General features: G+C 52.3%; 20 protein-coding genes and 1 long non-coding RNA gene across 48 annotated transcripts in view; 13 read left to right on the top strand and 8 right to left on the bottom strand.

Moving 5' to 3' along the window:
* LRRC75A (leucine rich repeat containing 75A) overlaps nt 1-33,451 on the bottom strand; it is a 44,074-nt gene extending 10,623 nt beyond the window's left edge. Inside the window, exons 1-3 of the mRNA XM_053274510.1 lie at nt 33,166-33,451; nt 16,106-16,234; nt 1,566-1,678 (exon numbers count right to left, since the gene is read on the bottom strand). Coding sequence (XP_053130485.1) covers nt 1,566-1,678; nt 16,106-16,234; nt 33,166-33,438 — 515 coding nt within the window. The 5' untranslated portion in view covers nt 33,439-33,451. The remainder of the gene's footprint in view (nt 1-1,565; nt 1,679-16,105; nt 16,235-33,165) is intronic.
* An 8,227-nt stretch (nt 33,452-41,678) lies between these two features.
* TMEM248 (transmembrane protein 248) lies at nt 41,679-60,287 on the bottom strand. 6 transcript variants are annotated; one of them, XM_053274638.1, is made up of 7 exons: nt 60,131-60,287; nt 52,482-52,658; nt 50,570-50,855; nt 48,909-49,059; nt 47,854-48,037; nt 45,875-46,018; nt 41,679-44,099 (listed from the first exon to the last, which is right to left on the bottom strand). In XM_053274638.1, exons 2-7 carry the CDS (start codon nt 52,638-52,640, stop codon nt 44,079-44,081), a joined length of 945 nt encoding a protein of 314 aa, XP_053130613.1. In that variant the 5' UTR covers nt 52,641-52,658; nt 60,131-60,287; the 3' UTR covers nt 41,679-44,078. The 6 variants fall into 6 exon arrangements, with proteins under 6 accessions (XP_053130613.1, XP_053130612.1, XP_053130611.1 ...); XM_053274637.1 differs by lacking the exon at nt 60,131-60,287 and adding an exon at nt 57,642-57,799; XM_053274636.1 differs by lacking the exon at nt 60,131-60,287 and adding an exon at nt 57,042-57,159.
* Nucleotides 60,288-60,424: 137 nt separating this feature from the next.
* Nucleotides 60,425-107,845, bottom strand: NCBP3 (nuclear cap binding subunit 3). 4 transcript variants are annotated; one of them, XM_053274627.1, is made up of 13 exons: nt 107,771-107,845; nt 74,962-75,027; nt 72,028-72,133; nt 69,938-70,096; nt 69,501-69,626; nt 68,153-68,226; nt 66,490-66,598; nt 65,276-65,375; nt 64,041-64,147; nt 63,526-63,820; nt 62,363-62,520; nt 61,626-61,790; nt 60,425-60,949 (listed from the first exon to the last, which is right to left on the bottom strand). In XM_053274627.1, exons 3-13 carry the CDS (start codon nt 72,038-72,040, stop codon nt 60,714-60,716), a joined length of 1,542 nt encoding a protein of 513 aa, XP_053130602.1. In that variant the 5' UTR covers nt 72,041-72,133; nt 74,962-75,027; nt 107,771-107,845; the 3' UTR covers nt 60,425-60,713. The 4 variants fall into 4 exon arrangements, with proteins under 4 accessions (XP_053130602.1, XP_053130600.1, XP_053130601.1 ...); XM_053274625.1 differs by lacking the exon at nt 107,771-107,845 and adding an exon at nt 76,156-76,383; XM_053274626.1 differs by lacking the exon at nt 107,771-107,845 and adding an exon at nt 76,156-76,383 and having other exon boundaries at nt 69,938-70,063.
* SMTNL2 (smoothelin like 2) lies at nt 100,055-122,083 on the top strand. 3 transcript variants are annotated; one of them, XM_053274629.1, is made up of 9 exons: nt 100,063-100,545; nt 112,075-112,162; nt 113,479-113,715; nt 114,789-114,851; nt 116,637-116,712; nt 117,269-117,439; nt 118,325-118,442; nt 119,118-119,269; nt 120,145-122,083. In XM_053274629.1, exons 1-9 carry the CDS (start codon nt 100,174-100,176, stop codon nt 120,269-120,271), a joined length of 1,404 nt encoding a protein of 467 aa, XP_053130604.1. In that variant the 5' UTR covers nt 100,063-100,173; the 3' UTR covers nt 120,272-122,083. The 3 variants fall into 3 exon arrangements, with proteins under 3 accessions (XP_053130606.1, XP_053130605.1, XP_053130604.1); XM_053274631.1 differs by lacking the exon at nt 120,145-122,083 and having other exon boundaries at nt 100,055-100,545; nt 119,147-119,269; XM_053274630.1 differs by lacking the exon at nt 114,789-114,851 and having other exon boundaries at nt 100,062-100,545.
* A 200-nt stretch (nt 122,084-122,283) lies between these two features.
* Nucleotides 122,284-131,552, bottom strand: LOC128336126 (tricarboxylate transport protein, mitochondrial-like). Its single transcript, XM_053275312.1, has 9 exons — nt 131,355-131,552; nt 129,869-129,953; nt 128,953-129,037; nt 128,651-128,789; nt 127,676-127,760; nt 126,189-126,293; nt 125,865-125,980; nt 124,410-124,483; nt 122,284-123,672 (listed from the first exon to the last, which is right to left on the bottom strand). The coding sequence occupies exons 1-9, from the start codon at nt 131,550-131,552 to the stop codon at nt 123,558-123,560; spliced, it is 1,002 nt and encodes a 333-aa protein (XP_053131287.1). The 3' UTR covers nt 122,284-123,557.
* On the top strand, nt 131,414-139,859 carry TEKT1 (tektin 1). 4 transcript variants are annotated; one of them, XM_053274633.1, is made up of 8 exons: nt 131,419-132,504; nt 133,132-133,401; nt 134,838-135,003; nt 135,850-135,978; nt 136,556-136,699; nt 137,101-137,323; nt 138,116-138,312; nt 139,580-139,859. In XM_053274633.1, the coding sequence occupies exons 2-8, from the start codon at nt 133,212-133,214 to the stop codon at nt 139,737-139,739; spliced, it is 1,209 nt and encodes a 402-aa protein (XP_053130608.1). In that variant the 5' UTR covers nt 131,419-132,504; nt 133,132-133,211; the 3' UTR covers nt 139,740-139,859. The 4 variants fall into 4 exon arrangements, with proteins under 4 accessions (XP_053130610.1, XP_053130608.1, XP_053130607.1 ...); XM_053274632.1 differs by having other exon boundaries at nt 131,420-132,500; XM_053274634.1 differs by lacking the exon at nt 131,419-132,504 and adding an exon at nt 132,518-132,933.
* A 1,610-nt stretch (nt 139,860-141,469) lies between these two features.
* XAF1 (XIAP associated factor 1) lies at nt 141,470-150,300 on the bottom strand. Of its 8 annotated transcripts, none has more exons than XM_053274644.1 (9): nt 150,199-150,300; nt 149,973-150,053; nt 146,906-147,041; nt 145,587-145,643; nt 145,092-145,287; nt 144,616-144,683; nt 143,886-144,215; nt 142,735-142,801; nt 141,470-141,665 (listed from the first exon to the last, which is right to left on the bottom strand). In XM_053274644.1, exons 2-9 carry the CDS (start codon nt 150,002-150,004, stop codon nt 141,487-141,489), a joined length of 1,065 nt encoding a protein of 354 aa, XP_053130619.1. In that variant the 5' UTR covers nt 150,005-150,053; nt 150,199-150,300; the 3' UTR covers nt 141,470-141,486. The 8 variants fall into 8 exon arrangements, with proteins under 8 accessions (XP_053130619.1, XP_053130617.1, XP_053130621.1 ...); XM_053274642.1 differs by having other exon boundaries at nt 146,906-147,120; nt 150,199-150,294; XM_053274646.1 differs by having other exon boundaries at nt 141,470-141,589; nt 146,906-147,120; nt 150,199-150,294.
* Nucleotides 147,819-150,369, top strand: LOC128335870 (uncharacterized). Its single transcript, XR_008311756.1, has 3 exons — nt 147,819-147,997; nt 149,264-149,533; nt 150,058-150,369. It is a non-coding gene; the product is annotated as an uncharacterized LOC128335870 (long non-coding RNA).
* Nucleotides 150,370-155,702: 5,333 nt separating this feature from the next.
* SLC13A5 (solute carrier family 13 member 5) lies at nt 155,703-178,639 on the top strand. The gene is made up of 12 exons (XM_053275597.1): nt 155,703-155,880; nt 161,540-161,668; nt 162,846-162,982; nt 164,039-164,256; nt 164,857-165,025; nt 165,675-165,797; nt 166,822-167,034; nt 168,968-169,089; nt 169,881-169,999; nt 171,320-171,481; nt 172,300-172,437; nt 174,332-178,639. Exons 1-12 carry the CDS (start codon nt 155,770-155,772, stop codon nt 174,458-174,460), a joined length of 1,770 nt encoding a protein of 589 aa, XP_053131572.1. The 5' UTR covers nt 155,703-155,769; the 3' UTR covers nt 174,461-178,639.
* An 11,155-nt stretch (nt 178,640-189,794) lies between these two features.
* On the top strand, nt 189,795-194,576 carry MED31 (mediator complex subunit 31). Its single transcript, XM_053274870.1, has 4 exons — nt 189,795-189,911; nt 190,468-190,545; nt 191,514-191,610; nt 193,014-194,576. Exons 1-4 carry the CDS (start codon nt 189,902-189,904, stop codon nt 193,213-193,215), a joined length of 387 nt encoding a protein of 128 aa, XP_053130845.1. The 5' UTR covers nt 189,795-189,901; the 3' UTR covers nt 193,216-194,576.
* Nucleotides 194,577-195,223: 647 nt separating this feature from the next.
* Nucleotides 195,224-198,649, bottom strand: TXNDC17 (thioredoxin domain containing 17). Its single transcript, XM_053274871.1, has 4 exons — nt 198,313-198,649; nt 197,113-197,194; nt 196,547-196,622; nt 195,224-195,430 (listed from the first exon to the last, which is right to left on the bottom strand). Exons 1-4 carry the CDS (start codon nt 198,461-198,463, stop codon nt 195,362-195,364), a joined length of 378 nt encoding a protein of 125 aa, XP_053130846.1. The 5' UTR covers nt 198,464-198,649; the 3' UTR covers nt 195,224-195,361.
* KIAA0753 (KIAA0753 ortholog) lies at nt 198,598-223,584 on the top strand. Its single transcript, XM_053274869.1, has 16 exons — nt 198,598-198,844; nt 200,764-201,337; nt 202,604-202,710; nt 202,933-202,995; nt 203,490-203,708; nt 206,768-206,936; nt 207,685-207,893; nt 208,281-208,450; nt 209,461-209,568; nt 209,871-209,958; nt 210,304-210,375; nt 212,718-212,852; nt 213,493-213,574; nt 219,835-219,955; nt 221,120-221,347; nt 222,617-223,584. The coding sequence occupies exons 1-16, from the start codon at nt 198,761-198,763 to the stop codon at nt 222,732-222,734; spliced, it is 2,547 nt and encodes an 848-aa protein (XP_053130844.1). The 5' UTR covers nt 198,598-198,760; the 3' UTR covers nt 222,735-223,584.
* An 11,676-nt stretch (nt 223,585-235,260) lies between these two features.
* Nucleotides 235,261-308,667, top strand: PITPNM3 (PITPNM family member 3). The gene is made up of 20 exons (XM_053274868.1): nt 235,261-235,685; nt 261,595-261,684; nt 266,629-266,736; nt 268,522-268,569; nt 274,458-274,534; nt 275,708-275,943; nt 280,760-280,949; nt 282,500-282,619; nt 289,263-289,453; nt 290,438-290,610; nt 293,540-293,710; nt 296,073-296,258; nt 296,711-296,859; nt 297,766-297,879; nt 299,771-299,887; nt 300,549-300,697; nt 301,401-301,550; nt 304,002-304,185; nt 304,939-305,067; nt 305,472-308,667. Exons 1-20 carry the CDS (start codon nt 235,622-235,624, stop codon nt 305,700-305,702), a joined length of 2,877 nt encoding a protein of 958 aa, XP_053130843.1. The 5' UTR covers nt 235,261-235,621; the 3' UTR covers nt 305,703-308,667.
* A 1,677-nt stretch (nt 308,668-310,344) lies between these two features.
* Nucleotides 310,345-314,928, bottom strand: LOC128336225 (C-C motif chemokine 4-like). The gene is made up of 3 exons (XM_053275568.1): nt 314,507-314,928; nt 312,034-312,130; nt 310,345-310,758 (listed from the first exon to the last, which is right to left on the bottom strand). Exons 1-3 carry the CDS (start codon nt 314,583-314,585, stop codon nt 310,671-310,673), a joined length of 264 nt encoding a protein of 87 aa, XP_053131543.1. The 5' UTR covers nt 314,586-314,928; the 3' UTR covers nt 310,345-310,670.
* Nucleotides 314,929-316,956: 2,028 nt separating this feature from the next.
* LOC128336224 (uncharacterized) lies at nt 316,957-345,830 on the top strand. Of its 4 annotated transcripts, XM_053275566.1 has the most exons (6): nt 316,957-317,107; nt 328,533-328,627; nt 338,634-339,479; nt 341,490-341,833; nt 343,807-343,921; nt 345,480-345,830. In XM_053275566.1, the coding sequence occupies exons 3-6, from the start codon at nt 339,379-339,381 to the stop codon at nt 345,565-345,567; spliced, it is 648 nt and encodes a 215-aa protein (XP_053131541.1). In that variant the 5' UTR covers nt 316,957-317,107; nt 328,533-328,627; nt 338,634-339,378; the 3' UTR covers nt 345,568-345,830. The 4 variants fall into 4 exon arrangements, with proteins under 4 accessions (XP_053131541.1, XP_053131542.1, XP_053131540.1 ...); XM_053275567.1 differs by lacking the exon at nt 338,634-339,479 and having other exon boundaries at nt 341,616-341,833; XM_053275565.1 differs by lacking the exons at nt 316,957-317,107; nt 328,533-328,627 and adding an exon at nt 334,848-334,862 and having other exon boundaries at nt 339,385-339,479.
* A 2,303-nt stretch (nt 345,831-348,133) lies between these two features.
* On the top strand, nt 348,134-413,173 carry HIP1 (huntingtin interacting protein 1). 3 transcript variants are annotated; one of them, XM_053274685.1, is made up of 31 exons: nt 348,134-348,464; nt 374,723-374,786; nt 375,848-375,990; nt 376,645-376,701; nt 378,464-378,544; nt 381,140-381,216; nt 386,292-386,353; nt 389,487-389,627; nt 390,052-390,109; nt 390,901-390,976; nt 391,908-392,042; nt 394,786-394,883; nt 396,239-396,311; nt 396,565-396,748; nt 396,918-397,006; nt 397,966-398,082; nt 398,197-398,298; nt 398,873-399,067; nt 400,115-400,262; nt 402,048-402,134; nt 402,998-403,105; nt 403,515-403,651; nt 404,663-404,773; nt 405,234-405,292; nt 406,258-406,351; nt 407,165-407,265; nt 407,371-407,476; nt 408,371-408,494; nt 409,679-409,740; nt 409,847-409,958; nt 410,303-413,173. In XM_053274685.1, the coding sequence occupies exons 1-31, from the start codon at nt 348,294-348,296 to the stop codon at nt 410,320-410,322; spliced, it is 3,192 nt and encodes a 1,063-aa protein (XP_053130660.1). In that variant the 5' UTR covers nt 348,134-348,293; the 3' UTR covers nt 410,323-413,173. The 3 variants fall into 3 exon arrangements, with proteins under 3 accessions (XP_053130660.1, XP_053130661.1, XP_053130662.1); XM_053274686.1 differs by lacking the exon at nt 348,134-348,464 and adding an exon at nt 365,524-365,708; XM_053274687.1 differs by lacking the exons at nt 348,134-348,464; nt 374,723-374,786; nt 375,848-375,990; ... (2 more) ...; nt 381,140-381,216; nt 386,292-386,353 and adding an exon at nt 386,519-388,999.
* Nucleotides 413,174-415,205: 2,032 nt separating this feature from the next.
* POM121 (POM121 transmembrane nucleoporin) lies at nt 415,206-436,887 on the top strand. Of its 3 annotated transcripts, none has more exons than XM_053274683.1 (13): nt 415,206-415,817; nt 421,177-421,392; nt 422,140-422,319; nt 423,400-423,480; nt 424,263-424,434; nt 425,744-425,856; nt 426,493-426,563; nt 427,510-427,631; nt 428,186-428,288; nt 429,192-429,356; nt 430,710-432,434; nt 433,035-433,154; nt 434,380-436,887. In XM_053274683.1, exons 1-13 carry the CDS (start codon nt 415,231-415,233, stop codon nt 434,472-434,474), a joined length of 3,750 nt encoding a protein of 1,249 aa, XP_053130658.1. In that variant the 5' UTR covers nt 415,206-415,230; the 3' UTR covers nt 434,475-436,887. The 3 variants fall into 3 exon arrangements, with proteins under 3 accessions (XP_053130658.1, XP_053130657.1, XP_053130659.1); XM_053274682.1 differs by having other exon boundaries at nt 426,493-426,572; XM_053274684.1 differs by lacking the exon at nt 433,035-433,154 and having other exon boundaries at nt 426,493-426,572.
* An 809-nt stretch (nt 436,888-437,696) lies between these two features.
* On the bottom strand, nt 437,697-445,908 carry NSUN5 (NOP2/Sun RNA methyltransferase 5). The gene is made up of 10 exons (XM_053275310.1): nt 445,699-445,908; nt 445,403-445,525; nt 444,939-445,110; nt 444,491-444,599; nt 444,218-444,356; nt 442,903-443,018; nt 441,875-442,053; nt 440,609-440,927; nt 439,118-439,273; nt 437,697-437,924 (listed from the first exon to the last, which is right to left on the bottom strand). The coding sequence occupies exons 1-10, from the start codon at nt 445,891-445,893 to the stop codon at nt 437,816-437,818; spliced, it is 1,617 nt and encodes a 538-aa protein (XP_053131285.1). The 5' UTR covers nt 445,894-445,908; the 3' UTR covers nt 437,697-437,815.
* Nucleotides 445,827-460,369, top strand: TRIM50 (tripartite motif containing 50). The gene is given in 7 exon segments (XM_053274688.1): nt 445,827-446,227; nt 450,311-450,823; nt 451,476-451,571; nt 452,935-453,165; nt 455,922-455,944; nt 456,478-456,602; nt 458,612-460,369. Coding segments are annotated over 7 exon segments (1,695 nt in total). The 5' UTR covers nt 445,827-446,149; the 3' UTR covers nt 459,241-460,369.
* A 1,573-nt stretch (nt 460,370-461,942) lies between these two features.
* FKBP6 (FKBP prolyl isomerase family member 6 (inactive)) lies at nt 461,943-474,298 on the top strand. Its single transcript, XM_053274557.1, has 9 exons — nt 461,943-462,116; nt 464,349-464,466; nt 465,277-465,366; nt 466,271-466,473; nt 466,914-467,033; nt 467,860-468,054; nt 468,876-468,985; nt 469,862-469,952; nt 474,155-474,298. The coding sequence occupies exons 1-9, from the start codon at nt 462,021-462,023 to the stop codon at nt 474,188-474,190; spliced, it is 1,059 nt and encodes a 352-aa protein (XP_053130532.1). The 5' UTR covers nt 461,943-462,020; the 3' UTR covers nt 474,191-474,298.
* Nucleotides 474,299-504,068: 29,770 nt separating this feature from the next.
* FZD9 (frizzled class receptor 9) lies at nt 504,069-506,455 on the top strand. Its single transcript, XM_053275593.1, has one exon. The coding sequence runs from the start codon at nt 504,239-504,241 to the stop codon at nt 506,009-506,011; it is 1,773 nt and encodes a 590-aa protein (XP_053131568.1). The 5' UTR covers nt 504,069-504,238; the 3' UTR covers nt 506,012-506,455.
* The last annotated feature ends 48,335 nt before the right edge of the window (nt 506,456-554,790 follow it).

Genomic DNA, 554,790 nt, shown 5'->3' with positions numbered 1-554,790 from the left:
AGATCAGAGGAACCCTAATTACATCCTAAACGGGGTTGCAAGTGACAACCCTTTTCTCCTTTTAACTGGGAAAAAAAATAGATATATATATGCCAGGAAAGCCAGCTAACCTGCTTTTCCTGTGTCCGGGCGATGTATTCATTTAACAGAAGAGATTTGCCAAATATCAAGGAGACAGCGTGGTATAGTGGTTAGAGTGCTGGACTTAGGACCGGGGAGACCCGAGTTCAAATCCCCATTCAGCCATGAAACTAGCTGGGTGACTCTGGGCCAGTCACTTCTCTCTCAGCTTAACCTACTTCACAGGGTTGTTGTGAAAGAGAAACTCAAGTATGTAGTACACCGCTCTGGGCTCCTTGGAGGAAGAGTGGGATATAAATGTAAAAGTAATAGTAATAATAATAATTTCTGGTAGGTACATTGGGCCAGGCTTGAAACCTCCCCGCCCCCCTTGAGAGGATTGGGCCTTAGCTCAATAGTAAAGCACCCGCTTGGCATGCAGAAGGTCCCCGATTCAATCCCTGGCAGCATCTCCAGGTGGGGCTGGGAAGACTCCTGCTTGAAACCTTGGAGAGCTGCTGCCAGTCAGTGCAGGTAGTACTGAGCTAGACGGACCAAGGGTCTGACTCAGTAGGCAGCAGCTTCCAAAGACATGGGGCTGTAGCTCAGTGGCAGAGCATCTGCTCTGCATGCAGAAGGTCCCAGCTTCAATTGCTGGCTGCATCTCCAGGAAGGGCTGGGAAAGACCCCTGTCTGAAATCTTGGAGAGCTGCTGCCAGTCAGTGCAGACAATACTGAGCTAGACAGGCCGAGGGTCTGATATGGTAGAAGACAGCTTCCTCTATTCCCATGTGTGTCTCTTTCCTTCCTCTGTACCTTCTGAGTTACATCCACACACCCTAGGAACCTGCTCTCTACTCTGTCAGACGTTGGTCCATCTAGACACTGACTGGCAACAGCTCTTCCAAGGATTCAGGCAGGAGTCTTTCCCAGCCCTACTTCGAGAAGCTACCGGGGATTGAAACTGAGACCTTCTGCATGCCAAGCAGATGCTCTACCACTGAGCTATGGCCTCATCCTTTAGGAAGCTGCTGCCACTGAGTCGGACCCATAGTCCATACAGCTCAATTTTGCCTACACTGACTGGCAACGTCTCACCCAAGAAAAACTTCTGCATGCAAACAGGCAGATGCTCCTTGCAGAGCAGCCCCATCCCCAAAGAGGAATAGCTTCCAGCAGACAGTGCTCTGACATGGCCACCCATCTGAATGCAAACCAAGGCGGAACCTGCTTAGCAAAGGGGACCGCTCATGCTTGCTACTGCAAGACTGGCTCTCTGACCCATGGCCGCCCCACCTTGCCTCATGAAAGGGCCGCCCCAACTTCTACCAGAGCTCCTGCCCCTTTTTCTCCCCTGAATTTGTAATATCCTCATTCAACTGGATTCCAATTCTCTCTGCCTTCAGTTCCACACACACACACAGCCTGTTTCCAGCAAGCACAATCCTCTCGCCAGTGACCCCTACAACACCTCCCCGCATCCCACCCTCCGCTGCGCCACTCACCAGGCCTGAGGCTTCCTCTTCACGATGCCCTGCCGTCGCCACTGGGAGTGCGGGCTCAGGTGGTAGGTCAGCTGCCGGCAGAGTTTCTCCATGGCCCCCAGGGAATCACCCTCCTGCAACAGAAAGGAAGAAAGGAAGAGGAGGAAAGAGGACAGGAATGTTATTTTACATAAACACAAGGCAAAAGCAGTCCCTGGGGTGTAGTAAAACACTGCCTCCTCTAAGGCAGGGCAATTCCAAGGGTAACAGAATCAGGCACATAACCACTTTTTCAAGGACTGTAGCCACAAATAAAATTTCAAGGTCATACTATAATATGCCCCCTGGCAAGAGAACATCTCCTACTGTAAGGTCATTTTTTAAATATATACAACCTGTAGACAGTGTATGGAATGTGTCAAATCCGTTGGTAACGGAATCAGAAATGACGTCCAAAAATCCTGGCCTTGTTACCAACGTGTTTGGCACATTTCAGACACACTTTAAAATACTTTGTGTAAAAAAAAAAATTGTTATAGCAGGACATGTTCTCTTGCTAGTGGGTGTGCATATCAACTTGAAGTGCTGCTTATGGCTACAGTCCAGGGAAAAGTGGCAATGTGCCTGATTCCGTTACTCTTGGAATTGACCCGAGGGAGGAGAAAGCTCAAACTGAGCAGCTTCTGGCACTGGAGCTTCTCGGGGTTGATAGGGGCAAGAATGCAAACTCCAACATATCACCAGTTTCTCATGTTTATTTCCTAGAGCTGGAGGGCACCCCTCAAAGCCATCTAGTCCAACTCCTCAATACAAGACATCCCGAGGGAGAGCACCTCCAATAGATGGCCATCCAGGCTCTGCTTGAACAACATCAGTGAGAGAGAGCCTAGCACTCTCCTAAGGAACTGGTTCCACTGCTGAACTTCTTTCATTATTAAGACATTTCACCTAATGTTCAACCAAAATCTACCCTGAAGACCATTAGATCTAGCCCTGCCTTCCGGGGCAGCTAAGAAAACGTCTTTGTCCCCTGCTCTGTCACAGCCCTTCAGGTGTTTTTTGCCATCACGATCCCCCTCGGTCTTCCCTTCTGCAGGCTAAATATATCCACATCCTTCAACTTTTACTTACAGGATTCATTTTCCGGAACCTTGATCACTTTCACTGCCTCCCTCCGAAGCCATTTCAATTTGTCTGTATCAGGGCTGCACATCTTTGGCCCTCCTGCAGATGTTGGACTACAGCTCCCATCATCCCATCATCGTAGTCGGCTATGGGTCAGTGTGTCTGGGGATGATGGGCATTGTAGTGCAGCAGCTGCCAGAGGGCCAAAGTTGTGCAGCCCTGGGCGTGACCCAGAAATAGATCCGGAATTCCAGAGGAGGCCCAACTAGTGCCCAACCAAGAACTATCACTTCCCGTGGCTTGGAAACCTGGTTAGGTGAGCGCAGCCTCCAATCGCATTCGCCTTTTTTGCAGTTGTGCCACAGCAGGAGCTCATGTTTAGTGAGTAACTGCCTGCTATCCCAAGGTGCTTTCCACATACTGTACCAAGCTAGTAGGCGTTCCTATCCTTGTGCATTCAACTATTTTTGCCAGAAAAAACCAGAACTTTGCATTTGTCTCTGCTGAATTTAATGTTAGTTCCAGCCTAGTTTTCCATTCTATAAAGGTCCTTTTGGATTTATCCCTGCCTTCCCAAGAACTGGCTATCCCTCTCAGTGCTGCATCCTCTGCCACAATCACAAAACTATGGGAAGGGACTGGGAGACTACACAGGTCAGAGTGACCAGGGCCCCTCCACCACAACCCCACTGGGAGAGACCATCAGGAGGTTTGGTACTGGGTGTTATCAATATGGTGATGACACCAAGATTTACTTCTCCATGTCGACATCATCAATAAATGGTGTATCTTTGCTAAATGCCTACTTGGAGGCGGTAATGGGAGGGATGAGGGATAACAAACTGAAGTTGTATCCAAATAAGACATAAGTATTGACTGTGGGGTGGGAGGGACCCAAGAGATGGTTTAGATCTGCCTGTTCTGGATGGGGTTACACTCCCCCTGAAAGATCAGGTAAGTAGCTTGGGAGTGCTCCTGAACCCAAAGCTTTCCCTGGTGTCTCAGGTTGAGGTAGTGGCCAGGAGCGCTTTTTATCCGCTTCGGCTGATACGTCAGCTATGTCAATTTCTAGAGGTGAATGACCTTAAGACAGTGGTACATATGCTAGTAACCTCCAGACTTGACTACTGTAATGCGCTCTACATGGGGCTGCCCTTGTACATAGTCCGGAAACTACAACTGGTACAGCATGCGGCAGCCAGATTGGTCTCTGGGACAACATGAAGGGACCATATAACACCGGTTTTGAAAGAACTACACTGGCTGCCGATATGTTTCCGGGTGAAATACAAAGTGCTGGTTATTACCTATAAAGCCTTTAACAGCTTGGGACCAGGTTATTTAAGAGAGTGCCTCCTTTGTCATGAACCCTCCTGCCTTTGATGATCTTCTTGAGAGGTCCAGTTACGGTTGCCACCAGCCCGTTTGGTGGCAACCCAGGACCAGGCTTTCTCTGTGGCTGTCCCAGGGCTTTGGAATATGCTCCCTGCTGAAATAAGAGCTTCTCCTTCTCTGTTTGTTTTCAGGAAGACCCTCAAGACCTTCCTGTTCTCGCAAGCTTTTAGTTAGAATTTTAATAATTTTAGTAATTTGCTTTATATTGTTTTTATCGTGTTTTATGTATTTTAACCTGTGATCTTAATGTTGGGGTTTGTACACCGCCTAGAGATTTATGTATCAGGCAGTATAAAAATATGATAAATAAAATAAAATAAACAAACCCCGTCGCACAACCCATGCATCTTCTGCTGTTCAGCCAAGGCTCCTGGCCCCAAGGAGAAACAGCAGGAGGTTCCTCTGCACTGCCAGCACTCTGTTTAAATAATCTTCAATAATCACACAGGCAACGTGACCTTGACGCCAAACCATCCTCATTCTCTCTCGAGGCAGCGGCAGTGACAGAACCTCAGAGCGGCTCAGCCCCTCCTCGGGTTCTCTGCAATCACTGGGCAGACTGTGATGAAAGAACATCCCCGGGTGGATTTCCAGCTCCACTCCACCTTCCCCCACGCCAGGATGGGGCCACTGAGTGGGGGAGAAGGATCTCCAGCCTGTTTTATTCTTTCTTGGAAGCCAGATGTGAGGTTTGCAGCTGAGCGGTGCTCCTTGGGTCCAGGCGCCGGCCCTCAGGTTTGCAGCACCCTAAGCAAAGTTTGATTTTGCCCCCCTGCACCAGCTCAGAAATGTGGAACCCCAGCTTTAACTGAATTTTTGCGAGGTCTTCGCTGGGTTGAGGATACAGTGGGAGTGAGTTCCCAATTTTATGGGGGCAAAACTCTCACTCTCTAGAGATAGGAGGAGAGCTGGTCTTGTGGTAGAAAGCATGTATTGCCCCCTTTGCTAAGCAGGGTCCACTCTGGTTTGCATCTGAATGGGAGACTACATGTGTGAGCACCGTAAGATGTTCCCCTTAGGGGATGGGGCCTCTCTGGGAAGAGCACCTGCATCCATGCATGCAGAAGGTTTCAAGTTCCCTCCTGGGCATCTCCAAACAGAGCTGGGAGAGACTCCTGCCTGAAGCTTGGAGAAGCTGCTGCCAGTCAGTGCAGACAGTCCTGAACTAGAGGGACCAAGGGTCTGTCTCGGTAGAAGGCAGCTTCCTATATTTTTCCCCAGGCAGCCTCGGAGAAGCTGCTGCCAGTCTGTGCAGGCAATACTGAGCCAGATGCACCAAGGGGCTGACTCAGTAGAAGGCAGCTTCCTAGTTTTCCCCCCTATAGAACTCCAGAGAATAAAAGTTGCTGCTGCTGATATGGAAATCCAGTCTAAGATCATTTCCTTTTGGAAATGGATGCTGGGAAAGAGAAGGGAGTGCACCTCGTGAGACTAGCTGTTTATGGGAGGACCAATGTGCCATGAGCAAAGAAGATTGTGCATTTTGAAGTGTTCTGGTGCTGCTTATGTGCCCCTCATTCAGTGACTGCCCTAGGCGACAACCTAGGTCTGGCTAGTGGAAGGGCCAGACCTCTTTTGCCACTATCTATGAGCTAATTTGCCAGCCCCAATTCAGGTCCAACTCTTAACTTGTCTGTGGCCAGAGGAGCTGCAATTGGGGAATCTGGTGGTGGTGGCGGCATCATCTCTGGCTCACAGTCATGAGAAGGAGGTGTGACTCTCTGACTTGGCATTTTTCGCACAGAAGGCAGGCAAGGAGGCGGCTCGGGCCTGCCACCACATGCCCATGCGGCAACAACAGGGCTGAGTCAGTCCGACGCCTCCCAGGGCACAGAGCAGTCAGTCACTATACCCAAGCAACCAATTTCTTATCATCTCTATCATCCTGGCTTCTCTTATGGAGAGGAGGGTGGTCTCCCACCCATCACGGAACAATTCCAAGGAAAACGGAATCAGGCATGTTTCCACTGTATCAATGACTGTAGTCATAAGCAAATTTTCACCCACTGGCAAGAGAACGTCTCCTACTATAAGGCCATGTTTTTATGAAACCCTTAAATGTTAGTGTCTGAAACGTGCAAGATATGTTGGAAACAGAACCAGAATTTTGGACCTCATTCCTGATTCCGTTACCGATGTATTTTGCACATTTCAGAACTACCTGCAATATTTAAGTGTTTTGTCAAAACATGGGTCTTATTAGGAGATGTTGCCCTGCCAGTGGGTCTATATAATACCAAGCTGGAAATCTGCTTATGGCTACAGTCATTGAAAAAGCGGGATCCTGCCTGATTCCGTTACCCTTGGCATTGCCCCATGGACATGCAGGCACAAAAGAGGCCTGCAGTAGCAAATGACAGCATTTCAGCGAAGAGGAACCCCTCTGACCTTCCCTCGGCAATACTCTGTGCTGAGATCACATCTCTGATGTGTTTACAACAGTGCATTCCCAAAGGAAAGGAAGGGAAAATTATTACCAGACACTGGCAAGGAGCCCTAAACAATAAGGAGTGGAGAGGCTGTGCAGTGGGAAGCAGATCACATGGCGACTGGGGGCGGGGCAGGAGGGACGGGAGCGGTGCCGAGTCAGAATATGATACGTGTGCAAAAACTCATCCAGTGGCGGTCACCTTGCTGCTGTTTGGAATACAATTACTTGGAAGCCAGGCCTATTTATGACTTTTTACAACATTTCATCTCAAGATGTGACTCACAGAAATGTACATAGGAAGCTGCCTCCTACTGAGTCAGACTTTTGGTCTATCAAGCACAGGACTGCCTGCACTGACCGGCAGCAGCTCTCCAAGGTTCCAAGCAGGAGTCTCTCCCAGTCCTACCTGGAGATGCTGCCAGGGAGTGAACCTGGGACCATCTGCCTGCCAAGCAGATGCTCCATCACTGAGCCTTATCCCATAAATATAAGAAGCTGCTGTCTACTGAGTCAGACCATTGGACCGTCTAACTCAGTGTTGCCTACACTGACCGGCAGCAGCTCTCCAAAGTTCCCGGCAGGAGTCTCTCCCAGCTCTATCTGGACATGCTGCCAGGGATGGAACCTGGGACCTTCTGTGTGTGTAGCCGATGGTCCTCCACTGAGCTAGGGCCTTATCCCAAAAGCAACCTTAAGGAGAATGAACCGACTTGAGGAAGGCCGGTTTTGCAGGCAGCGAATCGGGGCCGCTGAAACAGAAACTGGGACACCTCTGACCAAGGCGTTTGCTGGTGTGGACAAAGCTGCTCGCGTCTGTTCCCGGCACCAAGGTGAATTCAGATGCTTGGCATCCTCTCCAGGTCTTGCCACCTCTTGCTCTCCCTAATCAGATCCGGACGTGCTGAATGTCTGCTGCTTGCAGAGCAACAGAACATGCCCGGGAATCCATTGCGCCTATTTCAGTCTCGGGCGTCAAATGTTTCCTGCCATTCAGAAGTGAACTGAAGCCCTCGGCTGAACCCCACGGCCCCTCTGCCCAATGCCAATTCTCCTTAGCCACTGCAGATGCAACCTAAAGGTGTGCTAATTGGTTTTCAGCAGTGACAAGCACACACAGACACAGGCACACACATGGGGCCAATCTGTCAAAAGCCATGGCAAATATACGGAGACATCAAGGTTAATCATGTTTGCTTTCCCCCTTCCCTTCTTGCGCTCAGAAAAAAAAAAAAAAGGCAGAGACTATTTAGTCTGACATAGGAAGCTGCCATATACTGAGTCTGACCATTGGTCCCTCTAGCTCAGCATTGTCTACCCAGGCTGGCAGCGGCTTCTCCAAGGTAGCAGGCGGGAGTCTCTCTCAGGCTTATCTTGGAGATGCTGCCAGGGAGGGAACTTGGATCCTTCTGCAGGAAAGCAGGCAGGTGCTCTTCCCGGAGTAGGCCCCCCCCCGGGGAATATTTCCCAGTGCTCACATGTTGTATTACATTCAAATGCAAACCAGGGCAGACCCTGCTTAGCAAAGAGAACAATTCATGGTTGCCATGTATAGCATGCACAACTTGGAACATAGGAAGCAGCCATAAAACCAAGTCGGTCGTTCATCCATCTAGCTCAACCTTTTCTATTCTGGCAGCAGCTCTCTGAGGTTTCAGGAAGGGGTCTTTCCCAGCTCCTTTCTGGAGATGCTGCCAGGGATCGAACCTGGGACCTTCTGCAGGCAAAGCAGGTACTCTTCCACTGAGCTAGGGCCCAGGACTCGGCAAAACCCTGGAGTAGGAGAGCTTGTGGTAGCAAGCATGAATTGTCCCCTTTGCTAAGCAGGGACTGCCCTGGTTTGCATTTGAATGGGAGACATGTGAGCACTGTAAGATATTCCCCTTAGAGGATGGGGCTGCTCTGGGAAGGGCATCTGTATGTTTGCATGCAGAAGGTTCCAAATTCCCTCCCTGGCAGCATCTCCAGGTTAGGGCTGAGAGAGACTCCTGCCTGCAACCTTGGAGAAGACGCTGCCAGTCTGGGTAGACAATTCTGAGCTAGATGGACCAAGGGTATTCCAGGAAATTTAGGATCAGCAAATGGAAGTACTTTTCACACAATGCATAATCAGCTTGTGGAACTCTCTGCCACAAGATGTGGCAACAGCCAATAACTTGGAAGGCTTTTAAGAGGGGTTTGGATCACTTCATGGAGGAGAGGTCTATCATGGGCTACTAGTTGGAGGGCTATAGGCCACCTCCAGCCTCAAAGGCAGGACACCTCTGAGTCCCAGTTGCAGGGGAGTCACAGCAAGAGAGAAGGCACGCCCTCAACTCCTGTCTGTGGGCTTCTCAGGGGCATCTGGTGGGCCACTGTGCGAAACAGGATGCTGGACTAGAGAGGCCTCCTTGGGCTGGATCCAGCAGGGCTGTTCTTATGTCTGTCTCAGTATAAGGCAGTTTCCTATGTTCGCTGCACTCCCTCCAGCCAAGGTGCGTGCTGCAGAGAGGCCCCAAGGAAGGACATCCAGCAACCTGCCTGTCAGAGAATCCCTGCAGGGACCCTCCCCAGCACACCCTGTGCTATTCCCCCCCTCCACACACCCCACAGGAAAATGACTAATTCCTCTTTGCCGGTCAGCCCCCTACTGAATTCCGGCATGAATTCTTTATCAGGCCTCGTGAAATATTCATGGCGACCTATTTTACACAACAGATGGACCCAGCGTGCAGTCACGGGGGTGGGGGGGGGGAGGTTGGTGCCCAGGAGCGGAGACCCAGGGAGGGAGGGAGGGACTCTGGAGGAACATGGTGCAAAGAGAGGAGGGCAGAGGTAGGGACACCCTGCAGGTCCCATCTGCCACGCCAACATGCATTTAAACAGCCTCTCCTCCCTCACACACACACACACACACCACTCTTTTCTACCTATTTAACAACCTAAAGATTACATACATAAACAGTATACTGGCATGCACCCATAGGAACATAGGAAGCTGCTGTATACTGGGTCAGACCCTTGGTCCATCTAGCTCAGTATTGTCAACACAGACTGGCAGCGGCTTCTCCAAGGTGGCAGGCAGGAATCTCTCTCTCAGCCCTATCTTGGAGATGCTGCCGGGGAGGGAACTGGGAACCTTCTGCTCTTCCCAGAACGGCTCCATTATCACCTGAGGGGAATCTCTCCCAGTGCTCACACTTCTAGTCTCCCATTCATACACAACCAGGGCATATCCTGCTTAGCTAAGTGGACAAGTCATGCTTGCGACCACAAGACCAGCTCTTCTCGTTTACATACAGACATATTTTCCACTGCACGGGGTGGGGGTGGGGGGGCATCTGCAGCAAGCTCAGTGGGAGAGCATCCACTTCTGCCTGTAGGAGGTCCCTGGTTCACTTCCTGGCAGCATCTCCAGGTAGGGCTGGGAGAGACCCCGGCCTGAAACCTTGGAGAGTTGCTGTCAGTCAGGGTAGACAACCCTGTGTTAGACAGGCCAATGGTCTGACTCAGCAGACAGCAGCAGCTTCCTAGGGACGGACGGAGCCGTAGCTCAGTGGGAAAGCATTTGCTGACGTGCAGAAGGTCGCATCTAATCCATGAGCTGGCTGGGAGGCAGGGTCAGAAGTACCACCAGAGGGGGAGAAATGCTCATGGTGGGTTTTTCCCCGACAAGGTCCTTTCAGTTTCCAGTGTGTTCTCCTGCTTTGTCATGACCATAGGGGCCAAATCTGCAAGGGCGTTTCCAAAGCTGGGAGAAGTTTAAAAAAACAACACAAGAACCACGATGAAACTGTATTGAGGTCAAAGGACCAGAAATGCAAGTAGGCAGACATGGAGAGAGGACCGCCACTGGGTCGTTGTGGACCCTAACCCTAACCCTTTCCTCTTTGCAAAGATGACTGCAATTTTACCCTGATCCCTTGGAGGGTGGGGGAAAAGGAGGGGTGAAAACATAGAGGAAGGCCGTAGGCACAACCATGCTGTCATTTCCTCTCCATCTCTAAGGTAGTAAGTAAAGTATTGATTTTGGCTCCTGGCGCCCACAGAGCCCTGTGGTGGTCTTGGGCAGAATACAGGAGGGGTTGACCATGGCCTCCTCCCGTACAGTATGAGAGGATGATGCCTTTCAGCATCTTCCTATATTCACTGCTGTCCGATATAGTACCAGGTGGCAGACGTTTCCAAAAGAGACGCTGTCAAAAATCACTATGGGCGTTGGTCCCAAGACGGTACCCATGGCTAGCATTAATCCTTACTATTACCAAGGACTAACCCTTGCTTCTGCCAGTGGCTGTCCCTGCCCCTCTGGGCTGCTGTTCGCCTTAGCTGTGCAGTGCCCTGTTTCTTCCTTCAGCAAGGAAAAAGGTGCTTGGCACTCCCTTAGTCATGAAAGCAGATATGCCTGCTGGATACAGGCCCTGTTTTCTGGGAAACCTATCCAAATGTTAAAGAAAACTTTCGTTTTCCTGGTACAGCCAACCGGGGGGGGGGGGGGTTGAGCAGTTGAAGCTTCCAAAGTAGGAGACCTCCCACCTTTATCGGAGGATTGCTGGTCTTGTGGCCACAAGCATGAATGGTCCCCTTTGTTAAGCAGGATCTGCCCTGGTTTGCATTTGGATGGGGGACTACATGTGTGAGCACTGCAAGATATTTCCCTTAGGGGACGGGACCCATAGCTCAGTGGAAGAGCTCCTGCCTGGTTGCATGCAGAAGGTTCCAAGTTCCCTCTCTAGCAGCATCTTCAGGATAGGACTGAGAGAGACTCCTGCCTGCAACCTTGGAGAAGCTGCTGCCAGTCTGGGTACACAATCCTGAGCTAGAAGGACCAAGGGTCTGACTCAGTATATGGCAGCTTCTTATGGTCCTATGAAACATCATCTAGTATCTCAGAGCCCCTACCACTGTGTTAAGAGACAGAACTTTGCCTTTTATAGTAAACGATAAAACTTTTAACTTTCCCCCGCTTTGTACCCACAATTTTGGGGCTGCCATCTGCCAAGTGGACAAAATCTTTCATCAATCCGACAACTTTGCTCTATGCCAAACCATTTTGGCCACAAGAAATCAGTCTTTTTCAAGCACAACGAAAGTACTCTCTACTGCTTTCGAAGTAAACGAAAAAACGTTTGGATGGAGAAACGCCACTTAAATCCATCTTTTCTCTTGGCGATTTCAACTTTCTGTTGTTCCAAGTTGGTGAGGCTGGCAAACAGCCTGAAGGCTATTTGGCTCCAAAGAGATCTTGCTGCAGCCAGGCTCAAATGCAACTGGAGGAGGAGAGCAAGCCTTGAGAGGAATGAACATGGACTGTCCCCTTTGCTAAGCAGGGTCTGCCCTGGTTTCCATCTGGATGGGCAACTACGTGTGAGCGTTGTCTGCTATAAGACATTCCCCTTAGGGGATGGGGCTGTACTTCAGTGGAAGTACAGAAGGCTCCAGGTTCACCCGCTGGCGGCATCTCCAGGGAGGGCTGGAAGAGACCCTGCCTGAAACCTTGGAGAGCTGCTGCCAGCCAGCGTAGACAACACTGCGTTAGACGGACCAATGGTCTGACTCAGCAGACAGCAGCTTCCTCTGTCCCTAGCTTCAGCAGAAAGCACACCGTGTCTCAGCAAAGGGGCAGTCCAGCTGCATCACTTGCCATGGCTGGGTGACTCTGCACCCCCACCCCCCACAAGCGTGACACCTCACCCCCCAAGGGCAGCCCAATGCATTCCAGCACTCGAGGCAAGGTACCAAATGCTCCAGTGATCCTTGCAAACTTTGAAAGTGGGGTGGGGGGGAGCAGAAAGGAGGTCATGTGAACCTGTTACTCCTTCCGGCCATAAACAACAAATTCATCACTTTCTTGAGAAGCAGTTTGATTGTGGCTACATTTCGAGTGGCAGGATTCATGCATTTTACGGGCTGGTTCTCTGCCCATCCCTATAACGCATGTATATGTTTCTCTGGTCGGCAACCGGAAATAAACGGAACGGAACACACACCGCCTTGATCCTGCCGCCCAGAAACGAAACTCATTCCGCGCACCGATGAAAAAAAAATTAGAAGGAAGGCTGCCGCAGAGGGAGGGATTTGCCGATATTCCGTTGGAACGCACAGCGGCTCAACGTTGCCCCTCCTGCAGATGTTGGCCTACGACTCCCATCATCCCTGGCCACTGTGGCTGGGGATCATGGGAGCTGTAATCCAAACACAGCTGGGGGGGGCCCTAAGTGGAGCAGGCCTGGTTTAAAGTATAAACAAGGATCAGATTTCTCATTTGTGGTACCCTGCTGCGCCCTAGACGGCTGTCTCACTTGCTTACCCAGACCCTTCTTCCCAGCTTCGGTGGGCAACCCCAATAAATGGCCCCCTGAAACGGTACCTCACTGTGCCTCTTGAAAGGGCTGCCCCAATGAACCCCACAATTTCAAAAAGCTTGTGCTCGTTCCTCACCCCATGGAAAGCTCCCTGCTGCAGCCTCCTTTATGAAATCGTTCTTCTCACCCAGATCTAATCTGCCAGAGCCGTGAGTGTGCGCTGACCCCACCCGAGAGGTGGGGCAGAATAAAAACTCTCTAGGGAGTTGAGGGAACGCACCGGCCTCTCCCTTTAATTGTGACAGACTTTTCTCGGGGAAAATAAGGTCTTTTGCCATCTGTCACAGGCAGAAAAAGCAGCCACCCGAGGGGGAAAAGGCGGAATCAATGGGTTTCCTACCTAGGCAGTAAATTACCTCCTCCAATTACGTTATTAAACGAACTGAACTCAAACGGCAATTACTCTCGCAAAACATCAATAAAACATCGAGCCGCCAGTCAGAGAAGGAGCTGGTTGCTTGCTGCTCTAAGTGGCAGAAACTAAGTATTTGCCTTTGCTGTCTAGACAGTAAGCGAAGAGCCGTCGGAACCGGGTTCTCTTCGAGATGAGCCGAGGGGGATGGGGCCGTTGCTCAGTGGAAGCGCATGGTCCCGGGTTCAATCTCTGGTGACTAGGAACCCAGGAAGACCTGACTTCAAATCTCAATTCAAGCATGGAACTCTCTGGGTGCCTCTGAGCCAGACATGTCGCTCTCGGCCTAACCAACCTCACAGGGTTGTTGTGAGGATGAAAATGACCATGCACACCTCTCTGAGCACCTTGGAGGAAGAGCAGGGTATAAGCATGAAAATGAATGAATGAATGAATGAATGAATGAATAAAATAAACAAACAACAACAAATATTTATATATCAAGTTTCCAAAGTGGTTTACACAGAGAAATAATAAATAAAAATAAGATGGATCCCTGTCCCCAAAGGGCTCACAATCTAAAACAAAATGTAAGACAGACAGCAGCAACAGCCACTGGAGGGATGCTGTGCTGGGGACGGATAGGGCCAGGTGCTCTCCCTCTGCTAAAGAAAGAGAATCGCCACGTTGAAAAGGTGCCTCTTTGCCCAGTTAGCCAGGGTCTAACTAAATATGTAAGTAAGTAAGTAAATAAATAAATAAATAAATAAATAAAATCTTCAGGTGGGGCTGGGAGAGACCCTTGCCTGGAAATTTGGAGAGCCATTGCCAGTCAGAGAGTCCCAAGCTAGATGGATCAATGGTCTGATTTGCAATTTAAAAAAGCTTCGAATAGAGCCGTTGCTCAGTGGGAAAGCATCCTCTTGGCATGCAGAAGGTCCCAGGTTCAGTCCCTGGCAGCATCTCCAGGTAGGGCTGGGAGAGACTCCTCCCTGAAACCATGGAGAGCTGCTGTCAGTCTGGGTAGACAATACTAGGCTAGACGGACTGATGGTCCAACTCAGTAGACGACAGGTTCCTAGGGGATGGAGCTGTAGCTTAGTGGTAGAGCATCTGCTTTGCATGCCCACCATGTGCCCATGTAAAGATGCAGCCAAGATCGGCACTGGCACCAACTCTGTCATCTCACGAGCCATTGGGCGGCTCTCAAACGCAGAACCAACAGCTAAAAGGGGGCACACTGAGCATGCAGTTATCCGGAGGTCTTTTTCCAGATGTCCCAATACGAAGATTTGGGTTGCGTGCAGAGCAACAATTTGGACGAATGGACCCCGGCCCAATAAAGGGGGGGGGGCATCAAGATGTCTGCAGAAGATGGATGCACTCTCTCCGTGACACCTTTTTCATTTCCACCTGAGTATTGTTCACAACTGAGTTAAAGGAAAAGCCCTGCTAGAACAGGCCAAGAGACCATCCAGCCCAACGTCCTGCTTTCCTGCGAAGGCCAGGAAAGTATTGTCCGAACCGAGCCGAAAATTCTATTTAGTTATGAATTTTGCACACATCTAACTGACCCCATTTGGGTTGGGGTTACAGAAGCCACAACCAAGGCCCTTTAAGAGCAGAGCCAGGAGGCCAGCTGGAAGTCTCCAGAGAGCGATCTGCCCACTCCCACATTAGACAAGCGGATCCCCGCGTTGCAAAAGGCAGCCACACACACCGAGCAAGACAAAAACATGACATAACCCTCTGAGACATCTGCAGAGACCGCGTCAGCTGCAGCCTGCAAAAATCTATAATGAGAAATCTAATTCCATTACAGGGAACGAGGAAAAGGCTATGCGAAGAGATTGGATCAGGGGAAAAGGAGGGGAAACAGACCCATCAAACGCCTGCCAAGGAAGGCGAGACAAGCAGAGAGGTTGTGATGGCAGGTAATACACACACACACACACACACACACACACTGAGCCTTTCCTATAACATCAAAGCAGCTGAAGAAGGTGGCAGCCGGAATGTCGTGCCCATTAAATTCCTGTTTTGTTCATCAACAAGAATTTTATAAACACACACACATACACAGAGGCGGCATCTAGAAATCCACTTGCCAGCTCGCCACTGGCAAGCACCCCCAGCCCTCTGGCAAGTACCCCACAGATCTCCTCCCCAGAGAACTCATTCCCACTGCTATTTTTGAGAAGGCAAGAACAGCAGGAAACCTTTCTGAGCGGCCCCATGGGAAAGGGCTCCCCTGTTTCTTACTGTCTCCATTTCCCAGCGCAAAGGATAGAAGAGCGGCTTCGCTCCTAAGTCCTTCAGCCTGCGTGCCGGAAAAGGGTCCGAGGGAAGAGAAGGGAATGGTGGCAACCACAAACAATGGTTTTAGGAGAGGAACCAGCAATTCCCTTCATCAGTGCAACTTTCCCCATCTCCAGATGTGGGTGGACTACAACCCCCATCATCCCCTGCCACACTGGCCGAAGGCTAGGAACGATGGGAGTTGTAGCCCAACCACATCAGGGAGCCTCTTCTTTGGGAACTGATTAGGATCCCTTCCAACCAGCAATTCCCCTTCGTCATGGCAACTTTTCCCTCCTCCAGATATGGTTGGACTACAATTCCCATCAACCCTTGCCACCGTGGCCAACAGTCAGGGACAGTGCTCCCTCTAATAGAGATTTCCAGATGTCATTGACTACAACTCCCAGCATCCTTTGCTTGGGGATTCTGGGAGCTGTAGTCAACAACATCTGGGCAGGGATGATGCAAGTTGTAACCCAACCATATCGGAAGTCTCTCTCCTTGGGGGACCATTTAGGATCGCTCCCAGCCCTGAGATGTAAAAAGCAACAGCAGTTCCCTCCATCATGGCAGCCTTCCCCGCCGCCTCTCCGTGGGACCGAGAGGGATCGCTTACCGTTTTGGGGCAGTGGATGTATCGGGCAAGGCTGATGATCAGGTCGTGGGTGATGGGGTCTACCAGGTTCCTGAAGCTGGCGTAGCGATAAAGGACGTCGTCCAGCGAGGTGGACTCCATCCCTAGGTCCTGCAAGGGAGAAGGCAGAGGAGAAGAAGACGTCAAGGAGGCAACCTCGGAGGTCTCCAAGCAAACCAGGCCACCTCCGTTATCCGGCAACACCACAGCCCTGCCTGCGATCTCCACAGGCTCCACCCCAAAACGGGGGCAAATCTGAAAGCCTGGGGCCTCGGAGCTCTTCAGGTTCTGGGACTGCCCAGATGTGGGGAGTTCCATTATTGTAGAAACCCACCCCTAACCCCTGCGAAATGAGAGTGGTGATTCTCTTCTATTTAGCAGGAGGAAAACAACCGGCCCTATCCCTCCCCAGCACAGCATCCCTCCAGTGGTGGTTACTAGTATCTGCATTATGGTTCCCTTTAGATTGTGAGCCCTTTGGAGACAGGGGACCCTCTTGTATATGTATTATTTATTTTTCTGAATGAATGGAATGAATGAATGAATTCATTTATTTACAGTCAACGACCAAATAAACACTACAGCAAAGAACAATACAATACCATAACATAACATAAGTAAAAATTTAAAAGCCAGTCTGTGTGAACTGCTTTGAGAACTTTGGTTGAAGAGTGGTATATAAATTACCAGCAATAGTAAATGCAAAGTCGGAATGGTGGGTCATGTTCTTCTACATTATTCTTTTTACTGAGACATTCGTCACCATTTACTTTCCTCCTTCTTGGAGAATTTGCCAAGCAGGTCTGTAGAATGTGAGGAACATAGGGCCATCTACAGAGCCAAACCCTTGGTCCGTCTAGCTCAGTATTGTCTACCCAGACTGGCAACAGCAGCTTCTCCCAGGTTACAGGCAGGAGTCTCTCTCAGCCCTATCTTGGAGATGCTGCCAGGGAGGGAACTGGGAACCTTCAGCTCTTCCCAGCACGGCTCCATCCCCTGAGGGGAATCTCTTCCAGGGCTCACACTTCTAGTCTCCCTTTCGTATGCAAGCCAGGGCAGGCCCTGCTTAGCTAAGGGGACCAGTCCTGCTTGCTACCACAAGACCAGCTCTCCTCTCCGATGTTATGCTTCTCTCCCGCTTTCAAATCAGGAGACCAACGTTTCGTATAACGTGGCTAGGTTCTGTGCCGCAGCCCGTACAATCCAGCAACGGTGAACTAACAATGATCACTTCCAGGTGCTTGGAATTAACCACAAGAGCTGGTCCTGTGGCAGCAAGCATAAACGGGCCCCCTTTGCTAAGCAGGGTCCTCCCTGGTTTGCATGTGAATAGGAGACGACATGTCTGAGCCCTTGGAAGCATGGCACTGGGAAGTGCTGTAAGAGAGCCCTCCGTCTCTCTTAAAGGGCCCTCCCGGCCCTGAGAAAAGCCCCGGACTTTGCAGCAGGCGGGCATCGTGGGAAATGGCTCCAGCACGCCACGTTTGTTGCCCAAGTGGCCCCTGCTTGAGAAACAGGGAAGACCACTTGCCTGCACACCACGGGGGGGGGGCTCCCTGAAACGCCCAGCCCTCTGCCGGTGACCTCCCTACCAGGAGCAAACCAGAAGCCACAAACGGTGGGAAGGGAGCCGGCCTGCCGCCAGCCAAGCAATGAGTTCATCTCCATTTTAATAGCTCCCACCCGGTTGTTCTTTCTCTCACACACACACACAGAGACACCATCTCTGGCAAATTATCTCTAAGGAGAAATGCAAAGAGAGTCCTGGACGGTTTCCCTTTCAGCGGAGCATGCTGGACTCTCCTTTCAGAGAGAGAAAGAGAGAAAGAGACCAGAGCAAGCAGGGGAATTGCCATCGGCCCAGCCAGAAACAAGGCCCCCTCTGGGCATACCTGGGTGGCCTTCCCTCTTGGCGTGCTTAAAATGTATACGGGCTTCTGTTCCAAAATGAAATGACCACCATCCATTTCATGCCAGTCCTTTTAGGATGGCAGGGGCGCCATTTCAGACGCTGGGTTTTGGGGTGGGGGGAGGCACTAAAGTTCTCAGCAGGTTGCCAAAGATGTGCTTGGTCCCACACATTTTGGCCACTCTCAAGGGACAAAAGCTCTTAGTGTATTTTGGACAATGTCCACCCTGCCCACCCCCCTAGAGATGGAAAAGAGGTGATTTTTATTTATTTATTTATTACATTTTATATCCCACTCTTCCTCCAAGGAGCCCAGAGTGGTGTACTACATACTTGAGTTTCTCTTTCACAACAACCCTGTGAAGTAGGCTAGGCTGAGAGAGAAGTGACTGGCCCAGAGTCACCCAGAAAGTCTCATGGCTGAAGGGGGATTTGAACTCGGGTCTCCCCGGTCCTCACAGCTTTCTTTGTAATATCACTCCTCCTTTTTCCCTACACCCAAACAATTAGGGGGAATTTGCAGTCTTTTTTGCACAGAGGAAAGGGCTAAATGAACCCACTGTCCTCTCTCCAGGGAGTCATCTTTGGAGGAAATTCCTGCCCACTTTTAAGTCCATTCCTCTGATCACATCAACAATACTTTATATAATGGGGTTGTGGTTGACAGCTCGTTGAAAGTGTTGACTCAGTGTGCAGCAGCAGCGAAAAAGGCGAATTCCATGCTAGGGATCATTAGGAAGGGGATTGGAAATAAAACTGCTAATCTTATGATGTCCTTATACAAAACTATGGTGCGGCCACATCTGGAGTACTGTGTACAGTTCTTGTCACCATGCCTCAGAAAAGACATTATAAAACTGGAGGTGCAGAAGAGGGCGACCAAGATGATCAGGGGCCTGGAGCACCTTTCTTATGAGGCAAGACTACAACAATAGCAAGGCTATTTAGCTTAGAAAAAAGACGACTGAAGGGAGACATGATAGATGTCTATAAAATCATGCATGGTGTGGAGAGAATGGAAAGAGAGAGGTTTTTCTGCCCCTCTCATAACACCAGAACCAGGGATCATTCCATGAAACTGACTGCCAAGAAATGTAGGACTGACAAAAGGAAGTATGTCCTTTTTCACACAATGCATAATTAGCCTCTGGAATTCTCTGCCACAAGATGTGTGGTGACAGTCACCAGCATGGATGACTTTACGAAGGGCAAGGTCAAGTGTACCGTCGAGTCGGTGTTGACTCCTGGAGCACCTTCCTTATGAAGCAGGGCTGGGGCTTTTTAGTTTAGAAAAAAGACGACTGCGGGGAGACACGATAGGGATGTATAAAATTATGCATGGAGTGGAGAAAGTGGACAGAGACATTCTTCTCCCTCTCTCCCAACACTAGAACCAGGGGCCATCCCATGAAACGGAAGGCCGGGAAATTTAGGACCGACAAAAGGAAGCACTTTTTCACCCATATGTATAATTAATCTATGGAATTCTCTGCCACAGGATGTGGCGATGGCCACCAGCTTGGATGACTTTAAAAGGGGCTTAGATTAATTCACAGAGGGCAGAGCTATCAATGGCTACTAGTCAGGTGGCTATAAGCCCCCTCCAGCCTCCGAGGCAGGATGCCTCTCAATCCCAGTTGCCGGGGAGCAACAGCAGGAGAGAGGGCATGCCTTCCCCTCTTGCCTGCGGGCTCCCCAGCGGCATCGGGTGGGCCACTGTGCGAAACAGGACGCTGGACTAGATGGGCCTTCGGCTTGATCCAGCAGGGATGTTCTTATATAAGACGCCATTGCAAATTTGGCCTCTGCAGGTCCAACAGTCGGGGCAAGAAAAGCAGAACACCACCCTGAAAGCTAAACGCCTTGCAACACCATCACCTCTTCCCCATCTCTAGGGCGCAGAGCTTCTGAAAAACCACGAGGAGCATTCGTACCCCGAGATGGGGACGGCCATCCCAGCGGCTGGTGTACTGACTGTGGGAGGCATTCAAGATCGCAATATTCTGCCAGCTTGCCGTTGAAAGAGCCTTCATCAGAGTGACTTTTCCTCATGCCTCTTTCAGGGCCTGCACAGCCAGCTGTGGTGAGGGTGGAGCCAGAGGCCAGGTCACGTGAGCGGCTACAGAGTTGCAGATGCTGCTTTTCCAGCACCCTCTTTCCAAAACAGAGCACCCCAGGGGCGGCAGAGGGCATGGGAAATGTGTGCTTCCCGCCTGGCTTTCCGGGAATAGTCTCGGCCCGTGTGGAATGCAGGCAGAAAGCAGCCGCAGAAGAGCCTAGGCCTCTCAGAGGCCTCCAGAAGTTCGACACAAACGGAGAGAGTTGGATGGGGCAGGTTGCTGCTACGTTGGTGGTGTTGGTGGCGCATGGCAGGGGGGGGGAGAGATGACTACCCCTTAGGAACCCTGACCTACCTCACAGGGTTGCTGTGAGGATAAAAATAACCATGTACACCGCTCTGAGCTCCTTGGAGGAAGAGCGGGATCTAAGTGTAAAAATAAAAATAAAATAAACAAACAAACAAACCCGGGAGGCTCAACAGACCAACTAGGCTCTCGCTTCAGCTGATCACAAAAAAGAACACAGGGACATAGGAAGCTGCTTCCTACTGAGTCAGACCCTTGGTCCATCTAGCTCAGTATGGCCTGCTCTGACTGGCAGTGGCTTCTCCAAGGCTGCAGGCAGAAGTCTTCTCTCCCAGCCCTCCCTAGAGAACCCGGGGCCTTCTGCATGCCAAGCAGCTGCTCAGCCACTGAGCTAATGCCCCCATAGGGAATATCTTGAGGGAACATCTCGCAGCAGACATCACTCACTTGCAGTCCCCAACCCAAGACAAGCCCTGCTTAGCAAAGGGGACCAAAGTCACGCTCGCTGCCACCAGACCAGCTCTCCTCCCCACCGGCTTTCTCAACAGGCCAGGAAGTTGGGCAGAGCAATACACAGCCACTGGCCACCCTGGTTTCCCTTTCCTGCGTTGTTTCCATGTGCGGGCTTCAGAGGTGATTTCCCCCTCCCACTGCAACTTCTGGCCTTCCTTGCTTTCATCAGTTATCAGGAAAGCAGTGTTCCCTCTCACAGGGATCCCCAGATGTTGTGGACTCCAACTCCCAGAATCCCCAGCGGCAGGGGCTTTTCCTTGGGGATTCCAGGAGTTGTCAACAACATCTGGGAATCCCTGCAGGACGCCCCTAGGAACACAGGGAGCCCCTTCCTACTGAGTCTGACCCTTGGTCCATCTAGCTCAGTATGGTCAACACAGACCGGCAGCAGTTCTCCTAGCTTTCAGGCTCAGGGCTCTCTCCCAGCCCTACCTGCCAGTGCTGCTGTAGTGGAAATACTACACTCTCGGTTCCTTCTCGGTAGAAGCCAACACCCTTTCCGTCAGATTCAAAGCACTTTATTACGTAATGAGAATCATGACCGGGCCTTGCATGCAAGTGATGGGTGGAACACCCTACAAAATGGTGGTGATATATTATATACTCGTTCTTAACTTTATGTGAATATCTAGTTATACATCGGCTCTTGTAAACTGAGCATTCTCCCCACCCCCAGAAGGACCAATCATGGTTCTTCTGGACAAGATACGTTATGGTCCCAACACGCACGTCCAGTCTTCAGAGTACAGTAATCCCATTGTTCATTGTTCTCCAAAGCCCCTCCTTACCACACATTCCAAAAACCATCAGTTCCTCCTAAACAGTAACTTGGGTTCACTTTCTCATCAGGGATTTGAGGCCCGATGGATTGATTAAGGGCCGTCAACTCAGTGTCGACTCTTAGCGACCACACAGATAGATTCCCTCCAGGATGATTTGTCTTCCACTTGGCCTTGAAGGTCTCTCCGTGGTGCATTCATGGCTGTCGTCATCGAGTCCATCCACCTGGCTGCTGGTCGTCCTCTTCTTCTCTTGCCTTCCACTTTCCCCAGCATTATATGGACTTCTCAAGGGAGCTGGGTCTTTGCTTAATGTGTCCGAAGTATGATAGTTTGAGCCTGATCATTGGTGCCTCAAGTAGCCCAGATTTCTGCTACACTGCCAAGGACTTAATCGGGGCTTTCTGTGTGCAAAGCAGACACTCTCCTACTGAGCTCTGGCCCTATCTCCTAAAGGGAATATCGTACAGCGCTCACGTATTGTCCCCTATCCAAATGCAAACCAGGGTGGGCCCCGCTTAGAAAGGGGACCATAGCAGTTCACTGCCACGAGACCAGCTCTGCTCCCCAGTTCACCACGCTCTGGCATGAGGAGACGTTAGGAACATGGGAAGCTGCCACATAATGAGTCAGACTCTTGGTCTATCTAGCTCAGTATTGTCTTCACAGGCTGGCAGCGGCTTCTCCAAGGTTGCAGGCAGGAATCTCTCTCAGCCCTATCTTGGAGATGCTGCCAGGGAGGGAACTTGGAACCTAGATGCTCTTCCCAGAGCGGCTCTATCCCCCGAGGATAATCTCTTCCTGTGCTCACACATCAGGTCTCTCATCCATATGCAACCAGGGCAGACCCTGCTTAGCTAAGGGGACCAGTCATGCTGGCGACCACAAGACCAGCTCTCCAAGTTGCTTGATGGCTGAGCCTGTCCCAACTTGCCAGCCCAGAGAGGTGGCTGGTGGCCCAAGAGATTTCATCTCCCAGGCCCCCGAAAGCCACTTCAATGGCAGGTGAATGGGTGCTTACAGGCTGCGCCCCACAGGGAAAGAGAGAGAGAGAGACTCAAGGACACAGTTATCCGCTATCTTCTTGCTCCTCCTAAATTAAGGCAATTTCCCCCAGCAGTTATTTATATTGCACTCTCCATGGGCCCAAAGGGAGCTCGCCTTGATGAGATGAAACTGCTTTCTTCCGCTGCTTCGAGTGGCTAATTGACTAATCACTTCAAAAGCAAGACATCTGATCAAGAGTGCACACACATCCCGCTTATCAACACCACCACCGCGCCATCGCGAAGGACATAAGACCTGCCACTGGACAGCAGAACCTGGAAAGCTGCCACCTGCTGAGTTGGACCGTCGCTCCACCTAGATCAGCATTGTCTGCACTGACTGGCAGCAGCTCCTCAAGGTTCCAGCCGGCACATATCCCCCAAGGCAGTACCGATGGCCCAAATCTGCAGGCCTGGCTCATGGCCCGCAGGTTCAGAGCTCAGGATGACAGCCACGGAGCTGCCTTAGGAACGTAGGAAGCTGCCATCTACTGAGTCAGACCCTTGGTCTATCTAGCTCAGTGTTGTCTTCACAGACTGGCAGCAGCTTCTCCCAGGTTGCAGGCAGGAAACTCTCTCAGCCCTCTCTTGGAGATGCTGCCAGGGAGGGAACTGGGAACCTTCTGCTCTTCCCAGAGTGGCTCCATCCCCCGAGGAGAATATCTTACCATTCTCCCATTCCTATGTCTCCCATTCCTATGCAACCAGGGCAGATCTTGCTTAACTAAGGGGACAAGTCGTGCTTGCTACCACCAGACCAGCTCTCCTGTCTAAATCTATTTTCTATAACTTAGGAACATAGGAAGCTGCCATATACTGAGTCAGACCATTGGTCCATCTAGCTCAGGATTGTCTACCCAGACTGGCAGCGGCTTCTCCAAGGTTGCAGGCAGGAGTCTCTCTCAGCCCTCTCTTGGAGATGCTGCCAGGGAAGGAACTTGGAACCTTCTGCTTTTCCCAGAGTGGCTCCATCCCCTAAGGGGAATCTCTTCCAGTGCTTATACTTCTAGTCTCCCTTTTGTATGCAAGCCAGGGCGAACCCTGCTTAGCTGAGGGGACAAGTCATGCTGGCTACCACCAGACCAGCTCTCCTCTCCAAGAGGCTGGGGGTTGGGATGGGGGGGAACACCTCTCTTGGCATCTCCTCCAGCCTCTCTGCCTGCCATGGAGACCAAGCTGAGCTTGCCTTTTGTGCTGGCCGCATGCCCCGGCACGGGGCCCTTTGCAACCCCAAGCCCCATCATCAGCATATTGCGTAACAGACCCTTCCCTGTGGTTTCCCTTTGCCCCGAACCAAGAAGTCCGGCTGCTTCCTAGGGTGTCTGCAGGAAAGCAGAAGGAAGGGTAACGCTCAGCACCAGCAGCTGAAAGCCCTTCCTTCTTGCCGTCCCAATAAGCTGCCATCTGAGGCGACCGTCCTGCCTTGCCTCACCAAAGGGCCTCCCCTGGCCCCAGAATGAGCCCATGGCCATGAAATGGTGCTGGCGAAGGTGTCTGAGCAGCAGCAGAGTATCTTTCCCTTAGCACTACACACACACACACACACACACACACACACACACACACACACACAGCCCATCCCAATATATCTGTTGCTTTATTGATGCTTGCTGGTCACTTTCCCCTCCTGAATGTGGCCTATAAATTCATTTTTAAAATTTATTTGATTTATATACCGCCCTTCCAAAAAATGGCTCGGGGTGGTCGACATCAAAACATAATCAATTCACCATTAAAATCAAAGCAAAATCAATTGAAATCATTTAAACATGAAAACCATCCACATGGAAGTCATTTAAAACCGACCACAAAGCCAGCCAGCCCTCTTCAACTTAAAAGCTGGCCTCTAGCCTTTCCCTGACCCCCGCCCTGCCCTGCCACTCCGGAAAGCAAGAGCTTCCCCATCTCTGCCGAGGCCAGGAGGGCTCTTGCAATCAGGAAACTGAGCTCTCCTCCCTTCCTGGAGGCCGTTCCTCTTCACAACCATCTCCAGAAACCAGCCTCGGCACTGAAAACCGAACCTCAGAGTTGGAAGGGACCTCGAAGGTTCTGCTCAATGCACGACTCAACCAGGGCTAACAAAGAGGCCAACGCACCCTATTTGGAATTTGCTGCAAGATCCAGTTGGTCTGGTGGTAGCGAACAGGACTTGTCCCCTTAGTTAGGAAGAGATTCCCCTTAGGGGATGGAGCCGCTCTGGGAAGAGCATCTAGGCTCCAAGTTCCCTCCCTGGCAGCACCTCCATGATAGGGCTGAGAGAGACTCTTGCCATCAACCTTGGAGAAGCTGCTGCCAGTCTGTGAAGACAATACAGAGCTAGATGGACCAATGGTCTGACTCAGTATATGGCAGCTTCCTAGGTTCCTATCACTGTGCAAGGTGGCGTCCTCTCCTCTCTCTCATGGCACTAGAACCAGAGGGCATCCCATGAAATGGATTACCGGGAAATTTCGGACCAACAGAAAGGAAGTACTTCTCCCCACATGGCACAGAATTGATCTGTGGAACTCCCTGCCATGGGATGTGGCGATGGCCACCAGCTTGGGTGGCTTTCAGCAAGGCTCAGACAAATCCATGGAAGACAAGTCTGTCGGTGGTAGATGCCTCTGAATCCCAGTTGTAGGGGAGCAACGTCCAGAGAGGGGGCATGCCCTCATCTCCTGCTTGTGGGCTTCCCAGAGGCATCTCGTGGGCCACTGCGGGAAACAGGGTGCTGGATTAGACAGGCCCAATCCAGCAAGGCTGTGCTTATGTTCTTAGAGCGAGCGGCCACGGCCCTCCACCCGCCCTGGTTCTTACCCATCAGGACCTCTCCTTCCAGAAGCAGTAGATGCTAACGCAGTTCCGCCTCGAGGAGAACTACATGGCCTGATCACCCTCCCTCCTCCACGCCCCTTCAGGTAATCCCGAATCCTCTTTCCGCTCCCCCGCACTCCTCCTGGCCTCTTTTCTGCCTCGCCTCCGAGTCCTAATCCTCTCCGTGATGGAAGCTTCCATAAATCCACCCTCGCTCCTCGCTTCTGAAGGGCTGCCAGAAACTGCCAGTTCCACATCCCTGCCGTCAAGGTGGCTCCCACCAAAAACCGAACCTGGCCACGAGGCGCCCGGTTCGCTTCTCCTCTCGTATCGTAGTTGTCGCCCTCTCCAAAAGCTGTTTCTCCCAGGAGGTGGATTCGCAACGTGAAGGGACAGCGAAGGTGCCTCTTCAAACAGAAAGCAAGAGGGGTGGGCTTCTCTCTCAGGCGGCCCCCACCTCAGTACCACGAGCCTTTGAAGTGCATTGAAGGGCAGCAAAGCCGTGAAGACTGCTTTCCCTCTCTGAGTTTGGGGTTGGTTGTTTTTTTTCAAAACTGTGAGCGATACACTCATCTTCTTAGCAAGATGCTTTTCATCTCTTGACGGAGGAGAAAAAGCAAATTTACAAAGAGGCATCAAGGGCTTTCAAACTGTGCCTCCCACTCCACATGGCTTGCAGTGGGCTATCAGTCACGTAGCTGGGAGGGGAAAGGCCCCCCCCGCCTAAATATTTCTCTACCCCCTCCTAACGTTTTATTCAAGCCATTTAAAAAATGCAAAATTGTCACGTAAAGGAGAGCAGCAAAAATGATAAAACTCTTCCCCCCACTTTTTAGTCTCCTCCCCCAATTCTTAGGTTGGCTACGAGCCTGTGGGCTATCAGGCATGCCATCTAAGTAGCCCCATACAACCTCTGATCAGGTGAGGGGCCACAGTGCACCTGCTTTGCAGAAGATCTCAGGTTCAATCCCTGGCAGCGCCTCCGTGTAAAGCTGGGAACGTGTGTCGTGTCCTCAGAGGCCACGATCCTGGAGAAAGACCCTTGTCTGAAAACCCAGAGAGACGCTGCCAGTCAGAGTTGACTATACTGGGCGAGACGGACCAAAGGTCTGACTCAGTATGTGGAAACTATTTACGTTCCATTTGCAGGTGGGGGGAAAGGGGGCCTTTTGGCAAAGTGGGGACAAAGCCATTGCTGAGTGGTAGAGCATAGGTACATAGGAAGCTGCCATATACTGAGTCAGACTATTGCTCCATCTAGCTCAGTATTGTCTACACAGACTGGCAGCGGCTTCTCCAAGATGGCAGGCAAGCGTCGCTCTCAGCCCAATCTTGGAGATGCTGTCAGGGAGGGAACTTGGAGCCTAGATGCTCTCTTCCCAGAGCGGACCCATTATCTCCTGAGGGGAATATCTTGCATTGCTCACACTTCTAGCATCCCTTTCATATACAACCAGTGCGAACCCTGCTTAGCGAAGGGGACAAGCCATGCTTGCTACCCCAACACCAGCTCTCCTCTCCTCTCTTTGCAGGCAGACAGTCCCAGATTCCATCCCTAGAAGCACCTGCAGGTACAGCTGGGAGAGACTCCTGCCTGAAACCCTGGAGAACGCTGCCAGTCAGAGCAGACAGTCCTGAGCTAGATGGACCAAGGGTCTGACTCAGTAGGAAGCAGCTTCTTATGTGTCCCAGGGGAACCAGCAGACAGGCCTGCCCAGCTAGGTCCACGCAAGCTACAATTGCCGTCAGCATGGCTTACAAGGTTAGCCCTTCAGGGCAATCTGGAAATGGAAAACAGCGGACCTGGAATCCCACCGGAGGAGAGGCTGCCAACCCTCTCCACAGGCCAGCAGGAATCTGGCGGTATCACTAACAACATGTGTAGACTTTTGGAGGGCCCACTTAATGCCGGAGAGAGTTTGGTATAAAGCGACGCTGAGAAACGTTCCCGCTAATGTGCCGTAATCAGCCGCAATATAATGCAGGCACAGCAGGTATGGGAGAGCCCGCCAGAAAGGACAGACTCTCCCTGGCAGCTGCACACACCCCTCTAGCTGCTTTTAAGTACCAGGAGGGGACACTAAAGCAGCCACAGCTGGAAGTAGAGGGGCAAGAAGGCACTGCTTTGGGGTATTGCTTGGAGATCAGACAGAGAAAGGAAGATGGAGAACTATGGGGAGTTTCCCCACAACAAAAAAGACAGGAACATAAGCAGCTGCCATATACTGAGTCAGACCCTTGGTCCATCTAGCTTAGTATTGTCTACACTGACTGGCAGCACCTTCTCCAAGGTTTCAGGCAGGAGTCTCTCCCAGCCCTGCCTAGAGAGGCTGCCAAGGATTGAACCTGGGACCCCCTTCATGCAAGCAGATGCTCCACAACTGAGCTATGGATGTTCCTGATGAACGTATGAAGCTGCCAGACTGAGTCAGACCTCTGGTCCATCTAGTGCAGTACTGTCTACACTGATTGGCAGCAGCTCTCCCAGGTTACAGGCAGGAGTCTCTCCCAACCTGTTCTGCCTCACTTTTGCCAAGCGTCCATTGCCAAGTTCTGGGCCGGCTCCAAAGGAAGAGTGTCGAGGCCTTTGTTAGAAACGGGGAACTTTGAAGACCAAGACGACAAATATGTATATACCGTTTTTCAACAGAAGTTCTCAAAGCGGTTTACATAGATATAAACAAACATGCTGCACTGGGGACGGAGAGGGCCAGTTGCTCTCCCCCTGGTAAACAGAGGTAAATTTATTTACCCCCTGGCAAATAAATGAAATGAATTAATAGCTCGCCAGGGCATCCAACCCAGGCACCAGTCTTTGGACAAGGCCCAGTGCCTCTCAGGTCATATCCACACCACCCAAGTAAACCAAAGAGCTGAGAACCCCAAACCGGGCCCTTTCTAGGGTCGCAACGGGACTTGGGGTGCACCCTCTAACAAAATCAGAGCCTCCGCCCTTCTATGCCTGTTTGTAAGAAACCAACGAAAACAAAGCCTGGTTGTAGTTTTAAAGTTTCAGAGTTTTCAGAGATGGTTGTTTTAAAGTTTTCAGCAGTTCCTACCTATATTTTCAATGGGTTTTGATTGTGTTTATGCATCCATTATGGTTGAGTTTTAAACAGTAAACCGCCCAGAGATTTTTATATGGGGCAGTATAGAAATGTGAGAAATACATTTTTAAAAACAAATAAACAAATAGAATAGTTCTGTGGGGGAAGAAGCATGTGATGTCCAACTAGATTCCTCTGCGTCTTCCCCAGACTACAACTCCCAGGTTTCTCAGGGGAGGAGAAAGCCGTGGGAGTCCAACAGGTGCAGCGCAGTAACAGCCCTCCCCACATAGCGCGTTGACATCCGTCTGCTGGCCAGCACCTCAAAAGGCACACCATGAATGTTCGGAGAGCGGGCGGCAGCCTGAGCAGAGAAGCCTCCCACCCCTTCTTCCAAATATCAGCATCACCCACAGAACGCAGAGAAGGAACGGACTGGCCTGCTTTGGAGGCTGCTGACCTCTGTGCCCAGCATCAGACACTTAATTTGCAAGGGGGGCCTCCAAAGGCCTTGAGGGCCAGGCTCCCAAATTACCTAGGTGCACCTCCTGACTGCAACCCCTTCATTCTAGCCTTGCCCTCAGGAGAAATAGTGAACAGGTCCCACTCCTCCTTCTGGGCGACAGTCTTTAAATAATGGAAGACGGCTCATATATCTCCCCTTGGTCTTCTCTTCTCCAGCTAAATATACCCAGCTCCTACTCTGACTGGCAGCAGCTCTCCAAGGTTTCAGGCAGGAGTCTCTCCCAGGCCTACCTGGAGATGCTGCCAGGGACTGAACCGGGGCCCTTCTGCATGCAAAAGCAAATGCTCTACCACTGAGCTATGCCCCCCCCCCCCAGGGGAATATCTTGCAGTGCTCACATGCGGGAGAGGAGAACTGCTCTTGTGGCCGCAAGCATGACTGCTCCCCTTTGCTAAGCAAGGTCTGCCCTGGTTTGCATTTGGATGGGAGACTACATGTTATGAGCACTGTCAAATATTCCCCTTGTGGGATGGGGCTGTTCTAGGAAGAGCATCTGCAGGCTTGCAAGCAGAAGGGTCCAAGTTCCCTCCCTGGCAGCATCTCCAAGGTAGTGGCTTCGGCCTGCAACCTCAGAGAAGCCGCTGCCAGTCTGGGTCTACCGTATTAAGCTAGATGGACCAATGGTCTGACTTAGTATATGGCAGCTTCCTATGTTCCTAAGTAGTTGCCCATCCAAATGCAAAGAAAGGTGGACCCTGCTTAGCAAAGGGGGAAATGCATGCTCACTGCCCCAAGACAGGCTCTCCACCCAATGCCACAAGCCAATCTGGAGAACATGCTTCCCCTTTTCCCGGGAACACACCCCTCCCCTGCTAACTGATCAAAGAGGCACCTTTTTAAAAGCTTTGATTCTCTTGCTTTAGCATAGGGAGAGCAGCCGGCCCTATCCATCCCCAGCACAGCATCCCTCCAGTAGCTGTGGCTGGGGTCTATCTTATGTCTCTTTTTTAGACTGTGAGCCCTTTGGGGAAAGAGGACCATCTTTCTTACTTACTTATTTCTCTCTCTCTCTCCGCAGACCGCTTTGGGAACTTTTGTTGAAAAGCAGTATATCAATATTCGTTGTATTCTTCTTCGGTGTATATGGTCCCCTACCCCTACAGCAGGCCCATCCCAGCCAGAAGTGGGTGCCTTTCAATTTTCTCTCCGCACTCCTGGATCCGAAGATAAGCTGTCAGAAGCAAGCCTCCTCGCTCTTCTTCCCTAAGGGCCACTTCGTAGGAACATAGGAAGCTGCCATATACTGAGTCAGGCCATTGGTCCATCTAGCTCCGTTTTGTCTTCACAGACTGGCAGCGGCTTCTCTGAGGTTGCAGGCAGAAGTCTCCCTCCGTCCTAAAGGCGGCCTCAAGGGAACAGGACAGAACGGGTGCCCGCATACTAGGAAATTGGAATGGAATGTTCCCCTTCTTGTAATCATCATCAGGTTAGTAAACCTGTATGTCATTTATGCAATGCTCCTGCATAGGAACAGGGAAGGAAGACGTGACCAGGTGGTTCACGTGGATCGGACAGTAAATTTCTTGTGTAAAAGTCTGTATGGTTATGTGCAGAAAGACAAGTGTATCTCTTCTAAACAGCAATGAGACAAATTGTGGAAATGGACGTTGGATGTAACCCACCCACCCCGATTACCTGATGTGCCTTGAAATCACCCCCCGCCCCAAGTTATAGTACTACCGGCATATATTTTATAACCCTGTGGGTTACCAAATCCTTGTGTGAAAATCTTTGTAGATGTACAAACAACCACTTTGTATATAATTGTGCTTTGGTAACATACTGGATGCTTTGGTAGTTTGTTGGTTCAATAAAAAAATCTTGTTGTCCTAAAAAAAAACAAAAAACTTGTTGCCCTAACTTGAAGATGCTGCCAGGGATGGAACTTGGAACTTTAGATGCTCTTCCCAGAGTGGCCCCATCATCCCCTAAAGGGGAATCTCTTGCAGTGCTCACACTTCTAGTCTCCCTATCATATGCAACCAGGGCAGACCCTGCTTAGCTAAGGGGACATGTCATGCTTGCTGCCACCAGACAATCCTGAGCTAGATGGAGCAATAGTCTGACTCAGGCGGCAGCGTCGTTTACACCTTTGTATTAAGGGCAGCCATTTTCCAGTGAGGAAACGTAGCACAGTGGCCGAGCATCTGCTTTGCATGCAGGAAGTCCCAGGTTCGATCCCTGGCAGCATCTCCAGGTAGGCCCGAGAAAGACCCCTGCCTGCAACCGTGGAGAACTGCTGCTGCCAGTCAGTGTAGATAATACTGAGCTAGATGGACCAAGGGTCTGACTCCGTAGAAGACCGTTTCCTATGTCACATTCCCAGAAGGCGCCTACTCCATGGGAGGAACTGTGGCCCAGTCCCACCACAAACACTGACCTCAGCCACACACCCCACAGGCTTGCGATTTCCAAGGGGACACTCAGCAAGCTTTTAATATCTCCCAGCTTGTCAGACTAAGAAACGACAACAACCCAGAGCGGCCTGCTGAGCCCAGGCTCTTGTGAACCGAAACAAACTGCCTGTTCAGGTAGCAGCACCATCTGCCTCTCTAATTTCCCCCTTTGGGTTCTTCCCTGGACTCCTAGCTTCCTACCAACTCAAAGGATCAGCCGGTAGCTTTTTGGAAAGGAGTCCCAGCCACCAGATCCCCTAGCGGTAACCCTGATCAGCCAGCGTGGTGTAACAGGCAGACTGCAGAACTCCACAACTTTGGCTGGTTCTGGACTACAACTCCCATCATCCACAGCGGCCAAGACTCAGGGGCGGTGGGAGCTGTCAACCCAGGACCTGCAGATATTGTTCAACTCTGGATTAGAATAATGGTTAAAGCAGGGGTGGGCAAACCTGGCCCTCCAGCTGTTGCTGGGCTACAACTCCCATCATCCCCAGCCACAAATTGTGGCTGGGGGTGTTGGGAGCTGTAGTCTAACAACAGCTGGAGGAGCAGGTTTGTTCCACACAAAGTGTGGACTAGGACCAGGAAGACCTGAGTTCAAGTCCCTGTGCAGCCATGAAACTCACTGAGTGACTCTAGGTCACTCCCTTCTCTCTCTCTCTCTGCCTAGTCTACCTTACAGGGTTGTTGCGGGGAGAAACATAACCATATACTCCTTGGCCAAAGAGCGGGATATAGAAATGTAAAAATAAACAAATTGAGTAGAACACACTCCCTTGGCAGGTGCAGCCCAACAGAAGAGAAGCTCAACTCCCCAGAGATGCTCCATTCTCCTCACAGGCCACCCCTCAAGGCTGGTGGGAAGGCCCTGTCAGCCCCCCAGCCAGCGCTGCCTCTCCAGGGGGGCTTTGCCCCTTGGACCCCCACGCCCACCTCGCCCTCCACACTGGAGGGGATGTCTTCCAATATACAGCTGGACACCTTTGGGGCCAAGTTTTGGCGGAGTCAGAAATATGGAGGATTAATCAGGAGCGGAGTCGTAGAAGTGGGGAAGGGGAAACGTCTCCCTCCTTTTTCCTCCTCCCTTCTTCCCCTCTTCCATCCTCCATCTCTACAGCCCTCTCTTCCTCCTCACCCCCACCCCGCTTCTCTCGGGCAGCCATTTTTCTTCCCCCCTCAGAAAATGTTTGCGAGGGGCTCACACAAGACTTGTGGGGGGACCGGGGCGGGGAGCCGGGAGAGTCCAGGAGGGCGGCCCAACTCGGGCCCTTCAGCTCTGGCTGGGCCGCCATTCTCGCCACCACCCCGCCAGCCGCTGTGGAGAACACAGCCGGGGATGATGGGAGTTATAGTCCAACCTCAGGAGGAGGACCGAAGTTGGGCAGCCCTGGAATCAAAGCTGCCTTGGACCCAGCCAAGGCCCCCTGCCCGCCCCCGAGACAAACCTCACCGCCTCCGAGGCATGCCAGGGACAGAGCCGAGAGCCCCAGGATCGTCGGCGCTACCTGCTTCCCGCAGACGCCCCTCACTGACGCCTCTGGGCGCCGCAACCTGCTGGGCGCCTGGGGGTCCTGCTTCCTCCCCGCCACCGGGCGCGCCCAGACACCGCTCCTCCTCGCCTGCCTGCCCGCCCGCCCGCCCGCGCAGCACCGCCTCCTCACCTGGCGCAGGTGCCGGAGCAGGTCGGTGGCTTCCTCCTGCTTGCCCTGCCGGACCATGCCCAGCAGGTCCTGGACCATGCCCACGCGCCGGTGGTAGGGGGGCGGCAGGCTGCCGCCGGCCGCCCTGCCCAACTTCTCGCCCGAGCGCGCCACGAGCGACGCCAGGAAGTCTCCGCCGCCGCCGCGCTCCTGGCCACCGCTGGGCATCCTCCGGCGGGCGGCGGTGGCCGCGGGGCTGGCCGGGCAGCCGCCCTTGCTGGGCTTGGCCCCCATGCTGGAGAAGAAGGAGCGCCTCGGCCGGGCCGGCCTTCAGGAGGGCGACGAGAAGGAGAAGCGGGAGGCGGCCCGGCGGCGGCAGCGCGGCACCTCCCCGGCGAGGCGCGCGGGAGGCGGCCAGGGCATCTCCTCCGCCGCCTCCTGCTAAGCGGCCGCCTCCGGCGCAACTTTGGGAAAACTGTTGCACATCCGGGCGGGCCTGGCGCAAGGCGCGGCGCGGAGGGAGCGCTGCTGCTGGCCGGGCAACCTGGCGCGAGCTGGCTGTGGTGGCGGCGGCGGCCCCTCCTCCTGCTCGGCTCCAGCCCAGCGCAGCCTCTCCTCCTCCTCCTCCACAATAGCGGGCTGGCCAGCCAGCTCCGGGCGCCGCCGGGCCTCCCTCCCGGAACACGTGACGGGCGCCTCTCTGGAGCACGTGCAGAGCGCGCGGCCGGCCGGCCTCCCTCCGGCGCGCGGCGCTGCTGCTGCTGCTGCGCTGTGCCGGGCAGCGGGCTGGGCTGCTCCTCGCTCCAGCCCCGGCAGCAGCGGCCGCCTGCAGAAGAACGCGGGGCGCAACTCTTGCAGCGCTTCTGCGGGGAGGGAGGAAGAGGAGTGGGCGCGGGGGAGAGAGGAAGCGCCGCCGGCCGGCCGAGGTGCAAGGACCGCTTGGCGCCGCGCCCAGCCGGAGGAACAGAGGGAAGCTGCCTCCTGGTGCTGCCGAGTCAGACCTTGGCTCCTTCTCGCGCGGGCGTTGTCGACGCGGACTGGCAGCGGCTCTCGGAGGATTCAGGCAGGAGTCTCTCCCAGCCCTCTCTTGGAGAAGCTGCCAGGGGCTGAACCTGGTACCTTCTGCGTGCAAAGCAAGTGCTCTACCAGTAAACCATGGCCCCGACCTTAGCACACACCAACCTTTCCCTACATCACAGGGAGGTTGTGCAAGGATCCATACACATCTTTAGCATCTGCTGTGGGGCAGGGAGCCAAGGCCAGGAGGCCTCCCCGTGCCTGCTTCATGCTGCTTTAGTGGGCAGAGTCCACAACAGCTGGACTCACAGGAGTCCATAGGGACATTTGAAGCAGCTGTCCGTAGAGTCAGACCACTGGTCCAGCTGGCTCAGTACACTGACTGGCAGCAGCTCCACAAGGTTGATTGCCAGGAAATTTAGGACCAACAAAAATGGAAGTATTTCTTCACACAATGCATGATCAGCTTGTAGAATTCTCAGCCACAAGATGTGGTGACAGCCAACAACCTGGATGGCTTGAAGAGGAGCTTGGAGAACTTCATGGAGGAGAGGTCTTTCATCGGCTACTAGTCGGAGGGCTGTGGGCCACCTCCAGGCTCAGAGGCAGGATGCCTCTGAGTACCAGTTGCAGGGGAGTCACAGCAGGAGGGAGGGCCTGCCCCTTTCAACTCCTGCCTGTGGCTTCCAGCAGCATCTGGTGGGCCACTGTATTAATCAGGATGCCGGACTAGATGGGCCTTCTTGGGCCTAATCCAGCAGGGCCGTTCTGATGTTCTTAAGGTTTCAGGCAGGGTTCTCCCCCAGCCCCACCTGGAGATGCTGACAGGGACTGAACCAGGGGCCTTTGGCATGCCAAACAAATGTCCCTGCACTGAGCTACAGCCCCATCCTCTAACTCTTGGTCATTGTTAAGGGGGCGAGTGGATATGTCTTTAAGGGGCAATGTTTCTTCCCGATCAAGACAAACCAATCACAGCTCTAAGTATTTCTTAATGCTAAAAAGACCATCCACAACTGGTTCCTTATCTCCTCTGCCCCCCCCACCCGCAAAAAACAAATCACCAACTTTCCCTGCTACAGGCGTCAATCACATAGGTTTTCCCTCCCCCTCTGCAGTGATAGATGAATGTTTAGACCTGTCTGGCAAGGAGCTCCCCGTTCAGTTACTGGGACAGCAGATCCCCGTCGTCAAGTATCTACAAATCCACTTGCCAGCTCGCCAGTGGCGAGTGCCCCCAGCTGAGCAGGACACCCAGCACCGCACAGATCTTACTTCCAAAGCCGCTTCTGAAAAGTTAAGGATCAGCAGGGATCCTTACCAACAACCAATAGGCCAGCTGGCGAGCCAGGCCGCCGTGGGTGGGTCCCAGCCAGGAGAGCGCAACCCTCCGCACGCCACTCACAGACTCCCGTGAGTCGTCTCCCTCCCTGTGGCCTTGCAGTACAAAAGACAGCGAACGGCAAGCAATTTCTCATCATCCCACGCACAGAGACAGAGAGGAGACTGCCGAGGTGTGCTGTGGCTGCAGCTAGCCAGCCCCGGAGAGGCGGTCGCGGGGACATTGCAGGCCCTGCCTTAATCCAACAACACACACACACACAAACCCCAGACACTCGAAACAGGTCCTGCGGCAGTCAGCAGACCTGCCTGGTAACCACTGAAGCCAGAAAACCGGACAAGATACCTGCCAGTTGTATATGGCACTGTTTCCCCCAAGCGTCTGTCCCCAGATGTCAGGACTACAACTCCCAACATCTTGCCCTGGTGGCAGGGGATGATGGGAGTTGTAGTCCAACATCTAGGGACAAACACTCGGGGGATCTCTCCTCTATGGGATAATTGCCAAAGAACATTAGGAACTCGGCCAGGGAGAGAGAGAGAGCAGGAGTATTATTTCAGTCCGGAATTCAATGGATCGGTGTCTGAATGGCCTCTCTGCTTTCAGGTGTCCCCTCGCAAAACAAAATTTGCTCCGATGAAAGAGGAGACGGAGGAATGGGGCGGGGTGGGTGGAGAACCACCATTCCTCTGCTAGCACAAAGGGCTTTTCTTTTGCGACCAACAGATTAACACCAGAGAGATCCTTCTGGAATTTGGCTCCACCTCCGTTTTTCAAGTGTACAATTGTATTTCTGAAGGTTGCCCAGGACCCTCCCCCTGCAAGGCTGAGGATTTAATCCAGAGGGCACTGGCGAAGAAGGGAGAAGCGTGTGTTCGAGCAGACACCAATCCAGCCTCTTCCAGGAAAGATGCTTGGATAAAATCCACACATACACACACACACACACACACCCGCAACAACACCACCCCAGCCGCCTGCCTCTCGCCCGTAAATGGCTTCCTGGAAACCTCTTGCTGCTTGGCGAAGGGGTGCAACTCAGTGGTGGCGCGTCTGCTTTGCACTCCCGTCTCAAAGGAGGAGCCTTGAATTCATGCCAAGTAGCCTTTTCTCCGCGGAGATCCAACCAAGGATCTCTGCCTGTTTGTGAGAAGGTCTGCAGGAAGGAACTGATTGAGGAAGGGCACCGAGAGGAAATGTCTTCCCAACAGAGTTGCCATGCCCCACGGAATTCCAGGTTTCACCTGGATTTCAAGCTTAGCCCACCCAGATCTGCCCAGATTTCAGCTTTCTTTCTTTTTTTAAAAAAAGCTAAGCTCTAGCCCTTGTAGGAGCGGCGTTATGGAGCAAGACGTGGAGTCACTCTTCGGCTCAAAAATTATTTTCAAGCCAATTTACATAATATGCAAATTTGGGAAAGCCAGATTCGAAAATCCACAGATTCTGAAAGCCAGATTTGAAAAGCCAGAATATGGCAACCCTACTTAGTGGCGCAGCGGGGAAACGCTTGATTAACAAGCAGAAGGTTGCCATTTTGAATCCCCGCTGGTCTGTTTCCCAGACTGTGGGAAACACCTTTATCGGGCAGCAGCGATCTAGGAAGATGCTGAAAGGCATCATCTCATACTTGGCTGGAGATGACAATGGTCAACCCCTCCTGTATTCTACCAAAGACAACCACAGGGCTCTGTGGGAGCCAAGAGTCGACACCGACTCAACGGCACAACTTTACCTTTACTTCCCAACAACTTATCTTCTTTGGTCCACACCTGTAATTTCTCTTTCCTCCACGTGCCAGGAGGGACATGGGAAGCTGCCTCATACCGAGTCAGACCCTTGGGCCTCTAGCTCAGGATGGTCTACACTGACTGGCAGCGGCTTCTCCAAGGTTTCAGGCAGGGGTCTCTCCCAGCCCTACCTAGAGACGCTGCCAGGGATTGAACCTGGGGTCTTCTGCACGCAAAGCTCATGCTCTACCACTGTGCTACATTTCCACCCTGAAAAACTGCTGCCCTTAGTACGAAGGTATATACGGCACTGCCTTCTGAGTCAGACTGTTGGTTCACCTAGCTTAGTCTTGTCTACACTGACTGGCAGCAGCTCTCCAAGGTTCCAGGCAGGAGTCTCTCCCAGCCCTACCTGGAGAGGCTGCCAGGGACAACCCCGTCCCAGGATTCTGCCTTAAACAGCAATAGCCCCACACCTCACTGGAGAGCTTCAAGAGGGACTTGGCTGGCTGAGAGATGTGCAGGATTAGAAATTTAATCCAACAGGATTCTGTGCCTCCTAGCCCCTCAGCTCCATCTTTTCTTTCCCAGAGAAGGCAACAGAAAAAGGAAGGTCTAGCAGCGCCTCTGCAGCAGGGGTGGCGTAACTGTGGATCCCTGGATGTTGGACTACAACTCCCATCATCCACAGTCATAATGGCCAAAGGCTGGGGAAGATGGGAATTGTAGTCCAACAATATCTGGAGACTCGAGTTTGAGTGTCCCCTGCTTAACTGAGCAAAGAGGCACCTTTTCGAAGTGGTGAGTCTCTTTCTTTAGCAAGGGGAGAGCCACTAGCCCTGTCCATCCCCAGCACAGCGGCCTTCCAGTGGCTGTTGCTGGGGTCTGTTTTTTGTCTGTGAGCCCTTTGGGGACAGGGAGCCATGGAATTGTATTGATTTATATCTAGGTCAACCACTTTGGGGAACTTGTTGAAAAGCAGTAGATAAAAGTTTGTCGCCTTCGTACCGTGCTGCCAAGAGCAGGGATTCCCAGTTTTTGTCAACCACAATTCCCATCACCCCCTGCCCACCAGGACCCTTACTCTACAGGCCAGCACTGTGCTTCTCCCATGATCCGGGCACCTACCCCAACGTCCAAGGCCAGCCTCCTGAAGAGGGACAGACCTCACAGGACAGAGCATTTGCACGTTTCAGCCAACACGATCCAGAGAGGCGAGGCCACCCTCCTGTGTGAGAGGCGTGGTGCCGACGACGTCTGCACAGAAGGGTGCTTTCCGCAGGACTGGGAGGGCCCTTGCAGAGACGAAGCCCTCTCTGAAGAGTTCTAGGAGAAAAGCACCGGGAAAGGCTGCCCAGCACACCGCACACGCCTGCCAAGAGGGTGCAGGGGCTCCAGGGGGCTCCGTTTCCCTTTAAGCGCCACCACCGTGCAACACGCAGCACGGTGAGAACGGTCCCCTCTGCGTGGCGCAGGGGATCCGGCTTGGGCCGAAACTCCGCTTTGCAATTAATTAAGTAATTATGCCTTACAATGGGTTGGTCCGTGACTTCCGTGACTTGCTGGATCATGAGGCCTCTCTCGACTTCACGGCCTCGGCAGGGGGCCCTCGGTCTCTCCTCGCTTGGTCTCGACATTCTCTGGAAAGGCCGCTGGTTCCGATGCCTTCTTCCCATGCCAAAAAGGGACTTGGCACCATTGATTTATTGGGAGCCTGCTCTCCAGGGCAGCCAACCCGCCCTGTGAGTAGACCCACTACCGACCTGGCCACGAGCCCAATCCAAAGAGAAAGAGTCAAGGTAACAGAGTCCGTGATCCAGGCCCCCGCGTTTTGGCCATCCGTGCCAAATGGGGGGGAGAAATGCCCATTGCGGGTTCATCGACAGTGATCAGGGTCTGATCACTCCTCCTAGAAATGTGGCAGGCCGCCACGCCCTCCCGTCCCAGAAGGCAGGTTCAGGAAGATTCCCCCTGCAGAGAGACGGTGTCCTTGTGACACACGGGGCAGGTCAAAGCCACCACGGACCACGCATCTTCTCCTCTTTGGCCCCTTTTACAGAGGTCGTTGCGCCCACCTTATTTTTGCCAGTACTCCTCAAGTATCCTGGTCGCTCAAGTCAATTTTATATCTTACTGCTGCACTCCAGTGAAGACCCCCTTGCAAAGTTCTGTGCCATGCAGTGGGCAGAATCCACAGGACCATGACAACAGCTCCCACCTAGAGGGTCCGTGGGCTGAGCCTACAAAATCCAGCCTGAGCCTCGGCTTTTGCATCACTTGTTGTATCCTGTAACGCTCTTGTAATGCCATACAGGAAATCCCCCCCCCATGCAACTTTAAACACTTTTAAACTATTTTTAAACGACTTTAACCATGTTTAAGTACTCTTAAGCACCCTGGCCCACTGTTTACTAGGATGTAGACTTTTCTCTTGTAGACAATTATAGCTCTATTCTAAATTTGATATTTTCAATTTAAATCTTCCTTATTACTAAAGGTAAAGTCTGCCGTCACATCGATTTCAACTCCTGGCGCCCACAGAGCCCTGTGGTTGTCTTTGGTAGGATACAGGAGGGGTTGACCATTGCCTCCTCCCTCACAGTGTGAGATGATGCCTTTCAGCATCTTCCTATATCGCTGCTGCCTGATATAATACCAGCGGGGATTCAAACCGGCAACCTTCTGCTTGTTAGCCAAGCATTTCCCCGCTGTGCCACTTAAATTACTACTCCACACTTTTATAGTTTCACAGCAATAGTTTTATATTCTATCTCCTATTCCCTGCTTGTATCTCATGTATTTTATTGTTCTTGTGCTGGCCTAAGACCGAATAAAGGTGATTGATCACTCATCCTTTATCCCTACCTCCAAACGATTTGGGTAAAATTGCAAGTCATTTTTGCACAGAGCAACAGGTCAAGAACAGACCACCCTGCTGGATTAGGCCCAAGAAGGCCTTTCTAATGCAGCATCCGGTTTGCCACAATGGCTAGCCCACCAGATGCCTCCAGGAAACCCACAGGCAAGAGGTAAGGATGTGCCCTCTCCTGCTGTTGCTCCCCTGCAACTGATATTGAGAGGCATTGTGCTTCTGAGGCTGGTGGCCCACAGCCACTGGACTAGTAGCCACTGATAGACCTGTCCTCCATGAATGTGTCGAAGCCCCCTTTAAAGCCATCCAAGCTAATGGCCATCACCACATCCCATGGCAGAGAAGTCCATAGTTTAATTATGCGCTGTGTGAAAAAGTGCTTCATTTTGCCAATTCTAAATTTCCTGGCCAGTTTCATGGGATAGCCCCTTCTTCCAGTGTGTTGTGAGAGGGAGGGAGAAAAATTTTCCTCTCTCCACCCTCTCTACTCCATGCATAACTGTACACACCTCGATCATGTTAGGGTAACAATGAACCAATTGTTGCCCTCTCTCCATCTCTGGAAAACATTCCTGCTGATATTTGTTTCCATTCCTCCAACAACATTGGTGAAATTTTAGAGTAGCTTTTGTGTTTTTAAAGCTCTTCAGACCTTTAAACACACCATGGCATATTTGGGCACTGCAGGCTTGATCATCAGGACAAGAAACGCATGAGAACACATTGAAGGCTGAAAGTCTAGCAAAGCAATCACCTCTTTTCCACCTTTAGTCAAAATTCACAAAAAGCATTAATCCCCTCCAGAGAGTCCTGGCTACCCCAGCGGGTTCATGGACTATAAGAAACAAAAGCCAAAGGACCTTCCTTACGAGGTAAGGAGCACCTTCCTTACAAGGTAAGGCTAACACACCTGGGGCTTTTTAGTTTAGGAAAAACAACTGATGGGTGACATGATAGAGGCTTATAAAACTATGCATGGTTGGGAGAGAGGGAAATTGTTCACCCTCTTTCACAACACTAGAACTAGGGATCATCCCATGAAACTGACTGCCAAGTAATTTGGGACCTAGAAAAGGAAGTACTTGTTCGCACAATCCATAAGCAACCTCTGCCACAAGATGCAAGAACAGACACCAGCTTGGATGGCTTTAAGAAGGGCTTAGACAAATTCATGGAGGACAAGTCTATCGATGGCTACTAGTCTGAGGGCTATCGGCCCCCTCCAGCCTCAGAAGCAAGATGCCTCTAAATCTGTGTTCCCTCTAACAGGGATTCCCAGATGTTGTGGACTACAACTCCCATAATTCCCAAGCAAGAGCCACTGTAGATGGGGATTCTGGGAGTTGTAGTCCACAACATCTGGGAATCTCTGCTGGAGGGAACACGGCTCTAAATACCAATAGCAGGGGATCAGCAGCAGGAGAGGGGGCATGCACATACCTCTTTCCTGTAGGCTTCCAAAGGAATCTGGTAGGCCACTGTGTGAAATAGGACGCTGGACTAGATGGGCTTCCTTGGGCCTGATCCAGCAGGGCTGTTCTTATGTTGGTCAAGAGAACTTGAGGGGAACAAGAACTTGAGGGGACCGATAGTAATAAACTTTATTCTGCAAAGCAATATCCACATCTTACAAACACACACGCACACAAAAATTAACCTAGGAGAGAAATGTCATTACCCAAATCCATTACTGACCTTCAGGCCCACATACGAGTGAAATGCCATCTTAACCCTGCATTCCCCGCAGAGGAAATTCTCGGCTGCGGGAGGGGGGTGGAGGGAAGAGGAGAAACAAGGTCGGGAAACTTCACAGAATGCCAAAGAACAATTCAATCAGGAATGGCAGATTTCTAACGAGGAGACACAAATGGAATCAAAACTGATTCAAGTAATAGTGAAAAATGGGGCGGCGGGGGGGGGGGGAATAGAAGAAGGAAAAAAAGCTAAGATCAATATGATCCGAACAACCATTGCAATATTCCACAAGCAGCCTTCTTCCTGCCACACGATGCCGTCCTGCCCTCCTCCTGCCTCAGTTTTCCCCCCGCCCCCCAACTCCTTGGAATCACTTTCCAAGTACCCCCCCCCGGACCTTCCCAAAGGACCATACAAGCAAAAGGTGAGAGTAACACAATATTCTGTTTTCAAGAATCTACTTCAAAATAGGACATTCAAAACTTCTGTGGTGCTGGGATTCCCTCCCGCCCCGCCAGCCTCCAATTCTAAGAGAGCCATCCCCTTTTTCAGTATTCTTACTCAGATTCCCTCCCCAGATTCTTGACCCCAGGACTAGAACCCCCTAAAGAACATCACAGGCCTGGAGACGGTCCCAAGGCACCCCACAAGCAAACAAAACCAATGCAGGGACTCTGTGGCGTGAAAGCAAGCCGCGCATTGTGTCCTTCTGTGCAAAATGCCAACCAAGGAGTTCTCAAACTACTCTGGGAGAATAAAAGCAGAGGGAAGGGTGACTCCAGAAGGGGAAGGGTGCTATCAGGCAGGAGAGCTCAGAAGATGGGGAACTATTAAGGCAGCCAGAACTGTGTTGAAAGCAGTGACAAAAAGGATCCCCTATGCCTTTTTTTTTTAAAGTCAAGAGTGAAACTGGAGGATGGATTGGAGAAGGCTGTGCAAACCAAGAGGCCATCCAGAAAGGACAGAGAAGGAAAACCTGTAAGAAAGCAGCCCTCCGTCAAGCAAAGGCAGAAGAGCCCAGCCTTAAGCACCCACTGGGAAGTCTGCAAGGACGGCTTGCCTCCTCCGCAGCCCAAGTGGGCTGGTAATCTTTCCGCGCAGATAACAATCAGCTGCAACCAAACTGGGTCTATGGAGATGTGGTTTGAGGGTGTTACTAAGAGGCTGACCCAGCAATAGAACACCAGTGTCCTTTAACCCCTTTCATGAGGGTCCCCCAAGCCCAACGGAATATTCTTTTCCAATGGTAAGAACTGCCCTACTGTGCTGATGAACCAAGCGGAGTCCTGCGACTCTTCCATTTCATCCTCATAAAAAGCTCGCATCGCGCCAGAGAGGCAGCGACCCGTAAACCCACTCTCCGATACGCAAGTGGAGGCTCTGATGTGGGGTGTGCACAAGCATTCGGCATCTCCTCCCCCACCCCCACCTGAAATGGTATAGTCCCAGGAACTCCAACTCACCAGATGTACCTGCATACGAAAGGTTGCCTCACAGCAACAGCCCCGATTGGTCCAGGAGGAAGCCAGCGGGAAGCCAAGCAGTTATCGGCTTCAAGTGTCGCTTTGGAACTAGAACGCAGAGTGCAACCTCACCTCTCTCGCTTTTCTTCATCTAAAACTACGCCATCAATCTTCCTGCACTACAGCCAGAATTAACACATGAATATGTATCTCTCTCTCTCTCTCTCTCTCTCTCTCTCTCTCTCTCTCGAGAGAGAGAGAGAGAGAGAGAGAGAATATTGTTTCGAAACAAATCTAGAAACATTGGTATCTTTCTGCAAGCAGGGAGCAAACGGGGAAAGGAAGAGATGGTCAGTCACGGACACAGTGAACCCACAGAGTGCATCAGTGGTTTTGGCGTTACAGGATTGGATCTGAGATGCAAAACCGCTTCGGACAGACCGCTAGACGGGGGTGGGGGGGGGAGATAAGGTGCTTTTTCGAGACGCTTGCAAAAGGCATCCGAATTGTCCCAACGCAAGACCAGAAATAATCTCTGGCCTCCAACTAGGCAGAGTCAGACCATCACACAACAGTCCCACATCAGAGGAGGAAAGAGTTCAAAATGGTCCCAGGCAGCGGCCAACCACACTGGCTCCCCCTGTTCCAAGCACAGACTTTTATATAAATAACCGTGTTACAGGCACTTAAAATGTCTTTGGTTGGAATAACCCAACAGTAGAAGAGAGTGGAATCCGTAACGAATCGGGGGGCCCAGTTCTGGGCTCAGCAGAGAGCAGACTCGGACAGTCACTTTGGGAGGAAGGAGGCGATGGAGATCATGCTTCTGAAAAAGCAACCTGAAGAGATTGGGGCAAAGAGACGGCAGGGTTAGTCCGGAGCTCTCGTCCCAAGAAGCTGTTCTGGCGGCCCGTGTTGTGGGGCCGCTTGGGGTGGGCACCAGAGGGAACATCGGAAGCTGCCTTCTAGGGGGCCAGACCCATTGTCCATCTAGCTCAGTCTGGTCTACATGGACTGGCCCAGGTTTCAGGCCAGGGTCTCTCCCAGCCCTACCTGCAAATGCGAGGGGCTGAACCTTCTGCATGAAAAGCAGAGGCTCAACTTCTGAGCTCCAGCCCCATAGCAACATAGGAAGCTGCCTCAGGCCAAGGCCGGCCAGTGTGAGCCCTGGGAGGGATTCCCCTCAGGGGATGGAGCCGCTCTGGGAAGAGGAGAAGGTTCCAAGTTCCCTCCCTGGCAGCATCTCCCAAGATGGGGCTGAGAGAGATTCCTGCCTGCAACCTTGGAGAAACCGCTGCCAGTCAGAGGAGACAATACTGAGCTAGATAGACCAGTGGTCTGACTCAGAATATGGCAGCCTCCTCTGTTCCTATTGGTTCCCCAAGCTCAGTACTGCCCATGCTGACTGGTATCAACGCTCCAAGGTTTCAGGAAGGAGTTTCCCCCTACCAGGAGATGCTGCCAGGGACTGAACTTGCGAGGGCTCCTCCACTGAGCTATGGCTCCATCCACAAAGGGGAACAAACCTACAGGGCTCACATCTAGTTTCCTATTCAAATTCTGCCCTCCTATCCAAATGCACACCAAGGTGGGCCCTGCTTAGCCACGGGGACAATTCATGTCCACTACCCCAAGACCACCTCTCCTTCCCACCTACAAAACAGCATAGGAACAGAGGGAGCTGCCTTCTACTGAGTCAGACCCTTGGCCCATCGAGCTCAGTACCGTCGACACTGACTGGCAGCGGCTTCTCCAAGCTTGCAGGCAGGAGTCTCCCCCAGCCCTTCCAGGAGATGCTGTCAGGGGGTGAACCTGGGACCTTCTCCATGCAAAGTGGATGCTCGCCCACTGAGCTGTGGCCCCATGGTCTACAACAGAAGCTGCCTTATAGCAAGTCAGAGTCACGGTCCATCTAGCTCAGTATTGAGCTAGATCAGGCAGCATTTGACACCTCAGGCACCCCAGTACCCTTGGGCGGCCCTGCTAGCACATGCCCATAACATAAACACGGACGAAGTGCTTAAGGGCTTAAGGGGCCAATCACCCCAACACCAGAATCCCTCCAGCCAATGGAATCATCCCCAACGGAATCACCCTAGTCAATGCGTGGGGTTGCCCTGGTGCTTGGTAACGTTCTCAACCCTCAGAGACAGGAAGGGACTGCTCAGAGAGCGGAGACCGCCCACTAGGGCTGTGCACGGGACCGGTGGGGGCTGGTTGGACGGTGGGGACGGGATGGCTTTAAGGGCACTTAACCCCCCCACCCCACCCCACCCGCATTTCCCCCGCCGGCACATGATTCCCTAAAAGCCCGTCGGGGTGGCAGCGTACCTCCCTGCCGCCCCATTTCAATACATCCGATGTTTACCGGATATATCCGGAAGTACTAAACATCGAAACGGGGCGGCAGGGAGGGCTTTTAGGGAATTGCGTGCCAGTGGGGGAAACACGGCCTTAAAGCCACACACCCTGGCCGTCAAACCTTCAAGCCGGCCAGGGTTCGAACCGGTTCGGAGGCCCGTAAAAGGGCCTCGGAACCGGTTCGCACATGTCCCTACTGCCCACTCGCTCTGTCCTCCGTCCCCACCCGCCAGCACCTCCACCCCTTACCTACCTTTTCAGGACAGAACTCGGAGCTGGTCTGCCGTAGTTTGCTGGGCCTGCCTTTAATGACTGCATAGCAGAACATGGTGATGACCATCACAAAGAGGAAGTAACTGGTGTGCATTAGATGCAGGTTGATGAGCGAGCGGTCGTCCTATAGGGCGGAAGAAGAGAAGCACACACTACTAGGGGGCCCTTCACAGTGTGAAGACCGGCAGCCAGTGGGGGTTCCCATTAACCACTGTTCCCTCTAACAGAGATTACCAGAGATTGTTGACTCCAACTCCCAGAATCCCCAAGCAAAAGCCACTGAAGCTGGGGATTCTGGGAGTTGTAGTCCACAACCTCTGGGAATCCCTGTTAGAGGGAACACTGCCATTCACCCTGCTGTATTTACCTGAATCCAAGAGTAGGTTTCTTCTGTTTTTTGAGATTAGAAATCAGGAGGTTGTCTTAAATTCAGAGTCCTGTTCCTTTCGAGTAAATGCAGGCATAACCTGCATTTAATCTCGGCTTTGTAAGGGCGGCCGTCTTAAATTCAGAGTTATCTTCAATTTGGATCGATACACGTACATGTGGCTGCCTCACCGGTTCTTTATTTGCCTAGCATAATACAGAGCCCGGATCATTCCCAGTATCAAGTGCTGTGCCTTGCCCAATGCTGGGGGGCTTTTAAAGAAGGGAAACAAGGGGCCCCCTTGAACCCCAGAGCACTACACAATTTCTTAGCACTACACCTTAACTCTCTCCATTCCCCACTGTCTCCCCGTTTCAGGATCTGGACATTGCTAGTCAAAGATTATCAGAGCATGCACGTTTCTCATGATGGTTGTTCGCCGTGACTAGATCTTGTCTGTAAGAAACCAAGTCACCTTCTGCCAAGACATGCTCCACACACATACAACCTGTGCGCAGGCATAACTAGCCTCCCGTTGTGTCGACTGCACATACGGCAGTGCCCCTCCTATCTCTACCCTGCGTTTTAGGAGCCCTGTGAATACAGGAGCCAGCAGAGGTGCTCAGCGCCACATGGCAGACGATGATCTTTCACAAGGGGTGGGGTGACTTTTGACCAAGTTTGCACTCCTTGAGATGAGAAAGAGATGGCCGTATGGCCAAGGATCCAGCTGGCAGGGGGTTCCTGTGCTTTTCTTGTCCTGACCACCAGGCCTGCAGCAGGGATTTTTTAAAACTTTTAAAAGTTTTTTTAAAACACAACTACTATAAAATGTTGCCGGTGTTGTCAGAGGAATGGAAGTGAAAATTGGCAGGAATGTCCCTCAAAGGTTACTCCACAGAGAGAGTGTAACGATTTGTTCATTATTCCCTTAACCTGGACCCTAACCCTTACCTCTGTGCAAAAATCACTGCAACTCGACCCTAATCGTTTGGGGGTAGCGATGAAGAAGGGGTGGCTCACACAGAGAAGGCTGTCAGTGCCATGATGCTATCACCCATTTTCCATCTCTAGGCAAGCCGATGTTGCCAGAAATCATTATGAGCACCAGTGTTCCCTCTAAGGCATGTGCACGCTCACAAGTTTTTGGATGTCCGCTCAGTTCATTTTAGATCCCGCTCAGGTTGAATCAGGACGGCCCCACTCTGAATGCATATGGGCACACACTCCTTAATACTGCCACCCAGAACGAAATTCATTCTGCACACGGATGAAAAGAATTAGGGACAACACTGATCAGAACTCATCCCGAGAGGGTCCCAGTGGCCAAATCTTGTGGGCCTGGCTCACAGTCTATACACCAAGGCTCACGTTTAAAATACACACACACTTGAACACAGGCACAAGCCTGAACCAGTGTTCCCTCCAACAAGGATTCCCCGATGCTGTTGACTACAACTCCCAGAATCCCCAGCCAAAGGCCATCGCAGCTGGGGATGCTGGGAGTTGTAGTGAACATCATCTGGGAATCCCTGTTTGAGGGGACCCCGGTCAGGCAAGCCAGGCAAGCGGAGCGTAAGAGGATCACTTACGTCAGGAACGATAACCGTCAGTTTGGGGTTTAATGCATGGTAGACCTTGCCGATGGCGCCTTTGTAACACCAGAAAGGGTTGTAGTCTTGGGAGTACTTTGTGTTGGAGTCCCTCGCCGTGGTGAAGATTTTGTACCAGAAGGTGGCGTTGATGTAGGTCTCCGGAATGCAGTGCAGAGGCTGCCTGCAAAGCAACACACACGTCTGAGCGGCACGCCCTGCCCTCCGTTCTGTGGGCTTAGCAAGAGCCGACCAGAGGGCAGCAGAGAAACGACAGCTGAAAACTCGCCCTGGCATTGCCCGCCATCCCAAGAGCCGGTCTGGCCAAAGCAAGCGCTAACTGTGCCCCCTTTCCCAAGCTGGTATGCCCCGGTTTGCATTTGGATGGGGCATTACATACGGCCATTCTCTGCTGTTAAAGATTCCCCTGAGGGGATGGGGCCATAGCTCAGTAGCAGAGCATCTGCTTTGCATGCAGAAGGGACCCCAGTTCACTCCCTGGCAGCATCTCCAGGAAGGGTTGGGAGAGACTCCTGTCCTGAAACCTCTGAGGGCTGCTGCCAGTTAGTGCAGGCAACACTGAGCCAGAGGGAACAATGGGATGACTCTGGAAAGATACGAGCTTCATAGGTTCATCTGCTTGGCATGCAGAAGGCCCTAGGTTCAGTCCCTGGCAGCATCTCCAGGTAGGCCTGGGAGAGACTCCTGCCGGAAACTTTGAAAAGCTGCTGCCAGTCAGTGTAGGCAGTACAGAATAATGTGTTAGACTGAGCCCTAGGCACATTACTTCCCCACTGTGCCATTAGGCGGCTGTGTGTGTGTGTATTAAAAACATGAATGGGCACGTATATGGTTTTTGTTTTTTTTTAAGTATTTTAAAAAATTGAAAAGCTCTAGAGGTGCCACTTCTGTGAACTGGTCAAAACCCAAGCTTTTTTAAAAGTCTTTTTACGAACGAGTGGCTAACCAGGGAAAGCTATTTTCACTGGGCATCGAGGCAAACCTGAAGCCACTAGGAGAGCAATCACCCGGGAAGGAACGGTTGAGAGCCTTACACGGTGACAGGAAAGACAGTGGAGGCCGCTGTCACAGTCATGCAGGTGGGGAAGACAGCTTGGTCACAGTGGCCGTGCAGAACGCAGTCGTCCGAGTTCCAGGCAGCCGGCAAGGTGAAGGTGATGTTGATCTCCTCGTGAGCTTCTCGGCCTTTGAGTGGGGAAAGGGCATCTTAGCTGGCTGGAGTCATTTCTCTGGCATTTTAAACCTAGAAGCATCATGACTGTGTCCAACAAGAGCCAGGCCTGCTCCGCGTCGGCCCTCCTGCTGATGTTGGCCTACAACTCCCATCATCCCTGGCCATGAGCCACTCTGCCTGGGGATTATGGGAGTTGTAGTCCAAAAACAGCTGGGGGGGCAAAGGGGGGAAACCGCCCTGCAGCTACAGACAGTTTTCGAGATACTTTCCTTTGGTTCACCCTGGTTTGCATTTGAATGGGAGACAACATATGTGAATACTGTAAGATATTCCCCTTAGGGGATGAGGTCGCTCTGAGAAGAGCATCTGCAGGTTCCAAGTTCCCTCCCTGGCAGCATCTCCAAGATACAGATGAGAAAGACTGCTGCCTGCAACCATAGTGAAGCTGCTGCCAATCAGTGCAGACAATACTAAGCTAGATGGACCAAGGGTCTGACTCAGTATATGGCAGCTTCCTCTGTTCCTATAATCACAAGAGACTCCCTTCTGCACAAGGGCTGCACAACTGCAAGTCCCACCAGCCGTGACTACTGGCCACTGTGGCCAGGGATTATGGGAGTTGTAGTCCCAACAGGAGTCAGCGGGCCAAAGCTGTGTAGCCCTGTCCTCAGATTTCATTCTAAGGCTCGGCTCTCCAGCTATTGCTGGACTACAACTCCCATCATCCACAGCCACACTTTTATTTCTTGTGGCTGGGGGTGATGGGAGCTATAGTCCAAGGTTTACCTACTGCAGTCTAAGAGAGAGAAGCAGGTGATTGACGAAGACAGACCTGTACCAGTGGTGACCCAGCAAGCCAAAGGCAGCCTGACCTAACTTAGTTTAGGGAAGAACTGGTCTTGTGGCGGCAAGCACAAATTGTCCCCTTTGCTAAGCAGGGTCCTCCCTGGTTTACATTTGAATGGGAGACCACATAGGAGCACTGTATGCGATTCCCCTTAGGGGCTTGGGGCCGCTCTGGGAAGAGCATCTAGGTTCCCAGTTCCTTCCCAGGCATCTCCAAGAGGGCTGAGAAAGACTCCCGCCTGCAGCCTTGGAGAAGCCGCTGTTAATCAGTGCAGACAATACTGAGCTAGATGGAACAAGCGTCTGACTCAGCAGAAGGCAGCTTCCTACGTTCCCATGGTCCCAGACTTTTTTAAACAAGTCTTTTAACACAACCCCTTTTTAACAGGCTACTGGCTCACATCCACACAAAGTCTCTCATAAGCAGCCATACTGAAGTTAATGGGACACGTTTACTTTATTAATTTCAACTTGTGAGTGCTGCCCGATATTTCCCTGAGGGGATGGGGCCGTAGCTCAGTGGAAGAGGATCTGCTCTGCATACAGGAGGTCCCAGGTTCAATCCCCAAAGAGCATGAAACTTCAGAGAGATGCTGCCAGTCCGTGCCGACAATACTGAACAAGACGGACCAAGGGTCTGACTCTACAGCAGCTCCCCCTGTTAACGAACCATACCTGAGAGGCCGATTTGGTGTCCAAAAATGGTGGAGCTCAAGTGGGTGATATTCCGGGAGAAGCCCCCAAAGGGCTTGAGGGGGTCCAGTGTCAGAGTGATGGCAACAGAGGTGTTGATGGGGCCAGAATCCTCTAGTGTCTGGGGAGAGGGAGTGGAGGGCCGGGCCTGGCTACTGGTCATGGCGCTGTCTTGAGTGGTGGTGTCATTCATGAGGTGCTTTAGGGTCTCATTCTCCGAAATGCACAAGTCCAGATTGTTGAAGCGCAGCAGGAAAGTATTCCAGTCCTAAAAAGGGGGGAAACCAGACTTCATGCGGAGATTGGACCTGGAAAAAGAACTACGGTCCCATTTCCCGGGGATCTGCTGCCTACTGAGTCAGACCACTGGTCCGTCTAGCTCAGTATCATCCACACTGACTGGCAGCAGCTCGCCAAGGTCCCAGGCAGGAGTCCCTCCAGGCCCTACCTGGAGATGCTGCCAAGGACTGAACCTGGGACCCTCTGCGAGGAAAGCAGCTACGGCCCCATCTCCGAAGAGGAAGGAATATCTTACAGGGCCCACATGCAGTGTTCCCTCTAAGGTGTGCACATGTTCGTGCGCACACAAATCTGACGCCCGCTCAGTCAATTTTAGGCTGAATCAGGAAGGCCCCGCTCTGAATGCACATGTGCGCGGGCACATTGCCTTGGTATTGCCACCCAGAACAAAACCCGTTCTGCACACCGATGGAAAGAATTAGAGAGAACCCTGCCCACACGTAGTCACACGTCAAAATGCAACCCAAGCTTAGCAAAGGGGACAATTCACGCTCACTTCCGTAAGACTCACTCTGCACCCCAAAGAGCGGTGGGGAGGGGGGTCTGGCAGGCACGCCCAGTGCCGGCATTTCAAACACCCCCTCCTGCAACCTACAGCTGCTGGCTCAGAAAAGGGGCGACCGGAGTTCGCAGTGGCTGCTGTGCCGTTGGGAGGCACTCAGAGCTTGCATCTCTCACGCAGCCGCTGTCCAGCAAAGCACTGGGAAGAGGGCCAGTTTCCAAAGCAGCTTGTCATCTAGCATGAAGCACAAGAGCCAAGTGTCCCACCGGGCACGCGAGAGCCGTTATTGGCTTCCCCAAGAGAGGTCTCCCGCCCAGCAAGCCAGGGAGCTCGTTCCAGCCAATGCAGCCACGCTTCTGGCCAAGCCTCCCGGAGCTCGTTAAGCCAGCATGTCCAGCCAAGGGCACCTCTCCTCTGCCAGGATGTGCAGGAAGCTGCTGCCGACTGAGTCAGACCCAAGGCCCATCCAGCGGAGTGCTGTCTGCACTGACTTGGCAGCAGCTCTCCAAGGTTTCAGGCCGGAGCCTTTCCCAGGCTGACCGGGAGATGCCAACGAGTGAACCTGGGACCTTCTGCATGCAAAGCAGATGCTCTTCCACCGAGATACGGATGCTCTCAAGGAACAAGTCACGCAGCCACCTCCCGAGTCCGAGGCTTGGTCTGTCTAGGACCAAGCGCTTTTACAGCCATCTAGGACCAAGCACCAGGAGAGCTGGACTTGTGGTTGCAAGCATGAATCGTCCCCTTTGCAAAGCAGGGTTCTCCCTGGTTGCATATGAATGGGAGACTAGCAGTGTGTGCACTGTGAAAAGATTCCTCTTTAGGGTCTGGGAAGAGCAGAAGCTTCCAAGTTCCCTCCCTGGCAGTATCTCCAAGAAAGGGCTGGGAGAGACTCCTGCCTGCAACCTGGGAGAAGCCGCTGCCAGTCTGTGCAGATGATACTGAGCTAGATGGACCAAGGGCCTGACTCAGTAAACAGCAGCTTCCTAGAATACAACGGTCTGGCTCTGCAGAAGGCAGCTTCTGAGGCACCTGGGACCTTCTGCGAGCAGAGCAGGTGTTCTCCTGCTGAGCTCCGGCCAGGCCCTTTACCTCGGTCATTTCGGGCGACTTGATCTCCTTGATTTTGAAGAAGTAGCCCAGGGTGAGGAAGGCGATGGCCATGGCGCTGACGCTGACCATGAACACAACGAGGGGCGGGCGGCCGCTGATGTAGACCTTCAGGTTCTCCAGAGGGTTGATGCTGAGCATGGTGCTGGCTGGGCCCGCCTGCAGGGAGAGAGAGGGAGAGAGAGTCAGGCGTGCGCTTGCTGGCAGGAGGCAGGCCCCCTCTTTTCTTGGATCGGTCCTGGGCGCCCACCGGGAATACGTCCCAGACTACGGTCGCCCAGAGTGCCAGATACCAAGGAATCCTATTGAGACAGGCATAGGGAGGCTGCAGGATAACCCAGGGGAAGCGAGATTAAGCAGCAGACTGACAGCAAGAGCTTCTTCAATGCGGGCTGGGGCTGCGGGGTCAGGATCTGGGGCTCAGACAGGGATGGGCAATCCACAAGCAGGAGAGGGAAAACCCTGGAAGGCCAGGCCAAAGAGAGAGGCTTTAAGGGCTCTCCGGAAAGTCAATAATGAACTCAAAATATGGATTTCTGCCGGGAGTGCATTCCACAGCCCAGGAGCAGCTGCAGAGAAGGCCCACCTCGGAGTCGCCACCAGACGAACCGAGGGTAACTGGAGACGGACCGCCTCGGACGACTTTAACGTGCGGCGGGGGTCATGCAGAAGAAGGCACTCTCTGAGAGATCTGATCCTGAGCCTTCCAGAGCTGCCCAACTCTGGCCTGCCTGCAAACACTGAACTCCCGTCATCCCTGACTACTGGCCACAGTGGCGGGGTATGATGGGCATTGTAGTCCAACACAGCAGGTGGGCTGTGAAGTCCCCTCCAGCTGCGTCAAGGATGATGGGAGTTGGAGTCCCACCTCCGCAGGAGGGCCAGTGAGGTGTGCGCTCGCAAGTTTTTTGATGTCCGCTCATTTTAGATCCCGCCCAGGTTGAATCAAGAAGGCCCCACTCCGGATGCACCGCCTTGATGCTGCCGCCCAGAACAAAACTCGTTCTGCACAGAGATGAAAGAAATCAGAGAGAACACTGCCGCCAGGTCGAAAAGGCAGGTTTTAATGGCCAAGGGCAAGGTGGCTCAGAAGCCCGGTGTCTGGCTGCCCGGCTCCCTTTGAGCTCAGCAGGCGGAGCTGAACTGGATTCGGCCCAATGAACAGGTCAGTGGTTCACGGAGACAGATGGGAAACCCCTGGAGCGGAACCAGGACAGAGAATTGAGGCCCTCCTTTGTTGGGAGGGCTGAACTCATAAGCCAAGGAGAACAGCATCCCTCTAATTGAAAGCAAGGAGGCCCAGAAAGGCTTCTAAGCGTCACAAGACAGCACTTTGGAACCACGGCAATCACCTCCAAGAAGCTCGGGACGGGAATCTGTTTCCTCGTCAACACAGGGCACAATGGAAGGAGATCTCTTTCCTGCAGTGGTGTGAAGGAAGGTTTCCTGTCAGTCAGGAGCAGTGTTCCCTCTAACGGGTTCCCAGATGATGTTGACTACAACGCCCAGAATCCCCAAGCAAAAGCCACTGCAGCTGGGGATTCTGGGAGTTGTAGTCAACAACATCTGGGAATGCCTCTTAGAGGGAACACTGGTCAGGAATTCCTTCACCTCTAGAGAATTCAGCAAACCGTTGCTCATTATGCATCCTGAGCAGGTGGGTGAGCAAAGACGCGTTCAGGCCTCCTGAAGCCGAGGCCTTTGCCGAGGGTCACACAGGATGAAGGGGAAGAGGAAATTCCCTAATGGAAGAACGGGCTTCTTGCTCCCCAACTGACACTCTGAACCAACCCACCAAGCTCAGTGGTCAAGAACAGCAAGATGAAAACTGTAAGAGGAGAACAGGGATGCTGGACATGGCCAGAGGAAGCTGCCTTATACTGAGTCTGACCATTGGTCCGTCTAGCTCAGGATTGTCTACACCAGTGTTTCTCAACCACTGGTCCCTGGACCGCTGCCGGTCCCCGAAGGGTTGAGTGCCGGTCCCTGACTGGGAGTCAACCCCCCCCCCCAACTGAAATCAAGGCACTCATTTCCTCAATTTTGCACATGGCACGGAAGAGGAAGAGTATCACGGAGGCGTGGGACCCTTCTTGTGCCTTGCCTCCACGTGCTGCTGAGATCTTCCTACAGCTATCTTATTCCCTATCTTTACAGCTTCAAACTGTATGGATGCGGGGGCATGGAGGAAAAAGTATGGCAGTGGGCGCCACTTGAAGGGCTGCTGGTTCTTGCATGCTCATTGTTTGCAGCCAAAGGTTGGTTGATTGAAACCCAGCTGCCTGTTGTGGTCGAGGCGCCTTGAGAGGGAACGCTGTTTCCCTCTTGCATCAGTGGGGCTTGCTTGTATGTTGTTTTCATTGGCCCCATGTAGCTTTTGAATTTTTCTAATGGCCCAACATCCCCTCTCCATTGAGTAATCACAAGCACCTCCACTCCAGACATACTGGAGACAAATTTGTTCACCCAGGCTTTTAGATTTAGGGGTTCTCAACCTTGGGTACCCAGACGTTGGTGGACAAAATGCCATTGTTGTTGGGGGTTATGGGAGTTTAACTGAGGGACCCAAGGTTAAGAACCCCTAATATTCCATGTTTGCAAAAGATTCCAAATTTAATTATTTTAATGCTTATATTATTTTCATTCTAAACTGCCCAGAGATGCAAGTTTTGGGCAGTATAGAAGTCTGATAGACAGATAGACAGATAGATAGATAGATAGACAGACTTGAAACCCCTTTACTAACTGCTGGTCCGGGAAACTGCGCATGAAGAATGTAGCGGTCCTTGAAACTCTGCACGAAGAATTTAGCGGTCCTTGACTCCAAAAAATTTGAGAAACACTGGTCTACACTGACTGGCACCACTCTCCAGGATTTCAGGCAGGGGTCTCTCGCAGCCCAACCTGGAGATGCTACCAGGGATTGAATCGGGGACCTTCTTGCGTGCAAAGCAGATACTCTACCACTAAGATACAGCCCCAACCTCAAATAGGAATATAGGAAGCTGCCTTATACTGAGTCAGACCATTGGTCCATCCAGCTCAGTATAGTCTGCACAGACTGGCAGCGGCTTCTCCAAGGTTGCAGGTAGGAATCTCTCTCAGCCCTATCTTGGAGATGCCACCAGGGAGGGAGCTTGGAACCTTCTGCATGTAAGCATGAAGGGGCTCTTCCCAGAGCGGCAGTGTTCCCTCTAAGGGGGATTCCCAGATGCTGTTGACTACAACTCCCATAACCCCCAAGCAAAGGCTATTGCAGCTGGGAATGCTGGGAGTTGTATTCAACAACATCTGGGAATCCCCCTTAGAGGGAACATTCCAGAGTGGCCCCATTCCCTAAGGGGTATGTCTTACAGTGCTCACACATGTAGTCTCCCATGCAGGTGCAAACCAAGACAGACCCTGCTTAGCAAAGGGTCAGTTCATGCTTGCTGCCACAAGACCAGAGATGTGTGTTGTAGCTACCGGCAGTTGACTCTCCTCCCCAGACGCCCCGAGACCAGCCTTCGCCAAGGGCCAACTCACTGGCTCTTGATCTGAGCAAGATGGACAGAAATGGAAGAAACCCTGGCTGAGAGCTTTGGAAGATGAGGGGAAGCCTCAGCCACAAAGGGGCCATTACCTTGTGTGGCCCGAGTCTACTCCCTCTTGGCCCACAACCTCTTGTCCCTGTCCCAACAGCAGCAAACCTTGCCAACTCAAGTCATTGAAGACAACCAGAAGCACTCTCTAGAGTTGCTCCACACCTCAGGACGAACGGAGACGCCCGGGGAGAACAAGAAGGTTCCCAACTCTCTCCCAGCGAGCCGCCGTGAATGGAGAGATTCCGAGAGCAGATCTGGAACTCTCAGGTGTTCCGTCAACAGCCAGCCCTTCAGAGGTGGAGGCAACTCACCACTTGGGCAAGGTGGGACACCTCCGCGGATTTCGAAAGCAGTGACAAGATCCTCCGTCCTGGCTGCAAAACAGAGCTAAGAACCCCTGCTAACTAGACAAAGAGGTACCTCTTAAAATGAGAACACTCTATAAGCAGAGGCAGATTTGTCCCTGTCTAACCCCAACACAGTGTCTTTAGGAACATAGGAAACTGCCATATACTGAGTTAGACCATTGATCTATCTAGATCAGTATTGTCTGCACAGACTGGCAGCAGCGGCTTCTCCAAGGTTGCAGGCAGGAATCTCTCTCTCAGCCCTATCTTGGAGATGCTGCCAGGGAGGGAACTTGGAACCTTCTGCTCTTCCTAGAGTGGCTCCATCCCTGGAGGGGAATATCTTCCAGTGCTCTCATATCAAGTCTCCCATTCAGATGCAACCAGGCCGGACCCTGCTTAGCTAAGTGGACAAGTCAGGCTTGCTCCCACAAGACCAGCTCTCCTCTCCTTTCCCACAGACTCATGGTGGGTGTTTGCCTTATCTTTCTTTTTAGATTTTGAATCCCACTGAAAGGGGACTTGCTCTTTTTTCTACTTCAGCTGTTTGGAGAGCTCTTGTAATTGAAAAACAGCACATATCTATTCCTAATGATGATAAGAATGCTTACAGTGGGGTTAGGAGGAGGAGAAAGGAAGAAAACGCTTCTTATCGCCACAGCTGGGCCTGCCTCAAGAGCTGCCACAAGTGGAGGAGAGATCCAGCTTGAAGAGAGACGCACTCTTCCTTGGAATGGGGCGGAGGAAGAATAGGGAGAAAGGAAGAATGGGGGAGACATCACCCCACCCCCACCCCATGGCATAGGAAGAAAGGGAGGACCCTCTGTCTCCACAGCACAGGAAGTAGGGGAGGCCCTCTACCTCACACCCACGGCATGGGAAGAAAGGGAGACGCTCTCCCTGCAAACTCCCCTCACAGCATAGGAAGAAGGGGGACCTCCTCCCATGGCATGGGAAGAAAGAGGAGGCCGGCCCTCCCCCCCCCGTAGTATAGGACTAAGAGGAGACCTCCTCCCCCCCAATCCCTCGTAATGGGGGGGGGGAAACAGGGGCCTCCCCCTCACAAGGAGCCGCACCGCCCCCCCGCCCGAAAAGGGACCCCAGAGTAGCGCCTTCCCTCATTCCGCCCCAGCCTGGCGGGGAGCAGCCCGGGGGGGCTGCGGAGGGCCAGGCTCGGCCAAGACCGCCCCCCCTCCCTGCCCGGGGCCTACCGGGGGCGGCGGCGGGGGGCGCGGCGGGCTCTCTCAGCGCCGGGGCTGCATCCTCCTCCTCTTTGGCTGCCCCGCCCGCAGGGAGGCAGACAGGAAGACGGAGGCCGCGCACGGACACATTTCCGTCGCTCCTCCAGCGGGCTAGCGAGCGGCGCCCTCCGAGTGACGTCAGCAGCGAGTCGCGGCCGCCGCCCTCCCAGCCACCGGTTCGAATCCCGACCGCCTACTGGGCTCGGGGAAGAAGGGTGCCGCCGCAACCCAAGAGCGGCTGTCTGCGCGGCTCCGCTCTTGCCTTCCTCCTCCGCGGGGCAGACTCGGGCCGCTGCCACTTACTAGAACGAGATGCACGGGAACTTCGCTGCCTCCCGCGGAGCCCTGACTTGGGTCCATCTAGCTCAGAATTCTCCCAGCACGGGCTGGCAACTGCTCGGAAATGCTGCAGGGACCCACCATGCATGCCGAGCACATACTCTCGTCTAGGCTGAGCTGCGGCTGTTTCTGGTGGAGGAACCCGGGAAACTGCCGAATATGGAGTCTGAGCATTGGTTCCCCCACCCCCTCAGTATGTTAGGAAGCTGCCATATACCGAGTCAGGCCCTTGGTCCATCTGGCTCAGTAGTGTCTACCCAAACTGGCAGCATCTCATAGGAACATTGGAAGCTGCTGTATACTGAGTCAGGCCCTTGGTCCGTCTAGCTCAGTATTGTCTACCCAGACTGGCAGCGGCTTCTCCAAGGTTGCAGGCAAGAGTCTCTCTCAGCCCTGTCTTGGAGATGCTGCCAGGGAGGGAACTTGGAACCTTCAAATACTGCCCCTAAGGGGAATCTCTTCCAGTGCTCACACTTCTAGCCTCCCATCCATCTACAAACAGGGCGGACCCTACTTAGCTAAGGGGACCAGTCATGCTTGTGACCACCAAACCAGCTCTCTTCTCTGACCGGTAGCAGTTCCAGCTCAGCCTTGGCAGAGGCTCTCCAGGCATGCAGGCAGGGCTCTTTCCTAGCTGGAGATGCTGTCACCTGGGACCTTCTGCTCTGCATCAAAGTATATGCTCTGCTACTGAGTTATGACCCCCATTCCATACACACAAGCAGCTGCTTTGTACCGAGTCAGGCCACTGGTCCATCTAGCTCCGTACTACCCACACTGACCGGCAGAGGCATCCACACTTGCAGCCAGGGATTGAACCTAGGACATGCTACATGCAAAGCCCGATCCAATCCCTGGCGGCATCCCTATAAGGTCCTCAGCCTGGGCTCTCTGCAACAACACCCCTCCCTGGAAACACTTCCAGAGGCCCAAATCCTTTCGTCAGATCTGGCTCATGCAACTTTCCCCCTTTCCCCCCGAACTTTTGTTCACGTGCTTCTGAAGCCATCATTCACTCTCTCATTCCTAAAGCTACCTTGACCTGGCCAGCGGACTATTGTGCAGCCAGAATGGGGATTCTGCGTTCAATGGGCATAGTGGCCGCTGGGATTTCCCCCTCGCCAAGGCAAGAACATTCCTTGCAACCAGAAAGCGTTGATCAAGGATAAGCTGTAATCTATAGGAAAGCACAGATCGGAGAAAATACACATCTGAACAGCCTCTTCCAGTGATCAAACGTTACGTTTACTTTTGGCCACTGATGCCGAAACAGACGGAGGGCAATACAAAGACAAGGACACCGTGACGACTGGTTGCTGGCTTGCCTCCTCGTCAGATTTGGTCACGAACGAACACACTCGTGCCTGAACTGGTCTCCTTGGGTACAAGGACTCTCAGCCAATCGGCCCTTGCTTGTCTAAACCACCAAGCACACGCTTGTGAGTAAAAATGGGAGTGGGGAGGGGGGGAGAGGGAAACATCCACTTCGCCAAAGAGTAGATCGAGACAAGTTCTGACGTGGCATTTAGCTGTGCGCTCGGAGGGGCTCAATTCTGGCACGGGGTGGAAACTGGTTTTGCTATATGTCTTACCGGCCAGAATGTTATCAAGTCACCTGTTTCCTGCAAAAGGGGCCAGCCGCACAGACAAAAGTCTCTAAGCTACTATGAAGAAATGTAACTAAAAAGGAGGCAGGGTGGAGAAGTGATTCACAAATCTCTCTCTCTCTCACACACACACTCACACACACACACGGCAGTGATCCACCAGAAACTGCTCCTTGCCCGCGCCTCGTTTCTTGTCAAGGGTTTGTGCAAGATACATTCCCATCAGACACCACCGGCTAAGATTCCGTACTACTCTATGCAAACACCGTATTTCGTAGATATAGCTATCTATATATAATTTGGAACGCACATATGAAACCATCACGGTAGCTTTCACTGTCGCCAACAGCAAAAAAATCTCATTCATATATATATATATATATATATATATATATATATATATAAATATTAGGGTTTCCATTACTGGGTATCTGTGAGAACATTATAAAGAGACTGGAAATAAAGTTACTTTCAATAACCAACAAAAAGCACCTTTCTGGGTTGCATACACACCCTTTCAAAAGGCTTCGGACAGGACAACGGGTTGTTGGGGGCGGGACATGCTCCCGACGATGCAGAAAGCCCGTCCGGGTGGGAGTCTATCCAGAACTGCGAATATGGATGCCAGAACTACATTCGCTGCCTTCAGGTGGATTGACATTCAGGGTAATTCTGGAGGTGGTCGAAGAGACGGCCGGCAAAGTCTACTCTGGTGGGCTACCCAGAGGAGGGCCAGAAAGGCAAAGATGATGAGTGAAAGGAGTTCCATGTCTGTGGAGGGAAGGGCTGAAATTCTTTCTTAAAAAAAAAAAAAAAAAACCAAACACAAAACCCCAAGCTCCCCCCAAAACCCGCACATGGAAATATCACCAGTCTTCTACAAAGCCCCCACCCGCCTGCCTGTCTTTTCAGGAAACGCACAGATCCGGCCACTGTCCTTCCCCGCCCCCGCTCCCGATTCCTTGATGTAGGGGATCCAAGCTTCCCACTGGGTGAGGTGCCTGGACCCAGAGCAGCGTCCCACTGGGGGGCCACAGGGCAAAGTCGAGAGGGGAGAGGCGCAGCCACGGCCGCTCTCAAGACATCCCCGGGGCCGTCACGACTCCGTGTCGGAGCCAGAGCTGCTCTCCCGGCTGATTTCGATCTGCAGAGAGGGAAGGTGGTCCAGGCGGCTCTTCTTCTGGCGGGACTGCTCCTTCTCCTTGATCAGGGCCCCCCACGCCCGCTGGAGCTCAGAGTCCTCCTCCTCCGGAGATACCGCTGGCTTTTCTGCTTTCTCCGGGACCTTCTCCTGCACTTTGGATGAGGCTCCTAAACGCATCCACAAGTTTGCTGATGAGGCATGGAAGAAGGGGGGGAGGGGAGAGAAAGAGAGGGAGAAAAGAAGTTGTTGTTATTATGACTACATTTAGACCCTGCTAACTTGGCAAAGAGGCACCTTTTAAAATGGTAATTCTCTTGATTTAGCAGGGGGAGAGTAACTGGCCCTCTCCACCCCCAGCACAGTCCCTCCAGTGGCTGTGGCTGGTGCCTGTCTTGTGTTTCTTTTTAGATTGTGAGCCCTTTGGGGTTCACCTGAATTTGTTCTTTTAGATGCCAGGTGAAGACCTTTCTGTTCACTCAGGCTTTTATTCATTCATTCATTCATTCATTTATTCAATTTCTATACCACCCTTCCAAAAATGACTCAGGATGTTTTACACAGAGAAATAACAAATGATTTTAACAAATGATTTAAAATAGCCCATTTTAAGTTGTCAGGTACTGTATTTTGCATTTTCTATTGTAATTTGTTGGCTTTGTGTTAGGTGTTTTAATTGGATGCTTTTATTGTTGCGTTGTCAGGAGCTGCCCGGAGCACAATTTGTTATGGAGCAGCTAACAAATAAAGTTGTTTTAATGAGGATGAGGATTTAAGTCTGCTGACAGGTGTCCTTGGGGCTTCTAGAAAAAACCAGAAAGGCTGCCCCAGAGTCACGCCAGACCTCCTCCCGCTGCGGAGACCAACCTGATTTCTTCTCTCTCGTGTCGGAATACAGCCCTTTCACATCTTGCTTGGGGATCCCGAGCCGGCTGTGCACGTCCGATGCGGGCTCACGATGTGAGACGGAAGTGCTGCTGGGCTGAAGAGTTTCTGGAGAATGCGGCCTTTTGCCGAGTCTCTGCCGGACATCTGGGAAAAGAGAGCTCAAGAATCATGCCCTGAACTTAACCAGGCTCCTTCATAAGGCCCAATGTCCCCACTTCCGTTGGAAAGTTGGAACCAAGTGGTACGACACATTCTATCAGCGAGAGAATTCTATCAGCGAGAGAATGTGATAGAATGTCATTCTATCACATTTTATCAGGAGAGGAGAGCTGGTCTGGTGGTAGCAAGCATGACTTGTCCCCACAGCTAAGCAGGGTCTGCCCTGGTTGCATCTGAATGGGAGACTTGATGTGTGAGCACTGCAAGATATTCCTCTCAGGAGATGGAGCCGCTCTGGGAAGAGCAGAAGGTTTCAAGTTCCCTCCCTGGCTTCTCCAGGATAGGGCTGAGAGATATTCCTGCCTGCAACCTTGGAGAAGCCGCTGCCTGTCTGTGAAGACAATCCTGAGCTAGATAGACCAAGCTAGATAGGTCTGACTCAGTATATGGCAGCTTCCTATGTTCCTAATACAATTACATGCCAGGCAAAACAAGTTTCCCGGAGCAGAGGCAAATGGGAACCCCCAAAAGGAGGGCGATCCCCTTGGTGGGGCTACCTGATTTCACAGGGGTGAGCAGTGGACGCTTCCCAGAATTCCCTTGACGTTTTTCTTCCAACAGCAACCGGACATCGGCCACTTTCTCCGAAGTTCCTTTGCTTCCGATCCGGGTTTTGACATTGCTGGACGCGACGCTGTCAGCTCTCATGGAATTCCTAAGTGTATTTAAAAAGGAAATAAAGAACTCCCAGTTGGCCCTAAGAGTCCATGAACCTCTTACTAGGAGTACTTTCTTTGGGGTGGTCAGTATCATCTGGGGGGGGACAGGTTCGCACGGTGATTTTTGACCAGGTCTAGAGATGGAAAAGAGGCAATCATACTGCAAGTCGGTGTCGACTCCCGGCGACCTCAGAGCCATGTGGTTTTAAGCAATGGTTTTATATATTTTAAATCTTGTAAAAGCTTTTATTACTTTATATGCATCATGCATGCAATGCGATTCAGGGCACTGCTACTTGGCTTTACGCTTCTTATTGTAGCCATAGTTAAATCATTTCATGCTAGTAGTAAAATGTAATCCAGAGTCTATTACATCTCTTATTCCAGCCACGGCTATATTTTTAGTGCATTCTTATGCCTCTTATTGCAGCCAGGGTTATATCTTAAATCATTTTATGCTAGGAATGCATTTTCGAGTCTTCTATGTTCCTTATTGCAGCGTTATATTTTCTATTTTAAAACATCTTATGAGAGTAGAATGGAAAATCTACTGCTACTTAGGTTTCAAAATGGGCTTTATGCTGCTCTGCAACCGTAATAAAGACTGATCGATTTCCCTAACTTTTTGCTTTGTGCAAAAATGACTGCCGTTTGACCTCATTTGGGGATACTGCTAAAAAGGGGTTGATTACACATAGCACACTTTTAATGCAACAATGCTCTTGCCTTCATCCCTGGAGAACATACTGATGGCCAAAATGTGTGGACTATCTTCGCTCTTTCTTTAAAAAAAGATTATCCTCTGCTGGAGTGCTCTGAGCAGAGATGGTCAAGAAGCCCATCATCCAGGAAGAGCTTGTCAGTGGCCAGGCCATGCCCTCAGACTGGAACTCTCAGACCTGGTCCTGCTGGACTATCCCAAACGAAGAAGCATCTTTTCCCCTGTGTAACAGCAGCCATGCCCAACAGGGGCACCTCGACCCGGGTTGCCGGAGCCTCACCTGATGTTCTTCAGCTGCGACTCCACCTCGTCAGCGTACATGGTCATCTTCATGCTCTTCTTTGGGGAGGGGGTGGAGATCATCTTCAGCTCGAGGTCGTAGTCCATCTCGTCCGAGTCGGACTCGCTGGCGCTGGAGCGTCGGGCAGCACTCCGCTCCCGCGACTGCCTAAAAGCCTGCAGCTCGTCTCTGTACTCCACCACCACCCGGTCGTCCTCGTCCATATCCTGATCGTTGTCGTCTTCCTCCTCCTCCTCCTCCTCCTCAATGGGTTCTTCGGGAACATTGACTAAGCCTGCAGGGCAGGGAGGTCAGTTTTGACCACCGGAGAACGACAGAACAGAATGCAGACGAGTAGGTAACAAATGCCTGATGCGGCCAGAAATGCAGCTCAGTCTTTCAGCCGCCCCGCATCACCAGCAAGGCGGGTTTGCGACTCTCTGCTTTGGCACTCCCTGCGCCGGCCAGCGGTTGGGGGAGTCTCCTGCCGCGCCCCGCGAGCACTTGCCGGTTACCTGAGTGGCGATGCTTGTAAGGGGGCGTCAGACCCATGTCGTCCCCAATGAGGGTCCGCTTCTTAGTCACGTCGCGCTGGAGCCGGCGCAAATGGTACCTCCGTTTCCTGGAACGCGGCGGGAGAAGGGAACACCCCCGCATTACACGCTGCGCTGCCGAGGACTGAAGGTGACTGGCTGACCGCTGCCGTTGGCTGGGCAGAAGCCAGGAGAGGGTCGTGGAGGAAAGAGAACTAGACAGACATTTTAAGACAAGGGTTCCCAACTTTGGGTTGGACTACAACTCCCATCATCCACTGCAAAGGGGGATGAGGGGAGTTGTAGTCCATCACCATCTGGGGGTCGCAAGGTTGGGAACCCCTCTCCAAGTAACTGAGCTGCAGGTAATGGGGCTCCCTGTGGGGAGGCCTGCTCCCTCCCCTTCTTCCTGCTTGCCATCCTTCTCATAACAGCAGCCCTGCTGGATCAGGCCCAAGGCAGCCCATCTAGTCCAGCATCCCGTTTCCCACAGTGGCCCACCCGAGGCCTCTGGGAAAGCCCGCAAGCAGGAGCTGAAGGCATGCCCAATCTCCTGCTGTTGCTCCCTTCCAACTGATACTCGGAAGCCTCCTGCCTGTGAGCCTGGAGGTCGCTTGTAGCCATCCCTAGTAGCCATGGACAGACCCGTCCTCCGTGAATCTGTCTTAGCCCCACTCAAAGCCATCCAAGCAGGTGGCCATCACCACATCTTGTGGCAGAGCATTTCAAAGATTAACTCTGCGCTGTGCAAAAAAGCCCGTCCTTGTGTCGGTCCTACATTTCCTGGCAGGCAGTTTCATGGGATGACCCCTGGCTCTCGTCCTGTGAGAGAGGGCGACCGTCTTTCTATCCACTTTCTCCACACTATGCTTAATTTGTAAAGTCTCTCTCATGTCTCCCCTCAGCCATCTTTTTCCTAAGCTCTCCAGAGCCAGCGTGGTGTAGTGGTTAGAGTGCTGGACTAGGACCGGGGAGACCCGAGTTCAAATCCTCCCTCAGCCATGAAACTCACTAAGTGACTCTGGGCCAGTCCCTTCTCTCTTAGCCTAACCTACTTCACAGGGTTGTTGTGAAAGAGAAACTTAGGTATGTAGTACACCGCTCTGGACTCCTTGGAGGAAGAGCGGGATATAAAATGTAAATAATAAATAAAAATAAGCGAAAAAGCCCCAGGTGTCGCAGCCTTGCCTCGTGAGGAAGGGACTCTCTCTACTCACCAGGAGTTGCTCAAGATGCCCTTCATGCCCCCGTAATTGGGATTCCCGTATTTCATGTAATACTGGCTCCTCCGGGCAGCTCCGAGCTCCTTTTTGTCATCTGCCCCAGGAGGGAAGGAGTTGGCAGTTGGCTGAATGGATTTCAAACAAGGATGTCCCTGCCGCTCTGACCCTCACGGATCCCCAAGGCAATGTCGCCAAACATGACCAGTTTAGAATAGAGGAGCCCTTCGAATATGGCAGGGGTCGCATTCCAGGAAAGCACCACTGAGGTTAAAGCCGCAGTATTCATATACTAAACCTAAGCCGGAAAGTGGGGTGAGATCCTGCGCGTGGTGTGTGGGCTGCTCCGGAAGGTCTGAAGATTAAATATGCACGCGCACGCACACACACACTGTATTTACTGGGTATTTACGATTTAAACCCCTAGAGCAGCGTGCACAGTGCATCTCAGCTGGTGCGTAGGCAGCTCAGACAGAGCTATTTCACTGGGGGTTGTCAAAGGCACTTCCCGAGGGGAAAGCCTCGCAAATCAACAAAACCACCCCTGCAATACATCAACTGATCGACAAGGAGGTTGCCCACGAACAGGCAAAACTGAAGATGAACCCACGGATGTGAAGGGCCACCAACTACAGTAACCACTGAGCAGAGAGGAAAATGCGCAAGGGACACCAGCAGCCTGAGGCTCTGCCCAGCACCCTCCAAGAAAGTTTTCACTGAACACTTTAAGTGAGAGGGAGGGCAGGCCTCTTGTAGAGCGGAATTCCAGGACACAAAGCCACCACTGAGGAGGCCCTGCCTTTCGTAAGCAGCAGAAAGGATGGGAATAGCCACGAAACGGGGCCCTCAGAGGACAGTATGCTAAGCAGGGTCCACCCTGGTCTGCATTTGGATGGGAGACTACATGCAAGCACTGTAAGATATTCCACTTAGGGGATGGGGCCACTCCGGGAAGAGCCCCCGCCTACTCGGAAGCAGAAGGTTCCAGGTTCCCTCCCTGGCAGCATCTCCAAGAGAGGGCGGAGAGAGATTCCTGCCTGCAGCCTTGGAGAAGCTGATGCCAGTCTGTAAAGACAATACTGAGCTAGATGGACCAAGGGTCTGACTGAGTAGATGGCAGCTTCCTCTGTTTCCAAGTGCTGTAGCTCCTCAGAGTCTGAAAACCCAGCAGGACCACCCTCTCCTGGCACACCAGAGAGAAGGCCGTTTACCTTTCGTAGCAAACCTCATGAAGAGCTTGTCGCCCTTGGCCAGCTTGCTGGCCGGGCGGAGGTCGTTGCGCAGGAGGGAGTCTTCCTCCGCCTGGGAGAGCGTGTCCAGCTGCGGAAAGAGCATCTGCCAGGGTGAGGGATTCAGCAGGGACTAAGCACGCAGCACAGCACGGCCGCAGCCAAAGAACAAACCCACCTCCCTCCCTCAAGCCCAGCAGGCTGCTGTTGATAGGCCTGTCACTGCTTCATCCCACACATCAGCATGGAGCTGACCCTCCAAGCAATCCCTCTAGGTCAGGCCTGCCACCCCCAGCTGTTTGTGGACTACAACTCCCATAAACCCCAGCGGCCAACAGCCAGGGACAAATGGGAGTTGTAGGCATCTGCAGGAGGGCCGAAGTGGAGCAGCCCTGCTCGACGTAGCCCACGAGCCAGGCCCACACATTTTGGCCATCGGGGCCAGCTCAGGGGACAAAGGCTCCCAGCAATTTCCGACGTGTACCCCTCCCCCAGAGATGGAAAAGAGGTGGCTGCACTTCCAGCTTGCCGTGAGTGACCACCCCTTCTTCATCCTTTCCCCCAGAGAATTAGGGTCACGTTGTAGTCATGTTTGCACAGAGCAAAAGGTTAGGATCTCTCCATCCCGTCCTCTTTGGAGGACATTCCTGCCCATTTCCATTCCTTTGACACGGACAAAATCTAATCGTTTTTGCATTTTTGAAAAACCCTTAACAGCTTTGAAGACACCGTTGCAAATGTGGCCACTTGCAGGGCAAGCAAAGCCTGGGAGCGCACTGGAGAGCCTTGCCATTAGAGGAGAGCTGGTCCAGAGGAGAGGTGGTCTGGTGGGAGCAAGCCTGACTTGTCCCCTTAGCTAAGCAGGGTCTGCCCTGGTTGCACATGAATGGGAGTTTAGAAGTGTGAGCACTGTTAAGAAATTCCCCTCAGGGGATAATGAGGCCGCTCTGGGAAGAGCATCGAGGTCCCAAGTTCCTTCCCTGGCAGCATCTCCAAGAGAGGGCTGAGAGAGATTCCTGCTGCCTGCAAGCTTGGAGAAGCCACTGCCAGTCTGTGAAGACAATACTGAGCTAGATAGACCAATGGTCTGACTCAGTATGTGGCAGCTTTCTAGGTTCCTATGTTCATGCGACTGCCTCTTTCCCACTTCCAGGGGTGAAGACCTTGTCAAACAATCACAAGGAGCATCCGTTCCCCGAGATCAGTGGCTCCCAACCAGGGTTGCTGAACTGCAACTCCCAGCATCCCCAGCCACAATAAATTGTAGCTGGGGATGCTGGGAGTTGTAGTTCGGCCACATCTGGAGGAACCCTGGATGGGAGCCGCGGCCCTAGATGGTACCGAGGACCCCAGCTGGCTTACCGACTAACAGCTGGGGGTCTCAAACTGCAGCCCTCCAGCAATGGCTGGGCAACTCCCATCATCCGTAACCAGCAGTCAGGGATGATGGGAACTGCAGTCCAACAAAAGCAGGAGAACCTCAGGTCATCCACCCCTGCTCTTAACCAAATGTGCCTCTTTCCAAGGATTCTTCCTTCTCTGCCTCTTTCTTACATGCCTCTTTTCATATAGAACATAGACCGATTTCCCATGAATCGGTAAATTCACGGCTTTTCTATAAATGGGCCTGACATCCCACACTGACCTCCGTATCGCTTGGGTGGTCATCCTCCACCTCGCCCTCTTCGGTCTCATCATCCAAGCTTTCCTCCTGTTTCTCTAAACAGAAGCACAAAAACACACTTCATTGGCATACATTTCCAGTTGTGAGTAGCGCAGTGTTCTAGACGGAAAACCACAACAACAGCCTTGTGAGGTAGGCCAAGCTGAGAGACAACAAGTCTCGCAACAGCAGAAGGAGATGGACTCAGCGTTCCAGAATGAAAGACAAATACGATAGCTACTTTGTGGCCCTGATGTCCAGAGGTAACGCAAATAAGAAGAGTCTTGCTGGATCAAGCCCAAGGCCAATTTTGTCCAGCACCCTGTTTCCCACAGTGGCCCACAAGATGCCTCTGGAAAGTCACACAACCAAAAGATAAAGGCATGCCCCTTCTCCTGCCACTGGTGTTTGGAGGCATCCTGTCTCTGATCTTGGAGGATTCCTATAGCCATCAGGGCTAGTAGCCATGGAGAGACCTGTCCTCTATGAAAGTGTCTAAGCCCCGCTTAAAGCCATCCAGGCTAGTGGCAGCCATCACTACATCCTGTGGCAGGGAATTCCATACATTAATTCGGCACTGTATGCAAAAGAACTTCCTTTTAGCAGTCCTAAATCTCCTGGCCACCTGTTTAATGGGATGGCCCCTGGTTCTAGTGTTGTGAGAGAGAAAGAGAGAACTTATTTTTTATTTTTTACATTTTATATCCCGCTCTTCCTCCAAGGAGCCCAGAGCGGTGTACTACATACTTAGGTTTCTTTCTCACAACAACCCTGTGAAGTAAGTTAGGCTGAGAGAGAAGTGACTGGCCCAGTGTCATCCAGCAAGTCTCATGGCTGAATGGGGATTTGAACTCAGGTCCCCCCAGTCCTAGTCCAGCACTCTAACCACTACACCACGCTGGCTTATCCCTATCCCAGGCCTGCACAACATCCGGTCCACGAGCCCCTTTTTCCTGGCCTGCCACTTGCTTCTCCCCTCTCGCCCGCTTCTCCAGCAGCAACGGGACTCCCTCCCTCCAGGGGGCTCGCTTTCCCTCTTGCAGACTACTTCTCTCTCTCTCTTTCTGCTTATCTCCGACCACCTCGGCTCCTGCAAGGAGAGGAGCTTCCTGGAAATGAGGGCACACACATGTTCTTCTGTGCCTTTCCTGGTTCTATGATATCCTTATCAAAATCTGGTGGCCAGAACTGTACACAGTACTCCAAACGTGCCCACAGGCTCGGGACTCACACCCAGCAGCACAGAGCGCCCCAGGACAGTCACCCCTGTGCCCAATCGACACCATTCTACGCCAGGAGCAAGGCCTGCTCTCTCAGGGGCCACCTTCACCTTTCTTGTCCTTCTCTGCCACCTTCTTGCTGTTCTCTCGAGGTTTCATCTTCTCCTCCTCGGGCATGCAGCTCATGTTGATGAGTGCCCGCGTGGCCGTCACTTCATCAAGCCAGACAACGTTGCCTGGAAAGACCGGAGGAGGTTTGGTTGGCCAGGGAGCGGAGCCAAGCACAAAAGGGCAGACATCTGCAAACCCACTCGCCCGCTCGCCAGTGGCGAGTGCCCCCAGGCCTCAGGCGAGCAGGACACCCAGCCCTACCCAGATCTCCTCCCCAGAGGTCTCATTCCCGCTGCTTCCACTTCATCAACCACTGCCCAACTGGGTGCCTGACCCTCCTCAAGCCACCCCCCAAGGCTCCCTTGAGGCCTGCCCAGGCAAGAGGCAATCATTCCGAAGCTTGTGGCTCCCCAATGGCGAGTCCCCTGGAGCTTACAGGAGGTGTCATCCAACCACTCTATATGAGCAGGGGGGTACTCCTTGAAGTAGGCAAAGATGTCCTGGGTGCTCATCTCGTCCACGCCGCAGACGTAGATGGTGTCCAGCCGCACTCTGGGGATGGCTGCCAAGAAACCCAGAACCTCTTTTAGGCTTGCTAGAGTCAAACATGCGGCGGGAGAGAGAGAGAAGGGGAGGGGGGGGACAACTGAGAACGGCTCGATCCCTAGCCCACAGCAAAGAGACTGCCATTATTATTATTATTATTATTATTATTATTATTATTATTATTATTATTATTATTTATTATTACATTTAGATCCCGCTCTTCCTCCAAGGAGCCCAGAGCGGTGTACTAGTAGTGTGCACGGATCGGTTCGGAGGCCATTCTACTGGCCTCCGAAGCGGTCCGGACAAGGGGTGGTTTTAGTTCGGGAGGGTTAGGGTGGGGGGGTCCATTAAGGGCGGGGGGGGCTTTACTCACCCCTCCCGCGCTTTGCTGCTTCGGCGCCATAATTACTTTAAAAAATGCGCCGCAGAATCATTTGCCGCTCCGGGGCTCCTTGACTTCAAAATCGGGCGGCAGGATACTTCCCTGCCGCCCCCAAAGCCCCCTCAAGCCATTTGAGCTCTTTAAATCTCGCCCCGGACCGAGTGCTAAAGCGCTCGGGCGGGCGGCGGGGAGATGTCCGTCCGTCCGCCCGCCCCCTTCCCTGCCTTCTGCGAAGTGCAGGGAGCCTTCTGCGCGCGCAGTATCCTGCCGCCCGATTTTGAAGTCAAGGAGCCCCGGAGCGGCAAATGATTCTGCGGCGCATTTTTTAAAGTAATTATGGCGCCGAAGCAGCAAAGCGCGGGAGGGGTGAGTAAAGCCCCCCCCGCCCTTAATGGACCCCCCCACCCCAGTGCCGAGCCGCAGGTCCGCGGTCCGGTGCACACCCCTACGGTGTACTACATATTTAAGCACAACAACCCTGTGAGGTAGGTTAGGCTGAGAGTGAAGTGACTGGCCCAGTGTCATCCAGCAAGTCTCATGGCTGAATAGGGATTTGAACTCGGGTCTCCCCAGTCCTAGTGCAGCACTCTAGTCACTACACCACCACGCTGGCTCACGTCTGGGGAACATTTCCCCATGCCACACCAACACAGGAGCATACATTCACTCATGCCCACTCCCTATCTCTCTCTCTCATGCACACACTCTCAGGCAATGGCTCTGGGAGAATGGAAGAAATGTTTAAACAACTACTATACACATTCCGTAGATGTGCACAGACGACCCCTGAAAAACAACAGTCCGAGACTGCGATTCCTGCTGGGGATGGTGGCCGCTGTTGAATTACTTTATGGGACCCCCGACCCCAGTGTTCTCCGTAACAGAGATTCCCAGACACTGACTAAAACTCCCACAATCCCAGCTGCAACGGCCTTGGGGTGGGGATTGTGGGAGGTGTAGTCAACCACATCTGGGTGTCCTTGTGACAGAGATCGCTGGTTTCCACCAAGGCAAAACTTCCATCAAGGAGGAGGCAAATGGCCACCAGGGAAGATCCCTGCGCTCTGCCTCCCTTCCTCTCCCCCCACCCCCACCTTTCCAGTTCCGATGTGCCGGCACTGCTGTGGGAATTTGGGGAGGGAGCTGTAGCTCTGTGAGAGCGCGTCTGCTTTGCATGCAGAAGGTCTCAGGTTCACTCCCTGTAGGCATCTCTGGGTAGGGCAGTGGGGGACTCCTATCTGAGACCCAGGAGAACTGTGGCCAGACAGTGTAGAGCAGGGGTTCTCAACATAGGAAGCTGCCTTATACTGACCCAGATCATTGATCCATCTAGCTCAGTATTGTCTACATCAGAGATTCTCAACCTCGGGTCCCCAGATGTCATTGGACTTCAACTCCCATAATCCCCAAACAAAGGCCACTGGAGCTGGGGATTATGGGAACTGAAGTCCAACAACATCTGGGGGCCCAACCTTGAGAACCCCTGATGCAGACAATACTGAGCTAGAGGGACCAAGAATCTGCCAAGTGAAGGATGAGACGCAGAAGCTAAAGCAGTCGCTTGGCAAAGACAGGCAGCTGGCAGCTCTCCGTACCTTTCTTCATCATGTCCCGGTCCAGCGCCACATTCCTCTGGGCGAGATCCACCTCCGCGCGGAAATGGAAGCGCTTGGCCCTCTGCTCCTTCTTCTCGATGGCCTCCTGCAGGAAGGGGGAAGAGCTGCCCGAGTCAGGCATCCTGGGCACGCCCAGCAGGGAGCAGGCGAGGCTCCGCAGAAGTGCCTGGAGCCAGATCTGGCTGGGGTTGACATTTCCTCCGCAGCGCGCGGGGGAGGATGGCGGCATGCCTTGGCACAGGTCACCACAAGGATGACGGGCTGGCACAACTGGAACGGCGGCCCGCAACCCACCAACACATATCCAGGGGACCTGGAAATGGCTACGCCTCCCTGAAATGGGGCGACGCAACTCAAAGCCAGCATTAAACGGTATCGGGGCCAATTCAAAACCCAGAGTGAATGTTGCGTTTCAGCGACATCAGGGATGCTCAACTCCTGCCCTCCTGTAGACGCTGGCCTACAACTCCCACAATCCCTGGCTACTGGCCACTGTGGTTGGGGATAATCAAGCTCAGTATTGTCTACCCAGACTGGCATCAGCTCCTCCAAGGTTGCAGGCTGGAGCCTCTCTCAGCCTTATCTTGGGAGATGCTGCCAGCGAGGGAACTTGGAACCTTCTGATGCTCTTCCCAGAGCAGCCTCATCCCTTAAGAAGAATATCTCACAGTGCTCACATGTAGTCTCCCCTTCAAATGCAAACCAGGACAGGCCCTGCTTAGCAAGTGGGACAATTCATGCCGGCTATCACAAGACCAGCTCTCCTCCCTGGACTAGATGCCAGGGACAGTCTGTTTGGGGACAAAAGATCTCTCGGGCTTTGCCGACAGAAGAGTTCTTCCCACACAACATGCTAGGGCATAAAAAGCTGCTTTGAAACAAGCCCCAGTCACACTGAGTCAATACAGAGGGGCTAATTTCCTTTCTGATGCAAAAACAAGGTACCCGAGGAGCTGTGAGGTGCCCCTAGACAAGACTGTCCTCTTTCGGAGCTGCCAAGAATTCCTGCCACAATATTTAGAGGTGAAACCCAGCAAGGGCTAAAGGCCAGAGATGCCAGAGATGCCAGAGATGCCGGCACCACTGTCAAATGAGTGGACAGCTACAAATATTTGCAGGCCATTTTTCAACCAAATGCTCAACGTGCGTTTACGTAGAAAAATCAACACAATGCTTTCCTGTCCCCAAAGGGCTCACAAATGAAAGAGAAACACAAGACACCAGCAGCAACTGGAGAGAAGCCGTGCTGGGGGCTGGACAGGGCCGGTTGCTCTCCCCCTGCTAAATGTAAGAGAATCGCCACTTCAAAAGGTGTCTCTTGGCTCAGTTAGCCAGGGTAGTGGACAGCCTTTGGGAAATTGCACTTTCAGCCCCCACATGCAAAATGAGAACCAGATGGGTAGGGGGCTGTGTAGCCATCATGCAACCGCTATCATTGAGATCTCTAGCAATCTGGAGCAGTGAAAGTCGAAATAATTATGACTATGAAAAGGACAAACCAAAAACTACCCCTACCGCAGCCATGCCTGACCCTGTGGTTTAAAGCTTCACAACAACTGAAACAAGGAATCAGATGTGGAGGCTGAACAGCTGGATTTCAGCCTGGGATTTGTCCACACCACTGTTCCCTCTAAGGCGTGTGCACACACTCACAAGTTCTTGGATGTCTGCTCAGTTCATTTTAGATCCCGCTCAGGTGGAATCAGGAAGGCCCCACTCTGAATGCACAGGCACACACACACTGCCTTAATACTGCCGCCCAGAACAAAACTCATTCCGCACAGAGATGAAAAAAATTAGAGGGACCACTGGTCCACACACACGTTGCTGCTCTTGGCATCTGGAAGAGCCAAGCCCTATTTAAAGAGCTAGCAGAAGCAACAAGTGGGCATGGAAAGGGAAATCATTCCATCCCCAGGTCCAGGACTCCACAACACCTCAAGCACACACCAACGGAAAGCCAGGGGCAAATGGCCACTTTCCCTGCTAGATTCTGTGAAAACAGCATTAGTGAAACGCAGCCCCAGCCTTGACCACGCTTCCAAAGGCTCAGAATGAATGGAAACAGCTTGGCCTACCAAATCTGTGCAGTCCTTTCCACTCACAGAAACAGGCTTCTGAGCCCTGGTTAAAGGCCATCTATTATACGGAAACAAAGCGAAGCCTCTGAGACTGTCGGGAGAAATAGTGACTCCGTCCTGCCCCAAATGGAAAGACCTTTTACCCCGCTGTTCAACGTACCCCAGTCAAAATCCCCCACTGCAGAAAAGAAAACCAAGGAAACTGAAACAGGCAGTTCTTCAGGTTTCCAAGCTGGGGTTTGTCAAGAGGGCTTGACAAATCCCAGGCACCGGGGAGCCATGGCACCTAGGAATCGAACTATGGCACCCAGGCTATTTAAGGGGAGGAGAGCAGGTCTCGTAGTCGTAAGCAATCATTGTCCCCTTTGCTAAGCAGTGTTTGCCTTGGGTTTGCTGACTACATGTGAGCACTAGAAGATGTTCCCCTGAAGGGATGGGGCCACAGCTCAGTGGGGGAGCATCTGCATTTCCATGCAGAAGGTTCCAGGTTCAATCCCTGGCAGCATCTCTACTTAGGGCTGGGAAAGACTCCTGCCTGGAACCTTGGAGAGCCGCTGCCAATCAAGGTAGACAATACAGGGCTAGATGAACCAACGATCTGCTTCGGTATATGACAGCTTCCTAGATTCAGATTACAGTTATTTAATAAAATCCGTATTGTCCCAGACAAGCCTGTTTCAGTTCTCAGTATGTTATGTGTAAAGGAGATAAAATCAGTCCTTTCACAAAGTCTACCACTGGTAATCTTAGCTCCTACATTGTGGACTGGCTCCTAGATCCAAAGAAAATTTGTTATGGCCTGAAATAACATCAAAAACCACAAGCTAAATACCTTTGAAGTGACATCTATTCCAGTAATGAAGCTCCCTGCTTTGTTTTCGTATCTTCTGCTGGTGTCCTGAAAAAGGAAAGCAAAATGGTAACAAAATGATTCTAAGGAGACAAGCTGCGTTCCTTCCACGGCCTTGTTTACAAATAAACCTTGTCTACTGAGGCCAGAGAACATGAAGCTTTCCAACTTGTACGAGAACAAATGTCAAATGGTTTTAGACTGGGAGCCCTTTGGGGACAAGGAACTATCTTCTTATTCTCCCTCCTCCCACATCAACTGCTTTAAAAGCTTTTCTGCTAAAAAGCAGCATATTAAATAAAGGAAAGTAATAATAGTAATCATTCTCTGCACAGAACCTGCTCAGAGTGCCAAACTCTTTTGCATATGGTTCTGTCATAACACCATAAAACCTCTGCTGCCTCAAATCAAGGTGGGTCCATATAGTCCAGCATCCTACTTCTTTCCACAGTGGCCAGCTCAGTAGTCGGGTATCTGCTTTGCATGCAGAAGGGACAAGGTTCACTCCCCAGCAGCCTCTCCAGGTAGGGCTGGGAAAGACCCCTGCCTGAAACCTTGGAGAGCTGCTGCCAGTTGGTGCTGTCAGTACGAAGCTAGATGGACCACAGAAGGCATATTCAAGTCTCTGCAGTCTAGCATTCCTTTGAGGAGGACCATGGCTCAGTGTCCCTGGTTCAATCTCTGGCAGCATCTCCAGGTAGGGCTGGGAGAGACCCCTGCCTGCGGAGAGCTGCTGCCAGTCAGAGTAGACAGAGCTAGATGGACCAATGGTCTGACTCAGTAGAAGGCGGCTTCCTAGACTAGCCTCCTCGGGAAGGGCAGGGAAAGGGCTGCCTTCCTTTGCTGCTTGCTAGCTGTACCTACCTAGTCTTCACAGATAGCTTGCTCCTCAAACGGGGAGCTCCACTTTGCTGCTGTGGGAAGGGACACAAAAGCACCATCTGACCCAGCACCAAAACTGTTTCAGCCCCTGGAGAGCCCCAAGCGGGATATGAAGGGAATGACTGCTGCCGCCCCGCTCCCACAAGACTGGCTGCTTCTGAACATGGAGGCTCCACTTCGGTCTCCCGGCGAATGGACACTTATTGCCATCTTAGCGACCCTGCCCGCCTCCCTCCCCAGACGCCATTCTCCCCCTGAGGCACTCTGCGCATGCTCAGGGGCGCCCTCCATTACCGGCAGCAGCTCGCTCAGCGAGCGCCGCACCGGCCCCGGCAGCTCCTCCGGCGGGGCCCCGGCGGCCTCCTCCTGGGGCTGGGGCTGGTGGAGCTCCCCCTCCTCGACCTCCATGGGCTCTGGCTCGGTCGTCCTCACGGAGACGCGGAGACCCCGCACGGCCGCCATCCTTGCTCGAACTCCTCCGAGCAGGCCCCTCGCAGCCAGGGACCGGAAGAAGGAAGGGACGGGAGTGTCGCCGGAAGACGCTGTCGAGGCGCCGGCCAGAGCGGCCCCTGCGCGCGCCGGTAGGGGGCGATGCAGACAAGGAGGCGAGGCTAGAGCGGCCCTGCTGGCCCCTTGCCTGTTTTCCTTCCCAGTGCCAAACTGCTCTGAGTTCAATTTCTGCCTCCCTGCCTCAGTTCGCCTTTCCACATCTCTATGAAATGGGCTGTTTGGGGGGAAGGATGTGCTGCAAACCAACATAGGTTTTATTTTTTTTAATTATTTTTCACATTTATGGCCCATTCTTCCTCCAAGGAGCCCAGAGTGGGGTACATGGTCATGTTTGTCCTCACAACAACCCTGTGAGGTAGGTTAGGCTGAGAGAGAAGTGAATGGCTCAGAGTCCCCCAGCGAGGCTCATGGCTGAAGAGGGATTTGAACCCGGGTCTCCCCAGTCCTAATCCCTACAACTCCCATAACCACCAGCCACGATGGCCAGAGCTGGAGATGCTGAGAGCTGTAGTCCGCCAAACGCTGCTGGGCACCCAAGGTTGCAAACGCCTGCTCTAGGCACCATCCCCTGCTATGGGCAGCATCGCAGTGGTAAGGTAAAGTGTGCTGTCAAGTCTATTTTGACTCCCTGCGCCCACAGAGCCCTGTGGTTTTCATTTGGTAGAATACGGGAGGGGTTGACTATTGCTTCCTCCCGTACAGTATGAGATGATGCCTTTCAGCCCCTTCCTATATCACTGCTGCCCAATTTAGTACCAGCGCAGTAGTTGCTCTGCAGGAAATAGAGCTGATCATGTCGTAGGAACATAGGAAGCTACCTTATACCGAGACAGACATAAGAACATCCCTGCTGGATCAGGCCCAAGGAGGCCCATCTAGTCCAGCATCCTGTTTCGCACAGTGGCCCACCAGATGCCGCTGGAAGCCACAGACAAGAGTTGAGGGCGTGCCCTCTCTCCTGCCATTACTCCCCTGCAACTGGTACTCAGAGGCATCCTGCCTTGGAGGCAAGAGGTGGCCTGTAGCCCTCCGACTAGTAGCCATTGATAGACCTCTCCTCCATGAAGTGATCCAAGCCCCTCTTAAAGCTGTCCAGGTTGTTGGCTGACACCACATCCTGTGGCAGAGAATTCACACTTGGATGTGATTAGTCCATCTAGCTCAAGATTGTCTATGCAGGCAGGGGTCTCTCCCAGGCCGCTCTACCTGGACATGCTGCCAGGGATTGGAGGGGCCTTCTCAGGCGTGTCGCTATAACTGAGTGGATGGGTTCATAGAACCCGGGCCCCCAAGCTCCTGAGGGCCCCCCAGCTCCATTCTAGGGTTGCCAGCTGTCCCTCATTACGCAGGATGTCCCTCATTTCAGGGATGAAATGCTGGTCCCTATAGGGACAGCATTTGTCTGTCATTTATTCAATAGTATATCATTCAATTACACACACGTCAGTGACAGGCCCCCTCTCCCCTAGCTACACCCCTGGGCCTTCAGCATGCAAAGCAGATGCTCTACTCCCACTGAGCTGTGGCCCCACCCCCTAGGAACCTGCTGCCTACTGCGTCAGACCCTTGCTCCGTCTTGCTCAGTATTGCCTACACTGACTGGCAGGAGTCTCTCCCAGCCTGCCCTTCCTGGAGATGTCAGGGGTTGAACCTGGAGCCTTCTGCATGCAAAGAAGATGCTCTACCATTGAGCTACGGTTCAGCAAGGACATCCAGAGGTTCCCCTCGGTAGGGGTGCCAGATTCTGGCCTTCCGAATCTGGGTGCCTAATTTGCATATTATGTAAATTGGCTTGAAAATAGTTTTTGAACAGAACAGGGGCTGCATGTTTTGCTCCATAACTCCACTTTTCTACAAGGGCTAGAGCTTAGCCTTTATTTTATTTATTTTTTAAATTAAAGCTGAAATCCAGGTTAATCTGGACGGGCTAATCAATCTGGGTGAGATGCTAAGATCTGGGTGAAACCCAGAATTTCAGGGAACAGAGCGACTCTACCCCTAGGTAATTTTGGAGCCTGGACCTAAAGGCCTTTGGAGGTCCCCACCTACCCAGTATTTTAACACACTTTTGATAAATATATGATAAATAATTTTTTTATCGCGAACACGCCACCCAGGACCGACTAAAAAGGATTTAGGGGGCCCCAGGGGGTGTGGAGGCCCTGGACTTTAGCCCTCTGGTGACATGGTCTGCTATTAAACATACCCTTCTATTACACCTAAGCCAGCAAATACCTGTGCCCTTTGGAGGTAAATGCCATCCAGCCATGAAGAAGAACAAAGCTCTTTTTATTCCTGGCTTGAATCGTAGGATCTGGCCCAAGCAGTGCTTTTCCCTTCCCAGCACCTGCCTGTCAAACTCGTCCTCAGCTGATAAGCACAAATGGAAAGCATGGAGGCGAAAAGGGCATGGGGGAGAAGGGCGGCCCTTCCGCTCCTGTATTTGAGGGGCTGATTTATGGTTGGGCTGTGATCATAAATCTGTCCCCTCCTTTGTGCAGCCAAGATGCCAGAAGGGCTGGGACGCTTGCCTTCAGTCAAACAAGCCAAACCCGTGCACGTCCTTTCAAGGAAAGCAGGCCAGGGCAAAGTCGCGTTTTAAAAACCCAAAGATTGGATTCAGGCATCGTTATCTGGATATTTGCCTCCACTGCATTTGCATTCCAGGCTGAAACATATGCTCGAAGCAAAGCCATTAAGAGGCCTCTCACTGCTGAGCCTTTTGTCCGAAAAGGAGCTGATTTTGTTTCCAAATTCTAGCCTTGCTGAAAGACCTTAGCCTGGAAGAGCTAGGAGCTCTCTGGCAAGGTGGCTTCTTGTGCAGCTCACGGCCCTTTCTTTGCCAGTGACTTTGCTTAGAAGCCACCAGAACTGTTGGGGATAACGCAGAGTCAGGAGTTTAGAACCAGCTTCTAGATTGTGTAGGAAAACTTGTTTAGGATAGGATGTCAGAGGACTGTTGCCCTTTTGAGACTAGCACAGCTGACCTGTGTGCTGGCTTCTGTACCCCTGGAATTAGGGTTGCCATATTCTGGCTTTCCAAATCTGAGTGCCTAATATGCACATGATGTAAATTGGCTGGAAAATAATATCTGAGCAGAAGAGTGACTGCCCGTTTTGCTCCATAACTCCGCTTCTACAAGGGCTAGAGAGCTTAGCTTCAAAACAAAAGCTAAGAGGAGAGGAGAGCTGGTCTTGTGGTTGTAAGCATGGCTTGTCCCCTTAGCTAAGCAGGATCTGCCCTGGTTTACACTTGGATGGGGGACTAGAAGTGTGAGCACTGTAAGAGATTCCCCTCAGGGGATGGAGCCGCTCTGGGAAGAACATCTATGTCCCAAGTTCCCTCCCTGGCAGCATCTCCAAGACGGGGCTGAGAGAGACTCCTGCCTGCAATCTTGGAGAAGCCATTGCCAGTCTGTGTAGACAATACTGAGCTAGATAGAACAAGGGCCTGACTCAGTATATGGCAGCTTCCTCTGTTCCTAACACTGAAATCTGAAATCTGGGTGGGCTAAGCAATCTGGGCAAGATGCTTAAAATCCAGGGTGGGGGGGAGGCATGGCAACCCTATCTAGAATGCACATGCCAAGGCTTGTCATTTTGGGAAGAGGAAGCTGATTGCACAGCCCTGCTCAGTCTTCAGTGTGCTGTCCCTCCAAGGGAGATGTCCCCGGAAACAGCAACCCTCTCTGCTAAGTCCCCACATGGAAAATGTGGAGAGGCTCGAGCAGGGAGTTTAGGTGGGGAGTGTCTTCCTCTTGCCAATCTTCTGGCTCATCATGGCCTTAGTTCCGTCCCAGCTTTCTGAGCTCGGGGTAGGAAATGTCTGTTCCTCCCTCCCCCTTTCTCTCTCTCTCTCTCTCCCACCCCTCGGAAATGTTTTCCGTTTGATCTTTTGAGAGAGTCTGCAGGCTGCAGTCCATGGAAATGTCACCTCCTCGTGTAACTCAGAGAGGGCCAGGGTGGGGTCTGCTGCTGGCATGTCAGGCTGGGAAGCAGCTTGTCCTGCAGTGGGCCTTCCAGTTGTCTTTCACCTGGCTCCGGAAAGGGACCCTCCGCCAGGCAGCTCCAAGGCACAGACTTCGCGGTGGCCAGAAATGCTTCTCTCTCTGCCATGGAAACTCTCCAAGGTCGGGCTGCTCTTCTCCCCTGAGTCCGCTCCTGAGTCTTTCCCCTGGGAGGAGAGGCAGCGGAAATGGACAATCCAAGAAGGACCATGATCTTGAAGCCGATTGGCATGAGAAATCCCTTCCCATCCACGTGTGTTCTGTGAGACTTGGCGTTCTGTTGGGTTTGTGTGTTGCTCGGGTTCAGAGGCCCCCTCGTCATGCAAGGCCTGAAGCTGTACGCTGCTTCCTGCGCTTGTGCCTGGATCCAGCCCTGCCTCCTGGGCTCCCAGCAAAAGCCCAAATTGGAGCTGTGCCAGGGGAGGAGGGAGCTAGGATGGGGTCTGCGCAGGATGCGTCCCTACTGGCCTCCTTGGCGGGCACAGGAGGAGGTCTCCTTGGCTGGCACTGGGAAGGCCAAGGAATGTGCAGGTGGAGACAGTGGAAGGGGCTGGGCGGCCTTAGCCAGAGGAGGGGTGAGAAGACCGAGGGGCCCCGTCTCCATCCACACAGCAGGCATTCGATATCACCACCCCAGGCCGTCCCAGGCATGTGCTGGATCTCCAGCCAACCTACTCGAGGAATCTTGCTATCGGTGTGTTATCAGGCAGGGGAACGGCTATCAGGGTTAGGCCCAATCAGAACGCCAAGAGCCCCGGAGAAAACCTTCTCCGGCAGGCCGCTGGAGTGGTTTGTGTGGTGGGGTCTGCGTGTGGAATGCAGAAGACACCCTGATTGCATCGCAAGACCCAATGGAGATGAAGCTGGAGGAGGAGGAGGTGGAAGGAATGCTGGAGAAGAGCGGATTCTGGCAGCAAGGAGAGCCCTTTGGTGGAGGGCAGAACACCAAACACCGAGGCAAAGCGTGGAATCAGCTCCATTTAGTAGTGAGAACTGAAGTCCGGTGGCTGTCCTTCATGCGCGTGCCCGGCACGGAGTGATCCCACGCTACAGGGCTGCAGGTGTGGATAGGAACCGAGGAAGCTGCTGCCTTATACAGAGTCAAGCCCTTGGTGCATCTAGCTCAGCACTGTCGGCACTGACTGGCAGCAGCTCTCCAAGGTTTCAGGCAGCAGTCTCTCCCAGCCCTACCTGGAGATGATGCTAGGGCGGGGTAGGCAACCTTGGTTCCCCAGCTGTTGCTGAACGACAGCTGCCATCATTCCTGATGGTAGTTCAGTGACAGCTGGAGAACCAAGGTTGCCTCCCCCTGTGCTAGGGAGCGAACCTGGGACCTTCTTCGGCGTGGAAGCAGATGCTCCACCACTGAGCGACAGCCCCCTCCCCTAAGGAGGGAATATTTTACAGCAGACGGCGCTCACATGTAGCCCCCTCCAAATGGGAACCAGAGCAAACTCTGCTTAGCAAAAGGGACCATTCATGCTCGCCACCACAAGACCAGCTCTCCTTCCCGATGTGTGATAAGTTAACATATCGCAGACATCAATAACACAAAATATAATCCTGCATAAATTTATTGCCCCCTTTCAAAGAAAGAGAGAGAGAGAAAGAAAGAGAAAGAAAGAAAGAAAGAAAGAGAAATAAATAAATAAATGCCATGACATATTCACAGTATTTGTGGTAAAATATAACATATCGGGTCTAATTACCAAGTTGAATTACCAACGTCAGATTTTATCTCAACTTCACAAGTGCCTTCAAGCTGCACAGAGGTCTAGGTTTGTTTCTAAATTAATCTGACCTCCTTCCCCCCATCCTGTTTCTGAGTGTAGGACATAGGATTCAGGGCTGTCCCCCACACACTTTTGCCTGTAAGAGAGCAGGAGAGAAAAGAAGGCCTGAAAAGAACATGGTAGTGGCTTTGCCCAGCAAAGAGGGGGGACTTTGAAGGAGCGGAGAGGGGGCATTCGGCACAAGACCAAGCCCTCCGGCTTGGAGTTCACCCCATTTGTCCAGAGCTGACTCCTGGCCAAACTGATCTCTCGCTTTGCCGGGAGAATGGCTTCTTTCCATGACCAGAAACAAAATATCGAGGCAGTAAACAGTGTCGTGCTCCAGAACACCTAGCTGTGCCATGCCTGGGAGTGGGATGGCCGACGGCGCCTTCTCTGGCCCGCCCTCCCCTGAGACGGCTCAGTTGCCCCCCAGAATAAGTCAGCCGTGGGTGGATGGAGGATGCTATTCTAAGAGGAACCTGGCACTGCCTCCCAGAACACCTCCCCCATGCAGGGATGTCTCCAAAAGGTAGCAGGAGGCACCCGCACCCGCCCCGCAATTATTTCCTGCTGCCCCTTTCACTCCCCAATCACTTGACAGCAAAGTGTCAGAAAAGACAGTCCTAGTATATTACAGTCCTATAGTCATTCTCATTAATTCTTTTGAAAAGCCATTGTTAAAAGGAGGCTCATTCACTCTACACCAGAACAAGCAGCAGAAGCCAGTGCAGCAAGGTAGGGAGGAGACTCTTCCAGCCTCCCAGGATCCAGGTAGCAAGGAGATTCCTCCAGCCTCCCAGGAGGAATGCGATGCCACCAGTCTCCCAGGAGCCAGGCAGGAAGGAAACGCCTCCAGCCTCCCAGGAGCCAGTGAGGGAGGGGCCTCCACCAGCCTCCCAGGAACAAGGTAGTGGGGAGACTCCTCCAGCCTCCCAGGAGCCAGGCCAACCCCTTCGCTTCCTTCCTGGCCAGGAACTGGGCTGGGTGAGATCATGTGTGCAGGGGGGCTGCGGGATCATCTCCCTTGCAGATTTCAGTGGGCCTGGGCCTGATCTCTCTCCCCACCACCCCAGTCTTTCCTGCCACACAGTCTTGGACAGGAAGAAGAAACTAGCTGGTGAAGCAGACTGGAAGGTGTGGTCCCATCCAAAAAGACAATCTTTTCTAAGAGGTACCTGGCCCGTTTTCTGAATAAATTTGAAAATGCCAAGCAAGCTTCATGAATCGAGTAAATAAACAAACAACGTGAATGACCTTACCTCTGTAGGTTTAATGTCGAGCAAATCCTAGGGCGGGAGTGGCCAACGCACATTCTGTCTCTAGCATTTTATTGAGGGTGGACGTCTGAGAGTGGACATCCAGTTCCCATGTAATTACACTCCCCTCCTCGCACCTTGATCTTTGCAAACACATGACTGCCGATCACAGGAAGCTGCCATATACCGAGTCAGACCATTGGTCTATCTAGCTCAGTATTGTCTTCACGGACTGGCAGCAGTTTCTTCAAGGTTGCAGGCAGGAAACTCTCTCAGCCCTATCTTGGAGATGCTGCCAGGGAGGGAACTTGGAACCTTCTGCTCTTTCTGGGGATCATTGTGACAATGACCATGCCAACCTGCAGCATTTTACAGCGGTTGTAGCGGGTAATCTGGAAAGCGCCCAGGACAAACTCTACAAGGAGCAGTCAAGAACCACCAACACCAACAACACCGAATCACCTTCTTGTCTACAAACGGAATTGCTTATGATGGGCCCAAGTGGGAAATCTGCCTCTCGCTCACCAAGGGACGTCAGTTAAGTGCTGAGCCCAAGAGTCCCTGACGGCAGCCGCCTTGATCCCCAACACATGTTAGCAGCTGCTGTCTTCAATAGCCATCTTGCTGCGCGTGGCTGCCAGCCATGCAAAGCACCTCGTCCAAGAGAATCCCATGGCCAATATCCAAAAGCCACATTCTGCTCATACCTCTTGCAGGGTCAGCCAAACTGACACAGCTAGGGGGTGAGTGCATAAGAGCCCTTCGTCATGCCGGAGGGGCTAGGCTTTGGGAGTCGTTTTTAACAGACCAACACGGCTTGCTACAGTTTTTACAGACCACAGATAAATAACCGCTAATAGAAGAGGAGGGAGCAGATGACAAGGAAGACACCTGCGCTGCACTAACGTGCTGGAAGAGAAGTGGTCATGGGCAGTGTTCCCTCTAACAGGGTTCCCCAGATGTTGTTGACTACAACTCCCATCATCCTCAGCTGTGATGGCCTTTGACAACGTCATTGTCAAAAAGGGGGCTGCTCAACTTAGGTTCCCCCCCCCAGCTTTTTTTGTACCCCAACTCCCATCATCCCCAGCCAGAGTGGCCAACAGCCAGGGATTATGGGAATTGTAGGCCAACATCTGGGGAACCCTGTTAGAGGGAACACTGCCCATGACCACTTCTCTTCCAGCACGTTAGTGCAGCGCAGGCGTCTGTCTCCAGCCCGCTGGGCAGCCCCAGTCTCCCCTCTGGCCAGGAGACCTCAACCCGGAGGAAACCAGAACTCCGGAGAGGCCTGCCGCTGCTGCCATGGCTACCATCGTTGTTTCCCCAATACTGAGTCCGGGCAGCAGCCAAGGTCCGTCGGCAGGCCGGTATTATCTGAGCAGCCGCGGGCCGGCATTCCCCGGGTAGCTCCCATTCTTTCCAGATCAAAGTTCTCCTCGTTTGCAGGGTGAGGCCATCTGACACCGGGGCAGAGCAAGAGAGGAGGAGGGAGGGGAAGAGGAGAGCTGCTGACTCGGGCAGGTGGGTGGGGGGCTGTGAAGGAAGGAGGCCAGCTGGTGAGACCCCCTTCACAAGGCTCCTTAGAGAAGAGGCGCCATCCGTGGGCCAGGCCTGCCAATTCTGGCCATTGCTACCAGCTCATCGCCCTGGTTGCATATGAAAGGGATACTAGAAGTGTGAGCGCTGTAAGATATTCCCCTTAGGGGATGGAGCCGCTCTGGGAAGAGCATCTAGGCTCCAAGTTGACAGCACAACCTTCCCTTCTTTTCAACAGAGGAAGCACCAAGGAGCTAGCTGAGGCGAGGCACTCTCTCCCCTGCTGAGCTGAATTCCCTTTCTGGAAGCAGTCATGGAGGAGGGAATCGGGGCACTGAGCCATTCGTGGTGGGGATCCATGCCCCATGGTGGCACCCAGATGGTCTCCTGACGAGGGGTGGTCAGCAGTGCTCAAAATGGAATGCAAAGACATTTGGCTCCTGGGAGGCTGGAGGAGTCTTCTCCTACCTCCTACCCCAGATGCAGCAGCGTCTGCTGTTTGTTCTGAGGCATAGGAAGGAGTGAATGAGACTCCTTTAACCAACGAAGGAGTCACCCAACATCAGTCCCCACCATGGCATCAAAGTGCTTTTCCCCTGCCCTGAGGAAACAGCACACAAGCATCCGCTCCTCCAGCACGGAACATGGTGACGAATTCAAGCAGCAAGGTCCCTGCTCCGAGGAGCTTACCATCACTCTGGAATGTTGCAGGGATGGCATACGAAAGGGAGAGGCCAGGGCTGGGAAGGGGCCGACGGTGCTGTTACCTGGGGAACTGGTCAGCGCACAGTGAGGAGACATGTGGAAAGAGGGGGTTCCTTCTGGGAGGGGGAGAGATGAGAGACTTCTAAAGCACACACAAATAAGGAGGCCGTTAGAGAGCCAACTGTTTGTTAAAAACAAGCCCAGATTTCCCCTTCCCGTCCAATTCCCAGGCTTGGACCTCTGGCCCGTATGACTGCCGTTGTCCTCCTTATCTTGGTTTTCTGCGGAGGTTTCTCACTCGCACGCCACCACCCAGTCGCTTCTCTGCCACCGGGGCCTCATCCAGCCCCAAGCACCGATGACTCAGAAGAGGCCCCTCTCCGCTCTTCGAATGCGCCGAAAGACCCTTGGCTGCAGGCCAGCCTGACCCCTGGCTTCTCCTCTTCAGCTGTTTCCCGATAAGCTGCCCAGATTAGCCCTCCATGGCTCCCATTTGGCATCACCGTTACGGCAAGTGCAGGACAGGGGGAGGAACAGCGTCAAAGAGCTGCTGGCCAGGTGCTTGCTGCCACTGGGATCTCATCGTCCCACCACACAGTCCCAGTTTAGACACCCAGTTCTGGGGCCATGGTCTTCCTGAGCCTTCCTGTAAAGTCCCCGGGAAGGAAGCACTGATACAGATCCAAGAGCCAAAGAAATGCAGGCCATGCAGAGAAAAACCCGTGGCCACTTGATGGCTTAAAAAAATTTTTTTTGTAAAGATCATCCAAATCCATGGAGGATTGAGGACATCAGAGAATGTCGGGGAAGCTCAATGCAACCTCCATGTCGCTGCAGGCAAGCTGGGAGTTTTGCAATGCAATTGCCTCTTTTCCATTTCTAGGGGTGTAAAAGGTAAAGTTGTGCCCTCGAGTTGATTTTGACTCCCGGCGCCCACAGAGCCCTGTGGGTGTCTTTGGTAGAATACCGGAGGGGTTGACCATTGCCATCTCCCCACGCAGTGTGAGATGATGATGCCTTTCAGCATCTTCCTATATCGCTGCTGCCCAATATAGGTGTCTCTGGGAAACATACCAGTGGGGATTCAAACCAGCAACCTCTTGCTTCCTAGGCATGTTACTTCCCCGCTGCGCCATTAGGGATAGACCTTGTCAAAAACCACAAGGAGCACTCCTCTCCTCAGATGGTACCGATCAACCAATGGGAAGGCCTCACACCCTCAAGCCCTGGTCTTTGGCTGGCCACTGCCGGAGACAGAATACTAGGCCAAGCAGACCCGCCATAGACTAATCCAGCAGCAGGGCTGTTTGTATGTTCTTAGAGAGAGTCATTCTATTCCTTGGCAGAGGCTCTCGGTTCCTCCTTTCCTTGGGCATGCTGTTCTTGAGCAGCCAGATACCATGATCCCTAGATCCAAGGAAGCAAAATGTTTATGGCCACGGGGCCAAAACAGCCTAAAAATTCAGCCATCACATTTCATTGCAAGCCTGGCATTGTGGGATTCGAGAACAAGGCGCAGAAGAGGACAAATAAGATGGTCAGGAGGCTAGAGCACGTTCTTTACAGGGCAAGGCTATAACATCTGGGGCTTTTAAGTTTAGGAAAAAGGCGACTGAGGGGAGGTATGATAGAGGTTTACACAATTATGCAGAGAGAATGGATAGGGAGAAGTTCTTCTTCCTCTCTCACAACACAAGAAGCAGGGATCATCCCACGAAGCGGATTGCCAAGAAATGTAGGACCGAGAAAAGGAAGCATTTGTTCACACAACGCAGAAGTAATCTGTGGAATTCTCTGCCACAAGATGTGGTGATGGCCACCAGCTTTGATGGCTTTAAAAGAGGCTTAGACAAATTCAAGGAGGATCAGTCTATCAATGGCTACTAATCCTGATGACTATTGGCTACCTTCATATTTAGAGGCAAGATACCTCTGCATCCCAGTTGCAGGAGAGCAACAGCAGGAGAGGAGGCATGCCTTCGTCTCCTGCTTGTGAGCTTCCCAGGGGATCTGGTGGGAACAGGGTGGCAATGTCCCCCGAAATTCCGGGTTTCACCCAGATTTTAAGCATCTCACCCACATTGCTTAGCCCACCCAGATTGGCCTGGGTTTCAACTTGCATTTAAAAAACAAAAAGCTATGCTCTAGCCCTTGTAGAAATTGAGTTATGGAGCAAAATGTGCAGTCACTCTTCTGCTCAGAAATTATGTTTGAGCCAATGTACATGACATGCAAATTAGGCACCCAGATTTGGAAAGCCAGACTTTGGCAACCCTAGGTGGGAAATACATCTGGTGTGAAACTGGGTGCTTTATTAGATAGGTCTTGAATGGGAGACTACCTGTGTGAGTGCTGTAAAACATTCCCCTCGGGATGGGGCCGCTCTGGAAAGAGCATCTGCCTGCTTGGCATGCAGAAGGTTTCAAGTCCCCTCCCTGGCAGCATCTCCAAGAGAGGGCTGAGAGAGAGACTCCTGCCTGCAACCTTGGAGAAGCCGCTGCCAGTCTGGGTAGACAATCCTGAGCTCGAGGGACTAAGGGTCTGACTCAGTATTCGGCAGCTTCCTATGTCCCGAAGGCTCTTCTGGTGTTCTTACGAATCTCTCTCATCCCCAAAACGTGCCCAAAGTGAATGTGTCTTTTGCAGAACGGCCCCAGCCTGGCTCTGCTCTCTGCCCCATGCTGTGAGCAGAAACGTCCCACGGAGCCTCCACGCTGGCTGCACAAATGCCAAGTAACTGGCCACTGGCAAGAGGAAGCCAATGGGTCTCCCTCCTTTCATCTGGTTCCCCACTGGGAGCAGAAATAGCTTCCTCCTTAGGAGCGCCCAGGCCCGACAAAGAACAAAGGGGGCCAGACCAGAGCTGTTCTCTCCACCTCGTGACCCTCATCTTGAAGGAAAACGCGATTCCCGGCCACCCTCCAGGGACCCCACAGCTGCAAGCAGGAGGCGTGCTGGAACTCACGGCACGTGGCTATTTTTAGCTCGGCAGGGCCTTGAAGGAAGCAGAGGGTACCCTCCGCAGCCACCCTGCCTGCAATGGCTGGCAAAAGGCACATCCCCATCGAGAGAGACTCCTCGGAATGTCAGACGAGCCAGGAGGCGCTTCAGTCCCAACAGGTTTTGAGAAGAGAGTACTGTTGCTATTTTTATTTTTTAACTCAACAATCCAACAACTGCAGCCCACCCTCATTAAGTGGCTTGAGTGGAGGAACGGGAAGTTCAGATTGTCCCCTGCCTGTGACGTCACGAACACCATCCAGATGGGATGATGATTAGTGCAGGCGAGAGATTTGCTTTCATTCCCCAGATCCGAGCTCCAGGACCTGCCCAGAACCTTGTAAGCTGCTCCCTCGCTTGATGCCAGGAGGTCCGCCCAGTTTATCCAGTTGGGAAAACCTCGTTTCTCAGTCACTGTTGCTGGGGTTCCAAAATTTGCCAGCCAGCGAGGACGTTGGCCTGTTGCCCTCTGAAATGTCATGATCCCTTCTGGGCAGTGTTTGTGCTTCTCATCTTGCTTCTGCCACTTGCCACATGCTCATGGGGAATGGTCGGTTAACCACAACGCACTTGCAGAAAAGCTGAGGAGCTGCGGAAAAGCTCCAGCCGAGATGGAAGATGCACCAGTTGCCCAGACTCATTGGTGGTGCTAACATGTCAGCACGTTTGACTGGGCCCCATTAAAATGTGCTGAGCACCCAGTTTCCCCTGGCTGGTCCTGCACCCCCCGGATTCAGTTTAGGATGTAATCAGATTCTTCTTTCCCCTAACCCTCAATGAGTGGTAGCTGTGGTCATGCATTCTGCACATGCTTAGGAAACCTCTTTTCTCCATTGCATCACGTGTCCCAGGAATGTGACGAAAAAGAATGAGGCTCACTCCAGGCTCAAACGAAGCCTTAACTCTGAGAATGAATGTTGCCAACTTCTTTGTTGGGCCTTGCTTCAGCACCTTTAACAGTCGCCTGACACAGAGGAAGGAAGGAGGAGAAGCGTTGCCCATTCCTTCATCGCCACGCCAGGAGAAGCCTCCCCCGCAAAATGCCAGTGCCATTAAAGGCACAAGAGTAGGGCCTGGGGGGAAAGTTGGCAACCTTTCACAAGAAAAACGTCCCGTGGGGGGTTGCCAAGCCCTTGTTTCCATTACACATCAGAAGCAAAGCAGAGCTGGGCTGTGGAGGGCTGCGGCGGCAGCATATTCCCGCGGAAGATAAACTCCTGTCCTGCTAGCGAGATAACGCACGCCGCCAGTGAGCCCATGAGAAAGTGAGAGCCGGAGGAGAGAGGTGGAAAATATGAGCCTGGAGGAGAAGCAGGAGCCAGTCACGGACGGACGGCCCAGGCCTACATCTTGTCCTTGGCCGGAAGGAGCATCAGCCCGCTTCCTGGCAAACGCATCTGCCTTGCATGCAGAAGACATTGGAAGCTGCCACATGCTGAGTCAGACCCTTGCTCTATCTCGCTCAGGATCTTTGACACTGACTGGCAGTAGCTCTCCAAGGCTCCAGGCAAGATTCTTTCCCGGTCTACCTGGAGATGCTGCCAGGGATTCAACTGGGAACGTTCTGCCTTCCTTATGAGCACCTTCCTTACGAGGCACCTGGGGCTCTTTAGCTTGGAATGGAGGCGACTACGGGGAGAGACATGATCAAGGTGTATTAGATTACGCATGGATTTGAGAGGGTGGACAGTGAGAACTTTTTCTCCCTCTCTCATAACACTAGAACCAGGGGTCACCCCATGAAAGTGAAGGTCAGGAAATTTAGGACCGACAAGAGGAAGGACTTTTTCACACAGCGCACAATCTATGGAACTCCTTGCCATGGGATGTGGCGATGGCCACCAGCTTGAATGGCTTTTAAAGGGGCTTAGACAGATTCATGGCGGACAGGTCTATCAATGGCTACTAGTCTGGTGGCTGTGGGCCATCTCCAGCCTCAGAGGCACAATGCCTCTGAACACCAGTTGCAGGGGAGCAGCCGCAGGAGAGAGGGCATGGCCTTACCTCTTGCCTGTGGGCTTCTCAGAGGCATATAGTGGGCCACTGTGCGAAACAGGATGCTGGACTAGATGGGCCTGATCCAGCAGGGTTCTTCTTATGTTCTTATGCCTTCAAAGCAGATGTTCAACCACGGAACTGCGGTCCCTCCCTGGGAACGTCCTGCCCTTAATCATACAGAAAGCTGCCTTCTGTGGAGTCAGACCCTCGGTCCAGCTAGCTCAGTACTGTCAACACTGACCGTCAGCGGCTCTCCACGGTTTCCGGCAGGAGTCTTTCCTGGAGATGCTGCCAAGGATTGAACCCAAGTCCTTGTGCCTACCAAGCAGATGCTCATGCACTGGGCAACTACGGCCCCAGCCCCTAAAGGGGGTCTCTTACAGCGCTCACATGATAATTCCAGTATCACTGCCTTGGGAAGGGGAGCAGAGGCAAGAAGCTGTCCTATGGCGAGGAGAGAACCAAGGAAGGGATTCTGAGAGCAGGGCAGGCGACCCTCGATTGAGGGAGGAAGGAAGTGACTGAAAAAGGAGTGAAGGGAGGAAGGAAAAGACAATCATCCTAGGACGGCTGGTGACAATGCGGGATGGGCATCTTTTCAATGGATTGGAATTGGAAGGAAAGGAGGGTGGACCTGGCCTTTTGTATCAGTGGCACCTGGATCTCCGAGTGTGACTCAGAGGCATCGGTCGTGAAATTTGCGGCGCTTCCTCCGCAGCGGCTTCTTCGTGACCGTCTCTGCTAAAAATAGGGCCTCTCGGAGGCAAGAATCTGCGGCCCTGTATAGGTTAAGCGCAAGGTATCGTTTTTTGCTGGGCCTCCTCGCTGCCCCCCCCCCCAGGCCTCGGGCCGAGCTCCCAGTTGGCACGGCAAGAGAGCTGCTCCGTGCCCTTGGCCGGCGGAAGGGCTGCTCCTCCGGGACGCTCCAAAGAGCCGGGGATTCTTTTGAGCAACAAACGGTGCAATAGAACATGGGGGGACCCTGGCAGGTGGGAGAATTCTGCCGGCACACGAGGTGTGCTAGGAAACCCTGGCCCAACCACGGGACAAAAGGGCCCCACCTCCGGTAGTGGAAGGATCCAGAAGCCAACCCTGACTTGATTCCCCCAATCTTTTTTTTCTGTTCGCATGGTGAAGGTCCCAGGTTCACTCCCCAGCAGCCTCTCCAGGCAGGGCTGGGAAGGACTCCTGCCTGAAACCTTGGGGAAACTGCTGCTGCCAGCCAGTGTTGGCAGTCCTGAACTAGATGGACCAAGGGTGTGACTCAGTAGAAGGCAGCTTCCTCTGTAACATGCAGAAGGTCCTCTTTTTGCCTGCAGGTTCACTCTCTGGTGGCTTCTCCAGGTAGGGCTGTGGGGGGAAGTCCTGCCTGAAACCGTAGGGAGCTGCTGCCAGTCTGTGCTGGCAATCCTGAGCTAGAGGGATCCGTGGTCCATCAGACTCTGTATAGCTCCCTACGGTTCATTTGGCCAGTTCTCTGTTGGCAAATCGCCCCCTTTTCTTCCTTTCAAGCAACAAATGTACTCCTTCTGGCTTCTTGCTGTCGTCTGGGAATGCAGAGAGCACCTAACATGGTTATCTGGAAACCCCAGGCTGTACCCTTCTCATCATTCTAGCCTGCTGGACGTAATGCTCTGGCAGGAACAAGATAAGGGCCAGAGCATGGGAGGGCAAAGTGGGGAGACGCTCCACAGCGGGGTGGGAGGCTGCTGGCCGCCAGAGCCAGCAGTGAGCTCATTCCCTTCCTCATTAATCGACCTGTTACAGATGGCTGAGAAGTGCAGGGAGATGGACGGAGTGGTGCTCAGCGCCCACACTGGCAGTCGCTGAGCGCCGCATCCCCTGGGGAAACCAAGGGAGAACTTGGCAAGAGCGAGAGGAACAGCTTCTTGCTGCCTCCTACTGAGTCAGACCCTTGGTCCATCTCGATCAGGATTGTCAGCACAGACCGGCAGCGGCTCTCCAGGGATTCAGAGAGGGAACTTTCCCTACTTGGAGATGCTGCCGGGGTGGTGGCGGGGTTCACCTGCGTCCTCCTCTGGGCAAAGCAGATGGTCTACCACTGAGCCTCATTTGAGGAAAGCTGATCTTGTGGCAGTAAGCACAAATTGTCCCCTTTGATAAGCAGGGTCTGCCCTGGTTTGCATTTGGAGACATGTGTGAGCACTGCAAGATATTTCCCTTAGGGGACGGGGCCCATAGCTCAGTGGAAGAGCTCTTGCCTGCTTGCATGCAGAAGGTTCCAAGTTCCCCCCCGGCAGCATCTCCAACTAGATAGGGCTGGGAGAGAGACTCCTGCTGCCTGCCACCTTGGAGAAGCCGCTGCCAGTCTGTGAAGACAATACTGAGCTTGACAGACCAAGGGTCTGACTCAGTATATGGCAGCTTCCTATGTCCCTATGTCCAGCTATTGGCTCAAAGGAAGCTTGCTGATGGCCAGGCGATACAGCTTGGGGTGTCCCTGGTTCTGAATGAAGCTGCCAGCAGAGCTTGTGGGGAGGTGAGGACACAGCTTCAGCTGAAGGAAGGAGCGGGGTGGAAATGGCGTGTGAGGAGCCTCTGGAAAGAGACAGAAGGGATGCAGAGTCTCTCTCCCAGGGGATCTGATGCGGGTCTGAGTTGTGCTCTGGAAGGAAGGACTGCGATTCAGTGGCAGAGCCTCAAGTTCAGCTCCAGGTAGGGCAGGGCTGGGAGAGAACCCTGCCTGAAATGACGGAGAGCTGCTGCCAGTCAGTGTAGATTCCCGTGCGAGTGAGGCTGCGGAGCTGACGGCTGGAGCAGGGTGACCCACCATAAATATACTCTCCGCAGAGGGTCAGAATGCCTTCTCCGCTGGCAGGCAGAGCTAACTTTAACTCCTCTTGGTTGCACATGGCAACCTCCGGTAAATATTGACTGGGGAGTGCAGGACCAGCTTGGCATGCTGGGAAGGAAACAGGCTGGTTCAGTGTCTGTCCCTGCATGAGAGCGGAGAAGAGGAGATCTGGTCTTGTGGTCGCAAGCATGACTTGTCCCCTTAGCTAAGCAGGGTCCACCCTGGTTGCATATGAAAGGGAGACTAAAAGTGTGAGCACTGGAAGAGATTCCCCCTTAATGAGATGGGGCTGCTCTGGGAAGAGCATCTAGGTTCCCAGTTCCCTCCCTGGCAGCAGCTCCAAGATAGCAGGGCTGAAAGAGAGTCCTGCCTGCAACCTTGGAGAAGCTGCTGCCAGTCTGTGAAGACAATACTGAGCTAGATAGACCAAGGGTCTGACTCAGTATATGACAGCCTCCTATGTCCCTAAAGGGAGGCGAAGAGGAGGGGAGTCCTCTTGGTGGGCTAAATCTTTTAAGCTGGAACATCCAAAGGCACTCTCGGATGTACGGCCACCTTGACAGATATCCTCGCCCTGCGCATTCTGCCGACACATGGCTGTTCCTCAGGAGCATGCGTGGGCCTGAAATCCTGGCCGGACCCCGCTCCTTCCCAGCTTTGGGTTGTGAGAACGGGCCGATGATGGTTTCCTTTCACCAGTGACACCAAAGACTTCTCACCTCAAGGACCAGAACATAGAGAGGAGTACTGAATGTCAGGCAACGCGGACATTTTTTGGACTCTGCTGGAGCAGAGGTGTCATTGGGGGGGTGGCTCATGGTCACCGGTCCCCAACGAATGGCTCACGGTGCCCCAAAACTCACCAGCCATCTCCCTCCTCCGTGACCTCTCCCAGAAGGCACCTGCACAGAGCGTGGAGAAAACTCCTGGCCTCCCCTGGAAGGAACGTGCTCTGGAAGGCACACATCCGAACAAAACTATATCCTCCCCTGCTCTGGACGTTTTCAAGAAAGATCTGTCAACATACCTGTTTAGTCAGGCTCTTAATATCTAGTTTGCATAGTTCTTTAGAGTTTTTCCTCGATGTTGTAATTGTATCCATGTTTTCACGGTTGGTTTTGTAGACTGCGAACTGCCCAGAGAGACCTGCCTATGGGGCAGTGTAGAAATGCGTTAAATAAACATACATCCAGCTCTCTGCGGCTTATGCCTTCATAGGTGCTGTATGATCATAGTAGAGAGTTTTTAAAACACGTGGCATTCTAGAGGGGTGGGTTATGATGGAGTTGAGTTAACAAAGGGGGCTGGCTGGGGGAATGCTCCCTAAGTACCTAGCAGCATCCTTGCTTGGTAGATGAGAGAGGGCCTCCGCATGTGGTCAGATGATGCACCACCTCAAGACTATCTGGGAAGCCCAGAAATGAAACATTGTTCGCACCCAAGGTTTCGTTCGCGTCTCCTCTAGAATGGAGGGTGTGTGTTCACAAATTGGCCAAGTTCACCCCAAAGTCCCTGCAAGCCATCTGGGAGCACTTCACACACAATTCAGGTTTCTCATCTGGCATTAGAGCGTAGCTGGATTTATAATGGGGGATAAAAACCCCCACTTTTTGCCTCTTTTGGGGGGGCAACTTCGAACTTGTAGTCAAGCCACGCAGAAAACCTGTGGTAAAGCCTGCTGTTTGGGAAAGAGAGTGCGCTGCCCACGTCCTTGGCCTCACAGGGGTTCTTTAGCCTCCAAATGAAGGATGCAGCCATTTCCTCTAGAGGGGGATGGTGGTTATGATGTGGAGTGGGAAAAGACACTAGTGGCTGGCCATTCTAATGTCTGCTTGGGCAGGAAAAGCGTGCCAGGTCCGGGATGGAGGGACGGGGTTGGCATTTGCCTGGGAGAAGAAGGGCAACTTTGGGGAGGCATTTTCTGGGTCAGCGAGGTGCAAAAATCCTGACATCGCTCTGTCGGGGATGATGGCGGCGGGTCCATTTTGCTGGGTTGCCGTGAGAATCCTGAGCGACTATTTCCTGCCCGCCCCAGGCCTCCGCTTTGCTTCCTTCCTCTGAAAGGGTTGGAAAGGCAGAATCTATCTTGGGATGTCTTCAAGGGTCCCCAGCACCGCACATGCTCTGCGCTCCTGTGACAGCATCGGGCACGGTGGATGGCTTCTGCTGACCAATTGCCCTTTCCAGCTCCTCTGGCAAAGGAACATCCATTAGCTGCAGGTGAGGACAGGCCTCCAGACTCAAAGGGCAATCTGGATTGCCCATGAATATCCCCGTGAACTTTGACAACGTTGAGTTCTGGTTATTTCTCAGCGAGGCAAGCTAAATGTCACACCGTCTCTTTTCCCTGTCCGAATGCAATTCCCCGCCATCACATTTGCGATTGCGTGCAATAAATCTAGATCCCTTCCCTATCAGGTTGTCATGAAATAATTAGGAAGCGGCCATATACGGAGTCAGACCCTTGGTCTATCTAGCTCAGTACTGTCTTCCCAGACTGGCAGCGGCTTCTCCAAGGTGGCCGGCAGGAATCTCTCTCTCAGCCCTATCTTGGAGATGCTGCCAGGGAGGGAACCTGGAACCTTCTGCTCTTCCCAGAGTGACTCCCATCCCCTGAGGGGAATATCTTGCAGGTGCTCATACTTCTAGTCTCCCATTTATATGCAACTGGGGTGGACCCTGCTTAGCTAAGGGGACAAGTTACGCTTGCTGCCACAAGACCAGCTTTCCTCTCCAGCCCAGTCTGATCTACACTGACCGGCAGTGGCGTTCCAGGGTTTCAGGCAAGGGTCTCTCCCAGCCCTACCTGGAGATACTGCCAGAATTGGGTCTTTTCTCCATGCAAAGCAGATGCTTCACCAGTGATCTGCACTCCCATCCCCAGTTTAAATGGTAAACAGACCACAGACGGAGCCCCCGCCTTGGCCTCTCTTCCTTGACAGTAAATGCTGACTTCATCTCTGCTGGCTTCTCCTCCACCTTCCTCTGCTGACGGAATAACAGCCCTGTTCTACTGTCCACCCGAGGGTGGATGTCAGCTGATGGCGACTGGGTTTTACATTTTTTGGGGTGGCAGGTAGAGATGCTAATTGCCTTGATTATGCCTAATTGAAATGATCTCATCACAGCCCCCATGGGATCTGCTGGCTTTTAACTCTGCCGCCTCCCGGAGGGAACATTCTAGGGCTCTCGCATCCCATAATAAGGTTATTTTTTGCCTAACGATGCTGGGCTCCCGCCCAGAGTTGATATCTGAATTCCAGGCAATGTAAAAACATGGCAGTCAGCGAGGCTGGTTCTGCCAAAAGTGCTGCAGAGATTATTTTTGCTAGACAAACACGTGCACCGTGTTTTTAAAAAATGGCATTAGTAGGAACTGAACGTGAAATGGCTCTGGCAAGCATACAGTTGACACCCCCAGTTGTATACTAACTGACCCCCTCCCCTGCCTAAGGGGTTCCGAAAGAGACCTCAGCGCTGGCTACATACAGACAAAACATTCTCCCTTCTGGAAGCACGTCCCTTGTCTCCAGGTGGTCAAGCAAAACTACTTTCTCTCCACAGTTAAATTCAGCAGAAATTAAGTTCTGCACATATGCTGCCGAGACCAACTATGCTCAGCGCTGATTGGCTGATGCCAGTGTGGTCACAAACCCTTGCATTCCAGTGTTGCTGCTCCGTTTGAATGGATTTTTTGCTGGTGGCCTTCACACAATTGTAAGATGACACGTGAATGTCTAGTAGTACAAGCTTAATTCAGTGCTTGAAGATTTATTTATTTTTTAAAGGTGAGAAGTGTGCATGTGGGGAGAGGAAGAGATTGTTCCTTGGGACTCGTTTGGGAAAGGACAGAGCTCTAACTTATGGGGATCTGTGGACAGTTGGTGAGATGCATTTATTTATTTTTATGTTTACACTTGGATCCTGCTCTTCCTCTGAGGAGCCCAGAGTGCGACTGGCTCAGAATCACTCGGTGAGTTTGGTGGATGAATGGGGATTTGAACTTGAGACTCCCTAGTTCTAGTCCAGCACTCTAAGCACAGTGAGGTTGTACAATGGCTACTGGCACGAGTGAGCATGTGCAGAAAGCAGGCCTAAAAGAGCCGGTTCACAGATTGTAGTCCAAAAACAGCTGGGGGGCTGAGCAGGCCTGGCTTAATGAAACGGACAACCAGCTAAGTTCTCAGCTCCGTCTGGACTTAGGAACATAGGAAGCTGCCATATACTGAGTCAGACCTTTGGTCCATCTCACTCAGGATTGTCTACCCAGACTGGCAGCGGCTTCTCCAAGGTTGCAGGCAGGAATCTCTCTCTCAGCCCTGCCTTGGAGATGCTGCCAGGGAGGGAACTTGGAACCTTCAGCTCTTCCCAGAGCAGCTCCATCCCCTGAGGGGAATCTCTTCCAGTGCTCACACTTCTAGTCTTCCATCCATATGCAACCAGTCCAGGGTGGATCCTGCTTAGCAAAGGGGACATGTCATGCGTGAGACCACAAGAGGGCCAAAGGTGTGCAGCTTTCTTCACCCAGCCTTTGTAGCGCAGGATTACAAATATCAGACTTGATTCTGTAGCCCTTTCATAGCCTCCCATATCATCAGTGGTAGCCCAGCACCAGCAATCCCTGTAACCGGGATTCCCAGACATTGTTGACTACAACTCCCACCATCCCCTCTAGCTGGGGAGGCGGCCTGATGCCTGAATCACCCACGGCTAGAGCTAAGCCCAGGTGTATCCCTGTCAAGGTCCCCAACTTCAGCCAGCCCTCCGGCTGGCGTGGGACTACAACTCCCATCACCCCCAGCAACTGTGGCCAATAGCTAGGGATGATGGGAGTTGTAGTCCAACATCTGCAGGAGGGCCGAAGTTGGGGAGCCCTGGTGTAAAGAAGCGGCACGGCTCAGGGCAACCCACTTTGGCCAGAGCAGCAAGAGCCGGTTCTCATCTGTCCAGCGGCAGCTCCAAATGGAGATGGAGCTGATAATTCCAGGTGAAAGGTAAGGAGCAGCTGCTGGTTGGGAAATGTGCCCCGCTGGGCCTTTGGCGGGTGGTTCTTGGAGCCTTTGACCTTTCTTCATTTCCAGTGGCTCCCACCTCCGAGTGCTGTTCTTTGAGGGCTGATAAAGCGCCTCACTCTGTTTGCAGACTGAGACCCACAGGGGCCAACCTTGCAGGGCTGTTGTGTGGAGGATGGATGGTGCCTTCAGGACCCCTGAGGCTTCTCCAAGAGAGGGCTGGGAGAGACTCTTGCCTGCATCCTCGGAGAAGCCGCTGCCAGTCTGTGAAGACAATACTGAGCTAGAGAGACCAAGGGTCGGACTCAGTCTGTGGCAGCTGCCTATGTTCCTCTGTGGCCCGAAGACGCCACCCCTGCTAGGGAGAAATGCCAGGGGTGAGCCAAAGAAGCACCCTGCCAGCTGAGTGGAGAGGCACCTTTTAAAAGTGGGGATTCTCTGACATTCGCATGGGGGCAGAAAGCAACTGTCCCTATCTGGCCCCAGCCCAGCGCTGCTCCAGTGACGGACTGTGGCTGGTATCTACCTTCTATTTCCTTTTAGATCGGGAGCCCTTTTGAGAGAGAGAACCATCTTGTTTATTTCCACCCCAAACCCTGTAAACCACTTGGACAACTTGGCCAAAAAGCGGTATCCCGAATACCACATTTTCCCAAAGAGAAGACTCCAAATTTCAGATGACCCTCTTGCAAATAGAGGTTAAGAACATCAGAATAGCCCTGCTGGATCAGGCCCAAGAAGGCCCATCCAGTCCAGAAACCTGTTTCCCACACTGGCCCACCAGATGCCTCTGGGAAGCCCCCAGGCAAGACCTGATGGGGGGGGATGCCCTCTCTCTTGCTGTGGCACCCCTGCAACTGGGATTTGGAGGCATCTTGCCTCGGAGGCTGGAGGGGACCTATGGCCACCAGACTAGTAGCTGTTAAAAACAGGTTATACCTGTCTTGACCCAAAAGGAAGAGGACTCTGAATGAGAGCGATGATGACCCCCAATTTCTCACATCAAAGAACTTGGGGGACGACGACGTAATTTCAGAGAAATACGGTAAACATACATAAAAGTAGTAGTTGCTGAAGCAAGAGCAGTGGCGAAGGTGGGAGCTGGCGTGGGGGGGGGCTGCCTATGTGCAGAGTGGGGGGGGGAGACGCGTGCGGTGCCTTGCTCCTCTTTCCACTCCCTAGATCCTCCCCACACCGCCCCGGCGCCCCCTCCCCTCCCCTCCCTCCCTCCCGGCAACGACAAAGAATGTTTGCATTGGCAGCTGCCGAGCGCCGCGGAGACCAGCCGCCCCTCCTCGGCCCCCACCCCAAATCCTCCCCCTGTGCTGCTGCAGCTCCTCCTCCCCCCCCCACCAATGGGGCTGTCTGCAGAGCCAGGGAGGCCGCCCCAGGCCCGGGCCGTCTTCGCTCCTCCTCGTCGGCCCTCTCGCGCTCGCCTCCCCGCTCCCCATCGCGGCTTGGGACTGGAGCCGTCGAGGAGGGGGCGGCCTCCCCTCTTGCGGCCTCCCACCTGCCCGCCTCCCAGGCTATAAAAAGCAAAGCCCGGCTTGGCAGCGGCACTGACTGGGCAGCAGCCCCGGACTGCCTTTGGAGAGGCAAGGCAAGGCGGATCCTCGGGCCGCGCCGTCGGGGCGCACCGGAGCGCGCAGGCGGGCGGGTCCCCTTGGAGAGGCAGAGCAGGGCGCACGGCGTGCCATGGAGGTCAGCGCGCCGGCGGCCGCCACGTCGAGCGATCTGGCCGACCTAAACGCGCAGGACGCAGCCACGGTGTGCGAGGCGCTGAGCCGCTACGAGGAGACGCTGCGCGGCGCTGTCAAGGAGATCCACGTGGACATCCAGGTCTTCAAGAGCGGCGTGGACCGGCAGGTGGCCGAGGTGCTGCGCCTAGCCAGCCCGCTGGCGCGCACGGTGGCCGAGCTCCAGCAGGAGAACCAGCAGCTGCGGGCGCAGGTGGAGCGCCTCGCCCGCCAGGTGGAGGCGCTCGGCCGCGCCGCCTCCTGGGAGCCCCCCGAGGCCGCCACCCGCTTCTCCAGCCACACCAGGCTGGCCCTCTCCGGCAAGAGTCAGGTAAGCGGGAAGCGCCTCTTCCTCCGACGCGGCGGCGGCGGGACAGCCCGTCTGGTCCTGCCTGAGTCGAGCGTGCGGTTGTCCCCGGGATCGTCGCTGGAAGGGACCCTGCAGGCTTTGCATGGTGTCATGGTTAGAGCTGCTGCTGGGGTCGGCAAGCTTGCCATTGTCGGACTACAACTCCCATCATCCCCAGCCACAGGGGTTACAGAGTTAAACTAGGACTGGGGAGACACCCCCCCCTTCAAATCCCGCCTCAGCCCTGAACTCCTCGGGGCGGCTGTAGGCCGGCCGCTGCCCTCTCCACCTAACCCCCCTCGCAGGGTTGTTTGCAAGGATTGACAACCAAGCCAGGGATGTGGCTCTGGGCTCCTTGGAGGAGGAAGAGTGTGGGCTGTACATGCAAGATGACTGGAGGCTGCGGCAGCATCTTCTCCAGCTGCTGTTTGGAAACTCCCAAGTGGACGGGAGCCCGTCCCTTCATGAGGCAGGCTGTTCTGCAGCCAAACTGCTCTTACCATCAGGGAATTCTTCCCAGTGTCTAACTTAACACCTGGACTAACTCCCGGTGTCTAACCGCCCTGAGCCAGCTTAGAAGGGTTGTATAAAAATTGAACGAATAAATAAATAAATAAATAAATACAATCCGCTGCCTCCTCATGTCAGCCCTTTGATTCTGGTTTTGGGCTTGGCAGCAACCAACAGAGAAGGAGTCCACTCCTTTTTCTAAGGGACAGCCCTTCAATTATTTCAAGACGGCTCCTGTATATCTCCCCTTCATCTTTTCTTCTCCAGACGAAGCATACCCGGCTGTTCCGTATCGGACTTAGTTTCCAGATCCTCTCCACCAGGATAGGCAACTCCTGCTACAGGACCCACCATGGCCTGGTGTCCAGCTTGACTGCTCTTCCATTGGGAGCAGCCTGGATTGGGGGACCAGCCCCTGGGGTAGTGGGGCCAAGGAAGGGCCCCCTGCTTCCCACTGTGTTCACCCGGGCGCCCCAAAGAGGAGGCTCGCAAACCGGCCAAGAAGGCAGTGGCATTTACAGGTAGACTGCCCCTGAAGCTGGGGGCTCCGTGTAGCCGCCGTGGCTACTGACTGCTGCCCAAAGGCCTCGGTGAGTCGGCCTCGTCCGCTTTCGAAGCCATAGAAGCCGGTGGTTCTGGTGTGGCTGCCGTGTCCAGATCTGCGGCTCCCTAGCGTGGAGAGTCGGGTGGAGGACACGGCTGCTTGAGGTGGGCTTCAGTTCTGGAGCCATCTGCGTGCTGTTTGTCAGACTTGCCCAGCAGATGCGGCGATACGTTGCCCTGGCTGGATGATGGATCTTCCAGCCGAAACTTAATCCCGAATGCCGGCTGGTTGTGTGCACCGCTCAAACAACCTTGGGGGTGGGGTAAGCTCAGCTGCAGTGAACTGGTGGGAAGCAGCTGGGGGGCCAGAGCCCCCTTACTGGTGGGCTGCTCTGTGGGAAGGATCTTGGGGGGGGGAGTCGCTGCATGAAACTGGCCTGCCCCCACCATGAGTTGGGGGCTGAGAATCCTCTTTCCCACCAGCTGTGGATTACGGGACTTGGGGGGCATGATCCAGCAAGCGTGTGGCGCTTCTAGCTTCTCTTGACTTGATGGTTTGTGGGGCAGTGGTGTGGCGGACCCCTTGAATTCTGGGTGCTGAACGTGGGGCTGGATCGTGCCCAGCGGCCCCAAGAAAGGGGGGGTACCTTCTTCCTTCCATATGGAAAAGGAGAGGGGGCATCTGGGGGACCTTTGGGGCAGAGAGAGGAAAGGGGGGAAGTTCTTGCCTCGGGCACAGACAGCTCGGTGGGGAGGGCCACAGATTGGGGACTCCTTTTTAGCCCTGGGCAACATTGCAAGAGAAGAGCCTTGTTGGTGCTTGGAATGCCAGCTCTTTAAGGCATGGTGAGAGTGGGATATAAATGGGCATACAGATAAATAGCAGATTTGCCTAAATCCAAGATGAGGTTTTTCTTTCATGTTGTAAATTGTGGGGAGGGGGGGTCATCTTAAATTCAGAGTCCTCCTTCATTTGGGTCAATACAGGAAGCTGCCTCCTACTGAGTCAGACCCTTGGTCCATCTAGCTCAGGATTGTCTACCCAGACTGGCAGCAGCGTCTCCAAGGTTGCAGGCAGGCAGGAGTCTCTCTCAGGGAGATGCCTGGGAGGGAACTTGCAGCTTTCTGCATGCAAATGTGCAGATGCTCTTCCCAGAGCGGCTCCCTGAGGGGAATCTCTTACGGTGCTCACACATGTAGTCTCCCATTCAAATGCAATCTAGCACAGGCCCTGCTTAGCAAAGGGAACAAGTCCTACTTGCTACCACAAGACCAGCTCTTCTCCTTCTTATACTGGTATAACCTGTATTTACCCTGTATTTTTAAAAGGCGGTTGTCTTAAATTCAGGATTGTCTGTGATTCGGGTAGATATGGCAAATAAAGCAAGGAGGAGGGCACCTCTGAGCATATGCTGATTACTGGCATCTGGCATGAGGACAAAGGACTTTCAGGGCTCAGGGTGATTCCCTCTCTCCTCTCCTCACCTCACCTTTCCCACAACCCCAGTCATTGGCTGACCCAGTTTCTTAGTCAGCCTCCTTCCTGTGGCTTGGCTGAGTTACTGAGGACCAGCCACAGTCAATTCCTCTGCAGGCACCCTCCAGAGCACCGCTGATCTCTGCTTGTGGTGTGAGCAAGGCAAGTTGCCCGTCCAAATCTGGCTCAGGAAGGGCTGTTTCTCTCAGCCTTAGCCCACAGGACCCCCTGTATGCAGTGGGGAAAGATGGTCCTACCCTGGAAGTCCTTCTTCACAGAACGCATAACCCACTTGTGGAACTCTCTGCCACAAGATGTGGTGACAGCCCACCACCTAGATGGCTTGAAGAAGGGCTTGGATAACTCCATGGAAGAGAGGTCTATCAATGGCTACTAGTCAGAGGGCTGCAGGCCACTTCCAGCCTCAGAGGCAGGATGCAGGATTAACCCTAACGCTAATCAAAGCATGAGAACACTCTGAAATTCATTCAGTCGCCTCTTTTCCATCAATGGAGGTGGAGACCTGGTCAGAAATCACAATGATCATCTGTCCCCCAGCAGATGGTACCAACCTCCCCAGCTGGCTCATGGACTAAGACAGGGATGCCCATAAGAACAGCCCTGCTGGATCAGGCCCAAGGAGGCCCATCGAGTCCAGCATCCCTCCACTCCTGTCTGTGGGCTTCCAAGAGGCATCTGGTGGGCCACTGAGTGAAACAGGATGCTGGACTCGATGGGCCTCCTTGGGCCTGAATGAATTTCAGAGTGTTCTCATGCTTTGTCTGTATATACATAAAACGTGGAACGGACATAAAGATTGGTTGTTTTTGTTGATTGTCCTGACTGGCTGGCCTGCAGCAGCCAAATGTGCAAGCAGAGCGTTTCAAAAGCATTGAGAAGTTCTAAAAACACAAAGCCAGCTCTCCAACGTCATCCATGTGGTCAGAGGTGTGCCAACGACAATGGGCAGGCATGTCCTCCAAAGAGGACGTGAGAATATGACCACTTATTCCTTCTTGCTCTGACCCTTTCTTCTGTGCAAAAATGACTGCAATTCCCCCCCTAAGGTTTTGGGGGGAGGGATCAAGAAGGAGTGACAACACAGAGAAAGCGGTAAGTAAAACAATGCTCGCCTAGTGGCAGTGCCGGGGATCAGAGGCCTGGATTCTGCCCCGTTGCCGGTGGCCGCACTGTGCACCCCAGTGACGCCCCTTGCTCCCCTGCTCCCTGAGCAAAGAGGCATCTTTTTAGAGTGTTGATTCTTTTATTTAGCACGGGGAGAGCAACTGACCTTATCCAGCCCCAGCACAGCATCCCTTCAGTGGCTGTTGCTGCTGTCCATCTTATGTATCTTTTTTCAAGATTGTGAGCCCTTTGGGGACAGGGAGCCATCTTATTTATTTATGTATATCTATGTTAACCGCTTTGAGAACTTTGGTTGAAAAACAATATATAAATACTCGTCCTTGTTGTCATCACCCCTTGCATGTGATGTCACCCAGTGGGACCACACAAGCCCTCGAGAGTACATTCCCAGCCAGTGTGTGTTGCCTGTCCCAGGGGACAAGGAGCCATTTTTATTTTATTTCTTTATATCTATGTAAGCCAAGCAGAAGGTTGCTGGTTTGAATCCCCACTGGTACTATATCGGGCATCTTCACCTTAAGTGGCTTGTGGGGAAATGACTTGACTAGCAAGCCAGAGGTTTCCGGTTCAAATCCCCACTGGTATGTTTCCCAGACTATAGGAAACACCTCTTATCGGGCAGCAGCAATATAGGAAGATGCTGAAAGGCATCATCATCTCAGACTGTGCGGGAGGAGACAATGGCCAACCTCTCCTGTATTCTGCCCAAGACAACCACAGGGCTCTGTGGGCGCCAGGAGTCGAAATCAACTTGACCAACTGCTTTGGTTGAAAGGCGATAGATAAATAGTCATCGTATTTGTATTGATTTCCCTTCCTGTCCCTCCAGCGAGGGCGAGAAAGGGAAACAAATGTACCCCGTCAGCAAATGCTGGCTGGGTATGAAGAACTCCAGAGGGGTCATGTGGCCCTTCCGTGAATCGTGGCCAGGTTCTTTGAACCCGTCCCCTCCCCTGCAAATGCCTCTTTTCCATCGCTGGGGGCAGTGGGGTGTGTGTGTGTGCGGAATAGATGTGGCCCAAAATAACTGTGAGCGTTGGTGTGCCGAGATGGTGGCCGATGGCCCGAGCTTGTGGGCCTGGCTTGTGGACTCCTGAGCTGTGTTAGCTTGAGAGGGGGCTTGTCCCACCAGGAGTGAAACTCTTGCAGCAAAGCTGTAGTTGGCAGCATCCGCGAATCTTTGTTACAGGGGACACTGCCTACAACTCCCATTATGCCTCAGGGTTGGCCGCTGTGGCTGGGAGTGATGGGCACTGTGGTCCAACTGCTGGAGGGTCAAAGGTGTGCAGCCCTGGTCTAGATTATAGGGTCTTTCGAGCTGCTTCTTTCAAGCAAAGCATAACAAATTGCAGTCATCTTTGCCCAGAGCAAGGGTGCAGGGCACACTTTATCCCTCCTCCCAGCTACCGCTGTCATCCCAGCTGTCAATAAATAAATACTCGGCTTTCCTGCTTCTGTTTTTCTTATGGTGGTTGTTTCTGGTGTGTGGTGGTTTCCACTGGCTGAACTGATTTTAAGGTTTGAAATGTGGTCTTTATGAAACGTCATTGTCTTTTAGCTTCTGTAAATGGCGTTGGGATGCCTTATGAAAGGCGGTAGGCAAACTGAACAAGCTGTAAAAATAAAGAGAACCGCGAAGCTGGTTGTTCGAAGGGGAGAGAGAGGCACTCTGCACATGCTCGCTCTCCCGCTCTTGGAAGCGCCCTCTGGAGCGGCATCCCCAACCCCTCCCGAGATGGGGTTATGTGAGGTCACACGGGGCTGTCCTTCCAAGATGGGGGGCGCAGCTGAGAGCTCTGGTTTGGGCCAGAGATTCGGACTCCGGACCGTGGTGGGCTTGCCAAGGTCTTTAAATAGAAGGGCAAGTGTCTGCTGGAGACGGGATGTTCTTGCCTCCCGCAGAGCCAAGGAGAAGCTGGGGTTGTGCCATCTGGGAGTCAGAGAGGGGTGGGGTGGAGAGGAGAGCTGGTCTGGTGGTAACAAATATGACTTGTCCCCTTAAGCTAAGCAGGGTCTGCCCTGGTTGCATTTGAATGGGAGACTAGAAGTGTGAGCACTGTTAGATCTTCCCCTCCAGAGATGGAGGCGCTCTGGGAAGAGCATCGAGGTTCCAAGTCCCCTCCCTGGCAGCATCTCCAAGATCGGGCTGAGAGAGACTCCTGCCTGCAACCTGGGAGAAGCTGCTGCCAGTCTGTGAAGACAATACTGAGCTACTGTAGATGGACCAAGGGTCTGACACAGTATACAGCAGCTTCCTATGTTCCCTCTGGGAGTAATATCTCTCCTCCCGGGTAGGGTTTTTCGCCTCTTAGATCCTGCAGGATAGGAAACAGGTGGGACACAGGCAATAAACCTCACCCAAAAGAGCAGGAAGCTTCCAGTTTTTAAACACTCCCAAGTAGCTAGGAATAGACTCTGGACCTCAGCTGGATTGGACCAAGGAGGGTCTATGTACTGGGCGAGACCCGAGTTCAAATCCCAATTCGGCCAGGATATTCACTTGGTGACTCTGGGTCAGTCGCTTCTCTCTCAGCCTCACCGAGGAACATCGGAAGCTGCCTCATACTGAGTCCGATCCATGGTTCATCTAGCTCAGTGTTGTCTACACTGACTGGCAGCAGCTCTCCAACGTTTCAGGCGGGAGTCTCTCCCAGCCCTCCCTGGAGATGCTGCCAGGCAGTGAACCTGGGACCTTCTGCATGCCAGGCAGATTCTCTACCACTGAGCAACAGCCCCATTCCCTCGGGGGGAATAGATTGAAGCAGACAGTGCGTGCATATAGTCACCCCTCCAACCTGGGTGGACCCTGCTTAGCAAAGGGGAGGAGTCATGCTCCCTACAGCACGACCGGCTCTTCACCTTAAACAGATGGAGAGGCTGGACCTACCTCACAGGAGTGTTGTGTGGATAAACATAACTGTGTACGCCACTCTGGGCTCCTTGGAGGAAGAGCAGGATAGAAATGTGGGGAAAAAATAAAAATAAAATAAACCAGATGTCTAGGGCAGGGCTGCTCAACTTCGGCCCTACTGCAGATGTTGGCCTACAATTCCCGTGATCCCTGGCTATTTATTGGCCACTGTGGCTAGGGATTATGGGAGTTGTATTCCCAAAAACAGCTGGGCGGCCTAAGTTGAGCAGGCCTGCTCTAGGGGGACATGAAGCGAGGGGTGAGGGCAAGAGGGGTCCCTGCTCTTATTGGTTCCCCAGCAACAGAGACTGGTAGACTGCCTTTGAACATGGAGCTTCCTCCAGTCTGCTCTCCCAGTACACGAGACATTCGTTCAGTGGCAAGGAAGTTGCAGTGGCCTGGATTCTAGTGGGGTGTGAGTGTGGGAATATGTCTTTCCGCTTCCCCATAACGTCATTTTCACAGAATCCAGGTCGTGGGAAGGGTCAGCACACATTTGGAGCATGGCCAGCAAAAGTGGGTTTGGGGGCTTCCTCTGTGCCTTTGGGACCTTTATCAAGACATATTCCGGGCCCTTCCCATGAGCCAGTCCTAATGGACGCCGCTTATTAAATGATTACCTTATCGCTTGGGGTCCTTTGATACCGCTGGGGCTTGGAAGCGCTTCTCCCAGAGTTTGCTTTGGCCCAAACCGCTGGGCTGTCGGTTATCAACCCCAAACAACCTCGCTGCTGTTTCCAGGCTCATTTCTTTCTAAAGGAGAGGAGAAAATAGGGTTGCCATGTCTCCCGGGATTTAGGGTAGCCCCCGGATTTTGGATCCTCCCTCCGGCTGCTATATTCCACTCGGATTTCAAAGGCGCTGCCCGGATTGCTCGGATTTTACTCTGGATCTGATCACACGGGAGGGCAGAGAAGGAGAGGGAAGTATACACATCTGTCAAATAAATCATTAAAATGCAAATTCGTTGCTGCATCCTATGCAGATTAGGCCACCCGGATTTGGGAAGCTTGCATATGGCAACCCTAGGAGAAAATAGTCTCTCGTTATGCCAATATAAATAATAATAATAATAATAATAATAATTATAATTATTATTACTCCAACCAATTCACTCCTTGGCCATGTTTGCACAAAAGAGAACCGGAAGTGAGCTCCGAGACGGTTGGGCATGACCCATAACTCTGGGCATGAAGAGCAGAAGTTTCGGGCCAAGGGGGTCTCTCTAGACGGGGGTCCTTCTTCTCCCCTCAGTGGCCAGAGTGATGCCCCAGAGGGAAGCCTCCAAGCTGGGTAGGAAGGCCACCTTGCCCTCGGCAGCATCGGCTCGTGTCGGAAGAGCTCGACACTCTCTCTGTCGGGAAAGGAGGCAAGCCCCGCTTCTGTGGTCCTTCCTCCTGGGGACCTGTCCAGGCCAGCGGTCTGGTCCTGCAGATGCTGGCCTACAACTCCCATCATCCCTTGCTACTGGCTGTTGTGATTGGGGAGGACGGAAGGCGCAATCCGCCCCCCAACCGCTGGAGGGTCGGAATTTGAGACCGGGTTTATGGAAGTCTTGCTTTTAGGGACCTGCGGCTCAAGTCCCCAGACTATCAGGCCTGTTAGTTCGGAAACATGGGGAGCAAGGAAAGCCAGTGTGCCTCTGAACATGTACAGAGAGCTCCCCAGTCCACATGGCTGATGAGGGTTCTAGGGGAGGGGAGTTCTTGCAGTAGTGAGCATGAATTGTCCACTTTGCTAAGCAAGGTCCACCCTGGTTTGCAGTTGGAGACCACACGTGAGTGCCTGTGTGAGATATCCTGGGCTGTGTGAGATCTCCTTCTTAGGGGATGAGCATCTGTTCAGCATGCAGAAGGTCCCAGGTTCAATCCCCGGCAGCATTTCCCAGTAGGACCGGGAAAGATTCCTTCCTGAAACCTTGGAGAGCCGCCGCTGCCAGTTAGTGTAGGCAGTTCTGAGCTAGATGGAGCAAGAGTTGGACTCGGTCAGGCATCTTCCTAGGTCCATGTGGCTGGCAGTGATTGCCACAGCCCTCCAGTGTGGACTGAGCAGAGTTGGCTTCCCCTGGTGAATGGAAGGTTGCCTCCACAGAAAGTCGCATTTCTCGGGGGCCCTCCCCTCCTCTCTTGGTTGTGCCTGACCTGTGGCACAAGAGGGAGCCGCCATCCATTCCGGCCCTGAATGGCAAAACCTTCCAATCCACCGTGGCAGCTGATCCTTTGTGTTTGCAAGATTTCTATGTCCATGGCCAGAGAGCTTTTCCTTTGTCTGCAGCTGCCGTGCATTTCTCCTCCTCGCTGGAAACAGGCGTGGATGTCTCGAGTTCAAGCGAAGGCAGCCTCTGCCGGCTGCACGCCGCGTCCCAGGTGCTCTTGCTCGGCGCCGCTGTCACAACCACTCCCCAGTGACATCACCCTAGCAGCTGGGCCTCACCGCCTGCCCTGGGGAAAGCGGGGAGAGAGCTTGCAGCTGGAGATACCTTGACCCGCCGTCAGGCGCTGCAGACGTCTTGGCTTTCCGCGGCCGTGATTAATGGCTTTCATGAGGAGCAGAGCCGGTTTGGGTTTCACAGAGGAGCAGCTTCGGCAGCTGCGCCTGGGATCCTGGAGTCAGCCGTTGGAGGGGGCTGAGGCCGCCTGGGAAGCGGCGTTCTACCAAGTCCGTCCCTCGGCCAATCAAGCTCAGTACTGCCTACACTGACTGGCAGCATCGCTCCAAGCTTTCAAGCAGGGTTTTTTTCTCAGCCCTACCTGGAGATGCTGCCAGGGATTGGAGCTGGGACCTTCTGCAGGCCAAGCAGATGCTCTGCCAGTCAATTACGGCCCCATCGGCAACATCTAGGAAGCTGCGTTCTGCTGAGTCAGACCCCTGGTCCAGCTAGCTCCGTCTTGTCTACTCTGACTGGCAGCTTAGATCAGACTCGAAACCCCCAAGTTTGCTTTTTAAACTCAGCTCTGGGATTCAAAACCTACTGTGTAGAAATGGGAGATTACGGGATTTATTTCGATTTTTTTTTTAAATTAAGAGTAAGGCTCTTCCATTCCCGCTTTTCATAGTGTGCTTACAAATTCTTTACCCAGGTCCTGCTGCTTCTCTTCCCCTCCCCCAGTGGGCCCTGCTGCCTTTGCAGCTTGTTGCTCAGAAAAAACAGTATTGGCAATTTGCATGCTGATTTTGTCATTGCCCCGTGCTTCCTTATTAATTTGTTTATTAATTTGGATATTCCTTCACCACTGTTCCTTTTTTTAAAAAAAATCAATACTGAAAGAGCAGCAACACCACTCCAGGGAGAGAGGTGGGTTTGTGCTGTCATGGGCACCAGCCAATCAGTGCTGTGCACAGCTGGTTTCTGCAGTGAACTGGCAGAACTGGTTTTGGAATACTTGGTCCTAGAGAGGAAATTGGTCACAACTCAGCAAGTGTGCTTGCACAGCAGTTTGACTGCTCAGATTGTGTAGATTTCTATGCCACCTCAGACACCTTGTTTCTTTGCACAACGGAACTGGGGTGCCAAACACTAGCTCTGACTTTATACCACTACTACTGTGAATGCTTATATACTCCTTATCAACAAATACTCTCAAGCAGTTTACATGGGGGGGCGGAAATAATAAATAGGATGCTTCCCTGTCCTAAAAGGACTCACAATCTAAAAGAAAAACAAGACAGAAGACAGCCACAGCCACTGGTTAGATGCTGTGCTGGGGATGGATAGGGCCAGGTGCTCTCCCCCTGCTAAATACAAGAGAATCACCACTTTCTAAAAATGCCTTGTTGCTCAGTTAGCAGTTACTTTAGTGCAGACACTCAGTTCTTTATAATAAAGAGCATATACTGTACACAGTCCACTTTCTTCCCCCTGAATATCCTCTCATCCACCATTTGGAGAGCTGGTTCTGCGATAGCGACCATGAAGTCTCCCCTTTGCTAAGAGGGTCCACCCTGGTTTGCTTTTGGATGGGTGACTATATGTGAGCACTGTAAGATAGACCCCGTAGTGGATGGGGCCGCAGCTCAGTGGGAGAGTAACTGCTTGGCATGCAGAAGGTCCCAGATTAACTCCCTGGCAGCACCTCCAGGTAGGACTGGGAGAGACTCAGGCCTGAAACACGGGAGAGCCTCTAGTCAGCCATTGCCAGTCAGTGTAGACATAGGAACATAGAAAGCTGTCTTAGGCAGAGTCAGACCCTTGGTCCATCTAGCTCAGTACTGTCTACACAGGCTGGCAGCGGCTTCTCCAAGGTTGCAGGCAGGAATCTCTCCCAGCTCTCTCTTGGAGATGCTGCCTGGGAAGGAACTTGGGCCCTTCTGCTCTTCCCAGAGCAGCTCCATCCCCTGAAGGGAATCTATGCAAACAGGGCAGACCCTGCTTAGCTAAGGGGACAAATCATCTTTGCTACCATAAGACCAGCTCTCCTCTGCACCGTTCTGCTATTAGTTTCTAGTAGCAAGGAAAAGCCACGTTTGCAAAGCATAACATTGGCGGGGGCTGCTCTGGAGCCAAGGGCTACAAGCCAATAGGGCCGCCTCTGCTGTGCACAGCTGATCTCGGGCACTGGGCAGCCCATGAACAGCCGCTATGCTTTGATCTCAGCAGGCAAGGAATCCAAGCGCTGCATCTGCAAGGTCGGGATAGGTGGTGTCACAGAGTCTGTCTCTGGGTTTCCCCCACGTGTTGCTTCTGGGGAGTCCTCTGCTCATGTTCCCTGTAACCAGGATCCCCAGATGTTGACGACGACTCCCATCAGCCCCAGCCAAATGTCATTGCAGCAGGGGATGATGGGAGTTGTAGTCGACAACACCTGGGAATCCCTGTTAGAAGGAATGCTGCTGCGGGGGGGGGGGCGGGCTCTGCAAGATATTTTGCTCCCCACACTGAGCGCTTTTAACCTTCCCCACCCGGCTTCTCTGATTGCTTTGGCAGAGCGTAGACCTTGAGGATCATGAGGACTCTGAGAGCAGAAGAACTTCTGAGTCTACCTTGGTTGAAAATGGACACCAGCCATCAGGAGGTAAGAGAGAAGGAAAATCCTGTATTCACATACTCACTCACTCACACACTCTTTTGTGAAAATGGTGGCAAAATTCCAAGGGTAATGGAATCAGGCACATTACCACTGTGCCATTTCAATGTTTGTAGCCCTGGGCAAATTTTCAGGTTGAGAGTGATACGCATTGACAAGAACATCTACTAAAAGGCCACGTTTTAATGAGACCCTTAAACATTATAGAAAGTGACTGAAACATGCAAAACACGTCAGTAACGGAATCAGAGTTTTGGGCCTGGCTGTATGTAGACTGTGTTGCATTGATGTAAGCTGGGCATTGCTATAACACGGATGCCTGTGGCCAAGTCTGATTTCTCCAGGATGGGATGCAATTGGTGCCCTAGCCAAAGCTGCTGGAAATAGCTGCAGCTCAATGGAAGGGCATCTGCTTGCATGCAAAAGATCCCAGGTTCAGTTCCTGGCAGCATCTCCAGGTAGGGCATTCCCACAGGATCACTCTCCCTTTCTCCCAACTGGATTTTTTAATCCACACAACCGCAGATCAGGAGCTCTTTTACCCTGGCTGAGTGCTTCTCTGACCCCATGTGAATGGACACTCAGAGGAGTGCCCACCCAGGATAGAAGACAATGTTAAAATGCCTGGATTGTTCAAGAAAGCTGATCAAGATCTTTCAAACGGAGTGTGTTCACTGCAAAAGTAGAAGTGCAGGTGACCTCTCTCTCTCTCTCTCTCTCTCTGTCAACTTATGGAATTCTCTGGCACAAGATGTGGTGTCAGCTAAAAACCTGGATGGCTTGAAGAGGGGTTTGGATAACTTCATGGAGGAGAGGCCTATCAATGGCTACTAGTCGGAGGGCTACAGGCCACCTCCAGCCTCAAAGGCAGGAGGCCTCTGAGTACCAGTTGCAGGGGAGTCACAGAAGGAGAGAGGGAGCCAGCATGGTGTAGTGGTTAGAGTGCTGGACTAGGACCGGGAAGACATGAGTTCATATCCCCATTCAGCCATGAGACTCGCTGGGTGACTCTGGGCCAGTCACTTCTCTCTCAGCCTAACCTACTTCAAAGGGTTGTTGTGAGGGGAAACCGAAGTATGTAGTATACCACTCTGGGCTCCTTGGAGGAAGAATGGAATATAAAATGTAAAAAAAAACCCAAACCAAACAAACCTCTTGTCTGTGGGCTCCCCAGCGGCATCTGGTAGGCCACTGTGTGAAACAGGATGCTGGACTAGATGGGCCTTCTTGGGCCTGATCCAGCAGGGCTGTTCTTACGTCTCTCGCACTCATGTTTTTTGTCTGGCTTTATTTCTGTCTGTCAGGCCTGAACAAACTCGCCCAGGAAACGGCCTCCTCTCTTCACCGGCCAAATTCTCCCCTCAAGGCCCACGCTCCAGCGGTGACTTTACGGATGCCGCACCTTCCAGTTACTGCGGTAACCAGACTATCGGAAACCTTTTCAGGAGAAACTACCGGCTCGCCAATCGCGCCCAACATCCCTGGGGGGCAGCCGAACAAAAGCCACAGCGAGGCAGTGTCAAAAACGTCAAGCCAAGCAGGTAAACAAAGCGGAAGGCCTGGGGAAAGAGGTCCATCTCTTGCTAGGCCCATACTGCTGGTTTGTGGTACTAAAAACCAGCCCCAGTGAGGGCAATTCCAAGGGTAACGGAATCAGGCACTTTGCCACTTCTTCAATGACTGTAGCCATAAGCTAACTTTCAAGTTGATCTATACATAGATAGATATAAATACATCCACTGGCAAGAGAACATCTTCTATGAGGCCATATTTTTACAAATCTCTTAAATATTATAGTGTCTGTAATGTGCAAAATACACCAGCAATGGAATCAGAAACGATGGGTGTGTGTGTTTGTTTCTGATTCCATTACCAATGTGTTTTGCATATTGCAGACACGATAACACTTAAAAGTTTTGTAAAAATATGGCTATATAGGAGATGCTCTCTTGCCAGTGGGTATATATATAGTTTTGGTTTGAAAACTTGCCCGTGGCTAGAGTCATTAAAGAGCTGGCAGTGTGCCTGATTCCATAACCCTTAGAATTACCCATAAATGCACAAGGCCTTTTCCGAGGAAGGGTTTACACCTATAATCCTTTTTAAAAATGGCGAATGGGGGGCGGGGGCTGGAGGAGTTATTATGGGTATAGCTTGCCCCAAAGGCTCCCTAGCATAACACCACCGTTAGAGCTTCAACAGTTGGGAATGATAAGAACTTTACTGCATGGGAAGTCAGTTCATCTCTTTAAAAAAACACCACTTTTTTTTGAGAGAGAGAGAGACATCATCTGACGCAGGGCTGCACAACTTCAGCCTTCCTGCAGATCTTGGACTACAACTCCCATCACCCCTGACTACTGGCCACTGTGGCTGGAGATGTTAGTTGTAGTCTAACAACAGCTGGGGGGGCCAAAATCGTGCAGCCTTGATCTAAGTAAGCCCCGACCCAGTAAAAAAGCTGCATTTGTGGGGCGCCCTCTCTCTTGGGTGGCCCTTGCCTCAGCGTCTTGCATACTGCAGAGCTGTTTGGATCAAAATCCTCCCTTTTTAGGACAACAGAACAGGCCCTAAAGGTGCCTCCCTTATTTCTCTCTTCTTTCCCCTGCCCCAGTGAGCACTGTGAAGAACTGGAGTACGGGTTCTGTGAGAACAGCAAGCAGCTCTGTCACCTCTGGTAAGAAGGCACCTTCCAAAACACTGCCTTTGAGGATATCTTTTGAGTGCTGTATCTCAAAGATCAATTTTCCAATCTGGAGGGAGTGAAAGGCCCAAAGGCAGTTCCCTGGGTAACGGAATCAGGCATACTGCCACTTTGTCAGTGACTGTAGACTTAAGCAAAATTTCAAGTTGATATTCTATCTCCCCGCTGGCAAGAGAACATCTTGTACTATAAGGACATATTTTTATAAAACCCTTATATAGTAAAGATGGTGTCTGAAATGTGCAAAAATAAATCGGTAATGGAATTAGAATTTTTGGACTGTTTCCAATTCGTATGGTGTCCCTCAGGGCTCCATATTGTCTCTGTCTTCGATGTTGTTCAACATTTACATTAAACCATTGGGAAAGATCATCAGGAGATTTGGTGTGGGATGTTATCAATATGTTGATGACACCTAAATCTATTTCTCCATGTCAGCATCATCAGGAGAAAGTATAACCACCCTAAATGCCTGGCTGGAGGCAGTAATGGGCTGGATGAGGGATAACAAACAGGCTGAATCTAGATAAGACGGAGGTACTTATTGTGTGCGGTTGGAACTCAGGAGACGATTTTGATCTGCCAGTTCTGGATGGGGTCATACTCCCCCAGAAGGAACAGGTACACAATCTGGGGGTGCTTCTAGATCCAAACCTCTTCCTGGTGTCCAAGGTTCAGGTGTTGGCTAGAGGTGCTTTTTACAAGCTATGGCTGATACGCCAGCTGCATCTGTTTCTTGAGATGGATGACCTCAAAACGGTGGTACATATGCTGGTAACTTCTAGGCTGGATTACTGCAATGCACTCTATGTGGGGCTGCCTTTGTACGTAGTCTGGAAACTGCAGTTGGTCCAGAATGTGGCAACCAGGTTGGTCTCTGGGTCATCTAGGAGAGACTATATTACTCTTGTGTTGAAAGAACTACACTGGCTGTCGACACATTTCCAGGCAACATACAAGGTGCTGATTATTACCAATAAATCCTAAACAGCTTAGGCCCTGGGTATTTAAGAAAATGTCATCTTCACCATGATTCCCGTTAAGATCATCTGGAGAGGCTCATCTGTGGTTGCCGCCAACTTGTCTGACAGCTACTCGGGAACGGGTCTTCTCTGTTGCTGCCCCTGGATTTTGAAATATGCTCCCTGTCGAAATAAGAGCCTCCTCATCTCTGGCAACTTTTTAAAAGGCACTGAAGACACATTTATTCACCCAGGCTTGATGATTAGATTGATGATTTTAATATTTTTAATGCTGAGTTTTAAGTGATTTTAATGTTTGTTTACATGATTTTAATTGTTTAATTGATTGAATGTTTAAATGGCTTTAATTATAAACTACCCAGAGATGCGGGTTTGGGGCAGCATAGAAATGTTAAATAAACTTCCGTTACGAATGTATTTTGGTATGCTTCCTAGAGGCATCTGGCTATGTCTGCTGTTGGAAGCAGGATTAGACATGTCCACTTGATTCTGTTCCAGCAGAGCTCTTGGCTACTTCGGGGCAGCAGAAAACCCGTAGATGGGCTGTGCTCTCAAGCCCTTTACACACCACAATCCTTTAAACGTTTTGCGCTTCCTATGTCTGCAATGGGAACGTCCCTTTCCTTCTTGCACCTTCATCTGTTGAATGATTCCGACCCCAGCTCTGCTCCTCGCTTGGCTTTCCCGTCCTGTGTCTGGGAGCAGGGCAGTGAGCAACAGCCACTGGAAGAGATCTTGGGGGAAAGCTAATCTCCTGCTGTCCTATTCTGTGCAGAGAAATTATCTTCCGTCACAAAGTCCGTGTCGGCTCTGAGCTACGGGAAGGCCAGTGGCGGCCAGGCGAGTGACAGGTGAGCTCTCGAGGCTGTGTGTGTGTATAACATTAAATCCGCTTGGATGAAGAAAAGCTGCTTTGTTTGGATGGAGCCCTAGCTCAGTGTTTTGCATGCAGAAGATCTGCTTTGCATGCAGAGTCCGAGGTCCACTCCCCAGCAGCATCTCCAGGCAGGGATGCAAAAAACTCCGACCTGCAACCTTGGAGAGCTGCTGCCAGTCAGTGTGGGCAATTCTGAACAACATGGGCCACCAGTCTGACTCAGTAGAAGGCAGCTTCCTTTGAGGAAGGGCTGTAGCTCAACATTAGCGCATCTGCTTGCATGCAGATTGCCCCAGGTTCGATGCCTGGCAGCTTCTCCAGGTAGGGATGGAAAAGACTCCTACCTGGAACCCTGGAGAGCTGCTGCCTGTCAGTGTAGACAGTACTGAGCTAGATGGACCAGTGGTCTGACTCGGTATAAGGCAGTTTCCTATGTCCTTGTATCAGAGCCTGTGTGTGCCCGCCCTTTGCAGCTCTTTTCTCAGGACCTATATGTTAATTCCTCTCTCTCTTTCTCTCTCTCTGGTCAGTGCCACAGCCAGCCAGTTGAACACAGCCCCCAAATCCCGCTCCCCGCCTCTTACAGTCCCCCGGCAAGTGGAGAAGCGGAGGGAGTTGGTGAGGTCACAGACGCTGCCCCGTGCCTCTGGAACCCAGGCCAGGAAAGCCCTCTTTGAGAAGTTTGAGCAAGAGAGCGGGAAGTATGTCATTCCTGGGCCTAATCCAGCTTTACAAATGGGGAGGGAGGGGAGGTTCAGACACGGAAGGCAGCATAAACGTAATCAGGCATGTTACCAGTTTTTCAATGACTACTGTCACAAGCAAGCTTTCAAATTGATATTAAACATTCCTACTGGCAAGATATAGTTCTATAGACACACACACACTTCATTTTCCCCCCAAATTCTTTCAATATTATAGTGTCTGAAATGTGCAAAATGTGTATAACTGAATTAGGAATAACGACCAAAAATTCTGATTCTGTTACCAGTATTTTTTTTGCACATTTTGGACACTGGTCCACACAAATCATTCGAGTATGGTTTAATGTGGATTGCTGACACTAGTATGGTTGTGTGAATCTCCGCCAAGGTAGGAATCTCTTGATTTCTCTTGAGTAATAAACCATCTTGGCGTGGGATCACACAAGCATGCTAATGTTAGTAACTCACACTAAACCTAGCTTTGAATGATTGTGGTGAACCAGGCCACCATCTATAATATCTGAGTGGTTGGTTGAAATATGGCCTTATAAGAGATGTTCTCTTTCCAGTGGGTATACATAATATCAACTTGAACATTTCCTTATGGCTGCAGTCATTGAAAAAGTTGTAGCATGCCTGATTCCGTTACCCTCGGAATTGCCCAGCTGTTCCCCGTGCCCTTGGCTGGGTTTTGGCTATCTCAAGGCATCCTCTTCCTCACAGTTTATGGTAAGTTTAGGAGGCTTTTCTTGGAGTCCTGTTGTCCTCAGAGACAAAATTGGCCTGAACTAGTCCACGTGAAATAAATGGGAGCAGAATGGAGCGTGTGTGCAGGGATTTTGAGGAGCCCCTGGGGTCTCACTGTCGGCCTCTTCTTTCTAGGGGCAAGGGGGAGGCCCGGGCAAAGCTGAAGCGATCACAGAGCTTCGGCGTTGCCAGTGCCAGCAGCATCAAGCAGATCCTCCTCGACTGGTGCCGCTCCAAAACCATTGGCTACAAGGTAGAGAAAGTCCCACCCCCAGAAATCACCACCTCGCTGCTTTCCACTTGCTCTGCCTCATTCTTGCCTGGCGCATCTAGGAGATTAGACTGAGCGCTGCAGTCTCTGCCCCACACCGACATCCAGGGCCATGTACCCTAAACAGGGCAGAGGGGTTGCGGTGTGGAGAATGGGCCGAAAGCTGCTATTCTCCCTCCCTCCATATAATCTCTCCCTTCTCCCTCCTAATCCATTTGGAGGATCTATTTGCTTACCCCCAGCAAATAGGAATCGCTGCAGGACTGAAAAAATAGCCCCGCCCCCGACACGCAACACATACGTTAACCTGTGGTACTCACTGCCACAAGATGGGACAACGGTCACTGACTTAGCTGGCTTTTTAAAAGGCGAAGGCAAATTCCTGGAATGGGAAGGGAGGCTTAGCAGTGGTTATTTAATGATGACACCTAAGTGTTCAAAGTCAGTCTGCCTCTAAACACCAGTTGCTGGGGGGCAGTATAGGGGAGGGTTGTTCCCATCATGCCCTGCTTGTGGGCTTCCCAGAAGCATCTGGTTCACCTCTCTTGGAACCGGCCTTTGGGGCTGGGAGGCTGCTTGGGTGCAATTCAGCCAAGGTGTCCTGACGTTCTTGAACCTGAGTGCTTGAATTCTCTTTCCACACATGCTGGCCGGCAGCACATTGACCTGCAGAACTTCTCCTCCAGCTGGAGTGACGGCATGGCCTTCTGCGCGCTGGTGCACTCCTTCTTCCCCGAAGCCTTCGATTATAACACGCTGGACCCCGCCAAGCCCAAGGAGAACTTTGAGCTGGCGTTCACCATGGCCGAGTGAGTACCCCGCAGACGTGGGAGGTTCCCAAGGGCGGGCCCCGGGTGGAAGCTGGGAAAGGCTTCTTTCCCCAGGAAACCCAGCATATGCATACACAACAGGGCATAAGGACATAGGAGGCTGCCTCATCGAGTCAGGCCCTTGGGCCATCTGGCTCAGGATTGCCAACACTGACTGGCAGGGGCTCTCTTGAGTTTTCAGGCTGCCATCTGTCCCAGCCCTACCGGGAGATGCTGCCAGGGACTGAACTAGAGACCTTCTGCGCGCAAGCAGATGCTCTTCTGCTAAGCTGTGGCCCCTTCCCCTAAAGGGAATAGCTTATGGTGCTCATGCGTAGGACCCCCTCCAAATGCAAACCAGGGTGGACCCTGTTTAGTTGGTCCCGTTTGGGCCTACAGCAAGGGCCTTGTTAGCACAAAGGTGATGGAACTAGGCCCCCCGAGGGGAAGCTCTGTAAGGTGGCAGCTCCTGGGGAGGTGGTCTCATAAGAACAGCCCTGCTGGATCAGGCCCAAGGTGGCCTAGCTAGTCCAGCATCCTGCTTCACACAGTGGCCCACCAGTTGTCTCTGGGAAGCCCACAGGCAAGAGCTGAAAGGGGCAGGCCCTCTCTCCTGCTGCTGCTCCCCTGCAACTGGGATTTAGAGGCTTCTTGCCTCTGAGGCTGCAGGTGGCCCACAGCCACCAGACTAGTAGCCAATAATAGACCTGTCCTCCATGAATTTCTAAAAAAAAACCCTCTTCAAGTCATCCAGGCGGTTGGCTGTCACCACGTCTTGTGGCAGAGAATTCCACAGGCCGATTCTCGCCAGCCCTCCGCGGAAGGCCCCGCTGTGCCCCCCAGCCCTCACTCTGACAGGTTGCCTCCTCCTGCAGGAAGATGGCCAGCTGCGACCGCTTGATCGAAGTGGAGGACATGATGGTGATGGGCCGCAAGCCGGACCCCATGTGCGTCTTCACCTATGTGCAGTCCCTCTACAACCACCTCCGCCGCTTTGAGTGACGACAGCCCGGCTGGGCCTCCCCACCCCAAGGGGGCCGTGACTCGGGGAAGGGGCGGAGACCCAGACACAGCTGCGCTGGTGCTCCCGCTTGCTGCTGCGCAGCCGCCCACGAACGCAACTGTGGCCAAGGAGGGGCCCCGATGACCGGATGCTGCCGTACGCCCCGAGGAAGCGGAGGGATGGTGCTGGAGCCCCGTCTGGTCAAAAGTGGGTCTCCCGATGGCTCGTGCTCCAGAACTGCAGGAGGCCCATGGCCGCCCGCCACTTCTCTCGGCAGCTACTGCCCATTGTGTCTCGATCACTCTCCAGTGGCCGGATGGGTTCCCCCCCCCCAGCCCCCAAGATGGTGCATCCTTAGTTGCCCCGACTGCCAGAGAGCGATCAAGCTCCCCTGCCATCCAGGTGCCTGGATTAACCAGAGGTGCTGCTAGCCCAGGGTGGGAACTCAAGCAGACAGCCGTTCCCACCCTGCCTGCCTCTCTGGGAAGATGGGACAGCCTGGTTGTCGGCCAACCAAGTTAAGCCACGGCAGGCGCACACACGGGTCTCCCCAGGTGCAGGAGGTGGCCGGGGGTGTGGACTGCCACTCACGCAGGCAGGGCAGCTGCGGCTAGACGGGCGGTCCTCAAACAAAAGAGGCCGTTGCCAGCCTGGAGAAGAGACGCAGGCGCTGGCTGGACTCCGGGGGGGCAGCTGTCAAGGGGGGCAAAGGCTTCAGAATGGGAGTCGGCTGTGCTTGGGCGGTGCGGAGGGCACCTGAGGGCCCCCTGCACCAATGCACTCTGGCAGGAGAACATCCCAGGTAGGGACATGGTCATGCAGACCTGCTGCCTGCTCAGTGCTGCCAGCAGAGCATGGGTGCCGGAGGGTGGTCGAGTTGGGGCTAAGGGCTGGCTGGGGAGGTTCTGCGTGCCACATCTGCCCCTTTGGACAGTGGTCTGTACCCCGCTGCTCCCCCTTCCAGGCCCAGGGGCCCGCCCTCCTGAAGGAGCTCTCTGTCCCCCACAGTCCCCTGCCTAAGGCCGTGATGGCCATTACTTTTCAAGTGGGGGCCACTCACGTAAGAGCTTTCTGGGGAAGGGCTACATTTCCCAGCATTCCCTGCATGCCTTCCAAGATGGGGCAGGGGCTCAAGAGGGCTCCGTTTCCCTTAAAGGAGCCCCACCGGCACGGGGCAGAGTCCAGCATGGTGGGAATAGTAGTCTCCAGCTGGGGCCAGGGGGACTGTGCTTTGGCCAAAACTTCAGGGCTGACGGAGGCCGCCACTGGCCCCGGCAGTGAAGAACACTCCAACAGGGATTCTTAGACGGTGTCGACTACAACTCCCATGATCCACAGGCCAAAGGCCACTGCAGCAGGGGATGCTGGGGGTTGTAGTCAACACCAGTAAATCCCTGTTAGAGGGAACACTGACCTCAGCGCTTGCATGCTGCTGCTCCTGTCTAAGGCAGCGTTACCTGCTTAATATATCCTCCAACCTACCCAGGTGGGCAAGGGGCAGGTACCTGTGCTGTCCAGAAGCCCCCCAGAACTGCACTGCTTCCCCACAGCACATCCCAAGCTCTTGCCTTGGAGCCGGTGGGGCTAAAGGGCTCCCCACACAGATGCTAGGAGCTGCTTGCTGCTATTTATTTTTAAAAAGAAAGGCAGGGGGTGGGAGGAGAGAAAGAGAGACTGTGGTTCTGTACTGATGGCCATGTCTGGCCACATACACTGAAGGCAGCTCAGGGCTTTGTCTGTGTTTATTTGTAAGAGAAACGTGCAAACTTGTAAACCGCGACTCGATAACATTAAAAAAACCCAAAACAAAACCAACCAAAACGGCAGCAAATGAGTTAGTTAGAAAGGTTAGTGACAAACTCTGAAGAAGGCACAGACCTCAGAAGCTGGTGAAAAGAGTTGGGCCTCCCTTTGTGTGTGTTTGTGAAGTCCAAGAACAGAGAGATCCAGTGATTCCCTTTTAACTTCGCCCCCCCCCCCCCGTAAAGCAAAAACTGAGCGCCAACAAAAATCAACTTTAATATCCAACCTGCCTGGAAACGAACACGCTTTGGGGAGATTCCTCCTGGTGCCTGTCCTCTTCTGTGGGGCAGAGGGCCGTCCCCAGAGAGCTTGTTCTCACAGTCATTGACTGGAGAAGACAAGTATCCTCCCCAGCTTCGGGAACTGCGTGCACTCCTGGTTTCCGGCCGCATGCGTGTAAAAACCTAGGTGGGAGGCAGGGAGCATGGCCGTCTGTTGGGCGCACCCGACCCGGATTTGGTCCCCAGTATTTGAACAAGGTAGGAGGAGAAACTGCTACCCAGCTGAGGCTCAGCCGATGCTCAGGCCCCTACCTTGCTTTTTTACTCACAGAGTTGAAAACTGGGAGCACACACACCTTCTGAAACTGGGTCCCACCCAGTTAGCGAGCGTGGCAACAGACTGGCTTGAAACCAGTTGGCTGCGGCTTTTCCAACAGACAACCTAGAGCAGGGATTCTCAACGTCGGGTCCCCAGATGTTTTTGGACTTCAACTCCCATAAGCCCAAGCCAAAGGCCACTGGGGCTGGGGATTATGGGAGTTGTTGTCCAATAACATCTGGGGGCCCAACGTTGATCATCTCTGACCCAGAGCCCCACAGAATGGCCAGAGCCTCACTTGGTGGTCCCTTAGCTGGGAGCCAGAAGAGGAATGAAACTGGCTTAAGAATGAACTGGGTTTGTGGTCAGATTTTCAGCACCAAAGCCCAAACGTCCATTTGGGGCGGGGCTGCAGCTGCCCCAAAGCCTTGATTCTTGGCTCAAGATGACTCCCACGGACACGTCCAGCTGCCCCACACACTAAGGCAGCTATTAGACGGCCACAAAAGACTAAGCAGAGGTTTCCTCATCTAGCTTCTTGGGAGGAAATCGGCGACCGGGCACCAGGTTTGTGCCGAATCAGTCCCAGCAAGACTCTAAAATGGATGCAAGTCACGCTTCTTGTTAAATAAAGCAACGCAGCGTTGGAGCTTAAACCAGGACGGACCACAGCAGAGCGTGCCCAGAAATGTGTGGGTGATAAGAGAATGAACCTTGGGCACAGCGCCCTCCTCAGCGGAAGTGAGAAGCAACACACTATTCCTTCATGCAGGTTTGAGCTCCTGTAAGCACAGATGTCCTAGACCAGGTGAGAAGTCACCAAACCATCACTTGATCTTTGACCCCACAAAGCATTCACAGTAGTGTTTGTGGGGGCGGTGGGGGGGACTAGATGGACATGACCCCCAACGGCCCTGAAAGATCCTTCTAGGGGCAAAAGCCTCAAGCGGTTTTCCAGACCCCGTTGAGAAGTTTCACCACCTCTTCGTAAATCACAAACACAATGGCCACATCCAGGCACACCCGGCCCAGGCGAGGGACAGTCCCTTTGTAGAATCTGCGGAGGGGAAGACGCAGGTGAGAAGCCAGCAAAACGCACGCTGGGAGGCACCCGAGAGAGCTGGCGTGTCCAGCTGTTCAGCCACCAGCCCCATGCTAGCCCACATCATCCAGATCGCAAGCAAATGGAGGGAGCTATGTAGTCCTTCCTACATAGTTAACAGAACCAGATAACTCAAGCAAGTGAGCCAAGCTGCAGAAAGGCACAATAATACCCGGGGAGTCTTTACTTTCTGCCTCTAAATAGGGCAGAAGACTCAACCCAAGAACAAGCCAGAACCATTTCCCCAATCAAATTTGGGGAGACAAAGCAAGGAGGCAATTCGGCTCAGGACCATCCAGGATCAGGCCTCGAGCTGGGTCAACCCCACGGCCACCCCTAGGTCAATGATTGCCACAACATGGAGTGCGATAAATCAGGTCACTGGAACAACCGAGTGGAGAAACAGCCAGCACAGTACAGAGGTGTGGAGGCTGGGTATAAGGGGGGCAGAGCTAGGCTCAAGACAATACTCTGGTATATGGGGCAGCTAGGGGGAAGATCATTCAGCCTGGCCTACCTCACAGGGATGTTGCAAGGCTAAAAGGCCACTCTGATCACTTCTTTCCGAGGTGGGAAGGGTGGCCATATACCAACCTAACAAAGATACATTTCATGGAGCACCAGCAGGATGTGTGTGTGTGTGTGTGCATGCATGTGCATATACATAAGCAACCCAACTAATCTGGACTTACGCAGCAGGGCCTTCGTTGTTCAGGATCTGGTAGGCACAATCCAGCGTGCTTCTGAACTTGTGGGCTTCCAATCCCTTGAAAGAAAGAGGCAAAGGATGGAGAACAGGTCTTGCGGAAGCAGGCATGAACTGCCCCCTAAGCAGGGCATGCCCTGGTTTGCATTCCAATGGGTAACGACATGTGAGCACAGTAGGATCCTCCCCTTAGGGGAGGGGTGTGCCACTCAAAGGCCCCAGTGGGCCGGAAACAACCACAACTTGATGGGGGGGGCGAGGTCATTTTTCAGTGCAGTGATTATTGCAGTAAAAAGTATTAAAGCAATTACTAGTTGCTTGTGGGTCTTTCCCTCCTCCAAGGGCCCACCATTTTAACTAGAAAATAAGTCCCTGTCCCTGCTCCGGCAGTGGAGCACCTGACTGTGCCAGCCCCACACAAATACCACGTTCTTTGTGGCTCCTGCTGCTGCTGGCTACCTGTGGGCCAGCAAAAACATCCCTGGATACTGGATTTGGCCCCTGGACAGGCCTGCCTGTCAGTGGCCGAGCCTCTTGCTTTGCCTGCAGAAGGTCCCCAGTTCACTCCCTGGCAGCATTTCCAGGTAGGGCTGGGAGAGACTCCTGCCTGGAACCTTGGAGAGCTGCTGCCAGCCAGTGTAGACAACTGTCAGCCAGACCGACCAATGGTCTGACTCCGTCTAAGGCAGCTTCTTAAGTTCTATGGTGTGCAAATGTCTGCCTAGCTATTCAGTTCCGTTTCCCCAATAAGGGCAACCCTACATCCTTCCAACGGCGGGTGGGGTACACTCTTGCCTCTCTCTCACTGTGGCTTCAAAAATAACCATGAGGAATGCAGAAGTGAAAGCAGGCCATGCAAGAAGTCTTTCGAGGAGGCTGCCAAGGCAGCAAAGAGCCCCATCGAGGCCCACAGTTAGCATGAATCATGCCGTGGAGGGTGAAGTCGCCTTCAAGAGGAAGCATCCCGTCCCGGAAAGAGAAGCACCCCGACTCAAAACCTGCTGATGGCTGTCGGGAGCGGGAAGGTGATGGGAAAGGGACAGGATGGAGGCCTAGAAGAGCTCTCTCTGTACACTTGCTCTCCACATTTCAGAGCTCTGGGACAGCCACGGAGATGCGTAAGTGGCAGTTTTAAGGTCTCAGAGAGGGGGAGCCTTCTTCACTGAAGGCACCATCCCCAGCAACTACACCAAGGCCGGGTCTAGCCACAGGAGCCTCAAAGTGCAGCCTCCATGTCCAGGAAAAGTCTACCTTAAGAGTGCCCAAAGGTTTCCTTTCACACCAAACAACTCTCTTAGTAAACTTTGGGCCAGCTGAGCTACAGTATACCCTTTTAATCCTCTAACTGGAAGGCATTTCTGAAGAGTTCAGCGCTGGAAGGCTTTTCTGGTAGCACCTGGAATCCAGCCTGTTCTCACAGCATCGTGGAGGGTTCCGCTACCTGCATCCTGGTCTTGATGACATCCAGGGGCGTGTTGCCGAAGACACTGGCGGCTCCTGCGGTCGCCCCAAAAGCAGCCGTCACAAATGGATTCATCTCTCGGTGGGGGTTGTCCCCTGCGGGCCGGCAAGCAAACAAACGGAAGGTTACATACCTAGAATCATCCGGCCCACAGCTACTGGAGGATTCCAGCCCACAGCCACTGGATGATTCCACGGAGCTGGAATTATCCGGCCCATTGCATGTGGGCTCCTCACATGCGCGCGCGCACACACGCACACACACACACACAGGGATGGGGTCCACCATTCTGCTGCTCCTTACCTAAATACCAGTTGCGGAAAGAGGTCATCACGAAGAACCGGATGGCCTGGTTGGAGCCTTGCTTGAGGACGGTGGTGGTGAGGCCCTGATAGGTCCCCCGCAGACCTGTGAGAGAGGAGCTGTCGTCAGCAGCCAGGTCCCACAGGACCCTATATCAGGACTGCTGGGAGAATTTACGGGCACAGGTAAAATGGACCAGCGGGGCTTTCCACACGGTCCCGACACCTCCCCAAACGCGCCTGGCCAAAGCTCTCCCTGCAGGCAAAATCTGCAGACTTTGCCAGAACATGCAGCTTTTCTGATTCACATCTGATCTCTCCAAATCATCCAGCCGATGGCTGTTTTGGTCTTCCTGCTCACAGACCCCCTTCTCACCCCTATTCAGAACCCCTGAGCCAAGTCCACACATTTTGGCCATCAGTACCACCTCTGGGGAAGAATGTTCATAGTGATTTCTGGCAATGTTTACCCCTGCCCTCCTTGAAATGGAAAAGGGGGAAAAACATTGTTGCACTGACAGCTGTTCACTGTGTTTATCACTCCTTCTTCATCCCTACACCCAAACCATTAGGGTCAAATTTCTGTCGTTTTTTACGAAGAGAAAGGGATTAGGATCAGGGTAACAATGAACAAACTGTTGTATTCTCTCCATGGAGTAATTTTTGGAGGATCTGCCTGCCAGTTTTAATTCCCATTCTTCTCTCAGGCTTTTAACTGAAACCACTGTTAAACTGTTGAATTGTTTTTATTCTATAAAACGGTTTTTAACCTTTTTATCTTGTGAAATTGTTTCAATTGTTTTTACTCCGTTTTATGTTGTTTTAAATTGTGTACACCATCTAGAGAGACACATATCAGGCAGTATATTAATATGATCAATTGATAGATAGATACACTGTTCCCTCTAAAGTGTGCGCACGCTCACAAGTTTTTGGATGTCCGCTCAGTTCATCTTAGATCCCGCTCAGGTTGAATCAGGAAGGCCCCATTCTGAATACATGTGCATGCACTGTACTGCCGCCCAGAACAAAACTCATTCCGCACAGAGATTTTAAAAAATCAGAGGGACCACTAGATAGATAGATAAAACACCATTGCCAATTTGGCCACTGCAGGCCCGATGGTCAGGACAAGAAAAGCAAGAGAACACCCTGCAAGCTGAAAGCCTTATAGTGCAAGCCCCGCTTTTCCATCTCTAGGGTGGTAGACCTTGTCAAAACTCACAATGAGCATTCATCCCCCAGATGGTACTGGCCACCCCAAATGGCTCATGGACTACCAGAGACGGCAGACTGTGGGGTCATGTGCAAAGTCTACGTTGGGCAGCTCTTTTTGCCCCTGTGAACTGCCTGGCCTACAAGTTGTAACCAGCCAGCAGCAACTCCTGCTGCATCCAGCTATTCTCTGTTACTCATGAGGAACTCTTTCACTTCTATTTTTCATTACAAAGGGAAAGAGAAGCAGCCGCCATTCCAGCCACCTCTTACCTTGCTCCCGCACAATTTCACGGACACCGTGGGAAAAGCCTCTGTATTTGGGAGACACGGATCCCTGATCATGAATAAACTTCACCTGCAATGGTTTTGGAAAAGACGTCAGCACAAAACTGATTCTGGGGCTTATTGACGTTCCTGCCCTTAATCTGGCTATGATCCCTTGGCCTTGAAGAGCGGTATATAAATATCCTTACTGCTACTACTAACCTACCCTGCTTCACAGGGTTGTTGTGAGGGTAAATGGGAAGAGGAACCACATAGGCTACCCTGAGAGCTGGTCTTGTGGTAGCGAGCACGATTTGTCCCCTTTGCTAAGCAGAGTCAGCCTTGGTTTGCATCTGGATGGGTGACTACCTCTGAGTGTTGGAAGATATTCCCCTAAGGCAGGGCTGCTCAACTTTGGCCTTCCTGCAGATGTTGGCCTACAATTCCCATAATCCCCTGCTACTGACCACTAAGGCAGGGGATTATGGGAGTTGTAGTCCAAAAACAACTGGGGGAGAGGCCTTAGTTGAGCAGGCCTGCCCTTAGGGGATGGGGCCAGACATCTACAAATCCACTTGCCAGTGGCAGATGCCTCCAGCGAGCAGGACACTCGGCACCACACAATCCCTGGCAGCATCTTCAGGTGGGGCTGGGAAAGATGCCCACATGACACCAGTCAGTGTAGACAGTGCTGAGCTAGATGGACCAAGGGTCTGGCTTGGTACAAGGCAGCTGCCTGTATTCCTGTGATAGGTAAAGCTGGTTCGGGGCTTCTATATTGTGGTCACAGTGCCCTTCTGGCGAGGTGGCCTCGGGGGAGTGGGAGGGGGGAAAAAGAACAGGAAGGGCCAGGGTGAATAAGCGAAGAGGAAGAGAGAAGGGGGAAGAAGATGCCCAGGGCTCCAGCACAAAGCATCCCCAGCCCAGCAACTCAGCACCCAAGCCAGGGACGCCTTGGCGTCGCAGGGCAGTTGCGCTTACCTTGATGGTCTCCATGGGACAGACCACCACCACGGCCTCCACCATGCCCGCCCCAAGGCCACAGAGCAAGCTCTTCCTGCTGTCCAGTTTGCCTGTCGAGTCCTTGGCATAATTGCTGAGGAACTCAAAGACGCCAAATCTGTAGAAAAGCAGATTGCCGGAAAGGCAGCTGAGGAAGGACAGCACCCAAGAAAGAGAGAGAAACACGCACACACCCCTAGATGGAGGGAGGGAGAAGCCAAGCCAACCCAGATGGAACCAATTCAGTTGTCCTTCCACGGTCTGTACTCCTTCAAGGTTGCCGAGGGTCAGCATAACCTCCTGCCACCAAGCAAGCAGACCCCAGCCCCAAACCGCCACCTAGTGGAAAGCCCTTGGAAGGGAAGGCTGCGAAAGACCAATGGAGGTCTTGATCAGAGCAGTGAGCAGAGTGCAGGAGTGATCAGCCTACCTGATGGCAGATTTTGGAATGGAGCCATACAGCAGAGAGCTAAGGCCCCTATACAGTCCCCGGAAGCCGTGATCCTGGACGCTTGCAGGAGCTGCCTGGAGCTCTTGGCCCCATGAGGGTCCTCGCTACAGTACACCAGCTCTCAGCATTCTGCAAGCCGGAGTCTGGGTTGGATGGATTGATCTGGGAGCAGAGGAGGAGGAGGGTGCGTGGCCCGACATTGGGCTGGGAGCAGTGCTTCTTGTAATATGGATTCCTCGATGTTGTTGACTGCAACTCCCAGCATTCCCAGCTGCACTGAGCTTTGGCTGGGGACTATGGGAGCTGTAGTCAACACCATCTGGGAATCCCCGTTACAGGGAATGCTGATTGGGAGATGTGCATGGAAACAGTCACATTTTTGCAATCAAAGCCCCTCACCCACAGATAACCTGTGCTTCATCATTCTGCACATTCTCAGAGGCACTCTTCTCATTACTACCTCACAGGGTTCGGCCTGGTTTCCTAATCCAGAACAAGACCAGGCACCATGTAAGAACCACAAGTTAGTGCACCTCAGCCATCAGCAAGCAGCCAGACTCCACCCAGGAAGGAGCCAAAGAGGGTGAACTAAAACGGGCCCTGTACCCTGGAGTTTTGTAGCACGGGTCTCAACACATCATTTCCAGAAGCTCCGAAGCAGCCAGTGAGTGGAGGCTAAGCTGCCAGCCAGGGCCGCCTCCCTCTCCTACACCCAGCCTGCCCTTTGCAACAGGACAAAACCTCACCAATACTCCTGTAGCGTGGGGGGTTGGCCCTTTCGTCCAGCTGCAGCTGCATCTTGACATATTCCGTGGGGAAAGTGATGCAGATCTCGATGGAGAAAAGATGGTCCACAAGGGGAGAATTGGTGGCTATAGGCCACCTCCAGCCACATAGGCACAATGCCTCTAAATACCAGTTACAGGGGAGCAACAGCACGAGAGAGAGCATCAGTGTTCCCCCTAAGGTGTGTGCATGCTCACATGTTTTTTGATGTCCACTTAGTTAATTTTAGATCCCGCTCAGTTTGAAGGCCCCACTCTGAACGCACGTGCGCACATGAACAAAACTCCTGCTGCCCAGAAGAAGAAAACTTAGAGGGAATGCTGGAGAAGGTGCCCTCACCTCTTGCTTGTGGGCTTTCCAGAGGCATCTGGTGGGCCACTGTGTGAAATGGGATGCTGGACCTGATAGGCTTGATCCAGCAGGGCTTTGTTGTGCTGTTCTTTAAGGTAGCTAGGGCCAGCAGAAAGAGGCTTGCTCTCCTGCATGGAAAGGTGGGGTCTGTACTGCCTCTGCAGAGATGGGACCCCACTCCTGAGTGGTGCTAGAGAAGGGAGGGACACCCAATGCCCAGACACCAAAGTGCCCTCTGGATAGATGCTGGCCTGTGAAATCCCCCCACCCTTTAAAAGCCAGTCCACAATCACAGCCCTTTGGGAGGGGCTCAACCTCTGGCTGCCCTCCACTCAGGTCTGTGTCTCCCAGAGCATTGCCTAAGCTTCAGCCCTCCGGCTGCTGTTGGACAACAGCTCGCGTCACTCCCAGCGACAGTAGCCAGGAAGCAAGGATGATGGAAGATGTGGTCCAGCATTGGCAAGGAGGGCCAGATTGGCACAGCCGTGGCCCAAGCACACACAACAGAGCCACTTGGTCTTGCTGTGGGCGGGGCCTGGATGGGAGAACCATATATGTCACCTTTGGGGAGGGGCTATGGCTCAGAGGTACAGAACCTCTGCTTGGCCTTTCAGTTACATCCCAGGTTCAGTCCCAGCTTCTTCTCCAGAAAGGGCTGGGAAAGGCTCCCGCCAGCCTGGAACCTGGGAGGGCTGTTGCCAGTCAGTGTAGACAACACTGAGCTAGATAGACCAGCGGTCTGACTCAGTAGGCAGCAGCAGCTTCGTAGGGGATGGGATCATAGCTCAGAGGGAGAGCATCTGCTTTGCATGCATGTCCCCCAGGCAGTGTAGGTAGGTCCACAGTGTAGACAACACTAAGCTCGATGGACCAAGGGTCTGGCTGGGTATAAAGCAGCTTCCTCTGTTCCTAAGCAAGGGCGATGCCCTCTCTCCAAAACTGATCCCTTTCCCAAGCGGACAAATGCCAGAAGCCAGTCAGTGATGTCCCCATTTTATCATTTCCGCATCGGAGGACCCGAACCGCAAACCCGCCCGCCCGCGCCATGTAAGCCAGAAGATCGAGCTGTCAACCAAGAGGACAACGCGGCCGCACGGCCTGATTGCGAGCTGCGGTTTGCTGCGCCCGGCCGCTCGAGAGATGTCGGCTGAGGGGAACCGAACGCGGGGCTGCCGCCGCAGTCAGCGCCGCCTCACCTGCCAAAATGGCCTTTCCCGGGTGCGTCAGCTTGGCCCGGACTGGTGGGGCAGCGGCGGCGGCCACCGGGACTCGAGTCCCCCCGGGCTGAGCCATGGCGCGATTCCCGGCGACAAAGCTAAAGAAAAGGAGGCGGCGGCCGCTCTCCGCCGCTGTTCAATTACAATATTCATGAACTCCTCGTAAATACGGAGGAGTGGAGAGCGCGAGAGGCGGACTCTCGCGGGCGCGCTGATTGGCTAGAGCGCTCTCGCGGCTCCGCGATTGGCTGGCGTGGAAGGCGAGGCGAGTCGGGACGGGCTGAGCGTCTCCTTGTTTGGAGCAGCCGTTGAGCATGCGCAGTGGGTGCCTGGCTGTGAGAGGCCCGCTGTCTACGGGAGGGTCCGCGCTTCGCCCCAAAATCTCTTTGCTGTTGCTTCGTGCTAAAAGCTCTTCCTGCACTTTCTTGTTCTGTCTTCGGAGGATCCTGCCTCGTGGAATAATTATTATTACGAACATTCATGGATCGCTTCAAATCATTCTGGGGGCCCGCGGAACCCCCCGCCACAAGGAAGCTGTTAGTCTTTCCCGGTCGTATTTGTTGCAGCAGACTGAGCGCCGTACCTCCCCCGCCTGTCTTGTGGTGATGGTGCAGGCGACGAGGGTGCCCCTGAGCGTGCACAGAGTGCCTGCCCTCCTTTTTTTCCTGCTAAACTTCAGGACAATACAGAGAGAGCAGTGTCCGCCCCGGACAAATCACGGAGAACCAATTGCAGCCGAGTCACTCTGAAGAATACCCCCGCCCCAATCAGCGCCTTTGGGAGGCGGGGCTATCAGAAAGACTCGCCCCCTCCGTCGCGGCTTCTCCGTCCTTTCATTCATTCGATTCATTCATTCTGTCGGATGCTGAGCGACGTGACAGCCAACCAGGGCCGAGCTCTGGAGTCCCTCCTCCGTTGCCAGGGCGGAGCGTCTCCATGGCGACCGGTTTGTTGCCTTCGCGGCGCTGCTCTTCCATGCTCGGATTGGAAGTCGCGCGCCAGGCCAGGCCCGCTCTGCCAAGGGGTGGGTGCGTCCGCGGTGTGGGGTGGGGGGGACGTTTGTTTGGGACTGCCTTGCGTTATTATCCTTATGAGCTAATAATGGATCTTATTGCTTCATGCGAGAATTCCGACTTCAAGGAGCTCTGTTCCCCCGCCCTGAGATTTTGCAAAGCTCCGCCTACCGGATCCTGCCAGGGGTTTGGGCCAGGATAAGGGTGTTTGCTTGCACCCTCTCCGTGGAATAATCCTTGGAGAGCATTCTTGCCCATTGTCATTTCCATGCCTCTGTCGTCTATGAGATTTTATCGTTTTTAAAGCTTTGATTGAGAGGGTTTTTTTTAAAAAGACCTTTGTAAATATGGCCGCTGCAGGCACAGTGTTCAGGACAATCAAAGCGCGAGAACACCCTGGAAGCTGGACGTTTGGCAATGCGGCCCCCTCGTTGCCATCTCTAGGTGAAGACCTTGTCAAAAATCACCCACCCTGATGGCTTATGGGAACCCTTAAGAGCAACGGTTAAACCTTTAAATCCACAGGGTGCTGGCAATAGATTTAGCTTGGCCATAGAAAAAGCGTTTCTCTGGGGTCTCTGTGGGGCACTGGAGATGCGGACTGGGCCACTGCCCACCCAGGATGGCTCTCTCTCTTTCCAGATTCTTTCCCTCGGTGCTAGCTTGCTGTCCCTGCTCGGTCCCTGCTCTCCGTCTCCTCCCAGGATCTTCCCGCGGGCACGATGGCCAAACTGCTGCAAGCGCCCCCCAAGTTCCTGCCCCCCGAATGGCACATCGCCAACAAGACCCAGTACAGCGGCGCCGAGGCCCAGCGGTCCCTCTCAGAGCACCTTGTGGACGAGAGCCAGCGGCTGGTGGACGAGATCGAGAGGACCACACAGAAGACCCAGAGCGACGTCAACAAGAGGATAGGTGAGGGACGTGGCAGGCTGTGCGTGGGGAAGGCTGGGTGGTTGGCAGAGGAAGTCTGGTCCAGTGGAGAGCCAAGTTCGAGTCTGCTCCAGTCCAGTGCCCCCGCCTCACCTAGGAAATGCCAGCTACGGGATGAAGTCTGAGATATTTAAAATCCACTGGGCATTAATATAAGAAGCTGCCTTATACTGAGTCAGACCATAGGTCCATCTAGCTCAGGATTGTCCAGACCAGGGATTCTCAACGTTGGGTCCCCAGATGTTAGTGGACTTCAGCTCCCATAATCCCCAGACCCAGGGGCCTTTGGTTGGGGATTATGGGAGTTGAAGTCCAATAACATCTGGGGACCCAACGCTGAGAATCCCTGGTCTACACTGACTGGCAACAGCATCTCCAAGGTTTCAGACAGGAGTATTTTCTAGCCCTACCTGGAGATGCTGCCAGGGATTGAACCAAAGTCTTTCTGCATGCAAGGCAAATGCTCTTCTGCTGTGCTATGGCTCAACCCCAATTGAGCATTACATAAAGTAAAGTTGTGCCATCAAGTCAGTGTTGACTCCTGGTGACCACAGAAATGCCCTGTGGTTGTCTTTGGTAGAAAACAGGAGGGGTTGACCATTGCCTCCTCTCGCGCAGTATGAGATGATGCCTTTCAGCATCTTCCTAGATTGCTGCTGCCCAATATAGGTGTCTCCCATAGTCTGGGAAACATACCAGTGGGGATTTGAACCAGCAACCTCTGGCTCCCTAGGCCTAAGTTACTTCCCCGCTGTGCCATAGCAGTCTGTTAAAATGCCTGGGTGTGGTTCAGTGCATATCTCCTAGCTGGAGAGGAGAAATTGAGCTTCTATATCCAGAGGCAGTATACCTGATTCTGGAAGCAGGCAACAGGGAACCGATGTATTCGTCATGCCCTGTTTGTGAGCTTCTTGGGGTCATCAGTCTAGTCGTTGTCGGAGACAGTGGGTGAGAGCAGGGCTGAACAACTTCGGCCCTCCTGCAAATGTTGGACTACAACTCCCACCATCCCTGTGGCTGGGGATGATGAGAGTTGCAGTCCAAAAACTGCCGGAGGAATGAAGTTGTGCATCCCTGAACTGGATCCGTCCCCTTTGGTCTGATCCAGCCAATAAGCTTGGTAGGCTGTTGATCCCTGACAGGTGATCCAGTTCAAAAATGGTTTCTAGGCCTTGGCTGCACATGGCAAGAAAATTGTTGGCATTCTTTCCTCTGGCCTCTTGGCCTGTGGTGCCTCACACGATCGCACTCCCCGCCTTGATCGGCCGTCATGAGGTCTAGCCACCTGCGTTTAATTTTTTAAAAAACCTGTCGAAAGCCAAAGCTCTCCCAGTTGTGCACAGAATGTCTTGGGCCTTGCTGGTGGGCTGCTCCTTCTTGAAGTAGCCCGAGGAACTGACCCTCCCTTTCTGCGGCAGAACAGAGACTCGAAGAGATCCGATTCTGGAAGAAGCAGCTGGACGACAAGCTCGACCAGCTCGCAAAGGAAACGGACGTGCTTTTGGCTTTCAAGACGAGGCTGGAGAAGGCCCTCGAGGGCTGCAGAGAGCCCCTCTTCATTGCCCAGCAGTGCCTCCTGAACCGGTGAGGATGCCAAGAGCGGGTGGGTGGCTAGTCCTGTTGCCCATCCATCCTCCAGTGAATCTGGGCTTGAGATGAGCCAGGAGGCAGAACACTGGGGTCCAGCGTGGTGTAGTGCTTAGACCAGGGCTATGCAACGTCAGCCCATCTGCAGGCCTTGGACTACAACTCCCATAATCCTTCACTGTTGGGCACTGTGGCTGCGGGTGATGGGATTTGGAGTCCAAAAACAGCGTTTCATAGTCCCGGATTAGAGTGTTGGACTAGGGCTGGGGAGACCCAAGTTCAAATCCCCTTTCAGCCATGAAACTCACCGAGTGGCTCTCAGCCTAACCTACCTCACAGGGTTGTTGTGAGAATAAGCATAACCACGTACAATGCTCTGGGCTCCTTGGAGGAAGAGCAGGAAATAAATGTAAAAATAAATCAAGAAATAATAAACACTGGGGGGTGAGGAGCAAGTGGACAGAAGGATCAGGGCCCTTGGGCCACCCTTCGTGCTTCCCTGAGGGTGGATAAGGGGGCAGCAGCCCTGGTTTCCTCATATTGGCTCGGTAGTGAGGGGAAAGCACTCTAGAACCTCCATGTTCAGGGGCAGTCTGCCCCCAAATACCAGCTGTAGGGGTGGGAGCAAGCGGCAAAGGAAGGTATGTTGCATGTGGGCTTCGTGGCTGTCCACTGTCGGAGGCAGGATGCTGGGTTAGATTATAGGTGCCTTTCAACCGGGTTCCTCCAGTGTTCTGCTGCCTTGTCTTTGGCTCCTGCCTCTGGCCACATGCACACACAGCTGGGTTTGTACTGAAGCCCCCAAGAAGGAAAAGACAGGCTGACTTTCCTTTCCCCTTCTAGGGAGAGGCGGGTAGGAATCGACCTGGTGCATGATGAAGTGGAACAGGAGCTGATCAAGGAAGTCGAGGTTCTTCAGGGGGTGATAGCCCTGCTTGAGCGGACTTCGGAGCAAACCAATGAGCAAATTCGGTAGGGGAAGGCAGGAGGAAGAAGGGAGGAAAAGTGCAATGGGGATTCTGGAGAGCAGGGCAAAAAGCCACCTGCGAGGTTGCCAGGGCATGCAGGCAGACCCACTGCAGCTGGGAAACCTGAACCTCAAGAACTGCCCGCTCACGCATTGCAAATTCAGTCCTCCGTTAAATGGAGCACAAGTAGTGAAGCATCTGCATCTGGAACCTTGGAAAGTTGCTGCCAGCCAGAGTAGACCCTACCGGGCTTGAGGGACTGATGGTCTGACTCAGTGTGGCAGCATCATTTTAGATGAAGGGCCCATAGTTCTGTGGCAGAGCACATGTGTTGTACGTAGAAGGTCCTCAGTTCAGTTTGCCACATCTGCATGTAACGAAGCACTTGGAACAGCGGGATTGGGAAAGGCCTCTGTCTGATTTCTTGGGGAGCTGCTGCCAGTCAGAGCAGCCAGTTCTGGATCAGGTCTCAGGCAGAGAGATCTTTTTGCTACCTGAGATCCTTTGAATTGGAGATGCCAAGGGTTGAACTTGGGGCCTCTCTCTCTTCTTTGTCACCAAGTGCTACTTTTTGCTCTCAGGCTCAACCGCTCAGCCAAATACAACCTCGAAAAGGACCTGAAGGACAAGTTCACTGCCTTGACCATTGACAACTACTGCTCCAACCTGACAAACAACACGCCCGACATCCACTATGCCCAAAACGTGGTGAAGGTGGACGAGAAGTAAGTCCGGGGAGACCTCCTCAAAGGCCAGGCTTTGCAGCGTGGCTTGTCCTTCGTCCTCACGGAAAAGGGACAGGAGCAGGATCTCAAATTATACTTCTGATTCCGTTACCAACATCTTTTGCATATTTCAGACACTATGTATAATATTTAAGAGTGTGTTGTTGTTCTTTAAAGCCCTTATAATAAGTAGATGTTCTCTTGCCAGTGGGTATGTATAATATCAATGGGAAGATTGGCTTATGGGCGCAGTAATTGAAAACGTAACTGCATGCCTGATTCCGTTACCCTTGGCACTGCCAATGTGTTATTGCCCTTCCTCCTGGTTCTGGGATCTAGATTTCAGGCTGGACACTTGCAGCAGTAATCTCCTCCCCCCACCCTCCTCATTCCTTCGGCAGTTCGGTGAGTCCCGAAGAATGGCTGGATTTCTCCAACGTGAACGTTGAAAAAGCCGACAAGCAACGCAACAACTCCCTGGCGCTCGAAGCTCTGATCGACAGCATCCTCTCCCAGATCATGAGTGACGTGCGCAAGCAGAACGAGACGGTGAACGTCGCCTTCTGGAACCGGGTGAAGGAGACCAAAGATGCTAAGAACAAGCTGGAGGTGCACCTGGCAAAGGTAAACTGTACAATACTGAGCAGGTAGGTAGGTGTGGGGGGGGCAGGGTGGAGGATCTCTATTTTCGTTCACAGTTGACCACAGTGTCTTGGGTCTGGGTGATTGAAAGCTTCTATATCAGGGCTGGGAAAATCCCAGCTGCCAGGGAGCCATGGTGCCTAGAAATTGTAAATGGCAACTAGACTGGGATAGGTCATTTCATAAAATCTGTTTCTGTCCCAGGCAGCCCTGCTTCTGTTCTCAGTATGTTGCTTCTAAAAGGGATAGAGAGAAGCCGGTTTGCCCTCTCTTCCCATCACATCCATCATGAAGTCCGATAATCTTGCCAAGTGTCCATGGTCTGAGACCTAAATTTTTGGGGCTAGCTCCTAGATCCAAAAGAAACTTGTCAAGGCCTGTTCGTTCTCTCTCTATTTTAAATCGCACCAAGGGTCCTCCAACTTGGGTTGCCAGATGCTGTTGGACTACAACGCCCATCACCCTTTGGCCATTGTGGCTGGGGATGATGGGAGTTGTAGTCCAGAAACATCTGGGAGCCCAAGTTTGAAGGCCTCTGAATTACACTGCTCTAATAAAGGCAGAGCGGATGTCCAGCGAGATTGCGGAATCCCTTGTTGTTTAGAGGTCTTCCTTCCCTGGGTCAATTGGAAGAGGAGACAGAGTTGTGAGGACGGGATCATGGGAGGCAGCTGGGTGACCTTTGGGGGCATTCCCCCCACCTCCTGCCATGACCGTGCTCCCCTGGCTGCTTCAAGAGCTTTCTCCTGATCCTGGCTTGCATTTGGTGCAAAGGTGATGGAGGAGGTGAATTCCCAAGAGAAGAACATGGAGGCGCTGAGGAAAGCCATCCTGGACAAGGAGGGGCCCGCTAAGGTGGCCCAGACCCGCCTAGAGACCCGGACCCACCGGCCCAACGTGGAGCTCTGCCGTGACATGGTGCAATACCGCCTGATGCGGGAGGTGCACGAGATCAACCACAACATTCAGAGGTGAGCGAGATGCCGGGACGGTCAGGCCTGATCGAGAGCTTCCTTGTGAGGCTGGCCGCCCCAGAGACAGCTCAGGCTATCCCCTGGGACTTGCACAGTGTGGTCTTTGGGGTGCCTTGGTATGTTCGGGGATGGCGCCGGAGTTCAGTGGTTGAGCATCTGCCTTGCATTCAGAAGGTCCCAGCTTCAGTCCCTGACAGCATCTCCAGGTAGGGCTGGGAGAGACTCCTGCCTGCGGCATTGGAGAAGCCGCTGCCAGTCTGGGTAGACAATACTAAACTAGGTGGACCAATGGTCTGACTCAGCGGAAGGCAGCTTCCTGTGCTCCTCTGTTATTCAGGCTGCAGAATTAGCTTTCTGGTACAGAATTCAGTGTCATACTTTTGACTCCCAACAGCTGATGGATAAGGCTATGAGAACACAGCCCTGCTGGAACAGACCAGAGACCCCTTCAGTCCAGCATCCGGCTTCCCATAGTGACCAACCCGATGCCACTAGGAAGCCCAAGATACTCAGAAATAGACTGCTTCTGAATCTGGAGGCTCAATTTAGAGACCATTAAGCTATTGATAGATCTCTCATCTCCCTTAATAGATTTGCCCAATGCCCTTTCAAAACTAGTAGGCATCACGGCATCCAGTATCAGCAAATTCCATACCTTAATCATGCACTTAGTAAAGAAATATCTTTTCATCTGTCCTGTATCTGTGACTTTTCACTTACAGAGGATAGGCCAACTTTGGCTGGCAGGAGCATGTGAAGGAAGCCAGGGCGTTGCCAGGATTACGAGGGCCAGTTTGGCCAATTTTGAAGAAATTTTAACTGGGCTCACCCACAACGTGGCACAGCCAAGTTTTCTGGTTTTCTCCAAAAGGTCCTGTTAAGGAAAACATGTTACCAAACAAAAATAAAGTGGCAAGAAAAAAGCCACTTTTCTTCATCAAAACTAAAAAAAAAATCCACAATAATAACCCACGAATACTTTTTGTATAGTTATAATTGATATACATAGCCAGCCATCTGCAAGTAATATTGCTTGAAATAAGGGATGTGAATTCATTCTAATTGTTACCAAAAAGGGTACGTTTAAATAGACAATTTGAGTTCACGTTGCCAATGTCTCAGATCATTTCTCTCTCCACATAACGTGTCTGAATCATGCTTATTGGACGTCATCCACTACCTCAGAGTGGGTGTCCATTTGGGCACACGACTGCTGGTTTAAAAATGGGCTGCGTAACCCGCCTTCTTCCGGTTTCTCCCTCAGGCTGAAGGAGACGCTGGCCAAGGCCGATGCGGAGCTGAAAGGCCTCAACCGCCGGCAGCTTTCGCTGGAGGAGGAGATTGAGGTCAAGGCCAACACCCTCTACATCGACGAGGTCCTTTGCATGCAGATGAGGGAGTCCATTTCTGTCCACAACTTTTGATGCTGTGATGTTGCTGGCAGAATCACCGCCCCTGGATGCTTATTTTGACCTTTGAGTGTGAGCTTTAGTCGTCTGCTATGTAAAGTTTCTAAGGGACCATAAAAGTTGTGAGACATCGGAGTTGTCATGTGCCACGCAGCCTTCTTCCGTGAGTCGAGGGGGGACAGGGACGGGCTGCACTGCTTCTGTGGCCTGTCTCACGGGGCTGGACTGGGTGTGGGTGGGTGGTGAGGAACAGTTCAGACTCCAACCTACAGCTTCCCCAACAAACGGAAGCATTTCAACAGGGAGTTGGATCCTGCCACATCTTGCCCCAGCAGAGCACTCTTGTTTTCCTGAGGGCCTAAGAAGAGGCTTTTTCGATCGGAGCAAAAGACCGCCAGGTCCCAATGCTAAGCAGGGTCTGCCTTGGTTTGCACGCATATGGGTGACTAGCTGTAAGCATTGTCTGCTGTAAGATACTTCCTTACAGTAACTTGGTCATAACTCCACTCAGCCTGCAGAAAGTCCCAGGTTCAATCTCTGGCACCTCCAAGTAGGACTGGGAGAGACTCCTGCCTGGAACCTTGGAGAAGCTGCTGCCAGTCTGGATAGACAATGCTGAGCTAGATAGACCAATGCTCTGACTCAGGATATGGCAGCCTCCTATATTTCTATATATGTAAACCTGGACGTACTACATAGCCATCAAGGCTAAGAGCCAGCGCGATACCTTCTTTTCTGCTGGGAATTTGTCTAATTCCCTTTCAAGACCGTTCAAGCAGAGTTGCTATCACCATTTCCTGCAGCAGCAAATTTTATAAGTTAATAGTGCAACTGCATGAAGGACTCTTTCCTGACTGTCCTCTCCTGTCAGTTTCACTCTATGCCCCTGAGAAGGAGAGAAACTGTCTCTCCAGCTTCTCCACCCCAAACATAATTTGAGAAGTCCCCTAGTCACCCTTTTTTCTAAAATAAAGAGCCCAAGTATTTTAGCCTTTTCTCAGAGGGAAGGGACTCCAGCCCCTGATCATTTGGATTTCTCTTTTCTGCACTTTCCCCCCCAGATCGAAAATGTCTGTTTTCAAGATGAGACAACCCAAACCAAACAGGATCCTACCTGCTAGGAACTCCTGGGTGTTCCCTATGATGTCCTCTGTACAGGTGTTCTCTGCACCGTACGTGTTTATTAGTGTAAATTATACTTCCTGTTTGTGAGTGTGATTACAAATAAAATGAACGAGACAAAATACTAAGAAGCCTCATTGATTGGCCACAGAACCCATTTTGCCGGCAGACACATTTCCTGAAGGCTCCCGAATTTGAAAACGTGAAAGGAGTTCTGCTTTTCGCTTTCTCGAATGCAAAGAGTTAAGGTGCCAAAGTGCACAACCCGAGAAGCCTGGGGAGTTTAAAGAGTCCACACCAACGGAGTTCACCGTCCACATTCACCCCTTATGTTCCCACGGAAAAACTGGGCTTCCTTGCCACAAAACAGCCCAGCCCCATGGCTTCTTTGGGGAGCAAAAAATAGGTAAGGTTTTGCCAGACAGCCTGCTTCCTTTTTTTTTTTTTTTTTTGCACATGCTCCGGGAAGAGGGCAGCAGGGAGAGGGAGGGAGTTTTTTGAGAGCACTCTTGGTAATTTCCTTTCTATCTCAAAGCCGCTTCGTCATATATTCCAGAGTGTGTCTATGTGCTCTTGGGTAGGAACAAGCTCTTTTATTCTTAATAAGGCAGATAAAGGCCCACTTGCACTGCAAAGCACTTTACTGAATCTGACCCTGGTGGGAAGAATAAAAGGGTTGATTCGGGGCCATTGGGACTTTGATGTCCCGCTTTGCTCTCCAGGAGGGCTTCACGGGGATTCCTCTGCAAGGCAAGGCAAACACATTAGCTCCGGAGTTGGCACTTTGGCGTGGTCCTTTCACACCCTTGGAACATCTGCCTGGGGAAGTGGAGAGGGGAATCTCTGAACCTTTCCACATTACCTCCTCCCGGTATAACACTCACGCTGCCAGAATTTGTGTGGTATAAAAGTCTATGCACCCCCATGCCCTGTATCTACTACTACAACAAATATTTATATACCTCTCTTCAACCAAAGTTCTCAAAGTGGTTTACATCGAAAAATAAATAATCCATAAATAAGATGGTCCCCTGACCCCAAAGGGCTCACAATCCACAAAGAAACATAAGGTAGACACCAGCAAGAGCCACTGGAGAGATGCTGTGCTGGGGTTGGATAGGGCCAGTTGCTCTCCCCCTGCTAAATAGAAGCGAATCACCACTATAAAAAGGTGCCTCTTTGCTCGGTTAGCAGGGCTTGGGGTTAGGCACACAAGCAGCAGGTAGGATCGTACAAACATAAGAACAGCCCTGCTGGATCAGGCCCAAGGCCCATCTAGTCCAGCATCCTGTTTCACACAGTGGCCCACCAGAGGGCGATCAATGGGGCGACCTCTTTATCAAAACTGAACCTTCCCCTCCCACTCACCAGCAGGCAAGATTCATTTCCCTAATCCAACATGAAGGGACTATGGGATGGCGGGCGTAGCTCATCTGCTTTGCCTGTACAAGCTCCCCACTTCATCCCTGGCAGTCCCCCGGTAGGCTTGGGAGAGTCCTGCCTGAAACCTCGGAGAAGCTGCTACTAGTCGGTGCCGACGGAGCCATGATCTAACTTGGTACAAAGCCCTTTGGGGTGGGGTGAGCTCTGGCGAAGCAGACAGATGCTATTCTTCGTCCTTGGGAATGAAGCTGATACCAATGCCAGGTTCCCTTTGAGCCGGGCCTGCCTCCCTCTCTGTGGCAGAACCACTGCTTGCTCCATTTCCCCCAGGATCGCCCTGAAGTTTCTATTAGCACGGCTATCCGCACCACTGGATTAACCTCCAGCCGAATCAAGTGGCTGTCTCGAGGCCCTCTATGCCTCCCCCTCCCAGCCCTTCTCTCCCATCAGCCTTCGGACCCTCATAACCTCCATCCAGCCCCGGTTGCCCCGAATCAAGCCGTACCTCCTTTCCTCAGGAGCCGAGGTCTTCTCAGGGGCGGTTGGATTGACGCTGCCCTCTGGCACTTTTTCTGAAGTAGGAAAGGAAACCAAAGCGCGGCTGGCATTTTTCAGATTTAGGACAGTTTGCAAGCATGACTGTTATTTCTTCATCGGTGAGGCTTTGACTAAGTTACCTTTTCCTTTCCTTCGTTATTCACCCTAGATGCAACTAACCGTTTTCTTTAACCCTTACAAAAAAAAAATGGAAGTCCCAAAAAGCATAGACAGCTTCAGCTCTTCTGCAGATGATGGACTACAACTCCCATCAGGCCCGACTACTTGCCACTGTGGCTGGGGATGATGGGAGTTGTAGTCCAACCACACCCAGAAGGCCGAAGTTCTGCAGCCCTGGCACAGAAGAGGAAAGAAACCCGGAGAGAGATGCAAAGAGTGGCAGAAGTTTGCTATTGGAGGGCGACTCTAGTCTCTTTCTGTCACATTCCTCCTGCTTCCACTCATCTGCTGGGAGGCTGGCCTGTTGGTCTACCTGTTGGTCTCCCACCTGGGAGGCTGGCCTGCTGGAGAAATGGCTTGAGCCTGCCCCCTACGGAGCAGTTTCATCCTCCAGTGCAGAGGTGGGCAACCCAAATGATCAGGGGGCTGGAGCGACTCCCCTATGAGGAAAGACTACAACCGTTGAGCCTTTTTTAGCTTAGAAAAAAGGTGGGTAAGGAGGGGGGGCACTGTAGAGCTGTATAAAATCATGCACGGTGTAGATCAAAGTGGACAGAGATCAGTTTTTCTCTTTCCTCCTATTCGAGCCTGGGCTCATCCGTTGCTGGGAGATTCGGGTCAGACAGAAGGGAGGATTTCTTGACACAACCTGCAGGCAGACTCGGGAATTCACTGCCAGGGTTATGTGGTGATGGCCACCAACCTAGACAGGTTGAAGAGGGGATTTGACAAATTCCTAGACTAGCCTTGGTAGCCTTATCCTTCCATCAGGATCAGAGGGGGTGTGCCCTTGGATGCAGGGAGAAGCCCCTCTCTTTCCCCTGCTTGCAGGATTCCCACATGCACCTGATCAGCTGTTCTTTTATTCCTCTGCATGCGCGCGCACACACACACACACACAACCAGGACCCCGCTTTGCACCACAAAAGCCTCCCTCACCTCATGCTTCTGCAGCGTGGGGCTTGGAAGGAGGATGTTGCACTGGGAGCAGGTCACCAGCTGGTCGTACAGGTCGTCCTCCAGGGCCTGTGGCACAAGGGAGGCAGTGAAGGCTGGCCAGCCGCTGGTACTCTTGCTCCTCGGAGGCTTCAGCGAGGGCCTCTCAGCGGAAGACAGGTCTTTCTTCTTGGGGCGGACGTCTCTCTCGGCAGCAGGGGAGGAGGTGGCCGGGCTGCTCGGAAGTTGCCAGGGTGATGAGGGAAAGCCTGGCTTGGTGGGAGAGTGGGTGGTGAGGGCCCTCAGCATTTGTGGGAGTGGGCTGCACTCATTCTGTGGATGGAACAGTGGTGAGTGTGGCAGATATGACGAGGGGTTCTAACATTCACATGTTCCCAAAAGGGTGAGCCATAGTATCTCAGAAGGGTTGAAAAGGGACCTTGACCATCCTCGACACCAACCCGCTGCAATGTGCAGGAATCTGCTATATAGCATCTCTGCCAGTGCAGCCGTGAGGCAGTTCTGAATGGCCCCAGGGGACTGGTTTCGAATGCACCTTCAAGGGGCAGAAATGGCTTCCATCCCAGGCAGGATGGAATAGGACCCATCGATTCCACCCCAAGCAGGAAGCATCTTGTTCCATCCCCAGCAGGGAGCATCTATCCACCGGCAGCCCTGATGACCCGCCATGAACACAGCTGCAAAATGGGAGGGACGCAAGCACAATACTCACCAAGTGCTGAAGGTACTGATCTTCCGGGATCCAGCAATTGCACTGCTGACATAAATTGGTTTGAGGGCCTAAGGACAAGAGGCAGGAGGGAAGTGTGCTTGCTTACATTCGGGGAAAGGTGGGAGGGGCAAGACGCGGTCAAGACAGACCCACAACCCCTGGAGAAGGCCTCTGGAGGGTCAGCGCCCAGCTTCCTACATAGTAAACCTTTAGGGGCAAGGATCGTTGCTTAGTGGAAGAGCATCTGTTTTATATGCACAAGGTCCCAGATTCAATCCCTGGCTGGCAAAAAAAAAACAAAAAACCCTGCCTGAAACCCAGGAGAGCTGCTGCCAGTCAGAGTAGGGAATCCTGAGCAAGACAGACCAACTCCGTAGAAAGTGGCTTCCTAGGTAAACAGTGGGCAAAACGCTTCAAGGGACTTTCTCTGGCCACGTGAGCAGCGGGAGAAGATTTGCATGGAGGCGGAAGCTCACCTGGACCCTTCAGCCCCTCCCTCGCCTGGCAGGTGAGCTTGTGGTCCTCCAAGACTTTGTACATGACGTACTCGCTGCAGTCCCAGCACCGCGTGGTCCGGCTGCCACAGGCATTGCGGTGCTCCTGCAGCTTGTAGTATGGCAGGTCCAGCTCACAGAAGGGACACTTGGCCGTGCGCTCCTGGCATTCTTCAGACTGCAGGAGGGAGCAAAGAGGGTTAGGGTCCCATGGCAGCCTGTGTACAGATCGTAAGGCAAAAGGGACGCCTCCCTCTGGGACCCCATCGCGCTCTTCCTCCAAGGAGCCCAGAGTGGCGGACTTGGTGACTTTTACCCCCACAACAACCCTGTGAGGCTGAGAGAGAAGAAGCAGCTGGCCCAGAGTCGCCCAGTGAGTTCCGGGCTGAAGCGGCATTTGAACTCGGGTCTCCCCAGTCTTAGTTTGGCACTCTTAACCGCTATGCCACATGGGTTCAGACGGGCCACCAGCCTTACCTCATGGCATTCCAGTAGGTACTGCTGCATCGACTGGTGATAGAGCTGACATCGGACCTGGAGGGGGGAGAAGGAAGAGGAAGGCAATGCTTCACAGCAAGACCCACAGAAGGAAGGGAAGAGTACCCCCAAGTTTCTTTGCTCTGCTCTGTTCCGTAGTGGAATTCCCTGTTCTTACTGCAAGGCTGGGACAGGATTCGCATAGGAATCTAGGGAGCCGCTGCCAGTCAGTGTAGACCATACTGAGCAAGATGGACAAAGGGGCTGACTCAGTAGGCAGCAGCATTCTAAGGTATGGGGCCATAGCTCAGTGGCAAAGCATCTGCTGGGCCTGCAGAAGGTCCCCGGTTCTATCCCTGGTGGCAGCATCTCCAGGTAGGGCTGGGAAAGACTCTTGCCTGGAACCTTGGAGAGCTGCTGCCAATCAGAGTAGACAAGTGTGAGCTATTTGGACGGAGAGTTTGACTCTGTGAGGCAACTTCTTACGTAGCAATTATGCCTACCAGTGTGACCCTGGCTCCTCTGTGGTGCAGGCAGAGCATCCACAGAGAGTGGGCCACAGGGTGGCAAGGATCAGGGCCCCTTAAGAACACAGAGACACAGGAAGCCGCCTTATACCGAGTCAGACTCTGGGTCCATCTCGCTCGGTGTGGTCTACACTGACTGGCAGCAGCTTCTCCAGGGTTTAAGGGCAGTTTCCCCCCCGGCCCTACCTGGAGATGCTGCCAGGGGATTGAACCTGGTGATGTGAATACTGGTTCGTCCCTGGGTCCGCCTTTTTGCCAATCAAACAGACTCAATGAGGATCAATTAGAGGCAATTTTATTTGCTGCTGCAGCCAGCAAGGTAAATCAATGGGCTATTGCTCTGCATTGAGATACAAATTGGTTACAGGTGCACCTTACATTTATACAGACAATCTGAATGATGTTGACACCCTAGACATAGTATACTTGGCAACAAAATGGTGGACTAAGTATCTAGTACGCATGCGAAAGATTCATTGTTCATCTGGTGATCACCCCTTATTTGGTTACATCCTGTTTTCTTTAACTGTCAGCAAAGAACGGTGAGAACCAAGTTTCTTTAGATACATTTTAGTGGAGAGAGATAATGACGTTGATCATGTGAGGCCGTGTCCTTGAGCTGGCCTGAGCTGGGCTGGGGTTATTTTAAGTTAGAGTGAGGTATTCAAAGTAAAATGGAGTTACTTTGGTTTTCTAAAACACATCAGTTGGACCTTCTGCGTGCAAAGCAGAGGCTCTAGCCCTGATTTACGTATCTCTGATTTATGTATCTCTTTGTATCTGAGCTGGTACCTGCTCGTGGGCTTTTTCAAAGTGCTCTTTCATGTCCTTCAAGGCAACTGGCTCGTTGCAATCGGGGCAGACCTTGAGAAACCGGAGGCAGTGGGCTTCGTGGAGAGAGAGGTTGGCTGCAGCCACATTTCGCTTGCTGAGCAGAAAGGAGAAAGGCAAACTCGAGTCACAAATGCCATCAGGGTGGTCTTGGCAGCAAGGCACATCATCAATCTCTGCTTGGTGAAAGATGGGTTGGTATCAACATCATAACGCATCCATGATTAAAGGTAAAGTGCGTTGTGGAGTAGGTGTCGACTCCTGATGCCCACAGAGCCCAGTAGCTGTCTTTGGTAGGATACAGGAGGGGCTGACCATGGCCTCCTCCCACGCAGTATGAGATGACGCCTTTTAGCATCTTCCGATATAGCTGTGGTCTCCCCGTTCCTCATCCAGCACTCTACCCACTGCACCACACTAGCTCTGGTCGACCTCCTCTGGTCCAGCCTTGTGAAGGTGCCTCTGCTCACCGGGCCAAAAGGTCCTGCTTCAAAATAGCGGCCCACTCGTATTTAGCATAAGTTAGCTGCCTCCTATCTAGCTGACCGGGCCAAAAGGTCCCTTTTCAAAATAGCGGCTCTCTCAGATTTAGCGGACTGGCTCAAGGGACGTCTTTTCAAAAAGATGGGCTGCCTCCTATTTAGCTGACTGGGCCAAGAGGCCCCTTTTCAAAATGGCGGCTCTCTCATCTCGAGCTGGCTGCGCCAAGGGGTGTCATTACGCTCAGGCAAGGGGAGGCAGTTGTCTGGGGGCCCTACTGCCTGGAGGGCCCTCCCCCCGCTGAGACATGTCTCATGGCTCCCCACGGCCCCCCCGCCCAGCCCCCAGGCTCCTCACTCAGCCAGTCCCCCTTGCTCTGTGGATCGGTGGGGCTTCTAGAGAGGCCTCCTCCATGTAGGCCTCCCTGAAGCCTGAACTCGAGTGCCGGAGGAAGGAAGGGAAGGAAGGAAGGAAGGAGGCAGGCAGAGTGGCCAGCGCTGGTTTTCTCTTGTCCACCACAGTTCTCTGAAGACCCAACTGCCCAGGCCAGGCCAGCCTTTGCCAGTAATGGAGGTAAAATGTGAATTCCTTTTTGTGGTGTGGCCCCCCCTCCCCCCGCTCTCTCTCTCTCTCTCTATATCCTATCTAATAAAAGGCTTGGTGTCCGTCCGTGGACGGACACCAAGCGTGTGTCCATGCCTCCCTGGCCTCTTCTGGGCATGCGCGAAGCGCATGGCCAGAAGGAGCCAGGGAGGCAGGACCGCCAGCACCCGGCGGCCATCTTGGGCGGCCAGAAGTGGCCGCCCCGAAGAAGCCGGGTAAGCGGCGGCGGGGGACACTGGCCGAGGCGGCAGCAAAGCCGCCGCCTCGGCCAGAGGAGGTGGCGCGGCCGAGGAGGCGGCAGAGCCATGGCCAAGGCCTGGCCGTGCCGCCGCTTACCCGGCTTCTTCGGGGCGGCCGCTTCTGGCCGCCCAGGATGGCCGCCGGATGAGGCGGCAGACAAAACAATGCGGCGGTGGGCCCGGGCAGCGGTGGGCCAGGCCGGAGCCGCGGTGGGTGGCGGGCCCAGCCGGAGCCGCGGGCAGCGGCGGGCCCGGCCGGAGCCGCGGGCGGCGGTAGGTGGCGGGCCCGGCCGGAGCCGCGGGCGGCGGTGAGTGGCGGGCCCGGCCGGAGCCCCGGGCGCCGGGGGGTGGCGGGAGAGGGAATGGCGGCGAACGTCTGGAGCGCAGAGCTCCACTAGCGCCCGTTAACCAACGGGCTACAAAACCACTAGTATATATATATATATATATGGATCTGCTTGCATGCTGTAGGGCTTTGATATGGCCGGTGTGCAGGGAGAGACTGAGAAGTCTCTGAATATTTCATTGGAAACAGATTGGAAAATTTTCTGGCTTCAAAAAAATAAATCTAAAAAGCCAACGTGGTGTAGTGGTTAGAGTGCCAGACTAGGAGCAGGGAGACCTGAGTTCAAATCCCCACTCAGCCATGAGACTTGCTGGGTGACTCAGGGCCAGTCACTTCTCTCTCTCAGCCTAACCTACTTCACAGGGTTGTTGTGAGGAGAAATTTAAGTATGTAGTACACCACTCTGGGCTCCTTGGAAGTGGGATATAAAATGTTAATCATCATCATCATCATCATCATCATCATCCAACATGGTCATGAGTGCCTTCCCTGGCCAGCCTTGTTCAGGTACCCCACTAACTGGGCTGAGAGAGATCTCCTTAAAATGGCGGCTGTTTTATGTTTAGCAGGGGGAAAGCAACAGTCCCTATTCAGGACAGCAGAGCATCTCTCCGGTGGTTGTTGCAGGTGTCTCCTTTGTGTCTTTTTTAGATTGTGAGCCACTTTAGAACAGCGAGCCGTCTTCAGACCCTCTTGGGGCACGCAGTTTGTGGAGCAAGATCCCTGGCGGAACAGAAGGTCTGCGCGACCGCGCAAGGGCGAGAACCACACAGAGCTGCACGGCAGCGCGGCCATGATATACAATCAAGCTATACAGTCACTACCGCACAATTCTGTTCCCACTGTTTTTGTGCTCGCACAACGGCGCTCCTGCACAAACGTCATGTTCCGCCGCGGGCATAAGGTTGCACAGTATGCCAGGTAATCAATAATAATGATGATGATGATGATTAATAATTAATAAACATTCCTTGCGCATTCTTTAAGACCCCAGCAGCTATACATTGCAAGCAGGCCTGGGGCAGCATGCACGGAAGCAAAGCTGGCAGAGAAGGGAAGGGAGCAGACGCAGCTTTAGATGCTTTGAAGAGAGGGCGGTGTTTTCTGCTGTGCTCTGGCCCCTTTCCTGTCCGCGGGGCTGTGCAGGAGAACTTCCCAAGGAAGTGAGTGTGTGCAAGTCTGTTCCCACCCACACTGCAATGACTTGCAGCCTCTCTTCCCTGGAAAGGATTCCCCCAGGAGGGAAGCTCAAAGGCAACACAAGGGAGTCTGTCTTGTCTGTCTGTCTGGCTGGCTAGCTTGACGACACTGCCCACCCCACTTCCCCAAATACCCCAGATTCCCTCCTGTTTATTCCTACCAGTTCTTGCAGACTTCTCTCTCATCCTCCATCTCTCCTCTCTCTCGGGCTCGGTCCCTCTTTCGCTTTCATTTCTGCAATCTAGGGAGAAGCAAAACGAAAGTCAGTAGCAGTGAACAACAGAAAGCCCATGCCTAAACCTCTGCTGTGCTGCTACTGCTGCAGAAGCCAGCTGGAAAACGCCTCTTTGAGACAGGAGAGCAACCCGCCCCGTAGAACATTTTACCTGCCAGCTCCTGCTGCCGCCTGCTCAGGCTTTTCCCTCTTGTTTTCAAGAACTTCAAGACCCAGCAAGCAGTGGCGTGTAGCTGCCAAGCTTCCAGGCAAGCAGAGGCGCAAAAGGCTTTGGGGGGCCACAAGAGGGCCGTAGAGGCTTACTTTTGAGACGAATTGCTGAAGTCAGCCAAAAGGCATGTCTTGAGTAGACAATACATTTAAAGCATTTAAAGCCGTTCCAGTCTGCTGTCAGTGTCGCTACTCTCATCACTTCCAGGAGCTTAGGATTCTTGGAAAACAAACCACCCAGAAAGGCCCAGGGCCACTCCCTGGCATCTCCAGGTAGGGTTGGGAGAGACCCTTGCCTGAAACCTTGGAGAACCCCTGGAACATAGGAAGCTGCCATATACTGAGTCAGACCCTTGGTCCATCTAGCTCAGTAGTGTCTGAACAGACTGGCAGCAGCTTCTCCGAGGTTGCAGGCAGGAATTTCTCCCAGCCTTATCTTAGAGATCCTGCCAGGGAGAGAACTTGGAACCTCGGATGCTCTTCCCAAAGCAGCTCTATCCCCTGAGGGGAATCTCTTCCAGTGCTCACACATCAAGTCTCCCTTTCATATGCAACCAGGGTGGACCCTGCTTAGCTAAGGGGTCAAGTCATGCTTGCTACCACAAGGTTGCATATGAATGGGAGACTAGAAGTGTGAGCACTGGAAGATCTTCTCCTTAGGGGATGGAGTCACTCTGGGAAGAGCAGAAGGTTCTAAGTTCCCTCCCTGGCAGCATCTCCAAGATAGGGCGGAGAGAGATTCCTGCCTGCAACCTTGAAGAAGCCGCTGCCAGTCTGCGAAGACAATATTGATCTAGATGTCCCAAGGGTCTGACTTAGTATATGGCAGCTTCTTATGTTCCTATGTGTACCCCCAAACCTACCTTTCCTGGGCCACTTATGATGTCTGGATTAGCCAGGAGGAAGCTGAGAGTGGTTCCTCAGCCCCCATGGGGCTCAGTTTCCAAAGATGAAGAGCTCAAGTCCCTTTGAAAGTTACACTCTTTGACTGGGAAGCTTTCCAATCCTCAGCTGTGTGGGGACTCGTCCTAGTGACCCTGTTTGCATATGTGTGAGTCCTCATCCGCATAGGTTCAGAAGATCTCCTTCTCTGAGGGATTATTTCACAAAGCAAAGCTTAGCATCCCCTTGGTTTCCTCTTCGAGGATGCTAACCATCGTAGGTAGACAGGAAGCCGCCTTACACTGAGTCAGACCACTGGTCTACCTAGCTCTGTTTTGTCTGCACGGACTGGCAGCAGCCCCCCAAGGTTTCAGACAGCTGTCTTTCCTAGCCCTCCCTGGAGATGCTACGAAGGACTGAACCGGGGACTTTCTGCAAAGCAGATACCCTGCCACTGATTTATAATCCATCCCCAAAAGGAATATGCAGAGCTGCCTTCTACCGAGTCAGACAATTTGTCCATCTAGCTTAGTATTGTCTACACTGACAGGCAGTGATTTCAGGCAGGAAGTCCACATCTGATCATCCTTCACCAGCTTGCCTCCTGTAAAGATCACAGCTGTCATCCCCAGAAACTCCTTTTGAATGTTTCTGGGGTGCTCCTAACCTGCAAAAGCCGGCCCTGAAACCACAACAGAGAGAAAGCAAACACAATGATGTCAGCCCATGGTTTCTCCAGATAACTTCTTGAGGCCTTTTGGATCCGTTCTTTGGGGAAAGAGAAATAGACCCATTCACAGGGGACTATGGCCAGTGTAACAGCGCAAAGCAGTTGCTGGAGTATCAAATTCTGAGCAGTGATTCTCCATCAGGAGTGGCGATGGCTGGGGACCAGGGTTCTTTCCATCTGTGTGCGGAATGAATTTTGTTCTGGGCAGCAGTATCAAGGCAGTGTGTGCGCGCATGCATTCAGAATGGGGCCTTCCTGATTCAACCTGAGTGGGAGCTAAAAAGAACAGGATAGAGATCAAAAAACGTGTGAGCGCGTGCACATCTTAGAAGGAACACTACTGGTGATACAGAGTAATCTTGAAGCAGGGCCAGAAAATGACATGTCCTAAACTATATCAAGCTCAAATGGCCCCATAGTGTTAAAAAAGAAAAAAAAACCTATTTAAAAAGACAATAAAAAGAGACATAACTAGTAGGTGAGGCCCATCTCTGACCCAGGCAAAGGCATTTTGCATAGATTATACACTGATTTGAAAGTTTAAGGAATTAAATGTATGAAATAGAATGCTTTTATTGCTGTGCTTGCAAAAGGGAAGTAAAAGAGCAGCTTAGAATTTGTAGGATGTAAACTTCAAACATTATTCATTTTATTGTATAATGGCCATACATACTGACTAAATTTGAACCATAGTAAATCTGAATCTGCGAAAGATCGGCTTCTCTTGGGCATGGATGCCATTGTTAAATTATTGATCTGGTTATTGTTAACAATATTTGAAGAACAGTAACAGTTAAGATATGATCAGAATGTATTTTGAGCATTTTAAACCACCCCCCCCCACTCCCAGTGCATTCTGGTGTAGAAAGTAGTTCATTCAGCTAATTTAAGTGGCAGGATTGTGTATGCAAAATTTGGTACCTAGGTAATGGGGAAGTGTGACTTTATGTTGCATGGACACACCTACAAATAACAACAATAAATATTTCTATATCGTTTTTCAACAAACATTTCCCAAGCGGCTTACATAGAGACATAATAAATAAGCAAAAGATGGATCTCTGTCCCCAAAGGGCTCCCATTCACAAGCGAATGTTTCAAATATATATAATAGATAAAGCTTGCTTTGTACTTGGCAAAGATCCAAAAACGAATCCTCAACTAAAAGCAGCGAGCTTTGCAAAACACCTTGGCAAAATGCCTCTGGGGTGGCTCCTGAGGATAACAGTTGACCTGCCAGGGTGATTCATAGGAAGCTCCGCTGCCTGATCCCAAGCGGACTCCAGCGGCCCAGCACATCGCTCCTATACCGGCCACACCTGGCCATTAACCCCTCGCTTGCCAGGCTGCTCTACCCCCCTGCTTTCCTCTCAAACCGCCCCTGGCTCCTTGGCCGCTTCCCAGAATTAGAACCGCAGCCTGGCAGGAAAGATCGCACCTGGGTGAGGCCAGGGTGGGTGGAAACGAAAAGAGCACATTGGGCCCTGCCACACGGCAACCACTACTTCACCTGGAATGGAATCCTAAGGTGTGCCAAGGAGTTCCCCCTTTGGTCTGTATGCTGCACGGGGGCAATGACCATTGCCGGCCCTCTGCACACCTTGCACCTGGTGCAAGCCAGTGGGAAAGTAGCGATCTCTTTCCTCTCGCCCTCTTCTTTTATCAGCTGGTCCCAAGCCCTGGCAGGAAAGGCGGGAGGTCAGCTAGAGGTGAGGAGGAAGGGCCTCTGAGCTCAAGGGGGGATTAAGAGTAGCTCCTTGCTGGTTACTCACCGGCTTCCCTCCAGCGATGTGGGGAGGCCAGTTTTTCTGGTCATCACTTGACACCTGCATCCTTTAACATCCCCACAGCCAGGGCTCGAAGGTTTCCCAGGGCGAGAGAAGCCATGGCGGTGCTTGGCACCTGCCACCTACTCCCTCGCCCCCAAGGTGGGGACAGCCTGAAACTGAACCTGGCTTGCCCCATGATGCAAGCTGGGTTTCCTTGGAAAGGGCCCTGTGTTGACTCAGCTGAGCCAAGGAGGGCCCCTGCGTGGCTGCTGGCACTGTGTGTGGGCCAAGGGGGGGGGGCTTCCCTTCCCCCTCGTGGCAGGGATGCAATGGCTCTCCAGGAATGTCATGAGCAATTCAGGTGCATTTAGAAGAGGGGGGCTCACCTTACATGCCATTTTGCGCCCAGGAAAACACTTGCAGCCGGGGAGGAGGCCGAGTCTGTCTGGAGAATTAACTCTGTGAAATGCAGTTGAAAAAGAATAAATGTCCTCTTCCTTCCTTGCCTGCTTCCTCCCTCTCCCTCCCTCCCTTTCTTTCTTGCTTTTTGTCCTTCTTGTCCTCTCTCCCCATCTTTCCCCCCCTTTCTCTTTCCTTCCTTCTCTCCCTCCCTCTTCTTTCTTTCTCTCTTTCTTTCTTTCTTTCCCTCCCTCTCCCTTTCTCTCTTTCTCCCCATCTCTCTCTTCCTTCCTTCTCCTTCCTCCGTCTTTCCTCTCTCTTTTCCCCTCCCCCTTTCTTTCTCTCCATCTCCCTCTGCCTCATTCCTTCCTCTCTCTTTTCTCCCCCTCTTTCTCTCCTTCTTTGCTTCCTTCTTTCCCTTTTCCTTCCTTCCTTCCTTCCTTCCTTCCCCTCCATCTCTGTCTCCTTCATTCCTCTCTCTTTTTCTCCCCCCTCTTTCTCTCCTTCTTTCCTTCCTTGAATTCAGAGCTGTGCAAGCCAGCACACAAGAAAAGAACCTAGGTAACACACCCCACCCCGCCTCCATCCCACCACTCCTCCTCCCCTGCTGGCAGCATATATGCCACAGGAGACACAGCGGAGAGCAAAAATCGTCCCCTACCGGTGTGCTGTGCTGTGCGTGTCCCCTGTGGTGGGTTCTCCTCCTGATTCAGAGCAGTTGGGTGGGAACTATCCCTGAAGTGGAGTGGGGGCATCCGGCATGCTTATTCGGGAGGAAGGGAAATGAACTCTGCACATGCACAGAGGCACTTTCCTGCCTGCAAAGACCCAGGTCCTGCAGACGCAGCTAGTTACTTGGTAGACACAATCCCTGAAGTGGAATATAGGGACCTGGTCAACGCTGACTGGCAGCGGCTCTCCAAGGTTCCAGGCAGGAGTCCTTCCCAGGTTCACTCCCTGGCAGCATCTCCAGGTAGGGCTGGGAAAGACCCCGCCCTGAAAACCCGGAGGACTGCTGCCAGTCAGTGTAGACAAGCCTGAGCTGGAGGAACCAACACCCTGACTCGGTAGTAGGAGGCAGCTGCCAATGTTCCTGCAAAACTGCTCCTCGGCGGGGATTCCAGGATGTGGCAACCTTCTGCTGGGCACCGAGTCCATGGGCCCCCCAGTGCCCAAACGCCACTGCATGGAAGCCCACCCCCTCAGAGGGAAACCTTTGGTGGTGGGGCCAAGGAGGGGTCTGCAGCCCCATCCTGTGGGGGGGCGGCTCCTCCCCAGACAAGTAGATTGGCCCCCACCCCACCTGCCCCACTTTCTGCTTCAGGAACCAAACATGGGGGACCCCACTTGCCCTCCCCCATATGCACACTTTGCCCCATCTGTGCCCCCTCGTTTTGTTTCTGCTGCTGCCATGGGGGCAAACTGCTTGTCTAGGTGGGTGCGTGCCTGCCCCCCCACCAACCACCCCTCCCCTCCCTCCCTCCTCCTCCAGAGGGGGTGGGTTCCCTCTTCCGCGCTCGTTCTCTGCTGCCGCCTGGCAGTGGGAAGGGTAGGGCGCTCTGTACGTGCCCAGAGACCCTCTCGTGCGTAGCGGGGGAGGCAAGAGGAGGAGGAGGAGGAGGAGGAAGGTGTGGCAGGCCGCCAGGGGGAGGAGTGAAGGGAGGAGGGGCCCCGAGCAGCCACCGCTTAAAAGGCTGCGCCCGCCCCGTCCAGAGACTCGCTCTTGCTCCCGATGGCTTCTTCCACTATCTTCGTGCGCTCGCTGCTCCGCTGCAAAACCGCGCTGGTGCTGGTCGGCGCCCCGCTGGCGCTGCTGCCGCTGCCGCTGCTGGTGCCCACCCAGGTAGGTCCCTCCTCCTCCTCCTCCTCCTCCTCCTCTGCGGCTGGCCGGTCTAGTGGTTGGAGGAGGAAGGCTCCGGACGCCTGCTAGGGGACCCCGTCGGGGCGCCGGGCTGTTTCCCTGACCAAGGGCGTGCGGGGGGGCGTGCGAGGAGGGAGCGAGAGATGGCAGCCTTGGCCAGGGAGAAAAGAGGGGGCCACTTGCCTCTCACCGACCCCCGACACCGCACCGCCTCCGAGCCCACCGGAGGACACCGGTTCAAATCCTGCCACCGAAGCCCTGGTTTAAACTAACAAACCAACCAAGTGGGGAGGGGGGTGAGTTCGGAAGTGTCGGCAGTTCAGTGGAGCCTCGATGTATCGGGGCAATCTACCTCTGAGTGGCGGTTTCCCCGGGGCAAAGGAAAATCGGGAGGTTTCCAATCAGGAGGAGGTTGTCCAAGCCTGCACCTTGAGGGCTTCCCAGAAGTTGGGGAGATGGTGGTGGTGCTGGACTGAGACGGCGAAACCTCCGACCTGGTCTCGCAAGCAGTTCTCACGTTCTTCTGAACTGGCAGAGCATATTATTTATTATATTTATAAGGCTTATCATGCGTGGTTATCAGCCAGAGTCGCTAAATGGAGCCTCCAGGCCGAGAGGTAGTCTACCTCTGAATCGCTGGGGAGCATAAAAACGGAAGACCCTATTTATGGCCTCCTGGAGATGTCTGGCTGGCTAATGTGGGAAAGATGAGAATAGTCTTCAGAAACCTGAAGGGCTGTCACACAGAAGGAAGGTGGGGTGTTCTCTGTTGATCCTGAGGACTAGACTCAAATGGTTTGAAATTAAAAGGCAGATCTAGGCAAGACACTGGGAAGAATTTCCTGGCTTTAAGAGCCATTGGAACAGCCTGCCTCATGCTGTGGTGGGCTCTCCTTCGGTGGAGGTTTTCAGACACAGGCTGGGTGGGCATTTATCAGGAATGCTGTATTAGATTCCTGCACTCAGCAGCAGGTTGGAGTAGAAGACCTCTGAGGTCCCTTCCAGCTCTGTGATTCTATACGAAATGTCACTGATGGATCCACTTTGGTCTTTGGTGTCTTTTGGATTTTGGCCTCTGTTGGCCAGTTCTTAATTACAAATGGTCTATAGCAGGTGAATAGAGATCCTTTTTCTCATGATACTAGGAGTGGGAAGGGCATGGGCAGATCACTGGTGAAACTGACCGGTGCTAGGTTCAGGTCTGGCAAAAAGAGGCACTTCCCTTCCCAACATATAATTAACCCGTAGAACTCAGTGGCACAAGATGTGGCGTTACAGCCGGTTGCTTGTGTGGGTTTTGAAAGAGGTTCAGACACATTCATCGGCAAAATCAAGCCTCCGTGCACAGAAGCAGTCTACCTCTGACTGCTGGCTTTCTGGGAGCGAATAGCAGGGGAGGGCTAGTTACCTTCATGCCCCATTTTTGAGCTTCGGAGAGGGAAGCATCTGGGAGTTGCAGGAAACAGAATGCTAGAGAGGGCAGGCACTCTGCATAAACTCATAGGTGCTCTCTAGACTTCTCATTCATGTCCGGATTGAGCCTTGACGGACTTCAGAACAAGCTCCGGGACTGAGACACAGAAAGCCCAGACTAAGTTTGACAAAACTGTTGCTAAATATACCAGAATAAAAATAAAATAAAATTGCAGGGGGGGGGGTGTCCGGCAGAAAACTTGCAAAAGGATCATCTCGGGTTAAGCAAAGTCCTCTAGGGTTTTATTTTGTCATCTTTAATGATTTAATAACGGTAGTTCTTGTTCTATTTAGCTATTTTAGATCTTTTTCCTTTCTTTTAAATGTCTTGGTCTGCTTCCTGTAATCTCTGGTTTGATGCTTCTGCATCTTATTTTATGTTGTGTGTGGTCTGTGTCCATTAATAAACTTGACTGACAGAATAGAAGTCCTGGGAAAATAGAGGGAGACTGAGAGATTGTGTGTGTGTGTGTGTGTGTGTGTGTGTGTGTGAGAGAGAGAGAGAGAGAGAGAGAGAGAGAGAGAGAGAGAGAGAGAAGCGCAAACCTGTCATTAATGTTAATTTTGGAAAGGACTCTTTTTTTTTTGCACATGCCCTACAATTTGTGCCACCCATGTTGGCATTGCTGGAATGCAGCATCGCCAGGGTTGGCATCAACAGAACAGCAGATTCACAGGTCCAGACGGGCTTGTTGTGAAGGTGGATCGGGTGGGCGATCTGGGCCCATGACCATGCAAGGTCGGGGGGGGGGGAAACAAATGAGGCTTAATAGCCACATCCAATGCACAGCGCTGCTTCTGCAGAGCTGCTGCAAGTGGATGGAGTGGATCGTGGCCGAGTGGACAAAGATCATGCTCACTGACGACTTGGACACACACCGCAGTCTGTCTGGGGTCAATCGGACCCCGTGTTCCCTCCTCCTGTTGGATGCTGTGAGCTGGCCATAACTGTTAACAACTCCAGCCAACTCCTCAGCAGTTGACTTTCCTGGGAGGGGTGGGGTAGTTCTCCATAAATATTATCCATCCCATTCTCCAGCTGCTGTCCCTTTAGCAACAGAAGGTTAGGGATTAATTATCTTGGTCCTGCCGTGGTTTTCCACTTTAGTGCCTGTGGGTTTCTTTCCCAGCCAAGAACGTGTCTCTCTTCTCATTTTCTCACTCTGGCTGGAGTTAATTTATAAGCACGGGCTGCCTCTTTGCACTTTACAGCAATTATTTACTCCAAACGGGGAAAGGAGACCAGTACCTGTCTTTGCTGCAGACTTTAGAGTTGCACAGAGCTGTTCTTTGGGCGGAATTAGAACGCAGGCAGGAACTTGGAGTTGGCAGGCAAACACAGAAAGGGGATTTCCCCCAGGTTGGATCCTGATAGTGGGCCTTTATGCACTAAAATGTGAATGTGAATGTGAATGTGTCTTCCTCCATATTGTTTACAGTGGACCAGTGACAGATAATGCTTTTCTTATCCCTAGAAGCTGAGTTCTCTTCATATTATAGATCCCATCAGGGATGAAGGATGCTGTGCTGGTTTGTCTTTAGAACAAATGATGATGTATTGCTTGCCTTATGATCAACTTACATTTCGCTTGTCAAATGTTATGCTTTGGTTCTCTTTGTTTGGGCAAGCTTTCAATTATCTATGACACCTTCTCACCCTTCGTCACTTCCTTAATAATTCTGCTTCTTAAGTACGCTGGTATGTATTCTAGCAACTCTTATCCTGCGTTTAATGACCTCCAAGTGCCTTGAAGAGATTTGATCTTCTTAACTCTCCCTGGCCTAATTTTAAGGGACTAATTCCTCCTTTTAAGCTACTGTAGTCATCTTTTCTTTGTTGAGAAAAGGGAGTGGGATTGCTATAACATTATCTAGATTCCTCTTCTTTACAGAGACTTGATATACAATCTACAGTTGCCTTGTAAAGTTCTGGATCCCCTAGTCCAGCAGGCTTTAAAGTTAATTTACTGCGAGGCTTTGCTGTGAATTCTGAGTTGCCCAAAAAAACTGATGCAAAATGTGGATTTTTTTTTTAACCCCGGATATGAATCGGGCTACACTCTAACTCACAATGAAAAACCCGAATTGTGTGTGCAGTGCTCCCCAATGGCTCGCAGGAACTTCGGGGTAAGTTTGGCCGATATGTGAATGCACACCTCCATTCCGGAGGAGATGCGAACTAAAAGCCAGTGTGAAAAACGTCCAAGGGATTATGATATTGATTCAGTTTCTCCATCCAGGGATGTGGGTTTTCTGGAAAAGTTTGAATTGGAATTTTTCCGGGGGCGGAGGGGATTCCTGTGTAAATTTCTCCCTCGATTGCATAAAATCTGTATCAATTTTTTCCCCTTAAAAAAATTACTATACACATTTTCCTTATGGCTTAAATATATTGTGAACTGTCCTGACACATTATTTGACAGTAAGCAAAACACCTCACCATATTCATTTCTCACACTTGGGGGTTGGGACTGCAGCTCTATGATTAAGCATCTTCTTTGCATGCAGAAGGTCCCCGGTTCAATCCTTGGCAGCATCTCCAGGTAAGGCTAGGAGAGACCCCTGCCTAAAACTGCTGCTGCCAGTCAGTGTAGACAATACTGAGCTAGATGGACCAATGGTCCGACTCGGTATAAGGCAGCTTCCTATGTTCCACACAGTATCTCCACAAATTTTTTCAAATAGCCATTTTAGAAATGGAAAATTTCTAACATGAAGTATGGGGAAACATCCGCACAAAGATTTCCATGGCCCACATCTCAGTCTCCATCTCAGGAAGTTTTCCCAGGCTGATAAACACTTTGTGTTGCTTACAAGTTACCTTTTTCTGCTGATGCACAGACTGCTCGCTCCGAAAACACCAGACAAACATTGTATGATGAATCGCTCAGCAATCCAGGCAGGGTCAATATCGCATTCCGATTGCGGTTGTGAAAACCACCTCTTTGTCCTGGGGAAAGTGATGATTGGTTGTGGGGCAGTTCTGTTGGCCGCCCCCAGAATATGGCCTGGTAAACAGTCATTTGGGGCCCGAGGAAAATTCAGACGGGTGAGGTCTTTGCACTGAAGCAGCCCTTAAAACACCATTTGCAGCCAGTTAATTGGTAACCTCGTCCTCTCCCCACAGGGAAATTGAAGTGACGAATGCTGGGCCACTGCAGTGTCTCATCTGCCATTTCATCTGCCATGTTTATGCAACTTGCCATGTTTATGCACAAACCAGATCGTCTGTGTCGAAAGTGCCTTAATTGTGGTTGGGCAGAGATTCCTTCTTATCATGGGCTGTTTGAGACATGACTCATTCTTTAGCATTGTGTGGATGAAATCAGGGCACCCTTGTAACACCTTGTCTGTGCACCAGGGAATCATCAAATGAGCTCTCTACCCCCACGTATATATTGCTAAACTCCTTCTCCACCTATAAATTGCTTTTGTGTATAGGTGCTAACTGAGCAAAGAGGTGCCTTTTAAAGGGTGATTATCTTGTATTTAGCAGGGGGAGAGCAACTGGCCCTATCCATCCCCAGCACAGCATCCCTCCAGTGACTGCTGCTGGCATCTACCTTATCTTTCTTTTTTAGTCTGTGAGCCCTTTGGTGACCGAAAGTATGGCAGTGTCTGAGGCTGCCTTGCCCTGTGCCCCTGCTGGGGACCAGCCCCCTTTCAAAACGGACCCTTTCGAGCTCCAAAAGTGGCACGGGGAAGAGGGAGGAGGGAAGGTAGCCAGCGGCCTCTTCTTCTCTCCTTGTGCTTCTTTCAAGCTTGGCAAGGAGGGTGAGGAGAGGTGCAAAGTTTGCAGGGGTCCGATTGGTCCCAGAGAACTGCTCAGATAGCAGGGGCAGGGCTCCTCCACTGGTGCCCCGCCAACCCTCCGCCTCCTGAAGCTACTGCCTCCCCTCGCCTCATGAAAGGCCACCCCCCATTTAGGATATACCTCCAGCAACGTTTCCCGTCTGAATAGGCAAAAATCACTTGCCACGTTACAGGCAAATAAAGCATCACTTTATCCCCTCCTCCCCCCCGAGTTGTCCCTCCGTCCCTGGACCGTGTGTCTGAGACTCAGCACTGGCCAAGTGGCTCTCAGGACCTCTGTCTCCGAGGATCCGCAGGCTGGCAAGTGTCTGTCCCTGATGGTCTGTCTCTGAAGTCTCGTTTCCTTGCCTTGCAGGAGGCCCGATGTGGCTACGTGATCGTTCTCATGGCCGCCTACTGGTGCACGGAGGTGATCCCCTTAGCGGTCACGGCACTCCTGCCTGTGGTCCTCTTCCCGATGTTTGGCATTCTGGAGTCAAAAAAGGTAAGGGGTGAGGGCCGTGGGGAACACCCCCCCACCCCCCAACACAGGGATTAATCAGCCAGCCTTTCCAGGATCTCTGCAACATATTAGGCTTGTCCATGTGGCCACCAGCCGTGTCGGAGAAGCGGGCGCCCTCCCGATTTTCAGTCATGTGCTTGCAAACATCAAGGTTTGCAAGAGGAGAGCTGGTCTGGTGGTCGCAAGCATGACTTGTTCCCTTCGCTAAGCAGGGTCCACCCTGGTTGCATATGAATGGGAGACTAGAAGTGTGAGCACTGGAAGAGATTCCCCTCAGGGGATGAAGCCGCTCTGGGAAGAGCATCTAGGTTCCATGTTCCCTCCCTGGCAGCAACTCCAAGATAGGGCTGAGAGAGATTCCTGCTGCCTGCAAGCTTGGAGAAGCCGCTGCCAGTCTGGGTAGACAATACTGAGCTAGATGGACCAATGGTCAGACTCAGTATATGGCAGCTTCCTATGTTCCTAAGGTTGGAGGAGGGGCGTGTGATCATGTGTGAGGCAGCATCTGGATAGGATGCTTTTTCCTCCTCCTTCTGTACAATCTTGGCGACAGAATCTGGGTATGGCTCATTCATCCTCCCCAGCCGTCGCCTTGCCCGTACTCTTCCTCCCTGCCCCCTACTTTAATAGGCTGCTTCACACAGTGGCCTGGTTCACCCCATTGTTCAAATCTGGGTTGAATGTGGGAGAGACAGAGATAGAGAGCGAAATTTTGCACCGCACCATGTTTTGTGAGGCTGGACGTGATGTCATAGGAACATAGGAAGCTGCCATATAGAGTCAGACCATTGGTCGCTCAGGATTGTCTTCACAGACTGGCAGCGGCTTCTCCCAGGTTGCAGGTAGCAATCTCTCCCAGCCCTATCTTGGAGTACTGTATGCTTTGGTAGTTTGTTGGTTCAATAAAAAAATCTTGTCCTATTAAAATAAAATAAAAAAATCTTGTTCTGTCTTGGAGATGCTGCCAGGGAGGGAACTTGGAACCTAGATGCTCTTTTCAGAGCAGCTCCATCCCCTGAGGGGAATACAATGTCCTTGTCATTGCAAGTTGCAATATCAAATTGCAACTAATTTTTTCTTGGTGTAATACTAATAGGCTAATATTTTAATGTCCGCCATTTGGAGGTGTCTGGGCTGAGCGGGGGCTCCTTTCTTCCAGGTGTGCATGCAGTACCTGAAGGACACCAACATGCTTTTTGTCGGAGGGCTGATTGTGGCCGTGGCTGTGGAGCACTGGAATCTGCACAAGCGGATCGCCCTGAGGGTGCTGCTGATCGTCGGCGTGAAGCCTGCCCTGTAAGTCTCCCTTCCCCAAATTAGACCAGGGTGGGGTTGGGCTTCTAATTAAAGAGAGCATCATAGGAATGAACATAGGAAGCTGCCATATACCGAGTCTGACCCTTGGTCTATCTAGCTCAGTATTGTCTGCACAGACTGGCAGCGGCTTCTCCAAGGTGGCAGGCAGGAGTCTCTTTCAGCCCGATCTTGGAGATACTGCCAAGGAGGGAACTTGGAGCCTAGCTGCTCTTCCCAGAGTGGCCCCACTATCCCCTAAGGGGAATCTCCTACAGTGCTCACACTTCTAGTCTCCCCTTCATATGCAACCAGGGTGGACCCTGCTTAGCGAAGGGGACAAGTCATGCTGGTTACCACCAGACTGGGTCTCATGCCTGCAAAGGATGGGGCATAGCTCCATGGTGGAGCATCTGCTGTCCCTGGCAGCATCCTGAAGCCTGGGAGAGCCGCTGCCAGGCAGTGTAGGCATGCTAAGCTAGATGGACCAACGGTCTGACTCAGTAGAAAGCAGCTTTAAGTGAAAGGATCGCAGCTCATCTGCTTGGCATGCAGAAGGTCCCAGGTCGGACTTGGAGAGCTGCTGCCAGTCAGTGTAGACAAGACTGAGCTCGGTGGACCAAGGATCTGGCTCGGTAGATAGCAGCTTCCTCTGTTCCTATGAGTGCTCCTTGATACTTTGGGGGCGAGGCTTCTACTCAGTGATGGAGCCTCTGCTTGGCCTGCAGAAGGTCCCCGGTTCAGTTCCTGGCAGCATCTCCAGGTAGGGCTGGGAGACACTCCGGCCCGAAACCTCGGGGAGCTGCTGCCAGTCAGAGTAGACAGTACCGAGCCAGATGGACCAAGAGTCTGACTCGGTACAACCGCGCCCGTTGTTCTTGAGCATGTTTGAGTTCACGGCATCGACCGTGAGTGACTGCAAAGGGAGAAAACAGGCTGAGTCAGATGGCTTTGCCTGGCAATGGAGGGGTGACGGTTTTCCACCGTCGGCGAGAGCGCGAGACGCCGCCATTCCCCGGCCCGCGGCTCACAGCCTGCCCCCCGGGGCCTCCCTTGCAGCTTGATGCTGGGCTTCATGGGGGTCACCGCCTTCCTGTCCATGTGGATCAGCAACACGGCCACCACCGCCATGATGGTGCCCATCATCCAGGCCGTCCTGGACCAGATGAACAGCTCCGAGCAGGACCTGGGGGCCGCCGAGTCCGCTCCCGCCGGGCACATTAACGTGGCGATCGAACTGGAAGGGAAAGCGGCCGCCAGCTTCTCCTCTGGACATGGTAAGCGGGCATCTCCCCCCCCCCTTTCTTCTCGCGACCGGAAGTTGGGTAGCAAGAGGATTGTGCTAAGCAGGGAGAAGGGCACGAGGGGTGCTTTGCCTTCGCCCTCTGTACGGTGGTGGGAGCACGAGGTGGGTTGGCCACCGGCTGGGAGGACAGCCAGTCTTCTGGTCGGGAGCATGAATGGTCCCCTTTACTAAGCAGGGTCTGCATTGGTTTACATTTGGATGGGTGACTCCATGTGAGCACCGTAAGATACTCCCCTTAGGGGATGGGGCTGTCGCTCAGTAGAAGATACTCTGCTTTGCCTGCAGAAGGTCCCAGGTTTGCTCTCTGGCAGCATCTCCAGGTAGGGCTGGGAGAAACTCCGGCCTACAACCTCCGAGAAGCCGCTGCCAGTCTGGGTTGACAGTCCTGATCTAGATGGACCAATGGTCTGACTCAGTATATGGCAGCTTCCTGCGTGACAGCCGTTGTTCAGGAGTGGGCCTGGGGCCTGGAGGCTGGGACATTCCAGCAGACTCCTCCCCTCCAGCGGTCCGTCCAGAGAACCAGCCCGATGAGAGTCTGGTGGATCACCAGGTGCTTGTTGTGTTTCAGCGATTGGCAACGGACACCTCCCTGAGAACTGCCAAGAGGCAGACTGGGACGCCAAGAAACGCATCAACAAGGGCATGACTCTCTGTGTGTGTTACGCGGCCAGTATCGGCGGGACGGCAACACTGACTGGGACGGGACCCAACCTGGTTCTGAAAGGCCAGATGAACCAGTAAGATTCCATCAGGCAGAGCTGGTCTTGGGGCCGTGAGCATGAATGGCGCCCCTTTGCTAAGCAGGATCTGCCTTGGATTGCATTTGGATGGGAGACGACATGGGAGCGCTGGGAGATATCCCCCTGAGGGGCCTGGGTCATATCTCACTGGAAGAAGCTCTGAGGTCCCAGGTTCAATCCCTGGCAGCCTTTCCGGGCAGGGCTGGGAGAGATTCCTGCATGAAGCCTTGGAGAGCTGCTGCCAGTCAGTGCAGACAATCTTGAGTTAGGTGGGCCAATGGTCTGACTCAGTAGAAGGCAGCATCTTATGTTCCTAGATGTTTGGGGGGATGTGGCTGTAGCTCAGTGCTAGGACATCTGCTTTGCATGCATAAGGTCCCAGGTTCAATCCCTGGCAGCCTCTCAAGGTAGAACTAGGCAGGGGCGGGAATTCGTGCCTGAAACCTTGGGAAGCCGCTGCCAGTCAGTGCTGGCAATGCTGAACTAGAACGGCTGCCAGTCAGAGCAGACAGTCCTGAGGTGGATGGACCAAGGGTCAGGGTTAGACAACTTCCTGTGTTACTAGGGTGTCCTCAGACTAGCCACGGCCCTTTCGCACATCACGAAGCCGTGCCAGTTCAGCAGAGAAACCTTTTCTTCTCGACAGGCTATTCCCCGAGAACGGAGATATCTTGAATTTCGCCTCCTGGTTTGGCTTTGCCTTCCCCAACATGCTGCTGATGTTGACCCTGGCCTGGTTTTGGCTCCAGTTTGCCTTCATGGGATTCAAGTAAGAGCTCGGCTTTTGAATCAGATGAATGAATAACATGTCTGGGGCTGAAGCAATCTGGCCTTTGTCCGGCCCTGTGAATGGCACACAAAGGATTCAAGAGGAGGATTCCCGGCAGCAGGAGCGGTTCTAAGTCCTTCCCACCAGACGCTGAATTCCCCAGATGCAAACTGCCTGGGAGAAGTGAACAGTGGATTGGCTGGGGATGCACCGAGGTCACGGAGCCCGTACAATAAAAACAACATTGGGAAGCGGGGATTTTTGGGACAATGTGTGCCCAGGGGTCTGATAAAGCAGGTTCCTTTTTACCTGTGATCTGTATGGAGATCAAAGGAGAGCTGGTCTCCTGGTAGCCAGCATGACTTGTCCCTGTAGCTAAGCAGGGTCTGCCCTGGTTGCATATGAAAGGGAGATTTAATGTGTGAGCACTATAAGAAGATCTTCCCCTCAGGGGATGGAGCCACTCTGAGAAGAACATCTAGGTTCCAAGTTCCCTCCCTGGCAGCATCTCCAAGATAAGGTTGGGAGAGATTCCTGCCTGCAACCTTGGAGAAGCTGCTGCCAGCCTGTGCAGACAATCCTGAGCTAGATAGACTGATGGTCTGACTTAGTCTATGGCAGCTTCTGATGTTCCTATGTATGCTCTAATCTCAGAGCTCAGTGGTAGCATCTGCTTTGCATGTAGAGGGTCCTGGGTTCACTCCCTGGCAGGCAGCATCTCCAGGATAGGGCTGCGAGAGAGACTCCTGCCTGGAACCTTGGAGAACTGCTGCCAGTCAGTGTCGTGACAATCCTGAGCCAGATGGACCATGGGTCTGACTCCGTATAAGGCAGCTTCTTCTTTTGCAATGCCCCTCTGGGTTTTCCTGCAGAGCATCACAGGAGGCCAATTCCTGGACCGTCCCGGTCAGCCTGCAATGACCTGAGGGGTTGCACCATCTCCTGGCTTGGGTGCCAGAGGCCCGGCACTTGCTCGATGGCCCAGTTGGCAGCCGGCCCCTTGACCTTCCCCTTCTCCCCTCAGCTTCCGGAAGACGTGGGGCTGCGGCACCCAAAGGACCGAGAAGGAGAAGGCGGCCCTGAACGTCTTGAAGGAGGAACACCGCAAGCTGGGGGCCGTCTCCTTCGCCGAGTTCAACGTCCTGATGATCTTCACGCTGCTCATCGTCTTGTGGTTCACGCGGGACCCCGGCTTCATCCCCGGCTGGGCCACCTACCTCTTCAACAAAGACAAAGAGTGAGTGGATCCCACAGCCCGCCCCCATCCACCACTGGCTTCATCACACCACTGCCCGGTTCACCCCGAGGCAGGCCTCGCCTCGGATTGTGCCCGATCCATGGCAACCGCGTGTTATTGTCACTGGGTACTCCCAAGTTCTTGGCAAGAGCTCTCCAGGCAAACCACCAGTCACTGGGTACTCCCAAGTTCTTGGCAAGAGCTCTCCAGGCAAACCACCAGAGGGAGAGGGAGAGGGAGGCAGGGAAGAACCTGTTGACTGGGTGTCCTAGTGGTCAGAGCATCAGGGGAGGTCTCTTGTGGCAGCAAGCTTGAATTTCTATTTATTTATTCTTAAATTCATATCCCGCCTTTCATTAGCAACAATCCCAAGGCGGCTTTACAAAAGTTTAAAAACATAAAATAAAAGTGACAGTTAAAAGTATTAAACTAAAAATATGACAACAAATCTGATTCAAAATATATAAAATACAAACATAAAAACTATACACGGATAAAAACACACGGAAGCAGCAATAGAACAATCATGTCAAGGCCTGGGTATAAAGCCAAGATTTAATGAGCTTTCTAAAAACTGTGGTGGAGTCCGAGGAGTGAATGGCCACTGGGAGAGCATTCCAGAGTCTGGGGGCAGCAACAGAGCACAACATGGCTAAGCTTGGCTAAGCAGGATCTTGGCTAAGCAGGATCCACCCTGGTTTACATTTGAATGGGAGACCATGTGTGAGCACCCTAAGAGATTCCCCTGAGGGGATGGGGCCTTTCTGGGAAGCGCACCCACTTGCTGGCATGCAAGTTCCCTCCCTGGCATCTCCAAGATAGGTCTGAGACAGACTCCTGCTTGCAAGGAAATTGTTGGAGCCATACCAGCTGAAATTGTTGGCTCATACCAGCAGATACCATCTCACCCCAGGTGAGGCCATTTTGCCCTCTCCTGGGGCGTCCAGGAAGTTCCGCAGACAAATCGGAACTTGAACCCAGATCTCTCTGGCCCAAGGTTGATAGGAACATAGGACAGGCAGGCACAAAGAAGCTTCCGGAATGCCCCAGGAAAGGGCAAAATGGCCTCACCTGTGGCGTCCATGAGGATCACCTGATAGGATCCAATGATTCCCTTCCTCCATCCCTCCCTCCCTCCCTCCCTTCCATTCCTATCCCACTTATCCCCCCAGAAGCCAATTGCTCTGCATAAGGTTCTGTTTATCCTCACAAGCCCACAAGCAGGAGATGAAGGCGTGCCCATCACGGCATCCCGTCTTCCATAGATGAACTCTGTGTTGGTGTGAAAAAGTACTTCCTTTTCCATTGCTCTCTTGCTCTCTCTCAACGGGCATGGGAGAGAGATGCCAATAGGAGCCAGACCAGAGATGGGTGGTCCGAGATGATGGCCTTCCTCCCATTAATCAGTCAGAGAAAAGACCCTACGGGGAGACCTTGACCCAGTGGCAGAACATCTGCTGTGCATGCAGAAGGTTCCAGGTTCAAAATATCCATTTAAAAATATCTGAGAAAGGCCTCTCTCTGAGAGATGCTGCCAGTCAGAGTAGACAGCACTCAGCTAGAAGGACCAATAGCCTGACTCAGTAGAAGGCAGTTTCCTTTGAGGCAGAGCCATAGTTCAGTGGTAGAGCATCTCCTGTTGCATGTAGAAGATGCCTCTTTCAGTCCCTGGCAGCATCTCCAACTAGGACTGGGAGAGAGTCTTGCCTGAAACCCTGAGGCGCTGCTGCTAGCCACTGCAGACACTACTGAGCTTGCTGGACCAAGGGCCAGACTCAGTAGAAGGCAGCTTTTTGGATTCACCGGTTCCAATGGCCTCCCGCCCCCCCCCCTTGCATGGGCGCATCGCTTCCTTGGCTCAGGAACTGGGAGGGACAGTAGCGCCCGCTCTTCCCACCCTCCCGTTCTCATTTTCTGAACCGGCACATTCCAGGTACGTGACGGATGCCACCGTGGCCATCTTTGTCGCCCTCCTGCTTTTCATCCTCCCAGCCACCAAGCCCCGGTGCGGCTTCTTCTGTCAAAACAGCGGCGATCTCGAAGAGGGCGAGGAAGGTCAGATTTGCTGTCGTAGATCATATTTGTTTGTTTGTTTCTCAAATTTGTACAGCGCCCCAAACCTTCATCTCTGGGCGGTTAACAGTAGCATAAAACAAGTTAAAATCCTATACAATAACTTAAAATAATTTAAAAATTTAAAAATCAACCAGAGATGAAAACCTACACAATTTAAAAAGCTAAGAAAGCTTGGGTGAAGAGGTGGGTTTTCAAGGGCTTTTTAAAAAACCGTCAAAGATGGGGAGGATCAAATCTCAGTCGGGTGAGGCCCGAGTTTCCCCCCCTGGGCTCAGATGCTGGACTCTGGCGGGGAGTGGCTGCTTCCTTCCTCACTTGCTAGCAGAGGGCTGTGGATTCGAGAGACACAGTAAGGTGGAGGCTGCTCTCCGAAGGGCTGGGTTGCAGAGGAAGGTCGGAAGCTGTTGAGTCAGACCCTTGGTCCATCTAGTTCAGTATTGTCAACACTGATTGGCAGCAGCTCTCCATGGTTCCAGGCAGGAGTTCTCCCAGCCCTACCTGGCGATGCTGCCAGGGAGGGAACCGGGGACCTTCTGCATGCCAAGCAGGTGCCCTGAATGATGGCCCTTCCCCTGGGACTAGTTCCAAGAGGGTGTCCTAGATAGAGCTTCACACGCCCCACATCCTTGCAGTCAGTTGGGAAGCCCAGGGTTGGCCCTGCAGGACGAAGGGGCTTCCTCCCCCACCCCTGGTCCGGGAGTGGGCATCTCGGGTCCGTCCTTCCTGTGCCTGGACTCCATCCGGCTCTTCCCCTTTTTGGCTTTCTGCAGGGATGAAGGAGCCATTATTCCCGGCCCCGTTGCTCGACTGGAAGGTGGTCCAGAAGAAGATGCCCTGGAGTATCGTGCTCCTCCTGGGCGGAGGCTTCGCCCTGGCCAACGGAAGCGACGTAAGTGGAGCTCTCTGGCCGGGCAGCCTCTGCTGACGCCGAAGCCGTTGGTGCATACGCTCACCCTGAGGGTCAGCTCCATCTTGTGGGGTGGGGCGGGGGGGACAAAGGTTTCGGGTTTTCATTCATTTAATTCCATGATTCGCAATGTTTGGATGGCTGTTTTGGCCTTCTATTTGATGCAAACTGGCCAGCGAGACGTGAGTTTGGGGGCAGTATCCCAGCAACCGGGATGCTGGACTGGGTGGGCCTTTCTTGGACTGACCCAACAAGGCAACACACGGGAGGATCCGGTCTGCCCCCTGTCCGATCTGCAAGCAGAGCTGGGAGTTTGAGAGACAGCCGCCGAGGGGCAGAGGGGCCTCTTCAGCACGCCGGGGTGTTCACCTTGGCAGCCTCCGGAACCGCCTGCCCGTGTGCAGCGGCTCGCTCCGCCCGGCCGCGGTGCCAAGCAGCCTCTCGGAAGGAACCAACGCGGCCAGCTGGGGTGCACAACAGCCCCCTCTTTGTCTTCGGGGCTCTGGATTCCTTGGCTCTCGCCAAGCTTCTTTGGGCAGGACAAGAGACGCCTGTTCCACAGGGGCTGCGCAGCAGACCGCCCTATGGAATGACTGGGGAGTCTGTTTCTTTTGCAAGTGTGTTCTCGGCCTGCGATCTAAAGTTGCGCAGCGGGTAAAGGCTTGACTAACAAGCAGGAGGTGGCCGGTTCGAATCCCCACTGGTATAAATAACATTGGGCAGCAGCGATCTAGGAAGGTGCTGAAAGGCATCATCTCAGACTGCGCGGGGGGAGGCAATGTCAACCCCTCCTGTATTCTACAAAAGAAAACCACAGGGCTCTGTGGGAGCCAGGAGTTGAAATCGACTTGACAGCACACTTGACCCCTCAGTTTTTTTGGATAGTCCCCTGATCTGGACTGACCTTCCTCCCAATTAGTCCGAAAAACCAAGTTTGCTCTGTACTCCCGCGTTACTTGCAAGGATGGCTTGATTTCTGTTGGACAACTTGGGAGCAATTTAGTCCAGATGTCAGCCTCTGCTCTCAGCTCTAGATGTCCGGGTGCCTCTGGAAGCAGAGGGTGAAGGGGATGGCTGCCCCTTGCTGGCCATCCCCACAATCGGAGGTAGACTGCTCCTGAATATGGAGTCCCACTTAAGCTATCTTAGCTACTGGAAAGCCTCTCCTCCAGTTTATCGTTCTGGGGCTAGTGGTGAGGGCCATGGAGTCTAGACACCCTCGGCAGGGGAAACTCTTGGGAGGGAACGCATGTGGCGTTACAAGAACTGTGCCTTATGAAGAGAGGGTCTCTTTCCCCGCAGGCGTCGGGGCTCTCCAAATGGCTGGGGGACCAGATGACTCCGCTGCACACCGTCCCCGCCTGGGCCATCGCTATAATCCTCTCTCTCGTCATTGCCGTCTTCACCGAATGCACAAGCAACGTAGCGACGGCCACCCTTTTCCTTCCGGTCTTCGCCTCCTTGGTAAGTATTTTCTTTTTCCGGCCAAGGCACAGTTCTTCTATAGAGTTCTGCCCTTTGCCCTTCATAACCAATCCTCCCCACACCTGCCAGATGGAACCATAAACTCCAATAGCCATGAAGGAGGTCAGGCCTTCTAGCCATCAGGCCTGCCTCACGCTTCTCTCTTCCGTGGACTGGCACTTTGGGGGCCCCAGTATTCTTTAGAGCAGGGTTTCTTAACCTTGGGCCCCGAGATGGTGTTGGGCTACAACTCCCATCACCATGGCCTTTGTGGCAGAGGGTGATGGGAGTTGTAGTCCAACAACATCAGGGGGGCCCAAGGTTAAGACACCTTGCTTTAGAGGGTTCTGATCTCTTTGTACCGCCAAACAAGTTACGGGAGGAGAGATTGTCTTGTGGTGGCAAGCGTGAATTGTCCCCTTGGCTAAGCTGGGTCCACCCTGGTTTGCCTTTGAATGGGAGACTATATGTGTGAGCGCTGTAAGATATCCACTCTGGGAAGAGCACCTGCCTGCTTGTATGCAGAAGGTTTCAAATTCCCTCCCTGACAGCATCTCCAAGATAGGGCTGAGAGAAACTCCTGCTGCAACCTTGGAGAAGCTGCTGCCAGTCTGTGAAGACAATCCTCAGCTAGACAGAGCAATGGTTTGGCTCAGTATATGGCAGCTTCCTATGCAGAGCACAGAAGTCAGGCTTTCAGCTGACTTTTTTGAAACTTGAAGCTTCCTATGTCCCAAACGTGCAGGAATTTCAAGACAGTAAACTTCTCTCTCTCGCTCTTGCGTGCTCTCTCTCTCTCTCTCTCTCCCCCTCCACAGTCACAGTCCATTGGGGTCAACCCCCTGTACATCATGATTCCCTGCACGCTCAGTGCTTCCTTCGCCTTCATGCTGCCTGTGGCAACCCCTCCCAACGCCATTGTCTTCTCGTATGGCCATCTCCGCGTTTTAGACATGGTAAGCCGGCAGTTCACCATTGCTAGAGCCTCCCTTCTTATCTTTGGAAGTGACCCATGGGTTGTCTTCGGCTCCCTGCAAGGGTGGAGTCCGATCTTTTGTGCTGGCCCAAGAGGAAATCTCTTCTATGCTTGGCACGCGGAAGGCCCAGGTTCTCTTCCTAGCAGCATCTCCAGGTGGGGCTGGGAGAGACTCCTGCCTGCAATCTCGGAGAAGCCGCTGCCAGTCAGTGTTGACAATCCTGAGCTAGATGGAACAAGGATCCGACTCAGTATAAGGCAGCTTCCTATGTTCCAAAAGTGGGACAGTGTTTGGGGCGGGAAAGGGATCCTGGAACGAGAGGGGCTACTGGAGCAGATGATGGTATCAGCTCAGTAAATTTTCCGTGTTCTTCAGAATAAGACAAAGGGCCACAGAAGGGGAGTTTGCACATGTTGTTCCTGATGTTATCCCAAGCATGGGGTGGGTTCTCTACTGCTTGAGATGGGGTCAAGCCAGGGCCAGGCCTTAAACTACGTCAAGCTTAAAAGGCCCCATAGCATTACAACCAAAAAATATTATTCTAACAAAAAGGACAATGAAAATCGACATAATCGAGCTTTATTTTTACTTGGCAACGAGGCAACGAAGAAGAATAATCCAACAAAAACAGTGACTGTGCAATCAGCCTATTTGCCTTAGAAAGATTTTTAAATGAAAATCCATTATATAAAACTTGAAATGTAGTCGTGTTTTTTCGACTCGGAGGCCCCTCGTCATATGAGGCCTTAATCCTCTGTGAGCCCGCTGGGACAGTTGGTACTATCTGGGGTGGGGACAAATATGAATAGTGGTTTTTCAGAAGGTCGGAAAAGAGGGGATGGCATTGCAAGATTTTCCGTTGCTGGTGTGTTCTTCTCATGCTTGGCTTACCCTGACCATTAGGCCTGCAGTGGCTACATTTGCAGTGCAGTTTTAAAAGCTTTCCAATGTCTTTAAGAACAGAGAAACTACCCTAAAACCTGATCGATGTTGTCAGAGGAGTGGAAATGACGGTTGGCAGGCATGTCCTCCAAAGATGACTCCACGGAGTGAGGACAACAGTTTGTTCATTGTTACCCCAACCCTTTCCTCTGTGCAAAAATGCCTGCAATTTGACCCTAATAGTTTCTGGGTCGGGATAAAGAAGGAGTGATAACACAGACGGAGTTAGAAGTGCCAGAATGCTATCACCTCTTTTTATCTCTAGAAGGGCAGGGAGTGCCAACCATCGCCATGAGCATTTGTCCCCGGAGTGTGCTGTCGAGACAGTGCCGATTCCTGGTGCTCATAGAGCCCTGTGATTGTCTTTGGTAGAATACAGAAGGGGCTGACCATTGCCTCCTCCCATGCAGTATGAGATGATGCCTTTCGGCATCTTCCGATATCGCTGCTGCCCGATACAGGAATTTCCCATAGTCTGGGAAACATACCAGCGAGGATTCGAACCGGCAACCCCTGGCTTGCTAGTCAAGTCATTTCCCCGCTGCGCCATTAGGTGACTTGTTTTGTAGATGGTACCCATGGCCAAAATTTGTGGGCCTGTCTCATGGACTATAAGCTGTAGCTTAGCTTGTGCCTAAATCCAGCACTGGGCCAACCTCTGACGTGCTCCTGGCCTCTCCTCCCCACTTTGACTCTGCTCTGACTGGGACCCAGGGCATGTTTGAAGTGACTCTCAGGGCCGCAGAAATCCACTAGTCTCCTAGTCTGTGACGAGTGAGAAGTGATGCCTGATGCGTGGAAAAAACGTCCTGCTGGGCAATGCACCAACATCGCTTGAAGAGCAAAATATTTTGTCTGGCTGATAAACTGAGCCAGCATTTCTTCACCCCTGGTGACTTGTTTCCTTTCCTCTGCTTCTCCCCCTCTCCAGGCGAAAACTGGAATTGTGATGAATATCATGGGAGTCTTATGTATCACTCTGGCTATCAACAGCTGGGGCCGTGCTATGTTCCACTTAGACACGTTTCCGTCGTGGGCGAACACCACCACGGGGAAGTGAAGGCACAAACCAGAGAGAAACGGAACATACAGACCTCCTTGCTCTGTTGCCTCTTTGCTCCAAAGCTGTCCACAGTGCCTTAGCAAAAGAGGTCCGTGCTTCTTCCAGGTTGGGGCCTACCTGGCAGAGGCTGTTCCCACAGTGCCTATGCTGCCCCCAGGATGCTTTTGGACAGGACTCGCAGGAAACTACCTTCTCAGGGGCAGCCCAGCTGTTTCCCCAGCCAAACTGGGAACAGAATACGGGTTATTTTCATTATCATTGTGGAATAACTGGGGGGGGAAGCTGTGGTGCTTGGAAAGGAAGACGAATCGGTGACGAATCGCATTAAGGGACGAATCGGTTGCGAAGTGCGTTAAGGGAAAACCAGGAACCCGAGGGCATCCCAGTGATGATTAACCCCCTCTCACGCCTGCCACAGGCCTGCAGGTTAACCATTGGACAGACGGTCCGTGCTGTCAAGGCAGGGAAACTGACTGAAGAAGGGTTGGTGCGGCGTGAGCCGAACCCGACACCCTGCCGAGAACGGGCACTTCCACGTACGCAGGGAACAAATACTTGGCAGCCTGGGTTTGTTGTTTTGCCCCGGTGTTAGACCTGAAGCTGACGCAACACCCATCTCGAGTGCAGAGCGGTGTTTACAAATCCACCGCGAGAGGAGCCAGGGTTTGAAGTGGACACTGACTGGAAAGAGGTGCAGAAGTCAGACGCCGGAAAGGGGTTTAGAAGAAGTCGGGTTCAGGGGTTCAGGATCCGCCTTACTGTCCAGCTCTCTCGGCCACAGACCTGTCGCCAGAAATGTTGCGAGGAAGGGCGCTCAATACAGATCACGGCTGTTCTTACGATCCTAAACGGGGCTGGAGACCGGGGTAGGACAGACATGTGCGTTCCTGGTCGGTGGTTGTGTGAATCCAAAGATCAGGAGAGAAGGAGGGGAGAGAGATCGTGGCAGGAGCTGGGGAGGATGGGCATGGCCAAAACACATGCCAACATTTTACCGAGGATAGACAGAAAGCCTTTCTACCCAGCTTCGGGCTCCCACACAATCATTCTCCTCTGCTCTTCCCTTGATCTTTGGATTCACACAGCTGCCAATCAAGAACGCGTAAGTCTGTCCTATCCTGGCTGGAGCTCCTCCAACCCTGTTTAGGGTCATGAGGGCAGCCCCCTAGCCTCATGGGCTTAAGGGTGAATTGACTTGAAGATCAATCCCGTCTGTTTTCATTGTACACAACTTCAAAGTGGGGGGGGCAGCGTCCAAAGTTTCTCTCTCCACAAGGACAAGGTCAAGAGACTTCCATTTAAAACCAGAGGCTCTCAAACGTGGGCCCCAAGTTGTTTTCGGACTACAGCTCCCATCATCTCATGCAACTGTGGTTAGGCATGATGGGAGTTGTAGTTCAACCTCTGGGGACCCATGTTTGAGAAGACCCGGTGGTGGTGTTTTTTAAAGTGAGCTGAAAGAGCAGAGGACCCTGGAAAATAGAAACACCTCCCTTCCCACCCCTCTGGCTTTTATCCTGTTTGCTTGACCTTTTGGGCATTGGAAAACTTAGCGCTGGAATAATTTCCTTGGCAAATGTGTGGGCTCAAAGTGAACATATTTGTAATCCCCCCCCCTCTTGGGTTTGCCAGAATCAGTCTGTGAGCCAGACCCACAAATTTTGGCTATGTGTGCCATCTCCAGGGATGAATGCTCATAGTGAGGATGGCAACATCTGATTGAATGATTGATTGATTGATTAAGTGTCATCAAGTCATGTCGACTCTTAGCAACCCCATAGATCAGTTCTTTCCAGGATGACCTGTCTTCCACTTGGCCTTGAAGGTCTCTCAATGGTGCATTCATTACTGCTCTAATCGAGTCCATCCACCTTGCTGCTGGTCGTCCTCTTCTTCTCTTGCCTTCAGCTTTTCCCAGACTTCTCAAGGGAGCTGGGTCTTCACATAATGTGTCCAAAGTATGATAGTTTGAGCCTGATCTTTTGTGCCTCGAGTGAAATTTCTGGATTGATTTGTTCGATGATCCATTTGTTTGTTCTCCTGGCTGTCCATGGTCTCCTCAAAAGTCTTCTCCGGGACCAAAGCATAAACATCTACCCCTGCCCCCCACCAAAGATGGAAAAGAGGTGGAACTTCGTGATATCACCCCTTCTTTATCGCTACCCCAGACAATTAGGGTCAAATTGCAGTCATTTTTGCACAGAGGGTCACAATTTGCAAATGGTTGTTCTCTCTCCATGGGAACATAGGAAGCTGCCATATACTGAGTCAGATCATTGGTCTATGTACAGTAGCTCAGTATTGTCTACCCAGACTGGCAGCAGCTTCTCCAAGGTTGCGGGCAGGAATCTCTCCCAGTCCTATCTTAGAGAAGTCAGGGAGGGGACTTGGGACCTTCTGCTCTTCCCAGAACGGCTCCGTCCCCTGAGGGGAATCTCTTTCAGTGCTCACATGTGGTCTCTCATTCAAATGCAACCAGGGTGGACCCTGCTTAGCTAAGGAGACATGTCATGCTAGCTACCACAAGACCAGCTCTCCATGGAGTCATCTTTAGAGGATATGCCTGCCCATTTTCATTTCTGTCCCTCTGGCAGCATCGACACAATTTTATATCGTTTTTGTGTTGCAAATCACCATTGCAAATTTGGCTGCTGCAGGCCTGAATGTCAGGACAATAAAAGCATGATAACGCACTGCAAGTTGAAAGTGGGATCACCAATCTTCCGTCTCTAGGAAGATAGACCTTGTCCAAAATCACAATCAGCATTCGTTCCCCCAGATGGTACTGACCCCCACCAGCTGGGTGATGGACTAATTTGCCGCCAATAATAAATTCCATGCAAGAATGGCTAATTGATGTAACTTAAAAAAAAAACCACTCCAGTATGGGTTATTGGTGTGCTTATTTTGCTCTTCTGTATTGCTGCTGTCAAGCAAAGTTCATGATTTTTAAACCAAGTCACAGCTAAAGACTAGATGTCGCAAAGTCCAGTTGAAAACAGTCTTGGGTTTGATCCACATGGGCGCAGGAAAATCAGTTCTGACATCACGAATGGGCTGACCCCTTCTGGCTTGGGGAGCCCAGAAATAAGAAGTGGCCACCACGGCATAGATCCATGAGGACTAGAGCTTGCCTGGAAAAAGAAGGCGGCGGGCCAGTTAAGAACATAAGAACAGCCTGGTTGGATCAGGCCGAAGGCCTGTCTAGTCCAGCATCCTGTTTCACGAGTACCAAGTGGGTCGGAGAAATGTCCTCCCAGCTTTGAGAGCACCCAGTTTCAGGCGTGTGCTAGGTAGGAGGAGGGGGAAAGGATCATGTGGGAGGCGGATGTTGGGTTGGATGGCTTTTCCTCCCCTCTCGATAAGATGCTGGGTAGGACAGCACCATCTGACCCAGGGTAGGACAGCGCCATCTCGCTTCTCACACAATCTCTTGCCTATCTAGCACACAACTGAAAACCGGGAGCCTGTACGGCTCTCAAAGCCGGGGAGGATGCTTCTCTGGACCATCTTTCACATGTAAGAACTGGTTCCATGGCTGGCTACCCCAGGCCACCTTTGGCCTGTGCTGACGATTCCCTTCAGCAAATTGAGCAATACCTCTGAAGCAAATTGACTTAGGTGCCGTCAATGTTGCAGAAAGAGAGGGCTTTGCCCCAAAGAGCTTACAGTTACATGTCAACAATAGGGTGGATCCTAGAGGGGAGATTAACAAGATTAGAAATCTCTTCCAGTGAAGTCCTCCGTCAGGTGCCGTCGATGTTGCAGAAAGAGAGGGCTTTGCCCCAAAGAGCTTACAGTTACATGTCAACAATAGGGTGGATTCTAGAGGGGAGATTAACAAGATTAGAAATCTCTTCCAGTGAAGTCCACCATCTCTGCCTGTGAGGCTGGAGAGCGAGTGCCAGCCAGGAGCTAGTGAATGTGCCAATAGGAGCCATTTTTGTTTCTGGCGGGGAAGGCTTATGCCCACACCATCCAAATATCGGGGAAGGCTTATGCCCAGGATCATCCAAATATCCCTCCCTTTTGTGTGTCCCTCCCTCTTTTTCTGCAGCCATATCCTCTGGGTGTGAGCCTGCAGGCAGGAATAGTTCTTTGAAACTTAATTATTGTACAGTGGGTAGTGTTGGAAATGCTTTATAAATAATAAATATTATGATGGTTGTTAATGCCGCTGCCTCCTCAAGGTCTTTGTTACCTGTGCGCACCACCCTGAACTCTGGGCAGGAAGCAGGCGATACAAGCCAACAGCCCCTGTGTCGTGATCCCGGATATGGGGCCCCTCTGTTGGGGGAGTGAGATGGAAGTTCAGGGGAATAGAAGAGGTGGGAAGCAGTGTTCCCTGTAGCAGGAATTCCCAGATGTTGACTACAACTCCCATAATCCCCAGCCAAAGGCCATTGCAGCTGGGAATCCTGGGAGTTGTAGTCAACAACCCTGTTACAGGGAAGACTGGTGGGAAGACCCTATAACCCAGACTCCGAATTGAAAGAGGCTACAACCCAAATCCTGGGCGACCCTGTGTAACCCGGACGCCCCACAGCAGCAGGAGCAGAGCCAGCACCCCTACCATGACTCAGAGATATGTCCCTGCCTGTTTCCTCTGACTCAAGAGTCCCTCAAGAGCCAGCCAGCCAAATCAAAGGTTTTGCAGGGTCACCAGGAGCCAGTGCTTAGGAAATTGGGCAAGGTCCCTTTAAGTGGCAGAGTCTTCCCCAGGAAGGGGCGGGGCCAGTTCACACTGCCCAGACAGCACCTATGAAAACTGGCTGTCTGCTTCAAGCAGCTACTGGATCAACGTCACTCTTCGGTGGCTAGGCCCAGCTCTCTTGCAGACCATCTTGGAGCTTTCCAGGGTCCTGAACCTCGCCCCACTTGGAGCTGTCCGTGGTCTTCGTTCCTCCTAGATCCCTGCCTCGGTGGAGACCCCAGCTTAGCTTAGAACAGGCCTGCTCAACTTTGGCCCTCCATCTGCTTTTGGACTACAACTCCCATAATCCCCAGCCACAGTGGCTAATAGCCAGGGATTATGGGAGTTGTAGGCCAACATCTGCAGGAGGGCTGAAGTTGCAGCCCTGACTTAGACGAATAAGAGGAAGGGGGAGACCCCAGGGTGTTTCCTCTATACATACCCCTCCCTTCCCAACTGTCTTGGGTCATTCAAGTTTACTGTGCTTCTCCGGAGAAGCCTGAAACAACTCTACTAGCAATAACAACCTGGACATGCTCACTCTTTCCAAGACTAATCAAGATCCTTTGATCTTGGTTGCCAGAACCTAAGGGGTATACTCGTGGGTCAAATGGGCCGTAAGCCAGAATTTGGCTTTTAAAAAGCCAAATCTGGCCACTCAGCTTCACAGGAGGCTGTTTCTTCTCTTGCTGCACTTTTAATTCATCCCTTGTAGGTAGAAAATTATCAGAGCTTAGAGTTACCTCTGGGGCTGACAGTGCAGGAAAAAATTCATAGGAAGCGGCCACATACTGAGTCAGACCCTTGGTCCATCTAGCTCAGAATTGTCTACACAGACTGGCAGCGGCTTCTCCAAGGTTGCAGGCAGGAGCCTCTCTCAGCCCGATCTTGGAGATGCTGCCAGGGAGGGAACTTAGGAACTCAGATGCTCTTCTCAGAGCGGCTCCATCCCCTAAGGAGAATCTCTTCCTGTGCTCACACATCAGGTCTCTCATCCATATGCAACCAGGGCAGACCCTGCTTAGCTAAGGGGACAAGTCCTGCTGGCGACCACAAGACCAGCTCTCCTCCCTAAGGAGGAGACTCGATGTCTCTCCTGAGACATCAGCAACAGCCGCTGGAGGGATGTTGTGCTGCGGGGGCAGATAAGGACAGTTGCTCTCCTCCTGCTAAATGTAAGAGAAATGCTGCTTTAAAAGGTGCCACTTTGCTCAGTTAGCAGGGGTCATGCTTATAGTATGCTGATAATGTTTTGTTTCTCACCATGTCCATATAATCCTTCGGCAGTCAAGTCATGGGCTGGGGGCCACGTCATGGCGGGGGTGGGCAGGGGCCTGCCTTTATTTCTTGTCTCAGGGTCCTCTTCAACCTTGCGATGTCCTTGCCCAGATGTCAGCAATAGCCATGCCTGCAGAACCATCCCTGATGCAGTGTCCACCACACCATGCAAACGGGGCCTTCCTTTCCCAGGGACACCCTATTCTTCTTGGGACAGGCGCTGCCCATGGACTAGGACAGGGGAGACCCGAGTTCAAATCCCCATTCAGCCATGAGACTTGCTGGGTGACTCTGGGCCAGTCGCTTCTCTCTCAGCCTAACCTACTTCACAGGGTTGTTGTGAAAGAAAAACTCAAGTATGTAGTACACTGCTCTGGGCTCCTTGGAGGAAGAGCGGGATATAAATGTTAAAATAATAATAATAATAATAATAATAATAATAATAATAATAATAATAATAATAATAATAATAATAATATTATTTCAGCAGCAAGCCCTTCGAATCGGGAGGGACGAGGGAGCTCCCATTGTCTCACAACCACTCTCTTGGCTGGGACGTGGAATAGTCAAAAATGAAGCGGCCTCCTGTTCATTCAGTGCCTCTTTTAAGCGCCCAACCAACCAACCAGCCACGCCAACGGAGGTTAGGATAAAAAGCCTTCTGTCCTACGGCCGCGCAAAATCCCTGCCAGCTCTCAAGGAGGGCTTTGCGTCTCTGGAACTGAGGTTCCTTCCAGTCTAAAAACGCTGTGCCTTCGCACCAAAACCCCAGAGACCAGATTTCCCAGATTTCCCTGGATGACTGCAATCTGAGTGGATGGTTCCTGCCAAGTTCTGATGAAAAGCTCTCTTTTTTGGTTGTCCAGGTGACCCTGTGTTCAGGGCAGGACTGCCCATGATGCCAAGTAAGCGAAGGCGTTGGATAAAAAGGAGGCCCTTCCCACTGAGACGAACAGCATGTGCTGAGACATGTTGGCATTCCCTGCACAACCGGATCCCGCTTTCAATTCCACCAGAAGTATTGAGCTCCTGGCTGAATTGCAAGCATGGCTGGGAATCGTGTCAAGCCGCCAAGGGCGGGTGGAGAACTCTTGAGGACTAGCACCATGGAGAGTGTTCAGAATCCGTCCTTGGGGAGCTCTAGAGAAGGGCTGCACAATTTTGGCCCTCGACTCCCATAAGCCCTCACTATAGGTCACTGGGATTATGGGCACTCTAGGCCCACACCATTTGGAGGGCCAAGGTTGTACGGCTGTGCTCTCGAATCTGGTTTGTTAGGGTCTGTTTACATAAAGAGAATGTGGGAGCAGAGCTGGTCTTGTGGTGGCAAGCACGAGTTGTCCCCTTTGCTAAGCAGGCTCCACCCTGGTTTGCATTTGAATGGGAGACTACATGTGTGAGCACTGGAAGATATTCCCCTTAGGGGACGGGGCCATTCTGGGAAGAGCAGAACCATGTTGAGAACTCGGGTTGAAGGGCAGTATATAAATATCTGTAGTAGGAGCACACTTTCTCTCTCTCCAAGTACCCCTGTTGGGAGCCCTGATATACAGTATCCCTGGAGAAAAACCCCACGGGTCCTCGTGTGCCTTCGGTGACACCCAACTTGTGTTTTCGGAACAGGGGCAGACCAAAGTCCAGAACCAGGGAAGGGTCAGAGAGCACCACGGACAGGCCGGCCTCCTGAACTTTGCAAATAGTTGGCTAAGATATTAACGAGGCTGTATGGTGAACCGTAACTGTCCTGGCTGTGTGTCCACAACCATTTTGAGCAACGCCCGGCAATGTGACACTGTTTCTCTGCCCCCCCCCCAAGGATCTGGGTTTCCTGCTTTCCTGCAGAAATGCTTGAGGCCCAAATATCTTCCCATAGGGTCCATCAGCCCCTCATTACCAGGGACCGCCCTTATTCCCTGGAATCCATCCCCGGTAATTAAATCACTGTCCCTCTTGGGGATGCTTAGAAACATATTAAGCTGCCATATACTGAGTCAGACCCTTGGTCCATCTAGCTCAGTATTGTCTACACAGACTGGCAGCGGCTTCTTCAAGGTTGCAGGCAGGATGTCCGATGCCCCTGTTTCCATCTGTTTCATGCTTGTAGTCAGAATTTTCGGCCACGCCTCCTACATGATGTACACTATACCTCCCAGTTGCTTGACCACTCCCCTACATGATTTATGCCACTCCCCCAGTTGCCTGGCCACACCCCCTACATGTGTGGCCACACCTCCCAGTTGCTTGGCCACACCCCTAAATGATGTATGCCAGTCTCCCAGTCACCTGGCCGCGCCCCTACGTGATGCATGGCCACGCTTCCCCATTGCTTGGCCACGCCCCTTCCACACCACACTGTTTTCTGCCTGCTTCCCAGCCGCTGAGGAGCACTTGCTCACCAGGATAAATCTGCTAAGAGGTCGCCAATTCGGATCGGTCAGAAATCCTAACGGCAGCGTTGTGTTTATCTCTGTTGAAAACCCTCGAATCGGAAAGGAAAGGTCTGTGTGTTTTTTTCACCCCCTAAACAGAGAGCCTTGAGGAAAGATCCCAAGCAATAACCTATGATTTGCGCGCGCACACACACACACACACACACACACACACAGAGGCACTCAGTAAACACAAAAGCTGCCTGTCTATTCAGAAATGGTTCCTCCGGAATGTCAGCAGCAGTGAAAAATATAACACAGCAAACCGAGCAAATATTAAGTCAGGTTGGCACAAGCTCTCTCGGGAGAGCAAGGATGCCTCCCCCCCGCCGAATATTTATTTTCTAGCTGGAGAGAATGGGGCCAGTTTTCGGAACTGCTTCTGCGAGGACTGAGGGGCCTTACAGAGCTCTTTCTGGGCCCATGGAGCGCGGAATGAAATCTGCTTTTTCGGATGCTGGCTGTAACCAAACCAGGACTCACATCTCGGCCTTGAAGTCTGGCTCTAAGGGTTTTGCCCAGACGGAGCTGTAAGGGTGGACGACGTGGGTGGGCTTGTTCTGCTGGTCCACCATCGGCCTCTGTTCAGCGGCCCACTTTACTAGCCCACCCTGGACGTTGTAAAACCTGGAAGAGGTGATGAAGTCCCGACTGGTCTCGTGGGACAAGAAATCGTCCAGGAGAAGCACTGCCGAAGACGACCGGTAGCCCACGGTGCAATAGCAGACGATGTGCCTGTGGGACCCTCCACGTTCTGAAACGGGACAGAAATAAAGAACAATGGATGCTGCCACCTACTGAGTCAAACCCTTGTCCAGCTAGTTCAGGATTGTATACCCTGACTGGCAGTGTCTCTCCAGGGTTTCAGAAAGAGACGTGCCTGTCTCTGCTACTTCTGGGAGTGAAGCCTTCGCTGACTGGCTGGCTGGCTTGAGCAGACCAAAGTTAAATGTCTCTGGAGGGTGGGGGGTGTCTCTGCTGCCAAATACTGAGTCAGGCTTTTGGTCCTTCTTAGCCTGCTACTGGCTCTGACTGGCAGCAGCTGTCCAGAGAGTCAGGCAGAGAAGGGCTTTCTTATCACCTGATCTTGGAAGCAGGAGCGCTGGTTTTGTGGTAGCAAGCATGAAGGGTTCTCTTTGCTAAGCGGGGTCTGCCTTGGTTTGCATTTGGATGGGAGCGAGTCCTGGAAGAGATTCCCCTTAGGAGATGGTGCTGCAGCTCAGTGGTTACAGCATCTTCTTTGCATGTACTGTAGGAAGTCCCCAGGTTCAATCCCGGGCAGGTAGGACTGGGACAGACTCCTGCCTAAAACCTTAAGGAGCCGCTGCCAGTCCGTGCGGACAACCCGGAGCTAGATGGACCAGTGGCCGGACTCAGTAGAAGGCAGCTTCCGCTGCTCCTATGGAAGCCTCTTCTTGGAAGCCACGTCGCAGGCCAGGCCAATGCTTTCGAGAGGCTTTTTCCGACCATACCTTGTGCCAGCCATTTCTTAAAGAGATCCAGCAGGACGTCAGGGTCAGGGGAGATCCGGGTCGCTCCTGGCAGATGGCTGATGTCAAATTCAGAAGGCGTCCGCGTGTCCTAAGAGCAAGGAATTTAAAAAAAAATGAAAATGAAACCAATCGGCGCTTGAAAGATCAGGTCCCCTGATTTTACTCTTCACAGTGCTGTTTCCAGAAACAGTAACATCCCCTCCCAAGACATTTAACTTTGGTCTGCTCAAAATTAGTTTAGAAAAAAGACGACTGTGGGGAGGTCTATAAAAGCATGCAAGGTGTGGAGAAAGTGGAGAGAGATAAATTCTTCTCCTTCTCACATCGCACTAGAACCAGGGGTCATCCAATGAAATTGATTGCGGGAAATTTAGGACCAACAAACGGAGGTACTTTTTCACACAACGCATAATCCACTTGTGGAATTCTCTGCCACAAGATGTGGTGACAGCCAGCAACCTGGATGGCTTGAAGAGGGGCTTGGATAACTTCATGGAGGAGAGGCCTATCAAGGGCTACTAGTCAGAGGGCTACAGGCCACCTCCAGCCTCCAAGGCAAAATGCCTCTGAATCCCAGTTGCAGGGGAGCAACAGCAGGAGGGAGGGCATGCCCCTTTCAACTCCTGCCTGTAGGCTTCCAGCGGCATCTGGTGGGCCACTGTGTGAAACAGGATGCTGGACTAGATGGGCATTCTTGGGCCTGATCCAGCAGGGCTGTTCTTATGTTCTTAAACCCTGGAGAAATGCTGCCAGTCAGGGTAGACAATCCTGAACTAGGTGGACAAGGGTCTGACTCAGTAGGTGGCAGCTTCCTGTGTTCAAACATCGAAGGCCTCAGTAAAGTATAAAGTGTGCCGTCGAGTCAATTACAACTCAGAGCCCTGTGGTTTCCTTTGGTAGAACAGAGGAGGAATTCTGCTGTCCAGTATAGTACCAGCGAGGGATTCGAAGCAGCAAGCTCCTGCTTGTTAGCCAAGCATTTCTCCGCCACCCCACTCAGGACCGTCCAGCAAGTGGATGTGTGAAATCCCTCAAAGAGTACAACTTCAGGGAGAAGACAACAAACTGTAGAAATGAGTCAAGAAGACCCTCGTACAGTGGGGCTCTTGTGAACGGCTCAGGATCACCTGCTGGTCTCCTGACCCCGAAGACAGAACGGGAGGGGACACCCAAGCTTGTAATTAAGCAGGTTTGCAGCGTTGTTCCAAGCAACAATCCCTATGATCTTGCTGCCGTCGGTGCATAATGACAGGGGCGGAGGGAAGAAATTGTAGTCTGCTGCGTCCCGGCTTGTTATAAATAGAGTCCACACACGCCCTTTTGCTTTGACTCCGTTCCAAGTGGGATACCTAGGGCTGCCTGCACATGTTCTGACTGACCTCTGTAGGCTACATTTTTGAAGACCTTGAAGTGGTCTCGGAAAAGGCCCGTGATTTCCTCACATGCTGCGTTCACATGTTACATTCCTTATTCACATGTTACATTCCTTATTCACATGTTACATTCCAAAAGTGTGCAACCTGTCTACAGTGTCCACGTGGCCAGATCGTGGAGGAGAGCTGGTCTTGTGGCAGCGAGTGGCAGGCCCGCATCACAAGGGCCTTGCGGCCGACCCTTTCCTAAGCAGGGTCTGCCCTGGTTTGCATTTGGACGGGCGACTACCTGTGAGCACTGAGCAAAAGGGTGCCCTCCTGTGGCTACTTTTTGCACTACAGTGAGCTGAGGCTAGGATATATGAATTGCAAAGAGCAATGCATTTTCCTGGTGTGGCAAAAGGGTGCCCTCCTGTGGTCACTTTTTGAACTGCAGCAAGGTGAGGATTTGCTGTATGAATGGGAAAGGACAGTGTATTTTCCTGGCGTATCAAAAGGATGCCCTCCTGTGGCCACCTTTAGCACTGCAGCAAGCTGAGGCTAGGATATAAATGACAAAGGATTTTTTCCTAGCATGGTAAAAGGGCCCCCTCCTGTGGCAACCTTTTGCACTGCATTGAGCTGAGAATTTGCTGTATGAATGGCAAAGGGCAATGCATTTTTGCGGTGTGGCAGAAGAGTGCCCTCTTGTGGCTACTTTTTGTACTGTAGCAAGGTGAGGATCTGCAGTATGAATGGGAAAGAGCAGTGCATTTTCCTGGTGTGGCAAAAGGGTGCCCTCCTGTGGCTACTTTTTGCACTGCAGCAAGGTAAGTATTTGCTGTATCAATGACAAAAGGCCATGCCATTTTCATGGTGTGAAAAAGGGTGCCCTCCTGTGGCCACGTTTTGCACTGTAGCAAGGTGAGGATTTGCTATATGAGTGGCAAAGGCAGCTATGTCAAGCTCAAAAGTTCCCATACAGTTTTAAAAACATTTAATTGAAAAGACAATGAAAATTGAAATAATGAAGCTTTATTTTTACATGTATACTTGTCAAAGATCAAACTGATCTCATGATCCCAGAATCAAAGAATCAAACCGATCCAGTGTCAAATTTCTGAATTTTTTTTTTAAACAACAGTCCCTGGTCTAATTAAATCTCAGTATGACTTTCCGTTATTTCTGCACAGATTTATCAACTCAAGATGATAAATAATTGTGTCACCATCCAAGTATACTGTATTTTTGTCTTTTCCGAACAATGATGTTTGTTTTAGACTCCTTTCCCCTTTTATTTTCCAACCAATGCAAAACTTTAAATGCAGGCTTAAAAATAAATAAATTCAGAGCCCCTTCATAATGTTAGGGGCCTGAAGCTGAAGCTTACTTAGTTTGTGTCTAAATCCGTCTCTGGGGGGGTTGAGTGCCCACCTCGGTTGGTAGGGTCTGATAAGTCTCTCCTTGCTTTTAGAAGCCAGAGGCCTCCTGGCAACTTGATTGAATGAAATCCTATTCAAATGGACCCAAGCAAACCCATTCATTGCTCTCACTAATGAATGAAAGTGAGAGGAACTGTGAATGGGCTGGGAAACAAAACCTTTTGTGGCCTCTAGAAACTCTACGATCTGAAGCGCTGGCATGGCTGAAACAAGCCAGGGTCTGTTTGACCTGACCTGGGAGGCAAGCTATTTGCATGCATGAGCTTTCTGCAGAGATCTAACCATTGTTACCACCACCACCCATCACAAACAACCCCAACGGGTGCGTAAACGTGATTCCATTGCATTTAAAGCAACCTCCCCCAAAGGAGATGGGTCAGTGCTGCAATCCGAGGCATGTTTACTTGTGAGTAAAGCCTCCTGGTGTTCAGTGGGGCATATTTTAAAAGTCAATGTGCACAGAGCCAGGCTGTGTGTGGATTTCAGTTCCTGGCCTTGGTTTTGTATTACAGCTGGGATACTGCAGAATAACATAGGGGCATACTGTAGGAAGCTGCCTTATCCTGAGTCTGACCCTTGGTCCATCCAGCGCAGTATTGTCTGCACTGACTGGGAGCGTCTCTCCAAGGTTTCATGCAGGATTTTGTCTCAACCCTCCGTGGAGATGCTGCCAGGTGCCTGTAGAGACCCTGTTTTGCATGCAGAAGGTCCCAGGTTCAAACCCCGGCATCTCCAGATAGGGCTGGACAAGACCCATCTAAATCTCTGGGGCACTGCTGCCAGTCAGAGTAGACAATCCTGAGCTAGAGGGACCAAGTGTCTGACTCAGCAGAAGGTACCTTTTGACTCGTCCCTACACACCTCGCCAGATGCGGCCGGCCTGCCCTGGCTTGTGACCTACGCTATGTGGCAAACCCCTCTCCCTCTCTGCAGGCAGCAGCAGCTACGCCGGAAAGTTCGAATCCACTTACGAGAATGAGCAACTCCTGTGGGTTTTCCTCCATCCATTGCTGGAGGGTGCCAGTCGTGATGGTCTCCGCTTGGGGAATTTGCTTCTCCACCCATTCGATCGCCAGGGCCCTCAGTTCTGCCGGCTCCTTCCCTATACCACCACCTGCAAGTTCCTTTAAAAATTGCTTTGCCATCAGCCTGCTGCAAGCGCTTAGGGCTCTGGTGATCTGCGAAAAGGTGAGAGCTGGCTTTCCTCTTTGTTTGACATCTGTTTTGGACTAAGAATAGGTAAGAGGTCAGGTGTGGTTCCTAGGAGCAGCCTTAGCAAATAATTAAAAGGGACTATCTCAATCCGTCCGCTCGCAAATATGCCCTTTCTCCTCTCCATGTAACCAATGTGCAACTGGTTGGTGCATTGGGTTTTTCCCTGCCCCCCTCTCTTCCTCCCCCATATACTGCCTTTCCCAAATAAGCATGTTGACTTCCTTGGCACAGGCCAATTGGAACTTGGGAAGGGAGGACGTCGACCCTCCCGCCACCGAGTACACTTGGATTTTGCTTCCTCTCAACTCAATTTTCTGAGCTTGTCCAAAAGAGAAAAGAGGAGCAAAGGGAGGGGAAAAGATAGAAACGGTGTCCCCTACTAAGTATGGCGTAATTGCCCTCTGCAATGCACACGTAGGACTCCCTGCCACTAGATGGGGTGATGGTCGCTGGCTTGGACAGCTACTAACAGGGCTCTGACGAATTCCTAGAGGATGGCAATAAGGAAGGACATTTATTCTTTTAGAAAAAGCCTTGGGGATTATTCTGGACAGAAAAGCAGGGTGGAATTTCATACCAAATACTAGCTTGATGGTGCTTCAATTTCCAGAAACAGTCTACCTGCTTCTTTCCTCCCCTGCTTGTGGGCATCTTTGGTAAGAAGCAGGGAACTGTTTGTACAGGAGGGAAGTTTATAAAACAGATTTTATTTTTCCAGAAAGAAGATAAAAGGTTATATATATGACTTCATTTTATCTTGGCTATTTGTTATTTTTTCTTGCCATCTCTTAGTGTCTCTTACGGTGTTTGATGGTTGCATTGTGCTTTTTAAAGTGTCTTATTGCCTTTTACAGATTTATTGTAAATCCAGGGCGATTTTGTATTTGCATTGCAGGATGAATGCCAGAAATACTGAAATGTTTGCAACCTCTCAATAATTTTAAAACGTTTGCATTAAAGTATTATTCTCTTTATTAAAAAAGTAAATTTTTGTTTGGAGCCATTTTAGGAAGAAATCAAATAAATAATAAATTTTATTGAAAGCATGAAGATGCAAACCAACGAATGAAGTCTGGGGAACAACGGAGGAGAGCATGGAGGGAAATTCACTGGGGGGCAGCATTCCCGATAACAGGGATTCCCAGACTTGGTGGACTACAGCTCCCAGAATCCCCACCCAAAGGCCCTTGCAGCTGGGAATGCTGGGAGTTGTAGTCAACAACATCTGGCTGGGAGGCGTCCCTGGCCTCTGGCCCTGCAGCAGGACTGCCGCCCCCTCTTCTGTGCGGAATGGAGCCTCCATGTCCAGGGGCATTTTGTTTGCCTCCCACGGGCGTGCATGGAGGGGCTCCGGGAGAGGAAGGCACAGCCAGGCCCAAAGGCGCGTCCTCGTTGCCCTGGCAACGGCAGCCATGGCTGCCTTCGGGAGCTTACCCGGCGTGCATCGCGCTCTCCGCCTCCACTGCGCAGCCGCGGCCGCCATTTTGCGGCCTGGGCTAACTAACGGAGGCGGCGTGGGGAGTTGTCGTCGGCCCCATGGAGAGCGGTGCGTCTGTCGGGAGGAAGGCGAGGCCGCGGGCCTCCTCTCTGAGTCGCCTTGGGGCTAGGGATGCCGTGGGCTCGTTAGCATTTTCCAACAGAGCCGCCTGAAAAAAAAAAGGGAGGGGAAGAGGGTTGTCTGCGCATGACTGGAGTCTTTCGCCGGTGGAACGCGCTGCCACAAGATATGGGGGATAGTTTAGCGTTTAGCAAAGAGGCACCTCTTAAAGTGGTGTTTCTCTCCTCTTTAGCTGCGGGAGAGTAACTGGCCCTACCTAACCCCAGCACAGCACCCCTTCTGTGGCTGCTGTCTGCCTTATGTTTCTTTTTAGGCTGTGAGCCCTTTGGGGAAAGGGAACCCTATCTCCAAAGGGGATATTAATTGTTCATTTTTCTGTGTAAACTGTGTTGGAAACTTTTGTTGAAAAGCAGTGTGTGCTTGTGTATATATATACATTATAGAGAGAGAGAGCGCGCGCAGCAGAGTTTTACATATATGTGTGTGTGTGTATGATTGGGTCTTTGTGTAACGCAAGACTCTTTTCTCTCTCTTGTGACATCAGAAGATACTGGGAACAGGCTGCGGTTCCAGCTGGAATTGGAATTTGTGCAGTGCCTGGCAAACCCCAATTACCTGAACTGTAAGTACCTGGAATGAAAGAGGCATTTAGGTGGGGTTCAGACTGGGAGATGGGGCCATTGCTCAGAGGAAGAGCATCTGCTTGGCATGCAGAAGGTCCCAGGTTCAGTCCCTGGTATCGTCTCCAGGCAGGGCTGGGAGAGACTCCTGCCTGAAACCTTGGAGAGCTGCTGCCAGTCAGTGCCGGCAATACTGAGCTAGAAGGATCAAGAGTCTGACTCAGTAGAAAGTAGCTTCCTACAAATACAGTTTTGTAGGTAACAATGTATGTTTTGTTCCCTTTGAAGTGAATCAAATAAGCGCCCCAGCAGACAGGACAAATCTAGAAAACAAACCAAAACAGATCACCTTAAAATGAGGGAAGTGTAAATAGAAAGATGCAAATGTTTTCCTAAACTGCAAAATGTTTAGAATTAATATTGAGGAAAGTGACTAATTTGGGACCGGGTTTTATTGTATTTATTTTTATAATAGTCCAACAACGTCTGGGAACCAGTATTCTCTGTAACAGGGATTTCCAGATGGTGTTGACTACTGGTGCTGCTACCAATATTTATATCCTGATTTTCAACAAAAGGTTCTCAAGTCAGTTTACACAGAAAAACAAATAATAAATGAAATGGCTCCCTGTCCCCAAAGGGCTCACGATCTAAAATAGAAACACGCCAGCAACAGCCACTGGAGGGATGCTGTGCTGGGGATGGATAGGGCCAGTTGCTCTCCCCCTGCTAAATATAAGAGAATCACCACTTTGAAAGGTGCCCCCATGCTCAGTTAGCTGGGGTACTACAACTCCCATCCTCCCCATTCTTTGCAGCTGGGGATAATGAGAGTTGTAGTCAGTATCCTTGTTGCAGGGATCACTGCTTGGGGATCCCAACTTTGAGAACCCCTATTCAGAGAGAAAATGTGTCACCCAGCCTTAGGAGAAATCTAGTTAAAAGTAAACTGATTGTCTGTCTTTTGCAGTTCTTGCTCAGAGAGGATACTTCAAAGACAAGGCCTTTGTCAACTATCTGAAATACCTGCTCTACTGGAAGGAACCTGAATATGCAAAATATTTAAAGTAAGAATGAAGACTGTGCATCCATCTCGCAGTGTAAAACAGCTTAGAGCTGGTCTGCCTATTCAGAAAAAAATACACGGTACAACCCTCCTGTAATAAAGGTAAAGGTCAAGTGTGCCGTCAAGTCGATTTCGACTCCTGGTGCCCACAGAGCCCTGTGGTTTTCTTTTGGTAGAATACAGGAGGGGTTGACCATTGCCTCCGCTCATGTAAGGTGAGATGATGCCTTTCAGCATCTTCCTATATCGCTGCTGCCCGATATAGTACCAGCGGGGATTTGAACCGGCAACCTTCTGCTTGTTAGTCAGGCATTTCCCTGCTGCGCCACTTAAGGTGACCCTGTAATATTACTCCTCATAAAAGCAGGGGGTGGAAGAGGACTGCATGATAATTAATACCTGTCTGCTTGCATGCAGAAGGTTCCAAATTCCCTCCCTGGCAGCATCTCCAAGATAGGGCTGAGAGAGATTCCTGCCTGCAACCCTGGAGAAGCTGCTGCCAGTCTGTGTAGATAATACTGAGCTAGATAAACTAATGGTCTCAGTATATGGCAGCTTCCTATGTTCCGATGATTGTTACTGTATGCAAAAAAAGTCACTGCCTGACCTAAGGTGGCATGTATGTGAACAGAGATCCACAAATGTCAGCTTAGCTCACTAGCTAGTTATTACCTATGGCTGCCCCCATCCCCTCTCTTCCCTCAGATCCTTTATTGGCACACAGGCAGAGGGCTTAGGAGAGAAGAGGGTCATCTGCATTGGGGGATGGAGAGAGTAAGAAAGGGGGAGCCCCCTCCTCATGTTCAGTTGGGATTCCTGCGGTTTCTTACCTGCTCCAAATAGGAGTAAAAAGGAGACATCTGGGGAGGAGATCTGTGGGGTGCTGTTCTAGAAAACTGGAATGTAAAAGGCACACATGAAGCGAGAATGGTTCTGACACAGGCATCTAGAAATCCGCTTGCCAGTGGCAAGTGTCCCTGGCTCTCTGGCAAGTGGATTTCTAGATCCTTGTGTATCAGAACCATTCATGTGTGCCTTTACGTTCTAGTTTTCTAAGTGCAGGCGTGTCTCTTACACAGGAGTGTGTTTGAACCTGTGATTTCCCCGAGTTCGTGCAGGCCTGTAGTGTGTGCTTTTCCTGAAAATGTAGATCAGCTTTCCGATTGTCATGAACGCTGAGTTGCCGTCTTCCGTTCTGTCTGCCCTGCAAGTGGCATGTGAGTGAGAGAGATATGTGAAAGCCTGGGGAAAAAGAAACCCTCCCGTTTCCCCCCCTTTTCTCTCTCCAGACCTCTACATCTCTAATATGATCCCTTTTGACCCATGCAGGACTTCAAACCCAAAATGCATGACATCACCGTTACTGGCCCTGCTAAGCTGTACCCTCTTCTCCTTGTCCCGCAGAGATCCTCAGTGCCTCCTCATGCTGGAGCTGCTGCAGTACGAACACTTCTGGAAGGAGCTGGTCAATGCCCAGTGTGCCAAGTTCATCGACGAACAGCAGATCCTCCACTGGCAGCACTATTCCCGGAAACGGATGCGCCTCCAGCAGGCCCTGGCGGAACAGCAGCAACAGCAGCAGCAGAACAGCACCTCCATCAAATGAGGATTGTCAGGAGATGGGACTCCTGCGTCAGTTGGAGGCCCTAGCATAACTTTGGTTGATCGTACATGAGCCTACATCTAGGGGACAGATGTCCTACCCTGGTTCGGAAGCTCTGTGCACTCCAGTTTTGTGACTTTCAACAAGCAAGGTCAGAGGGGGGAGGAAGTGATCACTTGAGAGAATGGAGCTGGGCTTGAGGGCGTTTTCTCCTACCTCGCTAAGGTGCTGGGTACGACAGCCGGGTTTTTCTGATTGCAGAATTGCACTCAAAAATTAGTTCCCCATGGCCCCCAATCCATAAATGAGCAATTCCAAGAGTAACGGAATCAGGCACAGTTCCACTTTTTTACTAATTTTAGCCAGAAGCAGATTTTCAAGTTGTGACTATAGGTACCCACTGGCAAGAGAACATCTTCTATTAAGAAGACCGTATTTTTACAAGACACTTAAATATAGGTTGTGTCTGAAATGCACAAAACACATTGGTAACAGAATCAGAAATGATGCCCCAAAACTGATTGTTACCGATTTGTTTTGCCTGGCTCTCATACCCAGCATTTTACCGAGGCAGGCAGAAACGCCCCCGACCCAGCTTCTTTCTCCTAGGCGACTGCGCCCTCCCCCTCCGCCCCTGCTTGTTAAGAGCACACAATCACAAAACGGGAGTGTGTACAGCTCCTGAACTAGAGTATTGTGTTTGTCCTACTCTAGTGACCATCATTTGAACAAGCCTCTTGTTTTTCTGGAGACTGCAGCACCGGTTTCTTGAGTATTTTGTAGCTGCCAGAGAATTCTTCTCCCTTTGGGGTTTAAAGGAGTCGGAAATAATTGCCCAGAACAGCAGAAGGGTGGCTTGGTGGTTCTTAGCATATTTGTGGTGGATGACGGCCAGCGGTCCTTCCAAGCTGGCAGAATGCACCAGCGTTCAATTAAGCCAGCCCTACGAGGTTAGACAGAGCTCTCAGATGTAGCAGAGAGTTGAATTCAATAACTGCAGCAATGTCTGCTCTGTTGTAGCTTGTCTGATTTGCAAGTGGAAAACGCAACAACCAATCATGTGACCAGGAATTGCAGCCCAACTTCCTGCTGAGCAATGGGCAGGACCTTTAGTACATGTATCAGCTAGGGTGGTTGGTGGCATCCACAGGGATGCACCCCCCCCATCTCTCTAGCCTGTTTCTTGTCTGACTGTAAGCTCTTTGAGGGCAGATACTTTTTTTGGGGGGGGGGCTTATAAAACTCCTTCCCTTTAAACTCAGCTGCGGTCCTAGGATGGCATCTTTTCCATTCAGCCTTGTTTGAACAGTCCTGGCTACTGAATCCCAGAAGACTGTTAATAGCAATTAAATGTGCTAATGCTATTCTGAGTTGCTTCTAGAGTGTTTGCCACAAAATGTAGAGGAGGGGAGGATGAGCCGTTTTGAAACCATTCAGTATTAAGCTGGACTAGGAATGCTCCGTTTTAAAGCTTCAGCCCCCAATGATCAAAATCCTTGATTACAACCGTTATCACCCTGTTAACACTTTAGGAGTCTGCTGTGAAATAGGACTGTAGTTCAGTGGTAGAGGATCTGCTTGTGCGCAGAAAGCTTGTTTCACTCTGGGGCAGCATCTCCAGGTAGGGTTGGTTGAGCTGCTGCCAGTCACTGTAGACAATACTGAGCTAGACAGATCAATGGTCTGACTCTCTAGGTAGCTTCCTATGTAGGATACTTCCAGGATTCAATTTATGGATGGAACTGAAGTGTGGATACCTGCAGGATTCAGAATCTACCATGGCTTATGAAAGTGTGTATTGTAGGAAGGTTGTTCAGCTTTGCAGTTTGTATTTTATGTTTGGGCAAGAACTCTTCAGTAGGATTCTTTACTTTAGGGAGAAAGTAGACAGCAGGACTCCACCCCAGCTTGCGTCTCCCTCTTGGTTTAGTAAGTTTAAGTCATCCTTTGAAGTGGCTTGATAGAAATCCAGACGCAGACATTTTAATTAGCACCCTTGCTTGTTGCGAAGTTTAATCAACTTGCTCACAAGCTACTCGTTTGCTTACACATAATGCTTCCCCTTAGCCCAATATGCACAAAGATTAAAGACATGATAATGGTCCCCATGGAAAGGTGGCTTGTAGGTAGCAGCAGCCCAGAGTGTGATCTAGTCTTCTGTAAACAGCATTCGCACGAGGTCCAGTTTTAAGCATTCTTCTTCCACCAGCTTCTGCGGCTGAAATAGAAATGACCCGTCATTAGGGAGAGGAGAGCTGGTCTTATGGTTGCAAGCATGACTTGTCCCCTTAGCTAAGCAGGGTCTGCCCTGGTTGCATTTGAATGGGAGACTACATGTGAGCACTGTAAGATATTCCCTGCAGGGGATGGGGCTGCTCTGGGAAGAGCAGAAGGGTACAAGTTCCCTCCTTGGCAATATCTCCAGATAGGGGCGAGAAAGATTCCTGCCTGCAACCTTGGAGAAGCTGCTGCCAGTCTGGGTAGACAATACTGAGCTAGATGGACCAAGGGTCTGACTCAGTATGTGGCAGCTTCCTATGTTCCTTAGCAGTTATGCTTCAGCAAAGTCCCTGCTGTGGAGACACTGCTTGCTATACCTCCAAGCAATCTAAGAACTTCCCAGTTTGGGTCGGAGATGTGTCTTGTGCATTTCCTTAGCAGGAAGGTTAGAAGCAATGGAGCATTTAATTGCCAGCTAAAAACTGCTGAGCAAGAAGGAGCAGAGTCCAAAAAAGCGAAGATGTCTGGGCAAAGGCTTCTGTTGCAAGCCAGGCTTCCCCTTCCAAGAGGGCGCGTCTGTGGATCAGTAAATGAGCCATAAAGGCTGTGAAGCAATTCAGTTGGTTTAGGACAGAGGTTCCCCACTGTGGATCCCTAGATGTTTAACTACTGCGTGTACCTGCTTTTGCATGCAGAAGGCCCCAGGTTCAATCCTTGGCAGCACCTCCAGGAAAGACTCCTGCCTGTAATCTTGGAGAGCTGCTGCCAGCCCGTGTAGACAATACTAAGCTAGATGGACCCATGGTCGGACTCGGTAGAAGGCACTATTACTATTTTACACAGCCGTCCTAGGAACACAGGCTTCAAGAGTAGGCTCCATTATTTATTTATCATATTTCTGTACCGCCTGATATGTACATTTCTAGGCAGTTAAATTCAGCAGGGCTTGTTTTTGAGTAAGCATGCATAGGACCAGGCTGCAACTTTGCTTTGCGCTTTCTCACAATGAGTTTTGCAGAAAGAGTGAGCACAACACCCAGCACAAGAGAGGGGGAAGTGAAAGCCCTCGAATTCTATGTATAGGTGGTTGGCCAAGCCCGAAAAACATACTTACAGTGCCATATTTAAGTAGTGTTGGTACGCCCATGAGCTTCAGTTTCTTTCTGAATTCATTGTTGGGATCTTTCCAGCTGTGGCGAAGCGTTACCATCGAATCAACCAAAGTGGCTTTAAAAAGGCTTTGACAAAATGCTGATGGATGGGTTTGTTTCCCTCATATCAGGAGCTATTACAGCTGGGAAGGAGTTTTAGGCTAAAATAACGTACGCTGATCTGTTCTCCTGGGGCAGCTACATGTATACCCCACTCTTCTGCTCTGGAAATGGCTGAAGTTCATGGGCATACGGTGCATGTACTGGCCATTTCTGGTATGACACTGACCGGGACTGCAGGGAGGTACACTGCAGCCCTGTGCCAATGCTTTTGGGGAGAGTGTGGCGGGGGGGAACAGCGGGGCAGGTAAGGGCACCCTCCCTGCCCCTTAAGGGACTCCCACAACTGGCTTGGCACTCCAGAAAAGGAGCTTTGAACTGGTTCGTGCACATCCCTAATGGACTCCTTGGAGGAAGAGCGGGATAAGTGTAAAAAAATAAAATAAGACCATAGGACAGCGTTACTTACTAGGTTCTGTCTCCTACTTGGCAGTAGATGAAGACGGAGCATTCTGGCAGGTTCGGGAGCTCGGCCCGCACAATGGGTTCCGCTAAAAGACAGACGAAGGGTTTCATGTAAAGATGCTTGGAGCCTGCTTTTCAGTTTATGGGGAGTTCTCCCAAGTAGGCACAGTAAGACAAGATCAGAAAAATAGCAGAAGGTTAGAAGACCTGAGGAAATTATTGTAAATTAGTTCAGACGGCAGTCTTAATGGTTTACGTGGCTGATTCCCAGCCTCCCCCTACTCTTGTTAAGAAGCCATGCTGGGCCAAGTCACAGATGCATGTATGCTATCATTTGGGTGACTTAAGCCATCCGGCTAGGGTTTCCTGCAGATGGGAAGTTGCATCTCCCTCCCCTCCCCAAAGGCACAAACACTTTTCAGCAGAGTCCGTCTACATACCCAGAGGTCAGTCCTCAAGAGCTGCATATATGATCAGTTTGCAGTGCACGCACATTATCTGCACAGCAACCCTGCAAAGCAGGCTACTATTGTTGGAACACTGGAATATAGGTAGCGGCCTTATACCAAGTCAGAGGTCATCTAGCTCACTATGGTCTACACACCAGGCCAGCTCAACTTAAGCCCCCCCCAGCTGTTTCTGGACTACAACACCCATGATCTCCGGCCACAGTGGCCAATAGCCAGGGATTATGGGAGTTGTAGGCCAACATCTGCAGGAGGGCCGAAGTTGAGCAGCTCTGGTCTACACTGACTGGCAGCGACTCCTCAAGGTTCCAGGCAGCAGTCCTTCCGGGCTCCACCTGGAAATGCTGCCAGCAGGGATTGAAAGCGGGATCTGCGGCTGCCTGCAGAGCAGATGCTCTGCCACTGAGCTGGGGCCTCATCCCTGACGGAGCTGTTGCTGTCTACCGAGCCGGATCATCGGCTCCGACCATCAAGCAACCTGGAAGAATCGCTGCCAGCCCGTGTGAACAGTTCTTAACTTGCGTGGGGCGGCAATGGTCTGACTCGGCATAAGGCAGCTCGTAGCATCCCGTAATGGTTAGCAGTAACCACCATTTCTTTTCCCTTTTGCAGAGGAGCCTAAGCCCATGGGTGGGGGACTAGGGAACTCGAACCCGCGGAAAGGGGAAAGAGAGAAAGGGGGGGGGAGGGAGCGCCTTATGCAAATGAGGGCGCTGCCCCTGCCGGCCGCCACCCACCCTTGACGCAGTCCGGGCACCAGCTGGCTCCATTCTCCGGGTCTTTGCTGCCGCTGAAGTAGGCGAAGACGCAGCGGCCTTCCTTCTGCTGCTGGCGGGCGGCGCGCTCGAATTCGGCGAAGCCCTGAACGGAGATCTCCAGCCCGCGCATGGCGAGGACTCTGGTGCCTGGAGCTGCTGCACAGACTCTCTGCTGCGGAGGAGCGGCGGCTGCCGGAAGAAGAACCCCGACTCTCAGGCCGGCCGCGCCCAGCAGGCTGCGACGGCGGCCGCGCAGGGACACACCTCCCCGCCATCTCCTGATTGGGCCTCGCAGGCCTCCGTCGCCGGCCGGTCGTTCGCTATCCCGACGTCCTCCGCGGCGCGCCGTTGCTGAGCAACCCGCTGGGGAGCCGGGAAATCTCAAAATCAGGGCGGCCTAGTTCGCCGTTCTGCCGCCGCCGCCGCCATGGGGCCTGGGAAGGCAGCGGTGCCTCTCACGCCTCGGCCGCCTCGGCCGTGCCCCAGCGCAGCCAGGCCCTCCCAGACCCAGGTGCTGCTGCCCCCCTGGCCGGGCTGGGGACGGGTCTCCTGTGGTGGGCCTCGCCGCGGGGCTGCTCCTCTGGCCGCCGAGCGGGGAGGGACCGACCCCTCACCCGGAGGGCTGCCTTGGCAGCAGGACCCTTGCAGGGCGGGGGGAGGCGGAGGCGGCGGGGCTTTGAGAGGGGAGGGCGGGAGGGGAGAGAGAGAGATATTCCTCCTTCGCCTCTTGCTGTGTGGGTTTGCTTCCCGCTTGAGTGGAGGATTTATTTATTTATTTATTTACATTTTATATCCTGCTCTTCCTCCAAGGAGCCCAGAGTGGTGTAATACATACTTAAGTTTCTCCTCACAACAACCCTGTGAAGTAGGTTAGGCTGAGAGAGAAGTGACTGGCCCAGAGTCACCCAGCAAGTCTCATGGCTGGATGGGGATTTGAACTCGGTTCTCCCCAGTCCTAGTCCGGCACTCTAACCACTACACCACACTGGCTCATCTCTAGGCTGCCCATAGCCAAGCTCTCTGGATCCGGACACCCGCAGGGGCATGTCATGCAGCATTGCAATATCGCAACTTGCATATTATACTCGGCTAGTCTGCAAGCGGGGCGCGCATTGTGCCAGGGGCGTGGGGCACAAGGTGCAATGCTTTGTGCAAATGGCACATTGTGCAAATTGACGGATGCCCCAGGGTGTCTGCCTGCCGTTGGGGAGAGTCTTTTTGCCTGATCACTTCACGCAGCAGCACTAAACACCCAGACTTTATAGCCCAACACTCTCTAATAAATATCGAGTATTTTAATCTGTGTTGGCTTTTTAAATATTTTAAATTCTGTACACCTATTTTAATCTGTGTTGGCTTTTTAAATATTTTAAATTCCGTACACCGCCTGATATGTGTTTTGTACATATCCGGCAGTATAAAAATACGATAGGTCAATAATATGTTGGTTTAGTCTGTAACCTTGTCTAATTAGCTGTGTGCAGTGCTGTCACGAATTCCTCACCAGCGGCAGACTATCACCCTGCCATTGGTTCATCTAGCTCGCTACTAGGCATTGACTGGCAGTGGTCCTCCAAGGTTTTAGGTGGGTCTTTCCCAGCCCTGCCTGGAAATGCTGCCAGGGATTGTACTGGGGACCTTCTGCAGGCAAAGCAGATCCTCTGCTACTCAGCTAGAGCCCGTTCCTCTGTCTGACAGGTGGTGGTGACCCAGATATTTATGTTTATATGCTGCCTTTCAGCAGCGACGAAAAGATCTCAAACCCATTTGCACAGCAGAAGGAATGGAAACAAAATACTGGTTTCCTGTCCGCAAAGGGGCTCTCTATCCAGAAAAGAAACACAAAGGAAACGCCAGCAACAGCCGCTGGAGGGATGCTGTGCTGGGCTGAACCACCCCTTTGAAAGATGCCGCTCTCTCTGTTAGCAGGGACAATTCCCGAACTGTGTGCTACAGAGATGTCTCCTTGTCCCCAAGGGGTTTGCATACCAGCAATAGCAACTGCAAGTTCCCTCCCTGGCAGCATCTCCAAGATAGGGCTGAGAGAGACTCCTGCCTGCAACCTTGGAGAAGCTGCTGCCAGTCTGTGTAGACGATACTGAGCTAGATGGACCAGTGGTCTGACTTGGTATATGGCAGCTTCCTATGTTCCTGGGAACCCTGAGCTGGGACAAAGAGGGACAGTTACACTTTCTGTGCTGAATATAAGAGAGCCATCACTTTGAAATGTGTCTCTTTGCTCAGTTAGCAGGGGCCAGATGGTGATCTATACACTCCCTGATGTCCCAGCGGCTTCCTTTGGGGGCTTTCAGGACAATAATGGGGTAGGCTGGTTGGGATTGCTAGCTGGGTGCCAGCCCACAGCTTTTGTTCTGTGTGTGGAACCCAAGGAAAGAGTGAGACCTCCATGTTGCTTGATGTTTGACACAGCTCCAGTTCAGCTGGAACACTCCTGCGCTGCCGGAGAACTTGGCCGCCCGCTTCACCAACCCTAGTCCCATTGTCATCGAGAAGCTGAAGCAGCCGGTGGGTAACAATCAGCAGGATCTCGGTGCTGGAGACAGCCTCGGCTTGAGGGATTCCATTGGGTTTTCGGTGGTCTCTGAAGAGAAGCTCAACTGGGCCGTGCAGCTGGCCAAGAGGGACATGAAGCGGAGGCACCTGGAAGAGCAAGTGAGGGAGTGTCTGGAGCCCCCAAGGTATCCGGGGCAGGGCAGGCACCGTGGCAGGAAGGGGTTTGGCAGTCTTGCCGGATCGAAGGCATCCGAGCCCCACCTGAAACACGAGCACCCACTTGGCAATGCTTCTAAGGCGGAGACCACTGGCTCGGGAGCGAAAGTCTACCTCTATGCACCGAATCGTGCCAGGTTGGACCCTTCGCTGCCCGATTCGCCGCCCACCCGTGATCCAGGACTAGGACCCCAACCAGCCACCCTGGAGGTCAGGCGGCTGCAGAAGGAGCTGCAGAACTATGTTCAGAAAATCGAGGAGCTGGCCAAAAATGGTGAGTGGTGGTGGGGAAAGCTTCTGTGGGGCGAAACCTTCTGTTCTTGGCCCTTTTGTTTAAGACTTTGGCTTGCAACAGGTTTCTGTTTAAACAAAGTTGTGCTGTGGGGTCTGGAAGAGGCAGACGTTCGTTCTTAGCCTGCCGAGGCAGAGACGTGCATGTATCTGTTTGTACGTGAGCCAGCTGAGGTGGTGGGTGCCATCTTGGGGGGAACGAACGCTCCTTGTGATTTTTGACAAGGTCTAAACCCCTGGAGATGGAAAAGAGTTGAGAGCATTGCGAGACTTCCCACTTTCAGTGTGTGGCCCTGCTTTTATGGTCTTCTTTGACTGGGCCTTCAGCAGCCCAATTTGTGTTGGTGTTTTAAAAGCTTTAAAAACACAAAACGGCTCTAAAATGTTATTGATGCTGTAAGAGGACTGGAAATGAAAATGGGCAGGAATGTTCTCCAGAGATTACTCCACGGAGAGAACATAACAGTTTATTCATTGCGACCCTGACCCTTTCCTCTGTGCAAGAACAACTGCAATTTGACCCAAATTGTTTGCGGGGTAGGGATTAAGAAGGGGTGATAACACAGAGAAAGCTGCAAGGGCAACAATGCCATTGCCTGTTCTCCATCTCTAGAGGAGTTCAAGTTGCCAAAAATCTCTGTGTGCATCCTTCCCCTGAGTTGGTACAGATGGCCAAAATTTGTGGGCCTGGCTAGTGATGGGACAGAATCAGAGTCTCCTTCCGATCTCTCTGCCCACTCCATACAGACTGGGCCTTTCCCCCTGCATGTTGCAGCCAAGGGTCTATCAATGGCCCTGAGGACTATAGGCCACCCCCAGCCTCAGAGGCAGGATGCCTCTCAATCCCAGTTGCAGGGGAGCCACAGCAGGAGAGAGGCCATGCCTTCGCCTCTTGCCTGTGAGCTTCTCAGGAGGTATCTGGTGGGCCACTGTGGGAAACAGGATGCTGGCCTAGATGGACCGCCTTGGGCCTGATCCAGCAGGGCTGCTGTTATGTTCTTACATTAATCGTGTTGTAAACATCACCCACAATTGCTGAATGGGGCCCCTGTGCTCTCTGGGAGCAGGGTTGTTTTGTTTTGTTTTGTTTTACACCTAGTGGCTTTGTTTCCAAGTTGGACAGCCTTCTCTTCCTTCTCCCTCTCCACTGGGATCCGTTCACATTTTCTGCTCCGCTGGTGACCTTGCATGAACAACAGACTGCTTGGTCTGCACGTTTCTCAGTTGCGTTTTTTCTTCCCTCCTGCAGAGAGAAGCGAGGAAATTCTGGATCCTGACCAAGAGCGCCGGGTCCGTGTTCGGAGGCAGGAGCAGGCCGTGCGCTCTGCCCGGATGCTGTATGTGCTCCAGCATCAGGCAAGTCTGGGCCCTGGGAGCATGGGCGACTCTGCCTTTTCTCCCCGGAGCTGTCTCCGTCTTCCTCTGGACCAGAACTTTAAGGTTGTGACGACAGAACTGGTAACACAAAGCCCAAATAGCCAGACAGCTCTGAGTTGGGGTGCAGAGTTCTGGACCCCAGTCCCACGGGGCACACTGTTAAATACGCTTTGGTCTGGCTCATATGCTTGTATTTCATAGGTAAGAGAAATCCAGGAGGATCTGGACAGGCTGAGTCCTAATAAGATCAAGCACACAAAGAAGGTAAGAGAGGCTCGGCAACCGCCCTAGGGGTTTGGGGTAGACTCTTTTGTCCGGCAAAGGGCCGGGATCCCCTGGAAAGCCCCAGCGAAAGGCGTTTGAAGCTGGGACTGACGGCAGTGTTCCTGCTAAGGTGTGCGCATGTCCGCTCAGTTTTCGATCCCGCTCAGGTTGAACCAGGAAGGCCCCCTCTGAATGCACCTGTGCTCACAGCCCTTGATCGATCAGCCCGTCTTGTTTCTCTCCTCTCCTGCGATTGCGTCTCACTCGGGGGTCTCCCAACTGCATCCCTCCAGCTGTTGGGGCCCCCGGGCCCCCGTGGGACTACAGTTCCCATCAGACCCTTCCCCAGTCCTGATGGGCGGGATCATGGGAGTTGTAGGCCAGCCTCTGCAGGAGGGCTGTTGTTTGAGAGCCCTGGGGCAGCATCCAGGCGAGTGGCCCCTGCCGGAGTCCAGCTGACCCGAGCCAAGCCTCTCCCTCCCTTTGTGATGCAGTCACGAGCCGTGGCCAGGCTGGCAGCAGCCCACCGAGGAGCCATCCGGGCCCTGCAGACCTTTGCCGCCCGCTTTGCCAACCAGTCGGAGCAGCAGCTGGCCACCGCCCAGTGCAAGGAACTGGGCAACCTCATCAGGCAGCTCTCCCTCTGCTCTGCCCGCCTCGAGATGGACTCCTCCGTTCCCGATGTGGTCATAGACCTCCTGCTGCAAATCGAGGTAAGGCGAGAGGGGTTTTCCTGGCGGGGCCGAGGCCAGGGGCTCCCTCCAGATGTTCCCAGACTACAGCTCCCATCACCACAATAAATTGTAGCTAGGGATGATGGGAGCTGTGGCTCAGCAACATCTGGAGGAACCCAGGTTGGGAGCTATTGGGATAGATAGTCGCTGGGCCAGGCTCACAAATTTTGGCCATCAGTAACATCGATGGGGGCGGGCGGGAGGACATTTCTCATCGTTTTGGTGGTCTCGTCTACCCCCTTGAGATGGGAAAGCAGTGATCGCCTTGTTGCCCTTAGGGCTTTATCGGAGTTCTCACCCCTTCTTGATTCCCATCCCCCAGATGATTAGGGTCAAATTGTAGTCCTATAGCAACAGAGAAAAGGATTAGGGTTTGTTTGTTTGTTTATTTGTTCGTTCATTCATTCATTTCATTTGGTTTCTATAGTGCCCTTCCAAAAATGACTCGGGGCAGCTTACACAGAGAAATAATACATAAATAAGATGGCTCCCTTGTCCCCAAAGGGCTCACAATTTAAAAAGAAACATAAGATAGACACCAGTAACAGTCACTGGAAGTACTGTGCTGGGGATGGATAGGGTTGAAATGGACACATTATTGCCCTCTCTCCATGGAGTCATCTTTTGGAGGACATTTCTGCCCATTTCCATTTCTCTGACAACATTGTTGTCCTTTTATTATAGTGTTTTGTGTGTGTGTGTTTGTGTTTTAAAACTTTAAAAAACCTCTTTAAAAACCCCGTTGCAAATGTGGCCACTGCAGGCTCGATGGCCAGGACCATAAAAACACAAGGCCAGCTGGAAATCTTGCAACACACTCACCTCTCTTCCACCTCCACGGGTGTCGACCTTGTCAGAAATCACGAGGAGCATTCCTCTCCTCAGATGGGACTGACCCCCGCCCCCCAAGCTGGTTCATGGACTAAGAGGAGATACCAGCTACACAACTGAACCTTGAATGACGTACGTGGTGTGGTCTCCAGGGATCTGGGGCTCTAGGAGGAGAGCTGGCCTCATGGTTGCAAGGTTCACCCTGCTTTGCATTTGGATGGGAGACGGCATGGCGGCTCTGTCTGCTGCGGGATTTTCCTCTTAGGGGATGAGGTCGCAGCTGAGGGGTAGAGCATCGGCTTTGCATGCCTGCAGAAGGTCCCAGGTTTTGTGCCTGGCAGCATCTCCAAATTGGGCTGGGAGAGAGACTCCTGCCTGGAACCTTGGAGAAGCCGCTGCCAGTCTGGGTAGACAGTCTTCAGCTTGATGGACCAGTGGCCTGAGTCCCTATAATATGAATACGACGGATATTTATAGAAGACAAGTAAATTTTAGCCCGTTGAATAACGGGCGCTAGGAAGGGAAGGGGCCGATAACCGTCCTCCTGCCCTCCCAGCTGCCCGACTTACCCTTCTCCACCCCCCCCAAAGGAATAAGGGCCTCCGCGGCCGCCAGAACTGCCCTCCCGCCCTCCCAGCTGCCCGAGCCCTACTCACCCGAGTCAGCCCGCAAGAGCCGGGCGAAGTGCAAGCGTGTTTTCAAAAGGTCCAGAGAGGAGCTCGCAAACAGAGCTCCTCTCTGTGCTAAGTCTCTTCCCGAACGAAGAGACTTAGCACAGAGAGGAGCTCTGTTTGCGAGCTCCTCTCTGGACCTTTTGAAAACACGCTTGCACTTCGCCCGGCTCTTGCGGGCTGACTCGGGTGAGTAGGGCTCGGGCAGCTGGGAGGGCAGTTCTGGCGGCCGCGGAGGCCCTTATTCCTTTGGGGGGGGTGCGGGGAAGGGTAAGTCGGGCAGCTGGGAGGGCGGGAAGATGGATATAGGCTGTGGCGGCGCCGCCGCCAGCCTCTATGCCGCGGCCGGTCTCCCCGGCCAGGCAAGGGCCCCAAGCCGCCCGGCTGCGGCGGCGGCGCCAGGCCTCGGCGGCGGCTCGGCTGCCACCTCAGCCGGCTTCCCCCGCCGCCTCCTCCCCCCGCCCGGCTTCGGTGGCACGGCCATGGCTCCGCCGCCGCCTTGGCCGCGCCGCGTCCTCTGGCTGAGGCGGCAGCTTTGCCACCGCCTCGGCCAGTGTCCCCCGCCGCCGCTTATCCGGCTTCTTCGGGCGGCCACTTCTGGCCGCCCAAGATGGCCGCCGGGTGCTGGCGGTCGTGTCTCCCTTGGACTGTTCTGAGCGTGCGCTCCGCGCACGCTCAGAACAGTCAAGGCACGAACGCACGCTTGGTGTCCGTCCACGGACGGACACCAAGCGTTTTATTAGAGAGGATGGATATTTTTATAGAAGATGGATATTTATACCACACTTTTCAACCAAAGTTCCCAAAGCAGTTTACATAAGATGGCTCCCTGTCCCCAAAGGGCTCACCACTGAAAAAAGAAACATAAGATAAGACAGTAGCCACAGCTACTGGAGGGATGCTGTGCTGGGGATGGAGAGGGCCAGTTGCTCTGCTAAAGAAAGAGAATCACCACTTTAAAAAGGTGCCTCTTGGCTCTGTTAGCAGGGGACGCTGCCTATGTTCCTTCCTGCTACCGCAGGGCAAGAGAGAAAACGGTAAAGATTTCTTTCTCCCCGGACCCTGCCTGGACACGAGGTTGGAGATGGTCTGTGGCACTTGCCCAATGGTGGGATTCTTTCTCTTGGACCCTGAAACATCCTCCTTGCCTTATGCCATCCTTTATCTCTGCCCGCAGCTGGCACAGCAGGAAAAGCTGCTGGTGATTAGAGGAGGCAATCTGGGTGTTGCAGATTATGAATGCCCAGCAGAGAGACAGGCCTGTTTGCAGCCTCTTCTCGGCAGCTAAGTAATGGACTCCTGGCAGCAGGTTTAAGGGCTCCAGCACATCCTCATAATCCTTGTGCAAATGAGAGCTGGATAAATACTTCCAAGGAACCGACTAAGTCCCCTGAAGCCCCGCAGCAGACAGGCGAGGTTTCAAGCTCGCATTTCCTCCTGCCGCTGGCAAAGAGGCTTTGGATGAGCAAACAAAAGGTGGGAAGTGGCAGGCCTGCTTTGCATGTTGAATGAGAGAGGCGGGTCTTGTTGTGGCAGGACCTGGATTCGTTGCTGGCCCAGAGGGAGCCGCCCAAGAAGGAGAAGAAAACCCCCACCCTGCCCCAGGCGGAATCTCTAATGGGCGGCGACCGGGGGCCAAGGAGGGAGAAGAAAGTTCATGTTCCGGAGCCTCGGCATCCGTCTGTGGCCAGGCGGCTCCTGCCAGGTGGGTCTCCTGCGGGTTGAGCTGCAAGAGGTGTGGTTGGTTCGTCCCTTAGTGATGTGCGATGCCTGCCACTGATCGCCTTCAGAGAGGCTTGTTTTTGAAGGCGGAGTTTAAAAATGCCCAGGGGCCCCCGTCTTACATCCTCGTAACTCTCTGGGGCGGTTCAGATGATGATTACGCCTCCTAACCTCGTTTGGGAGCCGTGCGCTCCCCGATATCTGATTGTCTGCGAGGGGAAGACGAGGGCTGAGCATCCTTTTGCACTTGTGTGCTAAGCAGAAGCTGGGTCAGGGGGCTTTTCCTCCCACCTCATTCAATCAACGGCTTAAGTTACTCATGAGAACCTCCCACAGGGATTAATGGGGCAAGTTTACTTCTGTTAATTTCAATGGGAGTGCTCAATGCTAATTTTCTGAAGACTGTCAGTCAGGCTGAGGGGAGGGGTCTGCTGAGCTTCAGCACATAGCCAGCCAATCAGGAGCAGCGGAAGAGGGTCTTCCCCCTCCTCCCTCCCCTCCTGCATCGGACAGATCGGCTTCAAGCTGGCGATCCTCACATAGCGTGAGGCTGCAGGAAGGCCCCGGGTACCCCCCTGGGAGCCCTTCAGGTACCCCTAAGGGTACTAGTACCCCCTGTTGGGAGCTTTTCCCTCTGACTTTGCTAACACTCTGGCCTATAGTTGTCTGGGAGCTTATTGTAGGCTCTTCTTTTCCAATACTGAAGCAGTCTTGCTAATTATTGCTGGTAGATGAACCTCGGGAATCCAAAGCACCCGCTCTACACAGCAGAAGCAGTCACCCCGATGCGACAGTCCAGGCGGATGTGCCCGTCCCAGAACGAGAGGCCAGTTTGCAAGCCCAGCAGGATGTTTGGGCGAGACCCGGGCCCGTGAAGACGCAGCCTGGCCTCAAAGGCGGCCCCCCGAGGAAGAAAGGAGTGCTGTCCACCAGGCCGCAGGTACAGCCCTATAATCTGTGTTCCCTGTAAGAGGGATTTCCAGATGTTGAATACAGCTCCCAGAACCCCCAGCGGCGATGGCCTTTGGCGGAGGATTCTGGGAACTGTAGTCGACAACATCTGGAAATCCCTTTTACAGAGAACAGTGCCCATGATCTCCTGGCTTCCGAGCTTAATTTCAGACGTTGCTGTTCAGAGTTACAGTAGCAGAGTTACAGACTCTGGCGGCAGCTGCTTTTTTGGGAGAAAACCTTCCAGGTTTTGTGTCTTGTTTTGGAAAGAAGCACTCAAGCTCTTTGTTCTTGTTCTTGGGGGTTCTGACATCACCTCCTTCAAGTCTGGAAATGAACCCTTTAAAGTGTGTGTGTGTGTGTTTTCCTCTGGTAGGGATGCTGCTGGCTTCCGAGGACCAAAACTGCCCAGCCCCAAGCCAAGCAGGCCCGGTTCCAGGAGCCCACCATGGCGTTCCGGCTGAAGGAAACGAAGCCACACGTCCGAGAGAGCAGGACCCCTTGGGTGCCTCCGAGCCACACCTCTCCCCTTGCCTCCCCTCCTCGGTAGGTTGGCAGCCCCTCAGAAGTTGGGGGTGTGGGGTGATGAAGCCCGATTCTCTGAGCTGCTTGGAATTTGTGCACGAGTCAGGCCCACACATTTTGGACGTCAGCACCGGTGTCCCCTCTAATGTTTTTCATCGGTGTGTGGAAATCAGTTTTGTTCTGGGCGGCAGTTTCGAGGCAGTGTGTGTGCATCACGTGCATTCAGAGGGGGCGCCTTCCTGATGCAACCTGAGTGGGTATCTGAAATTCATCAAAATGTGTGAGTGTGCATGCGCACACCTTCAAGGGAATTCTGATCAGTGCCAACTCGGCATTGAATGTTCGTAGTGATTTTTGGCAACGTCCACCCCCCGTAGAGATGGGGAAAGTGGCAACAGCATGGTTGCACTTGCAGCTGTGTCTGTGTGGACGCCCCTTTCTTTATCCTGATCCTCAAAGAGTTAGGGTGAAATTGCAGTCATTTTTGCACAGAAGAAAGGGTCAGGGTAACAAGGAGCAAACTGCTGTGCTCTGTGCTGGTAGAATCCAGGTCTTCTGCTGGGGCTTGTGGGATTATGGGCATTGTAGTCAGGGTAACAATGGAGAGGAGAGCTGGTTTTGTGGTCGCAAGCATGACTTGTCCCCTTCGCTAAGCAGGGTCTGCCCTTGTTGCATATGAATGGGAGACTAGAAGTGTGAGCACTGGAAGAGATTCCTCCTTAGGGGATGGAGCCGCTCTGGGAAGAGCATCTAGGTTCCAGATTCCTTCCCTGGCAGCATCTGCAAGATAGGGCTGAGAGAGAGTCCTGCCTGCAAGCTTGTAGAAGACGCTGCCAGTCTGGGTAGACAGTACTGAGCTAGATGGGCCAAGGGCCTGACTCAGTATATGGCAGCTTCTTATGTTCCTAACCCCTGGAGGAGAGCCTCCAGTTTGGCCACCCTGACCTCCTGTGAGTGCTGTTCTCTTCAAGGTGGGAAGTGAGGCTGCGAGACCAGGGGTGTAACGTTCTTCCTCTCCCTTCCATCCCCAGGATTCCTTGCAGGGAGGTGGACAGAAGTCCCAGAAGCAGAGAGGCCTCTCCGGAGAGCGAGCAAGCGGGAGAAGGAAGGTCCAGAGACCCGGGGAAAGCAGCCCTCAGGTTGGCATGGGGAGGCGTGTGCCGGGTATGGCCGTTTGGGAAGCGGTTTGTCATCTTCTGCATGTTGGGGCCCTTGCTTTCGACTCACGTCCCCGCCATGAGGATTAATTCCCCAGCATATGTAGAGGTTTGGCTTAGAGGCTTGTGAAACTTTAACTTTGGTTAAATACTTGGTTCTTCTCTTCCAAAGTCTGGCTTCTTGTTGCCTGTCTGTGACTACAGAAAACAGGACGACATTAAGCACCAGATTTTTAACTATGCTGTATTGTTTTTTTTAATAAATATATGTAAACACCCCTCAGGCCTGATGGCACATCTCCATCCCAGATAGCAGAGAAGATCGAGAGAGCCGTCCGGGAGCATCTGGAGCCCCTTTTGGTGAAAGCTCAGGTAGGGAGAGGAGAGAGGAGAGCTGGTCTGGTGGTGGCAGCAAGCATGACTTGTCTCCTTAGCTAAGCAGGGTCCTCCCTGGTTTGCATTTGAAGTGTGAGCACTGTCAGATATTCCCCTTAAGGGATGGAGCTGCTCTGGGAAGAGCATCTAGGTTCCAAGTTTCCTCCCTGGCAGCATCTCCAAGATAGGGCTGAGAGAGACTCCTGCCTGCAACATTGGAGAAGCCGCTGCCAGTCTGTGAAGACAAGACTGAGCTAGATGGGCCAAGGGTCTGACTCAGTATATGGCAGCTTCCTATGTTCCTTATGCTGGCTAATCATATTGTATCCTTTGGTTCATTAGAAGGTGAATCTCGCCTTGGAAAGCAACGTTGGGTTGAGTGACAACCAGCTGCCGACCCAGGAAGTTCGGAAGGTAGGATGTGCTTCGAAAAAGTTAGTTCAAAATGCGGCAGCCGGACTGGTCTCTGGGGCAACCTGGAGAGACCATATTACGCCTGACTTGAAACAGTTACACTGGCTGCCGATATGTTTCCAGGCAAAATACAAAGTGCTGGTTCTTACCTTTTAAAGCCCTGAACATCTTAGGCCCAGGTTATCTGAGAGAGCGCCTTCTTCTGCATGATCCCCACCGCACGTTGCGGTTCGTCTTCAGTTACCACCAGCATGCCTGGGGGCGACTCAGATGCAGGCCTTCTCTGACGCCGCTCCTTGGCTGCGGAATGCACTCGCAGCAGACATCCGGAATCTGGGTTCATTTTTGGCCTTCAGGCGAGCCCTTAAGACCTGTCCGTTTGGCCTGGCCGTCCCGGGTTTTTAAATGGTTTTTAAACTGTAAAATGTTTGGCCTGGTTTTCCAGGGTTTTTACAACACTGTTTAAAATGTTTTAATTGTTGATGGTTTTATTTATATAAATAAATAATAGTTATTTATTTGAATGAATGAATGAATGAAATATGTTGATTTTATAGTTTCTGATTTTAACTGTTAATTGATTTTAGTTGTTTTTATTTTAATGAGCCACTTTTAATGAGCCACTTTTGGAAGGGCGGTATAGAAACCGAATACGTACATACATACATACATATACATACATACATATATATCTATATCTATCTATATGCTGCAGAATCAGGGACCCACAAATGCAGGCTTAGCCCACCAGCCAGTCATTATCTCTCTTCGCCACCAACCCCTTCTCTTCCCTCTGCTCCTTTTCTGGCCCACAGGCAGAGGTCTTAGGAAGGGGATTTGGGTCCTCTGCCCTTTGCTCTGGGAGATGGAGAGGGTAAGAGTCTCCTCCTGGTGCTCACCAAGGATTCCTGCTGTTTCTTAGCTTCTCAAGAGTGGCAGTGGAAATGAGACCTCTGGGGTGGAGGTCTGTGGGATGCCGGGTGTCTTGCTCACCAGAGGGCTGGGGGCACTCGCTGTGGGCGAGCTGGCAAGTGGGTTTGTAGATGCCAGCGCAGAATTGTGGGAGGCACTGGATGATGCCTGGAGGAGGGTCTCTGCAGCTCCTTCTCCTTCTCTAGGCACTCCTGCCAGGAGGAAGCAGAGGATGCTCTTTGTACTGCCTTTCCATGTTAAGGCTGGAGTGCCTGAAATGGCCACCAAGTGGGAATGGGGCTGTAGATGAAGAGCATCTGCGTGGCATGCAGAAGGTCCCGGGTCCAATCCTTGGCAAGAGTCTCCAAGGAAGGCTGGGAAAGACTGCTGCCTCTAACCTTGGAGAAGCGGCTGCCGGTCAGAGTAGACAATACTGAGTCAGACGGACCAAGTGTCCGTCCAAGTGACTCAGACGGCAGCATCCTAGGGGATGGGGCTTTGCATGCCGAAGCCATGCAGAGGTTCACTCCCTAGCAGCATCTCCAGGTAGAGCTGCCTGAAGCCTTGGAGAGCTGCTGCCAGTCCGTGTAGACAACCCTGAGCTAGATGGACCAGTAGTCTGACTCATTGTAAGGCAGCTTCCTGTGAATGGAGGCGGCCTGAAACTGCTGCCCGTGTCGAGCCGTGTGGGTTGGAAAACGAGTCTTGCTTCCTCCCCACAGGCAGTGAATGTTTTTGCATATGGAAACCCTCAGTTATGCAATCCCCTCCCACTTCCAGCCTTTGTGACCAGTAACATTACAGGAAGGTTGTACCATGTGTCTCTTCTGAATAGGCAGACCAGTGAATGAGTTTGCATTGCGGGATGCACAGTCTTAATTCACACTCTGAATATTTATTAACTTTTTTTGAAAAACATTTTATTTTACATATTTTTATACCGCCCCAAACTTACGTCTCGAATATTTAGTATCTTCTGGTTCATTCCCGTAAAGCAGGTATTCCCGGCTTAGGCATTGAAGAAGCCTTGTCTCTGAGGAATCTGCTCTTAGCAAGAACTGCAAGACAGACACACAGATTAGCTTGCTTTGAAATGGATTTCTCCTAAGCCTGGATAATAAGTTTTTCTTCTGGGCAGGGGTCCTCAAACTTAGCAGTGTTCCCTGTAACAGGGATGTGCAGATGTAGTTGACTACAACTCCCATCATCCCCAGCTGCAGTGGCCTTTGGCTGGGGATGATGACAGTTCTAGCCAACCACATCTGGGAAACTTTCAAGGAACACTGCTTGGAGCCCTTTCTCCTCGGACGACTGCCAGCTTCCTCGGGATATCTGTGTCAGATTCGGCATGGGCTGAGCCGGCTTCGGATGCCTACTTCTTCAGCGCCCAGCATTTATGTGACATGCCTTCCACATGTCTTAATCCTCAGGCTGCTGCTGGCGTCTCAGGCCGTGGTTTGGAGACCTTCGTCCTGGAGCAGCGCAAGAAGGCACAGCACGAAATTTCCTCTGCATTCAGCACCTCTGATCTGGAGACCATGCTCCAAAGGATGGAGGAAATTGAGGTGCGTTTTGCGCTACGGACGTGGACCAATACACCCCCTGCCCAGATTCCAAAAGTGCATCAAGGTTTGACAGCTGACACCAAGAGAGCAGTGCTGGGAAAGTCTCTCTTCTGAGTCCAAGCAAACTCCTGACGAGGAGCCCTGTGTGAACAGGGCTGGAGGGCTCTGGCCATCTACACACAGTCCTGTAAGAGCTTCTACCTCATTGAGGAGGTTTCTGTGCTGATCAGCAAAGCCTCCTTCAGCCACCAGGTGGTGGAGCTGTTTCTGTAGATGACGCCTTGATCGCATCTTAGAATTTGGGTAGGACGCCTGCCAGCCGGGGGGTGGGACGGGGAGAGCCAGGCACACTCCCCACTGATGGCCATGGGAACTCCAAAGATCAAGGTCGGAGGAGGGGGGGAGTGATCATGTGGGTAGCCAGGAGCTGGGCTTTGATTCGGGTAAATATGGTACCCCGATTTTCAAATCGGCACCTCTGCGGATTGGGCACTCCATCCCTGTCTGGGCACTCCTGCTTCAATGGGGATCATGTGAACGAGCCTCCTCTCTTGCCCTCTCTGCTTCGCCTCAGTCCTCTAAAACCACCTGGTGCCTGCTGAGTAATTTGGGATTTGTCTTTTGTCTATCTGTGTTGAAGCGCTCTCAAGAGGCTGTACGCAGGCGATACAACCAGATTGTCTATTCCGACCCGGAGTTCTGGGCCCAGGAGGAGAGGGGTGGTAAGTTCCTGGCGGTTTCTTTGGATCTGTGGGGACATGGGAGGAGCCAGGTGAGCATGTGTGAACACAGTCAAAAGGGGTCAAGGTGAGAGACCGAGCTTCCTACGCCCTGGCCTGCTGTGTCCTCTGTCTCAGAATTTACAGTGTGCTGCCCCAAACAGGAGAGGTTGCATCGCTGCTATAAAGGCTCTTAAAATGAGAGTGACTGAGTGAATGGTTGTGGTAGGGGCGGGGGGCGTGGAATGAAACTCACTGCCTGGAGGGGTGTTGTCAAATCGGCTCCCTATGACATGAGCTGGCATTTCTGTGTGAAATCTCCCTGAAATGTAAGGTTCACAAAGAGTGCACAACACCAAGGAGCTGTTTGTGACAGATGGGGTGATGCAGTGGTTAAGCGCTACCAGTTCTAGCACCTGTATGTGTGGTGTGCGTTGAAGACGGCAATTAATTTCCCCATAGGGGCTGTTCCCATGGCAACAGAATCAGGCATGTCACCACTTTTTTCAATGACTGCAGCCAGAAACCAATTTTCAAGTTAATATTGTGTACCCCCACTGGCAAGAGATCATCTCCTGCTATAAGACCATATTTTTTAAAATATTATGATGTCCAAAAGGTGTGATGTACATTGGTAATGGAATCAGAAATGATGTCCCAAAATTCTGAATCTGTCACCCATGTATTTTGCACTTTTTCCTTGGTATGGGGAGGGCATCCTAACGTGACGGGTTATCAAGCTCTGCATGCTCCGAGACAGGACCAATCAAAATTCAGGTTGATCCTATGTATCCAGACAGCTGTCACTCATCCCCAGTTCCAGGACTGTCTCGCTCCGCAGACTGAGCTTGAGTATTGCTGTGAGGAAGAATTTCACGGCCCTTCTCCTTTTTTATTTTAATAGTTTTTACTTTGGGATTTCCTCTGTTGAGGTCTCTCTTATTCGCAATATGGAGCCTGATTATATGGGGGATATGTTGAAGGGTTCCCTTCCGGAGGGCCCCTTCACAGAAGCCGCGATTGTTCCCTCAGTTGGAGGGACAGTGAGCTTGAGCCTTTCGGCTAATGTTATTGAAGAAGGAGCAACTGTGAGCCAGGAGGCTCCTGTTTTGCTCGCCCCGCCGCCCAAAAAAGCAGCTACAATAGAGCCTCCATTCTGTGGACTAAAGAGCTTATTAAGCTGATACCTCCAGAAAATCTTAAACCCCGCCAGGGTTTAAATAAATTGGCCAGAGCTTCTGCCCTTATGGCAGACTCAGGTCTGGACTGCATACAGCACGCCTCTCGTGCCATGGCAGCCGGGGTGGCACTGCGCAGAGGGTTATGGTTAAAAATAAATAAATAAATAAATAAATAAAAATAAAAATTGACGGGTAGATGCCAAGTCCAAGGTCACCTTGGCTGCTACTCTCTTTCAAGCCAAAAGGGCCATCAAGGATGTGTCTCAGGAGACTGGCACACCTTCAGCCGCTGGCTTGGATCAGGAAGGTTTTTCATCAACCTCTATTTCAGCAGCCACTGTACCTTTTCCACAATTTTTTAAAGATGTTATGTTTGCAGAGTGGGGTGTGCCGGGGGCCACTAAACCTGCCATATCCTTCCCCCCCCCCAAATGTATGCCTTACGTCCTGATATAATGGCTCTTTTGACAGTTCCTGTGGTGGATGGACCTGTGGCCCAGCTGGTCACTGGGGCTCTGGTGAACAAGGAGGGAGATGACCTTCTTAAGACACCAGAGGAAGAGAAAGCGGATCATCTGCTACGTAAGGCTCATGAGGCATCTGCAACTGTCATAAGGGCAGCTGCCACTAATTCTATTTTCGCTAGAGCCTCCATTTTGTGGACTAAGGAGCTTGTTAAGCTGGTACCACAAAATAATTTAAAACTCTGCCAGGGTTTGAATAAGTTAGCCAGATCGTCTGCCCTTATGGCGGACTCTGGTTTGGACTGCATACAGCATGCCTCTCGTGCCATGGCAGCAGGCATGGCAATCCGCAGAGGTTTGTGGTTGAAAAATTGGAGGACAGATGCCAAGTCCAAGGTCACCTTGGCATCTACTCCCTTTCTGGGGGGGAAGTTATTTGGTGAATCCTTGGATCCTATTTTAGTGGACACAAAGGACAAAAAGAAAACTGTGCCGGTTGGGCGTGGTAATTCAAGGAGGAATTTCAGGGGAAATAACACCTTCCAGAATTCCTTTCGTTCCTTCAGAACTTTCAATAGACCTGCCAATACAGGGTTTAGAGACAGCTACCAAGGAAGAGATGATCGTGGATCTTCCTTCAGGGCTAACTGGTGTCACCCCTGGAATAACAGGCAGAGGATCGGGAAGAGCACATGCTGGAGGTTATGTCAACGCACAAAACCGTAAGCAATGACGCGATATCGGTGGGGGGCAGGCTTCTGGAATTCGCAGAAGCCTGGGTGCACAGCACCACGGATCAATGGGTGTTGAGAACAGTAAAGCACGGCTATGTTATAGACCTTGTGGCAACTCCTCCCGATTTTCTTTTCTTAACACCTGTCCCCAAGGTGAGGTCCTAGAGACTGTTGATGGACCAAAGCATCCAACACTTATTAGACATCCATGCGATAGAACTGGTTCCGTTGACGGAATTATGTGTAGGTGTCTTTTCTCTTCTCTTTTTGGTGCCAAAAAAAAAAAGAAAGAAAAGGGAAAAAAAGAAAGGAAAAAAGAAAAAAGAAAAGGAAAAAAAGATGACTCCTGGCGTGCGATTCTGGATTTGAAAAGATTGAATCAGTTTGTGCAAAAACGCACATTTCGAATGGAGTCTTTAAGGACAATAAAGGCAGCCGTACACCCGGGCAATTACTTGTCCTCGATAGACCTTTCAGAGGCGTACTTACATGTACCGATTCATCCTGCCTCTCGCCAATACCTGAGGTTTGTTTACAATCAGAGACAATTCCAGTACAGGGCTCTACCCTTCGGGTTGTCCTCAGCTCCTCGCGTATTCACCAAACTCATGGTGGCGGTGATAGCTTACATGCGCTTGCGGGGGATCCATGTTTACCCGTATCTGGACGGCTTGCTCGTGAGATCTCTGTCCTACCATCAAGCCTCCAAGGACATAGCTCAGGACGTCCAGATACTAGAGGATCACGGGTTTGTCATCAACCGTACCAAGAGCCACCTAAACCCATCTTGTGTACTCCAGCATCTGGGAGTTGTTTTCGACACGAGATCAGGCACAGTTTCTCTCCCAACGGACTGACAACAGAAGATTGCCTCACACACCAGGCCATGGCTGTCCAGGAAATGGGGTTCTCTCATGTCTCTGGCTCAACTCATGGGCTCAGTGATCGCCTGCCTAGAATGCACGCCCTGGGCCAGGTGGCATTCGAGACCACTTCAATGGTTCTTGCTACCTTTTCAGGAAGCCATTATGGCAAAGAAGCAGATAAAACTTTGCTTACCACGGAAGGTCAGGAATTCTCTCCTTTGGTGACTGTCGCCGGCGATAGGAAAGTAAATACTTCTGGAAATTCCCCAGAGGATCGTGGTGACGACCGATGCCAGCCTCTCTGGTTGGGGGGCCCACTGCCTGGCACATCATGCGCAGGGGTTGTGGGTTCAGAAGGATTTGGAGAACAATATCAACTGGCTAGAGTTGAAGGCAATTCGATTAGCTCTTCTGCAGTTCCGTGATCTGTTGATAGGGAGACATGTTCTGATAAGGACAGACAACGTGACCACAAAAGCTCACGTAAATCACCAGGGTGGCACAAGATCAAGGCCCCTCATGCAGGAATCCGATTTACTATCCGCATGGGCGGAAATTCACCTATACTCCATGACGGCGGAACATCTGAGCGGCACGGAGAATCTACAAGCGGATTGGCTGAGCTGCCAAAACGGTGGATCCAGCAGAGTGGGCCCTGCATCCGGAAATCTTCAAGGAAATTGTCCACAGGTGGGGTCATCCACAGCTGGACCTCTTCGCGTCACAGGAAAACGCCAAACTACCAAGGTTTTTCGCAAGATATCTAACTCCTCACGCAGAAGAAGTGGATGCTCTCACGTCTCCCTGGCCGCGGGGATTACTTTATGCCTTTCCCCTGACTCCAATCCTGAGCTCCTTCCTAAGAAAGTTCCTATTAGAAGAAGCAGAAGTTGTTTTGATAGCTCCTTATTGGCTGCGAAGACCCTGGTTTTCTGACCTCCTGAATCTCTCAGTCCAACCGCTGTGGCCTCTTCCCCTAAGGAGAGATCTGCTATCACAAGGACCTCTATGTCATCCGGATCTGATCTGGCTACGCCTTCACGCATGAAGGTTGAGCGCATTACCCTAGATTCCAAGGGATATTCCCGCCAGGTGCAAGACACTATCATAGCGTCAAGAAGGCCGTCCACTTTGCGCATTTATCAGGTTACCTGATCAGCCTTTTGTTCCTGGGGGCGGAAGCAGGACTTTGTTCCATCCTTGGCGGGGGTTGCAGAGGTGCTGGGGTTCCTTCAAGAAGGTCTTGAGAAAGATCTGCATCCCAGCACATTGAGGAGGCAAACTTCAGCCTTGTCCTCAGTCCTGGATTTAGCGGTGCCTGGTTCACCTTCCTTGCACCCTCATATTAGACGTTTTCTAAGGGGAGCGAGCAACTTGGCTCTGCCTCCCGTACATAGGTTTCCCTCCTGGGATTTGAATTTAGTTTTAAATGCTCTTACTAAGGCTCCGTTTGAGCCTCTTCGTTCAGCTCCCTTGAGAATTTTATCCTTTAAAGTATTGTTCCTTGTGGCCATCACTTCGGCACGAAGGGTTTCTGAACTAGCTGCCCTCTCTGTGCGCGATGAGCTATGCATTTTTCAAAAGGAGTGTGTTGTTTTTGAAGTTGGATCCCACCTTCTTACCCAAGGTTAATTCCATCTTTCATAGGAGCCAAGATTTAGTATTGCCCTCCTTCTGTCCTAGTCCTGCTCACCCTAAGGAGCGTGCTTGGCATACTCTGTATGTGCGTAGGGCACTTAGATTGTATATGAAAAGATCCAAAATCTTTAGAAAGATGGATTCCCTTTTTGTTTCCTTTCAGCCATCTTCCCTAGGGACCAAGGCGTACAAGGTTTTCGTGGGTCGATGGATCAGAGCTGCCATATCGTTGGCTTATGAGTCTCTTCACCTACCTGTTCCTCGTGACATTTCTGCCCATTCCACTCGCAGTGCCAGCACTTCTGCGGCCTTTTCAGCTCACGCCCCCTTGGAAGAAATTTGCAAGGCGGCAACTTGGGCATCAGTGTCTCCCTTCATTAGGCATTACAAGATTCCGTCTTTTCACGCTGCTCAAGCAGCAATAGGAAGGACGGTATTGCAACAGGTTGTCTAATCATTCGCTCCCGCCCTTGGGATTGCTTTGGTACGTCCCGTCACGTTAGGATGCCCTCCCCATACCAAGGAAAAAGAAACATTGGTAGACTTACCGTGAAGGGTTCTTTTTCTGGGTATGGGGAGGGCATCCAGCCCACCCGCGAATGTTTACGATGGATATGCAGGGAGGTGGGGCGATTCCCAGGGTTGCTTAGTTCTTTGCTGTCACTGTTTACTGTACAACTTCATCCCTTGTGGACTATTTTTTCTCTCCTTGCTCTCTGTATTTTCTGTGCTCAACAGTCCTGGAACTGGGGGTGAGTGACAGCTGTCTGGATACATAGGATCGACCTGAATTTTGATTGGTCCTGTCTCGGAGCATGCAGAGCTTGATAACCCGTCACGTTAGGATGCCCTCCCCATTCCCAGAAAAAGAACCCTTCACGGAAGGCTACCAATGTTTCTTTTCAGACCCTGGTTTGGTTCACACACAGTCATTTGAATCCAGATTTAATCTGGGTTACCGACATTAGTGTGATTGTGTTCACCCACGCCAAGAAGAGAGTCTTCGATTCATCACAGGCCATAGACCAACACAATCACTCTAGTGTTGGTAACCCACATTAAACCTAGATTCAGATGATTCTGTGAACCAGGCCACTATCTCTAATATTTAAAGGTTTTCTAAAAAGATGGTCCTATATAGTTGGAGATATTCTCTTGCCAGTGGGCATATATAATATCTACTTAGAAATTTGCTTATGGCCACAGTTCTTGAAAAAGTGGTAACATTGCTGATTCCGTTGCCCTTGGAATTGCCCATAGAACTTTTCCCAAACAGCCTTTGTTGATTCTATAATGAAGGTGTAATTGGATGGTTCTTTGCCTGGGAAAGGTGATTGGGGCTGATGAGGTGTTCCTCATGTTTTATCTTCTCCCTCCTAGAGAGAGAGAGAACAGCAAGAGGCCAGGAGCCTTTAGCTCCTCATCCCATCCAGATAACGAAACCAAACCGTTGGAAGGAGCCCCAAGTAGACATTGTCCTGGAAAAGCCCTTGGATGCCAAGTGAGTAGGAATCTAAAGCGCCTCGGAACCATGTGATGAATGGTTGATTACGAAATACATCTTTAAGCGGAGGTGAGCTGGTCTTGCGGTAGCAAGGTGCTGTGTTAGTGCTGTGTTTTGTGCGAGCACAAAGAGCAGGCATGAATTGTCCCCCTTGCTAAGCAGGGTCTGCCCTGGTTTGCATTTGGATGGGACGACATGTGAGGACCGTAAGATCTCCCCCTTAAGGGATGGGGCTGTCGCTCAGTGGAGGAGCATCTGTTTGTCACACAGAAGGTCCCGGGTTCAACCCCGGGCAGCATCTCCAGGTAGGGCTGGGAGAGACCCCTGCCTGTGACCTTGGAGAGTTGCTGCCAGTCAGTGTAGACAATCCTGAGCTCAGTGAACCAAGGGTCTGACTTTGGCCCGTCCCCTGCATTATTGCCTGCGTGTCAGTGATGTAATGGAATGGCCTGGGAGTATTCTGAATGGGGCCGGAGAGCATGTGACCGCTGTGGCACCATTTCTGGGCAGGAAATAGCATTGGGTGGTGGCCAAGCTCCACACAGGACTCTGGGATGGGGAGGAAGCCAGGGCAGCGCCAGGGCTGCTGGGTAGGTGCGGAAGCTGTGTGGGAAGAGGTTCTTTCTGAAGAGGCCCGTGTGGGTGGGCCCAGGGGGCTCCATCTCACCTCGCCTGCTGTGCCCAGCAGCACCAGCCAGAGGCCTCTTAGGGAGCTCGGGAGCAAGGCACGAGGCTAGGCCTTGCGGAGAAAGATGAGATGTTAAGCTTGTGGTAATGGGAGGGAGGAGACGGGCTTTACTCCTCCTGCCAAATTTGCACAGGGATCAAATTCACACAAAGGCTGAACCCCGCGGGGGCCGTCTGCACGCCTAGCAGGTGCTCCTCCTCCACTGAGCTGCGGCCCCATCTCCCAAGGGGAATCTCTTCTGGCCGGTGGTGCTTACCTGTAGTCCCCCATCCCAAGGAAAAGCAAGGCAGGCCCTGCTTAGCAAAGGGGGCCATTGGGGCTTCTAGCCACCAGACCAGCTCTCCTCCCCAGGCCGCGCCTTATCTTGACAACATCGTCCAGTCCTTTGCGACAGACTCCTGCATCCCCTTGGCCTCGTGGGGCTTCTGCAGGCCAGACCAGAAGGGCTCCCTGACTGTCTTCTGTGCTTCCAGCGCTGTTGACAAGGACCTGGAGACGGAGGAGCAACAGGAGCCCAGAAATCGGCTGCCAGCGGCCTCGGCTTGGCCTCTCCCCCGCCACAAGGAGCCCAGTGCCTTCCTCTCGCTGCCCAAGAACACCCTCCAGAACATCCACGATTACAGTGCCCGATACGAGCAGCATCTCCGGCGCATTTCTCACGAGGAGGTGGGGAGCTTCAATCCGTGGCAGATCGCTCAGAGGTATGGGGCAGACTTGGGGGGCTTGCTTTGGCTTGGGCCAGCCTGCTGTGGGCTTCTTAGAAGCAGACGCAAATGGCAAGGAGTGGACCGTGGGGTTCCTCCGGGTGCCACCAGGTGGCGCTCCAGGCCTTGCTGGAAAATGCCACGTGTGCCAAGAGACCCTGTCTGGAATCCTGCTCTGTGGCTCTTGGGTTTCTTTTGCTGATTGCCAGCCTGGAGGCAAGAGGACCTGAATGTGTGAGCAGGGAGAACCTCCCTGCCCTCTGCTTCTCTTAGGCCATACTTGAAGGGCTCCTGGGGTGGGGTGGGGTGGGGTGGGAGGTGGAATTCAGAGCCCTCCTGGTTCCCCATGCCAGAGATTGCTGGCTTGAGGCCAATGCGTCCTCAGCAGTGTATCCGCTGCAGAAAGGGAGGGAGGGAGGTGAAGATCCTCCTCCTCGGCTCCTGGTTGGCTGGCTTCAGGCTGAAGCTCAGCAGACCCCTCCCCTCCAGCTGACTGACGGGCTTCAGAAAATGAGCCCTGCACAGGCTTGAGCTGTGACTCTTGGCAGCAGCTGCCCTCCTCTGGTTCCTGGCTTGCCAGCCGCGTCCTTGCTCAAGCGCTGAAACTGGCAGGAGACGTCAACGAGGCCTGTTGATTTCAATAAGACTACTTATGAGTCATTTAGTGTGGCTGTGAGCCAGTGAGTGAAATAGCCAATCCCTTGAACTGTAATACTTAATACACACACAGAGAGAAACGTTAACAGTCACGAGACAGGCTACTCCAGTCACTGGCTCACATTCACACAAATAAGCAGACATAAAGTGTAAAGTGTTGTTGTTTTTAAAAGTATTTTAATTGGTTTTAAGAAGTTTTAATCATTTTTTAATTATTTTTATATTGTTTTTTAGAATTGTGGGTTTTATGTCTCTTGAAAAAGTTGTTGTACACTGCCCAGAGTCTCTGGATGGGGCGGTTTATAAATGTAATAAATAAATAAAATAATAAAATAAATATGGAAATTAATGGGACAGGTTTGAGTGGCAGAAGGTCCCCGGTTCAGTCCCTGGCAGCATCTCCAGGTGGGGCCGGGAGAGACCTCTGCCTGAAATCCCGGAGAGCTGCTGCCAGCCTGGGTAGACAATCCTGGGCTTCTGGTCTGGCTTGGTATAGGTTTGCTTCCTGCGCTGTGAGTCAGAGCAGACCCTGGGTGGGTTGGTAGGGCTGGTTGCGAGACCCCCAGGAATTGGCTGCCGGTCTCTGAACGCCCCTTTCTTTCCCTTCAGCCTGGCAGAGGAGCTGATTGAAGAAGCCTTGGGGGACGTGGCAGCTGAGCTCCAGGACCTGTGCGAGGATTACGCAGAAGCCATCTTCACCTCGGAGTTCTTGCAGGCAGCTGAGTAAAGGGGTCTCTTCCTCCTCCTCCTCCTCTCGTGCCATCTCTTTGCAGCAGCGGAAGCAGCCTTGGGCCCAGCCCCACAACAGACGACTTGGCTCAGGGTGTGTTGGGACTTCCCACGGGCAGCGTCTAGGGGGTCGGGGCTCGGAAACCCCTGTGCCGCTCTCTGCGTGCCTTGTCGAGAAGGGGTGCGGGTCTGCCGGGAGCAGCGTCTGGAGGATTCCTCCCCATGCCAAAGCCAGCCGTCTTGAGCGGTGCCTCTGGTAGCACCTGCCCTCCTCCGGTTCCTGGCCGCTTCACCACATCTGGGCACGCCCTCGGGTTGGCCGTCCTCTTCAATCCTGGAGCGGCACACACGGTCTAGTCAGGGCAAGCCGAGGGCCTTTGGCACCCTTATCCATTTTGCGGACTCTGCGGATAAATCCGTGTTGATCCGCCCTTTGTGGGCTCCTCATACGGAGGAAGATCTTCCGCAGATCTTCCACCACAGAATGCCGTGCTACTGTGCCAAAGCATGGCCCAGCTGGCAGCCTCGGACGGCAAAGCGGTTGCCCACAGTCCAGGCGGGGGGCGTGTGACTACGCGGCTCTCGAGGACTCCGGTTCACGGGTGAGTCAACGCTGGCACGCACACCTCATCAGCTCTGTGTCAGTGGGGCCCACAAACGGTTTGCATATCGGACTCCCTACCAGCATCCTCCTCCTATTCCTGCTCCGGGGCGGGAATATGACTCTGAGTGGCACAGTCACCGCCAGGAATCCGGGCGGCCGCGACCACAGTGAGGGGAGCTCAGGTCGACACATGGGTTTTCTGATTCCGTTTCGTTTTTGAAATAAAAGCTCTGTTTTTGCCGTGGCTGAAGAGATGGCAACCTCTTGTCTGGGCTTGTCTGGGACACGGGGAAGCCCCACCCTTTCCTCCCTGTGAAAAACAACACACTTCTGGGAGATGCTCCTATAAACACCCTATATGTTGGTGGGGTTGCTTTCAAGCGGGCTACTGCTTTGAGGCCCTGTTTTGCCCCAGCTGGGATTTTGGCGAGGCGGGAGTCCCAACTTCCAGGGGTTGATCCTGCAAGTTGAAGTCGCTGGCAGGTTTGGACAGGCGGGGCTCTGGGGAGGAAGCGGCCTGTGCTCTCCTCCATTCGGAACAGCCTGGATCCTGGTTTGGAAGCGGTGCAAAAGCCCTCTCCCGGCAAGCCCTTGCGCGGCCTGTCATCTTGCCAGCAATCGCACAATCAAGCCTTTCGTGCAGGATTATTTGTTATTTCTTTATTCGATCTTTATACCGCCCTTCTGAAATGGCTCAGGGCGGTTTATAGTTAAAGCTCCTAAATTAGCTCCTCAGGTTTCCAAACAGCCTAACGGTGCCTAACCCGAGGTCCTTGAGCGCCTGAGAGAGAGTGTGTGTCATGCTGATCCAGATCCCACCAGGCTGCTTTCCTCGGAACCTAGGAGGCTGCCGTCTGCTGAGTCAGACCCTTGTTCCATCCAGCTCAGGGCTGTCGACACGGACCGGCAGCGGCTTCTCCAAGGTTTCCGGCATGAGCAGGTGCTCCTACCACTGAGCCATAGCCCCATTTCCTAAGAGGCATCTGCCTTCTCGGCTGGTGTAGGAGGTCACCCAAGCTTGGGATTACATCCCCCCCACATGCTCCAAAAGGCAGGAAGTAGTCATACTTGAAGATCCTTAACCCAGTGCATGTGGGCGGATCTCCTACTTCCTGCCTTTGCTCCAGAAGGCTCGCATTACAGCTCGCTGGCTTTGGCCTTGTTAACTAGGCCTCTTCTTTTCTTCTGCTTATATTCCTATTGTTTTTGACTGTTTCCACTCTATTCTTCACCTGGTATTCTACTACTATTAGTTTTCTCTAGTTACTAAAGAAAAATAATAATAATAATAATAATAATTTTAAATTTAAAAAAAAAATTATTTCATGTCTTTTCTTCTACTGTCCGTTCTGTTATTCGTTACCTCTCCTCACCTCTTGCCGACCTTTTGGCCGATGTCCGCTAAGAAGACCTTTGGACTCCTGGCCATTAGGGAGAGATCCGCCCATCAGCGCCTGTTCCCGCCAAAAACTCGGGACTGCGCAAATCCTGTAAGGAAAATGGCAGATGTATCAGATGACCTCGCTGGCGCCTGTAGGCCACAGCGGTCCTCTCTGTCGCCAGATACCGGTGAGGAGACTGGGTGCAATTCATGCCACCAGCAATCCACCATAGCAGGACGCAGGTGGCGGCACCAGAATCGGAGGCTTCCTGACAAGGAGGCCCCGTTGGTGAGAGAGCTTTCGCCTGGCAGCGCGAGCAAGGTAAGCCTGTGATGTTTGGCCTTGCCCCCCCCCCCCCACTCCTTTCCCAAGCAGTTGGGCGTGCAGGAGGAGGACTGCCTCAGCAAGTATTGGGGCCGCGCCAAAAGAAACATCACCAGGAGTTGCCGCCCCAGAGCCTGTCGGAATTAGACGGGGAAGACGTGCAGGATGATGAGGCAGGCGGTGCTGAGCCCATGGATGGGGCGTCGGAGCACCCAGAAGGCCATGAGCAGCTCCCCCCGGTAAGATCGGGACTTGCTCATGGGGGGAGGAGGTGAGTGCAGATGCCCCCTATGTGGCCCCTCCCTCAGGGCCTACTCCTACAGGGAATGTGGGGGTTCCCCCTGATGCTGCCTCTGTAAAGGGCTGGATTCAGGAGGCCGTTCAGGTCTCACTGGCAGCGGCGCTTAAAGCGCGGAAGCCTGCAAGGCATTGCAAGGCAGGCTATGATCCATGTGTCACCCTCAGATTCTCAGGAGGAGACGGTGCCCGCTAAGCAGCCCAGGGTGGCTATACGCCAGGACTCTGTGCCCTTGTGTAGGGGGAGGTCTTCAGACGAGTCAGGAGAGGACTCCCCAGATTTATTGCGACCCAGGGTCAGTGGGTCGGAGACATTGCTGGGCAACCCAGACAAGGGGCCCTCCTCCTCGGAAGAGGGGGAGATTATTGAGGACTCTGCAGCAAACTTACACAGTCAGAGGCTCTCTCTTATGGTGGATTTTCAGCCACTAATTAACCAGCCTATTGCTGCGCTTGATCTGTAGCCAGTTACAGAGGAACAGATCTCTCCTGTGTCCAAGGGCTCCTTGGTGCTGCCTAAGGCTAAGGTACCACAGATTAAATCAGTGATACCTGAGGGCTTTACTAAGACCATCAAGGAGGAATGGGCAGCTATTGCAACTCCCAAAGCGTATGTTGGCATTGGCTAGCAAATTGTACAACTTTGAGGAGGAGACTCTGGACTTGCTGAGGGTGCCACTTACGGTTGCTAACTTCGGGGCCCTACTTAGTAGCACAGTGGTACCCAAGGATGGGGACTCCTCTTCTAAGGAGCCAGGAAACAGAAAAGCAGAATCTGCACTGCGCAGGGCCCACGAGGCTTGAGCAGTGGCCATCAGAGCTGACACCACTGCGTCCTTGGTGTCTAGAGCATCGGTCTTGTGGATTGGCGAGTTACCCAATGACCCTCCCACTGATCAGTCTAAGATGTGGCGTAAGCTACCTTCATCTGCAGAGGGCGGCTGCCTTTTCAGCGATGCTACTCTGGACAGTGTTCAGTTCTCGGCACGTGCGGTCAGTGCAGGTGTCCTGGCAAGACGCAACATATGGCTAAAATTTTGGAAGTTGATAATGCGTCTAGGGCTAAATTAGCTGCTGTTCCCTATGCTGGGGGGGAAGCTAATTGGGGATGAGGCCCTGAAAGAGGTCCTTATTGAAACTAAGGATAACCGCAGGGCTCTGCCATCAGCCCCTAGGAAGGAGGACAAGAGTTTTAATCATAGACCGATGCAAACCTTCAGGGTGTTTAGACCTCAGTTTGTCAGAGGGAGCCTTTTAGGCCTTTTCGATCACAGTGGAACAGATCCAGAGGCCAAGGCAGGCAAGAGTTCACTCAGCAGAACCATCAGTCTTTCGGAAACCAGCAGCGGGGCCCCAAGCAGCAGTCCTGACTCCCACTCAGACAAAGTGGGGGTCCGCCATTTGGCCCGTTTGGAAAGAATCCATCGACAGGTGGGTTCTTTCCATTATCCTACACGGGTACAAAGTGGAGCTGGCCAGCCCCCTAGGAAACAGATTCCTCCTTACCCCTAGATCTGGGAAACCGGAAAAGCACAAGAGGTTGTCCATGGCCATTCAGTATCTGGTGGCTATAGGGGCCATAGAGGAGGTCCCACCTCTTCAGAGAGGCAAGGGCATCTATTCTGTGATTTTTACGGTGCCAAAAAAGGATGGATCAGCCAGGGCAGTTCTCAACCTACGCCCAGTCAACCGCTTTGTGATAAAAAGGAGGTTCAGGATGGAAACCCTTTGTACCATCTCAGAGGCATTGCAGATGGGGGACTACATGGCTTCAATAGATCTCCAGGAGGCCTATTTACACATCCCCATTCATCCACTCAGTCGACATATACTCCGCTTCTGCTACATGGGGAGGCATTATCAGTACAGAGCCCTTCCTTTTGGTCTCTCATCAGCCACCCGCGTTTTTACGAAGGTTCTAGTCTGCTAGTGGCCACTTTATGCACTAAGGGGGTCCATCTGTATTGTTACCTCGACAACTTGCTCAAGAAGGGGCAGTTCAGTCGGCTCTGCCAGAACAATGTCTGCGTTACGTGCCCATGGGCTTCTGATAAATGTGGGCAAGAGTCACCTGATGCCCACACACAGCCTTCGTCATTTGGGCATGGTAATGGACGCCTCAGTATGCAAACTGTTTCTGCCACAGGATCGGATGGAGGTCTTATCGTCACTGGCTCGTGTGATTGCTTCGAGACTGTGGGCCAGCCTTCTCAATCTAGCAAGTTTGTTGGGTCTCATGGCGGCTATGGACTCGGTGCCTTGGGCGAGGTTTTCATCTACGCCAGTTACAGTGGGCTTTCTTCCCTTACCAGCACAGGATTGCCCTCAAATGTGACAAGAACATTCCTCTCTAGGTGTCTCTTCGCGAGTCGATTCGTTGGACGGCCCAGGGAACCTAGACAAAGGCAAGCTGTTCATAGAACCCGAGAGAGTGATGGTCACGACGGATGCCAGCCTATCGGGCTGGGGGGCTCACTGTTGGAACAGTTCTGCCCAGGGGCTTTGGTCGGTGGAGGAGTCGCTCCATAGCATAAACTGGCTCGAGCTGCGGGCTGTCTTTCTGGCCCTAAGAGCCTTCATGCCCTTGGTGAAGGGAAGGAACATCTTAATGTGTACAGAACAACTTAATATCCATTCTGGGCCATCATGTAAACGGAATTTCCAATGTTTGGGCAGATTGGCTAGACGGCAGGAGATCCAGCCGGCAGAATGGGGCCTGCACCCTCAAGTATTTAGGTGGCTGACAGAGCGGCTGGGGTGTCCCCAGATAGACTTGTTTGCATATCCTCAGAATGCCAAGATTCAGAGGTTTTACTCACGTTTCCCGATGTTGGGGGCAGAAGAGACGGATGCGCTATCGGTGCCATGGCCTCTGTGTCTGCTGTATGCATTTCCTCCAGTGCCGCTGCTCTCCCGTTGCCTCAGGCAGCTGCGGGGTCCCCGGGCATCCCTGATATTGATTGCGTCTTTTTGGCCCAGAGGGCCTTGGTTTTCCGAGATCGTCGACTTGACCGTAGGTCATCCACTCAGTTTGCCAGACCATCCAGTTCCACTGTGTCAAGGTCCGATTTACCATCCTTGCATCTGGAAAGTGTTCAGCCAACAAGATTTACCAATCGACTTGGCGTAGTTTTCTGCGCTGGACAGCAAAGTGCTCCCTGCAGCTAGACAAATGCAGGTCGAGGGGATTACTAGGTTTTCTTCAGGATGGCCTTGCGCTTGGTCTGAAACCCAACACGCTTAAACGCCGGGCGGTGTGCTTGATCCAGATGTTGTTTCCTCATCAGCGTTTGCTCAGGCGTGGCACCCTCTTCTACGCAAGTTCTTGAGGGGGGCAGCTTTGTTGTCTCCTCTGGTCTGCCATCGTTTTCCATCATGGGATTTGCATATTGTGTTGTGGGGTCTGCAGTTTCCGCCATTTGAACCACTTTGATCTGTATCATTGCAGATTCTGTCCTGGAAGGTGGCCTTTTTAGTAGCTGTAACATCGGCCAGGAGGGTTTCTGAATCGCAGGCTCTGTCAGTTAAGAGTAATTTGTATATTTTCTCTAAGGACTCTGTGAGACTTATCCCGGATCCTTCGTTTATCCTTAAGGTAAAGTCTCAGTTTAATCGTGAGGCAGACATTTAATTACCTTCTTTTTGTCCGGATGCTCATCACCCTGCAGAGAAGGAGTGGCACCGGATGCAGGCTTTTCGGAAGTCAGATGCTCTTTTTGTGGCCTTTAAGGCTTCTAAGATGGGATGCAAGGTCTCTTCAGCCATTATTGCTCGATGGGTTCATTCATGCATTACGATGTTGTATGAAGCCCAGAAACTTTTGGTGCCTGGCCAGATTACGGCACACTCAACTACATCGGCAGCCACTTCCGCTGTGTTATCTTCACCGGCGTCCCATGAAGAGATTTGCAAGGCGGCTACTTGGTCGTCGCCTTTTACATTTTCAAGGCGTTACAAGTTGGATGAACATGAAGCTGCCAGAGCGGCATTTGGTCGGAGGGTCCTGCAACAGGTCCTTGCGGGTCAGTAGCTCCAGCTTGGGTATTTTCCCTCCCGTGGTTGGTGCTGTGGTATGTCCCAAGCTTGGGTGACCTCCTACACCAGCCGAGAAAGGTACATTGGTACTCACCGTGAAGGTGTCTTCTGGCTGGTGTAGAAGAGGTCACCCAAGGCCCGTCCGGGTTGTGTTAGGCTGGAGCTGATGATCTGGTTGTAGGGGGACAGTTTTTTCTGTCTTTCTCTGCATTATTGTTTGTATATTGTTGTATATTCTCTGTTGTGTTCTGTGGTTTTCATTCCGTAGCTTGAGCTGTTGTAAGCACTGAGGAGATCCGCCCACATGCACTGGGTTAAGGATCTTCAAGTATGACTACTTCCTGCCTTTTGGAGCATGTGGGGGGGATGTAATCCCAAGCTTGGGTGACCTCTTCTACACCAGCCAGAAGACACCTTCACGGTGAGTACCAATGTACCTTTCTGTTGAGTCAGACCCTTGGTCCACCTAGCTCAGCATTGTCTACACTGACTGGCAGCAGCCTTCCAAGGTCTCCAGCAGGGGTCTCTCCCAGCCTTACCTGGAGAGGCTGCCAGGGACTGAACTGGGGACCTCCTGCAGGCAAAGCCGATGCTCTGCCACTGAGCTGTGTCCCACCCGCCCCCCGATGTGGGTGCCCATCTGGTCGGACACTGTGAGAAGCAAGATGGCGGACCCTCTGGGCGACCTGACCTTGAATGTTGCAGTTATGCCTGGCACACGTGTGCGTGTGTGTGTGGTGTGCCGCCTTCTAGCAGCCTAAAGTAACGCCAAGAGGACAGCTGCCCGGGAGGGCTGGCCCCTCCGGGGAATTCCTCTCACTCCAGCCGAATCCAGCCTGGCCTTCACGGAGTGGGAAGTCGAGTGACACCCCCTCCATCCGCCTGGTAGGAGGCAGTGGCGTGAGTCATCCGCTTGGGCTGCTTCCAGGCGATGCTTTAGCTGCAGTGCACAGCAGGGCTGAAGAGAAAATGAGAGGTTGACCCAGCATCCCGGGGAGAGGCTGGCTGCTTCCATGTGGCAGCTTGAGCCGGGGGGTGTGTGTGGCCTCGATCCACACACCGAGGGAGCCCACGGGCGGTTGGCTCCCATGCAGGGAGACCTTGGGGGACATCTGCTGGGTGTGCAGGAGGGTCCCAGGCTGAATCCCTGGCGGCAGCATCTCCAAGGTAGGGCTGGGAGAGACTCCTGCCTGCAACCTTGGAGAACTCCTGCCAGTCAGTGTAGACAATACAGAGCAAGATTGACTGACTCAATATATGGCCAGCTTCCTAAGTTGGGGATGAGGCTGTATGGATTTATTAACATTTCTATCCCGCTCTTCCTCCGAGGAGCTCAGAGCAGTGTACGTGGCTATTTTTATCTTCACAGCACCTCTATGAGGTAGGTTAGGCCGAGAGATACATGACTGGCCCAGAGTCACCCAGTGAGTTTCATGGTTCAGTTTGGGATTTGAACTCGGGTCATCCCGGTCCTAGTCCTTCATTTGCTTTGCAGGCAGAAGGTTCCAGCTTGAATCCCTGGCAGCATCTCCAGGTAGGCCTGGGAGAGACTCCTGCCTGGAACCGTGGAGAGCTGCTGCTGGTCAGTGCAGACAATAGTGAGCAAATTGGACCAGTGGTCTGACTCCGTAGAAGGCAGCGTCCTATGTTCAGGTCAAAGTGTGGGGCTTCACCTCTCCCCAGCAGAGGAGAGCTGGTCTTGTAGCAAGCATGACTTGTCCCCTTTGCTAAGCAGGGTCCACCCTGGTTGCATATGAGTGGGAGACTAGAAGTGTGAGCCCTGGAAGAGATTCCCCTTCAGGGGATGGATGGAGCTGCTCTTGGAAGAGCAGAAGGTTCCAAGTTCCCTCCCTGGCAGCATCTCCAAGATAGGGCGGAGAGAGACTCCTGCCTGCAACCTTGGAGGAACCGCTGCTGCCAGTATGGGTAGACAGCCCTGAGCTAGATAGACCAATGGTCTGACTCAGTATATGGCAGCTCCCTATGTTCCTTTCCCCGTGACCATTCTGCCACCAAGCACAAAAGATTGCTCCCTCCTTCCATGGCAGAAAGCTGGTGCTCCCAGGTGCCCCTGGGAAAGAGGAGGGCCGGAAGGGCCCCTCGCTGTGGTTTCTTGCTACCAGTTCAGCCGGCCCTGTCCAGGATGTGGTGATTCAAGCGCCTGGCTCTCGGGGACTCTGATAAGTGGAGCAAAACAGACGCAGGATTGTGGCTGCGAGGGAGCGAAATCCTGGGGGGGAACGGGGGGAACACGCACAGAAACACACACACACACACCCAGTTAATTTAAAACGGTCTCTGGGTACCAGCTCAGATGCAGGCAAGCTGTAAAACGGAGAGAGTAAATTGTCTGGAGGGACCAGCTGTTGTCACCATTCAAGAAGGCGGGATCTGCTTGGGGAGTTAATGAGGAGTCATTCTATAGGCATAGGGTAGGCTGCCTTCTGTTGAGTCAGACCCTTGCTCCATCGAGCTCAGTCTTGTCTACACTGAGCCATCCAGGTTGCTGGCTGTCACCACATCTTGTGGCAGAGAGTTCCACAAGTGATTATGCATTGTGTGAAAAACTACTTCCATTTGTTGGTCCTAGATTTCCAGGCAATCAATTTCATGGGATGACCCCTGGTTCTAGTGTTATGGGAGAGGGAGAATAATTTCTCTCTCTCCACTTTCTCCACTCCATGCATGATTTTATAGACCTCTATCCTGTCTCCCCGCAGTCGTCTTTTTTCTAAACTAAAAAGCCCCAGATGCTGTAGCCTTGCCTCGTGAGGAAGGTGCTCCAGGACCCTGATCATCTTGGCTACCCTCTTCTGCACCTTTCCCTGTTCTACAATGTCCTTTTTTAGGTGTAGTGACCAGAATTGTATGCAGTACTCCAGGTGTGGCCACACCCTTGTTTTATATAAGTGCATGATAATATTAGCCGTTTTATTTTCCATCCCCTTCCTAATGAGCCCTAGCATGGAAATGGCCTTTTTCACAGCTGCCGCACATCTTACCTGGGCTTGGAGGATCAGTGTAACAGCCCAACTTTGGCTTCAAAAGTATACCCTCACTAGGAAGCCATGGCCAGCCGTGGCATTTCAGAGAACGTACTTAGGAACGTAGGAAGCTGCATACGGAGTCAGACCACTGATCCATATTGTGTACACTGACTGGCAGCAGCTGCTCCAAGCTTTCAGGCAGGAGTCTCTCCCTGCCCTGGTCAGGGGCTGAAGCTGGGACCTTCTGCATGCAATGCAGATGCTCCGTCACTCATCTATAGCCCCGTCCCTTAGGAAGCGGCAGCTTACTGAGTCAGACCCTTGGCCCATCTTGCTCAGTATTGTTGGCCCTGACTGGCAGCGACTCTTCAAGGTTTTTCTGAGCTGAATATATATAATGGGAGTGCTGGCGCTTACAGAGGTGGCCATTACCCATCTCTTCCCCTTCCCGGATATTTCACCGCAGTGGACGTGTCCCCTTGAGGATCAGGCCGTAGCTCAGCGGCAGAGTACCTGCTTTGCCTGCAGAAGATCGCCGGTTTGGTCCCTGGCAGCTCCTCCAGGGAGGGCTGGGCATGAGGCCTGCCTGAAACTTTGGAGAAGACATTTCCACCCAGTGTAGAAAAGACTGAGCTAGATAAACCAAGTGTCTGGTTCCGTACGAGGCAGCTTCCGATGTTCCCAGCTTTGGGGGGAGGTTCCCTCAGGCATAACAGAGGGGGGGAACTTCCAGTGGGGCCTCTCTGGGTCATGATTCACCTGCTTTCGGCATGCCTCTCCCATTTGCACAGCTCCCAAATTCAGGGCTGAGTCGACCCAAGGGGAGGAATTTGCATTCTAAAGTGTGTGACTCGACACACTGAGGCCTGCAGGAATCCACCGATGGTGCAATTCCTGGCGGGACACGTGCGTCTTCTCCTCCTCCTCCCTGGATACCCAACCTTCCCAAACTGCTGCTAATTGCGGTGTCGATTCCTCCAGGCCAGCTGGGATTCAGGAAGAGGCCTTCCCTCCCAGGAGAGGCCTGCTACAGGTTTCCTTTCAAGAGTTTCCTTCTCCAGTTGCTACTCCTGTGTTCTGCCACTGGTTTCTGTTTTAAACATCAATGGCACTTAAGCCTCACACAGCAAGGTTTAATGGATGCTCCTGCCTCCCCCCCCCTTTTCCTTTCCCCGCCTTTGGTTTTTCTGTTCTTTCTAAACCTTGTCACTGCAGAGAAGCAACAACTGGGGCCGTTGGAAGAGCCTGACCTCGGCTGTTCTGTTCCACGCGGCTTTTCAAAAGCCGAAGAAAAGGGAGACGCAGGAAGTCGTTCACAGCAAACAGCTCGGTTGCCTTGTAGCATTCCGGTGGGCGGCACAGAAACCACGCGTGTGACACGAAGGTGATGTCCTCGGAGAAGACCCCAGTTTTAAAAGGCAGGGCACTCCTAATTACATAATTTGACAATTAACGGGAGCCAAAATGAGTTTCTCTGCACGATATGGGGCAAGACACAGATCAAAATGTTGACCTCAGAGAGGGCACAGGGGTAAATTAGTCCAGGAGTTTTCAGCTACTGTTGGACTACAACTCTCATCATCCAGGCCTTTGTGGCTGGGGATGATGGGAGTTGTAGTCATAGGAACATAGGAAGCTGCCATATACTGAGTCAGACCATTGATCTATATAGCTCAGTATTGTCTGCACAGACTGGCAGCGGCTTCTCCAAGGGAGAGACTCCTGTCTGGAACCTTGGAGAGCCGCTGCCAGTCCGTGTATGACGGCTATTTAGATCCCTTTTTGCTTTTCAGCAAAAGTTCCCAAAGCAGTTTACATAAATATAAACCATTAAAATGGCCCTGTCCCCAAAGGGCTCACAATCTAAAAAAGAAACATAAGGCAGATACCCACAAGAGCCACTGGAGGGATGCTGTGCTAGGGATGGAGAGGGCCAGTTGCTCTCCTCCTGCTCAAGACAAGGGAACCGCCACTTTATAAAGGTGCCTCTTGGCTCCCTTAGCAGGGGAGAAGGCAAGCTAGCTCGGGACTGTGTCGACAATCCTGCGCTAGATGGTCTAATTTGGTAGATGGCAGCTTCCGATGTTCAGTCCTCCGGCACATGAATCCCCCTATATAGCCGAGGGCATTTGTAGCAACCCTGATATTAGAGGAGTTAGAGAGCTGTGGAATGTGTGTGTGTGTGTGTGTGTGTGTGTAATCAGAAAGAAAAAGGAAGGGGGAGAATAAGAAAATGGAGCCCTTCTGAATAAGCTCTTTGATAAATCTGCAGAAGATGGCCTTGCCTTTAGGAGGGAAGCAGCTATGAAACTTACTCCGGGGTTGCTCAAGGTGCCCTCCAGGGACCAAAAGGCAGGCCGCTGCCAAGTCAGATCCTTGATGCTTTTAGCGGAGGCTCGCCTGACCGTCGTTGGCAACCACTGGGAATCTTGTTAGCTTGCCCATTTGCCGTGCCACAGGGCAAGGAGGATGGTGCACAGGGAATGGCTTCATACCGAGTCAGACCTTTGGTCCCTCTAGCTCAGGATTGTCTTCACAGACTGGTAGCGGCTTCTCCAAGGTTGCAAGCAGGAGTCTCTCTCCGCCCTCTCTTAGAGATGCTGCCAGGGAGGGAACTTGGAACCCAGATGTTCTCCCCAGAGTGGCTCCATCCCCTAAGAAGGGGAATATCTTCTTACAGTGCTCACCTATCAAGTCTCCCATTCAATTGCAACCAGCGTGGACCCTACTGCTTAGCAAAGGGAACAATACATCGGAAACGGCTTCTACTGAGTCAGACCCTTGGTCCCTCTAGCTCAGAATTGTCTACCCAGACTGGCAGCGGCCTCTCCCAGCTTTCAGGCAGCAGCCGCAGTCTTCCCCAGCAAGAACTTCTGCCTGCAAAGCAGAGCCCCTCCAGCCTCTACCACACCCCGCCCCCCGAAAGGGACCCGCGACGAGGGGTGGGGGCCCGAAGCCGAGATCCTGGCTCTCTGGGGCGGCGGCGGTGCGTCTGAGCACAGCCTCCCGCGATTGCTACCTGAGCTGCTGCCTGTCTGGGGCCCCGCCAGCCGAGGAGGAGGCGGATCTCTGCTCCGGGCAGCCAGCCATTTGGACACACACACACTCCCGGCTGCCGCCGCACGCAGCGAGTTGGCCGCGGCCCCTTTAAGGGAGCGGGGGGAGAGAAGGGCCGGCGGCGGCGGCATTCGCCCTGGCATTGCTGCTGGTGCCTTTGGAGGAGCGAGCGCGGGACGCGGCTGGAGCTGCAGCCGCGATGAGCCGCGATGGGGAGGCGAGGGCCAGCAGCGGCCAGACCCAGGAGCCGCCGCCGCGCCCAGGTGAGCCCCTGCCCTCGCCGCCCTCCCTGGCGCGCCCTCCTCCGCCGCTTCCCTCCCCCGACGGGGCGCACACCTTGCCCGGCCAGGGAGGGCGGGGCTGCCCGCCACGAGAGGCCCCTCTCACGGGGGGAGCACGGCCACCCATGGCGCCCCTGAACATGTGCAGAGCGCTGCGGAGGCGCAGCGCCCCTCCCTCGGGAGCTCTGCCTGGCAAGCGGGCTGCGGGGCTCAGCGCATCGGGGGAGGGGTCCCCACCCCCGAGAAGTGCCCCCCCACCGGTCCCCTTCAGAGATCTAAGCGGAGGGGGGCAGCTCTCCCGCCCGCCCTAAATGTACTTTGCCCCCCTTCTTTTCCTGGTGCTGGAGCTGCACTTGGGGCGGATCCCCTCCCTGGTAGGGCTGAGGACAATGATGAACACGCAGTTTGGGGGGCGGGGGGGTGGAGGAGAAGGAGGAGGGGGGGCACTGAAGGGGCAGCACGCAGTTGTGGGCAGGCCAGCTGGGCCCCCCTTGTAGATTTCTGAAACAGAAACGAGGGGGGCGTTGTGGCGGTTGGGGGAACCACTTTTCTGTATGTGTGTGGGCATCCCCCCCACTCCTTTCTCTGATGCCAGGGGGTGATTAAGCCAAATGTGGCTGTAGTGGGTACCCCGCTGAGGAGAGAGGCCTCTGTGCATGTGCAGAGGGCCTTTCCACAAGCTGGGTGCATTTCCTTTTGCGGTTTTGGCCTCTCCCCTTCCCCTAACAAACTCCGAGTCCTCCAACATGTCCCCTGTATGGTGATGGTGGGGGGCTGCAAGGGGCCCATCAGTGCCTGGCTGATCCCCACACAAAGCCCTGCAGGTCCTCTGCTGTTTCTGGGCCCTTCCTGTGGGGAGGAGGGCTTGTGATCCCAAATGCACCAGGAGGGCAGGTAGCTTCTCTCCTATGCTGGTCTATAGCCAGCCTAAAAGGGGGGGGGGTTGCCAGAAGATTCGGGGGGGGGACTTATCTAGGGACCAGATTGGAGCTAAGCGCAAGCAACATTCTGTGATGTAAGAAACCTTGGTTTGTAAAAAAGGGGGGCAGAGAAAAAGGGGGGGCAGCAGGCCCACCCCAGCCGCCCCTGGCTATGGGTCTACAAAGGTGGACACTGGGTTTCTTCTTGACAGATTCCTTTTCTGCTTTGGCTTGTTGGAGGGACCCCTGGCTCAAAGGGTGGCTGGGATTGAACTCCACGCTGGCAGGATCTGGGGGGCACCCTGCTCCAAGACACCTTCCCCTTTTTGTGCCCGTTATGTGCAAAAAAAACCCCACCCCAAACCCAACCGCCACCAATGGGGAGCCTCCCGCCTCCTGGACCCTGTGTGGGAGCCTAGCTGAGCAGATGGTGGGGGTGATGGAGAAGGAGGCGTCCGTGTGTGTGTGGGGGGGGGGGGCTCTTTCCAGAGGTTGCCTGCCCGGGCTGCAAGCCTTGTGGCCGTCTGGGGCAGTAGTCAGTGTGGGCTGCACTGGGTGTGCCTGGTCGAAGGGACTGTGAAGCGGAGAATGATGTGGACGCAGCCGGATGGGGCCAGCCTCAGGGAGAGGAGAGCGTGGCGTGGTCCCACTTGGAAGGAGACTGACCGTGCACAGCTGCGTCTGCCTGGGCTGGTTGGCGTGTTTGGGTGTCTGTGGGCCCCAGATTGCCCCGCTGGATTCCATCCTCCCAGGGAGGAGAGCTGGTCTGGTGGGAGCAAGCCTGACTTGTCCCCCTTAGCTAAGCAGGGTCTGCCCTGCTTGCATATATTCCCTTTAAGGGATGGAGCCGTTCCTGGAAGAGCAGAAAGTTCCCAGTTCCCTCCCTGGCAGCATCTCCAAGACAGGGCTGAGAGAGATTCCTGCCTGCAACCTTGGAGAAGGCGCTGCCAGTCTGTGAAGGCAATACTGAGCTAGAGGGACCAAGGCTCTGACTCAGTATATGGCAGCTTCCTATAATCCACCCCGGCTCAGTCAGCCTCGTTCCCACTGGTGGGAGTCCAAATTCCACTGATCTGTCTCGCTCGGTATTGTCTGCACCAGTGATTCCCAGTGTGGCGTTGGCATTCAGTGACATCTGGAGGGCCCCACATTCCTGCCACTGGTTTACGTTGACTGGCGATCCTGCCTGCGACTGAACCGGGGGTCTTGGAGCAGAAACACCCATGGGGAAAAGGAAGGGTTCGAGGGGTGGGCATGATCCGGAGGCTTCCCGTTTCGCTCCCTCGGATGCACGGCTGGATCTTGCTGTCCTTGTGTGGGGGGGGGTGTCAATCTTGGGACATGTTTCCTGCTTCTATGGTGAGGAGTCCAGGGGCCCGCCTGCAGGGGGTGGCTTTCTTTCTAGATTACAGAGCAAGCTCAGCTGCCATCGCACAGGGGAAGAGCAACCACTTTGCATGTGGAAGGCCTGCCCCCACCGTTCAGTCCCTGGCAGCATCTCCAGGCAGGGCTGGGAGAGACTCCTGCCTGGAACCTTGAAAAGCTGCTACCGGTCAGTGCAGACAATAGTGAGCTGAAGGGGCCACAGGCTGGACTCAGTAGAAGGCAGCTTCCTGGGTTCCCCAAACAAGGGAGCTTCTCTGATAGATGGTCGTAGCATTCAGCCTTGCTGGTCCTGTGTGTGAAACTGTGAACCTGCAAGGAAGGGAACGGGCTGGAGCACCTTCCTCGTGAGGCTAGGCTACAGCATCTGGGGCTCTTTACTTGGGAAAGGAGGCGACTACGGGGAGACATGATCGAGGTGTATAAGATTATGCATGGAGTGAAGAGGGTGGACAGAGAGAAATTTTCCTCCCAACACTAGAACCAGGGGTCACCCCATGAAAGTCAAGGCTGGGTTATTTAGGACCGACAAGAGGAAGTCCTTTTCACACAGTACACCGTTACTCTATGGAACTCCTTGCCATGGGATGTGGTGCTGGCCACCAGCTTGGATGGCTTTAAAAGGGGCCTAGACAGATTCATGATGGGCAGGTCTGTCAATGGCTACTAGTCTGGTGGCTGTGGGCCACCTCCAGCCTCAGAGGCTAAAGGCCTCTCAATCCCAGTTGCAGGGGAGCCACTGCAGGAGAGAGGGCATGGCCTTCACCTCTTGTCTATGGACTCCCCACAGGCATCTGATGGGCCACTGTATGAAACAGGACGCTGGACTAGATGGAGCTGTCTTGGGCCTGATCCAGCAGGGCTGTTCTGGTGTCCTGATGCTCTTCTGAGCTGCTGCCTTTGGACCTGGTGAGCTTTCGGAGGGGCTCCTTGCGGCCTCCTTGAGAGAGCTTTTGCATCCCTGCCTCTCCGCTGCAGAGGTTCTGCTCTGACTTCACCGAACAGGAAAAACAACTCCAGCCCTTCAACTTGGCGAGGAGGAACAGGAAGGCAGAACCTTCCCGGGCAGGGAAACCGTTGTGCTGCCGGGGCTTTTGGGACGGAGATTACGATCGCGGGGAAAGCTCGATCTATTTGCTCTTAATTGGGACGGAGATGCGTTCTTCCTCTGTCAATAACAGACCGCTAATAAGATTGAGTTCTGAAAGCCCGTGGGAGGATTGTTGGCAACACCGGGGCCTGGCGCTCCGTTTAGGCGAATGGTGATTCATTGCTACGTTAATGGCATGCTGACAGGGTGAAGGAGCGGGTTCTCCATGCCCCAGAGGCAGCGTTAGGCCTTGTTGGTGGCCCCAAGGATTCTTGACGTCTTGCTCTTTGGATTGTCTGCTGTCTGCTGAGTCAGACCCCTGCTGTGTCTAGTTCAGTACTGTCTACACTGACTGGCAGCAGCTCTCCAAGGTTTCGGGCAGGAGTCTTTCCCAGCCCCACCTGGAGATGCTGCCAGTGGGTACTGAACCTGCGGCCTCCTGCAGGCGAAGCAGATGCTACACCACTGAGCTCTGGATGCTTCTGATGAGCGGATGAAGCTGCCGCCTCCTGAGTCAGGCCTTGGTCCATCGAGCTGAGTATTTGACTGGCAGCAGCTCAGTGGAAGAGCATCTGTGCCTGCAGAAGGTCCTGGGTTCAGTCCTTGGCAGCATCTCCAATAGTCTCAAGACGATGATAGACATATCCTCCATGAATTTGTCTAAGCCCCTTAGCCATCCAGGCTAGTGGCCATCGCCACATCCTGTGGCAGGGAGTTCCATAGATTAATTCTGTGTGGTACCTCCTCTTGTGGGGCCTAGATTTCCTGGCAATCCATTTCATGGGACAACGACTCCTGGTTTTGGTGTTCTGAGAGAGGGAGAAGAACCTCCGCACTTTGCCATGCCTGATTTTGCAGACCTCTCTCAAGTGTCCCCTTCGCGGCCACTTTTTCTACACTCAAAAGCCCCCAAGGATGTAGCCTTGCCCCTAAGGAAGGCGCTCGAGCCCCCGGATCAGGTGGCTCCCCCCCCCAGATTGCCTTGAGCCTTTTGGAAAGAAGAGTCCTCCTTTCTGGATGGGGAATAGTCTGCCCCACAGCCTGTTTGTAATAATCCTCTTCAAACAGATTGGTTGGATTAATAGGGAGATCGCGCGTTTCGCAGAAGCTATTAATCACGTAGCGGCACTTTTAATAATGTTTATTAAAAGACCCAGCAAGAGGAGCCGAATGGGGCATTTTCAACTCTGGCTGAAACACTCGGGAGCTTCGGAGATTTGTTCTTGGCGGTGGCTGCGTCTTAATGGTCCACGAGGCGGCTGGGGTTGGTCAGTACCAACTGGGGGAACGGAGATCCCTTCTGATCTCTGACCAGGTTTACCCCGCTGGAGATGGCAAAGAGGCGATCACATTGGAAAGCCTCCGGTTTCCAGTGTCTCCTTGTGCCTTGACGTGAGCTGCCCACCAGGCCTGCGGTGGCCACATTCTTCGCAGTGGTGTTTTGACGGGCGTAGAGACGTTCCAAATGCTCCAGAAAGCGGCGATGACACTTGAACGAATGTTGCCGGAGGCATGGAAATGGGCAGGAACGTTCTCCAGAGATTTCCGCCGTGGAGAGAGTGTGGCCGCTGGTTCCTCTGGCCCTAACCCTTCCACACACATCCCGTGCCAAAAAAAAAAAAAAAAAGACTGCAATTTCACCCTCATGGTTTGGTGAGGACGCACCGAAAGCTGTAGGGGCGGCCATGAAGTCGCCTCTTTCTCGAGGTGCTGCCCCAAATCCCTGTGCACGTCAGATGGTCCCGATGCTGGCCCACATGGCTGGTAGTCCTCCTGCCGCGACAGAAGCCGGCTGAATCTGACCAGCAGGCCTGTTCAGTGCTGTTTGGGGATGTCAGCTGCCTTGAGGTGCAAGTGGAGGCAGTAGATACAATTATTAAATCAATGGGGATGGAGTGTGCATCTGCAAAGAGCTGGGTGTGGGGTTTTTTGGGGGGGGCACAAAATCAGTGACCTGCCGCCTGCCAGAGCCGCTCCAGGTAGGGGTCTTTTTTTTTAGGGTGCCCTCTTCGGATTTCAAGGGAGCCTGGAGCCTGTCCCGGCTGCAGCTTTGATTGGAGGTAGGTCACTTTGCCCCTGTGGTCCGCACTGCCGCCTTAGCCGCCCCACGTTGGGGGGTGGGGTGGGGTGGAGGAGCGGCTCTGAGGAGGCCCCTTGGGCTGGCGGACGCTGCTGCTGCTTGGATGGCAGGAGAGCGGTCTCCATGGCAACTCCCGGCCAAGACGCTGCCATCTCAGTCCTGCGCCTTTGCTTCTGGGCCGGGGGGGGGGGGGGGCTCCTCTCGGCTGGATGGAGTTCAGCTTCCCCCTCTGTTGGGGCCAAGCAAAATGTCACTGGGAGGCAGGCGTGGACCACTCGCCCCACATCTCTATCACATGGGTGTGGGTTGAGGAGGCGGGTGTTTTCAAAGGGGTGTGTGGGAGAGGTGCTTGGGGACATAGCAGGCTGCCTTCTGCGGAGTCAGGCCCTTGGTCCATCTTGCTCAGGATTGTCTACCCAGACTGGCAGCGGCTCTCCGAGGTTTCAGGCCGGAATCTCTCTCAGCCCTGTGTTGGAGATGCTGCCGGGGAAGTGTGGGGTCCCGGTTTGAACTTGAGCCACGCAAGCCGCTCATTGCTGGTGACAAATGACCAGCCCCTGTGGATGGCCAGGGGATGGCTAGGCCCCTCAGGTTTGAGGATGCAGTGGCAGAGAGTTCCCAGCCTATTAGGAAGGCAAAACTCTGAACGAGACGGGAAGATGCTGCTGTGAGGGTGGTAACCCAGCCGGAGAGACCATTTCTTTTTGGAAATGAATGCAGAGGCCTGCCGTTTGTCTTCAAGAGCAGAAGCATAGCTGGCGAGACTCGTTGTTTATGGGGGGGCTGAGGTGCAGAGAGCGAGGAAGGCTGTGGGTTCTGGGGTGCAGGAGGCGCAGGTCCTTGGGGGAGTAGGGGGGAGGATGGCATTTTCCACCACTGTGCAGTATTTCAGGGGTGCAATTCAAGAGGGAGTAAACGGAAGTCCTTTTTCACACGGCACACAGTCAACTTGTGGAACTCTCTGCCACGAGATGTGGCGACAGCCAACAAGCTGGATGGCTTTGAGAGGGGTTTGGAGAACTGCATGGAGGAGAGGTCTATCAACGGCTACTAGTCGGAGGGCTAGAGGCCACCTCCAGCCGGATGCCTCTGAGTCCCAGTTGCGGGGGAGTCACAGCAGCAGGAGAGAGGGCATGCCTTTGTCTCTTGCCTGTGAGCTTCTCAGGGGCATCTGGTGGGCCACTGTGCAAAACAGGCTGCTGGACTAGATGGGCCTCCTTGGGCCTGATCCAGCAGGGCTGTTCTGATGTAAAGCAGGGCTATATTCTGGCACTTCTTATGTGCCCCTCACCAAGGATTGGTGTCTTAAGCGACTGCCTAGGTCTCCCGAGTAGACAGACCGGTCCTGGAGATGACATTTCGTCTCCTTCAGTGCGGTAACTGAGTGTGGCCTGGGAGAGTAGGGTGTGATCCTGGGGGGGTCCTTAGCTCCCCAGATGTTGTTCGCGGCAACTCCCGGCATCCCCAGCTGCAGTGGCCTCTGGCTGGGGGTGATGGGAGTTGTAGTCCACACCACCTGTTAGAGGGAACGCTGCTTGGCTTCCTGTGGCCGAAGCTGCTTCGCGCCTCTCCAGACAGAGCGGAAAGATGGATGACCCCTTTTGTTACTATAAATGGAACCGCGGGGTTCGGAGGGAGAAGACGGCAGAGGCGAGGAGCGGCTATCAGCGGGAGCAGATGGCCTTTGCGTCGGGGACGCGCTGCTGATTCTGGTGGCAGCACCAGGGCTGTGAGCATCTCCCTCCCTGCGTCTTTTGCGGTTATGTAAAAAGCGGCCGTCCGGAGAGCTTTTCCTTATAGGAGATCGGCAAGGAAAAAATGCTGGGGTTCAGGACAGGAATAGTGCCAGGTAGCAGGACTTTCCCCCAGAACTTAAAACTGGGTAGGGGTTCAACTTCCAGAAGGTGCCAGGTGGGATCCAGGAAGTAAGACACTGAAGGCAACATTATGAAATCGAAGATTGTTCCATTACTCCTTCAGTTGACTTAATGTATCTACTCTCACACTTACACACACACACACACACTCACGCCCGCCCGCCCTTCCTTCCATCCATCCATCCATCAATCCCTGGCAGCATCTCCAGGGAAGACTGGGGAGACCTGAGTTCTAGGTCCCAAGTTCCCTCCCTGGCAGCATCTCCAAGATAGGGCTGAGAGAGATTCCTGCCTGCAACCTTGGAGAAGCCGCTGCCAGTCTTTGTAGACAATACTGATCTAGATGGCCCAAGGGTCTGACTCAGTATGTGGCAGCTCCCTATGTTCCTATCTCCAGTCTCAGTGACCAGGGCATTTTCAAGATGACACACTGTTCAGTAGTAAAATGCTTTGTCTTGCCAGGATCATTTGGAGAATGTAAATAGCTTGTGCAGCCCCTCTACAACGGGGAAAGACGGCCTTTTTTTTTTTGCAACATACATGCAACGTTGTAGGGCTAAAACGCGAGGAGAAAAATCTGAAAGAAGGCGTCGGAAATGTGAACGGTGCCTTGCTGACTGTGCAGGGACTGCGCTGTCGAAACGCAGGCAGTACAAAAGCACACTTAACAGACACAGAGTGACACGGTTGTAGCGTGCAATCTGGAAAGGGCCCCGAAGTTTACAGTTGTGAGCCACCCTGAGCAGTTCTGTACCAGAAAGGTGGAATCTAAACATCCGAAGTAAATATTTCAAGTGAAGAATAAATGGGGGGGTGATGGGAGTTGTAGTCCCACAGCAGCTGGAGAGCTGGATTTGTGTAGTCCTGGATGAGCAGAATATTCTGCGCAGACCCCTGGTGCCACACAGACTACAATTCCCATGGTGCAGTGCTGCACTTTGCCTGGCGCCAGGGGGCTCCTTGAAGGGAAACAGCGCCTTCTTGAGCCCCTGGGCCATCTTGGAAGGCGTGCATGGAATCATGGGAAATGTAGCCCTTCCCAGAGCTTTTTCCATAGAGCTCCTTAGAGGGGGCTCTGTTTCTCTTGTTTCTCCACTTCTTTTCTCTATGGGGGTGTAGAGATGGAAGGAACAAAGCCCCCCCCAAAAATCTTCCAGTGGCCTTGTACTCTTGTAGATCTTGCTGCCTGGCACGCAGAGTGTTTAAACAGCACGCTACGTGCAAGCTGGGAAGACTCTGGAAAAATAAACCTGCTTGTGTGATGTTTGAAGATCTCGCTGCTAATGGCTTGCTTTCCTGGCTGGGCATCCTGGCTGGCGATGGTGCGAGCCCTTAACGAGGCCCGTTGTCGGTCCGGGGAGAGGGAAGTCAAGCCTTGAACTTCCCGGAGCCTGTGCGGTGACCTTCTGGGTCTCCAAGGAGCCGGGAGACGGAAGCGCTGGCGTCTCATGATAGCTGCCAGTGCTTCAGGCGGCTGCAAGGGGAAGCTCGGGTTGCCCTCGGTAATGGGAAGATGTACATCTCCCGTCGGTTAGGTGTCGCCACTTAATTTGTAGAGGGCTCCAAGCCTTCAGCAGTCGAAGGAGGACCTGCTGCCGGGACGGGGCTGCTGAGGAGGGCTGCTTTGGTAGGGCCGTCTGCTCTGACCGGCAGCAGTTCTCCAGGGTCTCGGCCAGGGAGAGGCCTTTCATAGGAACATTGGAAGCTGCCATATACTGAGTCAGACCACTGGTCTATCTAGCTCAGTGTTGTCTGCACAGACTGGCAGCTGGGAACTCTACATAATCATTCCGGGGAATTAATCCTCATGGCGGGGACATGAGTTGAAATCAAGGGCCCCAACATGCCAAAGATGACAGACCGCTTCCCAAACGGCCATACCCGACAGACACGCCTCCCCATGCCAACCTCAGATGATGATGCCTTTTCAGCATCTTCCTAGATCGCTGCTGCCTGATACGGTACCTGCGGGGATTCGAACCAGCAACCTTCTGCGTGTTAGTCAAGCATTTCCCTGCTGCGCCACTTAAGGTTGGTGGCGGGCGGGGGTAGATGTTGCCAAAAATCACAATGGGCATTCGTCCCCTGGGCGGGTACCCATGGCCCAAAGATGTGGGCCTGGCGCATGGCCTAAGATTTCCTGATCTTTGCAGCTCCAAAGCCTCTAGACTTCTTGAACGCAGCCCTGTGGTGTGTTTGTGTGAGTGTGAGAGAAGGCCACGGAATCCAGGTGCCTGGGAATGGCGTGATGCTTGTGCTACAGTACCAGGTGGGGCGGAGAGGAGAGCTGGTCTTGTGGCAGCAAGCATGCAGTGTTGCCTTTGCTAAGCAGGGTCTGTCCTGGTTTGCATTTGAATGGGTGAGCACATGCACGTCTCTCGCACTCACACATACAAGATGCAAATACTTCATTTGGGGGCTCATGCCAATGGCCTCTGCACATGTGCGGAGGTCGCTAAAATGGCCCCCATGCATGCGTGGCGGCCTGAACCGGAGTGACCTATGTGGGATACAGGAGAGACCTGTGGGGGGGGGGAACGTAATGGGCGCATCGGGGCTTATTTCGTGTTTTTCAGAACACCCTGGGAGTGACTAGGAATCATCTCTCAAGGGATGGGGAAGAGCGCCTGCCTGCTTGCCTGCAGAAGGTTCCCAAGTTCCCTCCCTGGCAGCATCTCCAAGATAAGGCTGAGAGAGATTCCTGCCTGCAACCTTGGAGAAGCCGCTGCCAGTCTGGGCGGACCATCCTGAGCTAGTTGGGCCAAGGGTCTGACTCAGGAGAGGCAGCTTCCTGTGTTCCAGGCGGGGCTCTGGACTGAGGGAGCTGGGTGGAAGGGGTGTGTTTCTGCCGCCCCTCCTCTTCCTCCGCTTTTTGGGAGCCCTGCCCTGCTGCCCTCCATCCCTCGGCTTTGATCCACAGTGGGGCGGGCTGGACCGCTCCCAAATTAGCCCCTGATGTCACTCGGGAACTTGGCGTGCTTCAGAAGGCAGCAGGCCTGCTTGCGTCAGCACCCGCTCATTGGCATGCTCCCCAGCCCCTCTCCTCCTCATCAGCATGCGCCGTGCGTCCCTGCCGGGGATAATTTTAGCCTCCGCGTTTTAGCGGAATTAAAGAGGCTCCATCGCAACTTCATTTGCTGCGGCCTCCGTGCTGCCCACCCCTTCTCGAAAGCTCTGTGTGTGTGTGTGTAAATAAATGAAATTCAATTAAAAACCGGGATTATGGATCCTCTCCAAGGGCAGACCCAGCATATGGGTATATATTTGATCCTATATAGCTATATACACTCTTGAGCTATATTCGTTCCTAGCATTTGAAATATTGGGTCCCCAGATGATGTCACACTACAGCTTCCATCACCTCCTGCCACAGTGGCCTTTGGATGATGGGAGTTGTAGTCCAGCAAGGATGTGTAGATAAATACAGTCTTTTTCTGAATCCAAGACTAAATTTTCCCCAAGTTCTTTGATGTTGGAAATTGGGGGTCATCTTAAACCCAGTCCTCTTCTTTTTTTACAGGTATAATCTGTATGCCTTCCTTACAAGTACACTTTATACCTTCCTTGTAGGTATAATCTAAATAATCTGTAATAATCTAAATAATCTAAATAATCTGCTTCCTATGTTTTTAATGGGGATGGGGCCATATCTCAGTGGCAGAGCGTCTGCTTGGCATGCAGAAGGTTCCCCGGTTCAATCCCTGGCAGCATTTCCAGGCAGGGCTGCTGCCAGTCAGTGCTGACAATACTGAGCTAGAGGGAGCAAGGGCTTGACTCAACTTGGCAGCTTCCTGTGTTCCGAAATTAAGCTCCACTGGTTTCCTTGTGTTGCAAGTGAGACTGTCACTTCATGTGTTTGGCAGAAAGCAGAAAAGGTCCTCGGGGCTTTGCTCCCTGCAGAGGAATGGAGAAGAATGTCCTCGCCTTTCAGAGGAATTTTAATTGGGCTTTTAGCATGGCCATTCCTCTTGCTTCCAATCAAACCTTTGTGCGGTCTCAGGAAGCCAACGTGAGACCTGCTGCGAGCAGCATATGGCTCATTAACAGAGGCTCCGGATCAGAGTCTAACTGCAAGTTAATGATCAGGCTGTTTCTTTTCTGCTCGCAAGGGGTGGTGGCCATGTGGGCTCCAGCAGACATGGCTCGCTTGTGTTGTAGGTGTAGGGAAGTGGCAGAGCCCAGAGCTCCTTTTGGCCCTGGAAGATGGCTGCCTTGAAAGTGCGAGAGCAGAACCAGGGGACACGGTTTCAAGGCACAAGAAACAGGGGTGCACACTTGCTTTGGGGGATATAAAAAGTTCTGAGGCTTGTAGGGGTCTCTACCCGTACTGGAGCTTCAGAGGGTCCTTGGGCGTAGCAAACAGACGGACCTGGCCTAGTGGCATTCCTTTCCTCAGCTTTGTATTCCTGAGGAAGAGACTGGTGCAACCTGGAAGCTTGCCTCCTGCCTTTGGAGTGGCGCAGCAGCAAAGTAACTTGCCTAGCGAGCAAGAGGTTGCAGGTTTGAATCCCCGCTGGTATGTTCCCCAGACAATGGGAAGCACGTCTATCGGGCAGCAGCGATCTAGGAAGGTGCTGAAAGGCATCATCTCATACTGCGTGGGAGGAAGCAATGGGAAACCCCTTCTGTATTCTACCAAAAACAACCACATGGCTCTGTGGTCGCCCGAAGTCGACACCGACTCGACGGCACAACTTTACTTTAAACAGAAGAGATGGTTCTTGAAGTATCAAACAGACAGCCCTGGCTTAGCGACATCCCTTCCCTCCATTTTATTCTTGAGGAAGAGACTGGTGCAGCCTGAAAGCTTGCCAATTGCCTTTGGAATGGGCCAGATGAAAAGAGATGGCCGTGCTTCTCTCGTGCTGCTTGTTTCAGCCTGGCTCTTGAAGGTCTGACCTGCACAAAAGACCCTGCGGTTTTTCCTCTCGTCTTCACACTGTTTCCGTTTCCCCTGGCTCATCTGGTTACATTTCCGAGCACAAGATGCTTTGCGTACTCTGCTGGGGAAATACAGGACGACAATCAGAACGAACGGGGACGGTGGTGCTTCTCGAGTGTTTGCCGATCGGTTTGGTCTCTGGCTCCTGTCTCGGAGCCTTTTAACTCATTGCCCAGACACAACGGGGCAGCGTGGAAAAGCGGCTGGCTCTGCCAGCCTGGTTTTGTCCGACCAGAAGCAATTGCTTTTGTGTCTGAGGGGAATGCTGCCGGCACGGCCCTCCCCGCTCGTGCCTCCTGTCCTCAGCGCTGAATGGACTCCTTGTGTCCACATCCGCCAGCTCTGTATCTTTGAAGGACTCCGCTTTTCACAGCCTGGGGCGGTCTGGAAAAGGAAAGCCTGCCCCGTGTGGAAAACAGGAGCTCTAGGCCGGAGACCGGCTCATTGACAGAATTCCGCTGAGCTCTGAAGAAATCGCAGGCAGTTAGGAAGCTAGGAGGAAGCTGCCACATACTGAGTCAGACCCTTGGCCCATCTAACTCAATATTGCTGCCACAGACTGGCAGCAGCTTTTCCAAGGTTGCAGGCTGGAGTCTCTGCCAGCCCTGTCTTGGAGATGCTGCCAGGGAGGGGACATGGGAACCTGCAGATGCTCTTCCCAGAGTGGCTCCATCCCCTAAGGGGAATCTCTTGCAGTGCTCACATATGTGGTCTCCCATTCATGTGCAAACCAGGGCAGTCCCTGCGTAAGGAAGGGGACAAGAGATGCTTGCTTCTGTGAGATGAGCTCATTGAGCAGTCCTCAGGGAGGGAGAAGCATGTTTTGGGGTCTGGGCTGGGCCAGAGTGGAACAAGCCGGTCTTGCAGGGGCGAGAGCTGGTCTGGTGGCAGCAAGCATGACTTAGCTAAGCAGGGTCTGCCCGCATAGGAATGGGAGACTTGGTGTGTGAGCACTGCAAGATATTCCCCTTACGGGATGGAGCCGCTCTAGGAAGAGCATCTAGGTTCCAAGTTCCCTCCCTGGCGTCATCTCTTCCCAAGACCTTGGATAGTTCCCAGGTCAGCACCATGGTCAGAGCCGGTCAGACGCCTTCAGACCAGGGTATGGAGACAGAAGTTAGGGTTTCTTAACCTGGGAAGAGAAGAAAGGTCTGTGCCAAAAGCTACTGTCTGGGATAATGGCTCTTAAAAGATTGTTTTTGGGTCCTGCCAAATTCCTTCCGAGCGACTCTCCTTGGCCTCAAGGGAAGCTTTTGGTTCAGTGCCCCGTTTTTTTATGGGGGGAGGGAGGGGGGAGATCTGGTCTTGCTGCAGCAAGCATGAATGGTCCCCTTGGCCTAACGGGGTCACCTTGATTTGCATTTGGATGGGAGGCTACATATGGCCCCTATGAGATATCCCCCTGAGGGGATGGGGCCACAGTTCAGTGGCAGAGCATCCATCTGCTTTGCCTGCAGAAGGTCCCAGGTTTAATCCCTGGCAGCATCTCTAGGTAGGACTGGGAAAGACTCCTGCCTGAAACCTTGGGGAGCTGCTGCCAGCCAGTGTAGATGATACTGAACTAGATAGACCAAGGGTCTGGCTCAGTAAAAGGCAGCTTCCTAGATCGCCTACAATTCCTCAGAAGATTGCATTTGAGATGGAGCTGCAGCTCCGTGAAAGAGCTTCTGCTTGCCTGTAAAAGGACCCAAGTTCAATCCCTGGCAGCATCACCAGGTAGGGCTGGGAAGGACTCCCTGCCTGAAACCTTGGAGAAGATGCTGCCAGTCAGAGCAGACCAGGGGTTCCTAACTGGTGGCGCTCCAGATGCGGCTGAAATTCAGCTCCCACCATCCCCAGCTATAGTTATAGTTCAGCCACATCTGAAGCCCCAGGGGTTGGGCATCCCTGGTGAAGACAGTCCTGAGCTAGATGGATCAAGGCTCTAGGAACATGGGAAGCTGCCACATACTGAGTTGGACCCTTGGTCTATCTAGCTCAGGATTGTCTTCACAGACTGGCAGCGACTTTCTCCAAGGTTGCAGGCAGGAGTCTCTCTCAGCCCTATTTTGGAGATGCTGCCAGGGAAGGAACTTGGAGAACCTAGATGCTCTTCCCAGAGCGGCCCCATTATCCCCTAAGGGGGGAATCTCTTCCAGTGCTCATACTTCTAGTCTCCCATTCATATGCAACCAGGGTGGACCCTGCTTAGCTAAGGGGACATGTCATGCTGGCATCCACCAGATCCTGTCTTGGTAGAAGGCATCTACCTGTGTTTTTTTTTTAATGGGGATGGCACCATAACTTAAGTGGTTGAGCACCTGACCAGTCCCTGGCAGCGTCTCCAAGATAGGGCTGGGAGAGACTCCTGCCTGCAACCTGGGAGAAGCCGCTGCCGGTCAGTGTAGACCAGGCCTGCTCAACTTAAGCCCACCCCCAGCTGTTTTTGAACTACAATTCCCAGAATCCCCAGCCACAGTGGCCAATAGCCAGGGATGATGGGAGTTGTAGGCCAACCTCTGCAGGAGGGCCGAAGTGGAGCAGGCCTGGTGTCGACGATACCGAGCTCGAAGGGCCGAGGGTCTGACTCGGCAGAAGGCTGCTTCCTGTATCCCTAAGAGAGCTTCGGGTGGCGCGAAGCGAGTTTGTTTCGTGAGCCGCAGTACAGCCTCCTCCTGTACCTCTGGGTGGGTTGAGCGGGGCGTGCTGTTTTCAGCCCTCTACCCGAGCTCCTCAGAAGCGCGGAGATCATCCTTTCAACAGAAGATTATTTGCTCCTTTGCAAAGATTTTAATGGCAGGCCCCTCCGTGCAATGTGCTCATTCTGCCCATCAGGGGATTGGCGGCTTCCCTCTCAGGATCCATCGAATTTTGTCCCTTTTAGCTGGAAAAGAGCGAGAGAGGCCACTCGGGGATGAGTCATCCTTGAGAGAGGGAATCTGAAGCCGTTCCCTTGGCTTTGTGTTTTGCTCTTTGTCCCCAAGATTGCCGCTCTAAATTCCTGGGGGGGCGGAAGGCGTCTGAGTGAAACCCAACAGGGGAGGCTTTTTCCGTGTCAGAGGGAGATGTCGCCTTAGAAAAATGCCTTTCCCCCCTCTCTCCAGAAAGGAATGCTTTTAAGATTTCAAGGTAATGAATGCCTTGCCGGGGGGGGGGGGGGGAGACAACCTTGCATGTCGGATAAAAAAGGTTGAATCATGGCAGATCGATGCCAGTGGAGCAAACTGGAGAAACCTGTACGTCAGGGGTGGGCGCTCGCCGTGGTGCAGGAAAGGCTGCTGCCCAACTTAGTGCCTCCATGTCAAGGTGCCTTCTACAGAGACGGACCCTTGGCCCGGTTGGCTCATGGCCAGCGACTCTGGCCGGCAGCAGTGTTCTAGGAACATCGGAAGCTGCCTTGATACAGAGTCAGACCCATGGCCCATCTAGCTCAGCCGTGTCAGATTCACATTAGATTCATTACGGCCCAAAGCCAGACAACCAGCATTGTCAACACTGACTGGTAGCAGCTCTCCAAGGTTTCCAGCAGGGGTCTCTCACAGTCTTACCTGGAGATGCTGCTGCCAGGGATTGAACCTGGGACCTTCTACATGCAAAGCAGATGCTCTGCCACTGAGCTACGGCTTCACTCTCGAATATTTAGAAACCTGGGAAGCAGCCATATACTGAGTCAGACCCTTGGTCCATCTAGCTCAGTATTGTCTACCCTGACTGGCGGCAGCTTCTCCAAGGTTTCAGGCAGGAGTCATCCCCTGCCCAAATAGAACCTGGGACCTTCAGCAAGCAAAGCAAATGCCTGACCACTGAGTCTTATACTGAGTCAGACCCTTCCTTGGTCCATCCAGCTCAGTATTTTCTACACTGGGTGGAAATGTCCTTTCCAAAGTTTCAGGCAGGCATCATTCCCAGCCCTACCTGGAGATGCTGCCAGGGACTGAACCCGCGATCTTCTGCATGCAAAGCAGTTACAGCCCCATCTTCTGGGGGGAACTGGAAAAGGTACAGAAGCGGGAAACCAAGATCATCAGGGGGGCCTAGAGCACCTTTCTTATGAGGCAAGGCTACAACACCTGTGGCTGTTTAGTTTAGAAAAAAGACGACTGCAGGGAGACATGATAGAGGTCTATAAAATCATGCATGGCATGGAGAAAGTGGAGAGAGAGAGATTCTTTTCCCTCTCACACAACACTAGAACCAGGGGTCACTCCATGAAATTGATTGCCAGGAGGTCTAGGACCAACAAACGGAAGTCCTTTTTTACACAACGCGTGATCCACTTGTGAAACTTGCTGCCACAGGATGTGGTGACAGCCAACAACCTGGGTGGCTTGAAGAGGGGATTGGAGAACTTCATGGAGGAGAGGTCTATCAAGGGCTACTAGTCGGAGGGCTACAGGCCACCTCCAGCCTCAGAGGCAGGATGCCTCTGAGTGCCAGTTGCAGGGGAGTCACAGCAGGAGAGAGGGCATGCCTTCACCTCTTGCCTGTGGGCTTCTCAGAGGCATCTGGTGGGCCACTGTGCAAAACAGGCTGCTGGACTAAATGGGCCTCCTTGGGCCTGATCCAGCAGGGCTGTTCTTATGTTCCTGGCTTGCAGAGAAGGCTGGTGTTTGGCTTTCTCTGCTCCTCGCCCCCGAGGTGTAGGAACATCCCCCTTGGGGTTACTCCTGCTGCCTCCTGCGGGGAATGCCTCCCGCCAAAGAGGTCTGCTCCTCTCGGACGCTTCCGTGCTGCCCTGTCAAACCTGGAGAGGGAGCTGCCTTCTCTCCCTGTCAGACGTGGGAGGGCATCGTCTCCCTGGCCAGATCTCCCAAGCGTTCTCCATCCTTTGTGCTGGCATCCGGAGTGGCATCGTAATGTGGCTGTCAGCTGTGATCCCTCGAGCGGCTGTGCGGGTGCCACAGCGTGTCTCTCTCCCGGTGGGATTCGAGTGCAATCATCCATATTTGGTAATTAGGCTGAGTGGGTTGGCTTTCGGCACCACTCCGAGAGAGAGAGAAAGCGCGCTTGTGCTCAGCGGAGAGGGCGTGCTCCGTCTCGGGCGCTTTCATCGCGGGCCTTGGCTGCAGGGGGTGTCATTGGGCTGCTGACGGTTGCATCTGCCATGCTCCGGATTTCTAAATTGGCCCTGTGACCTGGTGACAGGAAGCCGAGAGGCCTTGCTCATGCGGATCTGAACAGAACTGACATGCTTTGGGAGGCAGGTGCTTTAGTGGAAGGAGAGGAGAGCTGGTCTGGTGGTAGCAAGCATGACTTGTCCCCTTAGCTAAGCAGGGTCTGCCCTGGTTGCAGATGAAAGGGAGACTTGATGTGTGAGCACTGGACAAGATTCCCCGCCCCTTAGGGGATGGCGCTACTCTGGAAAGAGCAGAAAGTTCCAAGTTCCCTCCCTCACAGCATCTCCAAGATAGGGCTGGGAGAGACTCCTGCCTGCAACCTTGGAGAAGCCGCTGCCAGTCAGTGTTGACAATACTGAGCGAGATGGACCAAGGGTCTGACTCATCTTAAGGCAGCTTCCTGTGTTCTCGGCCTCCGTTCCCTCCTCTCCTGCCCACCCCTTTCCCTCCCCTTATCTTGCTTTCCCTTCTGCCTGCCTGTTCTTCCCACACATTCCCAGACATTTAGTTTGGCAATTAAAGTCAAAGTCTGGCTTTTCATTGAAAGAGCCATTTGTGGCTGATTAATTTCTATGAATTAATAGGCTTCTTAAAAAAAGAAAAGAAATAAATAAATGGGCAGACGTTGCTGTGCTCCGATTCTCTGCCAATCTGCGTCCTGAAAATAGGACTGTCATCGTGCCATTGTGCCAGACGGGAGGGATTAAATAGAAATTTGTGTGCTCATCTCTGGGTGTGTACGCGCATGCTGTGTGTGTGTGTGTTTATGTCTGTGTGTGTGTGCAGCCAGAGAAGGAGGGGAAGGCGTCTGTACTGTACGCCTGAAATACAGGCAATGGGATGTTCTGGACCTCTCCTCCCCTGTTGAATTCAGACACCTCGGTGGCATCCGAAGTAAAGCAATACCTTGTGCAGGTGCTGTTGGTTCCAAATGAGCATTATCTTTCCTTTTGGTATTTAGATACTGCTTCATGGCAAGAAATGTCGACAGACAACCAAACTGTTCTCAGAATTCTTCAAAGCAAAATGACTTTTAATGTCCATGAGCAAACCCCATTGATTTTGGTTGTCAGTACCATCTCGGAGGAGGGATGCTCCACCCCCCTAAAGTGTACTGTCGAGTTGGTGTCGACTCGTGGCGGCCACAGCGCCCTGTGGTTGTCTTTGGTAGAATACAGGAGGGGTTGGCCATTGCCTCCTCCTGCGCAGCATGAGATGATGCCTTTCAGCATCTTCCTAGATCGCTACTGGAGTTTACCCTAGTCTGGGAAACAGACCAGTGGGGATTCAAACCGGCAACCTTCTGCTTGTTAGTCAAGCATTTTCCTGCAAACCACTGGGGAAATGCTTGTCTAACAAGCAGAAGGTTGCCGGTTTGAATCCTCACTGGTACCATATTGGGCAGCAGCGATGTAGGAAGATGCTGAAAGGCATCATCTCATACTGCGTGAGAGGAGGCAATGGTCAACCCCTCCTGTATTCTACTGAAAGAAAACCACAGGGCTCTGTGGGCGCCAGGAGTTGAAATCGACTTGACGGCACACTTTACCTTCTAGGCATGTAGACCTTGTCAAAGCTCAAAGGAGCATTCATCTCCTACAGACAGTACCGACGACCCCCTCCATGTAACAGCAGGAGAGAAGGTGTGCTTTCATCTCTTGCCTCTGGGCAACAGGATGCTAGGCTAGGTGGGCCTTGGGCCTGATCCAGCAGGGCTGTTCTTATGTTCTTACCCAATGTCCTGTGGATTTTTGGAAGCTGGGAAAGTTCTCTCCCTGCTCAAAAGGAGCCGAGACCTCTCTGATGCTGGTCAGCGCCAGCTCTGTGTGAAATGTCAAGCTGGTATCAGGAGGAAATGGATGCGGATCTGTCCTCTGTCTGCAAACAAGAGTCTTGTGGCTCCTGTGTAAATGACAAGCTGCCGTCTTGGCCTGCAAGCCACCGATTCATCTCTTGGGGGATCCTTCTTCTCCGATGGGGGATTGCAAGGGTATCGGCTTGCCATTTGTTTTAGATGGTTGACTTTGGAAGCAATTAAGCACTTCTGCTGCCAAAATGCACCGAGAAGCTGATGCAGAGGATGCGCCTCTGCTCCCCTCGAATCGTTGTCACCTGGCTCCTCCGTATCTAATTATTTCATGGCTTGTGCAGTGTGAGTGGAACAGCACTGCTCAGGTGTGTGGTGTTTGCTGGCATGGACGCAGGTCTCTGGAGAGGGCTCCTTTGAGGGATCAGAAGGAGGATGTAACACATTCACGAGGCGTCAGACTTGGGGGTTCATGGCCATCGGTCAGAGATCGGTCCCCAAAAGGATAGTGTAGCCTAGAGCAGGGTTTCTTAACCTTGGGCCCCCAGATGTCGATGGACTACAGCTCCCATCATCCCCAGCCACAATGGACATGGCTGGGGATGATGGGAGCTGGAGTCCAGCAACATCTGCGGGCCCAAGGTTAAGAAACCCTGGACTAGAGTATTTTGAGAGCTTTTGATAGGATGTGGCATTGTCCTGAGTCTGACCCTTGCTCCCTCTGGCTCAGTACTGTCTGCACTGACTGGCAGCAGCTCTCCAAGGTTTCTGACAGGGGTCATTCCTGGCCCTACCTGGAGATGCAGCCAGGGATTGAACCGGGGACCCTCTGCGTGCAAAGCAGATGCTAAGTTACAGCCTAACCCCATTTAGAATTTAGATGTTTCAGGAAATCCACAGAAGCCTGGCTTCCTGTGCCTTTCAAAATTCTTTTCTTGCAGCCCAGTTGGAGGCAATCACTTATGCCCATAACCCCAAAGAATAGTTTGTTCTCAGAAGCATATTCACAAAATCACAGCAGGGCAATTCATGCTGCTTTAAACTTCCAAAATTGATTGATCTCACCAGAAACAAGTAATTAGTCCTATCCCTGAATGAATATAATGCTGCTTGAGAAATCTTTTGGATAAAATTTGTTTTTATTCTTACATTTCATTTCCCCCTCTTCCTCTGAGGAGCCCAGTACGTGGTTATGTTTATCCTCACAACAACCCAGTGAGGTAGGCTAGGCTGGCCCCGAGTCACCCAGCGAGTTTCGTAGCTGAACAGGGATTTGAACTCTGGCATTTTAAGAGATTGATAAAATCTTAATTAGCAAGGGAGCTGGTGCCTAATAGCCCGTGTTCCTACTGAGTCCATGGACCCATACCTGAAAACCGCTGAACCAGAGAGTTCACTTTCAGAAACGTCTGCTGCTTTCATAGCAGTTTCCATGTGTTTGTGTAGGATGCTGTTATCGGAGGAGGTTCCTCTTCCAAATCTTGAACTATAGAGTTCAAGATATAGAGAAGTCTTCAACCTCCACTGTAGAAAAAGAACAATTTTCCAAAAGTGCTAAACACGTGCTCTTGAGGAACACCAGTTTAGTTCTAGACAATACATTTTGAATTGTTGGCCAGCTGAAAAGATGCCTGCCAGATAGGTGAGGCTAGGAACATCAGAAGCTGCCTTATCCAGTCTCAGACCCTTGGTCCATCTAGCTTAGTACTGTCTACACTGACTGACAGCGGCTCCCCAACCTCTGTCCATGGTCCTGACCTGGCTGCCAAGGGAGCTGTCTAAGGTCGGGGATATCCCAGTTAGGGAGACATAGGAAACTGCCATATACTGAGTCAGACCCTTGGTCCATCTAGCTTGGTATTGTCTTCACAGACTGGCAGCAGCTTCTCCAAGGTTGCAGGCAGGAATCTCTCCCAGCTCTCTCTTGGAGATGCGGCCTGGGAGGGACCTAGGGACCTTCTGCATGCAAGCACGTAGGTGCTCTTCCCAGAGCGGCCCCATCCCCTGACGGGAATATCTTACAGTGCTCACATACAGTTTCCCATTAAAATGCAAACCAGGGCAGACCCTGCTTAGCCAAGGGGACAATGTATGCCTGTTCCTGCAAAACCAGCTCTCCTCCTGTATAAGACCAAATACTTCATTCACTGCCTCACACCAACACTAAGTTATCTGTAAGCAGTCTTACGAAAATTAATGGGACAAGCTTACTAATTTCAGGGAAGTAATGTGCCTAGGGAGCAAGAGGTTGCTGGTTCGACTCCCAGCTGGTATGTTCCCCAGACGATGGGAGACACCTCTATCGGGCAGCAGCGATCTAGGAAGGTGCTGAAAGGCATCATTATCTCATACTATGTGGGAGGAGGCAATGGCAAACCCCTCCTGTATTCTACCCAGAAAATCACATGGCTCTGTGGTCGCCACAGAGGAGATTTCTTGCTATTTTTTTGAGGAGATTTCCTTGCTATTCTTGGAGGAATCCTTGGAGGAAGTGTGGGCTATACATGTATAAATAAATTTTAACGACGTGTTTGTGGTGATACTCCGGGGTCCGGAGCACCACACCCCGACCCAGACGATGATCCATAGCTTCACTCTGGTGCCGAGCAGCATGTAAACACACAATTTTTGCACACTGCTCGGCACCAAAGTGGATGGTCTGCTCCTTAAGCCTAGCCCTGCGAGGCTGGATGGAGAGAGAGATATGCAGAGCCCCTCTTCCTCCAAGAACAGCAAGGAAATCTCCTCACGATTTGCCTGTGGTGGGTCTCCGCTCAATGCTTTGCTTCTGGGCCAAGTCATGTTATTCATCTGCTGACTGAAAAACCCCTTTTATTCTGATTACAAATTCCATTGTGTGTGTGTGTGTGTGTGGTGGTGGTGGTGGGGGGGGTGCAGCTAAAGACAGCAGCCCTGAGGAGAATTTTTGGAAGAAATTCTTCTTCTCACAAGCTGGGCTCTGGCCGCCATTTTGCGCCTCACGGGCTGCATCTGCTTAGTGCTGTCTCAGAATGGATGCCTTTCGAATCCTGAGGAGAACCTTTGAGGAGTGTTGGCCCTACTAGCCGCCGAAAGGGCCGTGCTGCCTGGTGTTGAGGATGCTTGCCTTCCTCGCAAGGCTCATTTTTGTCACCAGAGCTGGCTTTTCTCTGTGAAAACTCTCTTGCCTCGAAACAGGCAGGCCTGGAGCTGAAGGAGAAAATCCCCACGTGTTGCATGAATGTGGTGTCGGGACTGGAACTGAAGAACATTTCCACACATTACATCTGTGTGTGTCTGAGGCCACTCTCTGGAATATCGGGTGGCCACCTTTTCAGAACTGGCCTGAGTTCTCCAGGAATTGCATTTTATTTGTATTAATATATAATATAATTAACATAACATAACATAACACAACACAATATATTAATGGTGAGTGGACTGATATATTATATTATATCCTCTCTAATAAAACGCTTGGTGTCCGTCCGTGGACGGACACCAAGCATGCGTTCATGCCTTCCTGTTCTAGGCATGCGCGCAGCGCATGCCCAGAACAGGGCAAGGGAGACACGATCGCTGGCACCCGGCAGCCATCTTGGGTGGCCAGAAGCGGCTGCCCCGAAGAAGCCGGAGAAGTGGCGGTGGGGGGAACTGACCGAGGCGGCGGCGGAGCCTCGGCCGAAAGAGACGGAGGCCGGGGGCGGAGCGGAGGCCATGTAACTTTAAAAAAAAAATTGCTCCCGTGGCCGACGACGCCGACCCTCCCTCCCAGCTGCCGAGTCCCCCTTACCTGGCCCACTTCCGTCGGCCAAAGAAAGCCCTCAATTTAAGAGGCAGAGAGGAGCTCGCAAGCAGAGCTCCTCTCTGTGCAAAGCCAAAGCGGCATTTCGGGAAGAGGCTTTGCACAGAGAGGAGCTCTGCTTGCGAGCTCCTCTCTGCCTCTTAAATTGAGGGCTTTCTTTGGCCGACGGAAGTGGGCCAGGGTAAGGGGGACTCGGCAGCTGGGAGGGAGGGTCGGTGGCGTCGGCCGCGGGAGCAATTTTTTTTTAAAAGTTACATGGCCTCCGCTCTGCCCCCGGCCTCCGTCTCCCCGGTCTGGCAGGGGCAAGTACCTGGGCCGATTTGGCCCTTAAACGTGGGGGAGGGAACACAAAGGAGCTGGGAGGGCAGGCGGCCGGACGGCGGAGGGAGGGGGAATGGCGGCGGGGGGCCAGGAGCGCTGTTACTAGCGCCCGTTATTCAACGGGCCGTAATTCACTTGTTATATTATATTATATTATATTATGTTATATTATATTATATTCCAGAGACTCTGGGCCGGTCATGTAGCTCTCAGCCGAACCTACCTCACAGGGTTGTTGTGAGGATAAATATAACCAAGTACACCGCTCTGAGCTCTTTGGAGGAAAAACGGGATATAACTGTAAATCAATAAAATACAATAAATACTTCTACTAGACAGCCATTCTGCTGTACCTGCATCAGATATATATCTATAGATCTATAATTATTATTATTATTAATTCAATTTCTATACCGCCCTTCCAACAATGGCTCAGGGCAGTTTACACAGAGAAGTAACAAACAAATAAGATGGCTCCCTGTCCCCAAAGGGCTCACAAGCTAAAAAGCAACATCAGACAGACACCAGTAACAGTCACTGGAGGGATGCTGTGCTGGGGATGGAGAGGGCCAGGTGCTCTTCCCCTGCTAAATAAAAGAGAATCACCACATTAAAAGGTGCCTCTTTACCCAGTTAACTATATACAGTGTAGAGAGAGAGAGAGACCCTTGCCAATCAAATATCCTGTGTTTGTGTTTGTGTGTGTGTGTGCCAAAAATGGACTCAAATTCTGCTTCAATGTACACAGCTGCCCCTCTTAGTTGGAGCGGGTGGGATGTGTCACCTTCTCCCAGCTCTGATGACTTCCCCATTCCAAACAAAATCAAAAAGGGAAATCTCTGTCTTGGGGAAACCATCTCCTCAAAATTACCTCCCATCAAGCACTACCAAGCAGTCATCAAGGACCACGAACCAGCAACCTGTTTTTCCAAAAGGGATCTGTAAGAATACCACTGCGGTTTTAAATGGATCGAGGAGGAGAGATTCCAAGTCCACCTTGACGCACAGACTTGGTAGAGATGCAAACAGAGAGAGATGGTAGTGAGATGTGTTGGAGATGCATACCAATGAGTGAGCGCAGGAGAGAACTTTTAGAATGAATTAATCTATGCATAACGTTATGAAATGTTGAGCTGGCAGGGTTGAAGAGAGAGAGAGAGAGAAATTCTTTCCAAGCTAACTCTCTGGATTCTTCTGCAGAGAAGTGGGAGGTATTTTCTCTTGTGGACGTCCAAACAAGCTCAGACCTTGATAGCGATGGCATAGAGGAACATTGGCAGCTGCCTTATACTGAGTCAGGCCCTTGGTCTATCTAGCCTAGTATTGTCAACACTGACTGGCAGCGGCTCGCCAAAGTTTCAAGCAGGAGTCTCCCAGCCCTGCCTGGAGAAGCCAGGAATTGAACCTGGGACCTTCTGCATGGAAGCTTGCAGGTGTTCTTCCAGTCAGCTATGGCCCCATCCCCTAAAAGGATTACAGTGTAGTAATTACTCATGTGTAGTCACCCATCAAAATGCAAACCAAGGCAGACCCTGCTTAGCAAATGGGACAATTCACGCTTGCTACCACAAGGCCAGCGCTCCTCCTCCCTAATTCAGGCCCTCCTGCAGATGTGGGACTGCATCTCCCATCATCCCTGACTGTTGGCCATGGCGACTAGGGACGATGGGAGTTGTAGTCCGACAGCCACTGGAGGGCAAACATAAAGGTCTCCCAAACCAGCTTGCTTTAAGCTAGAAGTGCAAAAGAACACCCTTCAGGCGCCTGGTGGATACACGGCCTAAACATTTACCCTAAACAGACGCCGCACTAAATTAGCCAAGGTTTTGTCGGCTTCTCCAGCTTAATTTGAAGGGGCTCTCTCTCTATCTGGGAGCACTTACTGCTAAGTGGACTCTATTTAATGTAGCCAAGCGATTATTAGCATTCCCCGGCTTGCGTGCCTGCTAGGTGCAGCGATTGAGATATTGGCTCCAGGAACCGCCATCTTCATTAGCTGTAATTGGACACCTTGCATTTATCCAATGCGGTGTGTACATTTTAAGTAGGCTCACCCGGAAGTTTTTCACACGGGGCTTTTAAAGCCCTTTAACGCGCATCACCCCCGGAATGGAGGGGGTGCGTTCACATATCCGTCAGATTTAGAAATTGAGTTGTTGTTTGTTATTATTAATTATACGGCAGCTTCCTGTATTCCTGTCCTCCACCCTAATGCTGACTGTAACCCTTTTCTTTGTACAAAAATGACTGCCGTTTCCCCCAAATTGTTGGGAGGCCAGGATTAAGGAGTAATAACACGGGGAACATTTTGTTATGTGCAATGATTCCGTGTGTGCAATGATTCCGTTGCTACGTTTCTATCTCGGGGGTGGGGAGACGTTTATTTATTTATTTATTTATTTTTACATTTATTTTTACATTCCTGACATTGCCAGGAATCACTCTGAGCATCTTTTCCTTGAGATTGTGCCGGTGGTCCAAAGTAGTGGCCTGGCTCATGGGCTATGTTTTCAATCATTTGGCTAAGTGTTACTGCCCTTCTCTTGTTGCTAATGTGCTCCCCCCTCTCTCTCTCTCTGTCTCCCCAACAGCACTCCGCAGGTTCAGCTCTCAGTGGCGCATGCAAGGCATCCTCCGTGACTCCGTGGAGAGCTCCGATGATGAATTCTTCGATGCCCGAGGTGCCAGCTGTTTCCCCCTCCCCCGAATGTCACTGAAAACAATTCCTCCAGGGGGTCGCTCTTTAATAGCAGCTTTGGAGCTTGCTGCCGGAGGTTACCCACTGTTCATTAGCGAAGCACCTCTAATTGGTGAAGCGCTTGGATAATCTTGGATCAGCAGGGTTAGGACCAACTCATTGCTTTAGAAAGGAGGCAGAAGAGAGCTGGCCTCCTGGTAAAGGTAAAAGTGTGCCGTCAAGTCGGTGTCGGCTCCTGGCGCCCACAGAGCCCTGTGGTTGACTTTGGTAGAATACAGGAGGGGTTGACCATGGCCTCCTCCCGCGCAGTATGAGATGATGCCTTTCAGCACCGTGGTAGCAAGGGGAAATGGTCCCCTTTGCTGAGTAGGGTCTGCCTTGGCTTGCATTTGAATGGGAGACTACATGTGTGCACTGTAAGATATTCCCCTTAGGGGATGGTAAGAGCCTCTGTTTTGCACATGGAAGGCCCCAGCTTCAATCCCTGGTAGCATTTCTCCGCATCTCTGGCAGCTTTGAAAAAGGCACCGCAGACACATTTATTCACCCAGGCTTTTAATTAGGTTTATGGTTTAAATTTTTAATGTTGGTTTTAAATGTGTCTAATGTTAATATTTGCAATGTTTAAATGATTTTAATTGGTTGATTGGTTTAGTTTTGGTTTTTATTTGTTTATTTATTCTGATTGATTTATTTATTTTGATTTCTGTGCTGCCCAAACTCATGTCTCTGGGCGGTTTCCAACAGAAAGGTTAAAACATTAGTTAAAACAGAATAAATGACAGACAAGTTAAAACATGAATTAAAACAAAATAAATAACAGAAAAGACTGACACATTACAACAATTTGAAAATTTTAAAATATTTTAAAACAATGTTAAAACTATTAAAACACTATTTAATTGATAATTAAACACTTAATAATTAAACACTATTTTAACTGTTAATTGATTTTAATTGTTTTGATTTGTCGTAAATCGCCATTTTTTGAAGGGGTGGTATATAAATCAAATAAATAAATAAATAAATAAATAAATAAATAAATAAATAAATTCCAGGTAAGGTTGGGAAAGACTCCCGGCTGAAACCTTGGAAAGCTGCTGCCAGACAGTGTAGGCAAGGCTGAGCTAGATGAACCAATGGTCTGACTCAGGAGGCAGTGTCATATGTACCTTTTGTCATAAAGATCACAATTTTCCAGGAAGGGACTTTGGCACTGTGATAGACGATCTGCTTTTCATGCAGAGGGTTCAATCCCTGGCAACCTCTCCAGGGAAGGCTGGGAGAGACTCCTGCCTGCAACCTTTTGCATAACATTCTTCCTTAAGAAGCTTGCTAGGTTTTGAGGGTGTCATGGGCAGGGGAGTGCTTAAGGCAAGCAAAAAAGTTGCCCTTCAGACAACGTATGGAATTCACTGCCACAGGTTGTGGCAAGGGCCGCTGACTGAGACCGCTTTTGAAGGCTGAGACAAATTCACAAAGTCAGGGTTCTTTCAGTGACAGTGGCCTGGAGTGGAGCCTCTGTGTCCAGGGGCAGTCTACCTCCGACCCCAATGAGCTCCAGGCAAAAAAGAGGCTCCCCCCACCCCCGTGCCCTGTTTGTAAACTTCCTGGAGACCGCTACTGGACTAATCCAGCAGCAGGAACCCCCCCCCACTTGCTGGTCTCCCCCACTCACAAATAATTGCAGCATCAGACTTGTCAAGGCTGCAAACCTGCCTCCTCAGTGAATCAGCAGCAGCTGCCTCCTCTTAATTAGCTGGATGCTGAATGTGTTTTGGACGCCTGACCTTGGTGGGTGTCGATGAAAGGAAGGCAGCATTTGGCTCCGTGCGGCACTTAGAGTTGGTTTCCTTTTTGATTCTTTGCCTTTCTGCCCTAAAACTGGAGAAAGCTGCCTCTTGATTCTGTCGAGCATCTGCTGCCGACGATTTAAAGGAGGCCGCTGTGGGGAAGGACTCGCACTCCCAGGGTCCTGGGTTCGGATCCAGCCCAAACTGTGGAAGAAGGATCTTCTTGCAGAATAGGGGTGGGCAAACCTGGCCCTTCAGTGGTTGCTGAACTCTCACCCTTCCCAGCCACAATGGGAGTTGTCGTTCAGCGTTAGCTGGAGGGCCGGGTTTGCCCACTGCTGCCTTAGAGCCATAGAATTTTAGAGCTGGAAGGAACCTGAGAGGTCATCTTGACCACACACCCCTGCTCAGTACAGGAATCTGCTGCAGCATCATAAGAACAGGCCTGCTGGATCAGGCCCAAGGCCTACCTTGTCCAGCATCCCGTTTCCCACAGTGGCCCAGCAGATGCCCCTGAGAAGCCCACAGGCAAGAGGGGAGGACACGCCCTCTTTCCTGCTGCTATTCCCCTGCAACTAGTATTTAGAAGCATCTTGCCTCTGAGACTGGAGGTGGCCTGTAGCCCTCCGACTAGTAGCCATCGATAGACCTGTCCTCCATGAATTTATCTAAACCCCTCCTAAAGCCACCCAGGCTGTTGGCTGTTGCCACATCTTGTAGCAGAGAATTCCACAGGCTGATTATATGCTGTGTGGGAAAAGTACTTCCTTTTGCTGGTCCTAAATTTCTTGGCAGTCATTTCCATGGGATGACCCCTGGTTCTAGTGTTATGAGAAGGGGAGAAAAACTTCTCTCTATCATCTTTCTCCACACCATTCATGATGATTTTATAGACCTCTATCATGTCACCCCCCTTAGACTTTTTTCTAAACTAAAAAGTCCCAGGTGTTGTAGCCTTGCCTTCCACTGTCCAACGGCTCTTACACTTAGGAAGATAAGTGTAATGTCTGCCTGAATCTGCTTCCTTGTCATTTTTCAACCCACTAGTTCTTGTTCCTCGGGAGCCACAGAGAACAGGTCTGTGTGACAAGTCACTTCTATGTGACAGCCTGTCATACATTTGAAGAGAGCTCTCATATCGCACCTTCGTCTTCTTTTCTCCAGGCTAAACATGCCCAGCTCCTTCCCCTGTTCCTCTTCGGACTTAGTTTCCAGACCCCTCATCGTCTTTGTTGCCCAGCTCTGGACTAACCTGGCTGGGAAGGAATCGAAGGGGTCAGCTTGGCTCCTGGGAGGCTGGAGGCGCCTCCTCGCCACCTGTCTGCTCTGGCTTCTGCTGCTTGTTCTGGGGTAAAGGAGGGAATGAACGAGGCTTCGTTATCCATCGGAGGCCTTTTAGAAGAGTGGATTCAAGCTATTGGACCACAGTATTCTTTGGCTGTATTTTCTGACACTTTGCTGTAAAATTCCAGTCTGGTGGATGTAGGAGCAGGGAATATTTGGGAGGGAGCGTCCACTACCCCTTGGAGTCACCCCTGAAGGATCCAATTCTCTCCAAACAGACACTTCCTTCTAGATGAAAGCAAGCGTGAATGGCAGACCCCCCCGCAGCCCTGGCAAAGCAGCCGCTGCAACCCCCCTTGTGTCCTTTGGCACCAATACTCGACCTGTGACTCCTTCCGAATTGGAATCCTGGAATCCGAGACTCGGCCGGCCTCCCGTTTCCACCTTAGACGAGCGGGAGGGTTCTTTTTTTAGCCCACTAAGTGCTTTGAAAGGGCAAGGAGAATTGTTCCAAGGATGCAGAAGGAAAGCTGAGGTGGGCGTCTTCTGTCTCCAGTGCTCAGGAATGACTCCCAGGACTGCCGTTGTCTGACAGGCAATTAGTATTGTTGGCATCCGGGCTTTTGGAGGTCTCTGGGGGTGTGAGAAGTTTGTGTGGCCTTATGGGCTCGGGAGAAGTATGCCCCTCAAATCTTTCCCTTTCGTTCCCCCATCTATCAGACTTGAACTTGATGTCAGATAATACAGTCGTCGTATATAATGACCCCCATTGCTTGAATTGATGATTTTAAAAGGCCTCCGTTGTTTAAAGGAGCCTTGCTTCCTCCCCTTCTCTTTCTTTGAGTCCCGGCTGCTGAAGGGTGCAAGCCAGAAAGCCTTCTGCTGGGATGGTGGGACAGTCCAGGCTTTGAGGGGCAATTCAAGGGGCGGGGGGATGCTGATACCTAGCCTAAAATCGATCATTTCTTGGGCTTACTAAGGGATGCACCTGAATATTAGAAGGTCCACCTAGTCCAGCAAACTGCTCTCCAGATGCTTCTGGGAAGCCCGCAAAGAGGAACATAGGAAGCTGCCATATACTGAGTCAGCCCCTTGGTCCATCTAGCTCAGTATTGACTACACAGACTGGCAGCGGCTTCTCCAAGGTTGCAGGCAGGGATCTCTCCCAGCCCTATCCTGGAGATGCTGCCAGGGCGGGAACTTGGGACCTAGATGCTCTTCCCAGAGTAGTTCCATCCCCTGGGAGGGAATATCTTCCAGTGCTCACACATCAGGTCTCCCATTTATTTGCAACCAGGGTGGACCCTGCTTAGCTAAGGGGACAAATCATGCTTGCTACCACAAGACCAGATCTTGTAAGACGATGTCATTTCCCTAGCAACTGGTATTCAGAAAGACTGCCTCTGGATCTGGACAGAGGTTCTGTCGTGACATTTAGCCATCGATAGCTTATTATTATTATTATTATATTTATGATTTTGATTTCTATACCGCCCTTTCCAAAAATGTCTCAGGGCGGTTTACACAGAGAAATAACAAACAAGTAAGATGGCTCCCTGTCCCCAAAGGGCTCACAATCTAAAAAGAAACATAAGATAGACACCAGCAACAATCACTGGAAGTACTGTGCTGGGGTTGGACTTTAGTCCTCCCTGATTCTGGAGGCTAGGCCTCCCTGCCTGTAACAGCACGAGCGCGTTATGCAGGCCCCGTTGGGAGAACCCCGCACCCGTGACTCTCTCCATTCCCACGACGAGTTGCCTTATTTCTCCAATGATCGCCAGTGAGGTCCCCCTGCCATTTTTGTTTCCCTGGCTCTCGCTGAAACGTTGCTCCTTTGCTTATTGCAGAAGAGGTGGCGGAAGGGAAGAATGCCATTCTCCTGGACATGAGTCAGTGGAACTCCAACGACTTGGTGGAGCAGATCGAGACCATTGGGAAGATGGAAGAAAGTCAAGGTAATGCTCAGATTGGCCTCGGCCTTGAGTAAAAGAGTGCTGTTTTGTACTGCGACTGTCAGGTCTGGCCACATTTAATTTCTTTTCTTTATGTTGAGCTTCCTATCACGTGCTCCCTGCGAGTAGCCCAGAGTGGGGGGTACATGCTTATGCTTCTCCTCTCAACAACCCGGTGAGCTTGAGAGAAAGGCGATTGGCTCAGAGTCACCCGGTGAGTTTCATGGCTGAATGGGGATTTGAACTCGGGTCTCCCTGATCCTAGTCCAGCACTCTAACCACTATACCACACTGGTGCCTGGGAACTATGAGTCCCTCCCCAAAAGGTAACTTTTCCATTCAGCTCATGGCGCAGTTGCTCAGTGTGTGTGTATTGCTTTTGTGGGTGAATTTGTTCCTTGATGCTCTGCCCACGATTGCGATTCTTTCTCCATCAGCAATCGCCGAGCGGTACGTTGACCGTGTAGCCCAGAGGGTCTTTGCCAGATAGCTAAATGGATAATTTGTAGGTGAAGGATGCGGGGAGAGCTATATGTTTTACAACTGCCCTTGGCAGTGAAATCAAGTGCTCTCTCATGTCTGCTGCTAATTTATTTGAGCCCAGAGCTGATGATTCAGAAAGGAGGGAGGGAGGGAGGGAAAGATGTCCTCTGCTTTCTGAGTATCTGTCTCCTCTTGACAGTGGGAAAAAGAGAAAGCATATTGATCTGTCCATGAACCCTTGCCGGGGGTGGGTGGGGTGGAAATGACCAGGCAATTCCCAAAAAGGACTTCATGTTTGTCTTCTCAGATAAATGTCAATAAGCTGGTCTTGAGTTAGCAAGCACGAATTGTCCCCTTTGCTAAGCAGGGTCCCCCCTTGTTTGCATTTGGATGGGAGACTACATGTGTGCACTGTAAGATAATTCCCCTGAGGAGAGGGAGCTGCTCTGGGAAGAGCATCTGCAAGCTTGCATGCAGAAGGTCTCAAGTTCCCTCCTTGACAGCACCTCCAAGTGAGGGCTGGGAGAGATTCCTGCCTGCAACCTTGGAGAAGCCGCTGCCCGCCTGGGTAGACAATTCTGAGCTCGATGGACCAGTGGTCTGACTCAGTATATGGCAGCTTCCTCTGTTCTTATAAAGAGCCCTGAAGTTTAGCTGATTTTTTTTGTTTTTGCAAACTTGATTTTATATTTTAATTTGTTTTTAACTGTGGGGATTTAAAGCTTATATAGATGTTAATTAGTTGTGAAGTGCCTTGAGAGCTGGTTGTAGGCAGTATAGAAATCTGTTGCATAACTAACTAAATAAAATAACAGTATGCCTAATGGCACAGCGGGGAAATGACTTGACTAACAAGCCAGAGATTGCCAGTTCGAATCCCCACTGGAGTGTTTCCCAAACTATGGGAAACACCTCTATCGGGCAGCAGCGATCTAGGAAGATGCTGAAAGGCATCATCTCGTACTGCGCAGGAGATGGCAATGGGAAACCCCTCCTGTATTCTACCCAAGACAACTACAGGGCTCTGTGGTCACCTGGAGTCGACAACGACTCGACTGCACACTTAACGTTACACGTGATATTACATTTAAGGTAGCCAGGAACATCACCACCACCAGAGGGCGGCCTTGCTGGGATGGGGAAAGGATGCCATAGGAAGGTCTGGACCAATCCAGATCTAGCAACCTTGGATGGGGGAGTCTGGAACTGAAAGCAGCAAGGAGGCCCAGGATGTTGGTGGCGGAGTGAAGATCCAGCGAGCGCGTCAAGCAACGCTAATCATGTTCCCGTTGCTTCTTTTGTCAGGTGAAGACCCCACGTTTTGCTCATCCAGCGTTCTTCAGGAAAAGCAACGTGAGTCCTGGTACTTTTTCTTTTTGTAAAGAGAGAGAGAAAAGAAGAAAGCTTGCCGTGTAATGCCTAAAAGAACAAACCGTTAACTAGGTTTAAATCCGCTGTAATGCTCTTTTCAAAGGCCATCTGGACCCCTGAATCAGACGTTGTTTAGTTTCCTCTTTGGGATTATGGAGTGGATTATTTATAGCATTAAACATGCGGGGCGGAGAGCAGGTCTGGCGACAGTGAGCGTGAATTGTCCCCTTGGCTAAACTGGGCCTGCACTGATTTGTATTTGAATGGGAGACTACATGTGAGCACTGGAAGATATCCCCCTCTGGGGATAATGGGGCCGCTCTGGGAAGAGCAGAAGGTTCCAAGTTCCCTCCCGGGCAGCATCTCCAAGATAGGGCTGAGAGAGACTCCTGCCTGCAGCCTTGGAGAAGCCGCTGCCAGTCAGTGTTGACAATACTGAGCTAGATAGACCAATGGTCTGACTCAGTATATGGCAGCTTCCTATGTTCCTATGGATGGGGCCATAGCTCAGTGGCAGAGCATCTGCGTGGCATGCAGAAGGTCCCAGGTTCAATCCCTGGCAGCATCGCCAGGTAGGGCTGGGAGAGACCCCTGCTTAAAACCTTGGAGAGCTGCTTCCAGTCAGTGTTGACAATACTGAGCTAGATGGACCAAGGGTCTGACTCAGTATCGGGCAGCTTCCTATGTTCCTAAATGTGGTCCCTGTTGTGTGTGTGTTCTCTCTGTGGCCGGCAGGCTGGGTGCTTCTGCTCCAGCTCCAGGGAAACTGGCCCTGTGTCACACCATGTGCGATTCTAGGGCGGGGGAAGACGGTTTTTCTTTTCACATTCCCATCAGGAATCAGCCCCGTTTCCTGCCATCTGTTACACTGTTGCTAACTGTTTATAATAACAAATCTGTCAAAAGAGAAATATACTGCCACGCGACTCCTGTCGTATGCTTTCGATTAGCAGAATGACAAAGGGTGTTTAACCCGTGACTGAAATCCTTACAGGTTATCGTGTGGTAGGGAGGACAGCTGGTCTGGCGGAAGCAAGCATGAATTGCCATCTTTGCTGAGCAGGGTCTGCCTTGGTTTGCATTTGGATGGGAAACTACCTGTGGGTGCTGTAAAATATTCCTCCTAGGGCGTGGGGCCGTCGCTCAGTGGAAGAGCATTTGCTCGCAAAATGTCTCGGGTTCAGTCCCTGGCAGCATCTCCAGGTAGGGCTGGGAGAGACTCCTGCCTGCAACCTTGGAGAAGCTGCTGCTAGGCATGTGCAGAAAACCACCTGGCCCAGTTCAGTTCAGGAACCGAACCCGAACTGCACCGGGCCAGTTTGGTTTTGCTCCCCTTCGAACCCCACCAGTTTGGTCCAGGGGGCTGAACCTAGGGGGGTTTGCCGTTTGGTTTTTGAGCCTGTTGGCACACCCCTAGCCACTGCCAGTCAGTGTAGACAATGCTGAGCTAGATGGACCAAGGTCTGGCTCGGTTAAAGGCAGCTTCCTAGGTTCCTGTTTTTGCAAAAGGTTCAGGGTACTCTCGATACAGGGCCGACGTGAACGCCGAAAACCCATTTCTCGCTGGGTATTTGTTTGTGATATAATTCATCAGTGCCCCCAGTCAATGAGGCCTGTTAAACGAGACGGTGGGTGGTGGTTTACCTGCCCTGCCCGCATTTCTCCTGTTTTAAAGCCTGGCCTTATGTTCATTTAACTGGAAGCCTTTATTTAGGCAAGGAGCCCGCTGTGCACCACTGCCTCATCAGGCTTTATGTCCTCCTGAGCAGCGGAGTCCTCCCGAGGGAAGACGGCTCTCTCTCTATCGGCGGCTCGGATCTCTTCCCACAACATGGCCCTTGTCTGCTAAATGGAAGCAATGACACCTTTTGTTATCTACCGCTGTATTATGAAGCACTCGAGGGGGGCCGCCTGGAATACAGAATCAGGGCTGCGGCTTCCAATTACGGAGTGGGCCCATCTCTCTTGGTAGATGCCTCTATCATCTGCCTGTTCATTCCCTTGATGAATAAGGACAGGCCGGGAAATGCGTAACAGACAGGAAGCCTCAATCATGCCACTCTGGTTTGGGTTTTTGTTTGTTAGTTAGTTTGTTTTTTCATTTATATTTTTATACCACCTGCTATATGTATCTCTAGGCGGTGTCCATTCTTCTGTCAATGGATTTCTCAGCTGCCTCCTATTGAGTCAGACCCTTGGTCCATCTAGCTCAGGATTATCTACACTGACTGGCAGCAGCTCTCTAAGGTTGCAGGCAGGAGTCTCTCCCAGCCTTAACTGGAGATGCTGCCAGGGAGTGAACCCGGGACCTTCTGCATGCAAAGCAGAGGCTCTTCTACTCAGTGACGGCCCCATCCTCTCGGGAACATTTTACAGCACTCACACGTACTCTCTCATCCAAATGCAAACCAAGGCAGAGCCTGCTTAGCAAAGGGGACCAGTCCTGCTCACTGCCACAAAATGTCGGCCGGCGGCCATTTTCGACGACTCGCTTGTTCCAAAGCGTGTCCCCTTCCAACATCAGTTCGTGCTCTGCTCCTCGCCAGCTCGGTGGTGTTCAAACTTTAGCTTTCAATCAGCCCCCTGCCCGTGTCGGTGTTCGAATCCGAGCTGTGTGCCGTTCCGCGCGCTGCCTTCTGTACAGGCCTTGATTTTACCTCCTTTGTCACCAGTGTCTGCAAAATGATGTAATTAGCATAAATTGCGGTAATGGCCATATAAATAAAGATTGCCAAGGGAAACTGGCGGGGAAAAAGCGGATGCCTCACCTGGGAGGCCCTTTGAGTCCTGCTAAGCCTTGTTATTGCTTTACCTCATTACCAGCTTCCCTGGTAAATAGGAAAACACATAATTTCCCCTATAATCAGCTTCATTTGGGCAGTTAATGAAATGTCTCTGCTTTTGTCCTGTCCCCCTCCTCTGCCCCGCCGAGCTCTCGGCCTTTCAGTGCCTTCCCCTGATTGCGCTACCATCTGTGGCCAGCACGCTCTTCACAACGGGTGCCTCTCCTGCGCGAAAGTCACATCTGGCACTTCTTTCAAGATGCTTTGAGCAAGGACTTAAGCTTCCTCTCTTCCCTGCCTCTTCCTGTCTTAGGGTCTCACGGCACAGTTCCCTCTTCTTTGGGATTTCAGGACCAGTAATACTCTTCGATCCATCTGCCATTTACTGAGTCAGACCCTTGGTCGATCTAGCTCAGTATTGCCTACCCAGACTGGCAGCGGCGTCTTCAAGGTTGCAGGCAGGAGTCTCTCTCAGCCCTACCTGGACATGCTGCCAGGGCATGAACCTGGAATCTTCTGCACGCACACATGCAGATGCTCTTCCTCTGAGCAAGGGCCCCAGTCCCCTAAGGGAAATATCTTGCAGTGCTCACATGTACTCTCCCATTCAAATGCAAACCAGGGTGGACCCTGCTTAGCAAATTGAATAGCCTGCTTGCTGCCCCCAAGGCACTGAAGCTGAATATTTTTTCACTGCTCAGCTGATCGTCTTGCTGGGGGCGGAAACAGCAATCTGCTTTTATTTCCCTTGTCGCGGAGAGCTGGGCTTGGACGCGGCCCTCTGTTGAGCCAGACTCTTGGTCCCCCTGGCTCAGTAATCGTCTGCACTGACTGGCAGCAGCTTTCCAAGGTCTCAGGCAGGGGTATCTCCCAGCCCAACTGGGAGATGCCAGCCCTTTCTCCGGCTGGCTAGTCTTGTGGTAGTGAGCATAAATTGTTGGGTTTGCTAAGCTGCCCTGGTTTGAATTTGGATGGGTGGCAACGTGTGAGCAATGGGAGATATTCCCTTTAGGTGATGGCAGCGGCTTCTCCTAGGTTATAGGCAGGAGTCTCTCTCAGCCCTCTCTTGGAGATGCTGCCAGGGAGGGAACTTGGGAACCTTCTGCCTGCAAGCAGGCAGGGGCTCTTCCCCAAGCGGCCCCATCCCCTAAGAGGTATATCTTCAATCAATCAATCAATCTTTATTATTGTGGTCATAGACCAGCATAAAATATAAGGGATGATTACGTATGGTGATGGTACATACGGATAATGGGAATTAAAGTACAGTAAAAATCCACAAGAAGCCTAAAAAGGCATAAAGGTCATATAAAAGCACAAAAGCCATAAAAGGACATAAAAGGATGGTGGGTGTAAAATGGGATGTAAAAAGGTTAAAAGACATAAAAAGACAAAAATGCATAAAAGCATGAGTAATTAAACTAGATAATGGCCAGGCCAGCGTGGTATAGTGGTGAGAGTGCTGGACTAGGACTGGGGAGACCCGAGTTCAAATCCCCATTCAGCCATGAGACTTGCTAGGTGACTCTGGGCCAGTCACTTCTCTCTCAGTCTAACCTACTTCACAGGGTTGTTGTGAGGAGAGAAACTTCAGTATGTAGTACACCGCTCTCAGCTCCTTGGAGGAAAAGCGGGATATAAAATGTAAATAATCATCATTTCTTCCAGTGCTCACACATCAAGTCTCCCATTCAGATGCAAAGCAGGGCAGACCCTGCTTAGCAAAGGGGACAATGCATGCTTGCTACCACAAGACCAGCAATCTTCCCAGTTTCCCCTTTTTCCTGAACAAGGAGGCATTGATTGGTCATGAGGCCTTTCCCGCAGGGACTGCCAGTGGAGATTGTATGACACGGAAACCAGCCTAACTGCACCTGAAGGGCCATTCTCGAAACAATGCCACTGATGTGCTTTTCTGTGGATTTCTGCTACTGGCTCTAGGTTATGTTTATTGGCTTCCCTTGCGCTAGCCAAGGCCAGAAGCTTATTTAATGGCAGCAGAGATGATTGCCGCCTTTGGCTGCCGGTGGAGTTGAGCTTTTCCAGAGACGCTGACTCCGTAATATTGGGCGCTGGCAGCTATCCTCAACCAGGCAAAACATCCCAGCCAAAACAGCGGCGAAGGTTCCGCTGAAAAGCAAAAGCAGAATGGACTGGAACCTCAATCAAAGCATATAAATAAGTCTGTAATAATCCTGTAAGTGACTAACCATTATAGCCCACAAACACACAGGGACACAGGAAGTGGCCTCGTATCAAGCTGGATCATTGGTCCATAGCAGCATCTCTCCAGGGTTTTCCTAGCCCTGCTTGCTGTCAGGGAGAGAACCTGGGGCCTTCTGCCATCATAGGGAACTGCCATATCCTGAGTCAGACCTTTGGTCCATCTAGCTCAGGATTGTCTACCCAGACTGGCAGTGACTTCACCAAGGTTGCAGGCAGGAATCTCTCCCAGCCCTCTCTTGAAGATGCTGCCGGGGAGGGAACTCGGAACCTAGATGCTCTTCCCAGAGCGGCTCCATCCCCTAAGGGGAATCTCTTCCAGTGCTCACACTTCTAGTCTCTCTTTCATATGCAACCAGGGCGGACCCTGCTTAGCTAAGGGGACAAGTCATGCTTGCTGCCACCAGACCAGCTCTCCTCTCAGTGGCAGGAGTCTCTCCCAGCCCTACATAGAAATGCTGCCAAGGATCAGTCCTAGGTCCTTCTGTGTGCAAAGCAGATGTTCTACCATTTAGACATGTATATATTTAATCTGCATCCCTATTATCTAGATCAGTGTTTCTCAACGTTTTTGGAGTCGTGGACCACTACATTATTCATGTGCAGGTTCCTGGACCAGCAGTTAGTAAGGGGGTCCCCGCCGGCCCAAAATTGTTTTTTTTTTGGGGGGGGGTGTTATTAGTGATGCCTCACGGACTGGTCCACGGACTGGTGGTTGAGAAACACTGCTCCAGATATACATTTGTGAGAGTCATGCTGTCTACCTTCTTTTAACACGGGGGGTAAGGTTGTTGTGTGTGTCAATTGCTGGGGAAAAGGGTTATGTTGCCTCCAGGAGTTCTCTCTCCCTCTCTTCTCTGTTAGGGGAACTGTACAGAGCTTCTCTGAGGAAGCACCGATACCCAGCCCAAGGCAGCATTGAGATCCATGATGACAGCGAGGTAAGGGACGTCTGCGGACGGCTTCCCGGACCCAAGTAAACCGGCAGTGCTGGGATTTTCCAAAGGACCCAAGCAGTGTCCCCTCTGACAGGGATTCCCAGGTGTTGTGGACTACAATTCCCATAATCCCCAAGCACAAGCCATTGGGGATTCTGGGTGTTATAGTCCACAACATCTGGGAATCCCTGTTAGAGGGGAACATTGGACCCAAGTAAACCGGTAGTGTTGGGCATTTCCAAAGGACGCACCAGAGAGCTTCCAATTTTGCAACGCATTTGTGGGGTTTGGGAGGATGGGAGATTTTCCCTCCCGTGTCCCCGCGCTGCAGGCACGCTATTTGTTCCCCATCGGAGGATTGCCGGCTTGAAGCAGAAGCATCCTCCACGATGCATCCACTGCAGAAGGCGAGGGAGGAGGGTGAATCCTTTCCTGCTCCTGATTGGCTGGCTATGTGCTGAAGCTCAGCAGACCCCTCCCCTCAGCCTGATGGACAGTTTGCAGAAAATCCGCATGGAGGACTCCCATTTAAATTAATAGGGGAAGTAGACTTGTCCCACTGATTTCAGTAAGACTGCTTATGAGTAATTTAGTATGGCTATGAGTCAGTGACTGGAGTAGCCCATCTCCCTAACTATAACCCTTAAGTGTGTGTTTGTGTGTGTGTGCCCCTAAAAGTTAGAGTTACGAGATGGGCTACTGCAGACTCCAACTGCATCCCGGTTAATTTACTCATAAGCAGTCTTCATGAAATGAATGGGACAAGTTTACTTGTCCTATCAATTCCAATGGGAATACTCGTTACCTGGATGTAAGTAAGCCAGGGACTGGAGACTCTCGCCAGCAGGGTTTCCCAGCCCATGGCCCTCCAGACATTGCTGAATCACATCTCCCATCATCCCCAGCCACAATGAGTTGTGACTCTGGATGATGGGCTTTGTAGTCCGGCGGTATCTGGGAACCCCTGTTTTGTGGGGTACCGGAGCTGCATGTTTGCAACAAAAGGGATTTGCTTTTTTGGTAACCCCGCTGTTACCTTCTCCCCCCACGCCCGCCTTGCTCCCTCCGTCCCCCCAGATTGCAACAAAATGAAGAGTTTTGTCCATACACTTTGCCCCGGATCCGTGGCCTTTTTCTGAGAGGTGACGCGTTGCTTTTCTTCTTTGCCCTCTTCAGGAAGGAAGCCAGCGGAGGAACTGCAAGACTCACGTCCTGATCCTCGTTCTTCATGGGGGCAACATTTTAGATACGGGAGGCAGGGAACCGAGCAGCAAGACTGCGGACATCAACACCTTCACCTCGGTCTTTGAGAAGGTGACGCGCGCCCACTTCCCCGCCGCGCTCGGCCACATGCTGATCAAGCTCGTCCCGTGCCCGGCTGTTTGTTCGGAGGCCTTCTCCCTGGTGGCAAAGTGAGTTCTGCTGCTTTCTAGTGATTGCAGCGCTTCACTCAAGGAGCTAGTCCTGGGTGAGGAAAGGAATTGAACATGAGTGTTGATGGGGAAAGGAACAGAGGTTATGCGAACCGCGCTTCTTAAAAGCTCTGGATGTAAGCATCTAGCCTACTAGTATCAATTTCCAAGCAGCCCAGAGTGGTGTGTGGTGTACGTGGAGGACAGGTCTATCAGTGGCTAATAGTCTTGATGGCTTCTAGCTTCCTCCAGGCTCAGAGGTCAGGTGTCTCTGAATCCCAGTTGCAGGGGAGCAACAGCAGGAGAGGGGGCATACTCTCAGCTCTTGCCTTCTCAGAGGCATCTGGTGGGCCACTGTGGAAAACAGGATGCTGGAGCAGATGGACTTTGGGCCTGATCCAGCAGGGCTCTTCTTACGTTGTCAACTACCCTGTGAGGTAGGCTAGGCTGAGAGAGAAGTGACTGGCCCAGAGTCATTCACTAGGGCAGTTTGCTGGACTATAAACTGGGTAGGAGACGGCTACAATCCAGTTTTGGGAGCTGGGCATGTTGCCGTTTTGCGATGGTGTCTTTGCTAAAAACGAGGCCAGAGGCAGGGAGCTTGATGGTTGGTTAAGCCCCAGTAGGGTAGGACCAATGGGTCCTCCCAGATTCCATCCCCAGCTTAGGAACAAAGTAGGCAGGAAAATTGCCATACCCTACTGGGGCTTAACAGATGATCAAAGTCCCTGCCTTTGGCCATTGCAGAACGGGAGCACTCCTAGCTCCCAAAACCGTCTCCTTCCCAGTTCATGGTCGCGTGAACTACCCTGTTGAGTTTCAGGGCTGAATGGGGATTTGAACTCGGGTTTCCTTAGTCCTCGATAGAGATCTAAAGGCCTGGAGAAAAAACAGAAAAATATTTGGGGGAAATGGTCTCTGCCCGCCCCCTTCGAAAGCCAAGCCATTCCTGCAAGCCTAAATGGAGAGGTTAATCGGTTTCCTCCTGTTGATCACCAAAGATGCAAGAATTCTTGTTTGTGTCACTCTTAGTGCTCAGGCACGACATAGAATTTAAACATGCTTTTGACAACAACTTTAGCGACGTATCGTCTTCACAGACTGGCAGCAGCTTCTCCAAGGTTGTAGGCAGGAATCTCTCTCAGCCCTATCTTGGAGAAGCTGCCAGGGTTCCCAAAGCTGCCCCATCCCCGGAGGGGAATATCTTACAATGCTCATATGTGGTCTCCCATTCATATGCAACCGGGGCAGACCCTGCTTAGCTAAGGGAACCAGACATGCTTGTTGCCACCAGACTAGCTCTCCTTCTGGAGAGCGGTCCCTTCCTGGCAGCATCTCCAAGATCGGGCTGGGCGAGATGCCTGCCTGCAGCCTCGGAGAAGCCGCTGCCCGTCTGTGTAGACAATACTGAGCTAGATGGACCAAGGGTCTGACTCAGTATATGGAAGCTTCCGATGTTCCGACCCTCTAACCGGTACGCCATGGTGGCTCTTGAACCAGTCAGTCAGTCTCACCTGAAAAATGGGGAGGGAAGTGATATGCCTGTTGTTAGAGCAATTGAGGACGAGAAGCACTCGCAGATTCAGTACACCGGATTAGCTGGGATAAATAATGACAGTGGTATTATGCCGCCTTTTATGCGAAATGGCGCCGCTTACCAAGAGCAACATTTCAGCTGCCACTCGCCGTCAGCTCCGGCCGTGTCGGTTGTTTCTTTTTAACACCTCCAGCTTTCCGGGGCTCCTGGAGGGAATTTTCCAAGCCTGGATTTTCCAAGCCTGGAGCCGCAAGCTGTTGGCGCAGAGTTTGGGATGAAAAACGACTCTCCATCAAAACAGAAATGCTGCCCTTGAGAATAAAAGGCTCAACAATTGCACAGTGGGGATAGATTTGGCCTCATATTTACGGCCGCCGTCTGCAGAGCGCTAAGACATATTTCTTCACTTAAAGTCACAAACTGGGCTTTGTCGGGAGGGAGGGGAGACCCTGGGTGATCCGTGCCTGCCGAAGCAGTTGTTGGGGGGAAGCAAAGGACCGTCCACACACACCCTCCGGATTTCAGTGAATGTCTTGGCAAATCGCTGGTGGTGGAAGACAAACATCTAAATTGGGGCTGCACAACTTGGTTCTCTGGCTGTTGCTGGACTCCAACTCCCATCATCCCCTGCCACAATGGCCAGTAGCCAAGGATGATGGGGATTGGAGTCCAGCATCTGCAGGAGGACCAGAATGGTCTGATCGAGAGGTTCAGCACATCTCAGCCTGTATGGCTACTCCTTGGCCAAACAGACTCGGTATTGATTTAAGTGCCTTTCAGCTAGGGGCTGTATCATCAGCCCACCATCCCAAATTGCTATTTCAGTGAAACACTATTTCTGCAGGTCATAGGAGCATGCAAAGCTACCGAATCAGAACTTTGGTCCATCTAGCTCAGTATTGTCTACCCAGACTGGCAGCAGCTTCTCCAAGGTTGCAGGCAGGAGTCTCTCTCAGCCCTCTCTTGGAGATGCTGCCAGGGAGGGAGCCTGGGAACTTTTGAGTACAAGCATGCAGGTGCTCTTCCCAGAGACGCCATATATCTTCCGGTGCTCACATGTAGTCTCCCATTCAAATGCAAACCAGGGTGGACCCTGCTTAGCAAAGGGGACAATTCATGCTTGCGACCACAAGACCAGCTCTCCTGTCTCTGGGCAGATTCAGACACCCCATATAAGGAGCATAGGAAACTGCTTTATACCGAGTCAGACCCTTGATCCACCTCCTTGGAGAAGAGAGCTGGTCTTGTGGTAGCAAGCATGACTTGTCTCCTTAGATAAGCAGGGTCTGCCCTGGTTGCATATGAATGGGAGACCACATGTGTGAGCGCTGTAAGAGATTCCCCTTAGGGGATGGAGCTGCTCTGGGAAAAGCATCTGAGGATCCAAGTTCCCTCCCTGGCAGCATCTCCAAGAGAGGGTTGAGAGAGATTTCTGCCTGCAACCTTGGAGAAGCCACTGCCAGTCTGTGTAGACAATACTGAGCTAGGTAGACCAATGGTCTGACTCAGTATATGGCCGCTTCCTATGTTCCTATGTCCCTAGCTCAGAATTGTCTACACTGCCCGGTAGGAAACATTCCCAGTTCTGGCAGCATCTCCAGGTATGGCTGGGAGAGACTCCTGCCTGAAACCTTGGAGAGCTGCTGCCAGTCAGTGTGGACAGTACTGAGCGAGATGGACCAATGGTCGGACTCAGTAGATGGCAGCTTCCTCCCGCCCTACGTTTGAGCAACTGAGTGCATAGAATTGTGCTTGGAAATAATTAATGTATCCGTTCTTGAAAAACATTTTTCCAATGGTGCTCCCGTAGACTGCAAAATCAAATCAGAAATAAAAGGGAAACTCCTCCTTCTCATTCCTCTCCCTTCCAATTATCAATCCCATCAGCCTAATTGGCAGTTACCGTGCCAGCTCATGTCAAAATATGTCTCCTGCCTTAATTGCCGCTTCCTGCCGCATCTTTGCCGCTGTTAATGCCTCTGAACCGCCATGTCAATAATTAAGTTTCACCGTGTTGATCTCTTGCTCCTTCTGCATGCAAAGATTTGTCACCCATTTGGTGAAGTGCCCTGGGTCGATTTGACCGAAGGCTCTCGGTGAACGGGGCTCTGCTCTTTCCCAGAAATTGGAACCACGTTGATAACTCAGGGAGGCTGATCTTTGAGTTAAAGCTGAACCAAACATACTCACTGTGCTTTGGGACATAGCTGCAGCAGAAGGGCACACCGTGGGCCCGCCCAAGACCGTCAGGGCACCCCTTCACCAGGACACCCTCTCTACTGTCTCTGTGCGAGGGACCTGTCCAGTCTTTTCTGTGTTGGAAGTAAACGTGCCCCGTTTCAATAAGACTATGGATGAGTAACTTAATCTGGATGTAAGCCAGTAATGAGAGAAACCTATCTCATGGCTGTACTGTTAAAGTGTATGTGTGTGTGTACATATTCATTATATATTTTGAAAAATTTGTGTGAAATAAAGTCATACTTCTGGATGACCTGCAGATACCAAATTTTGCAGGCATAATCCTGCCTCTCATTGGCAATGGCATTGAATCCTGTGTTCCTAGAATGATCCCTTGCTATTAGAAGACTCCTGTGTCTGCAGAAAGGAGAGCTGGTCTGGCGGTAGCCAGCATGACTTGTCCCCTTAGCTAAGCAGGGTCTGCCCTGGTTGCATATGAACTGGAGACTTGGTGTGTGAGCACTGGAAGAGATTCCCCTCAGGGGATGGAGCCGCTCTGGGAAGAGCAGAAGGTTCCAAATTCCCTCTCTGGCAGCATCTCCAAGATAGAGCTGAGAGAGATTCCCGCCTGCAACCTCGGAGAAGCCGCTGCCAGTCTGGGTAGACAATACTGAGTTAGACAGACCAAAGGTCTGACTCAGTATTTGGCAGCTTCCTATGTCCCTCTGCTTTAGATTCACTCTTTTTAGAAGGAGTAAGCCTGTCAGGAACAGAAGTACGTCAAAGGGTTCTTTTCCTCAGGATAACCAGTTATGCCAGTTCTGAATTAAATGTGGGTCTGACCTATAATTGGGAGTGAAGCTGGTTAATTTCGGGGTGTGTGTGTGTTTTCCCCTCAGATTTTTCAGTTCTTCAGTCAGAGTTGCTTTTAAGATGCATTTTGGCAGTGTCTGGTGGCCAACCATCGACAGGTGCAGATAAAACAGCCTCGGTTATTTTCAGTGTGCCCTCTTTCTCCTCTCCCCCGCCCCGTCTGGAAATGACCTTGGTGGTGAACCCTGGAATAACCCGGGCCGTCTCTGCCTTCTCCTCCTCCAGACTGAATCCCTACAGTTATGACGACTCGTCTCTCAGCAACAGCGAGGACCATATCCCGCTGGCCGCCTTGCCCTTGCTGGCCATCTCCTCCCCACAGTACCAGGATGCGGTTGCCATGGTGATCAGCAGAGCCAACCAGGTTTACCATGAATTCCTTAAGTCTCCAGATGGGACTGGCTTCCGTGGGCAGGTGAGGGTGCCCCTCTCTTCTGCGGGAAGTGTCTCATGCCAGCTTTTAAGAGCATCGGTGCATCTGCAGGTGTCCTAGTCATGGCTCCTTTGCATCTCGGCGCTCTCCTTATTCACACAAGGAGAGCTGGTCTTGGAGAGGAGAGCTGGTCTTGTGGTAAAGTGTGCCATCGAGTCGATTTCGACTCCTGGTGCCCACAGAGCCCTGTGGTTTTCTTTGGCAGAATACAGGAAGGGTTGACCATTGCCGCCTCCTGCGCAGAATGAGATGATGCCTTTCAGCATCTTCCTAGATCGCTGCTGCCCGATATAGTACCAGCGAGGATTCGAACCAGCAACCTTCTGCTTGTGAGTCAAGCATTTCCCCACTGTGCCGCTTAAGGTGACCGGTTCAGTTCAGGCAAACCGGCTTTGTGCACACCCCTGCTCTCGGATGGAGTCTCCCATCCAAATGCAAACAAGGGCGGACCCTGTTTAGCAAAGGGGACAATTCATGCTTGCTGCCACAAGACCAGCTCTCCTTGTGGGAACAACCCTAAAGGTGCGGAGAGTGTCGAGATGCAAAGGAGCCGTGACTGGAACAACATCTGCAGACGAACCAGTAAAAACCAGAACCGATGCGGCTACAGATTTAAAAAGAGCAAGCGGCAGCTATTTGGTTGAAGGCCTCCATAAAAGGGGCTTGCCCCTTTTGCCACCTGCTGCTGCTCCCCCCTCCGATCTTTGGATTCACATGACCCTGGTTGGGGGCTGCTATGACCCTTTTTAGGGTCACACACAGAGTGATTTTGTAGGTGTCTTCCTTTGGGGGGGGTGCAAGAGAACTAGGCACACCAACCAAATGGCAAGTTAATCAGCCACTTCAGGGTCTGGGAGACAAACGCCAGGACTTAGCGTGATTGGTAGCAGTGTCCCCTCTTAACAGGGATTCCCAGATGTCGTTGACTACAACTTCCAGCATCCCCAGCAGCAATGGCCTTTGCTTGGGGGGTTATGGGAATTGTAGTCAACAACATCTGGGCATTCCTGTTAGATGGAACACTGATCAGTAGAGAATTCCGTGGATTAATTCTGTCCTGTGTGCAAAAAAGGAGGAAAAAAGGGACTTCCCTTTGTCGTTCCTAAATTTCCCAGCAATCACTTTCGTGGGATGGCTCCTGGTTCCAGTGTTGAGAGAGAGCAAGAGCAGAAGGTTCCAAGTTCCCTCCCTGGCAGCATCTCCAAGACAGGGCTGAGAGAGACTCCTGCCTGCAACCTTGGAGAAGCCACTGCCAGTCAGGGAAGACAATATTGAGCTAGATGGACCCAGGGTCTGACTTAGTGTATGGCAGCTTCCTATGTTCCTAAGAACCTCTCCCTATCCACTCTCTCTGTCATGTTACAGACCTCGATCCTATCTCACCTCAATCGCTTCCCCCCCCCCACCAAACTAAAAAGCCCCAGATGCTGTAGCCTTGCCTCATAAGGAAGCAAGTAGGTCTGGGGGGTCTGGAGAGATTGCCAGAGTGCTGCTTCCGAATGATGCCCTCTCCACCTCTTCTCTCCTTCAAGGTGTGCCTCATTGGGGACTGCGTGGGCGGCATCTTGGGATTCGATGCCATCTGCTACAGCACAGGTCTGGCGGACGAAAGCCAAGCCAGCAGCCGAAGAGGCAGCGCCAGCAGCGTCCAGGTACCCTATCCCGGGGGGTGGGCTCTAGGGAGGAGAGCTGGTCTTGTGGCCGCAAGCGTGAATGGTCCCCTTTGCTAAGCTGGGTCTGCCCTGGTTTGCATTTGAATGGGAGACGACATGTGTGCACACTGTCAGATATACCCCTTAGGGGATGGGGAATCCACTCTGGGAAGAGCACCTGTGGGCTTGCATACAGACGGTTCCAAGTTCCCTCCCTGGCATCTCCAAAATAGAGCTGAGCCTGAGATAGGTTCCTGCCTGCAGCCTTTGAGAAGAAGTCGCTGCCAGTCTGTGTAGGCAGTACTGAGCTAGGTGGACCAATGGTCTGACTCAGTATAAAGCAGCTTCCTACATTCCTAATGGGGATCACTGGACATTACCATTCCTTGTAACAGGAGTTCCCAAATGTTGTTGACTACAACTCCCATCATTCCCAGCCAGAGGGCTTTGCAGTTGGGGATGATGGGAGTTGTAGTCAACACCATCTTGAAATCTCTGTTACAAGGGTTACTTCTGGACACCTTCCACCCAGAGGCCCAGTTTTCCTGGCCAATGAAAACGATGGCAAGTTAGAGAGAAATATCTTCCTTGTGCTGCCTTGGGTAAGTTGATATTTAGGGTGTGGGGGCAGAATTCCAAGAAGGATGTTTGAAAAGCGTGATGAGTTTTTCCTGACATGGAGATTAAATGATGGGCGTCACAGCACTTCTGAATTCCGGTGCTACTATTTTCGATGACTCTTAAGGGCATAGGATCAGGCCCAGTGAAAGAAGTGGCCACCGTTATTGCAGGAGGCCTAGAGACAGAATCATCCGAGTAAATTGGATCCACAATCCTACATGCTATAGACAAACTCCTGACTAAATGTCCACGAGCCAGGCCCATAAATTTGGCCACTGGTCCCATCTTGGGGGACAAATGCTTTTAGTGATTTTTGACAACATCTACTCCACTAGTAAGCCACTTAATGGTGCAGCGGGGAAGTAACTTGTCTAGCGAGCAAGAGGATTCTGGTTCGAATCCCTGCTGGTATGTTTCCCAGACTATGGGAAACGCCTATATTGGGCAGAAGCGATATAGGAAGATGCTGAAAGGCGTCATCTCATACTGCGCGGGAGGAGGCAATGGTCAACCCCTCATGTATTCTACCAAAGAAAACCCACTGGGCTCTGTGGTCGCCGGGAGTCGACACCGACTCGACGGCAGAACTTTACTTTACTCCACTAGTGATGGGAAAGAGGTGATGGCATTGTTACATTGACAGCCTTCTCTGTGTGATTGCCCCTTCTTGATCCCTACCCCCAAATGATTAGGGTCAAATTGCCGTCCTCTTTGCACAGAGAGGAAAGGGTCAGGGTTGCAATGAATAAATGGTTGTCCTCTCCATGGATTCAATTTTGGAGGACGTTCCTGCCAATTTTCATTTCCATTCCTCTGGCAATGTTGATAACATTTTATAGTGGGTTTTTTTTGTGTTTTTAGAACCTTAACACCATTGCAGTGTAGACGTTGCAGGCTCGATTTTCAGGACAATCAAAGCATGAGAACACTCCGAAAACTGAAACCTCTTTCCTATCTCTAGGGGAGTAGACCTTGTCACAATGAGCATTTGTGCCCCCACCTCCCCCCGATGGTACCCACCACCCCAGTTGGCTAATGGACTGTAATAACCAAACCCTGTTTTGCTGTGTATCTTTAAATTCTTATAACTTGATCCTCCTCTGCACACTTACTCTAAAGTAAACTCCACGGAAGAGTGCATGAGATTGCTGCTGTAGAAAGTTAACTAATTTTTAAATGGTGCTATTAGCACTAATGGAAAACTAATATTTGTCAGAGTCATTCAGGAGATAATGGAGCCCGTTCTATCATGTCGGCCTAAGAAAGCAGAGAAAGTGTTCTTGGAGGTTAATACGGTACAGGTGAAAGCCGATAATTATACCATTACGGGCCATCCATGGTGTCAGCTGGACTGATGCTAGGACATGTATAATTCTATTAAAGTGGATGTTACTCTTCTCGTGTTGATTTTTCCTGCAGAAGCCACACTTAAAATAACGGAATTAGACTCCATTACAGCAAAACAAAATGTCAAAAATCAGACCCGGGTAATGTGTTGAAACTGAGAGCATTTCACTCCTTGGTGGGGGAAAAAGGTGTATTTATAGGAATGTTAAGATTAACCGCAGAAGCTTGTTCTTTCTGACTGGCGCTTGAGCTAAGTGGATTTCTCTTCCTCCTAGCAACTGACCCAACTTTGCCGTTTGAGAAGAACTTTCAGTGTAGTTCCAAATTCATGGGGCTTTGATGGCCAGAATGAGGAACTGAACAGAACTTGTTCACAAAGGAAGAATGCAACACCAGATCCATTAAACCTTTTTAGAAACTGATTCATTGAAATGTTAGACACAGTCGCTTACATAAGAACAGCCCTGCTGGGTCAGGCCCAGAAGGCCCACTGAGTCCAGCATCCTGTTTCACACAGTGGCCCACCAGATGCCTCTGAGAAGCCCACAGGCAAGAGGTGAAGGCATGCCCTCTCTCCTGCTGTTGCTCCCCTGCAACTGGGATTCAGAGGCATCTTGCCTCTGAGACTGGAGGTGGCCTATAGCTACCAGACTTGTAGCCATTGATAGCTCTTCCCTCCATTAATTTGTCTAAGCCCCTTTTAAAGCCATCCAAGCTAGTGGCCATCACCACACCCCTTTGCAGAGAATGCCACAGATTAATTATGTGCTGTGTCCTTTTGTTGGTCCTCAATTTCCTGGCCATCAGTTTCATGGGATGACCCCTGGTTCTACTGTTGTGAGAGAGGGAGAAAACTCTTTCTACTCCAGGCATAGTATTATATACCTCTATCATATTTCCTTGAAGTTGCTTCTTTTCCAAACTAAAAAGGCCCAGATGCTGTAGCCTTGCTTCCATAAAGGAGATGCTCTAAGCCCCTGATCATCTTGGTTGCCCTCTTCTTCACTTTACCCAGTTCTACAATGTCCTTAAGATATGGTGACCAGAACTGCACACAGTGCTCTAAACGTGGCCGTACCGTAGATTTGTATAAGGACATTATAATATTAGCATTTCCCCCCAATCCACTTCCCAATGATCCTTGGCATGGCCTTTTTCATCGCTGCCATGCACTGAGTCGACACTTTCAATGAGCTGTCCACCACAACCCCAAGATCTCTCTATTGTCACTGACCCATCAGATCCCATCAGCATATATGTGAAGTTGGGGTTTGTTTGTTTTTTTGCTCCAATAGGCATCACTCTACACTTGCTTACATCGAACCGCATTTGCCATTTTCTCTCCCGCTCACCCAGTTTGGAGACATCCTTTTGGAGCTCCTTACAATCGGTTTTGGATTGCACTACCCTAAATAGTTTAGTGTCATCAGCAAATTTGGCCACTTTGCTGCTTACCCCAACTTCTAGATCATTTATGAATAAGTTAAAGAGCACTGGTCCCACTACCGATCCCTGGGGGACCCCACTTCTTACTTCCCTCTATTGTCCATTTATTCCTACCTTCTGTTTCCTGTCCTTCAACCAGTTGCAAATCCACACATGAACTTGTCCCCTTATCCCATGACTGATAAGTTTTCTCAAGAGTCTTTGATGAGGAACTTTGTCGAAAGCTTTTTGGAAGTCCAAGTATACTTTGTCAACTGGATCACCTTTCTCCACATGCCTGTTGACATTCTCAAAGAACTCCAAAAGGTTAGTAAGGCAAGACTTTCCCTTGCAGAAGCCATGCTAGTTCTCCTTCAGTAAGGCCTATTCTTCTATATGTTTAACAATTTTGTCCTTAAGTATGCTTTCCATCAATTTACCCGGCACCGAAGTTAAACTCACCAGCCTGTAGTTTCCCAGATCCCTCCTAATTCCTTTTTGAAAATCGGAGTTACATTAGCTACTTTCCAGTCCTTTGATACTAGCCTGACTGTAGGGACAAGTTACATATTTTTGCAAGGAGATCAGCAATTTCACATTTGAGTTCCTTCAGAACTCTTGGGTGGATGCCATCTGGCCCTGGCGATTTGTTAATTTTTTAGTTTTTCAAGACAGTTTAGAACTGTCAGCTTATTTTAGACAGCTTATTTACACTACAGTGTTAAACTGGTTTAGCCGTAGTTTCTTCTCCCCTAACACGAGGGAACCCTGTAGATATGTGAAGGGAGGTTATGGGTCTTTAGCAGAAGTTGGCACCCTCACACAAAAAACAACAGCTGCCAGGATTTTGTGGAGAGAGGCCATAATAGTTGAACTGGCATAAAACCAAGATATATTTTTAAAGGGACAAGACAGTGCCTTTTAGACAAACTAATATTTTAATGCTCAAACTTTTATGGGTTATAACCCACTTCCTCAGATGCAGGGTGAAAGCAAGACCCCTTGCTAACTGAGCAAAGACTTTGCAGTTCTTCCTTCTTCAGTGTTTTTAAAAAACAACTTAAAATACATCTTTTTAAAGAGGCTTTTTAATGCTCCATCTTTGGTTATATCTGGTAGGTCCTTTAGTTTTTAGTGTTTATAATTCTCAATTTTTCTCTTTTAGAATAACTTTTAATTTGAAACTTTCTGCTGGATGTGGTTTTAACCTGACTTTTAACTTGTTTACTTAATTTGGTTAATTTTATTACTTTGTAGATTTATTTTATTGTTGTGAGCCGCCCCGAGCACTAGTGTACTGGAGGGGTGGGGTATAAATATTTTAAATAAATAAAAAAATAAAAAATATATTTTAAAATTGTGACTCTCTTGTATTTAGCAAAGGGAGAGCAACTGGCCCTATCCGACCCCAGCACAGCATCCCTCCAGTGGCTGTTGCTGGTGTCTACTTTAGGCTTCTTTTCAGGTTGCAAGTCCCTTGGAGACAAGGAAGCAACTTTGTTTATTATTATTTTTTTCTGTGTAAACTGCTGTGACTACTTCTCTTGAAAAAGGATGTATATATTTATAGTAGTCAGTTACGGGCAAGTGGTAGCAAACATTCCATTGATTTTTTTTTAGGAGCTATTTACAATATTTACAAAGGCAGAGTCCTTGTATGGATAAGGTGGTATAGAAATATAATAAATGTGTCTATGGTTTGGAACATATCAGGTAGTAAAGAAGAGAAATCCTTATTATTTATTTAATTTATATATTGTCTGACTCCAAATTTTGGTTCAAAAAATGGCTGACTATTACCAAGATGCAGGCCGTTCAAATGCATGGTGCAGACAGGAAGTGTACTTCTGTAAACCTGCATTCAGCATAACATGTGAATGGCTGTACCTGTGTGCAGATCTGCACCTGTGTGTACTGTATACTCCTTTACGAGTGCTGAATGTAACATGCAAATGGGCCTGCTGTGTTTTTGTGATGTCCATAAAACCCACGCTCTCTGTTCAAAGAGAGTTTGCCACAGTTAAATTTCACTAGAACTTCTTCAGCTATTTCATTGTTCCAAGCATCCCCCTGAACCTCTCTCCTTAAGGGTAGCCACCCTGAATTACATAGGAACATAGGAAGCTGCCATATACTGAGTCAGACCCTTGGTCTATCTAGCTCAGGATTGTCTACACGAACTGGCAGCAGCTTCTCCAAGGTTGCAGGCAGGAATCTCTCTCAGTCGAATCTTGGAGATGCTGCCAGGGAGGGAACTTGGAACCTAGATGCTCTTCCCAGAGTGGCTCTATCCCCCGAGGGTAATCTCTTATAGTGCTTACACTTCTAGTCTCCCATTCATATGCAACCAGGGCAGACCCTGCTTAGCTAAAGGGACAAGTCATGCTGGCTACCACAAGACCAGCTCTCCTCTCGTAAGAACTTCTGTGACCTTATGTCCTGGGTGGTTAAAACACTCACCAACAAGCTTCGTAGTATGTTTGGTCCTAATGTGTGTTTTGTGCCCATACATCATGCATTGAAAAGTTAGCTAGTCTAAAAGATATGGCCTTATTCTTTTTTAATTTAATCTATATGATGGATGAACATGGCATGTCACATTTATTTTAATAAGGTGAATTGGTACAGATTTTCTCTGGATCTGCCTTCACCCTAGTCCACGGGTTCTCAAGCTTCTTCAACATCCACAATTTGGACATAAGGGAGGAGAGCTGGTCTTGTGGTCGCAAGCAGGAATTGTCCCCTGTTGCTAAGCAGGGTCCACCCTGGTCTGCATTTGAATGGGGTACTACATGTGTAGGCACTCTAAGGGATTCTCCTTAGGGGATGAAGCCGCTCTGGGAAGAGCAGAAGGTTCCAAGTTCCCTCCCTGGCAGGATCTCCAAGAGAGGGCTGAGAGAGATTCGTGCCTGCAACCTTGAAGAAGCCGCTGCCAGTCTGGGTAGACAATACTGAGCTAGATGGACCAAGGGTCTGACTCGGTAGAAGGCAGCTTCCTATGAAGTCCAGCATCAAGCTTGAGGACGCCTGGGCTAGTCTTTCCTTCCCTCTGTTCACATGCCCAGATGATATGGATTTGGTAGATTTCTCCTGCACTTTGATGGCCACATGACTGTAAATCCTTGGCCGGCGAACCCACTCCACTGGAGAGAAGTGTATTAACGTTTCCTCCCATGTCCGACCGTATTAACTTTCCTCTTTTAGAAGGAAACGGGAACCTAAGCTTCTTGTTGCTTTCTCTGTCTCCCAGGATAATCCCCTTGTAGCCGAAGACTCCAATCTGGGAGACCTCAAACGTCTCAGCAAAAGCAATATTGACATCTCGGGGTTGACGGAGGAGGAGGAGGAGACGGAGACCCGGCAGCCGTTGCCGCGGAAACCAAGCGACTGCTCTAGCTATGAGTGCGATGCCATCACACAGCATCATGCGTTTCTGTCCAGGTAATGCAGACCCCCTGCTTAAGGATGGGAGCGGCCTTATACTAAGTCAGACCCTTGGTCCATCTGGTTCAGTGTTGTCTACACTGACCGGCAGCAGCTTCTCCAGGATTTCAGACAGAAGCCTTTTCCAACCTGAGGAGAGGAGAGGAGAGCTGGTCTGGTGGTAGCCAGCATGACTTGTCCCCTTAGCTAAGCAGGGTCTGCCCTGGTTTGCATTTGAATGGGAGACTAGAAGTGTGAGCACTGGAAGAGTTTCCACTTAAGGGATGGAGCTGCTCTGGGAAGAGCAGAAGGTTCCAAGTTCCCACCGTGGCAGCATCTCCAAGATAGGGCGGAGAGAGAGACTCCTGCCTGCAACCTTGGAGAAGCCGCTGCCAGCCTGTGAAGACCATACTGAGCTAGATGGACCAATGGTCTGACTCAGTCTATGACAGCTTCCTCTGTTTCTTGCCTGGTGATGCTGCCAGGGACTGAACCTGGGGCCTTCTGCAGGCAAAGCAGGTGCTCTGTCACTGAGCTAGGGCCTCGTCCCATAGTGCAGAAACGTAGAAAGCTGCCTAATGCTGAGTCAGACCCTTGGTCCCTCTAGTCCAGTGTTGCCTACACTGACTGGCAGCAGCTCTCCAAGGTTTTAGGCGGGGGTCTTTCCTAGCGCTACCTTGGCCCTTTCCGGATCGCGAGCCTTACGCTGCAAAGAGCGGTGTAAACTGCAGTGTCTCGTGGCACTGAATTCAAATCACATTAGAGATCTGTTGTAAGGGGGCAAGCCTCTTACAACACCGGGCCCAGTGAGATTCTTGGCTGAGTGGGGATTTGAACCCAGGTCTTCCCACTCTAACCACTACGCCCTGCTGGTTGATCAAGAGACTAAAATTCCATTAAGTGCATCGTTTCCCGACGCCACCTCTTGTTTGAGCATTGCTGAATGGCGCCAGTCTTGACTACAGAGGAGTCTTGTACTCCTTCCCTCTCTCTTTTCCTCAGCATCCACTCAACGATGCTCAACAAGGACACCGACTTTCCAGCCGTGAGCTCCTCCAGCGCATCCGATGTTAACCTGGGGCGGTTTGACTTTGAAGTCTCCGATTTTTTCCTCTTTGGCTCGCCGCTGGGTTTGGTGCTGGCAATGAGGAGGACAGTGCTTCCGGGCCTGGAAGGTGAGCCATCGTGATCTGTCGGGGCTCAGAAGTGGCAGCTAGAGGCCCCAGAGCAGACCCCGGCTAGACCCCTTGGTTCGCTTTGGTAACTAGCAAGCTACATTCTTTGGAGGAACTGAGCCCTATGTAGGAAACTGCTGCTGCTGCTGCTGCTTCCTCCTCCTCCTCCTCCTCCTCCTCCTCCTTTCTCCACCTCCTCCTCGTCTTCCTCTTCCTCCTCCTTTCTCCACCTCCTCCTCGTCTTCCTCCTCCTCCTCTTCCTCTTCTTCCTCCTCCTCTTCCTCTTCTTCCTCCTCCTCCTCCTCTTCCTCCTTCTCCTTCTCCTCCTCCTCCTCTTCCTCCTCCCTTCTCCTTCTCCTTTCTAATTTGATTCAATGACCAGAAACAAAAAAGTCAGAGCATACTATAACATGGGGGTTCCTAACCGGTTGGTGCTGAACTACAACTCCCATCATACCAGGCTAGAATTTATTGTGGCTAGGGGTGATGGGAGTTGTAGACCAGCAACATCAGGAGTGTCACAGGTCAGGAACCCTTGCTATAACAGATCAAACCTGCTATAATAACCAATCAAAACCCAAGCCAGGCGTTAATTTTCCATCGACATAAATATAAAACGAACTTCACAGCTGAACATAAACATATTGGTCCTGAGCTTACAGGCCACTGCACAAAATTTGACCACCTCCAAATTAATTTCCAAACTCTGCCCGGAAAGCAGATAAGTGGCGTAAGACGATTCAGAGTGGCCAAGATAAGATGATAAAAGAGGGGCAATAAGAGAATTTCTTATCTCTCGGTGGGGGGGGGGAATTAAGGACCACACGTCCAACAGACTCAACCGGTCGTGAGTTACGTGGACAGACTCTTTCATTATATGAAAAAATGTCCCCCTTTTATTAAAGACAGAACCGTGCATAATATTGTGTACATAATATCTCGTACATAATATCTCGTACACTTTAGCTTCCTAAAAACCAGGTCTTAATTACGAATATAAAGGGCTAAGGGCAACATCCCTAAGGGCAAATAACCCCTGCTAACTTGGCAAAGAGGCACCTTTTAACTTGGGGATTCTCTTTATTTAGCTGGGGGAGAGTAACTGGCCCTATCTGCCCCCAGCACAGCATCCCTCCAGTGACGGTTGCTGGTGTCTATCTTATGTTTCTTTTTAGAATGTGAGCCCTTTGGGGACAGGGAGCCATCTTATTTATTTATTATTTCTCTGTGTAAACCGCCCTGAGCCATTGTTGGAAGGGCGGACTAGAAATCGAATAAATAATAATAATAGATAATAATAACAATGCTCCCTCGCCTCTTTTCCATCCCTGGCGGGGGGGGGGGGGTTGTAGACGTTGCCAGGAATCACTCTGAGCTTCTGTCCTTTCAATAGGACCAGTGGCCAAAATTTGTGGGCCTGGCCCAGAAGGAAGGGTTAAGGAATTGGTGTCCCCTCTAATTTCCCCCCCGTCTGTGTGCAGAATGAGTTTTGTTCTGGGCGGCAGCATCAAGGCAGTGTGCGCGCACATGCATTCAGGGGGGGCCTTCCTGATTCAACCTGGGCGGGATCTGAAACTAACTGAGCGGACATCAGAAAACTTGTGAGTGCATGCACATGCTCATGCTTTAGAGGGAGTTCTCTGTGTGTGTGTGTGTGTGTGTGTGTGTGTGTGTGTGTGTGTGTGTGTGTGTGTCTGGTTTCCTGGCTCCTCCATCCGCTCTCCACTGGCAGCCAGCCTCTGCGGCTTCAACGGTTCCTCCTCCAAGCCCTCCCCTCTGATTTCAGCCCATCAGGTGTCTGCCACAGTGGCACCAGACGTGCCGACACAATTAGTCCTCTTGGCTGGCTCTCTTCGCCCAGGGGAGTTTTTAATCTGATGTCCTAAGGTGTTGCTCGTAGCGGTGGCGTGACAACAGCCAAGGACGGTGGGATGGTTTCTCTCGGTCAGGCAGCTGAAGTGCTGACAGCCTCATAAACAGGCCGGGAATTAATTGTGTCTGGAGCCCAGTGGAGAATTGAATGCCTGCGGAGGAACCATAAGCTCATTGCCCAAGGTCTGTGGGCCAGCAGTAGCTGCCTCATTTCTCTGGCCCTCTGGCTTTCTTTTCCTGTTCTGGGCTTCCCTGAATTTGAGACTCCCCCCAAGTAGTCCATGATCCAGACCCACACATTTTGGCCACCAGTACCATGAAGCATTTTGTCCAGCGGACCCCTCCCCTCACTCAGCCTGACTGCCTGGCTTCAGGGAATTCGCATGGAGGACCCCCTTGAAGTTAACGGGATGAGTAAATTTGTCCCGTGGAATGTCAGTGGGAGTACTCATGAGTAACATAGGGTGGATGGGAGCCAGTGGCTGGAGGAACCTGTCTCCCTAATAGTAACGCCTAAATGTGTGTGTTTATGTGTATACTTGTGCTATCTTTCTTCCTTCCGCGCTTTCTTTCTTTCTTTCCTTCTTTCTTTCTTTCTTTCTTTCTTTCTTTCTTTCTTTCTTTCTTTCTTTCTTTCTTTCTTTCTTTCTTCCCCTCTTCCTTCCTTCCTTCCTTCCTTCCTTCCTTCCTTCCTTCCTTCCTTTTTTCTTCCCCTCTATTTTGCTTTTGCTTTTCCTTCCTTCCTTCCTGGTGCCTGAACTGAAGGTGTATGCCAGAAGGGGTACACATGTTTAAAGCATTTTAAAGAAAAAGTTGGGGACCCAGGCAGTGTTCCCTCTAACAGGGATTCCCGGATATTGTTGACGACAACTCCCACAATCCCCAGCCAAAGGCCATTGCAGCTAAGGATGCTGGGAGTTGTAGTCCACAACATCTGGGAATCCCTGTTAGCGGGAACACTGGTTGCCCAGGTCTTAAGAGAGTTGCGAGCCCTTTCTGATCATTCGGATGGCCGTCTGGGATGTCCTCTTCCACACACACCCTTTTCTGTCTCCAGTTTCCCAGGTCCAACCAGCCTGCAGCCAAGTCTACAGTCTCTTCCACTCCGCTGACCCCTCGGCCTCCAGACTGGAGCCTCTCCTGGAGAACAAGTTCCACCTCTTGCCCCCCTTCACCGTGCCAAAGTACCAGCGATACCCGCTGGGGGATGGGCGGTCCCACCTCTTAGGTATGGCCTGGGTTTCTGTGCTGCTGCGTGGTTCACACTCCATTGGGGCCATCTCGCCTCCACGCTCCTCTGCCCCAGCCAGCTTCTGATCCCGTGCCCCCTTTGGAAATCGGGGTGCGTGGAGCTGCGCAGCATCAACGGAGAGACGTTAAGGTTGGGGTGGGCCCTGGGACGAAAAGAGAAGACCCCCCTCCCCACTGTTGCCTTCTGGAGCAACAGGATGGCAAAGGACATGATCAGGGTAGTGAGGATTTTGCTATACGTTAAATACTTACAGAGGTAAGGTAATGGCTGTTAGCTCATTTACCTGGCCTTGTGGTCGTAGGCAGGAATTGTTCCCTTTGTTAAGCAGGGTCTGCCCTGGTTTACATTTGGATGGAAGACTGCATAGGAACAGAGGCAGTTGCCATATACTGAGTCAGACCACTGGTCTATTTAGCTCAGTATTGTCTACCCAGACTGGCAGCAGCTGCTCTAAGGTTGCAGGCAGGAATCTCTCTCAGCCTTGTCTTGGAGATGCTGCCAGGGAGGGAACTTAGAACATCCTGCTCTCCCTAGAGCGGCTCCATCCCCTCAGGGGAATATCTTCCAGTGTTCACACATCAAGTCTCCCATTCAAATGCAACCAGGGGGGACCCTGCTTAGCTAAGGGGACAAGTCATGCTTGCTACCACCAGACCAACTCTCCTCTCCTCTCACATGTGTGAGCACTGCAAGAGATTCCCCTTAGGGGATGGGGCCAAGAACAGCTCAGCTGGATCAGGCCCCAGGCCTGTCTAGTCCAGCATCCTGTTTGACACAGTGGCCCACCAGATGCTCTGGGAAGGGCTTCTGCATGCATAAGGTTCCCTCCCTGGCAGCATCTCCAAGATCCGGGCTGAGAGAGACTCCTGCCTGCAACCCTGGAGAAGCCGCTGGCAGTCTCGGTAGGCAATCCTGAGCTAGATGGACCAAGGGTCTGACTCAGTATATGGCAGCTTCCTATGTAATGAAGCATGCTTGTTTTCCAAGCTTATTCAGAAAATGGGCCAGATTCCTCTTAGAAAACACTGTCTGTTGGGATTAGGCCAGACCTTGCAGTCTGCTTTTCAGGCTGGTTTCTCTTCCTGCCATGTGGCAGGAAAGACACGGGTGATTTGGCTATTGGTGGAATTGGTGGGCCGTGTTTTATATAGTGATATCTGTAATGTCTTTATAGCTCCAAAAAGCCAGGTTGCTGTGATGAATTTTCAGTTTGCTTCCTCCTTTCTGACCAGAACTTGACTGCGCTATATGATACCTCAGAGTTCTAGGAGGCCAACTGAAAATTCATCACAGCGACCTGGCACATTCTTTTTTTTTTTTACAAAGGAGCTGTAAAAACATTACAAAAATCACTGTATAAAACACAATACACTATAACATGGTCCACCCATTCAACAGATCCACAGCGACTAGTCCGTTCAGTGTACAGGAATCTCATATCGACCCTCCAGCACCACTGATGGCGAGTCGTTAAACTGCTCCTGTATCAGGTAGTTGAAAATTTGGCTCATATTCTGTTCTGTTGTAAATTCTACAGCATTCCACATAGCAAATTGATTTTATCCCTTTTAGAGAACTTTTCTGTAACCTGTCTTCTTGCGGATAAGACTGTATATGTGACACCTCTTGTGTTGCCAAATTTTGTGCCAAGTAATTCGTCAAGTAATGGCAAAGGCTCCCCCTCTCAGTTAGGCAAGGGTGTGTTCCTTGTTTGGGTAAACCTCTTTTATCTTAATGTAACCATGACAACTGACAGACTGCACCAACAGCATCCATGTAAATTTTGTACTATAATGCTGAAATCTGGTCAAATCCCTCCATAAAGATACTCATCCAAACTGCTCCCATGTAAACACCCTACAGGACTTCGACACTGTGACCTCTAGCTGAATATTGTTTGCACTGACTGGCAGCAGCTCTCCAAGGTTTCAGGCAGGCGTCTTTCCCAGCCCTGTCTGGAAATGCTGCTAGGGACTGAACCCGGGACCTCCTGCATGCAAAGCAGATGCTTTACCAGTGAGCTGCAGTTTCATTCCTTAGGAAGCTTCTGCCTACTGAGTCCGACCATTGGTCCATCTAACTCAGGATTGTCTGCACTGGCTGGCAGCAGCTCTCCAAGGTTCCAGGCAGGAGTCTCTCCCAGCCCTACCTGGAAATGCTGTCGGGGACTGAACCTGACAGACGAAACAGGTGTCTTCCACTGACCTCCAGGCCCCTCACGGCAGCAAAACAGGAACCTCAGAGACTCCCTACACCTCTGTGCCCAAATGCTCCACCCAACAAATGCCTTTGCTGTCCTGACATCCTCTCTCTGCTGTCTTCCTTCCCCGCTGTTCAGCCGATGCTCTCCACTGCCACAGCGTTCTGTTGGCAGAAGACAGCTCAGCAGACTCGCCCTCTGTAGAAGAAACACTGTTGCCTCGGAATGCATCGGAAAGGAAAGCACGGAGGGCAAGCCTGAGCAGTACCAACAGCGAGAGCTCTGGGTCGACAGAGAGCTTGCTGGCCGCTAGCATAACCAACAGTGAGTGTGGCTGATCTCTGAGAGAGGACCCCGATTCGGACCTCAGGCTTTGGAGCCCCTTCTCACGACTCGAGCTGCCTGGGTTAAGCGAGAGTTAACGCAGGCAGCTCGTATCATCTGAGAGAGAACCTGATTCGGACCTCACCTTCTCACAACTTGAGCTGCCTGGATTAGGAGCTAGTTAACGCAGGCAGTTCGTGTCGTCTGGGCCACCAGAAGGCCTCCCAACCTGGGTAGCCCAGATCCACTCTCCGGGCTCCAAGTGAGATAGGAGGAATCTTTTCTGTGGGGTAGGAGAGGGCTCCCACTTCTCTTTGAAGCCCTCTGCATGCATGCCAGAAAAGGATCCGAGGGAAGAAAGGGGATTGGTGGTGACCACAAATAATGGCTGGCCAGTGACTTAAGCCTACCCTTGTGGATCCTTGCCGTAATGTCTCTCTGTCTTTCTGCAGTTACCTCCAGATGGTGGGGAACCAAGCGGATCGATTATGCCCTTTACTGCCCAGATGCTCTGACTGCCTTCCCCACGGTGGCTTTGCCACACCTCTTCCATGCCAGCTACTGGGAATCGACAGATGTGGTTGCTTTCATTCTAAGACAGGTACGGTCCGCTGCCCTCTTTTGTGCTCCTTGTGTCCATTTTGGGCTGGGGAGACCCAAGTTCTAATCCTTGCTGAATGTATGAAGCTGTCTTGTACCAAAGCAAACCATTGGTCCTCTATCTACCTCAGGATTGTCTGCACCAAGGGTTTTTCAGTCACAAGTACTTGAACCCCTAGAGATACTTGAAAACCTCATAGGGGATACACAGAAAACCTCATAGGGGATACTTCCATGCTGCATGGCTGCCTCCCTCTCCAGGAGGGGAAGGGGAGGAGTGTCAAGCAGTATCCCTCTCTCCCTTTGAGGGGAAGGGGAGGAGTGTCAAGCAGCATCCCTCTCTCCCTCAGAGGGGAAGGTGAGGAATATCAAGCAGCATCCCTTTCTCAGCATGATCGACAGGCTCTGCAGCAAGGGAAATGCTGACTGATGCTCAATTAAGGCATTGCCCTTGCTGCCACCTGAGGGGGTGGGCAGGCTGAACCTCAGCGCCCAGCCAGCGAGTCACATGGCATGGAGGAGGGGACTGCTGAATTTGGAGACCTGCTGGCTATATTTAAAAAAATGTGTAAGTCCTTTTTGCAGACTGGTGGACCAACCAGGTGTGTAAACCAAGCGGTTCAGCTTTGCTTTCCTAGCCTGTTCCGAGCGGTTCAGCCTGCATTCCTAGCCTGTTCTGAGCGGTTCAGCCTTGCGTTCCTAGCCTGTACCGAGTGTTTCCTAGCCTGTTCTGAGCAGTTCAGCCTTGCATTCCTAGCCTGTTCCGAGTGGCTCCTAGCCTGTTCTGAGCGGTTCAGCATTGTGTTCCTAGCCCGTTCCTCTAGCATCTTCATGGCATGCTGCGCTCAGGGTCATCAGGAGGCACGTGTGCGTCCCTCATTGGCTCTCGTTCTCGTTTTCATTCCAGGTGATGAGGTTTGAGACTGTCAGTGTCAAGGAGCACAGCAGCCTGGATCCGGCGACGCTCAGTCCGAACCCGCGGGAGAAGTGGCTGCGTAAGCGGACGCACGTCAAACTGAGGGTGCGGAGTATTGCTTTTGTCTCGCCCCAGCCCCTTGACAGCTGGGGTGCCCTTGAAGCACAGCAGGGCCCTGCTAAAAATGTATTTGGTCAAACAGTCTATGAGCTAGCTGGAGCGGCCAGTTCTATGCTCCTTGTGGTTTTGGATGAGGTCGGCAGTGCACCCCTAGAGATAGAGAAGAAGAACTTAGGAAGCTGCCATCTACTGAGTCAGACCAGTGGTCTATCGAGCTCAGTATTGACTTCACAGACTGGCAGCGGCTTCTCTGAGGGGATCGCTTTGCAAGCCTTTCAGCTTTTAGGGTGCCTCGTGCGCCTGTTGTCCTGACCATCGGGCCCGCAGCAGCCAAATTAGGAGTGGTGTTTTGAAAGCTTTGAAGAGATTTTTTTTTAAAGAACACAAATGTTAAATCAATGTTGTCAGAGAAATGAAAATGAAAATTGGCAGGCATGTCCTCCAAAGAGGACTCCATGGAGAGAGCACGGCCGTTTGTCCATAGTTACCCTGACCCTTTCCTCTGTGCAGAAATGACGGCAATTTGACCCTAATCTTTGTGGGGCAGGGATAAAGAAAGGGTGATCACAGACACAAAACTGCAAGGGCAACATAGCTATCACTTATTTTCCATCTCTGGAGGGGTGGCTGTTGCCAAAAATCATGATGGGCATTTGCTCCCTGAGATGGTACCAATTCTCAAAACGTGTGGGCTGATAAACAGGGGGAAACAATATTTGAGGGCAGCAATAGGGAATCCGTTTAAAAGTGAGCAGGAACATAGGAAGCTGCCATATACTGAGTCAGACCCTTGGTGCATCTAGCTCAGTATTGTCTTCACAGACTGGCAGCGGCTTCTCCAAGGTTGCAGGCAGGAATTTCTCTCAGCCCTATCTTGAAGAAGCCAGGGAGGGAACTTGGACCCTTCTGCTCTTCCCAGAGCAGCCCCATTATCCCCTGCGGGGAATATCTTGCAGTGCTCACATATCAAGTCTCTCATTCATAAGCAACCAGGGTGGACCCTGCTTAGCTAAGGGGACAAGCCATGCTTGCTCCCACAAGACCAGCTCTCCCCTCCTTTAGAGGGTTAGACGGTGGCCGTCTTCCGAAGTTTCTAAAAGTGGCTGGACAAACCGAGGCCGAGATCTAGGAGTGGGGCTTCTCTGTGGCAGAGGCCTGCTCATCGGCCAGATAGACCCACCACGTGGATTGGGGCCCCCCACAGTGGGTGGCGTCTGATCAAAGGCAGGTAGCAACCATCATGAGATTTCTGGGAGCACGTCTATTATTTTTTTATTGATTGGTTGATGATCACATTTATCTACTGCCCCGGAAAAAATCTCGAGGCGGTTTACCAATTGGGGCGGTTTATAGTTCAGGGGCTCCCAGCCTGGGGGCCCTCTGGATGTTGCTGAACTACAACTCCTATCATCCCCCAGCCACAATCAATTGTAGCCCGGGCTGATGGGAGTTGTAGTTCAGCAACATCTGGAGGCCCCCAGGTTGGGAACAGCTGGTCTGTTGCCTGGGTCTAACCTCAGTGCTTTCCTTTACCCCAGGAGTGGCTGTTTGCCTGTGACCTATTTCATGTTTGTTTTTAATTGCTTATTTGTTTCATTCATTCATTCATTCATTCATTCAATTTCTATACTGACCTTCCAACAATGACTCAGGGCAGTTTACACAGAGAAATAACAAATAAATAAGATTTTGCTGCCCTTGTTTTAAGAACGGCAGTGAATGCCCTTTCGGTCTGGCAGTTAAAATTGGATTTTAATTTTGGATCGCAGTTTCTGTGCCCAAATCATGCATCAACTTGCAGCAGATTTGCAAGTGCCCCGTGTGCACAGTACCATGCCTTGTAAAGCCACCTCCTGTGTGCCTGCTTGCCTTTCAGAATGTAACTTCAAACCACAGATCGAACGATGTCATTGCTGCAGAAGACAGCCCTCAGATGCTGGTTGGCCGGTTTATGTATGGCCCCCTCGACATGGTGGCTTTAACAGGGGAAAAGGTAACTTAGGAAGCTGCCTCTTACTGAGTCCAACCATTGCTTCATCTAGCTCAAGATCGTCTGCACTGGCTGGCAGCAGCTCTCCAAGGCTTGAGGCTGGGATCTCTCCCAGCCCTACCTGGAGATGCTGCCAGGGGTTGAACACAGAACCAAGAACTAAAACTGTTAAAAATTTAGAACAGCAACAATAAACAACTTACAACTTTAATTTTAAATTAAATTTATTTTTAAATAAATGAGAACTCTCTTCAAATCTAAGAAGGTTTTGTCTCCTGAATCATAGGAACATAGGAAGCTGCCATATACTGAGTCAGACCATAGGTCCATCTAGCTCAGTATTGTCTGCCTAGACTGGCAGCAGCTTCTCCAAGGTTGCAGGCAGGAATCTCTCAGCCCGATCTTGGAGATGCTGCCAGGGAGGGAACTTGGGACCTAGATGCTCTTCCTAGAGCAGCTCCATCCCCTGAGGGTGATATCTTACACTGCTCACATGTGGTCTCCCATTCATATGCAGCCAGGGCAGACCCTGCTTAGCAAAGGGGACAATTCCTGCTTGCTACCACCAGACTAGCTCTCCTCTCATAGACTTCCTGGGTTGATCTCCTCTTACTGCTCCGATTGGATAAGAAGAGACTGACCACATTCTCCATCCTCCTCCAAGGTCGACATCTTCATCATGACAGAGCCTTCTTCAGGGCGATGGGTCTACTTCGACACGGAGATCACCAACAGCACCGGCCGGGTCTCGTACAACATTCCCAAAGAGAAGAGGCTTGCGGTTGGTGTTTACCCCATCAAAATGGTGGTCAGGTGAGCAGGGCCAGATTAAGGTCATGAGAGACCTCGGCTCAGATGACGGGGAGGGCAGTGCTAGAGTGACGGGCCTGAGGCTGCAGGATCATTAACTCACAGGATAATTAGGCTGTGGGTTAATGCGGCCCTGCAGGGGAGACAGGGAACTTGGAAGGAAGCCTTAAAAGTGCTGGGAGGGAGGCGTCTGTATGTGTATTACTCCAACAAATTACTAAACTGTAAGCAAATAGGTGGCATTCTGTGAAATTAAAATAGTTTCATAAACAAAGTGTTCCCTTTAGCTGACAAGTTTATCTTTAGGGTGATTCCACGTGTAACGGAATCAGCCAGGCCACCATTTTTTCCTATGGCTGCTGCCCTAAGCACATTTCCAAGTTGATATTATATCTCCCCTCTGGCAAGAGAAAATCTCCTGCCATAAGGCCGAATCCTTACAAAACCCGCCGGTAATGGAATCAGAAATGATGGCCAAAAATGATGCCTCGGATCATCCCAGCATGATGCAAGGCCCTGCGGGGCAATCTTTTCTGTCCCAATAGGGTGATTCCAAGGGTAACGGAATTAGCCATTACCCCTTTTTCCTATGACTGTAGCCGTAAGCACATTTTCACGTTGATATTCTGGACCATCTCTTGCTATCAGGCCATCGAGTGAACAAACTAGTTGAATTAAATTGCCCTGTGTCTTCAACTGCTCTCAGGGGCGACCAGAGCAGTACCGTCAGCTACCTGACCGTGCTTCCCCAAGGGATGGAGTGTGTGGTCTTCAGCATTGACGGATCCTTCGCAGCCAGTGTCTCCATCATGGGCAGTGACCCCAAAGTCCGGGCTGGCGCTGTCGACGTCGTGAGGTATGAGCTTATTACTCTCCGGGAGAAGGCAACCTTTGGGGAAAACTGAGATGGCGTCAGTGGGGCTCTGATTTCCCTTCGGCATGTAGCTCCTTCTATCCAGAAATTTATTTAGCTTGGCTTCAGATGCAGAGTGATGTCTTTCCTGGGGAAAGTATCCAATCCTGCCAGCTTCTTGGGTCTCTGCCAATAACAGATCGCCATCTGCTGGGCGAGAAAGGAAGAGACGACGGAAGGCTTGCTATCCAAGCGTTGGGGTCCCAGGCTGGGGAGACAGGTAAGGCTTGTTCACGTGATCAGGAATAGGGTAAGAGAAGCCTCAAGACTCTGTTTCGGGGCCGGGGGCCATCCATGCCCCCAATTGGCCAAGGTGAGAAATTGGCATGGTGAGAAATCTGCAAGGTAGGAGTTGGGGAAAATGCTCGACAGTGAACGGGGTATGGGGGCAAAAGGCAGGAGGTGGGCTCCCCCCCCCGCTCTGGAGTGGTGTACAAGTTCTGGTCTCCCGCCTCTCTATCCAGCCCACAGGTGAGCATTTCCCCTCCGACCCACCTTGCTTGACGAATTCTCACACTGGCCAGTTGGGAGCATCCCCGGCTCCCAGATTTGGGTTGGAGGTGCTGCCTACCCCGTTTCCGGTTGTGTGAATAGCCCTGTAGATCCAGGTTCTGGAAGTTTCGAACAGGCCTGCTCAACCTAGCCCCGCCCCCAGCTGTTTTTGGACGACAATCCCCAGCCACAGTGGCCAAGAGCCAGGGATTATGGGAGTTGTAGGCCAACATCTGCAGGAGGGCCAAAGTTGAGCAGCCCTGGTGTAGAAGAACCGTTAAGGCGCTGCAGGCTAGGGGAGGGGCCTGAGGAGATCGGAGGGTCATCTTCCGTTTTGGGATCGTAATCCAAAAGCTGGAGAGGGGAAGGGCCATAGTTCAGTGGCAGAGCACCAGGCCCTCACCCTCCAGGTGAGGCTTGGAAGGACTCTTGCCTGAAACATGGCGAGCTTCTGCCAGTCAGGGTGGACAGTACTAAGCTAGATGGATGGATGGTCTGATTCAGTAGATGGCAGCTTCCTATGGAATCTTGTGGAGGACAGAACAAACGTTTTATGCCGCAGTTATTTCACAGAGTGGGAGCCTTGACTGCTGAGCTCCTGAAGTTAATTTCCAAAGTGGTTGGGCTTTGCTGGCATGCCCCATATGTCCTGACTCAGACCTGAAGACCTCCTTTTAGAGGCCCTGATCTGAGTGCTCCTGCCAAATGAGGGGAGGCAGCTAGATACAGGAGAGGGGGCCTCTTCAGTGGTGGCACCTTGTCTATGGAATAGCTTCCCCAGTGAGACTTGCCTGGCATCGTCCCTTCGTTCTTTTAGAAGCCAGGTGAAGGCCTTTCTGTTTACTCAGGCTTTTAAAAATTGGCTTTTTCCAAAAATAAGTTTCTAAAATGTTTTGCATTGTATTTTGCATTGTAATTTTAGGAACATAGGAAGCTGCCATATACTGAGTCAGACCCCTGGTCCATCTCGCTCAGTATTGTCTACCCAGACTGGCAGCGGCTTCTCCAAGGTTTCAGGCAGGAATCTCTCTCAGCCCGATCTTGGAGATGCTGCCAGGGAGGGAACTTGGAACCTAGATGCTCTTCCCAGAGTGGCTCCATCCCCTAAGAGGGGAAGATCTTCCAGTGCTCACACTTCTAGTCTCCCATTCATATGCAACCAGGGCAGACCCTGCTTAGCTAAGGGAGCAAGTCATGCTGGCTACCAGAAGACCAGCTCTCTTTCTCTTCTTTGTCTTGCTCATTTATTTATTTATTTATTTATTTATTTATTTATTTATTTATTACATTTCTATGCCACCCCATCCAATGGTTCTGGGCAGTGCACAAGAAGTAAAGGTTGTTCCTTCATTCTGTTTCCAAATTATGTGTGGTGAAAAGTGAGGGAGGAGGTTGCTGTTCCTTTGCTTTTCCCCAATTTATATTGCTCGATATTTCTGAAAACTTTTGCTGTATCTTTCCTCTGTCCACTCCTTAATTTGAAAAATTAAAATTCTATTTAAAACAAACAAACAAACAAAAACAGAGGCCAACGCCATTCAAAACCAGCTACTTGAAACAATGTAAAAACAAATTTAAAACCATTCAGAATCATTTAAAACCAATTAAAGTGCTTAAAAACAATTTAGAAACCTTGGAAGGCCAGGCCAAACAAGTAAGTCTTTCGGGCTCTCTTCAAAGCCAACAAGGAGTCCAAACGTGTGTTTCTTGGATATTTTTTACTGCTCTGTTGTTGTGAGTCTCTGAGAGAAAAATTTGTTATAGGGCAGCTAACAAAGTTTATTATTATTTATTATATCCAGACTCCACGCCTTCTGTGTCCTGTGCAGAATCTAGGATGTGACAGACTGAATTCCACCTGAAATAAGAATAGCCTCTCTCTCTCTCTCTCTCTCTCCCCAGACACTGGCAAGACCTTGGCTACCTGATTATCTACATCACGGGGCGTCCTGACATGCAGAAGCAGCGTGTAGTTTCCTGGCTTTCCCAGCATAACTTCCCCCAGGGGATGATCTTTTTCTCCGATGGGCTTGTCCACGACCCTCTGAGGCAGAAGACGATCTTCCTCCGAAATCTTGTGCAGGAGGTAATTGAAATTGGGCTGTTTCCCTTCTTGGTGTGTTGGTTACTGCTGAGTGCGAAAGAGCTCCTCTTCCCATGATGATGCTCAGTATTTGCTTTGGAAAAATGTCTCCTGGGACTTCTACGCACAGCAAGTTTTACGTTTACGGGGAGGCTTTACTGCGAACTCAGAGTTGCCCCAACTTTTCACTGTGCATTCGAGTGTAACCTGGTTTATATCCAGGGTAAAAAACCCCACTATTTGTGTTGTTTTGGGGGGGCAATTTCGAGTTTGCTGTGAACCCTCCCCATAAACTCCTCGTAAAACCTGCTGTGCGTCAAAGCCCCAGGGGAGGTCCGTCTGAGGGTGCCGCCAGCCCATCTGGTGGCAACTCAAAGGCAAGCCTTCTCTGTAGTTGCCCTGGACCTGTGGGATTCTCTTCCTGCTGAGATTAGAGCTGTTCCATCCCTGCTGGCTTTTAGGAAACCACTAAAAGACACATTTCTTCAGCCAAGCTTTTTAGTTAGATGGTGTGTTTTTATGGGCATTTTAATTTGATCTTTGATACGTTTTAACGGTTAAATTATTGGCTTTGCTTTATGCTGTAAACCGCCTAGAGGCTTACAGTCCTAGTCCACTATACTATGCTGGCTTATTTCTGTAAAGACAAAGATCTTTATAAGATAACAACACACCAAATCTAGAGTTCGGGGCTTTTTTCTACCACGCCTTCAGTCTCCTCCACGGCTAACGTGTAGTTGCTCCCCTCCCTTCTAGTGCCACATCAGGATCTGTGCCGCTTACGGCTCCATGAAGGACATCTCTGTGTACAACGTCCTGGGTCTCTCCCCTTCCCAGATCTACATTGTTGGACGTCCAGCAAAGAAATACCAGGCGCAGTGCCAGGTGACTCTCTCTCTATCGGCAGGGTTGCCAAGACTTCCAGGTCCTTGTCGGGTCTCCGGGATGCCCCCGTCCAATGAAACGGTGGCAGAGGGACACCCAGCTTGGAGCGGGGAGGGTTGTAAGCTCAGTGGTAGGGCACAGAGCAACTCTTTTGCATGCAGAAGGTCCCAGGATCAATCCCTGGCAGCATCTCCACGTAAGGCTGGGAAAGACTCCTGCCTGAAAGCTCAGAAAGACGCTGCCGGTCAGTGCAGACAACCTTGAGCTGGGTGGACCAAGGGCCTGACTCAGTATAAGGCAACTTCCTGCATTCCAACATTACCCCAGCTGTCACTCACTGATTTCTTTTCTTTCCCCCTCCCTTTGCCCGCCTTCCTCCTCCTCCTCCTCCTCCTCCACTCCAGTTCATGAGCGAAGGCTACGCCTCCCACCTGGCCTCGCTGCAGTTCGGCCTCCATTCCCGCCCCAAGAAGAACAGCACCCGCATGATCTTGAGGAAGGGCAGCTTCGGCCTCCAATCCCAGCCGGACTTCTTGCGCAAACGCAACCATCTCCGCAGAACTATGTCCGTCCAGCAGCCCGACCCGCCGTCCTTGGCCCCCAAACCAGAACGTGCCCAGAGCCAGCCCGAATAGGACAAAGACCACGACCGGCACCTGCCCCCCATCGCGTGGGTGAGAGGTGGGGTTCACAAGTTCGAGTCAGCCCCGTAGCGGATGCCGGGGTGGCTCAGGCACGTGTGGGCATAACCTGCCTGGAGCTGTATTTTGGGTCAGAGGTGAGGAGAGCCGGTGTTCCCGCGGCTCTGGATTACTGCCTCCTGTGTCCCGAGGGGAGTTCCCCACTTGTTCCTCTCGTCCGTATCGTTTCGAGTTGAGAGAACCTTGCATGCCAGCTGCCCTCGCGAGAGGCTGCAGCAGGCAGTTGAGCTTGTCTGTGCATGTTGACTTCCTTGCAAAATGTGCAATAAACGGGGAAGTGCCAGCTGGCCCCAGAGAGAGGGTGTCCGAGGGGCTGCCACGCCCAGCGGTACTTCATTCTCTTCTGACTTGCCGACACGGAGGAATAAGAATTCAACATCTCCTGAGGAAGCTTGCTTGGAGCTGCTTGGGAGAAAACAGAGATACTGACTGTGCAGAGGAGGCCCTCCGGGGTGCTTGAGACCCAGGATCCATCCCATTCCAGCAACTGTGCGTGAGCCTCCACGCCCCAAACCAGTCCCCCATGTATAGGTTTTGCAGGAGGCCCCGAGGCAGAGAAGCAACGATAGATATGAATCGGAAGCTCAGGAGGGCGGAGAAGTTGGTCCCTCTCTTGAAACCGCTCCCGAGGGAAATATCCTGGAGTGTCGGGAGTTCTGTGGGCTTGAGGGACGCCGAGCTGTTTTCTCGGAATGATGTGTGCTGTCACATTTTTAATTTTTTAAAAAATATTTTCCTATTTTGCCGGAAAGAAGTGATCCATTTTGGATGGACCGAATCGCCCTGGGAGTCTGTGCGGGCGCCTGCCCTCTCCGCCCCCCCCTCAGCCCAGTTCCAAAGCACATGTCAGCCTTGCTGTGCCCAGTGGCGTATCCCGTGTGTCAGCGTTGCACACGCTGTTGTGTCTAGTGGAGTGCAGTTGGCCGTGCTCTTGTCTCTGATGCTTCCGGGCGAGAGGTTCTCCCTGGTCAGTCTCATCAGTGGGGATGAATGCTCATTTTGATTTCCAACCATGCCTGCACCCCTAGAGATGGAAAAGAGGCGGTCGCCTTACAAGACTTTCTGCTTTTGGTGTGTCTTTCTTGTCCTGACCGTCTGGCTGGCAGTAGCCAAATTTTGCAGTGGTTTAAAAATACACAAAAACGACTATACAATTTTATCGTTTTTATCAGAGGACTGGGAATGAAAATGGGCAATAATGTCCTTGGAGGATGACTCCATGGGGAGAGGACAATCATTTGTTCATTGTGACCCTAACCGTGACCCTTTCCCCTGTGCAAAAATGATGGCGATTTGACCCTAATTGTTTGGGGATCTGCATAAAGAAGAGGGTTAATAATAGAGAGTTAAGTGCAAGAATGCAATCTCCATTTTCCCATCTCTAAGGGATGCCAAAAATCATCATCATCATCATCATCATCATCATCATCATCATCTTATTTATTCAATTTCAATTTCATGAAGAGCATTCGTGCCCTGACATGGTAACGTGGCAAAATCTGTGGGCCTGGCTCATAGACTTGCTTGCTTGACCGAAGGATTCTCTGGCATGTCTTAAGCAAAGTATTTTGTGGTGTGTCTTACTAAAAGAATTCCCTCAGGTGTACCACCGGCCAGAAAAACTGGAGATCTTCTTACTCACAGGCATTCAGAGATCGCCCCCAATTTTTGCAATCTGGGTGAATGGAAAACTGATTTGGCTCATAGCTCCTGTTAATGTAAGAGTAGCCGTCACGCACCAGAATTATGTGCGTCCCAGAAGACGGCCCAAGAGTGTTGTGTGCAATGCCTCTACTTCCCCCCTTCCCTGTTGGGGCCCGAGTTCCAGATCACCTTCCTTGGCGTCCATTTGGTGCTTTTCTGCTGGATATCTTACTCATGGAAGGCTATCTTACTTGCCTTGATGTTCCTTGGGAATTCTGCTCCTGCAACCAAGACTGACGACTTTATTAAAGGATCTGGAGTGTTACCCACAAGTGCTATGTTTCCAGAGAGAAAAGAGGATTGCGGAACTAGTTTCACACTGTTGGGAAGTCCTGTAGATCCGTGTCTGAGGTCCCTCCTGGATTTCGAGAGCATCACATGGCAAAATGACCCTTTGGTTTACATTTTGGATTGTTAACCTTAATAAGATCCATGAGCCAGCTGGGGTGACCAGTACTTCCTGGAGGGACGAATGGTCATGGTGATTTTTGACCCCTAGAGATTAGAGAGAGATGATCCTAGTGCAAGCCTTCCAGCTTTCGGGGTGTCCTCGTGCTTTTATTCTCCTGACCACTGGGCCTGCAGTGGCCAAATTTGCAACGGCGTGTTTAACATTTTTTTTCAAAATACAAATGCTTCTATAAAATCTTTGTTGGTTTGTCGTCTGAGGAATGGAAATGAAGGGGCAATAACACAGAGAATGCTGTCAGTGTGACAATGCTACCACCTCTCTTTCCATTTCTGGTGGTGGGTCCCCGTCATAGGAGGGTTTGTCTTTGCGTTGAACAGTTATTTTGGACTCCTCATTGTGGGCATATTTGGGAGTCTTGGGTGTACGTTTCCTCTGACAACAGGAGATGGCGCTAGAGTGTTTATATCTTACAACTTTAACTATCTCTGTAAAGCGATGGATTTCTTAACAGAAGCGTCAAGTGGGGAGGAGGAGGGAGAGGGAAGAAGGTTTTTTTTTAACTACTGATATAATATTTCAATGTTTGAGCTGGTTTTTAACTTCTTCTGATCACACGAGTCATGTCCAGTCGACACCTCTCTTGCCTTTCCGTGTATACTCTTTTTGAAGGTTTTTTCCTCTTGCTGTGGGTGAATTTTCCTGTTGTTAGGGACACGAGCCCCTGCCGAAATGCTTTTGACGGTCAACTAACTTATAAAATAAAGTAAGATACCTTCCCGCCCAGGACTGGTTTGATTTGTTTTTAAACTGGTGAGAGTTTAAAACTGGTGAGCAGCCACTGTGTGAAACAGGATTCTGGACTATATAGGCCTTGGGCCTGATCCAGCAGGGCTGTTCTTATGTTCTTATGGTACTCCAACGTTACATATACGCTGATGGGGTCTGAGCTGCTGGTGACTGACCAGGAGAGGGATCTTGGGGTCCTGGTGGACGGCTCCTTGAAAGTGTCGACTCAGTGCACGGCAGCTGTGAAAAAGGCCAATTCCATGCTAGGAATCATTAGGAGGGGGATTGAAAATACAAATGTAGTATTATAATGCCCTTAGACAAATCTATGGTGTTGCCACCTTTGGAGACTACTGCGTACAGCTTTGGTCACTGTATCTTAAGAAGGATATTGTAGACCTGGGAAAGGTGCAGAAGAAGGTAACCAAGATGATCAGGGGCCTGGAGCACCTTCCTTTCGAGGCAAAGCTTCAGACAACAAAATCGACTGAGAAAAAAGTGGACATGATTGGGGTCTTTCAAATTATACTTGGTATGGAGACAGTGGATAGAGAGAACTTTTCCTCCCTCTCTCACAACCCTAGAACCAGGGGTCATCCCGTGAAACTATCAGGACATTTAGGATGGACAAGAAGAAGTACTTTTTCACACTGCACATAATTAATATATGGGATTTTCTGGCATGTGCTGGGGCCATCACCTTGGCTGGCTTTACAGGGGCTTTTCACAGAGGACAGGTCTGTCTGTGGCTACTAGTCTGGATGGCCATAGGCCACCTCCAGGCTCAGAGGTAGGATCCTTCTGTATCCCAGTTGCAAGGGAGCAACAGCAGGAGAGAGGGCATGCCCTCACCTCTTGCCTGTGGGCCTCCCAGAGGCATCTAGAGGGCTGCTTTGTGAAACAGATTCCTGGACTAGATAGGCCTTGGGCCAGATCCAGCAGCTATTCAGATGTTCTAATGGTACCCGCAGTATCAGCCACCTCACCCCCACCCCCACGATAAAAGGTACCTCTTTTCAGGAATGCTTTTGTGATGCTTAGTTTTCAGGTACCACCTCAGGGGCAGCAGACAGCTGCAAAGTACCTTGTGACTCAGAAAAAACTCCTTACAGTTAGGGCAAGGGACGGGGAAACCTGTCCATTGCTCCCTTTTGAAAGATCCTTGTAGAAGCTTTGCATGTTTAGTGAAGGCAGAGAAAATCTCTGTAGAGCGGAAGGGCACTTGTGATCATGGTTGATGTTTTTAGTTTCCATTTTGGGGTCAAATTCAGCCCACAGTTCTCCCAAGTTTGCAACAAAAGTCGTTTTGGGATAGACAGAGCCACTTGGCTAGTACCTGTGCCATCTCCAACTTGCCTTCTTTTCTCCCCTTTCTCAACAATCTTTAAACAAATTTAATAAGGGGTAAGATAAATATAGAAGCAGATAATGTACACCTGACTCCTTAAAAAAATTAGTAGGTGGGTAGACTGTCTGAAATTTGGGTGGAGGCAAAATACTGATGGCTGTATTTGAATTTATATCTGCCATGCAAACTGTACAGCCAAGAGTGATGTGAGTGAAGGATCTGCCCTGATTTTCCTAGCTATTATGTTTGTCTTTGCTTTGAGATGAGTACCCAGCGACCCACAGAGGAGTGAGGTTTTTGGAATGAAATAGTCTGAAGCATGTAGAGACATTTTTGCCTGAGATTTATTAACATACATCATAGTCTTTGGGGCAACTTTTAACAAAATGTTTCGACCATCTCACTTTCCTTTCAAAATAAATATAAAAATACTTAATTGCTTAAAATATTCAGAGATAACTTAAATAGAATACATTATTTGTGATACCCTGGAACAAATATTTAACTTATTCATGTGCAATTGGTAAGAAAAAAATATCAAGTTTTTGATTTATCAACTCCCCTTGGTTGTTCTGAAAAGTGCAGGCATTCATGTGGTGGTACACTAAATGTGTATTTAGTGGAGGAACAGAAGCAGCAGCAGCCGCAGGGGTCAGTTTCCTCGGAGGTATTCCAAGCGATCTTGGGTCCATGCTTGTCTGGGATCAGCGCAGATGATCCTACCGCCCTTTGTGACAAATCTGGAAGGGAGAAATGTGTATTTAGTGCCCAGCCAGAGAGCTTTAAAAGGGCAATTCTCTGCCATGCAGTCATCCCAGGTCATATCTGTGGGGCATTTTCCTGAATATTGCCCCTTAAAGGCCTAGCTCAAGCCACCTGGACAGCTTCCCTAAAATGCATTTCTGCAGACTGGTCCTCTCGCCCTATCAGACTGGTCCTCTCTTCCAGAACCTGTGACTTGCTCCAGCCTGGAGATATTTATGACCTCCGCTAAAAGCCACCTAATGGGGCAGCAGGGAAATGACTTGTCTAGCAAGCATGAGGTTGCTGGTTTGAATCCCCACTGGTGTGTTTCCCAGAAACCCCAATATTGGGCAGCAGTGATCTAGGAAGATGCTGAAAGGCATCATCTCATACTGTGCAGGAGGAGGCAATGGTCAACCCCTCCTGTATCCTGGAAGACAACCACAGGGTTCTGTGGCCGCCACGAGTTGACACCGACTCGATGGCACACTTTACCTTTAACTATGGAAACTCACTAATCTTTCCCAAGAATTATCAACCATTGCTTTTGGATGTCTTTAGTCATGTGTATATATTTAAAAATTCAAGGACCCATTGGGTCTAGTGTTTCTATAATGCTTTGCTAACATTATCTCATCCTTAACAACATCCCTGGGAGGTAGGCCAGTTGTCTTAATATTGTAAGATGTGGGGTCTGAGGTGAGCCCGAGAGGGTGGCTTACCTACAGCCACCAAGTAAGATTTAAAAGCAGTTATTTCCTTGCCCTGCATCTAGTTGATGGGCTGCATTTCCACAAGCAGTTAGCTAAGAAAATGAACCAAAATGAGCTACATAACCTCATCGATCAAATCAATACTACTATTCTTTTTAGAAGCCACCGAATGGCGCAGTGGGGAAATGACTTGACTAGCAAGCCAGAGGTTTCCGGTTCGAATCCCCACTGGTATGTTTCCCAGACTATGGGGAACACCTATATCAGGCAGCAGCAATATAGGAAGATGCTGAAAGGCATCATCATCTCATACTGTGTGGGAGGAGGCAATGGTCAACCCCTCCTGTATTCTACCAAAGACAACCACAGGGCTCTGTGGTCGCCACGAGTTGACACTGACTCGACGGCAACCTTCTTATTTTGAAATTTTAAAATCTAGCATTTGCCATTTATTTATGGACTTGAAACTTTTCCACTTTGTCTTTCTAGAAAAATATTCAAGGCAGCCATTCTCCTGACCCCGCAGAATTATTTTCTAAATTATCTCTTCCTACTTACGCGATTGCTGGGAGTGCACAGACGCTGCTTGTATGTTGGTAGGAGACCAATAAGTTCCGTGGAACTGGTTTCACATTATACGAAATGCAGCAGAATGCTAAAAAAGAGAAGAGAAGAAAGGTACTTTGGGGTTTTTCCCTTAGCTGTGGATTTTCTGCCCCTCAAACGGCCCATCCCATAGACAAGAAGAATTGGTAGTCTCTCCTACTGGAATCTTGTTTTCTAGCATAGAACTATATCGATATAGTTCTATGCTAGAAATAGAGTTGGCCTTGTCGCAACAAGCATGCATTGTCCCCTTTGCTAAGCAGGGTCCAACCTGGTTTTTATTTGAATGGGAGGCTACATGTGAACACTGTAAGATATGCCCCTTAGGGGATGGGGCTGCTTTGGGAAGAGCATCTGAGAGTCCACGTTCCCTCCCTGGCCGCATCTCCAAGATAAGGCTGAGAGAGATTCCTGCATGCAACCTCGGAGAAGCCGCTGCCAGTCTGGGTAGATCATACTGAGCTAGATGGACCAAGGGTCTGACTCGGTATATAGCAGCTTCCTATGTTCCAAATATGTATAATATAATACGAACTTGGGTGGGTTTTCCTAGGCTCAGCTGCATCGCTTCAAGGAGGCTATCCCAGAGGGCCTCCAATCTGCTTCTCTGTGCATTTGCTTAAAACTAGCTCCATTCCAGAATCAAGCGAGGGCAATCTCATTTTTTCCATTCAGGTGGAGCTCTTGGATTTCAAGGGCTTGGTTACCTGCCCCTTTTGACAGGGCACTGTTCTGATTTGCCATAATAGGCTAGCAGACGATTATGCTCTTATTAATTAATAGCATGGCTATTAATTAGCCATGCTCATTAATATTAATCATATTTTGAGTGCCCATTAAAGCAACCCTCTTTCTCCCACTAGCTCCCCACAATGAACAGAAGCAAAAGGCATCGTTGATTCCCGAGTTGGAATTATTCCGGAATTATTTTATTCCGGAATTATTCCCGAGTCGGGCTGCACAGCTTTTAGGTCTAAGAGCACCCAAGACAGCCCCCATCTTGCTGTGGTCAGTGCTTGAATGGTAGACCCCTGCATGTTGCCTCTGGGGATGGGGCTGTGCGGTTAAGCATCTGCTTTGCAGGCAGAAAAGTCCCAGATTCGATCCTGGCAGCCTCCCCAGGTAGGGCTGGAAGAGAGACTCCTGCCTGTAACCATAGAGAGCTGCTGCCAACCAGGGTAGGCAACACTGAGATAGATGGACCAAGGGCTTGACTCAGTAGACAGCAGCTTCCTACCGGATGGAGCGGCAGCTCAGTGGGAGAGCATCTGCTTGGCATGCAGAAGGTCTCAGTTTCAATCCCTGGCAGCATCCCCAGGTAGGGCTGGGAAAGATGTCTGCCTGAAACCCTGGAGAAGGAGTGTAGATAATCCTGAGCAAGAAGAATCCAGCGTCTGACTCGGGAGAAGGCAGCTCCCTGTGTTCCTAACTTTGATCCTCCAACTGTTCTTGGACTACAGCTCCCATCCTCCCCAGTGACACTGGTGAATTGTCGGGGATAATGGGCGTTGTATTCCAATGGGACTGAAGCTGGGCCACCCTGTCCTAGAAGACGTATCTTCTTGTTTTCTTTCTCACAGAGACTGTTGTGGGCAAGGATATTTCCCCACGGAGAGTTCTGAACCACTCTTGCAGAGGAGAAGAAGGTCCCGAGAAGGACTAAAAGTAGGGTCCTATTTGGTGTATCGGCACAAGCAGTCATTCTGAAACCCAAAGCAATTTCTTGTCTTTGCTAAGTGTGTTAAAACTTCGGGAAGAGTGGTATAGAAATCAAAATGAATGAATGAAAAAGCATTTGAAGGGGCAATAACCAGTCATAAGAACCCAGGAAGCTGCCCGATACCGAGTCGGACTCTTGGTCCATCTAGCTCAGGACTGTCGACACTGACTGGCAGCAGCTCTCCAAGGTTTCAGGCAGGATCCTCTCCCAGCCCTACCTGGAGATGCTGCCAGGGATTGAACCTGGGACCTTCTGCATGCAAGGAAGTACCCCTGCCACTAAGCTATGATTCTCTACCACTGAGCTACAGTCCCGTCTCCTAGGAAACTGCCAATTACTGAGTCAGACTCTTAATCCACTGAGCTCAGTATTGTATACTTTGACCGGCAGCAGCTCAACCGGACTCTCCAAGCAAGGAGAGCAAGCTTTCAGGCTGCAGGAATACAAAAAATGGTTTCAGGCAGGAGTCTTTCCCAGCCCTACCTGGAAATGCTGCCCGGGATTGAACCAGGGGTGATCTCTTCCACTGAGCGATGTGATCTCACAGGGCAGCCCTGTACCTGCCCATCCAAATGCAAACCTGGGCAAACCCTGCTTAGCAAAGGTGGCCCATGCTCACTCCCGCAAGACCAGCTCTCCTCCCGCTGTGAACAGGGTGCAGATGCCACCTCTGCATGGGATGTGGTGCCGAGCAGGAGAACTTACGGTTCGCTTCCGTCTGGGCGAAGAAGGCAGCCGTTGCGACCAGCAGGACGGCGAGGAGAGCCTTGGAGGAAAAAGTCATGCTTGCAGGAGGAGGCGGTTGGTTCAGGCTCAGCGGCAGAAGCAGAGAAGGCTGTCAGGGCGAGTTCTCCTAGGCTTGTGGCTTGAATGCCAGGACTCTTCCCCTCTTATACACGCAGCACCTCCGGAGAGGGTGGGGATTTCTTGGAAAACCAACCAACGCCTCATCATATCTGAGAAGCGATTGCATAACTTTCCAGATTCTGCTAAGTCGGACGAATTAATCAAGAGTCTCGGGAGGCACCAAAGATGAGGAAGTTGAGCCGGCGGACCAGGGGCCGAGATGCTGCAAGGAGCAACCAGTGGGGGTGTGTGGGGGGGGCTGTCAGAACATTTCTGGCCAAGGGAATGAAGCAGTGGGCCTGTTTGGCTTCATTCTGCCTGAGCTCTCAGAACAAAGTTCTGGTGCTGAGGCTCTGGGAGAAGTAAAGGCCTCAGTGGCCTCAGGAAGGAGAGCTGGCCTTGCAGTAGTGAGTCTGGATGGTCCCCTTTGCTAAGCAGGGTCCACCCTGGTTTGCATTTGGATGAGAGGCGACATGTGGACGCTGTATGATACTTTCGATAGGCCAGGGGATGGAGCCGAAGCTCAACGGTAGAGCATCTGCTTTGCATGCCCAAGGTCCCCGGTTCAGCCCCTGGCAGCATCTCCAGGTAGGGCTGGGAAAGACTCTTGCCTGGAACCTTGGAGAGACGCTGCCGGTCAATGCAGACAATACTGAACTAGATGGACCAAGGGCCTGACTCTGTATAAGGCAGCGGGCTATGTACCGGTACCCAGATGGATACAGGGAGGAGGATTCTGCTTGGACGTGGCCATCCTCGGGATTTTAAGAGCTTCTTCTGAGCTGATGCTTTCTGACTTGGTTCTCAAGACCATCTAGGCTAGGGGCACCTCTTTAGTCTATGTCGGCCTGGTTCACACAGCCATTCAAATCTGGGCTTAATGGGGGAGACTGCCATCACCCCTGCTAAATGAGCCAAGAGGCACCTTTTAAAAGTGGTGATTCTCTTTATTTAGCAGGGGGGGAGCAACTGGCCCTGTTCGTCCCCAGCACAGCATTTTTTCCAATGGCTGTTGCAGGTGTCTGTCTTATTTCTTTAGATTGTGAGCCCTTTGGGGACAGGGAACCATCTTTGTTTGTATCTATGTAAACCATTTTGGGAACTTTGGTTGAAAAAGGTAAAGTGTGCCGTCAAGTTGATGTTGATTCCTGGTGCCCACAGAGCAAACCTGTGGTTTTCTTTTGGTAGAATACGGGAGGGGTTTCCCATTGCCATCTCCCGCACAGTACAAGATGATGCCTTTCAGCATCTTCCTAGATCTCTGCTGCCCAATATAGTAAATGTAAAGTGTGCCGTTAAATCAATTTCAACTCCTGGCACCCACAGAGCCCTGCGGTTGTCTTTGGTAAAATACAGGAGGGGTTGACCATTGTCGCCTCCCACGCAAATGAGATGATGCCTTTCAGCATCTTCCTAGATCACTGCTGCCCGATAGAGGGGTTTCCCATAGTCTAGGAAACATACCAGTGGGGATTCAAACCAGCAACCTTCTGCTTGTTAATCAAGCATTTCCCCTACTGTTTCCTTATTAAGAGATGGGCATGAAATTGCTTCTCCCCTGACCTCTTTTTACTATTTTCTACTGTTACGTGCTATAAATGTTTCCTCTCTTATCATGGACAATTTTTATACCACTTTCCACCGATCTGCATTGAAACCCTGGTCACTGTTTGTTTGACATTTCTGTGATTACTTACTTGTGTGTCTGTTGTTTCTCAGGGAAAAATTAAAATTAAAAGGAAAGTTGCATTATACCAGGTCAGACCTCTGGCCCATCAGTATTGTCAACACAGTCTGGCAGCATCTCTCCAAGGTTCCAGGCAGGAGTCTCTCCCAGGCCTATCTGGAGATGCTGCCAGGGACTGAACCCGGGACGTTCTACTATGATGGATATTTATAGGCTGCTCTTCCACCAAAGTTCTCAAAGCAGCAAAATAAATAATATGTAAATTGGAGGGTCCCCTTTCCCCAAAGGGCTCACATTTTAAAAAGAAACATGACAGATACTAGCTACAGCCACTGGAGGGATGTTGTGCTGGGTTTGGAGAGGGCCAGTTGCTCTCCCCCTGCTCAATATCAGAGAATCACCACTTTTAAAAGGTGGTGCGTGACACTTTCTGCATGCAAAGCAGACGCTTTACCAGCAAGCTGCAGCCCTATCCCCTTTGGGCCTCCAGATGTGGCTGGACTACAACTCTCCTCATCCCCTGCTACTATAGCCTTTGACCAGGGGTGATGGGATTTATAGTCCGGCAAAATGTGGAGGCCCTCCTTTATACCCCTCCTGTCTCTCTCTTTCTACCAGGGTTGACCCCATCATGTACAAGACTGTGCACACAGACACACCCTGGCTGATTGCTACACTTTGGGGAACATGCGTCTTCCCCCTACATCACAACAGCTACCAAGTAGAAAGCCATGTTCAAAAGAATGCCCTGGGGAATGATTCACCCATACATGGTAAGGAGTTGAACAGAGAGACTGATTGCATCACCGCGGGCCACATATACTTCAGTCAGTGCTGTCTGCCCATGCAGGTGTGTGTTGGCTAGCCTCAAGAATGTTTAACTTGCAAAGATCTAAACTTCTCCTCTTCTTCCAAGGAGCCCAGAGCAGTGACCGTGGTCATGCTGATCCTCACAAGAGCCCTGTAAAGGAGGCGAGGCTGAGAGAGAAGCGACTGGCCCCGAGTCACCCAGTGGGCTTCGTGGCTAGATTTGAACTCGGCTGTCCCCAGTCGGGGAGAACTCGGTTCCAAGTTCCCTCCCTGGCAGCATCTCCAAGAGAGAGCTGAGAGGGAGAGATTCCTGCCTGCAACCTGGGAGAAGCCGCTGCCAGTCTGTGTAGACAATACTGAGCTTGATGGACCAAGGGTCTGACTCAGTATGTGGCAGCTTCCTATGTTTCCATGTACCCTGAGTCTGTCACTACCCCTGACTGTCCTGTAGGTGCTCAGGTGATGTGTCTATAAGGATCATAACTAATGGCTATGGAACGGAACAGATCACCTCTTTACCCATGGCCTTGGTGTCGCCTGGTCGGCACCCTGGCCATTCCGTCATTAGTCTGACATTTTGCCCCAGGGAAAAATGCTGAAGAGTGCTGCTCGACACTTCCTGCTTAAAGCACATGCGCCATATCAAAGCTGACTCACATTTTCCACATCTAATGCATGTAAGGATGGTATCTACAGGGCTTCTGCTCTCTCCGCTCTCTAGCTTACCAAAGGCAGTGAAAGGGCAAACCCAGAATCCTTGGATTCTCTTTTTCCTGGACAATTGATCCAGTACCACAAATATCGATCGAAACAACAAGGGTGTGACGCCCTTCCGTGAGTGTTGCTCCCTGCCCAAGGCGGGGTGGTTGAGACCCCTCTTATGGGTTCCCAAGACTAGGATCTGGGGCCTCGAAGTCGAAGAACATCTTACCCCCAGGGCCACACAATTTGGGACTATGACTCCTATACTCCTGAACTCTTGGCCACTGTGGCTGGAGATGATGGGAGTTGTAGTCCAAGAGCAGCTGGGGGACTGGAGTTGTGCGTCCCTGTCTGAACGCCCCCTTTCTGACCAGCTCTGATGTAGTCCTGTGGGTTTCCAGAGTGGTTAGGATGAGGTTGGCCAAGCTGGTATTGAATTGATTAGCGGGCTCAAAACCATGTGGCGGACAGAGTTCTTGGCCCAAATCTGCTTGCCAAATCACGTTAATGTGATTTTCTTCCCCGCGGTAATCTCAATTACAGATGATGATGTGAGTTAGGAGTTCTGAAGAAACATCAACGATGCACATAAAGTGTGCCGTTCATTCCCCAGCGCTGTTCTGCACTAGGCGAAAAGTTCAGCGTGGCTGAACCAGATGCTTTGCTTGTGGCTGTCTTGGAAGCACACCAGAATGGCACGGATGCAAAAAGAGCAGTCGACATTTCCCAGCAACGGAATGGCTTGTCTTTCTTATAACGTCCAGACCCGCAAACCACAAGGGTACTTCTGAGAAAGGAATCGGTCGCACATTTGCAGGATTTTAGCCTGTCCAGGTTGGATCATCCGTCAGGACAGCAGTCTGCTGATGATTGGCTTCACCCACAACTTGCATGTGTGTTAAGCAAAAGTGATCATTTTAATTTTAATGACAGCCAGCCAAAGGTGTTTGAACACAAGTTGTAGCCACAACTGGCATCTAGAGGCCTACATATGAAGAACAGGGTACCACGTTCTGGGCAGAGCCAATTTTACAGTCGTGAGCATGAACTGTCCTCTTTCCTAAGCAGGATTCACCCTGATTTGCATTTGGATGGGACTATATTTTATTCATTCATTTAACAAATTTCTATACCACCCCAAAATGACGTCTCTGGGTGATTTATAATAAAAACACAATTAAAACAAACTTTAAGCATTATAACAATTTAAAACTTAAAACAAGGTTAAAAGTATTAAAACAGTGAATAAATGTGACTTCAGCGCCTTTTTAAAAAGTTGCCAGAGATGGGGAGGCTCTTATTTCAACAGGGAACGCATTCCATCATCCAGGGGCTGCAACGGAGAAGGCCTGTTCCTGAGTAGCTGCCAGATGAGTTGGCAGTAGCCGCAGGCAAACTTCTCCAGATGATCTTAGCAGGCGACGGGGCTCATGGCGAAGACGACGTTCTCTTAAATACCCAGAGCCTAAGCTGTTTAGGGCTTTATAGGTAATAACCAGCACCTTGTATTTTGCCTGGAAACGTATCGGCAGCCAGTGTAGTTCTTTTGATACAGGAGTGATATGGTCTCTCCTCGATGACCCAGAGACCAACCTGGCTGCCACATTCTGGACCAACTGAAGTTTCCGGACTATGTACAAAGGCAGCCCCACATAGAGCACATTGCAGTAATCCAGCCTAGGGGTTACCAGCAGATATGTACCACCGTTTTGAGGCCGTTCATCTCAAGAAATGGACGCAGTTGGTGTATCAGCCAAAACCGATAAAAAGCACCTCTGGCCACCGCCTCAACTTGGGACACCAGGGAGAGGTTTGGATCCAGAAGCAACCCAGACTGCGTACCCAGACTGTGTATATAATTACTTATATAGCAGAGTATTTCAGGAGCTAACTCAGAAAGATAGATAGAAGCAGACCCTAACTGTGCTCCCTGCTGAGATACGATCCACCCCATCTCTGGCAATTTTCAAAAAACACCTGAAAACCCATCTTTTCAAGCCCAAGCTTTTTCAGCTTCCTAAATTTTTAGGTTTTAATCTCTGGTTTGTTTTTAAATTGTTAAATTGTTTTTATTTATTTTTTGTATATGTTTTTAACTTGTTTTATGCTATTGTTAACAGCCCAGAGACAAAAGTTTGGGGCAGTGTACAAATCTGATAAATAAATACATACATTAAAATGAACTATCTATCTCTACTCCCAGTGCTCCTAGTCCTCATTAGGGTTGCTGGTGCAAAGGTCGATGCCATATGGAGCTGGATTCCCAACAAATCTTTGCGACTGTGATCGGCTGTGCCGTGGACAAGGATTTCCTTTGGCTGCCAAAAGGGTGACCTCACCACCCACACGCTGTCATGCTGAGGGGACAAGTTTTTGACTTTCTGGGGAAAGGGGAAGCGTGTAACTGAAAGAATGAATGGAATAAATTAAACCGCAGAGAAGAGGAAGGATCTAGATGGTTTCCTAATGGTTATGTATGTCCGGTTTCTGGGGCCAGGGAAAGCTCCGGGGCCAAGACGTGCTCCCCATAGCTTGCAAGGACTTCGGGGTAAATTTGGCCGATATGTGAACACACACCTCCATTCCAGAGGAGATGCAAACTAAAAGCCGGGTGTGATGTGAAAAATGTCCAGGACTGCGAGGTTCGGGTTGCTTTAGGAATGAGAGGCCTGAAGATGTTCCTGAAGGCTGAGAGAAATGGAGATGTTTTGCTGTGTAAAATTGGGATATGTTCTTTCCAAACATCCAAGCAGAGCCTAATGAAAACAAGTCTGCCTCCCAAGAGGCTGCGATCTTAATTTCAGCTGACTCCAGTTAGGCAAGCTTAGCGCTCTCTCATGCCATTGGAATGCCAACAGCTCCTGCTTCTCTGGGCCAAACTTGGTGTTTGGGGGCAGGCCGTGTGGTTGCTTGCCCTGTTAGTGTATAATGTGGTGGGTGAAACCAGGGCTGTCCTTAGGGCAGGGCAGGCAGGGCGAGTGCCCCATTCGTTTAATCCTCATTAACTGGAAGGGGGGGCCCCACACGGGCTGATTTGCCCCCAGGGCTCTGACGATAGGCTTATGTTCCTATGAAGCTGCTGTCTACTGAGTCAGACCGTTGGTCCATCAATCTCAGCATTGCCTACACTGACTGGCAGCAATCTCATCCCTGAAGGGGAATATCTTAGAGCAGACTGTGCTCATGTGTAGATGCTCATCCAAATGCAAACCAAGGCCAACCCTGCTTAGCAAAGTGGACAATTCATGCTCGCTCCTCTGCAAGGCGTACAGGAGACCAACGGAAGCTTGCAAGAAGCACGAGGAGGGATGAGGAAGCTGTTGTTGACAACCTTCCCTCCTCTCCGTCTGCTTTCAGAGCTTGCAAGACTTGCAAGAACAGGAGTCTGAGGTGGGATGGTACTTGAGGCCATGCCTGCTCTTCTGGCCCTTTCAAATACACCTGGGAGTTTCCAGATTAACCCTTAAGTGTCACTACAGATCTGCAAAGTGTGCTTCCGTCCTTCCTGTGCTGTGACACCACCGTGCTGACAGCAAGGTGTCATTCACATGGCCGATGCCTTACTTCGGATTTTATCTTTGCCATTTAGTGCTACGACGTTGCAAGTCCGTTGCAGGAAAAAATGGCTGTAGTTTCCCATTGTAGGAGCTTGGGATTCTTCTGGTGGTCGTTTTCAATACGATCCAGCCAAGCCGAAGCATTTTACTGCTGTTCTAGGGTGTCATCTGGAAAGAGCCCTGTTCTTCTTTAAGCTTCAAAGATGAACAGATTTATGATGGCGAAAGCTTCCGGGATTGCAGCCAACATTGTTGGATGATTCATGGATGGTTTCTGTGCCTATGTTTAGACTAACTGTTGTGGCAAAACCTCTATGGAAGGACTGACTTGCTTCTCTACTAACCTTATACCCCACTTCTTCATAAAATGCATGCTCATTGCTGCCAGTTCACAACCCTGGTGTTAACTGCCTGGCTTTCTCCTGCTAATGGAGCAAAGAGGCATATTTTCAAGTGGTGATTATCTGATATTTAGTGGGGGAGAGCAACAGTCCCTGCCAGCCTCAGGACAGCTCCTTCTAGTGGCTGGTGCTGGCCTTATATTTCCTTTTAGATTGTGAGCCCTTTTGGGGACAGAGGACCATATTATTTAGTATTTTTCCTGTGCAAATCACTCTGAGAAGTTTGGTGGAAAAGCTGTGGGTGTGTCCATACTAGTAGTCTCCTAGGAGTGCCCATCCCAATCAATGTCAAGTCGGGAGCAAGGCTTCTGTTGCTGTGAAAGTTGCCAGCCCCAAATCTGAATATCCCTTGGGAAGTGGAAGATGCTAATTCAATCTCTGTTTAATCATTCCATTGTGGTGTCAATCCAGAATTTCCACTCGAGGCACAAATGACCAGGCTCAAACTATCTTACTTCGGACACATTAAGCGAAGACCCAGCTCCCTGGAGAAGTCCGTAATGCTGGGGAAAGTGTGGAAGGGAAGAGAAGAAGAGGATGGCCAGCAGCCAGGTGGATGGACTCGATGACGACAGCCATGAATGCACCACTGAGAGACCTTCAAGGCCAAGTGGAAGACAAATCATCCTGGAGAGAATCTATCTATGTGGTCACTAAGATTCGACACCGACTTGATGGCACTTAATCAATAGTGGATGTTGTAGCTTATGAGTTACAATTGAATATAAATATGACTTCCTTCCTTCCTTCCTAACCGGTCTGAAGTGGTTAAATAAAGGGAGAACCTTCGCAACTTTGGACTGGGCACTGAAAGCAACCAACAATATTTCCAGGCAGAGGGATCCACAAATGTAGGCGTAGCTTGCTAGCCAGCCATGATTTGTGGTGGCCACCCAACCCCTCTCTTCCCTTAGATCTGTCGCTGGCACACAGGCAGAGGGCTAAGGAGAGAAGCCGGTCTTCTGGCTTGGGAGATGCGGAGGCTAAGAAACAGGGGCAGAGGATTCTTGCTCTTTCTTAGCTGCTCAGAAATGACAGTGGAAAGGAATCCTTTGGGGAGGAGATCTGTGGGGTGCTAAGTGTCCTGCTCACCAGGGGACTCGGGGCATTCGCCACTGGCGAGCTGGCAAGTGGATTTGAGGGTGCCTGGCTTTTTTGCTTGAGTATCTGTGGGGTTTGCACAATGAACCATGTGCAGAGACATGATGGAGTGTCTACACCTAGTGGTTACATAAAAACACAAGAACAGCCCTGCTGGATCAGGCCCAAGGAAGCCCATCTAGTCCAGCCTCCTGTTTTACACAGTGGCCCACCAGATGCCGCTGGAAGCCTACGGGAAGAAGCTTAAGGCATGCTTAAATGCTTCATCCACGCTTAATCCATCTTAATGTGCACATGTTCAGGGAGCTCATTTTAAATCTTCTTGCTGCGCATTTCCGCAATTGTGCCTGCCCATTTCTCGTTAGCTCTGAAAAGAGAGTCAGTTCCTTGTATCCTGGACCACAAAGAGATAACAAGTGTCTGCTCAGCATATGGCCATCTTATGCTGTAAACCTCTGCACACTGGCATGGGAACAAGTCCAGTTGAACTCATTGGACTTCCTTGGAAAAAAAGAAGAAGAAATGGCTGCATAGGCATTCAGTTTTCATTGGGGGTTGTTAGGACCTGTTCCTGATTGGTTCGAATTATTTAGAAATAGCCCTGCTGTTCCCAATGTGTTGCTTTCCTGGTAGGATCTGTGAAATGTTGAAAGCATGTTGGCGATCGTAAACATCTGCAGTGATTTAGGGTGCTGGGTAAGGTTAAAGCAACTCAAGTTCATTTGGCTGCCATATACCAAGTCAGACCCTTGGTCCATCTAGCTCAGTATTGTCTTCACAGACCGGCAGCGGCTTCTCCAAGGTTGCAGGCAAGAGTCTCTCTCAGCCCTATTTTGGAGATGCTGCCACGGAGGGAATTTGGAACCTTCTGCTCTTCCCAGAGCGGCCCCATCCTCTGAGGGGAATGTTTATTTTATTTTTATGAATTTATCAAATTCTTACACCACCCCAAACTTTCATCTTTGGGCAGTTAAACATAAAACAGGTTAAAACAATTTAAACATCAAAAAGAAGATTAAAACCTAAGAATTTAAAAAGCTGAAAAAGCTTGGGTGAAGAGGTGGGTGCTTGCTACCACAAGACTGGCTCTCCTCCCCGGATCAAACTGGACTAAATGTATTAAATGACTGTTTCACGGTCTGTCATACAGATGTTGAGCACGTCATCGAGACCCTCTGCAAAACTGCCTGTGTAAGGACCATGTTGGCGTAAACCACTATTGGAAAGAGTCAGTCTCTTAAGTTTAGTTTGCAAATTATTTGCTTCCCATTGTCAACAACAGAGGGTGGGCTACACTTTTTCTCATGGAGGAGGGTGGTGCCTTGGGACCCTTTTTGCTGGGCATGGGCTGTGTGGATGAATTCTGCATAACGCATGATCGCACTAGGACCGGGGAGACCCGAGTTCAAATCCCCACTCGGCCATGAGACTTGCTGGGTGACCCTGGGCCAGTCACTTCTCTCTCCGCCTAACCTACTTCACAGGGTTGTTGTAAGAAGAAACTTAAGTATGTAGTACACCGCTCTGGGCTCCTTGGAAGAAGAGTGGGATATAAATGTGCATTTAACAAAAAATACTAAAGCAAGGAGAATGGTAGCTAGGCCATTCCTTTCCAGAAGGTGGCGTAGCTGGCATAGCAACCAAAGCTGGCAGGAGACATTGCTGACTTCTGGGACCAGTTCTGTGTCCAGCAGCAGTGTGGATTGCCTCGCTTTTGAGGGGGAGAGCAGTAACCCCACCCAGCCTGGGCTGAATACCACCTCCATGGTCTGTTCATCCAGGAACGGCACCTCCATCTTACCTGAAACTTATATCTAACAACCAGGGATGTCCCCAAGGGGTAGCAAGGGATAGAGGGCTTCTTCTCTTCCAGCCAATCCAGAGCAGGTAGCTCTGCCTGTACTTTTAGTTGAATTCCCAGGCTTGCTGTTCTGGGATGGGAAAGCTCGCTGTGATCAGCTGAAGCCACCAATTTCCCCGTAGTGAAACCAATTTCCCTGCTAGCTCCCGCATTCCTCATGTTGAATCATGCATCTACTGGGTTTGTAATCTCCATCCTGAACCACTAACCCTCTGCAGATGCCTGCAGAGTGAGTTGCGGCATGCCATAGAAGTCAAAGCGAGCTTGAAGCCTGTGGGAAATGGAAATGGATCCTTGGTTTGGGTTGAATGCAGACTGACGTCTCAAGGCGGCCAGAACAAGTACTGGCTTGTGGAGTATTAGGTGCCAAATCCCTTGCTAATTAAAACAGTTATAACAGTCTCACAGGGGAAGTGAAACTGCCTCCTCCTCCTCCTCCTCCTCCTCTATTTCTTTATTTGTACGATTTCTATACCGCCCTTCCAAAAATGGCTCAGGGCAGTTTACACAGATAAATAACAAATAAATAAGATGGCTCCCTGTCCCCAAAGGGCTCACAATCTACAATGAAACACAAGATAGACACCAGCAACAGTCCCTGGAGGTCCTGTGCTGGGGGTGGACAGGGCCAGTTACTCTCCCCCTGCAAAATAAAAGAGAATCACCACGTTAAAAGGTGTCTCTTTGCCAAGTTAGCAGAGGTTTCATCTCTTATATAGCATTTAAAACATCTGAGAAGTAATAATCCATTCTTAGGGGAATAAGTGATTGCCTTAAACTGGGTTGTGAGAAAATAGGTTTGAAAACTGCTGGTCCGGAGGAGTTCAGGCCTGCATAGCTTAGGTTGCCTTTGGCTTGGCCAGTCCTCCCAGCTCTGGCGGCATTCTTAGTTTTGTTGCCTGCCTGAGACAGCAGAAGCAAGGGCATAGTTGAGAATCTGGCTGGCCACAATGTTTGGTAGAGTGTGTCTGGAGGGGCGGGTCACACCAGCTGTGCTAGCCAGCTATGTTGATTTAAGGCCTGGCCTGGGGTTAGTCCCTTTTCAGATCTCTGCCCAGCCATGGATCTGCTGGGTGTCTGTAACGAAGCTTCTCTCTCTGGCATTATTTTAATGGTTTGTATCATGTCATCTGTTTCTATGTTATTTTTAGATTGATTGCATTTTTATGAATTTGGGCCTGTGTGCTAGTTTGCTGGTATGTTTCGTATAATCTGTTTGTTTAATTTATTCTATCTGTTTTGCTATCGTCTGATAACTAAAGGCAAATAAAACCAACACTACTCTATGCCTCTTGCAGAACAGTTTCAGCTGCATCCACTTCAGTGTGGAAGAATGCTGCTGTCCTGCTTGACAGGGCTGGTGTAAAGAGAGCCGGCGTGGCGTAGTAGCTAGAGTGCTGAACTGGGACCGGGGAGAGCTGAGTTCAAATCCCCATTCAGCTGTGAAACTCACCGGGTGCCTCTGGGCCAACCACTTTTCTCTCGGCCTGACCGACCTCACAGGGTTGTTGTGGGGATAAGCATAACCTCTTTGGGCTCCTTGGAGGAAAAGCGGGATATGAAATGTAAAATTAATTAAATAAATAAATAGAGATGATGTGGGGAAATACTAGTGAAGTTCCAAGGGAAGGTGGGTGACATCTGACTGATAAACGTTGTTGCTTTGCAAAGTGAAAAGATTGCCCTTCCTTTCGGGTTTTGTGCTGGCTTCGTGGCTTTTGAGGACTGGTGGCTACTCTGACATGGCTAGCGTCTGGGTCTCAGCTTACTTGCCTAGGCAGTAGCTGAAGGAAAATGTCTGGAAGCTTGTATCTGGCCAGAAGAAGAATTTGGAAACTTCTTTTTGCAGCCAGTAGGCAAGAAACAGTTGTGGTGGTGGTGACTTTTAAAGACGGGTGCTGCCTCCCTTTTGCTTTCATACATGGTGCACATAACTGCAGATAAACAGATTTTGAAAAACTGCCCCAAGTCTCCCCTCACAAGGAAACCCGCCCTGTCAAAGCCTGCCCTGAAACTTGCTACTAATTCTGGAAGTACAATATCTTACTGAGCATGTGCAGAGTTCACAACCAGCTGTCTGCCCTTGTGAGCAAGGAGACGGGGTCATAAGAACAGCCCTGCCGGATCAGGCCCATCCAGTCCAGCATCCTGTTCCACACAGTGGCCCACCAGATGCCTCTGGGGAGCCCACAGGCAAGAGATGAAGGCCTGCTCCCTCTCTCCTGCTGCTGTTGCTCCCCTGCAACTGGGATTCAGGAGCAACCTGCTTCTGCGGCTGGAGGTAGCCTATAACCATCAGGGCTGGCAACCATGGATAGACCTGGCCTCCCATGAATTTGTCTCGGCCCCACTTAAAGCCATTCAGGCTGGTGGCCATCACCACATCCCATGGCAGAGAATTCCTTTCTTCCTAGCGAGAAGATGGAAACATCTCCCTCCCTCTTCATTAAGTAGCTGATCAATAGAATAGGTCTTTCTTATCTCAAATGTAAAGTAAAGTGTGCCTTGGAGTTGGTGTCGACCACAGTCCCCTCTGGTTGCCTTGGGTAGAATACAAGAGGGGTTGACCCTTGCCTCCTCCCTGAGATGATGATGCCTTTCAGCATCTTCCCTATATTGCTGCTGCCCGATAGAGGCGTTTCCTGTAGTCCGGGAAACATACCAGCGGGAATTCGAACCGGCAGCCTCTGGCTTGCTAGGCAAGTAATTTCCCCGCTGTGCCATTCATTGGCTACTATCTCAAATGTACTTCACGAATAAATCAGCTTCGTATCTAGATTGTACAAGAATCTCCAGGCAGGTTCTTAAAGTAGCCGCCAAAACTAAACTCTGCACTCTAGTGTCCCCTCTAACAGGGATTCCCAGATGTTGTTTACAACTGCCAGAACCCCCAGCTGCAATAGCCTTTGCTTGGGTGGTTATGGAACATAGGAACATAGGAAGCTGCCATATACTGAGTCAGATCATTGGTCTATCTAGCTCAGTATTGTCTTCACAGACTGGCAGCAGCTTCTCCAAGGTTGCAGGCAGGAATCTCTCTCAGCCCCATCTTGGAGATGCTGCCAGGGAGGGAAATGGGAACCTCAGATGCTCTTCCCAGAGCGGCTCCATCCCCTAAGGGGAATCTCTTCCAGTGCTCACACTTCTAGTCTCCCTTTCATAGGCAACCAGGGCAGACCCTGCTTAGCTAAGGGGACAAGTCATGCTTGCAACCACAAGGCCAGCTCTCCTCCTGGTCAACAACATCTGGGAATCCCTGTTAGAGGGAACACTGATGCACTCTACTCTGTATCTGGAGTGGGTTGTTTCTGTTGTTGGCGCTCTGCTAAATCATCACAAACCCCAACACTACATTTCCTGGCAGACGGCTTCAGGGGCCGATCTCTGGTTCTGGTGTTGGGAGAGAGGGAGAAGAACTTCTCTCTCTCCACACCATCACTTTAGAAACCTCTATCGTGTCCCCCCTTAGCCGTCTTTTTCCCCTAAACTAGAAACCCCCAGATGTCCTGGCATCCGAAGGTAGCAGCTGAATTTCTGGTCATGGTGAAATCCCACAACCCTTTGTGTTGGCTGGGCCATCTGTGTGATACTTTAATGATCACTGAATGGGTTTTAATCATGGATTTGCAGGGCTGGAATCCAGGGAAAGTCTGCCTGAGTCACGGGCCGCTGATTAAGAAAAACCACATGCCAAGAGAGATCTGCACCGTCTTTGTTGTTTTTGCCTTTTTCTCTGTTTTGTTGTCGGGGTGGACCACAATTACAGGAATGTTTCAGTGGGGAAGGAAGGAAGGAAAGAAGAAACCGCAGATCAGCCACTGACTTTGCTGGGCCTAGCCAAACAGACAACAAGCCAAGCATGTGAGTGTTGAACATCTCGGCTGGAATTTCCCACATAACAGCAGGAGTTGAGAGTCCTCCAACATAAGAACAGCTCTGCTGTGGTAGGGCCCAAGGAAGCCCATCTAGTCCAGCATCCCATTTCACACAGTGGCCCACCAGATGCCTCCAGGAAGCCCACAGGCAAGAGTTGAGGGCAGGCCCTCCCTCCTGCTGTGGCTCCCCTGCAACTTGGATTCGGAGGCATCCTGCCTCTGGGGCTGGAGGCAGCCTGTAGCCCTCCAACTAGTAGCCATTGATAGACCTCTCCTCCATGGAGTTATGCAAACCCCTCTTAAAGCCATCCAGGTTGTTGGCTGTCACCACATCTTGTGGCAGAGAACTCCAGAGGTTAATTATGCATTGTATGGAAAAGTACTTCCTTTTGTTGGTCCTAAATTTCATGGCAATCGGTATCATGGGATGGCCCCTGGTTCTAGTGTAATGTGAGAGGGAGGAAAATTTATATTGAATTTCTCCACCCCATGCATGATTTTATAGACCTCTATTATGTCTCCCTGCAGTTGTCTTTTTCCTAAACTAAACAGCCTCAGGTTTTGTAGTCTTGCCTCGTAAGGAAGGTGCTCCAGGCCCCTGATCATCTTGGTTGCCCTCTTCTGCACCTTCTCCAGTTCTACTATGTCCTTTTTGAGATGTGGTGACCAGAATTGTACGCAGTTCTTCAAATGTGGCTACAGGCTGCCTCCAGCCCCTAACCGCCTGGTCTACAGGCTGCCTCCAGCCCCTAACCGCCTTGGGGCTATATTTTAACGAAAGGCGGTATAAAAATGCAAAAATAAATAAGTAATAAATAAATAAATAAATAAAATTTGGCCACACCAAATGTGACTGCTCCCAGCTCATTCTAAAGAACGAGTGACCAAGCCATGAAAATGACCAGAGGCATGGAGGATTTCTCTTCAGAGCTGCAATTCTGTAGTCCAAGAGCCTGCTGGGGTGGTCAAATGCCCCAACTGGAGATCCAGGTTGGGCATTTGCTGATTTCAGTTAAACTGTCATAGAATCTTCCCACCAGGTGAGAAGGAGGCCATGTCCCACTCCAGCATTGTCAGTTGTGGGAAGAGAGCTAGTCTTGTGGTAGCAAGCACAAATTGTCCCCTTTGCTAAGCAAGGTCTGCCCTGGTTGGCCTTTGGATGGGAGATGACATATGAGCACTGTAAGATATTCTTCTTAAAGGATGGGGCTGCTCTGGGAAGAGCACCTGCATGGGTTCCAACTAGTTCCCTCCCTGGCAGCATCTCCAAGATAGGGCTGGGAGAGAGACTCCTGCCTGCAACCTTGAGGAGCTGCTGCCAGTCAGTGTAGACAATACTGAGCTAGATGGACCAATGGTCTGACTCAGTATATGGCAGCTTCCCATGTTCCTAATTGTCTGGAAGAAAGTGGGATTCTGGCAATTGATGCCTTCAGGGACAGCCCTGTCATGAAGAAAAGTGAGGTGTATGCCTCCAGTGGTTGAATATTGGGGTGCCAGAAGTGTAATAAGATGTCCTAGGAGCAGCTCTTGGGGCCTGACTTGACCTTTGTAAGCTTTGCAAGAACTTGTCAAGAGACAGAGAGAGAAAGAACAAATAACCTCTTTATTCTTGGAAACCAGCAAGAGAGAGAAGGGACTGCTGATCTACAGACAGGCTCCAATAAATAATAAACACAATCAGTAGAAATACAATATACTTCAGCTGCACCTCTTGGTCTCTCATCTGTCTCAAGCACAAAAACCTGGTACTTAAATAGATAAATACAAACAGAATAGAACAAGATATATAAATACATACACGTGGGAAGGGAACTGGAAATGACCCCCGTGCCTACGAAAGCTCTAGTCTAGCTCGTCAAACATCCACTCCAAATCGGTATATGGCAGCTTCCTATGTTCCTCCTAATGCCTTTAGGATTAGTTTTTGCAGCAACAACTGATAAATCTGTATAGGTTTTATGTTTGGCTTACACCATTTACTGTGCATAATGCAATGTCTGGTTTGCTTTCATAGACTTAAATTAAACATACACACACACACACAATCCTGGGGAAATTCCTGAGGCTGGAATCCAAAACTGAATTCCAATTCGGGACATTTCCTCACAGCTGGCTTATCTATGCTTCTTGGGCAGCAGCCACAACTGAAAGCAGCGGGATTCCCCCCCCCCCGCCCCGAGTATAGTTTGGAAATAGCCCTTTGCAACAACGCAGTGGCTTCTGTAAAGCAAGCTTGCTTAGAAGCAAGTCCCATAAAAATCAGCACAGGATGGAGCTGTCAGCTAAGCAGGAGAAACTTGCAGTCCTACACAGATCACTAGGCTAGTCCCATGTGGATGGTGACTGCAAGGATTCTTGCCCTGAGAGCTGTGGGGGTCCCTCAGCTTGGGAATCTGTTCTGCATCCTGAAGAAGGCAAATCAGAGCCAGGGCTTGAAAACACAGAGCGAAGTATGACTCTCAAAGATAGAGTAGTATAAACAAAATAAAGTCCCCTTGAAACTAAACTAGGTACCCCCCTCTACGAGATCTGAGCAATAACTGAAATAAAGGCGCAAGGAAGGAACAGAACAAGGACAGGCTGAAACAAGGAAGGTTGAACAATTATAAGCACGAGGAACACTGTCTGCGGTAGACAACGTTGCTGACAGTCCCGTCTCAGGAACAGCGTTTGCTTGATATAGGGCTCGAGATAACTGGTAGCCAATCAGGCTGTCCCGACTCAGCATTTCTATTCATTTCAAGATCTCCTGCGAGATCTTGCGCCTGCGTGTCCCCCACTGAGCCTTTCTCTTGAGAGACGTCTTCTTAACCCAGGTGACATTCCAGCTTCCTCCTGATCAGTCTCCTCAGCCCTCATCTCTGCCAGCTGTTCAGATTCCCCTGTCTGCTGCCCTTCCAAAAATAGCTCAGGGCGGTTTACACAGAGAAATAATAAATAAATAATATAGATGCACCTGGCTGGCCACTGCTTGAGGCAAGATGCTGGACTTGGCCTGATCCAGCAGCGTTCTTCTTATGCTGGATCAGGCCCAAGTTTTTCTTATGTCCTTTATATAAAGTTGAATGGCCTTTACCACACCTCCCCGTTCCAAAGGGTTTGCCCCCTCTTATTTTTTTATCAAAGGGTTCCCACCCCTTATTTTAAAGTTCAGAAGCTGAGATGTGGGCCAGCGGCAGCCAGCAAAAATGAGGCGAGGACAAGGAGAAAAGCGAGGGCTGCCGCAGAGATCTTCATCGTGATGGGTGGAGATGGAGGGCTGCTGAAGGCTTGTCCCAAAGTTCCTTCGTGCTTCCGTGATGGTCACTACCTAAGGCTCTCTCTCTATAGAAAACACTCGCTATGGTCATGAGAGAAACGGTGTGAGTGTGTGTCTGCTGTGCATGTGTGGGTGAAACACCAGAATTTCCACCCCCGGAGACGAGAGTGTGGTGTAATGGCACAACTGACTCTGCAGCTAACTGGAAATTGCATGAGACCTAAGAAAAACAAAAGGCCGCTCATTGCATGGAAAGCAGCCATTTCCACACTATCTTGGTGATGGTGAAGGATGAATCCCCACGAAATCTCCAAAGCAGGATATGAACTCATAGCAAGGCCTATCAGCAGCATCCGTGTGGGGGCATCCTCAGAATAGATGGGTAATAATAACCCTTCCATGAGCTGGTACTTCTGAATCTTCAGTGAACTTCCTAATTTCTGTGTAAATTGGTTGTGTGTGTCAGAAACTTTTGCGGGGAGAGGTTGTGAACTTGCGGAGAAGACGAGCGGTAAAGAGGAATTTGTGACAAGGGCCTGGAATGAGCAAGCTGGTTTAGAGTCGCAAAAAAAGCTGAGTCATGCCGCCATCTTGCCCTACTTCTTTGCTGGGCTTGGTTTTTTGCATTTTGCCTGCTGGGGGTCAGTGGGGAAGTGCTTGCATTAGGGCTGTCCCCCAGCAGCTGAGGTTGTGGGTCCGTGCACCACTGTATACCAGTTGCTGAGGGGCGATAGTCCTGGAGAATCTTACTTGAGGGCTCGCTGGAAGCACTGGACCAGCCAGCATTGGAAAGAGGATGTTGGGCTGGAGGACCTTTGGTTTGATCCGAAAGGACTCTTATGATGATGATGATGATGATGATGATTTATTCGATTTCTATACCGCCCTTCCAAAAATGGCTCAGGGCGGTTTACACAGAGAAATAACAAACAAACAAATAAGATGGATCCCTGTCCCCAAAGAGCTCACACAATCTAAAAAAGAAGCATAAGATAGACACCAGCCACTAGAAAGGTACTGTGCTGGGGATGGACAGAGCCAGTTGCTCTCCCCTCTGCTAAATAAAGAGAATTGCCATGTTAAAAGGTGCCTCTTTGCCAAGTTAGCAGGGGACCTTCTGGTGTTCTCCAGGATCCCTTTCTTCTCAAGAGAAAGGGTGAGGAGACCTGTTCTTGTGGGAGTGTGCATCAATTGCCCCCTTGCCTAAGCAGGGTCTGCCTTGGTTTGCATTTGGATGGGAGGCTACATGTGAGAGCTGTGAGCTACTCCTCTTAGGGGATGGGGCCATAGCTCGGTTGTAGAGTATCTGCTTGGCATGCAGAAGGTCCCAGGTTCAATCCCAGGCAGCATCTCCAGGTGGGGCTGGAAAAGGCTCCTGTCTGCAACTCTGGAGGACTGCTGCCAGTCAGTGTAGACAGTACTAAGCTAGACAGATCAAGGGTCTCACCCTGTAAATAGCAGCTTCCTATAATGGAGATGAGGCTGTAGCTCAGTAGTAGTGCATCTGCTTTGCATGCAAAAGATCCCGGGTGCAATCCCTGGCAGCATCTCCAAGCAGAGGTGGGAAAGATTCCTGCCTAAAACTCTGGAGAGCCCAGTACTGAGCTAGATGGGCCAATGATGCGGCATAAGGCAGTTTTCCAGGCCCCTAACTCCCATCCATGAACACTTCTGCTCTCCCAAGACTGCCAGCTCTCTGCAATCTCACAAGGATGGCTCTAACATCCTTAGGACTTGGGATAGCCTCCTTTCCCTTACTGCCAGGACGTCCTCTACGGAGTTCTTTGCCCACATGATGTGGTGATGTCCTATAGTGTGGTGATGTCCTGGTGATGGCTATAGACCACCTCCAGCCGTAGAGGCAAGATGCTTCCCATACAGTTGCAGAGGAGGGGGCATGCCCCTTTATACTTGTGGGCTTCCCAGGGGCATCTGGTGGGCCACTGTGGGAAACAGGATGTTGGACTAGATGGGTCCCCTTGGGCCTGATCCCACAGGGATCTGTTCTTATGACTGAACCCTGATGAAGGTCGATCTTGCATTGTAAAGAGGAAGAGAACTGCCTCTTTTCCTAATGTACCAAAATCCCAGACCTTGTCAGGCAAAAGATTTGCTCAAAACCTCAAGAATTAATTGCCTACTACCAATGAAACTCTGATTTTAACTTTGAGACTATGCAGTTCTTTTGAAATTTGAAGGTAAATTGAGATGTCAGGACTGGTCCAGGACTGGGGCTTCCCCCCGCTCTCAGCTGATTCTCTTACTCAGAGATCGCTATGCAAGGTCTCCAAAACAAAGATCTAAACATCTCCCCAACAGAATTGCCATACATTGCCCTCTCTTCATTGTCTCAAAGTTCACAGAGCTTACACACACAATTTGTGTGTGTAGGCGGGGGGCAGAAGGGAACAGGTACAAATTCTGTAGTCTTTGATGATGGTTTGCAAGCTTCAAACTGATTTATGTATGTATGTTTGTATTATTTTTGACATTTACATCCCGCTCTTCCTCCAAGGAGCCCAGAGCGGTTTACTACATCCTTAAGTTTCTCCTCACAACAACCTTGTGAAGTAGGTTAGGCTGAGAGAGAAGTGACTGGCCCAGAGTCACCCAGCAAGTTTCATAGCTGAACGGGGATTTGAACTCTGGTCTCCCCGGTCCTAGTCCAGCACTCTAACCACTACAGCATGCTGGCTGCCTTTGATTTGATTTGATGCTTGCAGCCCTATCCAGCAAACCCTTCGTATTATGGATTGCTAATTAGGGCTGCAATTTTTACATTGATACCCTAACCCTGATTCTAAAACTGGCATAGAACCTTCCCACCAGGTGAGAAGGAGGCCATGTCCTACTTCAGTGGGAGGAGAGCTGGTCTTGTGGTAGCAAGCACAAATTGTCCCCTTTGCTAAGCAAGGTCTGCCCTGGTTGGCCTTTGGATGGGAGATGACATATGAGCACTGTAAGATATTCCTCTTAGGGGATGGGGCCGCTCTGGGAAGAGCACCTGCATGGGTTCCAACTAGTTCCCTCCCTGGCAGCATCTCCAAGATAGGGCTGGGAGAGAGAGACTCCTGCCTGCAACCTTGAGGAGCTGCTGCCAGTCAGTGTAGTCAATACTGAGCAAGATAGACCAGTGGTCTGACTCAGTATATGGCAGCCTCCTATGTTCCTCCTAAGAGTGGGATACAAAATGTAAATAAAATAAAATAAAATAAGATAAGATAAATTCTGGAAGCCAAGAAAACATGCCGCAAATGAGTTGAGGCTGATGCAAGTGTACAGTTGAACGGTTTGTCCGTTATTGTTCCGCATTGTTTCCATTATTCATGGTTTGTTGTGGTGTGGAAACCACACCATTTATATTATTATTTAATGATTATTTTTACATTTATATCCCGCTCTTCCTCCAGGGAGCCCAGAGCGGTGTATAGCTCATGAATCTAGAGCCCGTTTTTGACGTTTGCACCCCGCGCCTAGCATGCAGAGGGATTGTTCGGATTCACACCCAATGCAGAACTTGAGGCTCCCCCAGCTTAAGTCATGGAGGGAACTTGAATTTGGTGCTGCAGACCATTGAATAGCCCAGCTTGTTTGAAGTAGCCAAGTTGAACTAGACATGTGCCCCCCCCCAGTTTGGTGGCTGGGGATTATAGGAATCGTCCCAAAACAGCTGGGGCAGGCGGGGTCAAAGTTGAACAGGCTTGTTTTATAGAGTGGGCGTTGGAGTCCAAAAGGAAAAGGAAGGGAAAGGAGGAGGAGAAAATAGAGTTGAGTCTGGATAAACTTTTCGTTAAACATTAGATTGTTTTGTGTTTACGAGGGAAGCAGCTATAAAAACAGGGCTGGAGTCACCCCCTTCTTCTGTGCTTCGCAAAGCCACATCATTGTGGCTGCGTGTATTTTGTTTAACATCCCCCAGGATTATTACTTTTATTTTTTGCTGGCTCTAATCTGTCGTCTTTGGTGAAAAGTTGGCAGCTAGAGTTGAACCCTCTCCCCGGATTTTGTGCTTTCTCTGGGGTTCCATAAAGCCAGAATATGTCTGAGGCAAAAGCTTCTAGACATAGAGGTCATCCACACAACCAAAAACTGTGTTCCACCCAGGTTTGGGAACAGCCCAGGAAAACCTGGGTAGCTTTTCCTCCTACCTTGCTTCCACACCATCACTTCTACCCAGGTTTCCCTCCTACCTGGCTTCCACACACCCGAACATTGGAAGCACACCAGCTCCCAAACCCGGGTAGAACACAGTTTTTGGCTGTGTGAATGACTTTATAGAGAGACAACATACGTTTGCCTCTGCTAGGAGGTGTCATTCCTGTCTTTACATGTGTCCTAATCTTTCTTCCTCATCCCAGTACCTTATTCCTCTAACCTGATAAGAGAGAAAGCTTAGAAAAGCCTTTTTCACTTGCGAGCATCCGTGTTTCGCCATCTACTATGTAGATAGGCCACATGGCTAGAATCCCAATTGTAGAGCATCTGTGTCTATGTGGGTCTGGGGAAGGGAAAGGTGCGATCTGTTTGCTTTCCTTTGCCATTCCCACAGCGGTTTTTAGTTTCTGCCATCAAAGCATGCGGCCTTCTGGTGCATTTTGGCCTATTGTCCGGAATGATTCTGAGTCAGTCCTTGCGTCTCTGAGTGCCCCTGTAATGTTCTTGTGGTGGTTTTAACTACCCAACTTTTTGAACCCATTATTTTCGGTATGGCTAAATAAACAAAGCGATTGATTGATTGGACTGCTGTGCAGAATCCCCCCCCCCCGGCCCTTCCCTACGTTATCACAATTCCTAGAGTTGAGCCGAGGCGGAAACCGAAGCGATGACAGCTGGACAGAATTATCCAGTCAGACAAATGAGGCATTAATTCGTTCTCCTGTGAATTGATCGAGAAATCATGGCTTTCTCTTGCGTTATTGCAACTTACAATAAAAGCAGAGGAGGGATTCTTGGTCTCTATATCCTTATCTGGGGCTTCACTCCACTACAAATTACTGAGTGGCTGCAATTAAGTGTGAAACGTCCTTGGCCCAGAGGAGGTTCTTTTGCACAGCATAGGCTTAGGAATGTGCAGCTGAGGCTGACTCGCTTGAAAAGAGACCACTGAAAGATCCTGCCGTCTCCCTCCACTCTCTTTCCAGATTGCCCCGGGCATCTGGATGTGATTTGTTTTCAGCCCACATGGTCTGTTCAGCTGCCAAAGTGTTTTGTTCCCGAGCTGCAAACCGCGAAGACACCCCTGTGAAATGTGTTTTAACATCCCCCAGGATTATGACTTTTCTTTTTTGCTGGCTCTAATCTGTCGCCTTTGGTGAAAAGTTGGCAGCCAGAGTTGAACCCTTTCCCCGGATTTGGTGTGTGCTCTAGGGTTCCATCAAGCCGGAATATGTCTAAGGCAAAAGCTTCTAGACATAGAGGTCATCCACAAGATTCCCCTTGGTATGAACAGCTGATAGCTACACGCAGAGGTTTTTTACATGGGGCTTGTAAGGGGGTGCATTCACATATCTGCCAGATTTACCCCCAAGTCCCTGCGAATTATCGGGGAGCACACAATTTGGGTTTTACACTGCGGGTTAGAGTGTGGCCCGATTTATATCCAGGGTAAAAACAAATCCTCTATTTGTGTCATTTTGGGGGGAACAACTTTGAGTTCGCAGTAAAGCCTCCCTATAAACTGATGGTAAAGCCTGTTGTGTGTAAAAGTCCCAGGAAAAACCCTTTTTTGGGCTTTTGCTTTTTCGCTCACTAATGTGGCTGAAATATGCCCAAGTCACTTGGGGCTGTTGCACAGACATTATGCACCTTATTGAAGACCCACGTCCGTTGCTTCACCGTTAAGTATGCATCACAGTGACTTCCCTCATTGGAACATAGGAAGTTTCCTTATACTGAGTCAAACCATTGGCCCATCTCGCACAGTATTGTCGACACCAACTGCCAGCGGCTTCCCGAGGTTTCAGGCAGGGCGCTCTCTCAGCTCTACCTGGGGATGCTTCCAGGAGCTGCAGATGGCAGGTTTACTGAGAGGATTTACTGCGGGGTCAAAGTTGCCCCAAAAAACAAACCCCCCAAAGTGGATCTTTTTACCCCGGATATTACTACTAACTACTACTATTACTACAATGGATAAATTTATATACCGCCCTTCAACCAAAGTTCTCAAAGCAGTTTACACAGAAAAATAAACAGGTAAATAAGATGGTCCCCTGTCCCCAAAGGGCTCACAATCTAAAGATTGAAACATAAGGTTGACACCAGCAACAGCCACTGGGGGGATGCTGTGCTGGGGACGGATAGGGCCAGTTGCTCTCCCCTTTCTAAATAAAGAGAATCACCACTTTAAAAAGATGCCTCTTTGCTCAGTTAGCAGGAGTTTGCTCAGCTAACAGGGATATAAATCGGGTTACACCCTAACACGCAATTAAAAAAAAAACCCAAACTGTGTGTAAAGTGTTCATCGATAGCTTGCAGGGACTTCTGGATTTATTTTGGCCAATATGTGAACTCCATTCTGGAGGCAATGCGATCAAAATGCCAGGGCCCTTTCCAGATTACACAGTAATACAGCCGTAGTTTAACTTTGGCCTGGCAGAATCGTATTGAAACCGTAAAATAAAAGATGTTGCACAGAGCCACCAGCAGGGGGAGCAGTCTTCTCTCCGTCTTTTTGCGCGAAACTCCTTACAATAGGAAAATAAAGCTTTTTTTTTTTTTTACAACGTTGTAGGACTGTGACGCAGCAATAAAACCTGAAAGGAGGCCTCGGAAATGTGAACGGGCACCTCGCTGGCAGTGCAGGGACTTTCATGTCGATACACAGGCAATACGGAAGCACACTTAATGGACACGTAGTGACACTGTTGTAGTGTCCAATCCGGAAAGTGCCCAAGTATGAAAAACTTCCCGGGAGTGAACTTAAGACCTTTTGCATGCAAGCCGATGCTCCAACACTGAGCTACCTACCACCCCATCATAGGAATGAAAGGAAGCTGCCTTATATTGAGTCAGACCAGCGGTCCATCGGACTCAGTTTTGTCTACACTAGCTGGTAACGGCTTTCCAGGGTTTCAGGCAGCAGTCTTTCCTGGGAATTATTCGCACATGGCTTCATGCTTCGGGATAAATGTGGAGCAAAGCTACTTCAAATCACACTCAGAAGCAGCCGCTCCCCTCTGCTTTTGGTTTTTGTTTTGAAACAAGTTCATATGGCATGCTCCGTGTTTTCCTTCTAGCCAATGGGGTGGAGGGAGAGAGAGAGAGCTTCCTAAAGACCAATATCTCCATTTCTAAAGAAAACACTCCTCTTCTCATGCTAATGATTCTAGTCAGTGCTGAAAGCCTCGGGGCTTTCAGAAAAAGTAGCTTAAAAGCAGCATTTTTAAAATCTGGAAATACTCGGAGATAAGCTAGAAATCGCATCACAAAGCCTGATTTGTGTGTGGACCCAAAGATGAACACACCCACTTTCTCCCATGCAGAGATTTGGGGCAGAAGCTCTGTGTGTAAAGGCTCCCGGAGAGGTAGCTGGACCAGAATTTCATCAGGATTCATCAGGATTTTTAGGAATTCACAAGTGAGTAAATGATGTCATGTCTGGAGGAGGAAAAAAAGACTAATATGATCTTTCCTCTGAACAAGTGTGTGTTCTGGTGTCTGAGATGAGCTTCTACGCGCTGTGCCTGTTTCTCAATGAAATGAAAGTGGGGAATAAGTGAGTCACTCATTAGCACAGCCAGATTTGCTTAGTCAATTTCATTCAAAGAATCGTTTTGTGCTTACTCATGAAGCACAGAATGTGTGGAGATGGCACAGATCATTTTTTAAAAAAATAAGCAAGGGAATGAGGAGTTAGTTTCCACGAAAACAAAACTGCATGTGAATCCAAAGCTGGCTTAATTTATAAAGAGAGCTTATACATTAAGTCGGGGTGAAACGAAGTCAGTGGGTGAAACTTGCCCCCAGCATGGAAAAACAGTGGCTGTTGGATTTCTACTTAGCATGCATTTCTGCCAGGGCCTTCCCCAGACAGCAGGCTTTCCCTTGGCATTAAAATTTCCCGTAACTGTGAGTTACGGGTATTTCAAATTTGCCCCCATACCCAACACAACAAGTGGATATTTTTTACCCTGGACACAAATGGGGCTAAGCTCCAATGCACAATGAAAAACCCAAATCGTGTATGGAGTGCTTCCCGATAATTTCAGGGACTTCGAAGGAAATCTGGATGATACATGGACGCATACCTGCCCTTCCAAAGTAAAATCGCCATCTGGGAACAGCCCTGGCATGGCACTGGAGTCTTGGCAGGGTCGGGAAGGACTGATCTGCATCATTTTTTCCCTCACCTTCGTGTGTGATTTGACCTACTCTCTTTTTTAAAAAAAATCTAAACTTTTATTTTGTAAATCCCCCAAAACATTCCCAAGGAAACCACTACAGCATCTCTGAGAGAAGCCCATCCAGCCTCTCTTTAAAAACCTCCAGTTAAGGAGAGCCAGCCATGTCATGAGGTGGACTGTTCCACTGTCCGACAGCTCTTTTGCTTTAGAAATCCTTCCTGAATACCTAGCTTAATTCTGCTTGCTTGTAATTCAAGCACATTATGAGCCAATGCAAATTAAACAGGCACTTTGGATAGTGAGAACAACCAAGATGAGCAGGAGTCTAGATCACCTAGATCACCAAATGCAACCAGGGTGGACCCTGCTTAGCTAAGGGGACAAGTCATGCTGGCGACCACAAGCTCAGCTCTCCTCTGATCTGGGGTTTTTGAGTCTGTGGGACTGAATGTGATACTGCATGCTTCCCTTTTCAAAACCTTTTTTTAGCAGGCTAGCAAAGTCACGGCGAAACTGTCTTCCTGCTTTGTGAGCAAAAACAAGGCCCAGGCGGTTTACAGATGCAGGTTGGGTGAAATCATATTAATTTGTGGTTCCTTCGTTCCTCAGGCAGTCGGAAAACCCAGTGTATGCAGGGTTGGCCTATTGCCAGGGGAGACGGCTCGAGGTTTTCCTGCCGCAGAGTTAAGCCTTTTCAGACTTTGGTAGCCTAAGTCCATCGAGAAGTTGTTAAAGGGTCGTTCTTTTGCCTCTGTTTCGTTTCTGTCAACAGCATAAGGACTGTAGGTTCTGTAGGACAGAAAAATTCTAACTTGCCTTGCTTCCACACCAGCCTTTTTCTTTATAACCGCATTCATTTGCTCATTTTAAAAAATGATATCCACCAGATGCCGTTTTCTGGAGAATGGTTTTCCTTCTTTCCACTTCTCTGCCCACACACACACACACAAACCCCTGAAGTCGTCTATTTGCATCCCTCTCTTCTGCACTCAGCTGTTCCGAATGCAAAAACGAATCCGAAAAGCCCTTTCGCTTCCCCATCTGGGGCGGCTGGCCGCCACCTTCCCTTTCCCAGATTTCGCAAACGGGGCTCCAGCTGTGCACGAGAGGAAGCCCAGCTGGTGGTTCGGGCGACCCAACCACAAGCCGAAAGGGAGCCCGGCGGGGGCCTCCTCCACTCTCCCCCTCCCCGTCTCTTCCCCTGCTCTTGCTTTCTGCTGTAAAATGAGTAATCCAAATTGCAGCGTCAGCCTTTGTGGCGTCCCTCACATGCAAGAGACACTTCGCCCGTCTTCTTGGCCGGTGAAAGTTGTGCAGCATCACTTGGCGATGACGTCAGCTGGAATTCCCACACTTTCTTTGCCGCTCAGCCCCTCTGGCTGTGAGTCCCTTTATAAAGGAGGAGCAGATTCATGGAGCTTCAGCATCAGACAGCAGAGAGCTCCCAAGAGCCCCTCGGCCAGCAGACCAGCTCCTGTCACGCAGCCTCCCCAGAGATCAGAAAACATGAAGGCCTCCGTTGCTGCCTGTGCCATCTCGCTCCTCTTCCTTCTGGCTCTCTGCTGCTCCTCGACCTTCTCCGCCCCAGGTGAGTGGCTCTGGTGCCCAGTTTAGCTCAGCACCCAGGCAGAAAGTTTGGCTCAGGTGGGCAGATTTCAAAGGGCAAAGGCGGGTGCTGCAGGACACGTTTGGCGTGTTGACCAGAGGAGACGGGGGACAAGGGGAGATAGGTGGCATGCACCATGAGAAGCAATCCAGTAGGCTGGTAAAAAAATGGTAAAGTGTGCCTCGAGTCGGTGTTGACTCCTGGCGACTACAGAGTCCTGTGGTTTTCTTTGGTAGAATACAGGAAGGGTTGACCATGGCCTCCTCCCTCACAGTATGAGATGATGCCTTTCAGCATCTTCCTAGATCGCTGCTGTCTGGATTCGAACTGGCAACCTCCGGCTTGCTAGGCAAGTTACTTCCCTGCTGAGCTATTAGGTGGCTCAGTAGGGCCGCTCAACTCAAGAGTAGGCAGGAAGGGAAGCAGGCATCCCGATTGGCATGATCCTCAGAACTCACACATTGGCATCCAGCCTAAGAGAGACCCCAGTCTCTCTCCAGTCCCTGGAGGTCCTGTGCTGGGGGTAGATAGGGCCAGTTGCTCTCCCTCTGCTAAATACAAGAGAATCACCACGGTAAAAGGTGCCTCTTTGCCCGGTTAGCAGGACAGAGTGAAAGGGATGAGTCCACACCACACCACACCACAGACAACAATGCCTCTGGGATGCCATTGCTTCAGCCAACCCTATAAATGGTTGCTTACAATCTCCCTTATTTAAACACACACACACACACACACACACACACACACACACACACACACACACAAAACCTCTGAGCAAGCATATAGAAGACTTGGAGACCCAATCTCTGGCAAGGAAACCCAAACATCAATTGTCTGTCTCCAGCCTTGGTTGAGCTGTCGGGATCGGTTTAGCTCACGGGAATCCCGGCCTCACGGAGCGGGTTAGGGTGGGGGCAGAGGACCCCTTCTGCTCCCTTTGAACTCGGCGTCCTGTTGTTCTAACCAGTTTGTTCTATTGCCCCCAGACTGGTGGAGCTCTCCGGCCCCTTTGGCACGCCAGAGTAACCTAGGGCTTAGCCCTTGACCCTGTTTTTCTGTGCTGGGGCCCAGAGCGGGAACCCATGGAAAGGCAGAGGTGGGCAGGAGGCTTCTTAGTGCAGAGTGCATAAGGGCATCAAAAGAGCCCGGCTGTATCCGGGTTCCGATCCAAGTGGGCTCCCTCGTCCAGCCCGAGGCCCCCACTGGGAAGCCAGCAAGCAGGGCAAGAAGACAAGAGTCTCCTTTGCTTGCATGTGGCTAGCAACTGGGAGGAGAGCTGGTCTTGTGGCCGCAAGCCTGAACTGTCCCCTTTGCTAAGCAGGGTCCACCTTGGTATGTATTTGAATGGGAGGCTATGCCTAGCATGGTAAAATGCTCTCTAGGGGAGTAGCTATAATTAAGCAGATGGGTTCAAACAATTCGGGCCCCCCCAGCTCCACTCCTCCCTATTTTCTTCATTATCTCACTCACTCTGAGGGGCCGCTGGGGAGAGGAGCGAACACGGGCCCCTCTCCCCTAGCTATGCCCCTGATGCTGCCCTTAGGGGATGGGGCCACTCTGGGAAGAGCAAGGTCTCGAGTTCCCTCCCTGGCAGCATCTCCAAGAGAGGGCGGAGAGAGACTCCTGCCTGAAACCATGGAGAAGCCGCTGCCGGTCTGGGTTGACAATACAGAGCTAGATGGACCAAGAGTCTGACTCAGTATTTGGCAGCCTCCTATGCTCCTTCCTAATCAGCGGTAGACTGTTTCTGAACATGGCATTTCCATGTGGCCATCATGCCTCCCTGTCACTGCTGAATAATCAATCCCAGTCTCCATCCATCTTGTAGGGGGTTGAGAAAGCCAGGTCAGAATTCCTGGCAGGCAGGCATTCCTGTGCCACTCACGTTAGAAACCAAAGACTGTGACCACGCAGGCATCTCTTGGCTCATTTTGTTTTCCTGTCTCTCCTAGTGGGGTACGATGTCCCAACCTCCTGTTGTCTCAGCTACACGAAAAAGAAGATGCCACTCAACCGTGTGGCCAGCTATTACAAAACCAACAGCAGATGCTCACAGCCCGCAATTGTGTAAGTAATAAAATCAAATGATTTCGGTGGGGGTGGGGGGGAAGGAGGAGAAATTCCTTCCTGCTAAAATACCCTGTATTTACCTGAATAGAAGACGACTCTGAATTTCAGATGACCCCCTTAAGAAATACTGGTTAAATACAGGTTCTACCTGAATTGGCCCGAAAGAACTCTGAATTTGGCCAAGTTGGGCTAAATTCCGGCTTTAAAATTGACAGGGGTGTCTATTGCAGAAATAATCCCGTCCAATCTTTTATGCAAAGTGCACACACCTTACCATGGGTCATAACTAGAAAGTCTGTAAGAATATACAGTATACCTTTCCTAGTAAAACAGCATAAAAATGTAAGCGGAAGAGCATCTGCTTGCATGAAGGAGGTTCCAGGTTCACTTCCTGGCAGCATCTCCAGGTAGGGCCGGGAGGAAAGGGACTCCTGCCTGGAACCTGGGAGAGCTGCTGCCAGTCAGTGTGTAGACAGTGCTGAGCTAGATGGGCTAAGGTTGCGAATTCTAGCTTGGGGACATAGGAAGCTGCCATATACAGGGTCATACCATTGGTCTATCTAGCTCAGTATTGTCTACCCAGACTGGCAACATCTCTTAGTGACATAGGAAGCTGCCATATACTGAGTCCGACCCTTGGTCTATCTAGCTCAGTGTTGTCTTCACAGACTGGCAGCGGCTTCACCAAGGTTGCAGGCAAGAATCTCTCTCTCAGCCCTGCTGTCTTGGAGATGCTGCCAGGGAGGGAACTTGGAGCCTAGATGCTCTTCTCAGAGTGGCTCCATCTCCTGAGGAATCTCTTGCAGTGCTCACACTTCTAGTCTCCCATTCATATGCAACCAGGGCAGACCCTGCTTAGCTAAGGGGACAAGTCCTGCTTGCCACCACAAGACCAGATCTCCTCCCATATTATCTCAAGGTATTTCTGGGTTTTTAAAATGCTGGTTTTAAGCTACTTTTTCTGAAAACGTGGAGAGGCACTGATGTAGAATCCTAAGCATGATAAGAAGGATGCTCTCTTTAGAAATGCAGATGTAGCTCTTTAGAAAGCTCCCCCCCATCAGCTAGAAGGAAAGCACGATGTGAACTTGCATCAAAACAAAACTTGAGAGCAGAGGGGAGATGCTGCTTCCCTTAATGTGGTGAGTGTGCCTTGACGTGGCTTCACTCCACATTTACCTCGAAGCATGAAGCCATGTGCGAATAACTCCCAAGAGGAATGAGCAGATTGAACCTCTGAATGCCCCCCCTGCAAATCACTTAAAAATCCCCCCAAAACACTAAAATATCTCGCCAACCGTGGGTGCTTGGGTGGGCGAGACCAGTCACAATCTCTCATTTACGGATACTTGCAACCGTGGTTGGCCAAACCGTGGTTGGCGAGGGCTGGCTGTAATGTGAAAGGGATTCTAGGAGGGAAACGAGAGAAACCACCGGGACTCCCAGGCAGAGGAATGTGTGCGCAGGAAGCAGGAAGCAGAATTGACAACGCAAGTGGGTCAGGTGTCCGAAGAGGACAGGAGTCTAATCTTGCCTTCCCCTCGATTCTCTCCAGGTTCACCACCAAGAAAGGCCACGACGTCTGCGCCAACCCCGCGGAGCCGTGGGTCAGGCAGTTAGTGGAACACCTGCAGTCAAATTGAGCGGAGTTGGGGCCGAGCCGCTTCCGGTGGGGCAGAAGGTCGAAGGAGATCATTCCCGGCGACATCGAGCAAGGACTCTGCTTGGGTGTCTACCCTGATGGCGCATTTTGCCGGTGTGGTCAGAAAAGAGCCAACCAGCTCAGGGATATGTGTTGATTATTTAAATTAATTTAAGGTACTTTGGTCAACTAATTATTTTATTTATGTCACTGGCAAGTGGGGGCGGGGGGGGGAGAAACAACCTTTTTATAACTGGATGTTGTAATTTGAAGCACACAGAACACGTTTCCACAATAAATGTTTTTCCCCCCTACTACTTGAGTGTTGTGATCTGGAGAGCTGGTCTGGTGGTAGCCAGCATGACTTTCCCCTTAGCTAAGCAGGGTCCACCCTGGTTGCAACTGAATGGGAGACTTAAAGTGTGAGCACTGGAAGATCTTTCCCTCTTAGGGGATGAAGCCGCTCTGGGAAGAGCATCTAAGTTCCAAATTCCCTCCCTGGCAGGATCTCCAAAACGAGGTTGAGAGAGATTCCTGCCTGCAACCTGGGAGAAGCCACTGCCAGTCTGTGAAGACAATACTGAGCTTGATAGACCAATGGTCTGACTCAGTATATGGCAGCTTCCTATGTTCCTATGCAGAAGTTTCCAGGTTCCCTCCCTGACAGCATCTCCAAGATAGAGCCGAGAGAGATTCCTGCCTGCAACCTTGGAGAAGCCGCTGCCAGTCTGGGTAGACTATACTGAGCAAGATGGCCCAATGGTCTGACTCGGTATATGGCAGCTTCCAATGTCCCTGCTATCATTGGTCATCCTTAGCTGGAGATGCTGCAGGGAGTGAATGTGGGACCTTCTGCGAGCAAGCATGCAAATTCTCTTCCATTTAATATGCTCTGGCTCCCAATGGCTGCACACATTTTCAAAGGAACCAGGACCAATGTCAAAGCTCATGTTACATCCCTTATACATTGGGAGATCACAGGGAAACCTGGAATAGATATATTTACGACCATTCTTGCTTTGAAGGCCTGTCATAACCACATATCCCTCCTCCATTCCTAATAAAACAACAACAATAAAGAACTTTATTTGCTAGCTGCCCCATAACAAATTGTTCTCTAGGCAGCTCACAACACAGCTTTAAACCACGAAGTAAAAACACAAATGCATGAAATCACAGCACAACCAAAAATACAAAAATACTGTACAAAACAATTTTAAATCTTTTTTAAAAGTCCGTTTTAAACATCAGATTGACAAATCAAATTTCCAGAAAGGCCAAGAGAGATGCAAGCGACACAGTATTTCCCTTGAAGACTGAGAGAGAAATCCCCCGTGGAATTTGAGTTGTCAATGGAGCGACCTTCAGCCAAATTAAAGCAGTTCCTTTCAATGTGTATTTGCCCTGTGAATTTCCTCGGGAACGCGGTGGTCATTCGCTATTCCTCCATTGGACACTAGGTGGCAGCAGAGACTAGGACAGTGTCTATCTCACGCCACGCCTCCTTTTAAATCATTATTTCACTCTCCCTGCTCTAGAAGGAAGTTTTTAATTTGTTTGGGTTGAGAATCGCCTTTGGGAGGAACGAAAGAGCAGTACCAGCAACAGCCACGAGGAGGGGCACTTGTGCTGGGCTGAAGAGGGGCTGATGCTCTCGCTGAGCCCTGTCAACTCTTAGCGACCACAGAGATCGATTCTCTCCAGGCTGATCTGTCTTCCGCTTGGCCTTGAAGGTCTCTCAGTGGTGCCTTCATGGCTGTCATCAGCAGGTCCATCTAATTCGTTCTTCTTCTCTTGACTTCAACTTTCCCTGGGATTATGGACTTGTCAAGGGAGCTGGATCTTCGCAGAAGAGTTTGAGCCTCGAGTGAAAATTCTGGACTGATTTGTTCTATGATCCATTTGTTTGTTTTCCTGGCGTGGTCTCCTCAAAAGTCTTCTCCAGCACCCAAGTTCAAAAGCGTCAATGCTTTTCCTATCTTGCTTCTGCAAAGCCCAGCTTTCGCATCCAGAGTGTCACGGGGAAAACCATTGCCAACTGCAGCCTTCCACCTTGCAAGTCAGCGTTCTTTGGGTGCAGGATCACGCATGCCACACGACCTGGCGCTTTCCTGCAAAATTCGGATTTGCCTTGTTTTGAGGAAGAAAAGGAAAATCCCAGGCTTCTAATTCGATGTATGGTTTTTTAAAAATTTAATGTTTTAAAATGATGTCAATGTTAATTATTCTAATGGTTTAATTTGATTTAGTTTCGATTCTAATTGTTAATTGATGAGCCATTTTTGGAAGGGCAGTATATAAATCAATTAAACAAATACATAAAGAAGGAATCCGAGGAGGTTGTGGGCACTGGCAAAGGAAAGCAGCTTCCTTCGGTCGCACTGAGCATGCTCCAGCGGCGGCGGTGGCTCCTCCTTCTCCCTTCGGCCATCTAAGAGCCCGCCCACTCACAGTGAGTGACGTGGAAGCGGACCAATAGCCCGCCCGCATTCCAGGGCCAAGGGAGGCGAGGGCCGGGCGGGAAAGATGACGGAGGAAAACAGCTGGCAGCCGGCAGAGGGGCGGGGCAGGTCCTGAAACTCCGCCCTCCTCAGAGCGGCGGCGGGCCAATCGCGTGGCGGGGGCTGGGGAGTGGCGTTGGCCGCGGGCCAATGGGCGAGGCGAATAGCGGCGGCCTCACTCAGTCAGGCGGCGGCGGCGGCGCTGCGCGTCTTCTCAGCTGCTGGCATGCAGCGCTCCTCTTCTTCCCTCAGGCAGGCCCCGGCGGCTCACCCGCTGCCCAAGGGCCTGCTCGCCCGCCGCGGGGTCGCCGGCCCGGCCTCGGGAGGCCTGACCGGCGCCAGCAGGGGGGCTCCCCTCGACGCCGCCCCCGAGAGAAACGCCTTCAAGAGGGGGCAGGTACCCGGGTGTGGGATGGGGGGCCGGGTGACGTATGTGGGAGGGGGGCCGTGTGACGTATGTGCCTGCGAAGGGGGGGCAATATTTTATGAAGGGGGCGCATTTTCTCACAACAACCTTGTGAGGTAGGCGCGGCTGGGCTGGAGTCACCCATGGCTGGCGGGGGGGCCGGTTTGAAGCATTTGAACCTCGCGCAGGGGTTCCCCGATACGGTACGATACAAATACTCTTATATCGCTTTTCAACCCAAGTTCCCAAAGTGGCCTGCATACAGAAACCAATTAATAAATAAATAACTTAAATGGCGTTGGTGGTGTGGACTACCGCTCCCAGCATCCCCTGCTGCGGTAGGCTTTGCTTGGGGGTTCTGGGAGTTGTAGTCTAGAACATCGGGGCGGGGGTTCCCTGTTAGAAGGGGCACTGATTTGAACGTGGGTCCCATCCCGTGACCCGGGATGATGTTTACGATTTGCAGCGTCCCTGGTCCAAGGGCACTTGAGCTGGGGGTGATGGAAGTTGTAGTCAACATGTGAGGACCCCTGTTACACGGCGCACTCATCCCGGCCCCACACACTCTTCACATAGGGCTGCACTGCCGTGTTCCCTCTCACAGGGATTCCCAGGGGTTGTTGACTACAACTCCCAAGTAAACTCCCAAGTAAAGGCTATAGGAGCTTTGGGATGCTGGGAGTTGTAGTCAACAAGCTCTGGGAATCCCTGTGAGAGGGAATACTGCTATGCAACAGCTTAGGCCCTCCAGCTGTCATTGGACTACACAGCACCCGTCATCCCCCAGCAAACAATAGTCAATAGGCTGGGATTGTTATCATCGTTTAGCACAGGATTTCTTAACCTTGGGTCCCCAGATGTTAGGAACATAGGAAGCTGCCATATACTGAGTCAGAGCCTTGGTCCATCTAGCTCAGTATCATCAACACAGACTGGCAGCGGCTTCTCCAAGGTTGCAGGCAGGAATCACTCTCTCAGCCCTATCTTGGAGATGCTGCCAGGGAGGGAACTTGGAACTGCCTGCTCTTCCCAGAGTGGCTCCATCCTCTGAGGGGAATATCTTACAGTGCTGCTCACACTTCTAGTCTCCCATTCAGATGCAACCAGGGTGGACCCTGCTTAGCAAAGGGGACAAGTCATGCTGGCGACCACAAGACCAGCTCTCCTCCCGTGTTGGACTAGGCCATGTCTGGGAATCAGTGTCCCAGATGTTTGTTGACCACATCTCCCAGAATCTCCAAGCAAAGGCTCTTGCTGCTGTGGATGATGGGAGTTGTAGTCCAACATCATCTGGGGACCCAAAGTTAAGAAACACTGATTTAGCGCATCTTTATACTCCCCAACATATGCCTATGCTTCTTAATTAAATGGCTTGATTTTAAAAGTACAGCTTCAGCTGTTTCTGGAAAACCTGCAGAGATGATGGGGATTGTGGGAGTTGTATGACAACAGCCCTTCTCTAACCACTGCACCACTCTGCCTGACTGTATAGCATGTATAGTTTTAGAGTGTTACTAAACAGCAAAGTATCTGCAGACTCTGGGCTTTCAAGGGATACATTCATTACTAAATTAAGCACACATTTAACCAAAATTGTGATTCAAGAAGGAGGTAGCTAATTGCTTTTTAGTCAAAAGTAGTCAAACGAAAACAAGAATCTTGTTTTTTGTAACAAGGATGGCATGCCCAAGAATACAGATGAGAACTTTTGTACTGGAAAGTGATGTATAAATATTCTGAAGAGTGATGCTGATCTTAACCAAATGGAAAACGTGCAGCTTAAAATGAGGGTTGAGGCGCTTACAGTTCTTGTGCTCTGAAAGGGGTGGAAATTTTGAGTTAAAGTGTCTTGCTTTAACGCTTAAGCCATGTAAGCAATAAAGACCTGTATTTCAAAGTTCTTGTCAAAAGTGAAGATCGAGAATCCAGCAGTGCAAGAGGCAACTACAGAGCACAAATGAATAGTGGGTGTGTGTGTGATCCAGTCCTGGCTGGTGGCTATGGGTGATCAGTCGAATAAAGAAACTCCTAAAGAGGAACCTGATACTATCTGCCGTGAACTGGTCTGTGAGGGGCAGGCTTAGTTCTGTCCTGAATTCTGTTTCTTGACCATGGAGGAGTGTGACAGAGCCTTGGGAGCTGGCACTGGAGGACAGAGAGAGCAGCAGCTGTGTATAGGATCTTTAAAAGAACAGTATAAGGTCTCTGGCCTCAAGAAGCTTGCAGTCAATCAGTTAGACAGCAGGGGGTGGTGGTGGAGGAGACAACAGAGGGATGGGAGAAGTCTGAATATCAAGGGATGCATCTGAACAAACACAGCTACATACATGGGGTCAATGTTCCCTCTAACAGGGATTCCCAGATGTTGTTGACTACAACTCCCATTATCTCCAGCCAAAGGCCATTGCAGCTGGGGATACTGGGAGTTGTAGTCAATGACATTAGTGCTTGGGGTTCTGTTAGGTTGAGGATGGTGGGCTTAAGATTAAGGCCCTTTCTCCCATGGAAAGGGATCTAGGCAAATGCCTTTTACCAAGGTAGACCACAGGTCCAGCTAACTGGGCCAAGAGGCACCTTTTAAAAGTGGCAATTTTCTTCTCTTTAGAGAGCAACTGGCCCTGTCCATCCCCAGCACAGCATCGCTCTAGTGGCTGTTTCTGGTATCTCCCTTATATTTCCTTCAGATTGTGAGCCTTTTGGGGATAGGAAACTACCTTGCCAATTCGTTAGGATCTCCCCCCCCCCATGTAAACTGCTCGGAGCATTTTTGTTGAAAAGTGGTATGGAAAGGATTGACTACACTGGCTGGCAGCAGCTCTCCAGAGTTTCAGGGTAGGGGTCTTTCCCAGCCCGACCTGGAGGGTTTCCAGGGAAGGAATTTTTTGCATGCAAGCAGATGCTCTACCACTGAGTTACGACTCTGTCCCAAAAGCAACCTTATGAAGAATTAAGAGTACTTGGGAAGCTGCCTTATACTAAGTCAGGCCATTGGTCCATCTAGCTCCAGATTGCCTACCCAGGCTGGCAGCAGCTCTCCGAGGTTTCAGGGCAGGAGTCTTTCTCAGCCCTACCTGGAGATGCTGCCAGGGATTGAACTAGGAACCTTTTGATTGAACTAGGAACGGCTTTTGTATTCTACAGCTCCATCCTGGAAGATAGGAGGGCTCGATATGGCACATTGTCTGCCTCTCTAAGGCAGGCCCGCTCAACTTCGGCTCTGCTGCTGTTTCTGGACTCCTATAACCCCCAGCCACAGTGGCCGATAGCCAGGGATTATGGGAGTTGTAGGCCGACATCCGCAGGCGGGCCAAAGTGGAGCAGGCCTGCTCTAAGGCCTTGTCTGAAGGCTAGGCAGAAAGGTAGACGCAAGAGACGCTCTTGACTGGACTCACTTGACATATAGGAGTGCCTTTACCTTTAGCAGAGAGTGGACCAGAGGCTGGTAGGCATGTCAGCCATTACTCAGGTGAGGAGCCCTCCTCTCCATCATCTCGGCTGCTAAGCAGGTGTTCCCTGCAGCAAGTATTCCCAGATGTTGCTGACTACGACCCCCCCCCCCATCATCCCTCGCTGCAGGAGCCCTGGACTGTGGATTATGGCCGTGGGGCTGAGCAGCCTCTGGCCGTCTCCCTGCTGCTGAGTTGTGAGAAGCCCCCTGCTCCCCTCCGCCTGCAGTGTGCTGCGTTGGAGAACGGCTCTCTTGTTCCAAGCGTGGGCTCCAGAGAGGCTCATCTGAACTAGCCAGGAACAGAATGTATGCATAACTGGCTGGAAACCGAGGAAGTGGAAGAGAAGGCGGAGGGATCCCTTCTTCATAGGGAGACGCGCAAATTCACGTTGTCATGTCAACACACTGCAAATCCCATTGGAACCTGGCACTGTATCTGCTGCCCAGAGTAGCTTGTGTGACTGTGACACTGGCTTCATTGAATCAGGCGTCTCCAGACCTTCTCGCCAGTAGCTAATGCCCCAGCCCCAGCAAGGCACTCAGCCCCACACAGATCTCCCACCCACCCCAGAGATCTCATTTCCACAGCCATTTTTGAGCAGGTAAGGAACGGCAGGAATAGTTTCTGAGCAGGAGTAGCTCTTCCTTACCATCCCTATCCCAGTGCAAAGGAGAGAAGACCTGCTTCTTTCCTTAGGTTTTTGCCCACGTGCAGGGAAAGGCCTGCGGGAAGAGGAGAGTTTGGTGGTGGCCACAGATAATGGCTGGCCAGTGAGCGAAGCCTCAATTAGTGGGTCCCTGCTTCTGGTCCAGGGAGAGCCTGACCCAAGGGGCAGAATGATGGGAAGACAGTTTCCCAGGAGGCCGACCCAGAGAGCCTCTAGCTGCCCCCTGGAAAATGTATCGGAGTTCTTGCTGGGTGAAGGAAGCCGGAGCCTGGCCTTGCCCAAGAAGGCCATGTTGAATGTGGCCTCTGCTGTTTCCCCTCCCCTTGGGGGGAGATTTCTCCTGAGCAGAGTCTAATGGTTACGAAATGAAATCTAAATCCCCCCCCTTTTTTTTGCTTCTTGGCTGCCGCCTATGCCTCCCCCCCTCTTCCCTCCGTACACTTCAGGGTGGCGTGCCACGTCCTGATGGGCTTTCTGCTAAACGAAAGAGCCTATGCCAGAACAGTTGCCATCGCGGGGCTTTCTTTTCTTCCTCGGCACAGCTTCGGCCCTTCCATTTTCTTCTCCGGGCATCAAATGGAGGAAGCTGGCAGGGAGAGACCATGGGAAATGGCAGAAGTGAGCGGCCTCCCTCGGGATTAGCACAGAACCCTGCCCCTGTGAATGAGAGGCTGCGTGGGCCGCATAAATGGGTGCCGAGTTGCCTCCTGTGTCTAGGTGTTTGCATTTTCTGGCGCCAAGTTCCCATAGCTGACTAGGAATGCGCTTAAAGAGCCAGGCACAGAGAGGGGAGAGAGTGCTAGTCAGAAGTCCCACAGATGCCAGGCATCCTGCTGGATGTACTTTGCTTGCTGTGTCTCCTGCAACACAATTGATTCTGCAACAAAGGAAGCTGCTGGCTACTGAGTCAGGCCGTTGGTCCCTTGAGCTCAGCGTTGTCTTCCCTGGCTGGCAGCAGCTCTCCCAGCAAAAGTCTTTCCCAGCCCTACTTGGAGATGCTGCCAGGGATTGAACTGGGGACCTTTTGCAAGCAAAGCCAGATGCTTTACCGTGATGCTAAAGCCCCTTCCCGGTTCTAGGCACAGAATAGGCTGCCTTATACTGAATTAGATACTTGCTCTGTGTTGTCTACACTGGCTGGCAGCAGTGCCCTGGGTTTCAAGCCGGGATCTCTCCCAGCCCTACTTGGAGATGCTGCCAGGGACTGAACCGGGGATTTTCTGCTTGCCAAGCAGACAGGGAGTCCCTTCCAGGCACTGACCACACCAAGGCCAACTTAGCTTCTGTGTTGTGTGCTCTTAGACCAGGCCTGCACAACATAACGTATCTGGCCCACGGGGACATTTTTACTGGCCCCCAGGTAAGAAGTGTAGCCCGTGAGCCTTACTAGATGCTAGATGGGCCAAGGGTCTGACTCGTTATATGGCAGCTTCCTACATGTCTGCATGAGAAACTGTTGCCTTCTGTATACAGTCAAAATGTCTAGCTACAGCCCTGTTACTGAAGGATATTTCTACGCCTCTGGATAGTTCTTTAGGGTTACTCTGAAATATTTATACTCATTTTCATGAGATAGCTATTCCTTAAAACGCCACAGTGGAGATTTTAAATGCCTGCAAGTAACTTGACTGCTTGTGGATTTGCATCACCCGAGTTGCAAGGATAGGGCTGAGACGGAAGAGAGGGGTCACGTTGTTCTTTCACACAGTTTTGAGCATGTGTTGAAAAGTCGGCTGCTTTCTGCTTCTGATGCTTCTTTCTGGCTCGTTTTCACTGTGTGCTCGTTTGCCAAGTCAGCCCTGCCGATCTAAACTAACAGATCAAGCGCAAGGAATGTATCCTTTTGGGAGTTACTAACTGACTAATAAAGGCATGCCAACCTAAGCTGTCTGCTTCTCCCTCCTTGTGGAAACGCGAGCCGTCCATCTGTTTTGCGAAGAAGTCAAATCCGTACACAGGAAACGGGGTTCTTCACTCGAGCTTCACTCCTGAGCAACAGCCCCATCCCCAGAACTGGCATGCTTGGGTCTCCCGTCTAGGTGCCGACCACACCAAGACTTGTTTAGCTTGCATCACTCCTGCCAGGTGGGGGAGTTGCCACGACGGTACTGATTTCACTGGTGCGCCTTTTTGAACGCCCCCGGTTGCCCTGGAGTGAAGCCTTCTGTGCGATGGTCATGGTCAGGGTGTGCTCTCGGCGTAGCGGCTGTGCACTTCCTTACTTGCCACCAAGAGCCTTCCAGTCTTGAAAGAGCCTCTTATTTTCTCTGTGCGGTTCTGCTTTTCACCTGTAGATGGCAACAAAGGCTTGCTGTGGATGAGCTGGTGGGAGGGCCACACGTTTTCCCCTAAGCCTTGGGATTCTCTGGGGTGTGCAAACCGAGCATGGCGAAACTCAGTCCAGGATTTCCTAATGCGGAGCAGTTGGCCATTCGCACAAAGTCACGCAGGTGGTTTCTTTTGTGGGGTGGGGATTGGCCAAAAAACGCTTCAAGTGGCCATGATAGAAAAGGAGGGATTCTTCGCCCAGCTTCCCCCAAACCTGTGTCTGGAACTCACTGGGGCTCTTTGCTTAAGTTCCCCCACTTGCTGCAGTTTGGGAAGATCTCCTTGTCCTTGGTGCTTCTAGCCGACTGCAAAAGCTTAGTACAAAGCTCCTGCGGGAAAGAGCTATGGTGTTCCTTGTTGCCGCCACCCCACAATTCAGGAACATAGGAAGCTGCCATATACTGAGTCAGACCCTTGGTCCATCTAGCTCAGTATTGTCTACACAGACTGGCAGCGGCTTCTCCAAGGTTGATCTCTCTCAGCCCTATCTTGGAGATTCTGCCAGGGAGCAAACTAGGAAGCTTCTGCTCTTCCCAGAGCGGCTCCATCCCCAGAGGGGAATCTCTTCACACTTCTAGTCTCCCATTCAAATACATACCAGGGCAGACCCTGCTTAGCTAAGGGGACAAGTCCTGCTTGCTACCACCAGACCAGCTCTCCTCTCCGTAAAGGAGTATGTAGGAAATGAGACTGTGCCTTGCTCAGCTGCTTGAAGCAGCTTTTTAGGCATATCGGAAGCTGCCTTATACTGAGTCAGCCATCTAACTCAGCATTGTCCACACTGACTGGCAGCAACTTCCCAAGGTTTCAGGCAGGAGTCTCTCCCAGCCCTAACTGGAGATGCTGCCCAGGATTGAACCTGTGCCCCTCTGCATGCAAAGCAGATGCTCTCCCACTGAGCTACAGCCCAACCCAAGCTGGGCAATTTGTTTGGTTCTAGGAAAGGAAATTGTGCAAATGGAGGGAACATTTGCATGTGAGGACTTCCGTCTGCTTTGCTGTGGAAGTGGCTTCCTGCAGCTGGCGTCGGCTTGGCAGGCACGGCAGAGGGAGATGCAGTGGAGGAATGGGCATGGGTGGCTATGGAGGAGACCGATGTCTGCTGCTGGCTGAACCATCCCGTGGATATCTGTCTTCTCCACAGCAGAGCAGGGACCCTCAAGCAGGATCTTGGGTGAGCAAGGAGGCAGGCCTAGGGTGAAGAGGACATGTTAGGCCAGGAGCTGGCAAGTTTTCTTTGCGTCTAGGAGCCAGCCCCAAAACTTAGCAGCCAGACAATGGACCCTCGGCAAGGATTACCCAGCTCACTGATGGACATTGTGCGAAGCGAGGGAAAGTGGCTTCTGTTTATCCCCTTGACAAGCATCCTCGTGTTTTCAAGTGGCTTGATCCTTGAGGAAGGCCGAAACACGTTGGGCTGAATCAACGTTGATAGGCTCCTTGGGACCTGGTCTCTTCTTGCTGCTCTTCATTTATTTTATTTATTTTACATATTTTTATACTGCCCAAAACTTGCGTCTCTGGGCGGTTTACAACAACAACAACAAAAAACAGAAAAGTTACAATGTTAGGTAAAACAAATAAATGACAAGAGAAAAATTAAAACACTGGTTAAAATAAATGACGACAAAAAGTTAAAACACTACAACAATTCCAAACCTTAAAACAATATTTCAAAACAATGTTAAAACGATCAAAACAATATTGAGTTAAAAGCCTGAGTGAACAGATGTGGCTTGAAAGATTTTTTAAAAATTGCCAGAGATGGGGAGGCTCTTATTTCAGCAGGGAGCGCGTTCCAACGCTTTGGGGCAGCAGTGGAGAAGGCCCGTCCCCAAGTAGCCACCAGATGAGCCGGTGGCAACTGCAGATGGACCTCTCCTGATGATCTCAATGGGTGGTGGGTTCATGACGAAGAAGACGTTCTCTTAAATGCCTAGGGCCCAAGCTGTTTAGGGCTTTATAGGTTATAACCAGCACTTTGTATTTTCCCGGAAACTTATCGGCAACCCTAACCGGCTTTTTCTATGCAGGAGAAATCTCTCCGAGATGAGACTGTTCATCGGCTGCTTCCTAGTTTCTTTCTCTTTTTTTCTGCATATATCTCTTGGGGAGATTATGGAATGGGCTGAGCCCTGTGTGAGGCCATGCGTTGCTCTCGACGGTTACTACTGTGGGCGATTCCTGCCTCTCCAGTGCCTGCATTTGGGTCTGGCTGCTGTGAGAGAGGGAGTCCTGTGTCTCTGGCTCCAGAGGCAATTTCCCCTGCGCCCACTGAGCACTGCTGTTTGCAAGAGCGGACTCGCTTTGAAAGAGAGCTCCGCTCCGTGTACGGCTGCAGCCTTGAAGAATGCGGCCCCTGCCTGAGCGCCCTAGATGGCCTGTGTGGCTAAAGGAAAGCCGGAGGGTGACACACTTCCGGACAGATGCTTCCTAGCTTGCAATGATCCATTGCTCAGGCCACTCGGGGGAGTGTGGACACTCTGCTCCCGGGGGTGGGGGGGTGCACTCAGAGGCTGCTTTTTACATGTTGCTAGCAGGAATGAGATTTTCAGGAAGGCGTCTATGGAAATCAACCATTCTGCCTAGCACTCAATTTGCAATTGACATACAGAGCGCAGAAGAGATCAGAAGAATGCAGAAAATTTTTATATTTTATATTTGTTTAATTTCTATACCGCCCTTCCAAAATGGCTCAGGGCGCTTTGCATCAAAACAAAACTAAAACCAATTAGCTATTAAAATTTAAAACTAAAAACAACATAAAACCATTGTTAAAACCGTTCTTAAAACCCTGGAAAAGCAGGCCACTAAGTGATGCGTTCCATGCCAAGAACACCTCACTTAGTGAGCTAAACCTAAATTTGCAGATCTGGTCTGCACTGTTCCCTTGGCCTTGGAATCATGGGAGTTGTAGTCCACAACGTTTGGGAATCCCTGTTAGAGGGAACAGTGCTGGTCTGGATGGGGCCGCAGCTCAGTGGTAGAGCATCTCCTCTGCATCCAGAAGGGCCCAGGATCAATCCCTGGCAGCATCTCCAGGTACAGCCGTGAAAGACATTTTGCAGAAGCCACTGCCAGTCAGTGTAGACAGTACTGAACCAGGTTGACCAAGGGTCTGGCCCAGTGGAAGGCAGCTTCCTGTGACTTGGACCTGCGTAAGGCAAGGAACCCCCGTATTTGGAGCTGGGAGACCCACGCAAAAGAGGCCCACGCGGGTCACTTTGTCAGTAGTGAAGGCAGGTGGGGGGGGAGCAGGTCTCCGAACCACAGGCTGTTGTTTTGTGACTTCCTGCTCTCCTTGCTGGGAAGCCATGCAGCTCAACAGCAACAAATACTTCTATACCACTTTTCAACAAAAAGTTTCCAAAGCAGTTGACGTCAATCAATAAATATAATAAGATGGCTCCCTGTCCCCAAAGGGCTCACCATCTGCAAAGGAAACATACGCAAGGCCACAGCCACTGGAGGGATGCTGTGCTGGGGACGGATAGGGCCAGTTGCTCCCCCTTGCTCAATAAGGAGAATCGCCGCCACATTAAAAAGGTGCCTCTTTGCCCAGTTAGCAGGGGTCCCCTTGTGTACCCTTTAGGCACTCAGTGCTTTGCCCCAGAGAGCCTACTGAGTGCGGGTGTGTGTGTGTGCTGCAGCCGAGGGCACTCATTCAGCGGTGAGCAGCAGGGCCAGCAGAACAGTTCCCTTTATAAGCAGCCCTCCACGTCACTGGCTTTCTTGAATTACCTGCTCCTCCAGAATGTCCCCCTCTCCCTGGCCAAGGGGTGGGGGCTGTTTTTTCCTACTCTGAGCGCACTTGCAAGGCGTATCCTCCTGTGAGAGGAATGCAAAGTGGTGTCTGCAGGCAGATGTCAGATGTCGGCCAGTTTCCTGCTCTGGCCTCTTCCCTCCCTGCATGCTGGCAGACCTTGTGTGGGGCGGAGCAGGATCACGTGTGGCGTGCTGAATGGGAGCCCTTCTGAAGGCGCCCGAGGGGACCATCTTCTTCCTCTAGGAAGCTCTCAGGGTGAGCTCCTCAAGTGGAGCGTAGGCAGCTGCTATATACTGAGTCAGTATGTCCATCTAGCTCAGTATTGTCTACCCAGGCTGGCAGCGGCTTCTCCAAGGCTGCAGTCAGGAATCTCTCCCAGCCCTCTCTTGGAGATGCTGCCTGGGAGGGAAGCTGGGAACCTGCAGATGCTCTTCCCAAGTATCTCCAGGAATCTCTTTCCGGGCTCACACATGTAGTCTCCCGTTCACATGCAACCAGGGCACGCCCTGCTTAGCAAAGGGGACACGTCATGCTCGCGACCACAAGGCCAGCTCTCCAACTCGGGGTTTTGGGCTGTGCTCCACACCCCCACTCCCAGGCCCTGCCTTAAGGCAAGGCAGGGCCTGGGAGGGTTTGTGTGGAGCAAAGCCAGAAACCCCGAGTCCTAGCTGTCCTGTGGCTGGTTTGAACTCGGCCTGAGGGGAGTCTGCTTGGCAAAGGTCCTCCATTGTCTCTTGGCCGTGCTTTCTCAAAGGCACAGAGCCGTGGAGACAGCGCGCGGTGGGGGGGGATGTCGGCACCCTTGTGGTGTGGCCGCTTCCCCAAAGCCCGTTCAGGACCATGGAGAGGCCAGCAGCTTGCAGTCCATGGGGTGTGCACACTCTACGGTGGCTACTCTGGCGTGCTGCGGAGTCTTCTTCCCAAGCCAAGAAGCTAGATTCTTCAGACGGCAGGCAGGCAGGGTCGGGACTTCTGTGTCTCCCTCCCTCCTCCAGTCTCCAACCATCTGCTCTTGGTCGAGAGCCAGTTCTCTTTAGCAGCATTGTTCAGGTAGAAACTTGCTTGAGGCTAGACATGGAGAGCCGATCTCATGGCCGGAAGCGAGAATGGCCCCCTTTCCTGAGCAGGGTTTGTCTTGGTGTGCATTTGGATGGGTGATGAGCAGTGTCCCTTCTAACAGGGATTCCCAGATGTTGTGGACTGCAACTCCCAGAATCCCCAGCTGCAGTGGCTTTTGTTCGGGGATGGTGGGAGTTGTAGTCCACAGCATCTGGGAATTCCTGTTAGAGGGGACCCTGGTGACTACGTGTTGGCACTGTCTGCTGTAAGATATTCCCTTGAGGGGACAAGGCTGTTGCACAGCGACAGAACATCTGCTTGGATGCTGCAGGTCCCCGGTTCAATCCCTGGCAGCATCTCCAAGGAGGGCTGGGAAAGACTCCTGCCTGAGATCTTGGAGAGCCGCTGCCAGTCAGGGTAGGCAATTCTGAGCTGGATGGACCAAGGGTCTGAGTCAGTAGGCAGCAGCTTCCTAGAGGATGGGGCCATAGCTAGCGGTAGAGCATCTGCTTTGGATGCAGACGGTCCAAGTTTCAGTCCCTGGCAGCATCTCCAGGTGGGGCTGGGCGAGACTCTTGCCTGAGAGTGCTTGGTTTGTCCTTCTGATAGGACACTTGCGTTGTGCAGAAGCTCTCCTAAAGCTTTGCTTGTTGCCCATTGGGTAGGCCTCTGGGAACGGGACACGACACACACACCCCGCCGTATGTGCTGTGGCCTCCCGAGGGCTGTGCATCCGGGAGCTAGCTGGGCTCCCCCACTGAAGCCTGCACTTAGGAAACTGACACCCTAATTTCCTGAATAATTCATTTGCTCTAATCCTATTAGGGAGGGGATGGGAGCAGTGCCAAATTGATCTGACTCAGGCTAAGCTCCCTGGGGCTTAGCTGGAGTCATCAAGGAGCCAGCCCAGCTGATGAGAGAGGCCAAATTAATATGCCAGTCGCCTAATGGGAAGACAGCTGGTGGACAAGGGTGCCCCTCCGAGCGCACAGGGACCTAGGAAGCGGCCGTCTACCGAGTCAGACCCTTGGGCCACCTAGCTCAGTATTGCCTACACTGACCAGCAGCGGCTTCTCCAGGCTGGAGCTAGGTGGCAGAGAACCTGCTTGCCTGTAGGAAGTCCCAGCTTCCCTCCCTGGCAGCATTTCCAAGAGAGGGCTGGGAGAGACTCCTGCCTGTAGCCTTGGAGAAGCCGCTGCCAGTCCGTGTAGATAATACTGAGCTAGATGGACCGAGGGTCTGACTCGGTAGATGGCCGCTTCCTGTATTCTCCTAAACCAGCCTTCTACATAACCAGGGGTCAAGAAATGCTGGCTCTGTTCACTAGTCAGACCAAAACAAAAGCTGTCTTGGTACATTACTCGTGAGGATCTTTTTCACTCGCCGGGCGTTACTTTTCACTCGTCACAGACAAGTAGACTAGTGGATCTCCTGAGCCCTGTACTAACATCATTGAGAAGGCTGTAATGAGGCGGAATTGTTCAGAAGCCGGCACTCTGCCGCGTTGTGATTTCATGGTGAGGGAAACTGCTGAGCCCCTCCAGGCCCGCATTCAGTCCAGCTTGGCATGGGCACCAAAATAACCTCTCCGCTCTTCTGTGGTGCATGGACAGCTTGTTCCTCTTTGCTTGTGGCTTCCGGCTCCGCTTTTCTTCACGTGTCTGAAACCAGGGGGTGTTCCGTGAGCTCGCCCATCAGAAATTGGCTGAAACTCTGCACTTTCTTTTCTTTTCTTTTTTTAAAATGCATCCAACTATCTCCAGAACTCTTGGGAGTGTTTGGCTGGGCAATTAGCTACCTTCTGGCATAGGGAACTGTAGAATTTCGCTCTGTTCCGGCATAACAGACTTCACAAACCATCCTGCGATATCTGTTTGTGATATAAATAACTCTTCTGGCTGTGAACGAGACGGAGACTGTGTGTGCTTGCGCATGCGTGTGCTTTACGGTGTGCTTTCTTGTTGTTTGGGCAAGGGTTTTCATTCTTGGGTCTGCAGGTGGTGTCAGACTACAACTCCCATCATCCCCTGCAGGTGGTGTCAGACTACAACTCCCATCACCCCCTGATAAGGCCTTTGGGACTGGAGATGATGGGAGTTGTAGTCAGTTGTAGTCCAACAACATCTGGGGACCCAAGTTTGAAAACCCTCTGGCGTAGGGTGCAATAAGTATGTTCTCCCCCCCCCCCTTCTTGGGTCACCATTAACTGGATCTGGCTAGCATTTGATGGGCTGTTACCTATAAAATCTGCCTGGTGTCTATGAAGCTGCCTGACTGGATACCTGGTGGCGATTCTGTCCCCAGGAGCAAGTGCTCTGGGGCTTTGCTCTTGCACAGACCGATTCAACTCAAATGGTTAGGCAGAAACTCACCGCTTCATGATATCGAACTATACCCCTGCTAACTGAACAAAAGTGGTGATTCTCCTGACTGAGCAGCGGGGGAGCAACTGACCTTATCCATCCCCAGCACAGCATCCCTCCAGTGGCTGGGGCTGGCGTCTCTCTTATGTTTCTTTTTTTAGATTGTGAGCCCTTTTGGGGACAGGGAGCCATTTTTAAAATTTATTTATATGGCTGCAAACCGCTATGGGAACTTTTGTGGGAAAGCAGTATATCAATAGTTGTCATCTTCGTATTGAACTGGGCATATTAGGGAGGAGAGCAGGTCTTGTGGCAGCGGCCGTGAATTGCCCCCTTTGCTAAGCAGGGTCTGCTTTGGTTTGCATTGGATGGGAGACTACCTGTGAGTGCTGCGAGAGATTCCCTTTAGGAGATGGGGCCGTCGCTCCGTGGCAGAACCTCTGCTTTGCCTGCAGATGGTCCCGGGTTCAATCCCTGGCAGCATCTGCAGTTCGGGCTGGGAAAGACTCTTGCCTGTAATCTTGGAGAGCTGCTGCCAGTCAGTGTAGAGTAGACGAGACTAGGCTGGATGGACCCATGGCCTGACTCGGTATAAGGCAGCTCCCTATATCCACTAGGGCAGGGTTCCTTAACCTTGGGCCCCCAGATGTTGTTGGACTACAACTCCCATCTTCCCCAGACATGGTGGCTGAGGATGATGGGAATTGTAGTCTGACAACATCTGGGGGCCCAAGGTTAAGCAACCCTGCACTAGAGCAGAGAGTCTCAATGTTGGGTCCCCCAGATGTTATTGGACTTCAACTCCCATAATCCCCAGCCAAAGGCCGCTGGGGCTGGGGATTATGGGAGTTGAAGTCCAATAACATCTGGAAACCCAACATTGAAAATCCCTGCTCTAACTGGCTTCTTCAAAAGAATTCACCCCGCGAAGTGTCAGTGCAATTCCTGTTGGCCAGGAGGGCGAGGAACAAAGGCGGACTCAGGAGACCTCGGTTGGGCGCTGGAAGAAACAGACGGGGGCTCTGGCTGGAGGCCGGCTGGTCCTGGGCTCAGCAGCACCTGCCTCCCACGTGGCCATCCTCATGTCCGGAAGCATCACAGCTCCCTCCGGCCGGTGAGGCCCAAAGAAGCCCAACATCCCAGTTCCTGGCTTGCCCGGAATCCCCCCTCCCTCCTGGAGCCCCCCAGAGCAGCAGCCCCTCTCTGGCCCCGGGCACAGCCTGTGCCTCCTTTTCCTGTTGTCTCAAAGGTTTCCTCTGGGTGGTGGTGGTGGGGGTCAATGACTTGGCACTTGAGGGGGGGAAGGAAGTGGTAATGAGTTGTGATAGGCAATTTGCTTTTTGCAGTCCAGCGGGCAACGGGGTGTGCGTGCTGCCAGGAAGCAAGCTGCGGTTCCCCACAAGCCAGCTGGGGTGCTGCTGGGTGCCACCTGGGGGGAGACAGATGCTTATGGTGGTGGGGGAGAAGGCCCACGCGGCCCCTAGAGATGGAAAAGGGCTGATTGCATGGCAAGACCTTCCGCTTCTTCCGGGGTGTCCTCCTGCTTTTCTTGCTCTGACCACTGGGCCTGCCGCGGCCAGATTCACCAACTTGAAAGCTTGCAAAAGCTGTTTTTTAATACACCCACCCACCCACCCTATAAAATGAACATAACATAAGCACAGCCCTGCTGGATCAGGCCCAAGGAGGCCCATCTAGTCCAGCATCCTGTTTTGCACAGTGGCCTACCAGATGCCCCTGAGAAGCCCACAGGCAAGAGACACAGGCATACCCTCTCTCCTGCTGCTGTGACTCCCCTGCAACTGGGACTCAGAGGCGTCCTGCCTTTGAGGCTGGAGGTGGCCTGTAGCCCTCCGACTAGTAGCCCTTGATAGACCTCTCCTCCATGAAGTTATCCAAACCCCTCTTAAAGCCACCCAGGTTGTTGGCTGTCACCACATCCTGTGGCAGAGAGTTCCACAAGTGGATCACGCGTTGTGTGAAAAAGGACTTCCGTTTGTTGGTCCTAGACCTCCTGGCAATCAATTTCATGGAGTGACCCCTGGTTCTAGTGTTGTGTGAGAGGGAAAAGAATCTCTCTCTCTCCACGCCATGCATGATTTTATAGACCTCTGCATGCATGGTGTGGAGAAAGTGGAGAGAGAGAAACTCTTTTCCCTCTCCCATAATCCCTGTGGGACAAATGGAGCTGAAAACTGGCAGGTGTGTCCTCCAAAGGTGACTCCATGGAGAGAATAGTATTATTTATTTATTTATTATTTATTTATTCGATTTCTATACCGCCCTTCCAAAAATGGCTCATAACAGAGCAATAATGAGTAAGATGGATCCCTGTCCCCAAAGGGCTCACAATCTAATAGTATTTTAGAGTGTGAAATACTTGTTCCTTGTTGAACCCCTAACCCAGGGGTTCCCAACCTGTGGTCCTCCAGATGGTGCTGGACTCCATCTCCCACCATCCCAGCTGTCCATCCCAGCTGTGGCCGGGGATGATGGGAGTTGGAGTCCAGCAACCTCTGGAGGAGGACAGGTTGGATGGGAAGCCCTGCCTGCACCCTCTCCTCTGTGCAAAAATGACTGCCATTTTTGATCCAAAATTGGGAGTAAGGATAAAGAGTGTGTGTGTGTGGGGGGGAATCACACCCAGAAGGCTGTAAGTGCGAAGATGCTATCACCTATTACCTGTCCCGGGGTGTGTGTGTGCGTGCAAAAAAAAAAAAAAATCACTAGGGGGGCTTTTGTCCCCCGAGGTGGTGCCGCCTGAGGGCCAAAAGGTGTGAGTCTGGCTGGGGACTAGTGGGGGTGGCGGGTCTCCAATGGCAGCGGGGGGCGGGTAGGGAGGGTGGCGGCCCAGAAGGGGCCCGTGAGTGGGCGAACTAAATTGCTAAAGCAGAAATGGAGGGGGGCGGTGGCGAGGGGAAGCCACTTTTCGGGGGGGGGGTGCTTGCTTGCTTGCCCACTCATGCCCCCACCCCAGCTCAGACCCGTAGCGCCGCAGGTGGGCAGCGGGGCGCGCGCAGGCTCCTGCGCATGCCTGCGCCTTCCATCGGGCGCGAGAGAGGGGCCGCCGGTTGGCATCTGCACTCCAAGCGGGGCTGGTCCACAGGCTGGGAAGCAGCAGCAGCAGCGGCGGTGGCGCGTCGGGCCTGAAGGCGCCCTGGGGACCCCTCCCCCCCGCGGCGGGAGCTCCTCTGGGCCGGGTCTGGGGCTCCATTCGCCGCCGCCGGCGGGGAGCGCCCTTCCATCCAGACAGCCGCCCTTTGTCATTCCCCGCACGCGCCGCGCGCATACCCACACAGGCGTGCTTGCGCGCGTGTGCTCGCTCGGCGCTGCGCCTGGGCGCGGCAGCAGCGGCGCAAAGCAACCGCCGCCGGCGGGGAGGGCCGGCCTCGGATCGCCGCCGCCCCCTCGCTCCTGGTCCTCCTCCTCCCTGCAGCTGCCGCACGTCCGAAGGAGCTGGGCGCCGGCGCCGGCGGGCATCGGCGCCGAGCTAGCTGGAGGCGCGCGCCTGGCGAAGACCCGCCCCGCTGGGGGGAGGCCCGGCCCGTGTAGGAGAAGCCGCCGCCGCCGCCGCCGCCGGTGGTCATGGAGGTGGGCAAGATGGTAAGGACGGGGCTGGCGGCCATGCGTGCGCGTGTGCAGGGGCGAGCCTCGCCGGGTCCCCCTGGGAAGAAGCGCCTTGCCTGCCTGCCTGCCCGCCCGCCCGCCGCTTCCCTTGCGAGAGAACCCCGGGGCGCGCTGCCAGGCTGCGGGGGCCCCGGCGGGCTCCAGGAGAGGCTGAGGAGGGAGGCGCGCGCGTCTTGGTCCATGCTGGCACAGCCGCTTCGGGGCATCCTCCTCCTCCTCCTCCTCGGCTGGGTTCGGAGGACTCGCAGCCTAGGAAGCGGCTTCATGCCGAGCCATCGAGCTCAGGCTCGTTCGCCCTGGCTGGCAGCGGCGGCTCTCCCGGGGCTCCGGCAGGCGCCTCTCCCCGCCCTGCCCGGGAGTGCATGCCAGGCAAGGAGGGCTCTGCCGCTGCTGCCGGACGGGGAGATGGAGAGGCACAGAGCCCCGAGCCCCTTGCTTGCAGTGGGGTGGGGGAGGAGGTGGAAGCCGGGCCGGCCAGCCCGCCCGCCTGCCTGGCTGAGGGAAATCCCCGACCCCGGTGTGTGCAGGATCGCCATCCCTTTGCCGGTGGATTTGGACCAGCAGCGCGGGGAGCAGGGCTGAGCCAGCTCTTCTTCTTCCCTCCTCCCCGCGAGGTGCACATCCTGAGCCGGGCAAAGTTGCCTTTGGCAAAGGATTGCCGGGTGTCTTCCTTCCGAGGCACCCCCCCCTTGGGGTAGCCCCCATCTGGGGTGGGCGCTCTGAGGGGGAAGCCCTGTCAGAACCAGGCTGGCCGTGGGTCCTCCTCCTCCTCCTGCTGCTGCTGCCCGTGAATGGGAGCGAGGAGGAGGAGCTGCCTGCCTCCCCTTCCCGGAGGATCCTTTTGTTGTGGAAGGGCAGGGGGCTGGGGTGGGGGGCGTGACTTCGCCTCCTGCGGCCCCAGCAAGTGATGAACCCGGCAGGCAGGCAGGCAGGGTGTCGAGCAACACAAAGGGGGCAGCAGGGGCAGACCTCCTTCTCTGTGCCTGGGTTGGGGGCTCGCAAGAAGGCTCTCGATTGGCTCCCAGTGACGACATCCCCCATGTGCTGCTAAGCCTCCATCCCAGCCAGATGCTTATGGGGTGGCCGGCTTCTAGGAAAGCCTGCCGGCCAGGGGTGCGTGGCAGATGGGGTTCCAAGAACACCCGGGGCCCCCAGCTCCTGAGGGATCCCCAGCTCCACCCTTCCCTATTTTCTTCATTACCCCCTGCCGGGGAGAGGGGCAAACAGGGGCCCCCCCACATCCCCTAGTTTCAAAGGCGATCTGTAGTCTTTCAGGAAGATGCTGGGGTGTGTGTGTGTGTGCACACAAAGGGAACATAGGAGAGGGGTTGTGGCCAGGAGGGCTTTGTGCCTCTCCCCATCCCAACTTGGCATCCTTGGGGAGGCGGATTTTTACCCCTTGGCACCACCTCCGGGGACGGAGGCTCATTGTGAGTTTTGGCAGTGTCTCTCCCCCCGAGAAATGGAAAAGAGGTGGCAGCATTGTGGCACTGACAGCTTTCTGGGTGTGGTCACCCCTCCTTTGACCCGGCCTCCCCAGCAATTAGGGTCACATTACAGTCACATTTGCACAGCTAGGGGAACAGGGGCCAAGTGGTCCTCTCTCCATGGTCATGTCATCGCTGGAGGGCACGCCTGCCAGTCTTCATTGCCATGCCTCTGACAACGCGGACCCAATGGCGTAGTTGCCCTTGTGTGTTTAATAAATCTTCGAGAACTCCCTTGCAAAACTGGGCTACTGCCGGCCCGATGCTCAGGACAAGGGAAGCGTGAGAACACAAGGCAAGTGGGATGTCTTGCGATGTGATGGCCTTTTCCCCATCTTGTCCAGAATCACAAGGAGCATGCAACCCCCCATCTCCAGTTGGCCCATGGCCCTTCAGTGCTTGGCCCTGTCTTCCTAGCTTCAGGGTATTCTTTCCCTCTTCCTCCTCCTCCACCTCCACCTCCAGACCCAAACCTGTTCCCCAAGCTAGGAATAGGAGGTTTTGGAGAGCAAGATGCAGAGTGAGAGGCTGTCTGCGGGGGAAACTGTCGGCCACACGGCCATTCCTGGGGTCGGATGAAGCTGAGAGTGAGCTTTTGACTCATGAGAGGAGGAGAGCTGGTCTTGTGGTAGTAAGCATGGATTGTCCTCTTTGCTAAGCAGAGTCCGCTCTGGTTTGTATTTGAATGGGAAATGACATATGAGCACTGTGAGATATTGATGGGGCCGTTCTGGGAAGAGCCCTTGTTTGCACGCAGAAGGTTCCAAGTTCCCTCCCTGGCAGCATCTCCAAGATAGGACTGAGAGAGACTCCTGCCTGCAGCCTTGGAGAAGCCGCTGCCAGTCTGGGTAGACAATACTGAGCTAGATGGACCAAGGGTCTGACTCAGTATATGGCAGCTTCCTGTGACTTCAGCAGAAGTTGGCTAAGGGCCTGGGTTGTCCAGTTCAGTTCCAGTTGCTGACAGCCCCGAACTGGTGGAGGATGTCTCACATGGCCAGGTGATCAAGGGATATTTCTAGTGGTTGCTAACCTGCCAAGAAGATGGCACATCTCAGTTTAAGGAACTTGGTAGGGAGAGACCAGTTTCTCCCTTTCCCTTTTGTGTGTGTTACTGAAGCACCGCACCCCTGTTCATTGCACGGGCTGAGTTGTCACTGTTAGGAGAAGTTCCCCTTTTCGGGGTGGGGGAGAGTTGCATGTTCCTCTTCCCAGCTCATGGTGTGCATTCGAGCTGGCCCGAAATCTCGGGGAAATTTCCAGGAGAAAACGCCTTGAGAAAAGAAATGAGGAAGGTGAAGGGTAACGTTCTCCAGAGAAATTCTCTAGTCTTTCTAGAAATTCCCAAATGGATTGTGCTGGAGTGAAATTCTCTGGAGCGCAGCTTGTTTCCTTCTAGCCACCTGCCTTCTGCAGAGTCCAGCCCTTGGTCCATCTAGCCCAGTATTGTCTACACAGGCTGGCAGTGTGTCTCCAGGATTTCAGGCAGGTGGGAAACTGGGACCTTCTGTGTGCAAAGCAGATGCTCTTCCACTTTGCTCCAGCCCCATCTAAGATGTCCCCTTAGCTAAGGGGACATCTTAGCGCACTCGGATGTCGTCTCCCATCCAAATGCAAACCAAAGCAGACCCTGCTTAACAATGGGGACCATTCATGGTCACTGCCATGAGACCCACTCTCTTCTAGATGAAATCTTGGTGCAGCTGCTGGCCAATTCACGTGAAAAGTGTTCCCGCTTGCAAAATGGCTCAGGGTGGTTTACATGAAAACAAAGCTAAAATCAATTGGCTCAAATCAATATAAGGCTGCTTCCTGTGTTCCTAAGTAGCAGACCAGTGTTTCCCGACCTGGTGTGCTATCTTGTTGCTGAACTACAACTCCCAGCATCCCCCGGCCGCAATAAATTGTCGCTGGGGATGTTGGGAGTTGCAGTTCATCAACGTCGGGAGCAGTGTTGCCTCTAACAGGGATTCCCAGATGTTGTTGACTACAACTCCCAGAATCCCCAGCTGCAGCAGTTTTTGCTCAGGCATTATGGGAGTTGTAGTCAACATCTGGGAATCCCTGTTAGAGGGGACACTGACCTGGAGGAACCCAGGTTGGGAACCACTGTAGTGGGCTGAGGCCTGGAAACCTTTTGCGACAACAGCTACCATATCTCCCCATGGGACCATCACGCTGAGGTCGACACGCTTTTCTGTTGAAGGCCCCAGCTTTTATCCCCATCGTTCCATTCAAGAAGGATCTTGGGTCGAGCTGTCTGGATTTGTGGGGTGCCGCTTGTCTTCGTTGGTGGGGGAGTTCTCTCTTTGGCTCCTCTGGAAATCCTGCTTGCGGGCGTACCAGGCTGTCCCTGACTTCCGAGCCTTTGGCAGATGGGCTGGGTCCCTACGTTCTACAAGAGCTCTCTGCAGCTGGGTTTTGGGGCGGGCGGAAGATGACGAAAACGTCCCGTGTTTGTCTTGAGGTAGGATTTGGACGCTCAGGGTTCCGTGTGACAATGGGAGTGTTTGATCGGGCTGTGTCGCGGATATAATTTGTGCGGGCTGTGTGCTTTTGATCCTCTGAAGAATGTTGGGCTTTCTCGCTGGGATTCCCATACAGCATGGCGGCGATTAGCCCTTGGCCAATTTTCTTTGGATTGAGGAGCCAGCCCAGAGGTTTAGGAGCCAGACCCTGGATGCGGGACAAAATGACCGGACTGAGTGATAGGCATTGTGGAAGGGGAGAGCAAACGGACTCCTCTTTCTCTCCTTCCCAAGTAACACACTTAAAACAGAAACGGGGCGAAATAAAGGTCAATAACTCTGCATTTATTTGTAAAGTTAGAGGCAGGCATCCACACATTTCGGCTTAGCTCGCCAGCCTGGCGTTATTGTGGTCACCACTGATCCCCTCCCTCCCCTCAGATCCCTTGCTGGCACACGAGAAGAAGGTCTTCTGTTACTTGCACTGGGAGACAGAGATGGGAATATATGGAGGGGGGGGGCCCTCTCCTACCACTCAGCGAGGATCTTCCTGGCAGCAGACCTGAGACCTCTGGGGAGGAAATCTGTGGGGTGTGCAGGCTGTCCTGCCTGCGGGCTGGGCGCACTCGCCCCTGGCAAGCAGATTTGTAGACTTGTGGTCCAGAGGCAAAGAACTGTCCCACTGAAGATACTAGTCGAGGCAGGACAGGGAAATTATTAGATGCCATGGCTCCCGGGCGCCTGGGATTTCTCAAGCCCTGCAGGAGAGAACACAAGTGGTAGAGCAGGTATCCGGGGGCTCCTCGCCGTGGCTTACGGGGTGTCCAGGTCCCCCTTCCTGCCCTCTGAGAGCTGGTGGCTGTTTTCTCCCTTCCCCTTTCGGAGCTGCTTTCGGGCTGGCCGGAAGCGGGAACGGAAGCCCCCAGCTCTCCAGAAAGGAAGCTTGCGGTAGGTACAAGACTGTGGTCTTCCCAGTGCTGTGCGGCCTCCACGTTCCTTCTGTCCGTGCTGGACACATCGGCGGCAGCAGCCCGAACCTCTCCTCCTCAACGTCGTCCTCTTCCCGCTGGCTGGATTGGCGTTAGGGGGCCGCCTGTAGGAAATGGGTCTGCTGTCCTGGCAAACCCCCTCCCCCCCGCCCGGAGGCCCGGAGATGTGTCCTGCATACACAGAGGGCTCTGTATTGATTGGTCAAGCCTTGGCCGCTGATGCCTGTTTTGGTTCCTCGCGTCCTTTTCCATTGCCACTTAAGTGCTGTTTCCGAGAATGCAAGGGTAGGGTTTTCCCCCGCCACACGTGTGCCGTCTCTTCGCTCTTTTCGGCATGATCTTTAAATAGTCCCTGGAAACGTTTCAGGTACACAAGCAACACTGCAGGGGAGTTTGCTTTTGACATCTCCCAGAATTGGGAGATTATAGGTAGGTAGCGGACATCTGTTAGTAGATAAAGGTAGGTCGCCCCCAACCCCTTCCACACACCGCCCCCCATGGCGTTAGAATGCGACTTTATGCAATACTGATGGGAATGAGTATCCGATTCCCAGATGCTGATGACTTAACACTCCCATCATCCCCAGCCAAAGGCCATCGCAGCTCTGGATGATGGGAGTTGTCATCCTCAACATCTGGCAATGTTGCAGGGAACATTGCTCTCCATGCTCTTTGATTTCACAGTAGTTGCGGCAGAAGGTGAGGACAGCTGGAGTGGCGGTCGCAAGCATGACTTGTCCTCTTAGCTAAGCAGGGTCTGCCTTGGGTTGCATTTGAATGAGAGACTAGAAGTGTGAGCACTGTAAGAGATTGCCCTCTTAGGGGATGGAGCCGCTCTGGGAAGAGCAGAAGGTTCCAAGTTCCCTCCCTGGCATCATCTCCAAGATCGGGCTGAGAGAGATTCCTGCCTGCAACCTTGGAGAAGCCGCTGCCAGTCTGTGAAGATAATACTGAGCTAGCTAGAGCAATGGTCTGACTCAGTATGTGGCAGCTTCCTATGTTCCTAAGGTGGGAATTGGACCGCTGAGCCAGTACAGTGTGGTGGTTAGAGCAGCGGACTCTGGTCAGGGAGACCCGGGTTCAAGTCCCCTCCCACCCCGGCCTTGCTGTTCGCTGGGTGACTTTGGGCCAGCCACTCGCTCTTGGCGTGTCCTACCTCGCAGGGTGGTTGTGAGGATTAAACAGGGAAGGGCTTGCCTTGTATGCTGCCCCTGAGCTCCTTGGAGGGTGGGCGGGCGGAGAAGGGAATACACGCAAGCCTCCGTTTGCCATGTGCCCGTGTGACCAAGCTGGCATTTTCCCGTGTGCTGCGCCCAGGGGCCGCCCCTCCGGAACGCGCTCCACACAGAGTTGCTGAAGCAGGAAGCCGCGGACAATGGCCCCCTTTCAGCCGAGCGCTGGCCGCTTCCATCCCTCGCGGCTCCAGGAAGGCCGAGGCCCACATGCAGCCCGCAAGTGGGTGCAGAAGGGGAGGGAAAGCGGCTCCGACGTTTAGGCCTCGCGCCCGGCCCGGCAGCAAAACGGTGCTGTTGGCCGGCGGCTCTGCTGGACTGGGAGCCGGGCGCCCCCTCTCCTCCCTGCCCCACGGATGCTCGTGTTTTGCGGCATGCCAGGGCCAAAGGCCTCCGAACGGGACTTCTTGGGTTTCAAAAATGGAATGTAGCGACGTTCTAGAGAAGGCTTGGTTCCAGTTTAACTCTCGCACTTCCTAGGAGTGTTTCAGCTTCCCAGACACCAGCAGCCAAACTTCTCCATGCCTGAGACTCCGTTGTCGGGGCGGGGACCTTCACTGTTCCCCAGGCAGGGGCCACTTGGGCAAGAAGACCTTCCACGCGAGAGCCGTTTCCCTGGTCTCCAGGGGAAAAAGTGGAGAGCTGGTCTCCACACAGTGCTGGGAGAGCCCATGAAGAGAGGCAGAGCCCTCTCTTCAGAGCTTTTGGCCTTGTGGTAGCCAGCATGACTTGCCCCCCATTTGCTAAGTAGGGTCCACCCTGGTTTGCATTTGCATGGGAGACTACGTGTGTGAGCACTGCGAGCTATTTCCCTTAGAGGATGAGGCTGCTCTGGGGAAAGCATCTAGGTTCCAAGTTCCCTCCCTGGCAGCATCTCCAAGAGAGGGCTGGTGGTGTTGCCTGCTACCTTGGAGAATCTGCTGCCAGTCTGGGTAGACAATACTGAGCTGGATGGACCAAGGGCCAGCTTCTTACGTTGCTGTGAAAGTTCTGGAAGGGCAACACTTCCCGGCACTCTGTGTGTGCCTTCCAGTTGGGTGCCGGGGCTCAAGAGGGCTCCATTCCCTTAGAGGAGCCCCCCACACACACACACTGGTCAACACACAGTATGGTGCCCATGGTGTCTGAGGGACTGCACAGAGTTCAGCTTCTTTGGCCGAAGCTTCACACAGGCCCAATCAACAATTGGCCAGGGGGCAGCACTTAGGGTGGATGGGGCCACCAGCCTCCAGGCCTTACAAGGAAGCAACTGCTCTGGGGGAACATGGAAACCTCTTCTGGGCTCTGTGGGAGCTTCTCACCATCTCACGGGAGTCCGACGGATTATCCTGCAGAGTCCAGGGCTGCTCCACTTTGGCCCTCCTGCAGACGTTGGCCTACAACTCCCACAATCCCTGGCTATTGGCCACTCTGGTTTGGAACTATGGGAGTTGTAGTCCAAAAAGAGCTGGGGGGGCAAAATTGAGCAGGCCTGCTGCAGACCTTGTGGGGGCCACCGAGGCTGTCTCAGCCAATAACCCAGCGGTGCTGTCTCCAGCTTCTGGAAAGGCTGGTTGGCCACGTTGGCAGCTAGCCGTTGCCATGTGGTGGGGCCGCTTCTGTCAGGGGCTGCCCCTTCCTCCCCTTTGCCTGCCGCCCAGCCTGCTTTCAAATCCGTGGGTGCTCATGGGATGGGGTTACATGGCTGCCGTTCTGCGTCCCCTCTAACAGGGATCCCCAGATGCTGACTACAACTCCCAGAATCCCCAAGCACAAGCCACTGCAGCTGGAGATTCTGGGAGTTGTAGTCAACAACATCCACTAGAGCAGGGATTCTCAATGTTGGGTCCCCAGATGTTCTTGGACTTCAACTCCCATAATCCTCAGCCCCAGGGGCCTTTGGTTGGGGATTATGGGAGCTGAAGTCCAATAACATCTGGAGATCCAATGTTGAGAATCCCTGTGCTCTCCGGGCATGGCTGTCCTGCTCAGGAGGCCTTTTCTCCCACGAAGGGCTCCAGGAATGACGACTGAAGTTCCTAGGAATCTGCCTGATCCTGAGGCAGCGCCGTCCAGCTCAGCATGGGCTACACCAGGACTCCTCAACTTGGCCCCCAACTGCTGTTTTTGGACTACCACACCCACCATCCCCAGCCACAATGGCCCATAGCCAGGGATTATGGGTGCTGTAGGCCAGCATCTGCAGGAGGGCCGAAGCTGAGCATCCTTGACTTGGGCAGTCTTCCCCAGCCATACCTGCAGATGCTGCCAGGGACTGAACTTTGGACCTTCTCCACGCAAAGCAGACGCTCTCCCACCAAGTGACGGCCCCACCCCAAAGGTGGTCCATATGGGCCTCCCATCCAGGCTGGCTCTGGCCACGCCAAGGCTTTCTGGCCCTCCCTGTGTGTCATTACGTGATGTTGACAAGCGAGAGGAAAAAGCTGGGGGCGGGCAGGGAGTTTGGCCTCTCAATATTCTTCCTGGCAGCAATATTCTGCCTGCCCAGCCAGTCTCTTTCGGAGGTGCCTGACCCTTCCAGCTAGAGTCCTGTCCGGGTCAAATCCACTTTGGGGACCGCAAGCCAGACATGGCCTGCCTCTTCCTCCGCCCTCGTCCTTTTGGATGGCTTTGCCTTTGAGCCGAGCAACCAGTCTTTGGCAGCTGCCGGCGCCAGCCCTTTCCCAGAAATGGACTCGGGAATTGGCAGCTCAGAGAGGGTCTGGTGCCAGCTCTTGCCAGGTGCCCGGGGCAGTGCGGGGCGTGCGTGTTCTGGGTCTCCGTGCTGGATTCTGGCCTCGCCTGCTAACTCTCCTCTCCTCTCTTCTGTTTCAGACCGTCAGCATCAACAAGGCCATTAATGCTCAGGAAGTCGCCGTCAAAGAGAAACATGCCAGGAATATCCTTTCGGAGATTGGCCATCCCCGGAGGAAGGGGAGGCTGGAGGGGCCGGGGCGTCTGTCTGTGCCCCCTTGCGGGAGTCCAGTGCCAGCTCTGGGCTGCCCTGGGATGGACCCCCTCCCTGTGACTTGGGCTGGGCTGCTCCAAGAGAGAGTCTTTGTGGGTGAGATACGTACCAGGGCTCAAGCCTGCCTGCAAGACCGACCCCCCTCTTCTTAAACCTGTGGAGAGCAGCTTGTTGCTGTTCAGATGCTGGAGAAATGTAATCTGCACATGCTCCAAATCACACCGTTCTCCTGTATTCCCATTAGTCTGAGCTGGGGCATGAGAAGCAGAATCTACGGCTAAACTGTCCTAGATCAAAGCCTGGTCGTCCACCCTCCTCTCCAGGACATAGGAAGCCACTTTATACCGAGTGAGACCAGTTAAAGGTAAAGTGTGCTGTCGAGTCGGTCTCGACTCTTGGCGCCCACAGAGCCCTGGGATTGTCTTTGGTAGAATCCAGGAGGAGTTGACCATTGTCTCCTCCCATGCAGTATGAGATGATGCCTTTCAGCATCTTCCTAGATCGCTGCTGCCCGATATAGGCATTTCCCAAAGTCTGGTAAACAGACCAGCGGGGATTCGAAGTAGCAACCTCTGGCTTGGTAGTCAAGGGGGGAAGAGTTCCTCCTAGAAAAAGCAGCCAGTTAGAAATCGGAAACACCTCAACCAATCAGAGAACAGTTACACCGCACCCGTAAGCCAAGGCTGGGTCGGATACCCTCCATACCCTGGGGAGAAAGAAAGAACCCTTGCTGGTTGCTTTACCGGTGTTACTTTCTGCGTGCCAAGCAGGTGCTACAGCCCCATCTCATCAATAGAAGAAGCTGCCTTTTACTGTGTGTGACCACTGGTCCACCTAGTTCAGCACTGTCGGCACTGACTGGCAGCATCTCTCCAGATTTTCAGACCGAGTTCTTTCCCAGCCCTCACCCCTCGTTATGGCCTCCACCCTTCGTAGCGCCTGCCGCCTCTCTCTCTGGACTGTTCTCAGGCTTTCCTTAGCCAGCCTCCCACCGTGCATTCTGGGGACGCACCATGAGCGAGGAGCCCACACCTTCTGGTCCGCCGTGAACCGCCTCCCTCTCTCCAGCAACGCTGTCCTCTGCTGGAAGTTCTGCCACGTCTTCCACAAGCTCCTCCGTGATGGACACCCCAACGTAAGGCCACCCCTCACCACCCCACCCACAAAAGCTCCTGCTGTTGATCTTTGATCTCTCCGGCTTCTCGTGAAATCTGCAGCTGGGGGGAACTGGGACCGAAGGGGAAGTGATGTCATTCTATTTCCCTAGAACAGGAAGCTGCCATATACTGAGTCAGACCATTAGTCCCTCTAGCACAGTATTGTGTACCTGGACTGGCGGTGGCATCTTCTCCAATGTTTCAAGTTCCCTCCCTGGCTTCTCCAAGATAGGGCTGAGAGAGATTCCTGCCTGCAACCTTGGAGAAGCCGCTGCCAGTCTGTGCAGACAATACTGAGCGAGATAGATCAGTGGTCTGACTCAGTATACGGCAGTTTCCTAGGTTCCTATGTTCCTAAGGTTGCAGGCAGGAGTCTCTCTCAGCCCTATCTTGGGAGTTGTCAGGGAGGGAACTTGGAGCCTAGACACTCTTCCCAGCAGGGCCCCCATCCCCTAAGGGGGATCTCCTACAGCGCTCACACATGTAGTCTCCCATCCAAATGCAAACCAAGGCAGTCCCTGCTTAGCAAAGGGGCCAATTTGTGCTTGCGACCACAAGACTGGCTGTCGAGGCTCCAAAGGGTGGCTCTCTGAGGCTCTCCTCTCCCCTCCCTCCCTCCCTCCCTCTGACAGGTCCTGAAGGATTCCATGAGGTACAAGAGTGAGCTTGCCGACATGAGCCGGATGTGGGTGAGTGCCGGCAAACGTGGCGCCTTCTGGGAGCTCCCTGGTCCTGAAGCCAGGAGGGGGCTCTGGTTTGGGGTCAGGGGGCTTGTGGATACACACACACGCACCCTTCAGCCATTTTGCTGTACAGCCATCCTGGGGGTGTTGTTGCCTCATGTCTGTATTGGCTCCTGTGCCCTTTGCAACTTCCCTCTTGTCCTTTCGACTCGGATGCTCAGCCCTTGGATCGTCCGTGAGCCAGCTGGGTGTGTGTGTGGGGTGGGGGGGACCAGCGGGGCGGGAGAAATGCTCCTGGTGACAAGGTCTCCAGCGCTAGAGAAGGAAGAGAGGTGATTGCCTGGCCGGCTTCCCGGGTGTCTTCCTGCTTTTCTTGTCCTGGCCGTCGGGCCTGCAGCGGCCACGTTTTCCATGGCGTTTGAAAACACAAAAGCCTCCTACAAAATTTGATCTACGTTGTCGGAGGAATAGAAACGACAGTGGGCAGGAATGTCTTCCAAAGAGGACCCCAGGGAGAGAGGACAGCCAGTTGCTCATCGTTACCCTACACTGTGCTCAGTGCCAAAATGACGGTGCTTTTACCTGTCATTTTTACCCGTCAATTGCCCCAGTCGTTTGGGGGTACAGAGAGAAAGAAGACGGAGAGAGTGGTAAGGAACAGAGGAAGCTGCCATGTACTGAGTCTGACCCTTGGTTTATCTAGCTCAGTAGTGTCTTCACAGACTGGCAGCGGCTTCTCCAAGGTTGCAGGCAGGAATCTCTCTCAGCTCTGTCTTGGAGATGTTGCCAGGGAGGGAACTTGGAACCTTCTGCTCTTCCCAGAGCGGCTCCATTATCCCCTAAGGGGAATCTCTTCCAGTGCTCACACTTCTAGTCTCCCATTCATATGCAACCAGGGCGGACCCTGCTTAGCTAAGGGGACAAGTCATGCTGGCTACCACAAGACCAGCTCTCTTCCTTGTAAGTGCAAGAATGTGATCGCCTCTTTTTCCTCTCTAGGGGGAGGGTGCCAAAAATCTCACCAGGGGATGGTACTGAGGGCCACAATTTGTGTGTTTTGTACAGTACCTGGGCTGCTGCTCCATACCTGAGTCTGCCTTTTCGGGGATGTCCAAGTCCGTCTCTTGCTGCCCTCTTGCTCAAGGCAGTGTGGAGCAAGGCAGTCGCGGGCTGTGCCTCTTGTTTGGGCTTCCCCAAGTCCGTTTTCTAGCTTGCCGGTTGCAAGTGGCCCCCAGTCCCCTGGCGAGCGGGGCGCTCAGCACCCCACGGATCTCCTCCCCAGAGGTCTCCTTTCCGCTCCCATTTTTGAGCAGGTAAGAGGCTCCTCTCTGAGTGGTTGGAGAGGGCTCCAGTGTTCCCTGTAACAAGGTTTGCCAGACGGTGTTGACTCCAGCTCCCAGAATCCCCCACTGCAGTGACCTTTAGCCAAGGGTTCTGGGAATTGTAGTCAACAGCATCTGGGAATCCCTGTCACAAGGGACACTGGTGCAGGGTTTCTTAACCTCGGGCCCCCAGGTGCTGATGGATTACAACTCCCATCATCCCCAGCCATGTCCGTTGTGGCTGGGGGTGATGGGAGTTGCAGTCCATTGACACCTGGGGGCCCAAGGTTAAGAAACCCTGCCCTGGAGGGTTCCTCCTGCTTCTTACCCTCCATCTCCCAGGGCCAAGGACAGAAGACCGGCTTCTTTCCAGGTCTGGCTTCAAGGAAGATACTGGAGACGAGGCTTCTGGTCCCCCGTCTCACCACAGGCTTCTTCTCCCACAGGGCCACCTGAGCGAGGGTTATGGGCAGCTGTGCAGCATCTACCTCAAACTGCTGAGAACCAAAATGGAGTTCCACACAAAAGTAAGTGGCTTTTCCCTCCTCCTCCTAAAACCATCTGTGTCGCTTAGGGTTTCACAACGAACCCTCCAGCTGTTTTTGGACTACAACTCCCATAATGCTCAGCCCCAGTGGCCGAGATTATGGGAGTTGTAGGACAACATCTGCAGGAGGGCCAGAGTTGTAGCCCAAGAGCTTGGGGGTTGAAAAAGCAGCACCTAGATCCAAAGCTAGGCTGCATCGGAGAGTTCTTATTGTATGTATGTCGACATGCATAACCCACTCTTCCTCCAAGGCGCCCAGAGGTTCTCTACATGGTTCTCTTTGCTCACAACAGCCCTGTGAGGTAGGTCAGGATGAGAGAGATGCGGCCGGCCCAGAGTCGACCAGGGAGCTTCACGGCTGAACGGGGATTTGAACTCGGGTCTCCCCGGTCCTCGTCCAACACACTAACCACTATGCCAGGCTGGCTTTCAGGAGAGGAGCAGCCCCCTCCAGGGGGAGGTGGTGAATTCTGCACCAGGCAGAAGGTGCAGACCGCCAAAGATGCTGTGTCACGGGCGTGGCGGGTCTGGCTTTTCTCATGGAAGAGAGCGGAGCCGTCTCTCTGCCACTTGTGGGTCTGGCTGCGTTCCTTGGAAAACATGTTGATCTCTGCTTCCCTCTGTCTTCCAAGAGCAGTTGGCTGGCTCCCCCTTCTTGGGAAGCCTTGGGGAGTTAGAGGCCCGGCTTCTGGGCACTGGGCGTTAACGTCCAGGGCTCAGGATTTGGGCTGCCAATGGGGAAAGGCCTGGCTGGATCTCCTTGTTACCACTCTCAGAGGCAGGCCTGTGCTTTTCATTTTTGAAGGTTACCGACTCCTCCTGCATCTGTGTAGGTTTTCTCTTGTAGTTCTTTCTTTCTTTCTTTCGTACTTTCTTTCTTTCTTTCTTTCCTGCTCTTCCTCTGAGGAACTCGCAGCAATGTTCGTGGCTCTGATTACCCTCACAACAACCCTGTGAGGTAGGGAGAGACTGGAGAGACAAGCAATGGGCCCAGAGTCGCCCAGTGAGTTTGGTAGCTAGATGGGGATTTGAACTCGGGTCTCCCTGGTCCTGGTCTGACACTCTAACCCAGGATCTGCACAACTTGGATCCAGCCCTCCTGCAGATGTTGGACTCCCACCATCCCTGACTATTTGTGGATAGGGATGATGGGAGTTGTAGTCCAAACACAGCTGGAGGGCCAAAATGGCACCGCCCTGCTCTAACCACTGCACCACTCTGTCTCTGTCTCCTTTCTGTTTCTGCCTTCTGCTCCTGGGAAGGGAGCCCGGAGACGGTGGACCCTTCCCCTCCTCTGCACAAGTCTTTTCCGGAAGTGCTGTGGGCTGCCCCTCGGATATGTGGGGCTAAGCTGGATGGTCTCAAGGAGGAAGGTTGAGATGAGAGTGTCTGTGTGTCTTGGGGGGGCAGGGATCCACGCCCTTGTTACAGCTCTGGCTGTTCCTCCCTGGTGTTCCCTGCCCGCCCGAGTTGTGCCTGGCTCCAGGCCGCCCTGCTTGTCTCGGCTGCATCCCGTTTGGGACGACGGAGACGGCAGCAGATATTTTTAGAATGGAATCTGGCTGGCTGGTGGCCCACTCTGGACCAGGAAGCCCGGCCGAGGGCCCTGAGGCAAGCCGTCGCGGCTTGCATGAGACTTCTGTGGAAAGAGGAACAGAGAAACCGTTGCATTGACTCATGACGGGGAAATGGGCGCTTTCTGAAGCTCAGCCAGGCCTCGCTGTGCCACTAGCAAGAGGAATTCCGCCCTCTTTCCTCCAGCCTTCTTCAAGTCGACATTCCAGAGATGACCCTGCACCCTCTGTTCCCTCTGGGGCTGTGTGGAGATTCCCTGTGATTAAGGAGAAGAAGAAGCATATCCCCTCTTTCCTACACTTCGGCACAGAATCAGTTGCCTTAAAATACGGGGCGGGAGAACGTTCCCCATGTCCAAAGCTGAATGAGACAGGGAAGCATCCATCAGCCTCAGCTGGCGAGAACCATGCCTGGGCAATTCCAAGGGCAACGGAATCAGGCCTGTTAACGCTTTTTCAATGATGCCAGCCGTAAACAATTTTTCAAGTTGCTATTCTCTCTCTCTCTCTCTCTATATATATATATCCATTGGCGAGGGAACATCTCCCACTCTACATATTTTTACAATTACTTCAAATACTATAGGTCATGCCCAGAACGTGCAAAATACATCAGTAACAGAATCAGAAGTGATGTCCCAAAAGTCTGATGCCATTTCTAGTGTAATTGTGCACGTTTAGGCACTCTCTATCTTATGTAAGGGTTTTGTCAAAATATGGGCATAGAGTCGGAGATATTCTTTTGCCAGTGAGCATACATAATCTTAACTTGGAAATGTTCTTGTGGCTAACTTGCCTGATTCCGTTACCCTTGGGATTGCATCCCTGGCAGTAGCCCTCGATACTACCCATGGCTGCCTGCTTTCTCCATTAGGCATCACGGCTCCAGTGAGTCTGAGAAGCCGAGACTGCAGTGTACTAGCTGGCAGAAACCTCACCCCTGACCTGTGTGTGTGTGTGTGTCTCTTTCTCTCTTTCTCTTCCCCCGGGCCCTTGTGCAGAACCCTAGGTTCCCTGGAAACCTCCAGATGTCGGACAGGCAGCTTGACGAGACGGGCGAGAATGACGTGAACAATTTGTAAGTGCTGCCTGCTGAGTGGCTGCTGTGCTGGGTGGGGATGTCGAGGCACCTGGTTTTTGTCCCTAGCCATGACCGTCAAGTTAAAGGGTGACCTGTATGGCCACGCCTCGCTGGCAGAGTGGGGCACAGACAGGTTTCAGAGTGGCATTGGTCCAGTTGCTTGAACTGACCTTCTGGATGGCGCCTCTAGCCCAGCGTCTTGTCTCACACCGTGGCCCACCAGATGCCTCTGAGAAGCCCAGGCAAGAGGCGGGGGGCGTGCCCCCTCTCCTGCCGTTGGTCCCCTGCAACTGGAGGCAGCCTGTAGCAATCAAGGCTAGCAGCCGTTGATAGGCCGGTCCTCCATGAATGTAACCCAAGCCACTTTTAAAGGCATCCAAGCTGGTGGCCGTCACCACATCCTGTGGCAGAGGATTCCACAGGTTAATTCTGCACAGTGTGAAAAAGGACGTCCATGTGTTGGTCCTAACTGTCCTGGTAATCGGTTTTATGGGATGTTTCTTGCTTCTGGTGTTGGGAGGGAGGGAGAAGAACGTCTCCCTCTCCACCCCATGCATAATATTATACACCTCTATCACATCTCCCTGTAGTTGCCTCTTTTCCAAACTCAAAAGCCCCAGGTGCTGTAGCCTTGCCTCCATAAAGGAGGTGCCTGAGGCACCTCCTGAGGTTTCCAGGCCCCTGATCATTTTTTGGTTGCCCTCTTTTGCACCTTGTCCATTTCTATAATATCATTTTTGAGATATGGTGACCAGAACTGTACATTGTACAGGACTCCAAATGTGGTACTATGTACCATAGATTTGTTTAAAGGCATTACAGTGTTGGCTGATGTATTCTCGGCTGCCGTGTGAGGACAACTCCCTGGGTTATCATCCCATGCTCGCTCCAGGGCAGGACGTATGCTAATTCTAAAGCTATAAAAGTAGCCGGATGGTAACCCCACCCAGTTCTTTTCGTCCTGCTAACGCTCCAGGAAAGGATACTCAGCCTTGCTTCGTTCCTCAGATAAGTTTCGTTTTTAACCTGCTCCTTCCTCTGCTTAAGCTTCGCCCCCATGAGCGAGACAACAGATTTAGGCGCCCCAATTGGCCAAAGGGTAATTTCCCCGCCAAGTCCAATTCGAGAGCCCAGCCAGGCCAGCAGTTTAAACCACGTCAGGCACAGTGACTCTTTAAAGATAGGAGGTCGCCTCTCCCACTTTTACCATGCCTGGGAGGCGTCCACCACAGACAAATGGGTCCTGAAAACAATTTTAGAGGGATACTTAATAGAGTTGTCAGGCCCCCTGTTACACAGGTTTCTGTCCACCCCAACATCTCGATCTACCACAAGACACAGAATCCTTCAACAGGCCATAGACCACCTGTTAGCCATCGCAGCCATAGAGCCAGTTCCCCCTCAAGAGCACCGTCAAGGGCTTTATTCAATCTTATTCACCGTGCCCAAGCGGGACGGCTCCTACAGGGTGGTCCTCGATCTAAAATCCTTAAACCGGTGGGTACGCAAGCGCAGGTTCCATATGGAGACTCTCCGCTCCATCGCGGAGGGCCTACAACACGGGGACCTGATGGCATCAGTGGATCTGACAGAGGCCTATCTGCATGTCCCCATTCATCCTCTATCCCGTCATCTCCTCAGATTCTGTTATAGGGGAGCACATTACCAGTATCGAGCCCTTCCATTCGGCCTTTCCTCGGCCCCAAGGGCATTCACAAAGGTGCTGGCTCCCCTAGTAGCCTACATCCGCCTGCAAAAGGTCCGTCTCTCGGCGTACCTGGACGATTTGATTCGAAACGATGCAGAACGGGACGTCCGAATCACCCTAGAGGCCCTATCGTCACATGGCTTCCAGGTCAACCACGCCAAGAGCCACCTGTCTCCTACGTTCCGTCTCCAGCACTTAGGAGTAGTCCTGGACACACAAAGGGACCGATTCTTTCTTCCAGAGGAACGCAGACTCAAGATTTGGTCCATGACATCGAAGACCCTGGCGACCAGCAGGCCTCGCGTCCTTCAGCTGGCTCAGTTATTGGGTCTACTGGTTTCCTCCATCGACTCTGTCTCCTGAGCAAGGTTACATCTCCGTTGCCTCCAATGGTTTCTCCTCCCCTTCCAGGAGGACATTTCCTCCAGGTCGTCCAGGAGGGTTCAACTGTCTCCAGAAGTGCGCTCCTCGCTCCGCTGGTGGCTCCGCAAGAGAAACCTAGAGGTCGGCAAGCCCTTTCTGGACCTCCCTCGGATTCTCATCACTACAGATGCGAGCCTTCGGGGATGGGGAGCTCACTGCCTTTCTCAGTCGGCCCAGGGCAGATGGTCCCCCGAGGAGTCGGGCCACAGCATGAATTGGTTGGAGCTCCGTGCGATTCGCCTGGCCCTTCAAGCCTTCCTACCTGTGCTGAGGGGCAAAGATGTCCTGGTCCAGACCGACAATGTGACAGCAAAAGCACACATCAACCGGCAAGGCGGCACCAGGTCTCGCTCCCTTCATCAGGAAGCAGTTCTGCTCCTCCGCTGGGCCGAATCTCACCTGTCCTCCCTATCAGCAGTCCACCTGAAGGGAGAACTGAACGTACAGGCGGACTGGCTGAGCCGACAGGACATCCACCCAGCCGAATGGGCCCTGAGCCGCAGAGCCTTCTCATTCCTGTCCAGAAGACTGGGAGCCCCTCAAGTCGACTTGTTTGCCACTCCTAGCAACACCCAGCTTCCGCGGTTCTTCAGCTGGTTTCAGTGCCCACAGGCAGAACAGACAGACGCCATGACGGCTCCATGGCCAAGGACCCTCCTCTACGCCTTCCCACCAGTTCCGCTTCTGGCCAGACTTCTCAGGCGCATTCGGCTCCTGGGGGCCAGGGTGATTCTGGTGGCCCCTCATTGGCCCCGCAGGCCATGGTTCCCAGAGATCCTGAACCTCGCAACCGGGCCTCCAGTTCTGCTTCCCGTCTCCGCAGACCTGCTCTCGCAGGGCCCAGTACTCCATCCAGATCCCGCCTGGTTCCAGCTTGCCGCCTGGCACTTGAACGGGAGCTGCTAGGGGGCTTCGGTTACTCCCAGAGCTTTCTCGACACACTGATGGCCTCCAGATGCTCTTCCACTCACCGCATTTACCAGTGCACTTGGAGAGTTTTCCTCAGATGGTGCAGAAACAGGCACCTGACTCCGAGGGCATGTTCCCTACCCGAGCTGCTACAATTCCTACAGGATGGCCTCGACAAGGGCCTTAAGGCCAATACCATCAAGTGGCACGCTTCGGCCTTGGCCCCTCTCCTACTACCATTCAAGGGCAAGCCTCTCTTGTCCCATGCCCACCTGAAGCGTTTCCTGCGTGGAGCATCGCTAACATCCCCTCCTGTAGTACATAGGTTCCCTACGTGGGACCTCCACAAAGTCCTGTGGGTCCTTCACAAGCCTCCATTTGAACCGATTAGGTCCATTTCGTTACGCCTTCTCTCTCTGAAGTTGGCCTTTCTGGTGGCCGTCACCTCGGCCAGGAGGATCTCAGAATTAGCCTCGCTGTCCTCCAACCCCAGGTTCTGTATATTATCTGCTGATTCAGTAACCTTAATCCCGGACCCTTCAGTTCTCCCTAAGGTCGCCTCCATGTTCCACAGGTCTCAAAACCTGGTCCTGCCCTCTTTCTGCCCCAAGCCCGTCCACCCCAGGGAGAAGGAGTGGCATAAGTTGGATGTTCGCCGCTGCTTAAAGACCTACCTTAAAAGAACTGCCTCCTTCAAGACGATGGACTCGTTATTCGTCTCCTTCCTACCGGCCTCCATGGGCCAAAAGGTCTCCTCAGCTGTCATCGGTCGTTGGATCAGGGCCTGCATCTCCTTGGCATACGAGACCCAACACTTGCCTCCACCCACGCGAATCACAGCACATTCAACTAGAGCGGCCTCTACTTCAGCAGCGTTCTCCACCAATGCCCCGTGGGAGGAGATCTGCAGAGCGGCCACGTGGGCATCCCCGTCCACTTTCACCAGGCACTACAAGATGGACACTATGCACTCCGCTCAGGCTGCCTTTGGCAGAAGGGTTCTGCAACATGTCCTTCCCCCTCAGTGCCTGGGACCCCCACCCTGGGTCACCTGGCTTTGGTATGTCCCCAGGGAGTTGTCCTCACACGGCAGCCGAGAATGGAGCATTGGTACTTACCGTGAAGGCTTCTTCTGGCTGCCGTTGTAGAGGACAACTCGACCCTCCCTATGCGGTCCCAGGCTCCTGGGGGGATGGGGCTCTGTCTTCCTGCTGTTTTTTCTACCTGTTGGTTTACCTGTTGTTTTTTACCTGCTGGTTTACCTGTTTCCGTTTACTAGCCCTTTTTTCTACTCATATATGTGTGTTATTGAGGTTGCCTTCCGTTCGAAGCTTGGCTGACTACAAGAACTGGGTGGGGTTACCATCCGGCTACTTTTATAGCTTTAGAATTAGCATACGTCCTGCCCTGGAGCGAGCATGGGATGATAACCCAGGGAGTTGTCCTCTACAACGGCAGCCAGAAGAAGCCTTCACGGTAAGTACCAATGCTCCATTTCCAGCCTCTTTCCTGATGACCCCTAGCATGGGATTTGCCTTTTCCGCAGCTGCTGCTGCTGCACACCGTGGGTTAAAATCGGGTTTCTCTGTTGGGGCCCACTGGCTTGTCTGGAGTGCTCCCTTGGTCTCGGTGCCCTGACAGCCCTGTTTGTTTATTCATTTTTTTATTTTTTTATTTATTCAATTTCTATACTGCCCTTCCAAAAATGGCTCAGGGCGGTTTCCATCTTATAAATAAGATGGCCCCCTGTCCCCAAAGGGCTCACCATCTAAAAAGAAACATAAGATCGACACCAGTAACAGTCACTGGAGGGATGCTGTGCTGGGGGTGGAGAGGGCCAGTTGCTCTCTCCCTGCTAAAGACGAGAATCACCACATTAGAAGGTGCCTCTTTACCAAGTTAGCAGGGGTTGCCCGGGGGGCCATTTGCCTGCCCTCTAGGGACACCCCAGAGATGTTGGTATGGGCTTGCTTGACTTGGTTGCGTTCCAGCTGTGATGCCACATTCTCCAGTCTCTCTCTCTCTCTTTCAGTTTCCAGCTCACTGTGGAGATGTTTGATTATCTGGAGTGCGAACTGAATCTGTTCCAGACAGGTAAGGCTTCTGCAAATCCAGAAAGGATTCTGTGGGAAAGAGTGCCTTGTTGATTGACTCTTTGTGCCCTCTTCCTGATCCCACTGTTTCTCTCCTTAAGGTAGGCCGTGTTCAGTGCCATCGTAAGATGACAAGAACCTAGGAGCAGCCCGGCTCGATCAGGCCCAAGGAGGCCCACCCAGCCCAGCATCCAGTTCCCCCCAGTGGCCCACCAGATGCCTCTGAGCAGCCCACAGGCAAGGGGGGAGGGCAGGCCCCCTCTCTCCTGCCACTGGGCTTGAGACGAGGCCTCTTGCCTCTGAGATACCCCAGAGGGATGCTTCGAGAAAGGACTCATTGTCGCTGGGGTGAATGGAAACACTCTGGACGTGTCTGGCCTGGGCCGTCTGCCTCTCTTGCACTTGACAGCACCGTTCGGACTGCTCCAGAGTCCAGAACGCTGCCTGGCTGTGGCTGCCCAGAGCTTCCTCCGTCTTGTCTGCTCTGACTGGCAGCAGCTCTCCAGGGTTTCGGGATCCTCTTTCCCAGGCCTGTCTGGAGATGCTTCCAGGGAGTGAGACGTGGACCTTCTGTTTGCAAAGTAGATGCTCTGTAATGGAGCTATGGCTGTGTGTGTGTGTGAGAGAGAGAGAGAGGGAGGGAGAACCAACCGTGAAGGCAGTCTCGCCTCAGGCTGCAGGAAGGCGGGGCTGAGGGCAGCTGAGTTCATCTGTTGTTGTTTTGCCATCTCCCCCTCTGGGGAGCAGAGGAGCATCTGTGCCCCTTCCAGCAGCTCCTCGGGGCCAACACGCCACCTCTGGCCTCCGAAAGAGTCCCCAGGCACACACACACACACACGCCTGCCTTTCCTGTGTCTTCAGCCCTTCCTCCAAGGGCCCCCTGCTGGCGTGGCTGGTCTCGTGGCCCCAGGCGCAGGATCCACCCTCTTTTCTCTGCCCCTTGCGCCTTGGGCGTGGGCGCGGTGCCATGCCGGGGACGGATGCCATGAGGCCCTCTGGGGTTTGGGGCTGCCAGCCTGAACAAGCAGGGCTGTGACATTCAGCCGGCCATTTCCACACGCCTGGGGCCACTTCTCTGTGGCTGGCAGGGAGGACCACTCGTGGCCCCCTCCGTGCTCTGGGTAGGAGGGTCTTCCTCTCACCTTGGGCAGTGGGGTTGCCGTAGGCTGCTTAACGTATGTTGCTGCCCACACTGTCCCTGCTCGTGTTGCTGGGAGCTTCCATCGGGCTCCACCACTTCCCAGATCCCACCCCACGGTGAATTCCACGCAGAGTCCAGGATGTGTGCCTGCAGGGAGGGGCCGGAGGTTCACCGCTAGAACATCTGCTGAGCACCCAGAAGGAGGCCAATTCAACCCCTGGCAGCATCTTCAGGCCAGGCCGGGGAAGTCTCCTGCCTGAAACCTCGGAGAGCCGCTGCCAGTCAGTGCAGGCAATGCTGAGCTGGGTGGACCAGCGATGGGACTCGGCATAAGGGAACTTCTTCGGCAAGCTCCGCAGCTCAGTGGCAGAGCATCTGCCTGGCAGGTGGAAGGGTCCCGGTTCAATCCCCAGCAGCATCTCCAGGTTGGGCTGGGAAAGACTCCTGCCTGAAACCTTGGAGAGCTGCTGCCAGTACAGGTAGGCAATACTGAGTGAGATGGACCGATGGTGGGACTCAGTTTGGCAGCTTCATCTGTTTGCCAGGAACACCCATAGTTCAGTGGCTGAGCATCTGCTTAGCACGCAGAAGGTCCCAGATTCAGTTCCTGGCAGGGAAGTGGGGGAAAAGATTTAATGCTGGGTTTTAAATGTTTTTTAAAGTTTTAAATGATTTTAATTGTGAACTGATTTGAGGTTTTAAATGATTTTCTTTGAAAGCCGCCCAGCGTCGCAAGTTTTGGGTGGTATAGAAGTATTTAAAATAAATAGTAAACGAATCGGTCTCCAGGTAGGGCTGAGAGAGACTCCTGCCCGAAACCTTGGAGAGCTGCTGCCAGTCAGTGTGGACAGTCCTGAGTTTGAGGGACTCTGTGCGAGACAGCCAGCGACCGAAAGGCAGGACCAGCAGCCGGCTTTGGTCTTTGGGCCCGAGGCCTGGGAGAGAAGGTTCCCGGCTAGCTTGTGTCTTGTCAGGGAAGCACCCCCAAGCCTGAGCACCCCTTTTCCCTCGAGACAGTACGTGGTGTGTTCGGGTGGCGGGGAGGTTCGTGTTCAAGCTGTGCCCTGCCCCAGATAACATCCAGCCCAGCCTGCCTGTCTCCTTCCTCTTTTCTGCTCTGACCTGGGGCTAATCTTTCTCTGTTTCCTCCCCAGGAGCCCATTTCCTCTTCCTTCCCCTAGAACAGTTGACTCAGGGTTTTTTTGTTTTTTTTAAATTTTATTGCTTCAGAAATGCTGAGTGTGCACAGTTGCGGCCATAAACCTGATGCTGGGTGCCAAATAACTGGGGGGTGGGGGGGAGCCCCAAAACGGGGGTTGCCAGAGCGCCCAGGTGGAGCTTCCCTGAGGATAGAAACCGACCGATGAAGCGGCCACGGTGACTGTGTTGGCTGCGTCGATGTGGCAGCAGGAATTCACGGGACAGGAAACCGTCGATGCTTCGGTAACGAAGGAGAAAGGGTGGACTGTGTAGGCCTGGAAGAGGAGCAGCTTTAGATTGGAGGAGGTAAACCGTCTCGAGAGGCGAGGCAAAGCGGGGTATAAATCCCTTCAACGAATCCCTGTCCAGGAATCGCCAGGGGATGGTTCTGTACCTTTTGGACCCGTTTCCCCCTGACCTGAACCGGAAGGGGAGTGCTCAAGGGCGCGTTAGAGATGGGACCCCCGTCTACGTGTGGCCTGGTACCAAAGCAACACGTACCTGTATTAACCTGAAAGGAAGAGCACTCTGGATGTAGGATGACCGCCCCCTTAAAAGAAACGGGTGAAACATGGGTTGTACCTGTAATTCCCGCTCTGTGTTGTGTCTACACTGACTGGCAGCAGCGCTTGGGGGTTTCCGGCAGGGGCTATTCCAAGCCGTGCCTGGGATTGCCCCTCCCAGGGCCTTCTGCAGGCAAGGCAGATGTTCTCTGGTGGCGCTGCGGCCCCCTCCGGCTTCTCAGGTCTCCCCGGAGCCAGCCCTGAGTGCTGTTTCGGTGCTTCTCTCTCAGTGTTCAACTCCCTGGATATGTCCCGCTCCGTGTCAGTCACCGCGACTGGCCAGTGCCGCCTGGCCCCGCTGATCCAGGTCACCCTTGACTGCAGCCACCTCTACGACTACACCGTGAAACTTCTCTTCAAGCTCCACTCCTGTAAGTACCAATGAGAACAGCCCCGCTGGATCAGGCCCATGGCGGCCCATCTAGGCCAGCGGTCTGCTTCCCGCAGTGGCCTTTCAGATGCCTCTCAGGAGGAGGAGGAGAGGAGAGCTGGTCTGGTGGTCGCCAGCAGGACTTGTCCCCTTAGCTAAGCAGGGTCCACCCTGGTTGCATATGAAGGGGAGACTTGATGTGTGAGCCCTGGAAGAGATCCCCCTCTTAGGGGATGGAGCCGTGCTGGGAAGCGCAGAAGGACCCAAGTTCCCTCCCTGGAAACATCTCCAAGATAGGGCTGGGAGAGAGTCCTGCCTGCAACCTGGGAGAAGCCACTGCCAGTCAGGGTAGAGTGGACCCTACGGAGCCTTATGCCCCTCTGAAGGCCTGCCGCTCACCTGCTTTCCTGGCATCTCTTCCCCAGGTCTCCCGGCGGACACGCTCCAAGGCCACAGGGACCGGTTTCTGGAGCAGTTCAAGAAGTAAGTAAGCCTGTGCTGGCTCCAGTCCCTCTCTCCCGCCGGGGCCGTGTATGTGTGACTGTGCATTCTGGTTTCTGGCTGGCCTTTCTTGATCCCTCGGCCACCTGAGAGCCAGCTCAGTGTCCCTTCAGAGCCGTGGTTGTGTCAGATGGTTGCTCTGAGGCGAGGGGTCTCCTCCCTGGAGGGGTTTTGCAGGAGAGAGGGGGCGAGGCGGTACATGCCCCCTGCTAAGTGAGCAAAGAGGTGAATTTTTTTTTTGAAGTGGTGATTCTCTTGGTTTTAGCAGGGGGAGAGCAAGTGGCCCTATCCATCCCCTCAAAGGTGGAGCCTCTGCTTTGCATGCAGAAGGTTCAGTCCCTAGCAGCTGGTCAGAAATCCCCATGAGCATTCGCCGCCTCGGAGGGTGCTGAGCACCCCAGACTAACGGGCTTAATAACAGGAAAGCTTTTGCATCTGTGTGGCGGCATCTATCCCTCTGACCCCCTGCTCCAGATGCCATTTGAAAGGCGAGAGTGGGCCCTCCGGGGCTGACTGCAGGGCATGCTGGAACCACTCCTAGCCTAGGGGCTGCAGTGAGGGGCGCTTTGCAGCTGGGTCCCTCAGCCCCGGCTTCTTCCCACTGCGTCGGTGGTTTCTGCGGGATGGGCACACAGGGCCTCCTGGTCTGTCCCAGATCATTGGGGTGTTGGGCTTGATTCTGACCTGCGGCTGCATCGGAGGGCGGCGGGCGGCTCTCACCGGACTGACCACTCCGGGTGAGCTTGGACTGGACTCTCTTCTCTCCTCTGCAGGCTGAAGGATCTCTTTTACCGCTCCAGCAACCTGCAGTATTTCAAGCGGCTGATCCAGATCCCGCAGCTGCCGGAGGTGAGTCTCGGCAGCCTTTTGCCGGGAACCCCACCCGCCCTACAGGTTTTTCCGTGGAACCCAGGAGTTGCCTGCTCTGACTGGCAGCAGCCGCTCTCTCGGGTTCCAGACGAGGATCTCCCCCAGCCCTGTTTGGAGATCCTCTAAGGCCTGAACCCCGGCCTGCCAAGCAGAGGCTCTGCCACTGAGCTGCGGCCCCATTCCCTACTAGAAGCTGCCTTGTAGCCAGGGGCACCCCTGGGTTTTGGTGCCCAGACCTGAAGGGCTTTGGATCACCACCCCCCCGGAGGCCCCAAAATGGAGGCATGGGGGTGGGGGACGCCTGCTTGGCTCACCCCCCCCCCGGCTGTGCACGTGGCAGCTAGAATTCTTGAAGTTTTTGGCGCCGTGGGGCAGGAGTGGGCACAGGTGTGTGGGGTGTGGGACCTTGGAGGCCACGGACCTGGTTCCCAAGGTCTGAGGGTAAGAGGGCCTCCGCTTGTAGCAAGTCCGACTATTGGGAAAGAGAGCTGCGTCTTGTGGCAGCAAGCATGACTTGTCCCCTTTGCTAAGCAGGGTCTACCCTGGTTTGCATTTGGATGGGAGACTCCATGTGTAAGATATTTCCGTTTGGGGATGGGAAGAGCACCTGCATGCAGAAGGCTCCCAGTTCCCTCCCTGGCAACATCTCCAAGATAGGGCTGAGAGACATTCCTGCCTGCAGCCTCGGAGAAGCCGCTGCCAGTCTGTGCAGACGATCCTGAGCTAGATGGACCAAGGGTCTGACTTGGTCAGAGGAGAGATCTGGCCACCAGTCCTTCTCCAGTCCCTGGGGTCTCAGCTGCTGTCCTTGCATGAGGAAGTCCCTGGCAGGAACGGCCCGTCGTCTGGAGCGTGCCCCTTCCCCGGTGGTTCTCGGCCACTCAGCTGCGCCCCCTTTTCTGTCCCCCAGAATCCCCCCAACTTTCTCAGGGCCTCGGCCCTCTCCGAGCACATCAGCCCCGTCGTGGTTATCCCCGTGGAAGCCTCTTCCCCGGACAGCGAGCCCATCATGGACCTGGTGGAGATGGAGACGTCTTCACAGCAGGTGAGCAGAGTGTCGGGCTGGGTCTGGGGAGGCCCCCCGCCCTGGAAACCTGCGAGCCACATCCGGATTCAGCCAGACTTGGGCGGAGCCGAACCCCAAGCATGCCTTTTCTGTTCTTGCCGGGAACACAGGTCACGCCACGGGCCGAACCCAGGAGCCAGGCTTTCTGCTGAGAGGTGGCTATGAAGATGGTGGAGAAGTTGTGTCTTTAATAGGGGTGTGCAATTCGGATTTTCGGTGATTCGGTTCGGGACCCGAATAAGGGAAAAATAAGGGAATAACATCCCTTCAGAAAAACTTCTGAGGTGTGAATTCTCATTCAATGATACCAAATGAAATTTTTTTCAATTAAAGAACTCTCATGACCCCACTTTCACTTTTTCACACTCTCATTTACTATGAATATCAATCTAGCACACTGCACCTTATGAAGAAAAACCTCAGAAATTCACCAAAATCCAGCCCTCTGCCCAATCACTCTGAAATTGGGGATGGGTGGTAGCCTCCACCCATTAGGCACTATCTACCAGCCCACCCCACTCCTTTGGGGCAGATCCACTTTCTGCCCCCAATCTGTCCCAAAGACACCAAAACTTCAAAAATTCCCAAAAAATCAGCCCTCTGCCCAATCCCCCTGAAATTGGGGAGGTAGCCTCTGCCCATTAGGCACTACCACCCCACCCCACCCTTTTGGGGCAGATACACTTTCTGCCCCCAAACTTCCCCAAAGACACAAAAACTTCAAAAATTCCCAAAAAATCAGCCCTTTGTCCAATCCCCCGTAAATTGGGGTGGTAGCCTCCACCCATTAGGCACTACCACCCCACCCCACTATTCTGCCCCAGGCCCCAATTTCTGCCCCAATCTGCCCCAAAGACACGAAAACTTCAGAAATTTCCCAAAAATCAGCCCTTTGCCCTATCCCCCTGAAATTGGGGTGGTAGCCTGCACCCATTAGGCACTATCACCCCACCCCACTCTTTTTGCCCAGATCCCATTCTATGCCCCCGAACTGCCCCAAAGTCACTAAAACTTCAAAAAAATCCCCCCAAATCGGTCATGAGCCGAATCACCTGAATTTTTCGGCCCCGAAATTCGGGTGATTTGGCTCGGCCCCGAAAAATATCGGGGGACATCGAGGGTGATTCGGTTCGGCCCCGAATCACCCAAAATTGCTCATTTTGGGCACAGATCGATCTGTGCCCGAAATTTTTTGCACATCCCTAGTCTTTAAATCAGGGATTCTCAGCGTTGGGTCCCCAGATGTTCTTGGACTTCAACTCCCATAATCCTCAGCCCCAGGGGCCTTTGGTTGGGGATTATGGGAGTTGAAGTCCAATAACATCTGGGGACCCAACGTTGAGAATCCCTGTTTAAATAACCCCCTCCCCAAATAAAAATGCACTGCTGGTCAAAAACCAGCACACCTCCCCTTCTCCTTGATGTCCTGCTTGCAGGCGATTTGGGCTGTCATCAGGGGCTTCTGCAGTTTCTGTGGCTCTCGTGCCCAATGGCGCTGACTTCTGTAGAAAGTGTCCCCGTCTTGGATCGAACCATGGGCAGGGTGGGCTCTTCCCCACATCCCACCAGTTGGTCCTCCTGCCGTGAGCAGAAGTAAATAATCTTTTAAGACGTCTTGAGTTACACCTTGGGATGCCCAACCTTTGCTAACTAGGCCAAGAGCTACCTTTCAGGGTGGTGACGCTCTTTGTATTAAGCACGGGGAGAGCCGCTGGCCCTGTCCAGCCCCAACACAGCATCCCTCCAGCGGCTGTGAGCCCTTTGGGGTGGAAGAATAATCTCTTTCATTTTTCCGAGTCAACTGCTTGGTGAAGTTTTTTGTTGAAAAGCCGTATAGAAAGCAATTGATTGATTAAGTGTTGTCAAGTCGGTGTTGACTCTTAACAACAACATAGATAGATTCTCTCCAATAGTACTGCATTTACCTGAATCCATTTATCTATGGAACTCCTTGCCACGGGATGTGGTGAAGGCCACCAGCTTGGATGGCTTTAAAAGGGGCTTAGACAGATTCATGGAGGAGAGGTCTATCAATGGCTACTAGTCTGGTGGCTGTGGGCCACCTCCAGCCTCAGAGGCACGATGCCTCTCAATCCAGTTGTAGGGGAGCAACAGCAGGAGAAAGGGCCTGCCCCTTTCAACAACTGCCTGTGGGCTCCTCAGAGGTGGTCCACTGTGTGAAACAAGATGCAAGATGCCTCTGAATCCCAGTTGCAGGGGAGCAACAGCAGGAGAGCGGGCATGCACATACCTCTTGCCTGTGGGCTTCTCAGAGGCCTCTGGTGGGCCACTGTGGGAAACAGGATGCTGGACTAGATGGTCAAACCCTGGTCAACCAGGGTCAAAATGGGCTAAAAAAAAGGGACTAAAATGGACTAAATGGCCAACCCCTCCTGTATTCTACCCAAGAGAACCACAGGGCTCTGTGGGCACCACGAGTCAACTCCGACTTGACGGCACAACCTTCTCTTCCCTTCCCTTGCTCAGTTAGCAGGGGTAGTCCTAAATTCAGAGTTCTCTTTCTTTTGGGTGAATACAGGTATAACCTGTATTACAGGTTATAATACAGGTATACAGGTATAGCCTGCATGTAACCTGTGTTTTTTAAGGGGAGGGGGGTTCATCCTAAATTCAGAGCCGTGTTGTATTTGGGTAAATCCATGTCTCTGCATGCATGTGTTGAGCCTGGCGTTCAACTGGCCTCCTCCATCTTGTCTTCCAGAGTCTCTTTGACAACAAGTTCGACGACCTCTTTGGCAGCGCGTTCAGCAACGACCCTTTCAACTTCAACAACCAGAACGGGATGAGCAAAGACGACAAGTGAGTGGCAGTCCCCACCTGGGATAGCAGGGGGCGGCATTAGGACCAGAAGCTGCCGTGGACTGAGTCCGACCACTGGTCCAGCGAACTCAGGATTGTCTACCCAGACTGGCAGCAGCTTCTCCAAGGTTCCAGGCAGGGGTCTCTCTCAGTTCTATCTTGGAGACGCTGCCAGGGAGCGGATTTGGGACCTTCTGCATGCAAACAGGCAGCAGCTCTTCCCAGAGTGGATTCCCCATCTCTTCAGGGGAATAACTTGCCGTGCTCACAGATGTAGTTACCCATCCAAATGCAAACCAGGGAGGACCCTGCTTAGCAATGTGTGCAATTCATGCTTGCACGTTCTTAGAAGCATATGGGGTGTGCGACCCTGTGTCAAATGACTCTTGACCCGAGAGCTCCTCCTCCCGGTGGACCCCACCAAGGTGGAAGGTGGCGTATGCACTGTCCCGTCAGGCTGTTGGGAGTCTACTTTTCTTTGGCCCAGAATTTGGATTACTTTTTCCAGCACTTGTAGAAGATCAGCCCAGGCTCTCCTGCCTGCACGCCCCCTCAAGCAGGACTGCAGAACTGGGGCCCTCCAGCTGACTACAACTCCCATCATCCCCCATCCTCAGGGGCCAGTAGGGCTTATGGGAGTTGGCCGAAGTTGTGCAGCCGTGCCCTTTGGGGATGGGGCCAGAGCTGAGTGAGTCTCTGTTTTGCCTGCAGAAGGTCCCCGGTTCAGTCCCTGGCAGCATCTCCAGGTCGGACTGGGAAAGACTCCCCTCGGAAACCTTGGAGTGACGCTGCCAGTCAGTGTAGACAATCCTGAGCTCGCTGGACCCTTGGCAGTTTTCTGTGAGAGGCAGGGAGGCCTTGGGGGGGCAGCAAAGCAGAGAGCTTCCCTTTCCCGTCTCCACTGTCCTGGACTTGAGAAGTCCGGCCTTCTTCCCAGAACCGAACCAACGTTTATAGACCGCTTTTTGACAGAAGTCCCTGGAGTGGTTTACGGAGAGAAAGCAATACATGAATAAGATGGCTCCCTGTCCTCAAAGGGCTCACAGTCTATAGGGAAACGTAAGGGCGGCACCAGCAGGGGTCACTGGACGGATGCTGTGCTGGGGATGGATAGGGCCAGTTGCTCTCCCCCTGCTCAATGGAAGAGAGTCACCACTTTAAAAGGTGCAAGAAGGCAAGGGGGACAAGACAGCCTCAAGCGTGCCGCCTCCCTGTTCCGCAGGGGCTGCAGGGTTTCCAGCTTCTCTCCTCGTCCCCTCTCTGGTCTGTTGCTGCACGAATTTAAGTTGAGGCACCTGGACCAGCTGGCCAACATCCCCATCTCTCTCTCTCTGTCTCTCTCTCCCGGCTTCCAGGGACCAGCTAATTGAGCAGCTCCAGAGGGAGATCGGTGACCTCAAGGAGGAGCTGAAGAACTTCAAGGCCGAGGTGAATGCAAGACCCACGTTGCTGACGGGCATCCCGGCTGCCTTCGTTGAGCCAGGGGGTGCCAGGCTGGCCTGAGCGACTCATGGCTGCTGTCGGGGCCAAGTTTGGCTCCGGTGAAAAGGGAGATTTGCAAGTGGTGGCGTTTTCCTAACCCTGTGGCTGGGGTGCCCTAAAACCTGGGGCAAAGCCGGGGGACACGTTTCCGGCACCGCGAGTCCTCTAAGTCCTGCCTCCCGGACCGTGTGACCCACAGAGCCATCGCCTGGTGGTGCAGCTGAAGGGGCGGATCAGCGAGTTGGAGGCGGAGCTGGCTGAGCAGCTGCACCTGAAGCAGCAGGCCCTGGACGAGAGCGACTTCCTGCGCACGGAGCTGGACGAGCTGAAGAAGCGGCACGAGGACACGGAGAAGGCCCAGCGCAGCCTGACAGAGATCGAGCGTGAGTGGCGGAGGGGGAGAGGGCCGCCTATGCCCAGCCTCTCCCATTGAGGGAGGTGGTGGTGGGTGGCAGGGTTGCTTTCCGTGTTCTTGTGGCTTTTCCTGTTGGAATCACTCATCGGAATCATTCGTCGGAATCACCTGTCCTACCTTGTCTGTTTCTGTCGCAGGGAAAGCGCAGGCGACAGAGCAGCGGTACACCAAGTTGAAGGAAAAGTACAGCGAGCTCGTGCAGAACCACGCGGACCTCCTGCGCAAGGTAGCACTCTCCTTCCCTCACCTTTGCTGGAGTGTCCGCCGCTCCTTTGCAATGAGATGCCCCAACTTCCGGGCCTGTGGGCACAGTGCCGATTCAGTGGTGGTTTTAATATGCCTCCCACACTAGGAATCGCAAACCTTTTCCAGGGCCCCCGTGTTTTCCCTGTGGAATTGTGTAGTCCACGTTGGGTGCGTTCACTTCGATCTCGAATGTTTTAATGTTTGAGATGATTTTGATTGTTCATTGATGTTTGAAATGATTTTAATTCTAAACCCGCCCAGAGAAGCAAGTTTTGGGCAGTATAGGAATATTTTAAATTAATACATAAATAAAAATAATGAAAACCTTTGTGTGAGGGTGGGGCTGTCGCTCAGTGGCTTTGCATTCAGGGGGTCCCAAGTTGAAAAAATTGGAGATCCAGCCACAGGAGAAGATCCTTTGCCAGATGGACCAGTGGTCCAACTTGGTATAAGGCAGCTTCCATCTGCTTGGCATGCAGAAGGTCCCCGGTTCACTCCCTGGCAGCATCTCCAGGTAGGGCTGGGAAAGACCCCTGCCTGAAACCTTGGAGGAGCTGCTGCCAGTTAGCATAGACCAGGCCTGCTCAACTTTGCCCCCCCCCCAAAGCTGTTTTTGGCCTACAGCTCCCATAATCCCCGGCCATGGTCATCAGTAGCCAGGGATTATGGGAACTGTAGGCCAACATCTGCAGGCGGGCCGGAGCTGAGCAGCCCTGGCGTAGCCAATACTGATGGGCCAATGGTCTGACTCGGTATAAGTCAGCCGCTTCTGTTCCTATCCTGCGACTGGGGTGGAGTCGGTTAGTGGGGCCAGTTTGGGGTTTTGAGGCTGCATCGGAAGGTGGGGCAGCGGACTGCCCCTTCTCTGGCCGGCGAAGTCTGCAGGGCTGACGGCTTGTGCTCCCCAACGCGCTTGCCTTCCTGCTCTTGGTCCCTCAGAATGCGGAGGTCACCAAGCAGGTCACGGCGGCCAGGCAGGTCCAAGGAGATGTGGAGCGGGACAAGAAGGAGCTGGAGGACTCCTTCCACCGGCTGAGCGAGCAGGCCCAGCGGAAGGTGAGCGGGGAGGGAAGGCGGTGGGGGCCGAGGGGGGACGCTGTGGGCCACGCCTGTGGTTGGCTGGGAAGAGGGACTGAGCCTCCCGGGGTGTCCCCTTGGCCCTCTCTGCAGACCCAGGAGCAGGCCGACATCCTGGAGGCCCTGCGGAGGGAGCTGGTTGCCAGCAAGCAGGAGCTGCAGGTCCTCCGGAGCGCCGCCGAGTCCAGCGCGCAGGTGAGACCCTCCTGCCCCGCGTCCGGCTCGGAGCCGTTCGGCAGCATCTTTGAGGCGGCCTCTCCCTGCCTGCCTGGTTCCCTGCAGCTGTGGGGGGGCGGTCTTGGGTGCCCACCTTTGCCACCACCTCACGGGCATTTCACTGGCTGCTGAGCGGCAGAAAGGACCGCAAGGACCGCAGTGATGGGGCGGGGGTGAATCGGAGATGGGCTGTGGAGGGGTGAGAGGGCAGGCTGAAGTACAGCCCGTGGGTCCCCTCAGGAAAGAGGGAGGGGGCTCTGGGTGGTGTCTGCTGCAGATAGGGCCATCCTGAGGGGGGCTCGGGGCCATGGGAGGGGGCGTGGGGCCCTGACAGTAAGCAGGCATGCAGAGATGCTGGCCCTGATGGCACAGAGATCCCTGCCTGGCACTGCCTCTATCTGCCCACCCCTATGGGCATCTGTGCCCACAAATCCTAAACATATAGGGCAGGGAGGGAACCCTAACTGGCTCAGAAGCCCTATTCCCTTCTCTCTCTCTCTCTCTCTCTCTCTCTCTCTCTCTCTCTCTCTGTGCCACCATCTCTCCCGGCTAGTCCGAAGTGGAGCACAGCGCCCAGTTGGCCGGCCTGCAGGAGGAGAGGGCTTCCCTGGCCAGCGCAGTGGCCCAGCGTGAGCAGCAGATGGCCGCGTTGCAGGCCGAAGTGCAGCAGCTGAAGGCCACCCTGGAGAGGGAGAAGCAGGAGGGCGGCCAGGCGGTGGAGGAGTTGCAGAGCCGCCTGGGGGAAGAGGTACGCTTGGCCCGCTCAGGGTGGGAGGCCTGCCCGTGTGGGCGTCTGTCCCGGGGAGGGCGGCTGAGGGAGACGGCCCAGAGTGCAGCTCCCTGGCCCAAGCAGGACCCTAGGGCCCCTTGAATCCAGCCGGCCCCAGCGGGGCAACGTCCTGCCCTGAGTGCTGGGAGTTAAGGGTATATCGGGGCACCAGTGTCTTTGTACCTGGAATGTAGGAAGCTGACCTTTTACAGCTCTGACTGGCAGCACCGGCTGCCGGGGTTTGAACTGGGGGTCTTCTGCCTGCGTGCAGATGCTCTACCACCAAGCTGCGGCCCCTTCCTCATCATAGGAAGCTGCCTTCTACTGAGTCAGACCCTTGTTCCCTCTACCTCAGTTTTGTCTGTACTGACTGGCAGCAGTTCTCCAGAGTTTCAGGCAGAATCTCTCCCAGCCCTGTCTTGGAGATGCTGCCAGGGATTGAAGGCAGGGACCTTCTGCACGCGGGCAGATGCTCTGCCACCGAGCTGCAGCCCCACCCCCCCAGAAAAGGCTGTGCTGCACAGAAGAACGCAGGAATCTGCCTTATACTGAGTCAGGACATTAGTCCATCGAGCTCAGTCTTGCCTGCTCTGGCCGGCAGCGGCTCTCCACCGCCCTATCAAGGGTTGACTTCTTGCTGCTCTGCCATTGAGCGGCGAGGGGACTGTCTTAGGGTGCTCACATGGAGTCCCCCATCTGAATGCAAACCAGGGTGGACGCCGTTTAGCAAATGGGACAATTCTTACTTGCTCCCATGAGGAATGAGGAAACAAAACAGCCACTACTCTGGTTCCCTGAACAGTGTCCGGAGCAATGGGAATTTCGGAGTCCAGAAAGCGGAGGTTTTCCCTCATCGCCAAAGATGGCCAGGGGCTCCTAGCAATGGCAGCTGGCCTTGCTCCCTTGAAAGGGAAGGCTTTGACCAGGGGTTCCCAAGTGGGGTTCCTTCAGGTGTTGCTGAACTACAACTCCCAGAATCCTCAGCCACACACACTCACCCTCTCTCTCTCCCTCCCCCTGCCCCAGGAGAGCAACCGTCAGGCCTTCCAGCAGCAACTCCTCGACAAGCAGTTTGCCCTCCTGCAGTCTGCCCTGGGGGAGGCCGAGCAGATGGTACGGGACGCCCTGAACCGACTTGACGACCCCGCTCACGTCAGCTGCACCAGTTCGGCAGGTCAGTAGGCCGGACGGGCTCTCCGTCCTCCCTGGAGGGTCCAAGTGGTCCAAAGCCCGCTCGTGGTCTCTTGTGGTTTGGGTTATTTGATGGATGCCTCAGTAAGTGAAACTCTTGAAGCACCTTTAAAGAGTTGAAAAAAGGAAAAGGGAAAAAGAAGCAGCCCCTGTGTAGTGAAGGTATGGTGTTAGTCCTCATGATTCCCGAGGAAAAGCCTTTTACTATTTAACGAGGGTGGGTTGTAGGACAAAGCCAGGCGCGAGGAGAGAGTCCCTTCTTGAGGCCAAAGAACTTCTTTAGGGGTGATACATGTCCACGTCACATACTCCCTGTTTGTTGAAAATAAGACAATTGAGGTACCTTCCAAACCAAAACAGATTGCATCAGTCCCAAGCAATAAAATGATACAAATGTGAGATAATGGAATACAGCTCAATAAAGCGGGAGAGAGGACACCACTTCCTGTTCTTCAAAAGCAGGGGCGAATAAAACAGTTCCCCCAGTGCCTAAAACTCGGAAGAGCCGGTGTGCATCTCCTCACTGCTGCAGGTCGGCTCACCTGGTGCTTTCCCAGACAGCCGTGGGTTTTCTGCGAGGCTTCACTGCGAGTTCAAAGTGGCCCCCTAAAACTGATGCAAAAAGTGTGTGGTTTTTTTAAACTGTAGATATAAAACAGGCTACACTCTAATGCCCGATGGCAAGCCCAAGTTGTGTGTGAAGTGCTCCCTGATAGCTTGCAGGGACTTTGGGGTAAATTTGGCCGATATGTGAACGCACCCCTCCAGTCCGGAGGAGATGCAAACGAAAAGCCAAGTGTGAAGAACTTCCTGGAGAAGGACCTCAGTAACTGGACATGGGGGAGCAGTTGGTTCTTGGGAGACCCTGGTCCTGAGCCACAGAATGTATGGAATAAGAGAAGTCAGTAGTGCAGTATACAGAAATGTAATGTTTTCATTAATTAATGTTCATAATATCATAATACACCAGTCTAAATAGGAAAAAAATTCATCACGCAGGATGAATACCAAAGCTTTAACAAGAAAGTTCTCCACAGTAACCTGCGAGTGTGGCTACATTTGGAAACCTCTTTATTTATGCCAGCAATTATACATTGTGTATTTGTGTATTAGGCTTATTTATTTATTTATTTACATTTTATTTCCGGCTCTTCCTCCAAGGAGCCCAGAAGCAGTGTACGACTTGCTTAGGTTTCTCCTCACAAACAACCCTGTGAAGTAGGTTAGGCTGAGATTTTCTACCTACAGTGGTAACCTACTAATGGTTGATTTGGATGATTATTCAGTGAATTTTTGCCTATTAAGATTCACATCAAATCAAATTTATTATTACGGTCCATGACCAAGAAAACAAGGAGTAAAAACAATACAATACAATAAAAATATACAACCTCAAAAGAATAAATTAGATAAATCTGAGTCGCAAGGACGGAAAGGTCATACACAGCTAAGTTTATCTCGTCTCCTTTGACATGCTGCAGCACAAAATCATGCCATCCTCTCTGTAACCTCCGCATGGCGATCCATTAAAAAATAAGAAACATCATAATCATCAGAATAACCCAGTTTGTCTTTTAAAAGAGGTTCTATCCACATAGGGTGAATGGTCCTATAAAAGGCACAGCAAACGGTGTCTAAAACCCACTCTGAAATAAGAAGACTGCAGATGGCATCTTGTGAATACACATCCGCTTACATGGCCCAGTCGTGGGAGGAGTTCTCACTTCCTTTCCTCCTTTTCCTTCCCTTTCTCTGTGGGGCTGTACAGATTATCTTCTGTCCCGGACACAGGCGGCAGCTGAGAGCACGGAGCGGCTCCAGGAGGCACGCGGCCAATATCTTTCTGACCAGTCAGGTGAGAGGCCCACGGCTATAGGGCCCCTGTCCAGGCAACCTCCAGCTTGTATCGGCCAGGGTGAAAGACCACGAGGAACTTGACCTCACGAATCACGGGATCCTTTGGCCAATGACATTTCATGAGCCTAGAATTAGTTTATGTTTCACCTTTAAACCCCGCTCTTCCTCCAAGGCGCCTAGAGCGTGCTACATGGTTATATTTATCCTCCCAACGACTCTGTGCAGTAGGTTAGACCGAGACAGAAGCGACTGGCCGTAGGGTCACGCAGTGAGTTCCATGGCTGAACGGGGAATTTGAACTTGGATCTCTCCAGGCCCAGTCCATTGCTCTAACCCAGGGCTGTAGACCTCTCGCTGTGTTTGGGCTACAGCTTCTGTCATTCCGAGCCATGATGGCCAACAGTCGGGGATTATTATTTATTATTATTTATTTGTTGGATTTCTATACCACCCTTCCAAAAATGGCTCAGGGCGGTTTACACAGAGAAATAATAAAAAAATAAGATGGCTCCCTGTCCCCAAAGGGCTCACCGTCTAAAAAGAAACATAAGACAGACACCAGCAACAGTCACCGGAGGTACTGTGTTGGAGGCAGATAGGGCCAGTTGCTCTCCCCCTGCTAAATAAAAGAGAATTACTACATTAAAAGGTGCCTCTTTGTCAAGTTAGCAGGGGTTTATGGAAGCTGAAGTCCAGCATCTCTAGGGGGGCTGAAATTGTGCTCTAAACACTATATCCCACTGGCTTTCTTTCTCTCCCTCCACTCGTGCTCCAGATTGACCTCTCCTGGGGGTTTGGATTGCAGAACAAGAGACTGGTTGGTGCTCTCTGGACTCTCTCTCTCTCTTTGTTTGCCCCTAGACGTGAGTGGTTTGTTGTCCTCCGTGGCCTCCTTTGCCCATCTGATCGGGGACACCATCCTGCAAGCTAGTGCCACCTCGCACATGGCCCCCATGGAGCCTGCTGACCGTAAGTGGAGAGGAGAGGAGAGCTGGTCCGGTGGTCGCAAGCGTGACTTGTCTCCTTAGCTAAGCAGGGTCTGCCCTGGTTGCATCTGAATGGGAGACTACATGTGTCAGCACTGTAAAAGATTCCCCTCGGGATGGAGCCGCTCTGGGAAGAGCAGCTAGGTCCCAAGTCCCCTTCCCGGCAGCATCTCCAAGATGAGGCAGAGAGAGACTCCTGCCTGCAGCCTTGGAGAAGCCGCTGCCAGTCTGTGAAGACAATACTGAGCTAGATAGACCAATGGTCTGACTCAGTATATGTCTGCTTCTGATGTTCCTAAGAATACTCTTCCAATGGAGGGCTACAGAGGAGGGACATGGGCCTCTCGGATCAGAGGGCTGAGTGTGGCCTTTTCCCCTTGGTGTGTTCCCAGTGCTGTTAGAGGCCTGCAGGCACTGTGGGGGCGAGACCCTGAGCTACTTGGGGGCCCTGAAGGACAAGGCTTCTCTAGAAAGCGCCGACTGCACTGCCGTCAGGGACTGCCTTGGCCGGATCACTGCGATTGGAGAGGTGAGCCCTGGCGGGGAGACCTCGGTGGCTTGGGAGGGCAGGAGGCGTTTCGGCGGGGGCGGGGCCCGTCCGAGCCGGGAGTTCACCAAGGAGACCACTTTGTGAGCCTGTAACAATACACAAGCCAACTGGGGCAGGTGGTACCATCTGGGGTGGGGTCGGGGACAGGGGACAAATGCTCGTTGTGGTTTGTTGTTTTTTTGACAAGGTCTAGGATACTGAGCTAGACGGACCAAGGGTCTGATGGTATATGGCAGCTTCCGATGTAAAAATATAGGAAGCTGCCATATACTGAGTCAGACCTTTGGTCCTTCTAGCTCAGGATTGTCAGCTCTGACTGGCAGCAGCTCTCCAAGGTTTCAGGCAGGAGTCTCTCCCAGCCCTACCTGGAGTTGCTGCCAGGGAGGGAACCTGAGACGTTCTCCATGCTGAGCAGATGCGCTGCCACTGAGTTACGGCCCCATACCACTCTGCACCCTGGGAAATGGAAAAGAGATGGTCTCATGGCAAGACGTTCAGCCTTCACTGTGTCTTCTCACGCTCTTCTTGTCCTGACCGTTGGTCCTGCTGCTGCCAGCTTCGCAGTGGTGTTTTAAAAGGTTCAAAAACCCAAAAGCGACTGTATAGACTGTTACAAAGTGTTGACAGAGGAAATGAAAATCCTACAAAGATGACCCTATGGAGGGAGTACAATTTGTTCATTGTGTTACCCTGACTCTTTCCTCCGTGCAAGAATGACCCTAATTTGACCCTAATGGTTGGGGATAAAAAACGGGCAATCACATCGGGAAAGCTTGTAAGTGCAAGAATGCCATCGCCTCTTTTCCATCTCTGGAGTGGCTGACATTGCCAAGAATCACAACGAGCATCCATGCCCTGAGATGGTACCCATGGCTAACATTTATGGGCCTAGTTCATGTACTATGGTGTGCCAGCTCCACAAAGCCCCTGCGGAGAAAGGATTCTCTGTAGCTTGGGAGTGGGAATTAACCCGCCCCCCCCGTGTTTCAGGAGCTGCGCCCCAAAGGCCTGGACATCAAGCAGGAGGAACTGGGGGACTTGGTGGACAAGGAGATGGCGGCCACAGCAGCCGCCATCGAGGCAGCAGGAACCAGGATTGAGGTGAGAGAGGGGAGAAGTGTTGGCCTTCTCGGTGTTAGGGATGGGCACGGAATTTGCACGACTCGATTCGGATTCGATTTGAATTCCAATTGATTTGGAACCATTGAACCGAGTGGAGATTTGTTCAAATCGATTCGATTTCGCCCCAATTTGATTCAACTTCGGGCGACTTCAAATCGATTCAAACGAATCTCCACTCTGTCCAGCGGTTCCAAATTGAATCGATTCGGCTCCCAACCGATTCATGCGACTACCGTGCGCCTCCCTGGTTGGTGTGATGGGTGTCCTTTCTGGTGCAGCTTGAGGGTCTCGGAGTCCAACTTCAGCTCTGTGACAGGTGGGGGCTGGTCCGTGGGTTTGCGTCGCAGTGGCACTGACATTTCCTCTCTGTTTCTTGAGCGAATTGGTTGTACCCGTGGCAGCTTTGACATTCCTCCTTTCCCCTCTCCTCCTCCACTAGGAGATGCTGAGCAAGTCGCAGGCTGGGGACACGGGCGTCCAACTCGAGGTCAACAAGAGGTTGGTATCAAGGGCTGCGCCAGCCGCGTTCAAGCCCTGGCCCCCCACCTGCAGCTTCTCTGTAAAGGAGGCAGTCGCTAGCAAGCTAGAGCCAGGGAGGTGGGGAATCCATGGGTTCAGCTCCCCGTGGCACACAAGACGGGCTGGCCTGCTCCGGTGCTCTTGCCTTTACGCACCGCTGGCGGCCAAAAGGCTCTTGCAGCAACACTGTGGCATCAATGTGGGGAGAGGATTTAAGCCCCTCCTCCAGCCCCCTAGCCCTTCCGGACATAGGAAGCTGCCGTCTGCTGAATCCGACCGCTGGTCCGTCTAGCCCAACATTGCTTACACGGACTGGCAGGGCCTCCTCCGAGTCTGTGTTTCCGTCAGAGTAGAGATATGCCTTTTCCGACGTCAGAAAGGGTGCCGAGGAGAGGAGAGCTGGTCTTGTGGTCGCAAGCATGACTGGTCCCCTTAGCTAAGCAGGGTCTGCCCTGGTTGCACATGAATGGGAGACTACCTGTGTGAGCACGGGAAGAGATTCCCCTCAGCAGATGGAGCCACTCTGGAAAGAGCATCTAGGTTGCTGGTTCCCCTCCCTGGCAGCATCTCCAAGATCGGGCTGAGAGAGAGTCCTGCCTGCAACCTCGGAGAAGCCGCTGCCAGTCTGGGTAGACAATACTGAGCTAGATAGACCGATGGTCTGACTCAGGAGATGGCAGCTTCCTATGTCCCAGCCTTTCGGGGACTTGCTGTTTTAGCTCTTTTTAAAATATTTGTGGTACTCGGTGCCCTCCCCAGAGTGGAGCTTTTCTTAGGCAAAAGGCTCCTGCTTTCTGCCCTGCTCCGTTGCCCTGGCTGACGTGCCCTCCTCCCCTGAACGCAGAGCTCCCCCTATCCAAGAAGGTGGGGCGGGGGCCTCTGGGATCTCAGGACGGGGCGCCTCGGTTGGGGCCGAATGCTGACACGGCATTGGCATCTTGCAGGATTCTGGGCTCCTGTACTGGCTTAATGCAGGCCATCCAGGTGCTGGTGCTGGCTTCCAAGGACCTCCAGCGAGAGATTGTGGAGAGCGGAAGGGTGAGTGCTGCGCAGGTCCCTGGGGCTTCCCATCAGGCGGCGGGGCTGCTGGCCGGAGGGAGCTGCGACTCGGTGGCCAGCCTGCTAACTTGGCCAAGAGGCACCTTTTAACGTGGTGATTCTCCTTATTTATTTAGCGGGGGGGGAGCACCTGGCCCTCTCCGTCCCCAGCACAGCATCCCTCCAGTGGCTGTTGCTGGTGTCTGTGTTCTGTTTCTTTTTAGATTGTGGGCTCTTTGGGGACAGGGAGCCATCTTATTTGTTTGTTATTTCTCTGTGTAAACCACCCTGAGCCATTTTTGGAAGGGCAGCGGTATAGAAATCAAATAAATAATAATAATAATAATAATAATTGTGCTGGAAGACCTCTGAGCAGTGTTTCCTGGGACAGGGACTCCCAAATGCTGTTGACTACAACTCCCGGCATCAGCAGCCGAAGGCCATTGCTGCTGGGGATGCTGGGAGTTGTGGTCAGCGGTGGCGGAGAATCCCTGTGAATCCAACATTGACCTGCATGCTCTGTCATGTGATAGGAAGGCCTGGGGAAAACCTGTGGGGGGGGGGAAACTGGCTTTTCCCCTTTCCCCCTCCCCCAGAAAAAGACCAGTTCTTTGCGGGGGGGAGAGGCAAAAAACAATTCCCCCCCAGTTTCCCCCGCTGGCCTTCATATCTCTAGGTCTGACACTGGGTGCTGAGCTCCTGGTGGCAGCTGTGGGAGACAGCTGGGCCCGGGGGGGCAGGTGCCTGGGGGTGTCGAGATTGAGCGGCTTCCTGGGCGGGCGATACCCAGCTCTCCCTCCTCGTCTCCTCTAGGGAGCAGCCTCTCCAAAGGAATTTTATGCCCGGAATTCCCGCTGGACCGAGGGGCTGATTTCTGCCTCCAAGGCCGTCGGCTGGGGAGCTACAGTGATGGTGTAAGTGATGGCGGCGTGGGCGGGCAGCTGGGAGAGACCACGTGGGGCCTGTGGCTTGTGGCCGCAGAGGAGGGACCCACCCGGCCTGTGTCCGTCTTTCCCTAGAGATGCGGCCGACCTGGTGGTGCAAGGCAAAGGCAAGTTTGAAGAGCTGATGGTCTGCTCCCACGAAATTGCCGCAAGCACCGCCCAGCTCGTGGCCGCGTCCAAGGTGGGCTGCTTCCTCTGAACGCCATGCGGCTTTCTCACGCCACCCTTGGGCTGGTGGAGCTCGGGGCCAGCCGGTGTGGCTTTAAATGTCCTTACTGGGCCACGGGGGGCTGCATTATGCCGAGTCCGAACATTGACCCGTCTAGCTCGGTGCGCTAGACTCTGACTGGCAGTGGCGCTCTGAGGTTCCAGGCAGGAGATTCTCCCTGCCCTAGATGCTCTCTACACAAGGATCAAAAAGAGCCATGACTGGGGGTTGATGGAGCTGCAGTTGTGAGCATGAATGGTGCCCGTGAGCACGGTCTGCTGTAAGATGCTCCCCTTGTGGGATGGGGCCGGCTGTTGCCTGGTGACAGAGCCCCTGCTCCCTGGTTCACTCCCTGGCAGCATTTGCAGGTAAGGCTGGGCAAGACCGCTGCCCTGAAACCTTGGAGAGCAGCTGCCAGTCAGGGTAGATGAGACTGAGCTAGCTGGACTGATGGTCTGACTCAGTAGGCAGCAGCTTCCTGTGTGTCTCTGGAAAGGTCGCTTGGGTATTTTCGAAGCTCTAGAAGGCTCTCACTTGTATAAAGCTCCTAAAAATGGGGGACGGGGTTGTGGGGTGAAGAGCAGGGAAGCAATGGGGACTTTGGGGGGTGAAGTGCTTTCATGGGCTTTTGGAAATGGTTGTTTTCTGGGCGGAGTGTGGCTCTTTCGTACCCCGTGGTGGTTGGGGACAGCTTTGTTTCCAGCATATCCCATGTGGGCAGAGGGGGGTCCTGTCTGCTGTTGGGAGAGACACTCCTTGCCCCCCCCGGCTCATAAGCTCTGCCCGTCCTTTGAGGGGTGTGCTGCTGCCCTTCTCCAGGTGTGACCTGCACCGTGCCTGATCCGACTCTTCTGTTGCATCTGGCAGGTGAAAGCGGACAAGGACAGCGCCAACCTCGGCAAGCTGCAGGCGGCCTCTCGGGGAGTCAACCAAGCCACAGCCGGGGTCGTGGCCTCCACGAAATCCTCCAAGCTGCAGATCGAGGAGAAAGGTGCGTTGTTTCCAGGCCGCCACGGGTGGATTTGGGGCGCCCCTTTTCCCCCGCCGGGGCACCTGCTTTGTAAGGGAGAGTGGCAGCGCTCTCTGTTCCTTGCTCTCCGGCCCAGCTGTCAACTCCACATTCGGCGCATGGATCCCAGCTGCCCCTGCGCTTCGGGCGCAGCCGTGCTTGCCAGCCAGCTGGTGAGAAGGCTCACTGGGTTGAAGGGAGGCTTGGAACAGGGACCTACAAATGTAGGATTAGCTTGCTAGCCAGCCCCTATCTATGGTCACCCCCAATCCCCTCTCTTCCCTCTGATACTTTGCTGGCACACCGGCAGAGGTCTAGAGAGAGAACATAGGAAGCTGTCTTATAATGAGTCAGACCATTGGTCCGTCTCGCTGAGTATTGTCTGCATTGACTGGCAGCAGCTCTGCAGGGTTTCAAGTAGGAGTCTTTCCCAGCCCTCCCTGGAGATGCTGCCAGGGATTGAACCGGGGACCCTATGCATACCACTGACCTATGGCCCTATCCTTATAGCTGCACCCACATGTAGTAACCAATGTTCCCTCTTACAGGGATTCCCAGGTGGACTACAACTCCTAGAATCCCCAGCTGCCATCACTTTTGCTTGGGGATTCTGGGAGTTGTAGTCAACAACATCTGGGAATCCCCGTTCGAGGGCACACAGGTAGTCACCCTTCCAAATGGAAACAAAGACTGACCCCTGAGCCAAGGGGGACAGCTCACTAAAAGAAATCGGCAAATGATAACTGGGATAATGTTGGAATATAGGAACATAGGAAGCTGCTGCCTACCGAGTCAGGCCCTTGGTCTATCTAGCCCAGCATTGTCTACACGGACTGGCAGCAGCTCTCCAAGGTTTCCCGGGACCTTGTGCATGCACGCAGATGCTCTGCCCCTGAGTGGGTCTCCTGTCCTTTACACTGGGAGACGGGGATGGCAAGAAACACAAGCAGTTCCCTTCTGCGGCTCAGACAGGATTCCTGCGGTTTCTTAGCTTCTCGGAAATGGCAGGGGAAGTGAGACCCCTGGGGAGGGGATCGGTGTGGGGCTGGGTGTCCTGCTCCCCAGAGGACTGGCGGAAGCTCACTGCTGGCGAGTGGGCTTGGAGATGCCTGGCTGGCGGGGGGGGCGCCTTCAGTGCCAGTAACGTGGGTGATGTCCCCCCGCAGACAGCATGGATTTCTCGGCCATAACGCTGACGCAGATCAAGCGCCAAGAAATGGACTCCCAGGTATGTGGGCGCGGGAGTGGACCGCGGGCCGGGGCGGGGCGGGGACAGGCCTGCCGCGTAGGCGGAGTGGCCGCCGGGCGACAGCCGTCTTTCTCCCCCCGCCCAGGTGCGCGTGTTGGAGCTGGAGAGTCAGCTGCAGAAGGAACGCCAGCGCCTGGGAGAACTCCGCAAGAAGCACTACGAGCTGGCTGGGGTGGCCGAGGGCTGGGACGAGAACGGTGAGTGGCTGGAGCGGGCCCCAGGGAGCCCGTCCTGTCCCGCCCCGTCCTGCATCCTGCTTCACACAGATGGTGGCCCGCCCGATGCCCCTGGGGAGCCCCCAGGCGAGAGCGGAGGGCGCGCCCTCTCCCCTGCAGCTGGGAAGGAGAGGCCTCTGAGGCTGGAGGTGGCCTGTGGCCCTCAGACCTAGCCGCCACTGAGCGGCCTGTCTGTTGAAAGTGGCTCCTGCTTTTGGCCGCTGGGCTACTATGGTCCGCCAAGAGGAGGAACAAAGCTGGTTCAGAGAGCTGTGTCCCGGGACAGAGCCGAGACCGAAGCGTCCGTTCCTCCCTCCCCTCTGCAGGTGCCGATCTTGCTCCCTGAGGAGGCGGCCCAGCGTGAGGCCCTTCTGTTGGCGTGGCTCCTTGTGAGCGTGAGCGAGCGACCGAGTTTGGAACCTACCGCAAAGCCTGTGCTCCCCCAGGGGGACACTCCTCCCTCGGGCCACCCAGACCAGGCCAGGGCCAAGGTGTCCTGCTGGTCAAGAAGGTAGCAGTGGTGGCTGGGAGGGAGGGAGGTGGCTCCCTCTCCAGCAGCAGCAGCTGCAGCAGCAGCATCCATAGCATTGCCCCCCCGTCCCCCCCATAGCCACGAGATGCGTCCACTTTGCACACACAGGCCTTGATACAGCTTTGCAGCATCTTGCCAGAAGTTGGGTCCCCCCCCCCCAATTTTCCATCGTCATTTCCTGGTTTGCACAGCCAATCAGCTGCTGGTTGGCCTTAGTTCTCGCTCCCCCGCCCCCACCTGCCCGTTCTTGCCCTCAGAGCCAAGATGGCGGCAGGAGGTGCTGTTTGTGGTTTGGGGAGGGGGAGTGTCCCCTTTCCCGGAGACCCAAGATGGCCAGTGCAAGGATGGTGGTGTTGAAGGAACTTCTGGGTCTAGAAGCCAAGGTGCCAGTCACGGACCGGCGTGTGCCATCTGTGACTACTTGTTCCGGGAGTTCCAGCCATCTTTGGCCTCTGAAAACCCGCTCGAGGCCACTCAGTGGCTGGCAGGAGACCTTCCTCGGCCAGCTTCCTGGCCCCGCTCTCCACTGCCCACTCGGGTTCCTGCTCCCATTTCTCCACAACAAAGCTGGCCCTTTTCTGCTGCCTCGGAATCGTCCACTGTGTGCTGGGCCAGCCACTCGCAGCTGAGAATCCCGGAGTCGGAGAGCCGTCTGGGGTCCAAGCAGCTGCCTTGGTGTGCTTGGGGGGCTCCAGCTGCCAGCAGGCGGCCCAAACCAGTTGCCTCCTTGCCCCATGGGCACTGTCAGCCAAGCAGAAGCTCTCGAAAGCCCGCTTGGCTCATTGGAAGCGGTTGTGTTGCCCGGCGTGGCTGGCCCCCGGCAGCGAGGGGGGCTCAGAGAACCGAGAAGGCGGCGTTTGGATGCGGTCCTAGAGCTGGCTCCCTTTCCCCCCGCGGCCTTCAGCGACGGCTGCCTCTGGTGCCTCGTGATCACTGTGAGCCTCGAAGGGGAGAAAAGGCCTCACGGCCTGGAAAGCCAAGAGAGGAAGCAGAGCATATCTTGCTGCCCAGAAGGGGAGGCTGGGATTCCAGATGGGTGGAAGGCGGGCAAGGTCTGTCGCCCTGCCTCTTGAAGGAAGGAGGGAGGGCGGGTGGGGAGAAGTGGCACCGGTGCCTTTGAACATGGATGCCGTCTTTCAGCTTTGCTCTGGCTGGACAGGGGCCAGTGGTCCAAGCCCTGTCCCCTGCCATCTGAGCCAAGAGGTGCCGGCCGGTTCACACAGTCTTTCGAATCTAGCTTTAATGTCGGTTACCAGCCTCGGCGTGGTTGTATGAACCCATGCCCTGGTGCATTTATGGTCTGAGACAAATCTAAGGTTTCCGCCTTGTGTGCGAGTCCGCACAGTCGTGCTAGAAGGTCGGCAGCCCACATTAAACCTAGATTTGGACGGTGTTGTGTGAAGCCGGCCATTGAACTGTTCAGAGCTACTCTCTTCTCCCTGCTGCTATGATCAGCCAAGCCACAGAGGGCAATCCGGAGCCGTTGCCCGCTTCTGGTAGGGCAGTGTCAGCTTGTACCCTACGGCTGTGGCTGCTGCATACCTGGGTTGCGAGCTGGGCTGCCCGTATCAGCCATGCCGTGGCTCTGGTATAAGCAAGAGTCAATGCCCCCTGCCACCCCCGGGCAATCCCTGAGGGAAGGGGGTGGCCCCAAGTGGTCCTGTCTAGGGATCCAGGCTCCGTGGAAGAGCTGAGAGGCTGGGTGTTCAACTGGGCCCAGTCTTGGCTGGCAGGTGAGTGTGTCGGGGACGGCGGCCCCACCTTTGAACATGTGAGGACGCTGTTGGCATCTCTTGGCCGTTGTGCCTGTCCCTGGCCAAGCTCTTGCCCTCCAAGTTGCTCCAGGATAAGCCTGCCTGTTGCACACTGCCATTGGCGGGGTGGGAGAGGCAGAGGAACCAGGGTTGGTTTTCCAGCCCGAGTGTCTCCTCCTCCAGACCTGCCCTGCCAGCCTCCTCAGAAAACCTCTCTCTGCTCAGCAGCCTCTCAACTCAGTGCCTGTTACACCCCAGGCCTTCTTGCCACCTGGCTGACAGACGAAGAACCAAATAACCCTCCTCCCTCCGCCAGCTTGAATGAGGCCACACTTGGCTGCCTGCCGCTTTCCGAAGCAACGGGGACGGCCCCGTAGCCACAGCACACGAGGCGGCGGCTCGGAGGAGCGGCAGCGGCTACTCCACCTAGCGCCGAAACTCCCTGGCTCCATCCTTCCAGGGACACCTCCTCCTCCACCCGTGCCCCCAGACTACCTCAGGTTTTCAGGCTCATTGGGCCACACAAGTTGGGGACACAGGAAGAGGACGAGGACAAGCCAGAGAGACTTGTCCCGAAATCTGGAGAGAGGCCATTTTGTTCAAGTCTAGTGACCGTCATTTCCTCGATGCTTGCTCTTTCTTTTCCTTTTTAAAAATTTTTAAACTTTTCCTAAATTTGGGATGAGGGGAGGGGGAGGGGGGTGAACAAACTTCCATTAGAGCAGTTTGACAATAAGTGACTAAAAACTGCTCACCACAGGCTTGGGCCCCCACCAATTGGCCCAAGCAGCCAGCTCTTTTTTTCCAACAGATATTTTAATTATTGTATTAAATACAGGTTTCCCCCCCTTCCTTTGTATAATAAGTTGAGTGTGTGTGTGTTCAATTTTTAAATAAACATTTCAACCCGGTTCTGTTCTTGTGTCCTTGAAAGGTGTAGGTGGGAAGACGAGAGTCACGCGGGATATCATTTCACGGGTTATCTTCTATTGGGATATCATTTCTATCTGCTGTATGAGATCAGATGAGTCCATCAGCACAGATAAAAGACACAGGAAGCCTCCAAAGGTGCAGTGAAGAACAAACATTTGGTTTTACTGTGATACGTCCATTGTTTTCAGAGGATGGATGGTGTTCTTGAGTTGGTTACCCCGTCCACGTGGGCCAGAAGCAGGGCCGGCGCATATGAGGGTTGTGTTACCTCTGAGCAGAGAGGAGAATAATTCTGTATGATTATTTTATTTAAAATAATCTTAGCTGCTCTGCAAGGCAGCTACCTGGAAAGTGAGATAGAAGACCGCTGGATAAACACAATACTGACCAGCGGGGATTCGAACCGGCAACCTCTGGCTTGCTAGTCAAGTCATTTCCCACTACGTCATTAGGGCCGCCGTATTCTGGATTTCCAAATCCAGGTGCCTGATTTGCATATTATGTAAATATGCAAGTTTTGGGTGGTTTAGAAAGATTTTAAATAAATAAATACATAAATAAAATCGGCTTGACAATCGTTCTTGAGCAGAATAGTGACTGCGTGTTTTGCTTCGTAACTCCACTTCTACAAACAACCTTTTTTTCTTTTTAATGAAAGCTGGAATCTGGGTGGGCTAAGCAATCTGGACAAGATGCTTAAAATCCAGGTGAAACCCGGAATTCCGGGGGGTGGGGCAGGCATGGTTGTTACCTGTGAATCTAAGCATTTCATATTGATCTATATGTATTGAGCCTAGTGTTCATGCACACAGTCGCAGCCTCTGTGACTTCTTGGAGCTGGAGAAGGGGTATCAAGGCAGTGTGTGAGCACATATATACAGAACGGGGCCTTCCTGGTTCAACCTGAGAGGGCCCTAAAATTAACTTGAGTGTTGCATTTTTAAAAACTTGGGAGCATGCGTGCACATGCACACGCCTTAGGCAGAACCCTGGTCCTGCGCATGGAGAGACCATTTAACCTGTGGCTGCTCAGTTGGCCTACAACTCCCACAATCCCTGGCTATTGGCCGCTCTGGCTGGGGATTGTGGGAATTGTAGTTCAAAAGCAGCTGGCGGGGGGCTAAGTGGAGCAGGCCTGATATTCTAACCATTAAAAAGAAGGGGGGAAAGCCAGCCTTCTCCCTGAAAATCACCACAGCCCTTATAACCATCACCATGGTGCCTTCCCCCTCCCAATACTATGAAGATACAACCCTAGCCCCATATTATTATTGTTTATTTGATTTATATAGCGCCCTTCCAAAAAAGGCTCGGGGCAGTTTGGAAACCGTATTATCTGCGTGGGTAATGGTGCCTCAAAAGCCTATTAAAGGACCTTCGATGGGCTCCTTCATTCATTCATGGCCTTAGACGGCAATTCCCCACTTGTGCCTGTGTCCACCACCACCCAGCCATGTTTCTTTGGGGAAGGAATAAAGAGAAGAAAAATCAGGTTTCCTTGGTTGCTTTGTACTGTGTGGCCATCCGCCTTATTCTACCAGGGCTGGCCAGGCTGAGTGAGGCCTCCCACGGCTGTTGGACTACAACTCCCATCAGCCCCAGCGGATGGGAGTTGCAGTGGTCAACAGCTGTCGGGGGCTCCTCCTCAGGTGGGCCACTCTGCGGTATTATTCTGACATTGTTCGTTTTCGTGGCGCGTGGTGGTGGGGGGGAGAAAAGGCGGGGAAAGCGAGCCTGCCTCAGGCAGTTCCTTCCTTCCCGCCTTTCCCCCCTCAGGCGCTAGCCAGCCACGCGCTCCGGTCCCTCGCCTTCCCTTTCAGGCGCGAGGCGCGACCACGCCCCCTCTCTTTCGGGTGTGAAGCCACGCCCCTGCTTGTAGGAGCTAATGGCGTGCCAGGACCCTAAAGGCCACGCCCCCTCCGCGACCTGAATTTCAACCTGGTGGCTGCACCACGCCCCCTTCCCAGGTTCTGCGGGTCTCTCCTTCACCTCTCTCCCCCCACCGCCGAAAGCGCAGGGGCCGCCCTTTCCGGCGATGCCGCCTGTCGCTCTGCTTTCCTCTGCTCCGGTTGGTTCCACTGCTCCACCGCCCCCTGATACACTGCGCCCACCCCTTCCGCCCGCCGGCGCCGCTCTCCGGCGCGCGGTGCATGCCGGGAACGGGAAGGAGAAGCGCGAGAGGCGGCGGCAGCAGCGGCATCGCTGCTGCTGCTTCGGAGCCTCGATGTCTTGGGGCGGCGGCAGCGGGTCGGGCCCCGGCTGGGGCTGGTGGCCTCCCTCGCGGCGGCGGCCGCCCAGCAGCAGGAGGCGGCCGGCGGTGGCTGGGCCCGGGGAGCGTGGCTGGGTCTGGGCCCTCCCGGCGGCAGCGGCGGCGGCGTCTCTGTGGCTGCTGGTGGCGGCGCTGGGCCTGTGCGGGGTGGCGGCGCTCTCTCTGCTGGCGGCGGCGGCTGGCGGGGCCTGGATGGCCTGTGGCGCGCAGAAGGAGCGCAGGCTGTTCCCCAGGACGCCCGGCAGGTCTGGTGGTGGAGGAGGAGGAGGCGGCGGCAGCAGCCCCTTGGCCAACGGTGGGGCTGCCCTGGCCGTGTCCGACTTCACGGCGAGGAGTAGGAGGCGCCTTGGCGGGTAAGGGGCAGGGCTGCGTGCTTGTGTGCGCCCTCTTTTTCCTCTCTTTTCCCCGGAAAGAAGAGAGACCCGCGCCAGGGGGTCTCGCTGCCATATACTGAGTCAGACCCTTGGTCCATCCAACACTGTCTTGTCTGCACAGACTGGCAGCGGCTTCTTCAAGGTTGCAGGCAGGAATCTCTCCCTCTCTGCCCTATCTTGGAGATGTTGCTAGGGAGGGAACTGGGAACCTTCTGCATGCAAGCAAGTGGATGCTCTTCCCAGAGCAGCTCCAATCCATCCCCTCAGGGGAATCTTGTACAGTGCTCCCATGGAGTAGTCTCCCATCCAAATGCAAACCAGGGTGTACCCTGTTTAGCAAAGGGGACAACACACGCTTGCTGCCAGTAGGCCAGCTCTCCTCCCAGTAGACCAGCTCTCGCTCGCCTACATGTGTGATTGCTTTTAGGTGCTCTGCACATGCTCGGGCACATTAGTGAGATACAGGGAAGAGAGGAGGGGAGAAGGCAGTGGACTAGTCAGCTAAGTTCAGAGTGCAGCAAGAAGACTCTTCTCAGGGTTAACTGTCCAAGGCTTCATCAATGCCCAGATTATTGCCAGTAATACAGAAGGTCTGGCTCGGTATAAGGCAGATTCCTGTGTCTTTAAAGAAGAAAGCCTATGCAATCTACTGTTCATTTTCTGGGTGCTGCGGAAGCAACAGGAACAAGGAACTCTGTGTACACCCAGAGGTGCTCTGGTAGGATTGGGTTAGGAGATTGCAGGCTTTTTCTCCTGCTCTTTTCTCCTCCCTCTCACCTTGATAGTCAGAAGAGGAACTGTTGTTTCTGCTACTACTATACATGATTATATACCGCCTTTCAACAAAAGTTCTCGAAGTAGTTTACATAGAAAAATAATATATAAATGGAGAATTCCCTGTTCTGGAAGGGCTCACCAAATTAAAGCAATATAGCTGGACTGCTGGAAGGATGCTGTGTAGGGTTGAGTAGGGCTCATTCCTTTCCCCTTGCTAAATATATATAATATATAAAATCACCACTTCAGAAGGTGCCTCTTTGCTCAGATAGCAGGGGTTCAGGACAGGTGCTGAGGTTCAGACGTGTTTGGATACCTTTATTGCTAGAACACTCGCTCCAGCCTCATTATTTGTTGTTCTTGATGGTCTCAAATGCAGGGGAAAGGCAGGGAGGCAAACATAGGGACTCATCCAAAGTGTGTTTCTGGGCGCTCCACATCTGTCTTCAGTTCACTAGGGAAAAATACTATGGTTCAAATCTACATTTTTCCTCCCCCCCCCCCGTTACAGGGTTTATTATACATGGGGAAGAAAGCATTCTGCACATGTTCAGGTGCACTGTTTATTTGCTCATGCATATACCCACTTAATAACCCCACAGATTAACCTTTTTGTTAAGGTACCTCCTTAAGTGTAAGAAGTGTCTTGAAGGTGTCTGATGGAGACCAGTCCTTGCCAGTTATGGAGTATGTTCTGCTGTGTGTGTGTGTGTTTGCGTGCCTTTTCACGGATAGTTGTGTTGCAGGGAGACCCTGAGAGGCACTTTGGCTTCCCGAAGAGCATCTCAGACGCCTCCCAGCAAAAAACTCTTCCTTTGGGGAATCCTGCTGCTGCCTCCAGCAACTACTGCCTGTTAATTCCTCTCTTCTGGCAACTTCTGCTTCATTTTGCATCTTGGGGCTTTGCTGTGATGAGTAATAACTGTAATAGGGCTTTATAATTGACACTGAAGTATTAAAGAGTTTCCTTCAGTCTCTCCTCAGAGGAGAGCTGGTCTTGTGGTAGAAAGCATGATTTGTCCTCTTAGCTTGTCCACCCTGGTTGCGTTTGAATGAGAGACTAGAAGTGTGAGCCCTGGAAGAGATTCCCTTTGGGATGGAACCGCTCTGGGAAGAGCATCTAGATTCCAAGTTCCTTCCCTGGCAGCATCTCCAAGACAGGGCTGAGAGAGATTCCTGCCTGCAACCTGGGAGAAGCTGCTGGGTAGACAATACTGAGCTAGATGGACCAATGGTCTGACTCAGTGTATGGCAGCTTCCTTTTTTTTTTTTTTTAAGGAAGGAGAGTTGGTCTTGTGGTAGCAAACATGCATTGTCCTCTTAGCTAAGCAGGGTCTGCCCTGGTTGCATATGAATGGGAGACTAGAAGTGTGAGCACTGGAAGATTATATTTCCTTCAGGGAATGGAGCCGCTCTGGGAAGAGCAGAAGGTTCCAAGTTCCCTCCCTGGCAGCATCTCCAAGAGAGGGCTGAGAGAGATTCCTGCCTGCAACCTTGGAAAAGCCGCTGCCAGTCTGGGTAGAAAATCTTGGGCTAGATGGACAAAGGGTCGGACTCAGTTTATGGCGGCTTCCTATGTTCCTTTGTACTATGGGTCAGGGCTGCTTCACATAGGAGCTGCATTCTCCCTGACTGATGGAGTCAGACCATCAGTCCATCCAGCTCAGAATTGTCAGCACTGACTGGCAGCAGCTCTTCCAGGTTTCAGGCAGGGGTCTTTCCCAGCCCTACCTGGAGATGCTGCCAGGGAGTGAACCTGGGACCGTCTGCATGCCAAACGGGGGCTCAACCACTGAGCTGTGGCCGTCTCCATCTCCTTCGAAAGTGTGCTTCCATGCCTCATCAGTTTTCATTTTCACAGCTGTCTTCCTTAGCTCAACCTTCTTGTCTTCTCTTCCTTGCCAGTCCATCTCAACAAAATTACTTCTGTTCCTTAGGGTCTGTGGGGAAATGGGTTGGCTTCCTGCTCTCCTCCTCCCCGCAATTGACCATGACTGCCCATTAGTGCTTATATAGGATCAGTTCAGAGTCCTCTAGGGTGCTCAGCAGTGTTCCTGCCACAGGGATTCCCAGATGCAGACTAGAGCTGCCGTCATCCCCAGCTGTAAGTGGTCTTTGGGGATGATGGGATTTGTAGTCAACAACTCCTGGGCATCCCTGTTACAGGGAATTAGCCTTCCGAATATGGTGAATATTTCTATCCCGCTTTTCAACCAAAGTCCCCAAAGCAGTTTGCATAGACATAAATAAAAAAAATGGTTCCCTGTCCCCAAAGGGCTCATGCGCTTAAAAAAGAAAACCTAAGATAGACCACAGCCACTGGAGGGGTGCTGTGCTGGGGATGGAGAGGGCCAGTTGCTCTCCCCCTGCTGAATATCAGAGAATAAACACTTTAAAACGGTGCCTCTTTGCTCAGTTAGCAGGGTTGATCCTTCCGAGGTCCTGGTGCAACCCGAACCCATCTCCGCCCCTCCAGATTTCTTGGCATCAGTCTCCCTTCCTGTCTGATGCTTTTGGTTTCCCACGTGGATAAGCTCTGACTGCCTCCTCCTCTCTCCTGTCAGTGGCTGAAGGGGCTGTCCCCCTTTCAGGCTCCCCTCCTCTCACAGGCAGCATGTAATCCCCAGGTGATATGGGTGCTAATCCTGGGCACATGCTTCTTCTGATCTGGGGTCCTCCTCTCCCGTCTCGTCGATCAGGTCAGTTGTGGAGACAAGCAAGTCCTTGTGAAATGGGTGTCTTCTGCTTGGTGACCCCTTTCCTAGAAGGAGAGGCTGAATTTGGGGCTGTTTAACTGTGTTCCCTGTAAACGGGATTCCCAGATGTTGTTGACTACAACTCCCAGCATCCCCAGTTGCCGCTGGGGATGCTAGGAGTTGCCGTTGTCAAATGTCTGGGAATTCCTGTTACAGGGGACACTGCTGTTTACTTAAGAAAAGACCATTAGCGGGGAGCATGATATAAAGTGTTCTAAAGTTACGATGCATGGCATATGAAACTTAGCCAGGAGAGGTTTTACTCTGTCTCCAATGAAGTTGGGCAGTAGATTCGGGACAGATGGGGTTTTTTATGCAACTTATAATTCAGTGGCTTTCCTGCCCTAAGATGTGTAGGAAACCATTAACTCTGATGGCTCTAAAAGGGGACTAGACAGATACATGCAGAAGAAGAGGCCTGTCAGTTACGATTAGCCCTGATAACACAGTTGAACCTCCATGTTCAGAGGCAGTATATCTCTCTGGACCGGTTGCTGGGGCGCAGCGGTAGGGGAGGGCTGATCCTTCGAGCCGTGCTTGTGGGCTTCCTGGAGGCCTCTGGCTGTGGGGAGTTGGTAGGTGGGCCCTGCTTGCTCTGATCCGGTTGGGCTCTTCGGATAATCTGATCTTCGCTGCAGCGTGGCCTGCTTTCTTCCCAAATGTGCAAAACGAGGGGATCCCAGGGGGAGCTTGTGGAGATTCGCCTTCCCAAAGCGAGCGGCTGAATTCTCAGTGACCTTGTTTCGGGCCAGTGCCTGGAAGCAGAGCCTGCAAAAAAACCCATGCTTGGTTTGTCCGGACACGGCAGGTTCAGGAAATGAACGCGGCCTCGAGAGAGCCCTTTTCTTCTGCCCTAAACCCGGCAGGAAATTAGCCTTATGCAAAATGTCCTGGATGGTTTGATGCTGGCTAGAATCAAGGGCAGAAAGAGTGGCTCTTGACTCTTGACTTGACTCCTTCGTGGGGGCGGGGGGCAAGTGAGGGTAAAGCCTAACCAGGCAGGCATTTGGTTTTGGGAATCTGTCTCTCCCTTTGGTTGCAAGATGTAGGAAGCTGCCTTATACTGAGTTGGACCGCTGGTCCTTTGGGCTCAGAATTGTCAACACTGGCAGCAGCTCTCCCAGGTTCTAGGCAGGAGTCTCTCCCAGCCCTACCTGGAGATGCTGCCTGGGACCAAACCTGGGGCCTTCTGCAGGCCAAGTAGGTGCTCCATCATTGAGCCCTGGCCCCCTCCACCAAAGGTAGCATACATCGGTCTCCCATCCAGGCACTGGCCACACCAAGGCCTGCTTAGCTTCATCCAGGTGTCTCTATTGAGTGCTTTTGGACCCTGTGCTGGGACCTTGTTGAGACAGGCTTTTCACAATGTAGATAGAGACTGGTGAAAGGAGCGCGAAGAAGGGACCCTTTCAGGCTTGCAAGCTCAACAGGAAAGCAAGAGGAGGGCTGGTCTGGTGGTAGCCAGCCTGACTTGTCCCCTTAGCTCAGCAGAGTCTGCCCTGGTTGCATAAGAATGGGAGACTAGAAGTGTGAGCACTGGAAGAGATTACCTTTAGGGGATGGAGCTGCTCTCGGAAGAGCAGAAGGTTCCATGTTCCCTTCCTGGCAGCATCTGCAAGATCGGGCTGAGAGAGATTTCTGCCTGCAACTTTGGAGAAGCCGCTGCCAGTCTGTGAAAACAATACCGAGTTCGATGGACCAATGGTGTGACTCAGTATACAGCAGCTTGCTGTGTGCCTCTGCTCCCCAGCTGTCTTCTCTCTCTCCGCTTTGCCTGACCATGCCCGCTCTGTTCTTCTCTGCAGGGACCACCTAACTCTACCCGCTGACTTCGTGCTGAGCCCTCGCCGGCGCTATCCAATCCACCAGGCCCAGTATACCTCGCTGGGCACCCTGCCCTCGATTTGTTGGGACGGATATCGGCGGAAAAGCAGGCTGTTGGCTCACCATTCGGGCATGGTCCAGAGCCCCGTGATGGTGAAGATTGCTCGGCCAGACAGCCGCATGGGCTACTCCCCGCTGTGAGTGTGCTTCTGGGATCCCCCTTGTATGAGTGATTTCAGCAGCTCCTAACTTAGCAAGCATGGCTGCAGAGAGGGTCTCCTCTGGGAGGGAGCCAGGCTTTCTTTTCTTCAGTGCCTCCTGCTGGACTGTGTGCAGTGATATAAAACCTTTGGGGAAGCTTTCTCCAGCTGCTCCCGGGACAATCCTCTTTCCCTTTTGCCTTGTAAAGCCAAGTATCATAGGGTACGAAACATGCAAAACCATGCCAGTAACGGAATCAGTCATGATGCAAAAATTGTGATTCCGTTACTGCTGTATTCTCCCTGTTTCAAATACTATGATTTTTTAAAAAGGGTTTTGTTAAAATAAAATATGGCTTTATAAGAGGAAATGTCCTCATGCCAGTGGGTATATATAGTATTAACCTGGACATGTGGATACGGCTGACCGGAAAGAAGTGCGAGTGTGTGATTCCGTTGCCCTTGGGATTGCCTGGGGGTGGCCTCCTTGCCATTAGTTTTGGCCCTAGGGTGACTTCTTAATCTGCATTAGCATGTTGGCTACAAGTGCTTTGTGAGGTCACCAGCCGGGGCTGGAGCTGGCCTGGATAAATTTATCCAGAATCCTGTTCCTTTGCCAAGAGGCTCTCGCTGGGTTGAGGTGGGCAGGGGACAGGAGCAGCTTGGCTCTTGGGGTATCCTGTCGCGGGGGCCGGGGGAGAACTCCCACCCATTGTAAAGGGCCCCTGTTGCCTCGCTCTGCAGGCTGGAGCAGCTCTCTTCTCCTGCGGCTTTCTCGCCCACGCCCAACAGCACGCTGGACCCGTGTGCCAAAGAGACGGTCTTGAGCGCTCTCAAGCAGAGCCGGAAGAGGGCTGTGGAGGAGGAAGAGGAGGAGGAAGATGAGAACCGGAGTTTCCCAAGTGGCCTGGAAAGCAAGAGGAGGTAGTAATAATAATAATAATAGCAACAATAATTGATATATTTGCCTCGTAGCAAAACCTCGGAGAGTCAGCGTGGTGTAGTGGTTAGAGTGCTGGACTAGGACCGGAGAGACCCGAGTTCAAATCCCCATTCCGCCATGAAGCTCACTGCGTGACTCTGGATCAGTCACTTCTCTCTCTCTCTCTCTTAACCTACTTCGCAGGGTTGTTGTGAGGATAAACATAACCATGTACCGTAACTAAGTACCCATAACATAACCTCTGGGCTCCATGGAGGAAGAGTGGGATACAAATGAAAATAAATAAAGATGGGGGAGAGGGCCAAATGCACCCCCCTAGGCACTGCTCAGTCCCACTTGACGGCCTGCTCCCCCAGCTCCTTTTCAGTAATTTAGAAAAATAAATCACGAATCGCATTTCCTTTGGCCCTGTGTGAGAGAGAGAGAGCGCACCTTGCTCCTCATGAGTTCATGGACTGAGTGTAATTAGGACTGGACAGATTCTGGTCTCGTCTACTGCACCAGCCTGGTCCGTGTTGTGGGTTTGCCCTCCGTAGCCTTCTGGCTGGGTCACACCACAAGGGGTGGAGAGGGGGTTCCCGTCACCTCTTCCCTCCTTCGTGTCTGGGTCACTGGGCTGGACCCCTCCCGCGCCCAGGAGCTCCCGCCTCCCCCGCCTCCTCATTGGCTCTTCCCTGCTGCCTTTTAAAGCACTCAGGGCAAGCGTGACGCCCTCATAGGGTCTCTTGCCCCGCCTTAGGAGATGTTGCCTGCCTCTTGCGAGGGTCCCCCAGCCCCGGTAGTTGTGTCCCGCCTGGCTGCCCCTCTTGCTGCCGTGCCCTCTTGCTTTGGCCAGCCCTCTCCCGTGCTCGCTGCTGTCTCCATCACCCAGCGTAACCTTCCAGGGTGGGGTAAGATCCAGCTACTGGTGCTCCCCTCAGTCTGGATTGCAGGACCAGGGCTGTGGCAGCCAGCAGCCTCACTCAGTAGAGTGGCCCTTTCCGAACCTGCAACCTTGGGGGCTTTAAGGGCACGGGCCGGCCGTCTCAGATGAAAAGTCCCCCTTTTTTGTCTTCCTGTAGGCGCCACAGTAGCACCGGGAGCGGGCACTCTGCATTTGAGCCCCTGATGGCCAACGGGGCGCCAGCGTCTCTGGTGTCCAGGTAAGAGTGGAGACCTTGGTCACAGGAGTGGCGATGGCAGTTTGTAGGGTTGTCCTCCCCTGGAGAGAGTACGGCAGTTCGTTCACTGTTACCCTAACCCAGGGCTCTTCAGTTGCAGCCCTCCAGCTGTTTCTGGACCACAGCTCCCAACTTCCCCTGCCACAGTGGCCAGTCATTCGGAGTGATGGGAGTTGTAGGCCAGCATCTGTAGAAGGGCCGAAGTTGAGTAGCCCTGCCCGAAACCTTTGCTCTGTGCAAAAAGTGATTGCAGTTTGACCCGGACCGTTGGGAAGTAGGGATAAACAAGGGGTGGTAACACAGAGAAAGCTGCAAGGGCAACAAGGCGATCATCTCTTTTCCATCTCTAGTGGGGTAGATATTGCCAAGAAGCACCATGAGCCTTTGTCCCCTGAGAGGGCACCGCGTGGCCAAAATGTGTGAGCCTGGTTCATGGGCTACACGAAAACAGAAGCTTCTGGCCGTCCATCTGGGACCCGCCTGCACACGGTGCAGTTCGTCACCCTGAGTAGCTTTTGGCTTGTCTAGAGCCAGACTCCCTCCCAGTTCAGGCAGGCTGGTGTCCAGACTTGCGAAGAAAAGGTCTGGATCCAGCAGACCTGCCTTGAGCTTCCCTAGCGATGGGTTCAGTTCACCTAGGTAGGGATTGCTTCCTGCTCTGTATGGGCTCCGCCACGCAGCCGAGGAAGCTGATCAGGTGGGGGAAGATAAAAGCCCAGGACCGGAGGCTGCAGCACCTCCGTAACTTCTGCCTCCTTCCCTAGGCCTGGCTCCCTGAAGCGAGTCCTCCTGTCCCACTGCCTGGAGGACTCCTCCTCCAAGAGGTCGCGCACTTCCTCCCTCAGCTCTGTGAACAGCCTTTACATGGGCGGGATTCACAGCTCTTTCCGCAACGCCATTGCCAGTTCCTACAGCTCCACCCGAGGCCTCTCGCAAGTATGTTCTCATGTTGCTCGATTGCTTGTGTCTCTGGTCTGTGTCTCTGGTCTGGAGTCAGCTGTCCTTCTGGGGCCCACGTGAGAATCTTGACATCCCCAGATTGGGAATGAGGCTGTCGCTTAGGGTCTGAGCACTTGGTTGACTGGCAGCACCTTTGGGTAGGGCATGGAATGATCCTCTGCCTCAAATCTTGGCGAGCGCAGCCAGTCCGTGTGGATGTTACCGAACTAGATGGACGGATGGCATGGTGCCGTGAACCGCAGCTTCCGAGGAGGTAGTGCCGTAGCTCAGTGGTAGTGCATCTGCTTGCATGCAGAAGGGCCCAGGTTCGATCCCCAGCAGCATCTGTCTCCCAGGGTGGCTGAGGAAAGACCACAGTCTGAAAACCTGGACAGCTGCTGTTGGTTTGTGCAGACAATATTGAGCTAGATGGACTCTGTAAGAGTGCTGGTCTTGCAGAACGTACCACTGGTCTCATCTGTCCGGAGAGGACAACTCGTCTCGTCAATTGTCCCCTTTGCTGAGAAGGCTCCGCCATGGGGTCTCCCAATCAACTTTTTTTTTAGTTGAATGGGAGAATACATGTGTGAGCCCTGGAAGATATTCCCCCTTAGGGGATGGGGCCGCTCTGGGAAGAGCATCTGAGGTTCCAGGTCCCCTCCCTGGCAGCATCTCCAAAATCGGGCTGAGAGTCCTGACAGGAACCTTGGAAAAGCCGCTGCCAGTCTGTGAAGACAACTGAGCTAGATAGACCAATGGTCTGACTCAGTATATGGCAGCTTCCTATGTTCCTAAGTATCCTGCCTGTTTGCATGCAGAAGCTTCCAAGTTGCATCTCCCAGATGGGGGCAGAGAGAGACTCCTGCCTGCAATCTTGGAGAAGCTGCTGCCAGTCTGTGCAGCCAGTACTGAGTTCGATGGACCAAGGGTCCAACTCTGTATAAGGCAGCTTGCTCTGTTCCTAGTGCTTTCTTGATGGGACTGTAACTCGGTGGCAGAGCATCTGTTTTGTGTTAGAAAGTCCCAGATTCAGGCTTTGGCAGCATGACTGGCTAGGACTGGGAAAGCCTCCTGTCTGCTGCTGCTGCTCAGTGTCGACAAGACTGAGCTAGGCGGGCTCACGGTCTGACTCTGTATGAGATGGCTCCGTCTGATCATGCGGCCCTGGGAACCGCAAGGTCCTCCCCGGAGCTTCCGGCAGCCACTGCAGGCTCAGGAGGAAATCCCGAGTGGAGAAAGACCCGTCGACGAGAGCAACGCTTGATGTTTCTAATTGAATCTCCCCGCTGTCTCTTCCTTCCTTCAGTTGTGGAAGAGAGGTGCCCTGAGCAGCTCCCCTCTTTCCAATCCGGCATCCTCCCATTCCCAGACGCCTGAGAGGCTGAACAAGAAAGCAAAGTACCCGGACCCCAGCCACACGTGAGTGCAGCTTCTCCTTGATAGTGGGCTTGCGATGTTCTGCTGTCTGCCTGGGATGGGTGGAGGTTCGGTGGTGTGTCTTGGGAAGGGCTCGGCCTGCGACTGTGGCTGGGAACAGGGGTCCTCGCACTCGGGCCCCTGGAGGTTGTTGGACTTGCAAAGCCCATCATCCCCATCTGGGCATTGTGGCTTGAGATGATGGGAGTTGGAGTCCAGTCACAGCTGGAGACTTGGGAAGCTCTTGGGAACTCCTCCCTGCCCTGATTTGTCTTCAGAACTGAGCCAAGCCCAAGTTATTAGGTTCTAGAGGTCCCCTCAAAAAGCATCCCTCTTCTGGGTGGCGTGGGGGGTTGTGTTCAGGATTGGCTTTGTGCACCGGGCCACTTGATGATTTTTTTAAAAAATAATGAGAAATGTTTAGGCTGCTTTTATGGCATTCCTTTAAAACAAAAACAAAAAAAGGGAAGTTAAAACAGCAAACGGAGCCTTCACTGAAGAGAGGAAACTGGCTGGGGGACACTGGGAAAGTGTGCAGCGAGAGTTTCCCGCCTGGCGTCCGTCTGCACACGTTTTCTGTCCAGAAGCGCTGAAAGGAGCGAGTCCTCGCATTGAGCAGTCTTTCTCCTCTTGCTCCAGGGAGGAAGCCTCTCACCAGTCCAGCATCTCGACACCTGCAAAGGAGGACAAGGAGGTGCAGGCAGAGAAGGGTACGCGTGGTAAGGGGGGATTGCGGGGGGCAAGGGGTCTACTGAAAGGGGAGCAGGATCTGGGGCAGAAGCAAAAGCAGGTCTGGGATTGAACTTGGGGAAGTCGTGGTGTGAGGGTTGAACTCCCCTGCTCGGACTCCTGACTTTGTGTGTGTGTGTGCGCGCGTGTGCGTGTGCGCATGTGCATACGCATAAGTCAGGACTGCACAACTTTGACCCTCCCGCTGTTGACTACAACTCCTATAATCCCTGATGGTTGGCCACAGTGGCTGGTGACGATGGGAGCTGTAGTCCAATAGCAGCCGAAGGGAGGGCCGAAGTTCTGCAGCCCTGGTGTAAGGCAGGGATTCTCAACCTTGGGTCCCCAGATGTTGTTGGACTTCAACTCCCATAATCCCCAGCCAAAGGCCACTGGGGCTAGGGATTATGGGAGTTGAAGTCCAATAACATCTGGGGACCCAAGGTTGAGAATCCCTGGTGTAAGGTATGCCTGCTTTGTCCTAGGCTTGAAAAAGAACCCTTGCGCAGAGGCACTTGGAGAATTCCCTAGCTGCTCTTTTAAAAAACAACAACCCCCAAACCTGAGTTTTGCCCTCTGTGTTGGAATGCTCGAGCCGGGCGTGGACTTGGGTGTCCCTGCTTGGTCACGAAGCTCTGGCATTGCTTGCCCACGTCCTCTTCCTGACCTAAAGCCGAGGATGGTTGTGTGGCTAATATTGGGCGCCTTGAGCTTGGTGGGAGAAGTCCGGGCTTCATGTGTTCTCAAGGGGCCAGCTAGATGCCGCCTCTTCCACCCCGCCCCATGAAGGAGGAGGTTTTTATTCTCGCTTGCAAACTTCAAAGTTAATGTAGCAGCAGCAGCAGGGCTCTCTTGTGGCCCCTCAGCAGCTGGACGTGCCTGTAACCCAGGGCTTTGGCCATTGCGGGCCACCTCTTCTTCCTTCAGCGGCAGAAATGCCCGTCACTAGACATGGGTCTCAGGGCTCGCCATCTCCATCCGGCGGCAGCGGCAAGCGCAAGCGGAAGATCCAGCTGCTCTCCAGTCGGTGTGCGGATGGCTTCGCCTTGGTACATCTCTCCCCTCTGATCCTTCCAGGACTCCCCTCCCCACCCCACTCTTCCTGGCGCCAGGAATGTCCTGAAGACGAGGGCCCAGCTGTCCTCCGGGTGAAAACACAGGGATTGGTGATGGGGGTTGTCAGGACAGCCCTGCTGGGTCAGGCCCAAGGCTTGTGAGAGCCAACGTGGTGTAGTGTTTAGAGTGCCGGACTAGGATCGAGGAGACCCGAGTTCAAATCCCCATCCAGCCATGAGACTTGCTGGGTGACTCTGGGCCAGTCACTTCTCTCTCAGCCTCACCTACTTCTCAGGGTGGTTGTGAGATGGCATTGAAGCTGGGGCCTTTTTTCGTGCAAGCATACAGACACTCTTCCCTCAAGCTGTTGCCCCGTCCCTTAAGGGGAATATCTCGTGGCGCTCATGTGCAGGCCCCATCCAAATACAAACCAAGGCAGACCCTGCTTAGCAGAGGGGGCCCTTCCTGCTCACTCCCACAAGGCCAGCTCTCCTCCCCCATTTGCTCAGTTGAGGACCAGCACCCATTCTTGCTCTCCTTTCGACAGCCGCCTCCGCCTCAGCTGGGATACTCGGTCACCTCCCAGGACTTGGATGCGGAGAAGAATGCTGCCCTGCAATGGTTCAACAAGGTCTTGGAGGAGAAAGCCGGTAGGAGACGCGCGCTCCCCCCTACCCATATTCTAGCAGTGGGGGGGTGGGGCGGGGCACGCCCAGAAGAGTGTTAGAACGAGGGGCTTGCTGTCTGAAACCCGCGAGGAGGGGAGGAGAGGCGATTCCTTGCTGCTGAGCCTTCTGCGTTGGACCCACCCAGTCCCTTTGTGCAGTCGCTGCTGGCAGATGCCTTCATCCGCTTTGGCTGTTCTCCGTTTTCATAACTTCTTATTTCTGTTTTCTAAAAAAGAAAGGAAAGAAACCCTTGCTTTAAAAACAAAGTGTTTTCGAGTTACAGCAGATCCTGAGGAACAAAACACTGGGAATTCTCCGGCAATTCGCTCTGTAATTTACAATTGGCTGCACTCGCCAGTTGATCCATGCCTAAAAGGAACAAGGGTAGCCACGAGACCCCAATGACAATGCGTTTTGCCGATTATCTGGTTTGCGACCTGTCAATATCACTTACAAATATCCAAGTTTTAAGGGATGCCTTCTTACTTAAACCTCTCAGGTCTTGAATATGGGAGTTGATTTCTGTCTATGAAATTGAGGAGGGGTAGCAATCCCTCAGAAAAACGATCTCCGTCAGCCTTCCCTCTAACAGGGACTCCCAAATGTTGACTACAACTCCCAGCATCCCCAGCTGCAATGGCCTTTGGCTGGGAATTATGGGAGTTGTAGTCAAAAACATCTGGGATTCCCTGTTAGTGGGAACACTGGCGTTCATGGAACTTTAAAGATGTGTGATCCCTGATTCATGGCCACGAGAAATAAGAAGTTCCCCTATTTTCCCAAATCACTTTCCTCAAGGGCTGCCGCCTCCTTTTCCATCGCTTTGTGGCCTCTCTGGCTTGGCAGCCCTGCTGTGTTTGCAACTCAACAGATTCTCCCCAACAGATTCCCCGCCAGGCCTGCCTGCGGAGACCACCTTGGCGCCCACCTTGTCCTTCCAGGGGATACCTACCAAGTCCATGATGGCACCGGCACCGGCCACCTCTGCGGGGATCACCAATCCCCTGCTGGAGAGTCTGAAGAGGATGCAGAGCAGCCCAGCCCAGGCGGGTGAGTGATTGGATGCCCCCTATGTAAGTGTGGGACTGATGCCCTGAAAGGCCATTGGGCCGTGAGCCAGGCACACAAGTTCTGGTGAGTGGTATCACCTTGGCAGATGGCCGCTCGTCACGGGTTTTGGCAACCTTTGCCCCTTGCCAGAAATGGGGATGGGCTGATAGCCTTGTTGCCCTGAGAGTTTTGTGAGTGAGAGATCACCCCTTCTTTATCCCTACCCCCAAACTTTTCGGGTCGAATTGCAGGCATGTTTGCACCAAGGGGAAGGGTCAGGGTAGCAGCGAACAAACTGTCCTCTCTCCATGGAGTTCTCTTTGGAGGACATGCCTGCCAGTTTTCCTTGCCCTTCCTCTGACAACATCAGTGACATTTATAGCAGTGTTTGCATGTTTAGAACTTCTCAAAGCTTTTGAAACACCATTGCCAGCTTGGCCCGTGCAGGCGCAAGAAAAGCACGAGGACACACTGAAAGCAGAACACACTGAAAGTCCTGCCCACACGATTACCTCTTTTTTCCAAGTCTAGGGGTCTAGACCTTGTCACAAATCACCATGAGCACACACACACACCCCGCCCCCGGCCGATGGTACTGAGCACCCCAGCCGGCTCATGGACTGCCTGAACTTTAGTACCTTTTGCGTTGATGGCATGTTGTTGAAACTCAGGGTGGGACTTGGGATAGTGGAGAATCTTGAGGTTCAGATAGGTGGTGGTTTTTAATGATGGGGTCAGGGTAAGGCTTGCAATACTAAAAAGACCTATATTGGTTATCTTTAGCAATAACAGTTACAGAAATATTACAATTACATTGTTGTGTTTGGAATCTGTAGTCCTTAAATAGTTTTCGAAACATGAACAGGTGTCTCTGCCCACCCCTGGCAGACACAGTCTTTGTGTTGTAACCGCAAGGCAAGGGAGTTCGGCTTGGTTTTTCAGCAAGCTTTCCCTGCCTTGGAGGAGAGCAGGTCTTGTAGCAAGCATGAATTGTCCCCTCTTGCTCTGCAGGGTCTGCTTTGGTTTGTATTTGGATGGGGAGAATACATGGGAGTATTACATGGGAGAGTACATTGGGGAATACATGGAATACATGGGATGGGAGCGCTGTAAGATATTCCCTTTAGGGCAAGGGCTGTAGCTCAGGCGAAGAATTCTGCTTGCATGCAGAGGGTCCCAGGTTCACTCCCTCCAGACAGGGCTGGGAGAGACTCCTGCCTGGAATGTTGGAGAGCTGCTGCCAGTCAGTGCAGACGATACTGAGCGAGCCCAGTGGTGGGACTCCTGATAAGGCAGCGTCCTGTGTTCCTCGATGCTAAGTGGAGAACTCTCTCTGTTCTTTCTCACCCTCAGATTCTGGTGTGGCCACAGACACTCCTCCGCCTCTGGCCCCCACACATTCCCTGGATGTAGGCCCCTCTGTGCCCGTGACCACCTTGCCCGAGGCCAAGCCCCCTGCCCTCCTGCTGGGCACCCCTCCTCCCCTCGCTGTCCCGGCTCCTCCTCTTACCAACAGCGTTGCCCAGCCGGCCACCACCACCAGCAGCAGCTTGGCCGTACCCTCCTCCTCCTCCGAGCTGGGCCAGACGCCAGCGAGGCCCTCCTCGGCCCCCAAGCCCAGCAGCCTCTTTGGGATGCTCACCAGTCCTCCCGCTGGCCAGCCCGCAGCGGCGGCCTCTTCCACGCCCAGCCCGCTGCCAGTCTTCAAGCCAATCTTCGGCAGCCTGCCCCAGAGCGAGAGCTCAGCTTCGTCCTCGGGAACCCCCTCCACGGCGGCGGCTCCAGCTCCTCCGGGGACCGGGTCCTCCATGGCAGCTCCCAGCGTGGCCCCCAGCGGCAGCTTCAAGCCCATCTTTGGGGACCCGCCCCCTCCTGCCGCCGCTCCTCCTGCCACCGTGGCCGCCTCTGTCTTCGTATTCAAGCCGAGCCCTCCACCCCTGGCAGCCCTGCCCGCCAGCACCGCCGGCTTCTCCATCCTCCCGAAAGCCATCGTCACCACTGCGGCGTCTCTCTCTTCCGCCGCCGCGATGGCCGTCTCCGCGAGCAAACCGGTGTTCAGCTTTGGGCTTGTGGCACCCTCCACCACCACCACCACAGCACCCAACCGTGCTTCTCCCACCACCGCAGCGACGGCTGCGGCCACCACGTCGGCATCCCAGCATTTTCTCTTCGGGCCCCCTCCGAATGCGGCCACCTCCGCTTCCAATGCAGCACCCACGCCTCTCTTCCAGTTTGGCAAGCCGGCGGCCGCCATAAGCCCCGCTCTCAACCCCTTGGCGAGCTCCGCCTTCAGCCAGGCCCCCTCCAGCGCCGCGGAGGCGGCCCCCAGCACGGCGGCCCCCGGCACAGCCGCCACCAGCATCTTCGGCAGCGGCCCCGGCAGCACCACACAGACCCCATCGGCCACGACGCAGCCGCCACTGACCTTTGGCTCCTCCACCTCTGCTTTCGGTGGGGCCTTCGGCGCCGCCTCCAAGCCCCCCCCTCCGTACCCGGCGGACGCTGGCCAGCTGACGTTTGACGCCGGGGTCCCCGACGGACAGCAGCCCGCCGCCAAGCCGGCCCCTGGCCCTGTGAGCTTTGGGACTCATTTCAACTTTGCCGGCTCCGTGGCCCAGCCGGCAGCCCAGCCGGCGTTTGGCAGTGCCACGCAGACCCCCTTCGGAGGGGCTGCCCCCCTCTCCTTCGGTACCAAAAGCACCACCCAGCCAGCATTCGGAGCCACCACCTCTGTCTTCTTCGGGACAGCCACCACCTCCGCCGCTCCGGGCTTTGGGTCCAACACCCAGACGACGAACAGCGGGACAGCCGGCTCGGTTTTCGGCAGCTCTGCCCCCTCTTTGTTCAGCTTTGGGGCAGCCAGCCAGCCGGCCCCAGCGGGCAGTGCCTTTGGCATCAGTGGCCCTGCAGGGGCCAGAGCCCCCAGCGGGGGCTTCAGTTTTGGTGGTGGGGGTGTGGGGGCAGCGACTCCCTTTGGCGCCTCGTTGGCGCAAACCACGTTGGGCGGCCAGAACCAGAGCGGCTCTCCCTTTGCGTTCAGCATCCCTGGTGCTCCTGAGGGCAAGCCTACCTTCGGAGGTAAGTGTCCCCCCCCCTACCCCCGCTTGATTTAGTGACTGGATTGCTGACAGGGCTGGTGGATGGAGTCCCAAATAAGGGCCAAGGGTAACGGAATCTGGCTCATGGCCGCTTTGTCGATGACTGTAGCCAAAAGCAGACTTCCAAGTTGATATTATATAACCCCACTGACAAGGGAACATCTCTTCTAAGGCCATATTCTTACAAAACCCTTCAATATTCTAGATAGTGTCTGAAGCATGCAAAATACACCAGTAACGGAATCAGATGTGGCAATTCCGTTCCCGGCAGATGTGTTCTGCATATCTTGGGTCCTATCTCGAATACTAAAGAGTTTTACAAAAAAAAGTATGGCCTTCTAGCAGGAGAGGCTTGCCAACCTTGGACACCCAGATGTTGTACTGCACTCCTAGCATCCCCTGCCATACAAGGTTGGCAGCCCCTGCCATAAAAAGCCATCTCTCTCTTGGAGGTAATTGAGGAAGGGACTCCTTGCCACTTGCTGCAGTAAGGTGGGTGGTGCCTTGATTCCAGGAGGCCCTCTTGAGACTGGGTAGGAAACACAAAACCGGATGACCCACCCATGGTTCTGTCTTGCAGGAGCCCCCACACCCACCTTTGGGCAGAGTTCACGTGCCCCAGGCGCGGGCACGGGAGGTGGCACCCTCGCCTTTGGAGGCCCCATCACCCCCGCCTTTGGAGGAGCGGGGCCTGCTTTTGGTAAGCATCTGGGAAGCTCGTGGGGGGCTGAGGTGGGTCAGCCCTCGTATCAGGGGCGTGAGGCCCCCGTTCTCTGGCTTTTTTGGGCTCCAGCTTTGAGAAACGTCAGTGATGAAAAAATAGATCCCCTCCCCGCTTTTTTAAAAACCAGATCTCCCCTCCACACTGAATTCTCAAGTGGAGAGTTCTGAAGGAGAGCTGGTCTGGTGGTAGCAGGCGGGCATGGTCCCCAAACCAGGATCTGCCCTGGTTTGCATTGGAATGGGGGACTACAAGTGTGAGCACTGTCAGAGATGCCCCTGAGGGGATGAGGAATCCGCTCTGGGAAGGGCGCCTGCCCGCTTGCAGCCAGAAGCTTCCCAGTTCCCGCCCTGGCGTCGCCGCAGGGGTCCACAAATCTAGGCTTGGCTCACTTGCCGGCCCGTCGCCTGTGGTCCGTCCCCTCTCTTCCCTCATCTCCCTTTCTGGGATGCAGGCAGAGGGCTCAGGCGAGAAGGGCAAGAAACAGAGGGAGCCCTCTCCGACTCCGCCGAAAGGATGCCCGCAATCTTGTACCGTCTCAGCAATGACGGAGGAAGGGAGACCTGGTGTAGTGCTGGTGGGGAGAGGCTGGATGATGAAGGGTGCCTGTCTTGAAAAGGATGCCCTTTCACGTGTGCGAGTCTGTCTTTGAAGGCAATGCCTGTGGGGATCATTGGAAAACAATGTACTCCCCCCTCCCACCTACCCACCCACTTGAATCTCGAGGATTAACACACCGGTACGATTTCAGTGGACGGAGGTGGCCGTAATTGGGTGGCACTCATAGGAGGAATTGGAGAGGCAGAAGCGAGGAGAGGAGAGCTGGCCTTGTGGTCGCAAGCATGACGTGTCCCCTTAGCAAAGCAGGGTCTGCCCTGGTTGCCTATGAAAGGGAGACTAGAAGTGTGAGCCCTGGAAGAGATTCCCCTTAGGGGGTGATAGGGCCGCTCTGGGAAGAGCATCTAGGTCCCAAGTTCCCTCCCTGGCAGCATCTCCAAAACGGGGTTGAGAGAGATTCCTGCCTGCAACCTTGGAGAAGCCGCTGCCAGTCTGTGAAGACAATACTGAGCTTGATAGACCAAGGGTCTGACTCAGTAGATGGCAGCTGCCTATGTTCCTAGCCGCGGTGGCTGCCGGCCGGCCCACGAGGGTGCGATGCCCAGCACTCAAGCGAGGCACCTTCTCTCCCTCTGTCTCCCTCCAGGGTCCCCGACCCCCGCCTTCTCCATCGGGGCAGGCTCCAAGGTGGGGGCCCGCCAGCGCCTGCAGGCCCGGCGGCAGCACACGCGGAAGAAGTAGCCCGGCTGGACTCGCACGCGCTCCTGGCAACCTGGTGAGAGGGCCTCCGAGCCCAAGCGGGGTTTATCCCAACGCGGGTCCTCCTTGGCGGGACAGGCCTGGCAAGCCACTTCTGTGGCATCCCCCGGACTTGGGGTCACGGAGCGGTTTTTACCCCCTCGAATGGACAGGATAAACCAAGCTCTTTTTACTTGAACGGTCCATGGCTGAGTCTTGAGTTTTGTACATATCTGCTACCTTTCCTCTCCCCCAGCCCCTCGTTCTTCCCCTTTCCTGACCTCGGCTTGGGTTGCCCAGTGAGGGTGCGGCGTGTGGGGCGGTGCTTGGCTCCCTGGTGCCTCCTTTCCATCATTTCGGGGGCCCCATCCTTAAACGCCCCTCCTGTGCTGTGTGCGCAGCCGGCGGGACTCCCTGCCACAGGGCTAGCTAGCAACCGAGGTGTTTGGGCTGGGCCATTGAAACCCTTCCCCGAAGACGTAATTGCAAACTCAGAGAGGTGGGGCACCTCTCCAAAAGCCCGTCCTGCCGAAGCTTCTTGGCTTTGTGGGCTCTCGCGGGAACACGATTTGCAGTTCCGCGTGATTGCAGGCCGCGGCAGCACGGGGCAGGCTGGAATTCCCTGGGAAGGAAGGGCATCTCTGGCCTGGAGCAGGGGAACAAGATAGTCGGGGGGGGCCTCCCCTGCCACCTCTGCTGTTCCATGCGCCCCTGGGGAGAGGGACCCGCCCCCCACCCACTGCTCCTCCACTGGGGCATCCTTCCCTGCCCCTCCTCTCCCCTCCCCTTGCTCTCCCGTAACTGTCTGTGTTTGCTCACAGTATGTTTGTGCTCTTCTCTCTCTCTCTCTCTCTCTCTCTCTCTCTCTCTCTCTCTCTCTCTCTCTCTTTTAAAATTTTATTTTAAATTTCTCTTTGAATCGAGTTTGGAGGAAGAACTGAATTGTATGTGTGGCGGCATGTTGGTAATGCCGGATTTGCTGTAAACATTTTTTGGGGGGTGCTTGTCTCCAACGGAGATGGACCCCGCCTCATTGGGTGTGGACGGGAACGTCCCTGCGGGGCGGCATGTGTGGAGTGGGCCTGAGAGCGCGGAGTATGCTGGATCTCGGGGCTGGCAGTGCCCAGGAGGGGTTGCGTGTGCCCGTGAGGAGGGAGGGAAGGAAGACCTTCTCCAGGGCCTTGAATTCCACGTCTGGAGGGGAGAGATGACATTTGGGGGGCTTCCCCTGCAAACCAGGGACCTCCATAGGAGCCTCTGGCTGTTCAAGATTCCTGTAGCCATCACCAAGCCCTGTAAGCCAAAGTGCCCACTCCAGCTTCTCTCCCCAATACTGCCGTAGAGGGTGGGGGGGGGAGAGAGACCCACGGCGGGCAGGGGGCTCAGCAGCGCCCAGGGGTCTTGTTCCTTCCTCTCCCAAGAACGCGTGGCGCCGTCCTCCCTCTCCAGACATGGCGCTAGCCGGAGACGACTGTGTGAGTGTGTGCGTGCACCTGCCGACTTCTAAATTAAAAGGAGAAACTATTTAAAGCCTTTTTTTAACAAAGTAAAACTTTATTTTTATATTTAAGCTAAATTGCCTTTGAATTCCTTCAAGCTTGGTTCATAGAGGTGTGCGAGTACAGAGTTGTTTGTTAGGAAGTCGCCTGCCGGGCTCTGCGGTGGCGGTGATGGGACTCCGGGAAGAGGAGGGTCCTCGCCTGGCCCATGCCCCCCACCGCCGCCCCCGGCCCAGGCCAATGTTTCATGTTTCTGTTCCTCTAATGTGGACGTGGCCCAGTTTCCCTGGCGTGATGCTCGAGAGCTCTGTCACGTCCGGGGAGTGTTTGGCCACATCTGCGGCCACTGGCTGCTGTCTGGGGCAGGCGGGAGGGGGACACGTCTATCTGCCCCACCCCCACCACCCCCTGAGGGCTCAAGAGGTGGTGCTGCGTGCGGAACAGACACACACAGCCCTTCCTCGGGAGACCAGATCAGTGACCCCTTGCTCTGGGAATGGTGCTGTCTTCAAGGATCCTGGCGGGGCAACCCTTCACCCTCTCCCCCAAATCCCAGCGGCCGAAGATGGGCCAGTGGAGAGCGAGAACGGCGGCACCACCACCAAAGAAGCACCCGTGATGGGGTGGCAGGTTTTTGCCCATCTGCCCGTTGCCGGGATGATCTTGGTTCCCCACTCCTGCAAGGCGGTCCTCTGGGTCGCCCTTCTCCGCGCTGCCCACCTCCCGAGCACCTCCCTTGTGGTGTGAGTGGACTGCAGGCTGTGCAGCCGGGAAGGACGGGATCTGGACCTTTTTTTAAAAAAAGAAAACACATTGCAATGAAGACTTGGATCATTCCTGTTGAGGGTTTTAGTGTGAATGGTGCAATTTCTTTTCCTTGCTTATGTTGATTTAAAATAAAAACAAAACTGCTTGAACGTGGGAGTCGCTCTGAATCTTTTGCTCTTGTGCAAAGTGAGAGGCTTCCGATCTGGGGGCGGCCGGCAGGGATTCCTCACGTGCCCACAGGGCCAGAGGCTCCTTGGATTTTCCCTCTAGGTCCAGCAAACGTGCCCATGTGACCCACTGCCGGCCACAAAGGTGTGGTGTTTCTGCCTAATCCCTCAGCATGTTTTTCAGCAAATTATCTCCCTGCCCTCCCATCTTAAATAGAGAGAGAACATGCAACTCCCTGCAGTGCAGGACAGGTGAGTAATCTCATCTGAGGGTGGGGTGGTGGTGTCCCCTGCTTCCTCTGGACTGTGTGACTAATCGGCACAGAAAGCACAGCAGCCAGCCAATTTAGGGTGCGGAATCATGATTGTGCAAACTGGTATCCGGAGGGGGCTGCTGGTCTGGTGGTGGTGAGTGTGAATTGCCCTCTTTGCTAAGCAGGATCTACCTTGGTTTGCATTTGGAGGGGAGACATGAGTGCTGTCAGAGAGTCCCTTTGTGGGAAGAGGAAGAGCGTCTGCTTTGTATGCAGAAGGTCCTGGGTTCAATTCCTGACAGCCAATCCAGGCAGGGGTGGGATGGACTCCTGCCTGAAACCTTGGGTGCTGCTGCCGGTTAGTGTAGACAATACTGAGCTAGATGGGCCAAAGGTCTGACTCGGTATATGGCAGCTCTGAGGCGTTCGCCACACACTTGCAGGCTGCTCCTGACAGCCAACGCTGTTTTCTAGTTGTGGTGCAAAAAGATAAAACCAGCCCATCCCTGGTGCTGTGGAAGAGAGCACAAAACACCCTAAACTTTAAACTCTTTATTTCACCTCCAAACGAATACAAGCCCTGCCCACTGGGCACTGCAGTCCTCTCCTGCTGCAAACTCCCAGAGACTGCCGTGCTGACTTCTTACTAGGATCCATCACTTCTTCACGGCCTCTTGGAGCGTTTTTTTCTTTTTCCTCCTCTTGCGTGCAGGAGGGGTGTCTGATCCTACACGGCTGCCAATGCTGGGGGGTGCAGGTGTGGGACTGGAAGAAAAACAAACAAAACCACCCCGGTTAATTGGAAAATATCTGGGCTGCTTCTGGCCCCACAGCATCATTGGGTTTGACTTGCTGCTTGTGGGGGTGTTTAATTCCAGGAGGGTAGCTCGCCGTAGGCTTGAAATTAGGTAAATAAAACATGGCCTCTAAGCTAGGCACCCCCATCCGTTCTCAGACCCATAGTCAGACTTCATCCCCTTTAAAAAATTATCTGCCACCTAATTTTTCTGCAAGCAGTTCTTAAATAACTGACTGAGGCCCTTAAAACAGGTGGTGGGGGAGGAGGAGATAAGTCCCCCCCTACTTTTTTATGTCTTTCTAAACTTCCAGGCTACCAGTCCTTACAGAATGAAGTTACTATTTACCTGAATCCAAGGCTAGGTTTTCCTCCAAGTTCTTTGATAGAAATCGGGGTCAGCTTAAATTCAGAGTCCATTTCGGGCCAGTATTGGTATACTCTGTATTTAACTCTTCTTGGAAGGAGAGCTGGTCTTTTAAAGGTAAAGTGTGCCATCAAGTCGATTTCGACTCCTGGTGCCCACAAAGCCTTGTGGTTGTATTGGGTAGCATTCAGGAGGGGTTTACCATTGCCTCCTCCCACGGAGTATGAGATGATGCCTTTCAGCATCTTCCTATCTCACTGCTGCCCGATAGAGGTGTTTCCCATAGTCTGGGAAACACACCAGTGGGGATTTGAACCGGCAACCTTCTTCTTTGTTAGTCAAGCATGAATCGTCCCCTTTGCTAAGCAGGGTCTGTCCTGATTTGCACCTGAATGGGAGATTTCCATGTGTGAGCACTGGAAAATATTCCCCTCAGGATGGGGGCTGCTCTGAGAAAGAGCATCTCAGGTTCCAAGTTCCCTAACTGGCAGCATCTCCCAGATGGGCCTGGGAGAGACTCCCGCCTGCAACCTTGGAGAAGCTGCTGCCAGTCTGTGTAGACAAGACTAGCTAGATAGACCAGGGGTCTGACTCAGTATATGGCAGCTTCCTCTGTCCCTAACCTATTTCTAAGGCGCTTGTTTTAAATTCCCAGTCGTCTTGTATGCGGATACAGACGGTATTGGTGTGAGTGGAATTCTGCAGCCAGGCCTCTTCCTGGTTCCGTAGGCTTCTCGGCGCTCTCGGGCCCCCCTGCTGCTGTAGGGCGGCCAAGGGATTTGCCCCCTCACTCACCTGGTCCCCTGGGCTCCTTCCGGGGGCCGCCTCTCCAGGACTGCCACAAAGAACCCGTTAGTCAGTGTTTCTTTCGGAGATGCGCGGATGCAGCACGTGGCCTCGGCGAACGTGGCGAAGCCACGATGGGTCCAGCAGGGCAGGGCTTTGACCAGCCTTCAAGGGAAAGACGACAAGGGGACATCCTTAATATTATTATTATTCCATTTATATTGCACTCTTCCTCCAAGGAGCCCAGAGTACATGGTGGTTTGTCCTCACAACAACCCTGCGAGGTAGGTTAGGCTGAAAGAGTCATCCTTAAGTGGGGAAGCTCCCTCCAGACACCGGCCTGCCTGCCTCGATACTCTAGACCAGGGCTGATAAACTCTGGCCCTCCTGCAGATGTTGGCCTACAACTCCCATAATCCCTGGCTATGGGCCACTGTGGCTGGGGATTATGGGAGTTGCAGTCCAAAAACAGCTGGTGGGGGGGCTAAGTTGAGCAGTCTTGCTCTAGGGACTTTTACCACAGTCTTGACTCTTATTTTAGTAGTTACAGCACGCGAGCCAGACAGGATGCTCTCAGTACCAGCAGTGAGGAGGCATTCTCTTGCGGTTTTGGTCTGCAGCCTTGGAGACGGAAGAGAGGCGATGACACTGCCAGACTCCCAGCTTTCCGTATGTTCTCCTGCTTTGATTCTCCTGACCATTGAGCCTGCAGAGGCCACATTTGTCGTTGGGTTTTGAAAGCTTTGAAAAGTTCCCCACGCGAGAAACTTGGCAGGAAGGTCCTCCGAAGGTTCCTCCCTGGAAAGAGTTACGGGGTGTGCACACCCGGGAGGTGGGTGGGGGCTCCTTTAAGGCAGGGGGAGGGTGCTCTTACCTCCACTGGTGTGGGGCGGCTGTATTCCTTCTTGCCGCTCTGCTCAGCACGGTACCAGAAATGTGCATCACTTCCAATATTATGCTGACCGGGGGAAGCAAGAGGGAATACAGCCGCCCCGCCCCGACGGTTGTTACAGCAGCACCGGAGGAGGCAGAAGAACCCTTCCCATGGCTTAAAGGAACCCCCATCCCCGCGTTTGAACATGGGGGTTCCAAAGCGATTCGGCATTCTAGGAATAGGACGCCCAACAGCTTCGGACACATCTCTAGAAAGAGTACAACAATTGTTACCCTTGGCTCTGTGCAAAACGGATTGCACTCTGACCCCAGTTGTTGGGAGGCAGGGAAAAAGAAGGAAACCCGTAGGTATAACAATGCAATCGCCTATTCCCCATCTCTAGCGGGACTCAGTACTAGGCCTTGCCAAAAGCCACTATGAGCATCTGTCCCCGGAGGGGGTACCGCTGGCCAACACCTGTGGGCATGGTTTATGGACTCTGAACCGGAACCAAGCTTCAGATTCTGCCTCTTGGATGCTCAATGACCACCTCTTGCCCGCACCCTCCAACAAGCTCCTCTTTGAGCCCAGAGAGCATCCTCCTGCCTGCCTGCCGGCCCCCCTACCTGAAGTCCTTTCCATGTCCCTGCAGCGCCTCTCGCACCACATCCTCGTTCTCCTCCCGGTGCACCGAGCAGGTGGAGTAGACCAAGCGCTGGAGGGCGGGGAACCTCAGGGCGTGCGCCAGCATCTTCCACTGGAACCCCGCCAGCGCCTGCAGCCGCTCGGGCAGCGGGGGGCCCTCCTCCGCCGGCTGACCATTCCTGGAACAGATCGAGGCAGGGTTTGCAGATGGCGAGCTGGTCTTCTGAGTACCAAGAGCCCCCTCTACTAAGCAGGGGTTGCCTTGGTTTCCATTTGGATGGGTGATTGCATGCGAGAGAACTGTGAGAGGTGCCCCTTAAGGGATAGCGCCCCAGCTCAGTGGAAGAGAATCTGCTCCTTGCATGCAGAAAGTCCCAGGTTCAGTCCCTGGCAGCATCTCCAGGTCGGGCTGGGAGAGATCTCTGCCTGAAACCCTGGAGTGCTGCTGCCACTCAGTGTGTACAAAACTGAGCTAGGTAGACCAGTGGTCTGACTCTGTAGCAGGCGGTTTCCTAACCCTAACCCTAACCCTAACCGGTTTCCTATGGTCCATTCTGGACACTGAAAGCCAGCTGGGAGAAACAAAGATGTACAGTGGCCTCCCAGGAAATTCAACACCAAATCCATTTTTAGAAAGCAACAATTGTTTAAAAGCACTTGAAAACCCACCTCTTCCCCCAAGCCTTCTCAGCTTTTTAAGTTTTGATCTGTTTTGATTTTTAGATTGTCTAAATTTTTAAGATATGTTCCAACTTGTTTTATGTGATTGTCAACCGCCCAGTGACAAACGTTTGGGGCAGTGTACACATTTGACAAATACATAAAAGCATATTTAGGTAAGCGATGTGCTCTCCCAACCCAGCTACCAACATCTCTTCCTGGATAAAGCTGCATCAGAGGGAACTACCTCCCATCCTCAGCACTACCATGGACAGGGCCCACAGAAATCTTACTAGTCTGTGATGAGTGAAAAATGATGCCTGACGCGTGAAAAAAGTCCACTTGATGAGCAATGTACCAACACAGCTTGACGAGTAAAATACTTTGTCTGGCTGATCAACGGAGCCAACATTTCTCCACCCTTGACCATGGGCAGATTCCACTCTCTGGTGCTTGTCCCCCTGAAGACCAGCCAGGAGGAGAATACTGCTTTGTTGAGATGCCTCCCCCAATCCCAAATCTGCTTATGGTAACTCAAGACTTGGAGGATCTACATGGCAGCAAGTCGTCTCTCTCTCCCCGTTCACCTGAGCCGCTGCATGAAGGGTCCAGAAGGATGAATCGCACGCTGCTGTACTTGGGGTCACCGGGATCTGTGGCCAAGAAGTCCTGATGGGCCAGCCGGTAGCAGGTGGCCCCTGCCCTTACCAACATGGTGCTCATTGTGGCCAGACGTTTGGCGTCGAGGTCGAAGGCAAAGATCTGGCTGTGTTCGGAAAGGACAGAAGCTGTCATGCACAGGGGACAGTGGATGCCACTTTCAACGAAACAGAGCAGCCCAGCAGGTAGGTGGAGAGCGCCCAGCGGGAGGAGAGCCAGTCTTGTGGTAGCAAGCATGGGCTGCCCCCTTTGCTAAGCAGGGTCTGCCCTGGTTTGCATTTGAATGGGAGACTATATGTGGGAGCACTTGAAGATGTTCCCTTTAGGACAAGGCTGCTCAACTTTGGCCCCCCTGAAGAAGTTGGCCTACAACTCCCATAATGCCTGGCTATTGGCCACGGTGACTGGGGATTATGGGAGTTGTAGTCCAAAAACAGCTGGAGGGGCCTAGGTTGAGCAGGCCTGCCTTAGGGGAAGGGGCTGCTTTGGGAAAAGCAGAAGGTTCTATACAGACTCCTGGAAGAATCCGCCTCCTTTTCCTTTACTCCGCTGGGCATGGCTTCTGCTCAGCAAAGCGAGGCCTGTTTTCCCCACCTCCCCACCCCAGACCCTTTGGCAGCTGAATTTCTCCAGAGCTGATCTCCGACCAGACCTCAAGGAGATGGAGTGGGGGGTGGAAAGGTCTTGACACAGATTAGCACCTGTTTCCTCTCTGAACAGGCAGGGACCCTCAAGGATCCAGACGGATCCAAGGGGGATCTGCGATGCACCTGTTACTGGGCTGAAGACCCCAGAAGAGGCTTCTCCCCCCCCCGGAGATTATGCTGGCCAGTGCCTTCTCAGAGGGAAGGCAGAGGGACTGTGATCACCACCCCACCTGGGCTGGCTGTGCAGAGTGCACAACCTCTCCTGCCCAACTCTTTTCTCCCGCCCCCGCTCATGTTCTCTCTCTCACCCCTTGTTCTTCAGGATAGCAGCCACGTGACTGGTCTTGTTTCCAGGGGCAGCACAGGCATCAATCACGTGGGACCCTGGAGCAGGGTCCAAGAGAAAGGCAGGGAGGCAGCTGGCCTACAAGGGAGAGAACGGTTACTCAGGTGCCAGTACTGCCCCGGCCTCACCAGCGGGTTCTCAAGGCAGCAAAGGCACGTTTTGACCGGGACTGGTTCTTCCTGCCCACTGCTTCACTCCTGGAAGAGCGAGTGCAATTCGGTCTTTGCAGGAAAGCAGTCTGGTAGGAAGTTATGAAAAGAAGAGCAGCCCTGCTGGATCAGGCCCATGGTCCCTCTCATCCAGCATCCGGTTTCCCACAGTGTCTGAGAAGTGCCTGCCTGAGAAGCCCACAGGCCAGAGGTAAGGGCATGCCCTCCCTCCTGCAAAAGTTGACATTTGCATGTTGCATGGCTGTTGCTGGTGTCTGCCTTGTGCTTCTTTTTAGACTGCGTGACCTTTGCGGTCAGGAAGCCATTTTTATTACTGTATTTATGTGGATCCAAGAGTAAGGTTTCTGCAAATATTTTGATAGAAAGTAAGGGTTGTCCTTAAATTCAGAGTCCTCTTCCTTTTGGGTAATTCAAGCTTTTTCAGTCTCTGGCCAACAAATGTTTGGGTAAATACAGGTCAAACCTATATTTTGAAGGGGGTGAGCTTAAATTGAGTTGTCTTCTGTTCAGGTAACTACAATATCTCTCTGCGTAAACAGTCAAGAACCTTTGTTGGAAAGTGGTACATAGATATTCATGGTAATAGAAAGAACAGAAATGCTTCAGGAACGTCCAGTTCATGTTGAGCGCTCTGTAAAATACCATGATGACCCTCGTGGTCAAAGCCAGCTCTTCTGTCCCCACCCAGTTGCACAGACCAATACCCCAAAATCCACTCCAGCCCTAAACGTCTGTGAAAGGACTCCTCTCTAGCCTTTGCAGAGAAGACACCACCATGGCTGGAAATAGCTCAGAAGCCGCAGCTGAAGAGGCATCGGGTCACCTCCATCCTCCGATGCAAGATGCCTCCGAATCCCAGTTGCAGGGGAGCAACAGCAGGAGAGAGGGTGTGCCATCACCTCTTGTTTATGGGCTTCCCAGAGGCATCTGGTGGGCCACTTCAAGAAACAGGATGCTGGACTAGATGGGCCTCCTTGGGCCTGATCCAGCAGGGCTGCCATTATGTCCTTAGAGCAGCAGCAGCTCGAGAAATCCTGCCTGCTCCTGAACTCTCGTCGCTCCTTTCTCACAAGCTCTCCAGCTCTGCTCTGTGTCAGCAACACTCACCTTGTCCTGCAAAATGATGTGCCCAGCTGTGTAGAGCTGGTCCTTGTGGAGGTCCGTCTGCGGAGGGAAGATCAGCAGTTCTGGGAGGTGGGGGTCCAACAGGAATTGCTTGTCCGACAAGACGCTGGCTTCCTCCATGCTGAGGAAGAGGATACGGGGGGCTGAAGATGGCCTCCATGCCCAAGTGGAAAAGCCTGGCAGGAAAGGCCAAGGACGCCCGCACCTGGGCCTGTTCCCCGACTTCCAGCAGGATATGAGCCAGGCCTCACTCACCTGGCTGCCTTGCCCTGGTAGGAGTAGCCCAGGCGTTTGAAGTAATCCACCACGTTATCCACGGACGTCTTCAGGGAGTTCACGCGGACGTAGCGGGGCAGCTGAGGGGCTGCAAAGGCAAGGATTTGGCTCTTGGTTGCCAAGAAAAGGCCGGTGCTCGCCTACAAACCCTGCCTTGAGGCTGCCGCATTACCCACTTTCCTCATCAGAGCAAGAGCATTGCCGGCAAGGGGTGTGTGCGCAGAGTGGCTGCCTCCCTGCCACTTTTTGGACGACTCTCTCTGGAAACCAGCCAGAGTTGCAGGCTGCATCTCCCCCCACCCTAAAAAAAAACCCCGCTCGAAATACACTGCAGATCACCGATCCAGAGAGCCTGGAGAATCTGCCTTTCATCACAAAAGGTTCTCCCCAAGTCTTGGGTTTCCTGCGGCGGCAGAACGGCACACACCTTGGTCAGCCCCTCCGGCTGGTGGGAGCAGATCTTCATTGGAGCTGACCTTCCTCTGGACCTTCAGGCGGGCAAGCTCGGCCTGTAGCCTGACCCGGTGCTTCAGCACCAGGACCCTGCCGTGCCCTCCACCCCGCAGCCCCTTGCCGAAGAGCAAGTCGTGTACCAGCACCTGGAGAGACACAAGGGGGAGCGGCGTGAGCGAGCCCCGGCTCCACCGTGGAAAGCTCGCCAGCGCTCAACAGGATCACAGAGGCCTCGTGGACTAGCACTGAGGAGGGAGGCCTCAGCGGAGTCCCCAAGCAAAAGCCATGGCCGCTGGGGGATTCTGGGAGTAGTAGTCCACACCATCTGGGAATCCTGGTCCGAGCAAACACCGCTGTAGATGCTACTGGAGGTTTTGGAGAATCTGGCTCCGAAGTGAGGTGGGGAGAGGGCACGGCTGCCCCCTAGCGCTGGCTCACCTTGGCCAGCTGTGGCTGTAACTTCTTCTCGGCACGCAGCAAGCCCGAAGTGTCCATGATGGAGTCCAGTACAGAGGAATAGCGGAGGGTCTCCGAAACGAGGGCGTAGAGCAGCCGAGGGCTCTGGGAAAGGGGGAGAAGATGGCTACGGGTTAGTGGGAGCAATCCCTTGCAGGATCTGTGCCCCAAACTCCTCGCACCTCCTGAATCTGGACTCAGACGCCACTCAAAACCCAACTATGCTTCTCCGCAGCCTCTCGGATCATGTCTTTGCAGGCAAAGTTGTGCAAAGTAGCCTGGAAGCGGCTCCCGTAGACGAGGGTCTTGAGGGCGCCCTCCCGGCGCTCCAGGCCGGCCAGGACCGAGGCGGCCGCCCAGTACAGCCCCGGCCCGCCGCTCGCCCGTTTCTGCTGCGCCCGCATCGCGGCTCCTTTTCCACCGCCGCACGTTAGCTGGCTGGCTGGGGAGGACGCGAGAGCGGCAGGGCGCATGCGCGTATTTCTGGCAGGCGGAGCTGCGCGTGCGCACGCGGGGACTAGTTGGAGAGCGCTGCGCATGCTCGCTTCTGGTCACGCCCCTTCGTGCCCGGCAAGGAAGCGCGCCGTCTCAGGAGTGTCCCACACCCAGAATGGCCGCTACGGCCCGCGGGAGGGCGGGGTGAGTCCTCGTCGCCTTGGTAACGACGCAGGCGACTAGGCCGGCGGGCCAAGCGGGTTGTAGTAGTAGTCGCCGCCATGGGATTTGGAGATGCAAGGAGACCAGGAGCCTCAGCATCTGCGCTGCTTGATCACTCGTTTTATCCCGGTGCCGCGCCATGGAGCCTGGGTGAGGAAAACTTGGTAGGGAAAGGAGTCCAAGAGGGAGACTTCAAATCCCAGCGTGCACCGCGGCGCGCGGGGTGTCTCGGGGCTGCGGGGCGTGATGGGAGTCGTAGTCCTGAGAGCGTTCCCAGATGTTAACTACCACTCCCAGCATCCCCTGTTGCAATGGCCTTTGGCTGGGGATGCTGGGAGTGGCAGTCAACATCTGGGGATTCCTGTCAGTCAGTGTTCCCTCTAACAGGAATTCCCAGATGTTTGCCTCATTCCTAAAGCCCCTCTCAGCAGCCCCCACCCCCCAAAAAACTCACACACAACACACTGCATAAACCCAAAAGGTTTCTCCTCTGCCTGCAAAAAAGCAACAACATTGCAGTGCTTTTTAGCACTGGAACCTGTGAGGTAAGAGTGCCTCTGCCCATGTGCAGAACCCTTTCCCCACAAGTTGGGAAGGCGCTTAGTTCATAAGATTGCCGGTTAACGATGTTCCTGCTCTTTTGCGTACAACTAGGATGTGGCATTTATCCTGACAACAAGAATTATGGATTCTCTGAGTTGCTGAAATGAGGGTTGTTATGCAGCGCTGGAAAGACAAGCCTCCTTTGGATCAACAACTTGGGCTCTTTATTAGAACTATGCTATTTGAACTGGTTTCAATCTGGCGGAGAGGGAAAGGCGAGGCGTTTTCTGAGACTTGGTCTAATTTTAATGAACTCTTTTTGTGCTCTGCAGAAAATAACCCACGGAGGAGGTTTTTAAAATGTAATATTCATATGTCGTGTTAATGGTTAAGATTTTCTTTGTGGTTTTTTTTTCTTTCTTTCTCTTTTTAAAGAAATTATATTAAGCTGCTGCTTTTTCAGTTGCAGTTTAATAAAGGTGGGGAAGTAAGAGCAGGAGGTGAGTGTGCTTTGCCTGGTATGGATGAGGGATCTCAACCATGAGTCCCCCATATATTGCTAGCCTACAACTCCCATCATCCCTAGCCACAATGGATAATGGGTCTTATAGTCCAACATCTGGGTGCCAAAGTTTGCGCCCCCCCGGGTTAGGGGCTGTCAGGTTATGGAAGGAATGGGTTGGTGGGAAATCGAACGAGGTTTGTGTACCCACCCACCATCCTTGATTTCTAGAGCTAAGTTCTCCTGAATCATTAAAAAGTAACAAATTGTGTAGGTCCAGATGGCATCCAGCCCAGAATTCGTCAAGAACTCAAGTTGCTGATCTCCTAGCAAAAAACCAGGCTCTGTATCGGAGGACCGGAAAGTAGCCAGTGTAACACCTATTTTTGAAAAGGGATCCTGGGCAAATCCGGGAAATTACAAACCGGTTAGCTTAAAGTCTGTGACAGGTAAACTGATGGAAAGCATACTCAAGGTGAAAAGTTGCTAAACATATAGAAGAACGCCCTTGCTGAAGGAGAACCAGCATGGCTTCTGCAAGGGTACAGCTTGTTTCTCTAACCTGTAGGAATTATAATGAACTCTCTTTGTGCTCTAAAAATAACCTGAGGAGGAGAGCATTTTTAAAATGCAATATTCATATACAGTATTGTGTTAATGGTTAGGATTTCCTCTCTGCGTTCTTCTTTTTCTTTTGAACCCAGAGTGTCAGCAGGTGTGTGGATAAAGGTGATCCGGTTGACCAAGTATTCTTGGACTTGCCACAAGCTTTTGGCAAAGTTCCCCATCAAAGGCTCTTGAGCAAACTTAGCAGTCATGGGATAAGAGGACAGGTTCATTTGTGGAGTGGTAACTGGCTGAAGGACAGGAAACAGACCGTTTTCACAATGGAGGGAAGTAAGCAGTAAAAGCATAAAATCCAGAACAGATTGTGAGGCGCCCTAAGAGGTTCTCTCCAACCTGGGTGAGTGGGCGACAGACACAATGGTAAATGGAAATGACAGACCCACTTATTTTTATTTTATTTTTGTATTTCTATCCGCCCCTCCTTTCCTCCACAGAGCCCAGTACACATTATCTTCACAACAACCCTGTGAGGTAGGTTAGGCTGAGAGAAAGGTGACTGGCCCAGAGTCACCCAGTGAGCTTAATGTCTGAATGGGGATTTGAACTCAGGTCTCCCCGAGTACCATGCAGGAGTTTGCAGGAGAGACGGGTGAGTATAACTCTACAGCTGAGACTCAACCTAGAAAAATCTGCCTGTAAGCTGAGACAGGGTTACTCAAACTGCTGGACCACAGCTTACATTGGGTGAGGTAAAAACAGAGAGTAACAATATTAATAACAACATGTGGAGAGCTGGTCTGGAGAAGAGAGCTGCTCTTGTGGTAGCAAGCATGACTTGTCCCCTTTGATAAGCAGGGTCCACCCTGGTTTGCATTTGGATGGGAGACTAGAAGTGTGAGCACTGGAAGATATTCCTCTCAGGGGATGGAGCCACTCTGGGAAGAGCAGAAGGTTTCAAGTTCTCTACCTGGCAACATCTCCAAGATAGGGCTGAGAGAGATTCCTGCCTCCAACCTCGGAGAAGCCGCTGCCAGTCTGGGTAGACAGTACTGAGATAGATGAAGCAAGGGTCTGACTCAGTATATGGCAGCTTCCTATGTCCCTATATGCTTATGGTGGAGAGAGGGACTCTCATCTTCAAGGTGAAATCTCCAGCTAAAGGGCACACACGTGATACGGGGTGTGTGTGTTTACATCTGATTTTCCATGGGCACACCGGACAGAATCGGCCATGTGGCTTGGAGTTGCCTCTTACGAGCTCTGAGGATTGGCGTGTGAGGAAAGTGAAGCCCTACTCAGATGCTAGCTGCCTCCTTGGACTCTCTCCGCAAAGTGACGGAAAGAGGAATGCCCACCACTGAGGCTCCCCTTTGGATGCACTGAATGTGGTGAGGGGTTTTCTCTTCACTCCTGATCTTCGACGTTTCTTGGTGCCTGCCACTTCAGGGACCCCGACCCGCACACACAATCTGAGCGACGTTAGGATTCATTTGCAATCGCTTTTTCTTTAAGTGCTGTGACTGCCAGAGGGGAAGGCGACCCTAGAAAGGCAGGAACAGAGCCCAGCCGTGGGAGAAGGTAAGCCCTTTGGTCTTTGGGATAGTGTTGTGAGGCTTCTGCAAAACACATAGGAGGAAGGGCCATTCGAGCTGGAGGTCTCTGTTACCCATCAAGTGGTTCTGTGTGACCAGAAGGAATTGGCATCGCATTGCTGACTGTGGCTTCCTGCTGGTATAGTGGAGAGGCAAGAGACAGAGCTCTGAATGAGTCCTAAGTCAGGGTAGTAACGGCTGTACCTTTGAGAAGGGCAATAGCTCAGTAGAGAAGCATCTGCTCTGCATGCTGAAAGATGCAGGCTCACTCCCTGGCAGCATCTCCAGGTAGGGTTGGGGAAGACCCCCACCTGGATCTCTGGAGAGCTGCTGCCAGTCAGTGTGAACAATATGGCACGCAGCGGACCAATGGTCTGACTCAGTAGGCAGCAGCTTCCTTGGGGAAGGGGCTGTAGCTTCATGGTAGGGCATGCGCTCAGCACGCAGTAGGTCCCCGGTTCAGTTCCTGGCAGCATCTCCAGGTAGGCCTGGGGGAGACTCCTGCCTGCAACCTTGGAGAAGCTGCTGCCAGTCTGGGTAGACAATACTGAGCTAGATAGACCAATGGCCTGACTCAGTATATGGCAGCTTCCTATGTTTCTGTGTTTGGAGGTGAATGAAAATCAGAAAGCAGCCGGATAGAGGTGTCTTATCTCTAATTTGTTCCATCTGAGTGCAGACTGAGTTTTGCTCTGGGCGGCAGTATCAAGGCAGTGTGTGTGTGCCTATGCATTCAAAGTGGGGCCTTCCTGATTCCACCTGAGCGGGATCTGAAATGAACTGAGCAGACATCCAAAAACCTTGTGAGCGCGCACATGTGCACACGCCTTAGAGGGAACACTACTGGTATGTCAATAACTGCTAGAGGGCCCAGAATCTGACTCGGTCAGAGACCTGTCCCTATGCCCCCAGCCCTTAGTGAGTCCTTTTCCCGCTCTGCACATACTCAGAGGCACGATCTCCTTGCGGCGCATCTCCTTGCGGCGCTGCTGCTTTCTGTTACCGCTTCTCTCTGGCTTTCTGTCTTAGCGGTTCTGCAGGGGATCCGTCCGCCAGGAGAAACAAGGCAGGGCTGTGCTCCTGCTCCCCGGGCCGCGTCCACTTCTGGGGGCCCCTGAACCACCACGGGCAGCCAAGATGGCTCAGAAGATGAGCATTGACCAGCTGGAGGACCAGCTGCTCTGCCCCATCTGCCTGGAGGTTTTCAAGGAGCCTCTGATGCTCCAGTGAGGGCACTCCTACTGCAAGGCCTGCGTGGTGTCCCTCTCGGGCAGCCTGGAGAGCCCGTTCCTCTGCCCCGTCTGCCGGCAGGCCGTGGACTGCGGCAGCTCCCCGCCCAACGTCAGCCTGGCCCGCATCATCGAGGCCCTGCACACCGCCGGCGACGCGGAGTCCGGTGCGGAGGCCTGCCCCGACCACCACAACCCGCTCAGCCTCTTCTGCCAGCAGGACCGGGAAGTGATCTGTGGTCTCTGCGGCACCATCGGCACACACCAGCAGCACAAGGTCGTGCCCGTCTCCACCGTCTACAGCCAGATGAAGGCAGGTGTCTGGGTGGGGAGTGCGGAGCGTTCCCCAGGGATGGGTAGCAAGGTGAGCCGCTGGCGAGGAGAGCTGGATGGCCCCCTTGCTAAGCAGGGCCTGCCTTGGTTTGCATTTGGATGGGGGACTAAATGTGAGTGCTGTCAGATATTCCCATTGGGGAGGTGGTTGCTCAACTGCTTTGCAGGCAGAAGGTCCCAGGATCAAACCCTGGCAGCAGCTCCTGGTCGGGCTGAGAAAGACTCCCGCCAGAAAACTTGGAGAGCCGCTGCCAGTCAGAGTAGGCAATACTGAGCGAGATAGGGTTACTCCCTGGCAGCATCTCCAGGCAGGGACGGGGAAGCGAGGAGGACACGCTTGCCGATTTTTCATCTCCATTCCTCCGACAACATTGATAGCCTCTTATGATCGCCGCGTTTTGTGTTTTTGAAAACCCTTCAAAGCTTTTGAAACACTGCGGCGAAGTTGCCAGCTGCAGGCCAAGGCAAGAAAAGCATGTGAACATCCTGGAAGTGGGAAGTCTTGGAAGGCGACTTCCCCTCTTTCCGCTCTAGGGGTGTGGACTTTGCCCCCGATGACCATGGGCACCCACCCCCTGCGAAAGTACTAGCCACCCCAGCTGGTCCATGGACTAACGCATTTCTCGCCGTAGGAGGAGCTCTCCGTGGTGTTGACCGAGGTGCAGCGCCACAAGAAGAGCGTGGACGAGCACGCCAGCAAGCTGATGAACAACCGAACCCGCCTTGCGGTGAGTTCCGAGGGTGAATAACTTGCTGCGGCAGGGAAGGCGGGACTTCTTGTCTGTCTCGAATCTCCTGCCGCATCGGTTGCACCCCACCCCGGTTCGAGTCATACATGCGTGGGAGCAAAAACCTCTCTCTCTCTCTCTCTCTCTCTCTCTCTCTCTCTCTCTCTCTCTCTCTGTGTGTGTGTGTCTCCTTCCTGATAAGTGTTGCTGATAGTCGTTTTCTCAGCCATGGATCTTGTAATGAAGGCACCACAGAGCTGCCGCCTCCCCGGCTCGGTCTTTTCAAAGCACCGTCAATATTGACCTTGCCTGATTGCCACCTCTGGCTGGGGGTATTTTTAAACCGCCTAATCTTGCTGTCAAGGGCACTGTGTCCTCCACTAGTCGCTGTGGCTTCAAAGCTCAGGCAGGTGACCCTTTGCTCATCGGGAAAGCAGTCCCGGAAGGCAGAGGCCAGGGCCAGGAACACTGGAAGCTGCTGTCTACTGAGTCAGACCCTTGGTTCCTGGAGCTCAGTCTTGTCTACACGGACTGGCAGCGGCTTCTCCAGGGTTGCTGGCAGGAGTCTCTCCCAGCCCGACCGGGAGATGCTGCCAAGGAGGGAACCTGGGACCTTCTGCAGGTAAAGTGGATGCTCTCATCCATCCAGGCACTGAGCACACTTGGACCTGCTTCGCTTCAGCAAGGTGGCTGTATTATGTTCCTTTAGACCAGGCCTGCTCAACTTTGGCCCCTCGCCAGCTGTTTTTGGGCTACAACTCCCACACTCCCCAGCCACAGTGGCCAAGAGCCAGGGGTTGTGGGAGTTGTAGGCTGACATCTGCAGGAGGGCCGAGCTTTAGCAAGGGCCAGAGTTTAGGGGTAGAGGCCCTCCTTTGGGTCGGAAGAATTTCACGCAGCAAATGTCTGGTGAGCCTGAGACCTTGGGGAGGGGCTGCTGCTGTTCAGAGCAGACCACGCTGGGCGAAACGGAGCAAGGGTCTGACTCCATCGGCGGCAGAAAGTCCCCGTCAAAGGGTAACAGGACTGGGAAAGAGAGACGACAGAGCTGCTGCTACTGCTGCTGCCAGCCTGAGTGAGTGAGTATTTATGTACGTATGTATTTATCTGAGTAGACAGACCTGGAGTGCTTTGTCTTGGAGCACCTGCCTTGCATGCCAAATGTCTCAGGCCCAATCCTAGCCTCTCCAGTTAAAAGGAGCCCAGGTGGCAGCCTTTTGAACCCAAGGCCTTGGAGAGCCGCTGCCAGCCAGAGCAGGTGACACTGGGCTAGCCAGTGCAGGGGTCTGACTCTGTGAGGCAGCGTCCTGTGAACCCCGCCTCGAAGCAGGCTGCGGTGACTGCCACGCCCTGTCCCTTTCAGAACGAGTCGGATGTCTTCAAGTGGGTGATCCGGAAGCAGTTCCAAGAGCTGCACAGGTACGTGGACGAGGAGAAGGCCCAGTTGCTGGAGCGGGTCGAGAGGGAAGCGGCCCACCTCCTGGCCTCCCTCGAGGCCCAGCTGAAGCAGACGAGGGACACCCTGCAGAAGCTGAAGGAGCTCGAGAGGTCCCTGGAGAAGCTCAACAACGAAGGCCACCTGGATTTCATCCGGGTAGGCCTGCCTGCTTGCCGCCACAGGGCGTCATGATGGCCACCAGCTCGGGTGGCTTTCTGCAGGGCCCAGCTAAATGCCTGGAGGGTGGGTCTGTCGATGGCTGCTCATCCTGCTGGCTCGAGGCTGCCTCCGAATCCCAGTTGCAGGGGAGCAACAGCAGGAGAGGGGGCAGGCCTTTCACCTCTTGCCTGTGGGCTTCTCAGGGGCACCTGGTTTCCCCCAGATGGCCACTGTGCAGAATGGGAGGCTGGATTAGATGGGCCTTGGGCCGGATCCAGCAAGACTGTCCTTATGAGAGGGGATGGCAAATGGAAGAAGCAGGGAGAGCAGGCCTCCCCACAGGGACCCCCATCACCTGCAGCTCAGTGACTTAGAGAGGGGTTCCCAGCCCTGGGACCCCAGCTGGTGTTGGACTACAACTCCCATCACCCCCCTCTTGTATTCTTATGTACCGGGAGAGGCTAGGGCTGGCCCCAGACACTCTGGCGAGGCCTTTGTGGCTTGCATATGAATGGGAGACTCCATGTGTGAGCACTGTGAGCCAGAGGCGTAACTAGGGAAAACGGCACCCGGGGCAAGCCCTGAAATTGCGCCCACCCACCCCTGCCACGTCCCCCCCGCCGCCCCCCCCAACATACATCTTACTGACACACATGTTTCAGAAAACTTTTATTTTAAAAATTAAAAAAAATAAAAATTACCAAAAATTTCAAAATGCACTTAGGTTTTTCCTTGCAACAACCCTGTGAAGTTGGCTTGTATCTCAAACATCAGAATTATGATGCAATGATGATATATACTACATTATACTTAGGTTTTTCCTCACAACAACCCTGTGAAGTTGGCTTGTATCTCAAACATCAGAATTATGATGCAATGATGATTATTATGATTATGATGCTCCTCCCTCACGCCCTGGTTCTGTTCCTGACTTTCCCTTGTGATTGACTGTATTTTAACAAAACGAAAACCAAGGACTCCAAAGTAATTCAAGGGACTAGGGTGATAGTGCTAAAGACTCCTTATTCTCCCGCTGTTAAAGAAAGACTCCCCTTTTCCAAAACCGTGCGCTATTTACACCAGAAAAGGTTTCAAATGGAGGGGGAAGCATTTATGCTTTTATGCTTTGTTTTATGTTACGATTTCAAAGTTAGAAAAACTATAAAAGGGCCATTTTAGAGAAGATATGCACTGCCTTAGTTGCAAATCCTGCTTTTTTGAGATTCCCTGCAATTGAATAAAGCGATAATATACACCTTTGCTATTTAAATTGGTTGGAGAGTATTTAGGACAATAAAAAATGAAATGGCATTTCAGATGCAACATTGGTTGCTTAAGACCACTCAGATTTAACTAATCTTCATCACATTGACAAAAAGAGCAATTAAAATTAAAATCCATGACTAAAAGAGCCCCTGGTGGCGCAGTGGTAAAACTGCCGCCCTGTAACCAGAAGGTTACAAGTTCGATCCTGACCAGGGGCTCAAGGTTGACTCAGCCTTCCATCCTTCCGAGGTCGGTAAAATGAGTACCCAGAATGTTGGGGGCAATATGCTAAATCATTGTAAACCGCTTAGAGAGCTTCCAGCTATAGAGCGGTATATAAATGTAAGTGCTATTGCTATTGCTATTGCTATTGCTAAAACCAAACCACTTTGGGGTTATTTTTAATGAAAGGTGGTATATAAATTTAACAATAAATGTTTAGAAGTATATACTTTCACCCCCTGCCCAACCTACAATTAATTCCAGCTTATTTTCAAAGGGCTTCTAGTTTTATTTACAAATTGCTTGGCAGCACCAATGTTTTAAGTAATCGCTAATTGCTCCTAATGATAGTTTTACTTATTGTTAAATTTATATACCACCTTTCATTAAAACATTCTCTGTTCATCTGATTTTCAGTCTGGATAATTAAATCGGTGGAGGTTTAGACTTTCCTGATGGGCTGAAACAGCTAATCCATTTTGATGATGACATATAATTAAATTAGCTTGCATTACATAGTGAAAAAGTCCAGGAAGGGAGAGATGGGGGGATGTGGAACCCAAGGTTCCACATCCCCCCATCTCCCCCTCCCTGAACCTTTTCAGTTAAAACGTGGTTAGATTATAGGGGAGGAAGGACTTGAATGAGCAAAAAGGGGAACTGGTTCGGGCGTTCAGGAAGTTGTTCAGAAGAAGGAGTTGTTCAGGAAGTTTGCTCTGGTGCGTGTCCTCCTCTCGATGCATGCGCGACTGGTGGCGGGGTGGCGGGGTGCGCCGGGGAGTGAGAGTTAGAGACCTGGACTACGAAGACGCTGTGGCGCCCAGTGCTGGATGAGCAATGCCAATGGGGGGGTGCGCCGGGACCGGGGGAGGGGGACTGCTCTGCAAAAAAAAAAAAAAGCCTCAAAAAAGCAAAAAAAGATTTTTTTCCGGCAAATCGGCGGGGGCCCTTTTTGGCCCCCCCTGCCAAGTGGCGCCCGGGGCACGTGCCCCCCTATAGTTACACCTATGCTGTGAGCTATTCCCCGCAGGGGTAATGTGGCCGCTCTGGGAAGAGCGCCTGCCTGCTTGCAGGCAGAAGGTACTGGATTCCCTCCCTGGCGGCATCTCCAAACAGGGCTGGAGAAATTCCTGCCTGCAACCGTGGAGAAGCTGCTGCCAGCCTGGGTAGACAATACTGAACTAGATAGGCCAATGGTCTGACTCAGTATATGGCAGCTTCCTATGTTCCTAATACTGCGTTTCTACATTTCTTGCGTGTTGCAGAAATACGGGTCTCTTCCATCCAGGTACGTGGACTTCTATTTATTCATCATTTTTATATCCCATTCTTTCTATCGATTGCATTGCTATCAGACTCAGTTGGATTTTTATTGCATTTATAGTGCTATGTATTCATTGCGTTGTATATCACCCTCTTCCTCCACGGAGCTCAAAGATGTGTACGTGGTCCTTTTGATCCTCACAGCAACCCTGTGGTGTAGGTGAAGCTGATTGGGCTTGGGCCCTTCTCCATGATGATGAAGCTGTCAGTGATTCAGCTTCTGGCCTTTTCATACACACATTACTTTCAACACTTGTACCCAGGTACAGTCATTCACATGTTATGCTGAATGCAGGTACAGAAGTATACTTCCTATCTGTACCCTGCATTTGAAGAGCCTGTATCCAGCTTCACTCTTAAAATGGACACAGGTACAGCCACACACACACACACACACACACACACACACACACACACACACACATATCTGTGCACACAACAGAGCATCCGAATCAGGCTTTGGAGGAAACAATTGATTAAAAAAAAAAATCTCCCTAGGTCCGAGCTGCCCCACCAGCGTTCGGCGGATGTTACGTTCAGTGCTGTCTCCTTTAAGCCTGACTTCCATCAGGATGACATCAAAATGATGGTGTGGAAGCGTCTGCTACGCAAAGTCCTCCCAGGTAGGGGTGCCATTTGGGGAGGAGGTGGGCACGAGCCCCCCGAGAACCATTTCACATGCAAGCTTTTAAGTGTTAGAGTGATGGATAGAGTGATAGTTAAGGTGTGCGGGCGGGGTCTGCTGAGCTTCAGTGCATAGCCAGCCAATCGGGAGCAGAGGAGGCAGGTCTTCACCTTCCTCCCTCCCCTCTGCAGTGGACATATCGCTGAGGACGCATTGGCATGTTAGAGCTGTAAGTGTGTTATTGAGTGTTAGAGTTGGAGGTCATAGACCAACCCCCTGCTCAGTGTAGGGTTAGGGTTACCTCTTTAAAGACCCTTCATGGGGCAGTCTGTTCCACTGTCTCACACAGGCCTGCTCAACTTTTTGGCCCTCCCCCAGCGGTTTTTGGACTACAGCTCCCATAATCCCCAAGCCACAGTGGCCAATAGCCAGGGATTATGGGAGTTGTGGGCCCACATCTGCAGGAGGGCGGAGCAGCCCTGGTCTAACAGCTCTTACAGGCTGGAAATTTCTTCGAACGTTTAGCCTAAAATCTGTCCCCTTGTAACTCCGATCGACTGGTCCTAGGCCTGCCCTCCAGAGTAATTGAACTGTGATGCAATTCTGGACAGGGAAGTGTATTTAAAGGGCATGTACAGAGGTTAGCCTGGCACATCTTTCCAAAGAAGGTCTGACGGGTTGCTTAGGGGCTGAGGAGAGCCCTTGTTACTGGTCCACAAGTGGGCTGGGAAAGGGGGCAACCACCGCCTAGCACCTGGCATCCAAGGGTATCATGCCCCCTCGGATCCTGTTGAAAATAATGCAGCTATCCGGGCTAATAGCCATTAGTAGCCCTTTAATTTAAAATTAAATGCTTAAAACCAACCTGTTAATGGCTAAAGTTCCCTCTTTGTTGAAGTCCAGTTATCCACCTGATCAATGTTTCTGTTTGCGAAGGGGAGTCATTGATATTTTAGTTTCCCTGCCTCCTCATCCATATATTTGGCAGCATACAAATAAAGAATGGGAGTTCTTTATAATACCACGGTATGGTATTACTCATACCGTGTACAGATGACCTTTAAAGAGGAAGGGATCATGGGTTGGATCAATGCCACATTCTATACAGGGCCAGGGGAAAATTCCCATCAACCATAAAACAAAATATTTTGATCAGGTGTATAGCTGGACTTCAACAAAGAGGGAACTTGATCCATTAACAGGTTGATTGTAAGCATTTAATTTTAAATGTTTCAAGCCGTCCACCAGCTTGGATGGCTTTAAAAGGGGCTTAGACACATTCATGGAGGACAGGTCTATCAGTGGCTACTAGTCTGGTGGCTATAGGCCACCTCCAGCCTCAGAGGCTAGATGCCTCTCAATCCCAGTTGCAGGGGAGCAACAGCAGGAGAGAGGCAAGCCCTCCCCTCTTGCCTGTGGGCTTCTCAGAGGCATTTGGTGGGCCACTGGGTGAAACAGGATGCTGGACTAGATAGGCCTGATCCTGTAAGGCTGTTCTTACGTTCCTAACTCAATAGACCGAATTTTTATAAACCATTTCTTAATTGATATATACTGTATTTACCTGAATCCGTGGCTCCGTTTCCCTCCCAAGTTCTTTCGTGTTGGGAATCAGGGGGTTGTCTTAAATTCAGAGTTGCCTTGTATTCGGTTAAATATGAATACGACAAATATTTATACCCCGCTTTTCAACAAAAAGTCCCCAAAGTGGCTTGTGTAGATAGAAATAAAAATGGCCCTCTGTCCCCGAAGAGCTCACAGTCTAAAAAAGAAACCTCAGATAGACCCCAGCGACAGCCGCTGGAGGGGATGCGGTGCTGGGGGACGGATAGGGCCAGCGGCTCTCCGCCTGCTACAGACAGCGAACCGCCACTTTGACAAGGTGCCTCATTGCCCAGTTAGCCAGGCCCTGCCGCCCGTAGCTGTCGCACAGGAGCGCTCGCCTGCCTCTCCGCTGTCCTCCAGGGGGGAAGGTAACCCGCCTCTCGACTTGCTCCCCTCCCGTAGCCCCGGAGGCGCTGCAGCTGGACCCAGGAAGCGCCCACCCCATGCTGGAGCTGTCCAAGGGCAACACGGTGGTGCAGTGCCGGCTGCTGTTCCAGCGGCGTGACAGCAACTCGGAGCGCTTGGACTACAGCAACTGCGTCCTGGCCAGCAAGGGCTTCTCCTGGGGCAAGCACTACTGGGAGGTCATCGTGGGGCCCAAGAGCCACTGGCGCCTGGGCCTGGCCAAGGGCACGGTCAGCCGCAAGGGCAAGCTGAGCAAGAGCCCCGAGCAGGGCGTGTGGCTCATCGGCCTGAAGGAGGGCAAGGTCTACGAGGCCTTCGGCAGCCCCCGGGTGGTGCTGCCCGTCTCGGGCCGCCCGCAGCGCATCGGCCTCTACCTGCACTACGAGAAGGGTGAGCTGACCTTCTACAACGCCGACAGCCCCGACGAACTGGTGCCCCTCTACACCTTCCAGGCCGAGTTCCAGGGCAAGCTCTTCCCCATCGTGGACATGTGCTGGCATGAGCGGGGCTCCAACACCTTGCCCGTCGTCCTGCCCAGCCCGGCCATGCTGCAGGCCCAGGGCAAGGAGCCCGACGGCCAGGAGCCCACCAAGTTGTGGCGGGGGGGAGCGTCCGCCCGGCGGTGAGGGCTGCCTCCCCGCGGAGTAGGCGTCTCTGGCGGAGCCCCGTTGGATCGAGCCAAAGGTCCATCCCACCCTGCGTCCCGTTTCCCGCACTGGAATGAGACAAATCAACTAATCCCTTCCCCCTGCAGCTGCTGCCGCATCTTGTGGCCAGGAGTTCCGCAAGTCCATGTTGCGTTCTGCAAAAAGGTCCTTCCTTTTGGCCTGCTCTAAATCTATTGCCCGGGAGGCCCTTGAATTCCTCTATGATGTGAGAGGAAGGAAATCTCCCCTGTCGGCTTCCTCCACCCCACACGCTGCTGATTCGTTGTGCTGTCTGCGGATCCTTGCTTTGCACAGAGCTAGTTCGGCCTGATCAACCCTCTCCGCGGCATCACTGTCCCCATATAAGGCCAGTTCAGGGCCCACCAGCTGGAGCGGAGAATCCACTGTTCCATCTTGCCTTTAGCTCAAGAGCCCCGTCACCTTGCCTGGGGGTGTTGATGCAGACGATTGATGCCAAGGCTTCAAAAGCCCTTTTGCTTCCCTCTCCTTTTGCCTTTCAGCTTCCTTCCCTTAGAAGGTCGCATTTCACGCAGAGGTGCGTTGCCGAAATGCTGCTCTTTCGCTCTGCCCACAACTATGTTCATCAAGATTTGTAGCTCCCCCCCCCCACCGGCATCTTTGGGAATGTTCCCCCACCCCACTCCACCCCATCTGGTGAGTGTACCGGATCCTGTCATTCAGCTGGGATGCACGATTAAATATTCCCCTGTGCATCAAGGTAGGTAGATAGTTTATTGTGGTCATAGACCAGCTCATAAAGCTGGGCCCTAGGTTCTTCCCATGCGCTGAAAAATATAAGGGACAAATGGCATCCCGTGACAGTTCGGGGCTGAAATAAGGGACTCCGCTGCGAAAAAGGAGCTGTTGGCAACCCTGGCTTCTGTGACTTGCAGGGGCATGTACAGGTGCACATGTGCCTATCCCCACATACACACTTGGCGGCAAATAGAGTGCCAATATTTTCAGCTACAACATGCTCTGTCTTCTTTTTATGGGATTTCTTACCCCAGGGCAGATCACAAAACTCTCTCCCAGAAGGTCATGGATCTTTTCCTTTTCCAGGGCTGAATAAAATGATCAAACCCTGCTACAGTTGCCTCTTTTGTCATATCCACTATCTTTGTTTCGTCGGTGTTTAATTTCGCGCTCAGAGATGTAGTTGGAAATAATTTAATCTTAATTGGGGGTGTGTGTATGTCCCCAGTCTTGTTTCCCTAGCTGTTGTTGGAGTACAACTCGCATCAGTTTTGGGCGGTGTAAAAATATGATAAATAAACAAACAGATAAATCATCTCCTGCAGTGTTCCCTCTAACAGGGGTTCCTAGATGTTGTTGACTACAGCTCCCATAATCCCCAGCCAAAGGCCATTGCAGCAGGGGATGCTGGGAGTTGTAGTCAACATCTGGGGATCCCTGTTGGAGGGAACACTGATCCCCTGCCATGTCAGGGGATTTTGGGAGGTGTAGTCTGACAACAGCTGGGGACTCCAGTGCTGGAAACACTCTTCCCTCTAACAGGTTTCCCAGAGGTTGACTACAGCTCCCAGCGTCCCCAGCTGCAGTGGCTTTTGTCTGGGAATTATGGGAGTTGTAGTCAACAACATCTGGGAATCCCTGCTCGAGAACCCTGAAATCGGAGCCCCTGCAAGAGAGAGTGGGCCACCATGTGTAACAGGAAGCTGGACCAGATAGGCCTTCAAACCAGTGTTCCCTCTTCACAGGGATTCCCAGGTGGTGTTGACTACAACTCCCAGAATCCCCAAACAAAAGCCACTGCAGCTGGGGGTCCTGGGAGTTGTAGTCAACAACATCTGGGAATCCCCGCTCGAGAACCCTGAAATCGGAGCCCCTGCAAGAGAGAGTGGGCCACCATGTGTAACAGGAAGCTGGACCAGATAGGCCTTCAAACCAGTGTTCCCTCTTCACAGGGATTCCCAGGTGGTGTTGACTACAACTCCCAGAATCCCCAAACAAAAGCCACTGCAGCTGGGGGTCCTGGGAGTTGTAGTCAACAACATCTGGAAATCCCTGTGAAGAGAGAACACTGCTTCAGACTGATCCAGCAGGGCTGTTCTTACGATAACGTTAGTGCCCTTGACGTTGTTTTGAAGAGAGCTGGTCTTGTGGATGCAAGCTTGAGTTGTCCCCTTTGCAAAGCAGGGTGTGCCCTGGTTTGTATTTGAATGGGAGACCACATGTGTGAGCACTGGAAGATATTCCCCCTTAGGGGATGGGGAATCTGCTCTGGAAAGAGCCCCTTCCTGTTTGCATGCATGCAGAAGGTCCTAAATTGGCAGCATCTCCAAGATAGGGCTGGGAGAGACTGCTATGCCTGCAACCTGGAAGGAGCTGCTGCCAGTCTGGGTAGACAATCCTGAGCCAGATGAACCAAGGGTCTGGCTCAGTATATAGCAGCGACCTAGGTGCCCATTGTGTTTGGGTCACACTCGTGCAGTCTTCCTGCTGTGTGGGGCATAGAGAGAGAAGCTTTCTTCTGAAGGGCAGGACTACATGCCCCAGCAAGCATTGCGGCGGCGCCGCACACGCACTCCCCCCGTTCCATCCATCCGAATCTCGAGGGCGAGGGGATTGGTTGAGCCGGGAACGAATCTGCGCTACTCCCTGGAAGGCGGGCCTTTTCGCCGGAAGCGGGCCGTGATTGACACACGTGCTTTGGGCGGCAAAGAGTCGAGACGCGCATGCGGTGATGTTGCTGTTGAGGCGAAGCGGCTGCCACCATGGAGACAGAGGAGGACCTCTTTGGGCGCCATAATGCCAACGGGAGGCGGCTGCAGGCGGGCGGAGCAGAACCAGGAGAAGGAGAGCGCGGCGGGGTGAGGGCGACTTGCTTTTCCCGCCGGCGGGCAGCCCCGTCCTCACCTCTTCCCAGGGTGGAACTGGGGGCACCTCTGAGCATGCGCAGAGTGCCGCCTCTGAGCATGCGCAGCCTGGCTCTCCGAACGTGCTGGTCTGCAGAGCGGAGGGAGCCCAGAGCAGCCGCAGCGTGGGTGGCGGGACGACCTGGGAAGCTGGCCGAGACCGAGCCGTCCGTGGGGCTCACGGGGTTGTCCTTTACGCCAAGGGGGCTTCTTAACCTTGGTCGCTCCACCACCCCCGTCCCGCACTCCAGATGTTGTAGGGCTCCCATCATCAATCCCCAGCCATGGTGGCGGTGGCTGCTGCTGCTGCTGGGGGTGACGGGAGTTGTAGTCTTTAACTCCCAGTGCTGGGATGCACCCCCAGTGCAGACCAGGGTTAAGAGACCCTGGTGTGCTCTGACTGGCAGCAGCATCTCCAAGGTTGCAGGCAGGAGTCTTCCGCCGTCCTGGCTGGAGATGCTGCCAGCCAGGGGTGGGATGCAATGCAAAGCAGATGCTTAGAGCTCTACCCTTGAGCTGCAGCCCCATCCCCAAAGGGGAATACTGTATGTTGTAGTAGACAGCGCTCACGTGGAGTCATAGGGATATCGGAAACTGCCATATACCGAGTCAGGCCATTGGGTTATCTAGCTCAGTCTTGTCAACCCAGACTGGCAGCGGCTTCTCCGAGGTTGCAGGCAGGAGTCTGTCTCAGCCCTGTCTTGGAGATGCTGTCAGGGAGGGAAAGCAGGAACCTAGATGCTCTTCCCAGAACAGCTCCATCCCCTCAGGGGAATATCTTCCAGTGCTCATGCTTCTAGTCTTCCTTTCATATGCAGCCAGGAAAGACCCTGTTTAGCTAAAGGGACAAGGCATGCTCGCTACTACAAGACCAGCTCTCCTCCCTGGTGAGTCTCTCCTAGCCCTATCTTGGAGGTACTGCCAGGGAGGAAATTTTGAAAACTTGACTACAGTGTTCACATGTAGTCTCCCATTCAAATGCAAACCAGGGTGGACCCTGCTCAGCAAATGGGGACAATTTATGTTTGCTACGGGCAAACATAAATTGTTTACGCCAATCATCCGCTACCTGTGCCTTTTAGTACATGTGATTCTGAGCGTGCGTGGAGTGTCTCTTTCCTGCCCGCTGAGTATTTCCAGTAATAGAACCTAGTGGGGCGGATCCTCTGTGAGTGTGCATCGTGCTTTCCGCTTCCTTCTCCCCTTCCAGTACTCAAGGAGAACATTATTTTCAATGTGCAGAGTTCTTTCCCTTGGGGAACAAAGTAGTTCCTGAGTATCTCTGAACATACTGTACTGTGTGTCTTTTCCATGAAGGAAGCTAGTTTCTTTCATTTAAAGAAAAGAAAAGAGGGTGTGTTGTCACAGAATGTGAGCAGACTGCAGAGCAAATCTGTCCTCTGAAAGGAGGCTGGTAGTTGTTTTTTTAGGAAATCTACACAAGAGAATCAAGTTCATTTTTGAAATGCCTTTTTAAAAAAAAGTTACAGGAAGCAGAAAAACAACATCATAAATTCTAAATTCCTGAAATGCCTTTTGTATTTACATCTTTTCCCCCTCTGGCACCTGACCTAGAGGATGAAATTCTGGCCTGCTTGGCAGCCCTGCCATCTCATCCCATTTTCTTCTTCCCAGCTGCCAGTTTACACAGAGAAGTTTCTTTTTGTTTGATCACGTCCAGATCCCAAAGGCTTAGTGTGGTTAACAAAAGCACAAAGCAGAACAAGATCTTATCTAAATGAAGTTTCCTTAATTTTTTCTTTATCAGGCCTGACCTGCAAAGACAAGCCTGAACACACACAACCCTTATATGAAATACATCTATTGCACCATATTGTAAAAAGCACAACAGATGCCTTCTTGCAAAAATCAGTACAGAATGTCAAACAGCACCCAATTATTATTCTTTCCCTTGTGTTAAAATAAAGTTTAGTTTGTGTAATAAAGGTAAATGTTTTAGGCAAAACAGAAACCAAACGTTTGTCTGACTTTGACTGCTGCAGCTTTGATGGTTTTGACTGGGTGTTTGGTTCTTTTCTGTATTTATATTATATCTATATAGATGTGGAGTAAATAATGGGCAGACAGTAAAATTAATCCATAGAACACACAAAAAAGGTGTGTTTGAAGAAATCTGTGTTAATGCAACATTATGCTTGACCTGATTTCTGTTTCCTCTGTCCCTAGTCTTCTTACCAATGGCTGGGTCGACGGATGCAGGATATTTCTGGCGACAGAGGAGTATTGAAGGAGATTATCCGTGCTGGCTCTGGTGAAATAGTGCCCCCTAATGCTTCAGTCCTAGGTAAACCTAGCAGGTGTCCTCTGCTAACTGGGTAAACAGGCACATATTTAAAGTGGTGAGTCTCTATATTGAGCAGGGGGAGAGCAACTGGCCCTATCCATCTCCAGCACAGCATCCCTCCAGTGGCTGTTGCTGGTGTCTATCTTATGTTTCTTTTTTCAATGGTGAGCCCTTTGGGGACAGGGATCCATCTTAATTTGTTTATTATTTCTCTAAACTGCTTTGGAAACTTTTGTTGAAAAGTGGTGTATAAATTGGTGTTGTTGTTGTTGTTGTTGTTTCTTCCACCTTTTGTGGAAGAAACATTATTCCAATAACTGAAAAGTTCACTTAGCTGCATGTTGTCCAGTCTTGGCTGTTGACATCCACTCCACCTGTTTTTGAATCCTTGAATAGGGACTATTCAATCACAAGTTAGTATTTTTCATTATTGCTTTCTATGTGCCCCAAAGGAGGCGTTTTGCTATTGTCTTTTTGAGTTGAAGGACTCTCCATGCTCTTTCCCCATTTTCAGATTCCTTAATATCTACTTTGATCAAAATTGTTTCCCTGGAAACTGAACTCTCTTAATAGTTTAATAAAAACAACAACTGGTAGTATTGGTGGTATACTTAGAAAAAGGCCACACAGGTTGCCTATCTCTGCTGAGAAAGCTGCTGTTTCCTCTGTTATATCAGTTTCTTGGAAGACACAGCAAGACTTAAGGCATGATGGAACAAGGGTTGCTATTAGTTGTTGACGAAATCACGAAAAGACCCAGGGTTCCTAACGGAAACTGACTTGCTCTCTCCTGCCTTTGAACTTTTTCAGTGAAGTTTTCTGGGTACTTGGAATACATGGACAGACCCTTTGACACAAACTGCTTCCGGCGCAATCCCAGGCTTATGAAACTTGGAGAAGGTGAGTTGAGTCCAGTATGACAGAGTAGCTCTGAAAAGTGTAAAAATGACTTCAGGAGTGCATTGGGGTTGAGAGGCATTTATTCTCTGTGCTGATAAACAGACCCTTCTTCTTGACAACAGGTGGGCTTGTGGCCCCATGCATCTTAAAGGTTCCTGCCCTGGACAGGATCCTCTGTTGTCTCCCCGCTTGCCCTTTTTGGATCAGTCACACCAGCTGAGACATAAGAAGAATAGGGACATGGCTATAATTGAACGGGATGGGGGGGGCTAGTGTCTTGACTGTGGGGGTGGGGCTGGCCATGCTGGCCTGTAGCTTTAGTAGAAGAGCATCTGCTTTGCATGCAAAAGGTCCCAGGTGCACTCTCTGGCAGCATCTCCAGGTAGGCCTGAGAGAGACTCCTGCCTGTAACCTTGGATGAGAGAGGAGAGTTCTAGCATTGGCTGCTAGTCGGAGGGCTACCGGCCACCTCCAGCCTCCAAGGCAGGATGCCTGAGTCCCAGTTGCAGGGGAGTCACAGCAGGAGAGAGGGCATGCCCCTTTCAGCTCCTGCCTGTGGCTTCCAGCGGCATCTGGTAGGTCACTGTGTGAAACAGGATGCCGGACTAGATGGGCCTCCTTAAGCAGGGCCGTTCTGCTGTTCTTAGGAGAGCCACTGCCAGTCAGTGTAGACTGTACTGAGCTAGCTGGACCCAAGGGTCTGACTTGGTAGAAGGCAACATCCTGTGTGCCTATGCTTGCAACCACAAGACCAGCTCTCCCTTGGGTCCTGTTTTCTTTCCCTGCTCTGGGCTTCCGACCAGATTTGCTCCTACAGCTACAACTGCTTCAACCGTTTCAGGGCTAGTAATGTGGCAAACGGGTCCTAGAAATAAATGAACATGTACTGTTTCCTTCTTCCCAGATATTACTCTAGCGGGTATGGCGCTTGGACTGGTGACGATGAAGAAGGGAGAACTGGCGAGGTTTCTCTTCAAGCCTAATTATGCCTTTGGAGCGATGGGCTGCCCGCCTATGATCCCTCCCAATGCCACAGTTCTGTTTGAGATTGAGCTTTTGGACTTTCTGGACTCGGAAGAATCAGACCAGTTCTTTAATCTGACTCGGGTAAGTTCCCCCAATATTGTGTTTAGTTGCCTGGACAAGAACAGCTATCTCATGTTCACTAAAGGGCAATTCCAAGGGTAACGGAATCGGGCATGACACCACTTTTTCAACGACTGCGGCCTTAAGCAAACTTTCAAGAGGATATTATATAGACCCACTGGCAAGATAACATCTCTTTCTATAAGGCCGTATTTTTTACAAAACCTTTAAATATTATAAGCTCGTTTATTCTCCCCCCCCCTTGACTGCATTGCCCTCTGTCTCTTCTCAGCCTTTTCCCCTCAGTTGAAACAGGCCAGGTTATAATTAGTTTTACGTTCAGCCGGGCCTCCATCCATGCCGTTGAGTGCAGTTCTTCAGTATGTGTGCTCCAGTCTGAATGTATCCATGGACCCTTGCAACGCAAACCCTTCTCACCGGAGTGTGGTTTCTCTGCCCAGGAGCAACAGAAGGGGTTCCCGCTCCAGAAGGTGCTGAAGGTGGCGGCAACAGAGCGGGAGTTCGGCAATTACCTCTTCTGCCAGAAGCACTTCGTGGATGCCAAAGAGAGATACAAGCGTGTAAGTGAAGCAGCCTGCAAGGTGGCGAGTGCGAGTCGCTAGAACAGCATTCCTGGTTGTCATGCCTGGCAGGCAGTGGCAGCCCCCTTCAACTCTTGACTCATTGTCTATTAAGCCTGTGCGAAGCTTCGGCCAAAGCTGAATACATCATGCAGAGGGGGATTGTTCCCACTGTGCAGTGCTGCATCTTGTCCAGCGCTGGGGGGCTCCTTTAAGGGAGATGGGGTCCTCTGGAGCCCCTGCATCCTCTTGGCGTGCCCAGAGTGCTGTGAGATGTAGGCTTTCCCCGTAGAACTCCTCAGAGAGGGCTCTCTTTCTCTTAAAACACGGTCCCAGCACTCTGTGCACACTGAGAAATGGCCCTCAGATTGTAGGTTTGGGCCCCTACTTGAAAAGCAGTGAAGATCACTGCTCTAGAAATATCACAAGCTTTATTATTTATTTATTTATTTATTTATTTATTTATTTATTTTTATTAATAATAATAATAATAATAATTCAAAATGTAAAGGGAAACTTTATGTAGAAATGTAAAAGGAAACTTAGTCGGGCCTGGCCTGACACTCTTCCCTCCCCATGTCTTATGCAGAGCCATTTTCTTCCCTGTTGTTGTGCTGGCAATCCTTAAATATCAGGCGTTCCTTAAATATCGGATACGTGCAAAAGCTGTCAGAAACGGAATCAGGATGTCTGGACGTAGTTTCTGATTCCGTTACCAGCACGTCTGTTACACGCCTTTCAAATGTTTTTGCTGAGTTACTGATGATTTGCGTAAAAAAAAGAAAAAGAAAAAAAAGAACCCTACTTGGTTTCTGCCGCCATCCAGGCCTCGTCGATCTTGCTCCGTGTGAATGCTGAGAAGGCCGAGCAAGCTGAAGTAGACGCTGCCAAGCTGCTGGTTTTCCTGAACTTGTCGTTCACGTACCTGAAGCTGCAGCTCCCGGCCCGAGCGCTCGCCTACGGAGAGAAGGCCTTGGAAGTCGACCAGAAGAATGCCAAAGCCCTTTTCCGGTGTGGTCAGGTGAGGGACTGTTTGCGTCCGGCGTCTTCTGCCTTCTGAGGTCTGGTGGGAGGGGAAGTGAAAAGCAACTCCAAGACCACCTTTCTTCGTGCTAGGCAGTTGCCCAGGGCCTGCGCATCTGGCTTGGATGCTGGAAACCGTCTAGCGCAGGGCCTGAGATGATATGCTGCAGGGCACTGCTGGGATGTGGGCCTGGTACTCCCCCCACCCCCGGAGTTGAGAGATGGCCTTGTGGCTGCGAGTGAGAATTGTCTCCTTTGCTAAGCAGAATTCACTTGGGCTTGCATTTGGATGGGTGACTATGTGATGGGTAATTCTATGTGAGCATACTCTCCTACTGTTACTACTACTACTACTACTACTACTATTATTATTATTATTTACATTTTATATCCCGCTCTTCCTCCAAGAAGCCCAGAGCGGTTACTACATACTTGAGTTTCTCTTTCACAACAACCCTGTGAAGGAGGTTAGGCTGAGAGAAAAGTGACTGGCCCAGAGTCACCCCGCGAGTATCATGGCTGAGTGGGGATTTGAACTCAGGTCTCCCCGGTCCTAGTCCAGCACTCTAACCACTACACCACGTTGGCTCACCATTAGGCCTGTAGCTCAGTGGAACTGCATCTGCTTTGCATGCAGAAGGTCCCAGGTGGGACTCCCTGGCAGCATCTCCCGGTAGGGCTAAAAAAGACCCCTGCCTGAAACCTTGGAGAGCTGCTGCCAGTCAGTGTAGGTGGTATCGAGTTAGACGGAGCAGTGGTCTGACTCAGTATAAGGCAGCTTCCTATATTAACTGCATGCTGCTGTTCTCTCCCTTCCAGGCATGCCTCTCTCTGGCAGAGTACGAGAGAGCTCGAGATTTCCTGGTCAAAGCTCAGAGGGAACAGCCTTTCAACCACGACATCAACAACGAACTGAAAAAGCTGGCCAGGTGAGGGAGCCCTTTCCTTGCTGCAGTTGGGGAAACTGTTTCAGTTAGTCACTCCGCTTCCCCCCTTCGCAATATAATGGTCTAAATTTATCCCTCGCAGCTGTTTAAACCGGTGTCCTTTTGTAATGGTTTAAGGGCCCGGCAGGCTGAGTGACAGGGGGATGCAGGACGCCTTGAGGACAAGGGTGGCCTAAGGTCTTGTGGGGCTGAGGCAGGGTGCCCCATGCCCCGAGTGGGGCCCAGCCCCCTTTCAAAGCCAACGGCACAGGGGCCAGGGAGGAGGGAAGGTTGCCAGCTGCGAGGAGGAGAGGCACTCCTTGCCACATTTGCAAGGGTCAGCTGGCACCCAAAGAGAGCTGCTCCAATGGCTGGGGTGGGGTGGGGGGAATCTTGCAGGCAGTCCCCAGTTCAGTCCCTGGCAGCAGCATCTCTAGGTAGGACCAGGGGAGACTCCTGCCTGCAACCTTGGAGAGCCGCTGCCAGTCAGTGTATGCGATACTGAGCTTGCTGGACCAAGGGCCTGACTCAGTAGGAGGCAGCTTCATATATGTTCCTTCAGGAGCATAAGGTCAGAACGTTTCCTTTGCCTGCAGACCGTCCCGGGTTCAGTCCCTGGCAGCATCTCCAGGCAGAGCCAACAGTCTGACGCGGTTGGAGGCCGCTTCCTGCGCTCTGAAGCTTTAAGTTGCCTAGGGGACTCTCTAGAGTGAAGCATCGTCTGCAGCTTTCCGGTTGGGGCAAGAAGTGGCAAGATGCAGAAGGCATCCCGGTGCCCGAGGCCTGGTCCTCCCGTTCCTGAGGGATGCCTTGTACATCCTGATTTGGCTTCCAGCACCCTGGGCTTTTGAATCAACAGCAGCACTCTTTCTTTTGCAGCTGTTACAGTGATTACATGACGAAGGAGAAGGAGATGTGCTGCAGGATGTTTGGACCCCTCCGCCCTCCTCCCCCAGGAGCAGAATTAAAGGTAAAGGAGCCGCTGGGCCTTCTCTGGTCTTCGTTCCATTGCAAGAGGGGTGTGTGTGTACGTCCAGGCTGCCGCTGACATGCTAGATCAGTGGTTCCCGACCAGGGTTCCTCCAGATGTTGCTGAACTACAACTCCCAGCACCCCCAGCTATAATGTATTGTAGCTGGGGATGCTGGGAGTTGTAGTTCAGCATCATCTAGGGGAGCCTTGGTTGGGAACCGCGGTGCTAGATGCATGGCGAGGGGATAGCAAGTGCCCTTCAGGGCTCAGCCCAAATTTTTGGAGGTGTCCTGAGGAGAGGGTGTGCCCTGTCACTTCAGCAAGGACAGGCCTCTCTTACGCACAATGCTGTTGTCTGCCATGGCCTCATGAAGTGCTTATTTTACTGAACTATCTTCTGCAGTCCTTAGCTTACGCTGTCCAGTCAGTCACGAGAACAGAGGGTAGAGAGTTGGATTTCCTGGAAAACTTTGAATTGGAGAACCTTCTGGGAAATTTTCTCATGCAAATTTCCCCCTCACTTGCGTCAAGCTTGCATTGATTCCCCCCCCCCCACTTCACAACTGCTGTACAGATTTTCCTGATGCTTAGATTGTGACCTGATTTTTATTTTGACAGTTAAACAAACAAACAAACAAACCCCACCCTCCGCAGTATTATTTCCCTCTCACTGTATCTCGGAGGTTTTTCAAAGAGGCAAGGGAAATTTCAGGAATGGAGGTTTTTGCAATGAAAGGAAAAGTATGGAGAAATTTTCCACCCCACCTCTCTGGGAGGGTGGATCCAGAGATTGTTTTGCAATTTGGCTTGAGAGGTCCTTCAGATATCCCTAGCAGCTTTCCATCTTTGCTGGGTAGCAGTCCCAGTCACTTCCGAGATATCCATTGTGCTCTGTAACAAGAGCCCCGGCGTTAGTTCTGAATGTACTCATTGAGCCAGTCTTGAAATGGGTGAAAACTCAATGAATAGTCCTGCCTCTTTAACTTCTCGACTTCTTGGACTTGACCGGTTTTACTGAGCAAGGCAAGGTGTGCTGTGTTGCTACATGGATGCTCTTTTTCATGAGTTTGATACCTCACAATATGCGGAGCACTGTTGCTCTTGCTTTGGTGCTCAACAGTCTAGCAGAGAGGAAATTGCTTTCCAAACGGCTTTGTGCCAGACTCAGTGTGGGATCTTGTGACACTTCAGACTAATCAGAAAGAAAAGACGAGTCTGGGGCTTTGTTGCTTACTCCTTTTTAAAGCCGTGACAGCTGGCAGCACCCAGAAACACCTTTTGTGTTCATGGAGTCCGGTTCAGATCAAGTTGTAAAATGTTGCTGCCTGAATCGGAGGGGTGACTGATGCAGAAATAAAAAATGATGCCACTGCAGGTGACATCCATCCATAAAGAAAAGCTGGGGCTTTTCTGACCCTCTCTGTTTTATTCCTTTGCTGTTGCAGCAAGAGGCAGTTTTGTTTGTAGCTACCACCAAAGTTTGACTGGGAGCTCTACTGTCTGATGTCGATGTCCAGGGTAGACACTTGTTTGGTCAGGCATTGCGAATGTGTGAACAGAGGTCTGGAAAGTCTGTCTGGTGCTCCCTTGGGGTTTCCGACACAAGACAACTGCTGCCCTCGCTCTCCTCGGCAGGGATGCAAATACCGCTTTTAAAAGTGTCTTTTTAAAGAATTAAAAAAATCAATGCTGCCTACTGGAGGTTCCTAACAGGGGCACTAGTACCCCTAGGGTGGTTGAAGAGCTCCCAGGGGGTCCTTAGAGCTCTCCGGCCTCCCCACATTTCACCTGTGTTTTGTGCTCCCTATCTGAGGATCGCCAGCTTGAAACCGATGTGTCTGCTGCAGAAGGGGAGGGAGGAGGGTGAAGAACCTCCTTCTCCTCCGTTCCTAATTGGCTGGCTCCATGCTGAAGCTCAGCAGATCCCTCCCCTCGGCCTGACTAACAAGCTTCAGAAAAAGAGCATTGAGTGCATGCATCTCATTGCAAATCAACTGCAATCTTAAACTGGCAGTCTATCTTTTTAGTTTAACAGCCCCCAGATATAGAAGAGCTTTTACTCTAGCAAGATGTAATGTTTTACCTCCAACTGTTCTGAATGGGAAGTACTACAATGTTCCTTATAATGGAAGAGTGTGCCTGTGTGATTTAAGCACAGCAGAGTCGATTGAACATATATATTTTTTAATTTTAAGTCTTACCAGGAAATGTGGAATTCTCTTATAGTTCCTCTCTTCTTGTCTTTTCCTGGTCATACTAAAATATTTTATGTTTCTTTCTTGCTTTCGGATCAAAGTACAGAAATCAGTCTCAAGGTGGCCGAATGGTGTGTCGCTGCCTGTAAGATCAGGCACCGACTTTTTGGGTTGGATTTTCCACTCGTCTGGTAAGAATTGTCAGCAGGGTAGAAGCAACTGTTACTGCTGAGCCGCTGACCCAGGGCGCTAAAAAGAGACACTCGGATAAGCCAGGCAGTGCATTTGTAAGCACAGCAAAGCTCAGTGAAGACTGGCTTGACCTAACGTTTGGGAGTGCTGGTTCTCCTTGCGATTCAGCTAGAGAACGTGAACCGATCTTTTCTTCTCGGGACTGAAACATAAAGGCCAGCAGAAAAAGCCTGTGCCTGTTTCTTTGGCAAGTGCCTCCTTTTAAATCGGGGGAGGCAGCATGTAAGACCATTTTGCATGTGGCTGTGGTCCTTTCAAATTCGCTTTTAGCTTCATGTAATTAGGCTCCTGTTAATCTGTCTTAGGTGGCTATTTGGGAGCATTATCTCACTGCTGTTCAGAATAGTCACAGCTGCCAAGTGCCAGGTGTTTTTCCTGCATCCAAGAAAGAGTGTTTTTAATATATATTTTTCTCCGTCTCCTCTGAGATCTGTGGTTTTGCTTTTTGTCTCAGTGACCGAGATGCAGTAAGGCGTTCTGTTCCGAGTAGTACCATAGTGTGGTGTTTTCCAGTCTATTTTTTATCTGGCGGCACACATAAATAAGTACCTTGTTTACCTGAATGCAAGACCAGGGTTTTTCCAGGTTCTTTTGTTAGAAATCAGCGGGGGCGGCGGGGAGGGTGTCTTTTATGTTAGAAATTGGGGGGTTGTCTTAAATTCAGAGTCCTTTCTTTTGGGTAAATACAAGTCTAACCTGTATTTTTAAGAGGGTCAGTCTTCTAGTTGGGTAAATAGAGTGTTTTCCTGAATCCAAGACCAGGGCTAGTTTTCCCGCAAGTTATTTTATGTTGAAAATTGGGGGTTGTCTTAAATTCAAAGTCCTCTTCCTCTTAGGTAAATACAGGTGTAACCCTATGTGACCTATATTTTTAAGGGCGTTGTCTTAAATTCAGAGTCGCCTTCCATTCAGGTAAATGTGGTATAAGAGAATTACCACTTGGGGAGCCTGCCTGCCAGCCTCCCTTTGCAGCTGGTTTCATCTGCACAATTCCCCCTGAGCCTGCGTTTGGTTGTGTAGCCACTGGATGGGAATGAAAGAGAGGAGCTGAGCAATGCTCCACAGAATGGGTAAAGGGGTTCAGCTTGCAGACGCCTCTCTCTTTAATTAGGGCCACCACGTAAAGACTTCAGACTTGATGCCTTCGAAGCAGAGGACCGAGGCGCCTCTTAGCTTGGGATCCTGTCTGGGGGTGATCACGACTTCTTTGTAACTGTGGTTGGTGTTTCTCTGGGTGGTGTTTCTCATCCGCGCGTGCCTGCCTCCCGGGAGGAGGTGTGGATTTGACAGGTGTCGAGGAGAGTCACTTACTTGAGTGAGGTATCCATAGTGGTGTGATCTGTTCCTGCACACATGCTGCCATTTTTTGGCTTGCTGTCTTCAGACAAAAGGGGTGTTCTCACAACCGTTAGCTAGGTAAGACAAGACTCTTGTCCCATTAATTTCAATGGGCATTCGCGGTGCTAATTTTCTTAAGCCTGTTAGGCTGAGGGGGAGGAGCCTGCTGAGCTTCAGCATGTAGCCAGCCAATCAGGAGCAGAGGAGGAGGGGATTCATGCTCCTCCTTCCCCTCCTGCAGCAGACACATCGCTAAGCCTGCATCGATTTCAAGTCAGGAATCCTCAGATGGGGAGTAAATTGCGTGGCTGCAGCGTGGGGAGGGAGAAGGGCTCGGAGTGCCCCGAGAGGAACCCCTGGCCTAACCAAAAGGAATAAGTTGGGGTTTTGAATCCTGGTGTGTTGGTCATTTCAGAGTGCTGCTATGCAGAAGAAAGGAGCTCTTCCATAATGGGAGGGGAGGCCCATTTCACCATCCCCAGCAGTTGAGTCCTTGTTTTGGAAGCACCCGTGGAGGATCCTTGCTTCATCTGGAGTTCTCAGAACTGAGACAACCTTTTTTTAAAACAAATGTGTATAAGTGCCTTATTTGCCCAGGTGCTACTCCTTGCTACTGATGTTTGGAATATGAAAAACGTCTGTTGAAAAGAAGATGTTACTTGGTCACTCGCTCCTTGCGGTGAAAGGAGCCTGTCTACCTTTAACCAGATGATGGTGAATAACTGCTTTGTTTGGAGAACCTGTTTTTCTTTACTTCCCGCCCTGCCCAGCACTTGGGCTGCTCCTCGGAAGCGTGTGAAGAGCAGGCTGTGTGATGTGTTGTGTTGTGTTGGTTCAACCGATGTTCCTAGAAAAGTTGTGTTCCTGGTTGTAGAAAATAAACTTCCTCCCACGAGGACAATGCATGCAAGATTGGTGTCAGTCCGTTAGTGAAAAGGTGACGAGAGTCTCTTGATTGTTACATAGAGACGCTTGCCTCGAGGACCAAGAGAGCTGGTCTTGTGGTAGCGAGCATGAATTGTCCCCCTTCGTTAAGCAGAATCTGCCCTGATTTGCATTTGGATGCGTGATTGCATGTGAACATTGCCTGCTGTAAGATATCCCCCACCCCTAAGGGTATGTCAGTGGCTACCAGGGTTCCCTCTAAGGTGTGCACACATGTTTTTTGATGTCCGCTCAGTTAATTTTAGATCCTGCACGGGTTGAATCAGGAAGGCTGCCACTCTGAATGCGCATGGATACACACTGCCTTGATATTGCCGCTCAGAACAAAACTCATTCCATAGACAGATGAAAATAACTAGAGAGAACACGGGTGGCTACTCTTCTGGATGGCAATAGGCCACCTCCATAAGAACAGCCCTGCTGGATCAGGCCCAAGAAGGCCCATCTAGTCCAGCATCCTGTTTCACACAGTGGCCCACCAGATGCCCCCTCTGGGAAGCCCACAGGCAGGAGATCTGTGCATGCCCCCTCTCCTGCTGCTGTTGCTCCCCTGCAACTGGGATTGAGAGGCGTCTTGCCTCTGAGGCTGGAGGAGGCCTATAGCCCTCCGACCAGTAGCCGTGGTTAGACCTGTCCTCCCATGATTTTATCTAAACCCTTCTTGAAGCCATCCAAGCTGGTGGCCATCCCCACAACCCGTGGCAGAGAATTCCACAGATTTAAGTCTGTATGCTGTGTGAGAAAGTTCTCTCCTTTGCCCATCTGAAATCTCCTGGCAGTCGGTTTCATGGGAGGAAGCCGGGTTCTAGTGCTGCGAGAGAGTGTTGTCTTGTGGCTGGCTACCAGTCAGGGTCAAGGCGGCTGTGAGGAACGGGGGGAGGCAGCAGAGCTCTTGCTAACTCTCTGGGTGGCCAGCAGCACCCGCATCATTTTCCTTTCTTCCTTAACTGTCCTACATCGGATCCCCAACTTGACTCTCGCTTAGTATCTCTGTATGTCTCCAGGGCACTACCATTTCCAGAGCGACACAGTCTGGACAAAACTCCTGAACTTGGAATGAATTACACAGTTTTGGCATATCGAAATCCATCCCATCAGAGCAGCCCTGCAAGATCAGGCCCAAGGAGGCCCATCTAGTCCAGCATCCTGTTTCTCACAGTGGCCCACCAGATGCCTCTGGGGAGCCCACAGGCAGGAGATCTGTGCATGCCCCCTCTCCTGCTGCTGTGACTCCCCTGCAACTGGGATTGAGAGGTATCTTGCTTCTGAGGCTGGAGGTGGCCTGTAGCCACCAGACCACCTCTCCTGTAATTTGCGTCATGGTTTAAGTGCAACATATTTTAAGCCAAAGGCTTCCCCGCAAATGAGATGGGTTCTGAGCTGTAATTTGAGAAGTCACGTGTACACGCGCACGCACACACACGCGCGCAAATGCGTGCACACACGCACACCCACACATACACGTGCACACATGTGAACACGCACACCCATCTTCATCACCTTGCACAGTCCTGTGCATTCACAAACACAAATACATATAAGGGCACATATAATGCCAGGATGTTCCTCAGCCAATCTTCAGCCACAAATTCTATGTGAACCCCAGATGACTTTCACCAAAATACTGGACACAAGCAAATGAAATGCTTGATCAACATGTTCAACCGATTGAGCAAAGCAGCCATGCCCCACAAATGGAAACTAGCTCAGGATTGTCTTCACAGACTGGCAGCGGCTTCGCCAAGGTTGCGGGCAGGAATCTCTCTCAGCCCTATCTTGGAGATGCTGCCAGGGAGGGAACTTGGGTCCTTCTGCACTTCCCAGAGCGGCCCCATCTCCCTGCCATAGTCATAAACCTTCACTGACTTATAGCAAATCACCCACAGATCTCCCAGTAGACCCCTGTTTTCCTTCTGCTGGTCCCTGTTGTCCCATACGCTGACTCTTTTAATGCATTAGTGCTTCCCATGTTTGTCTCCTGTTGGACAGTATCCGACTGGTCACTGGGCCATCCCTTGGAAAGAGAGCCCTTTCGCTCCACAAGAAGAATGCAATGGGTGTTATGATTTGCTTCATAGAACAAATATATTTATCGCCTGAGAAAGATTTGGGACTGATTTGATGTTGGGGGTGGGCTGGGTAGGATTGTAGAAAGGAATTGGCCCCACTGGAATGAAAAGTACCATTCTGTGGGCTGCAGAGAATCCTCTCTCCCTTGGTGAGCGCACGTGTGTGTGTGTGTGTGCACGTGCGTGCGCCTGTGTGCGTGTTCGTGTGTGTCTGTGTGTGTGCGTGTACACATGACTTCTCAAATTCCAGCTCAGAACCCATCTCATTTTGGGGGAAGCCTTTGGCTTAACCCCTCTGCCTTCATTCCAGCCCAGATAACACTGATAGCCATTGTGACTAATTGCCAATGACAGACTATTCCCACCCCCCACTTTCTATGTGAACTTGTCCCGGCCATTGGAGAGGTAGTATTGCAGTAAAGGTAAAGTGTGCCGTCCAGTCGATTTCGACTCCTGGCGCCCACAGAGACCAGCTGTCATGAATGGTCCCCTTTGCTAAGCAGGGTCTGCCTTGGTTTGAATTTGGATGGAAGACTATGCATGAGTGCTGTTTGCTGTCAGATATTCCCCTGAGGGGGTGGGGCCATAGCTCAGTTGGTAGAGCATCTGGTTTCAGGCAGACGGTCCCACTTCGAAGCTTGGCAGCATCCCCAGGTAGGGCTGGGAAAAGACTCCTGCCTGGCACATTGGAGAAGCTGCTGCCAATCAGTGCAGACAATACTGAGCCAGATGCACCAAGGGTCAGACTCAGTATAAAGCAGCTTCCAATTCAATTCCTAGCCTGTCAATTTAAGAAGGGTCTCAGGTGGTAGAGCTAAATAGCCGCTGCTAGTCAGAGTAGACAGGACTGAACTGGGTGGACCAAGGGTCTGACTCTGCTGACAGCATCTTCCTAGGGGATGGGGCCGTAGCTCAGTGGTAGCACATCTCCTTTGCATGCAGAAGATCTCGGGTTCAAGTAGGGCTAAGAGAGACTCCAGCCTGAAACGTTGGAGAGCCGCTGCCAGTCAGTGCAGACAATACTCAGCCAGATGGGCTTATAGTCTGACTCGGTAGAAAGCAGCAATGCAAGATTATATTCCCCTTAGGGGATGATGGGGCCACTCTGAGAAGAGCATCTTGGTCCCAAGTTCCCTCCCTGGCGGAATCTCCAAGAGAGGGCTGAGAATAGATTCCAGTCTGCAGCCTTGGAGAAGCCGCTGCCAGACTGTGAAGACAATACTAAGCTGGATAGACCAAGGGTCTGACTCAGTATGTGGCAGCTCCCTATGTTCCTAAGGCGCGTTTGGGGTGGGGGGGCACAGTGAAGCCGGGTTGCACTTCCACAGAGATCGCTCCTCTCTCTCTTCCATGCTTTCTGCACAGCCCTGCTGGAGACGGTGCCTTTTCACTGCCATGGCTTCCAGTTCTGCCTGACAGCCAAGGCAAGTGAAGACTCAAACTTGCCGAGTGGCATCCTTTGCTTTCTAATTCAGCTGCCGTGTCTGGAACTCAGAGCAAGGGCTGATTACTCCGTGGCGCCAGCAGACGGGCTGCCGTGAAGCTGAGGTCTGGCACCTCCAGCCTTCCTGAGTGTTTTCTTCTTTTCTTTTCTTTCTTATGTTTCTTTTGTGTGTGTGGGGGGGGGGTTAGATGTTGCTTAAAACATTCTCCTCTGCCTGCCCCTGAGTTTGTGTTGGCAGTGGCTGGGGAACGGAGCTGATTGAACTGACAGCCGCTGTTCTGCGGCCAGGGCATTATGAAAAGCTTTTCTGTCTCCCTCTTCCAAGGTTAACGCTGGATGTTTTCCTTCTTAATATACTGTTCACTTCATTATTAGCTGAAAGAGGTCTTGTAACATTTACCCAAAAAACCTCCCCCCCCCCCAATACATAAAAAGTGCCTTCATTCTGCTGCTGCGTTCCGGGAGCCAGGAAGTCCTGTGGACAGGAAGTGAGAGACCTGATGGTCGGTGTGATTTATACAGAAATTCCTTTCTTCCCCAGTGAGCTGGAACAGTGGGGCTGATGTGTCAGTTTGCGGCTGGATGCCTGGCTGTAAGCTCCGGCGATTGTGGCTCCTTTTGTCCCGCATGGCGAGCTTCGGCTTGAAAGTGATGAATGAGGTGTTCTTTGGAGCCGAGCGGGGTTTCACGCCACGGCCACTTTATCCCCCTTTTCGGAGTCTCAGCCCCTTCCATTGTTCCTTCCTCTGAGGGGTCCTTTTTCTGGCAGAGCAGTGAGACAATGGGTGATCTGCCCCCTCTCCCCCTGACCATCAGGACGCCTTCATTCCCCCACGTCGCCAACTTCTTCACTGTTGCTGATCGTGCATAGACTCAGGAAATCCTGTGTGTGCTTCACCCAAATTACTCACCCCATCCCTCCAGTTGGTGTTGGAAGCTTTTTTCTGTATCAGCAGGGCTTAGGGGAGCCCGAAGGTCCTGAGATGTTTTCTTGTTGAAAAGCTCGGTCTTGTGAGGAGGGAGAGAATGAGTGTGTGTGCGTGCACACGTCAAGGGGTCTGTCGGCATCAGGAATGGCTGTAGCTTGTTGGTAGAGCACATGTTTTGCGTGCAGAAGTGTCTGGGTTCAGATCTCCACTTGAAAGGGTGACTGGAGATCGCTGCTGCCAGTCAAAGCAAAACGGTTCTGCGCTGGATGGACCTGTGGTCTGCTATGAAGGCGGCGGCGTGAGCATAGATCTGTGGAAAGCTGCTGGTCCAGCTAGCTCAGGGTTATCTATACTGACCGGCAGTGGCTTCTCCAAAGTTTCAGACAGAAGTCTCTCCTGCCCGTATCTGGAGTTGCTAAGGAGTGAACCTGCTCCCCTCTCCCAAGGGGAATGAGTCTCCGATCCAAACGCAAGCCAGGATAGACCTTGCTTAGCATAGGGGACGGTTTGTGCCAGCTGCCACGAGACCAGCTCTCCTCCCCGAGATGCTGGAAATGTTAAAACGTATTAGTTGGTTCCAGAAGGCCTTTGTTAACAGTCGATGTTCTTGTCAGCCTAGACTGACTTTGGCTTTCTGTGCCATGTGAATTCGCCAGGGGCTTTTACGCACAGCAGGTTTTACCGTGAATTTACAGGGAGGCTTTACTGCAAACTCAAAGTTGTGCCAAAAAACCGAGACAAATAGTGGTTGTTGGTTTTTTTAACCCCAGTTTATTTGTTTATTCATTCATTCATTCATTCGATTTCTATTTATTTATTCAATTTCTATAAACATAAGATAGAAATCTGGTTACACGCTAATGCACAGTGAAAATCCCAAATTGTGTGTGAGCTGCTCCCCAATAACTCGCAGGGACTTCAGGGTCAATCTAGCCGATATGTGAACGCACCCCCTCCATTCCAGAAGAGATGTGAGTTAAAGGGCTCCAAAAGCCCCGTGTGAAAAGCTTTGAGGAGAACTTGAGCAGGCCACTTTCTCTCGGCCTCAAACCCACCCACCCCACAATATGGGGATAATGTTTGCCTATCTTGCAGGTAGGGATCACAATCTATATGGCATGTGGTGGCTGACTGGCCATTTCTTTTCTCGATGCCTCAGTGGCAAGGTTGAGAAAAGAATTTATTTTTTAACTTCACCCACACGCTTGGCCTCCCCATTCCAGAACCACTTCCTCTGGGAGATCAGATGCCACCACAAATCTTGGATGGGATCCTGGATGGCATGGGCAACAGCCAATACACTTCCCTTGGCATGGCTCACTGGATAGATTTTGCTGATGCGCACGAGCTGATGTACCTCCCTGGTTGGGAAGGGATAGTGGCCCAGGCCAGACTCATCTGTGGCTGGCCATTTTAGGGCTGGAAAGGCCGAAGATACCTTTATGAATGCTGGCGGATCGGATGGTATTTCTCATGCGTTAGGGCAGGCCTTGACCAATACTCTTTGGATTTAGGTGCCGACAAAGGGCCCCTGACAAAATTCCTGGGTTTAGTGACAGATATTTGGAGGGGAAGGGCGAAATGGCTTTCTTTTTATCCGAGAGAAGCTGATGAGAAAATATTTATTCCAATGCGTTTCAATATTATCTTTTTCAAGGAATCACCCTAATCCTTTGGGTTCTGTGTCTTGCCACACATTGTTCCTGGTTTTAGTAATATTGTGAATTCCTAAATAATATCTCTTTGGAGGTTTGAAGCCTCGGTGGTGGGATTATTTCCTCCCCCAAAACGGGCACTGCGTACATCATTACCACTGTGACATTTATGTCAGTTTTTACAGGATATGGGTGTCTTTTAATTTAACAGTTCCAGGAAGAAAGACAAGAGACAGCTGGGTCAGTGGAATAATCTATATAACACCTTTTTGGAAGTTACACAGGGCTGCCTAGGACAAATCAAGATTTTACTAAATAACTCTACATCTGAATATCCTAGTCTAGCCACCATGGTTACATTTCTCGACACTGTGGCTCCCTGGCACCTGGGATTGATCAAGTTCCCAGGGGCTTCCTCCTCTTAAAAATAAATAAATATTTATATCTCTAATACACCACTGCTCGGGGCGGCTCACAACATCAACAAAACAGATACAATGTGAAATAAAACATTAATAAAGTTAAACAAGTTAAAAGACCTGACTACAACTTTATTTAAAATTACAAATTAAGTTATTAATAGGAAGCTTAGAAACTAAGAACTAAAGAATCTACCAGATAGCAGCAGCAGATTAAAACATTAAGAGGCCTGTTTTAAAAGATGTGTTTTCATCAACACTGAGGGGAGGGAGCATGGCGAAGCTCTTCCAGGAAGGTGTTCCAAAGCCGAGGGGCCACAACCAAAAAGGCCCTGTCTCTAGTCCCCGCCAACCAGAGTTTTGTTAGTGGCAGGGCCTGAGGTGATGAATGGAGGGCCCTGGTAGGTTCAAATGGGCAAATGTAGTTTGACTTCTAACTGGTCTCTGGCAGTACAAGTCCTACCCAGCTTTTGCAATGGCTTCTGAGATCCCGCTGAGTAGTCGTGGCCACCCGTTGCCAGCTTCCTTTGCCGCCATGAGGAGGAGAACCCTGATCTCTTGGAAAAAAGGAAGAGCCAAGTGTCTCTGGCTTCGCACTTCCGTGTTGGATCTGTGTTTCTGAGTCAGACCTTGCAGATGCATGGGGCGCACGTTACGCTACTTGGGCTGTCACTTTATAAAGGCTGAGTCAGGAAGGGCCTACAACCCCGGTAGTCATTTTTCCACCCTTGCGGCTGTGTGCTCTTCCTAATTTGAAAGGAATGTCAACACAGGAGCTCTCCCACGGAGCTGGGCTGGCAAGTCCAGCAACGGAGAACCCGTCCCCCTTCCCCTTGTGGGTGGATATCATCGTTCTCTGCAGCCCTGCAAAATGCATTAGGTGATTGCAGTGGGTTGATGGCAGAGATGACTCAAGAGTCAGTCGGTTGCTGGTGACTGGCGGGGCGGTCTTTTGCCTGCGCGGCCGGTTTGTTGAGAAGATTCGAAATGGTTTCAGGGCCTTCCAGCTTTTGGCCAGCTTATGCCATGAAATCTCACTGGCTTGCTTGAATTTGTTTGTTTAAATTCAGCAGGAGCTCAGAGAGTTGTGTCTGTGCTCGCCAACACCGGAACCGGTATTGGAGGTATTAGCAGTAGGAGAGGAGAGCTGCTCTTGCGGTGAAGGTCAAGGGTGCCGTCCAGTCGATTCCAGCTCCTGGCGCCCACGGAGCCCTGTGGTTGCCTTGGGCAGAATTCAGGAGGGGTTGACCATGGCCTCCTCCCCAAGAGTGTGAGATGATGCCTTTCAGCATCTTCTTATATCGCTGCTGCCTGATATCGGCGTTTCCCGTAGTCTGGGGAACAGACCAGCGGGGATTCGAACCGGCAACCTTCTGTGTGTGAGTCAAGCATTTCTCCGCTGTGCCACTTAAGGTGGTAGCGAGTCCTTTGCTAAGCAGGGGACTTGGATTGGTAACGGCGTGTTGTCTCCTTAAGGGATAGGGCCGTCGCTCAGTGGTCGAGCATCTGCTTTGCCTGCAGAAGGTCCCAGGTTCAATCCCTGGCCACATCTCCAGGTCGGGCTGGGAGAGACTCCACCTCCTGCCTGAAACTTTGGAGAACTGCTGCCAGTCAGTGTAGACAATCCTGAGCCCGACGGACCAAGGGTCTGACTCGGTAGAAGGCTGCTTCCTCTGTACTGCTGCTGTAGAGGAGTCCGATTCTGTGGCTTTTAAGAACCTCGGAAGAGCGAGCTATGCTGTCTCAGGCCAAGGAAGGTAGGCGCCCGGATTATCCAGGAAGCCCACAAGTGGGGCTTGAAGGCAAGAGACCCCAGGGCCTCCCCAGCGGCTGATCTTGTCTGTCTGCTTAGATTGAAACACTTCTCCCTCTCACCCTTGCAAAGCTCCGAGCTCCGGTGTGGCAGCCGTGGGACGGGCGCAGGTCCTGCTCTCCCAACCTCCGGGTTCCCCAAAGCCCCTTCTGGCACTGCACCTGAGCTCGGCGCTTTGAACCTCCGGCAAGCCTGCCCAGAGTCAACACCCCACAATGGAGAGGACGGTCAGGCCGCCCTGGGTCTGGCAGCACACCGTGGCTCTTTCTGGCTCTGGCCCCACCCAGAGAGCAGCTGGGGAGGGCTCTCCCTGCCCCCCCCACCAGATCCTATTGTTTTCAAATACTTCTGGTTGTAGGTGGATTTTGGGGTTTTTTTTTCCAGTGGCAGGGTAGAACCAAGAACGGTTGAAGGCCAGGTTCTTGGCTCTCCCAGGCCACGCTGTCTGCAAGCAATTACACCCACCTTCTTGCTAGACTGCAGAAATGTTTCAGGTGTGGGCCCAGCGGAGGGCGGCGGCAGCGGGGCAGCAAATCCTTCCAGCCAAAAAGAAAGAAAGAAAGAAAATCCGGTGTATCCAACAGCAACATTTCCCTGCTCTGGGTGAAGAGCTCTCACACCTGGTTTGGTATTTTGTACAGGACTTGTTGGCCGTGTGTGTGTGTGCACTTGATGTGTGTACGTGTGGACAGGCTCCCCTCCCCCCCCAATTCCTTAGAAGATCCCATTCCTTCTCCCGAGCTATATTTAGGCGTCAACGGTGGAACCCCAAAGTGCTGAGTTCGAGTAAATCAATATTTTTTTTCCTTAGAAGGTGGAGAGCAGGATTACCAGGCCGATGGTAAATAATATTTTGGTTTAGCCTACTTGAAGGTTTTTCCACCATCCGTTCCCTCATGTCCAGCCATGTCAGATGATTCAGGGGGTGGTGGCGGTATTGGTTGGGGGGGGCCCCTCTGCATTTTTAGGGCCGCCAAGCCAACCATGTGAAATCAAATCAAAAGGGGCCTTTGAACCGGTCTCAGAGGCCCCTTTTGATTTGATTTCACATGGTTGGCTTTGCGGCCCTAAAAATGCAGAGGGCTCCCCCTTTGGAAACAAATGTCACTTTGAGGTATTTCCATTGAGGTTGCCTAGAGAGGGCTTGTCTCTTCAAGCGGTGGCCAAAGAACTCAAACAGCTTTCAAGAAGTGAAGTGAAGTGTGGAAGCAGAATGGAGGCAGTTCTGCATGGGTGGAGAGTTGGTCTTGTGGTCGCAAGCGTGAAGGGTCCCCTTGGCAAAGCAGGGCCCATCTGGGTTTGCATTTGGATGGGAGACTACGTATGAGCACTGTAATCTGTTCCCCTCGGAATGGGGCCGCCACTCCGTGGAAGAGCGCCCGCTGGCATTCAGAAGGCCCCAGGTTTGCTCCCTGGAAGCATCTCCAGATAGGTCTGGGAGAGACCCTTGGCTCTGAAGCCTTGGAGAAGATGCTCCCAGTCCGTGTGCTGCAGACAGTGCTGAGCTAGATGGGCCAGGCGTCAGACTCAACAGGTGGCTGCTTGACAGAACAGCCCTGCTGGGTCAGGCCCAAGGAGGCCCATCTAGTCCAGCATCCTGCTTCACACAGTGACCCACCAGATGCCTCTGGGGAACCCTCAGGCAAGAGGTGTGTGCATGCCCTCTCTCCTGCTGTTACTCCCCTGCAACTGGGACTCAGAGGCGTCCTGCCCTTGAGGCTGGAAGTGGCCTGTAGCCCTCCGACTAGTAGCCATTGATAGACCTCTCCTCCATGAAGTTATCCAAACCCCTCTTCAAGCCTCTGTCTATCTGTCTATCTATCTATCGCTCAGTGGATGAGCATCCATCTGCGTCTCCAGGTAGGGCTGGCCGTCTGAAACCTTGCAGAAGCTGCTGCCAGTTAATGCAGACATGACTGGCATTGGTAGACCAGGGGCCTTAACTTGGCATAAAGCCACTTTCTGTGTCACCTCTTGGGAAGGCTCCATGAATCCTCCGCTAGATGGACCAACTGGATTTTAGGCGGCTTCCTGCGTTGCTATCGGCGACAGCAGGAGTTGTCTCATCTGCTAAGCAGGGTCTCCCCGGTTTGCATTTGAATGGGTGACTACATGTAGCTCGGTGGAAAAACTTCTGTCTTGCGTGCAGAAGGTCCCAGGTTCAGTCGGGAGAGAGCCCTGCCTGAACCCTTGGAGAGTTGCTGCTGCCAGTCAGTGTCGACAGTAGGATGGACCAATGGCTTGACTCGGCATAAGGCAGCTTCTTGGGTCCCTATAGGTCCTGTCCTGGCTCTTCTTCTGCCCTCTGGGGCAGGGTGGCTCTGCCTGTCCAAGATGCCGCTTTCCTCTGCAGCTTTTCCTGCCATCCCTCTCTGACCCAGAGGCAGGAGCCCAGAGGGGTGAGTTGGTTGACCAGGCCCTTGGCCTCCCCAGCCTGTCCTCCCCCCGCACACACACACACACACCCGAGACCCTGTTTCCCGAGGCAAGCCTGCACGGTCAAGTTCCTCCGCTGAGGAGGCTTCCAAGACGTCCTGGCCTTTCTCTCTCTCTTATTTATTTATTTCTGTTGGGAATGTAATAAAACTCCTTCAGGAAATGGAGCTGGTTCCACGAAATTCTCCGCACCCCGCTGCTGGGAAGGCCAGACAAGGAGCCACTTTGTGCGAGGAGAGGCTTCGCTGCCAGGCCCGCGACTGGGCAGAGGTGGGGGGCTGCGGGAGGGGTGGGGGGCAGGCAGAGAAAGAGGAATCTGTGCTGGAACCCCCCCTTTCTCCCCCACACACACACCCGGGGCCCTGCCAGATGCGAGCAAAGGCCGGCCTTTACTCTCTGCCCCCCCAGCAAAATGCAGCAGGGGGGGCTGCAAAGTGTGCTGAGTCTGGTTGGGGGGAGGACTAGCCCCTCTGAGTCGGGGTGATGTCACTGAAGGGCACAGAGTGGTGCTGCCCCCCATTCAGGGGGATCCAGGGCAGGGGCCGGTAGCCACCGAACGGCGCAGCAGGGAAATGACTGGACTAGCAAGCCAGAGGTTGCCAGTTTGAATCCCCACTGGTGTGTCTCCCAGGCTATAGGAAACACTTATATGGGGCAGCAGCGATCTAGGAAGATGTTGAAAGGCATCATCTCATGCTGTGCAGGAGGAGGCAAGGGTCAACCCCTCCTGTATTCTACCAAAAGAAAACCACAGAGGGCTCTGCGGTCGACCAAGAGGCAAGGCCAGCAGGCTGGGCCCTGCCTGCAGAGGTTGGACTGCCACTCCCATCATGCCAGGCTATTGGGCACTGTGGCAGGGGCTGATGGGAGTTGTGGTCCATAACCAGCTGGAAATCAGAGTTGTGTGGCTATGGGTTAGCCTATGGCCACTGTGGAGCTGCTACCCGAAAGCGAGTTTCCCCGCTTGTTGCTTGTTAGCAAGCACCCATCTTATGCCCCCTGCTCCACATGCTTGGCAGCCCTTGGGAGGGTTAGTTGGGGGAGGAGAGCTGATCCAGCATGAATTGTCCCCTTAGCAGGGTCGGCCTTGGTTTGCATTTGGATAGAAGATGCCACATCAGAACAGCCCTGCTGGATCAGGCCCAAGGAGGCCCACCTAGGCCAGCATCCTGTTTCCCACAGTGGCCCACCAGATGCCTCCCAGAAGCCCACAGGCAAGAGGTGAGGACATGCTTTCTCTCCTGCTGTTGCTTCCCTGCAGCTGGGATTGGGAGGCATCCTGCCTCTGAGGCTGGAGGTGGCCTGTAGCCACCAGACTAGTAGCCACTGATAGACCTGTCTTCCATGAATTGGTCTAAGGTAAAATGTGTCGTTGAGTTGGTGTCGACTCCTGGCGCCCACAGAGCCCTGTGGTTGTCTTTGGCAGAATACAGGAGGGTTTGACCATTGCCCCCTCCCGCGCAGTATGAGATGATGCCTTTCAGCACCTTCCTAGATTGCTGCTGCCCGATAGTGGTGTCTCCCATCGTCTGGGGAACATACCAGCTGAGATTCAAACCGGCAACCTCTGGCTTGCTAGCCAAGCCATTTCTCCGCTGTCGAAGCACCTTTTAAAGCCATCCAAGCTAGTGGCCATCACCACATCCTGTGGCAGAGAATTCTGCAGGTTAATTATGCGCTGTGTGAAAAAGGATTTCCTTTGGTTGTTCCTAAATTTCTTGGCAGTCAGTCATGTCAGCACTGTAAGATATTCCTCTTCGGGGATGAGGGCTGTAGCTCAGTGGAATCTTCAAGGGTGTCTGCTTGGCATGCAGAAGGTCCCAGGTTCCCTCCCTGGCAGCATCTCCAAGAAGGGGCTGGGAGAGACTCCTGCCTGCAACCTTGGAGAGCTGCTGCCAATCAGTGTAGACAGTACTGAACTAGACGGATCAAGGGTCTGACTCGGTATTGGGCAGCTTCCTGTGTGTAGACCTTTGATGAATCCAAACTACACAGACAGAAGAATCGCTTGGTCCAGCTTTCATTGGGCTACTTTCCAAGAAAGTGTTTCTGAATCACTACGCGTCCCTGCTATCCCACACACAGAAGGCCATACGATATGGATGCACCTGAAATGCCACATCTCCCGGTCCTGGCTTTCTAGTCGTTCCTTCTTTTCTGTGGAACTACTGCAGTTCTGTGAGGGGAGGGTGCAGCAGCACCTTAACAGAGGCAGCAAACTACCATTCCCAGGATCCTCTGGGAGATACTGTGACCTTTAAGGAAGCATCACACTGATAAGAGTCCGTGGGGTGTTTGGCAAAGGGGCGCTCTTGCGTGGGAAGAAGAACCTGGTCTGGTGGTAGCCAGCATGACTTGTCCCCTTTGCTAAGCATGGTCCACCCTGGTTGCAGATGAGACTAGAAGTGTGGGCTCTGTAAGATATTCCCGTTAAGGGATGGAGCTGCTCTGGGAAGAGCACCTAGGTTCCAAGTTCCCTCATTGGCAGCATCTCCAAGACGCAGCTGAGAGAGACTCCTGCCTGCAAGCTTGGAAGAAGCCGCTGCCAGTCAGAGTAGACAATACTGAGCTAGAGGGACCAAGGGTCTGACTCGGTATATGGCAGCTCCCTATGTTTGGCGGTGAATGGAGATCAGAAGAAAGCAACTGGATAGAGGCGTCTTATCACTGAGATTCAGCCAATAGGTGGATGTGCATGCAGTTGGGAGGTTCTCCCCATTTCCAGCCTAGAAAGCAGGAGACACGCTGAGCCTGCTCTACAGAGGAGCCCTTTCAGCCCCGGGCAGATTGGCAGGGCCAAGCCGAAGTTCCCGCAGGTTCTTTTTACTGCCCTGGGAACACACAATCGGCCTTTCAGGTGCGACGTGATCAGCAGGCGAAGAAAAACACTGTGCTTTCCAGAGAGCCGGGCGAGAGGAAAAACAAGGCAGAAACCTGAGGGGGCAGCTGGGGGGGCGGCCTTGTTGGTTAAGCAGAGCTTGAGAGGTTGGATGAGGAATGGCTCCCCTCTCCTGCCCACATGAAGAGGCGCTTTCCAGGCTGAAATCCAGGCGGCCTCGAAGGATTCTGCGTAGGTTTGGCTCTATAGTGCAACATTTTCCAACTGTGTGGGGGTTTTTTTGCGGGTGGAAGAGAGAGAACCTTGTGCACACAATGGCGTGTGTCACAGGAACGGCTCCCATTTGACCTCCCGGCCCAATTTAGCTGTCCCAGCTGCTAGAATTGTCCAAGCGGCCAGCAGAAATGCGGAGAGGCCTCTGGGCAGTGGAACCTTGGCAAAGGCCTGTCCCAGTGGGGGTCAGCCTTAGGCACACCAACCACTTGGGGAACCACCCAGCACACCAACCACTCTCTTGCCTTGGAAGGAAGGAGAAGGAAACGGAGACCTCGTCTCGCCCCCTTTCTAGAGATGGCCAGAGAGTGGGGCTGGCATGGAGGACGATGACGACCGGGTGCCACTTTCCCAGTCTCCCAGACCTGGGCGTCATTAAGGAAATGAGATTTGTTTCAGTGCAGAGGCGGACAGCTTTGGCTTTTTGCTCCAGGAATGGGAGTGCCTAAGCCTGTGCTGCCTCGCACCTGAGAGTTTTGCAGCTTCTCCAGAACAAGTGCCTCTGCGCAATTGGTGCTGAGGTACCAGTTATCCTGAGCAGGATGCCCAGTGACCTTTGGACCCAAGTAACTTGTGCTGTCCTGTCTTCCGCCTGAGTCGTCATGGTCAACCAAGAACAGCCCTGTAACCGGAGACCTGTGTGCACTCAACCCCAACCAGGAAAGCACGGAGAGGTGTTCTCGGTGGCTGCTTCCTCGAACTCAGGCCAACTGTCCCTCCCCCAACTGCCACACCACAGAGTGACCGGGGACCATCTTGTTCTGAGGGGAAGAGAGAAGGAAGGAGACTTGAGGCCCATGTAACCTTAAGTGGGGCAGCGGGGAAATGCTTAACTTATAAGCAGAAGGTTGCTGGTTCAAATCCCTGCTGGTATGACTATGGGAAACACCTCTATCGGGCAGCAGTGATATAGGAAGATGCTGAAAGGCATCCTCTCACACTGCACGGGAGGAGGCAATGGTCAACCCCTCCTGTATTCTTCTAGAGGAAACCACAGGGCTCTGTGGGCACCAGGAGTCGAAATTGACTCCATGGCACCCTTTACTTTAAAGATGTAAATGTGTGACTTGATAGATCGTTCTTAATTATTTTTTTGGTGAACCGCTTTGGGAGGCCTGTCTGATAGAAATGAAAAATGTATATAGATGCAAAATAAGTAAATAAACCGATCAGGTGAATGCTCCCTAGTTCTTGCTGGATGAAAACGTTTTGCTAGGCCTGGGGTGGGAAGAAGCTGCTCCAACTCAGACCGAGGACCGTTGCACTCCATTCAGGAGTTTTCGAAGTCCTTATTTCATTTCAGGTGTTCCCCACCTTTCTAACAGACATGCATTTTTACCTTTCCATCCATGCCAGCACCATCAGTTTGTGGCTTAAAACCCCTTGAACCAACCAACAAAGACTAGGTTGTCCACAATTTATCCCTATGGAGTGTAACTTCCAAGATCTTATATCTTGGCATTTATTCTCCAAAGTTGCACAGTCTGGTACCTGGTCCAAGAATACTGTGGTATCCATCAGCCCAGGAAATGCACACACAGAGTAAGAGCCAGGATCAGGTGCATATTGGAGGGCTGGAAGGTACTCTGCCTATGCTCAAGGGCAGCAGTCATCTTTTTATTTGTCCTTTTTGATTTATTAACAATCTATTCTGCCGTCCGGCATTGAGAGGGTGGCATGCAAGTTGAGCAGACAAAACGTAATAAAAAGATCAGAAGACAAAAACCACGACGGCAACAGAGGCAGCAATAAAATCTGGGCCCCCCAGGCCAGTAGGGATATACGGGCAAATCAGGTATGTCTTTGCCTGGCACTGAAAATAGATCAGGAGTGGTGCCAGACAAGCTTCTTTGTGGAAGATAGGAACATAGGAAACTGCCATATACTGAGTCAGACTCTTGGTCTATCTAGCTCAGTACTGTCTTCACAGACTGGCAGCGGCCTCTCCAAGGTTGAAGGCAGGAGTCTCTCTCAGCCCTATCTTGGAGATGCTGCCAGGGAGGGAACTTGGGACCTCGATGCTCTTCCCAGAGCGGCTCCATCTCTTAAGGGGAACATCTTGCAGTGCTCACACTTCTGGTCTCCCATTCAAATGCAACCCTGCTTAGCTAAGGGGACAAGTCATGCTGGTGAGGGCGACCACAAGACCAGCTCTCCTCTCCCTTGCATGAGGGATGTTCCATAGACAGGACCCAACAGGTGAGAAGGTCCTTCCATGGCCACCATTCTCTTAATCCTGTACAGTGGGGGCAACCTAAGATAGGCATCTGATGGAGACTGTATGGGGAACCTCGAGTGGGAGCAGGCAGTCCTTCTCGGGCTGGGCGCTGTGCCAGGCTCTCAGTGCAACTACTGGCACTTTTGAGTTGTGCCCAGAAAAGGACCGGCACCTCCCTTCTTAAGGACTGGCAAGATGCATTTCCTGTCGTTAGCAACCCCTCAGCTGCGTTTAGTGCTAGTGGAAGTTTCCAAGAAGCTTTCAAAGGCCGCCCACATGAGACGCGTCGCGGCCGTCTAATCTTATTAGGCTCAGTGTTCCGCAGCTGACCAGGCCGAGAAACTGGCCGTGCAGTGTGGAAATGTATCCACCCTAAACACAGGAATCTACTTTATATGGTGTCAGACCATTGGTCCGCCTAACTTGGCATTGTCTACTGTAGCAACAGCTCTCCAAAGTTTCAGGCAGGAATCTCTTAGCTCCCTGCCTGGAGGAGCTGTCAGGGATTGAACCTGGGACCTTCTGCATGCCAAAGCAGGTCCTCTACCACTTGCCTGCGGCGCCATCCCTTAGGAAGCTGCTATCTGTTGAGTCAGACCCTTGGTCCATCAAGTTCAGCATCGTCTGCACTGACTGGCAGCAGATGAGACTGCCAAGGTTGCAGGCAGGAGGCTTTCCCAGCCCTACGTGGGGATACTGCCAGGGATGGGAGTTCGGCCCTTCTGCCTGCAAAGCCGATCCACTTACCACTGAGCTACGACAGCAGTTCCATCCCCAAAGGGGACCTTACAGCAGACGGTGCTCACATTTGGGGGTCACCCACCCAAAATGCACTCCAGGGCAGACCCATCTGAGCAAAGGGAACCATGCATACTGTCCAGCAGAAACCCAGCTCTCCTCCCGCTTCTTTGGCACTTCTGTTCTCGGTGCTGGAGCATCCACGGTGCCCGTATTGTGCCATCTGCCTGCAGGCAGAACACCCCATACCCGGAGAGTGCCATTGCCCGGCCTCCAAAGTGGTCCTCCCCGGCTCAGGTTTCCTTCCCAGTGCCAGGCTGGTGCATGCAGGAAATGCCAGCGAGCTTAACGCGGCCCCTGGCATAAAAATAACAGCAGCTTGGGTTCATAGCTGGCAGCGGGGCCGCTGGATTCTCCAGGGCTGGGTCTCTTGCAGGCCTCCTGCAATTAAGGCCTGTTTCGGGTAGCACGGAGATACTCTTCAGCTGCCTCCCGGAGGTGTCCAACAACCCTCCATGTTCCAGCTTCACTGATTGTTTTCTTGCTCTGTCTGCAAAATGACCGTCTGGATTCCTGCAATGGAGAAGTCACCTTAAGTGGCGCAGCGGGGAAAGAGAAGATTGCCAGTTCGAATCCCCACTGGTCTGTTCCCCAGACTATGGGAAACGCCGGCATCGGGCCGCAGCCATCTAGGAAGATGCTGAAAGGCATCATCTCACACTGCGTGGGAGGAGGCAGTGGTCAACCCCTCCTGTATTCTACCCAAGACAGCCACAGAGTCGAAATCTTTACCTTAGTGGGTGTGAACACGAGTCACGGGACAGGACGACAAATCTACACTGGGCTGTGAGCTTGCTAGGCAGCCTTTGCTAACCGTCCCTGCCCTCTGGCAATTTAAGAATAACAATATACTAGCTCATCTTACAGGGTCATTGTGTGGAAGTGTCTCTTACCTTAAGCTCACACTGTGCTCAATTAAGGGAGCCAAGTTGTGCAGACGGAAGAGCCCGAATGGGTTCTGCAGAGCTTAATGCAGGGCTGCTCCACTTCAGCCCTCCTGCAAATGTTGGCCTGCAACTCCCATCATCCCTGGCCACTGTCCAAAAACAGCTGGGGAGCTGAGCAGGCCTGGCTTAATGAAACGGACAACCAGCTAAGTTCTCAGCTCAGTCTGGACTTAGGAACATAGGAAGTTGCCATATACTGAGTCAGACCACTGGTCCATCTATCTTGGTATTGTCTTCACAGACTGGCAGCAGATTCTCCAAGGTTGCAGGCAGGAGTCTCTCTCCCAGCTCTCTCTTGGAGGAGCCAGAGAGGGAACTGGGAACTTTCTGCTCTTCCCAGAGCGGCCCCATCTCATTAAGGGGGAATCTCTTCCAGTGCTCACACTTCTAGTCTCCCTTTCATATGCAACCAGGGCGGACCCTGCTTAGCTAAGGGGACAAGTCATGCTTACGACCACAAGGCCAGCTCTCCTCTGTGGTGATTGTAAGTTCCTCCGAGACCTGGTCCACCCAGGCGGTGGTAGAGTCCCGAGGCAGAGAGTGGACTGCATTATTTCAGACAAGAGGGGAGTGGTACCCCCTAAATGGGAAAAACCCCTAATAATTAATAAAGAATAAATAATGTAATTAGTGAAAGCACATCCAGAAGAAGGGCTCCAGTCCACTTTGCCTCCGGTTGTGCTTCCCCCCCCTCCTAGGAAGATTTTCCAATCGGGAGCGTTCAGAAACGCAACTACCACACTAGCAATTGGAAGTGGTATAGTCTGCAGCTTCAGGACTCTACCACCTCATTCTGTTGCACATGCAGAGGATCGTCATGATACTAAGACGCCTGATGGGATAAAATTGCCTGTTGTGGGCTCCCTCCAGCTCTCCTCCCACCCACCCGATCCTGCCTCCAGAAGCTTGCTTGCCCCATGCACGGAGCAGCCTCTGGTAGGCCTTTGAAACCTGAGCCCACAGGCCTTGCTCGCCGTCTATTTCTGTAAGATTCCAGAGGAAGATAAATTTATTTCCCAAGGATCAATTTGGACGAGTTAATAACGGCTGCAAGAGCTCCCTCCCCATAGACGGGAGGGCTGCCGGGCTCGGCACAGGCTGGAGCAAGAGTAGACATTGCTGGCGTGACAGGACTCCCTCGTGTCATTGCTGGGTTGCCCAGGGCGCTAGAGGGAACCTCCTGGATGCTGATCTGGGGCTGGGTTGGCCAAGAAAACCCTCATTCCCTAGTTCAGTGTCTGTGAAGCTGGGTCAGCAAGGGTGTCAGGTAGAGTTGCCGTGCCCCTCGAAAGTCCGGGTTTCGCCTAGATTTTAAGCATCTCACCCAGATTGCTTAGCCCACCCAGATTTGCCCGGATGTCAGCTTTCATTAAAAAGAAAAAAGCTAAGCTCCAGCTCTCATAGAAGTGGAGTTATGGAGCAAATTGTGTCATCACTCTTCTGCTCAGAAATCATTTTCCAGCCAATTTACATCATATGCAAATTAGGCACTCGGATTTGGTAAGCCAGAATATGGCAGCCCTAGTGTCAGGAGACATATTCTTGACCCACAACAGTGGGTCTTGCCTGTTCCTTTCGCTGTCTTTTAATAGCCAGCTTTATGTCAGGGTGAGGGCAGGAGCTGGAGAAAGGAAGTCGATTCTCATCATCGTCCATTTTCAGAATGTGACCCTTGCTTTATCTCAAAAATAATCCAAAGTGGCTTATAGCCCAAAACAGTTGACTATCAAAACATGCAGCAAACCAGCCTCCCCCCTCCCCTTGAGATTACAATAGCAACTCAACCGATTAAAGAGGGACACTTTCTTGGGAACAGTCTGTAGCCAGCCCAGAACTGGGGAGCAGAGCTGGTCTTGAGCATGGATTGTCCCCTTTGCTAAGCAGGGTCCACCTTAGTTTGCATTTGGATGGGGGACTACACGTGAGTGCTGTAAAATATTCCCCTTTGGGGATGGGGCCATCAGAAGGTCCCCCGTTCACTCCCTGGCAGCATCTCCAGGTAGGGCTGGGAGACAAGATACCTGCCTGTAACCCTGGAGAGCCGCTAATACACAGTCCTGCGCTGGATGGATCAATGGTCTGACTCCGTATAAGGCAGCTTCCTGTGTTCCTAAGAGAGGACTGGGCATCATTGTTCCAATGATATGTTTATGTTTATCCTCGCAACCATCTTATGAGGTAGGCTAGTTAGACTGAGAGAGAAGTGGCTGGCCCAGAGTTGCCCCAGTGAGTTTCGTGGCTGAATGGGAATTTGAACCTCCAACCACGCTGCTCTCCACAGCAGACCCCTCCCTTCCTCACCCCGCCTTTCCCCAGCCCACCGCTGCCATCCGCTCGGGTTGCTCTGGCGTTTTCTGGGCTGCCTCGGCTCTGCTTTCTTGGCCTGCAGCCAGCTCTCTTCTCATTGGCCAGGCTGGCGGGGTGGAGAGGCAGGCAGAGATGCCAGCCTCGGCTTGCATGCTCCTGCGGGATTGCTGAAGGCCTTGGCTGACTCTGAGAGCTGTGAGGCTGTGGACCAGTCTGCTGCTCCATGCTGTGGGGGGCTCTCCTCCTCTCGAGGTTTTCAGAGAGAGCCTGGCTGCCCTCCGCCTCTGGCTGCTTCACTCTGGCGCCTGGCTTGGTCAGGAGGCCTCCTGAGCTCTCCTCCTTCCCTGCCCCTCTCCCAAGGCAGGAAGTGAGGAGCATGCAAGGGTGCCAGGAGCCACAGTCTTCCGGCTTCCGGAGATGCAGCGGTGCATGTGTCTGCCCCTTCCATCCCAAACGGCGGGTTCTGGGCAGGCTCTGCGTTCGAGTTGTATGCCTCCTTTCTTCGGGCTATTGATCTTGGATCCCCTTCCAGGGCCCTAAAGAAAGGTGATCTGTCCCGCCTTCGAGAGGATTCTGGCCTTTCCCTGAGCGGCTTCCAGGTCTGGCGAAGTGAGTCCTGCTGATGCTCAGGGGCCGTTCTGGCTTGCGAGAGACCGGGCTCTTCTCACAGTGGCAGGTGGTTCCCAACATTATTTAATGAGTGTACCCCAGCTCTGGTACCCCAAAGAGTGTGTGTAGGTAGGTAGGTGCGACTGGCAAGATGCGTGCCCTGCCTGGTAGCCCAGGCGGTGTGTTGTTTTCAGAGTGCCCCTTGACTCTGGAAGCCACATCTATTACTCTTGGCTGAGCCTTGCTGCCTTTGGCCAGGAGCAACAGTTTTGCATATTAAAAGCTAAATTCAATTAAAAGTCATGTATTTATTTTAGTTGTGTCCTGTCATCGTGTGTCCCCATGCCCCCCACTCCCCGACTTCTCCTTGCTGTTAACTCTCCTCTCTCCGGACTGTCTCAGCAGGATGCGGTTGTCGCAGGTGTTGGGACTGGGAACAAAGCTGGGAGCAAAAGGGCAGACCACTGTTATAGGAAGCTGCCATAGACTGAATCGGACCCTTGGTCCATCTAGCTCAGGATTGTCTACCCAGACTGGCAGCGGCTCCTCCAAGGTTGCAGGCAGGAGTCTCTCTCAGCCCGATCTTGGAGATGCTGCCAGGGAGGGAACTTGGGAACCTAGATGCTCTTCCCAGAGCGGCTCCATCCCCTAAGGGAGCATCTTCCAGTGCTCACATGTAGTCTCCCATTCAAATGCAAACCAGGGCAGACCCTGCTTAGCAAAGGGGAGAGTTCATACTCACTGCCTTCCTGCATCCAAAGCAGGTGTTTTGTTTTTTAAAAAAACATTTATATTCTGCTCTTTCATCAAGTTTTACATAGTCCATCTTATTTATTTATTATTTCTCTGTGTAAACTGCCCTGAGCCATTTTTGGAAGGGCGGTATAGAAATCAAATCTAACAAACAAGTTTCTCCTCACAACAACCCTGTGAAGTAGGTTAGGCTGAGAGAGAAGTGACTGGCCCAGAGTCACCCAGCAAGTCTCCTGGCCGAATGCGGATTTGAACTCGGGTCTCCCCAGTCCTAGTCCAGCACTCTAACCACGACACTACAATGCTTATTTCTGAGATTCCCCAAACATTTTGGGTAGAAATCCTAAAGAGAATTAAAGGATTGTCTCCCTGGGTATTTAATATCAGCAGCCCTGTCATTTCTAGGGACCGCGGATCCCTTGGTGGGTAGACAGTACCGATATTTTCCAGCACTACCACCTGAGATCCTCCTTAACTGGATATGCCAAGAATCGAATTTGGAAGCGGTCTTAATCCGAGTGAGACCTTCGGCCCATCTAAATGTAGACTAAATTTCAAGTTTTTGTTGTGTATTTTCATGTAGTGGCATTTCCACTGCAGAGAGCCTTATTACAGGACAACTCTTGCTTAGAAGGGTTACTTTTTCCTCGCCGCTTTGCCAAGCAAAAACAAAGCTTTATTCTTTCTCTGTTCCTTGTCCTCTTTGTTGGGATAGTCCAATGTGTTTGTGATGTTCTGGGGGCCTTTTAAGCTTGACCTAGTTTAGGGCCTCGGCATGTCGTAATCCGGCCCCGACCAGCCCCAAATGGGGAGGTCACACCAGTCACAAAAAACAGCAGCTTGTGCCAGCGCTTGCAAAACAAAAGCAAAATCAAACCCCCTGAATTCCAGGAGAATTTTGCGGCAGGACAGTCAGGGAAGAAAACCCCGAGAGGAATGGGGCAGGAATTGAAAGCTACCGACTCTCGTGGTCGCAAGCATGACTTGTCCCCTTAGCTAAGCAGGGTCCGCCCTGGTTTAGATTTGAATGGGAGACTAGAAATGTGAGCATTGCAAGAGATTCCCCTCCAGGAGCAAAAGGGGCAGTCACTCTTCTGCTCAGAAATCATTTTCCAGCCAATTTACATCATATGCTAATTAGATACCCGGATTTGGAGAGCCAGAATCTGGCAACCCTAATCCGTGGCTACTAGACCTGATGGCCATAGGCCATCTCCAGGCTCAGCAGCAGAGTGCCTCTGAATCCTAGTTGCAGGGGAGCAACAGCAGGAGAGAGGGCCTGCCTTCAACTCCTGTATGTGGCTTCCAGTGGCATCTGGTGGGCCACTGTGTGAACAGGATGCTGGACTAGATGTGGCTCCTTGGGCCTGATCCAGCAAGGCTGTTCTTCTGTTAGCCTAGCCTCCTGTCTCCAAACAGGATTAGACCAGTGCCTCTAGCCCTATTCGGACATTATGTTGTACAAGTGTACAGAGGACTGTACACTTGTACCTGTGCTTGTGTGAATGACTGTACTGCGTGCATTACAAAAGTGAGCCTGGATACAGGCCCCTCCAATTCATGGTACAGACAGGACGTGCACGTTCTACATAACGTGTGAATCAACTGTTTGTATGGGTGTTGAACTTGCTGTTGGAATAGGACTTTGGAGAAGCTCACAAGCAGGTGGTGAAGGCACTAGGTCTCCCCTGCTGTTTTCCGTCCCCGCCCCCCAGTCCTGGTATTCAGAATCAGGCTCCCATTGAAGATGCTGGCTCTCTTCAGTCACCATCGCTAATAGCCACTGACAGAGCCTGAATGGGTCTAGCCGCCTTTGGCACCGCCACGTCCTGTGGCAGCGAATTCCATCCGTTGATGAGGCGTTGCGTGAGGATGGGGACTTGTGCTTTTGTCTGTCCGGAGCCTGCCGCCAGATCCGTTTCACGGCAGCTCTGACCAGAGAGAGGAAACGCAGTGCTCTGCTTATTTCCCCCTAGCTGGCTGGCAGACGTTCCGGATGTCGCAAGGGCTCACCGTTCAGGGGACCTGCTCCAGGGTCTTGCTCCCTGCTCCGACTGCGTTGATTTGCTGCGAGACTCCAGGGCCCAGCGCCGGTTTACCTGCAGGAAACGCCTCTCCCGGCTGTCCCGTCCTGTGGGATCTTCTCAGGTTGCCCTCCTCTCGGTCTCAGAGAGGTCCATCGCACTAGGGCTTTCGCTGTTGCCGCCCCTTCACTCTGGAATTCCCTTTCCACCCACCCCAGATTTGGTCTGCCTCCTTCCTTTCAGCCTTTAAATCTTTATTGAAGACATTTCTTTTCTGCCAGGCGTTTGCCCTTCAAACTCTTAAAAAAATAATAAACATCTCGGATGCTGTTCTTGCTTTGTACGATGAGTGAAAAAAGGCCTGATGAGCAAGGTGCCGACATAGTTTGACGAGTAAAGTGTTTTGTCTGGCCGATAAACGGAGCCAGCATTTCTTCACCCCTGCACAGCACAATCTGTGACAACAGTCATCATCCATCAACGTAGCCGGACTGTACAGGGAGAGCTCAGTTTTCTGGATCCCAATTGTCTGGATTTTCTGGACAGCATTCATGGAACTGGGAGCTCTGCCATTTGGCTTCCTCCTCCTGTTCTCGGCTGCTGCCCTGCGCGTGTATACTGTGCATGTAGAAAGATGACACTTTCCGTGTCCCAGAGAGTGTTCTGTGCGGGATTGTGCAACTTTTTTCGTTGTCCGTCGCCTCCCGCGTCTGGACTTCCATGTTTTGGGTTGTGAGAACTTGTTTTATCCACTTCCGCATGTGTTTTTGGTCCGGACTGACCCTCCCCACGATTCGTCTGGAAACTGAGGCATCTCTGTCGTTTCTTTGGCCTCGTCCCAACATGGGCAGCATTTGCCCAGGGTAACCCTTTGGAGATGCGTTCTGCTCTCAAGCATTTCTGCTCCCAAATGGGCCTTGAGGGGGAATTCTTACTCCCGTCAGTGTGACTATAACAAATTGTAGGCAGGCCGGGGAAGAATTCTCCTTTCCCCAAGGGACGTCTGCTTAATTTTGTGGCACTTTTTTTGACGTGAAGTGTGGGACAGAAGCAGCAGCCTCCGTCTCGCCAACAGGCCTCTTGCTTTTCTGCCGTGGGAATTTTGCAAGCTGCTCGCTGTTAGCGGCCCGGCCTCCTGGCGGCTTTGGGGATCAAACTCAGCTTACAGGATTTCTATAATATCTCGTTGAAACTTTTGAGATAAGGAGTAGTCTGCAAGCCTCCATTCCGGACTGCTTTTGGAGCAGTACTGTGGCTCACCTCGTTACCAATTAGTCTCGTTAGCAATTAGCGGTACCGTGGCTCGCCTCTTTACCAGTTAGCGAGATCCCTGGAAGTCGGCAGTGCCCAAGCATGGGTTGAGGGGAGTGGAAATAGGGGCATGTGTATTCACAGCATTTTTGGCTAATAAATACAGACTGAGCGATCCAAAATCATGCCTTGCTGGATGAGGCCAAAATGGACCCATCTAGCCCAGGATCCTGTTCCCAGCAGCTGGTAGCCCTGCTCACTAGATCCCGCTAAGAAGTGTGCCCCTCAGGCTCAGGTATTCAGAAGTATACCACCTCTGAATATGGGGGTTCTGTTTGGGGCTACTTGGGGAGATGGCTGTTGATCGACTTTTCCTCCTCCGTGAATTGGTTTGCTCCAACTGTAGGCCAGCTTGGGCACTCCAGATGTTGCTGAATTACAGTTCCCAAAACACAACCCGACAGATCCAATTAGAAAAAACTGTATCATTGTCTAATCTGGACTCATATGAACAAGAAAAAGTAGTTCGAAACAGCTTTTATCACCAGGGTGCTGTCGTTCTGGACGACATACTTCTCCTTTTTGATTCATTGTTGTTTAGTGTACTGCATGTTTTGTTAGCCTTCTCCCCTCGCGTGGTCCATATACATTACCTTGTTTATATGACTATAATTTTCAGTATAGTTTACATTTACACATATTCATTATTTTATGTTCTTTTTTCCTAATTGTATAATTCGATCTCTTGGGCTTTGTTTTGGATTCTTAGTTTCAGATCCCTTTACGCTCTTTGTGTGGGACTACAAATCCCGTCCCCAGCCACAATCTTAGGCAGGGTCCATGGCCTCTTCCTGTGGCAGCAGCTTCCACAGGTTAACTGTGTGTCATGTGAAGTGGAGAGCTGGTCTTGTGTAAGCATGAGCTGTCCCCCTTTGCTAAGCAGGATTTGCCATGGTTTCTGTTTGGATGGGTGATCGCATGTGAGCGCCGTCTGCTGAAATATATGCCCTTTAGCCAATATTCCCTTTAACTCTTGTGCTGGAGCCTTTGCTATTCACGCAGAAGGTTCCAAGTTCCCTCCCTGGCAGCATATCCATGATAGGGCTGAGAGAGACTCCTGCCTGCAACCTTGGAGAAGGCGCTGCCAGTCCGTGCAGACAATCCTGAGTTAGATGGACCAGGGGTCTGACTCAGTAAACGGCAGCTTTCTGTGTTCTTATGTCCTTTCCTGTGAGCTGAATTTGCCCCCAGTCAATTTTGTTGGTGACTTTGAGATCTAGTGTCATGCCTGTATCTGCCGTCTCCACTGTATAGGATGTCTTTTTCGTCTAGTGCAGAGTGGGACGTGGTTGTGTGTGTGCCACATGCCCCTGCCTGCTTATTTCTCCAAAATGGCCACCGTATAGCCCCCGAGGGTGCCTCCTTCCCTGCCTGCCCCGTCCCCTGCCCTGTCTCCTCCTTTCCTCCTGGGAGAGGGAAGCTGTTCCCTTTCCCACAGCGCCTTGGGAACAGCCAGGTGGGGCATGCCTGGTCAAACGCTCTTTGTCTTCTGCTTATAAATATGCTGCTTCCGTGCAGAGCACAGCTGCTGCCTTTGATTAAGCTGTCAGTTGCACCCCAAGGGAAAAGCAGGGGCTGTCAGTGCCAGACTCTCACAAGGCATGCTCGGGTGTGGGGAGGTGCCCCATTTTCCTGGGCCCTGCAGGACGTTCATCTGGGGGCCGAGGTGCTACCCTGAGGCCAGCCACCCACCGGTGTGTATGGCCTTAAGAGCGGCAGGGTGCACACCTGGACTGCCTTGCACCTAACCCCTAATCTGTGGAGCTGGAATCCAGAAGGCAGAAAAGGCCTGCCTTAATCTGCAGAGGCCAGCCCTATTTTAAAAAATGCTGCTGTTGCCATCGTTAGGGAAGGGTGGCCACAGGAGAAACGGGCAAGCTTCTAAATTGTTGTTGTTTACACAGTCAGGCAGGTGTTATTGACTGGTTTGTTTTATCCAGACATCGAGTCCTTCCCAAGGACCTGGGATGCCAGAATTTTATTGTCAGTGTTGTTGCTGTTATTATTATAGATATCGTCGCAGAATATAGGCTGTTCCCAGTAAAGTTGCTTTTTGTAATTGGCTGATGGTGATTTCTGTGGCCCATTATTATTATTATTATTATTATTATTATTATTATTATTATTAATAAGATTGATTGATTGATTTGATTTGTATACCGCCCTTCCAGAAGGGCTCAGGGCGGTTTACAACCGAATAAAATCAATTAAAACCAGTTAAACAATTAAAATCAAAACTATAAACACAGAATAAAACCAATTAAACATTCAAACAGCTGAAAACCCTGGAAAACCAGGGCAAACATTTAAAACAATTCAAAACAGTTTCCAGCAGTTTAAAAACAGAGGCCTGGCCATCGACAAATACAGCATGCCGCCGTTCATCTCTAGAGGAGAGTTGCCACGCCCCCCCCCCCAATTCTGGGTTTCACCTGGATCCTAAGCATCTCACCCAGATTGCTTCGCCCGCCTGGATTCCAGCCTCCATTTAGTAAAAGAAAGAAGCTAAGTGCCAGCCCTTGTAGAAGCAAAACGGGCAGTCACTCTTCTGCTCGGAAATGATTTTCCAGCCAGTTGACATCATCTGCAAATAGGGCCCCTGGATTTGGAGAGCCAGACTATAGCTCCCATCCAGTGTGCCCTCTTACAGGATACCCCGGATGTTCTTGACTACAACTCCCAGCATCCTCAACCAAAGCCCACTGCATCTAGGGATGCTTGGAGCTGTGGTCAACAGCGTCTCGGATGCCCTCTTACAGCGAAGGCTGCTGCTCCCATCACCCCCGTCACAGCTGCTCATAGTAAAGGAACCAGAGGGCGAGGAGCGGGGTAGTTGTAGTCCAACATCTGCAAGAGGACTAAAGTCACACAGCTCTGCTTTTGGGGCTGGTTGGCATAGCGGCCTCCAGTGGCAGTGGGTTCTACCGGCCAGGGATACAGAGAGACGTTTGTCTGCAGCCGGCTGCCTCGTCAGGTTAGCAGAGAGTCCCCTGAACAGGGCCTTTGAATCCCTGGAACTGAAGGCCCCTTCCTTCACGCTAGAGCAGGCATCCCCAAACTGCGGCCCTCCAGATGTTGCTGAACTACAACTTCCAGCATACCCAGCCACAAAAAATTGTGTCTAGAGGGTAGATCACCTTCTCTGGTCCCTGCTGGGTGTGGGCTGGCGGGCTGGCTTCAGAGAAGAGTCAGGTGGCTGCCGGTCTTTGGCGGCAGCACCACAGCCTAGATTGGGCAGAGTTGGCCTCGGAGTGCCAGGGGTTCTGCAGAGGCTCCCCCCACTCCCTGACGGGCGGGAGGGGGTGAGCCTGTTGGCAGCAGCCTGGTGTTTAAATATTCTGTTTATTACCGGCTTTTGCTGAGCAGAACATCCCACCACCACCACCTCCCTGGTACCTTTGCCTACGTGTGCCACTTCCCTAATAACCCCAACACCTAACAGAGAGTGCTTCATCTTCAAAGCCCTTTCTAAGGATCCCCCAATGCATTCAACATGCCTTCCGAAATGATCTTTGGCCTCCTGCTGCCGTGTTCGTGCTTTCTTATTTTTGCGTGGCGTCAATTTTTTAAAAGTGGGGGTGTCCAAACAGGGAGAGGAGGAGAGAGAACCCCCTTGGCTTGCTCTCTAAGGGTTCCCAGGAGGGCCCCGGGCCGGAAGAGCTGAGAGGGGTGTTTGTGTGAAAAGAGAAATTTGTATTTGTTGTGTTCGGGTGCACGTGGGGGGAGCATGTTTGCAAAGCAAGTTCGGGGGAGCGTTGGGGGCCGGGCGGGCCGCTGCAGGGCGAGGAAGAGGGGCTTGCGCCAAGGCAGAGATCGTAGCCCCCCCCTCCCCCATTCGTTTTTGGACGGGGCAGGAGGAAATGAATCGGAGGCGGGATGTTCACCCGCCGCTTTTCAACACAAGCCCGGAGCGCTGTTTGTATCGGGATAAACACATTCGAGATGGAGATGCGCTTTCGCAGCGCGCGCCGAAGCGTCCCACGCGTCCAGAATGCCAAGCTCTCCAAGATGGGGTGGGGGGGAGGAGAGGCAGATCCCCCCCACTCAGGTGTATGTCCCACTCCCCCAATGGGGCGCGTGCTTTGGGGCGCCTCGGGGGCGAGCCAGCCAGCAGCCCCCGCCTCTGTGTCCCCGTCCCCCCCGCACCATCCTGCCGGAGGCGCCTTTCCATTCCCGGGCAGAAGCGGGCGTCCCCCTCCTTGCGCGCTTGCCTGCCAGCTCCCGGGCGGCTCCCCCGGATCGGCACTGGCAGCCCCGGAAGGTCTTTGCACAGCGCCCCCCGCCCGGCCGGGCCCCGCCTCCAGAGAGGCCGAGGAAGAAGGAGGCCGCTGAGCATCTGTAGAGCGTCGGCGGCGCTGGGGAGCGGGGCGGGCGATGGGTGAGCAGCACCCCGCGCGGGGTGGGGGGGCCGAGGAGCTGGGCGGCGGTGAGGGGCGGGCCGGCCCCGGCCTCCACCTCCTCCTTTCCCTGTTCCCCGCCCCGCACGGGGTGTGTCCCGCCAGCGTCGGGCCCGCCTCCCGGGGGTGTAAGCGGGCTGCGGCGGCGCCCGCGAGCAGCAGCAGCAGCCGAGCGCCGGTCGAGGAGGAGGAGGCGGCTGCAGCCACTGCCGCCATCCCCGCGACGGGGGCGCGCCATGCGGTGGCGACGGAGGCGTAGTTAGCGGCGGCAGCGGCCGGCGGGGCAGCAGCAGGTGGGTCGGCGCGGCGAGGCATGGCCCAGGCCGCCTTGCTGGGGCTCCTGCTGCTGCAGCTGGGGGCGGCCGGGCGGGCGCTGGAGCTGCTGGGCATCGGCCTGGGCGCCGCCGGCGCGTACGAAGCGGGCGGCAGCGGGCGCTGCCAGCCCATCGCCATCCCCATGTGCCAGGGCATCGGCTACAACCTGACCCGCATGCCCAACCTGCTGGGCCACGAGCACCAGCGCGAGGCGGCGCTGAAGCTGCACGAGTTCGCGCCGCTGGTGGCCTACGGCTGCCACGGGCACCTGCGCTTCTTCCTCTGCTCGCTCTACGCGCCCATGTGCACCGAGCAGGTCTCCAGCAGCATCCCCGCCTGCCGGCCCATGTGCGAGGCGGCCCGCCAGCGCTGCGCCCCCATCATGGAGCACTTCCACTTCGGCTGGCCCGAGGCCCTCGACTGCGCCCGCCTGCCCACCCACAACGACCCCCACGCCCTCTGCATGGAGGCCCCCGAGAACGCCACCACCGCCGAGCCCCGCCGCGGACAGGGCATGCTGCCTGTGGCCCCGCGGCCCCCCGGCGCAGCCCCGGCCCCCGGGACGCACGTCCAACCGGGCACTGCCGCCGCCACCTGTGAGAACACTCAGAAGTTCCAGTACGTGGCCAAGAGCCTCTCCTGCGTGCCCCGCTGCTCACCCGGTGTGGATGTCTACTGGTCCCAGCGGGACAAGGACTTTGCCTTCATCTGGATGGCCGTGTGGGCCACCCTCTGCTTCGTCTCCACCTCCTTCACCGTCCTCACCTTCCTGCTGGAGCCCCACCGCTTCCAGTACCCGGAGCGGCCCATCATCTTCCTCTCCATGTGCTACAACATCTACTCAGTGGCCTTCATCATCCGCTCAGTGGCCGGGGTGGAGAACATCGCCTGTGACCGGGAGAACGGGGAGCTCTACGTCATCCAGGAGGGCCTGGAGAGCACCGGCTGCACCATCGTCTTCCTCGTCCTCTACTACTTCGGCATGGCTAGCTCCCTCTGGTGGGTCATCCTGACCCTGACCTGGTTCCTGGCCGCTGGCAAGAAGTGGGGCCATGAAGCCATCGAGGCCCACAGCAGCTACTTCCACATGGCCGCCTGGGGTGTGCCCGCCATGAAGACCATCATCATCCTCACCATGCGGAAGGTGGCTGGGGACGAGCTCACGGGGCTGTGCTACGTGGGCAGCATGGACGTCAACGCCCTGACGGGCTTCGTCCTCGTCCCGCTCTCCTGCTACCTGGTCATCGGCACCTCCTTCATCCTGACCGGCTTCGTGGCCCTCTTCCACATCCGCAAGATCATGAAGACGGGCGGCACCAACACGGAGAAGCTGGAGAAGCTCATGGTCAAGATCGGGGTCTTCTCCATCCTCTATACCGTCCCGGCCACCTGTGTCATCGTCTGCTACTTCTACGAGCGCCTGAACATGGATTACTGGCACCTCCGGGCCCTGGAACACGGGTGCACAGCCTTCCCCGGCCGGCGCGGCATGGATTGCTCCTTGGAGGCCTCCGTGCCTACCGTTGCGGTGTTCATGCTCAAGATCTTCATGTCCCTGGTGGTGGGCATCACCAGCGGGGTCTGGGTGTGGAGCTCCAAGACTCTCCAGACCTGGCAAAGCCTGTGCAATAGGAAACTGGGGGTGAGGACTAGGGGGAAACCCTGCAGCGGGGTGAGCTGTACTGGGTCCCACTGCCATTACAAGGCCCCTGCGGTGATGCTGCACATGACCAAAACGGACCCTTATCTGGACAACCCAACGCACGTCTGAAACGGGACCTCTCTTGCAGGCTAAAGAATGCTGCCTTGACTTCGCAGACCTGTGGGTAACCGCTGGTCTGGCGAGGAGTTGCCGTGGAGGTTGGGTGGGAGGCAGGAGAAAGATTTCAGGAGTGAGTGAGAGAAGAACGTTTTACTCTGCCTGTGCCTAGGGACCCCAAAGAGACCCCCTTTGGCGTGATCTCTTCTCCCCTTTGTACAATGTACCTATTTTCCCTTGCATTGCGGTTTGGGTCTCTCGGTTGCCAAAATCCAGTTGCCTGTTTTTAATGTCCTACTTTGGGAAGGGGGACAGGAGAGGATTTGTCCCAAATTTATTTAATTCTGTAATTTATTTTAGATTTTTTTTTTTTAAAGGGAAATCATTCGCTGAAAGAAATGGAAAAGTGGAGGGGAGGCGAGAGAGAACCAATAAATCCTGGCTGTGTTATTTCAACCGCGGAGGTTGGTGCTGTTTGAGGAATTCGAGAGCGTTGGAACCAGCTGTTCCGAAAGAGAGAGAGGGAAGGACAGAGCGGGGATGGGCGAGAGTTGCGCGTTTGGGAATCGGCTCCTCGCTGATCTGCTGGCTGGAGTTGGCTGCTTTGTTAAGGGGGCCAGGGAGGGCCGTGGCAGGGAAGAGGTGAGCCCTCTGGCCTTGGGCAGGAGGACGCTCTGTCCCAGGTGGTGGGGAGCTGGTTGCAGGAGTTGCTGGACGCACTCAAGGCCAAGAACAGCAGACGCTCCATATTTTTAGCCCGACTGAAGAGTGACAAAGTAGATCTGGCTGTGCCAAGGCCGTCTGAACCTTCACACACACACACACACACGACCACACAACAGCTCCCCCCTGCCACAGTTGCTGCCAGTACTCTGACCTTCAGCCCAGTCCGCTGCTGAGCCCCATGCAGGTGGCTGCTGGTGGCTACAGGGCTGTGCGGTGGCAGCCAGTCCGGGTGTGTTGCCCGCCAGACCTCACCCCGCGGTGCCTTCAGGGACTGTAGGCTGCCCGCCTCTTTTTCTTAAAAGCCCCGTGGATTTGCTCCAACTTGGATGGGTTATGTTGGCCAAGGGCCAAAGAAAGTTGGGAGCAAGCGTGCCAGTTCCCGGGTGCCTCTGGGCGCCGGGTTCGACTGGCGGCTGCTCGGCCTGCCTGCCCTTGCTTGCCACTGCACGGTTGCCAAGTTGCCAGAGGGAGTTCAGAAGCCACGGCCTCTTTCATCACCTGCTGGCAACAGCCCCAAAGGCTCCAAGTCAGGAGATGGGGCCGCAGCTCAGTGGCAGAGCATCTACTGGGCATGCAGAAGGTCCCCGGTTCAGCCCCTGGAATCATCTCTGGCTAGGGCTGGGGAAGCCCCTCCTGATGCCTTGGGAAAAGCTGCTGCCAGTCAGTGCAGACAATCCTGAGCTAGATGGGAGCAAGGGTCTGACTCAGTAGACAGCAGCTTCCTAAGGGATTGGGCAGGAGCGTAGTGGTGGAGCCTCTGCTTTGCATGCAGAACCTCTGAGAAGCTGCTGCCAGTCAGTATAGACAAGACGGGGCTAGGTGGACCAAGGGCCTGACTCGGTAGGAGGGAGCTTCCTGTGTCGGTAGGGGAGCAGGTCTTGCCTCCTCTCCAATCCCAGCCTGGACTCCCCTCAGCAACTGGTTTGGGGGGCTTACTCTCTCCCTCCCCTCCCCAGAGCTTTTCCACAGCCATGGAAGAACACACACACACACACACACTCCCGTCCCTTTCTCAGAGAGCGCTTTGGCTAGTAGCCAAGAATAAACCAGCTGCTGAGCGAGGCAGTGGGGGTGGGGGTGGTGGGAGCTATGGGGCTGGCAGGGGGGGCATGCTGGCGTGGGCCCGCTTCCCAGCCGTGGGTGACAGCAGGGCTGCCTTTGGGGCTTGCCTCCCTGCTCTCCTCAGCCGGGCCAGCTGCTCAGCGCCCAGTGGTGTGCTGGTTTTGGCCGTCTCCCCTTCTCCGCTCTACCCTTCTCCGCCCCTCCGATGAATAATCCTTTCCATTCCACTCCCCCTCCCTCCCTCCTTTCCAGGTGATTTGTGCTGGTGCCTCAAGCGCTGGAATCTCCCCTGCCACAGGCTTGTTGAGGAGGCCAGAGAGCAAGGAGGACACACACACCGAGACACACAGGCTCTGGGGAAGTGGGGGGTGCCCTGGTGGAGGGAGGTTCCGAAGGCATCTGGAAACTTGTCTGTCTTCCGTGCTGTACTGTAGTGTCAGCTCTTGTGTGCTGGTTCTCCTCTGGTCCAGAGAAGCCCTGCCTTTTGGGAAAGAGGGGAGGAAGGGGCCAAGAGCTGGCACAGGGAGAAATGTCCCCATTGATAGAAGGACAACAGGGGAAGGGTCTTCCCTGGGCTGAGTCGGCGTGTGCCTTTGGTGTGCCTCGGAGAGGAGAAGCGGAACCAGAGCAGGGCACCCAGCGCAGCTAAGCTTGAGAGGTTGCTGCTCTCACGGTGAGGCAGAGGATTTGCCCAAGGCCACTCGTGGGGTCTGTGGCAGAGGCCGGTCAGGAGGCTGCCTCCAGTCCTTGTGTTCTTGCCCAGCTCTGGTAAAGGAAAAGTATGTACGTGTGTACACACACACATCCATGGATCTGAGAATGCGTAGAGGTGCTGTGTGGTCCCGCCTAGGTGTGCGTGTGATCTGGAATCCGCCACTAGGAGACCCGTTAGAAGGAAGTCCTTGCTTCCTCCCTGGCCTCCAAGTTGCCGAAGAGAGGTGCTTGTTTTGGGCCCAGAGCTGCCAGTTGCTGGACTCACAGTAGCAAGCATGGGTGGTCCCTTTTGCTAAGCGGAGTCCACCCCGGTTTGCATTTGGATGGGTGACCGAGCACTGTGGTCTTAGCGTCTGCAGGAGGGCCGAAGTGGTGTGGGCCGGCTTTAGAGGATGGGGTTGCGGCTCCATGGCAGAGCATCTGCTTTGCACGCAGAAGGTCCCCGGTTCAGTCCCTGACTGCAGGTAGGGCTGGGAAAGTCTCCTACTCGCAACCTTTGAGAAGCTGCTGCCTGTCAGTGTAGGCAGTACAGAGCAGGATGGACCAAGGGTCTGACTCAGTATAAGGCAGCTTTCTTTTCCACACAGTGCATAGTCAATTTGTGGAACTCTCTGCCACAAGATGTGGTGACAGCCAACAACCTGGATGGCTTGAAGAGGGGATTGGAGAACTTCATGGAGGAGAGGTCTATCAAGGGCTACTAGTTGGTGGGCTACAGGCCACCTCCAGCCTCAAAGGCAGGATGCCTCTGAGTTCCAGTTGCAGGGGAAGAACAGCAGGAGAGAGGGCATGCCCCTTTCAGCTCCTGCCTGTGGCTTCCAGTGGCATCTGGTGGGCCACTGTGCGAAACAGGATGCTGGACTAGATGGGCCTTCTTGGGCCTGATCCCGCAGGGCTGTTCTTCTGTTCTTATGCCCCCGGATATATTTTGTCGATTGGCATCTGTTGCATCCATATTGTGGCTTGTGAAGCTTGGTCACCGAAGGACACTTGGGGCCCTCTCCCCACCATTTGGAGCGGGGGACGTATCCTGCTAAGGAGCAAGGCCAGGCTGGCCAGTGCCCTCTCTGAAGATGATGAGGAGGAGGGCGTTTGGGGGGAGACAAGGTGGAGCTGATCTCTGGAGAGGACCCACAGGGTGCCGATGATGGAGCGGCTCCAACCACCACCCGGGCTCTCGGTGCCCGCCTGGCCTTGCCTTCTGCCAGCTGCCGGGGCTGCCCCTTTGCCTGTGATGGGCGTCTGCCCAGCAGTTGGGCGGGCGAGCGCAGGAGGGCCAGGCCTCGCCCGGTGTTCCCCCTTCCCTGCTTCTGCCGCTCAGATCTGAGGGTTGCGGTGTGGGGCAGTGCCAGGGACACCTGTGGAAGGTGGCACTTCTGGGAAGCACCGGGGCGTGGTCCCTGAGCGGGGCCATCTGCCAGGCGGCTCGTGGCTTTGGGCCAGGCCCGGCGGGGATGGGGAGGGAGGCCTTTCATGTTGCCGGCTTGCAGGTGGCGTGCCAGAAGAAGGGGCGGGTGCCCCACCGGGGTGGCATTTCTCTCCCCCCCCCCCGCCCTCTGCTGCCAAGGTCTAAGTGCAGAGAGAGAATTTCCTCCCAGGGCACCAGAGATGCTCTCAGCAGGGGCTGGATCTTCCCAGCCAAGGGAACTGGACTTCTTCTTCTTGTTTTATTATTATTATCATTTTTATTATCATGTGTTTGATTTCTACGCTGCCCACCCAAAAACGGCTCAGGACGGTTTACGCAGAGAAATAATAATCATAAATAAGAGGGCTCCCTGTCCCCAAAGGGCTCACAAGCGAAAAAGAAACCTGAGATAGACACCAGCAGCAGTCTCCGAAGGGATGCTGTGCTGGGGCTGGAGAGGGCCAGTTGCTCTCCCCCTGCTCAATAAAGGGAATTGCCACATGAAAAGGCGCCTCTTTGCCCAGTGAGCAGGGGTTAGGGTCTGCCTAGTGAGACAGAAGAGCCCCTTGCTTCCAAGAGGTGCCTTTGCGGGGCAGGGGGAACGTGTCGGAGCCTCTCCTTGGCACGCAGAAGGCTCAAGGTTCACAGCCTGGCAGTGTCTCCAGGTAGGGCTGAGAGACGCTCCTGCCCTGAAACTTTGGAGCAGCTGCTGCCAGTCAGTGTAGGTCACACTGAGCTAGACGGACCAAAGGCCTGACTCCGTATAAGGCCGCTTCCGATGGTCCTGGGGATGGGGCTGTAGTCCAGTGGTAGAGAATTTGCTGGGCATGCACGGGTTCAGTCTAGCTGGTCCCTGGAGAACTAAATCTGTACTGGAAAGTAGCTCCCCCAACACCTCGATTATAGTGGCATAAGGTAGAGGGTGTGTGTGTGTGTGTGTGTGTGTGTGTGTGTGTGTGTGTGTGTGTGTGCGCTTTGCTTTGCTTTGTAAAGGTTGTCGTCCTTGGGGCTGCCAAGAGTCCAGCCCAACCGTGTGGGTTGCATTGGTGACCTCTCTGGGGCCGGAAGCAGGCCGAGCCTACTGAGCACTTGGTTTTCCTTGGACTGGAATTGCAAGAGGGTCCTCCGTGAGCTTGTGCCTGGAGCAGGGGGGTCCCTGGGCCCTCCTGGAGTCTCAGGACGGGGTCTGGGGTGGCATAAAGGCCATGCCGGCGGCTCCAGCAACCGGCAGGTTCAACCTGTTCCTCTGGCTGCCGCTTGCCTGGATGGAAGCACGGGGGGCTGCTTCTCCCATCCTGGTTCACCTGGGCGCTCTTGATGTTGCGAGTCGCTTTCGTCCTCCGTTTCTTGGGGGGGTCCCACTCGGTGTCTCTGGGAGAGGCCTGGCTGTCTCTGGCTTCTGAGAGAACATCTGCCTCCTGCCTCCCGCGGGACCCGGCGTGTTCCAGCCTGCGCTTCTGCGAGAGCTTTGTCTAGAGCTCAGCCTCCGCTTGGAAGGCGCAGTGGAGAAGAGGCCGAGAGGGTGGGAGCCTCACCAGGGCTGGGGGGCTAGTTACGCAGGAGGCAGGGGGGCTGGTGTGCTCCTGGGTGTGTGCTGCTGCTGCTGCGGTGGGTGAGCATGGATGTGGAAGCCAGACGGGGCTTCTGGGCTTCCCCTGCCCTGGGCTTTCTCTTCTGTGGCAGGGGACGGGGCCGTCACTCAGTGTCAGAGCATCTGTTTTGAATGCATAGGAACACAGGAAGCTGCCATATACTGAGTCAGACCATTGCTATGTCTCACTCAGGATTGTCTACCCAGACTGGCAGCAGCGGCTTCTCCAAGGTTGCAGGCAGGAGTCTCTCTCAGCCCTATCTTGAAGAGGCCGCCAGGGAGGGAACTTGGAAGCTAGATGCTCTTCCCAGAGCGGCCCCATCCTCTAAGGGGAATGCCTTGCAGTGCTCACATATGCAGTCTCCCATTCAGATGCAAACCAGGGCAGAGCCTGCTTAGCAAAGGGACAAGTCGTGCTTGCGGCCACAAGACCAGCTCTCCTCCCTGGATGAATGCTCCTTTTTGACAAGGCCAGGCGGGAAAGAGGCGATCGCATTGCAAGTGTTTACCGGTTTTAAAAACAGGGAAACGGCGATCAAATTTTATTCAGTGCTGCCGGAGGCATGGAAACGAAAATTGGTGGGAAGGTCCTCCAAAGGAGATTCTACGGAGAGAGGACCGTAATCGGTCCCTTATTCCTGCTCTTACCCTTCCCTCTTGGCAGAGAGGAGTGTGGTCTCCCCCTAACCATTTGGGGGTCGAGATGGAGGATGGGAGACGGCACCCAGGAAGCGGAAAGTGCAATTCTGCGATGGCTTCTTTTCCGTCCCGAAGCGGGGTGTGTGTGTGTGTGTGTAGGGGGAGGTTGCCAAAAACAAACACCTCTTGCACATTTGTCCCCCAAGATGGCATCAAGATGGCCAACCTCTGTCCTAGACTGTAAGCTGCTGGGCAGTCCTGCAGTGCCTCGGACCCGCAGAGGTGGAGAGAGAGGGGAGCACGGAAGAGGCCAGGCCAGGCCTGGGGGAGGCTGGGCCCGGCCTCGGCTCCTGCCCCCTTTGCTTTCATACGAAGAGGACCCCCTTGGAGAGGAGCAGGCCTCCCTGGCCAGCTGAGCGCCTGAGACAAGCCTGGCCCTCTCCATTCATCTTGAGTGGCAGCTTACTATGGTCAGAGGGCAGCAGGGGAGGAGGGGCTGGAGTGGCTCAAGGGCTTGGGGCCACCGTGGGGGGCAGCAGCAGAGCCGGCCTGAGCCCCTCCTGGCCTTTCCTCGCCTCCCCCTCACTGATCGGAGGCTCTGCTGCTGCACAGTCCTCCGTGGCGAAAGCAAGCGCAACGCCCCCCCCCTCCTCCCCCCCCCCCCGTGAAGCACAACCGTGAAATGTCCCTAGAAAGCCTGCTTGGGGGCTGTGTGTTTGCAGGCTGGGCGTGGATGTGGCCAGCGCTTGGCGTCTGGAAAGAATCGAGGTGCTGGCGGTCTACCCCGCCCGGGTGTTTTGGCAGCTCTTCGGAGTGTGCGGGCAGTTCTCTAGCCCAGAGGTGAGCAGAAGGCACTCTGCACGTGCCAAGGGGTACCTTTCTTCAGTATGCAGCGTTCGTCCCTAACTCGTGCTGGAATGCCAAGGCCCACAGCTGGGAGGAAATGGGGCTTGCAGGGGCTGCTTCCCGGCCAAACTTACAGCACTGGAAGAGGAACAAGGGGGCCACGGAAGAGCTTCTGAGGTACAGTCAGAAAAGGCGGCCGGCCAGGTCAGACCAAAGAAAGCCTACCGACTCTGGCGTCCACTTCCCTGCAGCGGCCGGTGGGATGCTTCCAGGAAGACCACAGGCAGGACACTTCTGGTTGTTGCAAGGTAGGCTGCCTCTGTACATGGAGGTTTCATTCAGCCATCTCAGCTTAAGAGACGGTGCCTCCTCCATGGATTTGTCTAAATTATGATGGGGCTTTGGGGGCCTGATCCAGGTGATGGTGCAGCGAAGCGGGCTTTCAGGAAGGATTTGGGGGGTGGGGGGAAATGGCCTCCCCCCCTTCCTCTAAAGGGGTGTAGAGGCGTGGTTCTCTCAAGACCAGCACGCCACACATCAGTGAGAATTAGAAACCAATCTGAGAGTCCCTGGCCTCACTTGGTTGGTTCCTTGTTCCTTTGGGGAACAGCTCCGCTGGGAAGGGGATGGGCGTCTGGAAATAATGCGGGATTCGATAGGAAAATAGGCTCGGATACGGTAGCGGGCAGAACTGGGCAAACAGTTCCACCCCTGCAGAGTGACGGCAGAAAAAGCTTTGTAATGGGGGGCAAATGAGCAATCGGAACAAGGCACGGAGGCTGCCTCGTGCCGTGACAAACCCAAGCAAAGAATGCCGGAGGGGTTAGAATCTCTATCGTGCAGACTGGCAACTTTTCCTTATTGCTCACAGCACCTGGCCTAGGAGAGACCAGTCACCTCTCTGATCATCCCAATAAGCCTGGAAGTTGGGCTAGGGCTCGCAGCCCCATATGCGGGAGAGAAGAGCGCTGCCTTCACGATCCGAATGAGATGGACGTTGAATGGTGGGCCCGCACTGCGCTGGATGGACGCCTGTGGTCTGACGGGGGCCATTTCCTGGGAGAGGCGATTGTGTGTTTTAATTGTGCTGTAAGCGGCCATGAATCAGTTTATGAAGACTGGGGGCGTTTAAATAAAGACATCTTGTTTTATCAGACAATTACTCCGTCATCTTTGATGGGCAAGTTTCCCAGAAAGAGCCACTTCCCAAACCCTCTGGCGGTGAAGCCTTTTGCCAGTTTCCTGCTCAGGTGAATCCTGATGCCCTCTCTCCGCCAGGTTGCCGCTCTCTCAAACACTCTGTGTGTGCCAGCTGTCAGTTTTCATAGATAAGGATAGTCTCCTTGATTCTGGAAAGGATCCATGGACAAGAGAGGTAACTGGACAACTTTCATTTTCCTTTGCAGCTGCTTCTCTTTGAAGCTAGGATTGCTGGAGTCTTCTTGGAGAAAGCCACCGGTGCTGATATGTAGAGGCAGAAGCCGGCAGAGCAGAGATGGCCTCCCACAGTCATCTGGCAGCGGGGGAGAGATCGGGGCAAGGATCCAAGCGCCAGCGGAACCAGGCACGGGTAGAAGGCCATGATCTTGCTGGTGAGAGACGTAGCACTTGCCAGTTATGTCCAGAGAATGTTAGACTAGTTGGGCTGGGGCTCTAAGCACAGTGGTAGAGTATCTTCCTTGCATGCAGAAGGTCATAGGAAGCTGCCATATCCTGAGTCAGACCCTTGGTCCATCTAGCGCAGGTTTCTTTACCCAGACTGGCAGCAGCTTCTCTAAGGCTGCAGGCAGGAGTCTCTCTCCACTATCATGGAGATGCTGCTTCTGCTCTTCCCACAGCAGCTACATCCCCCAAGGGGAAATATCTTGTGGGTTCTCACATGTCATTTCCCATTCAAATGCAAAGCAGGACAGACCCTGCTTAGCAAAGGAGACAATTCAATACCATAAGGCCAAGCTATCCTCCCAAGTTCAGTCCAGTGCTGGACTAGGACTGGGGAGACCCGAGTTCAAATCCCCATTCAGCCAAATACTTGCTGGGTAACTCTGGGCCAGTCACTTCTCTCTCAGCCTAACCTACTTCACAAGGTTGTTGTGAGGAGAAACTTAAGTATGTAGTAAACCAATCTGGGCTCCTTGGAGGAAGAGCAGGATATAAAATGTAAAAATAATAAAATAAAAATAACTGGCCAACACTAGGGGTCCCACTGGCTAAATTAAAGTTTACCTTCTGCTCACACTTAAACACAACGGTGTCTTGCTCAGTTCGCTGTAGGGGATCTTAGCATGCGTATTCAGTCAAGATGGGGGATCCAGTTTAAAAATCAAGGCCAACACAGGCCCTGTTCTTGTCTACAATTAAAGATCATATCAGTCTTTGCCAATTCAACCAACACAGAATCTAAAAGCCCTACTGGTCATGCCCAATCCAGAGGATTTTAGAAGTCCAGACTTTGAGGAGAGCTCGTCTGGTGGGAGCAAGCATGAGTTGTCCCTTTTGCTAAGCAGGGTCCACCCTGGTTACATTTGAATGGGAGACTACATGTGAGCACTGTAAGATATTCCTCTCAAAGGATGAGGCCGCTCTGTGAAGTGCACCTGCATGTTGGTGTGCAGAAGGTTCCCAGTTCCTTCCCTGGCAGCATCTCTGAGTAGGGCTGAGAGAGATTCCTGCCTGCAACCTTGGAGAAGCTGCTGCCAGTCTGGGTAGGCAATACTGAGCTAGATAGACCAAGGGTCTGACTCGGTAGATGGCAGCTTCCTATATTCTTATTAGCTTGGTGGGAAGTTTCTATCTGGAATGCCCCCACCCCAAGTTTCCCAGATCTAAGCACCCCTAAAGCTTATTTTAAGTGCCTAAAGATCACACACCTAGGATTTCAGGTAATAAGTTTGAAATGTTGTTTGGCTGTTACACAGGTGTTGATCATTTTACCACTTCCCCCCAACAAGGCTTCACCCAGCAAAAGAGAGATGGCTCCTGTCCCAAAGGTGCTCTGGACCCAAGAGGCAGCATTATGACAGCAGCCACCAGAGAACGGATATGAATAAAGCTCGCCGGTCCCAGCCAGCCACATTTTCAGAGGTTCGTTCTTACCATTTGCTCTGTCCAGAATCAGGGAACCTGTCAGGGAAACATATAAGAAAGGGAGGTGTAGGATCAACAAGGCACACAGGATTTTGCTTCTCATGAAGGTGGCACACACACCCCCTGCCTGATCCTAGAAGGTTGCACGAGGGATGATGAATAGGGGCAGGTGCTCTTCCCCACTGCTAAACATAAAGGGTATCACCCCTTTAAAGGTGAAGTGTGCTGTCGAGTTGGTGTTGACTCCTGGCGACCACGGAACCCTGTGGTTGTCTTTGGTAGAATACAGGAGGGGTTGACCATTGCTTCTTCCCGCCCAGTATGAGATGATGCCTTTCAGCATCTTCCAATATCGCTGCTGATCACCACTTTAGGCCCCCTTCAAACCTTGAAAAGGGCCTCTTTGCCCCATTATCGGGAGTTCCCTGCCCCTAAAAACAGACAGACAATTACTTGGCAGTTGTTTGATTTTTAAAGAGATTGGCATGGTGCTTTTAAGAGACACATCAGAAAGCAGAACAGAAGAGTCACAAATACCCCATAGAAACTCTCCCCTCCTTCAGCTCTTCCCTGCTCTCTCGTCTACAAACTGAATATTTATACACCCAGGGGTGTAGCTATAGTTGAGTGGATGGGTTCAAAGGACCCGGGGCCCCCAGCTCCTGAGGGCCCCCCAGCTCCACTCCTCCCTATTTTCTTTGTTATCTCCCTCACTCTGAGAGGCCACCGGGGAGAGGGGTGGACACGGGCGGCCCCCTCTCCCCTCACTACGGCCCTGCATACCCCACTTTCCAACAAAAGCACTCAAAGCAGTTTGCATAGAGAAATAAGTTGGAGAGGAGGTCCCCAAAGGGCTCACGTTCTAGAAGGAAGCAGAAGGGAGACCCCAGCAGCAGCCGCTGGAGCCAGAGCGAGTCAAGGCTGGAGAGAACCAGTTGCTAGATATTTTTTATTATTTATTCGATTCCGATACAGCCCTTCCAACAATGGCTCAGGGCAGTTTACACAGAGAAATAACAAATAAATAAGATGGATCCCTGTCTCCAAAGGGCTCACAGTCTAAAAGGAAACATAAGATTGGCACCAACAGCAACAGTCACGTACTGTGTTGGGGGTGGAGAGGGCCAGTTGCTCTCCCCCTGCTAAATAAAAGAGAATCACCCACATTAAAAGGTGCCTCTTTGCCAAGTTAGCAGCCAAGTTAGCAATCAGAGCATCACCCACACCCCTTTGGAAGGCTCCTCCTCCTCTCTTCTCCACTTGCTTTTCCTTCTGCTGGCTGCTTCTTCCACCCTCTAAGAGGGAATTAGAGAGACTCTAATTATCAGGAATAAGGGGAGGGGGTCCCCCTAGGGTCTCCTCTTTTGGTTTTCCCAGTGGTGGCTCTGTCCCCACCCCCCTGGTGCTGATGAGGATTTGTCTCCTGGTGCTGATGAGGATTTGTAGTTGCTCCCCTTGATGGAGAGAGCTGGCTTGATGGTAGTTCTTTCTCCTGGTGCTGATGAGGATTTGTACTTGCTCCCCTTGATGGAGAGAGCTGGCTTGATGGTAGTTCTTCTGGGATCCAGCAAGGGGTGCTAAGTTTGTGCAGGATAGTCCCGGAGGGAGGAGGAGGAAGGGATTTCCTCCTGCTGTAGGATGAGAAGTTGATTTGGGTGGATAAGCATCAGGTGCAGCAGGGAGCTGATCCAGAGCAGAGAAGTCCTCTGGAGAAGTTTCAATTTATTTTGCAATGTTTTAGAAGGTAAGCCCTTTTTACTTATTTAGACGTAAGTTTGTTTTGGTAGTTAGTGTCTTGGAGTCTTGGTATTCTTCAAATAAGAGCGCTTGGGGCTTTGTGTCTCATTTCACATAAAGCGGTGTGTGTTCTCATTCGGTTGAAGACCTATTGTGAGCAGAACGGTCCTTAAAAGGAGGCTGCTTCAATAAGTAACTTGGAAATACGTAGGAGTTTGGAGCTGTCTTTAGACTTCTCTGATGAACACCCATACCATCGGAGACTTGCTAGTTGTGTCTCCTGCAGTACAAGTATGTTGTATTTTGTGCTGAGTTCTGTATAACTTGTCCCTGTGTGTGCGCCCACTTGGTGTACTTGAAAATGCACATTTGTCCATAATGTGTTGGGCTGAAAGCATTTGACCTGTGGGGCTTCTCCTTGTCTTTCCCCAAGGTGTTTCAAGCCTTGTGCCCTGGTCCTTGCGTAGCTGCTGCTCTTACTGAAAAACTAATCCCGAATGTAAGATCTCGTACATGTCTACCATGACTCCTGGTTCCTCCTTGGTTGAAATGTCAGGCTCTTTTGCCGCTGTTGTTGGGTTGCCACCTTGAGACTACGACTACTATGAATATTGGTAGACCGCTCTTCCACCAAAGTTCTCAAAGCGGTTTACACAGAAAAATAAATGTAGAAATTAGATGGTTCCCTGTCCCCAGAGGGCTCACAGTCTAAAAAGAAACATAAGGCAGATGCCAGCAACAGCCACTGGAGGGGTGCTGTGCTGGGGTTGGATAGGGCCAGTTGCTCTCCCCGTTAAATGGAAGAGAATTGCCACTTTAAAAGATGTGTCTTTGCTCAGGCAGCAGGGGTACCTGCTGTGTTATAGGCAGTTTATAAATGTATTTAAACTGAGAAACCAGCCCAAATTGCAGATTTAGTTTGGCTGTTTTGAAGGTCCTGGCTTCTGCTTGTAACCTTCAGTGCAATGGACACCTTGCATTTATTTGTTCTTAGTCATGCTGGTGTTTATCTGTACATGCCCTGGGGAATTTTTTCCTATTGCCGTTAATCTAGTTTTAATTGGTTCTCTGTCCTAGGTTCTAGACCCCAGAAATTGGCAGCTGTGGGAACCAACTTCCCACAGAAAAGAGAAAAAAATCTCTTTGAATTATGCCTTTCTGGGGTTTGTGGACTGTACTGCCATCAGCTGAGTGTAGGAGAAGAGGTTGAAAGAGAACACTTGCCCTGAGATAATCCAATCCAATTTTTATTAGGGTCATAGACCAGAGTACAGCCCTGAGATAACGCAAAAAGGATCAGAGTTCTCTCAGAACAGGTTTTTGAGCCGCGCCTACTTCACAGGGCTGTTGTGAGGATGGCATTGGGAAAGGCTCCATGTAGGCTGTGCAGGCTTCTTGGGAAAAGGACCGGATATAAACACAAGTGCAGTCGTCCCTCAACAACTGCGAGGGTGCCATTCCCTTGGCGAGGCAGTAAAGTCAATGGGAAATGGGGTTAGGGTAATCACGGTTGTGGGAAAACAATGGTGGGGGATAGATTGAATCGTCCCTGCACCCCCGCCCCCCAAAATTGCCAATTTGTTTTTTAAACGCTGAACCGTGGCTACTTGGGTTGGCGAGGACGGTCACAATTTCCCAGTCACGGATTCTCAAATCCACGATTGGGGAAACCGGGATTGGCGAGGGAGGACTGTACAAAGTCCTTGGCCTTTGTCTCTTGAAGTCGTGCAAGACCGTCGAAGGATGGGGAGCAGCCAGCCACTCCTTGGGGAAGGGGACCACTTGTCCAGGGTCACAGCATGTGTGCCTGGAGGCACAAAGGCCGTCTTTGTGCCCAGATCCTCGCCCCCGCCCCCCATGGGAGTGCTGGGGCGCCACAGCATTCCTCATCGTGACAAGAATCTGTCCGCGTGTGGCATCTGTCTCCGCAGACGGGAGCTGTAACTGGACGGTGCTGCGGTGTGTGTTCTGGCAGCTGCCATTGCATGTGGAATGTCACGGATACTGGGAATTAAAAAACTCCGTTGCCGGCTTCTGTTCTGGCCTGGAAAATGATCGCCTCTTCATCTTTGGATCGTGGGATTTGTGGGGATGGTTCCATGCAGCTAAGCCAATCGCTTCCTGTGTTACCGAAGGAGGCTAAGCCAACATGGAAGGGCTTATCGATTAATCGGAGTTAAAGGGACAGCAAAACAATGGGGCAAGTCTGTGACTAGGAACCTAGGAAGCTGCCATATACTGAGTCAGACCCTCGGTCCATCTAGCTCAGGGCTGTCTACCCAGACTGGCAGCGGCTTCTCCAAGGTGGCAGGCAGGAATCTCTCTCAGCCCTATCTCGTTGGAGATGCTGCCAGGGAGGGAAAGAAGGAACCTAGATGCTCTTTCCAGAGGGGCTCCATCCCCTAAGGGGAATCTCTTCCCGTGCTCACACAGGTAGTCTCCCATTCAAATACATACCAGGACAGACCCTGCTTAGCTAAGGGGACACGTCATGCTGGCTACCACAAGACCCGCTCTCTTCTCCATCTGATGAAATGGCAGTGAAAAGTATAATCCCAGAAATCTAAAGTGTAAATCTTAACAGGTTTAATAGTCTTGCTGTCATGCTGTCAGTGTGGTGGTTGGTGTTGGACTAGGGCCGGGGAGACCCGAGTTCAAATCCCCCTTCAGCCATGAGACTTGCTGGGTGACTCTGGGCCAGTCACTTCTCTCTCAGCCTAACCTACTTCACAGGGTTGTTGTTTGGAGGAACATAAGTATGTAGTACACCGCTCTGGGCTCCTTGGAGGAAGAGTGGAATATAAAATGTAAAATAAGTTAAATAAATAAAAATGAAACTCACTGGGTGACTCTGGCCAGTCACCTATCTCTCAGCCTAACCTACCTCACAGGGCTGTTGTGAGGAGAAACCTAAACCACGTACAGCACTCTGGGCTTCTTGAAGGAAGAGGAGAATATAAATGTAAAACAATCGAAATAAAAGAAGTTTCAAAAAGGATGATGTACCTTGTCCTTAACCCACAGATCCCGAGAGACTGAAAGGAGGCAGTGGCACAGAAGCAGAGCCAGCCTGCACTACCAGGTAAGCCCTAACCTGACCACAAAAGTCTAAGATGGGGCTTTGTCCTGGGGCTTCCCACATGGGCTGCTTTCCCGCCACCAGAAATCTGCGAGGGAACCCAAAAGCCCTGTTCCACTGTTAGGAAACGGAGGATGCTCCCTCCCGGGCCCTATGGCGATACACTTGGAGGCCCACTGCCCCTGGTTACAGCCTGCGTTTGCAGGGACAAATGCTGTCCTGAAGGACCGGCTCCTCCTGTGATGGGACTGCTGGGCGCCCCCAGAAGAACCTGTTGTCTCAACTGCTGCCAGCTGTCACTGTGGACCATGGGGAGAGGTGCTTTGGACAGTGTCCATGGGGCCCCTGTGCATGGAGGACCTCCCAGACTGGAGTGTGGCTGGATGTGGGGGCTGCATGCCTAGGCCTCAGGAAACTTTCAGGCCAGGGGCTTCTCCACAGGTCCTTGGCAGAAATCCTAGGCTTCAACACGATGAGCCTGCAAGGTCGCCCTCAAGACTTCTTTTTGTCAGCTCTTCAATGGTTTTTCAGCTGGGTTAACTTTGCGTTGATCAACTGCCCAGACCTCCTCGATGGGGCAGTAGAAGAACATCGGGTGCAAAGAGAGGCTTCAAGCCCTAGACCACACCATGAGATCTAGGATAGTCGCCAACGCTGGCCGGCCCAGGGCCAATCAGCGGGGCCTGGGGCAGTCTCCCTGTTCGCCATGCCCAAAGGACAGCCCCGGTAGTAGCTGGCCTGGGGGGTTTCATGTGTGTGTTATTCTGTCCTGTGCAACAGCTTAAGCAAAAAGATGGCGCCAATACAGCCTTTCCCAGTGAGCTGCATGTCAGAGTGGTGGTCTTGCGCGGTCTGCCTTTTTCCCAACAGCCCTGTGAGGCAGGCAAGACTCAGAGCTGGAGAATGAGGCAGCCAAACAAAGCTCTAAGGGTGTGTGTGTGTGTGTGTGTGTGTGTGCGCACTACAAGGTGTCCAATATCTTCTGAGACTCTTCAGAAGGAGCTCGAGTACAGATAAGACAAGTGTGTGCAGTATCTGTTGTACAGATTGTCGCCAGAATTCAAACAGGATGATGGTGAAAAGTCTATTAACTAAGAGACATCATGCATTGGTAATGTTTCTTATACCAAGAGCGGTATTAGCCCATGCTTCAAAAAGTGTGACTTGTCCTTCTCCAGCAGATTTCAAGAGAGCCAAAGGAGGCCAGGCAGTCGACGGCGAGCTGATCTACATTCCAGGAGGGAAGGGAAGGGAAGCCAAACCGTGCAGTTGAGTGCTTACATCTTTATTATTGCTACTTACTTACTGCTTTTCAGCCAAGTCTACATAAAAGGGTGGTGTGCCCTATCTCCAAAGGGCTTGCAGTCTTAAGGAAGGAGGCTGTACTGGGGCTGGAGAGGGTCAGTCGCTCTCCTTCTGCCTAACGGGAAGAGAACTGCCACTTTAACCCCCCGCAAATCGTGCAAGGAGGGACCCTTCCAGCTCTCTCCCGGACTACTCCGGGAGACGTGGGCTTCTCCTAGAGGCTTGCAAATATGGCCAGTGTTTACAAGCTGCTTTTCAGCAAAAGTTCTCTAAGTGGTTTCTGTGGCTAGAAATAAGACTTCCAGCCGAGCCGACTGTTCCGCACGGATCTGTGAGGCTCTCTGAGAAGCCACGATCTGGGGTGCAGCAGCCAGGTCCCCCCCAACACCCTGTTCCCTCCAAGGTTGCAGGCAGGAATCTCTCCCAGCCCTATCTCGTTGGAGATGCTGCCAGGGAGGGAACTGGAATCTAGATGCTCTTCCCAGAGTGGCTCCATCCCCTGAGGGGAATCTCTTCCAGTGCTCACTCTTCTAGTCTCCCTTTCATAGGCAACCAGGGTGGACCCTGAGGGGAATATCTTAGAGTGCTCACACTTCTAGTCTCCCTTTCATAGGCAACCAGGGTGGACCCTGCTTAGCAAAGGGGACAAGTTGTGCTTGCTACCACCAGACCAGCTCTCCTGTTTGTTTTCTATCCAGGATGGGAATTGTGTGGCCCATTGCTTGAGGGTTTTTTTTGCACTTGCATGAGTTTGTAAGCAAGCCCCTTGTTCCTGGGATTGCTTTTTCATCTCAAGCCCCGTGTGGTGGATGCTGCATCTTGATTCCTTCTGCACTAGGCAGACTAGAGAAGGGAGCCTTATGATTGTCTCCTGGGATTGGCCACCTTGGCTCGCCAGCTGTTGCTGAACTCCAGTTCTTGTGTCTGGGATTGGTGGGAGTTTGAGTTCAGCAGCAGCTGGAGAGCGAAGGGGGCTTAGCAGCCCCCTGGTGAGTCCCCACATCATGGTGTAGGCTCTGGACTGAAGCCTGGCACACTACTCTTCCCCAAGAGCCTCCAGCTCATCGAAATGCTGGGGTGCGAGAGCAACAGTACAAGTTAACCCCTGCTAACTTGGCAAAGAGGCACCTTTTAACTTGGTGATTCTCTTTTATTTAGCATGGGGAGAGTAGCTGGCCCTCTCCGTCCCCCACACAGCATCCCTTCAGTGACTGTTGCTGGTGTCTATCTTATGTTTCTTTTAGATTGTGAGCCCTTTGGGGACAGGGATCCATCTTATTTGTTTGTTATTTCTCTGTGTAAACCACCCTGAGCCATTTTTGGAAAGGCAGTATAGAAATCGAATCAAACAAACAACATCCCCAGTTTTTTGCTACCCAAACGGGGCCAGAGTGTGGCTGGCGTCTTGGGTGTTGTGCCTGGTGGGCTGTTTAGTTCTCCCCAGAGCTTTCTGAGCAAGTGGCTGGCCTCAGGGCTTGATGTGGGTGTGCCATTCTGTCCTCCTCTGTGGCTTCAGCAGAAAGACACAGAATTGACCACCGGTTTCTTGGTTGCTGCTATCAAGGCATCTCATTGGGTTATCCTCGTCACGTGCTCCTGGGCAGGACTATGTAAATTCTAATAGAAAAAGCCTATAGAGCCTGACGGGAATAACCCCTCCCCAGTTCTTATAGTCCTGCGTTGCTCCTGGCAGGCTGTTCCTCGTACTCTTCTAATCAGGCTTGTAGTTTTCTCTCCTGTCTCTTTCCTTAGTTCAGTTCCTTTGTGTTCCCTCTATATATCTCCAAAAAAACAAAACCCCTCTGTATTCGGTTAGTCAACTCTTTTCCTTCGTGTTACTCTTACCCGTCCTCCTCCCTCCCTCCCTCCCCCCGTCCTTTCCATCTGTGTATGGAGCATGCAGATAGAGTTTTTAACAGGCAGGGAAGGAGGCTAAACGTTCTAGTCCCGGCAGGACGCCCATCCACACGCTTTCCAAAGCGCTCAAGGCTTCCCGGTGACCCTCCTCCGTTGGCAGTTTCGCTCGCTCCGGCCATCTCTCAGATCCTCCCTGCCCCAGTCCCGGCGGACTGGTCTCCGTCCGAGCAGGCAGTTGGAGAGGCTCCGCGTTCGATCGCACCCCCCTCGGGCTGCGAGTTCGCAAGCACGACGGAGAGGACGAGGCAGCTTGCTCACCCAAGGCGCTTAACGCGCAGCTCGGCGGCAGAGCAGGCAACATTGAGAAATTAACAGAGCAGCTTCGCTCGGGTGCAGAGTCCCTCCGTGTCACCGGCCGCGCCCCTCCTCGAGAGTCGGCCGTTTGTCTCCCCGATCCTCCCCAATCCTACCTCGACGGCCGAAAGACCGACGGAGCGAGAGGGCCTCAGTTTGTTCCCCCCACTGAGTGGCGAAAACCGGGCCTTGCTAAGGAGGGAGCATTCCGCTGCTTTACCTCAGCGCTTTACGTGCAGCGAAAATCAGCTCTCCCAAGATGGCGGACGCACGGAGCGAGCGGGAGAAAAGCCAGCCAAAACTCAGACCTTGACACAACAGACGGTGGTGAGATCTGATCAATGTATGGGGGGTGCGGGGACCTCTGAGAGGAATGTTTCTGTAGCTATTCCTAAACAGGTCCCGCCCGAGTGGCAAGCATGCCTAAAGAATGCCATAGTAGATACTGATTAAAGCTATTTCAGTGCATTCTTCAGAACTTTCAGGGGAAGAGTCAGGGAATCAGCTTGAAGTGGCTGTGAAGAGCGCTTTGGGAGGCTCCCTATTGCCAACGCCCCACCAACCTCTGAGGAGATTAGGCGGATTGGCGAGCTGGCTAGCAACCTGACCAGCAGGGCAGCGAGGTCATCACAGGCATCTTCTGCCCCTCCTAAGATGGCGACGGTTGCGAAGAATCCCTCCATTTTACCTGAAGGAGCCGGTGATGCAAAAGGGAGACAGTCTCTAAAAGGGCGGGAAAAGCCTAAGACTGTGACTATGGTGTTTGGCCAGCAGGGGGAGTCTGCTGCAGAGACGGGGCCTAAAGCATCCTCCAGTTCTAACTCTGCTGTTCGACCTAAGTCTGTGCTGCCACCTGAGTAGCAGGCATGGTTTTGCAATGCAATCATTGGCACCATCTACCAGGTTAGGTCCCTTAAGAGGAGTAAGAGATCCACAAAGGGGAGAAGGCATAGATCACCTAGTGTGAGCTCCTCATCTAGCGGGTCTGTCAGTCCTTCTCCCAAGAAGGCCAAAAGCAAGCTTAAGCACAGTGAGCTGGCCAAGTTGGCTGGCAAGGTGGCACGGGACCATTCCTCTGATGCTTCCGATCAGACTCCGGGGGCCCTAGGGATTTACTTGCACCTCCAAAAAGAAAAGAAAATCATTGCAAACTCAGAGGGGCCTAATCTGACCCTGAAGACCCAGTTAATGCAGGGGGAGGTTTTCATCCAGACCCAATGGTCTGGAGGGGAGGACACTGGTGATGCCTCGGTATCACAGCTCCTCTTTGTGGCAGAGGACTTCAGCCCACTGATGTCCAGAATTCTTAAAACAATGGGACTGAGGTTGGGCAGAGTTCTGACTCTTGCGCCAAAGGGGACTTGGTCTTTCCTAGAGCATGCCCCAAGGACAGGCTGATGCCCATGCCGGAGTTGTTTGTGGATGTAGTCAAACAGGAATGGTTGACACCAGCTTCCAACTGCAAGGCTATGTCCATGGCTAACAAACTTTGTTCTTTTCAGCAAACCACTACAGATATGTTGAGGACACCAAATGCGGATGCCCTGATTTCGCAATTGGTGTCGGATTCCCTGGTATTTCGAGAGGGTAAGTTTTCTCAATCAAATGGGCCGAGCTGTCATTTAATCGTGTCATGAGAACGTGTCCCTGGTGGTCCATGCGACAGCATCCAGGGCAGCCCATGACTCCTTATTATAGGTGGTCAGTCTTGTTATAGGTGGTCAATCTTCTGAGTGATCCTCCAGGGGACCCAGTTAAGATGTGATGGCAACTATTAAAGATCCAGAAGGCGCAGGCCCTTATGGCCGATGCCACTCTTGATACGATTAGATTCTCAGCGCAAGTGGCGGTTTCATCATTTGTTGGCAGACACCACTTGTGACTCAAAAGTGGACAGTTGGTTCTACCTCTAGGCTTAACCTCGCTACCGTCTTTTACGACGGCAAGAAGCTTTTTGGTGAGTCTGTCCTACAAGACATTCTTGTAGCATCGTCTGATAAGTGAAAGATGATGCCCTCAACCAATAAAAAGACTGATAAACAGCCTTTCAAAAGGCCCTTCCAATACAATCGGCCCTTTCATAGCTTCTGGCCCTTCAGGGGCCGGGACAGAGATACAAAATTCCAGAGGGGATCTTGGAATCGTCAGAGAGCACCCCTTAGAGGGTTTAGTACCTACAAACGGCAAGCTGTTCAGTCAAAAGCTACTACAATGACTTGAAGCAGGGAGACCTGCTCTCTTCTTTCGACTTAAAGGAGGCGTACCTACATATACCTATCCATCCAAACAGCAGGCGGTTTCTACGTTTCAAGTCGATTTACAGTGCAGGCTCTGCCGTTCGGCCTGGCATCCACACCCAGGGTCTTCACCACGGACCTGGCACCAATCATGGCCCACCTGAGACTTCGAGGGGTCCACGTTTTTGCGTGTTTAGACAATCTTCTCGTGAAATCAAGCTTTCCAGAAGCAGCAGCAGTCGACCTAGCAGTGACTCTATCCACCCTGGAACAACACGGGTTCCTCATAAACAAAAAGAAAAGCTACCTGATGCCCACTCACAGGTTTCAACATCTGGGAGTGGTCATAGATACCTTGCAAGGGCTCCTTTTTCTACCAAGGGAAAGAATCCATACGCTCATATCAAAAGCACATCTGGCCTTCCAGTTATGGGAGAGCCCAGTATTAACCCGTCCAGGGTCAGGTTATCGTGACGACGGACGCCAGCAACAGAGGTTGGGGAGCTCATTGTCTCCAATCCTCGGTCCAAGGGAAAGGAAGTCAGGAAGAAAAGAAACACTCAGTAAATTGGTTGGAGCTGAGAGCCATCAGGCTAGCACCCTTACATCTCCGCTCTCAAGTGTCAGGCTGGGATGTCCTGATAAAGACGGACAATACAACAGAAAGGCCCACGTCAACAGGCAGGGCGGTACGAGGTCCAGGTCCCTGTATCAGGAATCGATCCTTCTGATGAGTTGGGCAGAACACCATCTGAAATCCATCGCAGCCCAACATGTGAAAGGGGACCTCAACTCAGTTGCTGATTGACTCAGCAGAGAGGATCTACTCCCAGGAGAATGGGCATGGAACATTCAAGTTTTCAAACAACTGCCACGCAGGTGGGAGTCCCCAGTGGTAGACCTGTTTGCAACACCTCTCAACGCAAGCTAAACAGGTACATCACCAGGTTCCACTGCTGGACGGCGGTGGGGACAGATGCCCTCTCCTGCCAATGTCCAAGGGGTGTACTGTATGCTTTTCCTCCAATACCACTTCTAACACGAGTGTTAAAATAAGAGAACAAAAGGCAGAGGTCATCCTAGTGGCCCCCTACTGACCAAGAAGACCGTGGTTTGCCGAGCTGGTTGCTCTAACCGCGGACAGGCCGTGGCATCTCTCAGTCGGGCAAGACCTACTGCTCCAGGGACCAGTGCGTCACCCGAACCCAGCGTGGTTTCAGCCAGCCGCATGGAGACTGGGCGGCGGTTGCTGAACGCACAGGGACTAACACAAAAGGTGGCTGCTGCCATCCTGGCCTCTACGTCCTTCCACAAACAGGATATGCCAATATACATGGAGGGCATTTCTCCTTTGGTCTTTCCAACATCAGATCCCAAGAGGTCAGGCCACGCTAAACCACCTTCTACAGTTTCTACAGGACTGGCTTGATAAGGGTCTAAGACCAAACACACTCAGATGACAGGCAGCCTCTTTGATCCCGCTACTGATGGGGAAGGTGGCGAAGTTATCGATATCACACCCTCTGATAAGACGATTCTTAAGAGGGGCGACTTTGCTGTCATCACTGGTGGCACACCGCTTCCCTACATGGAATCTCAACCTTGTACTGAAAGCGTTGCAAAGTACACCATTTGAACCCATCAGATTGATTTCTCTCAGATTATTATCCATGAAGCTGGCCTTCCTGGTGGCCGTGACGTCGGCAAGGCGGGTGTCCGATTTAAGGTCACTGTCAGTGCATGAATCCTACTGCATAATTTCACAGGATGCAGCTCATCTGATACCAGACCCATTCAGCCGTCCAAGTGTCCTGTCGGAATTCCTTATGGCACAGGATTTATACCGTCCATCATTCTGCCCACATCCGACACACCCTCAAGAAAAGCTGTGGCATAAACTTGATGTACAGCGCTGCCTGAAACGATACATTGAACGATCTGTGGATTTTAGGAAGTCCCTTTTCCTTTCATATTTACCAGCATCTATGGGAGAACCAGTTTCTGCTAGAACTATCAAAAGATGGATCAGAGCTTGCATTTCTCTGGCATATGAGACTCAAAAGGTGCACCCACCTGAACACATACTAGCTCATTCTACCAGATCAATGGCTACATCAGCGGCTTTCGCTACTTATGCACCGGTTCAAGAAATATGTAAGGTGGCAGTCTGGAAGAACCCCTCCACTTTTATTAAACACTATAAGCTAGACTTATAGTCTAGCCTCCACTCAGGCGGCCTTTGGGAGGCGGGTTCTTCAGGGAGTTCTTCCCCAAAAATAGAGCAAATCTGTGGGATCCCTCCTGGAGACGTACTGCTTAGGTATGTCCCAATGAGATGCCTTGATAGCAGCAACCGAGAACGGAGCATTGGTCACTTACCGTGAAGGCTTCTTCTGGTTGCTGCTGTCAAGGCATCTCAGCCCACCCTAAGTTTCTGGTTATTATTACATGTATATAGTTTAGACTTGCTCTACTCCAAGGGAAGATTTTTGGGGAAGATTGTAAGGGTCTTGTCCTTTCAGGCTATTTCAATCATTTGGACCCTTTATGTTTGCTCTGCTGTATTCAGTTATTCTATTATATATGGTTATATGTACTTTATCTGTTAACTCGACCTATAAGAACTGGGGAGGGGTTATCCCCGTCAGGCTCTATAGGCTTTTTCTATTAGAATTTACATAGTCCTGCCCAGGAGCACGTGACGAGGATAACCCAATGAGATGCCTTGACAGCAGCAACCAGAAGAAGCCTTCACGGTAAGTGACCAATGCTCCGTTCCTGTTGAGCTGAGCAATGCCTGAGTGGCAGCTTGAAGGCATTTTACCTGCCAGGTAAAGTTCAGACAGACTGGAGCGAGGTAAAGAGAACCAAGCTCGGAGGGTGTGGGAAAGCAGGGAATAGAAACAAAAACCGTGGCTCTCCAGTATCTCTTCTCAGAGGGCTAATTAGGTACATATACAGAATATGTATATCCAGTATTTGAGGCACTTGATGATCGCAACAGAATGAACTGGCTGTGGAAGGTATAACCCAAGAAACCTAAACAGTCAACCTTGCCAGGTTTAAGGTTCTCACTGTTGTGCTGTCAACACTTCAGAATGGAGGAAGTGACTTGCCTAGGGAGCAAGAGGTTGCTGGTTCACCACCCGTCCCCATGCTGGCTGATGCACGTGGAGGCCCACTGCCCATGGTTACAGCGACAAATGCTATCCTGAAGGGCCGGATCCTCCTGTGCAGGGCATGCTGGTTTGCCACCGTGTTCTGCATCAGAAGAACCTGTCCGTGAGGACATCATTTGTCTTGACGGCTGCAAGCCATCACTATGGACAACAGAGAGCAGCATTGGCTGCCCAGTGTCTCCTCCGAGGAAACCCTTCATCAGAGGACTGAAATAAAATACAAAAATGCAGCTACTCGGTCTGTGGCATGGTCACGCCACATAAAGAAGTGGCCCCCCTGAGAAGTATAACCCAAGGACTTTAAACCTCATCAAGTTGCGGGTCTAACATAAAAACTGTTGAATTGTAGACATTTCAAAACAGCGGAGGTCATCTGTTAGCCAACAGAGTTCGAGGGACTGAAAGGAGGCCATGACATGGAAGCCAAGGCAAGCTGAACGGTCAGGTAAGGGCTAAGTGGAAAATGAGTTTCTAAGACGGTGCCTTGTCTTTGGGCTTCACACTGGGGCTACTTTTTCTCCCCCCCAAATAGAGGCGGGGAAGCCTGTTTTCTAAGAAGCTCTGTTTTTAAAAGGGGTGTGGGTGTGTGTATGCACCCCTGTCCTCGTGATAACATATTTAGGAACCCTGTGGGCCCTCCCCACTCCCCAGCAAAATTGCAGAATGTGTTTGCAGAGACAGATGCTGTACTCGGGTCTAGTTCTTCTGGGGATTGGCACGCTGGGGCGCCGCAGCCTTCTGCAACCCAGTGGCTTGTCCCAGAGGCCTCACTCCTGGGCTCCAGGAAGCCCTGATCCAGGATTCCAAAAACTGCAGATGCTGCAGGAGTCCTCCAAACCCCCTCCCCACTGTCCAGTTACGGGGTGTGGCTGCAGAGACAGATGCGGTTCTTGCGGACTCTTTTCTGTGAATTGGACACTGGGGTGCCACAGAGTTCGGCATCCTGATGGTCTGTCCACAAGGGTGGCCTTGGTCTGCAGCCCCACACTGTAACTGGGTGGTGGAAAGCGGTGCTTGGGGCTTCCTTACCCCCCCCCCCCAAACACACACACTCAGAGCTGCACTATACTGGAACATTACTCGGAGCCTTGATGGCTTCATGTCCAGTAAGACTTCAGTGCAGTCGTTTGCCATCGCCTGTGTGTGCTTCTCAGACACTGCCTGAACATGTTGGGTGTGTGTGGGTCTGTGTGTATTGATTGACTTGAGTGTGTAGAATTCTTCTCGGGACAAATAACTGGTCCTTGCTGGCTTGTCTACTCCCAACTACTACTGGATCTGTCAATGTGAATTGTGAGACTTCTAGCCCAGAAGGCTTGCCAGGGAGGGCAGCTGGCTGCAAGGGACCAGTGACTCTGGCAGTGCTTGGAGGGGGGATCGGGAGCTCCCTAAGCTCTGTGGGGATGTTTCAAGGGCAGCCTTGCCCAGCTTGTGTCTCACACGCTTCCTTGTCCTGGCAGGTCTTGTGTCTCGTCTGCTGCAATGACATGGTTAAAGAAACAAGGGGCTGCACAGGTCCAGCAGCGAGAGAGAGAGAGAGCGGCTCTCCTGTGCCTAGGGACCCAAGGACTGCCAACACAGAATCAAGGTACCCTTTTCAAGTCCTGCTTCTCGTGGGTGGAGCAGCTGGCCCTAGCCCACTCCAGGTGCTCTGGCCCGGGGGGGGGGGGGCGGCGGCTATTGAATGTTACTTGTCAGAGTGTGGGTATCTGGGAACAAGTCTTACTTCCTGTGTAAACGGCTCAAACAAGCACCAAAGATCAGGCAGGTTTCCCACGGAAGGCTTAGAGCTGTATAGCTGTCTCGACCGAGTCGGGAGCAGGGTCACTGAAAGCGCTCTGTGGGCTGGCTGCCCCAGTTCTGCCCTGAAGGCATTGCTCTGCCCATCCAAGTTGCCGCCTTTGTCGGGGGGAGGATGCAGAGCAGGAGCTTCAGTGACCAGCTTGGCTTTCATGTGCTTCTTGCAAAGGCAAGTTTTTCAGCTTAAGCACAACTCTGGCATTCCCCCCTCGACCTCTGTTGGCATCTGGTGCTGTGTCTGCGGAGTGCAAAGAGGGGCTGCCTATCATTGGGTCCCACACTGGGATCTGCTCTTAAATGCAAGCTGCTGGATCAGGCCTAAGTAGGCCCATCTAGTCCAGCATCCTGGAGTTTTGCAGGAGTTTAGCGGGAAGTGTGCGGGGGAGCCTGAAACGAGCCCCTGAAATCGCGATCGCGATCACAAGGAGCCTGGTGGAGAAGAGAACGTAAGTACATATCCCTCCCTCATATCCCTCATATTCTTGGGAAAGGCTGTTTGGACAGTTAAATAGCTGACCATTACAGCTGAGACCTATCCTAACAAAATATCTAATAAACGGACAATAAGTTCCCTAAATACTGTAAAGAGCTAACTAAAACAGTATGAAGATATGCACAGAGTGCTACATGTACGACTATTTGCCCCATGGGCAGAAGTCATGGTTGTGTGCTCGGTGCAAGGAGCTCCTGGCTCTCAGGGAACAAATCTGTTCCCTCGAGACCAAGGTGGCGGATCTGGAGAAGCTCAGGGAGACAGAGAGGCATGTGGACGAGACCTTCAGGGATGTGATAGAGGCATCCCACTCCAGGGCTGGTAGCTCCTCTGCTGTCAGAGAAAATGAAGGTCTTGGGCAAGGAGGACATCAGTCTGAGGAAGAGGGAGATGCTCCTTTAGAAGGGACTCCTTCCGTGGATGATGAGCCCATATCCTCTCGCACAGGGGATACTCCTCTGGGGGGTGGGGGCCTCCTTTTAGTGGGTGATTCGATCATTGGGGGATAGAGAGATGGGTTTGTGACCCGCGTGTTGACCGCACGGTGACTTGCCTGCCTGGTGCGAAGGTTGCGGACATCACGCAGCGTCTAGACAGGCTCCTAGGCAGTGCTGGGGAGGAGACAGCTGTCGTGGTGCACGTGGGGAAATGCAGTTGGGAGGTCCTGGAAGCCAAATTTAGGCTGATAGGTAGCATTTTGAAGTCCAGGACCCCCAAGGTAGCATTCTCAGAAATGCTACCTGTTCCACGCGCAAGTACAGTGAGACAGGCAGAGCTGAGGGGTTTCAATGCGTGGATGAGACATTGGTGCCGGGAGGAGGGCTTTAGATTTGTTAGGCACTGGGACACATTTTGGGGCAAGCAAGGCCTGTACAAAAGGGACGGGCTGCACTTGAACCAAGATGGAACCAGACTGCTGGCGCTTAAAATCAAAAAGGTTGCAGAGCAGCTTTTAAAATGACACCTGGGGAACAGCCGATGGGAGCTGGGCAGTATCCCGTTTGGCAAAAGCCATCCTTTAAAGTGTGAGGCTGCAAAGAATTCAAATAAAACAGAAGGGGATGGAGCAAAACCGCATAAAGAGCAGATGGGAGCCTGTGCCAGCAGGTCAAAGAGTCAAAAGAGTAGCATACATCAAGGGAAAGATTCAGTGTATAGGTGCTTGTATGCCAATGCCAGAAGCCTCCGAGCCAAGATGGGTGAGCTGGAGTGCTTGGTTGCTAACGCAGAAATAGACATAGTGGGCATAACAGAAACATGGTGGAACAGTGAGAACCAGTGGGACACTGTTATCCCTGGGTATAAACTCTACAGAAAGGACAGGGAGGGGCGCCTTGGAGGAGGGGTAGCACTGTATGTTAGAGAAGGGATAGAATCTAATAAGCTAGAAAACCTAAGTGGACTGGAGTCCTCCACAGAAACCCTGTGGGTGACTATACAAGGTCGGAAAGGAAACGTGCTACTGGGGACGTGCTATCGCCCTCCGGATCAAAATGATGACAGTGACTGGGAGTTGCAGGAGGAAATCAGGGAGGCGTCAAGGAGAGGCAGGGCTACCCACACATAGACTGGGTAAATTCACATTCAAGTCAGGACAAAGAGGTCAAATTTCTAGATACGCTCAATGACTGTGCCCTAGAACAGTTGGTCATGGAACCAACCAGAGAGAAGGCGACCTTAGATCTAATTCTGAGTGACACCCAGGACCTGGTGCGTGATGTCAGTGTCATCGACCCTTTAGGGAACAGTGACCACAGTGCCATCAAATTCAGCATACATGCGGGGAGAGAATCACCAAGGATGTCTAACACGGACATTTTGAATTTCAGAAGAGGAAACTTCTCCAAAATGAGGAGTATGGTGAAAAAAAGCTGAGGGGGAAAATCAGGAGAGTCACTTCGCTCCAGAGTGCATGGAGTTTACTCAAAACCACAATACTAGAAGCCCAGTTAGATTGTATACCCAAAAGGAGGAAAGGTACCACTAAGTCCAGGAGGATGCCAGCATGGCTAACGGGTACCATCAAGGAAGCCATAAAAGGGAAGAAGACTTCCTTCCGAAATTGGAAGGCCTGTCCAAACGAAGAGAACAAAAAGGAACACAAACTCTGGCAAAAGAAATGCAAGGTGACAATCAGGGAGGCAAAAAGAGAGTTTGAGGAACATTTAGCCAAAAGTATCAAGGGGAATAACAAAAACTTCTTTAAGTACATCAGAAGCAGGAAACCTGCCAGGGAGGCGGTTGGGCCATTAGACAATGAGGGAGTGAAAGGGATTATTAAGGAGGATATGGAGGTTGCAGAGAAACTGAATGAGTTCTTTGCATCTGTCTTCACGGCAGAGGATACTGAGCATATACCTGTTCCTGAACCAGGCTTTTTAGGGATGGAGGCTAGAGAGCTGAGTCAGATAAAAGTGACAAGGGATGATGTTCTAAACTGTCTGGAAAAACTGAAAGCTAACAAATCACCAGGGCCGGATGGCATCCATCCAAGAGTCCTCAAAGAACTCAAATGTGAAATTGCCGACCTTCTTGCTAAAATATTTAACTTATCCCTGAAATCGGGCTCTGTACCAGAGGACTGGAGAGTAGCAAATGTAACACCGATTTTCAAAAAGGGATCCAGGGGAGATCCAGGAAATTACAGGCCGGTTAGCCTAACGTCCATTCCAGGCAAATTGATGGAAAGCATCATCAAGGATAAAATTGTAAAGCACCTAGAAGAACAGGCCCTGCTCAGAGTGAGCCAGCATGGCTTCCGCAAAGGTAAATCTTGCCTCACCAACATTTTGGACTTCTTTGAGAGTGTCAACAAGTGTGTGGATCAAGGTGATCCAGTTGACATAGTCTACCTGGACTTCCAAAAAGCTTTTGACAAAGTTCCTCATCAAAGGCTCCTGAGGAAACTTAGCTGTCATGGGATAAAGGGACAAGTACATGTGTGGATTGCTAACTGGTTGAAAGACAGGAAACAGAGGGTAGGTGTAAATGGAGAGTTTTCACAATGTAGGGAAGTAAGAAGTGGGGTCCCCCAGGGATCTGTACTGGGACCGGTGCTTTTTAATTTATTCATAAATGATCTAGAAGCAGGGGTAAGCAGCGACGTGGCCAAATTTGCAGATGATACCAAACTCTTCCGGGTAGTGAAATCTCAAACAGATTGTGAGCAGCTCCAAAAGGATCTCTCCAACCTGGGGGAGTGGGTGACAAAATGGCAAATGCAGTTCAATGTTAGCAAGTGTAAAGTGATGCACATTGAGACGAAAAACCCCAACTTCAAGTATATGCTGATGGGATCCGAGCTGTCGGTGATGGACCAGGAGAGGGATCTTTGGGTTGTGGTTGACAGCTCGTTGAAAGTGTCGACTCAATGTGCGGCAGCTGTGAAAAAGGCAAATTCCATGCTAGGGATCATTAGGAAGGGGATTGAAAATAAAACGGCTAACATTATAATGCCCTTATACAAAACTATGGTGAGACCACACTTGGAGTACTGCGTACAGTTCTGGTCACCACATCTTAAAAAGGACATTGTTGAACTGGAGAAGGTACAGAAGAGGGCAACCAAGATGATCAGGGGACTAGAGCACCTTTCCTATGAGGCAAGACTACAACACCTGGGGCTTTTTAGTTTAGAAAAAAGACGACTGCAGGGAGACATGATAGAGGTCTATAAAATCATGCATGGCGTGGAGAAAGTGGAGAGAGAGAGATTCTTTTCCCTCTCACACAACACTAGAACCAGGGGTCACTCCATGAAATTGATTGCCAGAAGGTCTAGGACCAACAAATGGAAGTACTTTTTCACACAACGCGTGATCCACTTGTGGAACGCTCTGCCTCAGGAGGTGGTGACAGCCAACAACCTGAATGGCTTTAAGAGGGGTTTGGATGACTTCATGGAGCAGAGGTCTATCAATGGCTAGTAGTCGGAGGGCTGTAGGCCACCTCCTGCCTCAAGGGCAGGGTGCCTCTAAGTACCAGTTGCAGGGGAGTAATGGCAGGTGAGAGGGCATGCCCTCAACTCCTGACTGTAGGCTCCCAATGGCATCTGGTGGGCCACTGTGCGAAACAGGATGCTGGACTAGATGGGCCTTGGGCCTGATCCAGCAGGGCTGTTCTTATGTTCCTGTTCGGGCAGCAGGGACTGGTGCAGACCGCCTCTGGTCAGATAACCTCTCAGCTCTCAGCAGACTAGGCTGCAAAGCTCCAGTCAAAAAGAGGCCCCACATCTGCACAAGGTTAAGTGCTAGCTTAGGCCAAGAGAAACAAGGGTCACCTCCTTAGGTCACAGGCCTGACAAAATGCATTCAGTCTAATGCATTCTGGATACATCTCTTTCCCACGCAAGATGATTAGAACACACACTAGTTATAGAGCAGCCTATGCAAAGATAGTGTAATATGTACAACTAAATTATAGAGGAGACCATACCAGGCACACCTGACAAGCAATGTGTGGAGAGACACGGGCCAGAAGAGACTGCAGCAGCTACTCCAAAAACTGTTCGGAAGCCTTGCATATTTCCAAGAAACCTCCATTTAAGTACTACTGTGCTTAAAATAAGGACTCAAAATGGGAACACATAAAAGTTCAATCTAGTGTAAAAAGATCCCAAATGTTTTCTCCAAACCTCCTTATTTCAAAATATAAACACACCAGTGCATCAATTACCAAAACAAACTCACCAATACCACCCAAATATTATGTCAAATTCTACAAGTCAACAATTACATTTATAACCAACAGAATTTGCCTTGTAAACAACTTAGCACATTATGAATTAGACCTCTCTGGAAAACCCTGATGCTCCGAATCTGCTCACAGCTGCACCCAATTCTTATATACACCAACCAAATCCTCATTCTTCAATAGAAAGAAAAACCATTAAGGATCCCCACCTTGCTTCTCACAGGACCATCCTGCACAAACTTGGCACCACTTGTTGGGTCTCAGAAGAACTATCATCCCTTCCAGGGCATCCTCTGAAGATGCTTCTCAAGCCAGCTCTCCACCAAGGGTACAAATCCTCATCAGGACCAGTGTTCCTTCTAACAGGGATTCCAAGATGTTGTTGACTACAACTCCCAGAATCCCCAGCTTTTGCTTGGGGATTATGGGATGGGAATCCCTGTTAGAGGGAACACTGATCAGGAGGACCTGGAGAGGAGAAGGGGGCAGAGGCAGCCCTGGGGAAACCAAGTGAGGAAACCCTCAGCTGCCTCAAACACTTTTCTGAGCTCTGAAAGGATCTGCAGTTTTGCATGAGTGCGCTTGGGTGTTTGTTGGAAGCACAGGGCCAGGCCAGTCCTGAAAGCACACTGCTTTTGGAGGAGCAGTAGGTCTCTAGAAAAAACCCACCTGTCTTAAACTGGAGGATGGGAGGAAAGCAGGTCTAGGGGAACCAAGGGAAGGGTATAAAACATTTTAAACCAGGAAAAGTCACAACCAAGAGTCACAATAGACATATGAAAGATTTAACTCAAGGAGGTTAGTTAACCTTCCAACTAAGAGGAACTTGGGCTGAATTTGGACCAGTGCACCAGGCAGAAGCTCCTCCCAGAGGTCTCCCCCTCTGAAGACCCCAAGGGAAGCCATTCTAGTGTCTGCTAAACGCTAACCAGGCTTGGCTGGGGAGAAGCTTTTTGCCTTAGCTTCCTGGGTCATGTGGCTCATGGGAACGGGGGGGGGGGGCGGGGGAAGAAGGGGGCAGGGCAGGGCACAACACAAGTATATGACTAACCTACAAAAGACACCTGGCAAGCTTCATGTATTATAGACTACCATTAGAACTGACTGCCTCAGTTAATCCAAATGTTACTTGGAACTCTTACATGTTTCTAAGCTACTTTTGCTTAAACACCGTTCTGCTTATAATAGATAACCAACTGAAGTGCAGACGCACCAAAAAAACTTGATCCTGTGTGAACAAAATCACCCCCTCAAGAGATTTCCTACAAGCTCTCTTATTTAAATATTAAAAAGGTACATTGGTACTCACCGAGAAGGTGTCTTCTGGCTGGTGTAGAAGAGGTCACCCAACGTGGGATTATATCCCTCCACATGCTCCAGAAGGCAGGAAGTAGAAAAAACTGAAGACTCAACCCAGTGCATGTGGGCGTATACCTTCAGTACCTAAAACAGCTCAAGCTCCAGAAGAAATAACATAACCACAACATGAACAGGAAAATAGCATAACATAACCCAGGACAAGAAGAGGAAGAGCAGAACAGAGTAGCCCTCCCTCCCGGGTCAGAGATCCAGCCAAGGAAAAGAAACAAACCCCGGGTGGGCCTTGGGTGACCTCTTCTACACCAGCCAGAAGACACCTTCACGGTGAGTACCAATGTACCTTTCTCGGCTGGTGTAGGAGGTCACCCAACGTGGGAGATACCACAGCACCAACCACGGGAGGGAAACAGAGTCCCCAAACACTGGATCTACTGAGCCGGAAGGACCCTCTGAAGGACCCTCCGACCAAAAGGCCGCCCTTGCCGAGGCGTGCTCGTCCAACTTATAATGTCTTGAAAACGTGAATGGAGACGACCACGTAGCTGCCTTGCAGATCTCCTCCAGCGATGCCGCGGAGGACAGTGCCGCCGACGTGGCCGCTGATCTTGTCGAGTGGGCCGTAACCTGATCAGGAACTGGCAGGTCCTGCAACCTATACGACTCCACGATACAGGACTTCACCCATCTGGCGATGATTGCTGCTGAAACCTTCAGACCCAACTTGGCCGACTTGAATGCTACAAACAGGGCGTCAGATTTCCTAAATGATTCCGTCCTATGTAGGTAGACCTTTAGTGCCCGACGGACATCCAAACGGTGCCATTCCTTCTCAGCAGGGTGTCTAGGTTCTGGGCAGAATGAGGGAAGAAAGATGTCTGCAGCCCTATGGAAGATTGAGTTCACCTTGGGAGCGAAGGATGGATCGGGAATGAGTCGAACTGCATCCTTAGAGAAGACACACAGGCCACTCTTAACGGATAAGGCCTGCAGCTCCGAGACCCTTCTGGCCGATGTTATAGCCACTAGAAAGGCCACCTTCCATGAAAGTAGCTGAAGAGAGGTGGAACGCAGCGGCTCGAACGGGTGAAATTGAAGCCCTCGCAGCACCACATGCAAGTCCCAGGATGGGAAACGGTGACAGACAGGCGGCGATAAGTGTGCTGCCCCTCTCAAGAATTTCTGTAAAAGAGGGTGTTTAGCTTGGGAGGCACGCTGTCGTGGGAACAGCATCTGGACCAAACACGCCGCTTGCCGCTTGAGGGTGTTAGGTTTTAGGCCCATGGAGAGACCATCCTGGAGGAAATCCAGTAGCTCCCGCAACTTACAATTGTCAGGCTGCAGACCACGCCGAGCCGCCCAACGAAGAAAACTTCTCCAAGTTGACTGATAGATCCTATTGGTAGAATCCTTCCTGGAGGCGAGGATGGTCTCAATAACCTGCTCCGACAATCTTTCCCGGCCTAGGTTAGCCCGCTCAGCTTTCCACGCGGTCAGTTGCAACCATTCTGGTTCTGGGTGGAGAATTGGGGCTTGCTGTAGCAGGTCTGGACGACAAGGAAGTCTGAGGGGCCTTTCCACGGCCAGCGCCACGATTTCGGAGAACCAGGGTCTCCTGGGCCAGTAGGGCGCGATCAAAATCATGGAGGACTGGGACCCCCGAAGCTTCCTCAGGCACCGAGATAGTAAAGGAACTGGAGGAAAGGCGTACAGCAGCGAACGAGGCCACGGTGTCGACAGAGCGTCCACTGCTTCCACCCCCTCCGACGGGAAGCGTGTATAGAACCTCCGCAGCTTGGTGTTCTCCCTGGACGCAAAAAGGTCTACGCACGGGTTGCCTAGCCTCTCCGTCACCCACTGGAATACCGAGGGATGGAGGCCCCACTCCGCCGGCTGAATCGGCTGTCGACTGAGCCAATCCGCCCGTACATTGGAGGCCCCGCTCACATGATGTGCCAGGATAGATAACAAGTTCCGCTCTGCCCAATCCAGCAGGGTCACTGCCTGTAGATGGAGGGACCTCGACCTCGTCCCCCCTTGCCTGTTGATGTGTGCCTTGGTCGCGGTGTTGTCCGTGCGCACCAAAACGTTCCGACCCTGCACCAGCGGCCGGAAGGACCTTAGGGCCAGGAACACTGCCCGCAGCTCGAGCCAATTGATGCTGTGACGGGATTCCTCTCTGGACCACTGGCCCTGAGCAGATTCGTTCTGGCAGTGCGCCCCCCAGCCCCACAGGCTGGCGTCTGTTGTGACTAGAATCCTTTCTGGTTCCAGAAACGGTCTCCCCTGGACGAGGTTTTTTCAAACTGTCCACCACTTGATCGCCTCCCTCAAATCCCTGGGTAGGAGGATCTTCTTGTCTCGCCGCAGCGCAATTCTGCTTTGATGGGGAAGAAGATTCCACTGCAATCTGCGAAGGTGGAGCCTTGCCCAGGGAACCGAGTCCATGGCAGCTACCATGAGCCCGAGAAGTCTTGTTAACTTGAGGAGGCTGGCTTGGTCTTTCCTCAACACTCTGCTGGCCAGGGATGACAGGACCTCCAACCTGTCCTCTGGAAGGAACAGTCTGCAGACCGCAGTGTCCATGATGACTCCCAGATGACGAAGGCGCCGGGACGGTGTCAGGTGGCTTTTGGCCAGGTTCACCAGGAAGCCGTGCTGTCTCAGTAGAGAGAGTGTCCTGGACAAGGCAGAGCTCACGGCCTCGGCTGAGCTTGCTCGAATCAACAAGTCGTCTAAATAAAAATAAAGATGAATGCCCTCCATGAGAAGGATGGCTACTAGGGGGCTCAGGATCTTTGTGAAGACCCTGGGGGCCGATGAAAGTCCGAATGGCAGTGCTCGGTACTGAAAATGCCTTCCCTTGTAACAGAAACGCAGCAGAGGTCGACTGGGGGTGAATAGGTATATGGAGATAGGCATCCTGAAGGTCTATGGATACCAAGAAGTCGCCTGCCTGCAGAGCCTCTGAGATGGTGCGCAGAGTTTCCATCTTGAAGTGCTTCTTTATCACGAATTTGTTGACGGGGCGCAAGTTCAGTACCGCCCTTGCTGACCCGTCCTTCTTTGGCACAGTGAAGATTACAGAGTACATGCCCCGGCCCCTCTGGTCCAATGGCACCTTCTCTATGGCTCCTATTTCCATCAGATGTTGTATGGCTAGCAGGAGGCCCTTGTGCTTTGCGATGTTCTTTGATCTTGGGGTGAGGAGGAACCTGTTGCCAGGGCGACTGGAGAGTTCCACCCTGTAACCGTGCTTTACAATAGAAAGAACCCAATTGTCTGAAACGGACTCTTTCCAGATGTGCCAGAAGTCCAATAGTCGAGCCCCCACCCTGCCGGCCAGAGAGTCAGGAATGCTGCTTGGGGCCCCGGGACTGGGGGCTGAAGGATTGACGGTTCTGGGTATGAAACGATTGCCTGCCCTGACCCCTAGATCTATTCCACTGGGGCCGAAAAGGGCGGAAGGAGTCCCTCTGCCTGAATTGTGGTCTGAAGGATCTATAGGTTTGAGTATTCCTGCGAGGAAAAACCTTATCTTCCTTGCGCGTGACCGATGGCAATGCCTTACGCTTGTCCTGGGTCTCAATGAGCACCTCCTTGAGTGCTTCATCCCCAAAGAGCTTGCCTCCTGCATAAGGAACAGCTGCCAGGTTCGCCTTAGAGGTGTTGTCAACTTTCCAATATTTGAGCCAAATATTGCGCCTGGCTAGCACACCTGCGCCCAACGCTCGAGCCGAGAAGCGCACACTATCGAAAGTAGCATCTGCTGCCAGGGCAGCCGCTTTTTGAAGACGTATTAGTTTGCGGCGCATCTGAGATTCGTCTGCCGGCGGGTCATTAAGCAGCTCATCGATCCATAACACTGAAGCTCTCGACACCAATGAGGCTGTAGTGTCGGCCCTGATAGCCATAGCCGATAAATCATGGACCCTACGTAGGGCTGCTTCCGCTTTTTTGTCTGCAGGATCCTTAAAAGTGGAATCCCCATCCTTGGGGACCACCACCCTGCTAAGTAGGGCTCCAAAAGGGGCATCCGTAAGAGGTACTTTTAACAGCTTTAAGGTCTCGTCATCAAAGTCATATAACTTAGAAGCAGACGCTGGCGCACGCTTAGCAGAGGCGATGGCGGACCACTCCTCTTTAATAGTGGTAGTGAACCCTTCAGGCATCACTGCCTTAGACTGGAATGGCTTCGAATTGGGGAGAACAAGGGAGCCCTTGGATACAGGGGTCTCCTCCTCAGGTGCCACTGGCTTCAGACCCAAGGCAAGCAGGGATCGGTTAATGATAGCCTGGGCATCCTCTTTCAGAGAGAGTCTTTGGCTTTGCGCCCCCGGTCCCTGTTCCTCGGGAGTCTCGCCATCCTCCTCAGAGGACGTATCGGGAACCTGGTCCCCGCTCTCTACTCCAGCCATCTCCCCTTTGTGCTGCATAATGTCGGGAGACTCCTCCCCTGAATCCTCTGAAGAGCGGAGCTCCTGGGAACGAGCGAAAGAGGCCACCCTCCTGGTGCGCCTAAGTCGCTTCCTGACTGGGGACTCATCCTGGGAATCCGAAGGTGACGATGCCTCTGCCCGCCGCCTAGGCGCTCTGTCCCTGGACCGCCCCTTCAGCGCTGCTGCCAGCGAGCGCTGAACCGCCTCCTCAATCCAGCTCCTTAGGGCTGCAGGATCCATGGATCTCCCGGGGCTACCTGCTAGGTTGTCACCACCCGGTGGTTCAATGCCAGGGGAGCCCCTGCCTACAGATTGCAGGTCCGCCTCCCCGCTCCCCCGCGAGGGCCCCGGTCTCACCGGTAACTGCTGGGTAGGGCTGCCGCCATCATCCTGCTGCCTGTCGGGCTGCTCCGACTCTCCCCCGTGCTCCGATCGTTCAGGGCTGGGGGGCTGCCGCTGAGCGGACTGCCGGTCCTCCGCGGAACCGCCCGCCGACTCCCTCGCTGGGCGGCCGGCCGCTGGAGACAAGGGGGGCGGGGAGAGTAAGCACGCCTCCTCCAAAATGCGCCCGGGCAGCCGCGTAGGCGAGGCTGCCCTCTGAGAGTGCGCTCTTGGCAAAGTTTCCCGCTCGGCGTGACTCTTCTTCTTCCTCTTCTGCCTTTTTTGTGGCGGGGACGCCGAGCGGAGGCGATCGTGCCTGGTGTTAGACCTGGCATCCACACCCTGGCCTTCGTACTGAGGGGAAAGCCGCTGTGGCCTGCTGGCGCCAGCAAGGCTCCCCCTAGTGGCCGACATGTTGAAAACGTCCCTTTCGGCTGTTCGGGCCTTTGGCGGGAAAGACCGTTTGCGGGCCTTTTGCTCCCTTAAAGCCAGGATTCCAAGGCCTCCCTTCGCGGCCATCGGACGGAGGCCGTCGGAAGGTGATAAGAACGAGGGAGACAGAGTAATAAGCAGCCGAAAGGAGATAAAGATGCAGCAAGAGAGAGAATAAAAGGTTTTTTGTTTGTTTGTTTGTTTGTTTGTTTTTTAAATAGGTAGAATTAGGCAATAGAGATTATAAGAAAAATATCTAGATCAGAACAGTAGACAAAGAATAGCAGAAAACAGTGGATAATAGGAAAATACACGAAGCGAGCTGAGTGATAGAACCTCCTGGAGCGAAGGCAGGAAGTAGAACTGAAGGTATACGCCCACATGCACTGGGTTGAGTCTTCAGTCTTTTCTACTTCCTGCCTTCTGGAGCATGTGGAGGGATATAATCCCACGTTGGGTGACCTCCTACACCAGCCGAGAAGCCTAGCATATTAACTGCCAAAACAAATGCAACAATACCACTCAGGCATGTTGTAAACAGTCCATGTACACAACTCTGGAGATCAACAAGTTACATTTATATATAAGAACAGAGCTTACCTTCTAAAACCTCACCAAAGAGACTAAAGCCAGACCATTTCTCCTGAACACCCAACTACTCGGCTCATAGCTGCAGCTGAAGTTCATACACCACTAGCCAAAGGAAACTCTTAAAGGGACCCTGCCCTCCTTCCGCCTGCAGGACCATCCTGCACAAACTTTGCACCACTTGCTGGATCCCAGAATGACCCTCCCTGAGCAGACTGTGAGCACAGGGCTAGTGTGCTGGAGTGATATCAGCCATTAATATTAGGAATAAGAGAGTTTTCAGAAGGACTGAAATTAAAAGCATTTTGCAGAGTTAATAGCGTAGCTGCAAAATAGGCTTTTTCTTGGGCGGTGTTGATACCCTGGTTAGTGACAGTCCCAGGGCTGTCCTGAATCCTGGATGATTTTTGCAGATGACCAATTAGGAACAGGCCGAAGTGGGCCCCAGGGAACCATCACAGCAATATCAGTTATCATCAGAATCCCTCCACTCTGCCGTCAAGGAACATTTGGTGGAGTCATAAAAACATAAGAACAGCCCTGCTGCTGGATCAGGCCCAAGGCCCATCTAGTCCTGCATCCTGTTTCGCACAGTGGCCCACCAGATGCTGCTGGAAGTCTACAGACAGGAGTTGAAAGGGGCATGCCCTCTCTCCTGCTGTGACTCCCCTGCAACTGGCACTCAGAGGCATCCTGCCTCTGAGGCTGGAGGTGGCCTGTAGCCCTCCGACTAGTAGCCATTGATAGACCTCTTCTCCATGAAGTTATCCAAACCCCTCTTCAAGCCATCCAGGTTGTTGGCTGTCACCACATCCTGTGGCAGCAAGTTTCACAAGTGGATCACGCGTTGTGTGAAAAAGGACTTCCGTTTGTTGGTCCTAGACCTCCTGGCAATCAATTTCATGGAGTGACCCCTGGTCCTAGTGTTGTGTGAGAGGGAAAAGAATCTCTCTCTCTCCACTTTCTCCATGCCATGCATGATTTTATAGACCTCTATCATCTTTTAATATTAAAATATAGGAGAGCTTGTAGGAAATCTCTGGGGGCAGGGGCAGAAGTCTGCCAGGTAAGAGCACCAATCAAGAAAGGATAATCTGAAGACAACTGGGACTCCATTGGGCAATCCAGCTGCCTTCTGGCCCAGTAGAACAGCCCACATGGTCAGGAAAGGTGGCCTGAGAAAGCCAAGGAAGGGGATTGGTTGTCAGGCCTGGCCAAAAGGGTATAAAAAAGCCAGCTCTGCTCAGTCAGAGCTTTTGGCTGCAGAGGGAGAGCATCAGTTAAACAGCAGAGGGAAAGGTGGTAGAAGATCCCAGTAGAAGGATGAGTAAGACAAGAGGCAAAATTTATTTTATTTATTTATATTTATTGCCTCGGAACTGGAGGAAGAATTTATGTGATGTCTTTGCATTTGTTTGGTTTTTTAAAATATTGCTACTGCTGTTCTTTGATTATGTTTTCTGATATGTCCCTTGAACTCTTGTTAGCTGCCTGGAGTCTGGGGAGAAAGGCAGGGCACCAATTTTAAGATGGCGAAGGAGCTCTCTCTGCTTGCTTCTGTGACCTCCTGTTATGAGGGTTCCCGGATGTCGACTACAACATCCACAACCCCAAGACCACTGATGCTAGGAACTGTAGCTAACCTTCTGGAAATCCTTGTTACTGGCAACCCAGGCAGCGGCCCTGCTGACTGGGCAAATGGGGCCCTTTCAAAGTGGTGGGTTCCCTTTATGTGACGTTGGGGGGGAGCCCTATTCCACTCGTCCCCTTCCAGCCCCAACACAACATTCCTCCAGGAGCTGATACTGGTGTCTCCCATTATGCTCCTTTTTAGATAGTGAGTCCTCTAGGGACAGAAACCCTTTCTCTCTTATGCACACTGCTTCGAGAAACCGTTTTGAAAAGTGCCATAGAAGCAGTAGCAATAAAAGCAGCAAGAACTAGAGACCACTGTGACTTCTGTCTTGTTTCCTTTTGGCTCCTTCTTGGCTTTGGCTGTACCCCTTGGGTCCAATTCTAGTCCCCAAGCCACTAGGGAGGGTTTTCTAGTGTGGCTCTTCCACTGGGGAGGACCAGCAGGTGAGCAGAGCAGAAGCTGATGCTTTGGGATTTTCCCTTTCAGGGAAGTATCTGGAACACAGGAAGCTGCCATTGACTGAATCAGACCCTTGGTCTATCTAGCTCAATATTGTCTTCCCAGATTGGCAGCAGTTTCTCCCAGGTTGCAGGCAGGAATCTCTTTCGGGTGTCCGCCAAGGATGCCCACTGAGCCCATTACTTTATGTTTTGGCCTTGGATCCGATCCTGATCAGGATTCAGAGAGAGCCCCATCTGCAAGGTCTCTCGGTCTCTATCCCCCCGCCCTGCGAGACCTTCCCGGGAGGGAGGAGGAGGGAGAGTGATGGGATGGCCGAACCACTTGTCCACTCAGAACCGCATTCTAAGTTTAAGGTAAAATTTGTAGCTCATGCTGATGATGTTACATTACTGTTATCGAATGAAAATGAAATCCCTATAATACTAAACCTCTTCTGGGAATATGGCAAGATCTCGGGCTCAGAATTAAATGCTGACAAAAACGTATTTGTTAAAATGGACCCCGGATGCCAGCAACTCTCGTGCCTACCCATCTCTGAATGTAAAAGCGAAGGGGCCCCAGAGTCCAAACTGAAGTGGGTAGATACAGTAAACATTTTGGGGATTGAATATGGGATTAAGGAAAAAGCCTGGGGGGGAAATTGGACAGATTGGGAAGAAAAAGTAATGCTTAAAATCACCATGTGGAAAAAATGGAGCCTTGCCATGTACCAGAAAGCGGTTTACATCCGTACTTACCTGATACCCCCGGTGCATAACCTGGCGGTAGTCTATCCTCCCCCACTCGATCTCCTTCGGAGAGTTGAAAGCCAGATCTTCCGTCTAGTATGGCACACAGCGTCCTTCCCTTTGGCCTGTGCGGTAGCATTTAAGGAGGTTGAGCGGGGAGGCCTAGCCCTACCTGCCCTGCAACCCTATTTTGTAACTGAATTCATGTCCTACAATTTTGGAAACTGGATTTTCGTGAATGTCCATGATATGTCCAACCTCCTGCAAAAAAACCTGGGTCTCGCTTTTCACTCTGCGTTGGCGCAAGTCAGCATGGGGCATAGCATGGTGGGAGAAAGGATCTTTCAATGGTAATATCACACAAGTATTAAAAAGAGAACACCCAGACTACTTGAGAGATTTGTTACTCACACTTAAAAATTGGAAGGTTGAACCGGATCTATTTAAAGGATCCTCCTCAATTAAGCAGCTAAGGAAAACAATTTATGGAGAGATTCTAGAAGTGGGTTTCTTAAAACCTGATTTAGAACGTAAACGCTACAAACACCACACTTCACAGTACTTGTTGCAACCCGATCACTCTATCGCTCTCTTTAAAGAGAAAAAAGTCCCTTTCCATTTATGGGAAACAAGGTAGCGCTTATACCATCAAGTACTACCACTTAATGTGGCTAAGCCATGGCTCCCAGAGGACCAGCAAGAGTGCCCTAAAATCACCTGCAAACAGAAAGCTAGTGAGCTAGGCAAAACATTCAGGGAAACCCACTCACATTTCTTAAAACAGTGTGTGGTAAAAAAACAGTGTGTGGCCAAAAGAGTGTGGCAGGGAGTAAGCAAGCTGTTAGAGTGGCTGATCTGGAAAAACAGACTTGGGAAGAACTAACCTCGGGTTTGAGCGATAGAACCTCCTTTCGAGGTCCCAGAAAGAAACCTTCAAGGAAACGGGACGGAACGGGTGCCCTCATACTAGGGAATTGGAACGTTCCCCTTCTCGTAATCAGGTTAGTAAACCTGTATGTCATTTATGCAATGCTCCTGCATAGGAATAGGGAGGGAAGACGCGACCAAGAGGTTCACACAGATGAGACAGTAAATCTCTTCTGGAAAAGTTTGTATGGTTATGTGCAAAAAGACAAAGAGTATCTCTTCTAAACAACAATGGGACAAATTGTGGAAATGGACGTCGGACGTAACCCCCCCCCTCCGATTACCTGATGTGCCTTGTAATCCCCCACCCCCGAGTTACTGTACCACCTGCATATACTTCATAACTTGTGTGTTTCCAAATTCTTGTGTGTAAATCTTTGTAGATATATCATGTACAAACAACCACTTTGTATATAATTGTGCTTTGGCAACGTACTGTATGCTTTGGTAGTTTGTTGGTTCAATAAAAAAATCTTGTCCTATAAAAAAAATTAAAAAAAATATCTTGTCCTATCTTGGAGATGCTGCCAGGGAGGGAACTGGAACCTAGATGCTCTTCCCAGGCTCCATCCCCTGAGGGGAATATTTTTCAGTGCTCACACATCAAGTCTCCCATTCAAATGCAACAAGGGCAGACCTTGCTTAACTAAGGGGACAAGTCATTCTTGCAACCACAAGACCAGCTCTTCTCTCAATGTGGCTAACATACATGTGCTTGGATGCGTCTCGGGGAGTGAGAGGCACAATATCTACCTAAGACAGGAGTCTCATGAGTCAATGCTATCTAACGGTTCGACACAAGTCTCTATTAGCTAGTATCAGTGTCTTAGAGATATTAACTCATAGTCACTAAGTGTCTGTCTAAAAGGCTGTATCTAAGTGCCTAAGATCTAAGTGCATCTAAGAGACCCTTGGCCAAGTGACTGGATTACTCTTGGGATAGTACCTAAGACATTAGGAGTGTCTGCTACTTGGATACATGCGTCTCATGTGATAGTGCCTGGCCGTCTTGGAAGTGTCTCAGGTAGTCGGAGGTACAGACACATCCCAAGTGTCCACACTGAGGATGTGTCTTAGATGCTTAGCAAGAGAAATCTTGGTTTCTTACCTAGGCTTTTGTGACTGTGTTTGATGCTGCTACTCTGTGTTTTTATGGCCATATTGTCATGGGCGTAACTATGGTTAGACAAGGGGGAAATAGTCGCCTGGGGGACCACTGCCTCGAAGGGCCCCCACAGAGACATGTCACATGACTCCCAATGTCCACCCAGCCCCAAGGCCCTTCAGCCAGCCCTCCTGGTTAGCAATCTAAGCAGCCAGCCTGCAAGCTGCTAGAGAGGAACCACAAGCAAGCAAGGAAGGAGGCAGGCAGAGTGGCCAGGGCTGGCTTCCTTTTACCCACCACACTTCTCGGCAGACCCTCTGCCCAGCACAGACCAGCCTTTGCCTGCTTAGCAATGGAGATATGTTGTGAATTCCTTTTTGTAGCTACCCTCCCCCCATATATAAGGATCTGCTTGCCATAGGGCTTTGATATAGGGATGGGGGGAGATGGAGAAGTCTCTGACTATTTGAAACAGACTGGAAAATGTGCTGGATTTTTGAAAAGATCTAAAGAGTCCTATAAGTGGCTTGTTTCATGGCAGAAAATTACAAAAACTGGAACAATATTTATTCATTCATTCATAAATGCACATGTTCAAGTTGTTTTGAAACCCAGAAGGTCTGTGTGAGAACTGTGAAGCATGTGTGGTGCTTTTATTTTTATTTTATTTCCCTTTTGAAACGCCAAGCTGGCTGGGCATGTCCAAATCCTCACTCACACTATTTACATGGTCTGTCATCAGTCAGTATGATTCTGTAATGATATGAAATATTAAGGAGGCCCTGCACATGCTGATCTGCCCCCCAGCCCCACACCCCACTAGGGATGACCCTGCTTCTGAGCACCTGCAGAGAGGGGTTTTTATCTCAGTACAGTGAGAGACCAGCCCTACATCCACACTGGGGAGCAGAGAGAACGACTTTTAGGACAGACTAGGGTGTAACTTTGAGCCCTGGCATGTCTCATCTATCTTAGAATTTTACCAAGAAGAGGCAGATTCTACCAGAGTCTTAAGATTAGTGGGGCTTCGTGTATGCAGGGGAACAGGTGGATAGTTTTGGGCACATTCAGCAAAGGACTCTCTGCTAACAGAGGCTCTCTGGGCTTTTTGGTAGACGTGGCTTAAAGGTAGACGTGGGACCAGCAAGGAGATTTCCCCCTTCTAATTATAGGCCCATCAGGTGGCTAACTTCTATGCCTAGTATCTGTCCATCACCCCTGGAGAACTGGATCTTGCTGGACCTGAAGTTCCATCCCCGGGAAGGTTATCCAGGAAGATCATCCAAAGCAACCCTCCACTTAGCTGGCTATGTTTAAAAGTTAAACCATCTAGGCACAACAGAGTTATCTATCTCAAATAGAATAACTCCTCTTCCACGGGAACGTGGCTTCTGCAGCTATTTCGTCAACAGCTAGGAGTTGCAATGTCCATCAGCCTGATTGACCTATACTGAGAAAGCAAAGATCAGGCACTCCCCTGCCGGCCTTCCTATTTCAGAGGACTGCAAACATTCCCTCACTCGGCAGGCTGGGAATGAGCCCATCGTGCTGAAAGTGCCCTTTAACCACCCCAAGCAAAACCACCTCACTTGTCCCAGGCCTTCTAGTTTAAGCCACTTTGGGAGGCAAGAGGGTGCTCTTGACAGAGAGGCCTCTATGGAGCACACTGTTCCTCGGAGAATACACAGAGACATACACCCGGGGGTGTAGCTATAATTGAGCAGATGGGTTCAAAGAACCCCCCTGCCCCAGCTCCTGAGGGCCCAGCTGCTCCACCCGTTTTCTTCATTCTCTCTGAGAGGGGTGAACACAGGCCCCCTCTCCCCTAGTTATGGGGCTGCAGAGGCTCTTCCTTCCCTGGCTGGCCAGGAGGGAACACACAGGGCTCTCTCACCTTCCTCCCTGCCCCCCAGCCCTTAGCCAAACCCCCTCTGCAACGGGCAGCGTTTCCACCCAGCCCAGGAAAAGCAGCAAGGTTGCCAGCTCTGGTGGAGGAAGCGACTCGATCCCTGGAGATTCTCTCCCTGCCCCAGGCTCCTCTGCAAGAGGGCACTGCAGCTGCTTGCATGTGAACAGAGCACGACACGGGAACTGCCTTTGGACTGTGCTGTGCCATCCCAGTGGCCAGGCAGATCTTGTGCCAGGGAGCAGGGATTGTCCCCTTTGCTAAGCAGGACCTGGATGGGAGACTGTAAGGTATTTCCCTTAGGGGATGGGGCTGCTTGCATGCAGAAAGTCCCCATTCCTCTCCCTGGCAGCATCTCCAAGATCGGGCTGGGAGAGACTCCTGCTTGCAAAGCTCAGAGAAGCAGCCGCTGCCAGTCTGGGTAGACAGTCCTGAGCTAGAGGGACCAAGGGTCAGACTCAGTATGTAGAGGTCTACAGGTACTATCTGAGGGTCCAGAGGTGCCAACAGGTAAAGAAACCTGACATGGAGCCGCCTGAGCTGGAGTCTCCCTGGGGCCTCAGCCCCACCTCCCACAATCATAGCCATCCAGCCTCCCACAATCCAACCTTTTGGCAGTACCTCCACCTCTCCAGATCTTAAGCACTCCAGCCCCTGCTTGGACAGATGAAATCCAGTTAGGGCCACGCTCATCCTGCTAGCGAGGCCTCAGCTATCCACTTCATCCCTGCAGCTGTGCTTCTTAGGGAGGCCGCACGGAGTGGGCACCGACATACTCCAGCAGCTTCTCTGCGCCCAGCAGTCGTGAGTAGCCTGTTTGTGCTTGGCTAGTTACAAGTGCAGAGTGTGTGTGTGTGTATTTCTCCCATCACGCAGGAGAGGAGAGCTGGTCATGTGGTAGCCAGCATGACTTGTCCCCTTAGCGAAGCAGGCTCTGCCCTAGTTTGCATCTGAATGGGAGACTTGATGTGTGAGCACTGTAAGAGATTGCCCTCTTAGGGGATGGAGCCGCTCTGGGAAGAGCAGAAGGTTCCAAGTTCCCTCCCTGGCAGCATCTCCAAGACAGGGCTGAGAGAGAGATTCCTGCCTGTAACCTGGGAGAAGCCGCTGCCAGTCTGTGAAGACAATCCTGAGCTAGATAGACCAAGGGCCTAATTCAGTCGATGGCAGCTTCCTCTGTTCCTGAGCCAAGGGCTTCCCGCAATCCTCCTCAGAAGGAAGCTAGATGGACCTCCTAAGCCTGGGGGAGAATGACCAAGCCCCCACCACCCAAAGGCAGAGAACCTCAGCAGCAGCTCCAGATAAACTCTGCGTAGGGTGAGCAAGATGCAGGCTGCGAGGGAAAGGAAACCCCAAGAAGCATCTTCCCGTCAGCTTCTCCTGAGCAGCCCTAGTCGGGGCACACAGCCCTTGGCCCCCGTTTCTGAAACGCCTCTTGCATGCCAGCAGCTGAAAGGGACCCTTTGTGAATGCCCACTCCGGGCCAAGCCTCACCTGGCTGGAGAGAGACTCGATGGCCACCCAAACACTCCACGCCTGACCTCCAGCTTGAAGCAAAACCGTCAAGGAACAGGCACTGTGGCGCCAAGCCAGGCCCTCTTTTCCCAGGAGCAGGACACAAAATGTTTCTTGGTCAGGGCTGCCCTGAGCCTGCAGGGAGTGGTTGACCCCAAGACCCCTGCTAACTGGGCAAAGAGGCACCTTTTACCGTAGTGATTCTCTTTAGCAGGGGGAGAGCAACTGGCCCTCTCCACCCGCAGCCCAGTATACCTCCAGTGACTGTTGCTGGTGTCTATCTTGTGTTTCTTTTTAGATTGTGAGCCCTCTTATTTATTTATTTGTGTGTAAACCGCTTTGGAAACTTGTGTTGAAACAGTATATAAATATTTGGTGGTGGTGGTGGGGTTCCCATGCACCAGATGTGGGGTGAGTGGAGCATGGTTCCTGGGAGGAGTAAAGCCCTCCGAGGCCGTGGGGCTGGTCCAGATCGGACCGCATTCACAGCCGAGTGAAGGAAGCCAGGCGAGCGATGTGCTAGAGGCCAGAGTCACCCCCAGGGCCAACACCACACGGGGGTTAGGGGGCAACAGAAAGCACACATACCGGAGAGCGCCCTGGAGAACAGGGTTTCCTCAGAGCTGCTCACGGGAGTCAAAACCTTCCTGGCGGAGACGGGCCACAGAGCCTTCAATCTCAACTTGGGGGCTGCACTCCAGGCAAGGAGCAATGCCGTCCCTCAGCGCAGGAGAAAAGCACTTCAGGAACAAATATAGAAGTCCTTTTTAAAATGGTAGTCCAGGCTGTACGGATTCTTATCTTATTTATTGAACATATTTTATTTCTCTTTTATTTAGCAGGGGGAGAGCAACTAGCCCTATCCACCCCCAGCACAGTACCTCCAGTGACTGCTGCTGGTTTCTTATGTTGTTTTTTTAAGATTGTGAGCCCTTTGGGGACAGGGAGCCGTCTTATTCATTTATTATTTCTCTGTGTAAACCGCCCTCCTGAGCCATTTTTGGAGGGGTGGTAAAGAAATCAATCAATCAATCAATCAAATAAAATTTGCATACCATCCACGACCGAAGTCTCTAGGCGGTTTACAGATCTTGACTGTCTTCTTGCTGACTAGAATGATTTCAGTATCTTCACAATGTGGCTACGTTTGGTTTGGCAGCCAGCAAGATCCACCAGGGACTCATGATTAGGGATGTGCACGGAACCAATTCAGCACTCCTTTCCTGGAGCAGCCAGCCACTTGTGTGGTGACGCTGAACGGGGCTGCAAGAGGCAATGTTGCAGCCCTGCGTGCACCGTTTTTGAGAGATGGCAGGGCATGGATGGACAGGTAGGAGACACTCTCCCTGTCCCTCAAAGGAGACACTCTCCCCGAGACACTCTCAAAGGAGACACTCTCCCTGTCCCTCAAAGTAAACCCACCCCCAACCCTCCCAGGAGTGCATGGAACCGGTTCCGTGCACATCCCTACTCATTATGAATTACACTTAGCTGCTGTTTTGGAGGTTTAACTTGCATTTAAGGTTTAAGAGCCCCTGGTGGCGCAGTGGTAAAACTGCCGCCCTGTAACCAGAAGGTTGCAAGTTCGATCCTGACCAGGGGCTCAAGGTTGACTCAGCCTTCCATCCTTCCGAGGTCGGTCAAATGAGTACCCAGAATGTTGGGGGCAATATGCTAAATCACTGTAAACCGCTTAGAGAGCTCCGGGCTATAGAGCGGTATATAAATGTAAGTGCTATTGCTATTGCTATTTGATTTGATTTGATTACAGAAATAGAGCCCTGCTAGATCGGGCCCAAGGCCCATCCAGTCCAGCATCCGGTTTCCCACAGTGGCTACACAGGTGCATCTGGGAAATCTGTGAGTGGGGGAAAGAGGCGGCGGCCACCCCAGGCTCAAGAGAACCCTAGAACAGGCTCAGGGGACACCCCATCTGACCCCCAAGCAAGAGGCCGTGCTCAGCAGCTCCTGTGACTGTCTTGAGGCCACCTGACTGGCCTGGCTCAGGCAAGACCAATCCTGAGCAAGCAGGACACGTCTTGGCCCCACTGGAACTCTGCACCACACTGCTGGTTAGTGGCACTAGGGATGGGAAGAAGCCCTGGGCCCCTGCTGCCCCCTGCTGGAAGCTCTTGGCAGAAGCAAGGCGACCTGAAGCCACACAGCCTGGACACCCAGGTGAAGCTGTGCCCAGCAAGCCCGCTCAGCCCTGCCACCCCCCAGGTTGTGCCTCCGTACCTAAGCCCGACAGTGATAGAAGGTGACTCACGCCGCAGTGGCTGCTTCTGATGCTACAGAAGGCCCTCAGGTCCACCGAGTGAGCGGGGCAGGCGCAGCAGGAGAGGGCAAAGCTCCGACTCCATGGATCGCAGAGGCCCACCTGCAACACAGGAAGAGAGCAGCCCAGCATAGCAGTGCAGATGTTTGCACGGCTCATGCTGACGTTGCTTAACAATGCTATATAGATACACACAAGCCCATCCCACCAGGCCAGCCATTTCTTTTGGGATCTGGCATGGCTCTTGAAAGGATGGGAGAAGGTTGGCGCT

The sequence above is a fragment of the Hemicordylus capensis genome, chromosome 12 (assembly GCF_027244095.1).
Source record: "Hemicordylus capensis ecotype Gifberg chromosome 12, rHemCap1.1.pri, whole genome shotgun sequence".
NCBI lineage: Eukaryota > Metazoa > Chordata > Lepidosauria > Squamata > Cordylidae > Hemicordylus > Hemicordylus capensis.
This window is presented reverse-complemented; position numbering and strand designations above follow the sequence as displayed.

Bases quoted from the DNA above. Each gene is read 5' to 3' on its own strand.
- LOC128336225 (XM_053275568.1), bottom strand. From the start codon at position 314,585: ATGACTTTTTCCTCCAAGGCTCTCCTCGCCGTCCTGCTGGTCGCAACG. The intron at 312,131-314,506 runs GTAAGTTCTCCT...TCTCTTTTTTAG, and splicing joins CGCCCAGACGGAAGCGAACC to CATTCTGCTGCATTTCGTAT. The intron at 310,759-312,033 runs GTAAGTAGGAAG...TCTCCCTTCCAG, and splicing joins TGTGCACTCCCAGCAATCGC to ATTTGTCACAAAGGGCGGTA.
- FZD9 (XM_053275593.1), top strand. From the start codon at position 504,239: ATGGCCCAGGCCGCCTTGCTGGGGCTCCTGCTGCTGCAGCTGGGGGCG.
- TMEM248 (XM_053274638.1), bottom strand. From the start codon at position 52,640: ATGCTCAGCATCAACCCTCTGGAGAACCTGAAGGTCTACATCAGCGGC. The intron at 49,060-50,569 runs GTATGGTTCGTT...CCCCACTCAAAG, and splicing joins ACACCAAATCGGCCTCTCAG to GCCGAGAAGCTCACGAGGAG. The intron at 46,019-47,853 runs GTAAGTGATCCT...TCCGCCCTATAG, and splicing joins TGACGGTTATCGTTCCTGAC to GACGACCGCTCGCTCATCAA.
- HIP1 (XM_053274685.1), top strand. From the start codon at position 348,294: ATGCAGCGCTCCTCTTCTTCCCTCAGGCAGGCCCCGGCGGCTCACCCG. The intron at 376,702-378,463 runs GTGAGTGCCGGC...CTTCTCCCACAG, and splicing joins CCGACATGAGCCGGATGTGG to GGCCACCTGAGCGAGGGTTA. The intron at 394,884-396,238 runs GTGAGTGGCAGT...CCCGGCTTCCAG, and splicing joins GGGATGAGCAAAGACGACAA to GGACCAGCTAATTGAGCAGC.
- NCBP3 (XM_053274625.1), bottom strand. From the start codon at position 76,323: ATGGCGGCCGTGCGGGGTCTCCGCGTCTCCGTGAGGACGACCGAGCCA. The intron at 69,627-69,937 runs GTAAGCTCCAGG...CGGTCTTTCCAG, and splicing joins GTGGTTGGATGACACCTCCT to GCAACGTTGTCTGGCTTGAT. The intron at 68,227-69,500 runs GTGAAGGTGGCC...GCTTCTGTTTAG, and splicing joins GGCAGAGAAGGACAAGAAAG to AGAAACAGGAGGAAAGCTTG.
- SLC13A5 (XM_053275597.1), top strand. From the start codon at position 155,770: ATGGCTTCTTCCACTATCTTCGTGCGCTCGCTGCTCCGCTGCAAAACC. The intron at 155,881-161,539 runs GTAGGTCCCTCC...CTTGCCTTGCAG, and splicing joins CGCTGCTGGTGCCCACCCAG to GAGGCCCGATGTGGCTACGT. The intron at 170,000-171,319 runs GTAAGTGGAGCT...CTTTCCCCGCAG, and splicing joins CCCTGGCCAACGGAAGCGAC to GCGTCGGGGCTCTCCAAATG.
- TEKT1 (XM_053274633.1), top strand. From the start codon at position 133,212: ATGGCCAAACTGCTGCAAGCGCCCCCCAAGTTCCTGCCCCCCGAATGG. The intron at 135,004-135,849 runs GTGAGGATGCCA...TTCCCCTTCTAG, and splicing joins CAGCAGTGCCTCCTGAACCG to GGAGAGGCGGGTAGGAATCG. The intron at 136,700-137,100 runs GTAAGTCCGGGG...TTCCTTCGGCAG, and splicing joins GTGGTGAAGGTGGACGAGAA to TTCGGTGAGTCCCGAAGAAT.
- LOC128336224 (XM_053275564.1), top strand. From the start codon at position 341,119: ATGATATCCACCAGATGCCGTTTTCTGGAGAATGGTTTTCCTTCTTTC. The intron at 341,834-343,806 runs GTGAGTGGCTCT...TGTCTCTCCTAG, and splicing joins CTCGACCTTCTCCGCCCCAG to TGGGGTACGATGTCCCAACC. The intron at 343,922-345,479 runs GTAAGTAATAAA...GATTCTCTCCAG, and splicing joins TGCTCACAGCCCGCAATTGT to GTTCACCACCAAGAAAGGCC.
- MED31 (XM_053274870.1), top strand. The intron at 190,546-191,513 runs GTAAGTACCTGG...TGTCTTTTGCAG, and splicing joins AAACCCCAATTACCTGAACT to TTCTTGCTCAGAGAGGATAC. The intron at 191,611-193,013 runs GTAAGAATGAAG...CTTGTCCCGCAG, and splicing joins GAATATGCAAAATATTTAAA to AGATCCTCAGTGCCTCCTCA.
- SMTNL2 (XM_053274629.1), top strand. From the start codon at position 100,174: ATGGAGGTCAGCGCGCCGGCGGCCGCCACGTCGAGCGATCTGGCCGAC. The intron at 117,440-118,324 runs GTATGTCATTCC...TCTTCTTTCTAG, and splicing joins TTTGAGCAAGAGAGCGGGAA to GGGCAAGGGGGAGGCCCGGG. The intron at 119,270-120,144 runs GTGAGTACCCCG...CTCCTCCTGCAG, and splicing joins CTGGCGTTCACCATGGCCGA to GAAGATGGCCAGCTGCGACC.
- LOC128336126 (XM_053275312.1), bottom strand. From the start codon at position 131,552: ATGGCTCAGCCCGGGGGGACTCGAGTCCCGGTGGCCGCCGCCGCTGCC. The intron at 129,954-131,354 runs GTGCGGCCGCGT...TTCTCCATCGAG, and splicing joins CCGCAGCTCGCAATCAGGCC to ATCTGCATCACTTTCCCCAC. The intron at 124,484-125,864 runs GTAGCGGAACCC...CTTTCTTTCAAG, and splicing joins TCATCAAGACCAGGATGCAG to GGATTGGAAGCCCACAAGTT.
- XAF1 (XM_053274642.1), bottom strand. From the start codon at position 149,997: ATGAGAGAGAAGTCTGCAAGAACTG. The intron at 147,121-149,972 runs GTAGGAATAAAC...TTCACCAAGCAG, and splicing joins AGAGAAGTCTGCAAGAACTG to AGATTGATGATGTGCCTTGC. The intron at 141,666-142,734 runs GTACGGCTTGAT...CCACTTCCCCAG, and splicing joins TCGGCTCCTGAGGAAAGGAG to GCAGATGTTCCAAGGGTGTG.
- PITPNM3 (XM_053274868.1), top strand. From the start codon at position 235,622: ATGAGCCGCGATGGGGAGGCGAGGGCCAGCAGCGGCCAGACCCAGGAG. The intron at 266,737-268,521 runs GTAATGCTCAGA...TTCTTTTGTCAG, and splicing joins GAAGATGGAAGAAAGTCAAG to GTGAAGACCCCACGTTTTGC. The intron at 304,186-304,938 runs GTAATTGAAATT...CCTCCCTTCTAG, and splicing joins TCCGAAATCTTGTGCAGGAG to TGCCACATCAGGATCTGTGC.
- TXNDC17 (XM_053274871.1), bottom strand. From the start codon at position 198,463: ATGCGCGGGCTGGAGATCTCCGTTCAGGGCTTCGCCGAATTCGAGCGC. The intron at 197,195-198,312 runs GTGGGTGGCGGC...TCTGTCTTTTAG, and splicing joins GTGCCCGGACTGCGTCAAGG to CGGAACCCATTGTGCGGGCC. The intron at 196,623-197,112 runs GTAAGTAACGCT...GCTTCGCCACAG, and splicing joins CAAGTAGGAGACAGAACCTA to CTGGAAAGATCCCAACAATG.
- FKBP6 (XM_053274557.1), top strand. From the start codon at position 462,021: ATGGAGACAGAGGAGGACCTCTTTGGGCGCCATAATGCCAACGGGAGG. The intron at 462,117-464,348 runs GTGAGGGCGACT...CTCTGTCCCTAG, and splicing joins GAGAAGGAGAGCGCGGCGGG to TCTTCTTACCAATGGCTGGG. The intron at 468,055-468,875 runs GTGAGGGACTGT...TCTCCCTTCCAG, and splicing joins CCCTTTTCCGGTGTGGTCAG to GCATGCCTCTCTCTGGCAGA.
- POM121 (XM_053274682.1), top strand. From the start codon at position 415,231: ATGCCGCCTGTCGCTCTGCTTTCCTCTGCTCCGGTTGGTTCCACTGCT. The intron at 427,632-428,185 runs GTACATCTCTCC...TCCTTTCGACAG, and splicing joins GTGCGGATGGCTTCGCCTTG to CCGCCTCCGCCTCAGCTGGG. The intron at 433,155-434,379 runs GTAAGCATCTGG...GTCTCCCTCCAG, and splicing joins AGGAGCGGGGCCTGCTTTTG to GGTCCCCGACCCCCGCCTTC.
- KIAA0753 (XM_053274869.1), top strand. From the start codon at position 198,761: ATGGGGCCTGGGAAGGCAGCGGTGCCTCTCACGCCTCGGCCGCCTCGG. The intron at 201,338-202,603 runs GTGAGTGGTGGT...TCCCTCCTGCAG, and splicing joins CGAGGAGCTGGCCAAAAATG to AGAGAAGCGAGGAAATTCTG. The intron at 209,959-210,303 runs GTAGGGAGAGGA...TTGGTTCATTAG, and splicing joins CCCTTTTGGTGAAAGCTCAG to AAGGTGAATCTCGCCTTGGA.
- NSUN5 (XM_053275310.1), bottom strand. From the start codon at position 445,893: ATGCGCCCTGCCGCTCTCGCGTCCTCCCCAGCCAGCCAGCTAACGTGC. The intron at 444,357-444,490 runs GTGAGTGAGGCC...CCTCTTCCTCAG, and splicing joins TACCAGGGCAAGGCAGCCAG to CATGGAGGAAGCCAGCGTCT. The intron at 440,928-441,874 runs GTGAACGGGGAG...CACCTCTCACAG, and splicing joins CCCTTCATGCAGCGGCTCAG to TTCTCTCGCATGCAATCACC.